Source organism: Pan troglodytes, chromosome 5, assembly GCF_028858775.2.
Source record: "Pan troglodytes isolate AG18354 chromosome 5, NHGRI_mPanTro3-v2.0_pri, whole genome shotgun sequence".
NCBI lineage: Eukaryota > Metazoa > Chordata > Mammalia > Primates > Hominidae > Pan > Pan troglodytes.
In genome coordinates this window covers 145106446-145683161 of record NC_072403.2, presented here as the reverse complement: position 1 = coordinate 145683161, position 576716 = coordinate 145106446, and the positions used below count along the sequence as shown (strand labels likewise).

At 37.5% G+C, this 576716-nt stretch overlaps 1 protein-coding gene, 1 non-coding gene and 1 pseudogene across 23 annotated transcripts; 2 read left to right on the top strand and 1 right to left on the bottom strand.

Moving 5' to 3' along the window:
* Window positions 1-264805: 264805 nt before the first annotated feature.
* Window positions 264806-264868, top strand: LOC129144450 (U7 small nuclear RNA). Its single transcript, XR_008548882.1, has one exon. It is a non-coding gene; the product is annotated as a U7 small nuclear RNA (small nuclear RNA).
* Window positions 264869-279710: 14842 nt separating this feature from the next.
* Window positions 279711-567829, bottom strand: EYA4 (EYA transcriptional coactivator and phosphatase 4). Of its 22 annotated transcripts, none has more exons than XR_010158205.1 (20): window positions 567729-567829; window positions 534494-534591; window positions 426616-426665; window positions 362456-362580; window positions 361028-361096; window positions 352532-352624; window positions 348004-348070; window positions 346705-346847; window positions 346419-346562; window positions 344321-344400; window positions 340446-340611; window positions 330705-330841; window positions 329188-329271; window positions 305995-306084; window positions 299079-299137; window positions 298820-298980; window positions 296430-296544; window positions 288642-288763; window positions 286705-286853; window positions 279711-283096 (listed from the first exon to the last, which is right to left on the bottom strand). XR_010158205.1 is itself a non-coding variant. In XM_024357428.2 (20 exons), the coding sequence occupies exons 2-20, from the start codon at window positions 534524-534526 to the stop codon at window positions 285917-285919; spliced, it is 1863 nt and encodes a 620-aa protein (XP_024213196.1). In that variant the 5' UTR covers window positions 534527-534591; window positions 567729-567829; the 3' UTR covers window positions 279711-285916. The 22 variants fall into 22 exon arrangements, 21 of the variants coding, with proteins under 21 accessions (XP_024213196.1, XP_063669570.1, XP_009450304.1 ...); XM_024357428.2 differs by having other exon boundaries at window positions 279711-285922; window positions 286705-286805; window positions 340428-340611; XM_063813500.1 differs by having other exon boundaries at window positions 279711-285897; window positions 286705-286805; window positions 340428-340611.
* On the top strand, window positions 300747-303792 carry LOC107975312 (10 kDa heat shock protein, mitochondrial-like; annotated as a pseudogene).
* Window positions 567830-576716: the final 8887 nt, after the last annotated feature.

The window sequence follows — 576716 nt, the reverse complement described above, 5'->3', positions numbered from 1 at the left end:
CTCAGAGAAGCTAAAAGGCAAGAAGGTCAAAGTTTCCCTGTGTGTGTTTCAAATTTTTTTAAATGAAAGAAGACACTGTTTTTATGTTCTGTGTGTCCAAGTGTTAACAGAATGAGAAACACTTTTTGTTCACATTCCCTTGTAACCTTGAACTGAGAATGTTGAAGTTTTCGTCTTTCTTTTTTATTGCATCCCACAAAAAGGTTATTCCAAATGCACTTGGCAATATTCAGACAAGCTATTTCCTAATTCTCAAAATAGCTTTTGTTTTGAGTGTTTCCCAAAAGTCTTAAAATATGTTCATGTTCATGAACTGTATATATGCTTCATTACTAAACTTTTGGATTGAAAATCCTTAAAGGAAAAAATGAAACTTGAAGAGCAAAGATTTTTAAATATTGTAAATCTAGATAAGCAGAAAAGCACTTTAAAATATCATCTTTTTACTAATAAATAGAAATCAGCTTAAAGTTATATACTCAAAAAAGAACCTCATCAATACTAGAAAGTTAAATTTTTGTTGTTCTTATTGTAAATCATACTAATTTATTGAGTTTTCAACCACAGAATATTTTTACTTAACATGAAATTACTCATGGAGTAGAAAACAAAGTAATATTATGAAATCATTCAAAACTGCATGTCCTTTTCGAAGCATTCCACATAGTGTGGATTTTCTTCTAAGGTAACAGATTCTATTTTCTGAAATTGTAAACTCATTCATTTACTCATTCAACAAATACTCATTGAGTGCCAGCTGGCACTGTACTGGTACTGATAATATAATAGTGGAGGAATTAGACATTAATTAGAAATAATCACACAAAACTATGTAATCACAGATTGGGATCTGTATGATGAGGGAAATAAGTTGGGAGTCTTGAGAGACCTGACTGAGGCTGAAGAATTGGGAAGAACCTTGTGAAGAAGTAACCCTTGAGCTGTGATGCAAAGGATGAGTAGGAGTCAACCAGGCACACAGTGAGCCAGGACAACGTGTACCATGGTCCTGGCATGAGGAGCACAGCATCTGTGAGGACCTGAAGGAAGACTAATGTGCCCAGGGAACAGAAGGTGAGGGAGGCTGTGTCCCCTGAGTTCAGCCAGGTCTGGATCTTGTTGGATCTGAAACCGTGCTGAACATTTTGATTTTATGTTAAGCCCAAAGTAAGTTTTTAAGGTATTTTAAGAAAAAAGGGAGAAAGACCATATGAGCATTTAAAAAGAATTGCTCTGGCTATATTGTGGAGGATAAATTAGAGAGGGAGATAGGTGTGGATGAGAGAAAGCCAGATGAGGAGTTGTATTAGTCCATTCTCATGCTGTTATGAAGAAATACTTGAGACTGGGTAATTTATAAAGAAAAGAGGTTTTTCTTTATAACTCACAGTATAAAGACTCACAATTCCACATGGCTGGGGAGAGCTCAGGAAACTTACAATCATGGTGGAAGGCACCTCTTCAGAGGATGGCAGGAGAGAGAATGAATGCCAGCAAGCAGAGGAAATGCCAGATGCTTATGAAACCATCAGATCTTGTAATGACTCACTCACTATCACAATTACACGATGGGGGAGGCCGCCCCCATGATTCAATTACCTTCCACTGGGTCCCTCCTATGACACCTAGGGATTATGGGGATTATAATTCAAGATGAGATTTGGGTGGGGCATAGCCAAACCATATCAGGGGCTATTAAAATGGTGCAGGGGAGAGTTGTCAATAGTAGCGGTGGAGAGTAAGTGATAAGTACAGAGGTTCAAGAGATTTTTAGAAGCTAAAATCAATAGGAAACTTTCTAGAGGTCTCACATAGTGAACCTTAGAAGTATGGGCAAAAGCCTAAGTTGATGAGGCACCCATCTTCTTCTTTGTTGAAAGGTACATGGCATTTATGTGACATCAGCAGAGGCGGCTGCTGAAGAAGGTAGACAGGTAATAGGCCATTGTATGCCAGAAGTTTCAATCAGAAACAGAACAGACAAAGTTAAGGCAAGATAGTGGCCAAGCTAAGGCGAGCAGCAACAGCTGGGATCTCTCTTGGGAAGGCTCCTTGAATGAAGCAACTAAGTTGACATTCAATGTAGGCTGTATATAGGGTGGTTTAGATTCTCAGGCAGATCTGCTCATTTGCCAAAGTAACCCTAGAAAGCTAAACCTGCCAAGCCACCTGACTTATCTCTGTAACTGTTTGATGTGTTCTCTCTCTTTCTAGGTTGCAACACAATAGTCAGGGTTCCTCATCCCTCCCTCACTGAAGAGAATTTAATGTTCTAGAAAGATTTTGGAATAGGGAGTCAAAAGGTTGGGGGCTAAATGCTAGCCCTGAATTTTTTTAGTAGTGTAAATTTTAGAGGTACAATTTCCCTCCTATTTAAACTATGGTTAATAAGATCTACAACCTTGCAGTGTGGTTGTGAAGATTAGGTAACAGGTACTCTGCAAATGGTAGCAACAGCAATAATAATAATAAGTAATAATTTTTTATTGTTGAAATATACTTTTCTTTCACATCTTTTTTTAAATAGTTATTTTCGAGATAACTTTTTTCACAATTATAGCTTCAGCTATATCTTTATTTGGCAAATGTTGCATACTAGTTAGGTGCCAGATACCATAGAAGGTGATGAAGATAAAGTGCAGGAGATGAATATATTCTCTGTCCTCACAGACTTTTTACTTTATTTTAAATTTTCATTTTATATGTATATTTTTTGAGACAGAGTCTTGCTCTGTTTCCCAAACTGGTGTGCAGTGGCATGATCTCGGTTCACTGCAATCCTCTAGTGCTTCATGCAGGGGCAATGGTGAGCACCTGCTAACTTATAACATTCCCACCAGCCTCCCTCACTTTCAGTCTATGCTGCCAGCCCCTGTTATATTAGCCTTCTGAAAGCATTGGTGTTATTACTTCCTGCTTAAGTTCAGTGGCTTCTCCTTATCTATCAAAGTGAACTCTGTAGCCTTGTATTCAAAGTTTACTGTAACCTAGTCTCATTTTATGTCTCCAGCTTTTTCTTCTATTATTCTTACCCATGTTTCTTAATGCAAACAATATTGGCCTTTGGGAGGGAATATTATTGGTTGAACCATAATGTCCCAGGAATTATAGAGCATTTAGCCACGCTGAGCCCATCCACTAAGTGCCAGGAGAACTCTCTGGGCATTATAAAATAATAAACATGTCCACAAATTTTGGAGAAGGGAGAAGAAGACTGTCCCTGGTTGAGAACTCCTATGACTACACCATTAACAAAAGACAACATGTATTTATTGAGTCTGCACCACTCTGTTATTTCCTTATTTAATCCACATAACAACTGCCTGAGCTAGGTGTTATTTTTATAAATATAGATATTTGGAGAAAAGTTTGGCTCAGGAAAGCGAGAGTTACATAGCTACTGAGAGAAAGAGCTGGCTCAAAATGTTCACTTGTATACTTCATCCAAACTGGGCTAATATGCTCTGTTTTATATTGATTCTCTTCATTCTGCTTATTCTGCCTGATATGGTTTGGATATTTGTCCCCTCCAAATCTCATGTTAAAATGTGATCTTCAATGTTGGAGGTGGCCTAGTGGGAGGTGTTTGGGTCGTGGGGACAGATCCCTGCCACCCTTTTGGTAATGAGTGAGTTCTTGCTTTATTAGTTCACATGAGATCTGGTTGTTAAAGGAGCCTGGCACCTCCTCCTCTCTCTCTCTTGCTCCCTAATTTGCCATGTGACACGCCTGCTCCTTCTTCATTTTCTGCCATGAGTAAAAGCTTCCTGAGGTCTCACTAGAAGCTGAGTAGTTGTGGGTGCCATGCTTGTACAGCCTTCAGAACCGTGAGCCAAAGAAACCTCTTTTCCCTAGAAATTACTCAGTCTCAGGCATTCCTTTATAAGAAAAAAGGAGTACATTGCCCAAATACCCCTAATTTCTTTCTTTTCTTTTCTTTTTTCCTCCCTCCCTCCCTCCCTCCCCTCCACTCCCCTTCCCTCCCCTTCCCTCCCCTTCCCTCCCCTTCCCTCCCCTTCCCTCCCCTTCCCTCCCCTTCACTCCCCTTCACTCTTCTTCCCTCCCCTTCCCTCCCCTTCCCTCCCCTTCACTCTTCTTCCCTCCCCTTCCCTCCCCTTTCCTCCCCTTCCCTCCTTCCTTCCTTCCTTCCTTCCTTCCTTTCTGTTTTGCTCTTGTCGCCCAGGCTGGAGTGCAATGGCGCAATCTCAGCTCACTGCAACCTCCGTCTCCTGGGTGCAAGTGATTCTCCTGCTTCAGCCTCCTGAGTAGCTGGGATTACAGGCATACACCACCACACCCAGCTAATTTTTGTACTTTTTAGTAGAGATGGGGTTTCGCCATCATGGCCAAGCTGGTCTCAAACTCTTGACCTTGGGTGATACGCCCACTTCAGCCTCCTAAAGTGCTGGGATTACAGCATGAGCCACTGCACCTGGCCACCCCTTGCCCTGTCTTCAAGCATGAGTTTCTATACCATTCCCTTTAGGAACTCTTCCCTGACCACATTAACCAGGGACCTTTAAGGAGCCCTGTGATGCTTTCTCCTGCTGCTCAGCCTTTTCCACAGCTTGCATTGGACCATCGTCTGTGCACCCTCTTCTCCTCCCATGTTGGGGTATACGCTCCTTAAGGGCAGCACTAATAATATTGAAGCCATTGGGTTGTCATGAGAAGTAAATAAGAATGTATGACATATTCAGCAAATTAATGGGAGCTAGTGGAAGTAATAATGAAAATAGTTACATATCAGCGCTTTAAAAAAATCAACGCAAATGTTTTTCAATGCTGACTTAGGCATTTTCCTGAAAGTCCAGGACTGAATTATCTCTTTACGGGTATGCCTGGGGATGGTGTCCATGAAGTGATTTTGGTTTCAATTCTCACTTTTCTCACACTATTCAGGTTGGTTCTGAACCTGGGAAAACACAGAACTATAGGGCAGGCTTTCCCTAATACTCCCTGGTAAGCTCCTCTATAAACCTGGCTATCAAAGTAAAAGAGGAGAGCTCTTATTCTGATCCTCACAGGAATTTCACTGGGTCATTGTACATCTAACTGTAACTCTAGAAGATTGTGATATGAAACCAACCACTCATCTATATATCCACTTATCCATTCTTTCTTCCTTCTAGTCATCCATCCACAGGCCACTTGGCATTTTTAAATGCCACCTATGTATCTGTATTATGCTAGGAACTAGAGCTGAAATGAGTAAGAAGACATAGTTTCTGTCTTCAAGAACATTATATTCAAGAAGGTCAGAGAGAAATGTAACACATTCAGTGAACACAGTTATCAAGTCAATTGTAGAAGCATGCATAAAATGCAGTCTTCTGGATCTCTAGACTGCCAATAGACTTGAGGACTATTCTTAGTCTTTAAAAGAAGTGATAGAAAACAGCTTGCTTTGTCTAGTAAAGTAGGGTCATCCATTGTATAAGTTAACTGTGAAGTTAGAGGGATCAGTGCACACGAGGCCAGCCTTATTTCTGATACCAGTTGCAAATTCAGGGGATTCCCAAAACCACTTCAGGTTTGATAACTTGTGAAAAGGTCTCACAGAACTCACTAAAAGCTGTTATGCTCACAGTTATAGTTTTTGGAAGGGAAAAGAAACAGATTAAAATCAGCCAAAGGAAGAGACACATAGGGAATGTATAGGAGTACATCAAAGAGGGAGCTTCCAGTTGTCCCCTGTGGTTGACTCAGGACAGCATTATTTCACTAGTGTCAGTGAGTGACTATGCATGGAATACTGCCAGTCAGGGAGGTTTACCTAATGTCCAGAGTTTTTATTGGGGCTTCATCCTATAGGCATGACTGATTGCTCATAGAGCCGATCTCAGTCTCCTGTCTCTCCAGAGGTCAATCGATACCATATGACCCAAAGTCCCCACCCTAATGACATTGTTATTATTAACTCAATCAGTAGCCTAATAAGGCTACCTGGTGTTTCCAGCCCCCACTCTAAATCAAATTGTCAGGCTATCCAGTGTGATTCAAGTCTGCCAGGCAAACAAAGACACTCCTATTGAGCATGACATTCCAGGAGCTCAGAGATTCCTTCCAAGTAGCCATGGACAAGGCCAGACCTCTCTTTGGGCAAGGCTAAATTCTTTACCACAAATTCATCTGTAGTATTTTCAATTTAAAAATTCTCACAGTTTATAGTAAGTGAATTTTTATTGTCTGCTCATAGTCATCTACCTAAATGAATTTTGGAAGTTCTGCTCAAGGGTTGAGGATGAAGTGATGAAGATGAGTAGATGAGTTTAGTGGATTATCAGATACATTATTTGGGATTTTAGTTACAAATAATAAAATCTCGGCAGCTCTGGTTTGAGAAAAAAAGTGGGATTTATTAGGAGGATAAGTTCATGGAATTCATATATGTGCTTCTTTCTTCCTGTAGTCCAGAAGGAGGAACTTGGTCACTCCATGGTTCAGGATATACATGATTTAGGTCGAGTAAAGGAGACACTGATTATTTCTTTTATGGTCCCAATTCCAAATTTCAGTTAGAAGGAATTTGATGAGCTCAACGTGAAGAAGGTATTTACCTCTGGGTCAATAAGCTAGGACCAGTGGAATAGGGCTATCAGGTGTAAACATGTGGCAGGGAGCCAGAGAAATATGACAGGGAAGCTGTCCTATTAGATGTTGACTATAGAGAGCCAGACCCACTGCAAGGGTTGATCATCCATGAAATGTCATGTAGCAAAAGGACTCATGGGTAGCTTAAAAGCAAGGTAGGCTAGATGACTGGGTAAACCCTGGGATTATAAGAAGGATGCTTATGTTCTCCTTTTAATTTTGCCACACATTTATAGCATTATTTTATGTCAGACTATGCATTAACATAAGAAAGACATGGCATCTGGATACAAAGAAACCACATTTAGCCTCTTACTAATGTCTTAGTTAATTATCTTCTTGGAGCCTTTGTTAACTTATTTGTGAAATACGGAAATTCCCAACTCATGAGGTTGTCATGAATAACAAATGAGATCATGTATGTGAAAGCACTTCCTAAAATACTGAGCACACATTAACAATTTTCTTTTGGAAATAATTTATTGACTTAATCCAAAGATTTTCTAATTTGTGTACTCAAGAAAATGTATACATTTAATTAGTCTATTAAGTATTTTGAACTCAAAATTATATGCAGATCTAAGTGTAAAGATTCATTTTGATGCAAAAAAATGTTTCTCAAGGAACTATAAGACTTATTCAACAATATCCTTATTAAACTTGATGATTGATTTTTTTATAGCTGACGAGATGGTTAGGAATAATGCAACATGTTTCAACAATTCTTTAAAATCTCAGAATACTTCAGTTAAAAAATGTTGAGTGGTCATGATGTGCAAAGAATTGTTTTTCCTTAAAAGGAAAGAGGCAAATCTAATTAATACCATGATTCAGAAGGTTGGTGCTACTTCTTTAATCCTCTTTTTTGATGTATTACAAAATCTAGATAGAATCTATTTATTAGACCCTTATTGAATTACTATAATAAAGGAATTTATTTTCCCTGTGTTTCTAAGATAACAGATATAAATGATATCTCTTTTTTCACCTTGGGATATATAGCATTTAGATTAAATGACTGAGCATGTGGTCTACCAATAAGAGAATGTCTTACCTCTTTCCCAGAGATCTTCTTCCAACAATAAATTTCGAGATCCTCCCTGAAATTTTTATATAGTCCAGTGAGTCTGTCCTACTTCCTGTTGTCCCAGTGAGAGAACAGGAGAGCTTAGTAGTCTCACTGTGACTGTCACTGAAACACAGATGTTCTGGTCTTTCTAGTGGTATCTTCATTTTTGTCTACTAAAATAAAAAAGTCCTTCAATGACAGGGTCTCCACTACCATGGCTAGCTGACTTACGGTTTCTCCAGTCTGGTTTCCCCGTGCTACTTTCACCTGCCTTAGTTGCATGCTCATACCATTTTCTCTCTGGCAGACCTGAGGGCCAAGAGAGTTGAGTCTGCAGGGTTTCCAGCCTAGGTGACTGTATGAGTCCATTTTCATACTGCTTTAAAGACATACTCGAGACTGGGTAATTTATAAAGAAAAGAGGTTTAATTGAGTCACAGTTCAGCAGGGCTGGGGAGGCCTCAGGCAACTTACAATGATGGCGGAAGTGGAAGAGACACTTCTCACGTGGCAGCAGGCAAGAGAGAATGAAAAGCAAGGAGGAAAGAGCCCCTCATAAAATCATCAGATCTCATGAGAACTCACTCACTATCATGAGAACAGCATCGGGGAAACTGCCCCTATGATTCAATTAACTCCACCAGGTTTCTCCCTAGACACGTGGGATTATAGGGATTACAATTCAAGATGAGATTTGGGTGGGGGCACAGCGCCTACCATATCAGTGACATACTGTGCCAGCCTTCTCCCAAACCTTCACATCCCAGCATCAGAATGTGACATTCAGTGCAGTTCAGGAAAAACTCCATCTTGTTACACAGAGGTGGAGAAAATGTACTTCCTAAAGGCAATTCAGAAGACATATTTTAAGTAATATGTAGTATGATTTAAAGCTAAAATAACTGCTTCATCTTGTTTACAATTAACAAAACCTTGTGCTATGCAAACTATTATTCCTTATTATTATGCATATGCTTAATTTCTCTTTGCAATTGTGGCCATAGAATGCTTGGGACAGCTTGGTTACATAAAGAAGATAACAAATTCAATGAAGAAACTCAGAAACGGAAAACTGACAAATAGAATAAACAAGTTTATCATATTTCCAAAGGGAAAACATAAAGGGTTTGCCAAGGGGATTGTAAGATTTGCTAACTTGAATGTGTGTGTATGTATAATGTAGTTTCTAGGAATTTTGGCCATTTCCCTCATAACACTGCTAAGTTACAGAGAAATCAGACAAGTAAACAAAATATTTACAAACAACTCAGAGGACATTTATGGGTCTTTGGCTTTGCACACCCTCTTTGTGTTTGCTTCTTACCTCAAGTTATTCTTCATTTCCCAACAGAAAGATATCATGTCTGTTCATTATTTAAATCAGGCAGATTTCCTCTAAAAACTACATTCTCACATATTTCCATAGAAATAATGGACACTGGTTTATTTCAAATCTTCCAAATATAACCACAAGTAAAAAATGAAAAAGGCATTAATCATATTATTCCCTATCTTTTAGACTTATTTGGCTGGATGGCTCTATGTGTAAAAATTTATTTTGATTCTAACTAAATTTAATACAGTAACTGCTGCATTTCAATTATTTGGGGGCCCCCAAAAGCTGACAAAACATAGTACTGGGGTTTAATCTGCTTTTTATGGAGTTCCCTAACTTGTTTCAAATGCATTTTCATTTTAACCTTAATGTCAACAGCTGGAAATTGAATCATGACATGCCTCATTAGTTAAATGAAAAATATGAAAAATAAAAATTTGATACACTAGTGTTAATATAAAGGTTACTTTTTTTTTTGTTCACTTCACATCTCTAGTCAGTTTCACTCAGGAAGAGAAGGATACTCCTCCTGCCGAAAAGATATTTGGCTGATCCCACCTCTGTCTTGGACATACAGAAGATGATTCTCTTCTCAAGGGATTTCCTACTCATTATTCATATGATCAGTGTGCCTTTTCATAAGCTAGGAAGAAGCAAGTTTCCTGTGCACTTGGCAATGAGTAAATTGAGGCTAATGGTTACTCAAAACCCATCTCAATTCTGAAGGATGATTCTATAGATTTTCTAAAACAATCATGTATTTGTGGAAGTGGGCAGTCTGTTCAGGATTGGCCATGAGCTGTGAAAGGAATCAGGGAAAGTGATCTCTGTGTGCCCTACTCCATTTCCCTGGTGTACTTGCTTTCCTCATCTCTGAGAAGGCAAATTGATATCATTTCCTCTGTCATCAAACTTTCAACTTCACTTTCCCATTCTTCACTATCAGCTGGTGACCTCATTTGTTATTTCACTGAGAAAACAGAAGCATTCAGAAGAATATGACCTCATCTTTGCATCACCAAATTGACCAACCTTTACATGTGCTTGTATATCAACTTTTCTCTTGTTAAAATGAGGAGTTCTGTGCTCCTCTAAGGTCACTGGTCCCATCCATTCTTCCACAACTATCATCTCTCTCTTGCATCATTATTTTATCTCTCTAACTAGATTATTCCCATGAGACTTCAAGTATAAGGCCATTTGTCTGAAATAAAAACCCTCTGTTGACCACATACCCATGTCTAGCCCATTTCTTTGCTCTTCTTTAGTAAAATTCCTACCATGACTGGGTATACTCAATATATTCTTAATATATTGAACCTACTCTAATCAGCTTTTCACCCTCAGTATTTCACAGAAACTGCTCTTGTTCATAAAACCACTCACCTCTCAGTTTGACAAGACAAAGGTCAGTTCTCTGTCACCTCCTGGCTTGTGCCCTGTGTAACATTTGGCACTGTAAACCACTCTCGCCTTTTTGAACACTTCCTTCTTTGAGCATCTGAGATGACACCACTCTGTTGGGATTTGTTACTTCACTGATTGCTCCTTCCCCTGACTAGCTTATTTCCCAAATTTGACTGTTCAATGTTGGCACACCTCAGGTTTCAGGCCTCAGCTCTCCTTTTTCTTCCATTTGCACACTTTTCCTAGCTGACCTTATTCTGTATAATAGTTTTTTTTTTTTTTTTTTTTTTTGGAGATGGAGTCTCGCTCTGTCACCCAGGCTGGAATGCAGTGGCGCGATCTCAGCTCTCAGCTCACTGCAACAGCTGCCTCCCAGGTTCAAGTGATTCTTCTGCCTCAGCCTCCTGAGTAGCTGGGATTACAGGCGTCCGCCACCACGCCTGGCTAATTTTTGTATTTTTAGTAGAGATGATGTTTCACCATGTTGGCCAGGCTGATCTCAAACTCCTGACCTCAAGTGATCCAACTGCCTTGGCTTCCCAAAGTGCTGGGATTACAGGCATGAGCCACTGTGCCCAGCCCTGTGTAATAGTTTTAAACACCTTCAGTATGCTCAAGTTTATATTCTTCAGTCACGACTTCCCTCCTGAAATTCAGATTTGTGGGTGTAACTAGTTATTTTCAGTTTCTGCTTGAATGTCTAATTGGGATCTCAAATGTTAACATGTCCAAAACATAATTCTTTATATTATTACCCAAAACATATGCTACTCTAAGCTTCTCCAACTGAATAAGTAGCATTAAATTTGTTCAGGTCCTCAAACTAGGAAGCATAGTGGATTTCTCTCTTTTCTTTACCCTCCATACCCAATCCATTAACCAGCGCTGTTGGATCTGCTTTCCTAATACATCCTGAATCTGATCACCTCTTACTGTTGTCACTGCTCCCACCCATTCTGGAACAGTTGACTGTCAAGCTAGGCCTGGCCTCCCACCATAGCCTCTTCACTGGGCTTCATGCTTCCTCTGTGCCATTTCTGTGATCAGCTTCTCATTGGTTCCCATTGCATTTGGAATAAAGCCCGTTATTCTGCATTATCTAGTGTGGTCAAACTCTCCTGTTACTTTCTCCTTGACTCCCTCTGCTTGTGCTATGCTTACCTTTTCGACATTCTTCAAACCATCTGTGCTCCTTCCTGCCTTAGAGCCTTTCCACACCTCTTCGCTTAATGCTGATGCTCTTCTCCCACTTCTTGATATAATTCAGATCTCTGCTCAGACGTCACCTTTTCAAAGAAGCCTTCCCTAATTGCATGATTAAACACATTGCTGTCCTCCTTTTTTGCCATTTTCTCTCCCCATCCCTGTTTCATTTTCTTCATATCCCTTATCATCATTTGACCCTAATTATTTATTCAATTTTGGTGGTTTATTTTTTATCTCTTTTAATAAAATTTCTATTCATTGTTATATTTACATTACTCTCTCCTTAAAACACCTCTATTTCTTGGCATCTGGGACACCACTTTCTTGGTATTGCTTATCTCTTTCCCAACCTGACTTCAGACTTCCTGTTGTGTAACTCCAACAGAATGGTATGGGGCCAAGGAATAGGAAGCTGCTAGGCTGGAAAAATTGGGAAATATTTAGGCTGCTCAGGGAAAGTAAGAGGGGCTATCAGAAAATTTCAAGGTCTAGACAGCTAGTCTGGAGCCAACCTAAGGTCAGAGTTGCCCTTGGGAGTTCTTCTGGAGAAACAACAAAACTGAACATTAGTGGTGGTTTTAAAATGGAGTGGCTCAGGCTTTCCCAGTCATACTCTGGAGCAATCTTTCTTGATCTTAAAGATAACAAGTTCTGGTGGGTAGATGAGGTTCTCATGTAAAGCTTTTACTTTTATTTTCCACCTCTTTTGTCATGACTCTTTCTGTTGTCATCTTCTCTCCTTCTGTTGTCTGCCCTTGCACTTCATAAGGTTTAATTTTAACAAGTTAGTAGAAGTAACTCTTCAGAGGATGGAATAAGTATGATGAGATGTTTTATGCAAGAATCTGAAGGTAAAATGGTGAGCAAAATAGACTTTTCTGAGTTTTATTGAATGCTTTTTCAGCATCTATTGAAAAAATTATATGGTTTTTGTTTTCAATTCTATTAACAATATACCTTAAGATGATAAAGGCTATATATAACAATTACACAGTTAATATCATACTGCACTGGTTTCACCACTTTTACTCAACATAGTATTAGAAGTCTTAATCAGAGAAATTAGGCAAGAAAAAGAAATAAAAAGGCATTCAAATTTGAAAAAAAGTCAAATTATTATTGTTTGCAGATGACATACTTTTATATTTAGAAAAACCAGACTCCATTAAAAAATTCATAGAACTGATACACAAATTTAGTAAAGTTGTAGGATACAGAATCAACATACAAAAATCAGCAGCATTTCTATACACTAACAGCAATAAATCTGAAAAAGAAATTAAGAAAGCAACCTCATTTATAATAGCTACAAAAAATAAAATGCTTGGGAATAAATTTAACCAAAGAATTGGGTAACTATATTTAGAAGAATGAAACTAGACCCCTACCTCTCATTACACACAAAAATCAAATAAAAGTGGATTAAAGAGTTGAATCTACGACCTAAAACTATGAAACTAATTGAAGAGAAAACATTGGGGAAACACTGTAAAGCATTGATTTGGGCAAAGATTGTTTGTTTAAGACCTCAAAAACATAAGCAACAAAAGCAAAAATAGACAACTGAGATTATAGCAAGCTAAAAAGCTTCTGCAAAGCAAAGGAAACAATCAACAAAGAGACAGCCCACAGAACGGGGGTTTTGCAAACTATTCATCTGACCAGGGATTAATAACCAGAATATATATGCAACTCAAACAACTCAATAGCAAAAAAAAAAAAATAATATTAATTCAATGTAAAAAAGGGCAAAAGATCTGAACAGACATTTCTCCAAAGAAGACATACAAATGGCCAATAGGTATTTGATAAAATGCTCAACATCACTAATTGTCAGAGAAATGCAAATCAAAACCACGATGTGATATCATCTTGCCCCAGCTAAAATGGTTTGTACCAAAAAGAGAGGCAATAACAGATGCTGGTGAGAAAGTGGAGAAAAAAGAACCCTCATACACAGTTGATAAAAATGTAAGGTAGTACAGCCACCATGAAGAACAGTATGGAAGTTTCTCAGAAAACTAAAAGTAGAACTACAATGTGATCTAGTAATCCTATTACTAGTTATATATTCAAAAGAAAAGAAATCAGTATATAAAAGAGATACCTTCACTCCTATGTTTATTGTAGCACCATTCATAATAGTCAAAATATGAAATCAACCTAAGTGCCCATCAATGGATGAAATGGATAATGCAGTATATATACACAATGAAATATTATTCAGTCATAAAAAGGAATAAAATCCTACCCTTCGCAGTAATATGGTTATAACTAGAGTGATTATGTTAAGTAAAATAAGCCAAGCACAGAAAGACAAATATTGCATGTTCTCACTCATATGTGGAAGCTAAAAAAAGTGGATCTCATGAAGACAAGACTAGATTGGTGGTTATCAGAGGCCTGGAAAAAGGGAGAGGAGGGAAATTAAGACAATATAAATTTATTTATTACCACTGAACCATACACTAAAAATGTTAAAGATGTAAATTATATATGTATATGTTACCTCAATAAAAATAAAGAAGTGAAAGATCTCTATAAGGAAAACTATAAAATATTGATGAAAGAAATTGAAGAGGACACAAGACATGGAAGGATATCCCATGCTCATGGATTGGAATAATTAATATTGTTAAAATGTTTCTACTACCCAAAGCTATGTACAGACTCAATGCAATCAAAATACCAATGACATTCTTCACAGAAGTGGAAAAAACAACCTTAAAATTTGTATGGAACTACAAAAGACTCCAAATACCTAAAGCAATCCTGAGCAAAAAGAATAAAGCTGGAGGCATCACACTACCTGATTTCAAATTATACTACAAAGCTATGGTAACCAAAACAGCATGATACTGGCATGAAAACACATATATAGACCAATGGAACAAAATAGAGAACCAAGAAATAAATACACACACTTAACAGCCAACTCATTTTCAACAAAGGTACCAAGAACACATGCTGGATAAAGGACAGTCTCTTCAATAAGTGATGCTGGAAAAATTGGATATCCATATGCAGAAGAATGAAACTAGATCCCTGTCTTTCACCATATACAAAAATTGTCTGAAAATGGATTAAAGACTTAAATGTAAGACCTGCAACTGTGAAACTACTGTAAGGAAACATTGGAGAAATGCTTCAGGACATTGGTCTGGGCAAAGATATTTTGTTTAAGACTTCAAAAGCACAGGCAACAAAAGCAAAAATAGACAATTGGGATTATATCAAGCTAAAAGCTTTGGCAGAGCAAAGGAAACAATCAACAAAGTGAAGAGACAATCCACAGAATGCGAGAAAATATTTTCAAACTGTTAATCTGACAAGAGATTAATAACCAGAATATATAAGGAACTCAGACAACTCAATAGCAAGAAAACAAATAATCTGATTTTAAAATTGGCAAAAGAGTAGGGCATGGTGGCTTGCACCTGTAATCCTAACTACTCAGGAGGCTGAGGTGGAAGGATCACTTGAAGGCAGGAGTTTGAGACCAGCCTTGGCAACATAGACCCTGTGTCTAAAAAATAAAAAAATTAGCTGGGTATGGTGGCCTGTACCTGTAGTCTCAGCTACTCAGGGAGGTTGAGGCAGGAAGATCACTTGAGCCCAGAGTTCAAGGCTGCAATCAACTATGATCATGCCATTACACTCCAGCCTAGGTGACAGAGGGAGACCTCATTTTTAAATAAATAAATAAGAGCCTGGCCAAGATGGTCAACTAGAAGCAGCTAATGTGTGCTGCTCTCATGGAGAGAAATAGAAGGCATGAGTAAATACAGGATTTTGAACTGAAACGTCTAGGTACACACATTGGGATTCATCAAGAAAACAACTCAACCCATAGAAAATGGAGAAAAGCAAGGCAGGATGGCTGCTTACCCAGGAGCAACATGGAGCCAGGGGAGCCTCCCCTACCCAGGGAAGCAGTGAGTGACTCTGGAATCCATGCTTCTCCCACGGATTTTTGTAACCCTGGGGTCAGGAGATCCAGGTGAAGGCATTCCACCAGGGCCTGCTGTCTGACACGAGGAGCTATGTGGAGTCTCAGCAGAGCAGCTGCTTAGGCACACTTGGAGCCCTGGGAGCTTTAGATATCTGAGCTTCCTAGCAAAAGTGGCTGCAACTGTGGCAAAGCAGGAGGATAGACCCCTTTAAAAACTCCTAGGAAAGGGGCTGAATCCAGAGGGCTGAGCAGCAATGATCTTCAGGCCCCACCCACTTCCATGGTACTTTGCAGGATAAGACCCACTGGTTTGGAACTACAGCCAGCCACCAGTAGCAGTGTTACACCTTCCTGAGATGGAGCTCCCAGAGGGAGAGGCAGGCCACCATATTTGCTGTTTCTCAGCCTTAGCCCTTGTTGCCTTCAGTGAAGCTGCTGTAGGAAAAGCAGCCCGATTGCCTTTCTTACATGGATCCCTGAACTTGCTTCCCCTCACTGGGTAGGACCTTCCAACTGGGGTCACCAGCCACCCCCACCAGTGTTTTCCAGCTGGCAGTGCTTCTGAGCCTCCCTGGAATGGAGCTCCCAGGGAGAAGAATGGGCTGCCATCTTTGCTATTTCACAGCCTAATCAATTGTTGCCTTCAAGCTCTAGGGAGTCTGAGGTAACTAGGGTCTGGAGTGGTCCCCCAGCACAGTGCAACAGCTCTACAGAGGAGTGGCCACACTGCTTTTTCATGGGGGTCCCAGATCCTGTTTATCTTCACTGAGTGGAATCTCCTGACTGAGGACTACAACCACCCCTACTGGTGTGTTTAGGTTGGCAACAGGTCTGTACCTTCCTGAGACAGAGCTCCCAGAGAAAGGGGAAGGCTGTCATATTTGCTGTTTTGCAGCCTTCACTGTTAATACCTTTAGGTGCTGGAAAATCTAAGGTGACTAGGGACTGGAGTGGACCCCCAGCATGCAGATTTTTTGTTACATGGGCCCCAGATCTTGTATCTCCTCACTAGGAGGGTCCTGGGTCTCCAGGCACACTCTGCTGGGGCCGTCGAGACAGTAGCAGCTCTGCAATTCCCAGTGGGAGGGGTGAGTTGCCATCTTTGCTTTTTTCACAACCCTTGCCCTTGTTGTTGCCAGGCTCTGGAGAGTCCACAGGGACCAGGAGCTGGTCTGGACCCCCAACAGAGAGCATTCACTTCATGGAAAAGAGGCCGACAGTTCTCCATGCAGGTTCTGGTCCTCACTTTTCCTCACTGGGTAGGGCCATCTCACCTGGGACTCCAGCACAACTATCCTGACCCCACCTGACCACTTTAGTCAGAGGCAGCCCAGCAGTTAAAGAACACCCACATGCAGAGATAAAAAAGAACCAACACAAGAACTCCAGCAACTCAAATGAACAGAATGTCTTATGTCCTCCAAACAATTGCACTAGTTCTCCAAAAATGTCTTATGTCCTCCAAACAACTGCACTAGTTCTCCAACAAGTGTTCTTAACCAGGCTGAGTGGGCTGAAATTACAGAAATAGAATTCAGAATATGGATAGAAACAAAGATCATCGAGATTCAGGAGAATGGCAAAACCCAATCTAAGAAAAGCAAGAATCACAATAAAACAATACAGAAACTGACAGATGAAATAGCCAGTATAAAGAAGAACCTAACTGATCTGATAGAGCTGAAAAACACACTGCAAGAATTTCATGATGCAATCACAAGTATTAACAGCAGAATAAGCTAAGGAAATAATTTTGGAACTTGAACACTGGCTCTCTGAAATTAGACAGATAAAAATAAAGAAAAAAGAATGAAAAGGAATGGACAAAACCTCCAAAAAATATGGGAGTATGTAAAGAGGCCAAATTTAGGAACTGTTGGCATCCCTGAAAGGAATGGGAAAAAAGTAAACAACTTGGAAAATATATTTCATGATATCATCCATGGAAATATCCCCAACCTCACTAGAGAGGCCAACAGTCAAATTCAGGAAATATAGAGAACCCCTGCAAGATTCTACATAAGAAGATCATCCTCAAGACATATAATCATCAGATTTTCCAAGGTTGAAATGAAAGAAAGAAAGTTAAACGCAGCTAGAAAGAAAAAGCAGGTCACCTACAAATGGAACCCCATCAGGCTAACAGTGGACCTTTTGGCTGAAACCCTACAAGCCAGAAGAAATTTGGGACCTATATTTAACATTCTTAAAAAAAAATCTTCAACCAAGAATTTCATATCCATCCAAACTAAGCTTCCTCAGTGAGGGAGAAATAAGATACTTTTCAGGTAAGCAAAACCTGAGGGAGTTTGTTGCCACCAGATCAGCCTTACAAGATGTCTTGAAAGGAACACTAAATATGGAAAGGAAAGTTTGTTACCAGGCAATACAAAAACCCACTTAAGTACATAGACTAGTGACTGTGTAAAGCAACCACACAAACAAGTCGGCATAATAGCCAGCTAACAAGACAATGACAGGTTCAAATCCACACATATTAATACTAATATTGAATGTAAACAGGCTAAATACCTCATTTAAAAGGCACAGAGTGACAAGCTTGACAAAAAAGCAAGACTCAATGGTATGCTCTGTTCAAGCGACCCATCTCACATGCAATGACATCCATAGGCTCAAAATAAAGGGATTGGCCAGGCATGGTGGCTCATGTCTGTAATCCAAGCACTTTGGGAGGCGAAAGTGGGCAGAACACAAGGTCAGGAGTTTGAGACCAGCCTGACCAACATGGTGAAACCCCGTCTCTACTAAAAATATAAAAATTAGCTGGGTGTGGTGGCGTTCACCTGTATTCCCAGCTACTCAGGAGGCTGAGGCAGGAGAATCATTAGAACCTGGGAGGCAGAGGTTGCAGTGAGCTGAGATTGTGCCACTGCACTCCAGCCCAGATGACAGAGTGAGACTCTGTCTCAAAAAAATAAAAATAAATATAAAGGGATGGAGGAAAATCTACCAAGCAAATGGAAATCATAAAATAACAGGGGTTGCAATCCTAGTTTCAGTCAAAACAGACTTTAAACCAACAAAGATTTAAAAAGACAAAGAAGGGCATTACATAATGGTAAAGGGTTCAAATCAACAAGAAGACCTAACTATGCTAAATATATATGCACCCAACACAAGAGCACCCAGATTCATAAGGCAAGTTCTTAGAGACCTACAACGAGAGTCAGACTCCCACACAATAATAGTGGGAGACTTCAACATTTCACTGTCAGTATTAGACAGATCTTCAAGGCAGAAAATTAGCAAAAATTCAGGACCTGAACTCAACATTGGATCACATGGATCTGATAAACCTCTGCAGAACTCTCCACCCCTAAAACAACGGAATAGACATTCTTCTCACTGCCATGTAGCACATACTCTAAAATTGACCACACAATCAGACATAAGACAATCCTCAGCAAATGCAAAAGAGTTGAAGTCACACCAAACACTCTTCTGAGCCACAGTGTAATAAAAATAGAAATCAAGACTAAGAAAATTGCTCAAAACCATACAATTACATGGGAATTAACCTGCTTCTGAATGACTTTTGGATAAATAATGATATTAAGGCAAAAATCAAGAAGTTCTCTGAAACTGATAAGAATAAAGATACAGCATGCCAGAATTTCTAGGACACACCTAAGGTAGTGTTAAGAGAGAACTTTACAGCACTAAATGCCAATGTCAAAAAGTTAGAAAGACCTCAAATTAACAAGCTAAAATCAGAACTAAAGAACTAGAGAAGCAAGAGCAAATCAACCCCAAAGCTAGCAAAAGACAAGAAATAACCAAAATCAGAGCTGAACTGAATGAAGCAGGTAAAGACACAAGAAACCATTACAAAGATCAATGAATCCAGGAGTTGGTTTTTTGAAAAAAAAAAAAAAAAAGATACGCTATTAGCTAAATAAAGAAGACTAGAGAGAAGATCCAAATAAACACAGTTATAAATAACAAAGGGGATGTTACCATTGACCCCACAGAAATACAAACAACCACTAGAGACTACTATGAACACCTCTATGCAAAAAAACTAGAAAACCTTGAAAAGATGGATAAATTCCTAGACATATACACTGTCCCAAGACTGAGCCAGGAAGAAATTGATTCCCTGAACAGACCAATAATGGAGTTTTGAAATTGAATCAGTAATAGCCTTCCAACTAAAAAAAAGCCCAGGACCAGATGGATTGACAGCCAAATTCTACCACATGTACAAAGAAGAGCTGGTATCATTTCTAGTGAAACTGTTTCAAAAAATTGAGGAGAAGGGACTCCTCCCCAACTCATTCTATGAGGCCAGCATCATCCTGATACCAAAACCTGGCAGAGACACAACAAACAAAACTTTAGGCCAGTATCCTTGATGAACATTGATGGAAAAATCTTCAACAAAATACTAGCAAACCAAGTTCAGCAGCAAATCAAAAAGACCAATCCACCCTTATGAAGTAGGTTATCCCTGGGATGCAAGGTTGGTTCAAAATACACAAATCAATAAATGTGATTTCATCACATAAACAGAACTAAAGACAAAAACCACGTGATCATCTCAGTAGATGCAGAAAAGGCTTTTGATAAAATTCAACATCGCTTCATGTTAAAAACTCTCAATAAAGTAGGTATTAAAGGAACATACCTCAAAATAATAAGAGCAATCTATGACAAACCCACAGCCAACATCATATTGAATGGGCAAAAGTTGGAAGCATTCCTTTTGAAAACCAGAACAAGACAAAAATGCCCTCTCTCACTACTCCTATTCAACATAGTGTTGGAAATCCTGGCCAAAGCAATTAGGCAAGGGAAGGAAATAAAGGGCATCCAAGTAGGGAGAGAGGGAGTCAAACGATTCCAGCTTGCAGATGGCATGATTCTATATCTAGAAAACCCTGTAGTCTCAGCCCAAAAGCTCCCTCAGCTGGTCAACAACTTCAGCAAAGTTTCAGGATACAAAATTGATATACAAAAATTACTAGCATTCCTATACACCAACAACAGCCAAGTCAAGTGTCAAGAACACACTCCTATTCACAACCGCCCCCAAAAGAATAAAATACCTAAGAATACAGCTAACCAGGGAGATGAAATATCTCTACAATGAGAATTATAAAACACTGCTCAAAGAAATCAGAGATTATACAAACATATGAAAAAACATTCCATGCTCATGAATAGGCAAGAATCAAATTCTTTAAAATGGCCATACTGCCCAAGGCAATATACAGATTAAATGCTATTCCTATCAAGCTACCAATGACATTCTTCATAGAACCAGAAAAAACTATTTTAAAATTCATATGGAACCAAAAAAGAGCCCGAATAGCCAAGGCAATTCTAAGCAAAAAGAACAAAGCTGGAGGCATTATGTTACCTTACCTGATTCAAACTATCGTATAGGGCTACAATAACAGAAACAGCATGGTACTGGTACAAAAACAGACACATAGACCAATGGAACAGAATAGAGAGCCCAGAAATAAGGCCACACACCTACAACCACTTTGATAAAGCTGACAATAACAAGCAAGAGAGAAAGGACTCCCTATTCAATTAATGGTGTTGGGATAATGGGCTAGCCATATGCAGAAGATTGAAATTAGACTCCTTCCTTATACCATACACAAAAATCAACTCAGGGTGGACAAAAGACTTAAATGTAAAACCTCAAACTATACCAACCCTAAAAGACAATCTAGGCAATACCATTCTAAATATAGGAACTGGCAAAGATTTCATGACGAAGATGCCAAAAGCAATTCCAACAAAAGCAAAAATTGACAAATAAACTAAAGAGCTTCTGCACAGCAAAATAAACTATTAACAAAGTAAACAGACAACTGACATAAAGGGCAGAAAAATATTTGTAAACTATGCATCTGACAAAAGGCCTAAAATCTAACATCTTTAAGGAACTTGAATTGCAAGTAAAAAACAGACAACCCCATTAAAACGTGGGCAAAGGACACAAACAGACACTTCTCGAAGGAAGACATACATGTTGCCAGCCAGGTGCGGGGGCTCACACCTGTAATCCCAGCACTTTGGAAGGCCAAGGTGGGCTGATCACGAGGTCAGGAGTTTGAGACCAGCTTGGCCAACATCATGAAACTCCGTCTCTACTAAAACTACAAAAATTAGCTGGGTGTGGTGGTGTGTGCCTGTAGTCCCAGCTACTCAGGAGGCTGATGCAGGAGAATCACTTGAACCTGGAAGGAGGAGGTTGGGGTGAGCTGAGATGGTGCCACTGCACTCCAGCCTGGGCAACAGAGCGAGACTCTGTCTAAAAAAAAAAAAAGAAAAAAAAAAAGACATGCATGTTGCCAACAAGCATATGAAGAAAAGCTCAATGTCACTGATCATTGAAGTTATGCAAATCAAAACCACAATGAGATACCATCTCACACCAGTCAGAATGGCTATTATTAAAAAGTTAAAAAATAACAGATACTGGCAAGGTTGTGATGAAAAGGGAACCCTTATACACTGTTGGGAGTGTAAATTAGCTCAACCATTGTGGAAAGCACTGTGGCAATTCCTCAAATAGCTAAAAACAGAACTACCATTTGGCCCAGCAATCCCATTATGGTATATACCCAAATGAATATAAATTGTTCTACCAAAAAGACACATGCACGTGTGTTCGCTGCAGCACTATTTACAATAGCAAAGACACGGAATCAGCCTAAATGGCCATCAATGACAGACTGAATAAAGAACATGTGCTTCTTATACACCATGGAATACTATGCAGCCATAAAAAAGAATAAGATCATGTCTTTGCAGGAACATAGATGGTGCTAGAGGCCATAATCCTTAGCAAACTAATGCTGGAACAGAAAACCAAATACCACATGTTCTCACTTATAGGTGGGTGCTAAATGATGAGAACACACAGACACAAAGAGGGGAACAACAGACACAAGAGGGGAACAACAGACACTGGGACCAACTTGAGGGTGGAGGGTAGGAGGATGAAGAGCATCAGAAAAAATAACTATTGAGTAGTAGGCTTAATATGTGGGTGATGTAATAATCTGTACAACAAATCCCCATGACATGATTTTACCTATATAACAAACCTGCACATGTACCCCGAACCTAAAAAAAAGTTTAAAATAAGCAAATAAATAAATAATAAAAATAAAAAATAGGCAAAAGACCTGAATAGACATTTCTCAAAGTAGAGATACAAATGCCAACAGGTATATGAAAAAATGTTCAACATCACTAATCACCAGGGAAATGAAAATCAGTGCCACAATAAGATATCTCACCCCAGTTAGAATGATTATTATCAAAAAGACAAAAATTAACAAATGCTGGTGGGGATATGGAGAAAAGGGAATACTTGGAATACTTGCACATTGTTGGAAGAAATGTAAAATAGTGCAGCCAAAATGAAAAACGATATGGAGTTTCCTCATAAAACTAAAAATAGAACTAACATATGATCCTGGAATTCCACTGCTGGATATGTATCTATAAGAAAGGAAATAGGTACATCAAAGGGCTACCTGTTTACTGCAGCACTATTCAAAATATTCAAAATATGAAATGTTTATCAATGGACCAACAAATAATGGAATATTATTCAGCCACAAAAAAAGATTAAAATCTTGTCATTTGCAGTAACAAGGATGGAAGTGGAAATGATTATGCTAAGTGAAATAAGCCAGACACAGGAAGACAAACATCACATGTTGTCACTCATATGTAGGAGCTAAAAATGTAGATCTCATGGACCTTGAGAGTAGAATGGTGACTACCAGAGGCTAGGAAGGAAAGTAAGGTGGAATAAAGAGAAGTTAGTTAATGGGTACAAAAGTACAGTTAGATAGAAGGAATATGTTCTAGCATTCGATAACATGGTAGGGAAATTACAGTTAACAATAATTTATTATATTATTTCAAATTCACTAGAAGAAAAGGATTATGTTTCCTAAACAAAGAAAAGATAAATGTTTGAGGAGATGGATATCTCAATTACCCTGATGTAATAATTGGACAATGTATCAAAATATGACATGTACCTTCAAAATATGTATAATTATGACATATCAATTTTAAAAATATAAAAAAATAGACTTTCCTGGGGCTTACAGCTTAGTAGGACAGACATATTTGATCACATCCATGCACACACACACACACACACACATATACATACATATAACTTTCAACTCAGAGGAGTAAAGGAAATCACTCATCAGCCTGGAGTCAGGAGTGACTTCCCTAGAGTTCAGATTGGAAGGTTGACTAAGAGTTAATAACTGCTTTGGCAATCTGAGCCACATCACTCCCCATTTACAAGTTAATACCCCTTTCTGTGCAGAACACAGTCAGGGTGTTTCTCTCTTCAATTGTTTCTTAACATTTACCAATGTAAATGATAACTGTGTGCCCAAGGTCAAGTCTGGCAAAGCAGCAGAAGTGAGGCTGGGAAGGGTGGAGGCTCTGGAGCTTAGTTTATGGAATCAATAAAAAACCATTATGAGATTAAGTTGTGGTTTTCATAGAGACAAAATAACCATGTTGGAATTCATATTTTGTGCGGCACAGGCTCAGGCCAGCTATTCTCCACAGATGACCCAGAATAGGAGTCTGAAATACACAATACCTTCCTGAGATCATGGTAGACATTATTACTGGCCCCGTTTTCTGCTGAGCCAGCCTGGCTCAGAATCTTTCTAAGGAATGTCTTCTAGGTGTCCTCCACCAATTGGCTACAATCAACATGAGAAGAGTTCCATTTGCCAATGAGAGCATAGGTAGTGTATATGCTGATAGTCGTATTTATTAATAAATTCAGTAATGGTTACTGGTGAAGTTATGTAGTCACCATCAGTGAGCAAAGGAGCTGTGACATCTTACAGCTGTAACTTTCAAACCTTAAAGCAAAGTTTAATACCTTCTTTCGCTAATAGAATTTTGAAAAACTGGCATTGAATTGTAACTGCAGTCTATAAACCATATAACAAAAGAATTAATGTGCTTGCAGCTGGAAGTGGATCCCCCCCATCTTGGTCCTAATGTTTTTATGTTTTTCACCCATACAGAAAATCCCGAGGCATCCATGGAATCCTAACCACTATTGACACATTCAGAAAACCACTGTCCCAGATGACTGTCCTGACATGGTTTTTGACTCTAGTTCATAGTTTGGGGGCTCATGAATTATAAGATTCAAGTTCGATTGGCACCCATTGGCCAGGGTCTTCTAAGACTACAAGAATGGCACTGGTCTAAAATGTCTTAATATCTCACATCTTGGTTGATAAAACCACTTGTTCACAATTCAACTGAGATTTAAAACATTTTTGCATCATGGACACTGATATGGTTTGGCTGTGTCTCCACCCAAATCTCATCTTGAATTGTAATTCCCGTAATCCCCATGTGTGATGGGAGGGACCCAGTGGGAGGTAATTGAATCATGGGGGTGGTTCCCCCATGCTATTCTTGTGATAGTAATTTCTCATGAGATGTGATGGTTTTATAAGGGGCTTCCCCCTTGGCTCAGCTCTCATTATTCTTTCTCCTCATACCTTGTGAAGAAGGACATGTGTTCTTCCCCTTCTATCTCCCCAGCCCTGTGGACTTCCCCAGCCCTGTGGAACTACTAGTCAATCAAACCTCTTTCCTTTAAAAAATACCCAGTCTCATACATGTCCTTATAGCAGTTTGAGAACAGACTGAAACAGTAAATTGGTACCACAGAGAGTGGAGTGCTGCTATAAGGATACCCGAAAATGTGAAAGCTACTTTGGAACTGGGTAACAGGCAGAGGTTGGAATGGTTTGGAGGATTCACAAGAAGACAGGAAAATGTGGGAAAGTTTGAAACTTTGAACTTGAGAGAGATAATTTAGAATATCTGGAGGAAGAAATTTCTAAGTGGCAAAGTGTTCAAGAGGAAACAGAGCATAAAAGTTTGAAAAATATGTAGCCTGATGATGCAATAGAAAAGCAAAACCCATTTTCTGGGGAGAAATTCAAGCCCTCTGCAGAAATTTGCATGAGTAACCAGGAGTCGAATGTTAATTACCAAGACAAGGGGGAAAATGTCTCCAGGGCATGTCAGAGACCTTTGCAGCAGCCCCTCTCATCACAGACCCAGAAGCCTAGGAGGAAAACATTGTTTCATGGGCCAGGGCCCAGGGCCCCCCTTGCTGTGTGCAGTCTAGAAACTTGGTGTCCTGTATCCCAGCCACTCCAGATATGGCTAAAAGGGGCCAAGGTACAGCTCAGGCCATAGCTTCACAGGGTGCAAGCCCTAAGCCTTGGCAACTTCCACATGGCATTGAGCCTGTGGGTGCACAGAAGTCAGGAATTGAGGTTTGGGAACCTCCACGCAGATTTCAGGGGATGTATGGAAGTGCCTGGATGTCCAGGAAGAAGTTTGCTGCAGGAGTGGAGCTCTCATGGAAAACTTCTGTTAGGGCAGTACAGATGGCAAATGTGGGATTGAAGCCCCCACACAGAGTCCCCACTGGGGCACTGTCTTTAGTGGAGCTGTGAGAAGAGGGGCACCATCCTCTGGACCCCAGAATGGTAGATCCACCTACAGCTTATACCTGTGTGCCTGGAAAAGCTGCAGGAACTCAACAGCAGGCTGTGAAACAGCCTGAAGGGGGGCTGTACCCTGGAAAACCACAGGGTTGGAGTTGCCAAAGGCCATGGGAGCCCGCCTCTTGCAGGAGCGTGACCTGGATGTGAGACATGGAGTCAAAGGAGATTATTTTGGAGCTTTAAGATTTAATAAATGCCTTTTTGGATTTTGGGCTTGCATGGGGCCGTTAGCCCCTTTGTTTTGGCCAATTTCCCCTATTTGGACTGGGAGTATTTACCTAATGCCTGTACCTCCATTATGTCTAGGAAGTAACTAACTTGTTTTTGATTTTACAGGCTCATAGGCTGAAGGAACTTGCCTTGTCTCAGATGAGACTTTGGACTTGGACTTTTGGGTTAATGCTGGAATGAACTAAGACTTTGAGGGTTGTTGGAAAGGCATGACTGTGTTTTGAAATGTGTGGACACAAGAGTTGAGAGGTGCTAGGGCTGGAATGATATGGTTTGACTGTACCAAATCTCACCTTGAATTGTAGTTCCCATAATCCCCATGTGTGGTGGGAGGGACCCAGTAGGAGGTAATTGAATCATGGGGGTGGTTTTCACCATGCTATTCTCATGGTAGTGAGTAAGTTCTCATGAGATCTGATGGTTTTTTAATGGGCTTCCCCCTTGGCTCGGCTCTCATTCTTCTCTCTCCTCCCATGTTGTGAAGAAAGATGTGTGTGCTTCCCCTTCTGCCATGATTATAAGTTTCCTGAGGCCCTCTCAGCCCTGCAGAACTGTGAGTCAATTAAATCTCTTTCCTTTATAAATTACCCAGTCTGCAGCATGCCCTTATAGCAACATGAGAACGAACAAATATAGACACCCTTTAAAATCTAATGAAATCTACTGCACTTCTTCTTTTAAAAAATACTCAAGTAAATATGGACACATTATTTGACATACAATTCCAAGGACTTTAAGGATCTTCAGAAGCTCTTGATTTAATGCTAGAGGCAGCCTGGAAGATGGAGCTCCCGGATGTTTATAGTTAAGGAAAGAAATGAGCTGACCCTGGACAGAAACATGGGTATTGGGCAGGAACATGCGTTTTCCATACAGTAGTATTGAGAATTTCTTTTCTTTTAAAAGACCAGTGCTTATCAGAGAAGGCCCTGGTGTAATGTTCACATCCAAAATATAAATAAATGGTAATTTGCCTTCATCATTGTTCTCTCTCTTCTCTGTCAGCCGTTCCCATCTGCACCTATAGGAAATTGGGTGTTAGATCCAAAGGCAGTGGTGGATCAGCAAGGACATGACCCTACCCACCTGGGTTCACAAAGGCTGTCCTGGGCTGCTCTGCGAGGTAGGCTTTGTCCCAATGAGATAGCATCCTCTAAGCATGAGGCAACTTGCACAATTTCCTCATAAAGATTTTGAACACTTTTCTATGGTTTTATCCATCAAGAAGAGCTCTAGTAATGCAACCTGTTAGAAAGATCATAAGTTTTGAAATAAATCAGAATTGAAAAGCTGTGCTTTGGAGCTGTGATTCATTTCAATGGGGAGAAGTCATACCCCTGTTCTGGGGCCCAGAGTATAGCCACAAACTGCTCCAACTTGCACAATGCTAGTGTTATGCAAGGTGCCTGTAGTTGAATTAGGTGCTGCAGATTGGGGTTTGGTGAATAGATTTTGGCGCAAGATCAAGTAACTTGCTGTTGGGTGCTGCTGGTGAAGGGTACACAGGTATATTTTACAGATGACAGGAGGCTGGATTAGGCACTCCAGGCTAAGTTTGGTGAGTAGAATTAAGGGCAAGATCAAGAAATCCCTAATTGGCTAGGAGTGGTGGACAGAGGGAGGTCATTGTTCATGAATAACCAATAATGGGAATAAAATTGTTCCTTTGCTGGATAAACAGGCCCCTCTGGAGAAACTTAGAGATAAATGGCATGGCAGATAGACAGGAAATAAGTTCCTAAAACATGAAACCATGGTCAAATATTGGTGAAACCACATGAGCAGTGAGGCTGAGACATGATCAAGAACAATAGTTGGTATTTCTTGTTGGTGGTCAAGCTGTCTCAGCATAGCCTGCTTCAGTATCAGAGTTCATTGTTTAACCAAGTGGCTCAGCATTTCCCAGGCAGCTTCTTGGCCATCTCAGCATTTGATGTTAAGTGGGCCACTTCTTGGGGACTTGAGGTTTTCCACTGACACCTCAACACTTGAGAGACTTCTGCAAATTTACATGAGGGAAGATCAGAGCACCCTAGAGAAAGAAAAACTCTTGGACATAGACTTAAGAGTTTGAACAACACACAGGCCGAGAGCGTCAACTAGAAGCTATTGGAACTTCCTCTAAAGCGAGCTAGAAGTCTTTAGGTATTGTAGGTAGTGAGAGGAGGGGAAGAACATAAGTTTGAAATGGAAAGACTGAAGAATAAAAATTTATAATTATAAGAGTTAGGGAATAAGTTGCTTATATGCAATTCTTCAAATTGTGATATAAAATGCATTTTGCAATAAAATAGTTAATATCTATTCTTAACATTTTAGTAAAATCACATTTGTATCAAGAAAGCTTAATTTAGTTGAAAAGAAGTAACTCTCTGTGTCAGTTTTGAAAAAGTCTAATTGGAGCAAAAGACACCTAGGCACCACCATCCACTGGGTGGTAATGTGTCTTAATTGAGAAAGTAAACCTGGGAATGGTGTTTCTCAACTGAAGATATACATACATGCCCCTTTTTGTCAAAGTAATATCTCCTGTCCCCACAGCTGGCTACGTAAATTGTTGACTATAAAAGAAAAATGCTAGGCTCCTTATTCAAAATGCAGGAAAAAAGCATTTTCCTTTTTTCTGTTGTCTCTATCGACCCGTTATGGCATTCTTTGTTATTTAACATCAAATTTCTGTACCCTTGCTGGCATCCAAGGGTCACATACCATGACGTTGTGTGTGGGCTGGACTCTATTGCTTCCTAGACCTGTGCTCTGACCCCACCTGGGGAAAGGGTAACAGCGTCACTGGGCAGGGGCTGTGCAGGCAGCTGCAGCCCCTATCGGGAAGGTAGTGAAATGGTGAGAAGCAGGTGATTCTGAGCAGAGGCTCCAAGCCCCTGCTCATACTCTATCATCCCATCAGACTTCACTTACAAAACACAAATTCAAAGGTAAAAATAAGAACACCAAGACTGCAGAGTACTGAGCCTCAAGTGCAGGACGGGGAGGGAAAGGAGCCCTTCTGAGAACTCCTAATCAAACCCTCATTAAACTGGCCCTGCTCCCGTGCCATCAAAAATTCTGACATATTCGCCTTAGTTATGACAAAGTCACTTTGTCAGAAACTAGTGTGTTCTTCAATGTGTTGGTTATCAAAATCATCTCCAGAACTTTACACATAAATTCCTGGGTCACACTAAAGAGATTTCTGTTGGATTACAGAAATCCAACAGGAATGTTGGAAGAAATTATTCCTTCATCCCTTCACATATATATTGGGCATTTACCAGGTTCTAGGCCCTAGGGTAAGCTTTATGTACAGAATGAAGACAATAACAGTCAACATCTCTGTCTTTGTGGACCACACAGTCCACTGAGGAAGACTGTCCTAAAAGAAATGAACAAACAAACAAAAATCTAACCACATATTGTGGAAAGAGCGATGAAGAAAATACACCAAAGGTAACTGGGAAAGGTTTAGCCTGGAGTAGAGGATGGATGATATTTAAAGCCTACGGTGAGAGTCACCTCAGAGTATTTGTAAGAACCTTCTCAAATAATCCTGATTATTTACCAGGTTTAGAGTGTTAACTAAAAGTCTGACTGCCAACTGTCTTCACCACGCAAGAGGAATTTGGCAAATCCACCCTCTCTAGTTCATGTTATGAAAGCAATATGAAATCACCAAATCCTATTATAATAATGAATATGCTTTTCATATTATAAGTGCTCTGTAGAGATTTTTCCACCCCACCTCTTGGTTGTGAATCTGCACATCTATTAATCTTCCAAATACAGTGATGACATGTTTCACAGGCGCCGAGAAGGTATATTATGGGCCAAGGCAAAGTTGTAGCATATGACAGAAGTGTGCCCTAAAAAACCACATCTCTTAATTCCCAGTCTGTGAGAGACCACAGATGTCATCACATGTCCCTAACACTTAATATTGAACATGAAGCTTCCTTGTTTCCTTCGTAGAATCACTTGTATCTGTCACAGTATAATTAATGGTGGCTGTGGCAAATGGGTCAGTGTGAGGGTAGGGATCTTTTTGTTTTTAACACAGAAAAGCTGTAGGAGACACTATAGTTCCTCAAAATGCCTAACAAACCTTAAATGCATATCTCAATTGATCTTTTCTTCTGTTTTATGACTTTTCTCATTACAGTGCCACAACTGAACTAGGACATGAGTAATCAGGCCTGAAAGCCTTCACTCATGAAAGTTGGGGATGGTGGACTTGTCCTTCCACATTTCAGGACATCCAGTAATAGAGAATGATGGAAAGGTGATGTCCAAGCAGAACTTTCTGAACCAATGAAAAATGTGGCTCATTTGGAAATCTCCGATAGGATACATTTAAAAAAAAAATCATCACCTAGATACACTGTGTTGGAGCATTGGAGTAAAACAACAAAACTTAATTAGACCAAAAGAAAGAACAAAGAAAACTATTGCGAAATCAGGAGAGGTAGCACAAAACAAAATTGTAGAAATAAATTTAGATCTATTAGTAATAGTAATTACTATAAATTTAATAGACTTGACAGTTAAAAGTTATAGATTGTCAAGGAGAATGAAAGAAACATCTAAATTATGAGTACACAGAAAGGTCAAAAGTAAAGGGGAAAAGATATACTACACCCCAATTCACTAACATCATGGTGGAGAGATAGGCCAGTCAAAATAGTCTTCAAGGCAAAACGTCACTAAGCATAAAGAGTATTGCTATATGATGATAAACATTTAATTGCAACCTGTAAACTTTTTAGCATAGCCTCAAAATGTATAAGGCCATAATGGACAAATCTACAATAACAGTGTAAGAATTTACAAACTCCTCTGAGTAACTGATGAATCAAGCAGCAAAACATTTTTTATGAGTGTATTAAAAGTTTAGATAACATCATTAGCAAGCTTGAGATGAAAGAAAAATGACCCCCAATGAAAGAATAAACCGTATTCTCAATTATACAAGGAGCAGTTTTCAAAATCAACCTTACCCAATAAACCATATTCTCAATTATACAAGGAAGAGTTGTCAAAATCAACCGTATCTACAATTTTGTAGAATTTTTATCATCTAGACCATTTTTCCATGTTAGAAATCAATAATAAGTAGTTGTATAGGAAAAATTTATATCTTTGAAAATTAATTTTAGAAAGCATTTCTAAATAACTCATAGCCAAAGGTGAGTAATAACAAATACACGCCCAAATTGCAAGATACAATTGAAGCATGCTTTCTGGTGAATTTACAGCTCTAAATGCTTATACTAGAAAAGGAGAAAGCTGAAAATAAATCAGCTAAGCAACTTAAGAAGTTAGAAGAACAACAAAATAAACACAGAGAAAGCAGAAGGAAGGAAACTATAAAGATAAGGGGAAATTAATTAAATGAAAAACAAATATACAGTAGAGAGAATCAACTAAGGCAAAAGTTCATTTTTTGAAAAAACTAATAAAATAGACATTTTTGGGCTCTCAGAAAATATGAAACAACACAAATAAACAATATTAGCAATGAAAAAGAAGACAGCTATAGATACTGTTGACTAAAAAGATAAAACTATGAAATTAACTTTTGACAAACACAAAAACTTGGATAAAGTGAGAATTTCTTAGAAAAGCTACAGCTTAAGAGGGAATTCAAGACAAAATAAAATGCATGAGTCATCTTCTCATTATATAAGTTTAATTAAGATTGGAAATGTACTCACACAAAAGCCAGTTCCACATGATTTCAGAGGTAATTTAAATCAAAGAGTCAAAAAACATGATTTCATTTTTACCCTAATTTTTCCTGGAGAATCAAAAAGTCGGACATCTTCTAATGGTTTTATGTGAAACTAGTATAACCTTGCTACCTAAATTGGATAAGGAAAATATTAGAAATGAAAATTACGGGCTAATCTCACTTATGATCATAGATGTCAAATGCTAAATAAAATATTATCAAAAAATAAAAAATTAGATCAAGTTTAAACTGGGTTTTCCCAGGAATAAGAGGATTATTGAAAATAAAATTATCAAAAGAATAAAAGAGGAATTAGTTTCATTCTTCAAATAAGAGATGAAGGATCATCTCACAAGATGCAGAAATATTAAAATATTAAACACTTCTTTATGATAAACAATGTAAAAGATCTCTAAATGCACTGGTAGTGGAAAGCATCCTAGTTTGGTTTCCCCTAATAGGAGACACTAAGGCAGAGAAGCCAGTGCCTCCAGTATTTGGGAGAGGATTCAAGAAACATGGATGAATCTCACAGATACAGGTTTAATAAGACAAACTTTACAAATCGGCAAAACAGCACTATACATTGCTTAGGAAAATCTATGTACATAGTGGTAGTATAAAGCAATGCAAAGGAATGATGCATGCAAAATTCAGAATAGTACCTCGCTCTGGTGTGGGTGCATAGAAAATTTCTTTGAGGAAGAGCAAACGGGTTTGAATTCTATTAGTAAGGTTTACTTTCCTAAGCTAGGCAGTGATGTAAGTGTGCTCATGTGACCATTCTTTATGTTTTACTTAAAAAAGTAAACAAGACAGAAAAATATAGAAAAGATACATGTAAATATCAGGGATATAGAGAACACAACTATAAGTAAACAATAGAGTACTGGCCGGGCGCGGTGGCACACGCCTGTAATCCCAGCACATTAGGAGGCTGAAGCGGGTGGATCACGAGGTCAGGAGATCGAGACCATCCTGGCTAACATGGTGAAACCCCGTCTGTACTAAAAAAAAAAAAAAATTAGCCAGGCGTGGTAGCGGACGCCTGTAGTCCCAGCTACTCGGGAGGCTAAGGCAGGAGAATGGCGTGAACCCAGGAGGCGGAGCTTGCAGTGAGCTGAGATCGCGCCACTGCACTCCAGCCTGGGTGACAGAATGAGACTCTGTCTCAAAAAAATAAATAAAATAAATAAATAAATAAATAAAATAAAAAATTAGAAAAAAATGGAGTACTATAACCAATACATTACTAAGATATGCAAAGCATTGATCAGAGTGATTTGGGAGAGAGAGAGAAAGGGAATGAGAAAGAGAGAGAGGATATGTTATTACATATAGAATAAATAACTACAAATGAAACGTGGAAATATAGTAAAAGTATTTATAAAGAAATGTGAACAAATTTGAAAAATTACAGAAATATAAATTGCCAAAATTGACACTAGAAGAAATAAAAAAACCTTGAGTACATTAATAACCATTAAAAAAATCAAAGTAGAAGAAAAATATCCCACTCACTCCCAATTATAAGCCTCAGGCCCAGAAAGTTTCTAGATGAGGTTTACCAAATTCCTTGACTTGTTACAGAAAATAGAAAAATAGCTGTTTGGCTTTTGAAATGTGGTTAGTAAAAACTGAATTTAAAACTGGATCAGAATAGTGCAGAAAAGGAAAATTACAGCAATCAATATTTAAGAATGTAGATGTAAAGCTGCTAACTATAATATTAAGTAACCAAAATGGACCTAACAGACAGATACAGAACATTCCATCCAACAGCAGCAAAATATACATTCTTCTCAAGTGCACATGGAGCATTCTACAGGATAGATCAGATGTTAGGCCACAGAATAAGTCCTAACAATTTTAAGAAGATTGAAATCATATCACGTACATTGTCTGGCCAGAATGGAATGAAGCTAGAAATCAGTAACAGGTGGAATTTTGGAAAATTCACAAATTCAGCAGGCCTTTCCTATCTGTGGGTTCCACATGGATTCAACCAACTGTGGATCAAAAATATACAGAGAAAAATATTTAAAAGTAATACAAATAAAAAATGCAGCATAACAAATGTTTACATCGTGTTTACATCGAATTAGGTATTGTAAGTAATCTATAGATGATTTAAAGTATCTGAGAGGATGTGCAGAGGTTATATGCAAATACTATGCCATTTTGTATCAGGGTCTTGAGCTTCTGTAAATTTCAGTGTCCACTGGGGTCTTGCAACCAATCCCCGACAGATACTGAGGCACTTCTGTAGGTGGAAATTAAACAGCATGTTCCTGAACAACCAATGGGAAAGAAGAAATTCAAAAGAAAATTAGGCTGGGTGCGGTGGCTCATGCCTGTAATCCCCGAACTTTGGGAGCCTGAGGCAGGTGGATCACCTGAGGTCAGGAGTTCAAGACCAGACTGGCCAACATGGTGAAACCCTGTCTCTACTAAAAATACAAAATTAGTCGGGTGTGATAGTGCATGCCTGTAATCCCAGCTACTTGGGAGGCTGAGGCAGGAGACTCGCTTGAACCTGGGAGGCAGAGGTTGCAGTGAGTTGACTCCAGCCTGGACAACAAGAGCAAAACTCTGTCTCAAAAAAAAAAAAAAAAAAAAAGGAAAATTAAAAAATATCTTGAGACAAATGAAAATGAAAACACAACATGCCAAAACTTATGGGATGCAGAAAAGCAGTTCTAAGAGGGAAGTTTTTAGCAATAAACACCTATACCAAAAAAGAAGAAAGATCTCTAACAACTTAAAGTAGTACCTCAAGGAAGAAGAAAAGGAAGTGCAAATTAACCCCAAAGTCAGTACAAGGAAGGAAACAATAGTAGAGCAGAAATAAGTGAAACAGAGATTAGAAAAACAATAGAAAAGATCAATGAAACTGAGTTGTTTTTGAAAATATAAAATTGACAAACCTTTAGCCATATTAAGAAAAAAAGAAAATGCAAATAAATAAAATCAGAAATGTAAAGGGAGACATTACAACCGATACCACAGAAATATAAAGGATCATAAGAGGCTATTATGAACAATTATACATGTGCAAATTGGATAACCTAGAAGAAATAAATTCCTAGACACATACAACCTACAAAAATATACTCAAATCATGATGCAGAATGACAAAGTGACTCATCAAATGATATTGCCTATGTGATTAGTATGATGGACTAAATCTCAAACATAAAACTTCAGAGTGGACTAGAATGATACACATCAGACTCATGAAAGGGGATACTTTCCATCAGGGGAGACTGGGAGGCGGGATTCCAAGTGTGGTCAAAGTAGTCTGTAATTTTGTCTAAAATTCTTCAACATTCTTTCTCTTTGTCTTTTACCCCTACCCACTTCCTTCTTCCCTCTTCCTTTCCCTCACTGCTTTCTTCTTTCTTCTCTTTCTTCTTTCTTCTTTTCTTTCTTCATCCCCCTCAACTTCTCCTTCACTCTCTCCCTTCATTTTTCTTTCCCTTCCTTTCTTCTGATATAGACTTATGTTATGCATATAATATTCCAAAAATATACACATAAAACATTCCTGCAGTAAATGTAACAGTACCAATAAATACCTTTCAACTCTTACATGTTATTTTTTAAGATAAAAAATTAAATGAAGCCTAAATTTTGAAATAAGCCCACGTTCTTTGTGAACTACTTTATTCTAATTTCAAGAATTAATCTAAATTTAGGCATCACTGCTAATTTAAAAAGTGTTTTATTGTGATTATCTATAATTTTCAGTCATCTCATAGAAGCACTGACTTACTTAGCATGGTATTCAGTCATTGTAAAAGAAAGACAAACCAGACAAGAAAATATGTAGTTTCATGTGGAAAGTTTCACTTCTTTTAAATACCAGAAATGAGTTCACATTCTCAGGGATGAAAGGAATGAATCCAGAATCCTTAAAAGGAATCTTTAACTTGCTTTGAAATAATGTGTATACATCAGTTCTCTCATAAGAATTAATTTCCCCAGAACTGACAACCTTTCCCACAGTCATGGACAACCTTGCTTATATTCAATGCCTGGAAGATTTCCTCATGGCCTGGATCAGAGTGAGAAACATTTCCACCAGGATGGTATCTTGAAGAAACAGTGACAACACCATTGTCTTTGGAAGAGAGGCAGCAGCTCTCATGTGTAGTATTGCCTATCATTGAAAAGTATATTCCTGATGTGATGCAATTTGACAAGCGGTCAACATTAAAACTGGTTTTACTTTTCCTAAGAAACACAAAATGCCCATCTGACTCTGATTTCTAGAGTGGCTTGGCACTGTTCATTCAATGATCATTGGAAAAAAAATTGAGTTCATTTGGATAATTACTTTCTTGTGGTACCCCTGCCACCAGAGGAAAAGTACTGATGAGATTCTAAATGTTTTAGAGGCCTTGCAAACCAGAGATGGACATAAAATAGATATGGTTGTGTAATAGCTTAATTAATGCATGGAGCTCAGACTTTTGACCTAGAAGACAATCTGCACTGAGTTTCTGGCTGTGCCAGAACACAGATAATTATAAGCTCTCCCAAGGTGGTTGTTGATGAGACGATTAATGAAATGATGACTGTAAAGTGCTAATTGTTATTATGAGGTGTTACTTGGATCAATAAGTTAATCGTATTGTGTCAGTCTTGCTGTTGTTTCTCTTCCCCTTTTGCTATTGTCTATTCTTTTCATTTGGAACTTATAGCATTTTACCTTGTATAATTTCTTACCTGTATTATAAACATGGCTCTATTATTAACTTTCCCTCTCTCAAATCCTTTGGAGAATATGGAATATAAACACTTTATATTTATTAATAGCTAAATTTTTCTAAATCTTAGATCCTTTGTGAGCAAGATTAGTATAAGCAGATTAAACTAAGTAATTCAATTTATCATGAATCTATGTGCCACTTTGTCAAACAGATGTAGAATTTTTGAAATAAATTCTTATCTTTTGTGTCTTATCATTTTTCATAGTGCACATAGTAATGTCGATACATTGTAAATTCTGACATTCAGCAACCACAGACAAGTTCTATTTAATTTCTTTAATAATAAAACATATTGGCCTCAAATCTGTTTCTTGTTTCATAAAATAATGTATGTATATTTATAAATGTTTCTACCCGGCGTTACTTAACTTTCTTTTTCTTCTAGGATTTTAACTTGTATTTTTATCTCTGACAAAGTCTTTTATTATTTTGAACTCAGGCTTTAAGACACTACACACAGACACACACACACACACATCATTTATAGAACATATATACTGCAGGTAAAAAGTACACAAAAATTAAAGATTATAGTTATGTTTTACTATAGCCCTGCATTGGAATTAGGAAAGCAATGTCAAAAATCCAAATGATGTTTTTTATTGCTCAGTTTAAGTGGTATTGTTGGAACACTTGACTGTATAAATATGTGGTTGATACTACCGCAAATACATCAGTTCTAATATAGATATTGTTTTCATGCACTTGAATAATGTTCTTTATCTGGCTTCATTTCACTCTGTATTGGCGGAAGATGAATTCTGAAGAATCTCTGGGTCAAATATATAAATCTGTTTTAGTTTAAAAGAGTAAAAATGTAACTTGTATATAAACCAGTTTAATAGATAAAAAGTGTAGTTTTATATTGAGTATGGGCTTAGAAATCTTCTATGTGCTTATATTTTTAAGCCAAGTGTGAATCATTAGGATTTGCCAAGATCGAAAATGTAGAGTTGTGTAAGGCCCTGGACATTTGGACAGTTTTCTCTCCCCATATGAGTCATGCTAGGTCACATGTCCAAGTTTGAAATGACTTTGAATTACTGATTTTTTCCCACTCTTTTTCAGACTTTGGTTTAGTCCAAACTGGCTTGAAACCAAACTCAGTGAAGTTGAAAAATAGGCTTAAAAATAAACCCTTCAGAGACAAAAAATATTTTCCACCTTCAATAATTTTTTAAGCATCTGGAATTTCAAGTTTGAGCTGTGACTTTTTTTGAAATTTGAATTTTGGATTTGGATTCCCTAATTTTGACATGAACTTCTGAATATGTTCTTCACTTAAAAAAAATTTAAACCTATACCAAATGTCAACAAATTTCCAATAGAAAAAATGACTTAAATTTTCCATTATAAAAAAATGCATCCTGGCTCGGTGCAATGGCTCATGTCTGTAATCCCAGCACTTTGAGAGGTCGAGAAGGGCTGATCACTTGACGCCCGGAGTTCGAGACCAGCCTGGCTAACATGGCAAAACCTCGTCTCTACTAAAAATACAAAATTTAGCCGGGCATGGTGGTGGGTGCCTGTAATCCCAGCTACTTAGGAGGCCGAGGTAGGAGAATTGCTTGAATCCGGGAGGTGGAGGTGGCAGTGAGCCGAGATCGGGCCACTGTACTCCAGCCTGGGTGACAGAGTGAGACTGTCTAAAAAGGAAAATAATAAAATGCATTGTAAGAGAGTTTGCGAGGAAAGAAAACATTACCCTATCAATGTTAGGGTAAGAAAAAAAGACATGACATGTGATTTCAACGTACGTTTAAAGTGTATATGAAGAATTGTCATTTTGATGAATGATATGCCTTAATGGCAAGACCTCTTGTTGCAAAGTCAAAAACCAAGTAGTGGCAATGGATGCATCATTGAATATTGCCTAAATTATAAAGGCTATTAGTACTATAACGCATAATACAATTTGCTGGAAACAATTTAAAAAATATGTTGTTTAAGAGAAAGCAGGGTATTGTAGTTACACTATTGACAATGTTATTTCTTATAAGATTGTTTTTATTTTTAAAATTATTTAACATTTTTTAAATACATCAATAACAGAGGCTCTTCATTAAAAATTAAAAAATTCAGAATGAAATAAAGAATAAGAATTCCAATTCTGTTACCTCTCTTCCTGTTTTCTAGGGGAGGCTTTGTTAACATTTTGGCATGTGTCTCATGGTTTTTGAATCCAATAACACAAAATATAAAAAGATGTGAAAATATGATCTTTCTCTCATGGACTAGGAGAAATGAGAATAACTCGTTTCTCATGTCAGAATAACTAGTTCTTTTCTGCCTGGCCTAGTTGTATTTCTGTTTGTATGAAATTTGTTAAAATGATTTGGAGACAGTTTCCCTAAACAGTTTTGCCTGTCACTTTATTCCACTAAGTTTTGCAGTTTTCTCTAGCATAGAGAGGCAGTTCTGAAATAATTTTTTTGGATGATGTATATCATAGACACATTTGGAAAGAGCGTTTTCTTTTTACTAATGCAAGCTTTACTATACTTACAATTTCCACCTGAAGAACTTAGTAAATTGACATATGGACCAAAAAGTTTTTATTGGCATGTTTGTGATTCCAAAATGGATCAAATAGTAAGTGTAAATGTACAGTGTTATTTATCTCTAGAGAAAGAAATTTGAGCTTCCTAGAAATGAGTGAATATGACTTAATTGAACTAATTGTTGGACAAAAGTCAGTATGAAATTTCAAGGGAAAGTAGTAATGACTCTTCTTGCTGTCAAATTTATGGGTAGATAGGCAGAACCTAGCACTTGCCTCTGGAAAACACATTTCAGAGCTCTTTTGAAGGGTTTCCACACCTCAGAAAATGCTGCTTATTTCCATAGTAAGCTGCTTCACTCTAGTAGCTTTTGAGTTTCTAGTCGTCACTAATTAGACACATTTTTCCTATGTAACACTGCCTGTCCCCAAGTAATCCACAAATAACATTATCTGTAAGTTCCTTGGCCAAGATAAGACATGGTATCAGTTGTTAAGGTCTTTTGTGGCTGGTGGTCCCTAGCATTTTCTTCTCCGACTTCTTGCTTGCTCTGTGAATCTTGTCTCTGCCTCAGTACTTAGCCCTACTTTTTCTATTGTTTCGGATTTTCTTATTCCTGGCTCTCCTACTTTTGCCCAATACTCTTATCTTGTTCTTCAGTATCTCTTTTCTTTTGACTCCAATTACTTTTAATATTTGCTTTGACCTATATCTATGTGTTCCTCAATTAGACACCATTACATTAGTGTTTATTGCTTGGATTGAGCTAGTTTCACACTGTGCCTCTGTGCTTTGTTTTGCGATGACTATCTTGGTCCTCTATTTCTGTCTTTATTCTTGCTGACAGCCAGTAATAATACTTTCATCTATAATCTATGCTCTGTGTCCCCATAGGCACACACATACACATATCTGAATTATTTAACTTATGTAAACATATGTATATATATAGTGTATAAATTCATAAATATTTGACCACAAATTCATAATACAATCATTCTTTTCTTTTTCTTTTTATTTGGCTCCCTTTCCCCTCTTCCCTTTCTGACTACCAAACCTTTTGCCTCCCAACTGTGGGGTAGCCATATTGGCAATCTAGTTCGTATACTACCATATTTTTAACTGTGCTTAAAAATCATATGCACACATACATCTAGAATATACACTTGTACATACAGAACACAGAAAATAATCTCTATGTACACACACACCACACACACACAGAAATACACACTCAAATTTATATGTACACACATATATGAGGGGAGATATTTAACATCCTTTTTTGTCTTATTTTTCCCATTTAACATTACCTCATAAAAATTCTTCCAAATCTAATAATATGGCCCCAAATTTTCAACAATAGTTTCAAAATATTCTATATGGTAAACATACCATTATTTATGCATCCTCTCATTAATTAAACCTTCACTTTGTCCAGCTTTTATTTCTGACTTCCGTTTGGCCTCTTGGTCTTATGATTTATGTTACATATTTGATCTTTCTTTCTGACCTAACCCGAAGAAAGACTTTTCATCCTAAAAAGACACATTTATCATTGAAAAATATTTATAGGTATTTCACTTAGAACTGCTGAATAACAAATTACCCCCCAAACTCAGTGGCTTAAAATATTCATTTTATTTTGCTCCATATTTTGAGGGTGAGAATTTAGGAGTTACTCATGAGGTTGCAATCAGATATTGGCTGAGGCTGCCAATATCTAAAGGCTTGACTTGGCTCAATGTTCAAGATAACTTACTCTCATGACTGGCGTTTGCTATTGGTGATGTTGACTGGAGTACCTATGGGTGAGTTCTCCAGCATGACAGGCTCAGCATAATTGGACATCTTTCATGGTGGTTGGCTTCCCCTAGGGTGAGAAGTCCAAGAATATCAGGCAGAAGTTGCATGATATTTTCTTACCTAGACTCAGAAGTTACATGGCATCACTTCTTTCATACTCTATTGGTTGAAATAGTCATAAATACACCCACATAGATCCTACCTCTGGATAGAAGGAATGTCAAAGTTTTGGATCCATTTTAAACAATCAATGTCTATGCTCTGGTCACAAATTATTTTTATTTCTCCTACATGCAAAATACAGTCATCCCCTCTCAAGATTCCCCTTCTCCTCTTTATCCCCCCAACCACGTATCATCCCATTTCAGCATCAGGCTTGGAGATTCAGAATCTTCTTAACTAAACCAATTCTAGGATGGAGTCTCTTCAGATATTGTTCCCTGGGTTCAGCTCTGTGAGTACCATTCTTCCTGATCTGAAGATCTGTGACGTAAGGAACACATTATCTACTCCCACACTCCCAGTAGAAATTGGTGGAATAGAAATTAGATAACTTAGAGATACTCTCATTTAAAAAGGGGGGAATGGAAATGATAATCGCCACTGATTTATAGCGTGTCTGGAATAAGCTGAGCACAAATTGCCAGCTTTAAATGAGGGATCAGCACTGTTGTCTGGGACTAATTGTCTGTAGATTTTGGTTTGCCCTCAGAATCTTGCTTCTATCTCTCTGATTCATCTTTCCTTTCCACAGGAAATGGCTGGTGTTGCAGCTGAGTCATTTTTTTAGTCTGCTTCCTGTTCAGGGGCATCCCTCCATTTTGTACTGTCTATGTTCATTTCAGTTCAAGCTTATACAATTCCTTTAGAAACTCCATAAGCTTCTTGTGTACCAATTTAAAATCCACTCCATTAGATAAAATCCACATGCGCAGATCTCTCCCAGGCAAGTCCTTCTGTACCCTGGGATCCCTATAAGGTGGTTATGAGACCACACTCTTAGTAGTCTTAGAAGCCTTATTATTTAACAGAAAGGCTCACCAGGCAATCCTTAAGATACTTATAAGGCTTTTTTGTTTGAAAATGTCTCAGAGGCACCATCTAAAATGATTCCGAAATTTTAAAAATTGCTGTCACAACATAGTCTTCGTATTGACCATGAGACCACATTTTTCCAGATTCAATATTTATCCTAAGACCTTTTCTTATGTTTAGAATCTTTTTCTGGGAGACATTGGAAACAGTGCTGTATTCAAGTCCATTAAGCCTTGGCTGCTTTCTATTTTCTCCACATAATCTTGGAAGCTGAACGTTTTCTTCTTTGGCTCATCTTGCTCTATCTATGCCTTATGAATATATGGCTAAAAGAAACCAATTGACTTTTTCATTCTGTCTAGCAGTCTCCTTAGCCAAATCCATCAGTTCCTGAGGCACATTTTCTATTTTCTGTTACTGCAGGCAACAGTTTAGCTAAATTTTCCCACTACAGAACAAGAATCCCCTTTCCTCCAGCTTCTAGTAACATTTTTCTCAATTACCTTTAAGCTCTCACGGAGTATTTTCGAGGGCCATTAGACTTCTGACAGTAGTCTCCTTAATCCTTCCAGCTTTTTCTCAGCACCCAAGCTGAATGTTCAGCACTCAGTCTCAAAGTCAGTGCACATTTTTTGGGTTTTGTTGTTGTTATTTTTGTTTTCAACAGTAACCCACTTCTAGGTAACTAATTCTGTTTTGATTACTATTGCTGTGTAACAAATTACTCTGAAACTTAGCAACTTAATCTTTGGTTTGCTCATAATTTTATGGGCTAGGAATTTGGAAAGAGCTTGGTGGGGCGATTCTTGCTTGAAATCTCTTCTGCAGTTGCAGGCAGATATCAGCTGGAGATACAGTAGTTTGGGGATGCAGTAGTTCAGTTGGGGATACTGTAGTTCAGTTGGGCTTGATGTTCAAGATGCCTCCCTCATATTACTGGGAATTGATGTTGGCTCTTCAATAGGAGCTCACCTGCACTTTTACTGAATGCCTACACATGGCCTTTCCAGCCTGGTGGTTGCGGGATAGTTGGACTTATTTCATGGTGCTTGGCTTCTTCTAGAGAGTGTTCCAAGAGGACCAGACTGAAGCTGTATGGCTGTTTCTGACTTAGCGTTGGAAACCCCATCACTTACGCTATACTCTATTGGCTAAAGCAATCATAAGTTTTTCTGGTTTCAAGGGGATAGGACATAGATCCCACCTTTTGATATGAATGTCAAGAAATTTTTGACCCATACGTTAAATTACCACACTAGGGTAAGCGTATCAACAAATGGCCTTGATAATCTGTTTGTTCACTAATTTGAGAGTAGAGCAAACTACTCACTTGAACAATATCCTTCAGGCCATGTTGATTAAGTTATTCCTGCAGCTGGTCCAAATGTGGTATCTCTAGCAGTCCATCTTTTTTCTTTAACCACAGGACTGCTGAAAAAGCTGGCTGTAAAATATTAGACTCAGCATGTTGGCAAAAGAAAACAGGGCCCTCAACAAGGCATATCTAGTGACAAAAACAATTTTCAGAACTTTATCTTTCAATTTAGACATCTAGTTTACCCAATCTTCTCTCTTAGCTTATTAAATAACTGCAAGGGGCACACCTAGACTCTGCCAGTTTTTTTCTTTTCTTTCTTTCTTTTTTTTTTTTTTAAATACAGTTATGGTGGGGTTTCAGGCGGCTCCTGCAGGATAATGTCTTGGCTTGGCTAGTAAGTAACGGTTCTGTACGTGTTTTACAAAGATAAACAGCTAAATCAAAAGAATGCAGATGTAGGTTTTCCTTGTTGGGAAAATGACTGGAGTCTACTGTAAACAGGCATCCATGTAGCATATCAAAACTGTCATTACATCCAGAGGTGACACCTGAGAAGCTCACAGGGGAACTAGTGGCTTTCAACTTGAATGGGAAAAGCATTTGGAATCTTGGACCCACATGACAGTGCTTTCTCATTATGTAGGTTGGCATCCCTGTTGCCTAGATTGGCATAGCAGCTTCACATACAAGGAAAGAATTGAAGAACAGCCAGAGTATTAAATTATTAAGTTAATGTAATATCAGATAGGTAATCAAAGTGCTAAGAATTATTTCACTTAAGACAAGGATAAAAAGAATCAGAATTCCCTCATTACTAATCCTCTCATGCTCTATCTTTATCCAGGATGGTCTTGTCCTTTCTTGGTGGTCTAGTGACCTCTCTCTCCTCCACCCACTGGCTCTCCTCTCAAACATGTCCATTGCAATACTGGATCTTTAATTTCCCCCAGATTGTTAAACTTTCTATAGAGTGCTCCTTTTGCCTTCTCAGCTTACCCAAAACATGAATTTGCTCTGATGGCACTCCCTTCCTCAAACTCAGCTGGAGGGGATGCTGTCCATTCTCCCTCTCCCCAAGTCCTGGGGTTAGAAGATTAAACCAGCTTTCTCCTAGCTTTCTTACTTGACCACTCTGTGATATTGGCACAAATCTTTAATTCCTCCTTCTGAAAACTCTCTGCTCTCTTGGCTCCCAATATGTTATTCTCTATGGTTATAACCTTTCTTCATAGACTTTCTGTATTGGTTCCTTCCCTTTGCCCTGCCCTCTCAGGATTGGTATTCTCTTGGTGTTTTCTCTGTCTAGAATCATGTCCACAATCTCCAACTTTCTCCAAATCCTCATCCTCTGCTTCCCCAATATATTTATTCTTTTTCTGTAGTTCTTCTTTTAGTTAATGGTGTATTCATCTGGTTGACCACCAAACTGAAAACCTCAGGGTCAACTCTTATCCCAAGGTGTAGTCAGTGACCACATATGGTAGATGCTGCCTCTAAATTATTTCTCAACTCAATCTCTATCATTCAGTAACTGTCATTGTCTTAGTTCAGACATCATCTTCTCTAATCTGATCTTGGGAATCTCTTACTTGATTTCACTCCCTTTGGGCTGTTGCCCTACAAACCCATTCCCCATAGTGATCTTTCCGTTACACAAGTGGAATCATGTTATTTTCTTTTCATCAAAGTCCCTTGTGGTTCTTTGTTTTCTGCAGGATTAAATTCATTAAACCAGCTCAGCTGTCCAGTTTCATGTCCTGCTTGTTCTTCCTAGCTTTATGGGGCAGCTTTCTACTTCTTTAAAACAGCATGTAATATGCTCTTTCATGTACAGACTGGATACACTCAGTATCTGGAATGTTTTCCTTCCTTGTTCTTTCTTCCTTTGAAAACCAACCCTTTTCAAGACATGGCTCAAATATTATGTCTGTGGTTGAGTTTCTTCTATTATAGCACCTAAGAAAGAAAATGGAATAAACAATATTTACTGAGAGTTAGGTATTTTGCCAAGTGCTTAAAAGTTGTAATTTCATTGAATTTTCATAACAGCTCATGCAGTAATTATTTTTACCCTATTTTATAGATGAAGAAACTGGGCTTTAGAGAGGAGGGATAGCTTCTTGAGAATGTCAATTTACTGAGGGCAAGGATTGTGTCTATTTAGCTCTATGCCCCCTCAGCACCTAATTCACTGGCTAGCAATAGTAAGCATTCAATAAATATTTATTGAAGGAAGACGAATGAAAGTCTATTCCATTAAAGCAGGAGCTACAAAGAGGTAAAAATCTGTAACAGAAATTCTCAAAATAGTGGGGGTTATTGTAACATGGGATAGAAAATTGGAGTAGAGTCAAAGGAGAGAAAATGGAGAAAATGTTTTTTTCAAAAAGGAAATGTAATACTTGATTGAACTCAAGACAGTAACATTTTGATGTTGATATTCATAGGAATACATGGACATAAAGATTAGGAAAGGGTTCCTCTCCTCATATAATATTTGTGGATTGTGCCAAATCGATAAATCTCAGAGATAATAATGTACCAAATGAAAAGTAGGCAAAATGAATACAATAGGTCACCCAACAATTTATATTTTCTAAGTTGACATCATTTCCCAGTGTGCTAAAAAAATCATATGATTTTGGTGTTTGCCTCTTCAGTCTATCTTACTACATTATGAATATTTCACAGTTCAGCTAAATTTCTAGAAGTTAAAAACTTAAAAGTAATTTCAAAGCTCTTTAAGGCTTTTATGTTTTTAAAATAGGTATTGATGTTTACTTAACTAATATTTGAGATCTATATAATTTTTGCCTTGCATTAAATTATAATGTTAAAAAGTTTAGGTGGACCAACATTTAAAAAATTAAAATATGAAAGTATTAAAATGCAAGTGAATATTTTTAAAAAAGAAATGCAAAATAAACATGAAACTTGAAGGCAACAGGTGATATTTGCCATGGAGGACAAATTTTATGTATTTTTTAATAAGGTACCTCTAAAATAGACCAAGAACTCCTGGAATTTTAGTGGGGGGTTTTGATAATGTTCTAGGAGCCTAAACACCTAGTTGTAAAGTGAACAAAGTGAGGCAAGAAGGTAAGTGGGATTAATTAAGGGTCATACATACAGTAAGATCAGAGCCAGTGACCATCACCCAACACATTTCTAAGTCTTTGATTTCTTTTTATTTTCACAGTTATTATAAACTAAAATGACTGCTTTATTATCAATGGAGGAACAAAGCAATCTAGTTGATGACATCAGTGCATTGGCAGCTTCTGTGGTTTGTTAAGGAAGCAGGGATTCACTTAGGTTGTCTTTCTGTCGCCTTCCCTAGGATGGGCCCCATGAGGATGAACACTGCAGAGTTAGAGGCATAAAATGTGATAAGAACCTTGAAAATATGGTTTGAGCCTCCAACTTGAGGAGTTACAAGAAACATAACTTAGAAAGAGGCAATTAGGAAGGATGTGCTTATCTTAGGTTTTCCCAGATTAAATATAACCTTGCATTTTAGTATAAAACTGCCAGAGCTAGTAATACTTTGGTTTATTTTAGGGGGGAAGGGAGGGTGGATATTCAGTCAAGTCAATTAAAAAAGAAATTCTTGCTTAAGAATTATCTTTATGGCTCACTACTGTAAACTGTTCTATATTTTCTATTTATTAAATAAAAATTATTATTCATGGACTCTTCACTCCTTTTCATGCTCTAGTCTTAAGTTTTACTCAGAAGTGTAGAAGGATCTGCTTTTACTCAGAAGGGTTTTGAAGACTTCCAGAACCAGGGTCCTTGCGTTTCTCCCACTAGTACTTATCCGAAGCTGAGGGATCCGCTTGGGGCTTTCTGAGAGCAAGCCCTTTGATTGTCCTGCTTTTGGCCAGCTGCCAGCTTTGCTGCGTGATGATTAAGTGTGCTTTTACCCAAAAAAGTTCAGAAAAGCTTTAATTATTCTTGAAAAACAGAAAGTGTTATCAGACTTTGTACACAATTGGAAGCCAGATAATGACCAGCTTTTCTTACCTCTAGACAGATGCTGCTACAAAGAGACCAATCAACAACTGCTCACAGAGATACAGATCTGAAGCACAGAAGTGCAAGAGACCTTCCTGATGCCTTTGCCAGGTACCACTGCATTCCTCTATCTCATGTCATTTCCTGCCCACTCCTCTGGCCTTTCCAAATACCCAAGTATTTATTGGAATTTTTATTATGCCACATGCACAGCCTTATATTTTATATATGGAGGGTAGGTAGCTATAGTTCATTTGGCCTTGCCTGCCGCTTTATTCAAACCAGTACAAGGACTCTGAAAAACATCATGAAAGATTATCACAGTGAAAGAATGAAATAAGGTTTAGGTGCAAAGTAGAGGGAAGGGGAAAAGAGCCTATTTACATTTAGGAGATGATAAAAGTAAGTTCTTGCATTTTTTGAAGTATGTAATACATATTATTTTATGGAATAAATTATAATTTAATAAATAATTGTAATTTAAATATGGGACATCTTGTTATAAACAGTACAATAGATAACAACTTATTGTACTGCTTTTAGGTATTTTCTTATGGTGGAGAACTAAAAATCAATGCCTGGTATTTCTCCAATCTGCCAAATAAGATCATTTTCTTTTTTTCTTTTTTTTTTTTTTTGAGACAGAGTCTTGCTCTGTTGCCCAGGCTAGAGTGCAGTGGCTCAATCTCGGCTTACTGCAAGCTCCGCCTCCTGGGTTCACTCCATTCTCCTGCCTCAGCCTCCCGAGTATCTGGGACTACAGGCACCCGCCACCACACCTGGCTAATTTTTTGTATTTTTAGTGGAGACAGGGTCTCACCATGTTAGCCAGGATGATCTCGATCTCCTGACTTCGTGATCCGCCCACCTCGGCCTTCCAAAGTGCTGGGATCATTTTCTTACCCCCACCTTGACTCAAGCCTCATGTTCCAGCTTTTTTATTTGTATAACTCTTACCCTCTGGACCCAAGGTGGGAAGAGAACCATTTTCAGCCCTGAATAGACACTCAGTTTTTTGGCTTTCACTAAACTGCACAGTCAGATCCAGGTCGGCAAAACAACTTGGTCTCATTTTGCTTGGAACCTGCTTAGTCAATGCTGATTAAACCTGAATTGCGTGGTTTGGTCACAGAGTTGGTAACTGAACCTCATTTGATTCAGTCACTGTTGTTTACCAAGCTTTCATCCTCCTTCAGTATTGGCCCAGAGTAGGATTCATTCAGTCATGTACTTCCTGGTTTAATATGCACCAGCTGCTAAGGGAGATAAAATGAATGAGATGGATGTGGCCCTGCTTTTGGGAACTTAAGGTCTATTTGGGAATACAGATCACTAAGCAGGCAATTACACATCTCTAAGTGCTGGGAAAGAGAAAGAACACTGTGTTATGTAGTCACCAAGGGAGGATGCATAATCCTGCCCTGAACATCAGGGAAGCCTTCCTGGAAAAGTTGGCATGTAAGTTGAGGTCCACAGGATGAGTTGGAGTTAGCCAAGTGACACTTGGAGAAAAGAGTGCTTCAGATGCAGAAGAGAGTGCTTCGGGGTAAGTAGAAGTCTGAAGAAGAGAGGGCATGGCATATCTGAGGAAAGGAAAGGAATTCCACATTAGTAGATCATGGCGTGTGTGTGTTTGTTTAGTAGGCGAGGGTGGGACTAGGAGGTGGGGTGGGGAACAGAATAAGTAATGGCTTCACTGGGCTTTGTGAACCACGTGGCTCAGATTGAACTTCACCTTGAGGGTTTTGGGAAGTGCCTGGAAGAGTAATGTGATTGGATTTGTGTGTCTAAAAAGATCACCCTGGCTAAAGGAAGGAGAATGGACTGGTGGGGCACAGTTAGGATGCTGCTGCATTAGCCCAGCCAAGAGGCCTGTTCTAGTTTGGTAGCATTGAGCTTGCAGTGAAGCCAGTAGACAAGAGACAGGTTTAGGAGGTGGAATTGATACGCTCAGTGATTGATAAGATTTAGGGAATGAGAGAGTGGAAGGAGGCATGCATGATACCTCTGTTTCTGGTTGAATAACTGGATAAATTATGACTTTTTTCCCCTAGGTGGAAAAGGAAAAGCATTGGTTTTTCCTAGTTTCCTGTGATCAGCCATACTTTCTTAACAATTCTTCCCTTTTTCCCTCTTCTTACACTCACTGGTCTTGCCTTTCCCTCATTTCCCTGTTTTCTCTAAGGTTGTTTAGGCATTCAGTAAATACCTGAACAACTCTAGGGTTGCTCTCTTGACCTGGAAATATGGGAGAGACTGTTCAATCTCTTTAGTTATGTTTACAAAGAGCCATGAGCCTCTGGAGGGAGAGAGAAAGAGGTCAAGAATGAATATTTCCCATTAGTGCCAAGCTTACCTGAAATAGCTCCTGGCTTTGTCCCATTTTAGAGGTGTTTAACTTTTCTCATCTGGAAAACCTTGCTTCATAATGTTCATGCATTTGTACCTACTCTCTTCTCTGTTACAAATGTTTTCTACCACTTATTTTTCAGGCAAAGTTTTGCCAATCTACTTAGACCCAGATCAGCTATGACCTCTTCAGTGAAGCCATTCCCAGCTCCCACAGGGAGAACTTTGTGGCTCCATCCCTATTCTTCTACATCCCTTTGTCCATATCTCAATCACAGGACTTACTACCCATTGTATTGTCTGTCTTCTTCCTCCTCACCTTCCCACCATCCCATCACCTCACACCGGATTATTATCAGCTCCTTGAAGGCAGGGATTCTAGCTGTTTTATTCCTGTTTCTGTCATCATAAGGGGTTGGACTTACACATATTAGGTGTCCGAGAAGAGTTTAATGAGAAACTATGAATGAATTACTCATAGACTTTCTTTACAAATTGGTTTAAATGTCCACCTCCCTCCAAAAAGTTGTTCTAGTTAAGTCTATTCCTTAGCCAATTTACCAATACATATTTGAGTCTTTCTTATAATAATTGTCCTTTTATGTGAATAGTTAAGCCAACCCTGTGACACTCCTGAGTTTGTTATGAAATGCTAAGTTTCCTAAGGACAGACAAATGTTGTTTCTGTACAACGCTGACCACTCCAATTCTGTAACATAATGTACAATGTTTCAAAAATATGGAGTTAGTTGTGACATCTTAGGTAAATTACTTAAACCTTTCTAATAAACCTAAGTCAGATATAAAAGGTAATAATTTCTATCCCATTAATATGCTACAAGAATTAATTGAGAAAAATGCATTTAGAGCATTTAGGACAGTACCTGGAGCACAGTAAAAATGCTCAATAAATGCCATCTTTGCTTAATCTCTGCTTTCTACGTATTTAAAATTCATAGATATTTATGATTTTTTTCAACTTTATCTTAACAGACTGGTGATTGCATGTGTGCATGTGTGTATATTCATGTAACAGATGTTGATAAATCAATTATTTATTAATTTAAATTTATTTTTCATTTTCATATTTTAGATTTAGGGGATGCATGTGCAGGTTTATTACATGGGTAATAAATCACAATATGTGTGATGTTGAAGCTTGGGCTTCTCATTTTTCCATTGCCCAAGTCGTCAACATAGTACCTGATAGGTAGTTTTTCAACCCTTATTTATTTTGATTTATTTTTACCAAAGTGCATACTCGTATTCCATGATTAATTATTAGAGAAAGCAGTGTATATTAAATACATTACCTTGGTCAGAAGAGCTCTCACGGTTTGCACATTTGCCTTTGGCAACAACTTTGTTAAATCTCATGTTTTGCTGTTAATCTATCATTTAACTTTTGCTTATATAATTCTTCTTGCTCCAGTGGGAACTATATCTTTTATTTCTTTGGATCCCTATAGTGCTAAGTACTAGGTTTTGTGCTTATTAGGCATTCAGTAAATATCTGAACAACTCTAGCTTTGCTCTCTTGACCTAGAAATATGAGAGAAACTGTTCAAACTCCCTAGCTGTGTCTATAAAGAGCCATGAGCCTCGGGAGGGAGAGGAAAAGAGGTCAAGAATGAATATTTCCCATTAGCACAGAAGACTTTGAGAGCCCTCTCATCTTTTTCTCTGAAGTTGTAGGAAGTTCTGTTTCCTTTTACCAGTGCTTTATGTTGCCGGACCCAAAGTGAATTTTTGAGGAACTAAGGGAGGATGAGAGCTGATCCAAGATTCTGCACTAACCTCCATAGCCACAGTATTCAGAAATCAAGCATCTGGGTTCAGAAATGATGATGTGCTTTAGTGAAGCATGTGGTTAAAGGGCCAGTAAGTCTTCTAATTATGCAATCCCCAGCCTTCTGTGAATACCAACGATAAAAGAGCAAAGCGTGTGCTCTTCCTTCTTCCCTTCCCCCTCCCTCTCTCCCTCTCTCCCTCCCTCCTTCCCTCTCTCCCTCTCTTTCTTTCTCCCTTCCTTCCTTTCTTTTTTATCTTTAGAAATGTTTTTACTGTTTTTGTAAAAATGATGCATGCTTATTACAGAACAATCCAAGCAGTGTAGTCATAGTATATTTAATCTCTTCTAGATTGCCTTCTGGAATTTCATCAGGATCGCCCTTTTAGGGTTAAGATGAGGTCTCATTTTTGTGGTTCCTGCAAACAATGTAAAGTGACAGCACTTCTGACAGGGTGGCCCAGGTTGGCTTCAGAGGCTCCCTCATGCCACAGGCTGGCCTGAGCTGGATCTTCCAAGTGTTCTGCTTAGATTTTGATGGCAAGGTTTTGCTATCTCAAGATCTCTCTTCCTACATTGGAAAAAAAATTACCTAAATGTAAGAACATGCAGCTGTGACAACTATTGATACTCTGGGTTGAACTGGCTGTTCTTGTTCTTTCTCTCCCTCCACTCCATGTGTGTCCCCTGAGTCTGTGTACTGGTAAGATCTTCACACGGAAAGTACAAGTTGACATTCCAGGGTATATGAGTGGATGTGGTTCCCCTGATCAAATTCTTAAGCCGTTTTGGAAAAGTTAGGAAAGCACTAAGAGTTGTGTGCACCTGCATACAATTATTAATTGTAATTACACAAGATACCCATGGGATCCTTACACTTTGGATCTGAAAGTATTGTTCAGCTTTTCTTAGTATGGATTATGTCTTACTAAGTGTCATTGAATAGACATTCTGGGGAAGCTTTTGAATTTTTCATTGCTTTAGGTTTATGAATGTGATATCCATCTGGAAGAGGGAGAAATGTACTACATCACTGCACATAGTAGGCAGACAATAGATATTGTTGCTGGACATCAGAGCCAGGCCAGCACTTGAGCTCTTTAGAAACTGGGTGACTTGGGTAGCCTCCTCCTTTACAGACTTCTTTAGTATCAGAAAATTTAAAGATCAGGAGGTTATTTGAAGCTTTTGGTAACCCCTGGTAGTTTACTTTGCAGAGAAGGCAATATGACTGGTACTCTGGAAATGTTTTGGGCTGGCTTATTCTCCAGTGCTGCTCCCTTAGGAAAATTTTCTCCTAACTTGACTTTTCGATTTGAATATTTTCCATATAAACTTTGCCTTCTTTCTGCTCATCTTTTTTTCTTGCCCCACTGTAACATCTGCTTGACTGTGATGTCACATTCCCCACCCTCCCACAGCAAGGAGACGATGAGAAATGACTGTTCATTGATTGCTGAGTATGTGGTATACTGCAGTTATGGGTCTTGACATTGAAAATGATCTTGTGAAGAGGGTGTAGGCGGAGTGGATCAAATGGGATAATGTGTTGAGAAAGCTTCGTCAAAGTTCATTCACCATTTTTGCACACTTCTTATAGACCAGGTGCTGTGCTAAGCATAAATATATGGGATGAACAAGACAGACTTGATCCCTGCACTCATAGCTCTGACGGTTTAATAGGGGAAGAGAGACCTGTTTTAAAAGGAAGGCTTTGAGCAAGGATAGCTGAGGGACATGACATAGTTTCCGGGGCCTGTGAAAGACTTCCTGGGGTTCTAAATCAAGCAAAAAAGTCTTCTTCAAAACTCAGTTGTCATGCTTTTGTTGTTACTCTTGTTGGAGGACTCAAGATCTATCCCTGACATACATTAACCATCAACCGGGCATGCGCATGTCCAGTGTAAGGTACTTGTGTCTTCAGGAGAAGGCCATGCTGCAATAAAAGTGCAAATGTTATTTGAAAGGCAGCAAAGCTCGGTGAATACTAGTATTAATAAAATTATCAGAGGATTAATTTAGGAACATTAAGCTATAAACCCCTGAGTTACATAGTTTATACATTTCCTAGTCCAATCTGATTGTCAGGAAACTGAGGAAATGGAACTCAGGAGAAGTCTGTCACAGAGCTAAATACTTGGTGAATGAATAAGTAAATGGTTGAATGGATTGGCACCACTCTACATATACCTTTTAAGATATCTGTCAATTTATTCTAAAGTTTCCTACATAGTTTTCTCAGTGATTCTTTTAGTTTCGGAAGTTAGATTAGAATGTGAGTACTTCTGGAGAAAGTTACACTAACAACTACATTTTATTAATATGATTATTTTTATTATTTCATAACACCTAATGAGCAATGTCATTTAACTCTATGGGAGTGAAAGTGAAGCAAGCATATTTTAAAATCATTAAGTATAAAACACTAATATTTTAAGACCTTTTTATTTTCTGCCAAAAATGGACATTAAAAGAGGTGTTTTTTTTTTTTTTTTAATGATTCACCCATTTCACAGATTTAAAAAATGAAGTTTGGACACTTCTCTAGGTTTCACATGGAAAATCAGTGGCAGATGAAAGAAACTCAGGAATTTATTTTTTCAACTTGTGCTTAACCAATTGGAGACAGGCTGTCTCCAGGCTATATTTTCTTTCTAATAGCTGTAAAGTGAATGAACTCAAAGAACAGTCTAATGTCCTGCTGCAATTGATATGAAAAAGGACAGGGGAAGAAAAGATTCCTCATTAATGGATTTATATTCTAGTGATAGGGTTAGGGGGTAGAAAGGTCATTTTGAAAAGAAAAGTGAAATATAGACCATGCAGAAAAATTATCTTGTTATCTGACTCAGAGACATGAGGCTGCATGTTATCCTCTGTTCGTTTATTTTTTCTCCTAGCTTTTCTTTTATTTTTAGATAAATGTGAGTCAGACAGATGAGACGAGTAATTTTTAGAAACTCTCTTCTCTTGCACGCTTTTGGGAGCAGAGTTTTTCTCTTTTTATATGGTCTAATTGGAAGTACCATTTAATTGTAAAGGAAGAAAATTGGGCAGGTAAATTAGTAAGAACAAATAAAATATCTTATGAAAAGTTGAGCTTACCTTCTTATTAAGTATATTAGGTCATAATCAGACAAAATTTAAAGCTTAATTGAAAAACTAAAATTGAAGTTCTCTGCAGGTTTTTTTAAGTGGAAAGACATTATAACCCTAGAAACGATTTTTTAGTTTAGGAAAGAGCATGGGATTCGAAAGTAACTAACTATTTTGGTGGTTTTATGTTTAGTGACAAGTTTCTTACATATAAACAATTTAATTTTCAACAGTTACTTCACCAGGGATGTCTTATTTATTTATTTTTTTCAAAGTGTAGTAAAGGAAGTTTAAGCCTTGAGAGTGTAAATGTATTGGCACAGTATCCTGGGTTCAAATCCAGCTTTGTCTGGCTCTGACCGTCTGCTCCTTTCCCATACAAAATTTCTCCTGAGGTATCTACTAGTTTCTGGTATTGGGGATGTGGTTGAGTGAAGCACACTGTGTCCCACTGACTTCACATCCAGACACACACAAATGGGTGAGATACAGCTTGTGACTCGGGGCATAATGGAGTACGTACCAGGCACTGTTGTGGCACAAAGAGGGGAATGATCAGCTCTGCTTGGACTGAGTGGAGCAGGTCAGCCAAGATTTTATGGAGGAGGAGAAAAAGCCATTTGAGCTGGGTCTTCCTTGTAGAGAAGGCACAGTAGGTCACCTGAGATGGAGGGAAAAGCCTGCCCAGAATGGCTTGAAACAGTGGCATGGAGGATATGATTGCAGAATTGTCAGATAAAGTGCAGGACACACAGTTAAAGTTGAACTTCCCATTAAACAACAAATAATGGCTTAATATATCCTATGCAATAACTGGAACATATACGAACCCGTTATTTGTGGGTTATTGGAAATTCAAATTTAACTGAGCATTCTGTGATTTAGTTTGTTAAATCTGGCCATGCTAGGCATTCGGGCTTCATTGGAGTGTAGCGTGTAAGGCTGGGGGCACCAGGAGGGATGCTGAGAGAGTCAGGTTGAGGCTTACACTTGGAGAAACTGGTCTTTGCTATATGTGGTAAATAGGATTAAAAATAGCTTTACTCTACACAATAGATGTCTGTCTATCCTATGGCTTAGTAGGTCATATATGCCACTTATCAGTTAAAAACACAGTTTGAATAAAGCATTGTCTCAAATGAAAAGTACTTTTTTGCTCAAGGAGTCATGTAATAAAATTACTTATAACAAACTTTCAAATTAATTCCTAATGTCTGATTATTCTTTTCTCCATAAGAGAAATGTATGAGAAAGGGAAGAAATGCTTTAGAGGGAGGAGAAAGTTAAATAAAACCAGCAAGAGAAAAAACAGATACATTTATATGGCATATATGTGTTTCCTGTTTAATTTTTAAGTGGGGCAAAAAAGACAGATGAAATTGCATTATCCCTGTGCAAATCCTTTCTAAACTAAAGCAAAGATATTTTACTCTGACTCAGGAGCATGGAATTCTTCCCAGAGTCACAGAAGACGGCACAGCCTGGGGACAATTGGGAATCACCTGGAGGATGGCAGGTAGCACTGTTACATTTACTTAAAAATTCGGCCAGGCATGGTGGTTCACACCGGTAATCCGGCACTTTGGGAGGCCAAGATGGGAGGATAGCTTGAAGTCTGGAGTTTGAGACTAGCCTGGGCAACAAAATGAGACTTCATCTCTAAAAAGATTTAATTTTTTTTAATTTTTAAAATTTGAGGGTCACAGATTGTTTAAAAAGGTATTTTATTTTTGTGTTTTTTCTTAATGATGTCCCAGGTATCTGTAACATTGGCTCATGTAGCATGTCTCCTACATTTGTGGTATTGGTTAAAAGGCGGCATCTAAACATTTTGATATAACGTTTAGAAAATAAAATGGCTTGTGAGAGCAGTGACTGCATACCAATTTAGATTTTTCTCTCCCTCCTCATTAAATATGTGACTGCGTCTTTTGTTTACTTTTCTCCTTACTCCAGAAAGGATTTAGGGCAGCTCATAAATATGTGCGAGACCTATCACTCCTACGCATGTGGCCATTCAAGTGTTTTGATGATTGTACATTTTAAAGTTAAATGCAAAGACCTCTTTATAATTAGTGTGTGTTTGCTTCTGAGGAAAGTTATGGTAATCATTACTTTTGTTGTTATTATTTCATTGTATCTAATGAACAATGGTAATAAATCCCATGGGAACCAAACATAGTATAACATATATATTTTGAAAACCGTTAGATATAAAAATTCTAATTGACTTGGAGAAGTTTCATTCATTTCATTTCATTTCATTTCATTTTCATTTAGTAGGGTATTTCATTGTCCTTTGCTTAAGCTTTTCTTTGCTTTAGATGAGGTTAAGGAAAGACAAAAATCTAACTGTGGTAAACACAATCTGAATTTCATTATTAACACTTTCATATAAAGACAGATTAATAACCAAAGTAGATGCTGGTCATAATGAATGACTTTTGATTTGTTATGTTTTCCTGAATTATTTTTACTTTGGTAGGCATGTTATTTCTGCTTAAAAATGAAGTGCTATTAGTAATCAAGGATGTGAGTTCATAACAAGTAAGTTAAATTTTAAACCATGGTTTATTTGAGATTTTGCTTTGTCTGGGAAAGGATTTAAACCTCAGCAAGAATGATTTAGGGGTTAGAAAAACAAATCTTTGATAGGGAGAGTGTAACATGTTGGAATGGGTTGTCTTCTCTTAATGATTTGGCAGGCATCTTGTCAAATGAGCTGGGGTTTTATTGAATCTGATAATGGTAATATTAGGCTCCAAATGAGTTTGACACGGTGCCCAAATGGCTGGATCTCACAGGATAAAGTTTAATAGGAATAAGCAATAAACACATAGCCCATTACCTGGATTCAGAAATGCAACTGGAAAAATAGTTCACGTTGAAAAACAATGGGTTAGGGCTTTTAGATAATAGCGAGTTCAACATAAGTCAAGAGAGTGGTGGGCTGCTATAAGTCTAATAGGATGTAGAATCAATTTTAGAGCAAGCTTGCCAGACTAAGAAAGTTATAACCCCAAATCTACATTCCATAGTGGGCAAAACTTTTTTTAAAAAAAATACTGACTTTATATCTAGATACTATACCTTAAAAGCATACTTTTAAAAACAAAAAAATGTACTTGATGAGAAGATATAAAACCATGTCAAAAACAAAAAAAAGAAGGAAAACTACAGGAATAGAAGATGTTTTACCTGGAGAAAAGAAGAGCTTCATTGTTAAAGAGGAAAAGGTTTATTGTCTCTGATGTTGAATTTCTGCAAGGACCAATATATAGAAGTTTCCATATAAGAATGGATTTACTTGCAATCAATCCTTTGTAGATAGAATGGGCTGCCATTCTGTGGATATGGACATCAGCATTCCTCACCTGTTGGAGAGGCTGGAGAAAGGTGATTTACACATTGCATCTAGATTTAGAACTTTGTGGTCTCTTCCAAATCTGCTATTCTGTGATTCTAAGGATGTTTAGGATAGTTATATATATTTTTGGTGTACATAACTTCTAGACCAATCAATTATTTCAGGAAATTTCATGACATTAGAAAACAAAAAACACCCTCACCAATCTACCCTTTGTTATTATACAGACAAAGCAGCTGGTTGATTGACTGGAAGTTTCTATTTTGCTGGGTAGGTATCTGGGAGATGTAGCTTGATTTGTGCTTATTGGGTCACCTTGCCCACATACAGGCCTTTTCAATGTAACACTCCATATAAAAAGGCAAAATGGGTTGCAAAAAATACACAAAAAACCCTGATGAAAGCAGTTCTTAGAATACATTAGCTGTAAAATTTCATTGCAATCAGAATTTTGTGTTCCTTGCACTTATGTATTATTGCCTCTTTCCAGCCTTTTAACATACAATGAAAAACCTCTAGATAACAAATACTTGTCAAGCCCCAGCCAATTGTTCACTTGTTTTTAGGAATATTTGGTACTATAAAATATCCATATGAGAAAATAAGAAAGTCAGTTCCTTGGAGTTTGTTTTAATAAGATTAATACAATCAATGCTATGATTCTTTTTTTCTTCCTATCAACACCCCCTTTATTTCATTTTTGCTAGTCACCAGCTGGCTTTTTTTTCCCACCACAAAATGACTCTAAACTGCAAGATAATTCTACAAAAAGAAATTTGTTCCAAAAGTTACATGGAGCCAACTATGTCAGCAATGGAAAGAACTAGTACATTTTGTTTTGAAAATAAAAAAATCCTAGATCTGAAAATTTGTCTACTTAACCCCAAAACACTCGACTCCAGAACTCCACGTGAAGAATTTTGCCTTTACTTTGTCATTTATTTCTAAAACTATGAAGGTAAAATTTTGGGGATATCTTTAAATAGCATCCCATGTAAAGTATTGTAAAATGTTCAATTACAGTACAACAGTGTATGTACTAGTTAGCTAAATTAGATGGTTAAATGGTTAGAATGCAATGTATGTACTGAACTTTTTATAGTTAGGAGTCAAAATAATGATATGAGTTTTGATATATTCCTTTGCTGAAACTCTTGGTATTAAATTTCATTAGTATCTTTCTTTCCTTTCTCAATATCTTAATATTATTACACTGTATATTTAGTCCCAGAATTTAGAAATCAATTACAAAAATCTGAAACAAGACTTGTCCTGGCAGGGTCATCTCAAATTGTCATTCAGGGATTCAGTGTTTAGGTAGAAAAGCAGACAGCATGTTGCCTTGAGTCTTATTTTTTCAATAAATACAAGCCAGTTCAATTCACTGCTTTTCAGGTAAAAAACCTAGCAAGAGCTGAATATATGGAGACATGCTGCACTAACCTTGTTCCTTATAATATAAACTCCCAGGGGAATGGCAAAATGCATGAAGGTTAGACAATCATATTGAAAGAACTTTACATCTTCACCTTTCCAGGAGACTAAAATAGAGGCTGCCCTCTTATCCCGTGTTCTAGGAAACTCTTATCATATGTAGGGCCCACTCTAGAGCATTTCAGTGCACCCTGTGTTGTCTAATTGAAGAGTAAATCTGTACATTCAAAGCATGCATTTTTTTGGTCTAAAAAAAAGCACTGCTCAAATATGAGGTCTTGTGGTTGCATATCATTTTAATAGAGCTACACACTATGCACCATAATTTTTAATTCATGAAAGAGCTTAGAGCTTGCATGTGGCAAAGGATTAACTTCTGTCCTAATTACTTTCTCAGAAAAGCTAATGGAAAATTAGATGCACTCCACCAGGCAATAAATGTATCACACCAAACAAAATTTAAACTAAAGAACAATCAACCCCTTTTCTTTGTTGTTTCAAAGGAGAAGGAGATTAGAACTTTTTAGAAAAAGATCAAGAGCATTTTATGGGAAATTCAGAAAAAAAAAGCTATTTGGACTGAAATCAAAATGTTATGAATAGTACTTTCTAAGTAATGACACATATCAGCAGTATTTGTAACCATAAGAACAATGTGATAAATTTTAATCACTTGGGACTCCAGCTCTGTGGGAAGTGCTTACTACACAGACATCATTTATAGGTTTCCAGTTATGACCTACGTCTAAAAGACATTTTAATGATAACTGGAGAAAGTAGATAGATTGTCTTCCTAGAGTGTTGAAGTTCCTGCTTGTTGTCATCCTCAGCTCTATTAAAGAGCAGAGGCTTTCAAAGGTACACTTCAGCCTAGCAGTCAGGGTGCGAGACCAAAGGGATGGAACTATCTAAGATAAAATATGCCAGAAACGTACACTCCTCAGGATTTCCTGTGGGAGTCTGCCCAAAATAAAGCAATATTAATAAATATAAACTCTGGAACACAATTATCAACAGAAACAGAGTCTTGAAATGTACCCTTGAAATTCTTCTAGTTTCCTCACGCAGGTCAACTATTACAACGTAACTGTGCAAAATGTTAGACCTCCCTACAGGGACAATTGCTTTAAATTATATTAAGGACTCAAAGACTCTAACATACATGCCAAAGGAAGGAGTTTAATTTGTTGAATGCTCTAAATCTTTGAGTTAACTCAGGGTCCTTTGGCCCCCGACCTTGAAAACATTTCTGGGGAAAAAATGTAGTTTCAAAGCCTCTGAACATTAAAAAATATGCAATTGGTCAATTTGCTTTTTATCTTTTCCCCTCTCTGTACTGCATTTTTGGAGAGAAAGGAAGCTCAGGTAATGCAGATGGAATACAAAAAAGAAGAAAGAAACAACAAAGAGAGAGAAGACTTGTGTTCCTGAGCCATAAAGAATTGTCATGCTCCTTCAGATTTCATCCCAATAACCTGAAAACCCACCCTTTGAATGTAGCTCAAAGTCAAAGAAAATTTCCTGACCCTAAGTTTCTTATGAGGCAAAGGTTTTGCGAGATTTGAGTGTTAGGTCTCTTATGGCTTCCATACCATCCCAAGCAAGCGAATCATTTCTCACAGCTAGGAAGATCCTTGCTTATAACTACTATTTTTCCTTTCCATCATCATTTCCTTTCCAACATTTCCTTTCTGATGTGGGGGAATGAAACAACTTCTGCCTCTTTCTTTCTCGTTGCATTCTGGTTTCAAAGTATTTCTTACTCCACAGAATGTAATATTCCTTAGTACAATTAAGGGAGTCATGATGTATAATACTCCACTCAAATCTAGCCATTTTACAATCAATTTGGAGTAAAATCTAATTTTTATAAGTTTATTTTTCCAATAGGACTGATTATGAAAGTGCTTGATTTTTCCAGCTTTGCCTAGAAGGGTGCCGGGTTGACCTAGTAGCGTAAGAACATCAGAAAGAACTAAGGATAGGAGACAGGACAGTAATCACCACTCTTCCCTTAAAGAGTCAATAAATGCACATAAGTTTAAAGAACCTTTTGTTTTCTGGTTGATAATTCTAAAATGTGTTTTTTTGATAAGTTATTTAAAGGTAAGAATGATCAGAGTGGTAGCATATCAAAAATAATGGAATCATCAAACTTGTCACTAGATCCATATTTTAAACCTCCAAGATTTCTCAGTATTACTGTCCTTTTTACTGCTTCTATATTAAAATGTAAGACTTGGTGTTAAACCAACAAAATAAAGAACTCAGAATCAAGGTTTGTTATTGGACACACAGAAAGCACAAGGATTCATGATATTTGTTATTTCTAAAGATGAGGCTCAAGTCCAGCTGTTTTGACTATCCAGTGCCTGGCCCTGGCTCCGCTCACTAGACAACTGCTCTCCAGAAAACATGGCCCTTCTTCAACCAGGCTCAGCCCCAAGCACCGTCAGTAACTTGGCCCAAGATGAAGGGGCTCAAGTCAATGTGAAATGTTTAAGTCATAGAATTTTCTAGTTTTAAATGGCCTTAACAACCTAGAACATTTTCTATTCCTCCCATTCCACCAAGGAATGGTTCAATGTCCTGCCTAGTCTTCCAACCCAGATCTCCAAATCAATGGCTTACTTGTTTTCTTTTGCTGCTAGAAGCACAACCATGATAGGATTTTGTCATTGTTATTGTTTCTTTCTTTTTCTTTTCTTTTTCTTTGCTTTTAATTTTTTAATAAAGAACTCTTTAACATAATAGAAAGTCATGTCAGTGGATATGTTTTTCCAAATGCTTTTTATTTTCTCCCAAGCTACTCTTTCAAGAATGCTTATCTTATGAGAAAGGGCCCTATCATGAACTGAGTGTGTGTAGAGCTGTTGAAAATACTGAATGATTGCAATACAGCAGAAGAATGATACCCAACATCAACTTCCTGGTTAGGTTAACTGATTACACTTTCTGTGATTAATAAGCAACCCTTCAGATTAGCAGTGAGAACTAGTTATTTAACCATAGCTGCAGCCCAGCATAGATGTGATAGGCTATCTACCCAAGAAGTCTTTTGAACTATAGAATACTTTTCATTTTTTTGCTTTCAACTAAAACATGGTTCTAGCCCTTTCTCCATTTCCTGTTTTATGGCCATGGATAAAGTTTAGACAAAGGAGCACCTCAGTTATGTGTTAATTCAAAGTCTCTCTGAAAGAGGAAAATTCTAGTGCATAACAAATTGTGTTGCTATTTCAGTTCATAAGACTTTTATTGCAGATTCTGGGGTTCCGGCTAATAAAGATGTAATGATAATTGTCTATCAAACAGAATAAGAAGAAATGAGTAGAAGGAAGAAGGTACATTATAGTTGATGGATAAATGATATCTCATAAGTGACAGAGGTTTGTATCTAATGCTTAGGACTAGCATATTTATCAGTTGCTTTTGACTTTTTCATTCACAAGGGATGTTTATTATTGAATAGTGAATCCAAACCGCATTGGACTTTTGAACTTCCCATTCTAATGGGAAGGCCTTGTCAGAGAGAAATCTGAATTTGCACAGATTTGAGAAGTGATGTAAGATAACACATACTGTGTTTTACAGCTTTTGAAGCTCAGATCCTCCCTGCATATAGCACACACAGCATTCCAACACTCACAAAGCTTAGCTGTGATGAACAACTCCACTGAGACTGAAATTATTCAACTGATGTGCCATCCCCTTCCTCACCAAAAACCTCCTCCATGAACAGGCCCCTTTGAAGGCCTCTGTGCTCAGGAGAGAGATGTGGCCACATCAAGGGTCAGGAGTCAATCTAACTCTAATTATCCACATTATTATTGCCTGGGAACCGGATCTACAAGCCTCTCTAACCCAGGCAGGGCAAGTAATCAGGTTTCACAACACTCATCCTTAATTGAGGAGCATCTTTGCTTCAGTTTTCTTCATATTGCATCCATGTTAAAACACCATCTGACTTGGTTAGGGTTTTTTTTTAAATAAATCATAAATTCCCAGGTGAAATGAAATTTTAATTATTAGAAAATAGAATTCCTAAAATTTCTATCCCCAAATTCTTCTTTCAATTTGTTCAGTCTGTCGAAAACAAAGCATGGCTTAACCTAGGGTCAACAAGATTTTGCTTTGGAAATAACATTTTTGCTTCTTTAACATAAGGATATCTTACACTTTTGGTTACTATCCTCAAATTGCAAGAACTCACTAACTGATGCACAATCAGTTTTAAAAGAATATAATAGAATGTGAAAGACCTTTCAGAGTGAAAAGATTGCTATATTCAAAGCACACAATTTCATTTTCAAGTGAGTTTCAGCCGTCTGCTATGAATGACTGGAATTTTAAAAACAAGACCACTCAGATATTTTTCCAAGACTCACAATCTGGAGCCTCCCCATTTTGCCAAACCTCCCACTAGACAAGTAGGAAAGATAAACAAAGCAACAGACCCCTGGGTTGTACACATTGACAAGACCGCAGGCCCTAGGATTAGAATGTTTCATCCCCATATCCAATGTCTCCCAGAAGGACATCGAGTAGGAGGAAGAAGGAAGCATGAGGTTAGAAACTTACAAAGATTGGGCAGATAGTCAAAGCACTGGATAGATGAGGCAGCCTGTAACTCATTATTAGCAGAACATCTCCAGGGGGCCCCTGCAAACATCCTACAGCCGGCAAAAAACAGAAGTCTTGTGACAGCTGAGACTTTGCGTTATGCCTGTACCACTGCAGGCCAGGGTATTGCCCACAGGTGTTGGGGAGAGTCCAGGACATGCTGAAAGTGTAAAGCCTTAAATCAATGTTTGCTGAACTGAAGACATGGTGAAAAATGTCATTGCCAGGACTGCTGTCATGCAAGAAGCAGAGTGGGAATGGGAAGGGAAGAAAATATGTATTGTGACATTTCAAATATCATTTTAAAATGATCAGATGAGTAAGTGACTGTGTAGGAGGCACGGGGTACCAGAGGCATACTTCGGAAAAGTAAAGGAAACAGTCTTTTATTTTGGGTGAGGAATTTACTAAAAAATCCTCAAGGATTTCATGTTTACATTTATCCCAATGGTAAATATCCTAAGGATAAATATAATTCTGTTAGTGAAAGATAGACTTTTTTGGCATTGCTCTTTCAGTTCATCAAGGAATCATTTACTAATCTATGGCTGTATTTGTTTAAAAATGTAGTACACAAAGCATCTGACAGTGCACTGGACTCTCTCACATCAGCAGGACAGGATCTAGAAGACCACAGAGATCACTCACCCTTTAATTCTCAATCACAGCAAAGATCGTGCCTCTTTTAATTACATATATTTTGTACTGCCCTCTTTAAAATCTGAAATAAAACTCATAGTTTTTCCATGTACACAGATCATTTAAAAAACTTTAATAAATTTCCCAACTATAGTAATAAGAAGAAATAAAAGTAATTTAAAATAAAGCCACATTCTTTTTTTTCAAAATTTTACTTTGAGTTCTGGGATACACGTGCAGAACGTGCAGGTTTGTTACATAGGTATACATGCACCATGGTGGTTTGCTGCACCTATCAACCCGTCATCTAGGTTTTAAGCCTCGTATGCATTTGGTATTTGTCCTAATGTTCTCCCTCTCCTTGTCCCCCACCCCCGCAACAGGCTGTGGTGCGTGATGTTCCCTTCCATGTGTTCTCATTGTTCAATTCCCACTTATGAGTTTGTTTTGTGTTTTGTTTTGTTTTGTGTTCTGTTCAAACTAACACAGGTTGCTGAGAATGATGTTTTCTGTTCCTGTGTTAGTTTGCTGAGAATGATGGCTTCCAGCTTCATCCATGTCCCTGCAAAGGGCACGAACTCATTCTTTTTTATGGCTTCATAGGATTCCATGATGTATATGTGCCACATTTTCTTTATCCAGTATATCACTGATAGGCATTTGGGTTGGTTCTTTGCTATCGTAAATATTTACTTTGCTATCGTAAATAGTGCTGCAATAAACATACGTGTGCATGTGTCTTCATAGTAGAATGATTTATACTTCTTTGGGTATATACCCAGTAATGAGATTGCTGAGTCAAATGGTATTTCTGGTTATAGATCAGCAACATGCTTTTCAAAATGTGACAACATAGGTGCAACTACACTAGAAGAAACTATGAAGTAGTCTGAGGCTTGCACCTACTTGCAGTGCATAGGTTTGTTTTTAAATGAAGACAATATTCAAATTCATGCTGTAAATACCTTCTTCTATATTGGCATTTTGGAATATGGTCTAAATAATTATATTCTTACATACCACCATGAATATGATAATGTAAAATGCAGAGATATGGGTGTATTTCATTAGCAACTCAAACACAAGAAGAAGCTTCATATTTCTAGGAAAAGTTTTGTATTAACATTTGATTAAATACTTTATATTTTAATGCAGAGCAGAATTGGCTTCTAGGCTCAGATAATAATAAATAGTTTTTTTCCCATGCACGAGGGGAACATTTGAAAGCTGTGTGTACATTTCAGGTTGGGACTGCTCTGTACATAACAAGACATCAACCATCCCTGGCCAGGTCCATCGGATGCCAGCATCACTTTTCTGTCTCAAATTTTTGTGGGAGCCATAGTTGTTCCTTCATAATTTTCCAAACACTTCTATACTCAGATGTCTAGAACTGCTTTTCTATTCTTGCCTTCTTAATCTACAGATTTAAGTCGAGTCCTTGAGAGGTTAAATCCTTTCTTCAATATCACAGTTGTTGATATTGAACACAGTAGCCAGAATTAGGATTAGGTACATGGATTTATTGGTCCTTTATTTAATTAGTTTTAAAGCCTTTATAAAAATCTCTATAATGGCTTAAACCCTCCTATCCAGGCTTCATCCACTTTGTTTTCTTATATCCTGTAGTCTTTCTTTAAGGTCAAACCTGCATACTCGCCATCCCCAAAACATATCAATTTGCTACTACTTGGTATTGTTTTTCACAGTTTCTATGCTGAAAGTATCCACTTTGATCATCTTTTTTCAAATATACTCTCTTCCCTGAAGGATTTCTTTACACCCAAACCTGAAATGATCTCTCCCTCTGGGGGGCAGGAGTCCCCAATCCTGGGGCTGTCCATGGCCTGTTAGGAACCAGGGGATACAGCAGGAAGTGAGTGGCAGGTAACCCCGAGAAGCTTCATCTGTATTTACAGCCGCTCCCCATCGCTGGCACTACTGCCTGAGCTCCACCTCCTGTCAGATCAGCAGCAGCATTAGATTCCCATAGGAGGACAAACCCTATTGTGAACTGCGCATGCGTGGGATCTAGGTTGCAAGCTTCTTATGAGAATCTAATATCTGATGATCTGTCACTGTCTCCCATCATCTCCAGATGGGACCATCTAGTTGCAGGAAAACAAGTTCATGGACCTCACTGATTCTGTTATGGTGAGTTGTATAATTATTTCATTATATACTACAATGTAATAGTAATAGAAATAAAGTGCCCAATAAATGTAATGCACTTGAATCATCCTGAAATCATCTCCCTCCTCAGTCCATGGGAAAATTGTCTTCCATGAAACTGGTCTCTGGTGCCAAAAAGGTTGGAGACCACTGCTCTAGGTAACTTCCATAGGAGTTCTTGACAAGCAGCTTGCCCTGTCACTCATTGACCTTCACTATTTGGGGAGTGTGTCCACCTTATAAGTACCTTGATGGCAGAAACTAGACCCCATCCTTCGTTGTCTTCTGCTTACCACTAATCACCACTATATAATACATAGTAGGTACTTAGGATTAGTTCTCAGTTTTTACTGTTAGATCTCTGCAGTGCCTACAATCTTCAACAAGAGGGGAACAGATAATTGAAGTTAATTTATCTTACCCATCTCAGACAGAGGCAAAGGACAGCTTCAAGCAACATGGCCATGCTGGGGAACATCTGGGAAAGAACAACAGAGACAACGGTCTGGCTTGCAGCAGTCAGGAAATTAAGTGGTTCATTCCTAGCAACGGACCATTTTGTATTTTGGAGGCAGAGATATAAACAATGACAAGCTCTGTTAAAAGCAGCTGTAGTCACAAATCTCCCAACAAGCTTCATATGTGCAAACTACGGGAAGGACTCCTGGTACCATATTGGGCTTCTCAGTCACACACAGAGAGTGGAGCAATCACTGTCAGTAGTGTCATCTTTGAATACAATGCAGAACAAAGTGTTCATGTTCCACTTGCCATGTGCGTGAAGGTGGAAGAGAAATGGGGTAGGGTCACTGACACCAGTTGGTCATTTTTTTAGGCTGTTTTATTAACTCTCTGCAAAATCTGAACAAAAATTTTATCCTTAAACACAACTTTTTAAATTTTAAGTAGAAAACAGCCTTCAAATTAAATCTACACCCATTTTATAGATAATCTCTACCTTTGGGTTTTATTTTTTCTGAGTGTTCACTGATTGGTTGTCAGGTTGTTTTGGTTATCGCCTTCTCATCTGAACATTTTATTGTGAAAGTGCAACATGTGAAATCTAGCATGATGTATTAGACCTATAAGTAATCAGGGAAGAATTTAGTTAAGCTGATGGATTCTTTGGAAATATGCATAAATATTTACAAATTATAGAGTTAATTCCAACTTTTTTTTTTGCTAAATGAAATATATCCCTTTTTTTGTAAATGAGAAACATCAAACTCTGGAAGGCAGTAAGAAAGCAAAGAATAGAACACTGGGAAAATTGATCCGTAATCCCAGTTACAAGATAATTGCATGTAATTTTCATAACTCCCTCTAACAGCTTTTTAGATTTACATGTCTAAAATGTGTATGTGTGTGTTTTTTACAGTTGTAAGTAATTTTGGTAGGAATTTTGATGATTAGCTCTGCATCTGGACAAGGAGATTTAAAGTCAATTCTTTCTTAAATGTTAAAGACACTATTCATCGTATTTCTGGCTTTTTGCATTTGCAATTCATGGCTCATAATACAAAATTTTCAAACAGTTGAATTCATAACCTATTTTCTTTCTCATCCTAGAGTTTGCCTCAATACAAAGAAATGAAATCAGAGACTATATGTTGGCAGTATAAGCAGTGACTAACCAGTAGAAGTGATCACCTTTAGAATAGTCCACAGACCAGAACGCTCATTATTCAGTGCTTGTGTGGTTTGGTTAAACAGCAAATTCTACTTGGAGGAGATACTTTTAATTTAGAAGAGATTATTTCAAATAATTGTCTTTGTTTATTATATAAGCTTTAGCTAGTGTTTTACATTCACTGACCAAGCATCAAAACACTAGAGAAAATGACACAAAAGGTGAGTCAGTTAAGTTTGGAGAATGTTGGAAGAAGAAACATTATTTCAAGACTATGGAGGATGACCTAAAGAAATAATAAAAAATGATTTTCTGGAATTATTTCTAGAAGTTAAAGGTGAAGCATCATTGATAATGGTGTTTTTCATTTTATCAGTGGAAATACAGTAATTATTTGGGGGGATTCATCTCTACTCCTGAGTGTCGGTTAGCTGGGGGTACACATGGAGCATTAAATGGTGTCCTACGTAGTCATCACAAGCCACAGTACCTGTCCTGTCACACAGAGGGGTCTGTAAAGGGGTGACAACACAGAGGTTTCCCTTGAGGAATGATGAAGAATCCTTTCTCAAGATAGGTACAAATTAGTTGGACCCAATTGATTGAATCAGTTGGTTTTATAAAACTGGGCGGACACTAGGTATCATTCTTTTTTCAAAAGCAATTGGCTGGGCACGGTGGCTCACGCCTGTAATCCCAGCACTTTGTGAGGTGGAGGCGGGTGGATCACGAGGTCAAGTGATCAAGATCATCCTGGCCAATATGGTGACACCCCGTCTCTACTAAAAATACACAAATTACCCGGGAGTGGTGGCACACGCCTGTAGTCCAAGCTACTCTGGAGGCTGAGGCAGGAGAATCGCTTGAACCCGGGAGGCGGAGGTTGCGGCGAGCTGAGATCGCGCCACTGCACTCCAGCCTGGCGACGACAGAGTGAGACTCCGTCTCAAAAAAAACAAAACAAAACAACAACAACAAACACAAATAATTTTTTTGACCTGAAATAACTAATTATTTTAGTCAATATAGGCAAACTATGAGCATATTCAGATGAAGACTCAGAATTGGGAGGGTGGGTTTTGAAGGGAGCATCTACCGCGGAGATGGATTCCCACGAATTTGGAGCTGCACTGTCTCTTTGCAATGAGGTCCTGTACCTATGTATGGGCCTGGGCTTACTTTCAAGAGTGACATGTTCACATTACAGAGAAAAGTGTCATACAAGAATAATATGTGGAATGAAGAAGAACAAAAAAAGTGTCAATTCTCACTTATTTACCAATCATGTTAGCCAGAGCAAAAGAATTTGGCATACCACACACCTCCTCTGACCTAGATTAGAGATATCCATCTTAAAAAAATAAGGGGACAGAAAATATATTGAGAAGGGTTAGGGTTAGTGATAACACTTTTCTATTAAAAAAAAAATCACCTGTATCAATCTCCGTGACCATACAATGCAATGGAACTCTCCCAAGAATCCCAGGCTCAGAGCCCTTTAAAGAGCTCCAGGCAGGCTGGGCGCGGTGGCTCACGCCTGTCATCCCAGCACTTTGGGAGGCCGAGGCGGGTGGATCACGAGGTCACGAGATCGACACCATCCTGGCCAACACGGTGAAGCCCCATCTCTGCTAAAAATACAAAAATTAGCGGGGCGTGGTGGTGGGCGCCTGTAGTCCAGCTACTCGGGAGGCTGAGGCAGAAGGCGGAGCTTGCAGTGAGCTGAGATCGTGCCACTGCACTCCAGCCCGGGTGACAAAGCGAGACTCTCTCAAAAAAAAAAAAAAAAAAAAAAAAAAAAAAAAAAAAAAAAGCTCCAGACAGAGACACAATTCCCAAGCCCTGCTCCAGATGAGTCACCAATGTGGAACGAGGAAGTACTCTATGGAGAAATTCAGCCTTCTCATTAGGATGGAGAAGCCTACCTGTGGTTTCAACCCCAGCTACCTTTCAGCTTCATGTCTAACACACAATTCAATACCTGCCTCTCAAACTGAATTCATCTCTTCTTCTCCCACACACTCTGGGGTTTCCTGCCTTCCCCTACCCTTCCATTCAAAATGTACTCATCCTTTAAGACTTACCTCAAATGACTCCTCTTACAGGAAGGGTTCCTCCATCGGTTCCAGCTAAATTCGTCATTCTCTTTTCAACATTTCACACTTCACACACTGACTAAGTGTACAGACATTTCAGGGAAGGAAGGAGGAGGAAAGAAAGTTTTATCAAATATTCAACACTTTTACCAGTACTTAAAAATAACATTTATTGCTTCTTTGTACTAGGTTAGTAATGCATATTTAATGAAAATAAAAACGACAGTACTTCTATGAATACTTTGGCAAAAATCCTTCCATTACTTTTATTTATTGTAGGAGAGTGAGTATGTATGTGTAGATACATAACACTTGAAAAAAATGAAATCATATAAATTGTTTTTAAATGGTTTATTATTTATTTATATATAGGCTATGTAGTTCCACACCTTTAATCGAAAATTTCCAATGGCTACCCAGTATTTCACTGTATGGAGATAACAGTTTATTTAATGCCTTATCCTGGGACATTTCAGTTTTTTCCAGTTTTTGCTATTATAAACATTCTTATTGCAAAAGTATTTTATACATCTATTCAAAAATATTTATTAGGCACCTTTTTTTCTTAGGCATATGTGGTAGGCATTCCATTATTGTTTTTTTCTGGATAAATTAATAGAATTTTAAAAATCTGGGTCAAAATGTATGAATACATTGAAGTATTGATTTTTCCAATGTCCTCTTCAAATTGAATATATATTTATTTTCACACCTTTGCCAATGTGTTGGGGGAAACCATTTGCTTTTACTTGATTTCCAGTGGGATTTTATACTTAAAAGTGTGTTTTGGCCATTTTACTTCTTTTTTATTCTTCTTTTGTGAATTAACAGTCCTTATCCTTTGTATATATAAAATATAAGGCCAGGCACGGAGGCTCAGGTCTGTCATCCCAGCACATTGGGAGAATGAGGATTGCTTGAGCCCGGGAGTTGGAGACTAGCCTGGGCTAGATAGTAAGATCTCAGTCTCTGAAAATAATTTAAAAATTTATTTTAAATTTAGTCCTAGCTACTGGGGAACTGAAGCAAGAGGATCCGTTGAGGCCAGAGGTTTGAGGCTATAGTGAGCTATGATCATGCCACTGCACTGCAACCTGCGGAACAAAGTGAGGCCCCATCTCTTAAAAAATAAATAAAATAAAATAACAGATGCTTATCTGTCTCTTATTGATTTGGAAAGCTTTAAAAATATTAAACAGACTACTTTGTGAGGCTGAGGAGGGCGGATCACGAGGTCAGGAGATTAAGACCATCCTGGCTAACACAGTGAAACCCTGTTTCTACTAAAAAATACAAAGAAATTAGCCGGGCATGGTGGCAGGAGCCTGTAGTCCCAGCTACTCTGGAGACCGAGGCAGGAGAATGGTGTGAACCCAGGAGGCAGAGCTTGCAGTGAGCTGAGATCGCGCCATTGCACTCCAGCCTGGGGGAAAGAGCAAGACTCCATCTCAAAAAAAAAAAAAAAAAAAAAAAAAAATTAAACAGACTACTTGCCTATCGCTGTATTGAAAATATTATCCTCAATGTTTTTCTTGTTTGCTTACTTTTTTTGTTAACAGATTTAAAGAATAACTTTTATGAAGTCAAATCTGTCAGTCTTTCCTTTCTATCTTTTGCCTTTAGTGCCACATATGAAAAATTATTCTATACACTCCCAGCTCTATACATTGATATTTTTGGAAAATTTGTACCTTTATGATTGTGGTGATTTTTCACTGTGTCAGCTTAGCTTCTTGCAAGTACATTTAACAGAATTCCATCCGCTGCATAGTTCCAGGTTTGCCTGAGCCAGAAGAGACATTTTATGTGAGATTTGGAAGATGAAAGTAAAGGAGGGATATTTGCCTGTATGCTCAAAAGTTTGGTTCAGGGTCAGCAGGCGCTGTTGCAGCTTAGGCATGTTGTCAACCACCTGCTACTCCACCTGGTTGGTCCTGCCAGGTTCTCCTCCATCTTCTTCAACTCTGGGGCCGGGTGGGTGTTTAGAGCTATCAGATGAGACCTGGCATCTCCTGAAGGACCCCTGCACCACTGCATTTGGAGGTCTGGGGTTAAGTTAAATTCAAAAATTAATTACAGGAGAATAAATATCTTTAACATAATGTTTATAATTAGTAACATAGGATATTGTTTCATTTATTCAATTCTTTGACATATCATTTTCTTAATATAGTTCCTTCATATTAAAAAATTAATACAAGTAATTTATATATGTTTTGTTATTTTTAGTGGAATCTTCTAACATATATGTACATATATGGGTATGTATGTGTGTGTATACATGTATATACTTCTACTAACATATATATGTACATATATGTGTGTGTGTGTGCGTACTGAGGGACAAAGTTGTCCATCAGTATCCATGGGGGATTTGTTCCAGAACTCCTGCAGATACCAAAATCTGTGGATACTGAAGTTCTTTATATTTGTTTATAACTTAATGCACATCCTCCTGTACACTTTAAATCATCTCTAGATTACTTATAATACATAATACAGTATAAATTCTATATAAATAGTTATATTTTTATTTATGTAATTATCTTTTATTGCTGTATTATTTTTTGTGTGGGCATGTGATTTTTTTGGAGTATTTTGTGTCCCTAGTTGGTTGAACCCATGGATGCTAAACCCTCAGATGCAGAAGGCTGAATGTGTATATATTTCAATTACATCCATAGGTATATAAGAGCACTAATATTTTTTTCTTGGTATATGTAGCTCACAATCAGCCACCTTTCTGAAATTTAGTTGTTCTAGTAGTTTTTTTTGGGGGGGGGGGGGTTGATAGAGAGGTGCAAATAATGATACTTTGTATTTTCTTTTACAATATTTGTCAATCTCTTTATTTTTTACACTTTCGTTACAATTTCAAACATCCAAGCAATTCTAATCTGTTTGACGTCTTTTTTTTTTTTTTTTTGACAAGAGTCTCGCTCTGTGCCCATGCTGGAGCGCAGTGGCGCGACGTCGGCTCACTGCAAGCTCCGCCTCCCGGGTTCAAGCGATTCTCCTGCCTCAGCCTCCCGAGTAGCTGGGACTACAGGAACATGCCACCACGCCCGGCTAATTTTTTGTATTTTTAGTAGAGATGGGGTTTCACCGTATTAGCCAGGATGGTCTCAATCTCCTGACCTCGTGATCTGCCAGCCTTGGCCTCCCAAAGTGCTGACATTACAGGTGTGAGCCACGGCACCCAGCCTGTTTGAGATTTTTAGCAGTGTGTTTTTACTTAATTAGCTGCTATGGATAAGATAATAAGCATTGCTTTCTGGTGAAGTAGAATTGGTGCCAAGAAGTGTTTTTCTAGGAGGCTCGACCAATTAGTAGTTGTAATTAAAGCTGAATATAGTTATATAATACTTGAATTTTCTAATCCTTTGCATTTGAAAATATGTGCACAGAGGTGCGCATGTGTGTGTGTGTGTGCGCGCGCACACACACACACACACAGCTGAATCTCCAGAAACCCTAAGTATGTTTCTCCCTTGCCTCTCACCCTCAGCACAGCTAGGTCACCTTCTTCTTCTCCTGCATCAAAACCTGGTTCCAAGACCCCAAGGACCAGCGGGCCAGGTTCTTCTCTCACCTGAGAGAAAAAGTCAGCATTTGCAAATGATTAAAATATTAAAGTATTATATAATTAGATAATTAACAACATAACTATTTACATAGAGTTTACATTGTATTAGGCGCAATGAAATCTACACCATGTAACAGGCATCATGAAGCAATGATGGAAAATAAATAGACATAAATGAAATCTCAGCTGAATTTCTCTTGGGTGAAAAAAGCGCCTGGTGCCCTGGTCCTTGGGGTCTTGGAACCAAGTTTTGATGCAGGAGAAGAAGGTGACCTAGCCCCTCTGAGGGTGAGAGGCAGGGGAGAAACTGACTTAGGGTTTCTGGAGATTCGGCTGTGTGTGTGTGTGTGTTCACTCATGCATAGATGTTGACAGTGGACGGACGGGAGTGAGCCTCCTGTTAATTGCAAAATAATAGATCGTGTTACATGTCTCTCCTTCCCCTTCCCTTTGCTCTCTCCGTGTCACCTTGTAGTCAGCATAGGAACAGCTTGGGTGGTAATTAGGCTGTCTCTGCCCACATTAGGAGTTGCTGCAGGGGGAGCCTAGCTATTGTATAACCCTTGTTTAGATTTCTCCACTGTGGGATTTCTGACTGAAGCCTTCTAATGGACAAGCAATGAACTCTCTTGGGAAGAGATCTTTTTCCTGCCACTACCACAGCTGGGGTGTGGTTTTCATTCTGTTCTCCAAAAATGACTGTCACTCAGATAACCTCTATATCCAAAGCCAAAGCTCACTAGCCTAGGCCTTTTTCATAAAAAGGATGGAAATTTTTCACTGAAGCACTTTTTTTTTTACACCCAAAGTCATTGACTCCTGTCAGGTGATAGTGTCACCCTCAGCCCCTCTTAGCCTCAGAGGACCTGGGAATGAGCAGGATGTGATTTCTTTGCATTTTCTGGTCCAAATTATTGAATAATAAGTGTATGAGAAAAGACTTTCGCTAGGTGATTAAATTCCCTTACATGCTTTGCCTGTATTCATTGGTTTGGGGAAATAATGGTAGAATTTATTTTAAAAACTTTCAAAAATAGATTGGAAAATTATGCAAGAAAATTCTCCTGTGGTTTTATTTTGTATAAATTGTGAACAGCTGCATCTGACTCTCAGTGTCATTGTGAACTGGGCACAGATTTTTTTTGGAGTTGCTCAAGAATTTGGTGGCAAGAATCAGTCCAAATATTCATATGACATAGAGTTTAGTTCTTCCAACACCCAGTTCAGACAGATGTTTCTTCACCTGTGTTCTTCTCACCTCTAGGTCCTCAGTTTTATAGAAACCCTTAACTTCTTATGCTAAAGGAAAGTAACGGAAAAAGTGACAAAGACGGTGATGCTAATCCAGAGGAATGAGTGACTGGCAAATGTTATGCTTCAGATATTAGGGAGAGTTCAGGGAGAAGCATGTTAGGGACAGGGGCTTTCTTGGGCCACTAAATTGGACAGTGTGGATTGCTGCCCATACATGGAGCCTGCCTTGTGTGCAGAAACAACTGAAAGGAAGGCATTTTCCTTAATGATCATAGCACAAAATTCATGTTGAGTTTTGACTTTTGGTGTACTCTAGCAGTTAGTTTGTTATTATTGCTGTTTTCATTGTAATTGGCATCCTTGATTAGGCTCTGCTACTTTGGACTGAGCTGGACACAGGGATCATATCTTACAGGAAAAGCACCTTGTGCTGTTGGTATATGATAGGCTTGGCTCTGTGTCCACACCCAAATCTTATCTCGAATTGTAATCACCACTTGTTGAGAAAGGGACCTGGTGGGAGGTGACTGGATCATGGGCGAGGTTTTCCCCATGCTGCTCTCATGATATCAAGGGAGTTTTCACAAGATTTGATGGTTTAAAAGTGGCAGTTTCCCCTGTGCGCTCTCTCTCTCCTGCGCTAATGTAAGAGGTGCCTTTCTTCCCTTTTGCCTTCCGCCATGATCGTAAGTTTCCTGAGGCCTTCCTAGTCATGTGGAACTGTGAGTCAATTAAATTTCTTTCCTTTATAAATTACCCAGTGTCAGGTAGTATCTTTGTAGCAGTGTGAGAACAGACTAATGTAGTAGACGTGGAGTCAGTGCACACCCCCACCCTCTCACCTGCTCATGCTCACATATCCTCACCTGCTTCCAAAAGCATCAATCCAGAAAGATTTCAGGAAGAACCTGGAAAATGGCCGTCACATGAGAGAGCTGGGAGAGCCCCAACCTAAAAGCACAAAACATCATATCTTTTAAAAAGGTGATTTTGAAATCCTTAAAACCTTGACAGATACCCTTAAGCTGCTTTTCTAATGATGTCTTCACAGGGAAGAAAAGTTCTTTAGAAAAGGCAAAAATCAACATTTTGTTTTGTTTACAGAGCAAGCATATAAGTTAACCATACTTACGAAGTGGAATGAAAGACTCCTGCAAATGTTCATGGGAAAACATCAGGGATACTGTACTTCTTTCTTTCCCTTCTTCCTACTTCTCTTACTTATCATTTGGATATTTCATAACATATAACACCTAAGATCTAAACATTTTAATGCCTACTGATTGAGTCTTAACACTCTTAATCAGACAAATTAAACAAAATAGTCTAATAAAAGTGATTTTTGCTCAAGTATACGTTAAGATATCACTTTATTAGGCATAGAAATGAGAGGCCCCTTCTCAGCTGGTTTCCCACAGCAAGGGAAGTGCTCAACACGCAGTGCTGGTCATGTGTTCCTCATTCACTGTATACTACCAAGGTCGATTTCTCAGGTTGGGCAGGTTTAGAGGTGTTAAACTTAGCAACCAATTTTCAATAATAATAGTAGCTACAATCAGTAACTTATGTACCTCTCATTTAGAGCCAGGAGCTGTTCCAAGCATTTTTACATCTATCAATCCATCTAATCCTTGCAACTAACCTATGAGGTAGATGTGACAATTATTATGTCTATTCTATAGAGTGGGAAATTCAGGCACAGAGAGGTTGCATGATTGCTTTGAGATCACACAGCTAGAAATTGGGGAGCTAGACTTTAAACCCAGGCATTCTGGTTCCAGGGTATACATTTTTAACTGCTGTTCTATCCTGCCTCAAAAGTAGAAAGAGCTTTGAATCAGGTCTAAATAACAATAAATTCAGAGCGTTAGTCAAAATACAAATTGCGCTTCATTTCAGAAATCAATTTGTAGCCTTGCATTTTAGTTTTCATGTTCTTTTGATTCATTCAGCAAATATTTACTGATGTTATCATAAGCCAAGAGTCTTCCAAAGGTGCTGGGAATAGAAGTTTTTTCATGGAAACTGCATTCTCAGGTAAAACATGAGACAAAGCCAGATTAGGTGTGAAATATGTTTAAGATAAAACTGGATTTTCAGCGTAATGTTTTCACAAGCAGAAAATATTTTTCCCTTAAAAATAGTCACCTAAATAAATTATTTTTACTCTTAAGTGGATGAAAAGTATTACTAAAATAGAATAATTATTCAAATTTTTAAAATTGACAAATAAAAATCATATGTATTTATATGTACACATAATGTTTTGATGTGTGTAACCTTGTTAAATGATTAAATCAAGCTAATTAACATATCCATTGCCTCATGGGCTTACCTTTTTTATTTTTATAGTGAGAACATGTAAAATCTACCCTCTTAGCAATTTTCAAGTATCTGTTATTACTAACTGTAGTCACAATAATAATAATTATAATATTATCTATTAATTATAAATAAATTAATATTTAGAACTTAGTCATCCTACCAAAACTTTGTACCCTTTGGCCAACATCTCTCAATTTCCCATCTCTCCCACAGCCCTTGGTAGCCACCATTCTGCTCTCTGCTTCTATGATGAGTTTTTTAGATTGCATATATAAGTGAGATTATGCAGTCGATATTTGTCTTTCTGTGTCTGGCTTATTTCACTTAGTAAAAATGGAATAATTCTAAATCTTCATGTGAAGCCATTTCGATTCAAGGTAGAAATACTTGCAGTAGTGTTTTATGTGGATGAAGCAGAGTTTAGCTTCTCAGGGACATTTGGGCAGAAGTATGTGGTTATAATATCAGAAAGATTCTAGAATATTATAGTTACAGTAAAGCATAAGAATATCAATTCCCTTGGAAAGGAAGAATGCAAACATTAATAATTATCTAAAGTCTTTATAAAGAACAGAATCAAAAGAAAGTGTCCTGGGAAAGGAGAAAAAGGGAGGAGGCTGAGTAGAGATATAGTGCAAGGATAGATAAGGACAGCCAGATGCAGATGCATTCTCATTCGAAGATCATGAAAGACAATAAAAAAGGATTTGAAGAGGGGAAGAGGGAGGTGGTAAATGAGGAGGACAAAGGAAGCTGCAGAGAAGTCTATCCACTAAAAATCTCAGTTCAATCAAGTTAGTGATATTTGTGACACATTTTAAAAAGTTATAGTCACTTCTCAAGTGGGTGAAAAATAATTCAGGCAGCTGAAAAGCAGGAATTGACAAACAGCTGAAGACATTACGTAAAATAAAAAATACTGATGTACTTGTTCATTTTATCTGGCTTGTTTGAAAATGAGAATTAGAAAAATCAGAAATATAAAAAATGGCAAATCACATATGTACTATTTATTAACCAAAAAGAAATTCTATTCTTGTTGCTGTTGACATCCTTAGAATTTAAGAAAATAATAAAAAATGTAAAAAAGATCTTGGCTAATAAACATTAATATACATTTAGATTATTCATGGAGTTATTAATTAAGTACCGTTCATCCTAGCATGGTTATCTACCAGATTCTCTGGATGCCTAAGAGAGTCTATTAGGTAAACATGATAAGATTAATTTTTCTGATTACTTGACAGATGTAAAATAGTAGCAAACAAAAAAAGTGAAAGAAAAAATTATAGTTTAAATTAACTGTATAAAGAAAACAATCCCCGTGTAATGAAAATAATTCAAAGATTCTATGAATTAAAGATTTGTCTAGATATGGAAAGATGTTCAGTTTTATTTCATAGCTTCTGAGGCCTATGTGACTAGCAAAAATTAATATGGACTGGCAAAATTTAATTAATAATTAGCAAGAGAGAAAAATTATAGATATAAAGAGATTATTATTCATTTTACTACTCACTTGCAGGGACGATGAAAACATTTCTTTGAATTAGGAAGTTAAGTGAAGAAACATAGCACTAACTAAAAGCACTTAATACAAGTATACATCAATTTAAGGAAAACTTCAAAATATAAAAAGATGTGAACAATTGCTTTATAAAGAAATTTTTTTCGTAGTAAAATGATTCATCATAAAATTTCTTAAAATATCAAAATCTCTTCTAAACTATTTAAATAAACATTAAATTTTTTTAAAGTAACACTAATTTTCAATAAAATATAACTGAAATTAAGAAAAAAAGTGTAGGGTCAAAATACTGAGGAAAACAGAGCATTCCTTGAGCACTGAGCAGTCAGGAACTGCCACATATATTATTTTATTTAGTTCTCTAAACAGACCTGTAGCATAGGTATTATTGATACATTTTACAGTTGAGGAATCAAAAAATCAGTGAGCTTTACCTAATGTAACCCAAGTCTACTTAGCTAGTAAGTGGCAGAGTTCCATTCAAATGTTGATCTTGCTGACTCTATTAGAATACATTCATCAAACTATAATCTACTGGGCTATATTTTCTACAACTACAGTAGACAGGTACACAGAGGAGTCAATAGTATATCTTCTACACCTGATATTTCCTGTTTAATATGTATTTCTTGGAAGCTCCAAAATTTTAGAGGAGATTGAAAAACAATTAAGTGGCATACAATTTAACTAGTTTAATAAATAATGAGTGAGCAAAGACAATGACTAATATCCTAATATAAAGGATGTAGCCAAGCTGCAAAAGAGCCTGAAACATAAGAACTTTGGTGGTTAGTTATCTTAATAATAAAAATATTCTGATGAAAGTACTACATATTTATTCATAACATTTGGCCATATGGATGATTCCATTGCCTTAGCTGTCTTTGTAGATCATGCTTATTGATTCAGTGTAAGTGATGAGCTGTAACTGTCTACGTGAATTGATTTGCCATGCTGAAATCTACTTATTTCATTAATTTAAACAGGTCAGAAATACCATAAGCATTTGTGATGTAAAAAGCAATTGAAATAGATGGATTAGATGATAAATTTCCCTTTCTTATGTGGAAGTTATTTCTCTCAATAATGTCAATTTATTCATTTATGTAATTATTGCAAGCCTGCCAATGTGTTGGGCATTCTTCAAGGTGTTGTGTATATCACAAAACAGTATAAATTCCCTGTCCTAATGGAATCTACATTTCAATAGAAAGACAGACAATAAAAATTAAACAAAGAAACACATAATTTAATATCAGGTAGTGCTTGAAGTGTTATGAAGACAAAGTAGAGAAAAGGGAATGGTAACTGAAAAGGGAATATTTTCGAGAGCGTGGCTGCGGAAGTTCTCTCTGCGGTGCAAATTGAGGCAAGATTTAGCAAAGGAGGACAAATTGCATTAAAAAGCGTGTTATTATTTCAAGATTTGTGTTATCTTGCAGGCATATTGCTGTTCTTACCTTCTGGCAGGAGTAATTGTTTTTCAACTGTGGTTAAAAAATATATATATAATATTATATATATTTTAATAATATGTAGACAGATAGATAGATAGATAGATAGATAAAATTTACCACCTTAACCATTTTAAGTGTACAATTCAGGACTATTAAGTATATTCACTTTGTTGTACATTAGATCTGCAGAACTTTTTCATCTTGCAAAACTAAAAGTCTATACCCATTAAACACTAACTTCCCCTTTTCTCTCATCCCAGATCCTGGTAACCACCATCTACTTCTGTTTCTATGAATTTTGACTACCTAGGATACCTCATATAAGAGGAATTTAGCAGTAGTTTTCTTTTAGTGATTGGCTTGCTTCATTTAGCATAATGCTCACAAGGTTCATCTATATTGTAGCATGTGACTGATTTCCTTCATTTTTAAGGCCGAATAATATTCCACTGTTTGTACACATTTTGTTTACCCCTCATTCATTGACGGGTGTTTAGGTTTGCCTTTGGCTCTTGGCTATCATGGCTAGTACTACAATGAACATGGGTGTGCAAATATCTCTTTGAGACCCTGCATTCAATTCTTTTAGGTGTATAACCAGAATTGTGATTGCTGGATCATATGGTAGTTCTATTTTTAATTTTTTGAAGGAACCACCATACTGTTTTTCACAGCAGTTGCACCATTTTACAGTCCCACCAGCAGTGCAGAAAGGGTTCCAGTTTTTCCTTCACCAGTACTTTTTGTCGCCAATAAATTTTGTTATGTTCTGTTTCTTTCAATAATAGACATCTGGCTGGATGTAAGGTCGTATCTCATTGCGGTTTTGACTTGCATTTTTCTAATGATTGATGCAGGGAATCTTTTCACATGCTTGTTGATCCATTTGTATATTATATTTGGAGAAATGCCTATTCAAACCCTTTGCCCATTAAAGAAAAGATTATTTTTAGAGCAATTTTTGATTCACAGCAAAATTGAAAAGAAGGTACAGAGGTGTCCAGGTACTCCCTGACCTCATACAAGTATTGATTTCCCCATTATCAATCTCTCCTACTAGAGCAGTACATTTGTTACAATTGATGAACTTGCATTGACACGTCGTTATCATCCAGAGTCCATAGTTTACATTAAGGTCCAGTATTGGTGTTGTATATTCTATGGGTTTAGACACATTTATAATAGAAGTGATCCACCTCTATAGTATCACTACCCTGAAAATCCCCCATGCTCTGCTCACTCATTCCTTTCTTCTCTCAGCCCTTGGCAACCATTGATCTTTTTGACTGTCTCCATAGTTTTGACTTTTCCAGAAAGTCATGCAGTGCAAATCATATGGAAGCCTTTGTTAGATTGTCTTCTTTTGCTTGGTAATATTCATTTATGTTTCCTCCAAGTATTTTCATGGCTTGATGGCTCATTTGTTTCTAGTGCTGCCTTTGTCCATTTTTAAATGGGTTATTTATTATTTTATTGTTAAGTTGTAGGAGTTCTTTATATCTTCTGGATATCAACCCCTTATCAGATACATGATTTGCAAGTATTTTCTCCCATTTTGTATGTTACTGTTCACTTTGTTGATTGTGTTAATTGACACATAAAATTTTTTGTTTGTTGTAGTCTCATTTGTCAATGTTTGCTTTTGTTGCCTGTGCTTTTGGCGTTGTGTTATAGCCAATAAATTATTGCTGAATATAATGTTGTGAAGCTTTCCCCCTACGTTTTCATCTAGGAATTTTATAATTTTAGGTCTTATGTTTATGTCTTTAATTCATTTGAATTAGCTTTTGTATAAGGTGTAAGAGAAAGTCCAACTTCGTTTTCTCTGCATGTGGATATTTGCTTTTCCCAAAGCTGTTTGTTGGACTGTCCTTTCCCCATTGTATGGTCTTGGCATCTTTGCTGAAGATCATTTATTTCTGGGCTCTCTATTCTATTACATTGATCTATTCTGTCTTTATGCCAGTACCACATTGTTTTGATTCCTGTAGCTCTGTAATACATTTTGAAATTAGGAAGTATAAGTCCTCTAACTTTGTTGTTCTTTTTCAAAATTGTTTTGGCTAGCCGGGGTCTTTTGAGATTCCATATGAATTTTAGAATCCTTTTTTCTATTTCTGCAAAAAGTACCATTGGGATTTTGATAGGAATTGCATTGAATCTGTAGACTGCTTTGGTTAGTATTGATATCTTAACAATATTTAGTCTTCCAATTAATGAACATGGAATGTCTTTCCATTTATTTGTGTTTTTTTTTTCCATTTCTTGTGTAGTTTTCAGTGAACAAGTTTTTCACCTTCTTAAGTTGATTCCCAAGTATTTTATTCTTTTTGATGCTATTGTAAATGGAATTATTTTGTTAATTTCCTTTTCAAGTTGGTCATTCTTAGTGTATAGAAACAAGTGTTTTTTGCATGTTGATTTTGTATCTTGCAATTTTGTTGAATTTACTTCTTGGTTCTAACAGGTTTTTGTGTTTGGAATCTTTAGGGTTTTCTACATATAAGATCACACATTTTGCAAACAGATAATTTTACTTCTTTCTTTTAAATTTGGATCCTTTTATTTCTTTTTCTTGCCTAATTGCTCTGGCTAGGACTTTCAATACTACATTGAATAAAAGTGGTGAGAGGGGCATCTTTGTCTTGTCATTAATCATAAAAATGAAATGTTCTCAGTCTTCCACCATTGAGTCTGATAGCTGTGGGCTCTTCACATACAGCCTTTATTATGTTCAGGTAGTTTTCTTCTATTACTAATTGTTGGGCATTTTTATCAGGAAAAAGTGTTAAATCTTATGAAATTTTTTTTGCATCAAATGAGATGATCACTTAGATTTTGTCCTTCATTTTGTTAATGTGGTGCATTACATTCATTGATTTTTGTATATTGAACCATCCTTACATCCCAGGGATAAATCCCACTTGGTTGTGGTATAATACGGTATGTAGTATAATCTTTTTAATATGCTGTTGAATTCTGGTTTCTAATATTTTGTTGAGGATTTTTGCATCTATTCAACAGGGTTATTGGCTTGTAGTTTTCTTTTCTCAACTGGCTTTTGTACTGAGGTAATTCTGGCCTCATAGAATAAATTTGGAAGTATTCCCTCTCTTCAATTTTTTGGAAGGTTGGTGTTAATTCTTCTTTAAGTATTTGATAGAATTCTGCAGTGAAGCCATCTGGTCTTGTGTTTTTTGTTTTGTTTTGTTTTTTAGTTGGAAGGTTTTTGACTGCTGATTCAATCTTATTATTAGTTATTGGTATATTCAAAAGTAATTTTAAAAATAAACTTTAGAACGATATAATTTACATGAAAGAAAATGCACCCAAAGCTCAATGAATTTGCTGACACTAGTGTTCAAAGAGCTCACTATTGTACTTTTGAAACATTTGCTTTATATTTAAAGTGTCTTATTACATGTCACTTCACTAAGAGTCAAATAACAAAATGAATATAACCTAATAATATAAGCCACAAAGTAAGTTAAATCCTTATATAAGGCCTCTAATGGAGATAATTTATTTCAGAAATTGAAAAAAATTGTAATACTTTCTAATCTTTGTAAAGAACTGAGAACCAAAAGAACACTGATAAGCTTTTTAATCAATTCATTAAATAAATTTAAATTTGACAACTATATGTGAAATAGTCACCATGTCCAAGGCATGATGTTAGGTGCTGGTAGGATCCAAGTACAAAAACTGTTCCTATTTTGAAGAAGCCTAAATACAGAGTGGGAAACAAGCAAGTAAAGAGTCACTTATGATATAAGAGAGAATATTCACCAAAGAGGACGTATTAGGCAATAGGCTATGGGATGTAAGAAAACTGTGTGCACTTGTGTGTGTGTATGTGTGTATGTGTGTTTGTGTGTGTGTATAAGGAGGTGAGGATTTAGGCAGTAGGCAATGGGATATAAGAAAACTGTGTGTGTGTGCTTGTGTGTGTGTGTGTGTGTGTGTATGTGTGTGTGTATGTATAAGGAGGTGAGGATTGGTCTCCTCCTGATATCTCTTTCAATGATGAGCTGCTAACTATGGTTAAGTCTTTTTCATTGTAGCAAGCCTTAGGGAGATAATTCTTGCAATATAAAAGCAAGGCCCACAGCATACACTTTTAGAATAGTAAAAAAGATGAGTTGCAGTAGAAAATAGGAGCAGTGTTCAAACACTGGTCTTTTTTTCTAGATGCTGATGAATTATTCTGATTTGAGGCTTTGCTTTCCCAAACCTGTACATCTAAGACTCCTTAGTACTGAATCCTCATTGAAAAGGAAGAGAATCACAGGAAGAGGAAAAGAAGAAGAGAAAACAGTTGACAAAAGGAGGGATTTCTTTATTTGCTTATTTGTAGCTATTGGTGGGATCATTGCAAATGCCGGATGCTGAGAGGGTGCACATACACTACCATTTGTTAACGTGTCTGAGAGGCAAGCATACTGAGAGCTGGAGTTTCTGAGCAGACTGAACAATTCCAGACAGCTGGCAGGTCACAGCGAGTCATTAAAAACAGCTTACTTCCTCTCTATAAAGGAGGAATCCACTGGTCTGCAACACAGGGAAGTTATTATTTGTGTAAATGTCACTAAATTTAATGGATATTTTATAGTCTCCATTTTATTTGTCCTCTCTCAGTGTTTTTGAACACGTCCATGTTCCCACAAGACTCTGCTTGGCTCCCATGATACCACCCTTTTCTGGTTTTCTTTCTCTCTAGATGTTTCTTCTCAGTCTTCTTTGCCAGATCATTGCCCTCTTCCCATCTCTGAAATGTAATTTCTTCCCAACTCCGAAATGTAGTTTCATACCAGTATCTGTTTCTGGCTCTTTTCTTTCTCATGCCATATATTTTCCCTGGTAGATGTCCTCTAATCCCATAGCTTCATCTCTCTCTCTCTGTCTCTCTTTCTCTGTCTCTTTCAGCCATCATTCTATATTCTGTCTTCACAATCTTCACTTGCATGTCCCACAGAAGCCTCAAGTGAGCATGCCTTAAAATGATGTTATTATTTCTAGTTGTCTATTCTAAACCTGACCCTCTTTTTTGGTTTCCTTATTTAATAACTGGTACATTGTTCATCTTATGACCCAAAACAGCATTTTCGGCAGTATTCTTCACATTTCCCTCTTCTGAACTCCCAACATTTCATTAATCACCAGATTCTGGTGGTTCTGTGTCCTTGGTACCTCTCAAATCTTTCCACTTTCCTGCATCCTCACTGCTCTTACCCTTGATAAACCCACCAGCCTCTCTCCATGGCTTATTGCAAGAGCTCTGTAAGCACCTTGGCTCAAGCCTTGCCCCACTCCCTTATCTATTCTTCATACTGTGATCTTCCTACTGTGCAAATCTGATCATGCTTCCTCTGCTCCCCACTGTTCTCAAGGTAAAGACCAGCCTCTACAGCATAGTGTACAAGACCCTTCACTGACTGAGCTTTGCACTCTCTCCTGCCTCAGCTCTTGCCCCATTATCCTCATATCTACTCTGTAGGCTCCAGTTCTTTTGTATTCTTCTCTGTGTTTCTAAAACATATTCTATTAAGCCTATTTTGGTGAAGTGTTCCTTCAATATCCTTCTCAGCTTTGGTTAAGTGTTCTCCCTATGTGTTTCCATGGAGCAAGGCAGTTCGCCTCTACCTGCCCATCATATGGTATTGAAATTTTGCTTTCCTTGCCTGTATCTACCACAGAAATCTAAACTCCTAGAAGGCAGAGCCCTCTTGTAGACTATTGTTCTCTAACATATCATATACTAGGTGCTCAATATAAATTTACTCACTCAATCAATAAATTGCAATGCATTCTAGGAAGGTTAAAAAAATGTTCTGTCTAGAAAGGCCATGGCTGTCAAGCACACAAATGTTTTCTTATGCAATTCTTTCTTCTATCCCCTTTCTAATATCTCTTTCTTATATCTCCAAGATCTCTTAGTACTTTCAAATAATGATGGAATACCTAAGCCTCTTTGACATTCCCTCTCTCTCTCTACAGCTCTAGCATGTTTTTGCTTCCAATTATATTCTTTCTTTCTTTATTTGTTAAAGCAAAGAAAATGGTGTAGGGATTCCTGCTTCTCATACATTATTTCCAGAATAATTTCACCTGCCTTCCCTTTTCAATGCATCATTATTTCTGGAATAATTTCACTTCTTTTCAATCATTTTTATAAAAGTGACAGATTACACATATTATTATACCATTTGACTGCTAAGCCATAATGCTGAGATATTTTACTTTTCCCCAAATTTGTAAGGTTTTAGAGCTTTTAGCTACTGGCACTATTACATCTTTGTGCTGCTATGTAATAATAAGCTGCCTTAGCTTGTCTAAGCGTCCTAGAACTGTTTAGATTTCTAAGGTAGTAAGTTCAAGGAAAACTTACCCAAGGTCTTTATACTCAAACCACTCTGCTTCAATGTTTATACTTTATAGTAAACATGTCTATAAGACTATACATTTTATACTTTTACATTTTTACGAGGTCATGATGACAAGGAATGCCACATCTGTACATCTGAAAGTGGCATTTACTTCCTCACATGTAAGATAAGTAGACTTTTTATGATATCTTTATATGTTTAATTAGTTCTGGCACATCAAAATTCACCCTCATTAATTGAACACGTAAATATTTGGAGACTATGGGTCTAATAGTGATATAACTTCTAATATTTTAATAATAAAACCTTTCCAACAGACAGACATAAAGGGATGTCAAATTCAGTTTATAGGCCAGGTAAATGTTAATTGCTAAAGGTCTGTAATGATTCAAAGCTTTATAGCTGTGTTGGAAAGACCAATACTGCATATTGCATATTAATTTAAATTTGCGGTCCTCCACATTGGCATTAGCTTGTTTCCTGTTTAATCTGATCGTCATGTAATTTAAGTAGAGATTACTTCAATATTTCTGGTTTTGTGAATAAAATAGTTCAGCTCATCTACAAGGATACAGCTCCCTTCCTTTGCTTGTACGACCTAAACTAAAATAGATAAGTTCCATCTGGGCTTATTGTCAGAAGTGGGTCCTTGTTAAGGTGTTCTCTAGTTAATATTAGGAATTTATTGAGACACTGCCTCCCAAATTCTCAGGACCAGACCCTTCAAGTTTTTCTCATGGATGGACCCTTCAGGTCCATCCTCCTTGTCATCTGTGGTGCCATCAGCCCCTGGCAAATTTCTTCTTTACTATACGGAACTGTCCTGTACAGGTGGTCAATACTGATACCAACACCGAAGCCTCATGTGGCGGGGAATATGGTGCTTCTCTTTAGTACTTTATAGCACATCATCTCAGATTTCCACTTCTAGCATGGTTGAGTAAGCTCCTATTGGACCATGTCTTTTCACAGATAATAACTGTAAACTCTGAAAGAAATACATATTTAACAACAACAACAGCAACAACCTGAAGGCACTGATGAGTGAACAAAAGCAGACATGCGGGAGAGTAGTCAGCACTGGGAAGACGGGAGCCACATGGGTGAGCTGCCCACTTTATGTGGCCTTTAGCCTGAGGGCAGACCAAAGATAGTGCTGTACTGGGTGGCTAAAACTGCAATAGAAAACCCACAGTATTTCTGGATTTAAGAATCAGAAGCCAAAGTCTAGGGCAACCACAGGTGTTGGAAAATAAAAGAATGAGGAGAAAATCCTGGAAAGAAGAGAGCCAGAGAGTACACCTAATTCTGTGCATAAATTCTTCCCAAATCTCTGACTGGCTCCTGGACTGTGTATGTGTGAGACAGACTCAAAGATGTTCAACTAAGGATGAAATAACTGAATAGGGTTTTGAGCTGTCATTTGTGGTTTGGATTCAACCAAGCTAATTACCTGTTACACAAACAATCCTCTTTAGAGGATTTTTGACATAACCTTGAATCTTTGCAATATAACATTATCCATGCCCAGGACAAAATCCAAAATTACTTACCATACAAGGAATCAGAAAAATGTGACCCATTCTCAAGAGAAAAGACAATCAATGGAGATAAACCCTGAGGCTTAATTCAACCATGTTTTGAAATTTGGTGACAAGGATTTTAAAAGAGTTATTTTCAATTCTTTGTCAGCCAACTATAAATCTGTATTTCTTTAGGGTAGTTTTTTTTTTGAGTTTTACTTTGTTCCTTTGATCAGGCTATCTTTACCTGTTTCTTTGTCTGCTTTGTAATCTTTTGTTGAAATTGGGGCATTAGAAAAAACAACCACCTCTCCCAGTCATTATGGGATGGCTTTATGCAGGGGAAGACCTTCATCTCTCAGCCCTGCTAGAGGTTCTAGGACCTCTGAAACATTTTCCAGAGACGTGTCTTCTCTGAGTTGTGCATATGCTTTTTGCTGTCTTAAATTCCCTAAAGTGCTTGCCCCTGCTTCTTCTCAGAAGGTTGTAATCTCTTGCTCCCCAGCATATGCCTACAAAACTGTAGCTGTAACATGCTGCAGCACTCATCTCTGTTTTCAGTGGCTTCCAAACTATGCTGCCAGTCCCATCAGCACTTCAAGTCAGGCAGTGCCTTTGCAGCTCCCAGACAAGCAAGAAGACTGGATGCACAGTCCATTCTTTTGTTCTGTCCTTAGGGAGGAGCCCTAGTATGAAATATTTCTTCCTGTGGCACCTCTATGCTGGGTAGGAGAGGGTCAAATATTGGTGCATAAAAGGCAATGAATTTTCCTACCTCTTTCACTGGGATTGCTTCTTGATTTGATGTTGGCTTGAGTATTGTAGCTTTTCAACTGGTCCCTAGAGTTCTCACAAAGGTATTCTTGTGCACATATTGTTATAGTTATGTCAGTGTCTCTGTGGGGAACTGAAGTTTACTCATCTGTCATCTTGGTGACATCACCCTCTAACAAGGATTTTAAAGTAGCTATTATAATTATGCTCAAGGACATAAACAAAAGTGTGTTCACAATGAGTGAAAAGATAAGAATTTTCAGTGGATAATTAGACTATTAAGGAACCACATGGAAATTGTAGAGCTAAAGATACAATAACTGAAGGAAAAAAATTACTAATTGAGCTTAACAACAGATTCAACGCAATAGAGGAAAGATCCAGTACATTTTAAGATAGATCAATAACAATGATCCAAATGTGAAGAACAGAGAGAAAAACATTGACTGACTAGTTTCTCAGGAACCTGTGCAACAATGTTGAAGGTCTAGTATATGTGTAATTGGAGTTACAGAAGGACATAGAGAGAAAGAATGAGGGCAAAAAATATAATAGCTGAAAAACGTCTCAAATTTACATATTTAAGAAGCTCAACCCAATGCACACAGAGTAAAAAGCGAATCATCCCTGGGCACATCCTACACTGCTCAACACTACATAAAAGTAGAAAAAGCTGAAATAGCCAGGGAAAAATAACATATTAAGTATAGGAAGATATTGAGTCCAATGACTGCTAAAGTATTTTCCCTATGTTTTCTTCTAATAGTTTTGTAGTTTCAGGTCTTACATTTTAAATCTTTAATACACTTTGAGTTGGTTATTGTTTATGGTGAGAGACAGGGGTCCAGTTTCATTCTTCTGCACATGAATATTCAGTTTTCTCAGCACAGCGTATTGAAGAGGTGGTCCTTTCTCCCATGTATGTTCTTGGTGCCACTGTCAAAAATCAGTTGACTGTAAATACATGAATTTATTTCTGAGTTCTCTATTCTGTTCCATTGGTCTATGTGTCTGTTTTTATCTCAGCACCATGCTGTTTGGGTTACTATTGTTTTGTAGTATATTTTGAAGTTAGGTAGTGTGATGATGCTAGTTTTGTTCTTTTTGCTCAGAATTGCTTTAGCTCTTTAGGGTCTTTTGTGGTTCCATATGGATTTCTAAGATTGTTTTTTCTATTCCTGTGAAGAATGACATTGGTATTTTGATAAGGATTGCATTAAATCTGTAGATTCCTTTGGGTAGTATGGCCATTTTAACAGTATTAATTCGTCCAATCCATTAATATGTGAGGTCTTTCCATTTTTGTGTATGTCTTGGGCAAAGATTGTATGCTTCTATATTGACCTATTCTTAGGATGATGTCAATGAGAATTTTCTTTACCTTGAGGGGAAGTTCAGCTCTAACTCTTGAAGCATGCATGGCCCTATGAACCTGACAGAATAGTCACATAATGGCTTCACAATCGTGTATTCCCTAAAGTCATGCTTATTTGGGCTTGAATAGCCCTACAATTGTTTATCAACATTCAGCCAAGATTAGTTTACTTGAATTTGCGCCTAGTTTCTTTTCAGTCTTTCCTCATCAGATATTGAAAAATTTTCTGCCAAGGCTCACTCAGGGTTAACCTGTAACACATATAAACAAATGTCTAATTGTACTCACAATTGAATATCTGTTTATTTCCAGTTTACAAAAGCATATTCATTTAGAAAACTCGTTCACATATAAATTTATGTAAGTGGTTGTTTAGTTATACCTAAAAGGGAAGCCTGGGGTGGTTCTCAAGTAGTCTTTGATATGTAGCCAACTCCTTAGCAAGTTGCTGGGCCTCTCAGGGCAAACAAGTGATCACCCACACTACCACGAACATGGATTGCGCATCTTTATTCTGTATTTTTATCCTTTGGCATACATTTGGTATGAATACATGGGTCTTACTCAAGTTCCGTGGTATATCTCAGCCCCAAATAACTGTGTATTCTTAAAAAGAAGGAAATATTTCACACATTCCTTGAATTCCTTTACCATGAGGGAGATGCCTCATCTTCTTAAATGTACTCCAACTTAACAGAGCCACCCTCATCCATTCATCTTTGTATCCTTGGAGAACTGAAAAAAAAAGTACACTCATTGGGAACACTTCATTAATTTTTTTCTTTCGGTTCTCAGAGAGTAGATAATTGCATTAACCATCTTTCTCAGTTCATGGCACACTCTCATCCTCAGTCCATAGGGGTTTCTATGTTGTTTCATTTTATATTTCCTTAGACCAGCATGTAGTGCATGATCTATATCTTTGGATATATATGTACATTTTAAATAATTTAATTTTTAATCACAGATAATCATATATATTTATGGGGTGCAATATGCTGTTATGATAGATGTACACATTTTAGATTTGTGTATTCTCATAATATATATATTGCTTTGGTACATATGGGTTTTATATTTACAGTAGCATTGTGCTATAGAACTTGCTTATTCTTGGGCCGGGCACAATGACTCAAACCTGTAATCCCAACACTGTGGGAGGCCGAGGTGGGTGGATCACCTGAGGTCAGGAGTTCAAGACCAGCCTGGCCAACGTGGTGAAATACCCGTCTGTACTAAAAATACAAAAATTAGCCAGGCCTGGTGGCACAAGCCTGTAATCCCAGCTACGTGGGAGGCTGAGGCAAGAGAGTTGCTTGAACCTGGGAGGCAGAGGTTGACTCCGAGATACACCACTGCACTCCAGCCTGGATGACAGAGCGAGACTCTCTCTCAAAAACAAAAACAAGGCCGGGCGCGGTGGCTCACACCTGTAGTCCCAGCACTTTGAGAGGCTGAGGCGGGCAGATCACCAAGTCAGGAATTCGAGACCAGTCTGGCCAACATGGTGAAACTCCGTCTCTACTAAAAATACAAAAATTAGCCAGGCCTGGTGGCAGGTGCCTGTAATCCCAGCTACTTAGGGGGCTGAGGCAGGAGAATCGCTTGAACCCGGGAGGCAGAGGTTGCAGTGAGCCAAGTTTGCACCACTGCACTCCAGACTGGGTGACAGAGCGAGACTCCATCTCAAACAAAAACAAAAACACCCAAACTTGCTTATTCTTTTTTTCAGAATAGTCACCATAATGCTTTTTAAGAATAATTCATATGTTATGTATACATTTATTGGTTTTATTTCTAATTGGTACCTAACACTAGAAGGTATACAACTACCAAATACCCTTCCACATTTCCTGGTTATGAACACTTAAGATGCCCCCAATTGGTGCCATAATGCATATCCTTGTTCATTTCTTTCAGGTGTATACCCCTGAGTGGAAATCCTGGGTCATCAGATGGACAGAAATTGCCCTGTAGGTAGGCTCCCACCTGCAGTGCATGAAATTTCTGTTTCCACCTTCCTAAATCTTACAATCTCTTGGCATAAAGTGGTATCTCATTATTATTTTATTTTTATCTGACGTTGAGTGAGGCTAATATCTCTACATACTGAATGTTTTTACTGCCAATTTATATCATTTGTTTGTTTTCTTTTACATTTCTTGCTTTTTATTTTTCATTTGCAGGAGTTCCTTATATATTCTGGATACTAATCCTTCATCAGTTTTAGATATTTACAAATATAGTCTACTAATCTGTCATTCACATATTAACCTTGTATGTAGTATATTTTGTTGAACTGAAAAATGTAATTGCAGTGAATTAATAAATATTCATCTTTTTTTCAAGTTAGAGCTCATGTTTTTAGCATCTTAAGTTCTAAAGGTTTCAAAGGCATTATTCTTCTTATTAAACTTTATAGATTTACCTTTCACATTGAAATATTTATCTCAAATTCATATTTGCCATATGTTTTAAGATTGAAATCCACTTTTTTTCCAAAAAATAAGCCCCGATTTTCCCAACCCCTCAACTATGCAATCCATTTTTCTCAATGATTTATAGTATAATATTTAGCATGTAGAATGTCTCCATAAATATGTTGGCCTGTTGGCAAGCATTCTATTCTGTTTCACTGATCTATTTGTCAATTCCTCTATCGATATCATACTGTTTTTATTATTATGGCTTTGTAGTGCATCTTAACATCTCATAGGCTAGGCTGGAGTCCCTCCTATTTGTTCTTCCTTATCAAAATTGACTCAGCTTTTTTTTGAATAGTTATTTACACAGTTGTTGGTATACGTATGTCAGGGTCTTTAAAATATTCATTTTGAATTTTGATTGGGAGTTGATAGGGTTTGGTTCTGTGTCCCCACCCAAGTCTCATGTTAAATTGTGATCTTCAGTGTTGGAGGATACACCCGATGCGAGGTAATTGGATCATGGGGGCACATTTCCCCCTTGCTGTTCTCATGATAGTGAGTGAGTTCTCATGAGATCTGGTTGTTTAAAAGTGTGTAGTACTTTCCACTTTGCTCTCTTCCCCTTTCTGACACGTGAACACATGCTTGCTTTCCCTTCGCCTTTCTGCCATGACAGAAAGTTTCCTGAGGCCTCCGAGCCATGCTGCCTGTACAGCCTGAGGAAGTGTTAGTCAATTAAACCTCTTTTTTCATAAATCATCCAGTCTCAGTTAGTTATTTATAACAATGTGATAATGGGCTAATACGGGAGTGTAAAGAATTTGAAGATAAATTTGGAGCAAGATCATTATCTTTATTAGGTTAAGTCACTCCATCCATGAACATAGTAATCTTTTCTTCATTTATTGAGATTTTATTTTTATTTTATTTTATTTTTTTATGTTCTAAAATTAAACTTTAACAATTATCCATGAAGTCTCCTTGTGCATTCTTTTTAGATTCATTCCTGAATTCCATTTGTTTCTTTGTTTTTGTTACTATAATGAATGGTGTCTGTAGTACTTTGCACTGTGTCAGCTTGGTCAAATTGGAACTATGTTTCTCAGAATTCCTTACCCTGTATGTTTCCATATTGTCTAGAGTTGGTCAAGAGAGGAGTTTGTGTGAGATTTGGAAAGCTGAAGTGAGGAGTGGTCATTATGATCTGACAGTTATTGTGCTTAGCTGCAGTGACAAAGAGACACAGAGGTGGCATCGGGTTCCAGCTTATCTTCAGTATTGTCTGTTTCACATCCAGCTCTTCCCAACTGCTGACCCTATTGACTAATAGCAATCCCAGATCCATCACCAGATTCTTAGGAGCAAAACCATAGAAGTGTTAGCAACATAAAAGGACAGCTTCTCATAGACCTTTTCAGGAGTCTTCCCCTTCCAGTCTGATTTAGATGGCAAAATATGCTAGGCTTCTCAGATTGATTGACTGGGGGCTCCTCTGGTCTCCAAACTTTCCTCTTGGAAATTTGCTTCCGCACTTCCTCCTACAATGAAGTTTAACTTCTGTAGTAAATCATCATTCTATGACTCAGTGTGTTTCTGCATCCTGTATTGAATCTTTACTCATAAAGTACATTGTTTTCTTGTGTATTTTTTCTGATTTTTTTTTTTACTGTTAATGGTTTTTATTTATTTTTTATTGTATTATGATTAGAGAATTTAGTTTCTTTCAGTTTGAATTCCTGGGATTATTTGTGGCCCAGAGCATGAAATTTTTATAAATATTTCAGGAAATCTTTTTATTACTATGAGCTTTGTGATCATGGTACTCATATTTACATTTTCATGTATTTTTTATTTGCTTTAATAATCAAGATAAATATTCATTAATATTAGTAACTCCGTTGTTGTTCTGCCTGTATCTCTCCATAGTTATTTCAGTTTTTCCTTTTTATATTTTGAAGTTACATGGTTACATGCATATTTATTCAGGATAATTAAAACTTTTTGATCAGTTACTTATTTTACTTGTAAGAGTATCCATCTCAGTGCTTTATAATGTTTTCCATCTTAAGTTGAAGCCAAGTTTTCTTTTGGTGTATATTTTTATGGTATATCTTTTTTATTCCTTTACTTTAAGTATTCCATATTAGTTTTTAGTATGTGTTTGTTGAAAATATCTCTGAATGTTTTAAATTCCAATTTTGAATGTCTCTGCTTTTAGGCCAAGTCATGCATATATTCAGTAAATACTTATGTATGCTTACTGTGTGTCAGACATTGATCACAGATAAGAATCCTTGTTGTGTGGAATGTGTATGCTAGGTGGGACACACAGCCCCACCAAAATGTTTAAGTAAAATATATAGTAATATGATAAATGTTATAAAGAAAAATAAAGTAGGAAAGTGAAAGTAGTGAGAGGAGGACATTGATCAGAAAAGGCCTCTTTGATAAGGTGGGATTTGAGCAAAGACCTGAAAGAGGAATAAAGTGAGTCAGGGTCCAGTTGAAGAAAGAGAATTTTAGGGAGAAGAAAAAACTATTGCCAAAACCCAGATGTGAACTAGAGGAACAAAGGAGTGGCCAGTGTGCCTGGAATTGAATAACTGAATGGTGAGTGGTAAGAGATGAACGCAGAGAAGGCAGGGGAGGCCAGAATGCGTATGGTCTTGTACAACCAAGTAAGGACTTTACTGTGATTGGAAGCCAGTGCAGGATTTAGAGCAGAGGATTGATGTGATCCCACTTACATTTTAACAGATTCTATTTTTTTTGTTGAGAATGAATTCTAGAGGGTAGAAGTAGGGAAGATTGATAAAATAATAATACAGGTGAGGAAAGGTGATGGCTTGGACCAGTGTGCTCACGTGAAGGTGCTGAGAAGTGATGAAATTCTGAATATATTTTGAAGGCAGAGCTGGAAAGCTTGGATTGGATGATGGATTGGATGTGTTGTGAGAGGAAGCAGAGACAAAGATGACTTCAAGGATTTTAATTTTCCTAAGCAACAGGAGAGAGTTGCCAATATCAGCAAGAGACAGCAAGAAGAGTGTGTCTGAGAGGAGGATAGAGGTCGGGTTTTGGTTTTGCTCAGTATGTGCTAAGTTTGAGATTCTAATTAGACATTCAGAAGAAACTAATGAGCAGGCAGTTTAGACACACAAGTTGAGGGCTCAATGGAAAATTGCTGAAGATGTACATTTAAGAGTTGTTAGCTTGTAGATGGTATTTAAAGCCTTGGGGTAGAATGATACCACAAAATGAATTGAGTGCAGTGAAGAGGAAAGGTTCAAGGTTGGAGATCTGGAGTACTAGAATATTCAGAAACCATGGAGATGAGGTGAAATCTGTATGAGTGATTAAGGACAGGTTAATGAAGTAGAAGGAAAATTGGAAGATTGCAGGGTCCTAGAAGGAACTGGTTCAACTATATCAAATTTTCCTGATAAACCAAGTGAGTTTTGATGAACTCACTTATCACACTGTAGAAATTTATTTCTGTAATTTCATTTCACAGTTTTTATTTACCATACTTTCTTTTCTGTATTTTCTTTTATTTTTCTTTTAGGAACAGAGTTTTGTTCTGTCACCCAGGCTGGAGTACAGTGGCATGATCACAGCTCACTGTAACCTTGAACTCCTGGGCTTAAGTGATCCTCCCACCTCAGCTCAGCAGGTGGAAATAGCCTGCACCTGGCAAATTAAAAAAAAAAAACCTTTTTTAGAGATGAGGTCTCACTATATTGCTCAGACTGGTCTCGAGCTCGTGGACTCAAGCGATCCTCCCACCTCAGCCTCCAAAGAAGCTGGGATTACAGGTGTGCACCACTGTGCTCGAATTTATTTTCTGTATTTTCACCTTTCTCCATTTGTTTGGCTAAATCAAATTTTCTTCTACTGATTTGAAAGATATTTATTTTCCTGGTTATTACAATGACTTATGACATATATCTTTATTTCTTGATTATCTTCATTAAGATATAATTTTTATAGGAAAACAGGCACATATTTTGCTGTACATTTTGATGAGTTTTGACTGATTTGAGCAATTGTGTGACTATCACACAATATGAAGCCATTCCATCACTCCCAAGACTTCCCTTGTGCTCTTTGTGCCTCGATCTCACCTCTGCCTCTCATTCCCACCCTCACTCCCCAACCCAGATAACCATGACTCTGCTTTGCCTCACCTTAGGTTAGATTGTTTTCCTTGTGGTGATGGAGGGGTCAATATAATTAATATAATGTGACTCTTTTGTGTTTGGCTTTTTGGCACAGCATATTTTTGAGATTTATTCTCATTGTTGTGTACATGAGTAGTAGTTTCTTTTTGTGATATTCAGTTGTATCAATATACCACAATTTGTTTATCCACTTACTCATTGATGGACATTTAGGTTGTTTCTAGTTTTTGACATTTATGAATAAAGTTGCTGTAAACATTGGTCTACTAGTCTTTGTGAATACATATATTTTCATTTCTCTTGGGTAAATTCTTAGGAGTGAAATTATGAAGTCGTATGACTAGTGTAAGTTTAACTTTATAAGAGACTGGCAAATTATTTCCCAAAGTGGTTTTAGAACTTTTCATCTCCACCACTATAACATCTAAGCATATCATTGGCTTCATATCCCCTGCCCAGTTTCTGTTGGGTTGCTTGTCTTCTAATCATATCAAGAGTTCTTTATATATTCTGAATACACATTGTTCGTAAGCAGGTTTGCCAGATAAAGTACAGGACAACCAGTTCCCTTTGACTTTCAGATAAACAACGAATAATGTGTCAGTAAATATATGGTCCTAATATTACATGAGACAAACTTAGGCTCAAAAAATCATTTGTTGTGTATCCAAAATGTGAATGGAACAAACCTGCACATGTACCCTTGGATGTGTGGATGTTCTTTGTTTTTATTTGTTAAACCTGATGTCTTGTCTGTATGACACATTTATTGGAAACGTTTTTTCCCTATTCTGTGTCTCGTATTTTATTTTCTCGTGTTCTCCAAAGAGCAGATATTTTAAATTTTTATATAAATCCAGTTTGTCAACATTTTTAAAGGGTTCATGCTTTTTGTATCCTATTTCAGAAAACTTTGGCTACTTCAAGGTCACAAAGATTTTGGATTTGTTTTAATCTAGAAGTTTTATAGCTTTGACTTTTACATATAAGTCTGATTCATTTGGAGTTAATTTTTGTGTATAGTGTCAATTAAGGGTCTAGGTTCATTTATTTTCTTATGAATATCCAGTGGTTCCAACAGCATTTATTGAAAAGACATTCCTTTTCACATTCGCATGTCCTGGATTCTTTGTTGAAAATTAAGTATATATGTATACATATACACACTTTATATATATGTGTACACATATATATCATATGTAGAAGTTAATGGGAAAGAAGAGAGTCCAAAGTAGAATATATATAGTTGAAAATTGATAATTAATAACTAGTAAATACTTATTTTTTAACTTTTAAGTTCAGGGGTACAAATGCATGTTTGTTACATAGGCAAACTTCTGTCATGGGGGTTTGTTATACAGATTATTTTGTCACCCAGGTATTAAGCCTAGTACTCATTAGTTATTTTTTCTGATTCTCTCCCTCCTCCCATCCTCCACCCTCCAAAAGCCCCCAGTGTGTGTTGTTCCCCTCCATGTTTCCATGTGTTCTCGTCATTTAGCTCCCACTTATAAATGAGAACAAGCAGTATTTGGTTTTCTGTTTCTGTGTTAGTTTGCTAAGGATAATGGCCTCCAGCTCCATCCATGCCTCTACAAAGGATATGATCTTATTCTTTTCTATGGCTATATAGTGTTCCATGGTATAAATACTTAATTTTCAACTATATATGTATATTTTATTCTGAAATCTTCTTTTCAAATTTGTATGTCTGTTCTTTATCTATGCCCTTATACCACTACCATACTTTATTGATTATTAGAGCTTTATATATTAATACTAAATCTAATATTAACACTAGAGCTTTATATTTGTAACATGTCTTAAAATCTGATAGTTTAAGTCCTCCAACTTTATTCTTCTTTTTAAAAATCGCTTTGGCTATTCTAGGTAATTTACATGCTTTTATGATGGGTAGTTTAGGCTTCATCTGTAATGAACTTGGTAGTCTCCAGTAGCTAAAATCACATGAATTTGGTAAGGTTTTTCATTCAGTCAAAGAGTAAAAAATTTCTTTAGGTCGTTAAGAATGAACCCCCAAAATAGGCATTTAGAGATATAAACTATTTGATTTCTGATTTTATATTTAGTATTTCCTTCCTACTACTTATTTCAAGTTTAATTTCCCCCCTTTTTATTGTTCTTTAGGTGAAATGTAGATTATTGATTTTTAGACCTTTCTTTTGTGAAAATTAATTATATACCTTGTGTTATTCTTGTCATACCGAACTAAATCAGAGTTAAGGGCCAGGAGGAAAAATCACTCAGGGAATGTAGCACCAGTTCCAAGAATTATCTGCAAGCCTAACTACTGAAACAGTCTGTTATAGCCCCAGTACCAGTTTACCTAGTAGCTGCTAAACAACGTGCCGTGCCTCCAAGATTGGTTTTACCTATGGCCATCATTCACCAATCAGAGCTTGCCAGCTCCCCAAAACTTTGCTAGTGCCAAACCTTCTTGGCCCTAGCTTTCTTTCAAAACAATATGTAACATTTCTCTTTCTAATAAAACTCTCAACCTTTTCTTCTTTGAATGTACCAAAGACTACCCTGCTCTGTGTGTATGACCTGAATTGCAATTCTGTTTTTATATATATGCATTCCCAGAAAAAATGTTTTGCCTAGAGATTTGTGTCTGTATTTTTATTTGACTTTGACACTTTTAATGTAATATAAGTATTTAATGCAGTACTTCGGTAACATCCCAAAATTTTTTGGGTGTTGCGTTTCCATTTTCTTTAGTTAAAAATATTTTTAAATGTTCCTTGTGACTTATTTTTTGATCTTGGAATGATTTGGCACTATATAACTTATAGTTTTTGGAGGATTTTTTTCAGATATGTTTCTCATATTGATTTCTGGTTTAATTTCCCTCGTCAGAAAAGATAGTTTGTATATTGCAAATTTTAAAAAAGATATTGAGACTAGGTTTATGGACCAGAATGTGGTCTATTTAAATAAACGTTTCATGTACACTTAAAAAGAACGTTTATTCTGCTGGCAGGAGGCTGAATGATGGCCCCAAAGATATCAGGTCTTAATCCCTGAGACCTGCAAATGTTACGTTATTCGGAAGATGGGTCTTTGCTAATGTGCTTAAGTTAAGGATCTTGAGATGGAGAGATTATTCTAGGTTGTCTGAGTAGGCATAATGTTATCACATTGGTTCTTCTACTCCTTCATAAGGACTATAAAAGGGAGGCAGGAGAGTCAGAGAAGATGTCCATGGTAGTAGAGATTGGAAAAATATGATTGCTGGCTTTAAGGATGGTAGGGGGCCATAAACCCAAGAATGTGGACAGCCTCTAGAAGCTGGAAATCCTAGGTTGACTGAGTAGGCGTAATGTTATCACAATGGTTCTTCTACTCCTTTATAAGGACTATAAAAGGGAGGGAGGAGAGTCAGAGAAGATGTCAATGATAGTAGAGATTGGAAAAATATGATTGCTGGCTTTAAGGATGGTAGGGGGCCATAAACCCAAGAACATGGACAGCCTCTAGAGGCTGGAAAAGCAAAGATTCTTCCTTAGAGCCTCCAGAAGCAATGCAGGCCTGCCAGCACCATCATTTTAGCTTAGTGAGAATTCTGACTTCCTGTCCTATAAGGTAGTAAATTTATATTTGTATTTGTGGTTTGTGGTGTTTGTTCTCTGAATTCGTTGTACTTTTCAGAGAACAATAGCAATAGGAAGTTAAGACAAATGCTCCCTGTGGTTGTTTTTTAGAAAACTATAATTCTGTTTCTTTCCGAATTACTGTAGACAAGCTAATTATTATGTATCTTATAGGATAGTTTTCCAAATTACAGAAAATACTGAGTAAAAAGGAACACAACTCAATTCCTTCTATGAAGTAAATGTTCTGCAAATGTTGATCTCGTTTGCTCTCCTCACATGTTAGGAAGTACAGCATCGTTATGGAGTTCTAATCAGAATGAATGAAATAATTGAAACAATGCTTTACAAAGATATATCTTGCAGCAGTTGCAGATGGGTGAGCAACAAGGGGCTGCTGCAATGATCTAGGTATTGAGTGATAAGGTACTGGACTGGAGTGAAGACAAAGGTAATAGAAAGGAAAGGAAAAGTCCAAGAGATATTTCAGAAGAGCTGGTGAAATATTGAATGTAAGGAACAAAAAGGAGAAAAGAGCCAAAGATGACTTTTAGCAAATATTTTCCCTCCAGGGTTAAGTTGAAAATCACCATGTAAACCCTTAAAACCTAGGAAGTACATGAGTACCAGTCAAGGACATTGTTATCTCTGACCCTGAGCTAATGTGAGAAGCCTCTATTGCTAGTGCTCCAGACCATCATCCTCTAAGTTGCCCATCTTCTATGATAAATTCTTGACAGCAGCCGTAACAAATATGGTCTAGGACAGTGTTTTTCAAACTCTAGTCCATGACCAATTAAGTGTCATGAAATTGGTGGTATGAAAACAGCATTTTAAAAAATGTAATAGAATATGATAAAATAATAGAGAAAATATGTGTATGTCAATTGTAATAGTAGGAATTATTTTATTTTTATTGTGTGTTTGTGTGCGTGTGCCCACACTGGATTGCAATGCAAAACATATTTCTTATAGATTGCTGTCAAAAGCATTTGAAAAATCTGATGTAAGAAGCATCAGCCTATGCATGCCCTGTTTATATTACGGGGGATTGAGGGGTAGAAGATGAGGTCAGCCTCCAGGGCAATGCAGAAATCACAAGTTCCTTTCATTCTCCACTGTCAGAGATTAATCTCAGGCTAGCAGAAGCATAATAACCATCTTAATTCTCTATTAATTGACATTTATAAGGCAAATCTATTAAGCCTACATGTTTATGGGGTAGGCTTTCCGATAGCCTAGCCCTCCCTTTGTAAATAATAACCATTCATTTAACATCCATTTGAGAGATGCATACTTTCATGGATAATTTGGCTAGTTCATGTTTTATGGTATTCCAAGGCTTTTCATGTACATTTTAAAATCAGTATAATTCCTATATTAACTAATTATATCAGCATCCACATTTCAGACATGAATTTATGATGAGTATCTAGACTCCATTTATAATGAACTACGGTAAAGATCAGTAGCCAAAATCACGTAGATTTTGGTAATGTATTTTAATTCATCTAAAGGCTAAAAAAAAATTAGGTCATTAGGAATGGATCTTCCAAATAGGCACTTAGAAATTTAAAATATTTGTAAATATTTTATATCCTGAACTTCAGAGTGCCTACTATCTTTTAATAAATCTTTGCTTTATGGAAAGGTGGAAAGTTATTTGAAATCAACAACTCAGTATACTAATTGCAATTATTTAAGATAAAATTAATGGTAGCATAAAGATTTCTTTTATAGAGGCAAAGTAATATAATAAAGTTGAAATGGAAATGAATACATGATAAAATTTTATTTGAATAAGGATTGGAACACCTCGGGGACTTTCACAAGCAAAATGATTGATGAAGTGTCCAATTCAGTTTTTAAAGCACAAGATAAATCTTAATGAGATAAATTAAGATCTCAATTTTAGAATTAGTCAGTAGTTATTCAAATGAACTAGACACTCAAACAATGCTAGGTGATCCCCTGATCAGCTCTTATTTGTTTTACAATTACATTTTTAAAAAGGATGCAGGGGATAATTTGTTACTTTATAAATTATGTTTTCCTTATACCTAGAAAAGAGCTTCCTTTGGAAGACACTGCCGCGATTCTTGGTCATACATGTTGTAGGATTTTTTTTTCATTTCCTATGAAAGACACTGCCATGATTCTTGGTCATACATGTTGTAGGACTTTTTTTTTTTTTCATTTCACGGAATTTAGTGTTACCAGTCTCTAACATTTTGGTTTTGAACAGATTTCAAAACAAATCCACAGACACATTTGGACATTGGTTATTTTGGGCAAGTGTTGGATAAGTGAATATTCTAGAAGTTTCTGACATTGTGCCAAATGTGTTTAAGTCTAAGCCATAAAGTCATGTTTTTAATGAAACTTTGAGGTTTGCCAAGAGGTACATTTTTTATATGTTACCCTACTACATTCAAAGGACTTGTCTAAAGAGAGGTTGATAGAGGGCAGTCAAGTCTTTTGCACTGCATAAGTTATGTCATTAGGTGTCTGAATATGGATTGACTTGTTCTGAAGACCTAAAAACTAAACACTGCTGAGAGCTAAATCCTGTGACAAATGAAAGTTCTGTGCAAAGATCACAAACAGCATATAACAAATGGAATTTCTAAAAATTGCACTATAATATATACCTGATAAATGGTCATCTAAAACTGTAATTTGGGGGAGAAAAAGAATTTAATGTTGCTGCTTCAGGATAGCAAGAATTGTTTAAAAATGTAACATATACATTGGAAGCAGAAAAGATTAATGAATTCAATTTAGTGTTCAATGTAAAGAAATTTGGAGGAGGTGAATTAATGATGAAACCAGATTAAAGTTAGTGCATTAGTCTGTTCCCTCTGAGATTCTTGTTGAAACAAACTTTTTGAGAAGGCAGCCTATCAATTGGGAGAAAATATTTGCAAACTATGTAACTGATAAAAGGTAAATATCCAAAATATATAAGAAACTCATACAGTTCAATAGCAAAAACAAAAACTAACAGCTGATTAAAAGATGTGCAAAGGACCTGAAAAGACATTTTTCCAAAGAAGATACGGAAATAGCCAACAGGCGTATGAAAAGGTGTTCAACATCACTAATTATCAGGGAAGTACAAATCAAAACCAAAATGAGGTATCACCTCACACCTGTTTGAATATCTTTTATCAAAAAGACAAGAGATAAGTGTTGACTAGGATGTGGAGTAAAGGGAAATCTAGTACACTGCTGGTGGGAATGCAAAATTGGTGTGGCCATTGCGGAAAATGGTGTGGAGGTACCTAAAGAAACTAAAAATAGAGTTACCATATAACCTACACTCTCTCTTCTGGGAGATGAAATCACCACCTTGTGAAGACATCTGCACTCCGTGTTCATTGCAGCATTATTCATACTAGCCAAGATATGGAAACAATCTGAATGGCCATCAATGAATGAATGAATAAAGACAATGTTATATATATACAATTATATAAGCATATATATGTGATCTATATATACACACACAATTGTTATGGTACATATATATATACACACACACACATATACCATATATATACACACCATATATATATATATATATACACCCTATATATATATATACACCATATATATATATACACACCATATATATATATATATATATATATATAATGTTTTTAAGGCTGAAGAATATTCCATTATATAGTAGAATATTATGGGCAGGAATATAATGGCAGGATTAGAGATGCTGCCATTTGCCACAACATGGATGGACCTGGAGGACATTATGCTAAGTGAAATAAACCAGGCACAGAAAGAAAGATACTGTATGTTCTTGCTTATGTGTGGAATCTAAAAAATATATATCAAATACATAGAAACAGAGAGTAAAATGGTGGTTACTAGGGATGGGAGCTGAGGGGGGAAATGGGGAGATGTAGGTTGAAGGGTACAAACTTGTAGTTATATAGGATGGATAAGTCTAGAGTTTTAACGTGTAACATGGAAACTATAGTTAATGCATTGTATAGTGGAAATTTACCAAGAGAATAGATTTTACTACTTTACCACAAAAAGAAGAAAGGTACTATGTGAAATGGTGGTTATGTTAATTTGCTTGGTTGTAATAATCACTTCACGATGTGTGTGTATATCGAAACATCATGTTGCGCTCTTTAACTATATAAAATAAAACCAAAATAAAGTAGGAAAAAATAAAAGGAAAAATCTTTTGTATTATCTGAGGTAGAATATTTAATCCTGCCTTTAAGGTAAGACCAAATGGCTATAGATGAAATAAGGGAAAGTCCAACTGCAGTGCTCCTAGGGTCCTCCCCTCCACATACACAAAAAAGATTCTTGCAATTATATTTTTAAAATAATTTATCATTATTAATAACAACATATTTTATTGAATAATAATTCATATTACACAAGTATTAAGTAAGACCTTTTTTGTGAGTAGTGATTTAAGTCAGCCATGTGAGTCAAATTTTAGAGTTATTACTATGACTAATGATATGATTTGGTTCTGTGTCCCCACCCAATTCTCACCTTGAATTGCAATAATCCCCAAGTGCCATGGGTGGGGCCCAGTGGGAGATAATTGAATCATGGGACAGTTTCCCCCATGCTATTCTTGTGATAGTAAGTTATAACAAGATTTGATGGTTTTATAAGGGGCTTCCCCCTTTGCTTGGCTCTCATTCTTTCCCTCCCTGCCGCCATATGAAGAAGGACGTGCGTGCTTCCCCTTCCACTATGATTGTAAGTTTCCTGAGGCCTCCCCAGCTATGTTGAACTGTGAGTCAATTAAACCACTTTTCTTTATAAATTACCCAGTCTTTGGTATGTCTTTATTAGCAGCATGAAAATGGACTAATACAACTAATATCTGAAAAATTGATATCAAATCATTTAACCAGTTGAACTGGTATCCGTACTAAGTAGTTCATAGTCCATTTGACTATAATTCTTTCTCAGATTTTTTTCATTCCTTGGGCATGGCTACTATCACTAGTGGAGAAAACAATTAATTAGGAATCATAATATAAAATGATGGAGTTGGAGTTGAGATTAATAGCCGGTACCCAGGATTTGAATTATACTTTTAATAATCAAATAAGACTCAGTCTATGTAAGTGCAATTTAGTGCACATTTACACCTTCTCTATATTGATTGATTTATTCAATATTTATTATTATTATTGTGTATCAGACTTTGTGTAATTCATTGCATGTACAATAAGGAACAAGAATGAAGAGGTCCCTTCCCTTCTGTCTTCCTCCATTCAACTATTTTGAATTATCTTACTCCCCTTCCAGAATATAGACTCTTTAAACAGGCTCTATGAATCTTTTAAACAATTTTTATCATAGTACTTAGTACAAATATTTTGCAACAAATTTGCAATAGTATATGTGCAATAAATATGTAAATAAAAAGAAAATTTACAACTGGAAGTAACTTAGACATAATATGGTGTAATACGCAGAAGATTGAAACTGGACCCCTTTCTTACACCATATACAAAAATCAACTCAAGATGAATTAAATACTTAAATGTAAAACCCCCAATTATAAAAACCCTAGAAGATAACACAGGCAATACATTTCTCAACATAAGAACGGGCAAAGATTTCATGACAAATATGTCAAAAGCAATTGCAACAAAAGCAAAAATTGACAAGTGGGATCTAATTCAAGTAAAGAGCTTCTTCACAGCAAAAGAAACTATCAATAGAGTAAACAGACAACCTACAAAATGGAAGAAAATATTTGCAAACTGTGCATCCAACAAAGGTCTATTATCCAGCATCTATAAGAAACTTAAACAAATTTACAAGCAAAAAACAAACAATCCCATTAAAAAGTAGGCAAAGGACATGAACAGACACTTTTCAAAAGAAAACATACATGTGACCACCAAGCCTATGAAAAAAGCTCAGTATCATTAGAGAAATGTAAATCAAAACCACAATGAGATACCATCTCACACCAATTCAGAATGACTATTATTAAAAAATCAAAATATAACAGATTCTGGGGAGGTTGCAGAGAAAAGGGAATGCTTATACACTGTTGGTGGGAGTGTGAATTTGTTCAACCACTGTGGAAAGCAGTATGCCAATCCTCAAAGAGTTAAAAGCAGAACTATCATATGACCTAGCAATCCCATTACTGGATATATACCCAGAGAAATATAAATCATTCTACCATAAAGACACATGCATGTGAATGTTCATTGAAGCACTATTCACAACAGCAAAGACATGATGTCAACCTAAATGCCCATCAATGACAGACTGAATGAAGAAAATGTGGTACATATACACCATGGAATACTATGCAGTCATAATAAATAAGAAGATAATGTCTTTCTCAGGAACATGGATGGAGCTGGAGGCCATTATCATTAATAAACTAACACATGAACAGAAAAGCAAATACATCTCACATATAAGTGGGAACTAAATGATAACTCATGAACACAAAGAGAGGAACAATAGACATTGGGGTCTACTTGAGGATGGAGGGTGGGAGGAGGGAGAGCATCAGAAAAAATAACTATTGAGTATTAAGCTTGGTACCTGGGTGCCAAAATATTCTGTACAACAAATCCCTGTGCAACAAGTTTACCTATATAACCAACCTGTACATGTACCCCGAACCTAAAATAAAAGTTAAAAAAAAGAAAAAAGAAAGAAATGATATGATCTAATGACTTAACTTCTATGGATAACAAAACAGTTAGGCAACTTACCCAAGGTCCATAGTTAATGACACAGGCAGAACTAGGATTCAGGTTTCTTAGCTTAGGTTTAGGGCTTGTTATTGTCAACTCTTCTATTTCTAGGAAGATGATTTTCATAGAAACTTTCAAGGATGAAATAAAACCTGTGTGTTATATCAGAATATTATATTAATAACTATATTATGTTAAAATATGTACATTTCACATAATTAATTAGAAATGAATATAGTGAACAGATACAGTGGTGGTGAATTAGGGAAAGTAGGATGATGTTGAAGATAATGAATGAGTCTGACTTATGTATAAAATATCATCAAAGATGAAGGCAATTACTATGAACCTTATAGAAAGGAAAAAAATACTAGTACAGAAATTTGAGAAAATCATTAATAAATAAATGATTAATAAATGAATTATATGCCTCCAATAAATATAGAATAATGAAGAAGAGGGAAGCATCTGAGAACAGACTTTCTGAATTTTATATTTACATTCTGAGATTTAAAGTAGAAGCTTGAGGATATGGTAAAATTTTGTTATAAACAAATATGCCATATAGTTAAGTCTACAGAATTTTGAATTCTATATGCTACATATAATTGAGTTTTATTAATTCAAGTGATATTAAAGATGCACATTAATTTTATCAGGGGATTGATTGAGTTAGTATAGGCTGTTATTATAATAATTAAACTGAAGGAAAACAAGAGAGATATTCTAAACTTATAAATGTGGTAGGTCAATATGACACTTTGAGTTTCCAGTCTTCACAACATTTTCCTCAATGTTATGGTTTTAATCTTCATGTAAGCTCAGTGAATTAAGTGAGAATTTTCTAAGTATCTACATTTGACAAATAGGAAAACACATGTGTAGAATGACATTTTTGACTTATGCTTATATGATTGCAGATTTGTATACAAAACCAGGTTGCCTTATTTTGAGTTCATTGTTAATTTTCTTGGTTCATCCCTGATTAGTGAGTCATCTTGAAGTAACGTCATTCAGATACTTTATTAAGCATTTTAACTCATAGACGGCTCAGCAATACAGAAACAATTTTAAGTATTACCAGCAGTAATAAACAGAATACACAGAATTTGTTTCTGAGGAAACCAACAGTAGCTTTCAGAAATCACAGGAAACCACAGTCAAGATTTCAGCTGCCCACACCATCAGTGAGTGATTTGAAGGAAATTGCTCACACCACAACAGAACTGCACCATCTGTCAAAGCCACTTGCTAGAGGGGTAGTAATGGCTCTGCCTTCCCTCAGCCTTTCACACTCCATGTAAATGCCTCTTGTTCTCAGGCTCTGAACCAGAATCCTGCTGGCAAGGGATTCTGGAAGAAGTGCTCCTTGATTCCAGCTCCAGCATGGGATACAGGGGAACAGGCAAAGCATGCTTGTTGCCCCTGAAAAAAATAACACATTGTCCTTTGACATACAGCTTATAAAATTTCTTAAGAACAAGCTATTTGTTTCTAAATTATTATATATTTGAGACCTAGATGTTTTCTATGGATAGTGTGTACTAAACATATGTTTATTGCTGCTGCTGATAAGAGCATTATGGTGGTTTTCTGTAACTTGCTTTAGTGTCATATTGTTTTTGAATGCACTCATGGAAAAATTGTCAAATCTACTGTATCCATACTTTAAAATAAGTCTTTTGTTAAATCATCAGCAATAACAATGAATTAGTAATAGTGGCAATAAAAGTAATATGCAAACACTTACTGAGTTTATAGCCTATTTCCAGTGTGGTGCTTAGGGTCCTTTACATCTCTTGTTCCAAATCTTACCACAATTCTGCTAGGGAGCTATTTCACATTCCACTTTATAGATGAAGAAGCAAATATCAAGAAATATTAAGTACTTTCCCAAGATCACACTTATTCAAACATAAGTCTGCCTGACTTCAAACATGCTTCTCCTACTACATTTGTTAATTTAGATTATGTGAACACAAGTAAATACAGCATATATATACATTACTGTAAATACATTACATCATTCAATTTTCAATTTGTTCCCATAGTAGAAAATCAGAAGAGAAATTACTTTTCTTTTTAGTATTTTAAGTTAACTCTTTGTGAAAGCAGTAACAGAAACTGTGACAGAATGTGAAATTGCATTTAATATAAATATGGTTCTCAAACTTTAAGCCCCATAAGGTCAATTACAAAACAGCTGTCTCCTAAAATGTTATTTTCCAGCAAAACAAAAAAATCCATAAAGGATCTTCTTTGTCTGTTTTCTGCTACTGCCACAGAATACCACAAATCAGGTAATTTATAAAGGAAAGAGATTTGGTTTAAGGTTCTACAGGCTGGGAAGTCCAAGATCGAGGATCTACATCTAGTGAGGGCCTTCTTGCTGCATCATAACATGGCAGAAGGGCAAGTGAGCACACAAGACAGACAGCAAATGGGGGATGAGCTTATCCTTTTATCAGGAGCCCACTCCCACAATCACAGTCTTAATCCACTCATAAGGGCAGGGCTCTCATGACCTAATCGTTTCGTAAAGGCCCTCCTTAATATTGCTACAGTGAGAATTAAATTCCAGCATGAGTTTAGGAGGGGGCAAACATTCTAGCCATAGCAGTCTTCCTTTAGCGCTTTGTTTTGAAAAGCAGTGGCAATGAGAAACATCAAGAATACCCTTGCCTCGAGAGATTGGTGTCTCCTGTGTTTCATGTTTTTTCTCCTGCCATTCTACTTTTCCATTTTTTTTCTTTTCCAAAGCATGTTCATTTAGAGCCAGCTAGGGTCACCTGGCAAGCTGTCTGTGTAACAACTGCTTCTACCACTGTCACTACCGGCCTTCTGGATGTTCATTTCATTCCAATTCTCTGACTAAGTTGTCTCAACAATCTCCATATTATTCTGAGAAAATTGCAGTAGGTGCAGCTAAACTCCACCCAGTTAAAGTATGGTATAAAAATCTTATGAGACCACTGTTGTTTATGTGGTCTGTCATGAACGGAAATGTTATGTGGCATGTGACTGTACCAGAATTTATTTTGTGGAGGAAATGAAAAATAACAGTAATGTATAAAACAATAGTTCTCAAACTCTTTGATCTCAGGACTCCTTTAAACATTTTTATAATACTGAGGATTCCAAAGACCTTTTGTTTATTTGTGTGATATTGATCAATATTTACTGTATCAGACAAAAGCGTAAATGCACACAATCCCACAAAATTTTGCATTCCACTTCAAAGGGCCCCTTGATTCCCTTTGTGGTGCATCCACAGATTATAGATCAAAAAACTAATATATTGGAATTTGAGCTTAGAATACACGTCTGATTTTGCCAGAACAATTTGGATTGGTTCTAAAAAATTAAAAACTTCACAATTTTGGTTTTCTATTGCTGAGCTAAAATATTCTATAGTATAAATCATGCTGCTGGGCTAGATGGCCTTTAAAATCCCTCCAAACCTAGGATTATATTGCATTATGATTCATCCTTATTGGCTAGTTAGACTGTTCGATTTCACTGCTCTATTGCACCACCGTTACTTCACTCAAGTCATATCCAACTGGCCTCAAGTTTATTCCCCAGAAACTGTAGTCATAAATTTATCTTCCAATTTCCTTTGCTTAATTTGGAAAACATTTAGTGAATTTAAGTCAGAGAATAAAAAGCATGGCAAATAGCTTATTTATTACACAAGCACATACTTCTCATGACAAGGAACAAGAGAGGAAGTATCTTTTGGCCATAGCATTTAATTTTCACAATTCACAATCTTCTTTAGCTTGTCAATTCCATTGTTTCCTTCTTTTCTACACTACTTTTTCAACAGAAAAATGTTTCCATTTTTACAAAAGGACATCTTTATCCAAGTGTGCATACCCAATGAGCAAGATCTCTTCTGCTTGAGAAGGGCTACTGTGCCATAAATCAGCAAAGATATTTTCAGAAATCCCAAGAGCAAATTGTGACCTTGAATATATCATGTATTTTCCAGGACTTTTGAAAAACTTTAGAGGCAGAAAACTCACTAAACATTAAAATTTGTGTTTGTGTAATATGAATCAGCCAGTTGGTTACTAGAAATTGCAGCTCTAAATGTGGATTTTCCAAATATAGGAATGTTTGATATTTGAAAGAAAAAGTTCAGACTTTAAATTAAATGCATGTAAGTGAATCAGCAAATCTGAGTCTGCCTAAATTTTCTCAAAATGAGATTTGATTTAGCCTCAAGTGTGAGTCAATTAACTGGCTACTTACTAACTGGTGTTATGGCCTTTCCAGTTGCCTTTCTGCCTTGTCCTCTTTCCTGCCTAACTTGAAATTTTCACTATACAAAATTCCTACATGTAACCTAGACCAGGATGCTAGCCTCTCACTAGTACAGAGCAGACCAGGGCATTACTGAGTTGATGCCTTGCTTCTGAGGATAACACACATACTTTAATGCCAGTAAAAGGAGAAAACTGAAGGCTGTATTCTCAAATCTACACACACACACACACACACACACACACACACACACACACACACACACACTCCTTCCTGAAAAAAGCAAATCTGAGTGTTCTGAATGATGGAATAAGCTTAGGGACATCAGCACAGAGCTATCATCAGCATCAGAGCAGTGAAGATATCTAGAAAACACATCACCTGCTTTACGTTTTTTCTATCATCAGTGCAAGGGTCAGGGAGCCCTAAAATTATCTTTCTTCCAAGATGGGGAGTTCTAGAATGGTCCATAAAATAAGTATATCTGTGTTTTCTCTCCAACTGAATCATTCACGTGTTACCTTGTGGCATGTCCCACACCTAAGGAACCGCTGCATTGACAAGTGTAAATAATGCATCTTAAGACCAGGTATGGTAGCTCATGCCTATAATCCCAGCACCTTGAGGGGCTGAGGTGGGAAGATCGCTTGAGGCCAGGAATTTGAGACCAGCCCAAGCAACATAGGGAGACCCACATCTCCACAAAAAGTAAAAAATTATCTGGGTGTGGGCCGGGTGCGGTGGCTCACGCCTGTAATCCCAGCAGTTTGGGAGGCCGAGGCGGGCAGATCACAAGGTCAGGAGATCGAGACCATTCTGGCTAACACAGTGAAACCCTGTCTCTACTAAAAAAATACAAAAAATTAGCCCGGCGTGGTGGCGGGCGCCTGTAGTCCCAGCTACTCAGGAGGCTGAGGCAGGAGAATGGCGTGAACCCGGGAGGCGGAGCTTGCAGTGAGCGGAGATGGCGCCGCTGCAGTCGAGCCTGGGCGACAGAGAGAGACTCCGTCTCCAAAACAAACAAACAAACAAAATTAGCTGGGTGTGGTGGCACACGCCTGTAGTCCCAGCTACTTGGGAGACTGAGGCAGGAGGATCACTTGAGCCTAGGAGGTCGAGGCTGTAGTGAGTCGTGATTGCCCCACTCCACTCCAGTGTGAGCAACAGAGTGAGACCCTGTCTCTAAAATAAATAAATTTTAAAAAATACATATTAAAACAAAAAGGAGTCATGCGTCTCAAAGTGCAAGCCTGGTAGCTGGTAGCAGCTTTCTCAACCTGAGTGGCATTAGCTAGTTCATTCGCTCGCATTAGAGAAAATTTCTTCCCTCTCACTAAACAAATCTTCTGAGTAATCACATATACCAAATATTGAGAGAATGTGGATCATTGGGACCTCATACATGGCTGATAAAGTAGAATAATTGCTTTGGAAAAGCAATTTGGTGCTATCTTGTAAAGCAAAACATGCAAATAACCAGTGAGTCCATTCTTAGGTGGACATAGAGTAGCCCAAGTGCACCAGGAGCCAAGGACAAGAATGTTTAGAGCAACTAATATGGTTAGGCTCTGTGTCCCCACCCAAATCTCATCTTGAATTGTAATCCCCATAATTCCCACGAGTTGCGGGTGAAACCTGGTGGGAGGTGATTGGATCCTGGGGGCAGTTTCCCCCATGATGTTCTCATGATAGTGAGTGAGTTCTCATGAGATCTGTTTGTTTGATAAGTGTGGGGCTTTTCCTCCTTCATGCACTTCTCTCTCTCACCTGTTGCCAGGTAAGAGGTGCCTCTTCCCCTTCTGCCATGATTGTAAGTTTCATGGGGCCTCCCCAGCCATGCAGAACTGCGAGTCAATTAAACCTCTTTTCTTTATAAATTATCCTCTCTGGTATGTCTTTATAGCACTGTGAAAAAAGAATAATACAGCAACTCTGTTCAGACTTCTAAAAAGTGAGAAAGTACCCAAATGCCAACAGGGATACAAATAAATAAACCTGGTCTAGTCATACAAAGGCCTAGTACACAACAGTGAAAGTGAGTGACCACAGAGCAGCATGCATAAAAGTTTGAACAAAATGTTAAGTGATGAAAAGGCAAGTCCCAAATACTATAGATAGTATGATACCACTTTTAGAACACTCAGAAACTAAACACTATGTTGTTAAGATATAGGCATATGTGATAGAATCATTTTTGAAAGCAAGGAAATTAAAAACGTAAAACTTTGGATCCTGGTCATCCTGGATTGGGAGAGGCAGAGAGGGAGGGCTAGGAAAGAATACCCAGTGGAGGCTAATTTTTGGCGATGTAGTAATTCTTGGATTGTGGACACTTTATGACTCATAAAGAGGTCACACATATTCTTTTGTATATATCAAATATCATATTAAGGACATAGAGGAGAGAGGAAGATGTTAAGGGTTATCTTCTTTCATTTCTTTCTAGTCCTCGACAAGGAGAAATAAATAACTGAGAAGCTCAGAGAAAGTCCGATTGTTAGAGAAATTGCGGTCATGTCTCTCTTGAACTTTTTGCTGCCTTCAACACAATGCTTTCTTCACAGGAAGTGTCCAGGCAAAACCTCATTATCAACTCCAAACATGAAGCTCATGTCCAACAGGACATGGGAAGCTTTCAGTTGCCATACGCTGCCCCCAGAGAATCCACTCATTTTGTGTGCTTGTCGACTGTCATAGCTCAACTTGAGTGTCCACACGATAAGCTCTTCAAGGCAGAACATTTCCAGCTGTTGTGGTCAGACAGCAGCAGGTTCTTATCTAAGGACAGCAGGGCCATGTGGCACACCGCAGCCGGGGCAGTGTCAGGGGAAGCATGTGGTCTCTGTACACAGTAGCAGGGTCCAATAGACAGCAATTAGCACCGGGAGAATGAAGATGAACGGGACATATACATAACCTTCATAAAAATGTCACAGGGAAAAAGACTCACAAACCATATGGATCCATGCTGGGGCTTTCCCAGGCATGGCCTTTTATATTACACTAGTCCCAGGGATGGCTTTTTAAGAGAGGTCTTTTCTCTGCTGTGTCTTCCTGGCCAGTTCTAAAAAGGGAAGTAAAGTAATAGGCTGCCTAGGTGATGTTGGATCAAATGTAAAGGACATTTAAATCCACATGTTGTAACTTTCTCCACTCTGAGTTTTCTTGATCAGTTGTCTCATCAGCATCATATGTTGATTGTTAATTAGATGGACCACCTCCTCTTGTACTATTTTCTCTTTCAGTTTTAGTGATATTTTTCTGAACCTATGAATATTTCAGAAATTTCCTCATCCATTTTCGAAAGACCAATACTTGGGTGTTCTTAGTTGTTAGCAAAGAAACAGAAAGCCTCACTGGCTGACTTAAACAGAAATATAATTATTCAAAAAGATTTTGTCTCACTTACAAGATCATTGAGGTGGCTGCAGAATCAGTCCCAGGAAACTGACTGTGCCTGACCCCATTCTAGGTACTCGAGAAATATCTCTGAAGGAAATAAACAAATGCCTCCACCCTCTTGAAACTTATACTCTAGGTTAGGGTGGGGGAGAGTGAGGTATTGGGAGACAGACCATACCAATGGATACCATAAAGAAGTAAGTTAGGTAAGATGATTGTAAGTGATAAATGTTTTAGAAAAAAGGAGAGCAGAGTAAGTGGAATGTGTTAGGGTTCTTCAGAAAAACAGTCAGGTTGACACATAAAATTAACCATTACAGGAGATAAGAAGAGTGGGTGTAGAGGGGCTTACATGTGCAATTTTTAAATGGTGTGGTCAGGAAGGTATCATGAAAAGGCTGACATTCAAGCAAAGATTTGCAGAAGCATAGGGATGAGAGATCTCGTGCCCATTGCAAAACATACAATATAGCATGTGGACCATTTCAGAAGGCACAAGGAAATGATTTCTGGGATTGGGGAGGGTGGGGGGGAGGAAAGAATGAGGGATGTGCTAAGCCTTATGGGGAATAAAGAGATAAGGGGGTTAACTGGGAGCATGGGGCTTTTTTTGCTAATTGATATAAACAGAGAAAAAGGGCTAAATGAGAGTATTCCTGGATGGATTCAAGGCAGAGAGTGTGGACTAGAGGAAAATAAATTTGGGGTAGCTGTGTCTTAGGCTCAATTTGCAGGTCCTTTCTGGCCCCTGAAAATGGTGGCAAAGGCCCAGGGAGAGAGTGGCCTCAGACTCAGTGCACTTATTGGAAGAGATGTCTGCTTATTTTGGGTTTTTAGGGTCTGTCTTAATATGTTAATAGAGTTAAGATTTTTGGAGAAGCTGGTGGTTATTCCCAGTGTACAGACCTCTCTTGACACTTGACGACAGGGTAGAAAGTCTAGGTGATTTTGGTGGAGTCATCTGACCAGCTGCATCTAGGTCATGTTCCCATCCCTATTCCCAAAGGAGATTGGTAAATAGAATATCTGACTCATGATGCAAAGTCCTCAAACATTACACAGGGATTTGGACGCTGGACCATTGAAAAAGAAGGAAGATATTTAATGTATTTTTTATTCCAGCCTTTTTAAAATGTAATGAATTTTGGGTTCTTCATAATACAAACTCCTCTTCTATCATTTTCTTTACAGTTTATTTGTTGAGGAATCTGGGCCATGTGCCCTGTAGTTTCTACCATCTGGACCTGCTGAGTGCATATTCATGGTGCTGTTCAACATGTTTCTCTGTTCTCTGTATTTTCTATAAACTGGCAGATGAATTTAGTCTTTTTTTTTTTTTTTTTTTTTTTGAGATAGAGTCTTCCTCTGTTGCCCATGCTGGAGTGCAGTGGTGTGATAAGGGCTTATGGCGGCCTCAAACTCTCAAACTCCTGGCCTCAAGGGATCCTTCCAGCTTAGCTTCCTGAGTAGCTGGGACTACAGGCACACACTAACATGCCTGGCTAATTTTTAATTTTTTTTTTTTTTTGTAGAGATAGGGTCTCATCATGTTGCCCAAGCTGGTCTGAACTCTGGGACTCAAGCATTATGCTTCCACCTCAGCCTCCCAAAGTGCTGGGATTACAGCTGTGAGCCACTGTGGCTGGCTTGAATTCAAAGTTTCGATCTGACTTAAATGAAACCTTTTTTTTTTTTGCAAGATATACGAAGTGTTATTTCATCAGGAAGCAAATAATGTCTGGTTATCTTTTTTTGGGAGGTATTTTTAGCTACTATTGATGCCATATGCCTGGATCAATTAGTTCTGGGTTACAAAAGGATAGTTTTTTAAATTCCACATATTATTTTTAATTTATTATATTTCAACTTTAAATGCACTTTATTTTTTAGAACAGTTTTAGATTTACAGAAAAAGTGAACCAATAGTACAGTGTGCCTACATTCCCTTCTCTCCATGTAACCAGTTTCCCCTGTTACTATCTTACGATAGTACAGTATGGTTATTATAATTAATGAACCAATATTGATAGAAGATTATTAACTATACCTAATGCCCTTTTTATGTGGCGAGATCCCATCTTAGCCTGCTTGGGCCACCATAATACTGTTACCGAAACATTAGGGGTTTGGTCTAGGTCCTGCTGCTTGCTGCACAGAAAGCCAATCACTGAGACAAGTATTGCCAAGGAAGAAGGCTTTAATTGGATGCTGCAGCTGAGGAGATAAGAGGTGAGGGTTCAGTCTCAAACCCATTTCCCTGACTGACTTAAACTAGGGGTTTATATAGCAGGGGAGAACTGTAACAATGTGTAAGAAAACAAGAACTAGGGAGGGGCAAGGAAGCAATCGTGGTGAATGAGGGGTCCCACATCTGATGCGGTGATCTGGTGAGTTTCAGTTCTTTAATACTTTATTTAGAGGCCTGAAGGTCCTGTCCAAAGGAAGGAACGCAGATGGAAAAAATATAAATTTCAAGCCTTAAGACCAGAAGGGTCAATTTCTATGTTTATCAAAAGATCAGCCTATAGGACTAGTGGGTTGGTTTCTTCCAGTTCTGGAAGCTGGGAAGTTCAAGATCAAGGTGTTAGCTGATTCAATTCCTGGTGAGGGCCCTCTTCCTGGATTGCATGCAGCTGCCTTTTTCCCACGTCCTCACATGGCAAGGAGAGAGGGCAAGCTCTCCGGTGCCTCTTTTAAGGGCATTAATCACATCATGGGGGCCCCACCTGCGTGATCTCATCTAACTATTATTATCACTCAAAGGCCTGCATATCCAAATACTATCACATTGGGGGTTAGGGATTCAACATATATGAATTTAGGGAGAATACACGTATTCCATCCATAACAACCGTAATACATTTAGTCATCATTTCTTTTAGGCTTCTCTTGGCTGTCACAGTTTCTGAGACTCCTTGTTTTTGATAACCTTGAGAGTTTTTAGTATTGTAGAATGTTCCTGCATTGGGGTTAGTCTGATATTTTTCTCATGATTAGACTGGGGTTATGAGTTTTGGGGAGGAGATCATTTTTCCCTTCCCCCTGCCAGAATCTGGAGGGAATCCTCGTATCTTCACTGGTAGAACATGGTGCGGTTCCTGGACATAAGACCCATGAAAAACTGTGGCCCTTAGGACTTTCTAACTCTCATACTAGTCCATATTCATTCAGTCTCCTGCAGTCTGTCAAAATTACCATGTAAGTGTTTTTACCAGTTTGTGGCTCCAGAGGCATCTGCTCCCGGTGAGATCTTGGCTGTGACTCTCTGTATCCATCTGTCTCTCCAGATTTCAGGGTGTCAAATTGCCATGCAGCTTCAGTCCTCTGAGTGTTGATGGAGAGCCAATGATTTTCAGTTTGTTCAGTTTTTTTCTTCTTGTAAATACATGAGTGATGATTTCCAAGCTTCTTACATGCCCAGGCTGAAATCAGAAGTCGCAGTCAATTCCTACTTATTAGCTTTGCTTTTTAAGGAGAGACATTTTTTAAAAATCACCTATTAAATTACCCTGGGGTACAGTTATTAAAAAGGAAATATAAATTCCTGAATCTTTCCCTGTCTTTATCTTTATTCTGGCTAATGAATTGGTTTCCTATTTCTCTTAAAAGTGACCAATTAGTTCATGGATATTATTATCAACTCATGAATTTAAATACATTTAATAAGTTTCAATCCACTGTAATTATTATCTTTATTTAAGCTCAAGCTATTCCATCTTTGAACAGTAAGATCCTTTCAAGTTAGCTCCTCAGTCTTTTGGACATGACACTAGTGCTTTGACAGATTTCTAGCTATCTAGCTATCAATCAGGTATGACAAGATGGTTCAGTCTCATCTTGAACATTTCCTGAACTAATTTAAGTATTTTAAGAACATAATCTGTATGGGCACTAGAGATTCTCATTCCTAACTGCATTAATCAATGATTCTAAGACTCAATGTACAGAGAAATATATGTAGACACACATATACTTACATGTACACACATAAATATGATACCTTATACATTTGTACTAATATTTCCAATTTAAATTTAGTATTATAAATATTTTATTTAGCCAATTAATAATATAACCATATCTTCTTTCTTCCATACCAAGTATCCTGGTTCTTAAGCTGTACTTCAAATATCAAGGCTGTAGAAAAACAGTTTTTTTGTTTTTGGTTTTTGGTTTTTTTTTTTGAGATGGAGTTTTGCTCTTATTGACCAGGCTGGAGTGCAATGGCGAAAACCAGTTTTAACTTACAAGAATCTAGGAAATCCTGGACTAATTAGCCCTTTTTGAGGAATCTACCATTTTAATGACTGGGAAAATTTCAGCAAAAGTTTGAGGGTGAGCATTTTAAAACATAATGATGTACACTGAAGACTTAATGGCAGGAATGATGGTGGAAGACTAATGTACAAATGTTACATACTGTGCCACAGATGATGCACCATAAAAACCGCATGAGAATGGCCCTCAAACATATAAAAAATGTTGAGCCTAATTAAAGAGAAATGGAACATTGAGCTGCTATTTCTCATCTATCATATTGGCAAAGATTTAAAACATAATGACACTTTCTTTGTTTAGGCTAGTAAAAGCAGACACTCTCATACATCGTTGGTGGGGAACTGCAGAAGATATAATAGTTGCAAAATATTGGAAATAAATAAAATACCCAAACATAAAAAAGTGGATGAATAAATCTGATATACCCACATAATGAAGTACTATGCAGCTATGAAAAAGAAAACAAAGAATTAGGAAGAGCTCTCTATGAACCAATTAGAGTGATTTCCAGGTTATACTGATAAGTGACAAAAGCAAAGTACGAAAGAGTATCTATATTATGCCACCCTTTTGTTAAAAAATAAAAGGATTTAAGAAAACACACTGGTATCTGCTCATTTGTGGAAAAGAAATTAAAAATAGTAAACCAGAAGCTAAAGATATGGGTTACCTACAGGTGGTGATGAGAAAGGGGTGGAAAGAAAGGAGGAAAGAGAATGTATTACCATGGATGAGAAGGGAGAAACACTTCTCCAAGCATATCTTTTTCTATGTCTTTGCCTCTTAGGAAGATAGTGACAGTTTTTACATATCCTCCCTCACTCAAGTAAATAAATAATTTGAATCAACTGAGACGTAAGGAGATCCAAAATGGAACATGAACACTAACAAATGAACCTAGCCATCTTAAAAATTAACAAAATAATCACACCAAAGGGGGTGCAAAAGAATTCACGTAAGTAACCTTGGCAAAACAGTATTTTTACGGACTACTGTAAAGCTAAAGACAAAAATAATTATACAAAAACACTGTACTCTGTTTAGTAAATCTGTTTCTAATAGGAGTTTGAATTAGCAATTTTATAGCTCTTTTATATGTATACTGTGATTGAGTAAATAAATGAATACATTGTAAATAGATAATGAGAGCCAGATTCTCACTATTGGAGAAAGAATATAAAAATAAGGAAAAAGGGAAATCTAGAATGAATGTTCCGGTGTTGGAATCAGAGCTATCCATTTGAATTCAGGGTTTCATACAGAGAGTTAAACATAGAAATAAGTATAGATGTGTGTGCATGAATGTGTCAGTGCACATACATGTATTTCACAGCTCTGTCTGCTGAGAGGACCTAGGAGTAATGACATCCCAGTAGCAATGAGCACGTGTTGCACCCAGTTATTGGTTTCTAAACACCGTTCTCCAATAAAATAAATAATTCTTCGAAAAGTGGTTAATTCCAGGAGTGAGCAGCAAAAATACAAGATAAACTTGATGCCAGGAAATAATGAGGAACTCAGAAAAGATGGGGCATGCCAAAGGCCACAGGTTGAAGCACTCAATAGCCAAATGTGGAACAATTTGAGCAACAAAATAAATAATGATTGTATTGTCTTATAGCCTATAGAATAAAATAAAGAATTTGTGAGCTCATACTTACATAAATGAATAATTGATCAAATAAATAAATGGAGGATAAGCAACAGCTCCACCTTACAGTATAAATTTTATTAATAAATGTCAATGGAAGAGGGAAATGTAAATGCAAAATTAGGCAAATACCACGATAATAATTGTTGCAGGTAAGATGCACTGATGGATTCATGGGGAAATGTTTGAGAAGAAAAAAGACATTTAAATAGTGTCAAAGTATCTTTCCCAAGATATTTATCAATTAAAAAGGGTGAGATAATAACTACAGTGGAGAATCCTGGTAGAAAACACCTTTATCAAGTGTTCAAAGTTAACATCACCAGTAATATGACACATTGACCTCATGTACTCCCTACTTCTATGTTGCATTAAGAACTAAACATAACTTTTATGGTATTCTTGCCAGAAAATGCAAAATCTCAATATAACTATTAGAAAATATCAAACAAACTGAATTAACAGATATTCTACAAAAACTAATCAGTACTCATAAAAACTGTCAAGGTCATGAAAGACAAGGAAAGAATGAGGAACTGCCATAGTTTGGAGGAGACTCGGGAGACATAACTACCAAATACAATGTGGTATCTGAGATTACATCTTGAAATAAACAAATAAAAAATGGCATTAGAAGAAAAATTGATGAAATTAGAATAACATATGCAGTTTGGTTAATAGTATTGTACCAATGTTAATTTCCTGGCATTGCTAATTGTACTACAATTATGTAAATGGTTAACATAAGGAGAAGCTGCATATGATTTCTCTTTATTATTTTTTGCAAATATTCTATGAGTTTAAAATTATTTCCAAATAAAAAGTTGAAAATACATAGTGAAAAGACATGCCACAGTATGAGAGAAAATAATTGCAACACATATATAAATATGAAAAGACTCATATCCAGAGTACACTATAGATCAAATAGAAAAAGACAAACAACGTGGTAGAAAAATAGGCAAGAGACTTGTGTAGGTACTTTATAAGAGATGATATCAAAAATTCCAATAAATCCTTCAAAAGGTGCTCAATTTCATGAATCATCAAAGCATTGCAAATTAATACTACAATGAATACCATATTCATTCACCACAATGGCTAAAGTAAAAGATGGGCAAGACTGTGATGGGTCAAGATGCAGAGCAGCTGGTACTTTCATACACTGCTGGCCAGAGTATAAATAGGTACAACCACTTAAAAACTATATGGCATTATCTACTAGAGTGTTATATATATTCTATATATATTATATATAGAATATATAATTCATATATTATATATATAATTTGACCTAATAATTCCACTTCTAGGCATGTACCCCATTAGAAATGGGAACATATGTTCACCAAAAGATGTGCCATAGCCAAAAACTGGAATCTACTCAAATGACTGTCAACAGTAGAATGGATAAATAAAGTGTAGTAATCATACAATGGAATACTATACAACCATGAAAATTAGTGGTACACAGTACAATGTGAATGACTCTCACAATCATAAAATTGAGCTAGAGAAGCCAGACATACATAAGGTATGCTATGAAATTATTGACGTGAAAGTCAAAAAAAGGCAAAACTAGTCTATGGTTTTAAAACTCATGATGGTGATTATGTTGGGTGAGGAGGCAGGAGTAGGGTGGGAACTTCTGGGGATCTGGTAACCATCTCTTTATTGATCTGGGTGGTCTTATGGGTATGTTCCACTTTGAGATAATTTATGGAGCTGTACTCTTGGGATTTTTGCACTTCAACATATGTGTGGTAGACTTCAGTATAAACACTTTCTTTAAAACTGTTTTTTCCTTAATAAAAACAATTGTTAGCTGCTTAGGAATACAGGTAAGGTGATACCCAGATATCAGTTGGAATCCTTTCCTGGATTCCACCCCCACCATCCTTTTTGTGTGGGATGGGATAATAAACATTTTCCCCCAGTATCTACACACTTCTATCTCTGATTTTCTACTTCTGAGAAATTCTCTCTTTTATTTCCTTTCTTTTTTTCTATTTTCTTTTGTATACCTTCCGTTGATCCTGATGGGGAAGACAAGCCCCCTGCCTTAATTTCTTCTCAAAACACTCACAAAAAGCCAATGTAGGTCATAGACCTTTACTGATGATTTAGAGCAAATGGGGCAAGGCAAGAGGCTTATGCAGATTATTTAACTTAAATATAAAGTTCTGAACTTTAAACTCTTTTCCATTATCCTTATCTCCTCTTCCCCCCAAAATCTTCTGCTGGAAATTTTTCAGTTTATCTCCTCTTGTTGAATTGCCATTCCCCATCATGTTTCTTTTCTTCACCAATCTTGTGTTTTTCCTTCTCCTCCCTAGCTAGCTTGTTGAGATCTCCTAAACCTATTTTAAAAATTACCTTATCTCATGCATCAGCTTTATGGCCTTACCCTGGAAGCTAACTCCCCATACCAAACATGTCTCATCAAATTGGCTAAACCAAAACAGTCTTCTTCCCAGGACATGGATAAACTACTGCTTCCCAGGCAGACTTATGCCGATGGCCCTTAAGCTGACAACTTGTTTTCACTTTCCCCAATCCTTAAAGTATATGTGTGTGTGTGTGTGTGTGTGTGTGTGTGTGTGTGTGTGTGTTTGCTTTTTTAGAGACAGGGTCTCCCTCTGTCACCCAGGCATAATTATAGTTCATTGCAGCCTCAAACTCCTGGGCTCAAGTGATCCTTCTGCCTCAACCTCCTGAGTAGCTGTGACTACAGGCATGTGCCACCACCCTCGACTAATTATTATTTTATTTTTGTGGAGACAGGGTCTCTCTAATTTGCCCAACCTGGTCTCAAACTCCTGTCCTCAAGCCATCCTCCCACTTTAGCCTCCATAATTGCTGGGATTATAGGCATAAGCTTCTGTGCCCAGCCTCTTAAACTGTATTTATTCACACTTATTTTCCTAACATGTAGATCCCAGTGCACTGCCTTCAGTTTAATTTTAAAAGAATTAAAAATTATCCTTTAATTAAAAAATGGAGACAGCATAAAGACATGCAACAGCTTAAAAGGACAGAGTTGGTTTACTGTTCTTTTGTCTTTTTCTTCTGAGGACGAATTCATTCCTAGATGACCTTATCACATCTTTACAATCTGTTGCCAAGCTAATATTGTATTAGTCTGTTTCCATGCTGCTGATAAAGACATACCTGAGACTGGGCAATTTACAAAGAAAGAGGCTTAATGGGCTTACACGTCCACATGGCTGGGGAGGCTCACAATCATGGTGGAAGGCAAGGAGGGGCAGGTCACATCTTACATGGATGGGAGCAGGCAAAGAGAGAGAGCTTGTGCAGGGAAACTCCCCTTTTTAAAACTATCAGATCTCATGAGACTTATTCACTATCACGAGAACAGCGCAGGTAAGACTTGCCCGCATGATTCAATTACCTCCCACCAGGTCCCTCCCACAACACATGGGAATTCAAGATGAGATTTGGGTAGGGACACAGCCAAACCATATCAAATGTCTTCATTCATATTCCTCTGTCTTATATTTTACTTCACAAGAATTACATTTGTAGTTGCCGGATGGACATTATTACACAGAAATCTGTTGTTACAACCATTTTATCATATCTAAAACCCAATTACCCAATTAATGTTTTCTGTTTGTCCACAACACTGGTCCACAACACAATTACATCATGCTAACTGTACAGGATAAACAGATAGTGGAAAGTACTTTGGATACTTAGTAAAACTGATGAACAGCAGAGGACATGAAATAAACATTGATTTATTTTAGAGGCTTCTCACATTAATAAGGTTTTTTGTTTGTTTGTTTTGTTTTGTTTTTGAGACAGACTCTTGCTCTGTCACCCAGGCTGGAGTGCAGTGGTGTGATCTTGGCTCACTGCAAGCTCTGCCTCCCAGGTTCATGCCATTCTCCTGCCTCAGCCTCCCAAGTAGCTGGGACTACAGGCACCCGCCACCACTCCTGGCTAATTTTTTTATATTTTTAGTAGAGACATGGTTTCACCATGTTTGGTCTTGATCTCCTGACCTCGTGATCTGCCCACCTCGGCCTCCCAAAGTGATGGTATTACAGGCATGAGCCACTGTGCCTGGCCAATAAGGTTTTTATGAGTCCAGTGGTTTGGGGCAAAATGGAACATCCTTTCTAAGATAAGGGACAACTTGCTGTTTCTTGCAGCCATTCTCATTACAAAAGAAGTGTGATGCTTTTCAGCCCTCTGGATTTTGAGGCAGCTTCTACTGCATGTGGGAATACTGCTCTGGCTCACATGTCACATGGCTCAGAAGGCTACCAGTTTTGAGAAGGACCCAGCATGAAGGAGAATTTTGTGCCAGATCCAGACTCAGTGAAAGTTGTCGTGACCCTTGAGCCATTTGTATCGCAGATCTGAGAGTCCTAAAGGTATCCACGGTGGATGAGGATGCAGGTGGAAGGCCTAGCAACCTCCATCAGGGGAGTCACAGTTCAGATACCTACCATCAGACACCTAGAGCTGGGGCATACCTGCTGTAGCAGAGAATCAACAACTTGCTGTTTAAAAGCAGTTCCTAGTGTGTTCTTGAGCCCTTGCAGAGTCTGAGTGTCTGCCGTTAGGACCTCAGTGACAATGATTCAGAGAAAAGCTGGTTGGAAACCTGAATGTGGCACGATCCTTTGAGATACCAGACATCTGTCTCAGACCCCAGAGGGGGCAGTGATGTATCCTGACCAGAAATAGCATCCACACTGGATGTGAGTTTGCTTTTCTTACCTGCAGTGCCTCAGCCAGCACCATCATGCAAGGAATTACAAAATGCCAATCATTGGTATGGTATCCCAACTAGCAATGGCTGAGATTGAGGTGCTTATTTTATGACAAGGGACATCTGGTACCAGACTATAAATCTTATTGCTCAGAAGCAGTTCAACTGAGGCACCAGCAAAGTGGGTTGTCATTGTCCAGGATGTGGTATGTTTGCTTGTCCAGTATTGGATGTTTGGGGCAGAGTCATTAGAATATTTGGGTCTGGCAACCAAAGCACAGAAGAAATACTGGATCCTGTTGATGTAGGAGGTGGGACTTGACTCCAGAGGCAGGGCTGCGACAACGGACCAGATTAAGGACTAGCTTAAACAGGGCCAAGGTCAAAGCAGCTTTCAATCAGATACACACATCAGTGTGCTATGTCAATTTGCCATTGCCATGGCAACACTCAGGAGTTACCACCCCTTTCCGTGACAATGACCCAGTGACCCAAAAGTTACTACCGCTTCCCTAGAAATCTCTGCATCAACTGCCCCTTATTTGGATGCAGTTAAAAGTGGGTATAAATATGACTGCAAAACTGCCATGAGCTGCTACTCTCTGCCTGTGGGGTAGCCCTAATCTGCAGGAGTAATCACAGACTTGTAACACTGTCAGAGCTGTAACACAGTTTTCCATAAAGCTGTTTTCTTCTACCTCTGGCTTGCCCTTGAATTTTTTCCTGGGAAAAGCCAGGAACCCTCATGAACTAAGTTCCACTTTGGGGCTCACCTGCCCCCATCACCCTCGCCATCATGGTGACCCTCTTTTGGAATTTGTGTTTCCCATTTCTGCTCTGCCAGATCAAGTGTCCCAGTTCTCAGGGAAGGGAACACTTCCACTAAAGCACATAGGAAAGAGTACTCTGAATTTAAAGTTCCAACTAGCACCTGGCCACTTTGGGCTTCCCATGTCAGCAAGAAAAGGAGTAACCTAAAGTAATCAACTCTAATTGCACTGAAGATGTACGTTTGCTGTTACATGACGAGAACAGAGAGGTATATCTCAACTGCTAGGTATTTCTGGGATGTCTCTTGGTGTTTCTGTGCTCAGTGACAATGGTGAATGGATATGTAACAACCATAGTTTGAAAAGGGAAAGTTACTAAGGCTTAGACTCTTTAAAGAAGAAGAATTAGGTCACCACACTAGGCAAGCTAAGGCGCTGTCAAAGGATGAAAGATTTCTAGAATGGGTAGTGGAGGAGTGAGATTAGAAATATCAATTTCAGTCTCAGAACGAACTGCAGTAGCTTGTCACAATAAGCCATGTGTATAAAGTCCTTACAGATACTGCTGCTGGTTTTGACCTAGAAGGGAACCCTATGATGGGCTTGACTTAATGGATCATAACTGCATTTAAAAAACACAAAGGATGGACTACATCATACCTTTCTTGTGTGTCACTTCATATCTTCCATGTAGATATCCACCAGCTTTCCTCAGGAGCTTCTTGACAACACCTCACTCAGACCTGCTGTCACTTTTTCCCCAGAACATCTCTGATGCTGCAGCACAGGATGTTTGCATGAACCCACTTAGCTTTCATGAATGTACAAACCAGGACTGCAGAGATGACAGATCTGTAGGAGCTTTCTTTACTAATGGGGGAAATGGGGCCACGTCATAAATGCTTTTCTCTTTTTTTGTTCCCTGTTTGGACAATTCTGAGACATGTTCCATGAGATTCCTGAGAAATTCCTGGCTACATGGTGCATCAGCCCTCCGTAGTGATGGCCAATTCAACATGCACCCTTGGATTATTTCCCTTTCTCCTGTCTCAATCCTCATGCCCCCTCCCTTTCTCACTTGTATCACTCCCCAAATAAACTATCTGTAGGTAAGGCTTTGTATTAGGGGTTCTCTTTAGAGAAATCTAGACTAAAATAAATTGGAGAAGAGATTAGAGCTGGAGAATGAAATTGATCAAAATTTCATTTCAGTCCCTTCAAAACTGACTGTAATTAAGTAGTTTGGCAGGCTTGGCTATCATGCACTTATGTGAACTCTTAGGTATGAAGGTAGAGAAGTTTAGCTGCCTGAAACGATGGGGTCATTATTGTTCTCCAGATTACTCAGGATCCAGTTCTAGTGGGCTGCCTCAACTCAGTCTACCCTCAGAGAACCCTCAAGAAATTGGTTGTGTAATTGCATTGCATAATAAACTGTATCTATAACCAAACTAAATTCTATGCTCACCTTATCAACACTATAAGCTGGTTCCTCCTGTACTTGACAAGTATAATATCAATAAATCAATTTTAGTGTTTTAACATTAAAACCTTGTCTCTTTTTATTATCAGGTCTGAAAGTGATAGTGTATCATTTATAATGCACTCTGAACCAAGAATGCCCTCTTATAAAAGTCCTCAGTTTGTTTTTCCTCTGTAGAACAATATCCCTATAAACTGCAGAGAATCCATTGTTAAAACATGGAAGCTGTCTTTGATGATTTTAACTATACTAAGTAATAAAGTCATTTTGGTCCAAATGCAAGAGAAAAGTCTCTACCTCCCTTTTATTTCTGTGTGTCTCATTAAAGAAAGGGCTAAGTGTTAATTTGGGAAATCAACAACTTTAAATGATGAAGGAAATGAGTTTTTTCAGTACCAATAATTTAAAAGTCTATCTTGAATGTTTCAGCATTGGATAAGAAGAATGATGAAGCTATTAATAATTCTGCCTTAGTGTTACCAAAAATTGTTTTAATGAAAGACAGTGTATCTGGATTTAATGTAAATCAGGCTAAGAGAAAGATAGTGCCTTAAAAATAATTAGACATCCAATTGAAAAATCTTGCTTCTATAATCTTTCTACCCCACATCTTAGCCTGCTCTCCCAGGTAAAACTATAACGGGGTCTCTCTGGTTCCTTTTCTGTCCCCCATGTTCATCTAGAAAAGACGTGAAGAGCAAAACTATACAAGACCTCTGTTTCATTAAATAAACTCAATCCAAGAAAATGCTTCACTTAAAAATTCAGCTAGCCTAAATGTGATAAGTTCTATTGATATTTTTCTTCAGTCATGAAAATGTTAATGAAATTTTCCACCTGAAGATCCAACTGATAATTTAAAATGATACATTAATTAAAATTAGTTGAAAACATTTTTAGATGAACAGAAAAGAAGTTTTGAAACTATGGGAGGGTGAGAAACATGGAAAATTACATACATTATATAAGTACAATTGAATAAATGCTAATATATTATTTAATACATTGTATGGTCTACAATATTTGAATAAGTAAAATACATGACAACTAATAGATCAAAAGGTGGGAAAAGAGTATATGCATTGTTGGGGACATAGCAAAAATAATAAATATTAAAAAGTAACTTAAAGTATAATAAAAAAAGTAATAAATCAAAAATGTATGTTTTAATCTTTAGGGTAATCCATAAAAGAATAGTAAAATGAATTATAAAGTAGTAGAGACTGTGGAATAGTACTTGATTAATACTTGACTAAAATTGAGGAAAAATAAAAAAATTAATCTGTTCTCACACTGTTAATAAAGACAAAGGCGAGACTGAGTAATGTATAAAGGAAAGAGGTTTAATTGACTTACAGCTCCACATAGCTGAGGAGGTCTCACAATTATGGCAGAAGGTGAATAAGGAGCAAAGTCACGTCTTACATGCCAGTAGGCAAGAAAGCTTGTTCAGGGGAACTCCCATTTATAAAACCATCAGATCTCATGGGACTTAATCACTACCACTCGAACAGTATGGGGGAAGCCTCCCCATGATTCAATTATCTCCACTTGGCCCTGCCCTTGACATGTGGGGATTATTACAATTCAAGGTGAAATTTGGATGGGGACACAGCCAAACCATATCAGAACAAAAAGAAAGTAAATAGTAGGATAGTCAATTTAAACAAAAATATATGAGAGTTTTAATTAAATGTAAGCAGTCTAAATACTGTGATTAAAAGATTTGTCAGTTTTTTTTAAAGCCGGACATTTATGACATACGTGAGATGCATTTTAAATGTAAGGCTGTAGAAATGTTGAAAGCAAATTTAAAAGAGAAAAAAATTAATAAAAAAACTGTATACACAAATATTAACCAAAAGAAAGTTGATATATAACATTAGAAAAAGTGGGCTTTTATGCAAGAATAATTGCCTATATATGTTTCAGTTCATTAATTCTCTTTTTAGCAGTGTTCAGTCCTCTGTTTAATCAATCCATTGAGTTCTTTATTTTGGCTATTCTATTTTTCCAAGTAGCATTTCTGTCTGATTTTTTCTTTATTCTATTTCTTGGCTGAAAAACTCTATTGTGTCATGTATTTTCCTTGAACAGGTTAATCACATTATTTTAAAGTCTGTGTCTGATAACTAATATTTTATCAATTATGCATCTATTTCTATTATTCTATTATTTCTATCATCCCAAGTTTTTCTCCTTGTTTTCAGTGATTTGATTCTGTGTCTGGTATGATTGATAATTTTTACTGGATGTCAGACACTGTATATGAAAAGATTTAAAGATAACATGAGGCTCCTGATGTAGCTGATTTTCTACATGGAGGACAAATTTTTGCTTCTGGCAGATAGCCAATTAGAAGAGAAATAGGTAAACTTAATTGGTCTTGTACTGAACTGATACAAGGTTATTTTGTTTTTTGTTTGTTTGTTTGTTTTAATAATAGTGAGAAGTACTCTATTTCCATTTCTCTTAGCCCAAGAGTATAGACTTTCTGGGCTTTAAAGGGAATGTCTGGAGTATTTTACCTATGATGAGGTTTGAACTCCAGTATTATTCTCCCCAGCTTTTGAGACTGTCAAAATTCTCCACTGTTTTTCATTTTAATTACCAGTTCTTGTTAGACCTCTAGCCTCTTGGCCAAAAGTTATGGATTGGCAAATATTTCTATGGTCCAGGCAATAGTAAATGTTGATCTTATATCACTGTTATGATCTCCTTGCAATATTGGTTCCTAATATCCTAACTATTTTGATTGTTCTGTGACATCTTAAAACTGATTTTTAAAAAATTTCCAGTTATTTTTGTTGTCTTACATTAAAATATTTAGTTTCATGCAAGTTAGTCAGCTATCATTACAAGTAAAAACCCTATGATTGTTATTTTGTTTGTATAACCATTTATTATAGAGAGGTTGAGAGTACTTTTATATATTTACTGGCCATTGTGTTTTCTTCTCTGTGAGCTCCTTGCCCACTATTTATTGGGTTGTCTTTTGGTTTATAATACATGAGGAACTCCAGATACTATTTGAGAGAAAGGAGATTTTAATATGCCTGCAAATATCTTCTAGTCTGTAACTTGTCTTAATTTTTTTATGTTGTCATTTATCACACAGAAATTTTAAATTTTGATAGTTAAATTTCAAACATCTTTTCCTGTGTAGTTTTGATTTAACAAATTATTCTCTATCCTGATATCATAAAGATATCCTTCTAATTTTTCTCCTAAAATTTTTGCAGTGTTAATTTTTATATTTACATCTTTAATTTACCAGGTTTGTTTTTCTGTGTTGCCTTATTAGGAATAGCCAGTTATTCTACAACATGTGTCAAAGTGCCAATAATTTCCCAACCATTTGGTAGTGACACTGTGTTTTTTTTAAATTAATTATATTATTTTAAAATTCATTAATAGTATTAATTTCTTCACGTTCACATGAATTTCTTAAAGACAGTGATTGTATCCTGTGGTCTCCCAAACTCCTCAAATTTCATAAAAACTAAATATTTATGAATGGATATATTGATCTAGATTGGTTGATTGATATGTATTTGTAAATAACATAGCATTTTATACCTATCACAAAATTTACACTCATGATTTCTAGCCAAAATTTTCCAACCTATGCAACAAAATATTGACTTTTGGTGCCTCTAAAATAAAGTTCTAAAAAAGTGATAACAGTGCTAGCTAACACTCATTGATTACTGATTGTAAGCCTGGCAATGATCTGAGAACTTTATATGCTTTAATTCATTTATAAGGAAACTATGAGTCAGGGGAATAGCATTATCTTTCATTTTTCAGATGAGATAATAGACCACATTATAGTGAATTTTTACTTAAGTTTATGAAGATAGTCAATGCAGAGTCACTTTATTTAAATGTGCTTTATTTTAATTTATAATATAAATGAAGTATTGCTACTACACAACTTTCAGGCAAACACTGAATATGAATATATCTCTAAATACAGCTATAATCATTTCTGTGTGGTATGTTCACATTTATATTTCTATATACAAATGCTGTTATCATTATCCTTAATAATTCATTAGAAGCTTACCAGATTTGCGGTGTTAGACAAGGTGTTAAAATTAACTATAATTTGTTTGAATCTACATAAAAAATTTGATATGTCTGAGTTTCACAATTCTTTCCTTGATCATGGCTGCATTTCAAGGGATAATGCACTTTATCTGCTGCTCTGGTGGTAAAAACAAATTTCACATAAATGGAGTAAAGAGCATTTAATGAACTGAGCTCCATGCATGTGAAAGCCAACAGCAATATTAGAAATGGTGTTTATTTTATAGCCCAGAAACTGCATTTTAAATGCTAGTATATGTTTATATGACAGTTCTATTAAATATAAAAGAGTCCCATTACAAGGGAAATCCTTTGCATGGGCTTTTTATATGGTCTAAATAGCATACCCAGCTCTGCAACTACTCATGTGAGACATTTTTAGAACCTTATTTATGTTAAAGCCATAACAAACTAGCAACTAGAAAACTATAATGGGCACAAACGGCTAATAAAAATGAGATTGTTGAAAATACTTCTCAATAGTAACTTAGGAAGTATCCTGATGAAACAAAGTTAAGGCTTGGTGTCTCTGGAAGCCTGCCACCACAGTAATCACAGACATTTGGCCACAGGTACTCCCCTTTTCCATCTTTGCTTTTCTGGCTGAAAACTAAATAGCCAATGCAGTTTAAGGTTGGTATTTGCCCCATTTTTCATTGTAATGCCTACTGAGCCTGAGGTGCTCTAGAAAAAATCCTAGGATCATTCTTCCTCCCTGCACTGATTATTCACTGAGTGATCCCTCTGCAGAAGCCAGATGCTCCCAAGATGATTAGAGGAGGAAGAATGCCAGGATGCGTTCTGGCTCCATTTGTGCACGTGTGTGTACACAAGCTGCTTATGTGTGCAAATGTGTGCAATATATGTAAGTCCTCAACACTTGAAATCTGGATCACTTCTCTACTAAACTGCCATGTTTAGACAAGCTGGCTAAAATGAACAGGTCAACCATTTATTTATAGAGTGAAAACTATTTGATCTGGGGTAGATAGCTCCACAGGCATACATGTTGAGCCAAAGTCGTTTTTATTGCTGCATCTTGCAGAATTCCAAAATAGTTCACGTGGCCCTTCATGTGAGCAAAAGAAAAATTCCCACAGAAGGGTGGGCTGGTCAAGGGTGAAACGTGGCTTGAATCACCCCAAACCAATATCTGTTTATATGAGCAAGAGTGTAAAAGAATGGAGAAAGAATATCTTTGAGTTTTATACTAATGCTAACCTCCTAATGAATTTGTTCATCCAGTCCCTGGTGGTACTCTGCTAGGGCAGAACTGAGTAAAGAAACAGAATATATAATGCTATCTCTTTGCACACAGGGATGTTGGAACACTGTTAAATAGAGTGTGGAAATTACTCACCTATTGTAATTATGCCATGATGACTGGTCCAAAAACCATCCATTTTTGGCATAGGATCACCTTCCAGGTCAGCGGCATTCACCACTCACTCAGTGTGGAATTTCCTCCACAACACCCAGGATGATGGTCCTCTGGTCTATTTTTGAACTCTTCATGTTGGGAAGCACATGACCTTAAAACTTGTCTAGTGGGCTGGGCTTGGTGGCTCACGTCTGTAACTCTATAACTTACGGAAGCCAAGGCGGGTGGATCCCCTGAGGTCAGGAGTTTGAGACCAGCCTGGCCAACATGGTGAAACCCCGTCTCTACTAAAAATACAAAAATTAACTGGGCGTTGTGGCGAGTGCCTGTAATCCCAGCTACTCAGGAGACTTAGGCAGGAGAATCACCTGAACCTGGGAGGCAGAGGTTGCAATGAGCTGAGATCACGCCATTGCACTCCAGCCTGGGCAACAAGAATGAAACTCCATCTCAAAAAACAAAACAAAACAAAACAAGTCTAGCTTCACTTGTAAGGAAGTTCTTTACAAAACAGTTCTCAAACCACATATGCTTAATTTATGTTAGCATGTCACTTAACTGAAAATGGCCACCCAAGAACAGCTGGCTCATCTTATAAGCTTCCCACTGCCATTCTGGGAATTTCTCTCTGGGACAGAGAAAAGTATTAATGTATAGTTATGAATATTAATGTCTTTTTCAGCTTGTTGTTCTGCTCAGGTCCTGAGCCTTTGTTATGCTAAGGGAAGAAGAGAACTGGAAGGCAGGAGGCTGTAGACTGGTTTACATTAGAAAGACAAGGAGCTCTTTGCAGAGAGCCAGAAATGGCCTAGAAAGCAGGATACTGAGGGACGAGTTTGAGCTCACATAAGCAGTTTGTGGGGTGAGTTTTATGAGAAGAGAAAGATATGAGGACAATTGCCTGGGATTGCAGACTCTGAGAGACACAAGTGCAGGGGATTTTAGGAATTTTGACATAGGTTATATTCTATTACTCTCCCTTTGGTTTGTTTTTGAGACATCAGTGAAGATCAACTGCTTTTCGAGGTATATGAAGTTTGATTTCTGGATGAAACAGCTTACTTGTTCTATGCCTCGGCCACTTAAGATGTGATCTTGCTCTAGATTTCCACCTCATTAGCATCTTTGTAACTGAGTAGTTGCTGTTAAGGCACATGGAGACACTATTATCAATATTTTGTCATTTGGGAAAATATGAGTTACTCTATCTGAGTCTGATTAACTCTAAAATGCAAACGGTAAGTTTCTGGACCTGCAAAACTGAGGGTCTGCCTTTGAGATATGTGGGAGGTAGTGGGAGAGGAACTGGTGCTGTAGACTGGTGGCTGCCTAGACATCACCTCACACTGGGCTGTGATCTTAGACAAGTCATCAACGAGGCTGGGAGCAGTGGCTTACACCTGTGATCCCAACATTTTGGGAGGCCAAGGTGGTAGGATTGCTTGAGCCCAGGAATTTGAGGCCAGCCTGGGCAACATGGTGAAATCCTGTCTCTGGTAAAAAGACAAAAAATCAGCTGGGCATGGTGGCACCTGTCTGTAGTCCTAGCTACTGGGGAGGCTGAGGTGGGAGGATCACCTGAGCTTAGGGAGGCCAAAGCTGCTGTGAATCATGATCGTGCCACTGCACTCCAGTCTGGGCGACAGAGTGAGACCCTGTTTCAAAAAAATTTTTTAAAAAGTTACTAAGGCTTGGAGATTGGTGCTCAGTTTCACAGATTCAAAAATTTGTTGCTGTTTAAGCCTTGGAGTTGATCAGATTCTGAGAGACTGACTCATATTTTTCAAATTTATGAGATATTGACATGCAAATTAAAATATCAAATATGCTGGTATATAATATCAGTTGGCTTTTCACCCAACAGGAAAGCATATGGAAAAACCACTTAGAATTTAGGTTATTTTGTTAGTGTGGGATTAGAGCAAGTAGAAGGGGCTAGGATAAACTTGTCTTAAAAATTCACTTCTGCAAGAGACATAGACTCGCTGAGAGTAAGCTGGGAGCTTGATTGAGCTGAGCTTCTATTGCCTAAGTTTGGCTCAATAAACACCATCATTCTGTGGTCCTTTGACAATCACTAATCCATCCTCCACTCCTATTGATACAACTTTTCTTTCTCTATATTATTATCACTGATATGTACATAGTCAAATGCACCATTCTAATTTCAGTCTGGGAGACATGTTGTCTATTTCTTACTGTGCTTTTCAATATTTTCTTCTCTATTCAATTTTCAAAGCATTTGTTTGACTTTGTAATGATTCCAAAGAACAAATATTTTTGTTTTGACTCTGTAGTTGGTATTATGTAGTATGTTAGACAGAAAACAGATCTAAGAAGAATGCCATTTACAGTCTCACCCCTCCCTCCATCTTTTTCCAAACCCACCTCCAGTAGATAACTAATGTATCACTCCTCTGCATTCACACAAACATATATAAACAGAGGCAACCATGTTGTAAAATGAGAGCATATTTATTCATGAATCTGTAACCTGTCTTTTTCCACTTAATGTACTATAGACAGCTCTCTGGATTTTCCCTCCAGCTCATTTTTTGGAGTGCCCAATATTCTATCTTATTAATTTTCTCTAATTTATTTAATTAGCTTTTATTCATAAACAGTCTAATTATTTCCAGTATTTTGCCCCTATAAACAATGCTTCAATAAACTCAAACTTTGTATAATAATCTTTTTTCTTTTCCCTGTAGGAGAAAATCTCAAACGTGGGATCACTGGGTCAAAGGCAACATACAGTTTATATTTTAATAATATTTCTAGACTCCTTTCTTGAAATATTTCCTAAACCAGTGCATGAGAGTACTAACTTCCTCTCATTTTCATTTGTACTGGATATTATCAATCTTTTAAATTTTTGTCATCCTGACACTTTAAGTTGCATTTCCCTCATTAGTGGTAAATTTGAGTTTTTCTTAAAAAATCTATTCGCTTATATATACCTCTTTGACAGTGTTTGCCTATTAATATTATTTGCCTGTTTTTCTGTTGGGTAATTTTAATTGTTTCAATCAATTTGTAGATGTTCTTTCTTTCACCTCTATCGTTTTCTTTTTCTTGTCCTTCTTCCTTTCCTCCTTCCATCTCTGTCTTCATCTCTGTTCCCTCCCTCCTTCCCTCCCTTTCTTCCTTCCTTCTCTCCCTCCACCCTTTGTCTTATTCTCTGTCCCTCCTTCTCTCTCTTCCCTCTTATCTGTGTCTCTCTTTTTCTTTTTTTCTAAACACCAGTCAGACTTTTTTCCACTAGAGCTTCTTTATGGTTTCTTTTGTTGTATATTTCAAGTTTTTACATGACAAAGCAAATACGTCTGCCTTTCTCACAGGTTTTCTGAGTCTCCATCTTGTTTATTAAAGTCTTCTCACTTTATTACTATTATGTATTTCATTAGGCAGATGTTCTGAGTTCCAGTATTCTACCATACACTGATGTGATTTATGCCATAATAAGGATATACAGCAGAAAGCCTGCTGAGTCCCCTTTGGTTTGTTAGTACTCCAACACAACATGAGCAGAAAGTTATTTTTTAAGAGTACACAATTTTAAAAAAAATTTTAAATACAAAGAATTATTTAATGTTACATCGTAGAATATTCCAGCAATTGACTAATTGTTCTAGCCTGTGGTGTCGTTCTCTTCTTGTAAAGTAAGAGTTTGGGCTAATCTCTGTTGTTCTAGTTTCTTCCTAAAACATAAACAATTTTTAAGCTGTTTTACCAGTGCCTTAAAGATAACATCTCCAGGTTATTTCAGGGCCCTGAATATAGTGTCTTTGGAATTGGAATATGAATAAAGATAATCAAATGTGCTCTCATTTTCTTATTTTCCATCTTAAGCTTTAACTCCTTCTAACCCAAGTTGGTTCTTCCTGTTTGGAGACTATTCTCCCTAACAGGACTCTCCTAATAATACAGCTTCTGGGTATGGGATAACAAGACTGCTAAATGGATAACATAAATTTATATGCATCTAGTTATACCTAAATTCAATTCCTAATTAAAGGTGCTAGCATCATAAGAATTGGGAGGAAATGCGAGGTTTTGATTTTTGTAGGTTTTAATAACTCCAAGTCTATTTGAATGGTTAAAACAACTTTGAAAACAAAATATAGAGTTAGAGCACAAATACCTTATTATTATTATTTTTAATTAATTAATTAATTTTTTGAGACGGAGTCTTGCTCTGTCACCCAGGCTAGAGTGCAGTGGCGCGATCTCGGCTCACTGCAAGCTCCGCCTCCTCGAGTAGCTGGGACTACAGGAGCCCGAGTAGCTCCCGAGTAGCTGGGACTACAGGCACCCGCCTCAGCCTCCCGAGTAGCTGCTCCTCAGCCTCCCGAGTAGCTGGGACTACAGGCACCCGCCACCGCGCCCGGCTAGTTTTTTTGTTTTGTTTTTTTTTTTGGTATTCTTAGTAGAGACGGGGTTTCACCGTGTTAGCCAGGATGGTCTCGATCTCCTGACCTCATGATCTGCCCTCCTCGGCCTCCCAAAGTGCTGGGATTACAGGCGTGAACCACCGCACCCGGCCAAATACCGTATTATTTTAAGATTTATTATAAAGCAATAGTAATTAAGGTAGTGCGGTATTGGTACAAAGATAGAGAATAGAACAATGAAATAAAATAGTCTAGAAAATGGCAATTGATTTTCAACCAAGATGCAAAGGTAATTCAACGGTGAAAGGACAGTCTTTTCAATAGAAAGTGCTGAAACAATTGGATATCCACGTGCAATAAATAAACAAAAACCCTTTAATCCGTATGTTACACTATAAGCAAAAATTAATGCAAAATGGGTCATGAATCCAAATGTGAAACCTGTAACTCTACAGCTTCTAGAATATAACATAGGAGAAACCTTTGTAATTTTGGATTAGGCAAAGATTTCTTAGATGCAAAACCAAAAGCATAATTCATAGAAGAACAAATTAATAATATAGACTTCATAAAAATTTAAAAAATTCTTTGAAAATCATTGTTAAATAATGAAAAGACAAGCCAAGACTGAGAGAAAATCTTTGCCTAGCATACATTTGATAAGAGACTAGTATCTAGAACACATAAAGAACTCTTAAACATCAGTAATAAGAAAAAAGTACCTATTTTTTTCCAATGGTCAAAAGTTTTAAACCAACACCATATCTAAGAAGATACATAAATGGCAAATAAGCACAAGAGAGATATTTAATATATTTAAAGAAATACAAGTAAATCTACAATGAGATGGAGCAGAGGTTCTTCTCAGAGGTCAGAGTGTCTTCCTACTTTCAAAGTGCTTGCATGGAACCCGGTCCTCCTCTCAATTCATTCCCCACCCAGATGGCTGGCTGCTTACAACTTTCTCATGGATCCCTTAGGCAGCACCAAGTTCCCTGTCACCTGCCATGGTGACTGGTCCCCCAAGCAGGTGCACAAGAACTACCACCAGAACTTGGAGATCACCGTCAACCACCAGATCAACTTTGAGCTCAACACTTCCCCATCTACCTGTCAATGTCTTGTTACTTTAACTGCGATTATGTGGCTTTGAAAAACTTTGACAGTTTCCTCACCAATCTCATGAGGAGAGGGGACATGCTGAGAAACTGTTGAAGTTGCAGAACCAACAAAGTGGCCAAATCTTCCTTCAGGATATCAAGAAACTAGGCCATGGCCACTGGGAGAGTGGGCCGAATGCAACGGCATATGTTGCATTTGAATAAAAGCATGAATCAGCTACAAATGATCACTGAAAAAAAGAGACCCCATTTGTGTGGCTTCATTGATATTCATTACCTGAATGAGTAGGTAAAATCCAGTAAACATGAGTGACCACTGAAACCAGCTTGCATGAGATAGGGGCCCTGGAATCTGGCACGGCCAAGTATGTCTTCGACAAGCTCACCCTGAGAGACAGTGATGCTGACAGCTTAACCTTAGGTTGGTTCCCTCATAGCCAAGGGAGTGACTTCCACCAAGGCAGTGCATGCATTTGGGTTTATCTTTATCTTTTTCTATAAGTTGTACCAAGACATCCATTTAAGTTCTTTCATGTGTACTATGTTTTCAAATAAAGTAATTTGGTAACCCTCCTCCCCCAATGAGATGCCACTGCAGACCTATTAAAATGGCTAAAATTTTAAAAGCTGACCACACCACATGTTGGCAGCAAAGTGGATCTCTTACCTACTGCTGGTGGAAATGTAAAATAGCACAACCACTTTGGAAACCAGTCTGTTTGGTAAAAAGTTAAACATATAACTATCACATGATCTATCCCTTCTCTTAGTTACTTACCCAAGAGAAAAATGAAAGCACAAGTCCTTATAAAGATTTGCACACAAATGCACATTCAAGCTTTATTTATAATAGACAAAATGTGGAACCAACTCCAATTGCCATCAATAGATGAATGCATAAACTAATTGTGGTATATGGTATATCTATCCAATGGAAAGCTACTCATTAATAAATATGAACTACTGATATATGCTACAATATGAATGAATCTAAGTAATTAGGCTGAGTGAAAGAAGTCGGCAAAAAAAGAGAGATTAAATCCTATTTCATTCCAATTTTATGAAGTTCTAAGAAATGCAAGCACATGTAAACTGACAGAAAACAGATCAGCGTTACCAGAAGAGAGGTGAGGAGGTACTGGAGGAAGGGATTATGAAGTCGTGCAAAGAAACCTTTGGGAGTGATGAGTATGTTCCCTATTTTGTAGGAATAGTTCAAATTCTACACTTTGAATATGTGCACTTTATGTATGTCAATGACATCTCAATAAAGCTGTTTTAAAAATCTCTAAATGGTGTAAACTTATATCAGCTTCATCTTTAAATGCATCGTTTCAAGGCTGGGCACGGTGGCTAATGCTTGTAGTCCCAGCACTTTGGGAGGCCCAGGCGGGCGGATCACGAGGTCAGGAGATCGAGACCATCCTGGTTAACACGGTGAAACCCCTTCTCTACTAAAAATACAAAAAAATTAGCCAGGCATGGTGGCGGGCACCTGTAGTCCCAGCTATTCGGGAGGCTGAGGCAGGAGAATGGTGTGAACCCAGGAGGCGGAGCTTGTAGCAAGCCAAGATCGCGCCACTGCACTCTAGCCTGGGTGACAGAACAAGACTCTGTCTCACAAAAAAACAAAACAAAACAAAATATAAATGCATCGTTTCAATGTGGAAGGCCCAGCACAGGGGTGCACATGCAGGAAGGAGCAGAGATTGCTCACCTCACTGGTGGGTCCACTGATCTTTCTCCGGCATCTCCCTGCTTTCCCTAGCTTGTAGGTGTGTGGTCGTGCAAGGTGGCTATTGCTTTTGTGGCTTGCTTCTTTTTCTCTCATTTTTTCTGCTCTTTTTCTCTCTGACATATTTTTCTCAGGGCTTAATGTTCTCAATGAAATTCTTTAAGAAAAGATACATATAAAACCAGTAAACATCCTTCTTCCTTCATTTCCTCCTTTAAAAACCATACTGGTTCTTAGAGTAAATAGCATTCATTTTTGTGTTTTTTTTTTCCAAAGAAAAATATTAACATCAGCTTTACATTTGACATTTTAGAAACAAGGGAATGAGCAGAGTATGTGAGCCTTCTTTCTCGTGGAAATTGGTGCAAGCAGATAGACTTTATTCATCTGGTCAAACAAACAAGAAATTGGGAGGGCTGGCCCATGAATCCCATCTTGACTTAAAGTTCAGCCCACAGTCCAGGAGCCCCAGGTGACAAGCTTCTCTGCTGCTTCTGTGGAAAGCATGCACTAACTTCATGGGTTTCAAGGATCAAAAATTCAAAGACCACAGATCACAGATGAAGGTCCTTCTCTGTTTAAATCTGCCCTGCTTTTCTCCTTTCTGTGTTAATGGCTGTGTGTCTCTTCCTCCATGGGGCCTCTCTCTTTATCTCCCCTATGTGACTGTGTGTGGTCTCCTTGCATGTCTATTTCTCCTCCCTCTTCCACTCTCTTAACTCTATCTTGAAGTTAAAATTTGTTTTTATTATTTTATTTAATGAATGGGATGTTTGAATTGCCTTCCTTTAAAGCAGATGGGTGGCATATTTTATTCCTCTCAAAACCACTCCAATTACAATGAATTTACAATGCTTTATGCTTTTTATTTATATGGCTTTCAATTTGCTTTATTTCGGCCCTAGTGGCACTTTCCTCTCCTCTCCTGCCAGCGATTGTAAAGCAGCAAACAATTTAGTGAATTATTGTAGCTTACAGACCTGTTTGTGGGTGTTGTCAAAAAGTGCATTACCACAGAGTTGACAGTGCATTTAAGTATTTGTTGTTTTTATCGTTAGAATCTTTTTCTATTTTGATTTTCAATAAAAAATTGGATGATTAAGATGAAACTAACATATGTAATTTTTAAAGCTTGCTTATTTAATAAAATTGTGGTAATCTTCAAAAATGACAGCAAAATTAAGATTCTGAAATCAGTAGCAGTCAACACAAAACATGAAGTTTCTAATATCAGTTCTGGCCACTTTTCTCATTTTGGAGGAGAGGGCAATCATGACCTCACGATTTGCACTGAGGGATCATAGAGGACACTTGTTTCAGGAATTCAGTTTTATACATGTAGAGCCTTGAACTTCACAGAAAGTTTACTAAACTATTGACAATCATCTGTGAGGCTGTTGTTCTACCTAATAAAGCATGAGGCCAGGATTAATGGACCTTGTAACAATTACAGCACAGAATGAAAGAATAATAAAGCAAATAATAAAGCAAAACACAAATGAGAGAAAAATTACAAAAGAGTTTTGGAAACTTTAAGCAAAAATATTCTGAAATGATTTAGTCAATTCTGCAAGGAGATTAGAAAAAAAATAAAATACTGCTTGAAATCCTGTGCCTCTGATTCTTTATTACCTTTTATTATCTTAGTTATAGAAAATAAACAATACAAGACAAGGGAAGTTCTTTTGACATACAAGTTTGAGAGAACTTCTTTTGTAGTTCCTTTATTATATCATCATCTCTTTCCAACTCTGCTCTTACCCTGTGACTTCCTTATAAAGAGAAGTTATAAAATTTCCAGAATTATACCCACCTGCAGGAGTAAGATTTAGAGATGGGAGGATTTCCAGAAGGAGAGTTCAGCCACATTGCTACTGACCTTTGGAGATATAAAACAACCCCTTAGTGACAAGGCCCCTTTAATAATAGCCAACCATGCAGGGGGACTTCTTGCCTGCATCCTATCCCTAACCTGTGGCCTTTCCTGCCCACATGAAATGATATTTGAGCAATTAATACTACCACATCAGCAGACCAAGTGGATGATGGAATGTTACATCAAATTTGGATTAAGAGGCAACCAGTAGGAGGGGCAGAAATCTCAAGAGCAACTCTACTTGGAACAGACTTTGGCCTTGGTTTTTCCACAGTGCAGCAAACACACACTCTTGTAGGTAAAGAACAGCCAGCAGGCATCACATACTTTAACCACAGTAGCTGAAGGGTCTTCAAGCAAGACTTGAATTCCTCACACCTTCCTGGGGAGAGAATCTGGAGGCTGCCAGCTTATCTGGGATTCTTCAAAGACAATCCTTGGCAGCAGAGGCTAATGGTGTCTCCTCTGCTGCTGCCTGAAGTCAGCACTAGGCTGAGGAGGCTGAGACTGAGGCACCAGGCCTTGGACTCTTGCGTTGGGACTCTGCTCCAGAATTCCTTACTGTGTAGTCTCCTTTGTCCTTCTAAAGTCAAAAGAGCAGCCCTCACCCACACTACTACCATCTGTGCTGCCCCAAACTTCAGTATGGGCTCCAATCAATTGCAAGGCAGGGACTATCCCCACCAATCCTGTCCCCTGAGTCTTATATGAACCTAAAGACAATTGCCACGTCAAATGGGCACCCATCTTGGAAGACGCAGGGTTCAGATTGCCTAGAAGGAGGAGCTGGTGTGAATATTAGCAGTTAAGTCTTAATTTCTGCCAGATAAGGCTCAAGATGGCTGCAGTTGGGCTGAGACAAGCATGGCATCATTAGGTGATGTGAATTCATCAGAACGTGTGCAGATTAAAAGGATCGTTCATGATTAAAGAAGGAAGGAAGACTCAAGACTAGGGGCTTTTCATATTAGAAACAATTACTGATTGAGGGCTTTCTATGTTCCATGTACTTTACCTGTATTTTCTCTAATCCTTATTACAATTATGCGAGGTAACTATCCATTCATTCTCAACAAATATGAATAGAAACCTACACTGTGCCGAGTTAAATGCTTAATTTTGGGGTGATAGCTGAGAACAAATCAGCTTGCCTTTCTGGAGCCTACATAACCTCTAAAATATCCTTGTGTTAGAGATGGGGAGGCTGGGGCTTAGAAAGGTTAAGTAATTTATTAAGGATTCATAACCTGTAAATGTGGAATTGGGCTGGATTCAAACCCAGATCCTCTGACTGAAGTGTTTTTCTTTTAAGCTCAATACTAACAATTTTAAATGTTTTTCTTATTATAACATATATCATATTTGGGGTCCACTGTGTAATATCCCATCGTAGGCTGGCTTGTGTCATTGATAAACCATACTTCAGTATTGCTCTCCCATTCACCTTTAGGAAAATATACCTAGGAGGAAGTCAGTGTTGTAGGAATGATGAAGCATCTTCTCTATTTTATGTCAAAGAAATCTTTCAAAGACATCATTATTTTAATTATCACTGTTACAAGCCCATATTTGCATGTTAGGCATCAGTTAGTCTGCAGTAGATGAGCCGTTTGCTAAGCCACGTGTCTGCTAGACTATCCTATTCTCTGTCTAGAAGGAATCAGGCATGGGGCATAGTGGTGAAGGCACAACTGCCGACAGAGACAAGGGCTCTGCATTCAATATTGCAGTTACCTGGCAGTGTGGACAACCTTTCTCCTTCCACCTCTGGAGTCTTACAGAGCCAGGTTTGCCAGAACCCATGTGGCTAGTCTCTCATTTCTGACTGAGGAGAAACTTCAGCATGGAAGGTCCAGTTGTGACCCATCCTTGTCAGTTTCTACCTGACTTTAAGGCCTTGATATCATTTGTATCTGTGTCCCTACCCAAATATCATGTGGAATTGTAATCCCCAGGAATGGAGCTGGGGCCTGGTGGGAGGTGATTGGATCATGGGGATGGTTTTCATGAATGGTTTATCACCATCCCCTTGGTGCTGTCCTCGTGATAATGAGTAACCTCTTGGAGATCTGTTTGATTAAGGACATGTGGCACATCCCCCTTGCTTTCTCTCTCTCTCACTCCTGCTTTTGCCCTGTGATGTGCCTATTCCCCCTTTGCCATCTGTCATGATTGGAGGCTTCCTGAGGCCTCCCCAGAGACAGATGCTACTATACTTCCTCTACAGCCTGCAGAATGCTGAACCAGTTAAACCTCTTTTCTTATAAATTACTCAGTCTCAAGTATTTCTATACAGCAGTGCAAGAATGCCCTAATACAGGCCTCATGCACTGGACACAGCTGTCTTGGAGGCAATGTAAGAAGTGTAAGATCTTAACGGTTCTTATCTCTGGTGATAGGACTGGATGCTTTGGGTTTGGTTGCATTTTCTTAATGTTAATTATTTGTAATTAATTATTTGCAAACAATTAAAATTAATATTATTTGGATGATATCAAAGAAATTTTTGTGGCCTCCAGCTTCCCCAGGAAAGAGACTGAAGCAGAAATGTGTGTGAAAGCAGTTAGTGCTGAGTGCTCTCAGGAGAAGAGATCTCTAGGCTCATCTTTATTCTAGAGCCTTAGCTCTCACTTATCTCAGCAGGCCTTTTTTTTTTTCCAGAAAAATACATTGAAATCTCCCCCAAAATGTGGTTTGATGGAGAGGATATACCTTCTTATATTACAAAGGAAGGAGAGCAAATTGTCACATATGCACTTATTTATTCATTTGTGTTAACAGCAGTAGTCATGGTTTAAGTAAAACCAGGTTGACTTTTTTTTGTAGGTAGGAAAATGTATCGGTCAGGTTTCAGTAAAAGATCAAGAAACTAGTGTAAGCAGTTCAAGTGCATGGGGTTTAACATAGGGAATCTGGTGTTTATAAAGCCAGTGGAAAGGCTAGAGGAGCCGAAGTCGGGTTGCAACTGGACGCTTGTTTCCAAGTTGCACCACTGCAGCTTCAATCCATTGGTCAGGAGACTGCTGCCCTCTCAACTGACACCCGGGAGGCTAGGGATAGACAGAGGAACATGGAGTCTGGCCCTTGCAGACCCCCAGTCTATCAGAGCTCCTGATGAGCCCGCATGGGGGCTTCCCACCCTTCCACCTCTTAAATCTCATGACAGCGCTTTTCATCGGGAGCACTTAAATCACACCCAGGGACAGAATCATCTCTCCAGTTGCAGGAGTTTCAGAAACACAGCATTTAGTCTTACAAACCTGAAATACAAGAAAGGAGGAGGAGGAGGGATTGCTGTAGACGGTCAGTAGATACTCTCTAGTACAATCTATTATTATGTTAGACTAAAACCAAAATATTACTGTGTTACTTTCCACGAGCACAGTATTCCTGACAAAGCTAATGCATCATCAACCCAATGAACACTCCAATGGCCAGAAACTACAGTCCACATTTACAAAGGTAACTACATTATATAAAAATAAATTTGTTATTTTTGGTAATCCAACTCTGCTCTCATAAGAAATGATATGATTATACCATTTTAAAATCTTACATCTATGATGCTTATGGATTAAATATTATGATGTCTTTTCATATAAATAGTTTAAAAGTTACAAGCAAAATGAACCATTAAACCAAATAATTTAAATCCCGTTAATAAAAAATCATAGGCCGGGCATGGTGGCTCACCCCTGTAATCCCAGCACTTTGGGAGGCCGAGGTGGGCAGATCACGAGGTCAAGAGCTCAAGACGAGCCTGACCAACATGGTGAAACCCCGTCTCTACTAAAAAGACAAAAATTAGCCAGGCATGGTGGCAGGCACCTGTAATCCCAGCTACTCAGGAGGCTGAGGCAGGAGAATCACTTGAACCCGGGAGGTGGAGGTTGCAGTCAGCCAAGATTGTGCCATTGCACTACAGCCTGGGTAACAGAGTGAGACTCTGTCTCAAAAAATATATACATAAAAAAAATTTATAATTGTTGTAATATAGCTATTTGTAATGGTTAATTATGCTTGTATTGATTAATTTTTATTTTTTGTGACAAAATGAATAATGCCAACAAAGCTGGTCAATTCAGTCAATTAAATTATCCTGTGGTTCAATTTCCTATTCCTCCTTCTGAGACTAGATTTGGTAGCTACCATGTATCAGAGTGTTATTTTCAAGTATGAAACACAAAAAAGACTAAAGCATTAAGTAATATTATTTGGATAATATCAAAGACATTTTTGTGATCTCCAACTTCTTCAGGAAACAGACTGAAGCACAAATTTGTGTGCAAGCAATTAATGGTGAGTGCTCTTGAGAGAAATGTCTGTGAGGAGTGAGGGATGCAAGATTGGGCAAAGCAGGGAATTTAAACTATGATTCTGTTTTAATGGAGGCCTCAGAGGATCCTCTGGAGTTGAGATGACCTGTCAGTGTTGTCCTGAATCTAGGCAAGTATGCCAATCCTTTTTACGCCAGTCCTCTTTACTACACTGGATGTGGACTGTGCCTAGGGAATAGGGATAACCTTGGCTGAGGCAGCTCCCATCTACAAAGACCAATGTCCAGAGAGGAACTCATCTGTGAGCTGTTAGCAGCCAACATCTCGACATCTGGAAGAATGAGGGCCTCAGCCCTTAAGGGGAGATCTGTCTGGCAAACCACAGCACTTTGGAAGGCCAAGGCAGGCAGATCACTTGAGCCCAGGAGTTTGAAACCAGCCTGGCCAACATGGCAAAACCCTGTCTCTACTAAAAATACAAACATTAGCTGGGCTGGTGGCACGTGCCTGTAGTCTCAGCTACTTGGGAGGCTAAATCACAAGAATTGCTTGAACCCAGGAGGTGGAAGTTGCTGTGAGCCGAGCTCGCACCACTGCACTCCAGCCTGGGCAACAGACAGAGACTCTGTCCCCCAAATAAATAAATAAAATAGACACAGATAAATAGGGTGGACATTTCAGGTGAGGAAATGAGCAGCAGAACCTAAGAAGTAGAATCCATGTAGAAAAGTCAGTCATGATTGAAGATAAACCAGATTATGACAAATATCTTAACTACCATAAGAATGACAACTATTTTCTGGAGAGTATTAATAACCTAGTATTTTCTAGTGTTCATTATACTTTACTTCTTTTGCCAACTTTATTTTCTTGTACTATAACTTTGCTCCAGAGAAATTGCTATTACTAATCTTTTTTTTCTGTTACTTTTTCAACTTTTATTTTAGGTTCAGGGAATACATGTGCAGGCTGTTACATGGGTAAATTGTGTGTCACTGGGGTTTGTTGCACAAATGATTCCGGCACCCAGGTAGTGAGCATAGTAACCGATAGGTAGTTTTTTGACCCTCATCCTCCTCTCACCCTCACCCCTCAAGTAAAGCCTCAGAGTCTATTGTTCTCATATTTGAAAAGCTCATGGGAACTAGGTTTCTTCTTTCTTCAAGTTGCATTTAAATTTTTCTTAGATTTTTTTTCTAATCTGACATATGCTGGGCTGCTGAATGAAGAACAGGCCCAAGGCCCAACAGTCTGAGACTGTAACATTGATTCACTTGTACTAAGATGCTTAAGAAATGCTTATGTTTTAGCTGAAAGTCAAGAATCCAACATTTGAACATCCATGATTTTTTATTAATCTGGAAGGTCTGTTACCCAAAATGTCCCTTATAATAACAAGTCAAAAAACAAGAATACTGGAAGCACCTTATAAAATTAGATTTGGGAGTCAGGAGAACATCCATTATGGAAATCAATTATACGTATCTTGGCCTTTTCACTGGTGGTCAGTTGTTCTTCAGGTGACCCAATGGGACTCACTACATAGAATCAAACCATACCATAATGGTATGTAATAAGGTTACAATGAAGAAGCAGCTTATCACTAAGGAAAGCTACTTCCTAATGCCCTTACCCATGATTTCTCCAGGGTGACTATTTGGTAGAGTGAGGCTGCTATGCTAAATGTTTCCCAGCACACTATGTGCCTCTGGTTCCCACACCATATCAGCATCCCCATGACCAACCTCCGAGTTTAGTTCAGCTGCACTGCACAGTTGCAGACAACCTCATGCTCACCTCACCCAACAGTGTCCTACCTCAATGGCACATGCCCTCTTCTCTATTATCCTCCTTCATTCAAGTGCAGCCCACATGTGGGGGTGGGGAAGTTTTAATGTCTGGAGACACTCTTTAACCACTGAGGGGTAGTAACTGGTAGGTGTATGCCCCTCTTTCATTCTTTAGGGGGACAATTGTGAGAGGCATCCTGCTCTTGTCCCAAGCAGTCCCAGAGAAATTGATTGCAAAGCAGCAACCTCAATGAAGCATCTTTAGGTTGGCTTTTCCTTCTTTCCTGTCTTACTTCCCCCTTACTTCTCCCAGATGCCAACTCCCAAATAAACTTCCTGCAGCCAGGTTCTTATCTCTGCTCTCCCTTTCGGGGACACCCAAAATAACACAGTTCTGATGATCATCATTATTATCATCATCATGCTGTTTCACCATCTCAAATACTCCCTGCTAAAATTTTGCAAATTTTAAGCATTTGTGTCTATTTGGGTCTATTTTTGTACTCTGTTGTTCTACTGATTTTTTTTTAATTTTTTGGTTTTTAAAAAATATTTTATTTTCGATTCAGGGAGTATGTGTGCAGGTTTGTTACATGGATATATTGCGTGATGCTAAGGTTTGGTCCTCTATTGAACCTGTCACCCAGATAGTGAGCATAGTACCCAACAGATCATTTTTCAAGCCTTGCTCTCCTCACTCCCTCCCCACTTTTGGAGTCCCCAGTGTTCCCAGCATTATGTTCATATGTACCCAAGGTTTAGCTCCCACTTAAAAACGAGAACACGTGGTATTTGGTTTTCTGTTTCTGCGTTAATTCACTTAAGATAATGGCCTCTAGCTGCAATCTGTGTTGCTGCAGAGGATGTGATTTCAATCTTTTTATGGCTGCATAGTATTCCATGGTGTATAGGTATCACATTTTTTTTTAATCCACCATTGATGGGCACCTGGGTTATTCCATGTCTTTGTTATTGTAAATACCGCTGCAGTAAACATGCAAGTACAGGTATCTTTTTGGTAGAATGATTTTTCCTATGGATAGACACCAAGTAATGAGATTGATGGGTCAAATGGTAATTCTATTATTAGTTCTTTGAGAAATCTCCAAACTGTTTTCCACAGTGGCTGTGGAATTTACATTCCTACAAGCAATATATAAGCATTCACTTTTGTTCTTAACTTTGCAAGCATCTGTTATTTTTTGATTTTTTAATAATAGCCATTCTGGCTGGTATGAAATGATATCTCACTGTGCTTTCAATTTGCATTTCTTTGATGATAAGTGATGTTGAGCAGTTTTTTTGTTGGCCACATGTATGTTTTCGTTTGAGAAGTGTCTGTTCATGTCCTTTGTCTACTTCTTAATGGGGTTGTTTGCTTTTTTCTTGTTGGTGTGTTTAAGTTGCTTATAGATTCTGAATATAAGTCTTTTGTTGGATGCATAGTTTGCAAATGTTTTCTCTCATTCTGTAGGTTGTCTGTTTACTGTATTGATAGTTTATTTTACTATTAGTTTTTAGTTTAATTAGGTCCCTATTGTCAATTTTTGTTTTTGTTGTATTTGCTTTTGAGGACTTAGTCATAAATTATTTGCCAAGGCCCATGTCCAGTAGTAGAGTATTTCAAAGGTTTTATTCTAGGATTCTTATAGGTTGAGGTCTTACATTTAAATCTTTAATCTACCTTGAGTTTATTTTTGTATATGGTGAAAGGTAGGGATCTAGTTTCAATCTTCTGCATATGGCTAGCCAGCTATTCCAGCACTATTTATTGAATAGGGAGTCCTTTCCCCATTGCTGATTTGTGTCAACTTTGCCAAAGATCAGAAGGCTGTAGGGTTATGGCTTTATTTCTGGGTTCTCTATTCTGTTCCATTGGTCCATGTGTCAGTTTTTGTACCAGTACCATGCTATTTTGATTACTGTAGCCTTATAGTTTGAAGTTGGGTAACGTGATGCCTCTGGCTTTGTTCTTTTTGCTTAGTATAGCTTTGGCTAGCCAGGCTTTTTTTTTTTTTTTAGTTGTATATGAATTTTAGAATACTATTTTCTAATTCTGCGAGGAATGATATTGGTAATTTGATGGGAATTGTCTTGAATCTGTGGATTGCTTTGGACAGCATGGACATTTTGATGACATTGATTCTTCCAGTCCATGAGCATAGAATATTTTCCCATTTGTCTGTATCATCTGTGATTTCTTTCACCAATGTTTTGTAGCTCTCCTTGTAGAGATCTTTCACCTCCTTGGTTAGATGTATTCCTAGGTATTTTTTTGTATTCCACTGATAAATATATATATTTTTTGGAATTGTGTTTGCTTTATAACACGTTAATATATATTAAAGTATGTTTACCTTTCAATTTTCCTCTTTTTCAAGATATTTATGTCTCTTCACAGTGATTTATTTTTTATAAAAATTCTAAACTAATTTTATCGAGTTACAAAATATACCAGATTGTGATTACAGTAAATTATTGCTGGTTTTGGATTAAATTTACATATTCATTATTACTAGAAGAATTGCACTTTAAAAATAATGTTGTTTCATTCAGAGGCAAGATATATTTTCCTAAGTGTTCAAGTGTTCCTATTATTTAATTTTCCTTATCTAAGTTCTGTGTTTTTCTTATATAATATATTCCCAGGTATCTTTTTCATTTTTGTTGCTATTATTAATTAATATTTATTTTTCAATTTGGATCTTCAACTCATTGCTAATATAAAGAAAATCTGTTTTTGTGATTGTTTTCTTTTATCTGGCTTCTTTGCTAATTTTTTAATACAGTTGTTGTATTAGTCTGTTTTTATGCTTCTTATAAAGACATACCTGAGACTGGGAAGAAAAAAAGGTTTAATGGACTTACAGTTCCACATGGCTGGGGATGCCTCACAATCATGACAGAGGGCAAGGAGGAGCAAGTCACATCTTACATGGATGGCAGCAGACAAAGAAGGAGAAAGAGCTTGTGCAGGGGAACTCCTATTTATAAAACCGTCAGATCTCGTGAGACTTATTCACTATTAGGAGAACAGCACAGAAAGACCCACCCCCATGGTTCAATTACCTCCCACTGGGTCCCTCCCATGGCACGGGGAATTGTGGGAGTTACAATTCAAGATGAGATTTGGGTGGGGACACAGCCAAACTGTATCAGTTGTATTAGCCCATTTTCACCTGCTATAAAGAACTGTCTGAGACTGGGTAATTTATAAAGGAAAGAAGTTTAATTAACTCACAGTTCCACATGGCTGGGGAGACCTCAGGAAACTTACAATCATGGAAGGAGGCAAAGGAGAAACAAGTACCCTTTTCACAAGGTAGCAGGAGAGAGAGATAGAGCAAGAGAGTGAGGAAGTGCCACACTTTAAAACCATCAGTTCTCCTGAGAATTCACTCACTGTCATGAGAACAGCATGGGGGAAATGACCCCCATGATCTAATCACCTCCCACCAGGTCCCTCCCTTGACATGTAGGGATTACAAATCTCTTCATTCAAAATGAGATTTGGGTAGGGACACAGAGCCAAACCATATTAAGTCTTCTAAGTACTCTGGGCATAAAATCATATTTTAGGTATGTAGAAGTAACTGTCCCCTCTTCTTCAATAGTTGTATTGGTTATTTCGTTTTTCTTACTGCATTTTCTAGTGCCTCCCAAATGATGTTGAATTATAGTGGTATTAGTAGATATCTTTTCCTTAGTTGTGATTTTTTTGTGGGAATTATCCCAATGTTTATTTCATATGCCACAGTTTTTTGTAAGTAGCTTTTATCATATTTAGGTAGTTTTCTTCTATTTCCATTTCACATAGAGTTAACAAAAATCCAGGAATTGAGGGAATGAGATAAGAAGAATTTCTTATGGCTATAAGCAGAGGCAAAGGATCCCATAAATGAAAGAGCTTGATGACAATAAAAGACAGAAATTATTTAGCAAGGTTACAGATTAGGAAAGACCATCCTGCGAAAGTGGTAGAATCCCTTCCCTGGCAAAGCAAAAGGGAAGGAAAGAAAGAAGCTTAAAAATCCAGAAAAATCCTGACTTGGGGAAGAAGGATGTTTTCTTTATGTGTGAATTCCTCATGCTCTTTTATGAAAGACACTGGGTAGAAACTAAAATGGACAGGAAAGTTAGGGTTATCTTAGGTTTGATAATGGCAAGTGTGATGACAGAGATGTGCCAGAAGATTATACAACTCAAAACAGTGAGCCAGGCTGGACCACAGGGAAGCTCGGAGGAAAGAAGCAAAAGTGCAGGTTCCTTGAGAATGACCTTGAGGAGGTGGATGGAAGTAAAGAGGCTGTGGTCTGAGGATTGAAGTCAAGGTTTTATGTGAAGCTGAGTGCCCTATGTGCCAAAGGGAGACTTAATAATTTAGTAGGGTAATGGTAAATGGAATTAAATTCAAAGGACTCCAATGAATGCATTTTTTTTTGAGACAGAGTCTCACTCTGTGTCACCCAGGTTGAGTGCAGTGGTGTGATCATAGCTCACTGCAGCCTCAACCTCCCAGGCTCAAGTGATCCTCCCACCTCAGCCTCCCAAGTAGCAGGGACTACAGGAGTGCACCATCATGCCTGGCTAATTTTATATTTTTTGTAGAGACAGGGTCTTGCTATGTTGTCCCAGCTGGTCTCAAACTCTTGAACTCAAGTGATCCTCTTGCCTCAGACTCCCAAAATGCTTGGATTACAGGCATAAGCAACTATGCCCAGCCAAAGGCAAGAGTTTTTTTAAGAACCATTAATATGGAGGTTAAAGCAAATCCTAATTGATGGTAGGGATTTCAAATAGAAAGAACAAAATTAAGTCAGGGGCTGAGTCACAGAGGAAGCTGGGATCTGAAGATGACATTCGTGAGCATGGAGACAGGTAGTTGTACTGGATGATAAGTTTAGGTAACACCAAAGGTGGTCTTGGCTCAGGTGGGGAGGAGGAAGGAGTACTTTGGGAATATTGTGGATTAGGATGAGAATCCAATGGGCTGATAAAGGCATAGGTAGCTAGTAGGGCATAGCTGAGCAAAAGAGGGATGAGTGTTTAGGAATCTGCTGATGGGAGAGGAAGGTGAGGATAAGAAGAAAAAGGAAGTAAAAAATCAGTGATTAATTTGGGGTCACATATTATTTGTACTGGAGAGAGTTTGGTGATCATGCTGTATCAATGATGTGTAGAACTCCTAGCTCCAAAGATTGAATTAGAAGTTTATGGCAGGGGCTTTCTGAAACCTTGTTTTATGGTAGGCCTAGTGGGTTAAAAGATTCTTTTGCTGATCTTCTTGTGTGTCTGTGTAAGTGTGTGCCTGTTCTTGTTACCAGATTTAGCAAGATCACCCAGCTAAATAAAAATGTCAAAAAACAAATAATAATTTTTTTTTAGTATAAGTATGCCCCACGCAATGGAGCATATTTCACAGGACATAGTTCACTTTTTTGTTCTTTATCTAAATTCAAATTTAACTTGTTTGTGTGTCTGTGTGTCTGTGGGAGCAGGTATCAGGGATATGAGCTGATGAGTTATTCCCTCAAACTTAATTTTTTTAAAAGAGCGTCTCAGAGTAAGTCATGAGAAATAGTATCACTCTGTTTCCCAATCATTCTAATTTTAAAAAGCAGGGGAATTTACACTTACAGGGATTCCTTTAGGTTTTTGAAAATATTTCCATAGCTTAAGATAGACATGTTTGTTTCCATTCTGTATTCTCTTTGCCTTCAGCAAGCACCTTAGCAGGTCGTGTTTTTTTTTTTTTTCCTGGTGGAGTGACCCAAACTTTCATTCCTGGGGGTCTGGGCCATTTGTAGTCCTGCCTCAGTTGGGCTGTTGTAGTTTCCCATTGACCTTATTCACAGGGTATGGTAATACTAAGAGACGCCCTAATGGATTGCCTGTATTCCATGCATACTCTTCCCTACCTCTGTTGTGGAGTAATAGACTGATTTTGTCTTGATTGTCTGGGTCAATCACCCCAGCCAACACTATAACTCCCTCCTTAGCCTGTTGACTTAAAGGTAGGAGGAGCCCAAACTATCCAGGTGGCAATCTTAACTTCCAGTTCAATGGAATCGTTGTGTCCCCTGGTGGCAGCGTTCCTCCCTCTGGAACTAAAACCTCTAGACCAGCAGAAGGTAATGTCGTGGGAACATTTTGCTAGTGGAAGGAAAAATTTTGCTAATGGATCACTAGGGGTGATGGTGAGTGGTGCCACTTCCACTTCCACACTTGATTCCTGAACCCGTGAATCCTGGCTATGGGAGAAACAGTATCATATATTGGACGCTGATTCAGAACATACATGGCCCTCTAGAGAACTTTGCCCCAGCCCTGCAAAGTATTGTCACCTAGTTGGCATTGTAATTGTGACTTCAAAAGGGCATTCTACTCTTCTATCAATCCAGCTGCTTCGGGATGATGGGGACCATGGTAAGACCAGTGAATCCCATGAGCAGGAGCTCACTGCCGCATTTCTTTAGCCATAAAATGAGTGCCTTTGTCAGAGACAATGCTGTGTGGAATACCACGACAGTGGATAAGGCATTCCATGAGTCCACAGATGGTGGTCTTGGCAGAAGCATTGCGTGCAGAATAGGCAAACCCATATCCGGAGTAAGTGTCTATTCCAGTGAGGACAAATCTCTGCCCTTTCCATGATGGAAGAGGTCCAATATAATCAACCTGCCACCAGGTAGCTGGCTGACCACCCTGCGGAATGGTGCCATATCAAAGGCTCAGTGTTGGTGTCTGCTGCTGGCAAACTGGGCACTCAGCAGTGGCCATAGCCAGGTCACCCTTGGTGAGTGGAAGTCCATGTTGCTGAGCCCATGCATAACCTCCATCCCTGCCACCATGGCCTTTTGGTTCACGGGCCCACTGGGCAATGACAGGAGTGGCTGGGGAAAGAGGCTGAGTAGTGACCACAAAATGGGTTATCTTATCCACTTGATTATTGAAATCCTCCTCTGCTGAGGTCACGCATTGGTGAGCACTCATATGGGATACAAATATTGTCACAGTTTTCGATAACTCAGGTCCATCCACATACCTCTTCTCCAAATTTCTTTGCCACCAATTTTCCAATCATACTTCTTCCAAGTCCCTGAGCATCCAGCCAGACCATTGGTTACCACCCATGAATCAGTATATAATCGCACATCAGGCAATTTCTCCTTCCATTCAAAGTGCACAAACTGGTGCACTGCTCGAGGTTCTGCCCACTGGGAAGATTTCCCTTCACCGCTGTCCTTCAGGAATGTCCTAAAAAGGGGCTGTAGTGCTGCAGCTGTCCACTTTCAGATGGTGCCTGCATATCGTGCAGAACTATCTGTGAACCAGGCCCTTGTCTTCCCTTCCTGTCAACTGATCATAGGAAACTCCCCATGAGGCCATTGGTGCAGGTTGGGGAAGAGAAGGCAGGGTGGAAGGAGTGGAGACCATGGGCATTTGAGACATTTCCTTGTGTAACTTACTTGTGCCTTCAGGATATGCTCAAGCCCGATCGCCTATATACCACTTCCATTTGATGATGGAATGCATGACCCACTTTATGGCTAGATGGGTCAGAAAGCACCTAGTTGATGATAGGCAGTTCAGGTCACATGGTGACTTGATGACCCATAGTCAAACGTTCAGTTTCAACCAAAGCCCAGTAACAAGCCAAGAGCTGTCTCTCAAAAGGAGTGTAGTTATCTGCAGAAGATGGCAGGGTCTTGCTCCAAAATCCTAGAGGTCTCTGCTGTGATTCCTCTATGGGGGCCTGCCTAAGGCTCCAAAGAGCATCCCTATATGCCACTGACACCTCAAGCACCATTGGATCTACTGGGTCATATGGCCCAAGTGGCAGAGCAGTTTGCACAGCAGCCTGGACCTGTTGCAGAGTCTTCTTCTGTTCTGGACCCCACTCAAAACTGGCCGCCTTTCAGGTCATTTGATAAATGGGCCAGAGTAACACACCCAAATGAGGAATGTGTTGTCTCCAAAATCCAAAAAGACCCACTAGGCATTGTGCCTTTTTCTTAGTTGTAGGAAGGGCCAAAGGCAGCAACTTATTCTTCACCTTAAAAGGAATATCTCAACAGGTCCTACACCACTGGACCCCTGGAAATTTTACTGAGGAAGAAGCTCCTTGAATTTTAATCAGATTTATTTTCCAACCCCTGACACACAAATGTCTCACCAATAGGTCCAGTGTGTTTGCTACTTCTTGCTCACTGGATCCAATCAGCATAATGTCATCAATGTAATGGACCAGTGTGACTTCTTGCAGAAGTGAAAAGCGATCAAGTTCTCTCTGAATGAGATTATAACACAAAGCAGGAGAGATGATATATCCCTGAGGTAGAACAGTAAAGGTATATTGCTGGCCTTGCTAGCTGAAGGAAAATTGCTTCTGGTGGGCCTTATGGACAGGAATGGAGAAAAAAGACATTTGGCAAGTCAACAGGTGCATACCAGTACCAGGAAATGTGTTAATTTGCTCAAGCAATGAAACCACATCTGGTACAGCAGCTGCAATTAGAGTCACCACTTGTTTAAGTTTATGATAAACCACTATCATTCTCCAAGATCGATCTGTCTTCTGCACTGGCCAAATGGGAGAGTTGAACAGGGATGTGGTAGAAATCACCACCCCTGCATCTTTCAAGTCCTTGATGGTGGCACTAATCTCAGAAATCCCTCCAGGGATGTAATATTGTATTTTATTTACTATTTTTCTAGGTAGAGACAGCTCTAATGGCTTCCACTTGGCCTTTCTCACCATAATAGCCCTCACCCTACCAGTCAGGGAGCCAATGTCAGGTTTCTACCAGCTGCTAAGTATCTCTATGCCAATTATGCGTTTTGGCACTAGGGAAATGACCACAGGATGAGTCCGGGGACTCACTGGACCCACTGTAAGTCATACCTGAGCTAAAACTCCATTAATTACCTGACCACCATAAGCCCCTACTTTAACTAGTGGACCACAGTGACATTTTGGGTCCCCTGGAATCAATGTTAGCTCAGAGCCAGTGTACAGTAGTCCCCAAAATGTCTGATCATTTCCTTTTTCTCAGTGCACAATTACCCTAGTAAAAGGCGAGAGGTCTATTTGGGAAAGGATGGGAGAAACATTCACTGCATAAATTGTTGGTAATATAGTGGGGTCCTTCCTCAAGGGGACCTGGCCTCTCCTTCATTCCAGGGGTTCTGGGTCTGTAAAGTGGCTGTAGTGATGCAGCTGTCCACTTTCAGGTGGTGCCTGCATATCGTGCAGAACCATCTGTGAACTAGGCCCTAGTCTTCCCTTCCTCTGTCAAATGATCATAGGAAACTCCCCATGAGGCCATTGGTGCAGGCTAGGAAGAGAAACCAGGGTGGCAGGAATGGTTCAAGTCTGGAAGTTGGTTGAGGTGCCACAACTCTCTGTTTTTATAATTCAAATTAGTCTTTTGTCCATTCTACCTAGAAGTTTTCTGCTTGTGTAAACTAAGTAGGAATGCAGTAAGCTTCGGTCAATTTCACTTTTTGGGAACACCATTATTAATTAGCCAATGCCAGAGCTTTACACGTGTCAAACTATTCTGATTGCCTCTTTGCCTCTGCTGTCCATTACGGTAGTTACGCCTACCTTGCATTTGATGGTTGAGTTCTGCCACTTGGTTCCTCCCACCTTGGGATCCAATTATTCCCGTTGTATTTCAATTTTATAGTTGAGTGACTGCAGTTCCCACTGTTAGATCTGGCATACAGAGAAGAGCAATTACATATTCTCTTCAAAGATGCTGGTGCTGCCCTCACAAATCTATTTGACAAGGCATTGGTCAAGGGTATATCTTCTGGACCCTCCCAGCTGGGATGAGTAGGTCTAAAGTGACTAATCCACTCCACCATCCCAGTCTCCCTAAGCCTTTGGATCCCTTCCTCTACATTAAACCAAGAGAGATCAGGCATTTCCAGCTCACTCACAGTGGACCATCTTTTAATCCATATTTCAGCTAACCAAGCAAATAAACTATTAGAACCTTTTTTAACTCCCCAGGCTGCAACATTAAATGCAGAATACCTACTTAGAGGGCCCAAATCAATAAATTCAGCCTAATCCAACTCTTATGTTCCTTCCACCATTATCCCACAACTTAATATCCATTCCCATGCTTGTTCTCCAGATTTCTGTTTATATAAATTAGAAAAGTCAAGCAGTTCTTTTTGAATGTAGCATACCTCCTCAAGGGTCATGCTCTCAACTTCACCTCTAGGGGCCCACTGGGACTTTAGTTATAGGTCTAGAAGCAAACCGGGGTGTTGCGGGTGTCTCATGAGGAGAAACAACATTATCTTGCCTGGCAACTGCCTCACAGGAGGCCATTACTGTGCCTCAGGCAGCGCAGGGTTTATCTCCTCAGACAAAGGTGGAAATGCTGAGGGCAGCATGGGTTCAGGAACGATGTTGCCACTACTGGGGTTGGGGAAGCTGTTTCTTCTGGCAAAAAAGGTTCATCGGAGTTTACAAACTCAGTGTCCCCAGCTTCATCAGGGTCCTCTGACACATCCTCATTCCAAGTTACAGGGTCCCATTCTTTTCCAATCAATGCCCTCACTTTAACAGTAGACACCTGGCGAGGCTGTGCGTGCACCTTTTGTTGCAGGTCAGACACTTGCATGATAAGAGCCGGTGTCTGTTTTCCCCCGATTTCAGCTCTTTCTCTACAGGAGATAAGACTCTCACTCAGGGCAATCTTAGCAGATTTGAGGCTCAGTATCTGCTTCTGAAGCCTGGAGATAGAATCCCTGAGTTCATCATTTTATTTTGTCACTTTGTCCACTGAACTTAGGAGCAACCAACCAGCTTCATTATGTTCGTTGGTTCTCATATGGTCAAAGGTATTATATATAGAGTCACTAAACTCCTTGTCTCTCATCAGTGATGAATCAGGAGTATCAAATGCATTTATTTTGCATAACTCTCTAAACAGTTCATGCCAAGGACTATCAACGTTCTTCATATTATTAGAAGTAGAGTCCTTAGCATTTTTTTGGTCTAATCATATTAAGCAGCCAACTCCAGAAACCCCAAAACCCACAAGAAAAACTCTATCCTTAATATTCTGTTTCTTTAGAATCAGTCCTGGTACCAAAATCTGTATTAGTCAGGGGTTCTCTAGAGGGATAGATCTAATGGAATATATATATATAATTCCCTATATATATACACATATAGGGGAGTTTATTAAGTGTTATTAAGTTTATTAAGTATTAGCTCACAACATCCCCAGGTCCCACAATAGGCTATCTGCAGGGTGAGGAGCAAGAAGAGCCAGTCTGAGTTCAAAAGCTGAAGATTGGAGTCCAATGTTTGAGGGCAGGAAGCATCCAGCATGGGAGAAAGATGTAGGCTGGGAGGCTAGACCAGTCTCTCTTTTCACATTTTTCCGCCTGCTTTATATTCTAGCCCCACTGGCAGCTGATTAGACTGTGCTCACCCAGATTAAGGGCGGGTTTGCCTTTCCCAGCCCAATGACTCAAATGTTAATCTCCTTTGGCAATACCCTCACAGACACACCTAGGATCAATACTTTGTATCCTTCAGTCCAATTAAGTCGACAGTCAGTATCAACCATCACACACTCCAATTGTGTGGGTGGCTGGTTATGTCGAGTATTCCTTAGCGCTGTATTTTGTGATGTTTACGTAGCAGTGCCTGGTAAAGCCCAGTGCATCCTCCATCTTCCTTCTTATGGATGGTCCAGGGATGTTACACTTGCTAGCCCTTACCGGAGACTTTCTGTTACATGGTTCTACTTGGTTTTTGTGTCCACCTTCTTTTTGCAGAGGAGCCACTTGGTAACTATATGTGTCCCCACCTCCCCCTCTGCTGGATGCATCTCTACAGAGATCAAAAGCTCTGCTCTGACTCCAGACTCTGGTAGGGGAACTGTAGGCACCCAAGCTCAGTCCTCTGTGACTTGGCAACAAGGCTCCTTGCTACTCATTTATTTTCAGCCTCTACTTAGTGAGTGTGTGGTTCTTTATGTATTCACATACCTTGTGAAATGACACAAAACCTCCCAAGGTAAATTGTATTATTCACTGATTACAGATATGGGGACTAAGACTCAGAAAGGAAAAGACAAAGAAATCAACATTTCCTGTGCATATACTTTGTGCCCAGCACTGTGCCAAGCATTTGAAAAATATAATTTCATTTAATTCTCACCACGTACTTGAAAATTAGATGCTCGAACAGGCAGGAGTCATAGCACATATTTTACAGATGAAGACACAGATTCAGAAAAGTTGAGTAACTTATCCAATCATCTATAGCTAATGAGTAGGGGGAGAAGAATTCAAGTCAGGTCTTTGTAGCTCTGAAGACAATGTTTGTCCCACTCCACAATGGCTCTGCATGGAGGGCAGTTAGATTATCCAGCTTTACCTAGTTGGGAAATGGGGGATATAGGGTTGAACTTAGGTAAGTCTGAATCCAAAGCCCACTAAACATAGCATTTAATGGAGATGATTAGACCATTCACAGAACATTGATGTCTATGGCAGGTCCAAAGAAACATCACAGCTGTCATCATAAATAAATTCTCATAACTTGTGTGTATGTGTATGTGATTTTGGGAATGAACTTAGCAGGTTGCCTTCAGAAAGATGCTAAGAGACCTTGAAGTGCGATCTACTTGCTCCTTCCCCAGTGCTTGGTTCTTGAAGTCCATTAAGTAAGCCTGGGCATTTGAATATAACTACTTTAGTCACATATCTATGGGGATTATGCTGATGCCATCCTTCTAATGATAGAAGTCATGCAACTAGAGCACAGAGAAAATCCTACTGGATTTCATAAGAAGCAGAACTCATTGTCGAGATATACAGAGATCACATCAGATGCTTTTCTTTTAGAGGATGGGGTATGGGACAGATGTGAGTCATTTTATGGTAGACACTTGGCTTCTAGTTTGAGCTTTGGGACTAGCACACTGGGGGACATTGGGGAAACTGCTTAACTTTTCTGGGTGATTTGTTTCTTCATCTGGATGGAGACCAGGGAAACCATCTATCTAAGTTAATATACCTCCAGCATTCTGTGATATTATGACAGTGATATTTTCTTCATTCTGCTCTTCTTTGTTAGGAAGCAAAGTCATGTGTAGTGGACCTAGGGTGATGATGGGATTCCTACAGAAAGCAGGCCAGGGTAGTCATGGGAAAAATGGTATAGCAGGCAAGGTTGACCTTGGAGAGTCTTCCTTCTCTTATCTCAAGTCCCCAACAGCAGCATGAATTTTGCCTTTGGAGACAGCTTTCCACCTACAGAATTTCCAGTGGGCCCTTACTTGCTTCTTATGCTCTCTCCAAACCCATCTGTTCTGAGCCTCATCCAGTGCCTCACACAGAAGCAGTATAAACAATAAGTATAGTCCTGGGCTAAGACTACTTTGGTTTATATCTTGGCCCTATCATCTCTCAGTTGTATGGTACTGGGGAAATTGCATCCCATTTCTCTACTCCTGTTTTTGTTTGTAAAATTGGGAGATGATGGTGTTTACCTCATAAGCATATTGTATGCATCAAATGCATTAATATACAAACTTAGCACAGTTCCTGACACATAGTAAATGGTCAATATATTAAATAAAATATAGAATTAGGACTCTTTGAGGTGACTAATGTAACCTGTTAATTAGCACTAATGTACTCATGAATGTCTGTGGCTCTACATTTTTCCTAACCCTGAACACAGATGTGCATTTTCCCATTTTTATATTAAAGAAATGAATGGTTTCCCGGGAGTTCCCAGCACCATGGCTTATGACTGAGGCAGATGTATTGGGTGGGCATCTGTTCTGCAGGCCTCAAATCACACGCCAGAAGTCCCCTTTGCATCCCAAGCTGGCCCTCTGCATGGGCAGTTTGATAACCCTGGGAAGTCAGCACCCCTGACAAGAGTGATTAAGAATTACTACAAGAACCACCACAGCCATATCTTATCACATGCTTTAAATGTCGTTGGGGTGGCAACTAGATGTGTTTTCACGCACACCTTACTAGCGTCCTTTTTGGGCCCCTGAGGGAGATATGAAAGCGCAGAAGGGCATCTATAATACAAGAATTTCCCTCTGCATCAGTCTTTAATAGAGTGTCTGTTGATCTCTACACTGCATTTTATGCTTCTATTGACCTGAAATCATGGGTAAAACTAAGGCTTTGGATTGGTGCACTTTTTTGTTTTGAAGTAACATTCTACATATCAGAAGCTGATTATATAACTGTTCAAAGAAACTGCTGTCCAAGTGTTGCATGGAAAACCTGGATTTCTTTTTCAACTGTCATGTACTTCCTTTTAATGAAATTGTAGGATAATGTTCTTTTTCTGGTTAGACTCAGACAATCATAGGGAATGAAAACAAAACAAAAAACAATCAATCTTTTAGCAGTGTCCTGCTTTGTCCCCTTTAGTGGGTCTGACAGTCAGGAATTTGTAAAACGTTTGGCATTATGAGTACAAGAATTTTTTCACATGACAGGCATTTTCTACTGAGTCCACTCAGCATCTTTAAACATCACTATTGAGCCAGTGCCAAGTGCCAGTGTAATTAGTCAAACTCAGGCATCTGAATGGTTTGGTTCAATAACCCACAAGGCTTTTATTATAAAACTCCAGCCTGGCCAAGAATTGGTTTCAAAAGAAATCATGTACTTGATTAACTAGGATTTTTTTTTAAATAAAGAAGTTACAGTAAATATTTTAGAAAGCAAAACAAGAGGCAGACACATGGAACATTTCTGTCTGGACCAGAGTAAGATTCAGAATCCAGAGTATAGCTCAAAAAGCCAATATCTTACTGAATTTACCAAGAACAGCTGCACTGTGTAGCAGATTTGGACTAATAATGAGAGCTATCTGGTATTGCTTTTCCTTGTAAGATTGGTATATTTGTATTCTACTCTTATCCAGGGCAGAGTGTCCTGGCTAATAAAGATTGTTTTTTGTATCAAATGAGTAACTAGAATAATCTCTAAGAACCTCCAGTGAGTTACTGACCATGCACATGGCCACATGTCTTCTATAGGAAAAAGCTCTTTCCGCTATTTGCACATATTCATGAAATATTTCTCCATTCTATTTTCTCTGACTTTTTTCTGCATCTTTTATTTACTTACAATAAGAAACATGTCTTTCATTTAAGGAACAATTAAACAACATTAGGCAAAAAAAAAAAGCACAAGGTAAGATATCTGTGTGTGAAAGAGACATTAAAATATCAACTTCAAACAGCATGGGGGAGAAAACAGTATGTTTCCCATTTCTTTTCCAAAACAAAGGAAGTAAGAAATTCTTTCATGGTTTTTGTTTGTTTTTCAAATCACACTGTCCTCAACTTTTAAAATAATAATCTTCCTTGACAGTCATTTAATAATTGTGAGTGATCTATGACTTTATTATAAAGTACTCATCTAATGATCTATTTCCTTTACCCCAGGGGCCAAGTACAAAGCTAGAGAATTATCTTGGTGATACTTTTAATAACTTCCTGTGGGATTGCAAGCTCTAACTGCAGCAGACTCTGCAAAGGAGTTAATCATGTAATTTCACAGATTAGACACCACAGGGTTACTAATGAGAAACTTCGGTTTAGTGATAAACTTTTTTTTTCCAGGAATATTTTGAGAGGCCTGTAACCTTTGGCTGACACCCAGCAAGGCTATTAGTTTAACCATGGGATGCACTACCAAATGCACGAGAGTCAGCAGAACTTCTTTTTTGGAAAGTTGACTGTAAGAATAGTTTTGTTAAAGAGACTTCAGAAACAGATGGGATGGACAAAAAGGAGAAAAAAAAAAGGCAAGCATAAAAAAAAAAACTTATCAACTTCCGTTGGTTGGCATAACTTCAGCTTCCAGTGTCTTTTCAGCCATATGCTCATGATGGAAACCGCAGTTCACATTTAAATGTCATGCTGCCCTCTGTTCCATAAACATGTATCATCCATCACTAAATATTTAGATCTGAATTGTTGGAGCTGAGCTCTGTGCCAGGGGTAAGGGGATTAATTCCTTTCAAGGCACTCACATGATGGATTTTCCACTGAAGTAAACATCCGAGAAGAGCTCACACTAAAGCCATAAACTATATAAATAAAGTTTAAAGTTTAATTAAGTTAACATTATTTAAAGTGGTTGTCATATTTTATGGCAAACTTTTCGTGTTTATTTTGTGTGACTCCTAATAAATAGCCCCTCCTAATCAGACAAAAGGCACAGCTAGGTTAAAGTCAAGGGCTCCAAACTTAGGGCCGGAAGAACATGGCTGAGTTGGGGGTAATGCAACATTTTCCCATTATGCTTTTTTTTTTTTTTTTTTTTTTTCTGAAAACCGGCATGTTAGCTAGACACTGAGTCAATATCCTGTACAGGCAGAATGTTTCAAAATCCTTTAAGGATTTATCAATTGGACTGCGGGGAGACAATATAATCATATAGATAAGAACACAGGAAGGCAAATAAAAGTGAAAAACAACTTTCATTTTATTTTACTATTTTTAGTTCTCATAATAATAGAAATCATAAAGATAATAGCTAATTTAAATACATTCATACTGGCTTATGAGCTTCTTAAAATTATTAATTAATTAATTAATTTTTTAAAGATAAGATCTCCCCTGTCACCCAAGCTGGAGTGCAGTAGCGTGATCATGGCTCACTGTAGCCTCGAACTCCCAGGCTTAAGTGATTCTCCCATCTCAGCCTTCTGAGTAGCTAGGACTATAGGCATGCACAACCATGCCTGGCTAATTTTTTATTTTTTGTAGAGACAGGGTCTTTCCATGTTACCCAGGCTGGTCTCGAACTCCTGGGCTCAAGCTCAAGTGATCCTCCCCACTTGGCCTCCCAAAGCGCTAGGATTACAGGTTGAGCCATGGTGCCTGGCCTTAAAATAATTTTTTTAAAGATAAATCACTTAAATGTACATAACTCCTACTCCTCAAAGGTCAGTATTCTACGGCACCCGATTTTTGTCCATTAATATTAAATAGGGAAGTTGTTAATAATACACTTTCATGTGAGATAAATATGATGTTTAAGGAGAAGGAGCAAGTAAAAACAAGAGGATTTCCTATGGCAAAGAGTCAAAGCACAGTTGCCTCTCAATAAGGACTTTTTCCTTTGCAAGAGCTCCCTCAACATGACATTGACAGTCCTATTTTTTCCCATAGAAAGAAATCCCTATTGAAAGAAATATTTAAGCTAGAAGAAAATGTTTAGAGTTAGGTAAACCTTTAGCTTAACCCTGACATTTTTTAAGAAGAAAACTGAGGCTGAGAGAAACTAATTGTCCAAGTTCACATAGTTAACTGGTAGCAAAGTAGTCCTAGAACATGTCTCCTAATGCCCATCTTACTGCTTTCCTACCCATAATATTCACCGAATAATGCAGATCTTTGCAGAGGAAGTTCATGGTAGGTATTATTGGCAGGCTTTGAGAAGATAAACTGGCAAAGCTGTGAAGATTGTAATAATATCTTTGATGGTTCTTAGGATACATGTATTTGGAGACTGGATTACTTGGAGTAAGATGCTTAATCATTCAGTTTCAATTTCTGCAAGTGTAAAATGCAGGTACTATGAAGATTAGAGGTAGCATTTGCAAAGTGCATCCAGCGTATACACAGCAGACACCAGTGGCATCAGTGATCATGGGTATCACATCCACACTTTAGAAGCTACATATTAAGGACAAAGTGTCTTTCCAAATTATTAAGTTGCTGCCATGGCTGAGGATTATTTCACTTATTTTGCTAAATTGGGGCTCACATTTATTTTTTGACATTCCACAATCTTTTTTATATACAGAAACAAAAAATCTAAATAAATTTGTTTTTTGGAGTAAAAATATGTGTTATATCAAATGAGAAAATACATGCTATCAAAATGTTTATTATCACTAGGACTAGAGTTTGAAGTTTTAATGAACTGAAAAAATTTTTTAAAACACACTGTTTTGGCCGGGCGTGGTGGCTCACGCCTGTAATCCCAGCACTTTGGGAGGCCAAGGCGGATCACGAGGTCAGGAGATCGAGTCCATCCTGGCTAACACGGTGAAACCCCATCTCTACTAAAAATACAAAAAAAATTAGCCAGGCGTGGTGGCGGGCGCCTGTAGTCCCAGCTACTCGGGAGGCTGAGGCAGGAGAATGGCGTGTACCCAGGAGGCGGAGGTTGCAGTGAGTCGAGATTGCACCACTGCACTCCAGCCTGGGCGACAGAGCGAGACTCTGTCTCAAAAACAAACAAACAAACAAACAAACAAACAAAAACACCGTTTTAAGCAAAACACAAAATTCATTTCATTCTTTTCTATTGAGAAAATGTCTCTTCACATGTTTACATTTAGCATATTTAAATGTGGTGATTAATCATACAGCAAATGAATTAGGAAATTAACAAACATTCAATTATAGTATACATATATTTTAGGCATTTGGTCAAAGAAGACTAAAAGAAAAAACTTACTGATAACAATATAAAAACTAAAACTATTTCAAGGACCTAAATCACTACATACAAACTCTCTCCTTTTTAAAATTTTATTTAGTTTCTTTCAAGTTCATACATTATTCTGAATGTGAATTTTTAGTTCCATATCACTTCTCTCCATATTTCTACATAGTTCTCTTCATCAAAAGCAGTGAAACTATTGCACTTTTTACGTGAATATATCACAGTCTGCTGAATCACTCCTCTGGAGATTACATGTTTCATGAAATAAACATGCGATTAAAGGGAAAAGAAATGAAAGTGAAATTATACTTCTACACTAAAAGAAAATTTAAAATTAAGATTATTACAGACATGAAAACATTATGCCAAGGCAGATGATTTTATGAAAACTTGCATGCAAAATGATAACTCTAATTGAATTATTCACTATTTCAACATCTAGTAGATCTATTATGAGATCTATTTGAAGATACATTTAAAATTCACTAAAACAAAAATGGTAAAGCATAACTCTACTCACCTGATGGGCACTGTGGTATTTATCTTTTATAAAAATTATTTCGCTGGATAATTCTAATGGTTTAACATTCTTTATTAATTTGCATCTTCTAAAATTATCTTTATTTTTCTGCTGCCTTTGAGTCGTATACATTTATAAATAAATACATATACATTTATATCTACAAATAGCTAGACTGAGGAAATTATCACTATTTGTTACCTTCCTAGGGGTAGAAAAAAAATCAATTCAAATATGGTAATTTGTATGTATTTAGTATTTTCCTTTATTTATTTATTTTTTGGAGACAGGGTCTCACTCGGTTGCCCAGGCTGGAGTGCAGTGGCACGATCATGGCTTACTGCAGCCTTGACTTCCCTAACTCCAGTGATCCTCCCACTTCAGCCTCCCTAGTAGCTGGGACCACAGAGACATACACCACCATGACCGGCTAATTTTTTTCATTTTTATTTATTTATTTTTTCGAGACAGGGTCTGGCTCTGTCACCCAAGCTGGAGTGCAGTGGTGCAACCACAGTTCACCGCAACCTATATTTACTATTTTCAATAGATGGATGACCAAACTGTCCGTAGAGAAATTTTAATAAGTATGTGAAAAACATAAAAAGCCATCCACAAAACTCTGCTTTCTTTTCCACTGTGCTGCTTACAAAAAAAAAAAAAAAGAAACCTTTCCTTGATTCATACCTAACCTCATCCAACTAGGCTTTCAGGAGTGTGGTTTCCGATGCTCATAAATTGGTGACCTAGAAGGCACACTGAAGTGTGAGTTAATTTCATTAATGTACTCTGAAGGAAAGCGCATGTGCAGCTAGTATTTCCAAACCATTTATTTGTCTAAACAATTCCCCTCACTGAGTTATTTATACATTATGTGGTGGAACTAGAGTGGGTGTGAAAGGTAGAGTCAGATGAGAACCTTTCGAGATGTAACTCACAGGTAGTAAATCCTAGGCTTTTATCAAGGACACTCTTCAGCAAGCAGAATATCCATGCAGAAGCAAAGGCTTTCAGAACAGAACAAGTCAGATACTGAAGACTTACACTCTTAAGGCTTAGCTATTCTACAAAACATTTATTACTAATACATCAATTTATTCCACAAATATTTGTTGACTAACTCCTGTGCAGTTAATGAGACCTAATGAAGAGTAGACTTTCTGTATCTTCTACCTGGGATGAAAAAGTCTTTTAGGATTCCTTGTGAATCTTATATCAACACACACACACATACACACACACGCACACACACACACACACACACAGAGAAGCATATATGCATGCATTTTTAAAATGTGTGTGTAAATGTATATGCATATGTTTGGTCTTAATAGAAGATTCATATTAATTGGTTTTTAAATAAATTATGTATGTATTTTCAATCTAAGTAAACACATATCATTCCATGTCTTTTGGCTTTATTGTATCTCATGACAGAAAAGAGGGATGAATGAGATTAAATTCATAAAACAATCAATCCATAAATATCACCAACTCTTCAGTTTATCAGTTCTAACTAAAAAATGTGGTTTTCATTTTAGATAAGGGTTGAATGAAAGAGGATAGTAGGAAACGACTTCGCTTTTCTTTAGCTAGAATGCCTCGCAAAGAAAGTTCAAGGAAGAGTCTGTAAATTAGTACAAATAAGGCTGTTATTTCATCTACATCACAAAGCCACTGACTTAATAGCTCACTTTCAAGTGTAGACATTATTCATTTCACCTATATTCTATCCAAACTATAAGCCATAACATTTCTAACTCATTAAAATGTAAATATCAGTGGAAAGCCACTATGCTTCCCTGATAAAATAGTTCTTAACTTAGTTGTGTTTTGACATTATTTTCATATTCAGTGTATAACTTCTATGTAACTGTATTATTAATAAACTCATAACCCAGGTGATAACAAAGTCCAAGATCTTTATCTATGTAGCATGCTGAAATCTTGGCATTGTCATAGGGCTACATATTGTTTAAATATAAAACTAGCAAGTATGCTTTGGTAAGGAACAGGTTGGGAATATGAAGGTGGAAACTGTCCTTTAAGGATCTTGAAACAGCAGGTCATCATTTATAATATAAAGCCATGGATTTAAACAATTATAAAAATAATTTTATGTAATAAGTCATTAATATCATGGAAGTTAAAAAGAATAAACCTGAAACAAGGAATTTAATTGAAAAAAGCACATGCATTCAACTTGAGCCAGCATGATCATTTTACACTGTTACCATTAACTCCAAAAATGAGAGTAAAAAAAAAATCCCTAGACTGTAGTCAGAGATAAGAATTAGAGAAATAAAATTTCAAATTTTAGTAGTAAAAACTAATAAATCCGTTCTTACTTTACTATGAAGAACTACCTGAGACTGGATAATTTATGAAGAAAAGAGGTATAACTGACTAACAGTTCCGCAAGCTGTTCAGGAAGCATGGTTGGGGAGGCCTCAGGAAACTTACAATCATGGTACAAAGCAAAGGGGAAGCACGCACATCTTCGTATGGTGCCAAGAGAGACAGCAAGCGAAGGGGGAAGTGCTACACACCTTTAAAGAACCAGATCTCAAAAGAACTTCATCATGAACTTCATCATAAGAACAGCAAGAGGGAAGTCCACCTCCATGATTCCATCACCTCCCACCAGGCCCCTCCTTCAACACATGGGGATTACAATTCTACATGAGATTTGGGTGGGGACACAGAGCTAAACCATATCAGTAGGAGTGTAAATTAGTTCAACCATTGTGGAAAGCAGTATGGCAATAGCTCAAAGAACTAAAAACAGAACTACCATTGGACTCAGCAATCTCATTGCTGGGTATATAACCAAAGGAATATAAGTCATTCTACCACAAAGACACATGCACGTGAGTGTTCATTGCAGCACTATTCACAATAGCAAAGATTATTGTGAATAGTAAATAGAATCAACGTAAATGCCCATCAATGACAGATTGGATAAAGAAAATGTGGTACATATAGAAGATGGAATACTATGCCACCATAAAAAAGAGCAAGATCATGTCTTTTGAGAGAACATGGATGGAGCTGGAGTCCCATCCATGTTCCAACCATTATCCTTAGAAAACTAACACAGGAACAGAAAACCAAACACTGCATGTTCTCACTTATAAGTGGGAGCTAAATGATAAGAACTCATGAACACAAAGAAGGGAACAACAGCCACTGGGGCCTACTTGAGGGTGGAAGGTAGAAGGAGGGAGAGGACCAGAAAAGATAATGATTGGGTACAAGGCTTAGAACCTGAGTGATGAAATAATCTTTACAACAAACCCCTGTGATGAGCTTATCTATATACAAAACCTGCACATGTACCCCCAAAACTAAAATAAAAGTTAACAAAATAAAGAAAAATAGAAACTTGCCCAAGATCATGCAACTTGTAAATGGTGGAACTGGGGTTTTAAACCCAGGAATCTTGTTCCCAAGGCACTGTGCTATGTTGCCTGGTTGGAGGAGCTTAATAAACCTCTTTGAGTGAAAAAAATAAATGAAATAAAATGTGGTTTTAAAGGAAATATTGAACTTGTTTCAATTGCATCTCCATTTTTATTTCCCAGGAACCAAGCTAAGCTTTAGCTTAAACTGTAAAACAGTTGAACTGAAATAAAAACTCAAAAGGGGGGTTACTTGGCAGAAGTGTTGATATGAGAATTTTGAAGGAAAAGGTGTGGTAGATGGTTAAAAAAATGGCCACCGATTCTTCCCATCCCTGCATTCGTGCTCTTTGCAAAGTGACTTTGTAACTACGCCCATCAAGAGCTGAAATCTGTTTCTCCATCCCTTGAATCTAATCTTGACAATGTGACCTACTTTGGCCACAGACATGGAAAACGTGACACAAGCAGAGGTTTGCCCTCTTGCTACTGGAAACATTTCCACCGCAGCGTGAGGAAGCCCAGACTAACCTGAAGCAGAGGCTACATGGGGGAGGACTCAGGCACCCTGATGGGCAGACAGCCTGCCCACTGTCAGTGTATGAGTGACAGTGCCTGCCACAGCCAAGGTGCCAACTGACTGCAGTGAGCCCAGTTGAGGTCAGCAGAACTGCCCCACTGAAAGCCAGATTTCTGACCCAGAGAATCATGAGCTAATTCAATGTTTTTATCCAAATCAAAGTTTCATGGTAGTTAGTTAAAATAGCAAATTCTGTAACAAGTTAATTAAAAAAAATGGAATCCTTAATCATTTTTTCCTGTAGAGACAATAAATTTGAATTTAACAATGTAAAATTTTTCATGTTTGGTCTCACTTCATGATCAAGTAATGTATTTGGTACATGGCTTGGTTGCTATGGAATAATTTTCTCTGAAGAAAGTTAACTGACTTCTTTAGTAATGAAACATAAGATTCTAGTTTCACAAGCATCCTGCTTCTGGAATGGGGAGGCTTGGCTCAGATATTATTTTCAAAAGGGTCTCTGCAGCCAACTGAATGGTGTATAGTGATCAGGCCACATTGTAACTTTCAGGAGCCCTAGCCCATTTTCCTGTATGGGCAACTTCCTTCATAAAAGATACTGATAATTATGGTTTATGACTGCATTTGTATAAAGATGAATACACTCATATTACATATTAAAGACTTTTTTTCAACTTAAAAGTTTGGTTTTCTTTTCTTCTGACTTTAAATGAAAATAAAATATTTTTCGTTGACTCCCAAAAAGATTGTGGGTCCTGGGCACTGGGCTTATTGTGTCTAATGAATAAGTCAGCCTAGCCAAATATTATAAAGGTCAGCTGATTTACTTCTTTCTTCCTTCCAGATCTTCAGAGCTGCTATTTTATAACCACGGTTGAGAAGGGGTGTGTGTGTGTGTGTGTGTGTGTGTGTGTGTGTGTGTGTTTTGACAGTGGCCTCCTTTTATGACTAAAGTAGGTAAGCCACCCCTCTAGTTTCTCCCACACCCATGTCTTACAATGTAGGGGCACCCTGCATAAAGGCAACTATATAGAGATTGCAGAGGACGTAACCATTCATATCCTACAATGGCCACACACACACACACAAAAACCCACACTGGGGAATCTTTAGTATAAACATTAATAGTTTCCCACATCTTTGTTTAGAGAATAGCCCGAGGATTTCTAAACTTGTAGATCTTATTCATTCCAGAACTGTTTCGCTTATGGCCACATAAATCTTGATCCTTTAGAAGTTCCAAGATTAAGACTCTTTGGAAACTAGAATTACAGAGAACTCACAGGTGAACCATGTAAAGCAAATCTGCTTTGGGCCATTCAGGAGACATACCATTTGCTGAGATAGTTTGAGTCTAGCTCTCATATCAGTTATAAATAATAGAGACTTGGGGCTGGGCGTGGTGGTTCACCCCTGTAATCCCAGCACTGAGGCGGGCAGATCACGAGGTCAGGAGACAGAGACCATCCTGGCCAACATGGTGAAACCCTGTCTCTACTAAAAATACAAAAATTAGCCTGGGGTGGTGGCATTCACCTGTAATCCCAGCTACTCGGGAGGCTGAGGCTGGAGAATCACTTGAACCAGGGAGTTGGAGGTTGCAGTGAGCTGAGATCATGCCACTGCACTCCAGCAAGACTCTGTCTCAAAAAAAAAAAAAAGAATAGAGACTTGCTTAAGAAACACGGAGAGTTTGGTAACAATTATAGTTTTCTTGTTGTTTAATGAGGTTGCATTGTTTTCTTCTGATTACAAAAAGAGAGACATATTCAATTAGAAAATTTAAATAACTGTCCTTTTGTAGAATAAAAAATGAAGACTATGAAAAGTTATATACAAGGCTGACAGGCCAGATGTGAAAGTGTAAGGTTTTATGTAATTTTTTCTCTACCTACAAACACATTTAGGTGGCATTTTATTTTTTTAATGTATTTCATTTTGAATCTAGTCATATAAAAAGCTCAACCCTCCAACATGTTCCAAAGTGAAAAAGTAACTATTTTAAAGAAAGTTTCCATGAGAGCTACAAGAGCCTATGGCTTACATTTCCTTATAAGTTTTAGATTTCCCTATCCTCTCACATTTTGCCTGGCATATAAATTAAAAAATAGTCCGCTATTCACAACTCTCCTCCTCAGTTCATGCCCGCATTTAAAATTAAAAAACTATAAAACCATAACCATACATCTCCCATGATGTAAAAGAAACCAGAAATTCATCTCAGTCATACCTCATAGCTCTCCAGTTTATCAGGATCTTCAACCTATTGACCTCTGTGTTTTGTCACCATCTATTGACCCATCTGACTTGCCTTCTGTTCCCCAGAGCCTGATGTCCAGGTTACATCATTTTCATGTGGCAGTAATAACCTTGTCTTTGCTCAGAGACTGGTTCCTCAGGGTCGCATGCTCTGACATGCAAAGCCCAGAGGTTGAAATGAGAATGGAGTGCAGGGAGCACATTTTGCAATCTTCCCCCTTTCTCTTCTCCTCTGTCTAGGAGTACTTGGGAAAGCCCTATATAAACACAACATTAGAACAAGTCTATTTTGTATTTTGCATCTTATAGCCCCTAGAAGGTACTGAAGTGCTTTAGAAACTAAAATATACTCACATAAAAACTGTCCTCAAGGCTGCCTTTCCCTCTTAGAAGTATCTCAAATCTGCAACTTCAGGTTTGGAAGGTATGATGGAACTCTATTGCACAGTCAGTCATGTAGTACCCAGAAGCAGAGGAATTCTCACCACCTGCTATGGAAACACCTTCCAGCTGCCACAGCATGCCAGAGCCAAACCAGTAATAGGAAGATGGGCATCATCTCAATGCTCATAGCACACACTCGGAGATCACTTATTCATTGCATTGTCTTCACACCTTACAAGTTCTTGTACATAGGTCATCCCAAGGACTATAAGGCATCTTCATTGTTCTGGGCAGGTGCAGATGGTTTGGTGACATGAACTTAGACAAGGTTAAACAGCAAAGAAGGTGCAGCCTGTGTCTGCGGCTCTCAGTTCAGGATGATGCTGTGGACCATGGGCTCTGAGGTCTGTAATAGATCTCAGTGGTGTTCCTTCCCTCACTAACCCACCTCAATTCAGTCAGTCCCTAACTCCTTGTGGCATCAGCACTCCACAGCCAGTTGGAACAGATTGATCAGACCCACTTATTGGTTGTTTTTGTGATTTCTGAGTCATTTCTCCAACTACATTATAAACTCTGAGGCCCTGTCCCTGGATGGCCTTATCTCCCCACAGGACTTCAATTTCCACATGTGGCCATTCCAATATATGTGCCCAAATGCATGTCAGTCATCAGCATGTGGATGTCCCACAAGGCTCTCAAAGGCAATGTTCAAAACAGAACTTACCATTGCTTCTAATCTTCAGGCCCTGACTCTACTCCCCCATTTGCTATCTCAGGGAACAGCATTCAGACCAGAAACCTGGTTGTCATGTTGACTTCTCTGACTCACTCCCCATAGCCATAAGTCATTGACACTCTTATTGCCTTAATAATTCTTCACTCAGTGTCTTTCTTTCTACTCATGTTGATAGGGCCGAGGAACTCATTATCTCTTGTCTGAGTTGCTGCAGCAGCCTTCCAGCGACTTCTCACATCCTTCTCTTGATTTCCCAAACCAAGCAACATGTTGGTGGGATATTTTTCTAAAACGGAAATCTGATTATGCAACTCCTACTTAAAATAATTCAATGATTTCTTCTTCACCTACTGCCATCATTCACAGACAAGAAGCTCCAGGAGGACCATGGTGCATCTTCTTAAAGATTAATTTATTTCAAGGTAAATAATTCAAAGTCTACTAAAATTGATATAATATAGAGTAGGTTACAAAATTCACATTTGTTTTTAAACCTGGAAGCTCCAGAAATTTTAACATGAGCAACAACCATTTCAGGTGATGGTCCTCTATCTTCAGAGGATAAATACTTGCTCACAATTGCTGTTAGGAGTAATATGATTTAAAAAGGGATAATGAAAGGATAAGATCCAAATTCCTTAACATGGTTTATAAAGTTTATTTTGATCTAGCCCTCCTTGTTTTCTCAGCTTCATAAGTGCCTTCTTAGGCCTCACCCAAGCACTTATCTGACTAACTCCTAGTTGTCATTACCTCTCGGGCATGGCTTCATCAGAAAATCTTCCTTCTTTCCCTCCTTTCCCAATCTGGTTTTAGACTTCCCTTCTATACAATCCACCAGCATCCTGGGTCTATTTCTATCATAGCCCCTTCCACATTGCTTTGATGTTGTGGTTTTCTTATGTGATTCTTCCATTAGACTGTAAGCACCCTAAAGGTAGGTGTCATACAGCTTTGAAAGTTCAGTGCCTAAGATAGTATAGCATACACTGTAGGTGTTCAGTGAAGCTTATGATTAGTTGAATAATCACCCTCCACAGAGCACAACACAGGCGATCAATAGATGTTTAATTTAACAATTGATAATCAGAAAATAGACATTTCTCATTAACTCTTTCCCTTTCCTTTTGAGCATTCATAATGTTCCACCACTAATTCTTAAAACCCAAGTTCCCACCCTCTAATCACAAACTCCTGTTGCGAGTTTGTGATTAGCATAAAGTTGCTGAAGGGAGTCTGATAGGACACAGATCAGTGCCTCTGCAAATTGATGCTTCTCAGTACCAAGTGGGCTTCTTTGTCATCTGACAACCTTTTAAATTGTCCTTTTCCCTCAGTGGATATTTCAAATATTCACCACTGTCATTGATTCCATTGACATTTTAGTATGAAGTTCACTCTCTAATTCATAGTTTATCCTCAACTTTTGCCCTCCATTTAAAACACTGACAGATTCATCTTTATCTTGTGTGTTCTTCTGTTTTCTTTTTCTTTTATGGGAAAAGTTATCCTCTTCTCTTCAAGAGCTTGCCCTCCAGGCTCTAGGTCCCAATAATCACCTGACAGCAAATTCCACGAATGCTTCGCCTTATGTATTGTAAGTGGCCATATGTTGCATTTGACATCATTACTGATCTTTTTGTAAGTGGAAGTCCCCTTTGTTTGAGTGATAGATTATCTTACTCTTCAACTTCTTTGTCCTTTGTGCACTGTTTTCTAGAGTTCCATCCTTTGCTGTTCTTTCATTACCCATATTCTCTCAATAGAGAGAATTAGATCCTTCTACTCTGAAGGATTTAATTGCAAGTGATATACTAATATTGGCCAGATTTGTATACTCTGCATACAGCTCCTAGACATCTCAACCTAGAAGCTTTATGGAGATTTCAAACTCAAAAATCAATAGCTTATCATCTTTATCTCATCTTTCTTCTTCTAATACCCTTAAAGTTCTCTTTGTCTTCTGTTTCCTCTCTGGGTAAATTGGCAGCATCATCAAGTTGCCCAAGTCAGAAACCTGGGAGCCATCTCACAACATCCCTTTTTAATGTTGATGAAGAGCTCTTGACAATTCTTCCTCCTAATCTAATCTCAGTTTTTCCCACCCTCTTTAATCCAGCTGTCAATGCTCCTGCCTGGTCCTCACCAGCTCTCACATGCTGTGTTACAGCAGACCCTAATTGTCCCCCTTTCAGGCCTCACCTCTCCCAACCCACAGTTTTTACGGCTGCCAGTGTTGGTTCTCTGAGTCAGCCCAGATATTGCTTCCTGTAGAAACTCTTGCAACACCATCCCCTTGGCAAATATAGCTGCTTTCTCCAGTATGAATCTGAGACCTGGTACAGCATAAAGTTCTCCTGTAATCTTTTACTCTGTTGCATTCTTTCATTTTCTGTTTCTTTCATTTTCTCTCTTCCACTTAATTGCAAGCTCTTTGATTACAGAAGTTGTATCTTTCTGAATTGCTTAATAAATATTTATTGAATGAAATGTTTATTGAGTGAATTCTTCCAATTCTTTGCCTTTTTCCACTTAATTTCACTGTTATTGTTTTTTATTTAGAGGTAGAAGAGTGTAGCATTTAAAAGTTCAGGTTCTGCAGTGAGACTTTCTGAGTTCAAATCCCAGCTCCTCCTTAACTTTGCAAGCTCTCTGTGCCCAGTTTCCTGATCTAGAAACTGGAGATAATAATAGTAACATTTTCCAGGAAATTATGAGGACTAAGTGAATTAACATGTAAACATTTGAATTTCAGACTATTGCCTGACACACATTAAGCCCTTAGATGTTACTTTTATTATTGTCATATTTTTTCTTTTTTCATCTCTTCTTCTTTCCTTCCTTTTTCCCCATTCTTTTTGTTTGTTTGGCATTCAATTTTCTTCCTTCTTCTCCTATTACTCTCATATTTACTAACAGCTCATAATGTCCCAGCCACAGAGAAGGTCCTGCTATGAGGAGTCACACAAACAAATACCTCTGTAAGGTCATGTTGATGTGACATTTAGAAATGGAGTAAACAGTTGCATTGTGGCAATGGTCATGCTCAGGAATTTGACTGCAACACAGCCCTCTATAGCATGGAATGCAGAATAATCTCACTCCAGGACCCCGTCCAAGGCAGGGTGGAGCATTTCTAGGATATTATTTATGTTATGACTCCAGGCATGGGACTACTGCAGGCTTCATGGCTGTTTCTTTGTGGTCAATATCATCTGATAGATCCATTTCAGAACCTTGCTCTGAGCTGGTCTTTCCTGGTGGAGAAGGGGGGCTCCAGACTGGATTTGGGGAGCACATGATTTTAACCCTCAAAGGGAAATTTCTCTGGAAGTCTGACTGCTACTTCTTCCAATATTTTGAAAAGAATAAAAATGGAAAGACTATACCACCAGACTTTATGCAAATATGTGATTGTTTATGGCCAATGTTATATGGACACGTCAAAATGGTCTATCCGTGTGGGTGCATGAGTTCATTTTCAGTAATATGAACATCTAGAAAAGTTTAGGTGTATGTGTTTGTGTGTCTGTTTGCTGTAGAAAGAAACCACAAGGGCAGTTCAAAAATATGCTTAGCCTTTTTTTATAGAATTAATCTAACCCAAATTTAGAGGAGAAAGACTCAAACATTAACCAACATGAAAATACTTAATTGGGCAAATTTGGGCAAAGGCTTTTGTTTTTATGTTTTTATGATTAGTTTTTCACAGGATAATAATTGGATTAGGTCATTAAGAAGCCCCGACACACTAAATTATGTAGCCTAGTGCCTTACACATAGTGGATACTTGGTAATTACTTGAGGGATGAATGAATAAGCAAGAAAATGAATTCCTCAGTTTAAATGATGTGTACCAAATTGCCTAGATAAGTTTTCTGGAGGAAGATACTTATGAATACATCAGCCAAGATAATTGGAATGAAAGTAAAAGGCTAGGATAAAAACATTTAAGGGGAAAAGTGAGTTGTGGCAACGAATTTAGAAATATAAATTCAGTTACTATTGGCCTAGTGACACTTGAAAGCCATTTGTAAGGTTACTTTTTGTGGCAATTAGTGGAGACAAAGAATAATTTACAAATGAAAACATGTTAGGAATGAAATGTAATTTTAAGCCTGAAATACTTGCTTGTCCTCCACAGCCACATCTGCCTCAAGATCAAGTCCTTCATAGCTAATGAAAACCAGAAAACAAGGGAAAAACTTAAAACTGAGATTTCTTTAACTGTTGTTCACTGAGCATACATTTTGATAAGGCCTTGTGCTTAGTGCTTCAAAGACTTGAGAAATCCAGATCTTGATTTCAATAAATTTATTCTCTAAAGAAGAAAGAAATTGAGTAAACAAATTAATATTGACACAAGAAAGATTATAAGACAAGGAAGTTTTTGGTATTTTCTTGGTTTTGTTTTTGTTTTTTTAGTTATATCAGTAAGGATTCAACCAGAGAAACAAGATCAGTAGGAGATACTAAGAGATTTATTGCAAGGAATTGACTTGTGCAATTCTTGGGGATGTCAAAGCAAGTCTGAAATCCACAGGACAAACCATCAAAAAAGGCAAGCTGAGAGTCCTGAGCATAATTTCAGGTTGCTATCTACAGGTAGAATTTCTTTTTCCTTAAGGAAGCCCCAGTTCTGATCCTAAGGCCTTTGACTGATTGATTCAGGCTCACACTGACTATCTGGGATAATCTCCCTGCATAACATCAACTGATTATTGACTTTAAGCACATCTACAAAATACCTTCATCGCAACAGCTAGATTGTGATTGAAGTTTGATTGAATAATGGGGACTAAAGCCTAGCCAGGTTGCAAGGTAAAACTGACCATCACAGTCCACATCTTACCAATTTTACATCCATACACATCTTCTGGAACCATACTTAATCTCCAAATAAAAATAATGGCAAAGTCATACTTCCATCTAATATGATACAACTATCTTCCATGCCACCAAAACCACACTAACGCTTTCCTCAGAAGAGGATGCAAAGTCTTGGGTACTGTTCACTTTTCTCCTTGATATTCTATAATGTAAATATTGTGATATAAAGTTAACTATTATTAATACAGCCTATGTTAGATGAAAACGGGATAAGAGAGGAAAGAACACAAAAATATTTGCTAAATATATATACAAACATTCATAATAAGAAAAAAATCTGTAACTATTATAGTCCTTATTTTTGCAGCTGATCATTAGCCATAATTGATATTTATAACTATGTTCTTCCACTATTCATTCTGTATTCCTTTTGCCTTCAACAAGCACCTCAACTGCTTATTTTTTATTACCTGCAGGGATGTCCCAGATCTTCATTTCTGAAGGATCTGGACCATTAGCAGTTTTGCTACAATTGGGTTGTTGTAGTTTTCCATTAACTTTAATCACGGGGCATGAGGATTAGGAGACTCCCTGAAGGATCTACTGTATTCTATACATACTCCAACTTATCTCTGTTCTGTAGAAAGATCCCAATTGGTAGTCAATATCAATAACACAAACCAATATAGAAACTTCCTTCTTTGCCTGTTCCTTCAGAGACATGAGGAGCCCAAAGTGGACAGGTGGTTCTTTCAACTTTCAATTCAATGGAATCACTGTTGTGTCTCCTGCTAGAAACATTCCTTCCTTTAGAACTCTAGACCAGCAGAGCCCAAGGTCAGCAAACATTTTGCTGGTAGATCAAAAAGGATAATAGTGATTAGAGCTACTCCCATTTCTACTCCTTGATTCCCAGACCCATGAATTTTGGCTATGGGAGAAAAAATACCACACGTTGGATACCGATCTAGAGCATATATGGCCTCCTGCCCCAACCTCACAAGGCATTACCACCTAGCTGGCATTGCAACTGTATCTTCAAAAGGCTATATGCCATCTGTCACCCCAACTGCTTCAGGATGATAGGGTATAATGGTAAGACCAGTGAACTCCATGAGCACGGGACCGTTGCGGCCCTTGATAAGAAGCACTGCTTTGTACAATGTCATGATTGTGGATAAGACATTCCGTACGTTTCAACAGAAGGATTATATACAAGAAAAGCAAACCTATATGCAGAATAAGTGACTTTTACTAAAAGAACAAAGTGCTTTCCCTTTTATGATGAAAGTGGTCCAACATAATCTGTCACCAAGTAGCTGGCTGATCAACCTGCAGGATTGCGGCAGTGTTGGTTTCTTCTGCTGGCAGATTGGGCACTCAGCAATAGCAATAGCTTAGTCAGCCTTGGTGAGTAGAATCCATATTGCTGAGCCCATGCATAATCTCTGTTTCTAGCACCATGGCTACTTTGTTCATAATCCACTGGGTGATGAAAAGTGTGTCTAAGAAAGATGCTGAGTGGTATCCACAGAATCAGTATCTACTTGATTATTAAAATCATCTGCTGCTGAGGTCACCTTTTGGTGAGCAATCACATGGGCCACACGTATATTCACATTCTTTGTCCATCCAGAGAGGTCTACCTATTCATATACTTCCCCCCGCCCAGAAATTCTTGTCAACAATTTTCCAGTCATGTTTTTTTCCAGGACTCTGATCATCCGTCCAAACCCCTGGCAATTACTCCTTTCAAGCAAAATAAACAATCAGGTGCACTGCTTGATGTTCTGCCCACTGCAAGGAAATCCCTTCACCACTGTCCTTCAGGAGTATTCAAGAAAGGGGCTGTAGTGCTGCATTTGTCTATTTCCAGGTGGTACCTAGCTGATACGGTTTCAATGACTGTGTTTCCTCAAAAATTCATGTTGGAATTTAATCCTCAATGCAGTAGTATTAAAAAGTGTAGCCACTGGGAGGTGATTTAATCATGAGGGCTCTGCACTTATGAATGGGATTAAGTTGAAATGAGCACACACACACACACATCTCATATTTATTGGTATATATGAGATATATATATATGTGTATGTGTGTATGTATATGTGTGTGTATATATATATATATCTGCTATTAATTCTGTCCCTCTAGAGAACCCTGACTAATACAGCTTGCAACAATCTTTCAAGGTATTTATTGTGACCCCCTCTTAATAGATGAGGAAACTGTGACTCACATAGCTGGTAAATTGCAGATTCAATATTGGAATTAACATCTGCCTGCCTCCAAATCCTTTGCTTCTTACCTTATAGCATGTTGTTATATTTGGAAATACCTATTACTTTCAATAGCTTTTGACAAATAAATGGCTTTTATATATTTGTAACCTATTGAGACAAATAAAGAAATTTATACATCAGATAAACTGATCTCTACAGCTAAATCATGTGAGATAAAACCAAAAGTACTTTTCTAGTGTACAAAAATATTAAGAAGGCTTGGCATGGTGGCTCATGCCTGTTATCCCAGCACTTTGGGAGGCAGAGGCAGGTGGATCACTTGAGCTCAGGAGTTTGAGACCAGCCTGGGCAACATGGTAAAACCCATCTTTACAAAAAGCATGAAATTAGCTGGGATGGTGGTGCACACCTCTACTCTCTGTTGCTCTGGAGGCTAAACTGAGTATCAGGTGATACTCTGGAAGATCACCTGAGCCCAGGGAGGTGGAGGCTATAGTGAGCCATGATCGGGCCACTGCACTCCAGGCTGGATGACAAAGCAAGACCCTATCTTGAAGAAAACAAAAAAGAAAAAATCTTTTTGTTTTTTAAAATGTTAGAATTGTTGGAAGACATAGTCTTTTGTTTGCCCTTTGTTTGAATTGCTTTGGCATAGGACACAGTGCCACATAATAAATACATTTCACAAAGTAAATTTATTTCCCTCAAGATTCATATGTCGACACAGTACATGCAAATAAGTAGCACAGAGCCCATTGGGAATTCTAAGAAAATCATATTGCCTAGTGCGTGATAGACACCTATGAGGCAAATGGAAAATAACAGCATTTTAAAAATTTAACTTTCAGTAGGAAAATAATGGAAATAAAAATTAAACTATACAGTTCACCATACAAAAAGAATTTTAAGTGAGGGTAAGTAAAGTGCAGTGAAATAATGTGGAAAATAACTATAAACCTTTAAAACACTTATAATAAATAAATGTTATCTGAATTAAACTGACAAGTTTTAATGGGGCATATGTAATTTATTCGTGTCTTGATGAGGCCATAATTTTATCCAAAGCTCATATCCAAATTTTTTTTCTTCATAATGAAAATAGAGTAGCACACATACCAAAAAAATCATTTGAAAGATGCTATAATTTAATCCAGAAAGATAGTGAAGGCCCATGTCCATTTTGGGGAGCTTGTGTTTTTTTACATAACATGGTTTGCAACAAAAAGCTGGCTGTGGAATAGCACTTTATTCCATAAGCAGCCAATATATTTGCTAAAATGTTTGTTCTTTTGGTCCTAATCACATTGCAATCTTTTGGGATGATTTCAATAATAATAATTGCAACAATTAATAATATCCAACTGGAAAAAAATTTCATGACTGAGTTGCACAGTGATGTCCTATAGAAACTTTATGGGGTACATGTTCTACATTTTGATGTTTTTCATGCAAAAGAGCTCATTCTCCTGATTCACTGCCTAAATAGTTCGTGTGTGGTATTGAAGACTCTGGTCAAAGGGCATAATACAAATACAAATCTTGTTTAATGCAAAGAAAGGAAAAATTACACAAGATGAGAGTACAGATTAATTTCAACAATATACACTTTCACAGAATGTGCCCATTTGTGATTACCTGAGCTGGTAATTGATAAACTAAACCCCTGTTACAATTCATTGCCTCTCCAAAATGATTTGTAGTGTTTTATTTTTACAAATTATACTTTAGTCTTTTATTCTTAACTTCTATACACCAAATGATGGAATCCATGACATTTAGAACCTCTAAGATATTCCAAAGTATATGACCTTTTTTCTTGCCTTTTACTTGGAAGAGTGTTGGTACGTTGATAAAGTGAATGCCATCGTTTCATTAAACAAGTATTTGTGAGAGATACTTGTTCAGATACTTAAACCTTGAATATCAGTCAAACATGAACGCCTGCATCCAGGAGCTTACCATATTTAGAAAAGACAGATATGTGAATAAATAAATACAGCACAACATGATAGAGGCACATGTAAAATACTGTGATTCAACGAAAGAACAATAAATTCTGGAGTGTGAATGGAAAAGAAGAGTTCTTTGTGGAGGTATTCCTTGACCTGGAACTTAAAGGATGTTCTGTAGACAGACTAGAGGGAACAAGTATTCCCAGGAAGAGAAGTAAAGAGCTTCTGCCTAGGTGTCAAGGAGAGAAACAGCATGGCATCCTTTCATCCCCCTTGCAAAAGGTTTAGTCAGTAAGGAACATTGTATTTCCTAGTCACAAGCAAATGATACAAGTATTTCTGAGCAAGATGTGTCCCTAGCAATGGTGTGTCAGAGGATGCAATAGGATATGAATGATGGTGTAATCAAGTAGTATCCACGCAGCACAATCCTACGAGCCAAACTTTTATGCTCTTAATGTTGGTGTCCTCCCAGGATTCCAACATTGTACATAGCTAATGATTCCATAGCACCCAACAATATTTTATTTAGTGTCTATTTATAACCCCAAGCATATAAATAAATGATAATACTATGTGAGAAGTTCAATAATGAAAGTATCTTCAAAATAAAGAGAAAACCTAGAGAAGGGGGAATAATTAATAATTATTAATAACAATTTTGGGATTGAGATGTCTCAAGAAGACTTACTGGGAGAGTAATTTGGGCAAAATATTGTTGGAGCATAAATTTTGATGGAAATAAGAATGGTGGAAGATGAGTATGTCAGTTAGGCTGCCATCCTGCAACAATAATAGAGACCCCAAATTAACCAAACAGACAAGGGTTCATTTTTCTAATATAGTCAGGAAGTTTTTTTTCAGTAGATCCACTATCAGGGCCAGCGTCTCTGCAATTTTAATGCCCTTTTTTCATGGTCACAGAATGGCTGCTATAGCTCTAGACATCTTATCTTTATTTTTAAGTCAGGAAAAAGGAGGAAGAGGGGAAGTGGAAGGCACTAACACATCTTTTTCCCTTTCCTAAGGATAACAAAAGCCTTTTTAAGAAGTGCCTTCACTGATTCTGCTTGTAATTCTCTCTTCAGCCGGCATTGTATCACATGGCAGCCCCTAATCCAAAGGGAGGTTGGGGACGTGACAGTTTAGCTTTTCAGGTTCTATTTCAGAGTAGTAAAGGAGAATAACAGTTGGGAATGAATATCAGATTAAAACCTGTGTCTGCAACATGAGCTTTGAGAGAGAAGCAGATTATATATCATGAGGATTTTCGGTTTTCTTTTTATATGGGAGGTTAAGGACTTTTAATTTTACCTTGTAGAGAAAAGGGGGTCCAGTGGTTAGTTTTGAGAGGTGTGATCAAACATGAATATTTGAATAAAGAGTTGCTTAATGGATTGATAAGAGAGGCACACTCAGGAAAGCCTTATAAATGTGAAAGTTGTTTGAAAGAAAATGAATACGAACAAACCATTGTACAAACATTGATCTTTCTAGCTCTGGGTGCACACAGTAATTCCATATTTGAGGATGAAAGGATATAATCACACACACATGCACTCACAGACACACACACACAACATCCATGTACTTCCCATGCAAGTTATAGAGCTAGATCCCTACATTAATTTTGTTCATCATCATAGTTAATTTGTCAATTTCCAAGTGGGCAATCAGTTTATTTTCCGGTGCATGACTCCATCTTTATTCAGTTCCCTTGGAAGGAGCCCTTTGATTACTATACTGGTTTGCAAATGAACTCTTAAAAAATATGACTCAGAAGCAGCTCAGTTCCCTAGTTCTATGTGTTAAAGTGGAAGCCAATCATTGTCTTTTTCATTATTGTGTTTGTAATCCAATAGGAGTATTCATTACAATCACACAGGAGCAGGCTAAAATGAACAGTTTTTCCTCATCCTACCACGAGTTAGAAAATTAGTAAGAACAGAAAATATTCTGGCATAAAATGTGAAAGAATGACTTTCCCCAGACTGTTTCTATTTTTTAAAAAATAACCATTTCTCAGACTCAATCTCTGAAGCAAAACTGCTCATTTCACTTTCTAAAATATGGAAAATCACAGATGAGTTTAAGGAGTAAAAGAGCACTGCACTTATTAAATAAGTGTACAGGAATAAAAGCGTAAAGGAAAAATGTAGTTAAACACAATTGCTTCCATTTCAAATGAAAGAAAAGAGGTGAAGAGTCCTTTGGTGAGTCAGGAGAAAGCCAAAAGAAATGTCTATGAATGGGAGCTGGGCAAAGGAGTCAGTGGAAGTCCCCTGGGTAGCACTGGAGTGGGATGTGCCTGAGGTCTCCACAGACAGGCACTCTCTGAAAAAAAAAAAAAAAAAAAAAAAGGTATGAGCAGAATGTGAAGCAAACTGCCAAACTGCACAATGGGTCAAGAGGGAGTTGGACAGAGTTTTGGACACAACAAGAAAATACACAGCTGCTCCCAAGATTTTTAAGCTGAGGATGAGGAGTTAGTGTGTAAATGAACTGGTATTTCCTGGGCAGGCCTGCACTGAGATCTTGTCTTCTCCAAGTCCCAAGTGTTGCACTATTTTTGCTTGAACTCTTACTTCTACATAAGTGTGTGTCTTTACCTGCTATATCTAAGAATTAGTATGACCTTATCTTGATATTAATGAGATTTTCACTGCACTTCTTGATCTGTTTTTCTGTCACCTTGGTGCTGGTCAGTCCTTGCAGGACTTTGAATTACAGTGTAGAAATGGGGAGAGGAAAGGGTATCTATTTTTATTGATTTCATATATCTATACCTATATCTATATTTTATTCTCCAAACAACAATAAGCTTGTGAGGTAAATATTATTGTCATCATCATTTGCATATTAATAATGATGAAAAGGGGGTGCAAAGAGGTTAAGCAACCTAACAGAAACAAGCACCAAAAAAAAAAAAAAAAAGAATCACAAAAGCAGATGCCCTGCTTAGGAGTCAAGCTCTGTGCTGGAGAGGCATGGCTGAGGTCTCACTTCTGGGACCAGGAAGGTTCTGGTTATGCATCTCCAATAACTTAAAAAGGGTTCATGGGGCTTCAGTGGACCAGTGGTATTTACTGGGCTCTCACTGTGTGTACAGGACATAATGAACAAGTGCTAGGGGAGAAAAGTAGAAAGCAAATTAGAGCACCTTCTACCTAGCTGTTTAAAATATGAATAATGTATAAATATGTTTGAATATGAAAGAACAAGGATGAAGTGCTGATTATTTGCATTCATACTAAGGGTGGCATGTGTGCCAACTGCTGAGAAAGTGGAACAAGATGAGATAATTCCACCTTTCACAGAGGCATGTTTATTCTTGTGTATGGCTCTTTTTCTCCCCATCTATAATGCTTGCTTCACTCAATGCTTTTTTGAATATTCTTCAAAGTTTGGTTCTTTGAGAAAAAAATCTTTCCTCGCAATGTCAGCCTAAATTCATGTTTTCCTTTTATAATTCCCAGTTGAATTCATTTTGTGTGCCCTCTGCTCTGGTTTAAATTTTAACTTAGACTGCAACTTCTGCTTTGCATTGGCAAATAATCATTATCCCTGTTAAAATGAACTGTAGAAATGCTGCTGTCAGAATTTGCAATAGGTAGCTGTGTGAAACAGTGTGATACTATGTGAACTTGAAACAGAATGAGGCAGGGTTTCCTCAGATTTCTTCTCTTGCTTTAGAAATGTTGAACACTTCTCATTCTGGCACACAGGATGGGAGTAAGGGGTGAATCACATAGTCTGACTCTCCCTAATGTAACTTTGCTATAGCATTTACTATCCTTTCTTCTTTACACTAGGGAAAGCACGTCTGTAATGAGAATTTCTTCTTTCTTGTTCATCATATACAATAGGTAGAGATTCAGTGACCTCTGATCATGGTGCAGGAGCCACTGAAGGACACACTGTCTCTTTCAGCCATGGTCTTGTGGCTTCTGTGGAGGAAAATGATTTTCCTCCTGAGAATGATCCTCAGATGGACCCAGATGCATATTTGAACAAAACTGTAGCCTTTAACTTGGAAGGGGGATGACTGTTTAAAAGTTCTTAATATTGAGTTTGGGTTGTTATCACTCATTATTTATGCGAGCATATAGACATAAGAAAGTCTTCAGGCTCCTGGCCAGGCATGATGGCTCACACCTGTCATTGCAGCACTTTAGGAGGCTGAGGCAGGAGGGTCACTTGAGCTCAGGAGTTCAAGACCAGCCTAGGCACATAGTAAGACTCCAACTATACAAAAAATAAAACAAGTTAGTCAGGCATGGTGGTACACATTTGTGGTCCCAACTACTTGGGAGGCTGAGGAAGAAGGATTGCTTGAGCCAAGGAGGTTGGTTGAGGCTGCAGTGATCTGTGATCAGGCCATTGCACTCCAGCTTGGGTGACAAAGTGAGACCCTGCATAAAAACAAAGAAACTCTTCAGGATCCTGATAATTAGTCCTATAACTATATGCTTTGTCTACTGAAAGGACTTTGAAATTTCCAAAGCAGGGATCCTACGTTGGGCCATTTGCCATGAAAAATGGGACCCAGTAGCAGTTTAGTCCTAGAGCCTACAAGTGCCAGTCACTGGGGTCTTCCCTGAGACTCTCTTAAGGATACAGATGGAATCTACTAAACTTAAGGAATTTCAGCACTCTTAAGTTCCCATTGTTGATTAATTGAGATATTTACAAGAGTCTGAGAAACTTCAGAATCTAGAACGACCTTTATTTTGTATTAACACAGTATGTTTTAGAGAGCTGATATAGAGCTCCCAGTGCTTCACCACGTTGGATATAATGTTTAACCAGAAATAGACCTGGGACCATAACAAATTCATAGGATTTTCTTTTCCTTTTTTGAATAGGGGTGCTTTTCTTCTTTTTTTTAATTTTTTTATTATGCTTTAAGTTCTGGGATAAATGTGCAGAACGTGCAGGTTTGTTACAGAGGTATACATGTGCCATGGTGGTTTGCTGCACCTATCAGCCCGTCATCTACATTAGGTATTTCTCCTAATGCTATCCCTCCTTTAGCCTACCAGCCCCCGACAGACCCCAGTGTGTGATGTTCCCCTCCCTTTGTCCATGTCTTCTCATTGTTCAACTCCCACTTTTGAGTGAGAACATTCAGTGTTTGGTTTTCTGTTCCTGTGTTAGTTTGCTGAGAATGATGGTTTCCAGCTTCATTCATGTCCCTGCAAAGGACGTGAACTCATCCTTTTTTATGGCTGCATAGTATTTTATGCTATATTTGTGCCACATTTTCTTTATCTGGTCTATCATTGGTAGGCATTTGGGTTGGTACCAAGTCTTTGCTATTGTGAACAGTGCTGCAATAAACATACGTGTGCAAGTGTCTTTATAATAGAATGATTTATAATCCTTTGGGTATATACTCAGTAATGGGATTGCTGGGCCAAGTGGTATTTCTGGTTCTAGATCCTTGAGGAATCGCCACACTGTCTACCACAATGGTTGAACTAATTTACACTCCCACCAATAGTGTAAAAGCATTCCTATTTCTCCACATCCTCTCCAGCATGTTATTTCCTGACTTTTTAATGATCACCATTCTAACTGGCATGAGGCGGTATCTCATTGTGGTTTTGATTTGCATTTCTCTAATGACCAACGATGATGAGTTTTTTTTTCATATGTTTGTTGGCCGCATGCATGTCTTCTTTTGAGAAGTGTCTGTTCATATCCTTCGCATGCTTTTTGATGGGGTTATTTTTTTCTTGTAAATTTGTTTAAGTACTTTGTAGATTCTGCATATTAGCCCTCTGTCAGATGGATAGATTGCAAAATTTTTCTCCCATTCTGTATGTTGCCTGTTTACTCTGATGATAGCTTCTTTTGCTGTGCAGAAGCTCTTTAGTTTAATTAGATCCCATTTATCAATTTTGTCTTTTGTTGCCATTGCTTTCAGTGCTTTAGTCATGAAGTCTTTGCCCATGCCTATGTCCTGAATGGTATTGCCTAGATTTTCTCCTAGGGTTTTTATGGTTTTAGGTCTTATGTTTAAGTATTTAATCCATCTTGAGTTAATTTTTGTATAAGGTGTAAGGAAGGGGTCCACTTTCAGTTTTCTGCATATGGCTTGCCAGTTTTCCCAACACCATTTATTAAATAAGGAATCCTTTCCCCATTGCTTACTTTTACCAGATTTGTCAAAAATCAGATGGTTGTAGATGTATGGTGTTGTTTCTGAGGCCTCCGTTCCATTCCTTTGGTCTAGATATCTGTTTTGGTACCAGTACCATGCTGTTTTGGTTACTGTAGCCTTGTAGTATAGTTTGAAGTCAGGTAGTGTGATGCCTCCAGCTTTGTTCTTTTTGCTTAGGATTGTCTTGGCTATACAGGGTCTTTTTGGTTCCACATGAAATTTAAAGTAGTTTTTTCTAATTCTGTGAATAAAGTCAATGGTAGCTTGAGGGGGATAGCATTGAATCTATAAATTACTTTGGGCAGTATGGCCATTTTCATGATATTGGTTCTTCCTATCCATGAGCATGGAATGTTTTTCCATTTGTTTGTGTCCTCTCTTATTTCCTTGAGCAGTGGTTTGTAGTTCTCCTTGAAGAGGACTTTCACATCCCTTGTAAGTTGTATTCCTAGGTATTTTATTCTCTTTGTAGCAATTGTGAATTAGAGTTCGCTCATGATTTGGCTCTCTGTTTGTCTGTTATTGGTGTGTAGGAATGCTCATGGTTTTTGCACATTGATTTTGTATCCTGAAATCTTGCTGAGGTTGCTTAGCAGCTTAAGGAGATTTCAGGCTGAGACAATGGGGTTTTCTAAATATACAATCATGTCATCTGGAGATGGAGACAATTTGACTTCCTCTCTTCCAATTTGAATACGCTTTATTTCTTTCTCTTGCCTGATTGCCCTGGCCAGAACTTCCAACACTATGTTGAATTGTTGTTCCAATACTATGTTGTCTTGTGCTGGTTTTCAAATGGAATGCTTCCAGCTTTTGCCCATTGAGTATGATATTGGCTGTGGGTTTGTCATAAATAGCTCTTATTATTTTGAGGTACGTTCCATCAATGCCTAGTTTATTGAGTGTTTTTAGCATGAAGGGGTGTTGAATTTTGTTGAAGGCCTTTTCTGCTTCTATTGAGATAATCATGTGGTTTTTGTCATTGGTTCTGTTTATGTGATGGATTGCTTTTATTGATTTGTGTATTTTGAATGAGTTTGCATCCCAGGGATGAAGTCAACTTGATCGTGTTGGATAAGCTTTTTGATGTGTTGCTGGATTTGGTTTGCCAGTATTTTATTGAAGATTTTCTCATCGATGTTCATCAGGGATATTGGCTGGAAATTTTCTTTTTTTTCAGGTTTTGGTATCAGAATGATGCTGGCCTCATAAAAAGAGTTAAGGAGGATTCCCTCTTTTTCTATTGTTTGGAGTGGTTTCAAAAGGAATGGGTACATCTCCTCTTTGTACCTCTGGTAGAATTCAGCTGTGAATCTGTCTGGTCTTGGGCTTTTTTTGGTTGGTAGGCTATTAATTACAGTCTCAATTTCAGAACCTGTTATTGGTCTATTCAGGGATTCAACTTCTTCCTGGTTTAGTTTTGGGAGGGTGTATGTGTCCAGGAATTCATCCATTTCTTCTAGATTTTCTAGTTTATTTGTGTAGAGGTGTTTTTAGTATTCTCTGATGGTAGTTTGTATTTCTGTAGGATCAGGGGTGATAGCCCCTTTATCATTTTTAATAGTGTCTATTTGACACTTCTCTCTGTTCTTTTGTATTAGTCTGGCTAGTGATCTATTTTGTTAATCTTTTCAAAAAACCAGCTCCTGGATTCACTGATTTTTTGAAGGGTTTTTCGTGTCTATCTCCTTCAGTTCTGCTCTTATCTTAGTTATTTCTTGTCTTCTGCTAGCTTTTGAATTTGTTTGTTCTTGCTTCTCTAGTTCTTTTAATTGTGATGTTAGGGTGTCAATTTTAGATCTTTCTTACTTTCTCCTGTGAGCATTTAGTGCTACAAATTTCCCTCTAAACACTGCTATAGCTGTGTCCCAGAGATTCTGTTATGTTGTGTCTTTGTTCTCATTGGTTTCAAAGAACTTACTTATTTCTGCCTTAATTTCGTTATTTACCCAGTAGTCATTCAGGAGCAGCTTGTACAGTTTCCATGTAGTTGTGTGGTTTTGAGTGAGTTTCTTAATCCTGAGTTGTAATTTGATTGCACTGTGGTCTGAGAGACTGTTATAATTTCTGTTCTTTTGTATTTGATGAGGAGTCTTTTACTTCCAATTATGTGGTCAATTTTAGAATAAGTGTCACGTGGTGCTGAGAAGAATGTATATTCTGTTGATTTGGGATGGAGAGTTCTGTAGATGTCTATTAGGTCCGCTTGGTCCAGAGCTGAGTTCAAGTCCTGAATATCCTTGTTAATTTTTTGTCTCTTTGATCTGTCTAATATTGACAGTGGGGTGTTAAAGTCTCCCACTATTATTGTGTGGGAGTCTAAGTCTCTTCGTAGGTCTTTAAGAACTTCCTTTATGAATCTGGGTACTCCTGCGTGGGGGGCATATATATTTAGGATAGTTAACTCTTCTTGTTGCATTGATCCCTTTACCATTATGTAGTGCCCTTCTTTGTCTTATTTGTTCTTTGTTAGTTTAAAGCCTGTTTTATCAGAGACTAGGATTGCAACCCCTGCTTTTTTTTTTTTTTTTTGCTTTCCATTTGCTTGGTAAATATACCTCCATCCCTTTAATTTGAGCCTATGTGTGTCTTTGCATGTGAGATGGATCTCCTGAATACAGCACAACGATGGGTCTTGACTCTTTATCTAATTTGCCAGTCTGTGTCTTTTAATTGGGGCATTTAGCTCATTTACATTTAAGGTTAATATTGTTATGTGTGAATTTGATCCCGTCATTATGATGCTAGCTGGTTCTTTGGCCCTTTAATTGATGCAGTTTCTTCATAGTGTTGATGGTCTTTACAATTTGGCATGTTTTTGCAGTGGCTGGTACTGGTTTTTCCTTTCCATATTTAGTGCTTCCTTCAGGAGCTCTTGTAAGACAGGCCTAGTGGTGACAAAATATCTCAGCATTTGCTTGGCTGTAAAGGATTTTATTTCTCATTTGCTTATGAAGCTTAGTTTAGCTGGATATGAAATTCTGGGTTGAAAATGCTTTTCTTTAAGAATATTGAATATTGGCCCCCAATCTCTTCTGACTTATAGGATTTCTGCTGAGAGATCCACTGTTATTCTGATAGGCTTCCCTTTGTGGGTAACCTGACCTTTCTCTCTGGCTGCCTTAACATTTTTTCCTTCATTTCAACCTTGGCGAATTTGTGTCCTTGGGTTGTTCTTCTCGAGGAGTATCTTTGTGGCGTTCTCTGTATTTCCTGAATTTGAATGTTGGCCTGTCTTGCTAGTTTGGGGAAGTTCTCCTGGGTAATATCCTGAAGAGTGTTTTCCAATTTGGTTCCATTCTCCCTGTCACTTTCACCTACACCAATCAAACACAGGTTTGGTCTTTTCACATAGTCCCATATTTCTTGGAGGCTTTTTGTTCTTTCCTTTTTACCCTTTTTCCTCTAATCTTGTTTTCATGCTTTATTTCATTAAGCTGATCTTCAATCTCTAATATCTTTTCTTCCAGTTGATCAATTTGGCTATTGATACTTGTATATGCTTCACAAGGTTCTCATGCTAAGTTTTTCAGCTCCATGAGGTCATTTATGTTCTTCTCTAAACTGGCAATTCCAGTTAGCAATTCCTCTAACCTTTTCTCAAGGTTTTTAGCTTCCTTGCATTGGATTAGAATGTGCTCCTTTAGCTCAGAGGAGTTTGTTATTACTCATCTTCTAAAGCCTGTCAATTCGTCAAACTCATTCTCCATTCAGTTTTGTTCTCTTTCTGGCAAGGAACTGTGATCCTTTGGAGGAGAAGAGGTGTTCTGGTTTTTGGAATTTTCAGCCTTTTTGCACTGGTTTTTCCTCATTTTGTGGATTTATCTACTTTTGGTCTTTTATGCTGGTGACCATCAGATGGAGTTTCTGTGTGGACGTCCTTTTTGTTAATGTTGTCGCTATTCCTTTCTGTTTGTTAGTTTTTCTTCTAACAGTCAGGCCTCTCTGCTGCAGGTCTGCTAGAGTTTGCTGGAGTTCCACTCTAGATCCTGTTTTTGTCAGTATCACCAGCAGAGGCTCCAGAACAGCAAAGATTGCTGCCTGTTCCTTTCTCTGGAAGCTTCATCCCAGAGGGGCACCTGCCAGATGCCAACCAGAGCTCTCCTATATGAGGTGTCTGTCAATCCCTGCTGGGAGGTGTCTTCCAGTCAGGAAACACAGGGGTCAAGGACCAACTGAGTCCCTTAGCAGAGCTCGAGGGCTGTGCTGAGAGATCCGCTGCTCTCTTCAGAGCTAGCAGACAGCAAGGTTTAAGTCTGCTGAAGCTGCATCCACAGCCACCCCTTCCCCTGTGTGCTCTGTTACAGGGAGATGGAAGTTTTATCTATAAGTCCCTGACTGAGGCTGCTGCCTGTCTTTCAGAGATGCCCTGCTCAGAGAGGCAGTCTGGCTACAGAGGCTTTGCCAAGCTTTGGTGGGCTCAGCGTAGTCCGAACTTCCTGGTGGCTTTGTTTACACTGTGAGGGGAAAACCGCCTACTCAAGCCTCACTGATGGCAGACACCCCTCGCCCCACCAAGCTGGAGCATCCCAGGTCGCATTCAGACTGCTGTGCTGGTAGCGAGAATTTCAAACCAGTGGATCTTAGCTTGCTGGGATCTGTGGGGGTGGGATCTGCTGAACTAGCCCATTTGGCTCCCTGGATTCAGCCCCCTTTCCAGGGGAGTGATCGGTGCTCTTTCGCTGGCTTTCCATGTGCCACTGGGGTATGAAAAAAACTCCTGCAGCTTGCTCAGTGTCTGCTCAAATGGCCGCCCAGTTTTGTGCTTGAAACCCAGGGTCCCTGGTGGCACAGGCACCTGAGGGAATCTCCTGGTCTGTGGGTTGCAAAGACTGTGGGAAAAGCGTAGTATCTGGGCCGGATACTACCATTCCTCATAGCACAGTCCCTCAGGGCTTCCCTTGGCTAGGGGAGAGAGTTCCCCAACCCCTTGTGCTTCCCAGGTGAGGCAATGCCCCACCCTGCTTTGGCCCACCCTCCGTGGGCTGCACCCACTGTCTAACCAGTCCCAGTGAGATGAGCTGGGTAACTCAGTTGGAAATGCAGAAATCACCCGCCTTCTGCACTGATCTTGCCTGGAGCTAGAGACTGGAGCTGTTCCTATTCAGTCATCTTGCCAGCCACCCCAGGGATGCTTTTCTAGATCATTTCTAAAGTCATTGGTAACTTCATCCAGGTTTGGACATTCATTCGTTCATTCAGCAAATATTTATGATATATCTCTTGTGTCCTATACATGCTCATTTCTAGGCCCTGGAGATAAGATAGTAAACAAGATAAACATTCATCCTGGGGGATTTTTGAAAAGACCAGAATGGAGATAGTCTGCTTCCTATTCCCAGTTTTATCATTAACAGGATGTTTAACTTGCAATCAATTACCTACTGTGGGCCTTAGTGTCTGTATTTGAAAAAAAGAAAAAAGCTACAGATTAGGATGTTTCTTTCCACTTTAAAATTCTCTGATCTTATATTCCTTTCATGTTTTCCACACTCCAGGAGAAAAGCACAAATAAAAACAAAACCAAAAGAAACTAGTATGTCTGCTGCCCTTAATGAGCAGTCTTCCTTTATCAAAATGTATTCAAATAGCCTGAAAAGAAACTTGACTCAGTCTGAAGTAAAAATTCAGAGAGACAAAGGATTCAAACCACATTTAAAAAAATTAGCAGCAATAAACGTTTGTAGGACCAATGAAGAAGGAATGAATCTACGAATCAGTCTGCCAACCATTTATGTGTTGAAAAAGTAATAGCTGTAGAACTTGTAAGGCTCTTCCTAAAGCTGTTTCACAGATGTGATTACCATAAAGAAGCAATGTACTGCTGGTTTTACAAAGTACACAGAAACAGGAACATAAAAGCACTTAAAAATATTTTCAGAATTAGGAAAAGATAAAGTATGTACTTTTCCACTTCATTCTACTTGTGGACCTTTTGCATACGACAAAAGGCTGCAATCCAGCCCACTTTCTGGATAAGCTTTCCTTCTTCTACTTTGTTTTCACACACCAGTGCCTGCCCTCAGGCTATATAGTTTCCCAGGCACAATTATCACTTATTCCAAGACAAGTTTCCTGTGAATTTGAAGGGTAAAGTTTAACCTTCAGGTGTCTCAAACGCTCACTCTATTTTTTAATCTTCGTGTCAGAAATGTAAAGAGATCATGACAAATTAATTCTTACATGTATTCCTCAGCTTATACTGGGAGATGTTACATATCTTTCCAAAGTCTAAGAACTCAGGCCAAGTACAAATGGGTCAGTTTCCTATAATGTCATATAAGATTTATGGGAGCCAGACTCTGTCTATCTGAAATGGAATAAAATAAACCTTCCATCGTGAATCCACCTTAAATACCTTAGGGGATAATTTTGTATTATCAACTATCACACAGGTATATGTTTCAGCAAAAGCTGCCTCATACTCTTGGGGTTAGATAATATTTTGACTTTTTTTCTTCTGTTCTCCTGTGGCTTACGCAGATAGCCAGCTCAGGGGTTGGCCCTGTGGCAGAGTGGAAGACAGATCACTTTCTGGTTCGTGTTTCAAAAAGCCTAAGCTCATCTGAAAACTCACAGGGCTTGCAGAGGAAGAAGCATGGAGGAGGGTTGCAGCCATGATAGGGGCTTGCAGGGCTTACAGAGGAAGGAGCATGCAGAGGGCTTCCAGAGAAAGGAGCATGGAGAGAGTTGCAGCAGTGTTAGGAGCTTATAAGGGAGGTGGGGCTCCAGCATGGTGTTATCAGCCTCAGCAAAGACCCCTTGCCTTAAGGATGATGCAGCAGCAGAGCCCAGCCATCTCCGTGACAACACAGCATAGAGGAATGTGCTTACAACTCAGATGTTCTGCTGTTCTGCTCATCTATGATAAGAAGTAGGTGAAGCCAATCAAAGGCTTCCTAAAGGAAATGGCTATTTTTATTTTAAATTCCAAAGGAGGTGAGAAACTAATATGCACAAAGGCACAGAGGTGAGAACCAGAACAACCTGCAAAGTATTTCCAAATTCACTGGAGATGGCTGGAGAGGAGACAGAATAACGGATGCTGAGCAGAGAGAGCATGAAAGGGAGGAACTAGTCATTACTTAGCTTGAAAAGACTGGTTATGACCCAAGGGGTTGAGCAAAGACTGAGGTAATGAAAACTCTTCCTGTTGAAGAACTATGCCTGTTGCATTTGGGTGAATGGAGATGATTTGGGAGGAAGTTGGAGATGATTCTAGGGAGATAACCACAACAATTCAGGTGTGAGGTGGGAAAGGCAGAGCAGAGTGGGATTTTAAGACAGAATTAACAGCCTGCAGTCATGTTGGACTGGGGGCGTTGGCAAAAAAAAAAACGCTTTAAAATGACTAACCAACCAGGAGTCTGTTGCTTGGGGTAGGTAATCTTGGTGCTATGGGAGGTAACAGCACATTTATAGGAGATGAGAAGGGAGAGAGGGTGAGAGGAGGTGGAAACAAAGTGGATAACTGTAAAGAAAAGTGAAAATGAAGACCATAGTTTCACTAATTATACGATATGCAAAAAAGTTAGGTATAATATTTTTATGATCAGAATATCCAGTGTCTTAATTATTTAAACCATATCTTACTGATGAGGAAACTGGGGGCTAGGGAGACTGAGGCTACTTCATCCAAGACTGTTCAGCTGGTGGTTGGAGAATGGGCACCCAAAGTTGTGTCCTCGCTGTCCATTAGGCCCCACCATACTGTGGCACTCTTGGCTGCATCCTGCTGCCCCATGCTGCCTTTCCTGCTCACTGTATTTGTTCATGAGGGTCTTTCCCCCAAAGTTTCTGCTAAACTTTGCATTACATTTCTCTAGTGCATCAAAGAAAGGCTGGCTGTCAGGACCTGTGATATTTAGGCCTTTTTCTAAGTTATGTCTACTTTCATTCAGAAATGTTCTTTGCACATCCACTCTATGCCAGGCAATGCTTTGATACAGCAATGGAAGAGGTTGTCCCAACTCAGGGAGCTAACAATCTAGTGGGAAGAGACAGACAGTAAACAATAAATAAATGTCAGGTAGTGACAATTGCCATGATGAATGGAATAGGGTAAATGGAAAATGAATAATCAGACGGGTGATCAGGGAGAGCCATTCTAATAAGGTGACATATGGAAGGAACCCAAATGCAAGGAGAGAAGGACTTGTGTGGATAAGTGGGAGAATAACCTAGGAACAAAGAGTGTAGCAAAGTTCTGAAAGTGGGAATGTCCTTGGTATGTTGGAGGCTGACGGGACTGCAGCAGGCTGAGCAAGGGGAAAGAGAGAATGAGGTCAGAGAATTGGCATGGACACAGACCCCATGAGGCTTGTAGGCTATGGCCTTTGGCTTCTGTTGTGAGTGAAAAGAAAAACCATTAGAAGGTTTAAAGTAAAGGAGTAACAATCTGGTTTATAATTTCAATCTGGTTTATAATTTATAGGAATCACTCTGATTGCTGTATGGGGAAGAGATTGTAAGGGGGCATGGATCAAAGCAGAGACACCAACAAGGAGGTCTTTGCACTAGTCTAAGTGAGAAATGATTGTGGTGTGGTCTAGGGTGACAGGCATCACACATGGTTAGCATTGGGGCACAATTTGAAGGTAGAGTCAACAGAATTGCTGATAGATTAGATGGAAGCCTGAGGACTCACAAAACACTTTAGCCATGATAATTTATTTTCTAATTTATGAGTGAGAAAGACTTGGGAGGCACAGGTTTAGTGGGAATTAGGAGGGAGAGATAAATAATGACTCATGTACGGGATATTTCAAGTCTGAGATGCCTTTAAGAAAGAAAAGTAACCCCTGACATCAGGGAACTGTCCTGGTACCAGCTAGCTAGGCCTTGGTGTGTGTTCCTGACAGTCTTGACTGGAAGGTTTTGACAACCTTTAGATATTCCAGTAGAAATATTGCAAAGGTCATAGCCTATATCAGAGAGAGGATCAAGGCTAAAGATAGAAATTTGGTATTCATCTGTGTACTTAAAGCCTTGGCACTGGCTTTGTAAGCCATTTCCTGATAGTAGATAGAAGAGAAGATGATGGAGGACTAATTCTGGGGTGCTTAGTATTTGCAAGTTAGGGGGACGATGAGAAAGATCCAGCAAAAGAGATTAAGAAAGTCTAAAGTAATAATGACTAAAGTAGAAGGAAAACTGAGAGAAAGAAGAATATAAGAGAAGCCAAGTAAAAAAAAAAAGAAAAGTATTTCAAGACACAGAGAGTGAGTAACTGTGAAATGTGAGTGGTCAAGTAATCTAAGGATGGAAAGAAACCCAAGTTATTTGGAATGTGGAGGTCACTGGTGACCAGAGGAACACAGTTTTGGTGGAGTGATTGGGATGAAAGGTGGCTTAGAGTGGCTTCAAAAGAGAATGTAAAGAAAGGAATGTAAAGACGGTAGTATAAATAAGTCCTTTGAAGAATTTTGTTGCAAAGTGGGGAGGGGGGAGGTGGAGCAATAGCTGGAAAGGAATATGGGGATATGAGGCAAAAGGAGGTGTTTTTGTTTGTTTAAGATGGTGAATATAGCATGCTTGTGTGCTAATGTGAATGACTTAACAGAAAGGGATTAACAAATGACGCAGGACAAAGGGTACACTGGGGTGAGTCACAGGATGGGATTCAGAACACAAGTTCATCCATCACAGAAGGGCAAACAGAATGTGAGGTCCAGCCACACCAAGGTTGGCTGATAGACATGTGGGTTCAAGCACATGAGTGTTGACTCATAACCCTTCTGACAGCTTCTGTGAGTATTTCTGAGGGAAATAAGGAAGGTGACCACTTGAATGAGGGCAGGAAAGAGAGCACAGGAAATTTGAGAAAGGAGAAATGGTTGTGAAATAACTCTAGGAGAGTGGGAGAGTCTTCCCATTGATCTTCCTTCTCTTCAAGTCCCCCATCTTAGCAAATAAGGAATCTTAGAATGGATGACAATATTATAAGCAGTCTTTCATTAAAAAAATATAACTCTCTCTCTATATGCCATATAGTATATATACAGTTGACCATTGAACACAGATCTGAACTATGTGGGTCCACTTATATGTGGATTTCTTTCCTATAAATATTTTGAACAAATTTTTGGAGATTTGCAACAACTTGAAAAAGCTCACAGATGAACCTAATAGCCTAGAAATATTGAAAAAATTAAGAAAACATTAGATGTGTTATGAACACATAAAAACATGTAGATACTAGTCTATTTTATCATTTATGACCATAAAATATACATGAATATAAGATAACTTAAAATTTATCAAAACGTAGGCACACAAACACTTACAGACCACCTATGGCACCATTTGCAGTCAAGAGAAATGTAAAGTTATAGTATTAAATCATAACTGCATAAAACAGCCATACTACATACTGTACTGCTGTAATAATTCTGTAGCCTCCTCCTGCTGCTATTGCAGTGAGCTTGAGTGTTGCGAGTATCTGCTTAAAATGCCAAGTGACCAAAAAACGCACATCATCTCCTCATTTCCACTGAGCAGTTTGCCTCTCCAGTAAATTACATTTTGCAGTACAAAGTGATCCGTCAGGGTTCTCTTGTATTTGTCATCGTGTTTAGTGTGATACCGTAAACCATGAATAACAGCATGGAACCGACACGAAGCGCCATTAGTGATGCTTGGAGTACTCCCAAGAAGCAAAGTCATGACATCACAAGAAAAAGTTGAATTGCCTTATATGGACTGTAGATTCAGGTCTGCAACTGCGGTTGCTGCCATTTCAAACAGACAATTCATCTTGTCAACAGACAACCTAAACTTGTGGAATCAATAAATGTAGTATAGTGCTATATATGCATTTTCTCTTATGATTTTCTTAACACTTTCTTTTCTCTAGCTTATTTTATTTTAAGAATACAGTATCTAACATATATAACATACAAAATATGTGCTGATCAACTGTTTATGTTATTGGAAAGGCATCTGGTAAGCAGTAGACTATCAGCAGTTAAGTTTTGGGAAGTCAAAATGTATGTGTGGATTTTCAACTACACGGGTCAGTGCCCCAATCCTCATGTTGTTAAAGGGCCAACTGTATATAAACCATATACATATATGTAGTTTCAATTATATGGTGTATGTGTATATATATGTATATATATACACATATATACGTATATATATGTATACATACACATATATATGTATATATGTGTGTATATACACATATATGTGTATATATGTATATATATGTATATATGTATATATATACACATATATGTATATATGTGTATATATGTATATATATACACATATATGTATATATGTGTATATATATACACATACATAAATAGAAAATTTGGTATTATTAAATGATACTTATTTGAAAAAATATTAAATTAAGGAATAAAATAATGCCTGCACATATTGTAAAAACTAATTGAATTTCAGGGTATGTATTATGACTTTATTTGAGATCTTTATGATTTACTACGTGTTTTACCCAGAAACCTTGAAAGTTACATCATCTAGATCAGTGGTTCTCAAATTTGAGTGTGCATCAGAATCACTCAGAGGGTTTGTTAACATATGTATTGCTGGGCTGCACCCCCAGAAATTCTAAGTATGTCAGGGGTGGAGCCTGAGAATCTACATTTCCGGTATGTTTCCAGATGCCACTGTTGGACAAGGGACCACACTGTGAATCGCTGGTCTAGAGTCAACGGATCTTGTTGGTTTTCCTGTGTGTGAAGAGCAAAAGGGACCTGGGAGAGACACGAAAAAGGTGGATAGGTCTCCACAGGACACAAGAAATAAAAGAGCATACTTATGTGTCACAGTTGGTTGGGACCTAGACTAGCTTCAATCTTCATTTCTTCCTTTTTTTTTTTGAGATGGAGTCTCACTCTGTAGCCTAGGGTGGAGTGCAGTGGCCTGCAACCTCTGCCTCCCCAGTTCAAGTGATGCTCCTGTCTCAGCCTCCCAAGTAGCCAGGAATACAGGCCTGCACCACCACGCCTGGCTAATTTTTTGTATTTTTAGCAGAGACAGGGTTTCACCATGTTGGCCAGGCTGGTCTCGAACTCCTGATCTCAGGTGATCCGCCCTCCTTGGCCTCCCAAAGTGCTGGGATTACAGGCGTGAGCCACCGCGACCGGCCTCAATCTTCATTTCTTACTTTAGTCTCCAACTACTGCACTTCCCATCAGCCCTGCAAGAAGAAATTTCTAAATAGATTAGACTCTAGAACTAAGATAGGATTGCATTCTGCTAGAAAATAAACTCTGTTAATTATAAAGCCTTTTCTCTTTCTATTTTTGAGGTAGTTCCTAGTATTTATGAATTGAATGTCCAGCCTAAAATAGAAAATGCTGCTTTGATGGAGAAAGTAGTCAACCTTTTAGCAGCTTGTGCCAGCTTCCACCTTGTGTAGGGCCTTGATTCCAGTTTTCTTAAGGGAATACAGGCAGTGGCCTTACATTCCCTCATCACCTACTCTTCTCTTTTGTCCCTGCTTGCCAACTGAGGCCTAAGAGGCCCCTTGAGACTGGCCAAATCCATTTGTTAGGAGTCCATGCAGTAAACATGCCACTGATCTCAGCCCATTAGTAGAGCTTCTGCCAAAGGGCCATCTGCACCACAGCTCCGCTGGGCTTCTTGCTTCAGTTTCCTCCAGATCTTTATGTTTTGTTTATAGTCATGTACACAGTTCCCACATAATAAATGTCGACTAATAACTTGACCAACATCTATAGCAACACAAATGTGGATGTTCTGTAATTTTAACACATAAAATGGGAACTGAGAAAAGGTGGGCTATTTCATATGCAGTATCAAGAATCTGTAATGTAGATCAAATCACAAGGTAATTTATTTTATAAATTTCTTACATGGCAAAAATTCCAACAGGTAATAAATAGGCATTCATTATAGTTATCAAAGCAAACAAAAAAGAATTAAAGTACCTGTAATGCCATCACTTATACATAGATACAGTTGTGGGTTTGGCAACTAATCTTTCACACAAACACACACACATGCATGTGTGCATGCCATGCACAACACATATATGATAGAACTAGACATGTTTTTTTGACCTGTTTTATTTATTTATATTTTTACTTAATACATTATAAATAGGCTGGGCACAGTGGCTCATGCCTATAATCCTAGCACTTTGGGAGCTCGAGACAGGCAGATTGCTTGAGCCCAGGAGTTTGACACCAGCCTGGGCAACATGGTGAAACTCCATTTCCACAAAAAAGAGAAAAAATTAGCCAGGCATGATGGTGTGCACCTGTAGTCTCAGCTACCCAGGAGGCTGAGATGGGAGGATCACCTACCTGAGCCTGGGAGGTCGAGGGAACCTGGGTGACAGAGTGAGACTATATATATATAGTAAACATCATTCCACATCATTAATCTCATAAATTTCTGCGTAAGTATTCCAACATCTGGATGAACCAGTTTATTTGTAAGTTAACCAGTCCTCTATTGGCGAATATTTCCTCCCAATTTCTCACTTTTATTATAGTGCCACATTCTTTTAACAGTGTTGTATATAACTTCAGTCCATCTTTAGTAAATTCTTTAAGACAAATTTTTAGAACTTTCATCTTGAAGGTATTAATGCATATTACCAAATGACCTTCCAGAAATCTCACAAAAACGTTGTTTCTATGTGTGGAAGAATGAAACTGGATCCCTACCTTATACCACATACAGAAATCAACTCAAAGATGGATTAAAGACTTAAATGTAAAACCTAAAACTATAAAAATCCTGGCAGATGACCTAGAAAATACTGTTGTTAACACAGAACCTGGCAAATATTTCATGACGAAGATGCCAAAAGCAATTGCAACAAAAGCAAAAATTGACAGATGGGATCTGATTAAACTAAAGAGCTTCTGCAGAGCAAAATAAACTATCAGCAAACAACCTACAGAATGGAAGAAAACATTTGCAAACTGTGCATCCAACAAAGGTCTAATATCCAGAATCTATAAGGAACTTAAACAAATTTACAAGCAGAAAACCACCCCATTAAAATATGGGCAAAGGACACGAACAGACACTTTTCGTAAGAAGATTAAATGCAGCCAACAAGCACATTAAAAAAAATGCTCAACATTAACCAATCATTAGAGTAATGCATATCAAAACCACAATGACATGCCATCTCACACCAGTCAGAATGGCCATTATACTAGTTCCTAACAAGTTCCTAATGGTGCTTATACTAGTTCCTAATTAGTTCAGCCATTGTGGAAAGCAGTGTGGTGATTTCTCAAAGAACTTGCAACAGAATTATCATTCAACCCAGCAATCCCATTATGGGGTATATACTCAAAGAAATATAAGTTGTTCTATCATAAAGATACTTGAACGCTTATGTTCATTACAGCACTATCCACACAACAAAGACATGGAATCAACTTAAATGCCCATCAACAGAAGACTGGGTAAATAAAATGTGGTACACATACACCGCAGAATACTACACAGCCATAAAAAGGAATGAGATCATGTCCTTTGCAGCAACATGGATAGAGCTGGAGGCCATTATCCTAAGCAAACTAACACGGGAACAGAAAACAGAAAACTGCATGTTCTCACTTATAAGTGGGAGCAAAACAGTGAGAACACATGGATACTAGGAGGGGAACAACAGACACTGAGGGCTGACTTGAGGGTGGAGGGTGGAAGGAGGGAGAGAATCAGGAAAAATACCTACCAGGTACTATGCATATTACTGGGTGACAAAATTATCTGTACACCAGTCCCCCATGATATGTAATTTACCTATATAAGAAACCTGCACATGTACCCCTGAACCTAAAATAAAAGTAAAAAAAAAAAAGAAATTACAAAAAAATACAATGTTGTTTCTTGTAGACAATCAGACTGCCCATTTCTCTAATATTTTTGTAAACTATAGCTACCACCAATTTTCCAAACACTTTGTTTTAATGTGTATTTTCTTCTTAGCTAAGTGACACTAAGTCTTGTCTGCCCAATATTTACTGGCCATTCATATATTTTTCTTTTGTGAATTTCCTATTAATATTTTTTGCTCATTTGTCTACTTTTCCTATTTTGAAAGCATTTGTGATAGTTATATTTATGGGTCAGTTTGACTGGATTAAGGAATACCTAGAAAACTGGCACAGCATTACTTCTCCATGTGTCTGTGAGTGTTTCCAAAGGAAATTGGCATGAGTGAGGATTGAGTGAGGAAGATCCACCCTCAATGTTGTGGGCACCATTCAATCAGCTGGGTGCCCAAGTAGAACAAAAAATGAGAGAAAAGGATTTTCTCTCTCACTCTTCTGGAGCTGAGACACTCTCCTCTGTGTCCTGCCCTCAAACATCAGAACCCCAGGCTTTCTGGCCTTGAGACTCCAGTACTTACACAAGTGGCAGCTCCCAATCCCTGCATTCTCAGGCCTTTGTCTTCAAGTTACACCACTAGCTTCCTTGGTTTTGATGCTTTCCGACTTAGAGTGAGCCATGTTTTGGCATCCCACGGTCTCCAGCCTACAGACAGCCTATCCTGGAACTTCTCGGCCTCCATAATTGCATGAGCCAATTCTCCTAGTTAATCCTTCCTTATATATCTATGTCAAATCTATATCATCTGTCTACATCATCTCTATAGCTACCTATTAACATATCTTCTATTGATATTGTCTATCTGGAGAACCCTGACTAATATAGCATGATTTTTATATATTAGTAATATTTGTTTATGTGTTGCCATGTCTTTCAAGCTTACTTTTGGCATTCAGTTTTGTTTATGGATTGTCTTTGACCTTTAGATATTTTAGATCTTGTGATGGTTAACTTTATGTGTCAACTTGACTGGGCTGTAGGGTGCCAAGATATTTGGTAAAATATTGTTCCACTTGTTTGTGTTAACATTTAAATTGGTAGACTAAGTGAAGCACATTGCTATCCCTAATGTGAATCCAGTCAGTTGTGAGCCTGAAGAGAACAAAAATGCTGATCCTTATGCAAGCTACAGAGAATTGTTACTGCCTGATTGCCTTTGAACTGAAACACTGGCTCTACCCGGCTCTTGAGCCCACTGGCATTTAGACTGGAACTAAGTCATTTTTTTCTCCTGGGTCTCCAGCATGACAAATAACCCTGAAGATCTTAGGACTTGCCTGCCTCCATAATCATGTGAGCCAATTCCTTATAATAAATCTCTTTATCTATATAAAATGCATCCTATTGGTTCTGTTTCTCTGAGGACCCCTGATTAATATAGATGTTTATATCCCTACATGGTCATATTTATCAACGTTTTCCTTTAATGTTTCTGTTTCTGGCATCATTACAAAAGGGTAATGGGGCTTTCTCAAAGTAAAAGAAAATAATTTTTGGTTATTCTAAATAAACTTGTTAAGTTTTACCCTTCATTGCAGATCTTGCTCACTCCAGGGTTTACAATAGTGTCTCCTCAGCTGGTTTGTTCTCTGATGTGACCCCAGATCTCCAATGAAGAGTTGTTGAAGGCTGCACACTTTTTGGTAAGAGATGTCAGCTCCAGTCATGAAAGGAACTTAAGAAATATCATTTAAAAAATATCAGAGATGGCATAAAATAGAGGTTAACAGTTTCACTTTTGAAATCATACAGACCGGGTTCAAAAATGCTTTCTATTACTTATTCGCTGACATTGGGTAAATTAAATGTAAGGACAATAAAACTTATCTAACAGAATTGTTGTTAATATTAAATAAGACAATTCATATAATACACTTTACATGTTTAGTATGTAATAAATGGAAAGTAAATTTTTTCAGAAGTTATTTCCAAATTTCAAGTGTCTTAAATCAATTAACTTTTTCCATGTCATTACACAGGATGTTGAACAAAATAGCAATCATTCTCAGTTCTTGATTCTAAAGTCTTTGAAGGCAGGGACTTTGCATGCCATTAATATTTGCATTCCCAGAACCTCTTACAGTGACTGACACACATAAATATTTGTCAAGTGAATTAATAAAATTATAAGTTCAAATATCAAAAGTGTTCATTTATATTCTATGAATCAGGAATAGAATATCTTAGCTAAACCCATATTTTACCGTTAGGAAGACTATAAACGTTTGAATAGAATTATTGAATCGATTGCTTTGGTGAAGACTTCAGAGATCATAGACCTTTAGATAAAGAGAAATTAAGCTAAGAGCACCCTACTGTTGGGGATTACAAAACAGAGTGAATGGGAGCACATTTCAGGGAACATTGTATGGTGGATAATATATATTGGGGGCAAATTAATTGCAGCATGGAGTAATAACTCCGTAAGTGACAAAATGTGCAACATAAAGGACACCGTGATAGTATTTTTATAAACACAAGACTCTCTCTTAAGGGTTTTATTCATGTTGAGGCTATATCAATTATCTATCTGTATCTATGTATTTATCTATCATCTGTCTATCATCTTTTTATCTTTCTGTTTAATAGTCTAAAATCTCTATCAGTTTGTAGCAGTTTTGCATTAACACCTTTATATCATGTAGAGACACGAGTTAATAGACTTTTCTCCTTCCTCTGAGTGTCCAAGATGATGGATGTATGGTTGACATTCATCAAAAGAATATATAGGTCAAAGTAAATTAACTTAGATGAAAGAGATTGGTAAGCATAGAGCAGATATGAAGTAATATAAGAATAGGAGTCCAAAAAGGTCTACCATGGTGGATGTCACTGTTTGAATGTGTCCCATAAAAAGCATGTGTTGCAAGCTTAATCCCCAATGCAATGTGTTGGGAGATGGGACCTAATGAGGACCCTTGTGAATGGATTAACGCTGTTATTGCAGGAGCAGATTCATTATCTTGGGAATGGGTTCTTTATAAAAGGATGAGTTTGGCCCTCTTGCCTCTCTTTCAACCTATTTGCCCTTCTGCCATGGACTAACAGCAAGAAGGCCCTCACAAGATGCTGGCCCCTCAATTTTGGACTTCCCAGCATCCAGAACTGTGAGAAATACATTTCTTTTCTTTACAAATTACCAGTGTGTGGTATTTTATTATAGCAGCACAAAATAAACTAAGACATTGGACAACAAATTAGAAAATGATGACAGGATCAATGATTCATTAACTCATTACTCAGTGTTCATCAAACCCTGCCTGTGATCAGCTACTTGGTTAAGTCCTGAGGGGATGTAATGATAACCAAGAATAGGCTCCTATACCCAAAGAACTTACAAGCCAGTAGCAAATATAGCATCTTATAAATTACAGAGTATTGGCTAGGTGTGGAGGCTCATGGCTGTAATCCCAGCACTTTGAGAAGCTGAGGCAGGTGTATCACTTAAGGCTAGGAGTTCGAGACTAGCCTGGCCAACATGGCGAAGCCCCATGTCTACTAAAAAATACAAAACTTAGCTGTTGTGTTAGTGCATGCCTGTACTACTCCCAGCTACTCGGGAGGCTGAGACATGAGACTTGCTTGAACTGTGGAGGCGGAGATTTCAGTGAGCAGAGATCACACCACTACTTCCAGCCTGGACAACAGAGCTTGACTCTCTCAAAAAAAATTACAAAGTATTTATCATAAAGTTTGTTGATTAATCTTCATGATATCCTTGCAAAATAAGTAGGGCATATATTATTAGGCACATAATACATGAAAGTGAAAAAGTAAACTGAGGCTCAGAGGGAATTTTCATAAATATTATGACTTAGTAACAAGTTCCGAAACTAGAACCTTAACATTTCAGTGCATATTTAATTACATTCTGATGATCCTCTAGGCTTGCGGATATTTTGGTTAAAAAAAAAATTGTGGGAATGACAATTAAGACATTCCCAGACATTCCCCAAACAGAGGTTTCAAGTTTTTTTAATAAGGTCATGGTAATATGGGACCAAGATGCAGCAGATATTTTTGTATCTTTTTTAACACTTCTGCTTACATTTTAGGATGAAAACTGTGCACTCACTAGCTTTTATAAATCACTATGACCACATGGTTTTCTCTTATTGTTCTATTCAGCAACTTGTGTGGTTGCAGAGGGATCCTTGAGAAATAACATTGTAAAATTTCTGCAAGACAATCAGTATCAGCAGAGGAGAGTGCATGCTTTTCTTACATGTTCTGCTTTCTAAGGAACAGCAAACATCCAGGACAACAGTGTCTGAGAACACCGATATTTACAAAGCCATGAGACAGAGGATGTGCCTGCTGGATGCAGAGGCTTACAGCAGGATGGAGCTTGTATCCTGAGTAAAAAATAAAAAATAAATAGAAAGATAATACAATAGAAAGAAGAATGTACCCAAAGGAAAGAGTTTCTTATGGACTGAGAAGAACCAGAGGGGAAGAGAAAGGGGATAGTCACACCATTCTTCAAGTACACTTCCAAGTATACTTGTAATGGGCTGCAAGTAAGACCATGTTCTCTATGGGATGGATTAATAAAGGCTTCTTGGCTTTTTATTTGTAGCAAGCATAATGCATAGCTAGTTTGCCACATATACTTAAATTTATTTATTTAAATGAAGTTTTAAGTAATTTTTAAGATTTTTCTATTAAAATCATTGACAGAATAAATTAGAAATTGTAAAGCACATCATTTGGGCTCTCTGCCTAGCTCATGTTGATCCCTAAGAACGCCTCTCTGCAGTCATGGGGTGGGATCTCTATTGCCATGTTTTTGGGTTTACCACTGATCCTTTGGCTACAGTTAATTGGGCACAGATATTCATGTGTTTCCCAGTGTGGCTGAGGGAATCTTCCTAATGTGCCTTTCTAGAGAATTGGGAGTCAGTGATAATTACTTTTTCTTAGGATTTGAGTAGAATAAACATTTTAGAATTGGGGCCTATTGAGCCTCCATCTTCTACACACCAGAGTACAGATAAACAGAGATGTTCAGAGAGGGACAGAGAATGAGAGATGAGATAGCCTACTGCCATTCTGGGTTCCAGAGTCATATTACTACATCAACAGTGGTATAGGAATGGATAGAAATAATATAGTATGCTAAATATGATTAGCTCAAAATGTGAAATATAAAAGCCAAATAAATCTGAAAAGGAAAGGGGAGATAGCTGGCCAAATGACAGCCATAGTTACCAGTAAAAACATCTTTTGAACATAAAATCCATCATCAGCTATTCCAACTCTACTGCCGAAAAGCAAGCTCCTGAAATCTTAAGACCCATTCCTTGTAAGTGACCTTTACTTCTGGTATAATCTTTCATCAGTTTTCTAAGTAACTATCAACATTCTGTTGATTCCCTCACTGTGATGGTTAATATAGAGTGTCAGCTTGATTGGATTGAAGGATGTGAAGTATTGTTCCTGGGTGTGTCTGTGAGGGTGTTGCCAAAGGAGAGTAACATTTGAGTCAGTGGGCTGGGGAAGACAGACCCACCTTTAATCTGGGTGGGCACAATCTAGTCAGCTGCCACCGTGGCCAGGATAAAAACAGGTGGAAGAACATGAAAAGATGAGACTGGCTTAGCCTCTGAGACTACATCTCGCTCCTGGATGCTTCCTGCCCTTGAACATTGGACTCCACATTCTTTAGCTTGGGGACTCAGACTGGCTTCCTTGCTCCTCAGCTTATAGATGGCCTAATTGTGGGACCCCACCTTGTGATCATGTGAGTTAATACTCTTTAATAAACACTCACCAAATATTTTTGAAGTTCTATTATATGCTAGGAATTTTTCTATGTAGTTGTTAAGCAAATATGAATAGGTCAGAAAAAAATAGCCCATTTTTCATATAATTTAGTCCTAGTTAGATGGAAAGAAAAATCCAAAATAATCAGGAAAATTATGAGATGATTATAAGCACTATACAAATAATTGAAATATTGTGATGTGATATTGATGTGTTGATATCATATCATAATATTTTGATCTGATATTGATAGTTGCTTTGCACTGGGTGGCGTTGGAGGGTGCTCTGAGAAGTTAATTTTTCAGTGAGCTCTGGTTCAGCCAGTGAAAATGGAGCTGGAACAGTGAAGAGAATAATCCAGTGAAGTTGTTTCCAAAGTGTGGTCCAGAGACTCCTGGGAGTTCCCAAGTCATTTCAGGAGATTCACAGGTCAAATCTATGATCACAATAGCGCTAAGAAATTATTTCACTTTTTCACTGTGTTGACATTGACACATGTTGTAAAAGCAAAGGTGAGTAAGACTTTGAACCTTCAGCAGGAATCAAGTCAGTGGTTACCAACTGTGCCTATAGTAATAGCATTTTTTTAACATTAAGCAAACATAGTTTTAAAAATGCTAATATCAGTTGCTTTGAGTTTGTTTGGATTATTTATTTATTTGTTAGAGACAGGGTCTTTCTCTGTTGCCCAGGCTGGAGCATGGTGGCATGGTCATAGCTCACTTTAGCCTCAAACTTCTGGGCTCAAGCAATCCTCCTGCCTCAGCCTCTAGAGTAGCTAGAACTACAGATGTGAGCCAACTTGCCTGGCTAGTTTTCTTATTTTTAAAATTTTTTGTAGAGACATGATCTTGCTATGTTGCCCAGGCTGATCTTGAACTTGTGGACTCAAGTGATCCTCCTGTCTTAGCCTCCCAAAGTGCTGGGATTTCAGGTGTGAGCCACTAAGAAATATGTACTTGTATCCCCTAAATCTGTAAATATATAGAATTTTAAAAATTGAAAATAAAATGCTAATTTCATTTTACAACTTCTTTGAAGTGGGAAAAATGATCAACTTTATTATGTATCTCACCCTTAGAGTACACATCTTTTTAATAGTCTAGGTGGTGACAAGGGAAACACACATAACCTACTTCTTCTGCATACCAAAGCATGGTAATTGTCTTGGGGAAAAGCCTGTAATTTAAAAAGATATATTCTTATAGAAAAACTTCAGCCACTGAATTAAGAAGTGTCTCAGTCTGTTTGGACTGGTATATCAGAATATCGCAGAATGGGTAGTTTATAAACAACAGAAATGTATTTCTCACAGTCTGGGAGGCTGGGAAGTCCCAGATCAAGGCACCAGCAGGTTTGGTGTCTGGTGAGGGTCCATTTCTCTGCCAATAGATGGTCATTTTCTCACGGTGTTCTCACATGTAAGAAAGAAGGAAGTAAGCTTTCTTGAGACTCTTATGAGGACACTAATCTCATTCAGGAGGGCTCTACCCTGAAATCCATGCTCATGTAATCTGGATTACCTCCCAAAACTAATCCCATCACATTAGGGTCTCAACATACAAAATATAAATTTGGGGATGGGGGGACACAAACATTCAGTCCCTACAGGAAGTAACAATAGAATTAGAAAATCATCATTACTGATAAACTAATGGATCTAGGCACTGATCACAAAAGAGAAATTCAACCAGATATTATGTACTTCCTGAGGGAGGACCACACCATGACCATAATTAAATGAGTAAATAAATAAATAAATAAATAAATAAACAAGACTTTAAATCAAACTACCAACATACAGAAACCATAGATGACAAGGGGTTATGTTAGATAACACAAGGAAATGCAGTCAGCAAAATGTAGACTTTGGGAAATTCTGCAGGACAAATAGTCTACTTTCTTCAATATAAAATTCAAAAAGTAAGAAAATAAAGACAGAAAGTTCAGAAGTGGGGAACCTATAGGTTAAAAGAGATTATAGATGGCCGGGTGTGGTGGCTCACGCCTGTAATCCCAGCACTTTGGGAGGTCGAGGCAGGCGGATTACGAGGTCAGGAGATGGAGACCATCCTGGCTAACACGGTGAAACCCTGTCTCTACTAAAAATACAAAAAATTAGCCGAGCGTAGTGGTGGGCACCTGTAGTCCCAGCTACTCGGGAGGCTGAGGCAGGAGAATGGCATGAACCTGGGAGGCGGAGCTTGCAGTGAGCCGAGATAGCGCCACTGCACTCCAGCCTGGGCGATAGAGTGAGACTCCGTCTCAAAAAAAAAAAAAAAGAGAGATTATAGATCATAAGAAATACTGAATAATCATAATACGTGGATCTTTTTGACACTGATTTTTAAAAATTCCTTATGATATTTATGAGACAATTAGAATCTGATTATTGACTAGTTGATAATATTATTTTATTAACTGTAATAATTATTAATATTATAGTTACATCTTTTAAAATATCTTTATCTTTTATAAATACATACTAAAATTTGTATAGATTGAATGTGAACAATAAATCCATGAAACCAAAAGTAGCATCAGGCTTACCGATAAACCATAGGAGAAAATTTCTATAAATCAGGAAAAAAATAAATATGCCCTCTATCTCCATTATCATTTAATTTTTTTGGAAGTGTTTAATAATTGACTTGATAAGTGAACTAAATGAAGAATACAATATTTACAACAGAGGAAGTAACATTATCATAAGTTACAAAGAAAATTCTGTAGAACATGAACTGAAAAACAATTAGAAATAATAAAAAAACCAGTAAGTCTACTGGTTACAATAATAATGTATAAAATCATTAACTCTCCTTCACACAAACAAGAGCTTTGAAGCATAAAGATAAGCAAGATCACATTCAAAATGGCAGCAAAAATGTACAACACCTAGGCATAAATGTAAGAACTATGAAAGACTATGTGAGGAAATATTTGAAGCTGTAATGAAACATGAAAAGTACGTAGAAGAAACTGATATAACAAAGATATCCACTTTCTAAGTTAGTTTGCATATTCTGTACATTCTTAAACAAAAATCAATATGATTTGGGGGTAAAGAAAACCAATATGATTTGGGGGGTAGGTTTTGGAAAAAAGTATGTTACATTTCTTTTAACAAATGAGCCGGTAACTATGACTAAGGAAAGCAGCAGGTTTTAAGTCCTCCTTTGCCTGTCTCCCACTCAGAGAATGAAGGAAAGCCAAGACACCTTGAGCTCTCCATCCACAGTGGGCTCACTAATGGGGGCTTTGGCTCCCGCAGCCCCGCTGAACCCAGCTGAACAGAAGAGGACACTGTCAGCAGCTGTGAGCCCTCACACAACATCTCACTTAAAATGTCATGTGTGCTACTTGGTTTAAATTGTCACCCCTCCAGCAACCACAAACAATGCAGACACAGCAGATGTGTTTTCTATTTAGAATTAAACAGTTTATCTCAACCACTGTCATTGTTATAGGGAAAAAATAAATAAATATCCATCTTAATGTAAACTTCAAAAGGTACTTTCTGGCAACATGAGATACTTTCAAATCCAAAGTCCTCTGAGAAAACTAGGATTCGACCACAGAATTTTTTTTCAAATCGGGATGCTGGCAGCTCCAAGAGTAGTAAAATGTAGCCTGGTCAAAAGATTTTTGGCTAGATATTACATACAATAACTCATGTCATTGATGCTTAATGGTCCAAAACATTAAGTAAACATCATAAATGTCTTTTGTTATTAAACGTTCCATTCAAACATTTTGTTTAACTCTTGTGTAATGGATAGAAAATAAGAAAGCTATAGTAGAGACTGGCCTTCATGATAATCTCTGATTCACCTTTCGGATATGTTTTTAAAGATGTATGCCATCCTGAAAATTACAGCAATAAAATAGCTTTCTGTCTTTAGAGCATGCATTCTATCTCTGAAAGTTAGGCTACTTGTAAGTTTGACTCTGTTAGGTCAAGTTCAAATTACCACCCATGTGTTTAGAAGACTATAACTTTGTTCTCTCTAAAGTTGGGAGTCAGCCTTCCTCTGTGATAAATAAAGTAGAAATATGGGTGTTTTCTTAATGTGAGGTTACAAAGACAAGGAAAATGCTACTTTTCAAAGATCGTTTTACAAGAATAACAATTGCTGTAGTAAAAGGAAAAACCGAAATTGGTTCGTAAAAAATGGCCTATCAAGACAGTGATCGTCTAGTGTCGTCCACCCAGTCCACAAATCTTGACATAAATGCACTTGTGTTCCATAATCTGAAGGTTCCGTTCAGTCATTAAAACATGACTCATTTTATCCTGGATCTAACCTCAGCTTTTCTCTTGCAGTGTTTTTTCAATCTGTAGCTAAAACATAGTGAAAAGCCCTGCAATGACATTGAAATTGTTATATTTTCTCATGGAGCTTCTTTTCTTCCAGTTTGAGTAAATACAGTTGCTCAGCTGCCCTACTTGGTTATATATTCTCATAAGCCTCAAGTGCTGAAAGAGTTATCGGGATGCTTTCTGTTTCTATCAGGGAAGAGAACATCCAAACAACACAAACCAAATGGACCTCCATTTATATTTTATAACTTTTGTGTAAAAAAGACCTGAAATCACATTTGGTGCATTGCATCCCATCTCAGTCAATTCTAACTGTATGTTTTGCATCATATGCAGGAGGCATTAACTTTCTTGGGAAAAGGCACCTACACTGTTCTAAATTGTGTTTTTCTGAATGAAACTCCTGGAAGCTGATGTTTTCATAGTATGTCTATAATTCATCAGTTTATTCATTCATTCACTCTGTTTTATCTGACAATTTTTTATTAAGCATCTACTATGCTCTAAATCAGAAAATCCTGTCCTTACATTTATGGAATTGCTAATTATATTCCATTTGGTTGGCCATATTTCTGCTCCTGTACAATGAATACAGCTTTTTTTTTCTATAAAATTCATCCAAATCCTTTAGGACAATCGCCACCTGTTATCTACTGTGGAATGACCAAGGCCACTGTGTTGTACTTTTAACTATAGTTATATAGGATCTAGAGCCATAGATTTTGCCATGAATGCTACAAAAATTAGCAGGCATGCATACTTTTATGAGTAATAACAGGTAAGGAGCAACAGCAACAACTAAAATACTGTTATTTATCTTCTGAGCTTGGAAAAAATAAATATTCCTAACATGTATTCTAAAGTATTTGTATTTTCACTGGTTCCAAGATCTGATGCCTACACACATGATTATAGAGAAATTTTTGAAATATACTGCATAAGCAAACATGTAGTGAGGGAAATTCATAACGTATTGTTTCTCTATCAAAAAACCTTAACATTTCCTGCTATCAAACTACTATTTGAGAAAAGTGGTATTTCATGGCTCAACTATCTACATCTTGATAATGTCACTGCATTATAAACAAAAATATGGCTGGTCTGATATTTGAAATCAAATATCATGCAAAGGGAATGAGGACAACAGAGACAATGTATAAATAATAACATTGGGCTTGCTGGTTTCTTATCTATTTTTGTCACAACAGAAGCTTTATTGGAATTTTGGAAAAGAGAATATGTTAGTAATCAAACTTGTCAATCAATACCAAAAACAATTCCTTTTCCATTGAAGGATTTTAGAAAGGTAGAAGCAGGAAAGAGAAGAACTATGAGCTTCCCCCTGAAGAGATCAGTAAATATTAAGAGATTCTGGAATATTCATATCTTGCAAATCATTATTTCGTTCTCCCCCTTTCACTGCATTAAATAACATCACGGAGAGAAATTTAAGCATCCGCTTTATAAGAATATCAAAGAACATTCCTAGATATTATTATTTGGTGGAAGAAAATTTGAATGTCCTGAAAAATTCCCACACTACTAACAGCTGTAGAACCATTAAAGCATAAAGGACTCTCTTAATGACTTTCTGTGGCACTTCAGCGCATGGGGCCTAGGAACACGGTATTACAAATCTCCAATCTACTTCTATTAACAAAGAACCAGATTACCTCTGTTCATAGGCTTGTTAATGACAACCGGTTTTTTCATTGGCTTACCTGAAGAGATATGCTTTGAAATAAACTTTGGAGAGCTTTATATATTTATGTGGAACTGTTCTCTAAAAAGAGGAAGGCAACACAGAAGTCAATAAGAACTATGAACTGAGAGCCAGGATGCCTGTGTTCTGGTCCATGTCTTGAGCCCATGTAGTGATCCAGGTCCAGGGGTGGCTTGTTCTTTCCACCTCTACTTCTCTCTTTGAAGACTTTTGTGCTTCCCTCATTAATAAAGATGCTTGGCACTTAAAATGTGTAAAATATGTGAAGACTCTTTACATTCTAAAAAGGAGAAACAAAATACTAGGGGGGAAGGGAACCAGAAGATTTTCACATGATTTATATTGTGTTGAAAACAGGGTGAGTAATTTTAAGGAGGATGTCCTTCCTGATGAGAGAACTTAGTAAGGACCTTAGGTTTCAAAGGCAGACTTAGAGGTAACTTAGACAATAGGTCTCATATTGTTTTATAGTTTACCTGTAATATGAGGAAGGACATCATTCTTCAGGGCACTCTGTAGCCTGTAGTACCAACATGAAACTAATGTAAGGAAGAATTTTGGATTATTCATACCAAAGTCTAATTGCAGCCCAAGCAATAATGTTCAGTACATTCTTTCTGTGTGATTATTGCTTTCTGTCTTTCTGTTCTTCAACCTGAGGAATGGCTCCAGTAGAAATGTAATTTTGAAATAGGTCCCGTATTTATGGGCTGCCAGAACATTTTTTTTGAAGTTGTATTTTATAACTTGGGTATTTGAGGAGAAATTATGCACGAATGCCCATCCAGAAAAATTCTCTTTATTACAAAGATTTGAAAACATATTCTGAATTAGAGATTTTCACTGGTTAGAAGAGAATGCTATTTCATCAATTCACTCATAAAGCAATAAGGATATAAAAACAGGAGTTCAGAGCTATAATAATCCTAACTTCTATTCACATGTATTATATCTGAAAAGGGGTCTGATTTTCTTTTTATGCAAACCAAAAGAATATTTAGCCATAATATTTCTTTTTAAATATTAAAATAGTTTGTTATGCAAAACAAAACAATTATGGAAGTCCTAAGTGATGAGATGATTATTTCTTCTTACTATACAAAGGAATCAAACATAATGGAATAAATAAGCAATGTGATGATGAGACTTGTTTTACGATAAATGTAAGACATCACAATCAAACATGAGCCAATGCATAGCCTCCATTTCAAATGAAATGACAGTCTGCTATCTTAAAAGAGCAGTTGGTTCGTAAATTGACTATAAAGTGCTTCTTTTAGCTTTTAGTGAACATCCTTTTTTAAAAATGCACCCAGAGATAAGATATTCTCCAATGCTCAAAGTGGTCCTCCGATTACAGTAGAATTTTAGTGTTTACACATCCTAAAGGATTGGAAGAGCATGAGGCAATAGAGAATGCTGGAGTCTCATTCTTGTGACTAATTTTTTTGTAACACATCTCTTTCCATACTTTTAATGGCTAAACCTCTATAGATAGTGGATTAGCCAGAGCTTTTTCAGTGGCAAGTGACATAAACTCAAATGAATTTGAGCTCATGTAACCAAACTATGAAGGGGGTATGGGTGGAACAGAAATGGTCTGACAATTTATCCCAGGTTCTGAATGCTGTCAGCTTATTACCATTCAACACCCCCTCTCCCCACTCTCTCTCTCTCTCTTTCTCTCTCATGTTGCAGTCACTATCCTAGACATTGGAATACAATCATGAACAGAGGAGCAATAGAACTCTCCACCCCTATGAGGTAGCATTGTTTCATAAACCTTTAAGCATGAGTTTAGTGTAGTCAGACAGATGGGGAAAGGGCAACATTGGAAGAGGAAGCAGCGTGAACAGTTAACCAAGGGAAGGAAGTGCACGTGATGAAACATGCCAGTAATAGCTAGGGATCAAGTATGGGCATGAAGAGAGAGCTGAAAGCTAAGGTATAGTCGAATGCCAAAGACATTGGGTGCTACAATAACAAGCGAACAACTACGATGTCATTCTGAAGATGAGTCAACAGAATCTGCAAATATAATAGGTAAAGAAGAGAGAATTGTCCAAAGTGAGTGTAAAGTTTCTAATTCTAGAAACTATGAAGAAGCATACCCCATTGCCTCCACTCACAGACTTTACATATAGCCACGCCAAACTATAATGTGTCAGTATGAGTCAGGTTTCTCCAGGGAAACAGAACCAACAGGGTACAAACATATTTGAGAGACAGAAAGGAAGAAAGAGAGAGGAATTTATTATACGGTACTGGCGTGATTACGGAGATTGAGAAGTCCCAAGATCTCTAGTTAGCAAGCTGGAAACCCAGGAGAGCCAATGGTGTAAGTGTCAATCTAAAGGCCAGCAGGCTCAAGACCTAAGAGCCAATGTCCCAATTCGAGTCTGAAGGCAGGAAAAGACCAATGTCCCAGATCGAGGAAAAGGAGTTTCTTCCTGCAGAGGATCAGCCTTTTTGTTCTGTTCAGGCCTTCAGCTGATTAGATGGGCTCCCACAATAGGGAGGGCAACTGCTTTACCCTCCCTAGAGGGCAATCCATCAATCAAATGCTGATGTGATCTGAAAATACTCTCACAAATACACCTAGATTAATGTTTGACCACATATCTGGGAAACCTGTGGCCCAGAAACTTGACAGATAAAATTAACCATCACAGCTGGGTTCCGGCACATTTTTGAGCCTTTGTTTACGAGAATTCCTTGGTTCGAAATATTTTCTCCACCCTCCTGCCCTTTCTTTACTCTCAATCCTATTAGCCACCACCTTCATCTTTGAGAATACCTGCTCATCCTTTAAGAATTTGCTCAAATGTCATCTGTGAAGTCTTTTCTGAATTTCTGTGCCCCAGACTCATCATTTTTTAGTTCTCCTAGCACCCTACATTAACTACCAATATAGCAATATCATATTATTTTAATCTCTGGTTTAAACTTCTGTCGTCTTATACTAAAATGTGATTCCCCCAAAGGTATGGATAATTTTTTCTTTTTACTGTTACATTATTTTATTTCTCCTAGGTATGTGTGTGTGTGTGTGTGTATATTTATATATATGTATGACTTGAAAAGAGGGACTCACACAGATTATTTGTAAACCAATGTTTTTAGCAGCATTTTTTCACAATAGCCAAAAGGTGAAAACAACGAAGTGTTCATCAACAGATAAATAGATAAACAAAATGTGATATATCTATTCAATGCAATATTATTCATCCATAAAAAAGACTGAAGTTTTGATATGTGCTACAACATGAATGAACCTTAAAAACATTATGCTAACTGAAATAAGCTGACCATAGTTTGTATTTTTTTTTTTTTTTTTTTTTTTTTGCGACAGAGTCTCTTTCTGTCACCCAGGCTGGAGTGCAGTGGCGTGATCTCAGCTCACTGCAACCTCTGCCTCCTGAGTTCAAGCAATTCTCTTGCCTCAGCCTCCCAAGTAGCTGGGACTACAGGCGCAAGCCACCACGGCCGGCTAATTTTTTGTAGTTTTTGTAGAGAAAGGGTTTTGCTATGTTGGCCAGGCTGGTCTCAAACTCCTGACCTCAGGTGTTCCGCCCACCTTGGCCTCCTAAAGTGCTGGGATTACAGACCTGAGCCACTGCTCCCGGCCAACCATGTTTTATTCATTGTTGAATAAAATTCAACAATGTTGAATTCATTTTATTCAACAATGAATACCTACCACTTAGCATGGCTCCTGGAATATGGGTGGTACATGTATAATGATTTCATGTATAGATTTGGAGCCAGAGTTCCCAAGTTCAAATCTTAGGAACTTCACGTCCTAGTTATATGATCTGAGCTAGTTATTTAACTCTTATGCCTCATTTTTCTTATTTGAAAAGGGTCAAGAAGAGGTGAAACAAATGTACATATCTTGTAGGGTTATGAGGATTGAATTAATTTGTAAAGAGATTAGAAAAGTATCTGAAGGCCAGGCGCGGTGGCTCACGCCTGTAATCCCAGCACTTTGGGAGGCTGAGGCGGGTAGATCATGAGGTCGGGAGATCGAGACCATTCTGGCTAACACGGTGAAACCCCGTCTCTACTAAAAATACAAAAAATTAGCCAGGCGTGGTGGCGGGCGCCTGTAGTCCCAGCTGCTCAGGAGGCTGAGGCAGGAGAATGGCATGAACCTGGGAGGCGGAGCTTGCACTGAGCAGAGATCGCGCCACTACACTCCAGCCTGGGCGACAGAGCGAGACTCCGTCTCCAAAAAAAAAAGAAAAAAAAGAAAAATATCTGAAACACAGTAACACTAACAAATGTTAATTATTATCATTATCATTGTTCATGTTATAATGAATTTATGGATGAGATGCAGGTTGGAGAGAAGAAGTTCTTAATATTTAAGAGAATAGCTTTTAGAAAAAAACTATTAACTCTAAGGAAACTTAAATTGTTTTAAAAGATATTTTGTGTTGTATCACCAAGAGCATAAAAGAATGGGCACTGAAGCCATACCGCCCAAATGGAAATCATGGCTTCACCATGCCCTAGCCATGTAGCCTTGGATAAACCACCTAACTGTCTGAGCTTCAGTTTTCTTTTCTAAAATGGGATTCGAAGAGGTTGTTATGAGGACTAAAGGAGACAATGCATGTAAAGTGCTTGACATAGTGTCTGGCACAAATTAAACACTGTTTAGTAAATGGTAGCTGATATTAATAGTGTTAAACTAATAGTCTTCATTGAACTCTTGACTCTCTTCGATTAAAAATATTAGTCAGTGATTTTTAATATTCTATCCCCTTTGATTTTTCCTAGAATTTTAAGGGAAGGACAGGCTTTTTTTATGTTGTAATAAGGTTTTAGCTAGTTTTCCAGAATGCCTACATATGTAGTCATAAACATGACATTCCTCCAAAGCTGACCTCAATCATTCATTACTGCCTAGACATGGAGGAGCAAAATTCTTCATCTTTGTGTAATGTTAAGCTCAGTGCATGTCCTAGTTTTAAAAATTAGACAATTATGCAGATAGAACAGATGGATTGTATCGGTGGGTGTTTATCATTTTTTAATATTTTGAAACCAGATGTGCTACATACACATTGCTGGTTGCCTTCTAAGGAAGCTTCATTGGTGGGTTACTAATCTTTAATAAGAAGTTACAATGTTTTCATCCAACTTAAATCAACTATTTTTGATATACAATTGGACAACCACTGCTGCAAGCCTTTAGAAAATAGAAAACAGATGCTTAATACAAGAAATACTATCAGCCAAGAAATTCCTGATGATCTTTTTATAAAATGTAAACTTACATATTTTATGGGTCCTTTAATGAACTGCTATAGAACAACTTCAGCAGTCAAAACATTTCATGAAAATAGACGTGAACAATTTGTCACTTGTTAGTATATTTACAGAAAATCCTTCAGTTGCACTCCTGGGAAAATGGGCATAATAGTGGTTCTTATTAGATTATTAACAACATCTGTTATTTGCTATAAACCTGATTGGATACGTTGGAGAAGGGAGGAGTTAGTATAAACAAACCGATATGCCTCTATTTCTCTAGGTGTTTCTGTTAGACCTGGCAAAGATCCCTTGCAAGGGCATGAATACTTCTGTGTTTATTGTACTCACAGGAGAAAGGTGGAGTTCAGAGCCATGCCAGAGAGATTGTGTTGTGTTTCAGGATGTCTTTGGCAGAGAAAAGTCCGACAGAGACTTAGACCCTTGTGAGTAGAATTAAGGACCAGAAGAGTCTAAAGGGAGCCTTAACATCTGTCCATTAGGACAACCATTAAATCAACCTTCCATTGGCTCAGTTCAACTCTAAAACTGAAGACAAGGAGGTAGCTAGTTCCATTTCCGAATTGTGCCTCTGCCGGATGCGGTTGTATGTACCCTGTACCTCCACAAACTGGGACATCGAAGCAAGGATTGGTAGAGTGGGAATTAACCCCTCCCATAACTCCACCCCATCACCAATGTCAATCTCATATACCCTTCACCTTGGTTTATGATTTCTAATGCTGGTTTGGAGTATAAGAGAGCAAAGTGAAGAAAAAGTAGAAGAGTTGATAGACAACAATCTAAGGAGCAGGGCAAGTAGTTTGCACTTAGCATCATCCCAAAGAAGAGGATGGGCTTTTAAGCAATTTATATATTTTTAAAAAAAGCATCTTGCCCATTCCTCTTCACCAGTGTCCCTGGGAGGAAATGGAGGCCTGATCATCTGATGGTGCTAAAGTCAACAAATTTACAATAGAAAAGGATTTTCTTTCCTGGAAATATACCCAAGCTGTTTTCTTTGTTTAAAAAAATAAAGATCTGCTCTTACGATCCTTTGTGAAGTTAAAAAAAAAAAAAAAAAAGGAGATACTACCATACTAAGAATTTGCTGCCTGTGGAAAGGTTTAGACAAATAGGCTTTCTTACCTTAGTAAGCAATGAGTGGAAATCCCCATCTTGAGAAAATTCAACATAAAATACAACATTTATAGCTTAATGACAGTGTTACTATCAAAAGACTTAGGATATCCATAAATCTGAGCAGGTAGCAGGAGATGAGTAGGCTCTACTTAGTGATATATACTTTTCAAGATGCATAAATATAATTAACATGTTCATAAGGAACTTAAAGGTTTCTAGAAGTAATACAAATAATGTAAATATGACAGAGACTGCTATTTACTAATAAATGTCTCTTTTAAACATCCAGCTAAATGGCTGCACACCCCTGGCAATTAGGTGTTACATATTATTAGATTCCCGTTAATGAAATGTAAGCAGAAGTATTGTTTGGGATTTTTAGAAGGCTTTCGAAGGGGAGCTAATTCGTTTGAGAAGAGGGCCTTTTTATTCCTTTCCTTCTCACTTCCTTTCTCCTGTTTACTGGAATATGTATGATTTGAGCTTTATCAGCCAGCTTGAACAATTAGGTGACTTTCAGGATGAAAGTGCTAGGTTGGGCAAACACCAAAAAATAGAATCTAAGACTGGATCATTTTGAGCAAGGAATCTAAATACCTAAATTCCTAAACTGAGAGATCCCAATTGCGTTTACATTAAATAACAATGAAGTCTTGTCTTATTTGGACCAAACTGAATATTAAATGCTACACTAAATTACTATAATTAATCCTGGGAAGTGATAAGTGCTAATTTATAGATACAAATCAAATACCAGGAGAAGAGAGGAAGGGGAAATCGTGATGATCAGGGAGGAATTGCAGAGGAGATGGTGTATTAGTTTGCTCAGCTGCCACAACAAAATACCACAGACTGAGCAGCTTAAACAACAGAATTGTATTTTCTCACAGTGTTAGAGATTGGAAATCAAAGGTCAAGGAGCATTCAGGGTTGCTTTCCAGTGAGGCCTCTCTTCTTGTCTTGTAGACGGTGACCTTCTTTGAAGGGTGTGTCCTTATATGGCCTTTCCTCTGTGCACATGCAGAAAGATTTCTGGTGTCTCTTCCTCTTCATATAAGCACATCTGTCCTATTGGATTAGGGCCCCACCCTTATGACCCCATTTAATTTTAATTACCTTAATTCACTCTCTAAAGGTTCCTACCTCCAAATACAGTCACACGGAGGGTTAGATCTTCAACATATAAAATTTGGGGGGAAATAATTCAGTCCATAACAGGTGGTATGCAAACTCAGCTTGTAAAATTGAGTAGGACTTATATACACAGAAACTTCCAGTATTAGAAACCAGGGGATCAAATACTTGGAGGTAAGAATATCCAGGTTACACACATAAAACAGGAGTTAGTCCAGTTGATTGAACTATAAAGGCCATAAAGGGAATTGGACTATAAGAGTCATAAAATAAAAGAGTTGGACAGCAAGTTTGGGGTTTGAATGCCAGGTTCAAGTGTGTACTTCATGGTTCAGAGAATGAAGAGTCATTGAAGGTTTATGAGCTGAGGAATGACAGGATCAGAGTTGAACTTCAGAAAGATAATTTGTGAGTAGTGTATGAGAGATTGGAGTGAGTGGAAACTGGAAGCAGAAAGACCAGTAAAAAGACTATTGCAATCGTTCAGGGAAGAGATAATGACTTGAAAGTTATATTCAATTAAATGGAATCATTGTTTTGCTTTTAAAGTGGAATTCTTAATATTTTCCTTATCACTATTTTTTCCATTTGATTTTTGGCATTCTCATTCTGCAGCTTTTCTTTTGGCTTTTGTGTTCTGAGGATTTAATCCTACTATTGAGAAAGTCCTATAGGGAAATACATGAAATTCACACCTAGTGATTAAGAAATTTTTGGAAGTGTCACAGGGAGAAAAAAATCACCTGTCAGAGATCCATAATGCCCACAATGCAGTTGGATTTGGCTATCCACCTGAAACCTTACAGTTTTCATATTCATATATTCATAAAAAGTATGTCACAACAACAAATGTAACTGTCTATGGAAAATGCTAAACTTGGCATTTGAATTTTATTGAGATGTTATTCAACTACACAACCTGACTACCAAATGAATGCTTACCATGTTATCCATACCATTCAAAATAAACACCAATGTTTATTATATAAATAGGAATTTAAAAAACAAAACAAAAATTGTCAGCAAAACCACATGTATAGCAAAAACAGCATGTTTTGCATGTATTTTAGCTACAAGTTGTTTAGTTTTTCATTTTTTTTTCAAAACAACCTCATTTCTTCTCATGCTGGAGTTCAGCTAATAGTTCTATCTATGATAACTAGAACTGCAAACCATTTGGCATTAACCCAGCTGATACTTAGCCGAAATAATTTAAATAGTTATTGTTTCCAAATAGCCCCTCTCATTTAATTGCTATTTTCTTTCCCAGACTAGAAGTCCAGTGGTTTATAGCACATCCTTGTAGTTTCTCCATAATGCCAGAATCATAATCCTCTCTCCTAGTTTGCAGAGAAAGACTACCTAAGAAAATAAATCCAGAAAATATATCATTAATCAGTAAATAGCTACTGACTTGCCATCAGGAGCAAGAGTGGGCTAGGCACTGTTGCGAATACAAATAGAAACCCTGCTCACTGACTTACAAGCTTTGGTTCCAGACAATAAAAATAAAAATAATAATTTTTCCCAAACTCTTCCAACCAGAGAGTTCCAAGAGCTCCAGCCCACCTGAAATTCCTCTGGAATCTCATTCCTGTGCATGTCTTTCCTCTGTTCAACTCCCCTGCAATACTTTCTATTATGGAAAAATACACATAAGATCTACTATCTTCGCCATTTTTAAGTGTACAGTTCAATGGTGTTAAAACAATCATAACAGTGTTCAATCAATACCATTATGCATCTCCACAACTCTCTTCATTTTGTAAAAGTAAGCTCTATACCCATTAAATAAGAACCCCTCCCCTCTCCTCCCATGCCCTGGAAATCACCATTCTACTTCTTGTCTTTATGATTTTTACTACTTTAAGTATCTCATATAAGTGGAAACATAGAGTATTTATCTTTTTGCAACTGGTTTATTTCATGCAGCATCATTTCCTCAGGGTTCCTTCTTTTTTAAGGCTGAATAATATTCCATTGTGTATATACCACATTTTGCTTATCCATTAATCTGTGGGTTGACACTTGGATTGCTTCCATGTTTTAGCTATTGTGAATAATGTTGCTATGAGCATGGACGTACAAATATCAAGACCCTGCTTTCAATTCTTTTGTGTATATACCCAGATGTGGAATTGCTGGATCATATGGTAATTCTATTTTTAATTTTGGGGGGAATTGTCATAATGCGTCCTACAGCAATGGTTCCATTTTAGATTTTCATTGATGGTGCACAAGAGTTCAGATTTCTTCACATCCTCACCAATACTTATTTTCTGAATCTTTTTGATTATAGCATCCTAATGGGTATTAGGTGGTATCTCATTGTAGTCTTGATTTGCGTTTTCCTAATGATTAGTGATGTTGAACATCTTTTTATGTGCTTATTGTTTATTTGTATATCTTCTTTGGATAAATGTCTAATCAAGTTCTTTCCCATTTTCGAATTGGATTGTTTGTTTCTCTGTTGTTGAGTTGGAGGAGTTCTCTACATTATTCTGGATGATAATCTCTTATCAGAAGCATGATTTGCAATATTTTCTCTCATTCTGTATGTTGCCTTTTAACTGTTGATATTGTCTTTTGATACACGTTTTTCAGTTTTTATGAGGTTCAATTTGTCTATTTTTGTTGTTGTTGCCTATGGCTTTGGTTCATATCCAAGAAATCATTGTCAAACTCAATATTGTAAAGCTTCCGCCCTGTGTTTCTTTCTAAGATTGCCATAGTTTTGGTTCTTACATTTAGATCTTTGATCCATTTTGTGCTTGTTTTTGTATATGTTGTTAGGTAAGGGTCCACCACCACTCTTTTGCATGCAGTTATCCAGTTTTTCCCAGCACCATTTGTTAAAAATACTCTTTTCCTCACTGATTAGTGTTAGCATACTTGTCAAAAATCATTTAATTATGTATGTGAGGGTTATTTCTGAGTTCTCTATTCTATTTCACTTATCTCTATGTATGTCTTTATGCCTGTTCCACACTATTTTGATTACTGTTGCTTTGTAGCACATTTTGAAATCAGAAAATGTAAATCTTCTAGCTTTGTTCCTCTTTTTAAATATTGTTTTGATATTTGGGGTCCCTGGACATTCCGCATGAATTTTAGGATGGGTTTTTATTTCTGAAAAAAAAATACTTGGGATTTTGATAAGGACTGCCTTGAATCTGTAGATCTTTTTGTGTAATATTGACAACAATATTAAGCCTTCCAGTCCATGAATGTAAGATGTAGTACCACTTATTAATGTCTTCTTTAATTTCTTTCAGCAATGTTTTGTATTTTCATTGTACAAATCTTTCACCTCCTTGGTAAAGTTAATTCCTAAGTATTTTATTCTTTTTGATGGTATTGTACACAAATTTTAGTAATTTCATTTTCAAATTGTTCATTTTTAGTGTACAGAAATGCAACTAATTATTTGAATTGACTTTGTTTCTTGATGCTTTGCTGAATTCATTTATTAGCTCTAACAGGGTTTTTTGTAGAATATTTAGTTTTCTACATATAGGATATTATCTACAAACACAACTAATTCAAATGTTTACTGCTTCCTTTTCCACCTGGATGTGTTTTATTTCTTTTTCTTGCCTAATTGCTCTGGCTGGGACTTCCAGTACTATGTTGAGTAGAAGTGACAAAAGTGAACATCTCTGTCTTATTTCTGATCTTAGAGGAAAACCTTTCAGTTTTTCATCACTGGGTATGATGTTTTCTGTGTTTTTTTTTATACATGACCTTTATTATGTTGAAGTTGTTTTCTTCTATTTCTTGTTTGTTTAGTTTTTTTTTTTATCATAAAAGAGTGTTGGATTTTGTCAGAGGCTTTTTCTGCCTCAAGTGAGATTATCATAAAAGTTTTTCCCCCTTCATTCTGTTAATGTGGTATATTACTACATTGATTAGTTTTTGTATTTAGAACCATCCTTGCATTTTGGGAATAAATCTCACTTGGTCATAGTGTATAATGCTTTAAATATGTCATTGAATTTAATTTGCTAGTATTTTGTTGAGGATTTTTACATCAATGTTCATAGGGATATTAGTCTGTAGTTTTCTTTCCTTATAGCAATCTTGTCTGGCATTGATATTAGGGTAATGCTGGCCCCACAATTAGTTCCTGATGAGTAGGAAGTGTTTTTTTCTCTTCAACTTTTTTGAAAAGTTTGAGAAGGATTGGTTTTAGTTCTTTAAATGTTTGATAGAATTAACCAGTGAAGTCATTAGGTCCAGGGTGACTGTTCTATGCCAGGAGAATTTTGCTTGCTGACCAATCTCCCTACTAGTTGTAGTACTATTTGTATTTTCGATTTCTTCATTATTTAGTCTTGGTAAATTTTGTATTTCTTGATATTTGTCTATTTCATCTCGATTATCCAATTTGTTGGAATACAGTTGTTCCTAATACCTACTCTCTTATAATCTTTTTTCATTTCTGTAGAATTGATAGTAATATTCCTATTTTCATTTGTGATTTTAGTAATTTACTTCTTCTCTTTTGTTCTTAGTCAATCTAGCTAAAGGTTTGTCAATTTTGTTGATCTTTTCAAAGAACTAACTTTTGGGTTTATTAATTTCCTGTATTGTTTTTCTATTATCTTTTTGGTCTTTGCTCTAATCTTTATTATTCCCTTCCTTCTGCTAGCTTTGAGTTTAATTTGTTCTTTTTTTTGTTCTTTCAGTTGTAAAGTTAGGTCATTGATTTGAGATCTTTTTGTTTTTTAATGTGTTTAAATTTATCCATTAGCACTGTTTTCACTCCACTGCATAAGTTTTGGCAAGTTGTGTTTTGCTCTTATTTATCTCTGAGTATTCCTAATTTCCCTCATGATTTCTCCTTTGAGACTTTCATTGTTAAAAAATGTCTTGTGGCTGGGCGCAGTGGCTCATGCCTGTAATCCCAGCACTTTGGGAGGCAGTGGCAGGCAGATCACCTGAGGTGAGGAGCTTGAGACCAGCCTGGCCAACATGGTGAAACCCTGCCTCTACTAAAAATACAAAAAAAGTCAGCCGGGCTTGGTGCCGGGCATGTGTAATCCTAGCTACTCCAGAGGCTGAGGCAGGAGAATTGCTTGAACCCAGAAGCCGGAGGTTGCAGTGAGCCAAGATCGCGCCACTGCACTCCAGCCTGGGCAATAAGAGCAAGACTCCGTCTCAAAAAAAAAAAAAAAAAAAAAAAAAAAAAAAGGGTTGATTAATTTCCACAAAATTGTGAAGTTTCCAGTTTTACTTCTGTTATTGATTTCTAAATTTAATGCATCGGGATCAGCTATTTTATATGATATCTGTCTTTTTAAATTGATTGCAACTTAATTTGTGGCCTAATATATTTTCTATCCTAGAAAAAGTCCCTTGTGCACTTAAGAAGAATGTGTATGCTGTTGTTTGGGGTAGAATATTCTGTATCTATCTGCTAAATCTAGTTGGCTTATTGTGTTCTCTATTTTGATACTTATTTTCTGTTTGTTCTATTTATTATTAAAAGTGGGGTGTTGAAGTTTCCAACTATTACTATAGAACTGTCTATTTCTCCTTTCAATTCTGATATGCTTTGCTTTGTATAATTTAATGCCATTAGGTCTGTCATTAGGTATGTAAATGTTCCTGTTTTTTCTTCTTGCTGTATGGACATTTTTGTTAATGTCTATAATGTCTTTCTTTGTCTCTTGTAACCATTTTTATTTAAAGTCTATCTTTCCTGATATTAGTATAGCCACCCCTGCTCTCTTTAAGTTACTATTTACGTGGAATATCTTTTTCCATCCTTTCATTTTCAAGCTATTTGTGTCTTTGTATCTAAAGTGAGTCTCTTGCAGACAGCATAGAATTGGATCATGTGATTTTTTTCCAGTCTGACAATCTTTGTTTTATGATTGGGGTGCTTAATCCATTTACATTTAAAGTAATTACTGATAAGGAGGGACTTCTGTCATTTTGCTCTTTGTTTTCTATATGCCTTATAGCTTTTTTGTTCCCCATTTCCCATGTTGCTGTCTTCTTTTGTGTTTATTTTTTTTTAAGTGAAATATTTTAATTCCCTTCTCATTTCCTTTTGTATATATTCTGTAGATTTTTTTGTGATTACCATAGGAATTACATATAATATCCTAAAGTTATAACTGTCTAACTTGAATTCATATTAGCTGTCATTTAATAATGTACACAAATTCTATTCCTTTACAGCTTCATCTCCACCATTTTTGGTTACTGATATCAGAAAATTGTGCCTTTATATATGATGTGCTCCAAAACACAAGCTAATCATCCCTCTAAATACATTAGTCTCCTAAATTATGTAGAAAACAAAATGTGGAATTACAAATCAAAGTTACAATAACACTAACTTTTTTTTTTTTTTTTTTTTTTGAGATGGAGTCTTGCTCTGTCGCCCAGGCTGGAGTGCAGTGGCACAATCTCAACTCACTGCTCCTCTGCCTCCCAAGTTCAAGCGATTCTCCTGCCTCAGCCTCCCAAGTAGTTGGGACTACAGGTGTGTGCCACCATGCCTGGCTAATTTTTTGTATTTTTAGTACAGACGGAGTTTCACCGTGTTAGCCAGGATGGTCTCGATCTCCTGACCTCATGTTCCGCCCACCTCAGCCTCCCAAAGTGCTAGGATTACAGGTGTGAACCACCACGCCTGGCCCTAACTTTTAGACTAATACTTTAAAAAAAATGTATTAGTCTCTTGAATCACCTAGGAAACAAAAGGTGGAGCTCCAAGCTAAAGTTGCAATAATATTAGCTTTTATAATTGCCATGTATTTACCTTTATTACAATCTTTATTTCTTCACCTGGCATTGAGGTAGTTTAATGTCCTTTCATTTAACCCTGAATAACTTCCTTGAGCATTTGCTGGGGGCCGAGCTAATGGTAATAAACTCCTTAAGTTTTTGTTTATTTGAGAATGTCTTAATTTCTCCTTTACTATTGAATGAAAATTTTGCCAGATATAGAATTTTTGTTGGCACATTTTTTTCTTATAACACTGGCCTTCAAAGTGTCTGACGAAAAATTTGCTGATGATCTTATTGTGAATCTTGTGTATGTAACAAGTTGCTTCTCTCTTGCTGGTTTCAAGATTCTCTCTTCATACTAAGAGCCAAAATTGACTGAAATTAATCACAATTTACTGTCTAAGCCTTCTTCAGGAAGTTGTAAACCTTCAGTAGAGTTCAGAGTTCCCAAATAGTTATATCAGATTCTGCCAGTGCAATTGTTGTCTAAGTAGGAAGACAGATTCCTGGTGCTTCCTACTCTGCCATCTTCCTGGAATCCTTCCTATGCTTGCCTCTTAATGTTGCTTCTCCATGATCACATTTCTATTCTTGCTCTACAGCCATCTCTCATGTTTCTGTTCTATAGCTCTGGCTGCCAAGTGATGCCTGCCACTCATGCAGTAATCTGATGCTTTCTCTTTCTCTGCCTGTTGGTGTTGGTTGATCTAGGTCCATTCTCGGGGTAGTGCCCACCTGTGTTTCACCTGGCTTCAACACAGCCTTTTCACTACCCTTGCACTACAAAGCAGCCTACAAAGCAGAGCTTCTTGGTGATCTCCAGTTCTTGTAGATATTCTAATTTAAATGAAATGAAGAATATATTTCTTTATAATTTTTTTATTATACTTTAAGTTTTAGGGTACATGTGCACAATGTGCAGGTTTGTTACATATCTATACATGTGCCATGTTGGTGTGTTGCACCCATTAACTCTTCATTTAACATTAGGTATATCTCCTAATGCTATCCCTCCCCCCTCCACCCACCCCACAACAGGCCCTGGTGTGTGATGTTCCCCTTCTTGTGTCCATGTGCTCTCATTGTTCAATTCCCACCTATGAGTGAGAACATGCGGTGTTTGGTTTTTTATCCTTGCAATAGTTTGCTGAGAAGAATGGTTTCCAGCTTCATCCATGTCCCTACAAAGGACATGAACTCATCATTTTTTATGGCTGCATAGTATTCTATGGTGTATATGTGCCACATTTTCTTAATCCAGTCTATACAGAGAACCCCTATGGGAAAAAAAAACTCATTCTAAGGAAATGATAAAGTGCAGTAAGACCATGGAAGTGGAAATATTTTTTTTATTTTAGTCCCTAAGATGGTCCTTCTGTCTGGTTCCTGTGATCCAGTATTAGAATTTTTTTAAAAAATTCTAATACTAAAATTTTTTAATTTTCTAATACTAAAATTTTTTTTAAAAAATTAGATTTTTAAAAAAATTCTAATACTGGATCACAGGGACCAGACAGAAGGACCATCTTAGGGACTAAAATAAAAAAATATTTCCACTTCCATGGTCTTACTGTACTTTATCATTTCCTTAGAATGAGTTATTTTTTTTCCCATAGGGGTTCTCTGTCCCTCAGGCTTCCAACTACCCAGATAGATCTGAATCCTGGGGTAAAACAGCTTAGGCAGAGAGAAGCTGGAATTGCAACAACAAAGCTTTAGCAATTCTTTAGAAGGTTCCATTTTCCTGATGTTTATAGCACTGAATGGTCATTTAACTGGCTAACTAAAATTTTTCTTCTGGGCCTATGTCTCAGGGAGGAAGGTTCCATCTTATCAAATAGCAGTTGGCTTTGTAGTCCATGGGAAAGTGGAGCACAGGTCAAGATATGGGAGAAATTCCTGCTGGAAGGAACCAGAAACAAGTTGATGTACGGAATAATCGCATTGCTCTAAATAATGAACTAAACCAACCTCTTTCTTGGAAGAGTAGAAGCTGATAACATTCAAAAGATTATGTATTTGAAAACTACATTTGACACTCACAAAAATCAGAATAAATAACTCCAAAAATGGATCTTATTTCACATCTTCCCCGAAGGGTAGCAGCGTTCCCATAACTAGACTCCAGTTTCCTCCCCTCTTGGTTTTCAGGCAGAGACTTCTGGATGAAGGTCCTCAACCAATAGATCAGGAGAGTTCTCTCATCCTGGTCCCCAACATCCCTGCAAGCACCAGGCTTCAACCATGGAGGTGTCTGTGCTTTTTTAAGTATTAGAAGAATATTACAACAGTCTTACATTCTAGGTGTATTAGCCTGTTTTCACACTGCTATAAAGAATTATCTGCGACTGGGTAATTTATAAAGAAAAGAGGTTTCATTGACTCATAGTTCCACGTGGCTGGGGAGGCCTCAGGAAACTTGTAATCATGGCAGAAGGCAATGGGGAAGCAAGACACATCTTACATGGCAGCCTGGGGTCGGGGGAAGTGTCACACACCTTTAAACCACCAGATCTCATGAGAATTCACTTACTATCACAAGAATAGCATGGGGGAAACCGCCCCCATTAGCCAATCACCCCCCACCACACCCCTCCCTCAGCATGTGTGGATTGTAATTTGAGATGAGATTTGGGTAGGGACACTGAGCCAAACAGTATCACTAGGGATAAACCCTATTTGGTTATTATGCTTTGTCCTTTTAGATATTACATATTACTGGATTCAATTTGGTAATAATTGTGTTTCTTATAATGTTCTTGTTGGGTTTTGACATTAGAGTTATGCTGACATTGTAAGTTGAGTAAGAGTCTTCCTACACTATTGTTTCAAAGAAAGTTTTGTAACATTAGTATTACTTCTTTCTCAAATGCTTCATAGAACTAACCAAACAATCTACCTGGTTGTAGAGTTTTCCTTGTGGGAAGGCTTTTGACTATGAATTCAGTTTTTAAAAAATAGTCCCAGGGCTATTTATATTTTCTATATCTTCTTGCCTCAGGTATGGTAAATTTTGTCTTTCAAGGAATTGTTCATTACAATTAAGTTGTCAAGTGTGTTGGCATAAAGTTGTTCATAATTTGTTAAGAGAAAATAATATTATATTAGCTTGAATGCTTTGTTCTTTAATTAAACTTTTTCCTTTCAGATAATGATAGCTTCATATGCAGTTTTGAAAAATTATACAGACAGAGCTCCTGTAATCTTTACCCAATTTTCCCAATGGTAACACATTGCAAACTATAATACAATATTACAATCAGGTTATTTAATTTGACAGAGTCGAGATACAGAATATTTCCATCAGCGTAGAGATCCCTCATGCTACCCTTTCCATTCCATTCTTTAACTCTGTCAACCATTAATATGTTTCCCGTTTCTAAAATTTTGGGATTTAAGAATGCTATATAAATGGAATCATACCTATGTACCCTTCTGAGACAAGATCTTGCTCTGTTGCCCAGGCTGGAGTGCAGTGACATACTCATGGCTCACTGCAGCTTCTACCTCTCCCCAGCTGAAGCGATCCTCTCACTTTAGCCTCCTGTGTAGTTAGGATCACAGGCATGTGCAACCATGCCTGGCTAATTATTTCTCTTCCCATTTTAACCATGTTGGTCTCCAACTCCGGGGATCAAGTGATCCTCCCTCTTTGACCTCTCAAATTGCTGGGGGGTCTTCTTCTTCTTCTTCTTCTTCTCCTTCTTCTTCTTCTTCTTTTTCTTCTTCTTCTTTCTTCTTCTTCTTCTTTTCTTCTTCTCCTTCTTTCCTCTTCTTCTCCTACTCCTTCTCTTCTTCTTCTTCTTCTGCTGTGTTTTCTTTTTTTTATTTCTAAAATTTCCACAGAGTTCTTCTTCTTTATTTTTTTTGCTGAGTGAAACTTTCTATTTCTTTGCTGACATTTTCTATTTTTTCATTTGTTTCAAGCACATTTATATTTTTTGTTGAAGCACTTTATCATAGCTGCTTTAAAATCTTTGAGAGATAATTCATCTCTGATTGTCTTTTTTATTGAGTTTGAGATCTTTTAGTTTATAGTATGACACATGTTTTAATTGAAATCTAGACATTTTGGATATTAGATTATGAGACTCTGAATCATCTTTAAACCTTTTTTTTTTTAAGCTGGCTTCCTCTAACACTATCTGGCAGAGGAAGTGACAGATACTGCCTATCTACTGCCAGGTTGTGGTAGAAGTCCAGGATCTCCACTCAGTTTCTATTGACACCCAAGGAGAAGGGGGCTGCTTGTTACTACCGAGTGAGGGTCAGAGTTTTTGCTCCCCACTAGGTCTCTTCTGATCTTTGTTTTTTCTGTCATGGGTTGGGGAGAGATCACAGGGGTGTCTGTGTGTGTGTGTGTGTGTGTGTGTGTGTGTGTGGTGTTTAGATACAGAAGAGCAGTTATTTTCTAAAAGTTTTTTGTCTTGCTAGACTGACCTTCTCTTGGCCTTTAGGCTAGGGAGCACAGGCTATATTCAGAGCTTTTTTGTTCATGCTTATTAGCATTTCCGGCTTCTCCTGAATCCAGTTTAGAATATATGAGCCAGAAATCAAACAAACAAACAGGTAACTCACCAACATGTCAATTTTCCAGTCCTGAGGTTTCTGACTAATTTCAGGATCTTCTTGTTTTGTTTTACATACAATTTCCAGGGATTTTAGTTAGTTTTTCTTAGAGGGAGAAATACAGAAAAGTACATCTACTTCATCTTTCTGGAAGCGGAAGTCTTATCATCCTTTGAATTTTTGTAAGACGCTTTAGCTAGATTCCCTTGCTCTCCAGCAAACTACAGCTTTTTAAACACTTCGGAATGATCTTTCTTCACAGCTATATGCCTCCTTCTTTTTTTTTTTTTTTTTTTTTTTGAGACGATGTCTCGCTGTCACCCAGGCTAGAGTGCAGTGGTGCGATCTTGGCTCACTGCAGGCTCCGCCCCCCGGGGTTCACGCCATTCTCCTGCCTCAGCCTCCCGAGTAGCTGGGACTACAGGCGCCCGCCACCACGCCCGGCTAATTTTTTTGTATTTTTAGTAGAGACGGGGTTTCCCCGTGTTAGCCAGGATGGTCTCGATCTCCTGACCTCGTGATCCACCCGCCTCGGCCTCCCAAAGTCTGGGATTACAGGCGTGAGCCACTGTGCCCCGCCTATGCCTCCTTCTTTTAACCCACTAGGTCTAATAACATAGGTCATAATAATAAATTTAGAAATCCCTTTATAAGAGTATACCAATCAGGTGTACATAACCATAAAGAATACAAAAGAAAATATATTTGATTTTATTCAACATACACTGAGGACAATCCGTTCTAAAAATATAGGGCCACTTATTACTGTTAATTCAGTCATCTAGACTTGGCAAATCATCTAGATTTGACAAATTTCTTTCCCTGAATTCTGGTATTCCTCAAGAACTCAAAACTACATGAAATATACTCTTTACTAATATCTGATTGATGCATCTGACCTAATTAAAGATTAGGGAATGTTATCAGAGAATAATAATAGTTTGCATATACTTTTTCTTTCTATATTTGCAATAATTTCCAGGTAACAATTTAAGAGGTGTTAGTCTTCCAATTTATAGATTAAAAAATGGGTTCAAAAAGAAGTGACTTGAAGGGAAGAATGTTTAGTTATAGAATGTTTAGTTATAGTACATTTAGTTATAGCTGACTGAAAGCCAAAACTAGTTTTATAGTTTCATGTTTTATATTTAGAACTCTTATTCATTTTGTGTTAACTTTCATATAAAGCATTAGGCTTCTTCTATATCCTGGAAGAGTGTGCAGAATTGTCTTTCCTTTTCTTTTCTTTCTTTTTTTTTTTTTTTTTTTTTTCTCTTTTTTGAGACAGAGTCTCGCCCAGGCTGGAGTGCAGTGGCACAATCTCAGCTTACTGCAACTTCTGCCTCCTGGGCCCAAACAATTCTCATGCCTCAGCCTCCCAAGTAGCTGGGATTACAAGCGTGTGCCAATAAGCCTGGCTAATTTTTGTACTTTTTTTTTTTTTTAATAGAGATGGGGTTTCACCATATTGGCCAGGCTGGTCTTGAACTCCTGACCTCAGATGATCCACCCACCTTGGCCTCCCAAGGTGCTGGGATTACAGGCGTGAGCCACTGTGCCCAGCCCAGAATTGTATTTCTTCACAAATATTTAGTAGAATCTATTGGTGTAACCATGTAGGCCAGGAGTTTCTTTTTCAGATAGTTTTAAACTATAACTTCAATTTCTTGTACAGTCATAGGACAAGTTATGTCATGTGGGTTGTTTTTAGTGGTTCTTAAGGAGTTGAGTCTCTTCCTTTAAGTTCCTTCTCCAGCCTGCCCAGGTCTCCTTGTCAGCTCTGCGGGTTCTTCTCTCAAATCACAACTTTCCGTATCCTTAGTAACCTCCTGCCTCAGCTTTTTATTGTAGGAAAAAAGAAGTAGCTAAACAAATACAACATAAACAGAAAACATAGAAATCAAAACTTTCATTATCCCTTCAATTAAAATTCCTCTCTCTCATTCTGACACGCTGAAGATAGGGGTTGTGTGATCCCACTGCACCCTCCACCTTGCACACATCTTCCTTCTAACTTCAGATGTTCTGTTTCTGCTCAGGAATTGCAGAAAAATGGCTTTTCCCGTGTTGTCTAGGTTCAGGCAATGTCACAGTGTGTGATGTGTGTGGCTCACCCTGTGAGCATGATATTTTACCATTCTCATGGTGTAAGGGCTTACTTTATCAGGTCTTCTCTAAGTGTTTTAAACACAATAAACCAACTATGTCTTCACATCCCTTCGGGAAAGTCAATCTTTCTTACTCATAAAGAGAAGGAACAGAAGAAAGATTTTTCAAGTTAAAAATCTTATTAAGGCAATCCTCTTAGTAGAAACAAAAAAAAACCCCAACAAGATGAATCAAGGAGCCATTCATTACAATAATAGAATCTTTCATTTATGAAGCATTTTACAGGTTTCAAAGTACTTTTACATTATTAGTTTAGCATTTCCAAACTCATTTGACCCCAGGAAATTAATAATATCAAATAAGGAATAATAGAAAAATATGATATATAAAGTATGTTTAGATTAATGTAAGTAGCAGAAAATTATCTCACAGATTAAATGGTTTCCAAAAAACAATCAAAATTAAATTTTTAAAAAACTATACAGAATTCTTATGAACTTAATTCAGGAAACACATTAGATATTTACAATTGTGTGAGATAGCCACAGTAAGTTTTATGATGTTCACTATAGAAAAGACGTTATTTTTCTCAGTTACTAATACTTTCAAATAATTATATAAAACCGTTGTGACAAAAAGTAATGGAGAACATGATATAAAATATTGAATTCATCAAATTCTTCTAATGTTCCTTTCCAGACTTTTTCTATACATATTATTTTTTACATGCATGACACATTATCAATTCCTATTTTTCATTCAGCAAATACTATGTCAGAAACATTTTTCTAATTGTTTTGTTCATAATTCTCATTTAATTGGTTATATAGTTTTACAGGATATTGATAAGCTAAAATTTAATTGTTGCCTTTCCAACTGTTAGGCATTTAGATTATGTTCAGAGAATATCAGAGAATAGTCACCTGCATACAACTATTTCCTTTCAATTTAAAATAATACCGAACAGCAAGCAATATGAGCACGGGATAGTGTGTCACTTTACGCTGGTCATTGCATTTCAAGTCCCTAAATCGGTGAATTGGAGGTGCTCAGTTATTACTTGTGGACTTTCTGAATGAATGGAATCCTATATTTTGAACTATGCTGCAAAATTGTTTTACAAAATGACTGCTTTAATATTTATTAAAACTAGCAATGTATGAATATACTAGTTTCATCATGTGCTCATTAAAACTATATATTTTATTGATTTAAAAATACTTCATTATTTTTATATTTTTCTTATATAGATTGTAATTTGCATTTCTTTGGTAATGAAGTTGAATATATTTTCATGGATGTTGTCTAATAATATTTGCTCTATTTCTAGTTGTTGGTTCAGATGAGGGAAATAAGATTCTGGGATGTTGGATGATAATCAAGAAATATGCACTTAAATGAAATTAGTCAAGTATCAAATCTCTTTCTGATACATTAAAATATGATCTCTACCATGACACCTCAAGCACAGTTAATTTTTTAAGCAAGTGTTTTGATTAATTTAGCTCACAATGTGTTATATATGTGAGACTCTCAAGTTAAAATATTTATGGCTTGTCCTCTGTAGAAATTATAAATACATTATTCTTAAATCCTAGATTTTCATAGATTTAATTTAGTTGAATTGTCAGTGATTTTGCTCATGTTAGTAATAACCAGTAATTGCTGACTATTTTAATTCAATAAATTATTTTCTAAAAGTTTAAAATGTTTTAAAATTACTTAAAATGTTTTGAGACTTAAGAGGTTTTTATTTATAGGTTAGAATCCCTCCCACTACTTATATATTTTGAGTCAGTTGTATTTTGCAAGTCACAGAGTAATTTCTGAATATTAAATATATCTTCACAGAAAACACAAACAACTTTGGGTGCTGGGGAAGAAGAATTAGCTTCTTTTAGAAGGATTTTATGGACATTGGGGCTAATAACTTTCTGCAAGTAGGTTTAAAGAGGGCTAGAATTGCAAAAATGTATGGCAAATAACGCTTTAACTTCTACCCTAAAGTTAGTTTACTTCATCATTGCTGAGATATTGAGGAAAAATTATAGTTTCATTAATAAGTTGGATGTTGCTTCTAAGTGCTTAATTTCTAGTACTTTTTGACAAATTTATTTTATGTGAAGCATATTTAAATCTGGTGTACTAGAGTTAGGGCAATAAGGCCAGGTTTAGCTAGAGGGAGCGCTGAGATTGTCTCATCGAGGGGAGCTGGTTTTTTAAACACCTTCCTCAGGATGATACATGCTCCGTGGCCCTCATATGACACACCCTGCTGGGGTGACTACAAAGAGCTGAGTCACCAAAGCTCCGATCCTCACTTCTCAGTGAAACTCCTGTCAATTGCAGTCAGGAATGATGGAATACTATCTGTAATGTTAATATTTGAGAGACTGATCATAGGTTTTCGAGGGGGTCATAATTTGTACAAATATACACATGCATACACACGTATGTATACTTGTTTTCATATGGCAAGATACGTGTCTCCTGTTATTCTTTTCCTGAGAACTAATGTTTTTTCTAGATGTTTGTGACAACATCACACGTATCAAGTAGGTAGTGCCGAAAAGGAGCCTGTTCCCAGCCAGGAACCGGCCACAGTAACAAAGCGGGCTGCCGTTTTCGAAAGCTTTAAGCACCTAATCTCCAGAGTGTTGTGATTGTACTCCCCCTCTTGTTTAGGCTTGGAATCATCAGTATTTATGCAGTTCGCAGAAATTCTGTGTAAAATACAATATTAATATTAAAGTATAATACATTATACCACGGCTTCTCTACAAGGCATGCTGCTTCTACTTTATTTCGTGGAATAGTTCTTAGGTTAATTTGTCAGTTGAGATTTGAGACTCTGAAAAAGAAAGATGGGGTTTTAGAGAGAATCCGAACAGTTAAAATACATCGCCCTCTGGTGTCCTTCTGAGGTATTGCCAGTGGGAAGACTTTCAGAAACCTGAATAATGAAGGGAAGGAGGAAAGAAAAGGATTGATGGCGTTTTTTCCTTTAACTGAATAAATTTTAACAATAATTAGTTTATTTCTAGGAAAGGACCTGGTGAGGGGTTCTTATGAGGAATAAAGAAACGTCTTTATTCTTATCTCACTCCTTAGGTTTTTGTTGTTGTTTTGAGACGGAGTTTCGCTCTGTTGCCCAAGCTGGAGTGCCATGCGCGATCTCGGCTCACAGTAACCTCCGCTTCCCAGGCTTAAGCGATTCTCCTGCCTCAGTCTTCCCAGTAGCTGGGATTACAGGCGTGTGCCACCACGCCCAGCTAAATTTTTTTTTTTTTTTTTTTTTTTTTTTTGTATTTTTAGTAGAGACAGGGTTTCACCATGTTGGCCAGACTAATCTCGAACTCCTGGCCTCATGTGATCCGCCTGCCTCTGTCTCCCAATGTGCTGGGATTACAGGTGTGAGCCACCGCGCCCAGCGTAGATTTTGTTGTTATGGTTCGTGTTACTGTTGTTTTTCCTCAGCCTTGAGCCAGTTATTTTCTGCTTAAAACGTTCGACCCTGTATCTTTTGGCCTCAGAGAGCAGTAAGTGCAATCAGGGTGTCATCGAACAAATATCTGTGGTGCTCCTTCTATGTGTCATGTACTGTGTTAGGTACTAAAAGAAAGATGGAGGGGATACTTGGAATTTTCTCACTTGCTCTCAAGTCTTTTCTGACTATCCAGGTTTTGCTGATTATTTAATCAAACTTGTTTTTTTCACAGACAACACGAACCTGCAAGTAATCATCCGACCAACTTCCTCTACTGCTTGGGAATTGCAGGCAAGTTCAAATTCTTCCCCCAAATTTCTCAGACTCCTCGGAGTTGTCTCAAATCTACTTGAGAATCGTTCTGTATTTCCACGTAGCCCATCTCCAGAAGCTACTGAAACACATGCATCAAAAGTCACTGCAAGTGGGAAAAGGGTCCCTGAATTCCTTCTGCGCCCCGCGCTGCTACATAAAGGGTCGTGTTGAGCCCTCGGTGGCAGAGATTTCAATCTGTTGTTTTAAAACTTATTTTATTTTCTATTTGCTTAGAGACTTATAGATGAGTCAACTTTCCTCTGCAGAAACTGACTCCTTGGTAGGATGAGGCATTCACTTAAATGAGGATCAGAAACTGGAAGAGGGGGTGGGAAAAGTCTGGAATGTTGGGTACTGTTCAGAAAACGCTGGTTGGAGAGAATGAAGAATGATGTGAAGCAGAGAGCAAGGAAGCATCATGAGGGCTCTGGACATTGCAACAGGAATGAGAGGATGCAAAATGCAGGGAGAGTGGTCAGTGCTGGAAAAGGTGTAACTATGCCAAGTGTAAGCTCTGGGTGTGGCAGTGTCATGGGGTGGCATCTCCCTGCCTCTACCCCAAGGGTTAAGTGGCCAGCAGTATCCCCAGGCCTGGGCCTGGCATTAGGGCATAGTTGTAATGGACAAAGTAATAACCAGAGGCAGTGCCCTATGCAGCCTATTATTTAGCATTAAAGGATCCAGGACTCAGTTATTAAATCCAAATAGAGAAAACCAAAAGGGACTGGGATCTGAAGCAAAGTGAATCAGAGACTGAAAGAGCAGCTGCCCTAATAAATGCAAGTATGGAAGAAATTCACAGAGCCAAGTTTCCACACCCACCGTGTTTTATGTTTGTTTGTTTGTTGTTTGGTTTGGCATGCTCATGGCCTATGCCACTGTATAGGAAACTGACATCCTGCAAACGAAAATCATATCCCCAATTCAAGTTGGTTCAGAGCCCAAAGATCCCCAGAACACTGGGTTGAATGATGCAGTAAAGTATTTTGAAAATTAGTTTGCTTTTCTCCACCTGCACATCCTCTCCCTCTTTGTAGCTTAGAGACCCATACACAATTCCAGAATCCTACAATTATTATTTTAATTAATTTGAGATGAACTAGTTCACAATACATTCTCATTATGTTCTCTGAAATCACTTCTGTTTATGTCTCTACTATAGCCCTTGTTGGAGTTTTGTTAGTTGTTTTTGTATCTACTGTTTTCATTTGTTTTTAGAGCCCCTTAAAAGCAGAGACCATGTGTTCTTATTTATTTTTGTATTATCAGTACTTAGCACAGGATGTGCCTGTGGTGTTTTTTAAAGGTGATTTATCAATATTTTGCTGAGTAAATGAATGAATTGATGAGTGATTGAGGTACATTGTAATAAATGAATTGTAGATAAACTGAGACCAGGTCAATTCATTTATATTCACTTACATGGCTAGCCTTTAAGTTTCTGTTTGAGATGGGCTGTCAGGAGCTTAAACAAATTAAAAATAAGAAGAAACAATACCCCAATTAGGAAAATGTTCCATAGTGTTTAGTTTAGTATACAAAATGGAATTAAAAAGAGGCACCCTGGAATATTATAACATGTAACTCAAGCTATAAGTTCATTTTGTCCATAAGTCTCAGGTGTGCTATATTTTGGAGGACAATCTAGGTTTGGTGGTCAGCAGTGAGAATGATGACTGATTTCTGATGGTGGGTTATCTAGGTGGGTGAAGTAGAAAATCATAGATGCCACTTCATGGCTTTTTGGGAGACCCATTTTTATCATTTTTATTTTAAAAATGATAATTACTCTAAAACTTTTAGACCTCAAGATATATTTCTGATTAGGCACAAGTAACAATTGTAATATAGTAAAACTCAAATTAAATAAAATACCTGTAGTTTTGTCTTTGCTTCTTTCTTCCCCCCTCCATCCCCCAGCAGAATTGAATATTTTTGGATTGTTTATCTGAGTGCTGGTGTCTGATCTTGGTAAACTTGTTGACTGTGCTTACTCTGTGGGTACAATTATTTGAACAGAATCAATTCTAGTTTTTTAAATGGGCAGTTTTACTTCCAAAAATTATAAACCATTTGCCTACTGGGATTTGTTACAATTATCTAAGTTGGTTTACTTCTTACAAAAATTATAATCCTGTGTTTCTGAGACCAATATTTTATTAATACCTGAGGAATAAGATAGATTCTCATTCAGCCCTTTCCTAGTGATGATTCTTATCCTTCCTAATCTTCTTTGGGGAGTATGTAAGGAATCACCCAAGGTTGTTCCTTTTATTGCTGTTTTGAAATGTTTAGCTCTGTGCCCAGAAATTGACTATGCACAAGGTATAGGAGTAGAATATACACTCTTGATAACCTGGCTCCTTGGTCATTTGAACTGTATCTTGATATTAATACAGGAGCTACCAACAGGTTAAAAGGTACCTTAAAAATTGAGATAACCCTTTTGAGAAAAAAATATTAAACAGTTTTTCCCACTTCTTTTTCTTAAAACATTCTTTGCTCTGTTTTTAAAAGTTACCTAATTCAACAGTCACCAAGATTTCAGTATAATGACCCAGTTTCAAGTTTTCTAATATCAATGAACAATTATAAACATTCATAAAGTAGAGTAAATGGTACCATGTAACCTTGATATAACCATTACTCAGATTCAAAAACTATCAATAGTTTATATTTGCTTGCCTATCACTTTTTCCTTTTTTTTTTTTTTTTGCTGAAATATTTGAAAGCAAATCTTATATTATTTCACCTCTACATAACAATGTTTTAACATAACCACAATGGCATTATAACACTTAACAAAATTAAAAATTGTTCTTGGTCCCATATAATATTCAATTAATAACTGATTTCCCAGATTGTATCAAAATAGGTTTTTACTGTTTTTTGTAGAGGTTGCACACATCCAGTGTTGAAAACATAGCCGAATTCCCACATAATACACATTGATTAGGAACATGAAGATATATTACCTATGTGAACTTGGTAAAACTTTTAAATATAATTGTGTTTTGCTATTCTCCATATCATCAACATATATTTAGAAAACAATAGTGCATATGTGTGGTATTTTTCAGATTACACACAGTGTTAGATGACCATATGTATTTGTAGTATTTGTAATAATTTTGCAACCCCTCTGTAGGCTGTGAGTCTTTGATCTAGACTAGGTATGTTAAATGGTTAGAGAAAATGCTAATTTAGATAAAGATTTGTATTTATTTTGGGATTTGTTATGTTGTTACTGTATTTTGTTACTGGTTTCATTAAGAATTATAAACTATCCTCTCTTGGTGGAATTTTAGTTATAACCCTGGATTATTATTCTAGTGATTTTCTAAGGCTTAATGCTATGGAATACTTAATACATGAGATAATTTTAGATCTTTTGGCATACTAAAATCTGAGAGCTTCTTTATACTTGATTTTGCACTATTCCATTTTTATAATACTTGTTAGTTACTCATATATTCCTAAATTGTGAATTTTACATTATTCAAAAGTTATTTTTATAATTAAAACGATGCTTTATGAATTAAATTCTAAAAATTATAATCTTAGGGAACTGAAACTTACTCATTGTAGAAAACTTAGAAACTACAGAAAAGGAAGAAGATGATCTCTTATGATCTGGTGACCTACAGAGAGCCTGTTAATATTTTGAAGTACAGCCTTCCAGTTTTCCCTGTTATAATTTGGCTCATTGGGCCTATACAACTAAATATTCTACTTTTTCCTGTTTCATTAACTATGCTTAGAGATGTGGTTTTTACAGATGCCATGATATTTCACCATATTTCACTTAAACATTATGTCTTTGCTGAGCCTATAGTTATTTATAACTATTATAACTAAACCAATAATTATTGTTCTATGATTTCATCTAATTATTTTTAAAAATAATTTAAACTTATTTAGTAATTATTAACTAGTGACAGCTCTTTTAAACTAACTGTACTGGATGCTTTTTTGTTGTTGTTTACTTTGACCTCCAAATCGTGAGAACCTGTTCTATGCCTCTCAAGGTCCTAGGCACGTGACATCTGCTCATTCCTTTTTCTCACCACCACCCTTTACATCTTGTTGCATTATCCCCCACCTTATTACCCCAAGGAACTTTAAGTTCTCACTCAATCAAGCTGTCCCCAAAATATTTCCAACTCTTATTTTCTAACTGAGATGCAGTCCTATCATTGTATATCCCGAACAACGCAAAATGTTCAGGAGAACAAAATGGACTTTCAGTGACCAGAATCTATTTTTAAAGGGCAGTTATAGTTACGCAGGCAATTTTCCTTCATTAAACAAATAACTATCTAATAATTTGCCCTGAACATTTTCCAGGACTATCTGTGGAGTTGCTAAGAGGTAAGGCAAAGAAATATATCAGATACTTAGCACAATGCTTGGCACTTATAGTGCTTAATAAAAGATGATAATGATGGTGATGATGATGATGATGATGATGGATACATCTCCTTCATGAATATATTGGATTGACCCTTGTGAAATTGGCATTTTCATAAACCAGTGGTATATCAAATTATATTCCATATAAGATGTTAAATTATGTTCAACACATTTTGAGAAAAACCTCTGAGTTGAAAAACAGACGAAACTTACTAAAAAAAAAATATACTCCACTGAGAAAGCTCTGTGGGCTCTATCAATTATTTTACTACTACTAATTATTATTAGTATTGTATTTGTATACATGTTCTTCAACTGCAAAACTTGAGTCTAGTATACACAAATCCCTCCTGTTGTGAATAATCTGGAAAAAATAGGAGCGAGAGGGTTAAAATTTTAGATTGGGGAAATAAAAGACAAACCAGGAAGGGACTTAGAAAGACAAAAAACGAAGGCATGATAAAATAAACCAGATCTTGGCCCAGCGCAGTGGCTCATGCTTGTAATCTCAGCACTTTGGAAGGCCGAGGTGGGTGGATCACGAGGTCAAGAGATCAAGACCATCCTGGCCAACATGGTGAAACCCCATCTCTACTAAAAATACTAAAATTAGCTGTGTGGCGCCTGTAATGCCAGCTACTCAGGAGACTGAGGCAGGAGAATCACCTGAACCCGGGAGGCAGAGGTTGCAGTGAGCAGAGATCGTGCCACTGAACTCCAGCGTGGCAACAGCACGAGACTCCATCTCAAAAAACCCCCAAAAAACAAGCTGGGCACAGTGGCTCACGCCTGTAATCCCAGCACTTTGGGAGGCTGAGGGGGGCAGATCACCTAAGGTCGGGAGTTCGAGACCAGCCTGATTAACATGGAGAAACCCCATCTCTACTAAAAACACAAAATTAGCCGGGCATGGTGGCACATGCCTGTAATCCCAGTTACTTGGGAGGCGGAGGCAGGAGAATCGCTTGAATCTGGAAGGCAGAGGTTGTGGTGAGCTGAGATCGCACCATTGCACTCCAGTCTCGCAACAAGAGCAAAACTCCGTCTCAAAAAAAAAAAAAAAAAAAACAACAAAAACAAAAATAGATCTTTTTCAGAATGACACCTGGGCAGCTTAAGAAGCAACTAAAAACCTTGACATAAAATTATCATGAGCTGAGCTAGATAATAAATTTGGACCCTTACCTTACACCATAGAAAAGTATGTATTCACAATGGGTTAAATAGATTAATGGCCTAAAACCAAGACCTAAAACTATAAAACTCCTAGAAGAAAACATAAAAGAAAAGCTTAAGGACATTTTATTTGACAATGATTTCTTGAATATGACATCAAAAGCACAGGCAACAGAACTAAAAATAGACAAATGGGACTACATGAAACTTAAAACTTCTGCACAACAAAGAAAACACTCATCAGAGTGAAAAACAACCCTTGGAATGGGAGAATATATTTTCAAATCATATATCTGATAAGAGATTATTATTCACAATATGTGAGGAAATTCCACAACTCAATAACAACAACAAATATAACTCCGTTAAAATATGGGCAAAGAACTTAAATAGACATTTGTCTAAGAAGATATATAAATGGCCAACCAGTATAAGAAAAGATACTGACTGCAATGGTTAATACTGAGTGTCAACTTGATTAGATTGAAGGATGCAAAGTATTGATCCTGGGTGTGTCTGTGAGGGTATTGTCAAAGGAGATTATCATTTGAGTCAGTGGGCTGGGAAAGGCAGACCCACCCTTCATCTGGGTGGCCACCATCTAATCAGCTGCCAAAGTGGCCAGAATATAAAGCAGGCAGAAAAACATGAAAAGACTAGACTGGTTTCGCTTCCAAACCTACATCTTTCTCCCATGCTAGATGCTTCCTGCCCTCGAAGATTGGACTCCATGTTCTTCAGTTTGGGACTCAGACTGACTCTCCTTTCTCCTCAGCTTGCAGATGGCCTGTTGTGGAACCTTGTGATTGTGTGAGTTAATTCTTAATAAACTCTCCTTTACATATACATATATACATATATATACCTATATATATACCTATATATATACCTATATATACCTATATATATACCTATATATATACCTATATATATACCTATATATATATACACACACACACACACAACTCTCTCTCTCTATATATATATATAATTAGTTCTGTCCCTCTATAGAGGGACATATATGTATACACACACACACACACACATATATATACACACACACATATATATATATAATTAGTTCTGTCCCTCTATAGAGCCCCGACGCCCTGACCAATATACATTTTGGTATCAGGACTGTTTCTAGAGGAACAGAATATTAAGAATGGAGTTATTTCACTGGTTTTGGGGTTTCTGGAGTTGGCTGCTTAATATGATTAGACCAAAAAATGCTAAGGACTCTACTTCTAATAGTATGAAAACACTGATAGTGCTTGGCGGAAACTGTTTAGACAGTTATGCAAAGTAAATGCATTTAATACTCCTGATTCACCACTCATGAGAGGCAAGGAGTTTAATGACTCTATACATAATATCTTTGACCATATGTGGAGAACCAAGGAACATAATGAAGTTGATTGGTTGCTCCTAAGTTCAGTGGACAAAGTGATGAAAGAAAATGATGAACTCAGGGATTCTGCTTCAGAAGCAGATATTGAGCCTCAAATCTGCTAAGATTGCCCTAAGTGAGAGTAAGAGCTCCTGTAGAGAAAGAGCTGAAATTGGGGAAAAACAGACACAGACTCTTATCATGTGAGTGGCTGACCTGCAACAAAAGATGCATGCACAGCCTTGCCAGGTGTCCACTGTTAAAGTGAGGGCACTGATTGGAAAGGAATGGGACCCTGTAACTTGGAATAGGGATGTGTGGGAGGACCCTGATGAAGCTGGGGACACTGAGTTTGTAAACTCTGATGAACCTTTTTTGCCAGAAGAAACAGCTTCCCTATCCCAAGTAGTGGCAACATCCCCTCCCTGACCCATGCTGCCATCAGCCTTTCCACCTTTGTCTAAGGAGATAAACCCTGTGCTGCTTGAGGCAAGAGTGATGGCCTCCCCTGAGGCAGTTCTCAGGCAAGATGATGTTGATTCTCCTCAGGAGCCACCACAAACACTCCTGTTTCCTTCTAGACTAAAGTGCTGGTGGGACCCTAGAGGTAAGGTTCAAAGTGTGACCCATGAGGAGGTGTGTTACACTCAAAAAGAACTGCTTGAGTTTTCTAATTTATATGAGCAGAAATCTGGAGAACAGGCATGGGAATGGATATTAAGGGTGTGGGATAAGGATAGAAGGAACATAAGAGTTGGATCAGGCTGAATTTATTGATTTGGGCCCAATAAGTATGGATTCTGCATTTAATGTTGCAGCTTGGGGAGTTACAGAAAGGTTCTAATAGTTTATTTGCTTTGTTAGCTGCAATATGGATTAAAAGATGGCCCACTGTGACCCAGCTGGAAATGCCTGATCTCCCTTGGTTTAATGTAGAGAAAGGGATCCAAACACTTAAGGAGATCGGTATGGTGGAGTGGATTAGTCACTTTAGACCTACTTATCCCAGCTGGGAGGGTGCAGAAGATATACTCTTGACCAATGCCCTGTGAAATAGATTTGTGAGGGCAGCACCTGCATCTTTGAAGAGCTTTGTGGGTGCTCTGCTCTGTATGTCAGATCTAGCTGTGAGAACCACAGTCACTCAACTACAAAATTTAAATACAATAGGAATAATTGGATCATGAGGTGGCAGGGGCCAACTGGTGGAACTCAACCAACAAAGGCAAGGTGGGCATAGCTACCATCATGGACTGCAGAGGCAAAGCAGCAATCAGAATAGTCTGACTCGTGTAGAGCTCTGGCATTGACAAATTAATCATGGTGTTACTATAAGTGAAATTAATAGGAAGTTTACTGCATTCCTACTTAATTTATATAAGCAGAAAACTTCTAGGTCACATGGACAAAAGACTAATTTGAATTATAAAAACAGGTCATCATGGCCCCTTAATCAATTTCCAGACTTGAGCCAGTTTACAGACCCAGAACCCCTTGAATGAAGGGGAGGCTGAGTCCCCTTGAGGAAGGACCCCACTATATTACTGACAATTTATGCAGTGAATCTTTCTCCCATCCATTCCCAAGGAGACCTTTGGCTCTTTCCCAGGGCATCTGTGCACTGGGAAAAGGGAAATGATCAAACATTTTGGGGACTACTGGACACTGGCACTGAGCTAACATTGATTCCAGGGGACCCAAAACATCATTATGGTATCCAGTAAAGTAGAGGCTTATAGAGGTCAGGTAATTAATGGAGTTTTATCTCAGGTCTGACTTACAATGGCTTCAGTGGGTCCCTGGACTCATCCTGTGGTCATTTCCCTAGGGCCAGAATGCATGATTGGCATAGACATACTTAGCTGCTGGCAGAATCCCCACATTGGCTCTCTGACTGGTAGGGTGAGGGGCTATTGTGGTGGGAAAGGCCAAATGGAAGCCATTAGAGCTGCCTGTACCTAGAAGAATAGTAAATCAAAAACAATATCACATCCCTGGAGGGACTGTGGAGATCAGTGCCACCATCAAGGACTTGAAAGATGCAGAGGTGGTGATTCCCACCACATCTCCATTCAACTCTCCCATTTGGCCTGTGCAGAAGACAGATCAATCTTGGAGAATGACAGTGGATTATTATAAGCTTAACCAAGGGGTGACTCCAGTTGCAGCTGCTGTACCAGATGTGGTTTCATTGCTTGAGCAAATTAACACATGTCCCGTTACCTGGTATGCAGCCATTGATTTGGCAAATGGCATTTTCTCCATTTCTGACCATAAGGCCCACCAGAAGCAATTTGCCTTCAGCTGGCAAGGCCAGCAATATACTGTTGGGAACAGGCCCCCCAAAATCTGGCCATAAACTGGCCCCAAAACTGGCCATAAACAAAATCTCTGCAGCACTGTGACATGATGGCCATAATGCCCACGCTGGAATGTTGTGGGTTTACTGGAATGAGGGCAAGGAACACCTGGCCCGCCCAGGGAGGAAAACCACTTAAAGGCATTCTTAAACCACAAACAACAGCAGGAGTGATCTGTGCCTTAAGGACATGCTCCTGCTGCAGATAACTAGCCCAACCCATCCCTTTATTTCGGCCAATCCCTTTGTTTCCCATAAGGGATACTTTTAGTTAATCTAATATCTATAGAAACAATGCTAATGACTGGCTTGCTGTTAATAAATACATGAGTAAATCTCTGTTTGGGGCTCTCAGCTTTGAAGGCTGTGAGACCCCTGATTTCCCACCTCACACCTCTATATTTCTGTGTGTGGGTCTTTAATTCCTCTAGCGCCACTGGCTTAGGGTCTCCTCGACCAAGCTGGTCTCGACAATATACCTTTACTGTCCTACCTCAGGGGTATATCAACTCTACAGCTTTGTGTCATAATCCTATTTGGAGAGACCTTGATTGTCTTTCACTTCCAGAAGATATCACACTGGTCCATTACGTTGATGACTGATTGGATCCAGTGAGCCAGAAATAGCAAACACACTGGACTTACTGGTGAGACATTTGTGTGTCAGAGGATGGGAAATAAATCCTACTAAAATTCAGGGAACTTCTACCTCAGTAAAACTTCTAGGGGTCTAGTGGTGTGGGGCCTGTCAGATATTATTTCTAAGGTGAAGGATAAGTTGCTGCATTTGGCCCCTCCTACAACCAAGAAAGAGGCCCAATGTCTAGTGGGCCTATTTGGATTTTGGAGGCAACACATTCCTCATTTTGGGTGTGCAACTTCAGCCCATTTATCGAGTGACCCAAAAGGCTGCTAGTTTTGAGTGGGGTCCAGAACAGGAGAAGGCTCTGCCACAGGTCCAGACTGCTATGCAAGCTGCCCTGCCACTTGGGCCATATGACTTAGCAGATGCAATGGTGCTTGAAGTGTCAGTGGCAGATAGGAATGCTGTTTGGAGCCTTTGGCAGGTCCCCATAGGTGAATTACAGTGGAGGCCTCTAGGATTTTGGACCAAGGCCCTGCCATCTTCTGCTGATAACTAATTTCCTTTTGAAAGACAGCTCTTCGTCTGTTACCAGGGCTTTGGTGGAAATGGAACGTTTGACTATGGGTCATCAAGTCACCATGTGACCTGAACTGCCTATCATAAGCTGGATGCTTTCTGACCCATCTAGCCATTATGTGGGTTGTGCACAGCAGTATTCCTTCATCAAATGGAAGTGGTATATAGGCGATCCGGCTCGAGCAGGTCCTGAAGGCACAAGTAAGTTACACGAGGAAATGCCTCAAATGCTCATGGTCTCCACTCCTTCCACCCTGCCTTCTCTTCCCCAACCTGCACCGATGGCCTCATGGAGAGTTCCCTATGATCAGTTGACAGAGGAAGAGAAGAGTAGGGCCTGGTTCACAGATGGTTCTGCACAATATGTAGGCACCACCCAAAAGTGGACAGCTGCAGCACTACAGCCCCTTTCTAGGACATCCCTGAAGGACAGCAGTGAAGGGAAATCTTCCCAGTGGGCTGAACTTCAAGAAGTGCACCTGGTAGTGCACTTTGCATAGAAGGAGAAATGGCCAAATATGCCTACATCTTTCTCCCATGCTGGATGCTTCCTGCCCTCAAACATCGGACTCCACGTTCTTCAGTTTTGGGACTCCGTTTGGCTCTCCTTGCTCCTCAGCTTGCAGACAGCCTATTGTGGGGCCTTGTGATCATGTGTTAATACTTAATAAACTTCCCTTTATATATATATATATCTCCTATTATTTCTGTCCCTCTAGGGAACCCTAATATACTCACCATCAGTAATTATTAGAGAAATGCAAATCAAAACCACTATGAGATATCACCTCACGCTCATTAGCATGGTCACTATCAAAAGAACAGGAAAATAGCATGCTGGCAAGGATGAGGAGAAATTGGAACTTTTTGTTGCACCATCATGGCAATGTAAAATGGTGCCGTTGCTATAGAAAGCAGTATAAATCTTCCTTAAAATTTAAATTTTAAAATTTAATTTTAAAAATTTAAATTTAAAATTAAGTTGCCATATGATCCAGCAATCACCCTCATGGGTATGTATCCAAACAAATTTAAAGCATGATCTTAAAGAGCTATTTGCACGCTCATGTTTATTGCACACTCATGTTTATTGCAGCATTATTCACAACAGCCATGAGGTACAAGCAACCCAAGCAGCCATTGATATATGAATGCATAATAAAAATGTGATACACACACACACACACACACACCACACACACACACACAATGGAATATTATGCAGCCTTAAAAAAGAAGGAAATCATGTCACACGTTATGACATAGATGAACCTCAAGGACATTATGCTAAGTGAATAAGCCAGTCACAGAAGGGCAACTACTGTATGATTCCATTCATATGAACTATCTATAGCACTGCAGTCAAAATCATAGAGACAGAAATTAGAAATGTAGTTGCCAGAGGCTAGGTGGATAGGGAGGGGCATTAGTGTTTCATGTGCGTAGAATTTGTTTCACACGATGAAAAAGTTCTAGAGCCCCGTTGCACAATAATGTGAATATATGTAACATCACTGAACTTACACTTAAAAATGGTTAAAATGGTGAATTTAATGTTATGTGTCTTATTACAATAAAAAAGTTTGATGCTGAAGCACATCTCATCTCTTCTTATACATGTCCAAAGTTTAAAAGTACAGCTTTGGGTTGTGAGTTATTTAATCAATGAAGACTCCAGTTTCACTGAAAACACAGATGATGACAAAAATGATAGGACTTAATACCACCAAAATTTCACACTTCTGGCCATCTGCTTTTCAGAGTCAATGAGTCCTGAAGACAAATTAACATGTGGCATATGAAAGAAAGGCAGGAAAATTGGGACTCTGCCCAGACCTTCAAAGACTAGCACTATCCATTTTGTTTGAAAGCAGTTCTTTTATATATGGACAGGTCTTTCACATTCCAGGCCAAACTATTTCTTTATATAAACAATCTCCTGTAGCCTAATACATCCCATGCTCCTCTGTGATAACTATTCAGCCTCAAGCACAGTAACCCGAGTGCCTGATTGATTGCACTTCTGATCAATTCTTTTTGTATTTGGCTTTTACACCTGACTTACTGTTCCTATGTGAGGTACAGGATAAGTTAGAATAAGCAATGAAATGTAAATCTTCATAGAGCTACAAATGCTGAATTCTTTTGTCAAGAGATCTATACACCAGCAACCAAGGGCATCCCTGGCATTTAAATATAGATCAGGGTCTGCACCAGCAACAGGAAGAGTATCTGGGAACTTGTTAGAAATGCAAGTTTAGCGCTTGTAATCCCAGCACTTTCAGAGGCCAAGGCAGGTGGATCACTTAAGGCCAGGAGTTTGAGATCAGCCTGGCCAACATGGTGCAACCCTGTCTCTACTAAAAATATAAAAATTAGCCGGGTGTGGTGTCAGGCGCCTGTAATCCCAGCTACCTGGGAGGCTGAGGCACAAGAATCACTTGAACAAGGGGAGGCAGAGGCTGCAGTGGGCTGAGATGGCACCACTGCACTCCAGCCTGGGCTGGAATGAGACTCCATCTCAAAAAAAAAAAAAAAAAAAAAGAAAGAAAAGAAAAGAAAAGGAAAAAGGAAATACAAGTTTTGGAGTCCCTCTTCAAACCTATCAAGTAAGAAGCCCTGAAGGTGGAGCCCTGAAATCTGTATTTTCACAGCCCTCCAGTTGATTCTGAAGCCAGTTGAAAAAGCAATTGCAACAAAAGCCAAAATTTAGAAATGGGATCTAGTTAAACTAAAGAGCTTCTGCACAGCAAAAGAAACTATCATCAGAGTGAACAGGCAACCTACAGAATGGGAGAAAATTTTTGCAATCTATCCATCTGACAAAGGGCTAATATCCAGAATCTACAGAGAACTTAAACAAATTTACAATAAACAAGCAAACAACCCCATCAAAAACTGGGCAAAGGATATGAACAGACACTTCTCAAAAGAAGACATTTATGTGGTCAACAAACATGAAAAAAGCTCATCATCACTGGTCATTAGAGAAATGCAAATCAAAACCACAATGAGATACCATCTCACGCCAGTTAGAATGACGATCAATAAAAAGCCGGGAAACAACAGATGCTGGAGAGGATGTGGAGAAATAGGAACATTTTTACTCTGTTGGTGGGAGTGTAAATTAGTTCAACCATTGTGGAAGACAGTGTAGTGATTCCTCAAGGATCTAGAACCAGAAATACCATTTGGCCCAGCAATCCCATTACTGAGTATATACCCAAAGGATTATAAATCATTCTACTATAAAGACACATGTACACTTATGTTTATTGCAGCACTATTTACATTAGCAAAGACTTGCAACCAACCCAAATGCCCATCAGTGATAGACTGGATGAAGAAAATGTGGCAAATATACACCATGGAATACTATGCAGCCATGAAAAGAATGAGTTCATGTCCTTTGCAGGGACATGGATGAAGCTGGAAGCCACCTTCTCAGCAAACGAAAACAGGAACAGTAAACCAAATACCACATGTTCTCACTCATAAGTGGGAGTTGAACAATGAGAACACATGGACACAGGGAGGGGAACATCACACACCAGGGCCTTTCAGCGGGTGGGAGCAAGGGGAGGGAGAGCATTAGGACAAATACCTAATGCATGTGGAACTTAAAACCTAGATGACAGGTTGATAGGTGCAGCAAACCACTATGGCACATGTATACCTATGTAACAAACTTGCACGTTCTACACACGTATCCCAGAACTTACAGTAAAATTTAAAAAAAAACAAAAAACGCAAGAACATTGAGAGCCACTACCATAGATCTTTTCCTGTGTGAAAGAGGCCAAATAAAATCCAAGTCCTACCAGCACATGTGTGAAGAGTGACAGCAGGTGGCAGTGTTCGACTATTTCTACCTTTTCTAGAACTCTATTCACCATGGAGCAAATGAAATTTGTCACAGGTTACTGGTCATTTAGTGAAAAAAATAAATTCCATTGCTGTTTTCCATTTCAAAAAAGAAAACTAATTCTCTGTAGATACAGAACCAAAACCTAAAAATAAAATATACACTTTTTTCCTTTTTTGAAATTTAACTTTGGAGGTATTTTTTAAACTGTATTCCATCAAGGTAATAAAATGCCTCTGCTGGGACCCTCCTAGTTGTATTCACATGAAGTCAACAAGATTTCTTCCCACCCCCACCCCATGCCCTGCCACTCTGTACTATTTTCTATTCTGTGCAGCCATGACTTTTACTTGCCCAATTTATTAATATATAAATATCAGTGCAAACACTGAACTTAAGGATAGTTTATATTTTGAAAAGGGTTCCTTGCAGTGTAGGCCAAAATATTGACCATAGTCCATGGGAGGATGGACTTGGAAAAGAACTATCGTTGTCTTAAGAGATTACGTGACACATGCATGATTTTACAGCAAGAAAGTGAGGAGTCAGGCTTTCCATCCAAGCAACTGATTCTTTTCCCCACTAGTGGAACCAACACCAGTTGCTTTCTGATCCTCAGTGGCCACAGGGATTCAGCCTGACCTGCCCAGAGCCTTCTTTTTTTTTTTTTTTTTTTTTTTTTTTGAGACAGAGTCTCACTCTGTCACCCAGGCTGGAGTGCAGTGGCTGGATCTCTGCTCACCGCAAGCTCTGCCTCCTGGGTTCATGCCATTCTCCTGCCTCAGCCTCCCAAGTAGCTGGGACCACAGGGGCCCGCCACCATGCCCAGCTGATTTTTTTTTGTATTTTTAGTAGAGACCGGGTTTCACCGTGTTAGCCAGGATGGTCTCAATCTCCTGACCTCATGATCCACCTGCCTCGGCCTCTCAAAGTGCTGGAATTACAGGCGTGAGCCACCGCGCCCGGCCCCAGAGCCTTCTTGAAGGCTGCCCTCTGAGTGACCCTTCCTAGATCCCAGAGACTGGCCCACTGCACTGGGCTTGCTCAAAGCAGGACCAGAAAGACCATACTGAGCTCCAGACATTGCCTCGTCCCTTTCACCATACTCTCTAAACACAAAGAGTTTTGAATTTTAACATTATTGTACCCTTAAGAGCTTTTCTTGATAAATGGCTCTTTGGATGACATGTACAATAGCATCCAATGCCTTCTCCAAGACGAATGACTACTGTAATAACAGCAATACACTTAGGGCAATTCCGCCTACAACTGAAGCTTTTGTTTTCTGATGTTCTTTTATCCCTAACATCAATTTGTTCCTGTCAGCAAACATAAGCTATCGAGGCAGAATTTCATGTACAGAAGGCAATGTTTGGTCTTCCCTACTGGCATGTTAAATACATTTTCCTGATGCAATGTTACATTTAATGTTGTGCTGCTGGGGAGAAAAATTCATCAGTGTCTCTTCAGCTCATGATCCTATCTTGTCTTGAGATCACGTTTCATTATTCCTCAAGCCAAGAATACACGGCGTCTGGTCTATGGCCAAATAATGTGATTCTGGGACATAGATTGGGATTACTGAAGATAAAGTGGCCTGGCCATGAGGCATACTGTAAGAACACATGTTCTTATTAGATTGCATCCCATCTCTGCGGTGGCTGCCCTCCTGCCAAGACTGAATGCTACTAAGCACATACCTCCCCTCAGCTCTCAAGTGAGTCACAAGTTTGCTTTCATTCCAAAAGCAAAACATAACAGTGAGAGAGGCCCAGGGCCACTTAAGAGCTACAAGCTGTTGGTTCGTATGGGGACAGAGCCTGCCTTCCAGCTGAGGCAGCACCCCAATAATGCCAAGTGGCGCCTTCAGCATTCTCACAGGTGCAAGCTATTTCTTCCTGAATGAATCACCGAGTCTCCTCTCAGTTCTTTGTGCTACTCACTGTTGCTTACATCATAAACACACGGAGGCTGCAAAGCTTCACACTTTGTTCCAAACATTTAAAAGGAGCTTTTAGCCTGTCTCCCTCCTCCTTATATGGCAATAACTGATCTCTGAACCATTCTCAGCTCAGGGCCTTATCTTGGAAAGGACCATGGAAGTCAAAGGCAATATCAATAGCTGAAGACTTCCAGTGGTTTTTTTAACGGACCAGATATAATAAGGCAGGTATATGGCCAACCACTTTTCAGATGGAATTACAGAGATGAGACCACAAGGAGGAACTCATGAGCCTTAGGAGTACTTTAACATCCAATAGTGAAGTCCACTTGGTCTTAAGTGAAAGATCTAGGAGGCAGAAATGGCTCTGTAATTTTATTCTTCCATTTGCAATCTTCCTTATCCAAAGTGCCTTAAGGTTATGGGCGGGTCTCATAGTTTCTTAAGGGCCCTAAGGTTAGGGGAGGGTCTCATAGTTTCTTAAAGTGTAGAGTGCAGAGTACCTGTGTCAAAATCACTGGAAGTTCTTCTTAAAGGTTTATTCCTAACCCCCACCACATACCACTCACTTCTCAGTGAACAGAATCACTCAGTTTGGGGCCCCAGGCATCAGCATTTTAATGAGATTCTTGGGTAATCTTTTTGGACACTGCATTTTGAGGACCATTTATTTAGGCTCTTAAGAGACTTTCACACTACTGATAACAATGTCATTCCCTGAATAGTTGTCATGGAGTATGATGAGCTCCAACCATGCCTTCAATTAAACCCTTGGGCAGAACTGGCACTCAGAGGTGGTTGTTCTTACTATGTATATATCACCCACTGAGACACAAACCTCTCAAGGGCAATAATTAGGTCTTTTACTTCCTTTATTTTTTTCAGCAATGGTAATGACAATGCCATTGTAAGTAAACAAGACATATAATCTTGTAAAATTAGATGTAAAACAAGGCATATAGTCAGTAAAATAAGGCAGAGAAAATTATTTGAACTTATTGTATTGCATTTGAAGGACATTCTACTGGTATTCTGTTGGAATAGGTCTTGCCTGATTGCCTAATTTCACTGAAGCCCACAAGGACGTGGCAAGGTTGACAAGCGGGCTTAACTGGCTATTGGCAAAGTTCTGTTAAGAGGACAGTCCTTACTAGCTGAGTTGAAACCTGAAGTGACCCAACAGAGGTCCAAAGGCTAGAATACAGCCTGACATACTAGGTGTTCAATAAATGCTTGATGCATAAAAATGAGAACTGTGATTCTATTGCTTTGCAATATTTGCTGATTCACAGTTTCCTCATATTCTTGTGCAGTTATTTTATTCTTATTATCCTGTATATTTGCCTTAATGATCAGAGAGTTATAAATAACAATGAAACTTAATTTGAAAAAAATTCATTGGCATTAATTAAGGGAAAGGGTCACAGTGAATTCTATCAGACATTACTGAGGCTCCCAGCTAAAGAGCCTAACTTAATACCGCTTAGACAACTTAAAACCTTAGATCTAAGCAGAAACCCTAGGGAGAATAAGTTTTAGAGAAAATCAAAGTGCTCAAACCTCTAGGAAACTATCCCCAGAACCTTTACTACTTCTCTTTCTATACACAGGCACTATCTCAAATATGGTAGTTGGACAAGAATATTGCACATGTATTACCACATGCAGTTCTAATGCCTCCCTCTATTTAGAATGCAAGCTCAGTGAAGACAGGAACTAAAAATACACTCAATAATCCTCATAGACACAAATAAGTTAGAGTCTAAGTAGCTCGCAAGCAGTTGATGAATACCTAAATACTGGAATGAATGACAACCAGGATTCTGGCAAAAAAAATAGCCAGGAAATCTCCTCATGCCAAGAGGGGTTTGCCGGATAGTAAGGAGGATCCTCTGAGGAGGGGCCAGTGGAAAGTTCTTGCTTGAAAAAAGATTCTGAGCTGAATGCTTACTTATTCCCAAGGACCAGCCTGACTCTGTATGTGCCGTTCTGGAGGAAAAAAAGAAAGGAAGGAAAAGGAAAAACAAGAGCAACAAACTCTAAGTGGCAGCAAACAGATTTGAGGCAAAGGCATCTATTTGTGCTCGTTCATACAGCTCTTCAGCCTCTGTCCTGTGCCTGCTGCAAATGAATGACCCCTTCCCTTTGGGAAACAGGTGTCTCCTGCCAATTAGGATTTAAAAATCAACAGGGGCTTCTTAAGAGAATGATGACAAGTCTAATTGCAAGAAGCAGCTGTAGAGCCCTTGGCTACACTAGGGCTGGTTTTATTAATCCCCATTTTGCTGGGTGCCTGGAACTGAGCTGGGGTCAGCTCCCCTGTCACAGGGTCGAAGCTGTAAAATGTAGGGCGAGTATTTAATGACCTGAGCTCAGCAGGAGGGATTAGAGTGCCCTTCCCTGACACAGGGAGTTGGGCGTGTAAAAGTCAAGTGGACACAAAGGCACTGTCAACAAGAGACAGCAATTCAAAGGGTTGCCACCACTAGAGAAAGGGACCAGCAGGCTTACACAACGCTCTGTTATTTATTTGACTTTACCGTGTTTACTGGTCTGTTGTCTGAACCCCACCTCTCTCTCCAAGGGAAGAACCTGGAGTTTCTTAGGAGCGTGGCCTCAGTATGATTACTGATGTTTGCTTTTGCAAACATACGTATCCTTATAGTGCATAAACCCTGGCTTGAAGAGATCGAAAAAGTGTGGTAGCATAGTACACCATCTGTATAGAACTGGCAAAGCAAAGCAAGACAAACAAATCTGTGCATTTGAACGGCCTATTGAGACAGACATTTTAAAGATAAAACTGTTGACTTGAAATAGTTTCTTAAGATTTCCTAGTGGCAGAGCCTTCCTAGAGTCCCCCTTCTATGGGTGTGTTCTTTAGGAAGCATGTACATTCATATGTGCTCATATGCATATATATATATATATATGCATACATATGCAAATAGCACCTCTCCAGCAAGCCCTCCTTACCCTCTGTGCTTCCGTAGTACAACATTCCTTCGAGTGCCTTTACTATTTGCTTTTATACCCAGCTCATTCATTACTAGAGTGCAAACTGTGAGGGTTCATTGTGTTTTAATTGTCTTTGTATCCTTATCTTCTAACATGGTACCTGACATATAGCAAGTGCTCAATAACTATTTCTTTGAACTACCACTTCCCCAATCAGGAGGTGGGGAAACTACCTGCCAAAGAAATGCTAACAACTGCCAAGGCAAACATACTGTAATCATGCGGTTCCCTTGCCATCTAAGAAGTCATTCCTCTAAAATGCCAGTGACGATAAGAAAGTCCAAGAAACATTCCTCCAGAAACACATGCAAACATCCACTGTGGAATGCATTGGCCTTCTCTCATAAGAATAGCTCAGTGAGAGCCCAGCAGAGAGGAAAATGAAACCAGAGGCTAACATTTGCTCATAGAAATGTACAGACCTTAATTTAGGCAGTGCTGAAAGGTCAGGGTCAAGTGGATGAACAGGATGAAGAGTTTTCTATAGGGAAATTCTGCAAGTCCTATGAATACGTTTAGGTCTACATGTAGAAACTAGGCCATATACAAACAAAATCTTTTAAAACTAACATTTACTGGGAATTTATTATCTTCTGTTCCGGTCAATAGAACCCAGAGAGTGTTGGTCCCACAGTGCCACGCTAAGAGGTTTCCACTTGGTCTGTTAAAAGATCCTGGCATCACGCAGAGAGACAAGCTCAGTTCTGTTCCTTATCACCCCAGTGGGCTCATGCAGGATGTATTAGAAGGACAAGGACTTCAGGAAACAATTTAACTCTATTAATAATCATCTTGGCAAACAGGAATTAAAATCTTTAATTAGAGATATGGCCAAGGGAGTGAATTAAGGGAAGTTTTGAAGAACATTTTATATATAATATTGATAAGCCTGGAAAGAAAAGGGAAAAGTAACAGCCAATACTAAGTTAAAGTTCGATAGTTTGGAGAACTAGGTGGATGGTATGGCATAAACAAAGATATGATATGGCATAAACAAAGATTGGAAGGGGAAGAGATGTTTCCAGTTTGGAATTTCAAGTGAAATGCTAAATTTTGGAGACATGAAAGAAAAAAATTTTAAGATAAACTTGTAAAAAGCTGACAGATATTACCCTGGGGTCTGACCCTATAATTAATAAAGAATGTTTCCTAAATAAACTATTTTAACATAATATTAGGTTGATGCAAAAGTTAATTGCGGTTTTTGCCATTAAAACCTAGATCGATATGTAGAAAAACAAGCCTGTATAAAGTGGTAAAGATTCATCTTATAATTTCAAATAATGTGAATATAGCATAAAAGGAAGAGACCAACACACTGAATCCCAAATATACAAAGCTAAATGTGTTGCCTGAGGAAGGAAGAACTTTGGAAGAGCTTTGCTGGTCCAGGCACAGTTTCATTGAGCAAAAAAAGGCCTTACAAAGGATTTGGGGAATAGTTGTTTTGTGTTGTGTTGGTGGCAGAAGCAGGAGAAGGGTGCAGTCTGGGAGGCAATGTTTTGTGTGGGTGACAGGGTGGGTTGATTTCAGCCTTAGAAGCATATTCTCTAGAGAGGATGTGCCACTCACTGGCTGACTTTAAATATGTAAGGCTGCTGTTGATTGGCTGGCTTTGAGAATTGTGTTCTCTGCAGCAAGTTGTCACTAATTGGTTAGGTAAGTTTAAAATCAGCTCTGGTGTTTGTTACCACAGCCCTTGAACTGAAATTTACTGATTAAACAGGATTAAAACTAGTTTCTACTCTTTACTGGCTAGCAAAGCTATAGAACTCTTGGGCTTTTCCTGGGAGTATGGTGTCTTCAGTTTTTCTTTAATTATTCTCAATAAATACAAGACCAATTCAGTAACAATCTAATGAGCTATTTCACTGCATTACTTCTCTGGAAATCTTTTTTTTTTAAAGTCTCAATTTTTTCATGGTGAAACCTCGTCTCTACTAAAAATACAAACAAAACAAAACAAAAAAATTAGCCGGGCGTGGTGGCGGGCGCTTGTAGTCCCAGCTACTCAGGAGGCTGAGGCAGGAGAACAGCATGAACTCGGGAGGCGGAGCCTGTGGTGAGCCCAGAGAGCGCCACTGCACTCCAGCCTGGGCTACAGAGTGAGACTCCGTCTCAAAATAAATAAATAAAATAAAATAAAAGTGTCGCCATTTTTTTAACTTCTCATAACAATAGAAAGATAATTATTCAATTCTACATTCTCTTTATTTTTTTCACAGGATCTTGATTATTTCCAATATTTTTCCTGAATTTATTAGCTTTACATAGTCTATCACTGTGAACAAACCTTGATATCTTTCTCCCTTCCATTTCTTTTTCTTTTTTTTTTTTTCTGTATACTGAAAACTTTTTTTTTTTTTTTTAATTATACTTTAAGTTTTAGGGTACATGTGCACATTGTGCAGGTTAGTTACATATGTATACATGTGCCATGCTGGTGCGCTGCACCCACTAACTCGTCATCTAGCATTAGGTATATCTCCCAATGCTATCCCTCCCCCCTCCCCCCTCCCCACCACAGTCCCCAGAGTATGATATTCCCCTTCCTGTGTCCATGTGATCTCATTGTTCAATTCCCACCTATGAGTGAGAATATGCGGTGTTTGGTTTTTTGTTCTTGCGATAGTTTACTGAGAATGATGGTTTCCAATTTCATCCATGTCCCTACAAAGGATATGAACTCATCATTTTTTATGGCTGCATAGTATTCCATGGTGTATGCGCGCGGCCGGGCGCTTGGCGCCAGAAGCGAGAGCCCCTCGAGGTTTAAGTCTCCACCCAGGTATTCACTCTGGTGTTGGGATTCTAAATGTTGAGTCTTCATCTCTAGAATGGGAGGAGTATTTACTGCTTGTCTTTCCTACCTGTCATGCTGTCTGGGTGGACCAAGGAAACAATGTAGGTAAAGGATTTTTGCAATTAAGTACAAAGGTGGAGAATTGTTATTTCAAGTTAAAATTTTTGTACAGGATACGAGAACTTAAAGCCAAATATAGAAGTTAACAAAAACTTTTCTGAGATCTGTTTTCTTCTTGTTTATGTATATCAGCAAGAATGTGGAGCTGCTATAGAATTATTGAGAAAATCTTAAACTATTTCATGGAGACATACTTTCCAGAATTAACAAGTTGACCAATTAATTTAGTCCATGGTTGCCTTAAACAATATATTATGTATTAATTTCTTTCTAATGACTGTGCATAGCTTATTGTGTGGTATATGGGCTTTGTTATATTTATTACTGTCATTATTTTCCTTATTTTCCTATCAAAACTAGCCTTTCAGTGAATATCTTTCTAACATACATCACTTTATACTAGTCAGATAAATATAAAACTTAGGTGAAGAGTGGACAGTATGGAGTGCTACAACTCTTGCAGAATTTAGCTAGCAGGTTTTTCACTTTTTACTAGAAAAACCAGTAGAAACAAAAAAATAAAACATGGTATGATGCAATTTGTTTATTTTTAAGGCATTTATATTAGTCTTTGCAGGGGAAAAATGCTCTGAGCTAATGAACAGTTTATAGTTATTGTAGTTATTTTGTTTGATGGGATTAGGGGGAACTTTAAGTAAAGCCACGTTTCTGTAATGTTGGAGTTCTCCAAAGTGTGTGTGTGTGTGTGTGTGTGTGTGTGTATATATATATTTATTTCAGTAAACAGTAAGAATTAAAAACTTGGTAAAAAAAAAAAAGATAATTATTCAATCACAGATTTCTGAAATTGCCAAATGCTTTTAATTTGTGTGGTCTTACCAACTAATTAATCTACCATAATTTGGCTAACACCTAATGCATCTTTTCATTTTGCTTATTTTCATGGCATTATGCACTGTTTTGTCCTACGTGGAAGATTTTATATTCAGTACTGAAGTTAGTTAAATTCAGAATGGTTCCTTACTGCACTTAGGGGCTATGCCTATGTGCTGTGGGTTTTCCCTTGTAAACGATTGGTTGTGTCTGTCATACTGTTTAAATACTTTGAATTCTAAGGCAATTTTTGGTAAGGCACCATTTGGTTCCCTTACAGCTGATGTCTGGGGCTATATGTGCTTCAGCTGTGGTGCTGGTCCTGACAGGCTGACAGAATGCTTGCTAAGTGGATGTCTAAACACATATGTCTAAGCACATATGCTTTCTCTGCACGGGATCAACAGAAGGCCTGCATTTTTTGGAATCCATTACACTGTTTATATTGTGATGTAAGACGTGGAAGCCGTTTTAGTTTTTTTTTTTTCTAACAAGGCTGAAAGAGAATCCACCTCAAACATTATTGAACTGGAAATAACATTCAATTCCAGATACTACCCCATGTAACTTTTATTATAACGCTTACTCCAGGTCATTGAGGTTGCCTGTGATCCTAATTGTATCCCTCCACAGTCTCCAAAGTCCCTAGAGGGCCAGGCCTGCTTCCTTTGATGTTTGGGTCGGGTAGCTGTACGAGGGCTTGACACGTAATAGGCACTCAATAAGTGTTTGTTGAATAAACTGATCAGTAAGTTTTTAATGTCAGATATTTCTTCTGTGGAAACAGAAGTAACATATTCCTTTTCTTATGCTCATTTCCCACTTCTGTAAATATATATATATATACACACACACACACACACACACACAGAGAGAGAGAGAGAGAGAGAGAGAGAGAGAGAGTACAATATGATCAGGCAATAGGTCTTTTGATTCCGAATCCAGTGCTTTTCCTGTCACCACTTACTGGTATTTTTACACTATTTTTATTTTTTTTCTAGAATTCCAAAACAGTTACTAAGCATCATTTGTATGTAAAGTTCATTGAACCCTTTAAACTTAATCTCCATATATTCACTAGAATCAAGTTTGGAGAGTAGAGTTCTTATGATCAGCTCTTTGCCAATACTGAATCACTTAAACATTTTCACAATGATTGTCACTGGATACTTCAAGCTACTACTCTCAGCTTCTTCTTTTACACAAATGACATTAAAATGTCTCCAAAGAAAGAAAGGAATTCTAATGACAAAAAAAAGAAAGGAAAAATAAATTGTATAATTTAATATCCATTTCAGGTTTGATTAAACATCAAAACATCTTGTAAACCCATGGTCCTATGTGTAACAGGGAACTATCTTGGTTCTCTTTGACTGGTTACAATCTCACATGTTCAAATCACTCATTCCTTCCTTCCTCAGGCAAGGGCACATATTACAACCTTTGACCTCAGGGACGATCTGGTTGACAGGCAAAAAGAAGGGCATGCCTTTAGCAGAAGGAAATAAGCTAGAACATATTGGAATATATGGCTTTTACAGTTGTTCATGAACTGAAACTCACTTTATAGAAATTGGAGCATTCCTATTGCTAAAAAATCTTGGGAAAAATCTTGTATAAGTCAAAAACAAACCCTAAGATACAAATGTAAGTGTCCATAATGCATCTCTGTCAAAGGCAGACACCAGGCTGCTGATATGAAACCAAGTATCAGGCTCCTTTACTCTCTTTTTGCCTTAAAGTGGAACACCCACCTGACCTGGAAAGAACTAAAGGACAGCTCACATTCCATTGCCCTAAACCAGCAGTCCCCAACCATTTTGGCACCAGGAACTGGTTTCCTGGAAGACAATTTTTCCACAGATGGGGGCGGGGGGGATGGTTTTGGGATAAAACTCTTTCACCTGAGATCATCAGACATTAGATTCTCATAAGGAGCACACAACCTAGATCCCTCTTGGGCAGAGTTCTCAATACGGTTCGCACTCCTCTGAGAATCTAATGCCGCCCTGATCTGACAGGAGGTAGAGCTCATGCAGTAATGCTGGCTCACCCGCCTGCCTGCCTGCCGCTCACCTGCTGCTGTGCGGCCTGGTTCCTAACAGTCTCAGGGATTGGGGACACCTGCCCTAAACAATCCAATCATTGAAAACAGGAAGTGGTACTTACTTACATGTAGACACTATAACAAATCAACGTGAGCTTAGTGAAAATCAGGTAGTTCTCCTGAAGGATATTTAATGAACTGTGAACTGTGCCAACTCAGACATTTTAATGTATTTTCTTCAGAGATTTGTGTCTAAGTAGAAATTAAGAGTGTGATGCCTGCAGTTTCTGGACCAACTGCTTGAGGGCAGAGAAGGCACATGTGTTTAGGTGGGTCCAAGTCTTTGAGTCTTTTCCCCTCCTACTTTTCAATGGAATGAGGTAATATATTTTTAAAAGTAAGTGATAGGACCAGGTGCAGTGGCTCATGTCTGTAATCCCAATGCTCTGGGAGGCTAAGGCGGGAGGATCACTTGAGGTCAGGAGTTTGAGACCAGCCTGGGCAATGTAGCAAAACCCTGTCTGTACAAAAAAATTAAAGGTGTGGTGGTGTGCACCTGCAGTCCTAGCTTGGGAGGCTGAAGCAGGAGGATCATCTGAGCCCTGGAGTTCGAGGTTACAGTGAGCTATGATTGTCCCACTGCACTCCAGAGGGGGTGACAGAATGAGACCTCGTTTCTTAATAAAATGATTAAAATAAATTAAATAGGCTTTTAATGTTCTTGGGCAGGAATAGCCAGTTTTTCACCTGCAAGGCACATGGAAGTGCCTGACATTGCTCTGTCAAGGAGGGTGTGTTAAGCTGCTTCATGATGACAGTGTGCTGTCATTCAGGTGTACTGTCAAGAAAATTGGACATTCCTTGGAATAACAAAAGATAAGAAGATAGTTCATTAATAGTTGTTGATCCTGACTTTGCATTAAAATATCCAGGGAATAAAAGAACACCATTGTCCAGGTCCCAACATAAACTAGTTAAATCAGTTTCAGTAAGAATGGTTTCAGTATTCTTAAACCTCCTGTGTAGTTCTAATGTACAGCCAAGGTTTGGAATAATTCATTTAACCCTTTAAAAGATGTGTCCTACTAAATAAATGCTCCATCACCAATTTCTGCCCTTAGACATGATTCTACCTGCCTCTCTGCTCTACCGAAGTTTGGCTTGGGTCAAGTCCATTTCCTCTATGTCTTGTCCTATTGCAAGTCTCCTAACCATTCTCGCAGCCCCCAACCCCATTCCCACCAACTCCCTCTGTTCTCTGCACAGCTACCAGAGTGGTCTTACCTGAAATGAATCTGACCATGACATTCCTCCACTGAAAACCTACTGGCCCTCCAGCATGTATCCAATATTGGTTTATTAATACATTCAAACTCCTCACAACAGGCATTCACAATCCTTCCTAATCTTTTCTGCTGCCTTCTTCTGGAGCCTCAGCTTCCACTACTCTAGGCAAATTAAATGTTTTCCCCAGGATAGAGTTGCCAGAGACAATACAAAATACCCAGCTAAATGTGAATTTCAGATACACAAATAATATTTTTGTTAGTAAATGTCCCAAATATTTCATTATTTACTGTCTACCTTAAATTCAAATTTAGCTGGATGTCCTGCATTTGTATTTGCTAACCTGGCAATGAACCCTAAGAAGAATTCCAGGGAGCAGGCCACCACCCCTTTCCCTGCCCACATTGCCACTGCCCCTTCTAGCAGGCATTCCCTGGCTTGAGTGCCCAGAACTGGTTGAAGACCTGCCTCTTTCGCCCAGATGGTCAGGCCCTCCTTCCTCTGCACACACACACTTCTTTCTTCAAACTCCCACCTAAGATGAGAATTGTCTCTGTGCCTGTCCCCTCATCTACTCTCCACCCCCAGGCAGGATGAGGGGCAACATGATGTCAGGAGCTGAGTCTTAGTAGTGCCCAGCACACTGGGGCTCAATAAACGCTTGGGAAGTGACTCAACCGCACTTCCTGAGCACCCTGGCTGATACAGTGAAGCAGGACCATTACCTTACTTTTCAGTAGAAAACAATAGGAGCAGAGACAATATGAAAGCATTACCCTTTCTGGAACATTGCCAGCATGCTCATGTCTCCCCATTCCTGAGGATACTGTATCCTCCAAATACAGTGGCATGCTATTTTTGGATTTCTTCTATCTTACAAAAAAATACATTTTTTTGTTTTTATTGTTATTTGTTTTATTGTTAATTTCCTTTAGAGGAACCTCCACAGAAGGCAGACTCTTTAAATATTATCTCATTTAACTCTCACAGCCAACCACAAGAGATGGGTAATGGTTAGGGATGGGAAGTTTAAGGCTCAGTGAGGTAATTACCACAAGGTAGCAAGAGTGCTCTCTTGCTACCTGGATGACTCAGGTACATCCTACTGTGAATGTGCTCTTTCCAATTGACTGCGCCGATTCATCTCACTTTTCAATCTGTTTGTGTCAGTGCCAGCTTCATCCTAGAGGGAGGCGGCCAGCCTCCAAAGTAGCCCCAGCGATCCCCTGCATCCTGGTATTAACATCCCATGTAGCCCCATCCCACACTGTACCATGCTTGAGCTATATGACAAATAGCATATGGCAAAAGCTACACCACTTCTGAGGTTAGGGTAAAAGACTGCAGCTTCCATCTTGGGTGCTCTCTTGCTAGCTTGCTCCACCTCTTCCTCTTGGATGTCTTTTTGTGAAAAGCAAGCTACCATGCTGTGACTATTCTCACGGTGAGGCCTATGTGGCAAGCAACTGAAGACTCCAGCAAAGAGCCAGGGAGGAATTGATTCTTGCCAACAACCACCTATGTGAGCTTGGGAAAGAATTCTCCAGCCCATCAGGACTTCAGGTGACTGCAGTTCTGGCTGATACCTTGATTCTAATCTTCTAAGAGACCCTGAGCCAGAACTGTCCAGCTAAGCTGCTTCCAGCTCCCTGACCCTCTAACGCTATGTGAGATAATATATGTTTGATGTTTTAAGCTGCTACATTTTGGAGAAATTCATTATGCAGCAATAGAGAACTAACACACAAGGAGACAAGTAATCCTCCAAGAGGTTTTCTGATAACAGTTGCATAGAAGAAAACTTCAGATGTCTAAAATCACACTATTTAGCCCACTGCTTGCCTCAGCTCCTCAGATGATGATGGACAAAGACCTTGTCTTAAGGTGGAATACTGGGGTCTAAGCCTTGCTTCTAATGTATCAACTATGGAGAGAAAATCGACTTAGGGATCTTTTTTTCACCATCTAGCAACTGGGGAGCAAGCATTCCCTCTTAAAGCCTTGACTCTCCCCAAGGCGCTGGTGGGTGGTTATTTATGGTTTATTCTGAGTTATTACTGCATAACATCCACACAGGCAGTTAGCACAGTATTTATTGAGCAGCCTTTAATGATGAATAGAGTGAGAAACACCAGGCAAAGAATATGGTAATAACAGTACATAAATTTTATTTTCATTTAGCATGAAAACACCTGATTTCCTTCAACACTGTAAACATGTCACATTATTACACAGTGAAAGGCTGATGAATTTAAACATTCATGTGTACATTGTTGTGAATGGAAAATGTACTTTCATTCCACTTGCCTCCACCATTACAGAGCATTTTGTTTTATTTATTTCACTTTAGCTTGTTTTAATTAAAAAACAAAATCCGAGGAGAGAAAGTAACTAGAAGGTTTTCTCAGGATGGGACTGGTTATTTTCAAGACATTTGACTTCTTATTCTCCTCAGAAACAGAGAGACAGCCTCAGAATAGAACATTTTATGGTCAGAGTTGGCAAGTACCTCATGGTTTGTAGTTAATAAACATGATTAAACTAAATGTTCAGAAGGAAATTTTGCTAGACCATTTTTTTAAAAAAACAAAACACAAAGAATGCACTCATTAATTATGTACAATTTTGTCATTGGGTAAAGAAGGAAATTTCAGGCTAGGAAGGCAACTTATTCCTAGACATAACGTTAAATAAATACGTGCCTTCAAACTTGAATTATTGCCCTGTAAAAAGACAGACAAATGTCTCAGCAACAGCTTCATTACTGTCAAGCTCGTGATTTGTTGTTCCATTGACATGATGATGTGCTTTCTAGCACTAAGGTCTTGTCTGTTGTTGCAATAGAAACTCTTATTTTTAGAATTTATCATTTAGTTATTTAAAAAAAGTTATAGTTGATCAAAAAGCATGGTAAATAAGCTCTCAGTATGCGTCTCAGTATGGGTGTATTGGAGTTACATTAGAAATGGAAGAAAAGGAACACCTATACACTCCTAACTACTACGCTAGTCCTGTTAAGCAGAATTTTGGAGGCTTAACGTGATTCAGCAGTGCCCTTTCTATTTAACACATTGCTTGCCTATGGGTGGGACTGTCATAGGTCAGGGTTATAGGTCACATATTTATCCAAAGAAGAAAAATTAAGGAGTGGTCATAGGATGTGGCATCCTATTCACTAAGTGAGTTCTAAATTGCATTTCACAGATAATTTGATGTGGTTATGGGATGGCGCTGGAATGCAAGAAACAGATGGAGCACTGCAATTCTAGTCCTGGATATCTGTGTTCTTAAGAGGTGTGGCCAAATCGCAGGGTGACACAGAGTGAGGTGCCAGGATTCATCCAAAGCACCACAGTTTAGAGGGGAAATATTTTAAAGTAACAATGTTAAACTATTGTGAGACATTTGAAGCCCCTTTCCTTATAAATAACTATCCATCTCTTCCTAGTCTCACATGTCTTGGCCACTATATAGCTGTAAAGAGCAGAAGACCTAGGGAATAACAGAGTCAGGAGTCCCAAACTCACTTTTTATAATTTGAGTAATCGACTCCAACATCCTTTCTTCTTTAACATCTTTTATTCTAATCAATCCTAAGCACTGACTAGAGGGCATGCTTTGAGCTGCTGGTTCCAAGAATTAACATTTCCAACTGGACATTCATGCATACTCTCTTGACCACAGATGACAGAAACTAAAGTCAATCAAGTTCAAGGAAAAAAGAATAAAAAAGTTTTGGGCTTACAAAACTAGAAATTCCAGGCATGGTCGCTGAGTTGAAGTTCTGTCTCCTGACATCCTAAAACCAAATTCTCTGACAGCATCAACAGGGCATGGGTTCTGAGCTGTTTCCCACATGTTGGCTTCATATTCAGATTCTCTCTCAATGTGGTAGGAAAGATGGTTCTGGCATTTTAGGCTGACATAGTCACCAGAGATCCTAATCCCAGAAAGACAGTGCATCTTTCATAATGACTTTGGAGAAAAGTCTTGGGGTGAGTTTTCATAGGCTTAGCTTGGGTCCTGAGCCCATTCTTGGGCAAATAAATATGACAAAGAGGGTGGAATATGTTGATTGGCTAGGGTTCAGCCATATGCCCAGGAGTATGGTGTTCCCTAAAAAGAGGGATGCTTTGTATACACACAAAAGTCAAGTTTACTATGGAAATGGTAACCCAAGGAACGGGAGAAAATGTCTGCAAATCTTGTATCTGATGAGGAGTTAATATCCAGAATATACAATTCAACAACAACAACAAAAACAACCCAATTAAAACATGGGCAAATGATTGAATTGACATTTCTCCAAAGATATACAAATGGCCAATATGCCATAATCATTAGGTAAATGCAAATTAAAACCACAATAAGATATCACCTCACACCCATTAGCATGGTTACTATAAAAAACAAACAGAAAATAACAAGTGTTGGTGAAGATGTGAAGAAAAGGAATTTTTGCACACTATTGTTAGAAATGTAAAGTGGTGTGGCTGCCATAGAAAGTATGGCAAGTATGGTAGTTCCTCAAAAAATTAAACATAGAATTGCACAAGATCCAGCAATTCCACTTCTGGGTACATATCCAAAAGAACTTAAAGCAGGGACCCAGTTATTTGTATACCCATGTTCATAGCATCATTATTTGCAAGAGCCAAAAGGTAGAGGCAACCTAAGTGCCATCAATGGAAAAATAGAGAAACAAAATATAGTATACACACATATTATTATTCAGCCTTAAAAATGAAGAAAATTCTAACATAGGCTACAAAACAGGAGAACCTGAAAGAAATTTTGTTAAATGAAATCAGCCAGTCACAAAAGGACAAATACTATATGATTCTGTTTATATGAGGTACTTCAAGTAGTCAAATTCGTAGAGACAGAAAGTGGAGGAGTTGCTACAAGGTACTAAGGGGAGAGGAGAATGGGAAGTTATTGTTCAATGGGTAGAGTTTGTTTTAGAAGATGAAAAGAGTTTTGTGGATGGATGGTGGTGACGGCAGCACAACAATGTGGATGTACTTAATGCCATTGACTGTACACTTAAAAATGGTTAAGATCGTTACCTTTATCTGTATTTTACCACAATCATAAAAAAAAAAAAATCATCTCCACTAGGCGGAGGTTGCAGCGAGCTGAGATTGCGCCACTGCACTCCAGTCTGGTGACAGAACAAGAATCCATCTTTAAAAAAAAAAAAAAAAAATCGTCTCCACTATAGAATTTCAGAAAAGAGGTAAACTTGGCTACATAGCTTTTCTCCACTTACCCTTTAGGAACTTGCTTCTGAACATCTTCCATTCAGATACTCCTAAAATCATAAATCATGCTGACTCTTCAATGCTCCATCATGGTTTATTTTTCCTATATTAGGTGGCCCCAGAACCTTCCTAATTCCCCACTCTAATCAGAAGCCTGTCCAGTACCCTTCTTGGAACCATGCTGTAGGTTAGGGAGCCTGTAAGTCTGTTGTATTAAGAGCAGTTGATATGCATGCTTAAAGGTGTTTTAAAAGGGAGGAATCTGCAAAATGTATCTTAACTTAAATGCAAATTAATTGAGCAGCTTTAACTGAATAGTTATCTCTTGGGCCTTCATATAGGACTGGATATAATTCCAATCACCAAGTCAAATAATCAGCTTAGGGTCCTTTTACCGCTTATCTGCAGAACTAAGATTCCTACTACATAAAGGCCATTTCTCACATAGGCAACACAGGAGTTACTTGGATGGCAATTATATTCACAGAGAGAAAAAACAGTGACAGTTAACTCCATTGCTTGCAATCTCACCTGCTCTTGATGGCACTTTCCCTCAGATCATACCCCTTCAAGTGCTAAACAACTCAACTGAAGTCAATGGACAGAAGATATGGTGCAATGAGCCTATTTTGCAGTCCAGATAATTTCCACCTAATGGACTAAGTTCCAATTCTGTCTGTGCTACCTACAGGTTGTATAATCTTGGGAGATCACTTCAACTATACAATTGGACTAAGAACACTGACTCTCGTGGGTGTTATAATTAAATGAGGTAATATATGGTAAGGTAAGCATTGATTAGTCTCTTCATTAGTTGATTAGCCTCTTCAAATGTTAGTTTGATTAGTCTCTTCAAACGTTAGTTTCCTTCCTCTTTTCAGTATGCTCGCTGAAAAGCTGGCTACAGAGCGAGTGACTGAATCAAAGCATCACATCCTACATGCTCCCATTCCCCATCTTGCTACAGTGGTACCAGCTTCTGTGCCCAGAAGATGGTGCTGCGGTTGGATGAATAAAACAATTACAGGGCCTTCAAGGATAAGAAGAAGGAACATGGATAAATATCCCCATTCTGCCTAGACAGAAATAAGAAAAACATTCCCTTTTCTCTTCTTTAAAACGAATTCTTGAGTCATGCATGGCAACAATATGTGTTGCCAAAAGTGGCCAGTTTGTGGTAGTAGGTTTTATTCAGAAAATCAGTGGGTGATGAAAATTTAGAAGATGCACTCATCATTTGTAAAACTGTAGATGAAAGTTTAAAAGATGATGTTATACCACTTTTTCTTCACTGCCCTCATCAGTGGCTCCATCCCACCCTCCTGCTGTTCTCATAACTGATGTAGAAATAATTTCATGAGCCAAACAGGATGGTTTTATAGGTGTGTGTTTGGCATTAACTTTATTTCCTATTCACGTACCAGATATTACTGCCCGCTCTTATGAAATAGTTTATTCCACCATAAATGTATGTTTTAATGATCACCACATTTTTTTGGAATACATTAATCTGTCTAAAAATAGGTGATTAAATCATCTGTCATTCTGCTGTGAAGCTCTTTAATGTTTTCTTTGGGAAATAAATTAGAATGCCATATTGGTTTCCAAGCAGACATAAGCTGGCGATGACTTTTTTGTACAAAAGTTACTGATGAAAAGCTCATAGAGGCATTTGGATTTCTTCAGGGTTGTAAATCCAGGTATGTTACTACTTTATCTACTGGAAATTGGGGTAATGCAGGAGATGGGAAAGCATGATGTTAAATCAACTGGTGACCCCAAATAATTTTCCATGGTGTTCATCAGACATGCACACACTTTATTACTGTCATCATTCCTAGCCTTTCCACTATGCTGTCTCAAGTTTGCACAAATTGTAAGTGATTTAAAATCATTAACTGATGTGACATAATCAAATTACTTAGGGTTTTATTTACTGTGCTCCGAGTAATTCAGTTATGACTTGGCAAGGTATTTAACAGACAATAGTGAAGTTACTACAAATTCAACTTTGCATTGGACAACTCCATTTGAGGATACCACCACCTTCAAATTAACAATTCCAGAAACTGGTCTCAGTATCTCGTTCCAACAACAAGCATCACCCACTACAATAAAAACAGCAAGTAGAATCTTTTTACTTCTTTTGTGTTTCTCGTCTCGGCAAACTGCACTACAATCTACCAAACTGCTCAAGCCAGAAACCTAGAGGTCAGGCTGGATTTTCCTGAGGACATGAGGTGAAGAAGCAACCACTGCAAAGTCCTAAGGTACTCTTAATACCCTAATTTCTTTGAATCTATGCACTGTCTCATATTCATGCCCATCACCTAATTCAGGAATCTCTCCAGGATCCTGCACCAGCCTCTTAGATCACTCACTCTCCTCAGCCTGGCCAGAGTAACTATTATAAAATATAAACTGGGACACATAAATCCTCTGTTAACAAACCTTTCATTCAGTACCTACTGATCCCCGAGTAAAACTGAAATTGGTTGATGCTGTATTAAAAATCCTCACCACGTGGCCCTTGTTTATTTTTCAGTCTCATTTCTTACTATTCCTTTTATTCACTCCATGCTTCAGAAACAAGAATTACTTGCAGTTCCCTGACTACACCATTCTACCCTTCTCCCTCTTACCTGCATTCTCTTACATATTTTCCACTTTGCTTATATGCTTCCAATCCAGTCCTGCAAATGCTCTGGCCTTCTGGGTTTTGTCCTTGGGGCTTCAGCTTTGGACTCATTTTCTCCAAGAATCTTCCCTTTAAGGGCTGGTTAGGTTTCTCTGCAAGTGACTCACCATGCCCCTGTGCTTATCCCCTGCTAACACCCTTCATTCGTTATCTTAAGAGTCACCCCGATTGAAAAGCATAAGAACCTTAAGGGTCAGGACTGTGATGAGTTTAGGGTCAGCAGTACTCTGCTGTGGTTCTGCGGAGGATGATTTACTTGGTGGTCCCTCTACCTTTTCCAGTACACCCTCTTTCAATTCTATGTATTTCCGCTGAAGGCTCACCAGAAAACTAAAATGGCAACATCATAGCAGACATAAGGCACACAAATCTAAGATTTCATGACTACAAAGGACAATGCATTGCCCTTTAGCCATAGAGACACTGTCCCTGCAAGCTGCAATCAAAAGGCATTTTGTTGGGAGGGAAAATAGTCATCTGGCTTATATAGAGTTATATGCATTGTCAGAGATTCTTTAGCATATTACATTTGGAGATTTTTCAAACTGTGTGCTAACACAGACCTGGAAGGTTCTGTGGATGAAGGAAAAGCTAAGGAATAATGGCTACTATTTCCATTGAAAGTCAGAACTTGGGAACAATGAACATTTTCCCCTTGAGGCTCTGAGAGGGCATCTTTGTTGATTGCAGTATATCTCAAGAATTGACTCTGGCACAGTCAAATGTAGACTGCTTTGTGTAGTGACCTGTGTATTAGAACACATGCATACTTTGCCAGAATTACATCCAATAACTTTTAAAGAATATACAAAACCATGCAGAGATGTTAAATAATGGTTATTAGTCTGGGTGCAGTGGCTCACACCTGTAATCTCAGCACTTTCGGAGTCTGAGGCAGGAGGATTGCTTGAGTCCAGGAGTTCGAGGTTACAGTGAGCTATGATGGTGCCACTGCACTTCAGCCTGGGCAACAAAGCAAGACCCTGGATCAAAAAATAAATGGTTCTCTTTTGGTAACTAAACAACATCCGACACTTTAAATTTTTTTTGTTGTTGTTTCAGGGACTCAGAATCATGAACCACAGTTTGCAGAGAGATCTGATTTTTACATGTTTGTGTGTGTGTGGCTTTAAGTAATTTAAGTCAATTAAGCCTACTAATATTGCATACTTTTTCTTTTATGAAAGGGAAAAAGGGAGTATAAAGGAGGCAATCGCTGATTCATTGTAAACGTTTTTTATCCAGACGATCATTCTCAGGTCACATATAACCTTTCTTCAGTTACATCTTTGCTTATGGCCATCCTTGTTCTTTATTTCCATAAATTATTAGGCCAGCAAATACTCCAGCTAAGGTAAAAAAAACTTACACAGGTCCTGTGTATGTTTTCTTCTCTCCTTTTCCCTTTCAAATCTAGCTCGATCATTTCTTTTCTTTTTTTTTTTGAGACAGAGTCTTGCTCTGTCTTCCAGGCTAGAGTGCAGTGGCGTGATCATAGCTCGCTGCAGCCTCCACCTCCCAGGCTCACGCGATCTTCCCGTCTTGGCACCATGAGTAGCTGGGACTACAGGCACGCACTATCACATCTGGCTATTAAAAAAGAGAGAGAGAGACAGGGTCTCTCTATGTTGCCCAGGCTGGTCCTGAACTCCTGAACTCAAGTGATCCTCCCACCGGCCTCCCAAAGTGCTGGGATTATAGGAATGAGCCATCACACATGGTCCTCTACCACTTTAAATCTCTTCAATTCTAGATCATGCTCATGCAAGTGTTTTCCTGAAGTTTATACACTGTAATAGATGAATCAACAACACAAAAAATAAATGTGTATCATGCTGGATTAATCTAAGAACTAAGTATTTTTTCTTAGTAAAGAAGGAAAATGCTAGAGGTGTTGGGAAGCAGGTGCAATTTCAGAGAGGAGGACCTTTACAGCAAAAAGGTGTTCTTTAAGAACTGAAGAAACCCAGGGCATAGGTGATGCAAAGATCTGGGTGAAAACCTTTTCAAGTAGAAGGAATGGTGAGTGCAAAAGGCCTGCAGCAGGTGGGTGGGTGCAGGTATGTGCCAAACACGGAGGTGCCAGTTTGGCAGTGAGTTGTGAGACAGAGGAAGGGAGAGCTCACCAGGGATGCTGCCTGTGGGCCTTACAGGCCATTGCAAAGGTCACTGGTGTTTGTGCCAAGCGAGCTGGTGGTTTCCAAGAAGAGGAGAGATATCCTCTGATGCACAGTATGTTTCTGGCTAGTGTGATGAGATGGTGAAAGGGTGTGAGGGCCAGAAATGGGAGACTAAGCTAGAGGCTGATATACTTATCTATGTGAGAAAGGATGCTGGTTTCAGCTGGGGTGGTAGTCGTGGGAGAGGTAAGAAGAGGCCGGCGCAGAAGCACAAGCTCAGATTTGGACATGTTGATTTGAGAGGTCCTTTCTTCCAAGCAGGTATATAAATAGGCAAACAAGATACATTTGTTTGGAGTTCAGTGGGGAGCTGGGATATGATATGTATAATTTAGTCTTTTTCATAAATTCAATTTCAACGGCAACTGGATATAAGAGAAAACAAAAGAAGTTTACATATTAAATTTATTTAAAACATTTTCATTGTTTTCCTGTAAATCAGTATTGATTTTTGGATGGTGTAAGGCTTACTAGAATGTTGCCACATAGCTCCACTTAAATACCATTAATTTGGAGGCTAACATTTTTAAAGGTTGTGAATGAGCAGAGGTTTATCTGAAATTTGCATTTGGTTTACATGTGAACAACAGATTCACAAATAAATAAATACTATACACCAGACAATAAAGGAGCTATTAAATCTGTTACAGAAAACTACCTTTTTATCCTCTTGGAAGATACTTATAAACTATGTCCCATATTCACGTAAACGATACTTGCTTTAAATATTCTAATAGGGCTAAATATTTTAATTACTTTATCATTAGTCAATTGTGGCTACATTATGCATTATACTTACTTGAATGTAGCTACCTGTGTATAAAAAATTATGCAACTGACATCCTTTCAGTAAAGCAGCCCACTTTTAGTCATAATTAGTGACGTTTTACTGTGTTACATCTCATTTTGCTTTAACTGAAAATTATGCAACTTAGGCATAAAAAAGAAAAGTTAGGAAGACCAGAAACCTAAATACAAATTTCACATGATTTAGAACCAAGCTAAATAAACACACACAAACTCTACAACATGGGAGGGTGAAGGAAATGAAAACAATTGCAAAGGTATTTATTGAGAAATAGTAAAGATATACATATTTTTACAAGCTTTTAATATTAATTTACATTTCTTTAAATTATATAGGCCCCAATAATCTATACTTTACTAATACATAACAGAAACCCTTGACATTGTGAGATGTCCATAATGCTACCGTAGTTGGGAGTCAAAATGCAACTTTGGCTCATGATGCTTGTTTGTTTTCAAAAGAAATACTAAATGCCATATTCACTGAGAATGTAGGCTTGTCATAAACAAATGTGCTTTAAAAAAACAACTTCATATAGGAGCATGCTGTTGACACTATTCTGAATCTTAGCTCATTGCAGACTAAGGAGAAAACATTTTTAGAGACAGTTATTACCTACTTGTTGTGTGCAAACTGTATGATTCTAAAATATGTTTTTGCCTCTGAATTTGATTTACAAAATTTTGCAGGGGCATAGTGTCCTAATTGTATGCTATAATACCGTAGCCAGGCCACCTATTTTGTTACGGAAATTACATGGTCTTGATATTTTTAAGGTGCAACACAAGGTGGTTATCTTTCGTAGTAATATACCAAGCTGTATACATAATAGCCGAAAACCCACTTTAGTTACAGAACATTTTTCAAACTGGTTTACAATAAGGCACAATATTCCATATGTCAATAGGAGGTGGGAACTGCCAAGGGGTTGGTTTTGTGTTTGTTCAGTTTTCGTTTTTCAGATTAGAAAGGAAGAGGATTTTCTATTCCTAAGGTGGGAAGGGAAGAGTTCTAGTTTGTGCATACTCAACGTCCCATGGCCAAGCTGTGATGCTGGCTCGTGGGCCTGCACCATTGTTGTGCCGGACAAGCTGTTCTCCGTCAACCTTGCATTTAGGTTTTATGCCGGCAGCCTCTTCTGAACACAGAATCAGAAAAAGAGATGTGTGTGAGAAACTGCACGGGGTGATGCAACCAGCCGGCTTCTCTTTGCCCTTCCAAGGGGTGTTTCTTTCTGCACCCGCAGACTTAGCAGCATAAAAAGCCTTGCTTGTTTGATACGAGAAGACTTACAAATTTAGATGTAATGCCACAATTCTATCATTTAAAGAAACCAGCTATACAGTAAAGATAATTTGTTTTTATTCACAGTAATAAATATTTAAGGTTTTAGTGCACAACATAATTAAGTACTGATAAGGCAACACATAAATTTTTTTAACTGCTATTTTCAAGCTAAGGGCCAACAGAAGTATAAGATTTACTATCATTATTTTTATATTATTAAAAGTATTCCAACTTTAATTTGCATGGAATAGTACTTGGGGCAGAGGCAGCCAAAAGCTACAAAATTTAAAGGATTAAATTTAAGGTTTAGATAATGAAATCACAATCTTGTACAAAATTGGGATCTCAATATCTTTCTACCCAATATAAACATGGCCTTAGCATTCAGTAAAGAAATACAGGTTTGTAGCCTAAAGAAATGAAATCATATTTCCACAGTGAATGTTGTGATCTGTGAGCAAAATGTAGACTTTATTGAAGCCACAGAGGCCTCAGTTGATGAACTCATGAACCAGCCTCTGGCTAGGGGCACTGACTGACTAGTAGCCTGACTCCAGGATCCACATTATGACATTTTAAACACAGAACTGCAGGTGCAGACACCACAAAAATACTCTAGTTCTTAAAGTCTTAAATTTCCACAAGGGAAATCATGTCATAGGAAATAAGAGGAGAACCTGTATCGTGTTCCCAACATGGGCTACACACAAGGAAAAAAAACCATGCAAACACAACAATGATGGGCTCTTCTTGTAATGAATGCCATCCGTTGCGCAGTGACAATACAGGCAGAAACTAACAAACATATGCAAGTCTGTCACGAGGAGAACCTGCATTGATGTATTCAGATGGAGAACCAGGTACGATTTTACTGTTGTCATTTCAGCAGCGCTGCCAAGATCCAGCTCACTTGCTAATTTAATTTATGATGATATTCTAGGTAAAATTTTCATAGACTCATTGCTTTCATTAGACACCATCTGGGAGATCTGCCTTCCATTTCTGATGATATTATCATTTTTGCCATGGCATTGGGAATAAACATACTTAGCTTTATTTTAAGCCCTGTGCACTCAATGTGAATTTTATGCCATGTTCATGGCACATTCTAAAAAAGTTTATGTGATAATTGCTCATGATTTGCATGATAATATACTCCTCTATGCAACTTACACATATCAAAAGTCTCAACCTCAAAACTGTGCAAGTTGTCATGAATATGGCTCTTAGTTTTCTCCAGTAAAACTGTAGAAGGGGTACTTGAGACTTCTACATACATTTCACTTTCTAAGTAAAGGTCCCACAGTCTTTCCCAAACCTTCCACTCATGGTTGGATGCGCAAATAGTTGCCTCATACAATTATTGGAATTATTAAGAACCCAAATAAAACACAAGCTTTCCTTTATTATTGTTGTTTTCTTATTGCAAAAAATACTCAGTTTCTTGCTGATGCGGTAATTAAGCTCTGAGAGCTTGACTTTTAAATTTGGTCATGTTAAGAATCATCACAAAGGTTTTTTTTTTTTTTTTCATTATCTACAGAGATTTTAACCAAAGTTACATTGTAACACACAAATGCTGTCTTGTCTTTAAGGCACAACACATCAGTATGAACATTCTGTTTGCCAAACTTAAAAAAGAGACAATATTATATTCCCATTTCCCCTCCCATTCCCCTCCCCAACAAATGAAAGAAAAATTGCATCCACTTTGAAAGTCAGCTGCTAATAAAGTCACAGTAAATTATTTTCATCAATAATTTACACAAATTACATGTCTAAATAGGACTGTCCTTATACAGTCTGAGTGCATTCCAATTCAGATTTTCTGGGTTAGGTAGGCTAAAGTCAGATTCAAACCTCAGGGCTGAGAAGATCTCCCATTTTGAGGAATGTTGTTGACCACCTTGTCAGACGGAGCATGTGTGTTGCTGCTTTGCCAGGGTAAGAGTTCTTTGCTAAAGCTGCTCATTCCAGTTTGGACTCATTTGGTGTGTACCAGCAACCTCCACAGATTTTTAAAAAACCCATTAAAGTGTTGTAAATATAAGACCATAGAGTTTCTTTTCTGTAGCACTAAAGTTTAACTCCATTCAGCAATCTGAATTCTTCATTCTGGAATTTTTATTCCAAATATGATTTCATCCATTAAGACAATTTATATGTGTAGAGCCAGAGGCATTGAATCACACATAAAAATTCAGTGTACTTGAAATATAAAAAATGGATCTCCGGCTAAAGAACACAGTTACAAATACTCTAATTCCAGTGCTTGGTGGAGAGCCAGGAGGTCTGAGTGACTGGATATCCTCCAGAAGGGCATGTTGTGCTGTGTGGTTAGGAGAAGGAGGGATGGGAGAGAGAAGGGGAAGGAATGAGGCATGGAGAGAGATCACAACCATCGTCTCAATGAAGCAGCAGCACATACAGGGATGTGTGGTCCACCCAAGTTCAGGGGAGGGAGTTTAAAGGCGGGATGATCATATGTGAAGGCTTGGCAGCACCAATATGGCACTGTCAAAGTAACAGAGAAATAGATCTGAACTGGATTTTAATGAGAATAATAGCAAATATTAACATTTCTTAGATAGTTTAATATTTATTCTGGAAGTATCGCTACCAACATCAACATCTGGGAAAGGAAGTGGGCATCAAAATCCTACCTGGCTGATGGAAAGCAAGTTTTAATCAATGCATCACTCCTACGGGCCTCTCAGTTAAAAATAAAATGAAACAAAATGACAAACTTCTTAATTTTGTTAATCTAGGAAGAAAAGAGGGTGAATTCCTTTCTGTATAAAAATAATTTGAAGCAGGACTATATAAAGTAGAAAAAAAATGTGGGGATTATAACTTTCTTACTTGTCTGGGACAACCAATAACTTAAGCCAGTAGAGTCGACCTGATTTATTTCACTGGCATAGAATTGAGAGAAAGTACTCTAGCATACATTTTCAATGGGGAAGATATCATCTCCAAAGGGACACAAATGAGCTCTTGTGGGGCAGAAAATCTTAGGCATTACAGTGGTTTGTGGCCTTCAAAAGATATACTATAATAGTATACAGTACATATGTGACATTAAAATTTCATGAAAGGGAGTAATTAGAAAAAAACTGTCTAAAGAGTCCCCACTGGCGATGATAATGAAAAAGAAAAAACACTGCATTACAGGAACTGACAAAACAAAAGCATGATTTGTAAGTCCGGGCTGATGACATCTTCTAGAATATGTATGTATAAAATATTCATGTATATAAGGGAAATGAGTATATAGATATAAAACATGCAAAAGATATTTTATTTAAGAACTAAGTAGCATAATAATCCTTATTGCTATATAATTCCTTGCTGCACACTATGGTAGCCACCAGCCACATGTGGCTATTGAGCACTTGAAATGTGGTTGGTCCAGTTTAAAATACATAATGAACTTCAAAGACTTAGAACAAAACAAACAAACAAAAAAGAATGTAAACATGACTTCAATAATTTTTACATTAATTAGATATCAAGACAATTATTTTGGGTATACTGGGTTGACATGTTATTAAAATTAATTCTACCTGTTTCTCTTTAATTTAGTAAAATGTAGCTTCTAGAAAATTTCAAACTACATATACAGCTTGTATTAATATTACATGTTTCTATGGAAGAGCGCAGCTAGACATTCCTATTCCTAAACTTTGATATTTCTTCTTAAATTTCTCAGACAAAATATGTCTAGGTCAAATTAAGTCACTGAAATTCACATAGAAGTAACATTTTTTCATTCAGCTCAGATCTATTTGTAACAACAAAACAGTACTTAACATTTCTGCACATGCGATTACCGCTACATCCAAAGAAAAGCATGCATTCTGGGTACTAGAGAAACCAATCACCTCTGTTTTAAAATAGAATAATAAGCCTTCACCATCACCAAAACTGTACCTACATAAACAACCATTTGGAAATAGCATTCTATCTGAGATTCTTTTCCATTCAGGGTTATGCGTTTCCCTCCTGAAGTTTTAGGTATAACAACTGGTAAACCGAATCTAAACATTAATGCTGTGGAAAACAGGTAGACTCGGCTAAGTTTTAATTGTCAAAAGCATATAGTGTTACTGGTTTGGAAAATTGAATTATATTAGTCCTTACCTAAATATACGTGAATTTAATTTGCATAGGCTAAAAGACATGTAAATTTAGCAGGAGTGGGGCTGTATTACTAATCATTGGCTGCTCTTTGTTGTGTATAACTATGGTGCCAATAAGAAAAATCACAACATGGACTCAGGACATTGACAAACTCCAGAAGATATTTCAGTTGAGTGTGACTGGAAGCATTTGAAGTAGTAGTCAGCAATGAAAGCCGTATTTCTTGAGGCTGCAGGCCTGACCTCATACAGGACGTGCTTGGGGCTAGTGTGCTGTCTTGGGTCATTGACACTGCTAATGAAGGCTGAGGTGTTCTGTGGCAGGCAGAGCCTGAGCCCACTCTCTTAAATGTAATCGAAAAGCAAGTATGGCTGTCAATACGTCACCAAAACTTCTAAAGTGGAAGTGCTTTCCTTTTCTCCATTTTGCTTGATTTAAATCGACTAGAAACATACATCATTTCCTCTTTCTCTTATAGCCATAAACTTTTCTATAAAACTGTCTATGTTGACTGTTTTTTGAAAACAGGTAAACACTCCAGCACATGCAAATGGCAAAGGCTTTATTAGATGATGATTTAAAATCTCCTTAGGGTGATACAGATGACATTCTTTCTATGTAAAACAGTATAGGCTGGCATGTCATTGTTTTAAAAATACTAATTCATCATCTGGCTTTGTTTTGTAAATTCTATCACTTTTATCTTGGGTAGATGATATTTTTCTATCATTCGGTGAAGGCAGCAGTAGATCTTAGGGTGGAGTTGACAGTCTGGTGGTGGGGGCCAATCCTGATATCATTCTTCTTTTGATGTTGAACCAACCATTTAATGGTTTTTAATTGCCTTGGTTTCTTCTTCAGAAATACGGGCCAGATGAAAAGGCTTATTAAAATACTTAGGGCCCATGGGATCTTCTGAATGTGTTCAAAGCCAGCTGCTTGGCTTCAATCAAGTACCACTGGCTCACCAAAACAGATGAAACTCTTCTAGGAGATGTGAGGCACATTACGGCTAAGACAAGTTGGTGCAAAAGGATCTGAGCAATATATCCCATTTCAGTAGCACTTATTAAAATCTCTTGTAGCAGTTTTTCTTCAGCTATTAAATCTGCCCTCAGCATTCCTTATCATGGAGCATGCCTACTTCCAGGCACTCACGAGGACCATATGGCATGCAGGTCTCATGAACTACTCACATGACTTTTGTATGGAGCTCATTAATCTCTATCTTGCTAAATTTCACGTGCTTAACAATGGTTATTCTCCCCCCCCAATCTTTCTTGCAGATCCCCTGGCTCATCTATATCTGTGCACATTGTATGTGTATTAATATATACATATGCATCTATATAAGCATGTATATACATGCCCACACAAATATATATGTTACTATATATATTTACTATATGTATATACTTTCAAACACATAAATAAATATAACTAAATTTCCCTGCATTTCCTATCAAATTTCAGGCAAAAAATGCTAAACTCCAAATGGTTTATTTGAATGTAAGTATTGACCCTCTCATGCTCTTATTGCTTTGCATCTATAAATTTAAATCATTTGTCAAGCTGCCATTGGGCCAAACTACAGAAATGCAAACAAAAAGGCTTGCATTAGAAGTATCACACCGACATCGTTTGAGACAGGTTACCTTTTTTGCTGCCTGTTCTTCTTCTACACCATCCCCAATTACAACATACACTACTTTTCTGCCAAACCTTTGCATTATTCGTTCAAAGCAACTTTCTTTTCCTGGAAGATAAATGAGATAAAGTTCAGAGTGAAGTTACCTGGTTAGCGGCATGCTCCTCATCTCGGCCATCTCCAATCACAACATAAGTTATGTTAGTGCCAAATCTGGACACTATACGCTCAAAACAGCTTTCCTTGCCTGAAAAACAATGCACTGCTTATTCTTCCAGCCACTGCATTCATTAACCTAAAGATTCATAAAGTGTTAAGTTAATGCCTCTTGAACATCACTTGAACTGGCTCACAACCTCTGGGTTTATGAAATCAACATATATTTGAATAACGTAAGGCGTTACTTCGGACAGATGATTAAACAAATGTGTTTCACACTCCAAAAACATCAGTAGGGTTAAGCATTTGACCTAGAGAAAATATTCGTATGTTTTTTTCCACCAACAGAGTATTGGGGTAACTTTACAAGCAACTATAAGTTTTAACCTTTGTTGAATTCTGTAAATCAATTTTAAGTAGCATAGACAAGTCAGCTAAATGTGTTCTAGAGAAAAACTGAAGGTTCACCGCTAAAAAAAGAGGAAATACTAAGAAGTGAATTAACCTTGATAAACAACTCCTTTCTTCAAGTGGGTGAGAGTTAGCCTGCTCAAATAACTTCTGCTAAGGGTGCTGTCTGACTGGGCCACAGTACTGACAACACTGGTATCCTCTTATTGCACTACGGGAACATCACCGTGGAATTTCTACATATTCTTTGTTTTTAAAACATTGGCATTATTCTCTAAATTTCACTCCCAGAATGTTCATGCAGCCATGGCTACTTCTGCCTTTTTTCTTAATCTGATGGTTCAGAACTCCAAAAAATACTAGCTTAAAGGAAAAAATAAAAATGATTTTCTTTCAGATTAAAGAATATAAGGAACTATTTCGCCAACAGAAAGAATATTGTCTTTACTAAAATAAAGGTTTATTCTGCTATAAAATTATTTGATTCATCAAAAAGCAAAATTACCTTCTTTCTATTAGTCCTGCTGACATAAATACACACATTTAGACTAAAAATGTATGGTATTGATATCCAGGCTCTGAACTGTAGTGCTTATGACAATGTGAAATTTACTCTACGGAAGCTTGGCTCTCCTTAACTGTACTCTTGAAACAGCTGCCACTGGAGGCTCCTTTTGCCAGGGCCAACATCAGACCTCCTCAAAGCCCAGGGCAGGTTATTTTTGGTGGGGGATTTTAGGATTTTGAACTTCTCTTGTCAACGTGCCAGAGCCTAAGTTTGTTGACCTTCAAGGCATATTACACAACCCATTTATTTTCCCAAGTATTTCCTTGACAGACAGTGGAATACATCAGTTTCAAGTCTTTCAATAAGGCAGAAGTTGATGAAGTTTTGCTTTTGAATGTTTATTAGAAGTTGGAGTCTGCGAGAAATGCACTTAAAAATCAAAGATGGCTCCACAAGCAGATATCATCTAAATAAACAAGGTTGTGGTTCTTTGATTGCTACTGCACATTTTTGGAAATGCAGATTTCCAGTCACTCATGTGTTATGAATATTCCTATTATGTTTTCTGATTCATAAAACTCTTAATTTTTTTCTGTAATTAAGGGCACTCGTTCAATCCATCAAAGAATCCCCTGCAAAGCCAAAATTGTATTTTTATCTTGGATCTAGATTACTGCATATGCAAGGATGCAACATTATACGCCAAACTAATTAAACTATTAAATACTATGGCTAGAGGTATTACATATTATTTAGATAACATGGGCTGTAATATTCTGTGAAATACAAGAATGAAATATCTATACTCAGATACTGAGTTCTTAATGTCACTAGGCAACAGTTCTCAAAAAATTCATACATGTACAATGAGTTGTAGGGGACTTTGTAATTTGAACTTTATCCAAATTTGTTTCATGTACTAAGTGAAATTGCTGAAAAAGGGAACTATGCAGAGACACACAGATGTGGACACATTCCATACAGAGTTTAAAATAATTTCCTTACCTATTTTAGTTGCACTGTAAATATTCTCAATGGGGAAAGCACCTCCTAAACTATAGAGTAGAACCTTCGCAAGTGCTGGGATCAGTTGAGTTGTCGTTACCAAGACATTTACGCAGTTACTCCTAAAATAGGGAGGAAATATACATGTTTGTTTTCTAATACTAAATAACTTCTAATAGATTTAAAATTGTCACTGTGGTCTCTAAATTCCTTAATTAATGGTCCCTTTCAAAATTCATTACTATTGCCTATCAGCAGACAGACACTCCTCCAATAATGGCAGATTATGAAGAAGAATATACAAACCCATGACTATACTGTGATGCTTAAAGTTCTACAAAATATTTCGTCAAAACAATATGCTATTAAAAGTCATACGCAGGCAAATGTTACAAAATGTTACAGAATGAAAACATGGTAGAATGAAATAAAGCACAGGCTTTTAAAGTTTCAAGATGTGGTTTGGATATGAACTTTCATGACTTGCACTGTGTGATATTCAGAGTTACATTTCTTTTTAAATTACAAACACTGTATATACTTGTAACAGGAAAATTTGTAAAAGACAAATATAAAGAAGAAAACAAAAAACACTAACTATTATTTAACCATCCGGAGAAAACTGCTTTCTCCATTTCATGCATTTACTTTCAGTGTTTCTGTTCATATACAGATTTTGTTTTCCCATTGGGAACATTCTATATATTCAATTTTGTATTCTACTTTATGTATTTATATCATGAGCCTACTTGTTTATATCTATTAACTATTATTCCCCTCTCCCAACAAAACAATGTAGAGTACATACACGGTAGAGTAGTTTTATACATGTATATACTTTACACGGTAGAGTAGTTTTTATACATTGTTTTGTTGGGAGATGGGAATAATAGTTAATAGATATAAACAAATAGGCAGCACACCAACATGGCACACGTATACATATGTAACAAGCCTGCACGTTGTGCACAGGTACCCTAGAACTTAAAGTATAATTAAAAAAAAAAAAAACTACTCTACCATGTAGATGCACCAGAATTTTTTTTTTCCTTTTTTTTTTAATTATTATACTTTTAAGTTTTAGGGTACATGTGCACATTGTGCAGGTTAGTTACATATGCATACATGTGCCATGCTGGTGCGCTGCACCCACTAACTCGTCATCTAGCATTAGGTATATCTCCCAATGCTATCCCTCCCCCCTCCCCCCACCCCACAACAGTCCCCAGAGTGTGATATTCCCCTTCCTGTGTCCATGTGATCTCGTTGTTCAATTTCCACCTATGAGTGAGAATATGCAGTGTTTGGTTTTTTGTTCTTGCGATAGTTTACTGAGAATGATGATTTCCAATTTCATCCATGTCCCTACAAAGGACATGAACTCATCATTTTTTATGACTGCATAGTATTCCATGGTGTATATGTGCCACATTTTCTTAATCCAGTCTATCATTGTTGGACATTTGGGTTGGTTCCAAGTCTTTGCTATTGTGAATAATGCTGCAATAAACATACGTGTGCATGTGTCTTTATAGCAGCATGATTTATAGTCCTTTGGGTATATACCCAGTAATGGGATGGCTGGGTCAAATGGTATTTCCAGTTCTAGATCCCTGAGGAATCGCCACACTGACTTCCACAATGGTTGAACTAGTTTACAGTCCCACCAACAGTGTCAAAGTGTTCCTATTTCTCCACATCCTCTCCAGCACCTGTTGTTTCCTGACTTTTTAATGATTGCCATTCTAACTGGTGTGAGATGGTATCTCATTGTGGTTTTGATTTGCATTTCTCTGATGGCCAGTGATGATGAGCATTTTTTCATGTGTTTTTTGGCTGCATAAATGTCTTCTTTAGAGAAGTGTCTGTTCACGTCCTTCGCCCACTTTTTGATGGGGTTGTTTGTTTTTTTCTTGTAAATTTGTTTGAGTTCATTGTAGATTCTGGATATTAGCCCTTTGTCAGATGAGTAGGTTGCAAAAATTTTCTCCCATTTTGTCAGTTGCCTGTTCACTCTGATGGTAGTTTCTTTTGCTGTGCAGAAGCTCTTTAGTTTAATTAGATCCCATTTGTCAATTTTGTCTTTTGTTGCCATTGCTTTTGGTGTTTTAGACATGAAGTCCTTGCCCATGCCTATGTCCTGAATGGTAATGCCTAGGTTTTCTTCTAGGGTTTTTATAGTTTTGGGTCTAACATTTAAGTCTTTAATCCATCTTGAATTGATTTTTGTATAAGGTGTAAGGAAGGGATCCAGTTTCAGCTTTCTACATATGGCTAGCCAGTTGTCCCAGCACCATTTATTAAATAGGGAATCCTTTCCCCATTGCTTGTTTTTCTCAGGTTTGTCAAAGATCAGATAGTTGTAGATAGGCGGCGTTATTTCTGAGGGCTCTGTTCTGTTCCTTTGATCTATTATCTCTGTTTTGGTACCAGTACCATGCTGTTTTGGTTACTGTAGCCTTGTAGTATAGTTTGAAGTCAGGTAGTGTGATGCCTCCAGCTTTGTTCTTTTGGCTTAGGATTGACTTGGTGGTGCGGGCTCTTTTTTGGTTCCATATGAACTTTAAAGTAGTTTTTTCCAATTCTGTGAAGAAAGGCATTGGTAGCTTGATGGGGATGGCACTGAATCTGTAAATTACCTTGGGCAGTATGGCCATTTTCATGATATTGATTCTTCCTACCCATGAGCATGGAATGTTCTTCCATTTGTTTGTATCCTCCTTTATTTCCTTGAGCAGTGGTTTGTAGTTCTCCTTGAAGAGGTCCTTCACATCCCTTGTAAGTTGGATTCCTAGGTATTTTATTCTCTTTGAAGCAATTGTGAATGGGAGTTCACTCATGATTTGGCTCTCTGTTTGTCTGTTGTTGGTGTATAAGAATGCTTGTGATTTTTGTACATTGATTTTGTATCCTGAGACTTTGCTGAAGTTGCTTATCAGCTTAAGGAGATTTTGGGCTGAGACAATGGGGTTTTCTAGATATACAATCATGTCGTCTGCAAACAGGGACAATTTGACTTCCTCTTTTCCTAATTGAATACCCTTTATTTCTTTCTCCTGCCTAATTGCCCTGGCCAGAACTTCCAACACTATGTTGAATAGGAGTGGTGAGAGAGGGCATCCCTGTCTTGTGCCAGTTTTCAAAGGGAACGCTTCCAGTTTTGGCCCATTCAGTATGATATTGGCTGTGGGTTTGTCATAGATAGCTCTTATTATTTTGAAATACGTCCCATCAATACCTAATTTATTGAGAGTTTTTAGCATGAAGGGTTGTTCAATTTTGTCAAAGGCTTTTTCTGCATCTATTGAGATAATCATGTGGTTTTTGTCTTTGGCTCTGTTTATATGCTGGATTACATTTATTGATTTGCGTATATTGAACCAGCCTTGCATCCCAGGGATGAAGCCCACTTGATCATGGTGGATAAGCTTTTTGATGTGCTGCTGGATTCGTTTTGCCAGTATTTTATTGCAGATTTTTGCATCAATGTTCATCAAGGATATTGGTCTAAAATTCTCTTTTTTTGTTGTGTCTCTGCCTGGCTTTGGTATCAGAATGATGCTGGCCTCATAAAATGAGTTAGGGAGGATTCCCTCTTTTTCTATTGATTGGAATAGTTTCAGAAGGAATGGTACCAGTTCCTCCTCGTACCTCTGGTAGAATTCGGCTGTGAATCCATCTGGTCCTGGACTCTTTTTGGTTGGTAAGCTATGGATTATTGCCACAATTTCAGATCCTGTTATTGGTCTATTCAGAGATTCAACTTCTTCCTGGTTTAGTCTTGGGAGAGTGTATGTGTCAAGGAATTTATCCATTTCTTCTAGATTTTCTAGTTTATTTGCGTAGAGGTGTTTGTAGTATTCTGATGGTAGTTTGTATTTCTGTGGGATCAGTGGTGATATCCCCTTTATCATTTTTTATTGCGTCTATTTGATTCTTCTCTCTTTTTTTCTTTATTAGTCTTGCTAGCGGTCTATCAATTTTGTTGATCCTTTCAAAAAACCAGCTCCTGGATTCATTAATTTTTTGAAGGCTTTTTTGTGTCTCTATTTCCTTCAGTTCTGCTCCGATTTTAGTTACTTCTTGCCTTCTGCTAGCTTTTGAATGTGTTTGCTCTTGCTTTTCTAGTTCTTTTAATTGTGATGTTCGGGTGTCAATTTTGGATCTTTCCTGCTTTCTCTTGTGGGCATTTAGTGCTATAAATTTCCCTCTACACACTGCTTTGAATGCATCCCAGAGATTCTGGTATGTTGTGTCTTTGTTCTCGTTGGTTTCAAAGAACATCTTTATTTCTGCCTTCATTTCGTTATGTACCCAGTAGTCATTCAGGAGCAGGTTGTTCAGTTTCCATGTAGTTGAGTGGTTTTGAGTGAGATTCTTAATCCTGAGTTCTAGTTTGATTGCACTGTGGTCTGAGAGATAGTTTGTTATAATTTCTGTTCTTTTACATTTGCTGAGGAGAGCTTTACTTCCAAGTATGTGGTCAATTTTGGAATAGGTGTGGTGTGGGATGCACCAGAATTTTTTAAAGTTAAATCCAGTTGCTTAAGTGGCTTTTGATTTCTAAATATTATAAGTAATGCTACCAAAATATATTCTTACATCTTTCGTTATTCTGAGACTATATTCACAGAATAATTAGGGTCAGAGGGTAAGTTAATTTTTCTAGGGGTTCTAATACATAATTCAACAAAGCATCTGTTTTTCTGACATTCCAGGCATTTTGTGAAAACTATGGGGTTGGTGCAAAACCAATTTTGTTTTTTGCCATTAAAAGTAATGGCAAAACTGCAATTGTATCAATATGGTAATATATGTGGATAACTCAGCAAATTCCATAGCATGTAACTACTCAATGTATGTTGATTTCTTTTTCTCCTCCCTTCCTTGTTATATCTTTATTTATTTCTGGAATATCACATATTCGTTTAGTTGCCTTAAAGCCATCTGTTTAATAATTAATCTGTATATATTATATAGTATATATAATCTAATAATGTAATCATCTTTTTTAACTTATATAGAAGACATCTTTTAGAAATAATGAAAGCTATCAACCTCCTTCTCAGAGAAATGCACACTCCACTACATTTTACACATCATGTCAGTGGCTCAGGGGTCCTCGTGCTCCAGCGTCCCTGACATTTGGTCTCTCTTGTCACCAATTACAGAGGACATGAGATAGCAAGTCCCATTTCAACTGGTTTAGACATTTCTTTCTTATATAGAGCCAGAATCTCCCTTGCAGGATTCCTACTCATTGGTCCCAGTTCTTTCCTTGCCAGACACAGGGAGAAATCTAATTGATTTTCAGCCTAACGTCTGAAACAGGTGAAATTGGTAATCTTGGCTCTGCACATGACTCTTCTGACTAAGCTCTCTGGCTCCTCCTTCCATCTGTTTCTTTTAGGTGGTTCCCACAGTCCAAACCCGTGACTACCACACTTGACACAGGCTGCTTCAACCCTGCCACAGCCCCCACTGGAATATGGTCCCTAGAACTGACAAACTAAGCTGCCATGGCTTCCCCAGTCAGACACAGGAAGCTACTTCCCCTCCGCTCTCCATTTGGACTTTCTGCTATCCATGCAGCTCCGCCTGTGCCACGAGTCAGAAGCTGTGCAGGATGTGACAACTATTCATTTACTTTCATGTTCTTAATATTAACTTTTTTTTTTTTTGCCCTATCAGGCTTTTCTGCATTCTGATTCAATTAGTCCAAATAAATGTTTCTCTGAATGCTGTGTTCCCCATACATTTATTAAGCATGCTTTTTTCTTCTTTTTTTAAAACTAACAATTTGTCATCTTATTCATTGATCTTTTCTTTTCCAACTTTTATTTTAAGTTCAGGGGTACAAGGGCAGGTTGGTTACATAGGTTAACTTGTGTCATGGGGGGTTGTTGTACAGATTATTTCATCATCCAGGTATTAAGCCTAATACCCATTTTTCTTTTTGCTGATCCTCTCCCTCCTTCTATTCTCCACCCTCTGAAAGGCCCCAGTGTGTGTTGTTCCCCTCTATGTGTCCACATGTTCTCATCATTTAGCTCTCACTTGTAAGTGAGAACATGCGGCATTTGGTGGGAGTGTAAATTAGTTCAGCCATTGTGGAAGGCAGTGTGGCGAATCCTCAAAGATCTAAAGACAAAACTACTATTTAACCCAGCAATCCCAGTACTGGGTATATACCCAAAGGCATATAAATCATTTTATAATAAAGACACATGCACACACATGTTCACTGCAGCACTATTCACAATAGCAAAGACATGGAGTCAACCTAACTGTGCATCAACGATAGACTGGATAAAGAAAATGTGGTACATGTACACCATGGAATACTATGCAGCCATAAAGAAGAATGAGATCATGTCCTTTGCCAGGACATGGATGGAGCTGGAGGCCATTATCCTTAACAAACTAACACAGGAACAAAAAAGCAAATACTGCATGTTCTCATTAATCTTTTCTTTACTTTTTTTTTTTTTTTTTTTGAGACGGAGTCTTGCTCTGTCTCCAGGCTGGAGTACAGTGGCATGATCTCAGCTCAGTGTAACCTCTGCCTCCCAGGTTCAAGCAACTCTCCTGCCTCAGCCTCCCAAGTAGCTGGGACTACAGGTGTGCACCACCACGACCAGCTAATTTTGTTTTTTTTTTTTGTATTTTTAGTAGAGATGGGGTTTCACCATGTTGGCTAGGGTGGTCTCAATCTCCTGACCTTGTGATCCGCCTGCCTCGGCCTCCCAAAGTGCTGGGATTACAGGCATGAGCCACTGCGCCTGACCCATTAATCTTTTCTTAATGGAAATGCTGACAGATTCTTTTTTTTGACTTTTATTTTAGGTTCAGGGATACATGTGCATGTTTGCTATATAGGTAAACTTATGTCACGGGGGTTTGCTATACAGATTATTTTATCACTCAGGAACTAAGTCTAGTACCTAACAGTTACTCTTTCTGATTCTCTCCCTCCTCCTACCCTTCACCCTCAAGTAGGCCCCAGTGTCTGTTGTTTCCCTATATGTGTCCATGAGTTCGCATCATTTAGCTCCCACTTATTAAGCATGCTTTTATTTATTCACCTAACTCAGATATAAAATCATGGAAGCGGACAGTACAGAGATTCAACTCTACCTTACCAGCTATCACATTCCAGACTTACTTACATCACTTTATGAATTAGCATATTTGGCACCTGGTTGTACAACTGGTTACAAATCAATTTAATTCTGCTCTGTATACTGACACAAGTCAGAATTTCACTGTTTAGTTCAAACAACAAAATGGTTAGAATTTTTTCAAGAGCTTTCTCTTGCTTTTCTGATGTGCTTACATTATGTGTATTATCCATTATGGCCTAACACCTAAAACATGCATTTTTGTATAAACAGTACTGTTTCATATTTGCCATCACCCCCTTGTACTTTGCCACCAACTGAGTTCTCTTTCTTTTTTCATTAGAAGTCATGTAACCATTCTGTGGGGATTATCAGTTGCTATGAGAAGAGATGGGTGGTGAGATAGGGTCTCCTGTTTATTCTGAGAAGCAGCAACCTTCTCTCATCCCAACACACACACACACACACACACACACTCACACACACACACACACACTCTCTCTCACTCTCATGCACATGCACTGAAATTGAAAAAATCACTGAATTCAGAATTGTTAGGTCCCTTAAAGTCTAAAACAGTCTAGGAATTAAAACATTTTTTCTATGTTGTACAATTAGAACTAAATCTTCAATACGATACACATAGAAAGGTAACAATTCCACTTACCTAGTGCTAATAATTGATAAAGACTTAAGTGCATTTGTTAGCCAGGAATCTGTCAGACCTTCAATCTCTGCCCTTAACTGTAGCCAGGCATCCCTCTTGGCAGGGCCAAGGAGTCCTGCAACACCAAAAAACCAAGGCAGAGTCGAGAGATGAATATTGTCTCAGAATATCTAGTTTAGATTCCCTTCTGTCTGGAATAGATCACTTTTATTTCAGTATATATCAGAAATGCAGAGAGATACAGATTTATGTCCATATTGATCCTTCGTTTCTGAATTGAATATCCATTCATTCCTTCAATGAATATTTACTGAACTTCTAGGTCTCAGGTAGTGCCACTGAAAAGTGGCCCCAGTCTCTGCCCTCACTGATCCTACAATCTGGCGCAGTGGATCTCAATCATCTAAAGAGCTTTGAACATGCCCCTGCCTGGATCTTATTCCAAGGGACTGTGATATTTGAGGTCTGGAGGAATAGCTGGGCTTCACCAACCTAGGGACACAAATCCCAAATGTTTTGACTGTCTGAAAATGTTTAGCTTCTTAATAATCACAATCATTTCCACTTTCAAACAGTAACAATGGCATCATCATATGTAGCTGTTAAAATGTTTCTAATACTACTGCTAATGCTGCTATAAACACTTTGCTATGTAAAAAATTAATAATTTTGTTTAAAATCATGAAGTGTAGGACAGTTACAATCATGAATTATAATATTGATATTAAAAGAAAAAAGATAGATGTGCTAATTTTTTATTTTAAAAGATCCAGTTCTTTTATGATAAAACAAGATCATGAAAATCCATTAAAAAGGAAGGTTTCTTATTGAAATTGTGTTTTAGAATATCGGGAGCACATACACACTTGTATGGTTTTTTCAATCAAAATTTACAGTTTCTAGCAAGTCTCATTTGTCCTCATTATAATAAAGAGATGCTCATGTATGACAGAAAGTAGACTCGTGGTTGTTTAAAGTTTCTAAGATACAAGATTATTTCTTAGTCTTCTTGTTAACTTAAAATAATTTTATTAATACACCGCAAGAAGGAAATGATAACATCTGAATGATAAAAATTAACTCAGATTTCCCAAGGGGATATTTATTTTAAAGTTAAAACATATTATCTACCATTGATTTTAACTAGAAAATCTACTTATCTGATTTTACAAAAGCATCATGTACAGAGCACTAGAGCAAATCAGGAAATCAGAAATTCTCCCCAGCACCCCATGCAAGTCGGCAGCTTGCAGGGGTCAATTTCTTTTTGGAAATGAATGTCTTCCATATCTAAGCTCCCTTTTGTTGCTAACATTATCCTCTTTGGCTCTACATTTTTTGTTCTCTTACAGTTATTATGTATCTGTTGAGCATCTCTTATGTGTTTCACTGCTAGGCACTGGGGATACAAGGTGACCAGACACATAGCCCCACCCTCATGATGTATATGGATATATGTGATTATATACTATATATGAACATTTTATTTACTATATTGTATTCTATGATATATATGTGAATATATGTATGTATAGTATGCACATGTATATTTAGTATACTGGATTCTAGTTTATGTTCCTCAATTACTCTTCCTTTTTAGAAAAAAAGAGAAGCACATAAAGAAACAAAATCCTGGGAGATTAATCTGATGTGGCCTAATGGCAAATTTTAGGAATCTTGTTTACCTAAAATTGATTCTAATAAGATATCATCAAGGTTTATTTTATATATAGAAGCACATCCAGGATCACAGTTTTGATAGCAAAGGTTTTGATATCACCTGTAAAATATATGAAGGGGTATAAAATGGTTTTGATATTACCTACAGATTATTTGAACTTTTAAAAACTATGATAATCATAGTTGACACTATGCATGAGAATGATACACTGACATAAAACATGATTTTTTTAAAAGATAAAATAAACCTGTTGAAAGTCTTTGAAATGACATGAATAACTGTTTATATTTATTTTTGATGGGATTCTGGAAAGATAATGCTTGCTAACCACCGTCCTTCAATGATTGAGGCTCTCTTCTTGAGAAAGGACTTCTTTCCATTGCCTCGGACAGTTCCTCTGTCTGATTTTCACTGATAATGCTCCAAGCACCAGCTGATAAAGGGTCAACTAAATGCCCTGGTATAAATCTTGACCAAACATCTGGGCACAAGGTTACACAAAGAATTCCCAATTTATGTGACGGTGGTGCATGTTTTATTTTGTAGTTAAATTTTTTCCCACCAATTCTAAGAAACTTCTGGCTCAATGTGGTTTAATATGAGCTTTTGCTTGTTTCTTTTACAGCAGAATCATCTTTAACATGAAACTACAGATTGAATTCTACCTATACCCAGAGTACCTTTGTTAGACTGAAAAAGCCACACGTACCTCCAACGTTGTTCTTGTAGGTGTTATATAATTCTTTTACTCTTCTGTAACGAAAAGCCAACTTCCTCATCCAGTCAACCCCTCCTCTTACACCTGTTGGCAAACAAAGGTTTGCACTACTTGCAGCTGCATGGAAGCCATCAGTTGCAAAACTGTAGGTACTGTAACACCCAAAATACATTAAAAAGAAATAATTACATGTGCAAAACTCCACAGCCGAATTTCTGTAGGAAACAGCATATTGAAAGGCATAGCTTACCTTAAGTCCTGCCCATTATCATCAGAGGAAACATCATCTATATGAACTTGATCACACTCCTGTTAAAAACATTGGAAAAGTTATTTGTTTTCTAAATGATGCTTGTTACCATGCTTGAAGGTTTTCCCATCTTCTCTCTGATCAGACTACCGCCAGAAGATGGCAGCATGTGCCCATCCATCTCACTGCCTCACTCTTGTTTTCTTCTGTTGGGAAATGGCACCATTTCTACCCCACAAAATTTAAATCCAGAAGAGTTCCATAGAAAGGAGGGGTGAGAAAATATACGGCATGAGAGTTTCTTTAAAGCAATTTAAAAATTTTAATCTTAAAATTATTGATAAGAAATTCTCCTGAATCTTCATAAGCATTTGAGTTCCCTTCCAGGCCATTTCTGTTGTGCATACTTAAGCATGGCTAATCTGAAGATACACAAAACTTAGTCTGAACACCTCAGATGGTTACTATTATTTATCATTTGTTGAGCGGCAACAGAGGGGCTTGCCTTCAGATTATGGTGTCCTGTGGAATTTCCATGACTTCCTGCTGGACCAGAACCATGAAAGAACCATGCTGGTGTTATTTCAAGGTCCTAGTCTTTTGACACAGAAAAAGGGTAATGATCATAGAAATTGACATTTTATTTTTGTCAAGTTTTTAAATTTTCAAATCAAAAAGACTACTTTTAAGTAAAAGGGAAATAATGAAGATTTATCATCTCAAATGTGCTACAAAATTCCAAGCAAAATAAACTTTAAAGTATACCCACACAATTGACCTGATATATATATTTTTTTATATATGGACTCTCGCTTAGTTGCCCAGGTTGGAGTGCAGTGGCGCGATCTCGGCTCACTGCAAGCTCCGCCTCCTGGGTTCACGCCATTCTCCTGCCTCAGCCTCCCGAGTAGCTGGGACTACAGGCGCCCGCCACCACGCCTGGCTAATTTTTTTGTGTTTTTTGTATTTTTACTAGAGATGATGTTTTACTGTGTTAGCTAGGATGGTCTCGATCTCCTGACCTCGTGATCCGCCCGTTTCGGCCTCCCAAAGTGCTGGGATTACAGGTGTGAGCCACCACGCCTGGCCACAGTTGACCTGATTGTAAGTTACTGTGTGCTCAGAACAAATGGTAACTTATGTGGATAAGGATTCGATCCTTCTTTGCTGTTCTGAGTCTTAGTCCATCTTCAAATAATCTGCAAAGTTCCAGTGCAATATTACAAGATCTAAAGGTGAAATTTGGTGAGGGCATTTAAAATGCCTAGTTCTCAGAATAATAAACATATAATAAATAAAAATAATTATTTATAAAAAATAACTACATCATATTAACCTCAGAGTAAGTATGGCTTAACATCTTGGGCCTCCTTAGTCCCCCTCAAAGTATTTTACTCATACTTACAGCTTCTGACTATATACGTAGTGCTTAGCATTCAAAATTAATTTTTTAGGGACATGGATGAAACTGGAAACCATCATTCTCAGCAAACTATCGCAAGGACAAAAAACCAAACACCGCATATTCTCACTCATAGGTGGGAATTGAACAATGAGATCACATGGACACAGGAAGGGGAACATCACACTCTGGGGACTGTGGTGGGGAGGGGGGAGGGGGGAGGGATAGCATTGGGAGATATACCTAATGTTAGATGACGAGTTAGTGGGTGCAGCGCACCAGCATGGCACATGTATACATATGTAACTAACCTGCACAATGTGCACATGTACCCTAAAACTTAAAGTATAATAATAAAAAAAAATCATTAAATTTGAAAATACACCATACTAAACAAAGGTTTTTTGAAAGCTACTATTTATATTCATTATTGGGCTTGAAAGTATCTGGCAGTCAAATATTTCATATCTAGTCTCCAGATTTCCACACAGAAAGTGTTTAATCCGGTTCCAGTTTAAAGGTATAGTTGACTCAGGCTTCCTTTAATATACAAAACTCAGTGACTAGCCCAATCAGTACCTTTTGAGTATGTAACTTGAAAATCCAGGTAAGTTAAAAGTTCATATAATTTACAGAAATTACAGGTTTAGTAAGTTTTGAATAAATCTCCACCTACACGTATGGGTCCCCAAATTTAATCTGACTGGAAGTGCCCTGGAGTGCGGTATTTGGTTCACCAGGTTACATCCCCACTTACGGCACAATCTAGCATAGAATAATCACTCCACAATTCTTTCTTAAATAAATGGGAGAAGTCTAGACAAATGCTAATTCTTTACAGGATTACCACAATCATTTAAATTTTCTAGCACAAGGTTATGATGATATAAAATAAAAGCATTCTAAATGGTGAGGAGAGTAAGAAGATATTTATGTCAAGAGTGGAAGGAAGGGAGAGAGAAGAGTGCAGAGACTGCCCAAGGAATGGCCTGGCCGGACAGGTATTTAGAAAATGTCTTCCCCTCTTTGACCAAGTATTGGCTGAAAGGAGTGCAGTCCAAACTGTAACCAAAGGAGGCATTATGCTTCCTGAAAAACATCCAGTAAAGGCATTGCAAGCAATGATAGTAACTGCTGGACTGGGCTTTAAGGAAAAGAGTGGAGAGATTTTACCCATTAGCATAAGGGTTGGAAATAAAGTTTTTCTCCCAGAATATGGAGACACAAAAGTAGTTCTAAATGATGAGATTATTTCTTATTTAGAGATGGTGACATACTTGGAAAGTCCGTAGACTGAAATAAATCACTATTGAAATGGTGTCGCATGAAGTTGCCCATTCCATTGAAGCTCTGAAATCTTTCCACATGTAAATAACTTCTGTGTTTCTCTTTTATAATAAATTAATGACATTCAAAAAAGTGGAGGAATCCTTGTAAATTTCCCTGGTAATCAGAAGTTATTTCTCTATTTAATACCCTCTCATTGTAATTTTTAGAGAAATTCCTCTGACATTAAATATTAACTCGCATGATTAATTTGTACATAGGTTGCCCAAAAACTTATCTTTTACTCCTGAGGACAACAGTATATCACACTTATTGGACCATAAGCTCCATAATTGAGGTTATATTTGAGGTTTTTCCAAATTTAACTTTTCTTTAAATTTATGCCTAGTTAACTATGCCTGTTGACTCTGGACGGTTGCCTGAGGATTACGGTCCAGTGAAAGAAACCTGAACTTCCATTATTTACATTTTTAGAAAAAGCTAAATAATTGTCCTTCAATTATTTTTCACTCTGAGAAACTTTGTAAGAATCATTTTGACCAAAAAGTGAAATACTAAAAACACTGTAATGTTTTGACTTTAACAAATTTTAGTAAAACTCAAACATTTGAAAATATTCTAGAACTAACTTTAAATACTTTAATTTTGTCTCACAAAGGGACCAAAAAGTGGTCACTGATATTTATCAGTTATAATTCACAGCAGTCTTTTCTCACTTTTGCCATCTCAAACTTCCTGAGACTTCTTTTCTGGAGGTTATTCTAACTGAAATAGCACTTTATTTAAACACACAGGATTCTCTTCTGTTGCGGGAGGGTAGTTTGGACATCTGCTTTCTCTGCAGTTGGGCAGGATGCAGTGAAGTGTCTATTAGGAGGATTTAAATTTGTATCTTTTAAGGAATTATGTGAGGAACAGCTGCTACTATATATGTTGCAGTATCTACTGAAAGAATGGAGTGTCAAATTAGATGGTTCGGTTTTTTTTTTTTTTTAAAAAAAAAAGCACCCTGAGAGCTTAAATATTCAACATCAACAATGACAACATAATAAGCTAATGTTAGAGTTACTCTCTTGAGGAATTCTTTTTGTCAACAAGAGTAGAAATCATTTAATTCCAGTTATGGAGCCCAAGACAATTTTTGGCTGTAAGAGGTTTATTGAAATAAAAAGTTGTGTGAAAGTAAAACTGCCTTTCAAAGTCAGATGCAGAAGGATAGGGCGCTATGTATGTAACTGTACTGAATGCTTTTGAAAGCTACTGTTTTGATTCTATTGGTTTTAGTGCTTGTTTACTCAAGTCAGTAAAAAACATTTATGTTTCCTTGGGCACTTTATCTGGATGTGCAAGCATTTGTGTGGCACGCATGTACAGTGAGAGTTCAATTTATCTGCAGAAACTCAATTATTTTATTGATTAAGTACAGTATTGTTGAATAGCTAAGTTCTAGGGTTTGAGTCAAATGAAATTCTTATCACATTCTAAAACACAACTAAAAAGCTATATACTCAGAGAAGAGAAAGTCAATACCAGTATTTTCTCATGAACTACTTCTACCAAAGATCCTGCCAGGTATTTTTGAAATACATATAACATAGTACCTGAACTAAAATAAATGTCTTTAAGTGCCATACATGACTACAACATGTTTTTGATATACCAATATTCATTTCAAACTTGCTAGTTAGTTACAAATTCATTATATGCTACTTTCACCTTCTCACTGCAGTGTTCTTTTAAAAGTTGGGTAGCAAATTTATTCCATCTGGCTTCTAATGTGCCACTACAAAAGCTAAAAGTTCATTTATTCCACTTATTTCCAGTAAAAAATAATTAACCAAATGAAATAAGCACTTTTACTTGGATACTACCACATAAAATTTCTTTTTTCTTTTTATACCTTTGAAAAGACTAATAATATTAAGATCCTCTTTACAATGCAACTCATCCATACTGATGAACAGAAAAACTAACCCCAAAAGTTATCGCTGTATGTAAAAAATTCAAGTTGTGGAAAGGTTAAGGTGTTTGTTATTACCATATATATATATATATATATATATATATATATATATATATAATCATTCTGTATTCATAAGTAGCAGGATCAATTTAAATCAGGTTTTAGAGAGGTGATTATTATTTGTTATCTAAAACTGAAAGCTTGCCTAGTAATATGAGCTTTCATACTGTCCACTGTAGAAAAAAAAGAATGCCGCTTTAAACAGACAGTAATTGTATTATTCAGTAAAAACATGACTCACCATAGAGAAAAACAACAACAACAACAGCAAAATGCTATTACACAGATTTCAGCACACACATTTATGGAATGTACTGAACCACTCATTTTTACTCTCATGTCTCAAATATAACTCAAACTGGATTTAAGACCTTGTCATTTAAAAAAAAAAACTTTCTAACTGGCGTGTTGGTGGGAGTGTAAATTAGTTCAACCATTGTGGAAGACAGTGTGGCAACTCCTCAAGCATCTAGAACTAGAAATACCATTTGACCCAGCAATTCCACTACTGGGTATATACCCAAAGGATTATAAATCATTCTACTATAAAGACACATGCACATGTATTTTTACTGCAGCAATGTTCAATAGCAAAGACTTGGAACCAACCCAAATGCCCATCAATGATAGACTGGATAAAGAAAATGTGGCACATATACACCATGGAATACTATGCAGCCATAAAAAACGATGAGTTCATGTCCTTTGCAGGGACATGTATGAAGCTGGAAATCGTCATTCTCAGCAAACTAACATAAGAACAGAAAACCAAACAATGCATGTTCTCACTCATAAGTGGGAGTTGAATAATGAGAACACATGGACACAGGGAGGGGAACACCACACACTGGGGCCTGTGATGGGGTGGAGGGCTAGGAGAGGGATAACATTAGGAGAAATACCTAATGTAGATGACGGGTTGATGGGTGCAGCAAACCACCACAGCATGTGTATATCTATGTAACAAACCTGCACGTTCTGCGCATGTACTCCAGAACTTAGAGCATTAAAAAAAAAAAGTTATTTAAGTAACTCAATAACTTGGCTTTTCTTTCTCACACACTTGTAAAATTTTCAGCAAAGGATGGGTCAGAAGTATGTGCTCTGGAACCAGGCAAATCTGCTTCAAATGCCAGTTCTGCCATTTAGATAGCAGGTAACTTTAGATGTGATTTGTATGTTGTGGACCATACAGTTTCTCCCTTGCATAAATAATGTGATAAACACATTTACTGCAATACATTGTTAAGTAATTAATGGAAAGTCCAACATAAAATATCTAGAACAACGTAGGGGTTCAGTAGTAGTAATCTCCCTCTCAATTCATAATATGACTATAGATAAAAACTTTAATTATGAAACTATGAGATAAAAAATAAATTTAAACATGCCATCTGAAAAAAAATGAAAGAGAAATCTCTATTTCAGCATAGTTATGCTTGACTGAGAAGTACTTCTGCCAAGAACCTGAACTATTTAGTTATTTCGAATTCTATTATCTGAATGTCTAATAACCTAGGTCATTAGCACACAGATGGCATACCTTATTGCAGTACACATTCAACTACTCTGAGGCTATTTTTCCTTGGGTCGTTTCATTTTGCTGTTGTTTTTTATTTTCTATTCCTCTTATTTGCCATTTAGACACTGTCTTGCCATTTGAGGTTGAAAATAGAAACATAATTTTTAAAATGAGAAAATAAATGCATTTAAATGCGTCAAATGTGCTTAAATAGTTCTAGCACTGTTTTATCCAGAAGGGAAAGAAACGGGGAATGATAATGTTAGCTAAAGTTAAGTTTCAGATTATCCACAAAATTAATTGATCCACGCTATCGCCATGAATAGTGTCTGTGAATATCGTTTAGTGATTAACCTAGATAGGTTCCGGGTTAATAATCTGGAAGAGCTAATGCTGAAACACTAAAAGAACCAAGAGTCATGTACAGCTGTGGACAGTAAGGACAGCAAAGCCAACAATCTCCTCTTCGGAGACATTTTTGTTCTACATATGTATTATTCATGAACACAAATTAACTTTCTGCTTATATTTGTATATACAATTTTTCCTCTTGACAAGAACTTTATGCTTCTCTTGAGCTGAATTTTTATCTTTCTGTTTTCCCGAGGTTATCTACAGATACAGAAACCATCTAAGAGGTCTGGTGTTGGATACAACTATTCGTACCTTGTAAAATTCTTACCTCTAAATCATTAAAAAACAAATGAGTATCAGCAAGATTAAAAATCATTTCTTCCATGCGGAGTCCAAGGGTTACAGCCATGGGGGGATCCTGTAAAGAAAATGTACACATAATGAGGTAAAATTTCAGTAAGCGCTTATTATTAAAAATATTTTAAGCACATATTGCTGTGGTGGAAGAGGGAGGAGACTGCATGGGTTTTTACTGAAGATTCAAAAGATTTCTCAGTTTTCCAAAAAGGTGACTTTCCAGAAGGTTCAGACATACCAAATGCACAGACACACCTGGGAATTCAGACATACGTAACGATGACTCAGCATACATTTTCACATAAAGCTGTATGTTGAGGAGAGAAGGAGGAAGGAAATCAGCTAGTTCATATGACCCAGTTTACATATAATCTATGGAAAGTATTCTGGAGAAAGGTATTTGGATGGGGTGCTGAAGAATGGAGCAAACTTACTAAAAAGAAAGGATGTCTTTTTAAGAATAATGACAAATAATAAGAATTAAAAGATAGAGAAAAATAGGTCAACTGGGTATTTATAGGACTTGAGTAGAGAATGTTATCTGGAGGTGAAACAGGAAGAGCTGGCAGAGGATGGTGTGACCATCACTTAATTTTTAATTGCATTTTTATCAACAAGGTAAGAGGAATCTCCCTATCCAAACATGTGTAGAGTTTGGTCTAACCTGCATTTGACTAAGGTTGAAGAAGGGAGGGGTGAGAATAGCTAAAAGAACATTAGTTCTCTAAGTGTAATCCAGGTAAAAAATATATGCTTTGGGAAGTGATGGGGTCAGTAAAGAGTTAAAATGACTCAATTTTTGTTTACAGAAACCAAGATATTAAACAGCAGCAAGAAGTCGAAAATCAAGACCAGAGTTGTTACTTTACCATAATTAACTGCAGCTGAAGGCCTAGCATCAAGAGATATAAGACTAAAAAGAAAGGAGCATTTGGGGATAGGGATGGGAATAGGGAAGTAATTCATGCTCAAACATTGTGTTTAAAATTATCAAAGTTGGAATGATGTCTAAAGAAGAACTGCTCATAGGTGCAACTCCGAAGATAAGAGAAAGAAAAAACCTGGAAGGGACAAACCCTTAAAATTTGAGACCAGATGGGTGTTAGCAGGGAGAAGAATAAGGTTTTGAATAAAGCTGACAAGTCTAGAAGGATACTATTGGTTTTGGCTGGGAAGTTATTTTGGAAGACCTCAGAGGGTGATTTGGGTTGAGTGGCTGGGCCAGGAGCCAGACTGCAGGGATTTGAGAAGAGAGAGCCGAAATTGTGTTTTCAACGTTCTAATAGTTGGCATTTCAAGAAATGTATCTCAACTTGGGGAAATGTAATGCAAACTTTACTCAATTTATGATAAGAACATGCAACCCAGGTCAGGCCAAGCAGTATTCATCTACACCCTGAACTGATTCCATTTGCAAGGAGAAACCACTCTTCATTCCACACCTCCACTATGATAACCCATTTTATTCCTATATTTCCTTTCATCATGTTTTGAGGGGGAAGCCCTAAAGTGTAAACATATTTGAGATGTCATCCCGTGTTCTATAGCCAAGAAAACCTGGAGAATAGGAATTAAATGCTAAGAAAAAGGCATTGAGTGCTAAGGGGTCACTGGGGTATGAGAGCTAAACTAAGACGATGTGAGTGAAGATAGAGACAAGATAATAATACGCTGGATTTCAACATAATTTTCTAATTGTTTACATCTTCTCATTTAGAGATTTATGTGGATTTCATAGGCAGAGATTCTCATTTCTCAGTAATGGATGCTGACTCTTCACATACCTGATGGCCTCCTGGTATTATGTCATCCGGTAGCTTGACTGTGCTGCCGGATTCATCCGTCTTCCAGTGACAGAACCATTTGGGACTATATACCCAAAGATCAAATCAGTTCTGTTTTAGCCAACAAACATTCATTAAAAACAAGAATAAAATTATTAATAAGTAGGCCAGGCACGGTGGCTCACGCCTGTGTTCCCAGCACTTTGGGAGGCTGAGGCAGGCAGACCATTTGAGGTCAGGAGTTCGAGACCAGCCTGGCCAACATGGTAAAACCCTGTTTCTACTAAAAATACAAAAATTAGCTGGACACAGTGGTGTGTGCTTGTAATCCCAGCTACTCAGGATGCTGAGGCACGAGAATCCCTTGAACCTTGGAGGTGGAGGTTGCAGTGAGCCAAGATCACGCCACTGTACTCCAGCTTGGGTGACAGAGTGAAACAGTATCTCAAAAGAAAAAAAATATTAATAAGTGCCAGTTTGTGTCTCAAGGGGTTTCCGAGCTCAGAAGGGCCCCTTGCTCTGTTTCCTTCAAGTATAAAATTCTTTTTTCTTCATTTTGTTGATCATGTTTTTGTTGAAATAAAATCTCTAAAGGTTGTGTAAATTAAAAAAAAATACATTTTGTCTTTTTTGGTTGAAAAATTCCTATTATTAGTCTCTGTCTTTTTGGCAGGGTTGGGGGAACTAGGCATTAACTAGGCTGAGGATATTCTATGAAACTATTCTGCCTAGTCATGGAACCATGAACAAAGTCTACAGAAATATCAGGAAAAATCAAATGTAATTATAGCATGAAAACATATAATTCCATTAGTGACGCTCTGTGCTTTTGAGGAATGTTCACTGATGCAAGACAATAAAACTGAGCTCCACACTAGTCTGTTATGTTTCTGATGATTACTGCCCTAAAGATATATATTTCAGATAGGAGTTCAGAAATATCTGATTTAAAAGGTTTTCCTTCTGGAGACCAGGTTGGTTAGGCTCTTATTCTATGATTTGCCAATTTTTCTTTTTAAGTTTTAAATACAATTATTGAATTTCTTTTGTTCATTCTTCACATTCTTTGCATTTACAGATCAGATTTATGGGGATGGGAGAAAACATACTGTTCCTTTTGATTGTTACTTTGATCAATTCCATGCTTCTGAAATACGTAACTCTGTGCTACCCAAACAGTGATAGGAAAATCCATGAAGAATGCATTTTGTACATCTGATAAGCATGCAAACAAGCATAATTTTTTTTTAAAAAAGCAAAATGCAAGAATCTGCTAGCAAGCAAGCATGGCATGTGGTGTGATAAAAACTGTAGTTGAGCACTCCACTGGAATGCAACCCCACGGCACTGGGAGGGCTGGTCATTTGTTTTTCAAGCTGTGGAGATTCCACATCACACACTCTGTGAGAGCCAGGACTTAGTAAGCATTTTGGCAAAATATCATTTGTAACTGGGAAAGTTTAGGTTTGTGGTTTGCTGGAGTGTGAACTAGCTGTATTTTACTAAGCTTTCCAGAGAGCAAGGCCTATTGAAAGAGAGATGTTTCGTCAGCCATGCCAAAGTCTTGGCACAGATGGGCCAGGGCTAGTCATGCCATCAGCCAAGGAAAACCATGCCTGTAAGAGGTAGTGATCTTGTTTCTAAGAGCATGTCTGGGGCAGGCTTACTTTCAAATATCTAATTTTAATTTTGTTTTTTTCCAGCTTACTAAGTCACTGGGACAGCTAATTCTAAGTGAGCAGATTACAGCAATGCATTTTTCCAGCTAAAGGACTCACAGATCCAAGAATCCCAGAAAGATGACTGGACATTTGGTGGGTGTAGCCTTAGCAATGCTGGGCACCCTCCATCTTGCCAAACTGCTGTGAGGGAGATGCCAGCACCTGCAATTCCACTGTTTTATCAGGCATGTGAGAATGAAACATACTTCTGGATTGAACCCAAGTTTTATATAGAGATGTTTGCTCATTTTCATTAGATGTTTGTAGAATTATGGGCACCTTATGAATCAAGAGTTGCTTTTTTTTATTTGCATTTAAGTGTAGTGAATGTTGAGTTTAGGGTCTAAAATGAGGTGATAGCAAAATCTTGGATAGAGGAAAAAAGTGGGATAATAAAGGCACTAACAGGGTTTTGTGGAAGTTCTGATATATATTATACATATTATAACAGTTCCAAAAGGTTCAAAGTGTCTACAACAGAGTTTAATAGGAGGCAAATTGAAATACTGCCAATTTATTCCGTGTACTGCTCTATCAAAATACTGAAACTATTCCCCAGACATTTTACTGAATACAGAGAGAGAGAGAGAGAGTGAGAGAGAGAGAGAGAGAGAGAGAGAGAGAAGAGGAAGATGAAGAAAATAAATAGCTCTTGGCCTTTAAAAGTGTGGTTCTAAGCCAGATGTTGCCAGTGTATAACCAAGGCAGGATCCAGTACAGCAGTTCTCTAAATCAAAATACTAACGCCTATTAGCCATGTGAACACAGAGCATAAATTGGAGCCAGACTGTCTGTCTACGGGCCTCTGCCCTGCATTGGGCCATCAGCTGGAATTCCTCCTCTAGGGACACACTGTAAAAATATCTCTGGAGAGGCAGCAATTATGTATTTTTAAAGAAACTAAGGACTTTTTTTTTTGTTTTTTAAAGACATCAACCTCTTGAAACAGTTATTCTTTTGGGACCTGTAGCATATGTGTAGACATGTGCACACAAAGATAGAAGATATGCAAGTTCATCATGGAAGAAAGAAGGCAGCCCAGCTCCATGAACCAAGGTGGAAAAAGTTACTGGATTTTTTAGAATACATATACTCTTTAAATCATAAGAGATAAAATGAAATTCAGTCACAAATCAGAACAGAAATTTTACAATTGTGATACTTGTCTATGATGGATAGGTAGTGGGCTTACAAGTTCTTAGGAGGAACTGGAAAATGGTTTCAGGAACATTCATTTATTCATCATATATTTATTGAGTGACTAATTATGTATTAGACACGTTCAAATTCCAAGCAGAGAGCAGATAACCAAAAAAGCAAAGCCCGTACCTTTATGTGGTTTATATTATTACTGGATGAGCTATCTGATAAACAGACAAGAAAACAAGGGAGTATAAGCATTTCAGGTGGTGATCAGCTATGAAAGAAAAACCAGGACAAGCAGATACAGAAGTGATGAGGATGAGTGGAAAGGGCTAATTTAAAGCAAATTCAGAGAAGCCCCCTTTCAGGAGGCAATGGCAGAGAGAGAAACAGAGGCCTGACAAAGGTGAGGGAGCTAGGTATGAACAGGTGTGATAGTAGCGAACATACGCAGAGCCCAGAGGTGAGGAGTCTGTGTGTGAGAAGAGGGACCCTGACCAGGGAAGGGAAAGGAAACAAGGATTTTAAGAATGCAAGAGTGCTCCGCTGAATGTACGTGAGAGGCCCCAGCAAGATAAGCCAAGAAGGAACATTTGATTTGGCAACAAGGTGGCTCCTCAGACTTGGCAAGTGTCATGTTATGGCAAAGCTGGAAAGAGCAGAGAAAGAGAGCAGTCACCAGAGGGGAAAATGGGCTCAAGAAGCTCTTCTAATGACAGGAATGTGACAGCAGATACGATGGTGATGGGAAGAATCTAGGAGAGTGAGAAACTGGTGGCTTAGCGAAAGAAGTCCTTTCAGGAGTCGATTCTTTGGGTAGGTGAGGGAGCACGGAACCAGGGTGCAAGAGAGGTGCAAGAGACATCTATGGCTACAGATGTAGGAGGCACGGATTTGGTGGTGCAAAGATGACAGAATTCATTTGTTTGCTTTTTTCCCCCTAGTAATTGAGGAGGTCTGTACAGAATTGGGAGAGATATGCTTGCTCTCCCTTCAGCTCTTCAAAACCTGCAATAGGAAGAGTTCATGACCCCAAGAGTGCTTGCACCCACTTGAGATCTGTGGCCACATTCAGCTGCTGAGGTACAGGCAGTCAGTGGGGTTTTCTGATGGAGAAATAATGGGGAAAGGATAGAGAGGCGTTATGGAAAAGTAGGGTTATAGTGGTACATAAGGAGGACTCCAAGCTGGGAGGATGACATATAAGACAGGAGTTCTCAGACTCCACCATGCATGGGGAACACCTGTGGAGCTTTCACAATGCCTGTTGCTCGGGCCACACCCCATACCAACTAAATTGGATTATCTGAGGTGGGTCCACGCATCAGTCATGCTAAAGCTCTGCAGTGAGTCCAATGTACAAACGAAATTGAGAGTCAGCAGATGACAGTCTTGCTACTCAAAGTGTGGTTCACAGACCAGCACCATTGGCATCATCTGGGAACTGTTAGAAATGCACACTTGTAGACCCTTCCCCAGATCTAGTTTGCCAGGTAGTTTAACAAGATTATCAGGTGATTCATATACATGTTACTTTTGAATAAATACTGGTCTATAAGATATTATAATGAGAGACTGGGATAGTTAAGAAAAATCAGAGCTGGCATGACCTTCTGGCTTTCCAAGAGTTAAGCCTCTGTGGTGCTTCCACAGGACGGCTGGACTTGAGCCAGCGTGATCACTGAGTAGAACTGTGGCTTAGTATAATTTCTCGGGAACTAGACTTCTCTAGAGTTGCTTATGAGGAAGAGTGCCTTTTCCACCCTTCACCTCCATAAAGATCATTCTGTGGACTTAACTTCAAGGACCAAATGTCTGATGGTGTCTTTTTCTTAGTAATGTAGCCAATTACCTGCTGGGGAGCTGGTAAAGGTGAAAAGCTAGCACATTTTGAATTAAAAGATTTTGTTCACAATTCAAGTGTTCAGTGTAAGCAACCTATTTGCAGTTGAACAGTAGTTAATGTTGTCAAGCTTAAATTGTGTGATGAAGGGGATCATCACACAACTTACCACTAGAGGCTTCTACAGTTTCAATCAGAAGGGAATCCAAATGTATTAAACTAATAACAGAATAAATGTACTTCAAGGGGGGAATTACAGTGGTAGTACATGGCAACAGTGTAACATGGTACTTGGATGGAAAGAAAAATACCATGTTGGTGAGAATGACTGTGGGAGGATGGGCTAGAAAGCACAGGGCCCAGAGAAAAGTGGCAGAGCAGAGGTGGCAAATACACACACCTCACGAGGCTCCTCAGGACTCCAGGAGAAAGGTGATTGACACGTTAGGAGATGGCTATAGGAGGAAATGCCTAGGAGAGGGTTGATGATGGTTAAAGAATACTTAAGGTAAGTTAATGTTCTAATTCCCCACCTTCTCAAGATATGAGATTAAACGATCATCAACTGAGATCAAAGGAACTGAAAACTTCAGGGCAGGTTACAGAAGGCTGCTCTATGTGTTTTTAAGAGAGTAGTTACCATTATCTCTCTGGTATATTAGCTTCAAGTTAATCAATGTGATGTCCTTTCAAGATCTTTCCCCTTTTCTAACATAATTCCAGCAATGACTTGGTAAAGATGGGCTTAAATAAAAGTTAGTAATATATTTGGCTATTCATGAGATCACGCAGAGCCATTCCATTTAATTTTTAAAAGAAATTCTCAAACATATACTCAACACGAAGCTCTGAAAGGGGAGACAATAGGTAGCAATGATTCCCCAATTCCCTAGGGAAGAGTTTGAGATATGTCACTGTCTTTGATTTGGCTTTATTTTCACATGCATATGTATGATATTTATGTACACACTATATACATACACATGCACACACAATCAAACTTACTATAAGCTACCAGTAAAAACATTATGCATTTTTTGAGGCTTGCAAATTCTGTAATCATTCCTTTTATATAATATATACCAACACCACTCTCTAGTCACCCTGGCATAGTGTTACTTCTCTGCAACACTGACTGACTCATATTACGAGGTAAAATAACAGATACAAATATAAAATGCAAATTTCCTTAGAAAAATTCAGTTTCCTGTATTCCAGATTTCCTTGAAACTAAATAAATAGGTTATGCTTACTGAATGTTTATTCTGTGGTGAGTTTTAATGCATTAACTCATTTAACCCTCAGAATCAAATTACTACTTTTATTATTCTCATTTTATATACAAGACAACTGAGGCTCATAAATGCTAAATAAACTACTCAAGGTCACATGGGTACTAGGAGGGAGAGGTAGAATTTGAACTCGGGGTCATTCTCCCTCCAAAGCCAGAGCCCTCTAAGCATATGGTGTTTGTTAGCACTGCCATTAGGATTGCCTCAGATCCATGGTTCTAACACTTGATTAATTCTATTACTTTCTATTAAACCATGTTGGTTTTCTTTAGTCCAAATGCACAAACATCAGCACTTATCTTTATGACTAGCCTATCATTTAAAATCCAGCCAAATGCTATGTTAGAAGTATTTTTCTGCACAAATGTGTGTAGACTGTTCAATATACAAGCAATCAATTGATTAATTCTGAGGAACATATTATTTCGCCAGCACTGCTGTTAATATGAGATGTTGTCTAAAATAAGCAAGCAGTTTGGGGAACCTGAATCTGAGTTTCACATTATCAGGCAACCATTCACTTTTCCTGCAGTTCCTTCACTTTTTCCCCGACTTGGGCTATTTCCTCTGTGTCCTTACTGTGGAATAACTTTAGAGTATCATAGCTTCATAGCACATGATACATTAATGATCCAAGATAAACCAAATCCCTAAAGCACAATTTATATAGCTTTCTTCACCCTCCCCTGAAAACAAAAGGAATCACTGCAAGTTATCGGTAAAATGATATACACAATCAGGGAATAGAAATAAACTCTAACATGATGGATGATTCCTGGTCTACATCCTGTCGAATTTACAAGCTCCTATTTTAGAGTTTTGCAGCACAGACACTGTACATTGCAATTGGTGCTCAGCTGCAAAACCCATCACCAGCCTCATAGCAGCAGGGCTCAGATAGCAAGGTTCCTCATTCACCATCGTCAGAAATGTCCAGGAATAGTTCTGCTTGGAAAAGACAGTGTTGACAACTGAATAGGGTCAAAAAGTGATAACCCATTAGGAAGATGCTTGGGAAATTCACATAATTTAATTTATAAATGGAAGTAGAATTTTCCAAAAGTTTTTTTTAAATTAAAACACAAAAGTTAGTTGGGACAATTTATGGGTAAAAGGTCATTCCTACATTATTGTGGTCCACACATTTTATTTTTACAGGTTGTGGGGAAAGAACACGAGACCAAAGAATATAGAGATTAAGAACCTGCCAAAGAGATACGGATTTCACTGATCTTGCCACTTATGAGCTATGTATGGTAGTACCAATCAATCACACAGGGTGATGGGAAAAGCTAATGAGAGAATGCATTTCACAGGACACTCAGCCAAGGGCCAGGCGCACAGTAACCAGTAAAAAAATGATACTCAGTATTGCCCACTAATTATGGGTGCGGGGAGAGGAAGAAAGACAGGTAGATATGCAGGTAGGTATGGTAATTTCAGGATATGATTGACATCTCTTGTCTTCATAGGTGCAGCTCCCAGCTCACTATACTTGAGGCCACTGCAGTGCCACTTCACATGGTGCAGGAGTAAATATTGACCTTGCAGGTCTGAAAACATCTGCCTTTAGTTATTTCTCATTTTGGAGAAAGAAGGTATATTTTTATGAATTTTCTCTAACCTAGGAGGTAGATGATAGTTTTCACCGTATAGTGTCATTTTTATATATGTACATTATCTCATTTAAGCCACCCCGTAACCCCTGGAAGGAAATGAATTATAACCATTTTCAGATGAAACAGGCTCAGAGGTCAAACAGTTTGCCCTTAGGCACAGCCAGGCACAGGAGGTCCTTCTGACTTTTAGTTCAGTGCTCCTTCAGCTAGTCGACTGCCTTCCAGGCTGTATTCTGAGCAAGCTCCAGGATTCAGGAACACCTTTCATGGTGACCAAGAATGATGGGAAAGGGTGGTCATGTAGGGGAAATGGGATCTCTCCAGTCCCCCATCTGTACATTTTACCTAGAGCAGTTCTGCCCTTAGATGTTCTATACAGTGATGCTCTCGGTCATATGTGCGTAGAGGAATCTCTGGCTAAAATAATCAAAAAAATCACTATGCTATACCAAAATGTTGTTACACTCTAAAATGCATATTGTGGAAATAAGACTGATCTAAGAAATGAAAAGAATTAAGGACCCATAATAATTTTAAGGACCCATAATAATTTCAAGCTTAGACAATCTTAACACTACAAAGGTCTTTTCCCCCCTCCCAGAAATAATGGCTCTGGTCACTTTTGTTATTAGCAATGCAAAGTCCTGACTTAACTAATCATCAGAATAACCTTATTTCAGTCAGTCCTCAAGGTTATTACTGATGACATTAGGGAACTGAGGGATTAAATTAGTTATAGAGGATTCTTTTAAACATCTCATGACCTTTAATATGATAACATGCATTGAATGGCTATAAAATGTAAGCATTCCCTAAATCTATTTGACCATGGCCTTTTCTCAAAGACTATTAATTAACATATTCATTAGTTTGCTCAAGGAAAAAAAGTCTGGGAAATACTCCACTCTAGTGGTTCTCAAAATGCAGCCCAGGACCATCAGCTTTATCTGGAAATTTGTTCCAAATGCAAAACCTATGGTCCCACCTCAAACCTCCTGAATCAGAAACTCTGGGTTGTAACGCAGCAATCTGTGCTTAACAGGCCCTGCAGGTTATTGTGACACACACTCAAGTTTCAGAAGCACTGTTCCTATCTAAGGCATGGCCATTCTTACTGCATAGTGTCTCCTAAGTGGTCAACTTGTGTCCACTCTTATTCCTCTAAATTCTATTCTCTGCATAGCAGACAATAATAAACCTAAAACTCCCCAACAGCTTCTCACTGCAACCAGAAAAAACCCAAACACCTTACCATAATGAAGAGTCCTTGCCTGGTCCAGCCCTTGCCTACCTCTCTCTTCTTATAAATAAATGAATATATTTCTTTATATTTATTTATAAATAAATGAATATATTTCTTTATATTTATTTATAAATGAATATATTTCTTTATATTTATTTATAAATGAATATATTTCTTTATATTTATTTATAAATAAATGAATATATTTCTTTATATTTATTTATAAATAAATGAATATATTTCTTTATATTTATTTATTTATAAATAAATGAATATATTTCTTTATTTATAAATAAATGAATATATCTCTGTAGTATTTATTTTTTATTTTTGTGGGTACATAGTAGGTGTATATACACATGGGATACATGAGATTTTTTTCTTTTTTTTGAGACAGAGTCTCACTCTGTTGCCCAGGCTGGAATGCAGTGGAGCCATCTCACCTCACTGCAACCTCTGCCTCTGGGGTTCAGGTGATTCTCCTGCCTCAGCCTCCTGAGTAGCTGGCATTACAGGTGCCCACCACCACACCTGGCTAATTTTTTTATTTTTTAGCAGAGACGGGGTTTTGCCATGTTGGCCAGGCTGGTCTTGAACTCCTGACCTCAGGTGATCTGCCCACTTCGGCCTCCCAAAGTGCTGGGATTACAGGCGTAAGCCACCGCACCTGGCGTCATGAGATATTTTGATACAGGTATACAATGCATAATAATCACATCAGGGTAAATGGGGTATCCATCACCTCAAGTGTTTATCATTTTGTTGTGTTACAGACAATCCAATTAAACTCTTTTATTTATTTTATAATTTTATTTATTTATTTTTTATTCTGACACCTGGGCTGGACTGCGGTGGTGTGAACATGGCTCACTGCAGCCTCAATCTCTGAGCTCATATGATCCTCCAACAGCAGCCTCCTGAGTAGCTGAGAATACAGGCATGCACCACCATGCCCAGCTAATTAAAAAAAAAAACACTTTTTTTTTTTTTGTAGAGGCAGGGTCTCACTATGTTGTCCAGGCTAATCTCCAACTCCTGGCATCAAGTGATTCTCCTGCGTCACCTCCCCAAGTGTTAGGATTACAGGCCTACTGTAATCCTACTGAGCTACTGTGCCTGGACTCTCTTAGTTATTTTAAAATGTACAATAAATTATTGTTGACTACAGTCACCCTGATGTGCTATCAAATACTAGATGTTATTCATTCTGTCTAACTATATTTTTGTACCCATTAACCATTCCCACTAACTGCACCCCTCAACAACTACCCTTCCCAACCTCTAGTAACCATCGTTCTACTCTCTCACCATTAGTTCGATTTTTAGCTTCCAAATAAGTAAGAATATGTAAAGTTTGTCACCTTGTGCCTGGCTTATTTCACTTAAAGAGCTCCAGTTCTATCCATGTTGCTAAAAATGACAGGATCTCATTTTTTATGGCTGAATAGTACTCCACTGTGTATATGTACCACATTTTCTTTACCATTCATCTGTTGATAGACACCTAGGTAGCTTCCAAATCTTGGCTATTGTGAAAAGTGCTGAAATAAACATAGGAGTGCAAATACCTCTTTGATATACTGATTTCCTTTCTGTCGGGTATATACCTAGCAATGAGATTGCTGGATGACATGGTAGTTCTATTTTTGGTTTTTGAGGAACCTCCAAACTGTTCTCCATAGTGGTGGTACTAATTTACATTCCCACAAACAGTGTATGAGGGTTCCCTTTTCTGTACATCCTCATTGGCATTGCCTGTCTTTTGGATATAAACCATTTTAAGTGTCGTAAGATGATATCTCATTGTAGTTTTGAGTTTCTCTGATGATCAATGATGGGAACACCTTTTCATGTACCTGTTTGCCATGTGTATGTCTTCTGAGAAATATCTATTCAAATTTCTTGACCGGTTTTTATTCAGATTATTAAATATTTTCCTATTGAGTTGAGCTCCTTGTATGTTCTGCTTATTAATCCCTTGTATAATGGATAGTTTACAAATATTTTCTCCTATTCTGTGGATTATCTCTTCACTTTGTTGACTGTGTTCTTTGCTGTGCAGAAGCTTTTTAACTTGATGGCTCCCATTTATCCATTTTTGCTTGGCTGCCTGTGCTTGTGGGGTACTGCTCAAGAAATCTTTCCCTAGTCCAATGTCCTGGAGAGTTTCCCCGATGTTTTATTGTAGTAGTTTTATAGTTTGAGATCTTACATTTAAGTCTTTAGTCCATTTTGATTTGATTTTTGTATGTGGCAAGAGATAAGGGTCTAGTTTCGTTCTTCTTCACGTGGATCTCCATTATCCCAGCACCATTTATTGAAGAGACTGTTCTCTCCCCAATGTATGTGCTTGGCATCTTTGTAAAAAATGATTTCACTGTAAATGTATGAATTTGTTTCCAGGTACTCTATTCTTTTCATTGCTTTATATGTCTGTTTTTATGACAGTACCATGTTGTTTTTGTTACTATCACTTTGTGTTATAATTTGAAGTCAGGTAATGTGATTTTTCCAGTTTTACTCCTTTTGCTCAGGGTAGCTTTGGCTATTCTGGGTCTTCTGTGTTTCCATATAAATTTTAGGATTTTTTTTTCTGTGAAGAATGTCAGTAGTATTTTGATAGTGATTGCATTGAATTGATAGATGGCTTCAGGTAAAACGGACAGTTTAACAATATTGATTCTTCTAGTTCATGAACATGGAATCTCTTTCCATTTTTTTGTGTCCTCTTCAATTTATGCCATCAATGTTTTACAGTTTTCATTGTAGAGATCTTTCACTTCTTTGGTTAATTCCTAGGAATTTTATTTTATATGTAGCTATTATAAATAGCATTACTTTTTTATTTCTTATTCAGATTGTTCACAGCTGACATATAAAAATGCTTCTGATTTTTGTATGTTGATTCTGTATCCTGCAACTTTACTGATTTTATCAGCTCTAATAGTTTTTTGATGGGATCTTTAAGCTTTTCTAAAAATAAGATTATATCATCTACAAATAAGGCTAATTTGACTTCTTCCTTTCCAAATTGGATGCCATTTATTTCTTTCTACTGTCTAACTGCTCTAACTAGGACTTCCAGTACTATGCTGAATAACAGTGGTGACAGTGGGCATCTTTGTTCTGTTCCAGATCTTAGAGGAACGGTTTTCAATTTTTCCCCCTTCTGTGTGATATCAGCTGCAGGTCTGTCATATATGGCTTTTATTGTGTTGAGGTATTGTCCTTCCATACCCAGTTTTTTGAAGATTTTTTTTTATCAGCAAAGGATGTTGAATTTTATCAAATACTTTTCAGCATCAGATGAAATAATCTTTATGTGTTTGATTCTGTTGGTATGATGTATCACATTGATTGATTTGCATATGTTGAACCATTCTTGCATCCCTGGGGTAAAGCCCACTTGGGTCATGATGAATTATCTTTTCAATGTGTTGTTGAATTCAGTTTGCTAGTATTTTGTTGAGGATTTTTGCATCAATATTTATCAAGGATATTGGCCTGTAGCTTTCTTTCTTTAATGTGTCTTCTTCTGGTTTTGGTATCAGAGTAACAATAGCCCTGTAGAATGAGTTTGGAAATATTCCTTCCTCTGTTTTCTGGAATAGTTTAGGCAGGGTTGCTATTAGCTCTTCCTTAAACGTTTGGAAAAATTCAGCAGTAAAGTCATAGGGTCCCAGGCTTTCTTTTCTTATTCCTCTTTTTTTTTTTTTTTTTTGAGACGGAGTTTCACTCTGTCCCCCAGGCTGGAGTGCAGTGGTGCTAACTCGGCTTACTGCAAGCTCTGCCACCCAGGTTCACGCCCTTCTCCTGACTCAGCCTCCCGAGTAGCTGGAACTACAGGCGCCCGCCACCATGCCTGGCTAATTTTTTGTATTTTTTAGTAGAGACGGGGTTTCAGCATGTTAGCTAGGATGGTCTTGATCTCCTGACCTCGTGATCTGCCCGCCTCGGCCTCCCAAAGTGCTGGGATTACAGGCATAATCCACTGCGCCGGGCCTGCTGGGGTACTTTTTATTGCAGCTTCCATCTCTACTTGTTATTGGTGTGTTCACGTTTTGGACTTCTTCATGATTCAATCTTGACAGCTTTATATGTCTAGTTGTTGGTCCATTTCATCTAGATTTTCCAGTTTATTGGCATGTAGTTTCTCACAGTAGCCTCTAAGAATACTTGGAATTTCTGAAGTATAGTTGTAACATCTCCTTTTTCATTTCTGGTTTTACTTATTTGAGTCTTCTTTTTTGTTAGCTAGGCTGGTTAAAGATTTGTCTATTTTGTTTATCTTTTCAAAAAACCAACTTTTAATTTTGATCTTTTGTATTTTTTTCATTTCAAGTTCATTTATTTCTTCTCTGATCTTTTCTAGTTCTTTAAGATGCATCATTAGGTTGTTTATTTGAAGTTTTTCTTTTTTTGATGCAGACAATTATAGCTATAAACTTTCCTCTTAGTGCTGCTTTCACTGTATTCCATAGGGTTTAGTATTTTGTGTTTCCATTACCATTTTTTTCTTTCAAGAAATTTTTAATTTCCTTCTTAATTTTTTCATTGACCCATTGGTCATTCAGGAGTTATTGTTTAGTTTCCATGTGCTTGCATAGTTTCCAAAATTCCTCATTATTGATTTCTAATTTTACTCCATTGTGGTCAGAGAAGATACATAATATAATTTCATTTTTTTTAATTTTTAAAGACTTGTATTGTGGCCTAACATGTGGTCTATCATGAGAATGATCCATGTGTGTAGGAGAAGAATGTATATTCTGCAGTTGTTGTATGAAATATTCTGTAAATATCTATTAGGTCCATTTGGTCTAAGTCTGTGCAGATTAAGTCCAGTGTTTCTTCGTTGATTTTGTGTCTGGATGATGTGCCCAACGTTGAAAGTCAGGTGCTGAAGTCTCCAGTGACTATGGTATTGAAGTTTATCTCTCCCTTTAGTACTAATGATATTTGCTTTATATATCTGGGTGCTCCAGTATTGAGTGCATATACATTTAAAATTGTTATATCCTGTTGCTGATTTGACTCCTTTATTATTATATGATGACCTTCTTTTGTCTAATTTTTATAGTTTTTTTGTTTTACTTTTTGTGTTGAAATCCACTTTGATGATTATAAGTATAGCTACTCTAGCTCTTTTTTAGTTTTCATTTTCAGGAAATATATTTTTCCATCCCATTATTTTCAGCCTCTGTGTGTCTTTATAGGTGAAGTGTATTTCTTGTAGGCAAGAGATTGTTGGGTCACGGTTTTTTGTTTTTTTGTTTTTTTAAATCTATTCAGCCACTCTATGTCTTTTCATTGGAGAGTTTAGTCCATTTACATTCAATGTTATTACTGATAAGTAAGGACTTATTCCTGCCATTTTGTTATTTGTTTGCTGGTTGTTTTGTGGTTTCCTCTTCCTTCTTCTTGTCTTCCTTTTAGTAAAGATGACTTATTTGTTGGTATGTTTTAATTTCTTGCTTCGTATTTTTGGTGTATCTGTTGTATGTTTTTGATTTGCAGTTATCATGAGGCTTGCAAATAATATAACTCATTAATTGAAATCGATGGCAATGTAACACTGATTGCATAAACCAACAAACTAACAAACCAGCAAAGAGAAAACTAATTAAAAACTCTACACTTTGACTCTGTTCCCCTGCTTTTTAACTATTTGTTGTTTCTATTTATATCCTATTTTACTATGTCTTGAAAAGCTGTCAGTTATTATTTTTAATTGGTTCATCTTTTAGTCTTTCTACTTAAAGTATGAGTAGCTTACATACCACAATTACAGTGTTACACTATTCTGTGTTTTTCTGTGTACTTATTGTTACCTGTGGGTTTTTTACCTTCAGATGAGTTCTTACTGCTCATTAACATCCCTTTCTTTCAGATTGAAGAATTCCCTTTAGCATTTGTGGTAGGATAAATCCATTGTTGATGAAATCACTCAGTTTTTGTTTGTCTGGGAAAGTATTTCTCCTTCATGTTTGAAGGATATTGTCACTGGATACACTATTCTAGGGTAAATATGGTGTTTTTTTTTTTTTTTTTTATCCTTCAGCACTTTAAAAATGTCATGCCACTCCCTCCTAGCCTATAAGGTTTCCACTGAAAAGTCTGCTGCCATGTACTGGAGCTCCACTGTATGTTCCTCATTTCTTTTCTTTCACTGATTTTAGGATCCTTTCTTTATTCTTGGGCTTTGAGGTTTGATTATCAAATGCTTTGAGGTAGTCTTTTTTGGGTTAAATTTTATTGGTGTTCTAGAACCTTCTTGCATGTGGATATTGGTATCTTTCTCTAGGTTTGGGAAGTTCTCTGTTATTATCCTTTTCAATAAACCTTCTAGCCCCACCCCTCCATCTCCTGTTTAAGGCCAATAACTCTTAGATTTGCCCTTTTGAGGCTATTTTCTAGATCTTGTAGGTGTGCTTCATTGGTTTTTATTCTTTTTTCTTTTGTCTCCCCTGGCTGTGTATTTTCAAATAGCCTGTCTTCAAGCTCACTAATTCTTTCTTCTGCTTTATCAATTCTGCTGTTAAGAGACTCTGATGCATTCTTCAGTATGTCCATCACGTTTTCAATTCCAGAATTTGTGCTTGATTCTTTTTACTTCAATATCTTTGTTAAATTTATTTTATAGGATTCTGAATTCCTTCTCTGTTATCTTGAATTTTGTTGAGATTCCTCAAAAAAGCTATTTTGAATTCTCTATCGGAAAGGTCACATATCTCCATCTCTCTAGGATTGATCACTGGTGCCTTGTTTGGTGATGTCATGTTTTCCTGGGTAGTCTTAATGATTGTGGATGCCCACCAGTGTCTGAACATTGAAGAGTTAGGTATTTACTGGAGTCGCTGCTGTCTGGGCTTCTTTATACCTGTCCTTTTTGGGAAGGCTTTTGAGGTATTTGAAGGAACTTGGGTGTTGTGATCTAAGTTTTTGGTCACTGTATGCTATCTGCATTAAATGGGGGCACCCCAAGCCCAGTAATAATGTGGCTCTTGCAGACTCATAGAGATGCCCTCTTCGTGGTCTTGGATAAGATCTCAAAGAATTCTCTGGATTACCAGGCAGAGACTTTTGTTCTATTCCCTTTCTCCCAAACAAATGGGGTCTCTCTCTTGTGTTGAGCTGCCTGGAGCTGGGGAAAGGGTGACACAAGCACCTCTGTGACCACCACCCTGGGACTGTGCTGGATCAGACCTGCAGCCAGCACAGGACTGGGTCACATTCAAAGCCTGTGGTAACCACTGCCTGGCTACCACCTATGTTTGCTCAAGGCTCTACAATCAGCAGGTGGCAAAGCTAGCCAAGTTTGTATGATTCCCTTCAGGGTGTCAAGTTCCCCTGGTCCCTGGTGGGTCTAGAGAGCCTGGCTCCATCTAGGAGCTAGGACCTGAATCTGGAATCTAGCTGGTGCTCTATTAGGCAACTACCTGTTGCTCTATTCTACTGTGGTTGAGCTAGCACCCAAGCCACAAAATGAAGTCCTTCCCACTTTTCCCTACCCTTTCCACAAGCAGAAAATTATCTCCCATGACCGCTATTGACTGCTCCAGGCCCATGGCAAGTACTGTGTAGCTATCACAGATGTTCATTCAATGCCCAAGGGCTCTTCAGTCAGCTTGTGGCGAATGCTTTCATGCCTAGGGCTCTCCCTTCAGGGCAGTGGGCACCCCTCTGACCTAAGGCAGGTGCAGAAATGCCATCCAAGAGCCATGGCCTGGAATCAGGGACCCCCACATGCCGACTTGGTGCCCTATCCCACTGTTGCCAGCCAAGCTGGTACCTAAACTGCAAGAGGAAGTCCCCTTTATTCTTCCTTCTCCTTTTCTCAAGTAAAAGGAGTCCCTCTCCATAGCTACCACAGCTAGGAATATGCTGGGTCACACCTGAAGCCAGCACATCTCTGAGTCTCACCCAAGGCCTGCGGCAAGTACTGCCCTGCTACTACTGTTGATTATTCAGGGCCCAAGAGTGATGAATCTTGGTAGCAGGTGATGAATCTTGCCAAGATTGGATCCTTCCCTTCAAGGAAGCAAGCTTCCTTCAGGGCGTGTGTAGAAATGTTATCTCGGAACCAGGGCCTGGAACTGGGGCCTCAGGACTCTGCCTGGTGCCCTTTCTTTGTGTGACTGAGTTAGTATCCAAGTTGCAAGGCAAATTCCTCTTTACTCTTTCCTCTCCTCGCTCAAGTGGAAGGAAGACATCTCTACTGGAACTATGAGCTGTGATGCCTGGGCCTGAGGGAGGGGTAGCACAAGCACTCCCTTGGCTGCCCTGGCTGGTGTCTTACCATGTCATGTGTCTGCCGAGTCCACTGGCTTCAAGCCCAGCAGGACAGCAGGACTTGTCCAGGAATTGTGGTCCTTGTGGCCTAAACTGCCTGGACCCCAGAGCACTTTATCCCATGGTGGTGATGGTTTGCCAGAACTCAGGTTCCAACAGCTGAGATGGGAGATTCTTCTCTAGCTAGGACTGGTCTAAATGCCCCCTCCATGGGTGTTGGCTAAGTTCTACCCAGTGTTGCTTTCTGCTGTGAAAGGGCACTGAGTTCCAATGCAAAACCCTACACTCACTGAGCTCTCCCTCCCCCAAGTGCACAGATTCTCTCTCTGTGCCATTCAGCTGCTGCTGGAAGACTGGCGTGGGGTGGTGGTGTCAGCAAGTCAAGACTGTCTTTCTTACCCTCTTCAGTGCCTCCTTCAGTAATATGGGTTAAAACTAGGTATTGTGTGATTGCTCACCTGGCTTTTGGTTCTTATGAAGATGGTTGTGTTGTGTGGATACTTATTCAATTTGGTGTTGCTGCAGGGAGGACAATCAGTGGAGGTTTCTATTTTGCCAACTTGTTCCACCTTCTTCCCTTTACCTTGTACTATTCTTTCTCTTGTTTACAACCTTCCAGCCACACTAGACTTCATATTCCTGGAACACTGGACGATCAGCACCCACTGCTGGAATGCTCTTTCCAATTCTCCCACTCTCTTAATTTGTAGGGCTAGCTCCTCTCAGTACCAATGTCACCTCCTCAGTCACATACCCCAGTCACTCATTATACGACCTAGTTTTATTTTCTTCACAGAAGTTACCAATACCTGAAATGTGTTTTTTTGTTTTGGTTTGGTTTTTGTTTGGTTTGTAAGCTCCATGAGAGCAAGAAGCATGTCTATTGATATTACTAACTATTTGTTAAATGAATGCAGTCTGTCTGAGGGGCTCTAGTTTACCATTTTTCAGTTATGGTTTGTGGTGAAGCTGAAGCTACCCAACGTCATCTCTGTCCCATCTGCCGTGAACCCTGAGGTGTCTGTGGTCCACAGCTTCATAAGATGGGCCTTATTTAGCTACTTCTCAATATGCCAAGATATTATTTATTACTGGCTAAAAGGCAGTGCCCATTTTCTGAATTACATTAAGTAAATTGTCAATGATAAAACAACTTTTAGAGAAATATATGTAATAATTCAATAAATAAGGCAATATAAGTTGTTTTTCATGGAATTCGACAAGGATGTTTTTGTTTTTATTAAAAAAAATATAGCCTAAAAACACTTTTACTTTAGTTTTCTTAAATTGCTCTGAGTAAAAACATTATTCAATGTGGTCAGTCTAACAGATGGTGTTATTCCCATTTTACAGATTTTGAAACTGAAGATTTAAGTAATTTGCCAGAGTCAGAATGCTGTAAGCATCAGAACTCGATTTTTGAACTTAAGTTTATCTGACTCAAAAGCTTTTGCCTTTCACCACCACCCTATTGCTTCTAAAATGTCAAACATCGGCTGAACCACAGGACAGGTATCCTATAAATGTAAGTTTATCTTTCTCATCCCCTTCCAATAGTGCCTCTGATTCTTTCTGTATTCTGCCCCACCAGCAGATACTGATTACTGTCTGCCATATTCTATTTCATGGAATATTTCTTAAGTTTTACCTCTTGATGAAAACACATTCCAAGTGTCTGAGAGAAGATCATTAGAATTACAACTTAAAAGAGAACTCACCCAACTGCCTATGTAGTACCTCACTAATTGTCTTTACTCCTGTTTGGAAATATTACTTTTCTATTGCATTCCTGGTATATTAACTGTCCAGGCCATGCTATGGCAGAAAGAACATGGCTTCAGGGTCAAAGAATCTGGGGCCCCAGGACTCGTCTCTGCCACTGACTGGTTGTGTGGCTGTGGACACATTTTTATTACTTCTCTGGATATGTTTCCTCATCTATAGCTTTGAGAGAACAGCCTACCCCTTCATCCTGTGGGATGCTTCCTGCCTGGCGCATCATGAGCCTTCCATAATGGTTAGTTTCCTTCTTCCCCTCGCTTTGCCCCACCCTTTTGGTATTCTCCTTCTTTTGGTTTTAACCTTCTAGAAGCACAGAGGATGCATAGAGCGTCTCTATTTTGAATTTGAAAAAAAAACCTTTTAGGGAAATACTTTGGAAAAATAAAACTTGTGTGTTGAAATGAGTGCTGCATGTCCTGTCGACATCCTGGGAGCTGACAGGTTTATTTCCATGACGCAGCAGTGCTGAGAGAAGTTGAACTTTGCTTTTGGAATTGCTCTTAAAGCCAGTTTATGAGTAAATTGAGAAAGGCAGCTTCATTACTCTATGGTATTTTTGACAAAAATAAAACAAATATATACAGTGACAGTTTTACCATGCTCCTTATTCACTGCCTTGGGTCCGAATGATCTTTCTATTTTTAAAGATCAAAATGACCACAAAAGGATAAAGATGTGAAGCCAGGAAATATGTTAAAAGGCTAATGATAATTCCAAAAGATGAGTTCTACCACTGATTTGGCACAATGGGGGCAACATGGATATTTAGGTGTAACCCCTCATGGTGACTATTTTGAAGGGATCTTTATTTGGGCCAGTCTGCTTATTAGATTATTTTAAACACTTACCTAATATGAAACTTAGCTGCACAAAAATATTGCAATCAGCTCAACAGGATTTACTGTGTACTTCTGATAAGCCAATACTACTTAGAATAAATTCTTCAGATTACAGTCTGGAAACTTTTTATATTGCACACTTAATCAGTAGTAGGATATTGAGTGTGTACTCCAAATTTCTGTATAATTTACTTTACTTTTGTGATAAAGGGGCTAACACTTCTTGTAAATGGTTGTTAAACAAAATTATTACCTTCACATCTGTTTAGAAATATCCATTACCTATACTAAAACCAAATGACAATGCAGATTCACCCAAAGTGTAATTTAGGAAGACTAGACTTCAACGCAATTTTATCATTACTTGTCAGAAGACAAAGCTTAATATAGCTTAATATAGACAAAGCTAAAAACTGCATGAGCATGAGATATTATAAAATAATGGAATGCTATGAAGACATAGGAAGACATTTCTGTAAGCGTGATATGTAAAGGAACCAAAGATACAACTTTGAGTATAGTAACTGACAGTAAGCCAACATGTTCTGAGTTGGCTTTAGTTTGATTATGAGCCCTACAGAGTCTAAGACTTAAACAGTTATTGCCTAAACAGCTGTGTTTCTAGCCAAAAAGCCTTTCAGAGTTGCATCAGTCTTCGGAGAAGCACTCACAGAGGTTTGTAATAATGATGTTATAAGAAGCTAACTATAAAAATAACTGCTGGGCGTGGTGGCTCACACCTATAATCCCAGCACTTTGGAGGCCGAGGGGCAGGCAGATCACTTGAGGTCAGGAGTTCGAGACCAGCCTGGCCAACATGGTGAAACCCCGTCTCTACTAAAAATACAAAAATTAGCCAGGCATGGTGGCGGGTGCCTGTGATCCCAGCTACTTGAGAGGCTGAGGCAGGTGGATCATTTGAGCATGGGAGGCAGAGGTTGCAGTGAGCCAAGATCATGTCACTGCACTCCAGCCTGGGGGACAGAGTGAGACTTTGTCTCAAAATAATTAATAATAATAATAATAATAATAATAATGAAATAAATAAAAGAAAATAAAAACAATAGCAAGAGAGAAAGGCAGGTGAGGCATGAGACCATCTATTGCTGACTTTGTGTATGGGAGGGGGTGTTACCTCGGTTGCTGTTCATATGTGTACTCAAGTTACAGAAAAAACACTCATTCATAAATCCTAAAGATCTGTCAGACGAAAGATTACTCGCTATTGCTATAAAATTGCAACAAATTAATTTAAACAATTTCTTAAAGCTCTTTTATTGGGGATAATATATGATTTTATAATGTTTTGAAGTCCATTTCGATTTACAATTTTTTTTCTAAAATAATTATGTGAGACTAAGAAGCTTGGTCTTGATGTAGAAAACTCAGTCCTTTTGAAGAAATAGCAAGGAATTCAATTTATAATTAGCTTTGTTAAATTTGCCAGTTCATATTAAAGAACTGTAAGACACTAGAAATAGATAATTAAGAGAAGATTTCACAGACTGCAATAAAAAAACACTTAAAAGAATTTTTAAATGGCCCTTGATTTTAAACACAAAAAATTTAACAAGATTTCTTGGAGTAACGTTTCTTGATTTCTTACCTTGCCATACTTCTGTGCATAAGACCCGGTGAGCAGTGAGTGAAAAACAATGATGGTTTCATCCAAATCCCAGACAAACACACGCTGAAGACAAAAAATAAATATAGAAAATTAAAAAGTCCAAGGAAACAGAAATCTCTTTACAAGCAGAAAATGTCTCCCTTCCTAGAGATCATCTTGATATCATTTAATAGAAAATAATACTATTCATTTTTTTTTGTTTTTCAAATTTGCCAAATCTAACTCCTATAAAGCCTGAGAAGCAGGAATTATACAAATTATAAGCTTAAGAGTCAGATGTCCTCGCTTGAATAAATTAATCCATACATTTACTTGTAGTTAACACCAAAAAGAGATACATTCAGACTTTATGATAGAAGCATGCTTGAAACTCTACATATTTTAAAGTTTTATATCTTAGGGATTCATAAACTTTAACAATTTCTGCAAAGAATTAGATTTTAAAGAAATATTTAAAAGAATCAATGAGTAACCGCTAAACAGAATTGTCAAGTATGGATCCTGGGGTCACATTAGGCCAGCAGATATGTTGGCCTCCCTGGAGTTTTGAAGGATTTCAAATTATGAATTAACATTTGAGAACTAGGCAATTGCCCACAAACTTCAGGGTTTTGACTGTAGCACAGCAACTAGAAGTTGTGGCCAGGCTGGCTGCCATTCCTACATGGCAGTGACAGGCAGGTCCCTCAGAATGGGCCTGCACTCTGAGCTCCTCACAGTCTGCTGGGCAACTCAGCCCGGTCACTCATTTATATCATCTGTCAAGTTCTTGAGGCAATGTGAACTTGTTGCTGTTGTTCAAGAAAAGGAAGTTATCTCTTATAAAGAATCACAACATCTGTCACTTGACTTTACTAAATCTGGAAGTTCAATTTTTTTCTTAACTGAAGTATGTGGTATGTAAGAAGTAACATATTATGGTTAAGAATAGTTTCTACTGATGTTGTATATAAAAATCAACCCTGCTTAGTACAGATATATCTCAAAAGAACTCATAAATAGAAAGTGACATATAATGAAATTTTCAGATTTTAACACATACTATTAAGTGATTGAAACTTGTCCTATTTTTAGAAGATGAATTTTTCTTTCTATACAAATTACTTTCATCTTTTTAAACTTAATGACCCATTTGGACATCTTCCATTACTTTAGTGCTATCGAATACAGTGCTACATAGAAAAGTATCCCACAAACAATGGCTATAGTTTTAAAATTTGTTGGTGCCAATTTAGATCAAAACTTGCAATTATCTCAGGCCAATAATCTGTAAATCAAGATCATTTTTATACTGTTATTTGTTCTTAATTTTAATATTATAATGGATGGAATCTCAAACTTCAGAGTTGTAAAATGCCTATCACAAAGTAGTTCCATTCAATTCATGATATATCTTGATTTTTAAATTTGAAACATAATGGAACTGTAAGATAGAGAATGTATCATTCGGTAAAATAAAGCATCACACTACAATCTTTAAGAATGAGTAGGCATACCTCCAGGTCACTATCAGGAGGCGGGGAGGGATTATTTTTCCGGCCTCTTCCTCTAGACTTTGACCCAGAACTCCTACAGGTTCTCTCATCAAGATCTTTGATGGGTGTGGAGGGACTCTGCATGGTATCGAACTCTCCTATAGATAACATGACTTAGGTCAAGAATAGCACTTCATTTTTAGATCAAGTATGAGTCTTCATTATTAATTATCTTAACAAATTCCTATACAATAGAAACCTCCTTATGGCAAAAAAGAGATTTATAATCCCAAGCACACACAAGTCAGTCAGAACTTTTGTAGTTTACACAAACTCCTACTAGTTGTAATCTATGTGATCTATTAAACTTGAATGTCTTTTCTACACCATATGCCTTCAACTTCCTGTCTATACCTTCACTTACATATTTATCTCCATTTAGATATGTCCTCACCTCCTTTTTTGTCACAGTTCAGAGAATGAGATGTCTTCTTCTGGATCAATTCCATCCCTCCACCTGCAAACCTGACTCCCAACCCCACCTCCTAGGAAGTCATGCTTCATTAGTCAAACCCTCTCTCATCTTCCCTTCCACCTCTCCCATTTTCCCTTCCACCTCTCCCATTTCTTGGGGTCACTGAGAAGTTAAAAAGTCCTTCCCTCTGACCTGGAATTTCCATCTAGATACTATTTGCTTCCATTTTCTCTTTTAAATAAAACTTCTTAGAATAGTGCATACTAGTGCTATATGACAGAAATACCATGTGAGCCACAAATGTGATCTTATATAAAATTTTAAAGTTTTTTATCAGCTATGTTAAAAAAAGTAAAAAGAGATATGTAAAATTATCATCACTTCTATGTTAATTGCCCCAATATATCCATGTTATCATATCAGTATGTAATCAATGTGTTAATTGACTCAATATATTCATGTTATATCCGTATGTAATCAATATAAAATTATCAATGATATGTTTTACATTTTCTTTTTCATACTAAGTCTTTGAAATGTTGTGCAGTGTTCTATGCTTATACTGGATCTCAGTCCACACTAGCAACATGACAAGTGCTCAAGAGTCACGTGTGGCCAGTGACTGCAGCACTGGATGGCACATCTGTCCCCACTTATTGATATCCAATTTATCATAATCTAGCTTCAGTTCCCCAAAATGCGATAAAAATACTTCTGCTAATAGTCCCCAGAAATCACCTTGTTGACAAATGCAATAGACAGACTCAGTCCTTGTCTTCCAGGATCTCTGTGCTGTGTGTGATTCTCTTAAACAGCACCTCCTCGAAACTATTACTTGACAGCTGATACCTTGCACTCTCCTAGTTCTAGAATCACTCCGATCAGTCCATCTCCATCTAGAAAACATGGACTCCTGTACTTCTCCCATTCCTTATGAGCTAGTATGTCAGAATTCCATCCTCTGATCACTGTCTTCACTCCACACAATCTGGGGGATTTAACTCTCTCATGTGTTAATGACCCTCTCTGTGATGACTCATATATAAACCTATACCTCCAACTAGGCCACATCCTAAGTTTCAGACTTTAATTCAGTTTCAGAATCCAATTGACTTCTGTATGTCCCATAGATATCTAAAACTCTGAAATGATTAAAGCTTGTGAGAAAGTATCTTAGGAGGTAGAGAGTACTGAGTAGTAGCAAATCTGTAGGAGCAACTGTTAAGATAAACTGAGGCAACTGTGAGATACAGTATAACAAGTTGAAGAGTCAGAATTACTATATGAGTACAAGCATTTTATTCAATCTCTCTAAATCTCAGTTTCATGGCAGCTTTCTGGAATACTGAGGGATAAATCTGATTTATATTTAATTTGATTTAAATTATATGTATAAAGTGACAATTTCCAAGACAGAAGGTAAACTACATTAAATTTAAATTACATGATTTTTAAACAAAAAGATATTATGGCTATTATTTTTTATCATTAAATTTAAAAATTAAAATAAAACAATTCTGAGGAAAACCAAGCAGTTATTAATCTAAATAAACAAATCTGAACAAACTAGGCATCACTTTTTCTGAGAAATAGTAATTTTTACATGGGTAACCTCTAACATTTTCTTTGGGAAACACTGTGCATGTCAGCACATGATCAAAAAAATACGCCTGTGCTCCAAATATTATTTGCACTTAAAATATTGCCAGCATAGTTCATTTCATGGGTCTATGTTATCACCTGGGTGAGAGTAGATAGCAGAGTAATAAGGTTTTTAAGTTATGGGGTTGAATATAGCCTTGTCTCATAGTAAATCATGTTTCACCTTATTTGTATAGGCATTAAATTAGTCTTTAGATGTCTGAACATACACCAACTTTTAAATAAAATCACATAAAAGTTCCATTTTAAATTATTTTTGAAACAGAATTTTCCTAAGGTTACTATATCCCACAAACCAAATGTCTGCTTTCAAATAAAATGGTGATTAAAATTAACCCTCACTTATTAAGCATGCATTTAAAAAACATTTTGGATGACGTTCCATAAAACTTCTCCTTATAGTCATTATAGATCAATTTTCAGGTGTTAACTATCAATCATAAGGCAACTTTGTTCTTGTCACAGTGCAAGAGCTGAAAGGACAAAAACTTGAGGAACCCCAGTCATGGGTGGTTGTAGGCTGAGTCCATAAAGGAGGAGTTTAGCAGGAATAATTCTGCTATTCAAATGAACTGGGATCCAGCAGCTGTCACAGCAAAGGGGTGAAAAGAGCAGAAGAGGAAAGAGAAAAGACTGTGGTTGTAGGACGTATCTGGGTTTCAGTAAACCTAAGACTTTATTCCCATTGATGCTTTTCAAATTACTGAAGGATCTTAAAAGGGCTCTAAGAATTTGGACAAAATATGGGCAGAAGTGTTTTGATGGGGATAAAGACAGCCTTTTTAGAAAACTATGAAGGGTAACTCTACATTTATTCACCCCTTAGTACATGTCATGCACTGTTCTTTAAAAATTTTTTTTATTGAAATATATGTGTTTGGCTTCATTCACTGCTGTGAGATAATCCATATTCTAGCCTGGGATAGCAGTTGTCCTTTCCTTAATGTGGCTAGAACTTCTTCATGTATATATATATTACACTGTATCTATTACACTGTATCCATTCTGTTGATGGACATTTGGGTTATTCACAATTTTAGGCTACTATGAATAAAGCTGCTATATACATTCTTGTACATGTCTTTGTGGATATAAGCTCTTAATTCTTCTTGGGTATGCATACCTGGCAATGTGATTCCTGGGTCAGAGGGAAGGCATATGTTCATCTGTAACAGACACTGACCTTTTTCCAGTGTATTACTCTCTTTCCAGTGTATTAACGACCATGCTAACCCACTGCTCATTTTTATTAATTTAAAGACAGTATTAATTTACTCTTACCACAGTGAGAGTTTCAGTTGTTCCACATCCTTGTCAATACTTGATATTGTTAGCGTTTTTTTATTTTCACCATTTTGGGTGTGTGATGGTATCTCACGGTGGTTTTAATTATAATTTTCTTGATGAGTAATTATGAAGAATACTTTTTCATGTTTCTTGCTCATTTGATATCTTCTTTTTAATGAAGTAACTGTTAAATCTTTTGCCCATTAAGAAAACTAGGCTGTTTGTCTTTTTCTTATTGATTTGTCAAAGCTCTTTATTATGAAACATTATATATATTTATGTGTGTATATATATATGCGTGTGTGTGTGTGTGTGTGTGTGTGTCTGACTTAAACCTCACTCCAACCCGGTGAATTAGGTCCTTCATTATTGTCTTTTAATAATGGAGAAACTGGAGAAGTGGGAATTAATTTAACAAAATTAAATAGCTTGTATGATGCAACACTGGTATGACTGCAGAACTCCTGCTTTAACCATTTGGCTATACTTTCTCAGGCAAATAGCAATGGACTCTTCAGGTTACCAGAAGGTCAAACCTAGATCTGCTTCTACTTATAAAAGAGTCATATAACAACCTACTAGAGTGAGAGAAAATATTTGCAAACCATACATCTGATAAAGGGTTAATATCCAAAATACACAAGGAACTTAAACAACTCAATAGTAAAAAACAAATAGCTCAAATAAAAAATGGGCAATGGGTTGGCATGATCACCACTCAAAAGAAGACATAAAAATGACAGGTGTATGAAAAATGCTCAACATGACTCATTATCAAAGAAATGCAAATTAAAACTACAATGAGATACCACCTCACACCTGTTAAAATGGTATTATCTAAAAGAAGAAAGATAACAAGTGTAGGAGACACTGTGGAGGACAGAAATCTTGCACACTGCTGGTGGGGGTGTAAATTAGCACAGCCATTTAGTCCATTTTCACATCGCTATAAAGAACTACTCGAGACTGGGTAATTTACAAAGGAAAGAGGTTTAGCTGACTCAGTTCAGCATGGCTGAGGAAGCCTCAGGAAACTTACAATCATGGCAGAAGGGGAAGGGGAAGCAAGGCACCTTCTTCACAAGGTGGCAGGAAGGAGAAGGAAAGCAGAAGGAACTACCAAACATGTATAAAACTGTCAGATTTCATGAGAACTCACTCACCACTCACTATCACGAGAACAGCATGGAGGAAACTGCCCCCCTGATTCAATTACCTCCACCTGGTCTCTCCCTTGACACATGGGCATTAGGGGGATTACAATTCAAGATGAGATTTTGGATGGGGACACCACCAAACCATATCAGCCATTATAGAAAATGCTATGGAAGTTCCTAAAAACGGAACTACCATATGATCCAGCAATCACACCGCTGGGTATATATCAAAGGAAATGAAATCAGTATGTTGAAGAGATATCTGCACTTCCATGTTCATTGCAGCATTATTCACAAATAGCCAAGATATGGAGTCAACCTAAGTGTTCATCAATGGATAAACGGACAAAGGAAATGTGGTATATGTACATTATGGAATAATGTTTGGCCTTAAAAAAGAAAATCCTGTCATTTGAGACAACAAGGATGAACTTAGAGAACATTATGTTAAGTGAAATAAGCTAAGCACAGAAAGACAAATACTACATGACCTCATTTACATGTGGAGTGCAAAAAAGTTGAACTCATAGAAGAAGTGAGTAAGATGGTGGTTGCCAAGGGCTGTGGGGCTGGAGAGGGAGACTGGGGAGCTGTTGGTCAAAGGATATAACACTTCAGCTAGACAAGAGGAGTAAGTTCAAGATATCTATTATACAGCATGTTACTATATGTAGTAACAATGTATTGTATTTCTAAAAATTGCTAAGAGAATAGATTTTCGGGGTTCTCACCACAAAATGATAAGCATGTGAGGTAATGCATATGTTAATCAGCTCAATTTAGCCATTTCACAATATAAATGTATTTCAAAACAATGGGTTATACACAAAAATAGATACAATTTCTTTTTAAAGACTCAGACTCCTGGACTCAAGCAATCTTCTCGCCTCAGCCTCCAGAGTAGCTGAGATTACGGGTGCCCATCACTGCACCAATATATATACTTTTTTATTTGTCAGTTAAACAATAAATTAAAATAAAAGTCACATGGGCATTATATAATTTCTGTGAGATGGAGGGCCAAAGAATTCACTGAAAGAACTTCACAGAAGCAAAAGAGCATGCCCTGCAGAGGCCATGAGATACATCTGGGCTCCTAGAGCAATCACCCAGGTGGAATTGTACTGACCTCTATTCCTTTTGAAGGTGCCATCCTTTCTTCTGATAAAGGGTAAAACCAGGAACTTGAGCTCAACCAGTCATTAAACATTTGTTGACACTTTTTTTTAAAAGAAGAATGCTGTTAATTCCAGTGCCTCTGCCAAATTTCACTCAGGTAATTGCACAAGGGCATAGCAATGCCACAGGTAGGGAAAATGTAAATTGGCAGAGCAGTTGAATGTGGTCCTTTCTATCTAAATCCTCTTGTTAGTTTCCATTAGATGAGTCAGCACTTTACTTCCCTTCCTTTCCTTACGTGAAATACCATGAAGTTATCAAAAGGCTGCTGTGTTCTGCCTAAGAAACTGGCTTCTTTTCAGAGAGTGAAATGATCTTACTCTATCCTTTACTTTTCTAGAGCCCTTGTTAGGTTCAATTAGCTAATGTATTGTAATGTTTGTCAAAGTGTCAGGGTAAAACATAATATTGTTATACAAGACTAACTGTATTTGATTTTAAAGATGTTTAAAATATTTGAAAAGGAGGCGCTATAAAAATATTTCTCATCTTCATGTGCGAATCTGTCCTCAAACTTTCTTAATACAAATAAAAAATCTGATATACCCAATATAAATTTTACTTTAAAGAAAGACCTTTAGAAAGAGAATGAAGTAAAATGTCTGCTCTTAATCAGCATGGTAGTGTTTCTTTAAATCCACTGTCAAACTACCTAATAAGGTAAATTAAATAATGGAATGCTATTTGCAATTTCCAAGGAACATCAGTCATTACAAAATTGCCCTAGGCTTTTCTTGACCCAATACTATACATGATTGAATAATTATCCTTTAATCAGTACAGTAATGAATAACTGCACCTTTTAAGTTTTGGATATTTAGATCCCACTTTATTTCATTAGGCTTATCTCTAAATCAGAAAAACCAGCTGTCTCTTATTGAACATAAGGTATGTTTTCATTATAAAAGTAGAATTCAGCAGTGACTGTTCTATGAAAAACTGTGGGTTTAATTTTAGGTTTCTACTTTAAGTCCAAAATGCAGAACCAGTCAATGGGAAATACTTTTCTTGCCCTTGAACTAAATACATCAGATTCCATCAATAATAAAGAAAAATTCCATAGTTATAAACTTGTTTGCTTTTTGGCCGTATGCCAGATCTGAAAAGGCAAAATTAAACCTAAAACTGCATTGACTGAAGGTCTGAGGTCATAGAATTCTTTAAAGATCCAGACATGTGTGTTGTTACGATTTTGGTTGAGAGAATAATATAGTTATAAGTAGAATTAATTCCTTCTTTAAATTCAACAGACAGTCTAATAAAATCTGAAAATGATGTCAAACTATATTTCTTGACCTTAGCAACCAATGAAGGCCTGATGAAATTGCAGCATTCTGATAGTGAATGTCAGAATTTCATATGTGAATGTGTCACATCCAAAGTCACATACTCAGAATATCTACCTGCCTGCATTTAATATATTTAATAGGAATAAAATAGCTATTTTCAATACTGATTATTCTAATAAGGAAAGTAACCATCTGTGTTTTTCCTGCAGAGAAGCTTTCTCGTGATTATATGGAAATTGGAGCAAAAGCAACATTTTACACAAAGCTCCACGTAGCATATACCGTATCTGAGTACACAAATGGGTTTCATTCTTGGTAGCTGTAGTCTAGCAAATTAAAAAAACACCCTTTTGGTCTTGTCCATCATTCAGTCTCTGATATCTTGATAATTAAATACTTCTGTGGTTTCACCCTACCTTGTTTTCCTCACACATTCATCATTGAGAAAAACCTTCCACAGGGTGATAAGAGGTCATCAAATATCTCCTTCCCTGAAGTATCTCCACTGCTTGTTAAGCAAGGATTCTGAAATCATTCATTCTTTGAATGAAAGTAAGATCCTTGATGCAACACAAGTATTGACCCAAAGAGGATCATGACAGATTTGGAACATGTGATTTGGCCTGGGGCTAATGAGTAAGGCGCCTAGGGCACAAAATTTAAGGACCCCAAGAACGAGTTCCACCTTAAATTTTGTGCTCTAGGTGCTTCACTGACCTCACCCTAATCCTGGCCCTGCAAGGGGTACAGATACCCAGGGAGGCTAAGGCTAGCTGAAAAGCCAAAACAGAGAGCCCCAAAGGGACAAGGACCAGAAATTCAAAGGGGCTGTGTGCCCACAGGTAGGAGGATATAAAAGGAAGATAAGGGGAAAAAACTAAAATGTAGGGGCATCAAAGACAAGCTCTATCTACTAGATAATTATTTCTTGGACCCACAGGTAAAGATTATATTCTGAACAGGGAACTAAAAATCATGAATGTTATCATTTCATCAATTCATGATATAAACATATCTTGGCTGTTGCTTAAAATATCAGTTTCATTTTTACTTTATGTCCAAATTAGTTTACTTGTTAATATCCCCCATATGACCTACCATTTTCCCTTTCTCACTATTGTAATTACTTGCTTGATATTTGTCTTGCTTGTCAAATGAAAGCCAAAGGTGGGCAAAGAGCTCATTTACTGCTGAAATATCAGTTTCTAGCACAGTGCTGATGCCTAATATATACTCAATAAATAATCGTTTAACGGCATTGAGTCATCTTGGCCCCACTGGTCCAGTTAGAAAGAGTTTACAGTATTGTGACCATGTTTCCCTATTTTCCCTCCCATCCAAAGCTGAATAAGAAAGAAGTAGAGATGAATTTGGATCTTGCAAATAACTGAAGGCAGAAAAATATACTTGAACAAATTAATGATATTTAAAAAATTTCTTAACCTCATTTTTCTTAGTGACTTTTGACAGTTCTTTATATATTTATATAATTCCTTTATCAGTATGTGTATTATAAATATTTTCTCCAAGTCTATAGCTTGTTTTTTTATTCTAATAGTGTCTTTTGAAGAGCAAAAGTTCTTTACAATTTTTTGAAATCTAATTTTATCTGTTCTTTTCTTGTATGAATTGTGTTTTTAATGTCATATCTATAAAATCTTTATGTAGCCCAGGGTCACAAAGATTTACACCATTTTTTTCTTCTAGAAGTTTTATAGTTTTAGCTTTTTAGATGTAGGCTTACAATCCATTTGGAGTTAATTTTTGCATATAAGTTGAGATCCTTTCCTCTTTTGCATATAGATGTCCAATTGTTCTAGCACCATTTGTTGAAAAAAACTATTCATTCTCTACTCAATTGCCTTTGTATCCTGATTCAAAAATCCATTTTCTAGCATATATATGCATCTGTTTCTGGACTCTTCATTGTGTTTCATTGCTCTATGTGTCTATCCTTTTGCACTCTCTTGATTACTGTACATTATAAGTCTTTAAATCAGGTAATCTGAGTCTTCAAACTTTGTTCTTATTTTTAAAAATAGTTTTGACTATTCTAATTCATCCACCTTTCCTTGTGATTTTAGAATCATCTCAATAATTTCTCCAAAAAGTCCTGGAACTTTTCTTAGGATTATACTGAGTCTCTGTTACATTTGCTTTTAACTTTAAATACTTCAGCTGTGTCAAATTATGTGTCGCAAATGCAATTCAAATACTACAAATTTCAGATAATGAAACACACAATGGATTTTAAACACACACTGATCACACAAAGATATTAAACTACCTATCACTGATTCTACAAATCCCAGGAATGTAGGAAATGTTCACTGGCTAGAGCTACTGACAACTTACAAAGGTCAAGGTCTTATGCAGTCTCTTTAGCACAAAAGAAATAATATCAGTCATAAGGAAGATAATATTACAACTTTGTTGCAAGTTCTTCACAAATGAATAATGAGTCTGGCAAAAGCTCCATATTCATATGTACACCATCATTTAGAGATTAAAATCACCTATCTGTCCCATATCTAAAAGAAGGATCTTCTGAAATGCCAGAAGAGCCTCGTCTTACACAGTCATGCTAACACAGATTAAACATCAGCACAATTATCTGGGAGCTTTCCGCCATGTTTTTGGAATGTCTACTTTCTCCGTTTTATTAGATATTGCAAAACATATAAAAGTATTTCACCTGGGTGAAGATCTGTACCTGGTTGGTTAGTCAGTCCTGGGAGAGATTCCTGCAACTGATAAGTAGAGGTTGAAGAGGGTGTGCCATCGGCTGTGTTATTCGATGTCATATACGCTCCATACGTTGATGCTGAATAATACTGTGCATACTGGTTTTGGCCAAAGGCTGTATAGGATGGATAATCCTGAAACAATAATTGAGATGTGTGTGTTTGAAAGAGAAATTACTCTTTAATACTCTCCAAAGAAAACCAGTCATTATGGTAACTGAAAGATTAGTACTCAGCCCCATTTGTTTCTGAGTCCACAGCTTTGAGGTGATCCTAATGAGCAGAGACTACTTTGTGGGCATTTCTTACAAACATATAGTAGTGAAATACCCTATTGTTTTGGCAAACCAGGTCCAGTACACAAATTTTAATGTGATTAAAGTTAGCATATGCTTCACTTTGCTCCTGATAATTACTTATTCAAGGATTTACATCATCAGGACCTACGTGTTTGAAGAGGAAAGAAGGAGATGGAATCAGCTCATATTCACAAAATCCGTTCTTACACATCTTCTAACATCACCAGCAAGGAGTTGGGGCTGCCCCTCCTAGACTCCACAGAGACCTCAGTCTGCATTTTTGTGATTTTTGTTCCTTTCTGGGTTACCACTGATAATTCTGTTTTCTTGGCAGGAGGTAAAAAGTAAATAAAAGAAGATGAATATTATTATTATTTTTTTTACCCAGCCTCTCACAAACTACATGCCACCTGAGGCCTTGATTTAAAGTCTTTAGTGAACTTTTCAATGATTTAGTTTCCCTCCTTTGTTACAGAGAAAAATGAAAGCACTGAATCAACACCCCTAACCTGCTTTTTATTTAAAAATTTTAAGAACCTTAAAATGATTCAAAATCCTTTTACATAGTAGGATGATGAGTAAGGATTTGTTGTGATAATTGGTGTTTAAGATATCTAGCATGTGTCAGCCCAAAATGTTATCAGTGATGACAAATCCTTGGTCATCACTGATAACATTAAGATCTCCTGATGAAATGTGTTCCAAAGGAAACAAAGATCTACATTTGATGTGGTTTCCAAAAAATAAAAGAAATAATCTTTATAAGTAAATATGTATATCTTCATAAATGATTAAGTAATATGGCAGAAAACCAAAATTCTATTAGTCTGAAAATTTCAAGATCCAATGTTTCCCACTACTGTAACTTGTGAGCCAAGAACAAAAACCTCATCATATTTAAACAAAGTTCCTACCAATATCTCTCAGAGTAAAACAATGGTAGCAAATGTTTACATAGTGCTTACTCTGTATCAAAGCACTGTTCTAAGGGCTCAGATATATTTACTCATTTAATCCTTATACTCTCTTATGTGGTCTTAATACTATATTCATTTTACTTTGAAGGGGACTAAGGCACAGAGTGGTTAAGTGATTTGCACAAAGTCACACAGCTAGTAAGTTTCAGAGCTAGAATTTAAACCCAGAGTGCCTAAGTCAAACATCTGTGCTGAAGCTCTCTGTTAGCCTACTAATTCCTGCAGAAGAGGATGAGGTTACATACTGGAAAGGTCCAGGCTATTCCCCACTGGGGAATATAATGTCTTTTCATATTCAAACATATCTCAAAGATCTCACTTTCTTTTCATTTCCACTGTCGCCCCCTTGTCCAAACTACCTTTTCTTCCTGTTGCAGGCAATGTATTCATTTTTAAATTTATCTCCTCGTTTCCATTTCTGACTTTATCCAAAGACCTTGGTGGCAGAGTTATCTTCTCAAAACATAAATTAAATGATGTAATTTTCTTGCTCAAAATGCTATCATAGCCTCCCACTGGGCTTGGAATAGAATCCAAATTCCTTATTGTAAACCACCAGGCCTTACGTGAGCAGGCCCCCGCCTATCTCTGCAAATGTGCTTCCCCACTTCCCCCTCATGCACTAACTGAACTCCAGCCTTTTTTTTTTTTTTTAAGTTCAGTGACACACCAAGTTTTCCATCCACTGGGGATTTGGTACACTCTGCTTTCTTTGCCTGAAACACCACTGCCCTCCTTCTTCACCTAACTCTTAGAAGTCTTGGCCTAAATGTGGTTTCCATAGAGAAGCCTTATATAAAACCTCCCCTATTCAAAATTATATTCAGTTGATGTTTTAGCAGGCCCTGTTCTCTTTCTAATTCTGCATTTATTTGTGTGTTTACTGGTTTATTGTCTGTTTGTCCCAGTAGGCTGTAAGCTCTATGAGGCAGGAATCAGATCTGATCTACTCCAGCCCCACCTTCGTGTGCCCCAGTATGCAGACCAATTCCTAACACTTTATGGGCACTCAATAGGTATGAGCCAAAACAACAAACTGGTGCTCAGGCCATGGTCCCAAATACAGATTACATTTTACACTGGGATCCACTATATTTAAATCTTCACAGAGAATCAGATCTGTTTTATGATTAACTCTTTTCAAATAAATGCTCTTTTCCTTTACAAATCTTTTCTTAATCCTTCCAAATAGAGGCAGAGCAGTTTTTCCTTTATAGTACAACTCTGCCTAGTGTATATTTCTGTTATTATATTCACTATATCCCATCCCACCCTCTGTCCATCTTATTTTCATATTTGTTTCTTTCGGAGGACTGAATCCTTCTAAAGAGCAGGGAACAATGAGTTACTCGTTTTGAATCTTCAATCCCTAGCCAAAAATCTAACATATAGCAAGTGCTCAATAAATGCCTGCTGGACCAATAAATAAATGCATAAAATCAAGTTACAAAAAAACCCTCAATTTTAAAAAATAAAATGTATACACTGGCTCTGATGTTTAGTGTTTTAAGACATCATTTTCCTAATGCTAAATTACACCGTTTAATCCTATCAAAAATATTATTATTCCACATGATTTTAATGATCAAAATTTCCTTTCTGCCTTTTGTGATATCAATAAAACTAAAATAAAGCAATTGATAAAATTCCTTCAGTAAATCTAATAAGTAAGCACTTGTACAGTAACTTACATTTTAGAATATATAAGTGTCTAGCAACTATACTAAAGTAAAATAGTGTATTGCCAGACCAGAAGTCAGCCACTCTTCAATCTCAACTACTTCGAACATGGCTGAAAATCAAAAAATAAGGACAAAAGATTTGGAAGTGTCAACATATATCACGAATTCATCTCACTCCGAGCTGATTTACTCATTCAGGGACATTCACTCTTGCTTCATGCATAATTCTAACATGCTAGATTTTAAAACTCACAAAAATATTAAGAAAACATAATTAGAAGGAGGACTAAAGACTACCAGAGGCAGGCACAGTGACAAAAGCAAAAAGTTGCAGCTGTCAGGAAAGTGGGAATCAAACATTTATTAAAAGTATTCATAAAACTAAAAAACAGAAAAATTATTTAAAAGCCAACAGTAGTCTTTGAGGCATTTTGTTTAGTAACAAAGGACACTTTCTAGGACTGAAAATGTTATATAGTCTGTAGTATAATCCTATGACTTATTTTAATCAATTAATATTGATTCAACCAATTAATATTCATTATAATAACTGCTTTATCAAGAAAAATAAAATTGTTCTTAGTATATTTTAAGATAGCAAAATATCCAATACATTTTGTAATTCCATGCCAAATGATTAAAACAACTACAGCATAAATGTTTAAAGCACAAACCTTTAGCAATCAAAAAATCTAAAGTAGCCAGAATAATGCATATTCCAAGAATTCTAGATAGCTAATTTTTTACTATCCTGAAATGCTATCATAATTTTTAAATAAAAAAGAAACCTTATTCTCGGAGAGTATGCACATATATGGCAACCTGAGAGTACTCTTCAAAAATCTGAAATACATATAAAAAGCATAAACACAAAAAGCTACTATACCTGTTGTGAACCACTGAAATTCGTTGAATTGGAAACTGAATTATTTGCATAAATAGTAGATGATGGTGCAAAACTAGAACCTAGAGGTAAAAAACAAATTGCATTTTAAAAGTATTCCTTGTAAAATGATAAAGATATTTCACTTTGCAGAATTCTGTGAGAGAAACACTTTGAAATTTGTCATGAAGACAGTGAAATTTGAAGTTGAGACATTTATACAGAAAATAGGCTTAGCTCTCTCCCTCTTGTAACAGCTGGTAAACCCTTTCCTATTGAATCTGTTGAGCTAAACAGAAGCACATGGGAACAGTCTTCATAAGGAGTGAGGCCAACATTCAAGGGTTAAGAGTCTAGAAGTGCAGGGGTATGCAAAGGATAAAATCTTACACAGACTAAGACTGCCTCCAGGAAACTACTGGAACTTTCAAATCATATCAACTGCATTTACATACAAAAAATCACTTGAGTTCAACATTTGTACAGGGCTTTTAGCATGGGAAATAAACATACAGAACCCCATTTAGCAACTCCTTGTACTTTTGTTCCCTTTGTCTTTTCTTTAGAACAAAAATAGCTGTGAATTAGGGTTCAGACTCAAGGGAGAACTGTTTATGGTACACAAATCTAGGGTTTGAGGGCTTTCTAAAACTTTACTACAAGGTCTGAAATTTAATGATTTCTCAAATCAGGACAAAAACAAGTGAGCTGCCAATTATAGGTTTCCTAAAAAAAAAAGTCCTTATGGAATGTGCTTGTCAAGAAGTAAAATGAAAGGCTATTGAGGTAGCTGATTACTTGTTTTATCAATGTGTTTTGACTAGCAATGTATTATGTAATCAGTGCCACTGACCTGACCTGGAATAACCAGTATGAAAGTATTCGTGAAAAAAAAAAAATACTGTCTGTCACATGGCTAACTGAAGCTGTATGAATTTTTGTGGCTATAGCATGCTTTCAAATATGTTTCAACCTACGTTCTAGGTAAAAAAGAGCACTGCTATTCCAGCTGAACATATCTAAGTAATTATTTCATTTGAATCAATTGACCAAAATGTCATACCAGTTGGTTCAAATATGTTAATATAGCCCCAAATTTGTGATTTGCAGTACAGACAAAATGACAGATAGTAACCAGCTTTTAAAGTTTTTACTATGTCACTAAAATTCTTTTGGCAACTATTGCATTAAGATAAAACACAGCTAGGCATGGTGGCTCACGCCTGTAATCCCAGTACTTTGGGAGGCCATGGCAGGCGGGTCACCTGAGATCAGGAGTTCGAGACCAGCCTGATCAACATGGTGAAACCCCGTCTCTACTAAAAATACAAAAATTAGCTGGGTGTGGTGGTGCACACCTGTAATCCCAGCTACTCAGGAGGCTGAGGCAGGAGAATCGCTTGAACCCAGGAGGTGGAGGTTGCAAGTTAGCCAAGATCATGCCATTGTACTCCAGCCTGGGCAACAGAGCGAGACTGCATCTCAGAAAAAAAAAAAAAAAAAAAAAAAAAGATAAAACACAATTTTAATAGGAGTCTAAAATTTAAAAAAATTTAATGATCCTATATGCCTATATGGAGGATTGGAGAGTAAATATTATATAACAGTCCTATTAAGCAATATAGTATCAATAGGAGAGAGGAATTTTAGGAATGAACAAAAAATCCTCAACTGGTCAATAATATATGGAACTTAGAAAAGAGTTAATTCAAGTTTAAGTATAATCAAAACAGCATTACATACTTCAGGAAGAGTGAAAAGAAAATACTGGTTTGTGCTACAGATCTTTTAAATTGCTTAAGTAGACGCCAAATGTGTGGCTGACCTGGTGTCTGGCTTGGGAGTTGCTTTGCTTGGACTTGGTTTCCTGCTGATGTTACGCAGCTTAAACTTAAGTATTTAAGTTTGGTATAGGTCACGTTTCCTGACGTATACTCAACAATTTCGTCGTGTTTCTGTCTAGTTATCTTTCTTTAGAAATTGTGTGAGCTGTGATAAAGCTTAAAACTACCTTCATGATTGGATATTCCTAGTCTGAAGCCAATGAGTCTCACTCAAAGAATTAGTTCTCCCAAAACATGTTTCATGTGTAGCTACTTACCTGGCATTTGGTAAGAATAAGGTGTCTGGCCTGGCTGTGGGGTAGAGAACCCTGGGCTGTAACTGAGGCAGCCACTCTGTAATGGGGACTGAGTTTGGGAAAGTCCACTCTCTGTCTTGATGGCTGGCAACATCACACCCAAATCTGTTCAGAAATTGAATGTGTAAACCATTTAATTAGTAAGATGATTTTCCTTCTAAGTTGTAACCTACAATAGAATACAAAGCTACCAGCCAGCAGGATTACCTGCCTATAACCAAAGAAGAAAACAGAAGATGTGAAATACCGTAAGTGGGCAGGCTGTAGGGCTGTCCTGTCTGTGAGTAGGCTGTGTAGACGGCTGGCTGCTGCATCCCCGAATACTGAGTCTGGCCTGCATAGGCAGACATTGTTTGAGCTGCTGGTGTAGAAAGAATGTGTGGATAGGGCCTAAATATCAGAAAAATAGCATTACTGTGGCAACAAAGACTGTGTATTAATTTAGACAGCCTAGATTCAGTGAAACCCTATAATATCCAGGAAGTAATCCTCTTTATCCACAATATAATTTTAACAATATAGGAAAAAGCAACAGTCTGAATGTCAGGAGCTCAGGCTCTGCTACAAGCCAATCTAGTGACCATAGACAAATGATTTAAACTCCCTACGTCTATACCACACCTGTAAAAGTAGAAATTTGATTTAGATATTACACCTGTGTCTCTTCCAGGTCTACAATTCTTGCTCATATCTGAAATAGCACTCCAGTTAATATACAGATGAGGAAAATGGAGCACACACTAGCTAATTAATATGCTCATGAGCAAATTCACACTCACCATGAGTGACTTAATGCTATGCAAAGACTATGGAAGTCTATTTAAAAGCCCTACTAAGAATTCGCTCCCAAGAATTGGAAATTTAAAAAAAGAAAAAGAAAGGTAGGAAGCTTCCTTAAAAAAAAAAAAAAAAAAAAGGAACATCATTCCTTTCATCATGCCACATTTTACATCATGTTCCCCATTGGATATCCAACCTTCAATCTATATATATGTAAAGGCAGACACTCTAGATGCTGCAGAAAATAACATACTATATTTAAATGTGTATGTATCAGCAATACAAAATCTTGGCACGTCTGGCTGATTCCAAACCAATTCAGATATACACCCAATATAGTTAAACTTAAGAAATATCTACCACTGTCCTCAATAAAGTGACTATATTAGTTATAAAAACAATAAGGCATATTCTTCAAAAATATGTTTATTAGAACTGGAAATCCAACAAAAGAATTTCAATGATGGAATTAATTATGAAGTGTTGACATTTAGATAAAATGTAATCTCTTTAGATTTTTTAACCAGCCAGCATTTTTGAATTTGAATTAAAATGCAATGTATTCTAATTTGAGCTTGATATTTTTCTCAAGGTATACATAAATATTCAAGGGAATCATCAAGATACATGTGGGTGTCTCCATTTCAAATTTGTACAGGATATTTATCTATATATGTAATCTATCCAAGTATTATCCAACCATCTATAATACATGTATAGACATAAATGTTTGCCAATTTAAAGCAAGAATCTACTGACCACTTACTTGGAAGGATACAGCTGCGGGGAATACTGATGTGCTGATCTGGGGCTGTAGCCACTACTTGTAATTACTGTAAGACACAAAAATACCAGTGCACCAAAGGTTGCTTCATAAATACATTTCACTAGAGTGTACATAACCAATTTGAAGAAATTACCATGTTAAATACATGTTTCCAGAAATTCATTTTCTAAAAGGAAACAGCTGCCTAAACACTTTCTCCTAATTAAACTGCTTTGAGTTTTGTGCAAAAAGCATGAAATAAACATTTGTCTCACAAATCATTCCCTCTATCATTCTTCCAGTTTCTCAAATCATTAGCATGCTCTTATATATTAATATGCTATGAATAAATATCTTTGATTATAGGGTAATTAAGCTTTCAAAATATAAAAGTAAATTTTTAAAATTTGCAAACTTTACATTTTAAAATACCAAATATGATGGCAATATATACATATTGCTCTTCCTCCATATCTGTTCTAATTCAAATACAATACAAAATAAGACTGTGATGTTCCAAACTTCATTTTCTAATGGTAAAATACTATTTTATTCTATTTCCTCTCATTTTACCCATCAGATGAACAATTAAAAAATGCAGTCTAAAATATTCCAGTAATAATTAAAGAAAGTGCAGGTGATTTCTTTAAAACATAATCACAAAATGCAGTAGCAATTATATTTACAAATATACTTTGAACTATTAGAGATAATACTTTTCTGAGAAGAACTTAAAGGTGAAAGTGAGGTCCTATTAACAGTTCATCCAAACATGGAGCCCCAAACTGGAATATATCCAATAGCTTGGAAGTTTCTCTTTCCTTTAACTATCTGCCTTGACTAAGACAGATGTTTTGCAAATATATGGACTCTAAAGTGTGAGCCAGTTCCCTTAGAGCCAATCCACACTGAGCGAGCACACAGAGTGTCTTTATTAGGCCATCTGCTGTTCATTCACTTTTCAAAAAGATTAAAGTAGTACACAATGCAGTGCTGGAATTAGTTTAGTCTAATCAATCATAGTTATACTTCAAAGTACTATGTCCTTTCTGAGTTGTTCATAATAATTCTGGAGCGAAACTTTTAGAATTGTAAAAGTGACAAATAGGTTTAGGTTGCTAACTATTTTATGAAACATGATATATTTCTATATATATCACAAGAACCCTTGTGATCTGCTTCACAAACATGCATCATTTAATGTGTTTAAAATGCTATTTTGCCTATAAGCTCTGAATATGGAAAGAATATTTTCATTTTCATAGCGATAATGAAGTAAGTATATTTTTAAGAATATTATCAGTCAATTTTGAAAATCATCAAATTTGACTAAAGGTGTTACTTCTAAATATTTTCAGCAACCAGAATTTAACTGAATTTGATACGTATCATTGAAAATAAATTGACCAATAAACTATTACTTTTCTACATATTTATCAAAACTTAAAGAACGTTTTAAATTTTCAAATCAACTTAATGAAAACAGACTCTTTGTTCTACTACACAATGGACATTAAATGTGCACTTCATAATAGTAGTGTTATTCCAAAGATATTCATTCTAATTTATCGATTAACAATACCAAATACTCTAACAGAAATATAGTTAAATGAGGCTTGATTAAATATTCTTTCATCTCTTCTTTACAGAATTTCTCCTTGGTACACTCAAGACTTGGGCTATACTCATCAGTTATTATCAATATTGTGAAATAGAAGGCTTTTCCAAAGAGACGCTGAATCATGAAGATAAATATTCATTATAGTAACCTTTTATAAATAAGACATAGACCAAAATTACACATTTCAGAAAAAACTCATATACATGAACTCAATTCTGAATATATAGGATGTTTCTTCTAATGATAAATCTAAACATCATTAGAATAATGTACTCACAACACTATAAAGCCTCAACTAACCTTTACAATTTTCTATTAACGTCTATATGTTCATTTTCTAAATAGAACAGAAAATCTTTGGCTCAGAAAACTACGATGTTCACGTAGGAAAGTTTATGCTTCTTTACTAAAATATATACATTTTGTTCTAATTCAGAAATTTGCAGATAACTGAAAAGAACAACAAAATTGGATTAAAGTGAGTGGAAATTTTGCAGATCAAAGTAAAGACTGCTCCCACAAAGGGAAGCCTCATTTCCAGAATGATTTCTGGAATATCTTGTACAAACTTGAAAGAATTTCGTTTTATTCCCCACTGTCATCTGATTAATCATAAACATTACCCAAAACACTCATTACATTCCATCATTTCTGCATACAACAGTAAGCAAAACTGCTTGTTTTCAAAATGCCCTGAAAATTAATTTAAATACATGTTTAATATCTATTGTCAGTTTCTCTGATAGTGTCAAAGCAATTTTAAGGTTTCATTCTCATTATCGTGCCATCTTAGATTGGTGACTCTCAATGGGATGAGAAGTGGGTGGGGGTGAGAATTTTGCCTGCCAGGGGACACTTAAACAGTCTGGATACAGTTTTGGTTGTCTTTAGTAAGACATCTTTGGTTGCTTCTTTAGTAAAGAAGCATCTGGGGAAGTGCTGCTGGCATTCTGGGATAGATGCAGCCAAACATCTTACAGTGCAGAGGATAGCTTTCCCACACTAAAGAATTAGCCCAAGTCTTTAACAGTGCTGATGTTGATAATCCCTGCCCTGGATCACTGCTGTGGAATAAAACTTTCCACAGTGTTGGAAATGTTCTGTATCTGAGCTGTCCAATATGGTAGCTGCTAACCACATGCAGCTGTTAAACACTTGAAATGTGTTTAAACTTGAAAATTCAGTTAAATTTTGGTTGCTGAAAATATTGAGAACTTAACGCCTCTAGTCGTACTTGATGATTTTCAAAATCAATTAATAAAAATATACTTACTGCAATATTGCTGTGAAAATGAAAATAAAAAACAAAATTTTAAATTTTATCAAATTTTAATAACCACATATGACTGGTGGCTACCTTACTGGACAGCACGTCCCTAGATACTTCTTTAAAAATTTGGGAAAATATCTACAAAGACAATATGAGTGAATTTCAGACAGGATGATTGTTCATGCCTATTTCTTTTTCCATCTATTTTCTGATGGGGCATTACAGAAAGGACCCAGGGACTGATCATAAGGACATGGTTTTAGATTCGTTTATACCACTGACCAGCTGTGAGGCCTTGACTGTATGGCCTTAACCACTTTTAACTTTTCTTGTCTACAAAACGGATCAGAGAGCTCTGAAATTCCTTCTGGAGCTAACACTTTATAGTTTTGTCATTCAGCTTTCAATTAACTTGTAGTATACTACTGAAGTAGGTCAGCAATAAGTTAATAACTCCATTCCTTTCCTTAACAATTTGTTCATATAGATTTATTTTGCAGAAAGTTTACAAAAGCTATGGTAAGTGTGCAATACAGAATACTGAACTGGTAACTATCTCCTGAGAGGCAGGTAAACTGCTAGAAAAGATGTGGATTAGTACATATGAGTCTCTGTGCAAAGTTTATGTACTATTATTTCTTTCTTGGAGTACTAATATTTCTGTAAATATATGGCAACTGCTTCTAATCGGTGTGAACTAGTGAAATTAAATCATCTGTAAAAATCAAATATATGCTATAATGACATAATACTGTAAGACATATCTCAACTATTTTTACACAAAACATACTGAGAAAAAAATCCTTATAACATGAGCATATGGATAAATGTAAAATGTATTAAAGTAGAATAACAGAACCGAGATTCAATTACCACAAATACTTTCCTAGGTTTAATGTTCTTCTTTCTGATGTACCCAATCCTCCTCAGGTTAGAAAAATCCTTTCACCAGATAAAAAGCCGAAGAAATATTGTAACTTAAAAAAATTTAATTAAGTCTACTTAATTCATGCCCTTTGTGCCCAGCTGGGAGTTATCAGGTATTTATATTTTAAAGGGATTGATGTTTAAAGACATGCTATTGTTCTCTTTGAAGCATTCGAGCGCTCTCAGAGGCTGGGTTCTAATGCAACCAGCATGTGCTCTCCTGCAGCCCATTAACCTTTAATACTTGTCACTCAGCTGCTTACACAGGAGGAGTTTTTTAAACCCAGAGAGGAAACAAGGTTATTTAGAAGGAATCAAATGGATAGTTTTACATCTCGAATGTTAAACAGAAGGCAGTTTTTATGTAATTCAAATGGGTAAGTTGAAGAAGCAAGGTCAGCTACTACAACTTAATTATTAAATTAATTAAACATCGTATAACATAATTTTGAAGGAAGTTAAGTTTACTTATCCATAATAAGAAAGTCATGGGACTTTTGCTGTCAACTAAAATATCAAGCAAAATTATTCTAAATATAATTTATAACAATGCATACTGCTATGACTATTCTCAAAAAATAAGAATTTGTTTCTAACTTTATAAGGATCAAAGTTCTAAGAGCTTGGATGCTTATGTTGCTTATTCCCAAGGAGGAGGATGTGGATGCACCCCCATGTGTACGTAAGGACACACGAGCTAAAGGCTTTACCTGACCCAGTAAAAGTGTCAAGCGCTCCATCTCCAGTCGTGGTTGTGGTTTCACTGCTGTTCAAGGGCTCTGTTTTGACTGCAAGAAGAGACACTACGTAGAAGAATAAGTACATGTGAGTTTTACTTCTAAATTTATGTCAAAGACTCTGTCCGTTCTACTAGTGATATTTCTAGCTACCATGGGCATGCAAGAGAAAACCTGAGAAGTTGATGAAGAGAGTTTGTTAGTTTAGCTTCTAAACGGGCATGCATTTAGAGGATTTAATCTAAAACCCTCTGGCCAAGCTAGTTCTCTCAAATCCAGCTTTTAAAGGCAGTCAGCCTTAAAAAGTGAAACAGCAGTACACATATTTGTATTTTTAATTCACCTAAACACACTCTCATATAGTCAATAGGAAAGAAGGAATCATCATCAGTCTTCAGCACATTTAATTAAAATTATACCAAAGAAATTCACTAGCTTATATTTTATTTTTCCCAGGAAGATATTTTTAAAGTTTGCATAATAATACAATGGAGACATATAAAACTATAGAAACCATGGGCTCATTCACACGATGAATGAAAAATGAAGCACTCAATGAAGCTCTAAAAAAGACTCATGAGCTATAAGGTGTTGGGCTTCATACTTTAATGGCATAACAATTTTTAATATGTTTAGAGATAAGCGTAGAAAAAGAGATGACTTCTACAACAGCAAGTACACCTTTTGAAAACTCATTTTAATATGTTATTTCTACATGGTAATGGTGTATTTTGGCAAAATCTTTGCTTGGTAACAAAGTGGCCTAGTACACATTATTATCATTATTAGATGCAACAAGGGTGATGGGGGGTGAGAATAAAGTTTTACCCATTTGGTCACACCATATTTTCCCTTTGTTGGCAAGGCTTTACTGTATATATCATAGCAGCAAGGAAATAAACTAAGCTATTTTCTACTTAACACCTCTTATGTTTCCTGGTCATAAGTGAAATGAACGATACAGTTAAATAACTTAGAAGCAAGCAGAAAATTATAAAGAAGAAAGCTGAAGACTAGCCAAAGGGCAAAAAAGAACAGTCAGTCATAGGGTACCCACCAATCACACAAGTCAGTAATGTTATTCTGTTAGAAAAGAAATTAATTGATAGAAAACCATGCGGTAATGATTATGCTCTTTTCCACATGAACAGAATTAACCAGACCTTCAGTGAGCTCTGTGTTAATTTAGTATCCATTATTTATTAATGACATGATCAGCTGGAAGATTCAGAGGAGAAAGGTAAATGTTGGAAACAGAAAGTAAAGAAACTTGGATTACTTTTCTTAGCAAAAAAGCAAACTCAAGTTTGACTTATCTTTCAAGAGCAACAATGATCTGAAGAGTAGTCTAATTATTTATATAATGATAAATAATGAATTGGTGGTTATTACTTTTCAGTAGTAATTTGCACAGTAATCCCTATTATGGTTATACCTTATCAATAACTAAACCTATCATTATAAAATCATTTTATCACCTTTATATTTACTACTATAAAACTAATACTTATTGAGAGCTTGCTACGTGCTAGATGATGTACATTTAGCTAATCCTTAAAACAACTCTAATTAATACAAATCACTATACCCATTTTATAGACAAGGAAACTGAAGTTCAGGGGGGCTGAAAAGCCTGCATAAGTTCCAATGCAGGAGACGGTAGAGCTAAGATTTGAACTCAGGTTTTTAGCTCTAGTATGCAGGATCTTTCCACCATATCAGGCTGCCTTCAGGTACGAAAATAGCTTATGCTCATGACAGTGCCTCTTCTCAAAGGCCCAAAGCATGATGAGAATGCAGTTATCTCCTAGATAGAATAATTAAAAATACTTCATTGAAAATAAAAACTGCAAAATACTGGAATAGGATACTAAGGCATGTTTCCCATTTCTTCCTCATGGGATATTTTAAAAGACATCAAGAAGTAGCAAATTTGAAATTAGGTAACAGTAACAGCACACCCTTAAAATGAACTTGATACATTCCAGGCACTTCTCTTGTCCTTTACACCTACTGATTTACTCCTCTCAACAGTCAGTAGATAATATCATCATCTTTATTTTTCAGATAAGGAAACTGAGGCACAAAAAGGTTAAATAACGTCCCCAGTCACAAAGCTTGTAAGAGCTAGAATTTGAGACCAAGTGGTGTGTGTTCAGAATCCAAACTGTTAAACCATACTGCCTCTCAGGCAGCACTAGCTAATCAAGAATTCCTTTTGTCTGTATGAAGATAATGCAGAGTATAATCTAGATGGGTATCAAGGCTACTCCATCTCACGCAATGTTTACAATTGACTTCTAACATTTATGACAAAAAGTCATGGCCCAAAGCCTTCAGCAAAACTAAGAAACAGTTTATCAGAGCTTCTGACTTCTACTTGCAGCTAAATTCCTATTTATGCATATCTATATCTACGAACAATATTTGCAAAAGTAGCTTTATTATACTAATTGTAATATAGATTTTACTTGCGAATGGAGATGGCAGAATGTGAGCTGTGTCTAACGAAACTGGTCTAGAAGCCAGACACGAAGAGATTAGTTTTGTTACTTTGAATTTCAACTTTGAGACCCAATTTCAAAAGCTTAGTATTGATTTTGATTATAATCTCTTCAATTTGAAAGTTTGGGGAGGTCAAAAGGAGAAAGAAGAAGGAGAGAGTGAGTTTTTGGTCTAATTCATTATACTGGAAACATCTCTCATTAAAATTTTAAAGGTTTGCTTTTAGTCAAAGATAGATAAAGGAAGTTCATTTTACTGAGAAAAGCCATCCCTGAGAAAGTATATGAAGAGAGGAGTAACAAGCAAGATGTGTTAGCTTTACTAAAATGCCTGAATTTTAAATAATTCAACAAAATGGATGCTAACATTTGAGGGAAAGTGGTACATGTTAATGTAAAATTGTTTTTCCTATGCAAGTAAGGGTAGAACAAAATGGAAAAGTAGAAATAAAACATTTATTCTGTCATAGAAAATAAGCTGCATTCATACTAAGTGAGCATCAACAAGCACCTCTTGACCTCTAAGTAAGTCCCAAAGTTATTTTGGTTTGATTTTTCTAAATAAAAAGCAGTAATATTAGGTAATAATAAACAACTATTTTTTCAGCAGTAGAAAGCTCAAATAGAGAAGTGAATAGACACTCCTTATATTATTAGCTGATTTATTAAGACATGTTAGAATACGAAGAAGTATTATCTTGATATTTATATAATAGTTAACTAGTATAAAGTAAACATATAATAATTATAGATAAAGCTTGGAAAACAACGTTATTTTCACTGAAGCTACAAATATATTTGAAATGTATTCTTTTTTCTTTTATCTTGCTTTTGTTTCTGCACTTTAAATTACACCTACTATATACTTTTCCAGTGGCAGGAAACTTTCATTAAATATATGCAAGACACTATTGGAAAAATGTTCATTAGTAAGACAAATCTAGTCTTATTACTACTAACTTGTAAAAATCCTTATTCCAAATAATTATCAGTGCCTATTCCTTGACTGTTCAAATGTATTTTAAGCTATATTTTGTCTTTCTTAAATTAACATGAAGTTTAAATGGGGCTTTTAATTTATTTTCAGGACAGCAAACCAAAATCATTACATGCAATAAAATGGAAGCAAAATCCTTTTATAGAAGACAAGCACCGTATTTCTCAACCAAATGCAAGCTTACACACCAAATGTTTTGATTTCAAAAGAAACAATATTTTAATGTCCTAGGTTGAAGAGTTTTGTGGGATTATTATACTATATCTTCAAAGTAAGTGAGTCAGAGCTCGTTTTGCTAAAAGTGGCATAAAATTACTTTCTATAGCACTTTGTCGAGAACCGTTAAGAAATCCTTGTACTGTCAGGTCCCCCTCCCCACTAGTTAGCTACTTGCAATTTGGATGTTTCTGATAGAGTCAAATGGTAAAAATAAATAAACATACATGATTGGCTTTTCCATTTTTTTAGCTTTAAAAATAATTCTTATCTATAGACTAAATCAAGGTCATACATAATTATTGTCAGGTACCAGTAATGGCTACTAAATCACAGATTTCCTGTCTTCACATCCCAACCTTCATCCCTACTGCCATACACTTATTTTTAAAGCAGTCTTACTCTTGTCCCCTTAAATTGTCTTTAGAAGTTAAGTATAACAACATTAATGTCGATTAATTACTTTTAGAGAAAGTCTGTTTTATTATCATAACTCAAAGTTCATATTCATATGTTGCAATTCAGCCTTCATCCTCGAAAGGTAACCCACATAATTTACATTTACATTTCATCTTCATAAATCAGTGTAGTTTAAACATAGATTAAGGTGTGTGTGCACCAGTTTAAGGTGTCCATTTAAAAAACTACGTATATGTAATTCCACATACACTTCTTTCTGAACCACAAAAATCACATATAGAGGCTTTCGACAGCTTAGTTTCTACAAAGAATTTCAGAAAGAGTTAGATCAGGAAAGTTACAATTTATAACACTGCAGGGAAGCAGTAAAAGTATTGCCTACTGGTTTTAATAATCAGTATAGCCTATGATTTATGCTTGTTTGGATCAATATATTCATTCAAAAACCTATGATTACCAAGTGTCTTTCATTCCTAACTACCCATAAAGTATTTAATTTTGTAAAATAATTTGATGAAGCCATTTATGACTTTTATTCTAAAAAAAAATCTACAAAAGAGCCGACCCACAGCAGTAGGTAGCTCTATTGCACAAATACTAATTCATTATATGTGAGTCAATCATCTCTACAGTAAAAATTCTAGAAGATTCTTTTCTATATCAATTTCAAATATAGAAAAAAACACTAAAGCTGATCAGAATGTCTGATTTCTATTCCCCCAAACCTTTTCTTTGAAGTTGTTTCTTAATCTCCATGTAGAATCAAATATTCCCTCCCTCCACTGTTCATCCACCTTGAACACATTATGGCATTCATTATTTTCATGTCTGCCTCCCTCTGCTAGACTTTTGGTTCCTGGATGGCTGGTATTGTGTTCTTTAGGTCACTGGGTTCCCATTTCCTGGCACAGAACTTGGCATATAATAGGAACTTGATACATTTCAATTAAGTGAGAAAGTGAAAATTTACTCTTTTAGATACTGCCCTAGCTCTCCCAATAGATCTAAGTATTTTTGTATATGAAGTGTAGTTCATCATGAATCCTGACACCATTCAGCAAATTAGAATCTGGAATTACCTATATCTGGAAGTAAATTTTCATATAATTGGCATGCATTCTTATATGTACAACATAACTTATGTATACACATATAGATCTATATCAGGAGTTGGGCCAAATCTGACCCATGGCCTGTTTCTGTATGGTTTTAAGCTAAGAATGGTTTTTACCTTTTTAAGTGGCTGAAAAATATCAAAAGGAGAATATTTTGTGACATGAACATTTTAATGAAATTCAAATTTCAGTGTTCATAAGTCAAATTATTTAAATACAATCACGTTAATTTGTGTAGGTATTGTATATGGCTGCTTTTGTGCAACAATAGCAGAGCTAAATAGCGACAACAGAGAGCAGACAGCCCACAAGGCCTGACCTCTGCTTTATTTGCTAAGGTATGCTTGCATTTATGCTATCTCTATATTTTACACTTTAATAATTTTACAAGTGCTAACAATTTCAAAGGAAAATCTATGTTCCATATAAATCTGCAGATGTAATTATATAATTAGGATTAAGGTAGTGAAACACATTAAATTACTTTCAAGAATATTGCAACATACTTAAAGAGCACCAATGTAGTAGGATAAAATCTAAAGGTGATACTATCTACTTATATCAATTAAAAAAAATTAGGCTGGGTGTAGTGGCCACGCCTGTAATCCCGACACTTTGGGAGGCCTAGGTAGTCAGATCACCTGAGGTGAGGAGTTCAGGACCAGCCTGGCCAACGTGGTGAAACCCAGCCTCTACTAAGTAAAGTACAAAAATTAGCCTGATGGGCGTGGTAGCGTGTGTCTGTAGTCCCAGCTACTCAGGAGACTGAGGCAGGAGAATCACTTGAACCTGGGAGGTGGAAGTTGTGGTGAGCCGAGATGGCACCACTGCACTCCAGCCTGGTAGACAGAGTGAGACTCCGTCTTAAATAAATAAATAAAGAATCTTTTTGAACATCTCGAGTTATTGGAATGATCTTGAAAAGCTATTAAATTAGTTCTTTTCTTTTGCCTTTTGTTTTGTTATAATTTTATGAAGTGATAAAATTATTTATGAGGTGATAAAATTCCAACAATAAAAACCAAGAATTGAAAATAAAATAGTTTATTCTTAACAGAAGAGATCATGTAACAAATGCTTAGTCTGTGTCACCAACACCCACCATAAAAAGTCATTGAAATTCGGCCGGGCACGGTGGCTCAGGCCTGTAATCCCAGCACTTCGGGAGGCTGAGGCGGGCCGATCACGAAGTCAGGAAATCGAGACCGCCCTGGCTAACACGGTGAAACCCCATCTCTACTAAAAATACAAAAAATTAGCTGGGTGTCGTGGCGGGTGCCTGTAGTCCCAGCTACTCGGGAGGCTGAGGCAGGAGAATGGCGTGAACCCGGGAGGCGGAGCTTGCAGTGAGCGGAGATCGCGCCACTGCATTCCAGCCTGGGTGACAGAGCGAGACTCCGTTTCAAAAAAAAAAAAGTCATTGAAATTCATTAAAAGTTTCATATAATATGCTACCAGGACTACATTATTAATAATCAAAGTTTATCTAACATTTTGTTACCAAAAGTTTGCTTTCTTTAGCCCAGTTTACACATTTCTAAATGCAACTAAATTTATCTGACCAAATGGAGTCTGTTAACACAATGCATATTTTCATTTTCCTTAAAAAGCTGTTGCCTATTATTGCATTACTAATTAAAGAAAGGAAGATATACTGATATTTATTGTTAAGCAATTTATATACATTATCTAAGACAAAAGTCTTGCCGAGAAGTATTATTATCATCCTTTTATAGAAAGGAATTGAAGCTCAGAGAGCTTAAGTAACTTGTTCAAGGTGACACAGCCAGTAAGTGTAGTGCTAAGATCCAGATCCACAGTGGCCCTGACGCACAACTCCTTGTTCTTCTCCCATGGACTCACGAGTTTTAACACTGACATTAAGAACCAGGAAAGCCTGATGCTTACCACTTAGAAAAATGTTTCTGGTTGAGATCAGAGGTAAATTACTATTTATTGCACATATTCACTATTATAATGTTGCTTGTGTTAAACACTATTTGAGAACAGACCACAGCCAGTAAGCTAAGAACATTTTTTTACATATTAAATGTTTAAAACGTTGTCAAAATTACAATATTTCATGACACATGAAAATTATATGAAATTTAAATTTTAGGGCCCATGAAGTTTTATTGGACCATAGCCATGCTTATTCATTTACATATTTTCTATGTTGCTTTTGCACTATGATGGCAGAGCTGAGCAGCTGAAACACAGACATGTGGCCTACAAAGCCAAAAATACTTACTATCTAGCCCTTTAGAGAAAAAGACCCTGCTATAGAATTAAGAGTATCTAAATTCTAGCAACATAATTTTAAGTATGAAAAGTATATTTAAGTATAAAATTGAAAAGCATTAAAACTAAAACTATACAAATACAAATAATGAGCATATTGAAGTAGTTTTTCTTCACTGATCATATATTCTAATTTCATCAGAGACAGAGCAAGGTCCAGGCAAACTGTGCCTATTCTTACTGCTTGTTTGTGATGCACATTTCCAATAGGCATGAGCTCCTTTTTGATTCTACAACTGGGTGGTGCCACAAAAATGTGATGGCTTTGTTCTAATTGATTTTTTTTAGGATATTAGAATTTGATTTAGGAGAAAGTTTGTTTATATGTGTGTAGGTATGAATGCAGTTAATATCCATAGTTCAAAAAAATTTAAAAGCCAATATTAATTTCTAGTTTTAAATGTATAGCTTTCATTACTGATAATTTTTAAGGTGAGGGGATATTGATTATTAATGTTACCTTATATACTTTGGAATATTTCTCAAAGTCTGTAGAGTAGCAAATATCTTTCCTTAATTAAGAATTTAAATTATGAAAGTCTGTGGGTTATGAAGGTGATTAAGTTTGCATGCGTGGCCACTCTGCTTCAATTGCTGTTTGACATGGCAGTTGTTGGGCAAAATTAATCATGTAATAAACTGATAAATAGTTAGAAAACCAATATATGCATCATTTAGGTGAAATTATGAAAAATTTAAGAAAAGAACACTACTGACCTAAAAAAATCTAAGAATACAGATTGATAAGAAATCATAACCAACTGCTGTCAATAAACAACTAAAAGGCATGTTCATTTTTCCTTTTTAAGTACTGAACACAGAAAAGAGATGCAAACATAGACATAGCAACAGACAGCAATCCAGAGGGGCAAATCCACACACCCAAACACATGCAGTGTACCAGCATCTCTCATACTTGTTGCAGAAGAGGGGGTGTTGCAACTCAGCAACCAGTCTGCTGTGTTTAAAACAGTCATGTTTTCCCCTGAGAACAGGAACAGTATAAAAGTTCATTGTCTGAATGCTTGCTGAGTGGATATGAATAATCTTCAATGCTTGCACTGGTTTCTGACCTTTTAGCCAAAATTATAACTGCACTGTATGACTTCAACATTTTAGTTTATCAGGAGGTCTGTTTTAGTTCAGTCAAATATATACATATGATGATTAGTGAACTTCACCAGTCTGTTCCTAGAGTGCTTGAGTTTTTAAATTTTATTATTTGTACCCAATTTAAGGTTTAAATGTACCTTACTCTAGTTTTCATCACTAAATATTCTATACATTTGCAATTGCATAATTAATTAGCTGAAATTACAGATGCATGTTTAGAGACAAATAAACATCATAAACAAGGAAAATGTTAATCTACAAGGGAATTGGTGTAAAACATTATTAAATACAGGTAAGTTGCAATGCACACAACCTTACAAAGAAAACTTTAGATTGCATCGTTATTCTAAAATAAATGGGAAGAGGTGTATCAATTTCACAGATATTTATTTAAAATTTAAAAGAAAATATGATGTGGCAAATGCTAATATCTAAATTAAATGTCATATAATTCTAAATTTATTGGCTAGATGGATCTACAAAATTTCAAATTGTGAATAATTTAAAATACAGTCTATATATAAGTGCATACATAATCTCTATAAACACACATTCTGATATAAAAATTGGACCATATTTTCTGACAAGTTGAATACATTTTATAAAAATAACAAAGCAGAATATCTGAAGTAATAGCTATTATTATTGTCATATGCTGTGGCATAATTATGGGCTAATAGAATGAGAAATTACCTGAAAAAAATGCAATTCCTTTTTAAATAAATGTTAAGTGTTATTCTCTTTGAAAAGAAAATGCAGCAGATATGAGTATTTTTGTATTTCCAAAACCATGTGTTTTTTTAAAAAAGCACTTTTAAGAAGAAACATTTTTAAGAAAAATGTTTATAATTCAAAATAAAACCAAAAAGTAGTAAGTGTGTACACACACACACAGACATTTTTGCTAATACCAGGGTGGAAATCCTTTGACCTCAATTTCTAAAGTTTGTGGAATATTTACAAGGGCAAATACAAAAAGAAAGCCTTGCTCAAGGCCCTTGAAATGTTGCTCAATGCTATCTATTCTCTGTGAATGTTCCCAGCTATACAGGAGGAGCAAAAATTTCAAGAAAATCATCAAAACAATCAATATTAATTATATATGCCTTGGATATAATGCTGATTTGTGTTATTGATAATAAGATATTTATTTATTAGCAGATCCCTAAGAAGTAAAATTAAAGCAAACATTGAAATATGATTCTGGGTATCTTCAGGGTAGTACACTTACCTCCTGTCCCATTTGTAGTAACTGATGTGCTGCTGAGATTAGATTTTTCCAGTTTGGAGCTACCTGGAGTATCACCACCTCCAACAAGAGTATGAGGACTTGCTAGGTCCTGCATTTCCATAGACCTGGTAGAGCAGTAAGCAGCGGAGAAAAGTTGAAATTGCAGCAGTTATTTTTTAATAGATTACAAATATTATTCTATTGACCACGTTATCTCACAGTAATAATTAAAACCAGTATCTAAGACTTAGTCAACCAGATGAACATGCCAGTTCATGAGAAACAAACATACAAACAAATGCATAAATAAATAAGAAAAGCTTCCCTAGTAAGTTAAGCCTCATAACCTGCTTGTAATAACATAACACATTATTATAACATATTATAACATAATATGGAAAACATGTTATTACTAACACAAAAATAAACATATTATGTTATTACTGTACTGACATATAAAAATAACAAAAAATAATCCTATGACTGTTCCATATAATACTGTAAGAAAAAATGCAGATCCTGTCATCTTGGCAATTTAAGCTGATATGCATACCCACCCTCCTCAACTGATCACCTTAGCTACACACTAGAGAGCTGAAAATGTTTAATTACCTAAATTTGGCATCCCCTGCCACCAATATGGAAGAAATCAGTAGCTAGAAATAAAGTGTGAACTCAAAATCAAGCAGAAGCTTCCAGCTGACCTTGTTGACCCAGGGAGTCAAAATATGAGCCCAAGTCCTGACAGCTGGTTTTGTAACACTTTTAGTATGCATTCAGGAATAGGACTTTGACTTAAGTTTGCTCCAGAGATTGTGCTACAATTGGGATAAAATAAAATTGGGATTCTTGAAGGGCTGACCATCTTTTGAAAAGGAAACTAGAGGCTGGGCGCGGTGGCTCACGCCTGTAATCCCAGCACTTTGGGAGGCCGAGGCGAGCGGATCACGAGGTCAGGAGATCGAGACCATCCTGGCTAACACGGTGAAACCCCGTCTCTACTACAAATACAAAAAAAATCAGCTGGGCTTGGTGGCGGGCACCTGTAGTCCCAGCTACTCCGGAGGCTGAGGCAGGAGAATGGTGTGAACCTGGGATGCGGAGCTTGCAGTAAGTGGAGATTGCGCCACTGCACTCCAGCCTGAGCGACAGAGCGAGACTGTCTCAAAAGAAAAAAAAAAAAAAAGAAAAAGAAAAAGAAAAGGAAACTAGGAAAAAGAACTGTGCAGTAGCCCAAAGAAGCTACACATGCTTTCATGGAAGAAAGAAACATAAAGATCAATAAAAGTTGAGAGAATTTCTCACCAACAACCTGAACTATAACAAATACTAAAGGAAGACCTTCAGCTCAAAGAAAAGATAACAGAGGAAAACTCAGACCTACAGGAAAGAATTAAGAATAACATAAATGTAAATATATAGGTAAATATAAAAGATTATCTTTTATTTTTCTCTTAATTCACGAAAGACAGCCTATTGAAGCAAAAATAATTGCATTGTATACAGGGACTTATATAATATGTGACAACAACAGCAAGAAGTGGGGTGAAATTATATTTTTCAAGGTTCTTTCATTTGGCATGAGGTGTTATATTAAACTTGGATAAGAGGTTAAGTTTAGGGTACATGGAGTAATCCCTAGCATTAAATGTTAAGAAAAACACCATCAGGTATAACAAAAACCCAACAGAACGATTAAAGCAGCATTTTAAAGAATTTGATTAACCCCAAGAAGCCAAAAAAAAGGGAAGTAAACAAAGAATATATGTGAAAAATGGAAAATACAAAGCAAGATGGCACACTCGAACTCAAACACATTGACGATTACACTAAATATCAATGGACTAAACACTCCAATAAAAAGCTGACTATGGTCAGGTTAGATTATACAACCAAGACCTAATTATGGGGGATCTATGAGAGAAGCACTTTAAATATCAGCATACTGTGCTACTTTAGTACGCTGCCCAGACATCCTGAAGAACTCATTCCCACAGCTGCTGAGAGTGTTACCAACTGGTAGTTTTCTACTGAGTTCCTTTCCAAAACTTGCCCTCAACTAAACGGGGTCACTGTGCCCAAGAGCACACTCTTTCTGAGGGCAGCCCTCATCTACTGACAGGTCAATGGAGGGGTAAAATGACTATTCCCTCTTACCCTAAGGGTCACCATAGTCTAGGGCCTCTCATAAGGCTAGCTGAGACCTTTGCTGCAACTGCGCTACAGATCAACGTCTCTGAATCCAGCCCTGCTTCCTTCATGCCCCTCAAAAGGAACTAATACTGACAGCACAACCCAAATAAACTCCTGCAGGAAATATCTCAGCATCTGCATCCTGGGAACCTGAAAAGTGATAAGGCCCAAATAGGTGGAGGGTCAAAGAATGGAAAATGATATACCACGCAGATAATTAACATAAAAAAGATGGTCAAGCTAATATTACATCACACAAAATAGGCCTCAAGATGAAGACTATTAGCAAATATAAAGAAAGGAATTGGAAAATGATGAAAAACAATAAATTACTCAAGAAGACATAACATGTGCCTACAAGCAGAGATACAGAATACATGAAGCAAAAACTGAAAGAATTAAAGGAAGAAACAGATAAGTCTATGATCATAGTTGGAGCTTTTATGACACAGTTTTCACAGTAACCAACAGAAGAAAAGTAGACAAAAATAAATTTTAAAAAATATACACGTAAGATTTGGAAAACGTTATCACCAATGTGACCTAATTGACAGTTTCAGGACACTAATACCCAATAATTATAAAATGCACACTATTTTCAAGTGCACATGGAACATCTATCAAGAGGACAGACCTGGGCTATAGCTGGGCTATAAAGTAAATATCGATAGATTTTAAAGTTGAAATTTCACAGGGTATGGTATCTGACCACAATGAATTAATTTAGAAAGCAATGGTAATAAGACATATAAAAAATCCCCAACATTTGAAAATTAAACACTACACTTCTAAATAATTTGTGAACCAAAGGAAAAAAAACCACAAGTAAATATAATAAATATTTAGAACAAAATGATAATGAAAAGATCAAATCAAACTGTGGTATGTAAATAAAGTAGTGATTAATGAGAAGTTTATACCTTTAAATGGTTATATTAGAAAAGAAGAAGGATTTAAAATCTGTGACCTAAGTTTCCACTTTAAGAAACTAGAGGAAGAAAAGGAAATTAAACAAAAGGTAAGTAGAAGGAAACAATAAAGAGTAGAAATAATTGAAACAAAATCTGTGAACAATAGAGAAAATTTACAAATCCAAAAGATGATCATGAGAGATACCAATGATTTTAAAAGGGTAATAAGGAAGTATTATAAACTATATTATGCCAATTAATTCAAAGACACACAAAATCAGTGAATTTCCTGAAAGACACATTTATAAAACTTGATCCAATTAAAATAGAAAATCTAAATAGTCCTGCATTGATTAAAAAACTTAATTTATAATTAAATGTTTATCAAAAAACCTCCAGGGCCATATGGTTCAATTAATAAACACTAGCAAGCTTTTTTTTTCCTACTGTTATTTAAAAAAAAATTTTTTTAGTAACAATTTTTTTTATAAATTCTTTCAGAAAAAATAGAAGGAAACACTTTTCATTCCATGGTAGGAGACCAGAATTACCCTGACCCCAAAACCAGAAAGGAACAATTTTAAGAAAAGAAAATATGGATATATATTTCTTATAAACATAGATGAGAAAATATTTAACAAAATATTCTCAAATCAAACCCAGCAATAGAAAAAAATCATGACCAAGTGCGCTTTATGCCAGTAATGTAAAGCTGATTTCACATGTGGAAATCAATGTAATTCAATATATTAACATAATATTATTTCCATGAGTGCAAAAAAAATTTGACAATATTCATCATCCATTCATGATACAAATTCTTGGCAAACTAAGAAAAGAAGTATTTTTCCTCTGTCTGATAAAAGCACTCTTGAAAAGTCTATAGCTTATATCATATTCGGTGATGAAATAATGAATTATTTCGGTAGCAAGCCAAAGACATCTGCTTTTCCTACTTCACCACAATATTCTACTAGCAATCTTAGCCAGTACAAGACAAAGATAAATAAAATAAGCAAAGTTTAGAAAGAAAAAATTTAATTCACAAATGATTTAATTGTTTATAGAGAAAATTCTGGGAAATTCATACCCCAAACCCCCAAACTACTAGAACTAATGAGTGAATTTACCAAAGTTACATGTATAAGGACCTTGCCAGTACTAAATAAAAATATTAACTTAAAAAAACCCTAAAAAATTATAACTTCAGTCAATGCCTCTCCAGTTCAAATGTTGAAATATAAAAGCAGTGATTTTTCAGAGGGATGGAAGTTGGGCTAATCATAGTCTAGCTCCAGTTAAGCTCAACTCTAGGAAGGGTCTCAGTGAACAGATCCTCACCTTCACTGCCAGAGGAAAGAACTACCACTTTTTGGGGAAATAAAACACAAAAGAAATACTATGCTTCAATCGCTATTGATTTATTGTATATAATGTTCAGAACATTATAAATATTTTGTGACCTAACAAAAAGCAGAAAAATATGACTCCTAGTGGACAGAAAACACAGTAAATAAAAGCAGACCTGTTTATGACCCAAGTGTTGAAACTAGCAGATAAGGATTTTAAAACTAATGTGAATATATTAAGTAACTTATAGGAAAAGATACACACAAAAGGTATATAAATATTTATATGCCATATATAGGTATTAATATATACATATCTGCCATATATACATCTGTCATATATAGATCAATACATATACGTATATAACATATATATAAAAATATATGTATTGTTAGATATGAGTTCTAAATTTCTTTTCAAAGAATCAATATGTCAGTATGTCCAATTCTTTGCCTTCTACTTTTAAACTTAACTTCCTCATAAAGCAACCCTTTTCAATTATCTGTTCCACCCTGACTCATTCTTATTACCTGCTCCACCCTGACTCATTCCAATTACCTGCTTCACCCTGGCTCATTCTGATTACCTGCTTCATCCCAACTCATTCCGATTACCTACTACCTGCTCCGCCCTGACTCATTCTCCACCCTGCATAACCATTTTTTTCCACCAGACCACTCACCCTGTCACTCTCTTTAAATTAGCCAATCAGAATTAGTTTAGCCATCTCACCGTAGCCAATAGGGGAAAGACAGGGCAGCAGGGGCTATGTGCCTCAGGGGTAAGAACCCCTTTCCCTCTGTTGTCCAGGTGTGCACTCACCATTGCTCTATCTGTAAGTGCGCACCCTTCTATAGAAGTATGTTGCCTTGCTGAGAATTAAAAAGAAAATTTTATATTCGAGTGCCATTTCTTTTGCAGCATTGAAGCTTTATTTATAACAGTATGTATCTCTATATTGCATAGGGAGAAGAAAAGGAAACTCTTAAAAAAGAACTAAATAAAATTTCTAGAATGAAAATAACAATATATTACATAAGTATTATTTGAGTGGACTTAACAGCATATTGGACATTGCAAAAGAAAGGACCAGGATATCTGAAGCTGGGCCAATGCAAATTATCCAAACTGAAGCACAGAGGAAAAAAGTGGGAGTGGAAACTTAATTGAGTATAAGTAACCTGTGTAATATTATCAAAAAAACAGGAGAAAGAGAATGATACAGAATAATATTGGAATAAGTAATGGTCAAAATTTCCCCAAATCTGATGAAAAACATCAACCCCAGAGCCTTACAGCACCACAAACATCAAATAGGAAAAAGAAAAACCACAGCTAAACACATCAGTCAAATTCTGAAAATAACAGAATGCTTTATTAAAGCCAATCATAAGAAATGCATAGAGGGGAACAAAAATAAAGTTATATCTGATTTCTGAGAAATCCAAACTTAGCTCTTATTATATGTCTTCTCTTTACAAATATAATCAGTACTATCCTGTCCCAATGCCTTACCCAGACATTCACAACTCTCCATTCAGCTTTATCTTCAAGTAATCACCTAGTATACAGTTTCTTGTATCAGAAATGATTATTGTACTATTGTCACAATTTCCCCTTCACAATTTTAGCTTGTACAGCATCTTTCTTGTCTGATAGCTCCTGAAAACCATCTTAATCAATGTTTAAATACCTCACAAATGCTACTTTCTCCAAACACCTTTTTCTGGTCCTCAAAACCAGAAGTGACCTGGTCATACTGTCATATTTTTGTTATATTATTTTTACCTTCCTCTGCAGCACTTTTCACACTCTGTCTTAACTTATTGTCGTTTGTGTACACGTTCTTCTAGAAAACAAATGAAAAAAAAGAAGCTGCCACAGGATGTCTGTGATAACAAGATTTTCATTTATCTTTGTTAACTCCTGAAGTGCCCTTCCTATTAAAGATGCAAATAAGCAGCTGTCAAACTCAGTAGCTTCCAAACTACTAGATTGTTAATTGAATAAAAAAAGTAAGCACCTCAAATATGTGTACATATTTATTTAGGTGTCATTTATATGTGCTAATGAATTATGTACATTTTTATATAGGCACATTATAGAATATATTCAAAAGCATAGAAAGGAAGTAATAAGAATGAAATAACATTTTATAAAGAGTTTTTCAAATTACTTGACTATAATTCCTGTCTATGATAGAGTAACTGGGACCTAATATTGCCACTATAAAACTAAAACTGAGGAAACAACGTTGGAAACAATTGTTTAGATGGCGCAGGGCTTGGTCCTTGAGAGAAGAAAGAAAATAAGTGAGGTTAGCCCTTGTGCAGTAAAAAGTGTATCATCCAAACCCTGCACATTCAAAAGAAAGGTCTGTCCCTTGACCAATTCCTGGGAGATAACCTTTAAGCCCTTGGAATATCTTAACTTATTAGAGTACCTGTGTTTAGCTGGAGCCTTGGGCCACACCAGATACTCTATGCTAACAATGATGCTAACAATGTGATTCCTGGTGGGGGCTTTGAGCCACGCAGAATCAGTCTGACTTATGACGGGGCTAAAAACAGTAATGAAGGTCAGCCACATGGGTGGTCAGACATGTTTATATAACTGACCTCCAATAATAGTGACCCCTGGGCACTAAGGCTTGGATGAGCATCCACCATTGGCAACGCTCTGCATGTACTGTCGCACATTGTTGTAGGGACAAATAAGTGCTATTTGTACAACTCTGGACAGAAGACAACTGGAAATAAACTCCGGTTTCTCCTGAACTCTGCCCCATATGCCTTTTTCCTTTGCTGATTTTAATTTGTATTATTTCATTCCAGTGAATCAGTGCTATATCCTTATTGCCTGCAAAGCTGCCTGAAAAAGTAGTTTCTCAAGAAAAGCAGTTTCTCAAGAAACATTTCAGTAATAAATGAATGAGTGAAATGGTGTGTAAGCCATAACCATCTTAGAAACAGCTGTGAAATCAAGCATGTGAGTGTGACAAGGTGAATTTAAGTGTGAAAAACTGGGATAAATGAGTTTAAATGGCAGTCAGGAATCAGAAGATTTGCCAATCATGGAACAAACAGAAGAAAAAGAGATGTGAAATCCAAGAACAAAGATGAGCTCAAAAACAGTACCAAGTAGTATCTGTAGCACATCCCGATAACAGACTTATTTACAGTCAATGCTAAATGGTCGTAAAGTCATTATCTACTACTAGACTCGCCCAACCCAAAGACTTTTTTTTTTTTTTTTTTGAGACGGAGTCTCGCTTTGTCACCCAGGCTGGAGTCCAGTAGTGCAGTGGTGCCATCTTGGCTCACTGCAAGCTCTGTCTCCTGGGTTCACACCATTCTCCTGCCTCAGCCTCCCGAGTAGCTGGGACTACAGGTGGCTGCCACCACACCCGGCTAATTTTTTGTATTTTTAGTAGAGACGGGATTTCACTGTGTTAGCCAGGATGATCTCGATCTCCTGACCTCGTGATCCGCCCACCTCGGCCTCCCAAAGTGCTGGGATTACAGGCATGAGCCACCGCACCCGGCCAAGACTTTTAATTTAAATGATCAAACAAATTAATGGTTGCTTACTACATGTAAAGCACTGTCACAGGTGTTAGGATTGCTGAGTGAAGAAAACATGGCCCTACCCTCAAGGAGTTTACCATCTAAATGACAAAGCAGCGTCCTGTGAATAGAAAATTAAAGTACAGTAAGCATCCATAAAGTGGAACAGATAGAAATTAATGTAAACTTAAAGATTCTAGAAAATGTCATCAGAAATTCTTAGCTGGGTTTTGATGAATTCGAATAAGGGATCCTGGGGGAGGTATCTGCTTAATGATATCACTGAAGCCACAAAGTAGTGTAGGGGCTCATAGCCAATCTGGACCACATACAAGATGAGCAAAGAAGGAACACCAGTCAGGAATAAAAGGATGAAGCACACACCATAGAAAGGAGCAGAGAAGAAACAGAAAATGTTACCCCTGAAAAACAAAAACCTCAAAATAAAAATAGCCTTGGCATTTTACATTCCAGTCCACAGGAAACCGAAATGCAATTATCTAGATATTTACAATTTAGTTACTTATGCTTGAATTCATTTAGGTAGGTCAATGTTTCTTGCAACTAAAAGTCTTCAGAGAACAGAGATACACTATGGCTACTAAGAATACAGCAAAAATATTCCTGTATTTCCTTTTATATGTTTTGTGATTAATTTAATTGTGACACTTCAGATTCTTTTTAATTCCAATTTATACAGAATGTAAAATCTATAAATTTTACCTCAGGTTTAAGCAACAGAAAATGATTAATGGGTATCAGTTTTTACTGTGTATATATTGTATGTGATATGGTTTAGGCTTTGTGTCCCCACCCAAATCTCATCTTGAATTGTAATCCCTGTAATCCTCATAATCCCCACATGTCAAGGGAGAGACAAGGTGGAGGTAATCAAGTCATGGGGGCGGTCTCCCCCATGCTATTCTCAAGATAGTGAGTGAGTTCTCACAAGATCTGATGGTGTCATAAGCGTTTGGTAGTTCCTCCTGTGTTCATTCTCCTCCCTGCTACCTTGGGAAGAAGATGCCTTGCTTCTCGGTCACCTTTTGCCATAATTATAAGTTTCCTGAAGCCTCCCCAGCCATGCGGAACTGTAAGTCAATTACGCCTCTTTCCTCTATAAATTACCCAGTCTTGGGCAGTTCTTTACAGCAGTATGAAAATGGACTATTACAGTATGACACATTCTGTGTTTGGTTTTTCATATATATATTATTACCTTTAATCTTTAAAATAAGGTATTAATATACATATTATTTTCCACATTTTACAGATGAAGAAATTGAGGCTCAGAGAGGATACACAGCAGTCCCAAGGTTACACAGATAGGAAGTAGCAGCACCAGAACTTGAACTCATGTTTATCTGATGCCAGAGCTCAGACTGTTTCTATCAATTTAAGTGACTTTATTTTATTCACACCATGAAATCACAATCAGGAATGCATATCCCTGAAATAAAACATTTTGAATAGTTTTCAGGTTACTAAAGTCAATATAAGGATCTGCTCTGCCAAATTTACACTGCTCATAATATTTAAAGGTAGTCATTCTTTCTTTCCAGGACGTTTATTTCAACCCCTTGTTAGTGGTCCTTATGTCATGAGGCCTTTTGAATATTAGCATCTTTCCAGACAATATAAAAAATGAACTTAGTCATAAACACAAAAACTTAAAAAAGGAAAAGAAAGAAAAATGTAAAGACATGCAACTAGTTTCTGGGAATTTTTTTCCTGCAATTTTTCTGTAGCATAGATGGAATTTCTTTCTAATAATTTGAAATATCCTCTTCAAACCCAAGAAAGGGGAAGCCTTAAAACTGTGTAGTTTAGAGTCTACTCGAACTCAGAAGCCATGATTCATTCTGTACAGATCCTGGTAATGAGTCATGGTCCTGCTTATTTATAAGTTGACTCCATCAGTTGTTCACAACCCAAGAAATGCAAAAGCATTCTTGATGTTCAAAGACTCCCACTCATGCCAGCTTTTTCTCTTTGCATAAAGTGGACATGGGTCTATTTCCCACATTCTCAAGAGTCCACCAAAATAGCAAATTTGCATTTGACCATCGGAATGATTTTAAGGGCAAGACTTGCTCATAATTTTTTCTTCCTATGTGACATAAGCCTCAATTCTCCTTACCTGAAAAGTAAGAATAACAACAGCTTCTATTCACATAATTAAGGCTGTAAGGCACCATCAGGGTAGAACTGTTTTCTAATTTGTTCATGAATTTTTTCCCTATTCCTAGAATATTGGAGTATATTTAGTGGGTGCTAATGAATAAAAGGAATAGAAAAAAATGCAGATAAAGTCACTTGGTTACGTGGAGTCAAATGTAGTCTAGTTCAGCAAACATTGCTTGAGCATCTACTATGTTCTTGGGACAGTTCTTAGAATACAAAGAATCTTCAAAGATTCCCACAGGCTAGGCAGGAGAGCAAGGGGCTAGGTAAGGGGAGATGGAATTAGTTCTCTGATGCAAATGCATGTGGAAATTTCTTTCTTTTTTTTTTTTTTCCTCGAGACGGAGTCTTGCTCTGTCGCCCAGAGCTGGAGTGCAATGGCATGATCTTGGCTCACTGCAACCTCTGCCTTCCGAGTTCAAGCAATTCTCCTGCCTCAGCTTCCTAAGTAGCTGGGATTATAGGCACGTGCCACCACACCTGGCTAATTTTTGTATTTTTAGTAGAGACGGGGTTTCACCATGTTGGCCAGGCTGGTCTCGAACTCCTGACCTCCTGATCCACCTGCCTCAGCCTCCCAAAGTGCTGGGATTACAGGTGTGAGCCACCACGCCCAGCCTGGAAGTTTCAATATTTATATGTGCAGTGTTAGATCTCCCAAATGAGTGAGGGGTGTGTGTGTGTGTGCACACACGTTTGTGTCTGTGTGGGTGTGTACACGCGTGCACATGCACTTTAGAGTCAAAGAGGAAAAAGATATTGTGGAATAAAAAAAGTAATAAAGCATCCTGATCAATTTAGATCTTATGAAAATTAGTAGGACATGCCACTGCTGTATATCAGTTCCCACTTTCTGGAAAAAGTACGGGCATTTAAAAACATCAGGTAACAATGCCAGGTCATGTTAAACCGACATATTTCAGATTAGGATCCAAAAACCACTTGTCACAGCTTGTAACCCTGAGCCAGTTACTCTGCTGGCAGGCTGGCTGGGAGATGTGGCTCCTCTCCATGACACAGTGTCTATATCACTGATCAGGTGGACAGATAGTCCCAGAAGGAGGCCCTCACCAACCCATTTCCCCAGACACAGTCAGAACTGGGGTCAGCTGCAGAGATGGGAACCGCAGGAGGAAGGAGACCCTTAACAAGGACCAGGAAAGTGGTGTATGCATAAAGAAAGGAAGCTGTTCTTGAAATGTGCCAGTGACCTCATCCCTGTCCCTGAGGCCAGCATGAGTGCTTGCAGTGCAAGTGACCCATCTGCCAGGGTGATCTCAGGCCTCGGAGTAACAGCAAATAAAGCCATGAACACACTGTTCTCTGGACACTTTTGCAATTTTTCCTTTCCAGGGCCTACAGCTCTAGACTTGAGACCTGCAACTCTTCCCCTTTGTTCACTATGACTCCAACAAATTTAAAACATGTCAGTTCTCTCCAACCCCAAGAAATGTGAATAAATGTTTCCGATAACCAGAAGCATTTCCCTAAATTTTTGTTTTTAAAAGTCCCCCTTAATCGGAAAACAAAGAAATAAACAAAAATCCAATGGATTTTCCAAGCATTATTTGAATGGCGCAGGATTCAGTTTCTGTCAGATCAGTTCAAACCATCATTAATGAAGCAGAAAATTATTTTCCTCTAGCAAGTAGTGGAGTAAAGCCATAAGACCACAATCAAAACATTTAATGCCATCAATTATACTAAGAAACATATCACTGTTTTTTTCTAAGAAAAAACTCTACCAGTAAAGATCAAACTGTTCACAGGATAAACAAATCTAGGTTTCCCAATGTTGTACTAACAAGAGCAAAGCATTGATATAATGTACAAAAAAAAGGTGGTAACCTATTAAAATGATCAGATTTCCAGTTCTGAAGGGACATTAAATGTCCTCAAAAGCAAAATGGAGTATTGTGCTTAAGGCTATGAGAGCAGTGTTAAGAGTGTCTACTGTCAACTAAAACCTGAATTTTAAACTCTGCCTCATTTACCAGTCATGGGACCTTAGTCTCAATATTGGAGATAATAATATCCTCTGGAAGGCGAATGTGTGAATTAAATAAGATCACACAAAAAAAAGTATCCAAAGGTTGGCCTACAGCGCCTCCTTCATAAATTTTATTACTACAATCACTTCTACAACACAGACAATAAAACAGCCTGGTTTGTCTATTTGAAAACTTGTAGTGTCAAGAAAATCATTTTCTTAAGAGGCAGCCCTTTCATTTTCAGATAACTTATACTATTAGAAAGTTTTCTATCTGGGGCTTCCCTGAAACTTTGGTCCAAGAAAATTCATTTATTGTCATGGGTCAAGTCTAAACCTTCTTTCATATAACAGTCTTTCACACATCAATGACCTGTCCTGCCCAAGAGCTTTTTCTCTCTCAGGGAGGGCATCTCCAATTCCCTCAGTCCACTCAGTTCATCTCAAACTCTTTTACTTTCCTAGCATTCTCTTCCATAAGATCTCCAGGATTCTTCTTTAACAGTGGTCCCCATAGTCACACAGTTGTGGTCCAAAATATGGCAAGGCTATTACAACTCTCACTTGTCAGTGTAGACTGAAGAGTACATTAGCTTTGTCCTCAGACACTGTGCAGTCCTAATTCATGCCTAAACCCAGCCAGTGAAATTCCCAAGTCTTTGTCCCATGTGATGCTTGAGAGCCCTGTGTCCTCCCAGTCGCTCACTACACATGCAGTTGGCATTTGGGACCCGAGTGAGCAGCTTTTCATGTGTTTCTCCTAAATGCCATCTTGTTGGACTTGAGTCCATTGTTTCAGCCTGTCTGTTAGATTCTGATTCTGCTGTTCAATGTCCTCTTTCCCAGTGAAGTTCCTACCTCACCTACAAACTTTCTTAGCATGCCCTCAATGCCCTCACAATAAACATGTTGGCCAGCCACAGTGGCTCACGCCTGTAATCCCAGCATTTTGGGAGGCCAAGGTGGGTGGGTCACAAGGTCAAGAGATGGAGACCATCCTGGCCAACATGGTGAAACCCCCTCTCTACTAAAAATACAAAAATTAGCTGGGTGTGGTGGCGCATGCCTGTAGTCATGTTGAAAAGCACAGTGCCAAGGACAGGTCTTAAAGAGGGTACTAGAGGTATACCTCCAGATTTATATCAGTTCATCGGGAATAGTTATTGAGCTAATTTCTGTCTTTTTCTCATAAATATCTGAGCCTCTGGCATGTGCTTGGCTGAATTCTATGTGTTCTAAGTGTAATGCATGTCTTTGCTCTTCCTTTCTGGTACTGCTGTCACAAAAGACTATGAGGTTATTCTGGCATGTCTTTTGCCTACAGAACTTACATTGGCTTATCATTATCACTGCCTCCTAATTATTTAAATTTAATCATTTGAGAATTTCATTTTAGAACCAGCAATTCACAAGAAGTTCAGTGGTTCACTGATCTATAGTTTATTATGCTATACAAAAATACAATTGAAGAGAATGATTTTTTTAAGCAAATTTCATGATAAAATCTACATAAGGAATGTGCTTTTATTAGATAACAATATGGATTAGGAATCAGGAACATGAATTTAAGTCTGTGATCCACCACCTAGAAAAAGTTAATGGGTGTGTGTAGATGGGTTTCCAAATATCTTCTCGGGTTTACAGGGCTAACTAATAACTAAATAACACTGAGACTCTTCCATAGACAGGCATTCTGTAGTCTTTTCCTTTCTCTGCCAAGACATTCTGTATCTTTATGAGGTTACTCAACCCATTCAGTTTGAGAGCAAGGAAGTTAGCACCTGCCACGAGGGATCAGAATGTGAAATGTGATGAGAGGGCCCTGTGATAAGTCCCTGACCTTAGCAAACAAAAATAAAACCTTAAAAAAAAAAGACGAACATGCAGTAATATACAAATCAGAGTATATTTGTCTGTCCCTGAATAGGAGCCATTAAAGTTCCACTCCATAGCAAGCAATGGTTGAAGTTGTGTATGATTCATGTAACAGCAGTGTCAGGAGATGTCAGGGAACTCCCTCACTGCCCCAGCTTTTGATACTATAATATGATAGTCTCCATGAAAAAAAAAAAAAAAGTCAACCAGCCGTCTTAGTGATAGGAACTTGGGCCCATTTCTCATCTGGTGTAATACTTCACAAAGCTGATCCAAACACAATGCAGCGCCCTGAAATCAGCAGGAGCTCAGCCCTGTGTTCAGTGCCAAAGAGCAAGATGAGAAATGGGGCTGGCATAAATATTCAATTGGGAAGTTATGGCCAATCTCCTTGCGCCGTGTGTTTAGTGCAACTCAAAACTGCTCCACCTGGTCCCTGCTGGCTCCCTCATGTCTACCAGGGCTGGCAGCTGGGAGGCAGGCTGAGCCTTGGAGATCTTTTAATTTGCTGTAGCACCAGGAGAGCAGGCAGGAGGGATGACAATGCATATGCTGGGATTCAATTACAGAGCTGTCTTTTTCCTAGGTGGGAGGCACCACTGACTGAACAGAATTCAATGCTTCCGTTTGTTAAGGTCCCTAAGGAAATGACTGGTGGTTTGCAAATGCCGGGGGCGGGGGTGGAATAATGCACCATGGTCTGCCCTCATGACAAAGATATTGGCAAAAAAAAAAAAAAAAAAAAAAATCAAGAAAATGGAGTATTTTATTGGGCTCATGTGTTATCTTTATTTTTCACTTATTTTCCAAAATGAAATCATTCTGTAACTTCTGCCCTATGAATCTCACTGCCAAAAATTTTTAAATATTGCATAAAATTAGATGTGTTCCAACCATGAACATTTAAGGGGAACACACAATGTTATAAATTTAAAGCACTCCAACAGTTCCTAAAAGCTTGACAAAAATACCTGTGATATAATTCTTTCTTTACAACAGAATGTTATAATAACATTAATTTTAAGGAGACTGATCTCAATAATCTGTGGTAATTTGTCCCTGCTGAGGAGTGATGGTGCACTTCATATTGCACTGGCTTCAAAACAAAGTTCATCAAATACAAGAGTAAGATTGCATGAGAAGTGATTAGTCAACTAGCATCAACTGAATGATTTCTATATGAATAGTTACTTTGCTAATTACAAACCATTATCATCTATTTATTGTAGTAGATCTGACAGTGCTATTACTTGGACAAACTCCCTGAATAGGTAGCTTTACTTTATTATATATTTCAAGGAAACAAAAAGTTACATTTGTTTGAACGTTATCTCCCCAAGCCACACTTGCCCTAGAACAGCCTATTCTCCCCAAGGCAGTTAGAGTGATAACCAGCTCAATGCAATCAGTCCTCTGTTCTAAACCCTCTAATGCCTTCTCATGTCTCTTAGAGTAGTTCCCAAATTCCTCCCAGTCTCTAAGGCCTTGCTTCCTTATATGGCACACTGATGCCCCATTTCTTGACCTCATCTCCTAGGTGATTACCCTCACTCACAGAGCCCCAATTCCCTACATCCCATCTCCCCAGTCTAACCTGCTGTTTGTCAAACACACCCAATGTGTTCCCAGGTGAGGACCTCTGCACTTGATTTCCCCTTTCCCAGGAACACAGTTCTCCCAGCCATCCTTCATGTCCTGTGTCTCAGCTCAAACATCCCCTGTTCAGAGATTCCCTTCCTGCTCTCCTCATACAAAATGAAAACATTTGTACTAATTGCCTACTATCCCATTATCTCATTTTATTCTTCTTCAAGGCAATTATCTCTCTGACATATTGTATATTAATTTATTTAATTGGCTCTCCCTCTAGAATGTATACTCTAAGAGAGCAAGAAGCCTAGCACAAGGCCTGTCACATAGTAAGTGCTCAATGAACACTTGTTGAATGTATGAATAAATTTTCCAGTAACTTCAATTAACCTACCTAGTTAGACTTAGTTACCCAGGTTTTGCTGCACTACTCAATATTACTAGTTTTTTTTTGTGGCATAGTTTTATTGTTTTTTAGAATCAATTCTCTGACAAATAAAAAATATGGTATAAGAAATTTCTCCAGTATAAAGAATTTTATAATCTGATTCATGGAGAATCTCTAATATTTTTCATCCTTAAATATGAAAAGTAGAACAACTTAATAATTATTTAATGAGTTTCTACCACGCATTAGGCACTATGTTTTCTATATATTTGTAAAAAACACAGTTCTACCTGAAGTTTAAAAATTTCTTGAATTCTCCGTAAAACATGGATTTTAGCCTAAGACCAAACAATGAGGTAGAAAGTAAAATTAGTTTATTTTCTGTTTCCCCTAAATGTATTGAAGACTTGATGGAGTATAACATTTAAAATATCTCCTAAACACACACACCTAAAATATAAACAATATTCTCTTCTTTAAAATATTTCTGCAAAGGACATGATTCCATTATTTTTTGGCTGCATAGTATTCCATGGTATATACGTACCAGCTGGAGGTCATTATCCTAAGTGAATTTACTGCAGGAACAGAAAACCAAATACCGCATGTTCTCACTTACAAGTGGGAACTAAACATTGAGTACTCATGGACATAAAGATGGGAACAATAGACACTAGGGACTAATCGAGGTGGGAAGGAGGGAGGGGGCAAGGGTTGAAAACTAACTGTTGGGTGCTGTGTTCACAATCTGGGTGATGGGATCATTCATACCCTAAACCTCAGCATCACACAATCTACTCATATAACAAACCTGCACATGTAACTTGTGATTCTAAAAGTTGAAATTATAAATAAAATAAAAGAAAACTGAAGAAAAATATTTCTGAAATCCACCAACTCCATAGGATAAAAACAGCTTTCTTTTTTTCCCTTTCAATGGATGACAAGTCAAAGAGACTTGACAAGTTGACTAAGTTCATACAACTGGTCACTCAAAGCCCCTTCATCAGAGCCCAGTTAGAAATTACTGACTAACTTTGAAACATTTAATTGATGATCATGAAAACAAAACAAAAAAGAAACCCCTGATTCTCATTATTTCCCCCCCTAGCTATTATCTTTATCGTTTCTTTCAAAACTCAGAATCTTGAAACTAGACTCAGTTCCTCATAACTACTTTTCCCCTCACAGTCACCCTCTATCCACTTTAATTAGAATCCATGGTGTGTCTCTGGGGTCACATTCTAATTACTGCTCTCATGGGCATTTTTCCGCCTCTCCTTAATTCTTCCCTTGACCCATTTGGTATATGACAATGTTAATAACTTCTCCTCAACCTTTCTCCCTCCTAAGCTTACTAATGCTTCTGTAGTGCTCCTTGTCATCTGCTATGCATTAACTGTCTCACTTCCTTTTACCTAACAGAATCTTAATTTTTATTCAGGTATTCACCTCTCACCAGCAAAGGCTGGTGCCTCAAAAGAAGCTAAATCTGGACAGGTGCAGTGGCTCATGCCTATAATCCCAGCACTTTGGGAGGCTGAGGCAGGTGGATCACGAGGTCAGGAGTTAGAGACCAGCCTGACTGACATGGTGAAACCCCGTCTCTACTAAAAATACAAAAATTAGTCGGGTGTGGTGGTGCACACCTGTAATCCCAGCTACTCGGGAGGCTGTGGCAGGAGAATCGCTTGAACCTGGGAGGTAGAGGTTGCAGTGAGCCGAGATCATGCCACAGCCCTCCAGCCTGGGCAACAGAGCGAGACTCCATTTCACAAAAAAAAAAAAAAAAAAAAAAAAAAAAGAAGCTAAATCTACCCTCAGCCCCAGAAGATGGAGGCCTAATTCTTAATCTAAATTAATAATTGTTTTGGGAATAATTAGTTTACCAAATTTGTGCCAATGGGACAGAAGGAGCACTTTGCTGGAGACTTGGGGGTAAGTTCCTCTTCATTCTTCTAGGAGAGGTTCCTATTCAAACTGCCTCTTCCGCTGAATATAAAGGAGGGAGCATGTAGTCTGACTTGTATTACCAGTCATTCTATCCCCAGAGGAGAAACAGATGTAGGACAAATTCACAGCCGTGGATGGCAGTGCAAAAGGAGACAAAGGAAACTGGTTTCTTGATGAAGTTATTGAGCTCCTGGATCAACCACTCTTGAGGCCAGTCTACCTCTGGAATTCCAGTTATGAGAGCAGATAAATTACAGTATTGTTTAAAAGTGGGTGGGTCAGGTTCTCTATTACTTGTAGTTGAAACCATTTTAAGTGATACAACTACTCTTTCCTGGTTTCTTGACGTCACGTCTGGCCATGATGTGCTGTCTTTGAGTGTCATTCTTGTCCTCTTAACATTCTGCTGTCCTTATCTGCAGCCTCAGCCCTTATTTCATCTCAATGAGGTAAGCACCCTTCTGGGGAAATTCCACATGGATTTATGTTTTCAACAACTATTTTTTGTTGATTAATTCCAAATTCATCCCTCCTCAGCCCTCATATCTCTCTGAGCACCAGAACTTACCTATAATTCTATACTGGTTATCTCCACAGGGATTTTCTATAGACTCTTCTAACTTCATATGTCCACAACCAACCCCATCATCATTCCTTTCATACTTTCTCATACTCTTATCTCTAACTATATTATTAAATTGGTCTCTCAAATCAGAACACTGGAGTGTGTCTTCAAACCCTCAATTTTTACACCATTCACCAAGTACAATCAGCATTTCTAGCAGAATAGATTCCAAAGTGTTCACTCCTTTCCCTCTAATCACTCTTAAATTTTGTCATCATGATTGTTCATCTAAATTTTTCCAGCAGGCTATATTTATAACAGAATCTTAGTTATTCACTCAGCCCTAGGTATATACCAAGTAGTAGGTGCTTTATAACTGAACCTTGATGAATGAACAAAGAACTTCCTGGTTTTACTATCTTCTGTCTTCTCTCTATATCATTCTCTAGACAATTACCCTAATTTTTTTCTCAAATTCAACTGGAACTATGTCACTGCCCTTCTGAAGTCCCCCTCCGCTAAAAAAAAATGGTTCTCCAATGGCTTCCATTCAACTATTTAACACATATCTAGTACATGTCAAATTTTGAGCTAAGGACTTCAATAGAGTGAGCTTTAATTTTTTCCTTTTAACAATCATGGAATTTAGGAAAGACTTGCAAAATGGCCTTACCCCTGTCAAAATATAGATATCATCACATTAATCTGGATCCAAGAACCTGAATCTACTTTTTTACTTTGAGTAGAATGTTCTCATGTCATTTCATGCTCCATTTATCCACATCTGTAATAGAACTATGTTGAGTTAATTTCAATTTATACTAATGCATAAAAATTCCAGAAAACATGATTGACTAATTGACACTATCTTGTACAGAAATCATGACGTTCAGAAGTGGTTCTAAAATTCAGAACTTTAATGCTACATTTTAGATAAGTGAATATGGTTTTGTGATTCCACTCAAGAAATTGCCTCTAAAGTATCACATACTTTAAAATTCAGAAATTCAAATTTGTTCATACTTTCTTCAAAGTGCTTTTCTTCCGAGGAAATGAGGATTATTTGAACCAGCACCATGTAACTGTTAATTTCATACTTTCATTCACTTATTTAAGAAATATTGTGTGTCTCAGCCCTTGGCTTTCCTTTACAGACAATACAGACAAAAATTCTCTGCCTTTGTGGAGCTTATATTCTAGTGTAGGGTAGGGGGGAAAAATATAGATTCCGATATATAGAGAGAAAATATGTACATTGTAACTTCTATTCGCTTTGAATAGCAAATTGCTATAGTTCAGAAATTCCAAGGAGATGTGATATAAATAGATAGATATAGATATAGATAGAAAGGAGATATGATGCAGGTGCCAACTTTAGCAAGGCATAAATAGTCAGTAGAATTCAGACAGATGGGAAGAGAGGACAAGGGTATTCAGGCAAAAGGATAAATGTGAGCACCGGCACACAAGCTGGAAGGAACAGAGCTTGTTATGGGCAAGTGGGAAGAATGGGTTAGCTGAAATGGAGACTGTGTTATACAATAGAAAAAAGTTTGATTATTAGAGTAGCTAGAGCTTTTGAAAGCCAGGCAGTGGAATCTAATGGGGAAATAACATAATTATAGCAGTCTTTGCAAGATTAGTCTAGCTAATCTGTGTTACTATAGTTTAGAAAAGAGGGATAATTTACTGACATAGGTTAGCAAGCTGATTCAACAATTCAGGAAGAAAGTTAAATGGTTTTTGACTAAGGTGGTGGTGACAAGTGAAAACAAGTAAAATACAAGAGGCATATGTTGGCTGGGATATTACAACTTGATGATCAGATTATTTCAGACACATGTTCATTTATTCGTATTTATTGAGCACCATAATTTGAGTTACTCATATTTATTCAGCACCCAAAATATTTGCCGAGTACCTATTAGGTAACTGCTCTTGTACTTGTTACTAGATTCAAAGGTAAAAAGCCACTTGCTGTGGTCACAGTCTAGCATGGAAGATCTGGCAACAGTGCAAGGGCAGTGTTGTAGACACTTGGCATAGATGAGGAGTGGTTAACTTTACTGAGTTTTCTGTAAATGTACATGTATGCAGGAGATAAAAGAAGGCTTCAAATCTGAGTTCTGAGTTTTCTCCTGGTCAAAGTTGGCGAAACATTCCAGAAGATGGATGGACAGGTTTATTCAATGGCATGGAGATGGGAAACGGCATCGTGTGTTCACGTTCCTGCAAGCAGTTAAATATTTCTGCATGATAGAGGTCAGGGAGAAAGCGTGAAAAGCATAGAGCATCTTCAGTGCTATCCCACGAAGTTTGAATTTTAGCCTACAGGCAATGGGGAGCAAATGGAGAGGTAGAAGCAACAAAGCAGCATGGTCAAAATTACACTTCAGAAAAGTGTGTGATGACCATGTGGAGGCTGAATTAGAGAGGGGAAAGCCAGTCAAGGAGGCAAGATAGATGACTAAGTGCTGAGCTAAGAGATGGTTAGAGCTAAACTAAAGCAGTCATAGCGGCAACAAAGTGGGGGCATTTAGGAAGCAGAATAACCAGAACTTGGAAACTAATCAAATGTGAACAGAGGGACATTACAAAAATAATTCAGGTTTTGAACTCAGTAGTTAGGAAAAGATTTGAACAAAACAGGAAGAAAGTGGAGGGACTGTTTGCAGTCAAAGATGAGTGATTTAATTGAGGATGCCTTGAACTGAAAGAAGGGAGACTTCCAAGTAAGTGCTGATGGCGAGGTTGGGGGGGTGTCATGACCTTTGGGTAGAAGATGGATATTATTATATTATTGATTTCCATTCAGGTCAACTGCTCTGTGCACTTTAATTTCTTAGGTCTGCTTGCTTTGTTTTCCTAATTAGATTGCAGATTTTGCCAAAACATGTCTAAGTTCCTTTAACACCTACTTACTGAATACCTATGCACGTCCTGTCCCAGGCACTGATTACAATACTAACAGGGATTATTTCCTATTTAACATTTTGCATATGACAAAATTTATAGGCGCATATATATATTCTTCTGTGAAAGATTAAGTGGTCAATTAAACAGCTGGAAATAACACAAATGTCCATTAATAGGTGAGTGGATAGATAAACTGTAGTACCACCACCCAAAGGAATACTGCTCAGCAATAAAAGGAATGACCCATTGATACACACTTACAACGCAGAAGGCTCTGAAAGCAACTATCAAGGAAGATCCATGGTTGCCAAGAGATTGGAGGGAGGAAGGTGGTAGTGATGGCAGTAGCTGATGCCATCACACTGGCTGTAGCAGGGAGGCACTGCTGGGGCTGCACACTCCATGGAGCGGGTGGGAGCCCCATCCCTTCTGAGTGGGCGGGAGCTCCCTGGATGCCACTGTAGCCGCCCAAACTGCGGCTGTAGATCCAAGCCTCCTTGTGCTCTTGAGGGGTGCCAAGAACAGGCAGAATCTGCCCTCCTGGGTGCAGCTGCAGCCACCTGACCCACAGCTGCAGACCTGGGCCTCCCACTCCATGGAGAAGGCAGGAGCTGGGGACAAGTAGGAGTCCCGCCCCTTCCAAGTTGGCAGGGTGGGAGCTTCTGGGTGCAGCTGTGCCTGCCCTCCCAGGTGCAGGATCTGGGTCGTCTCTGCCACTGGCACCCTCGGTGCCCCCAGGAAGGACCCCCATCCTTATAGTCTGGGGGGGTGTTTGCTCCCGTTGCCTGGCCTCTCTCTGCTCCTGGCACCTGCTCCAAGATCAGAGCAGGGGTTGGGGCCAAGACCAGGGCCATGAATGGCAGTAGGAGGCAGACTGATTCTTGAGCAGAAGGAGGAGGGTCCTCAGTAAGGCCCCACTTTCAGGCCAGTGAGGGCCTGAAGACTGGGGGCTGGGACGCCAGTCCTGCAGACCAGAGTGGGGAATCTTGGTGCCTCTTCTGGGCCGCCAATGGCCACCCATGGACCATTTGGTGGGCACTTCCTCCCTCTTCCCCTCTGAGGTCTGTAAAAGCCCTGGGCTCAGCCAGAGCAGGGCATAGGACAGCCAGAGGATGGCCGAAGGGGGCAAAGAGACAACAGGACAACCAGCAGAAAGAGGAGCTACCCTCTCTGCTGAGAGCTGCAGACATCTGGACAACCAGTTGCAGAGACAGGCTACTCTCTCCAGAGCCTCCTCTCTGCTGAGAACTGAACACTCCACGGATGACACACCTACAGAGAGGAGCCACCCACTGTGGGTCTCCTCTGAGCTGTTGTGACACTAAATAAAACTCATCTTTATCTTGTTCACTCTTCACTTGTCTGTGTACCTCATTCTTCCTGGATGCAGGACAAGAACCTGGCTAAAGGCGCCACGGTCACAGAGGTTTCTGGCTAGAAAATTGACACCCCAAAGACCCCGTAACAATAAGTAGAGAGGAATAAATTATTAAGGGGCAGGAGCAAACTTTTGGGGTTGATGAATAAGTTAATTATCTTGACTGTGGTAACGGCTTCATTGGCACATACATATGTCAAATTGAGGTATGTTTATGTGGCGGCTGATGGTTGCTTGCTTGTGTTTTTAATGATTTTAATGATATTATAAAACTATACTACCTTTGTAATAAAATTTATTTTAAAAATTATAAAAGTTATAAAAATGCACTGGACAAGTATTCACTACAGTCCTAATAATCAGTGAATGAATTATAACTTTAAACAACAATGAAACATTGTATCAAACCTATCAGGCTGGCAAACGTTACAAAATCAAATAAAGGTCAAACGTTAACTAGAGTGTGGTAAAATGGGTAATTCTCTCACTGCTGTTGGGAATGTAAATTGGTACAGCCAATTTGGAAAGAAATATTACATTATCTAGTAAAGTTGAAAATGTGTTTACACTACTACTAGCTGTAACACTGGTTTTTAATTTTCCATTAATAGGTGCCATTTTAAAGTACTAGCATATATTTTTGTGTATTTTGCATAAATACTGATATTTGAAACTATAATATCTTAGTCCACCCCTCCTAGATTTTTCCCTGTTCCCTCTCTCCTTCCCCTTTCCTTACTCTTTCTCCTCCCTGATCCTCCTGCAAACCCTCCAGTCATTTTACCACTTATGAAAACCCCTTGTGTCTTAGCATTTCCCTTTGTGTTCCCCATCGCCCATATCTAGCCACTCACCCTCCAAAAAAAGGCTGAGTAGAGATGAGAAGTGCCATCTGAAAACACATCTCTCCTTTGGGATGGGAAGCAGTCAGAGAGTGGGCAAGGTGGGTAGAGAGAGAAAACAAAACTGTTGCCAGAGATACAGAAAGAACTTCACTCAAAGCTGCATACACTCGGCAGGAAGACAGGAAGCCCTTACAGGGCCAGCCAAGTCAGAAGGGGCAATTCCAAGGGTATTCTGGGTTGAGGGAACTAAAGACTAGGGAGGCAGCAAAGCCAATAGCAGGCAGAGGGATATTCTACCAATTGTATTTATTAATTTTTATTGAAATCTTTGAAATATTTTTATAAAATGTTATTATTGAATGCACACATTCTAATACTTTAATTTACTGTTATTAAAACTTGTATTACACAATAAATGGTGAAGCAAGTACCTTGCACTAAGTCCCCAAATTCCTCTTTTCTGTTTCAACTCCAGAAAAATTATTCCATAACATGGTTTCTAAGAGTTAAGAATTAGAAATAACTTAAATGTCTATCTAAAAGAGAGCATAGTCTACGCCATATAATTACAATGAAATACTATACAGCGGTTATAATAAATGAGCTAGAGCTACATGTATTAATAGGAAAAAATATAAAGAATATAATCTTAGATTTTTAAAAGTCACAGCATTATGCATACAATTTTATATTTATGTGGATTTTTAAAACTGGCAAAAGCATATTACATATTGTTTCTGAATTCATAAATATGTACTAAAATATAATGTGAATGCACTTAAGGGAATGATAACTTCTAAATTCAGGATAGTGTTTTTCTCAAGGAGCAATGGGGTCGATATCTCAGAGGAGTATAGAGACCCTCATCAGAGTCTGTAGTGTTTATTTTTACTATCTATAGTGAATATAAAATGATTATAAGGCCTTATATAGGTAGCAAGTGGGTACACATGTATATTTGTCTCTGCTGTTATCTGTTTGCAATATCATAATAAGAAATGGGTAAAATTAATAATTGTATTCCCTTTCAAAGCAAAAAACACTGATACTAAAACTTTCACATATTTACTAATGAAAAAAGATAGTAAGTTTAAAAACAAAAAAGAGTTTTGTAGGCATATCATATCTTCAAAACCCCATTATAATGGAGAATAGTGAACTCTCCAGTTATAACACAAGTAATTTAGGCTGACTGGGTTTCCCTTCCAAATTCACAATCCTATCTATAAACACTAGGGAAGTATATGGCTATCCATAACTCTGTCTTGATTAAGCTGATCCTGCATACACTTCAGCTTTTGATTATGTGAATGGTTTTATAGGCAAAACACCTTCTAAAGCTGAGCTGTTGTTGTTCAAAGTTAGCTTTAAGCAAAACTATGGAAAACCATGGTTTCAATCCCATCCCATAATGTAATTCTCAATTTCAGAAAAGTCTAGACTTTGCAATTCAATGTCACCTCAAAGTGAGGAAGAGCTTCAGGACACCCACAAGAAAACGTCCAAATATCAAGACACGGAAATGCACAATGTCTAAGGCTACTCTTGAGAACTCATGCTAAATAAGACATATCATCACCAAATTTTAGGCATATGGAATAGATTCAAAACATCGTGGCTCGCCCACAAACTCAGTATATTAAATCTTATCCCAAGTATGATATTACTTGATTTATTTAGACTCCGTGGCATGTTTGAGTTAATGTGCTGGTAGTCTGATCAGCTCTCCTTCTTAGGTTCTACAAGAATTCTTGGATAGAACTAAGACGATCTGAATGACACTGATGCTGGAATGTGGCTCCAGGTGCAACTGTAATCAGCGTGTAGTAGGAACAGCAGTGGTTCTTTCTGCACACTTTGGTTGGGTGCATCTGCTTAGAGAGAAAGGTAGACACCTCACATCTCACTCTGACCTCTTGCATAATTAGGCCGTAACTAGCCTTGTCTTCACTTGAGATGAGGCACAGTCTAAGAGGAAGCCAAATGGAGGGAAGAAGTGGGGGAAGAATAATTCTTTAAAGGTGTCTATCCATCTCCTTTCTGCAGCGAAGCTTGACGTGGAGGCAGGCTGCAGTAACAGTAGTAAGTGAAAAGAAACGTATGACAGATAAAAGGCTGTTAAACAGTACCCTATTCTGTATACAGTGTGCAGCAGGTCCTTGAACTACTGCAGGACCTGCTTACCTTGTATTAAGTTGAGTGGGAAGAGTTTAGAGAAGTACTTGTCTGATTCCCTGGGCTCATACCATGACAAACATCAACTCTATCTGTCTGCATGTAGCAAATGCAGTTATGCCATGGAGTTAGCATTTTAGCTTACTGTCACCTATGGGCACACCACAAGTTTAGCAAAGTTGATTTTTCTTGTATTTACACAAGTGTTAAAGTTGGTCAAGGTCATCAAGGTTGTCCAAGCTTTGGATGTTGTTATAATATAAGCAAAGGTAAATTCAAGAGCCTGCTGTCAGAGTCTTATTTTAAGTCTAAGTGGGCAGGCAGAAAGAATGGATGCCTGGAAGGCTTGGGCTCTAGTCCTGTCTCTACTTTTTCCCAGGTGAGAGACATTACTTAGGCTTTCATGTATAAAACCAGAAAAATAGCTCTTGTCCTAACAAGGAAGATGGAGTGAAGAATAATGTATGTTTGAGACGATGCTTTCAAAATTGTAAGTTGTATGCAAATGCAACATATTGTTTGTAGTAATGGCAAAAATCATAATCAGGAGAGAAAACTTACATTTTACACAAGGTACCCCTTCTTTCTATAGTCTTTGCCTAACACCAGGATGTTTATCAATCAGCTCTGCCCAGAGGGGATACTGAATAAGTGTTCATTCTCTTAATAGTGAATATGAATGCATATTCACTATTAACATCTCTTAATAATGGGAAATTTCTGCATAATAAGGTATGGATGATTTTTTTTTGGTGTTGTACTGAAGCCAAGAATTACAGATCTCCTTAGAGATTTCCTGCACAGTGGTGTCATTTGCCCAAATAGGTTCCTACAGCTTTTCCACTATGGCTAATCACCTCAAAAATGTACTCCTTCCATTTTACAATGCCACTATTCCCACCTTCACACATAACACATACTAAATGGGACCTCAAGCAAAACTAATAGCATAAAACATATTTTCTGAGTTTTAAATGTGGGGCTTCTTATTCATTCATTCATAAACGTCTATCTTTAATGCCCACCATGTACTGGCTGCCATGCTAGGCACCACAGATGCAACATGAAGCAGTCATGGGGGTGTTCTGCCTTAATGAGATTGCACCTATTCAGACCATCATGGCTGGATGTATTGTTGCATTGTGTTGCACTGTTTTTTAATTGCACAGACTTTTTTGGTGGTAGTGTAATAGTTTGGTTTGTCTGAGTCTTCTTTTGCCATGGAGAGATGTCCACATAGAGTGAACAATATTTATGATGTATCTACATGCTGTCTTCCATTTCAGAATTATTTTCATACAGGATAAAATTATCTCATTAACTTACAAATATTTATCTAAAACCTACTTCATCTGAGGCATATTTGGAGGATACTGAGTTTTATATGATAGAATCCATTTCCTACAAGAGTTCAGAGTTCAAGAAGACATATCATAAAGGCTGTATATCATGAAGGCCTAGTGATGACAAACAGACAAGACGTGTCCTGAGGTGTATCAAGAGATAACACCATTGACATCTTGTGAAGGACAAGGAAATTTAATAAATCACAATTGACTTGCAAAGGGAAATTATTCCACATGCAAACTAAATTTTCCATTTCAATAAAGGATCAGTAATGTTTGGGAAAATACATCCCTCACGGTCACAGTGTGTAAAGCTGGCTGACACACTGTTCATGAGTTTATGTAAGTAAAAACAGTGCAACTGGACATTGCTCCTGGGCTGTATCCCTTGCTCATTTGTAAGGCCGTGCAGGGCCTATACCTATCGAAACAAAAGAAATTAAGTAATTTTAAAAATTGATGAAAGGAATATTAACTTTCTACTGGATAATTATACCCTTATAAAAAGAGAGAAAGGCCACCCCATGTCCTATGAGTGGATATTATTAGACAATATAACAGTGGCCCAGAAACTAGAGGGAGAGAACAGGGCATTATATCATTCTATTCATCCTTATCAACAAAAGGAACAGAAGGCCATGTAAGTAAATCTTTATTACTTTAGAAATTACTGCTCCTGGGTTTACTGTTTTCTCTCTTTTCAAATATATGTCAAAAAAAAGAAATATACAGTATTCTAAACTGAAAATGTTTATCTCTAGATCTCTCATATCTATTTGGTTGCCCTTGTTTATAGAGTTGTGCTTAGTTCCTGGACTACCATTTCCCCAGCTAATCTGTCTAAAATATAAAGCACTCATGTTGCACAAAACCTTAACTTCATGTTTCAGATTTCATACAACTTATCTGTGTACTGACTTATCAATTATGTATATTTGAAATGTATGGAGAATACATAAGTATAGTTTAATATTTGTGTGTATATCTAATGTATGTGCATATATATGCATCTGTATACATTTAAATGTTAAATGTCAAAGAAAAAAGTCCACAGAATAATGCCAATAATAACTTTCATTAACCATGCATTCAATAATGTTTTTGAGCAATTAATACAGGCAAGGTGCTGTGTAAGGCACTGTGGGGAGAGGAGATTTGTAAGATGTCTAACAGTCTAGCCTATGCCTAACAAAGCCCAAAGAGCAGCCACGACTGTCACATCCATGAAGAATGTGATCTGTTACTCAGACACCATACTGAAGAGTCAAGCTTCTATGCACAAACTCCTAGGATGCAGTGAATCATGACCTGGATGGGAAGCTTGGCTTTACAGATTTCGCTAGGTAGTACACAGATTTAGAGTGTATATGGCTCTCCTCCAGCTGCTGAAGGATGAATAGCTCGAGAAAGACCCCAGGCAAAATTAATGCCATAATGCACTACATCTCTAAACACTATGGTGTATGCTGTCAAACAGAGTAAACCAATAGCTTAAGGCAACTTAAATCTGGAAAAGCAGATAAGAGGGTGTGGGATATATGTTTTCTGAGGAGCAGTACTATGCACTGCCTAAAATAAAGGAATAGACTGATATAACAGGTTTAAAAATTCACCACAGAAGAAAATTCAGACCCTACATGCTTGGGGTGAGTGAAAGGGCGCCTGTGCAAAGAATAGATTTTAATTAAGAAACTTGTCTTCAAGTCCCACCTCAGCTCCTCACACTAATTTGTGACTTTAGGCAAACATCTAAACCCTTTGAGCCTTATTTCTATGTAAAGGGAACAACAATATCTCTCAGTGTTTTTACAAAGATTAAAGGAGAAAATAACGTTTTGACTGCTGTTTTGTTTTGTTTTTATTAGTGATATGCATGTTATGAATATCCAATACAGAGTGTATCTGTGATAGGTATATGTATGAGGGTTGTGTGTGTATGTGTTTTTGCCTATATAGAACATATATATTCTAACTACCAAGTACAAATGCTCTGCATTACCTAACTCATCACAAGTCCTATGAGTTTATCTTGACATATACTGAATATATGTCATATTCACCTTTTCTTTCTTTTTCCCATTCACTCCACCCTATTCAGGTCCTCTTTCACTGTCTCAGGTCTGAAACACGACAGTATCTTCTGAACTTCAATCTTGCTTCCTAACCTACTATAATAACAGACACATCTTCCTAAAAATGGCTTTCCTTTCCTTGTCTAGGTGCCTCATAACTCACAGAGTGCAAAGAGAACCAAAGTGTGACCCAAGAAGTTAATGTCTAGTGTTGGTTCTGCCTGAAATGCCACAAACATTGAGCAAATCATTTTGCCTCTCTGGCCTTTAATTACCCCATCAATAAACTGAGTAGATTTGCTCTAAATGATTCTGGATCTCTTCCAACTCTAATATTCTTAATTTTAAGTTTCACATTCAAATGACACATCAAAAACATCATTGCAAAAATCGATAGCCAAGACAACTGTTTCAAATAATGATCAGAATAGGAACAATGACAACAAACTGCTTCATCAACAGATTGCTTTGCTCTCCTTCACATGGGCAGTAGGTGTTCGGCATACACCCAAACCTACCCTGCACCCACAGTGGCGTAACCACAGAGGGCAGCGCGCCCCGGCCAACTCCACTCATTTCTAGAACATTCCGTTTGCACGCTATAGGGAGATGGTGCTTTGCCCTATTCTCCTATTCATGTGTGAGTCAAGGTATGTGAAGAGCAGAGCGACACAAAGAGAATATGCAATTTCACATCAAGGAGTGTGGTTCTACTCTTTTCTGCCAAGCAAACTGAAATACATTTGGGGCCTCTATTCTCAATGCGAAAATATAGGTGTATAAATTCTTACACATGTGCAGTTTTGCTCTTCTATGATATCAATGTAATATAATATATACGTAATGCTTTATCTTATCTATATGATGTTGAAATTCTATCTGAAGCTCAATCTAGTGATGCAGAGATAGGTTCTCTTACTTTCTCATTCCCCTCCTAACCTCCTCATGGAAAATGGGATCTTGTAAGGATTTTAAAATAGATCAAACAAAACAAATCAACAAAACACTTGATCAATATAGACAGTTATTAATTGACTTCAGGAAAAAAAAATGTGCAAGAGGCACTGACTGACAGTCTCCTGGAGTCACCTGGTTTTTCCCCTTCCCTCACTAACCAAATCCCATCAAATAAAAAAGCGTGATGCTTTAAATTCCTAAACTTTTATGAGTCAGTCCTTTATCTGCATTTTAACTCCTCCCTGTAGTATGCAACAACCTTCCATTATCTTTCCTGCCTCCAATTTCATCTTCTTCAAATCCATTATTGATACTGTAGCCTGAGTATTCCCTCCATGAAAGGTTCATCTGCCCATGGCACTCCCTTGACAAGCATCCTTCCATGAGTTCTCACTGCCCAGAGTATCACATCTTAGTGTCCTCTACAAGGCATGCTGATTCTGACCCCATATCCTTGCACAAAGATTCACTCTACTCGGAAAACCTTACCTCTTTTTACCTGACAAACTCCAACTTATCCTTAAGGGATTAGCAAAGGCTTTACCATTTGCTGGAAGTGTTTATTGAGCCATTCAGAATAAACTAAATGCTTGTGATGTTCCCTTTACATATCTCTACTATTGCCCTTCCACGCTGTTTTATACTTGTTGTGTGTCTGTTTCCTCCCATTAGACTATGAGTTTTTTGAGATGTCTTATCTGGCACAGGACTTTGGACATTAATTAACAAATATTTACTGAGCACCTACAATGTACTAGGCACCATTCTAAGTGCATAAAAGTGCACAGAGGAGTTGGAACTCCTTAACCCCACATCTTTAATAACGAAGTAAATTGTGCATTATGTCAGGAGATGGCAAATTATAGGAGAAAACCTGAAGCAGAGATCGACAGTGTTGATGAGGAGGCAGGGTACAATTTAAATATAACTGGCACATGTGTCTCATAATCCTCATTCATGCAGATACCAGAGGGAAGAAAATTCCAAACAGAACAGCCTGTGTAAAGGCTGTGAGAGGAGGCACGTCTGGCAGGCTCAGACAGAGCAAAGGCCAGCAGACCAGAAAAGACTGAGCAGTGAGAGAAGAGGAGGAAGTGGAGCCAAAGATATCATGGGGTCTAGGCTGCATTGGACTTTCAGACTATTGTAAGTTCTTGGGCATTTATTCTGAGAGGAATGGGGAACTACTGGAGGGTTTTACAAAAAAGAAGATAGGTAAGAAGACTCGCTTCACCTCAGGACCAAGGCACTGTTTCACTCTAGTGGATCACTTACCTACCCAGTAATGAGGTCCTTTGTCAATACAATAAGGCTCTGGAATTTACCAAACCAGCAGTGTGGGTAAGTGAGAAAGGAGGCAGGTTTGATAGCAGCCAAGCCTGAGTTTGAAAGCTGGATGTGACTAGCTTTGTGAACTTTGGTTAGTTACATGGTTAGTTACAATTTGCCCATCTGTAAAATAGGACAATAAGATTTACCAAATTGGATGAAATAAATTCATGTACATAAAAAATATGGCATAAAATAAAGGCTCCAGAAATGCTTATTTCTGATGTCCCTTCATCTTTAAGTTATTCTCTAAGTATATCAATAAAAGTCTATAACTGACATATAACGTCACCCACCTCAAACAGGTAACAGACATGGTGTAACTTCTGCTTTTACCTAAGATGGAGTAACAGGGAACTAACTTATCTTTCCACCTGAAAAAAACTAAAAAGAGCTAAATAAAATACAGATAATAATGTTTCTGAAAATATTGAACATCAGGCAGCATGAGACAGTGCTCCCTGGGAAATGGAAAACTAATCTGGTGAGCCCTATGATTGCTCCAGCTTACCCCCTGGGGAAAATTTTCAGGCCATGGTGCAGAAAGGAGGAAGCCAGGTGAAGTCCAGTGAATTAAAGAGATATAGCCTGGCATAGCAAAGGGCCCCGCCCTTCTTTCTACTGGATCCATGCCAATGCTGTATCTCGTGTTAAATATTTTAAATAACATCTATAGATACAGTGAGGAATGAGAAGCTCAAAGTCTAGTAAAGGTAACATCAAATCAGTAGAAAATTAAAATACATTTTTCTAAATTATCTATCATAACGGCAAGCTTTGGGGAATACATAGGAGGGATTCTTCATGAAACCTTGGGAGTGTGTGAGTCAGACAAAGGTTGTTGGCAGAGAAAACTGTTACCTTTTTTTTCGAAATCTAAACAGAAGCTAGACAAAGAAATGTAGGACATTCCAGGCAGAGTGGGCAACACATGTAAAAACCAAGACATGGAGATGAGCATAGAGAACATGGAGGATCGGAGAAGAAGGTGGAAATGTCAGCAGGCACCACACCATGGGGGTCTTATATGTCTGGATGCATAGATTAGAAGAGAAAACCACATGCAGGGAAATGATCAAGAGACTCCACTACCCAGGTGACAGATTATGGGTATGAACTGGAGTAGTAACAGTAGAGATCAATGAAAGTCAATAGATTCTAGAAATTTTAAGAAGACACATTTTTCTAGGGAATTATGATTGATTAAATACGAGGAGAGAGCATGAAAAAAGAATCAGGATGGACATCCAGATTTCTGTGATGAAGAAGGCACGATGCACCAAGATAGGAAGAAAAGAAAGAGGAGAATCTTTGCAGATGCATGTGAGTTCAATTCTGGACATGTTGAGTTTAAGGTGCACAAGGGATATGCAAGTAGAGATATCCAGCAGTCAGCAGGAAGCTTCACAGAAGAGATCTATGCTGGAAACAGAGATTTAAGATTCACCAGCATATACTGGGTATTCAAGCTATGGGTATGGAACAGGTCACCCCAGAAAAGTGTGGTAGGTAAAAAGATACAAGTGATAGAACACTGGGAAGCAACATTCCTTAAGGGATAAGCATAAAAGAGGAACATATACATGATATCAGAAAAAAAGAGAATCAAAAGATGGCAGGAAAGCCAGAAAGATACTGTCTTAGAAAGCTAAAAAAAGAATATTTTAAGAAGTAGTGAACACGTCAATAGTGATAAATTTAGCAGAGGTTAAGAAAGTAAAGGACTAAAAAAAAAAAAATCACTGGGTTAACACAAAAGTTTTTGGTAACCTCTGAAATGGTAGGAGACCCAGAATATATATATAGAGAATTGGCCATTGACAGGATGAGGCACAATAGACAGGCTTTTAGTTTATCCGTGAAGTGGGAGTCAGGACCTTCAAATGTGGAACTATGAAGGCAAGATGAAACATAGTAAGTTTAAGGAGAGTGGAGAAGTTTTTAAATAAATACTATTAGAAATAAAAGAGAGTTGTTTGTGAAACAGAATAATTGCCAGGCAGGATTAATGGCCTAGCTGAGAATAAAGAACACATTGGTAGAGTTTTCTAGCACATTTCATAGTTATCCCCAGTATTTTATGATTTCCTTCTTCCTTTGCAATAAATAGGATTTAAGTTGTGCTCCTGGGCCCCCAACCATAATTCTGTACTTTAGAATATCTCTTATATGTAAGTGTACACATGACTGCATCCTATCTAATGGAAGGGAGTGTAAGAGAGGTGTGCAGGCTTGTTCTCCCTGTCCTTACCACATCCAGCTGCTGGGCTGTGGTGAGTATGGAAATAGCCACTTCAAACCCACCAAGGGAAGTCCAATGAAGAGGACAGCAAAAACAACCAGCAGCCAAAGGGCACAATGTAAAGAAGATGAAGAGAAAAGGAGACAGGAACTTAAGACTGTTGGAAGATTAGTGGTTGAAAAGGTGAGCCATGAGATCTATGCTGAATAGGAAACAAGCAAAGATCATTCAGAGACCATGTAAGGTGTATCAAGACATGACATCTTAATGAGGTCTCACTCAACATTAGGGCCACAAAACAAAAACGAATGGAGACTATAACAAACACATGCTCTCACATAGCAAAATGCATAAATTTTACAAAAACAAAGTTAAGCAAAAGAAGCCAGACACACAAAAAATACATACATTACACGAAATTCCATTTATACAAAGTAGAACACAGGCAATATTGATCTACAGTGTTGAAAGCCAGGAAGAAGGAGTATGATTGTGAAGAGGGCATGAGGGAGGATTCTGGGAATTGATCACATTCGATGTCTTCTCTGGGTATGGATTACATGGGTGTATCCAGTTTTATGAAAATTCACAAAACTGCATATTTATGATATGTATAATTTTCTGTTTGCATATTGTACTTTAAAAAATAAATTAAAAATCTGCCAAACTAAAAAACTCATAATTTTTACTTAACCAACACTTACATCATGAAAGTCATGATCTGGCTATATATCTATATATTATCTTTGTCTAAACTGGTTTTGCAAATATTAGTAAATTTGCTGCATTAAACTTTTAATAGATATGCATAGGTTGAAATTGTATGTGAAGTGTTTCAGAAGCTTAATAACCCTCTACTTTTTAAAATATCCATTTAAATGACTTTGAAGAAGGGAGCAGAACAGCAACAATTATAGTTTACAATGACAAAACAAGGTGCTGACAGGCATGAGACAAGAACTCCTCTGCCATGCTGGCTTTGACTTTTCAATGGTATAAGCTTGATGGAATGCTATCTGGCAAAATGTTCAGGAGCTTTAAAATATGCATGACCTTTGACCTGAAATTGCATTTCTAGAAGTTCACTCTAAGAAAATCAGGAATATGAGAAGATATATGCACAAATATATTCAATGAATTATTTATAAGAGGATAAATTCTGAAAGGAACAGAAATATCCCCAAATAAGAAAATGATTCCATACATAAATTATTATGTGCTCTGTGATATATTATGCAAATAACTTTCAATTCTATGGTGAAATATTCATAAGATAATGTAGAGTTTTTAAAAAGCAAGATAGACTGAGTCATACATTTTATGAAACAAAAATTAAAAAAAGACCGAATATATATATATAGATAGATATATATACAGATACACACACACACACACACACACATATATGGAAAATTAAATGTGCCAAAGTGTGGTTAACTCTGGGTAGAGTGACTGTGTTTTTAGTTTAATAAATTGAGTATTTTCTAGATTTTCTAAAAAGAACATGCAATACTTTACTGATTACAGATATTTAAAAACCATGCTGGTGTTTCCCTTTGATGTGCTTTTCTCATGGAGTTTCATATTTGTGCTCTATAACACAAGTAATAATTGGGTCCCGCTCCATAAAAATTTATTAACTATTTCACTCAGCACTGCCTGGGAACAGGGAGTCTCTTGCTCATCATAACCTTCCCCCACAGTGCCTTACAGAGAATAGAGTGTATGTTCAAAAACCACTGAATCAAAAAAATAGTAAGTCCTCATCTGTTATCTTCTGTTTATACAATTGTACTATACAATAAAACATCATGCAGTGTTAAACCATTTGTTGCTTGTATGCAAAAGTAAAAATAAAGTGCTTGTAAGTAAACAGTTCAAGCACATAGCCCCCTCTGTCTTCTGATTAGGCTTGAGAGGGCAGAAAGTCAGGGGGTGGTGGGGGTAGGCTGGGGTCAGGCGGGGGAAGGGCAGGGAGGAACAGCAGAGGGGCTGAGAGCTCATCCCCACCTCTAAAGCTCCAACTTCAGTACTGCTACTTTGATCTTCTTCAACTCTCTTCCCCTTCCCCCATGCCTGAAGACTACAAAATGGTAAAATGCAACAATGCCAAGGATGAATCAACACCTGAGGGTAATAATTTAACAGGCCTGCTAGGGAACCAGAGCCCTGTTTGAAGTGGACTGCAGGGAGCCTCCAGGAGGAGAGAAAAGCCCTGCCAACAGGAGGGACTGCTGCTGCAGGACAGAGTAGGGAGCCTTCAATGCAAATGGCGAAAACACATGATTGATAGAAGGAATTAAGACCTTAGTTCTATGGAAAAATACAGAAGTTTTTTTTTTTTGGTTAGGAGGAGCTCTTTCAGTCAATTCATGAACTTTACTCTTGAAAAAAGCTGTTAAACTTCATGTTAGTTTGTAAATTTTTATAAATTTGTGACCTTAATAGTAATTATCCAATGTCCTTAATTAAGTTGGATTTATATAGATTTAAATAATACCTTCTCGATATAATATATTTTCTTCCTCTTCAACTTCCTACAATGCTGTTCACTTTAAAGTTTATATCCAATTTAAAAAGCAGCAGCAAGTAATTTATATTTAAGAAACACCAATAACACATCCCTATTTGAAAAATATTTACTTTACATGAACATTTTACTCATGTTGTATTCAATAGGAAGTTTCAAGGATGCCAACCATTTACTTAGACAAGTTTTAGTACACTATCATCTCATTAAATTAATGAAATCTATTCATCAATAGATACTAAGAACACTTAGGACATGGTCAGAATCTGACTATATATCTATATATTATCTCTGTCTAAACTGGTTTTGCAAATATTAGTAAATTTGCTGCATTAAAATTTTAATATGCATAGGCTGACGTATTTGAAGTGTTTCAAAAGCTTAATAACTCTATTTTTTAAATATCCACTTAAATGACTCTGAAGAAGGGAACAGAAATTTTATATGGGGGGAGGACATATATTTAAGGTGTACAACATATGTTTTCATACACATATACATAGTAAAATGATAAGACAATCAACATATCATTTCTTTCACAGTCACCTTTCTTTTTTGTGAAAGATTTTCTAACATCCATACTCTTAATAAATTTCTGGTATACATTACAGTATTATTGACTATAATCTTCACACCAGTGCTTTAGATTTCTAGACTTATTCATCCTACATAACTGTAACTTTGTAAACTTTGATCCACACCTCCTGATCCCTCCTCCCATCTCTGGTAACTACCATTCTACCCTCTGTTTCTATGTATTTGACTTTTTTATTTTTAGATTCCACATACAGAGATATACATAGGTTATAGTTGTATTTGAAATGTTTCAACAGCTTAATATCCCTCTATTTTAAAATGTCCATTTAAATTACCCTGAGGAAGGGAACAGAAATTATATACAATTTCTATCTATCTATAGAAAGTACGTATATTCCACATATAAGTGAGATCATGCAGTATTTTTCTTTTTGCGTCTGCCATATTTCACCTAGCATAATGTCCTCCAGGTTCATCCATGTTGTCACAAATGGCATAATCTCCTTTTTAAGGCTGAATAACACTTCTTTTTGTGTGTGTATATATTTTGCAATTTCTTTATCCATTCAACCATCTATGAACACTTCAACTGTTTTCCATATCTTGGTTATCGTGAATAACGCTGCAATAAACATGGGAGTGCATACATCTCTATGTGGGGCTGATTTCACTTCCTTTTTGGATAGTGAATAGAAGGTTTTATGCTCCAATTTTGGTTGGGAATAATACAGGTTTCTAAATTACCTTGCCAACCCACCCTTGAGTAGACCTTTGTCATTCAGGACTTTTCCATGTAACAGAGCAGCTACAGACTAATGACCTATGGACCACTGAGTCACTAACTTCATTTCACTCATAATAAAATCCAGATCAGAACAGGGAGTCTGCAAAATCAAGTCTAGTGAGTGGAAGGTGAACTCTTTTTTTCACTATGTAAAAAGGAATTAAAGTTACTCTCCACTAAAAATGACCACACACCTCCATGAGACTTATCAAAATTAGCATTGAACCACTCAATATTAATCCCAAATTTAATCCTAAATCATAAACAAATGAGAACATATTCTTGTCTGGTGAATACCACGAATAATCATGACATCATGACTAACACTCACTGAGTACTTAGTACGCGCCAGGCACTGTCCTAAAAGCTTTGACAGTGTAAACCATTTAAACCTCATGGAAACATATGAGGTAGATATTGTTATTACCATCCTGTATGTGGTTAGGGAAACCAAGAAGGCACAAAGAGATTAAGTAACTTGTCTAACACTGTATAGCTAGCAAGTGGTAAATGCATGTTTCAAATTAAGCATTCTGGCTCGAGAATCTACATCCTCTACTAGATTGCCTTTGTAATAATAAATTTAATTTTTTTTCCCAAAACTGAACTTGCTGAGATTCATTTAATCTTATGCGTAGATTCTAAGAACCAGACCAAATATATATGTATTTTTAACCTCTACATAAATCATTCAAGAGGACAAGACTATGCAGACAGTCCATCTACAATGTAACCACATAAAAGAATTCTGGGAAATCTGAGCCCATTAACAAAAGTGTGCATGGAATCAGCCAAGAAGCCAGATGTCTCCCTCAGAGGAGGAGTATCTTCCTAGCTTTTCACTGAGACCTTCAGCCAGGTATTCCCCAACAAAAGATGGACGAAGGACGGTCTGTTCACCATGCAAAGGGGCCAAATGTAAAATGATTGATGTGTTTAGTAACAACCTTGAAGTTTTTAGTAGTAAATACTTTTTAGCAAAATCCAAACCGCAGCCCCAACAATTAATAAAACTCTATAAAGATATGTATTATAGTTCAGGAAAGTTTGCATAATGAAAAAGTTAAAGCTTTGCCTAATCCCTTTTTCATGTTCAGCTCTTAATATAAGTCAGGTTTCCTTTTCTTCCCCCCATACTTTAAATCCTCCAAAGAATGCTAGAGAAAATCAGGCAAGCAAAACAAGCAGCTTTTGATTCTCTGGCACTCTACCATTTGGAAAACAGACTCAAATTGCATGACAGATAGTGGTCTAGGAATTTAAGAAATATGAGTTGGTTTCAATAAGAAATACCTTTATAAGGAAGCTTTAGAAAATAGCAGCAGTATTTTTCTTTTATTTTTTTTCCTGAAAATTAGTAACAAACATCAGAACCCTAAGTTGAATTTGAATCTATATAGAGCTCACTGTTTGATCTACAAATTCTTACTGGGCTCAACTTAATTGAATTTAGAAGACGAAAATTGCTGAAGCTGAGAAGATTTATGATTGCATGTTATCTGTGGCACAGGGAGTCTCTGGATTATTCAAAAGTGAGGGGGGTTGGCATGCTGTGGAACTGCTTCTGCTAAGCTTGCTGTAAGGTGAAGCTACTGGGGAAAAATCTGAAGGCTCCAAGAGCAAGGAAGGCGGGGGTGAGTGAGTAAGAGCCAAAGCCCTGGTGATTTGGAAAGAGTTCGCACCTGTAGGGTCCATCGCCTTCTCCTCCTATCCTCCCATTCAACATTTAGTCCAACTTTAAGAAACACTACAAATTCCCAAAGAGAATATGTAGAATAATCTAAATAAACCTCTTTTGATAAATACGTTTCCTTCCAAAAAAAAAAAAAAAACCCGAGACTCCTTTATTTCACAGTGTAGGTTGATAAAACTATGTGATAACAAGTGGTTGATAAACTGAATTAGCACTTTAACAATTAACTCAAATATCCCAATGTAAGGAGTTTAATTAGACCTTTCCCAAATTAAAAACTTGATCTCAAAGTTTTTTCTTATCTTCTGAATTTAAAGACATTAGTAATATATTATGTATTACACTGAGATATGTCATACCAGCTGTATGTAAAATCTGCTCAAGAGAAAGACAATATAGCTGAAACCTAAAAGCTAAATAAGTGCTTACTTTATTCTAGAAAAGCAAATGCTATATACACATTATTTTTTTATTCAGCTTTCTCTATAAGTAACTTTAATTTTAAATTATTCTGCATTTCTCCCTAATTTACACTCGAAAACCTATAGAAGACTGAAATAATAAGAGACAGATTTCATACATTTCATTTTCATTTTAATAGAAAACCTTCTAGAATTAAAAATCGTATAGTACACTTGGAAATTATTTTGTTAAAGTATAAGAAACAGGTTTTATACAACCTGTTAACAGCTTTCAATTTGAAAAATGTATATAGCTAACTGAAATATCTAATTGAATTTAACTAAAATATGCTGGCAATTAGGTGAGGGCAACAGAGAATTATGAAGACCAAGGCACTGAACATCATGACAAATCTTAGAACATTTTTAATGAAGAGAATTCACAAAATATATACTCATTCAAAGGCTTTCAAATGCTGACCAAAGCTTTCCTTTTGACCTTACCTATCACTCCTGACTTCACAGATCCTGCACTGCCAGTGACTCAGTGGGTGTGCCCCCATTTACACCATTGCATATGATGTGCCGTTGGCATTGTATGCCTCTCAAGGTGCAGTTTGATGCCATCTCTTCCAAGAAGCCCAGATGTCATTCTCTAGCTGTTTCTCTGGCCAATGAGTAGTCATTTCCTTATGAGAGCTCATCTCGTGTCATGAGTCCTGTATGTGTCTTATCTCTGATTATTTCGTAAACTTCTTTTGGGCAAGAACTATATCTAATAGATTTTACTTTCCTTAAAATACCTAGGATAGAACCTGGCCCATGGTAGGTGGTAAATAACTGCCTGGTCAATTAGTAAATAAAAATATGAATGAAGTTTGACAGCCTATACAATATATATATAAAGTAATCTGATACAATGTTACTAAATAGATAGATAGAAGATAGGTAGGTAGGTAGGTAGGTAGATAGAATTTAGCAGCATTCTCTCTGCTCTCCAGTTGACTACACAGTTCCTAAAATACAACAGACATGCTCTCACCTCAGGACCTTTGCACATGCTGTTCTCTCTTCCTGGGACTCTTCTCCCAGACAGCTGCATGACCCAGCCCTCATTTCCTTAGTGAGACCCAGCTCTCACTAAGGCCTTCCCTGGCCAGGCAATGCAAAATTGTCACCCCCTTCCCCCCATTCATTCTCTCTCTTCTTTTCCTGCTTTCTTTTTCTCCATTGCACTTACCACCTCTAATATACTGTTTTGTATATTAATCTTTATTATTGCTTGCCTCTCTCCACTGGAATGTAAACCCCAAAGGAGAAACTTGTCTGTTTTATACTTTGCTGTAGCCCCACCTAAAATTGTGCCTGGAACATAATTGACATTCAATAAATAACTGTTGAATTAATTTGTTGAATTAATGACTCAAGAGTATTCACCTTTCATACACAGGAAATAGAATATAGAATACCGAGAATGATTTTTATGAGATCTGTGGAAATCAGTCACATCATCACGACAATGCAAGAATAAAGAAGTTAGTAGATGGCCTTGAGTTTTCCCAAACAATGGCATTTTCTGCCACCAAAATAAATATGTTATTCAGTCAGAAGCATTGGACTATAAGAAGTATATTCCATTCTGGTTTTTATTGGGGGAAAGGATGTTGCCACAAGATGTCAGTCCATTTATTCATTCATATATCCAATAGATATTTTATGACCACTTCCATGTGCCAGGAGATGGCTAAGATCCTTGGAAGACAGATAAAATGCTACCTACCAACTCAAAGTTCAGTTAGGGAGTCAGGGGGTAAAACAATATTCTAGCACAGTGTGTTGAGGCCATGGCATGGTGAGCACAGGAGCCTGAAGGAGTGGATGGAAAAGGCACCTCAGAATCATGACACTAGGAAATGATTCTCAGTGAAGCAGGCTCTTAAGTGAGAAAATAAAAGTTGAGGAACTAAGAGCGACTATGTTCAAGCAGAGAATAGCATGTCTGAAGGCAGCTACGAATGAGTAAGCAGGGTACTGCCAGGGTAGAGTTTTAAAATAGAATGAAATCGTAGATGTTGAATCAAGTGAACAGGGAATTAGGGTTTCCCATTTCTCTCTCTCCTCATGCGAAGAGCCAAGGAGACTAGAAACTGGATACAAGCAATCCACTTTAAGGTGGGTGATGAGGCAGGGCTACACGTGAACACAAAGGACATCCCGAAACTCAATGAAAGTCGTATTTATTACACACAGACTTACATTAACTGATAACTAAATGCATAGGAAGTTACTAGTCTCAAATGTTTTGTGTTAGAAAAAAGCTTTACTATTCAAGCCAATAACTGGAATTGCTCTCTATGACTAGAAGACTGTGGGTGCTGAAACTAGAGATTATTTTTGTTTTATTTAGCATGACCATATGTATTTTCTGTCTGAAGAATCTACAGTGTAGTAGATCCAATGTAGTAAATTTGTAATACGAAAAAAAAACAGCTCTGAAAGTTTTACAAAAATTATTAAACTAGGAGTAGCTACTTGTCAACCTTGGTTAAGAGGAGGTATTGTCTTTCCTGTAGGATCACAGTGACAGAGACAAACAAAGCTCTTCCATAAACACTGGCTGAATGAGTGTGAATGGACAGAATGACGTTATTAATCGCTTTGGTAACTGGGGATCTTATCTGCTCTCCCCTCATCACTGAGTAACATCCACATTAGAAAAGAGATGATGTGCTTTGTCTTTTTTGTCTAATCTCTCTCTTATTGGCAACACTTACTGAACTGAGAAAAATAAGTGAACAGGGGAGTCAGTCCAGATAAAGAGCTTAAATTCCTGAGACACTCCTGTTAAAAATACATGACAGGAGGCCGGGCACAGTGGCTCACGCCTGTAATCTCAGCACTTTGGGAGGCTGAGGCGGGTGGATCACCTGAGGTCGGGAGTTTGAGACCAGCCTGACCAACATGGAGAAACCCCATCTCTACTAAAAATACAAAATTACCCAGGTGTGGTGGCACACGCACGCCTGTAATCCCACTTACTCGTGAGGCTGAGGCAGGAGAATTGCTTGAACTCCAGGGGCAGAGGTTGTGGTGAGCCGAAATCATGCCATTGCACTCCAGCCTGGGCAACAAGGGCGAAACTCCATCTCAAAGAAAAACACACAAACAAACAAAAACAAAAAACATGACAGGAAAAGATAATTCCCAGTTCAGAAATATGACTTGCAGAGTGGCTTCCTTCCTTATATGAGAGTTTAGTTGATGAATGTGCAAATAGAAGACTATGATTTATCCAGATTTGAGTGGATTATTTTAGGCACATAAGCTCAATTATGAAAAATAAATATTGCTTGATATCAAGAAAATTCCTTGAAGTAAATGTAATCTTTCTTAATGAACACTTTCTTCAAATGGTCATTTTAATATGGAATTAACATCATATACTATGTGTACTATCTTTGACTTAAACATACAAGAACAAAGTTGTATTTTTTCCCCCTGTGGTTAAAGCAGGCATTTAGAGCAAAATGAGAAAGATTATTTATGTGACTATGTCCTCTAAAAATACTATTGTTTAGGCTAGGTCTTTGGGAGTTAAATAAAGCCTGTGAAAAATATCAATAAAGCAAGACAGCCAGCTATTTCATAGTTTTCATTCTCTATCAGGCCAATTCCTGTTTTTCTGTATAAACAAATCAAGATGGTTTTAAAGCTTTTTTGTTATTAGAATCCCAGAATCATATTAACCTTCAGGTGCAATAAAATCACATAAATTCTAATTTAGTGTAATCACATTTTAATTTTTTTTTTGGCTATTTGAACCACACAATGTTCATGTTTCCTTTTCCACAAAATGCATAAACACAAAATTAGTAATGGAAATAATAAAAATAGCACTTGATGCTGCTGGAAGTGTTTTAGTTATAGCTAATTTAATCCTCATAACAATTGTAGAAAGCAGGCATTGTTATTAGCCCCATGATAAAACTGATAAAACTGAGGCACTGAAGGGCCCAAGTTGGTAGAGTGGGTGCTGGAGGGGCTGAGACTCCACTCCTAGAGTGTCACAATTCATGGAAACATCAGATAATGAACAATTCTATAAGCCATGTGCTTCCTTAATTCTTACTGGTCTTGTCCCCTGTTACCTTCCCTCTTGTTTCTCTATAAACATGGGAATTTATATATTTGCAAATAGATTCATTCTGTTATTCTTTTGGGTTCATATTTTATTTCTCCTGGCTGTGTGTGTGTGTGTGTGTGTGTGTGTGTGTGTGTATCACATTTCATCTTTATATTGCACAGCTCCCTGAATCAGTAGACTAGACAGAGATGTAAGCATATGACACCCAGTTCCAGACAAAAATTCCCACAGTGCCTCATCAAAATGAATTTGCTCAGGGAAAAGTTGACTACACTCTTTCAGTAGATTTCAACATTTGTGTTGGTAACAAAACAATGTGAGTTTAAGCCTCCAGATATATAGCTAGATTCTCACTTTAGAAATTTTTATATAATACTGAGTTATTTTATGAATGTTCCATTTTTAGAAATCAGACAGGGAATAAAAAGGGTAAGTGCTGTATTTAGAGAGCCAAGGAATAAATAACGAAGAGCAACTACTTAGAGAATAAAGATAATATAAGAAGTGCTCACCACTCAGTGACAACAGATGTACCAAAGTGGTTTTCCCTCTTAAGGTATTTTGGAGAGGTATTAAGTACTGCCATTAGTACTTAATCCTTCTGTGTCATGATGCAATCTTTGGTAGCTGTACGTGTTAATTTTACAGTTCTACAATGGTGTAAAGAAGGGGTGTGTGTGTGTGTGTGTGTGTGTGTGTGTGTCTTTGTCCCTAGAATCATATAGATCTTTTTTTTTGATTTAAAAATATGGGTTTTTGCTGAAATGATCTAGATATCTTTTAGAACAAAAGAGCAAAGGAAATCCCTCCCACAGTCAGTAGAAACAGCTGGTGGGCAACTCCTCAGTTCCCTCCCCTTTTCCTCTTGATTCATTATGGTTATGCTCAAAGAACAGAAAAAGAGTACAGTTCACCCATGGCACTGTTGCTATCATCTTTTCCCTGTGACTACTAAAATATTGAGTTTCTGGTATTAGAGAGAGGTATGCAGGGAAATACCCTCAATCTAATGCTAATGATCCTGAGAGGGGTGAGCCCTGGATTGTGCCACATTTCAATAGGTCAACTAATATTTCTCAAGAGTTATTTGTACAAAGGCTGAAGATAACTATCTTTCATTGAGTGTTAACTATGTGTCAAACAGTACACATAATGCCATCTAATTTAGTCATCAAGAAAATAGAAGAGGATGGTACCAGATTTCGGGGTTAAACGATGAAGCTAAAAGACTATATGAAACTTAGATGTTAGTAAGAAAGGGAATGATATTTGCACTCAGGTCTTTTTGCATCTAAGGGCTATAGTTGTTATATGATGTTATTTTCTTTTTAAAGTTGGTACATAACAGAAGGACACATTTTGAGGGTACGTGTGATAATTTGATACATTCATATAATCAAATCAGGGTATTTGGGATATCCATCATCTTAAATATTTGTATTTTCTTTATGCTAGGAACATTCCAATTATTCTCTTTTAGAGATTTTGAAATGTACAATAGATTAATATTAACTATACTCACCCTACTGACGTGTTGAACACCAGCTCTTATTTCTTCTATCTAATTTATATTTGTACCCGTTAACCAAAATCTTTGGATCCCTCCTTCCTTCCTACCCTTCCTGGCCTCTGGTAAACACCAATCTACAATCTACTCTCTATCCTTATGAGATCCACTTTTTTAGCTCCTACATAGGAGTGAGAATATGTGATACTTGCTTTTCCGTGCTTGTCTTACTTCACTTAAATAATGACCCCCAGTTCTATCCATGTTGTTGCAAATGACAGGATTTAATTCTTTTTATGGCTGAATAATATTCCATTGTATACATATACCACATTTTCTTTACCGATTCATTCACTATGGGCACTTGGGTTGATTCCAGAAGAGAGGGACAGGAGAAAATAGGATACCTTGAGCTGTGTCCCCAGTCTCATTCCAAAATCAAAGCTGCTCATATGAACCATTTCAAACTTTCTCTCCATTGTTACGCAAAAAAGTTAGAATTTATTAGAATTTATGGCAATTGAGTAAGAAAAAGTCTACAATTTAACATAAATAAGCAGGTCCCAACTTCAGTTAAATTTATGTTAAATTGTACATTCTAAATAACAATTTAAGATATCTCCAAGGTATTTAAAAATAACACTGTAAAAAAATAAGGTAATCAATAATAATTTGTATACTTTATTACTATCCTTTAATTGACTGGGATACCCTTCAATATGATGTTCAGGGCACAAACACTATGTCTATTTTCATGAATTTTGCTAAATGAATCCTATATTAGAAGAGATTATTTATGCAAAGCGGCTTGCAATATAAGCATATAATTTTTTTTTCTTTTTTTTTTTCAAGACAGAGTCTTGCTTTGTCAGCCAAGCTAGAGTTCAGTGGTGCAATCTCAGCTCACTGCACCCTCCGCCTCCCGGGTTCAAGCAATTCTCTTGCCTCATCCTCCGGAGTAGCTGGGATTACAGGCGTGCGCCACCACACCCGACTAATTTTTGTATTTTCAGTAGAGACAGGGTTTCACCATGTTGGCCAGGCTGGTCTCGAACTCCTGACCTCTTGATCCGCCCACCTTGGCCTCCAGAAGTGCTGGGATTACAGGCATGAGCCACCACGCCCCATCGCATATAATTTTCTAACTCGCATCTGTATCAGTGTATACTTTTGTAATGGTGTTGTTTTGCACATAATATGTATTCAGTGTATTTCATTTTATCATGAAACTCTTGAATAGAAAATATATAAGTGCAAAAAGCTATAAATATGTATTAATGGATAAATATGCTGCTATTCTGATTTGCAAACTCAGAAACAAAAAAATCAAGTGATGTCAGAGAATAATGCAAGGAACCCTATAAATAGTATGAAATTTGAAAACCCTAGTTCACTTCTTTTCAGGTCTAACTACCTAATTGTTCCTTCTATGTTTTCCCAGTAATTATACAAAACCTCCTCTTTGTGTTTTCTCTTATTTAATTTTGTTTAAACTATGGGAGAACTTTATACACTGACATTAAACAATTACCTTCCCATCAAAATTATTTTAAGAAACCTACTCTGGAAATCATACAGGCACGTTGCCAATTTATCCTTGTAATGTGAAGGAGAAAAAATGCTGTTAACATTTTTTAAAGTCAGAAAACTACTCTTAAAGGCAGAAAAATAAAGTATTGTCATTTGATGGGAACTTTCGTTTCATATCACAGCATAGACTCCTGCCAGAATTCAATGTCATATAACTACTTACACTTTGATTTTCAGCAGATGTAGTCCAAGTTGACATTCTTCTGTGAATCATTAGAAAGTATTTTCACTGAAAACATATTCTTGATTTAAAACATAAGTAGCCTCATTGTATTTTTTTTCTCAACAGCTTGTATCAACCTGTTTTTAACTCTCTAACTTTTTCCACCTTTCTACACCACACATCAACATCTTGATCTAGTGAACTAACCAGATAATGAATAATACTGTGTATCAGTTTCTCATAGTCATCCTCTACTTGAAAGGGAGAGAAAAATACATTGAAGTACTAGTTTAACAAAAGTAATTTCCTTCTGTTCACTTGTGCTTCATTAGGAATCATTTATATTTGCTCCAAATTAAATGGTTTACTATCAGAAAGAAGAAATTATAAAAATGAAAATGCTTGGCCTGACACTAAAAATTATGTATATATAAATTATGCCTAGAAAATCCACTAGCTAAGCAGGCTGATTCCCTTTGCATGCTGACCTGAATTTAGCATGATCCAGTGTGGGCACCAGCAGAGGTGAGCTGGCGCTGGTCAAAATAAGAGAGGAAAAGTCCGCAGACATGGGAAGGCATATATTTAGCTAAAAGATGAATAAATAGGTAGTGACATTGTATCTTATACTTATTTAATTCACTTTTGTCCATATACTTTATGATTAATCTTTCAACAAATCCAACCCTCCTGCAACATGTACTGATGTATCCTGTTTCTCTTCTTTGTGCCTATTTCCCTGGTTTTATTTGGGGACAAGGTTTTGCTAAATACGATTTGGCACTGCATGTTGGCAATTTTTTTTCAAAGAAGCCATATTAGGGTTTTCTTTAGGAAACTGCCATTCGCTTTCTACAGGATGGCCAACTTACCAAAGAAAAGGTCCACATTCTTAGCGAAATTCTGGGCTCTACTTAGAGTCTTCTCAAAGTTTTTAAGCAAGCCTTCCATAGCATGCATGCAAAAGAAACAATTTTAGTAGAAGTCCTTGAAATAAAAAACACATGTCACACTTAGAAGTTCTAACTCTTATTACTGACAATATAAACAGCCAACTGGATAAAGGCAACATGAAAATATGAGGAAAAAAATAGCAGCTGAAAAAAATCAGACTCTCTAAATAAGAAGAAATTGAAACCTGTCCTTATAGTCATTCAGTTAGCAAGAGTTCAACCAACTGATAACAGCTTCAATTTGGTTGTGAAAATTCAATTTAATGAAAGTCTATTGCATAAAATTCTTTTCCCCATAAGAAAAGGAGTAAGAATATTTAGAAAGTAAAAGACACCCAGAATATCTCAAATAAACTAGTCTCAATAACTCCCTCACCCCTACTATACACATGGACTCAATTCACATGGTTTGCAAAACCAGTTTGGTCGTTCCCAGGAATTGCAAACATGGAAAATAAGCTTTCTTTCGCGATTCCTCTGACTAGGCGACAAGGGCTGATATCTTGCACTGTCCTCCCTTTTTTTTTTTTGTTTCCAGTTTTATCTCTTACATTTAGCACAAAACATTTAATGGCCACTCAGTTGCTTTAACTAAATGGATTCACAATGTATGGCCATAGGGGAAAAGACACACAAAACAATGCACTGTAAGAAACATGGTGATATGGTTTGTCTGTGTCCCCATCCAAATCTTATCTTGAATTCCCGCATGTTGTGGGAAAGACCCGGTGGGAGGTAATTGAATCATGGGGCCAGGTCTTTCCCATGCTGTTCTTGTGATAGTGAATAAGTCTCACGAGATCTGATGGTTTTAAAAAGCACAAGGCCTCTTCTCTTGTCGGCCCCCATGTGACACATGCCTTTTGCCTTCCACCATAATTGTGAGGCCTCCCCAGGCACGTGGAGCTGTAAGTCCGTTAAACCTCTTTATTTTGTAAATTGCCCAGTCTTGAGTATGTCTTTATCAGCAGTGTGAAAACTAATACACATGGGGATATATCATATATGCAAATAAAAGGAATCAGTTCCAAATATTTTCCAAACCCTGTTTAGAGCACTGATAAACAATAAATCAAGAAGCAGTTATCAATATGTGAAAAGCCAACCAATCCCAATATTCCTCAAAGATCACTAATTCTAACTGCACGAAAAAATAACCTTTCCATGAAATAAAATTCAATTTTCTAAAAATCTGTATGCCCTAATATCAAGAATTTGCTAGATGGAATGCAGCTGATTGGAAATGGAATGGAAAGAGAAAAGATGCTGGAAATGTAGGCGTTTTGGAAACAATTTGAAGCCTCACACTGCTCTTCTTCCAGTGTCAGGAAAAGGCTTTGAATTCAGGATCTGGAGCTTATTGACTCTTTCTAAGCAGCACCTACAGTCAAATGATGTTACTGGGAAACCGACTGTGAGTTGCTTTTCTAAGGTATTGAGGGGTTGTGCTTTGCTGCCTATACTGTCACGTGGATGCCCTCATTGCAATGTTAAGTATCTGGGCAGCCATGCCATGGTTCATTGTCAGAAGCTATAGAAGAGAATGCTTTTTCCAGCCAAGTTGAGTGATTCATTCTGGGCCGTTAAAAGTCTGCTTCACTAACATTTTCTAAGCCTTGCATTTTCCAGATCTTTTTAAGTCCATGAGATGTGAATTTTTAGGATACACAGTATCTTCCTCTGATGAAAATCATGCATCTCTTGGGTAGCCAGGAGAGTGTGAAAACACGGCAGGGAGTTTGGGGTTCTCACTGTGACTGGGACTGCTACCGAGATCTGGAAGAAGGCATGGTTGGATAGTTGTGTCATGTGCTGTCAGCCCTGCGTAGAAAGAATTAACCCTTCTAAATCCCCTTTGGAGAAATAACGATGGGTAATCCACACTTCCAGTCATGTTGCATGCATGCACACATACACACAGACACACACACAAACACACCCTCTCGTCATTTTTTCTCTATACCATGCTTTTCATCATTGTTTCTCTTTAAAACAAACACCTATAAATAATGAGAAAAACCTAGGATAATAACTACCCCAACAGCACACACATAACATAATGGTTAAGAATATGTAAATGTCAGTGTCTCAGCCACAGTAAACTATTTTGCCTCCTGTTCGATGTCAGACATGATGCTCCTATGTAATGCCTTCAGTCTTTACTACAACAGCTGTTGCACCGAGCAGGGTGTGGCGCATCTGTCTTGGCGTCCCACCAAACCACATTAATCATTTTTTCCCAGGCTCTAGCATGATCTCTAACATCCCCATTAGTTGGGACTTTAGCTCTTCTATTTGAAGAATAGAAAATAAGAGAATGAGGAATACAGAGGCGATAAATAGTATAGGATTGCATCACTTCATGTAATAAGACTGTATGTTCTTGAAAAGATTATATTATTTCTGAGAGGTATGGAATTTTGACAAATTAATCACATGACAGAATGCAGTGGAAGAGCTTCCTATGGAAGCCAAGCCTAAAAAAATGGAACAATTATTTCCCAAGTCATCTTTCCTTTCAAAGAGCTTTTTCACATATTGTGTTGTATTAAAGATAAAAGTGCAATGCCCATGGTAAAAGTCATCCTAAGATAGGAAAGAAGGGGAAGGGAGAGAAGAAGGGGGAGATAGAAAAAGGGAAATTCATTGATTATTACATTTTTATTTCAAAAACCTTTGGTAAGGACATGATGACTTTAATTAGAATAACCATTAAATTCATCATGCAAACAAGACTTTCTTGAAAGTAAACTCTCTATCCAAAAGGGATGCTGAAACACCAAGTGTAAACTGGGACTCTACGTGGGGTAAGCTGGGATACAGAGTTACTCTACTTGTTAGAGCAAATTTAGAGAGTTTTTATTTTATTTTAATTTTTTAGACGAAGTCTTGCTCTGTCACCCAGGCTGGAGTGCAATGGCACAATCTTGGCTCACTGCAACCTCCACCTCTCAGGTTCAAGCGATTCTTCTGTCTCAGCCTGCTGAGTACCAGGGACTACAGGCACGCAACACCACACCTGGCTAATTTTTTGTATTTTTAGTAGAGATGGGGTTTCACCATGTTGGCCAGGCTGGTCTCAAACTCCTGAATTCAAATAATCTGCCTGCCTTGGCCTCCCAAAGTGCTGGGATTACAGGCGGGAGCCACCACAGCCCAAACTTAGAGGTCTTCCTTAGATTTGATCTTATTTACAGATGACATTTAAACCTTCTTATATGGCATACGGTAGTGCGACTAGTGTAGGTAAAGACTTGAAGAACTTGCCACTTCTCTCCCCAAAATATAAAAACTAGCTCCTCATTCATTCATTCACCAATTTCTATTATAAATATTTATTGCACTCCTACTATGTGCCACACACTGTGCTAGGTACCTGACCTGGATTGGAGAAAAAAAAAAAAAAATCCCTAAGTGATCCAGATGCTTGAGTTGCTCATGTTAGCATGAAAAAGGAATAATTCTAGATAACCTCATCTATCCAGAACCTTCAAGGAATTTGGTCATTATGGTTTAGTCAAATATTGTGTGTTGCTGAGCTGTGGTCATTTTAAGCAATAGCATATTTTAAATGGGATCATTTTGTAAATAAATAATTCTAAAATATTTTAATGGGATCATTTTGTATATAAATAATTCTAAAATGTTATGATGTTAAATGTAATTTAACTTTTACTGAGAAAATCAGGGTGACCAACACTAGTGAGAATCATCACACAGTACTAAGGCATATCAATGTCCTCAGGGATTACTAAAGCATACTGGGCTTCCAGTGTTCATGCCAAAATATCTCATGTGACTAAGCATTTTGCATTCTTACATTTATGCTTCGCTATTTTTGTCTCCTTTTTGTCATTAGACCGTCACTTGTCAATACTATCACTATGCCTACTTGTAATAAGAGCAGTCATTTAAATTCACATAATACGGTGGCAGGTACTTTGTTAAACATTTTCGATATATTCCTTCACTTAGAATTTAAAACTGTACATTCAGTAAGACAAAACATTCTGAGACATCTCAGAGATAGCTCTATGAAGCCTAGATTTGTCATAGGCTTTTTTTTTCTCTCTGTAATTCTCAAATATGTCTGTATGGGTGAGGTTTGCTAGACAATTGAGTTTGCCAAGTCTGTGGAGCCTTGGAAATTAATTATAACTAAAGCAAAAGTATTTTTTAAATACAAGCTTATATATACATTTTTCTAACTATTCTTATGTTGGAGATTCTCTCATCGGAAATTTAAATATTTAGAAAAAGTAGAGCTTAATTTTAGCTACATGAATTTTAGGAATATAAAGACAGTTATTTGGCACAGTAAGCATGCCTGAAAGACTTCAAGTATCAGGTGATAGAAATTCATAAACACATGAACAAAGAACCCATTCATCCATTGGCTTATTGAAAACCAAATGAGAATACTGTGTAGGTTGCTAAGACAACTGAAATGTGATGATTAAATGTAAGATAATAAGCAGAATCTCTGTACCTTTACAAATCAAAATTTTGGAATCTCTATTAAGCCCTCATCTATATTTAAGACTGAAACTTTAAGAACACTACTTTAGAAAAAGGCTTAAGACTTAGAGTTCCACTGGTGAAGAATCTTGAAGCCTTCTGATCAGGAGAGAGCCCTAGTCTTAGAAGATGTGTGTGGTGTGGCAGAGAGAGGTGTTCCTGGTTGGGGATCAGCCCCATCTTGTAGCAGTGACAAAAGAGGCAATTAGTCCAAGACATTTATTTGAAAATGGTTTATTGAAATTACAAGTAAATATTTCCAAAATGTGGAAAAGACTAGAAATAGTAGCTTTTTCTAGAATATTGCTATTTCAAATTTTGAACTCTGGGCTCACTCTATTCTAGCCACACTGTCCTTCCCTCTTCTGTCGCCTGAACATGCCAGGCAGGCTTTTACTGAAGGGAGTGTACTTCCATCAGCTCTCTGCTTGGCTCACTCATTCATTTCCTTCAAGTTTGCTAAAATATCACCCAATTTAAAACCACAACCGATTCCCCCCCGCAATGTTCCTGATCCTCCCTATTTTATTTAATTGGTGGGTATGTATTACCTTCTAACATACTCCTTTGCCATGTATGCTCTTGTTTTGTTTACTGACGTATCTCAAGCATTTGGTGCCTGACCCATAGTAGATGCTCAATAAATAGTACCTTTAAGGGGGAGAATAAGCATTTAATTGAACTACTGAGAGGAAAACCACTAGATCCCCCTTTCTATTACCATCTCAAGTTGGTCAAGCATGAAGTGGACCGCAAAAGCTTCTATGTTTCTACTCACACTGAGTCTAGAATTTCTGCACTACAGATGCTCTAACTGCAAAATAAGGATTTAAGATGCTTAATAACCCCTAAGCAATCTTGGAGAATACTCAGAGATGGTTGTTGCCCTCAATCGACAACATTCTAATTACCCCTGTGATGCAAAGCAGAGTCTTGTCCTAGCTCCTTAGGTCTTCTGGATAGAAGTCACTGCACAAATGCTGCTTTACATGAGGAATTACTCTGACCAAATTAATTCAAAGCAGCTAACAGTCTCCAGAACGAGTTTTGTACTGTTAACCACAAAGATTTCTGAGCTCAGTTTACTGTAGGAGAGGCTGACCAGGAACACAGCCATTTTCTGGAATGAATCACTAATACATGTGGCGAAGACAGGCATTTTCTCATCTCTAAAGAACAATGCAAGCTGTCAGAAAGAAGAGGCCAGATCCTTCCCCCTGCCACCATGCCTATTTCAAGCCAAATCTATTATTTCAGGCTTTATATGCATGTATTTGTTCTTAAATCAAAAGAAATAAGTATCCACTGTAGAAAATTTGGAAAATGTGTTTAAGCTATGAAAAAAAAATAGTGTGTAATGCCACCCCAAAATAACCACAATTTGCTAAGTGTCTCTCCAGCCTTTTATGTAAGTTTCATAGCTGGTCTCCCTGCCTCCAAGCACCCGAGTCATGGTTGATCTGTCATCACCAGTACAATTTTAATTATATCATTACCTGATCAGAAATCCATTGGTGAGCTCTCAATACCTGTAAGAGAGCTTGCCAAGTTTTAAATCTGGGCTCTAGGTTATTGATTGCTGACTGTCTTTCTGCAGGTATGTTTGAACATTGTTCTTTTTTTAAAGAGCTGAAACCTAGACACTAATCTTGGCAAAATTGAGGGCATTAGTCAGACAATTATCTAACAACTACACACAGGAAATGGAGAAAGCAATTTGCATTTGAATTGGTATTTGAGAGCCGAAGAGAAGACTGGGTCCCTTGAATAGGAACTGGTCAGCTTGGGGATGGGTATAGGGAGGCCAAAAATTGGTACAAGAGTTTATATAAAGAGGGGAACTGAGTTCCTCTTACTTTGCAGTTTCGCTGCCACTCCACTTAAAGGTCTGTCTCCAGCAATCTCTACTTTCAGATCACGGTTTGTAGATGCCTGACCTATGAAATCAAGCTCTAAGTCTCTATAGTAGTAAAATGAATAGCCATTGAGTTGTCTCTAATTAGGAAAGGGGGGAGTGCATTTTCAATTTCCTTGATATATGCTAGTTTATATAGGCTGGATTATAAAGTGAAGGATGAGGGAGGGGTAGGTGCTGGATAAAACTGGCAGGTTAAAAATGTCCTGGGAAGGGAAGGAGTAGAAAGTAGAGGGCACTTGTGGGTTATCTACCCTCAACCTTTGCTTGAAAGCTCCTCGCAACCCAATTCATAGGCTCCCAGAGGTGGCTCCTGAAAGCCACATTTCTGTTTTGTGACCCTGCCTCTCTGAAAACATTCCCATCCCTAGAAATCTGGAACTGAGATAATGAAAAAGAGAGGAATCTATTATCTGGGAGGCTAAAGAAGTCAAATGTATAAAATCAGGAGCAGTGTCACATGGGCATTTTCCTCTTGTTGTGGGGCCTGGAGAAAAACAAAGCTGGTCAGCCAGAGAGATAAAGACACAGAACGGTGAAGCAAAGGGGACAGAGATGAATAAGAGATGAACAGGGAGATAATCTGTGTCTCCCATACCTTCTGAAATTCAGCAAGCCCTCTTTTCCCGAGTTAAGAAATTAATCCTTTGCTTAGGCGCATGCCTGTAATCCCAGCTACTCAGGAGGCTGAAGCAGGAGAATCGCTTGAACCCGGGAGGTGGAGGTTGTGGTGAGCCAAGATCATGCCATTGCACTCCAGCCCTCCAGCCTGGGCAACAAGAGCGAAACTCCATCTCAAAAAAAAAAAAAAAAAAACCCAAAAAATAATAGATACTAAAACTTCCTTTTTCTGCTTCAACTGGCTGACAACAGTAGCTGCAACCAATAAGAGTACTAACTAAAACAACTAGCAAGCTAAACCAGCCACAAGCTGTGCTAACCTACCCTAATTTTCTAATCTCATCTACTATTTCTTCACATGGATCAAGTGGGACTATCCAAAATCCATACCTTTCAATTTCAGCTCCTGGGTTTTTTCGGTTTGTTTGTTTGTTTGTACCTCACTGTGAGTTCTCTTTCCTTCATTTCTTCAAAATTTATCTATTCTTTGACATTCAGCTATAGACCCCCAATCTTCTATGAAGCCCTTCCTAACCACACTAACCCCCAGTGCTCAAACTGCACTCTGGTGCTCTTATTCTCCTCTATTCCTCTAATGAAATGATTTCATCTGTAGAACTTACCAGATAAGTATTACCTAAAAATAGATGCCCTTGGGTGGCCACAGAGTTCACACATACACGATTTTACTCTATGATACATGTAGGAAATGGAGACAGCAGGGGAGATGGAAAACATACCTATGTAACTGGTATATATTTTTTCCTAGAATGTTCTGGGACTAATGTTAGAGCCATGCACTGCTATGTCAGTTTGGAACTATAGGTAGAATACAAAATGAGACTCAAGCAACATTTAACAGAGCAAAATAAGGGAACTAGGGCCAGGTGCAGTGGCTCACGCCTGTAATCCCAGCACTTTAGGAGGCCAAGGCGGGCAGATGACTTGAGGTCAGGAGTTTGAGACCAGCCTGGCCAGGATGACAAAACCCCACCTCAACTAAAGATACAAAAAGTAGGCGGGTGTGGTGGCGGGGGCGCCTGTAGTCCCAGCTACTCAAGAGGCTGAGGCAGGAGAATCGCTCGAACCTAGGAGGTGGAAGATACAGTGAACCGAGATTCTGCCACTGCACTCCAGTCTGGGTGACACAGCGAAAGTCTGTCTCAAAAAATAAAAATAAAAATAAGAGAACTAGGAGAGTGGACAACAGGTAGCCCAGAAAACCCCTGACCTTTTGTGGGCAGTAATTAGGCACAAAAAGTATATTTTCACATTTTTAGTTCCTGCACAAATAAACTTTTAAGGTTATTTGCTCATGCTTCTGTATATACTCTGTCTACTGAATACTGCCTGATCAATTGACCAACATGGCAACACCATATGGAAAGTGTCATTAAGAAAGGCTCTCTGACAGTCTTGGCAGAACAGAAAGGCAGGGTCTAGACCCTGTAAGCCATGTGAAGACCTACTGCATTCATTCAGAGGTGAGGTGGCAAGATTCTGAACTTTCATAGTGGCAGTGAGGTGAGGCAGGATAAAGAGATTCAAAAAGCACGGCAGAGGAAAATTCAAAAAACATGGTTTCATAGAAAATTGGGGGGCTATAGCTGAATGTCAACTTGATGACCAGCAGGATTAGGAAAGGGAGCAAGAAGTCAAAGATTGCTTAAAAGTTCTGAGACAGGACAACTGAGAGAATTATTTATCACTAGAAAGGAAAGACCCTGGGGAAAGAAGTGTAATTACAATTTTTCACAAGTGGAGCTGAGATGGCAGAGAGAAATCCCTAACGAAATTACACTAGGGATTTGTGGTTAAAAGAGATATTCCAGGAGCAATTGCAAGCCAGATTTGTGTATTTGGAAGTTATTCATTCATTTAACAGATATGTACTGGGGACCTGCTATGTGCTAGGCCCTGTGCTGTATACTAATGAGGCAATGGTGAACAAAGGCAGATATGAACTCTAACCTTGTAGAGCTTATAGTCTGGTGAACTGAGGAGGCATCTACCAAATGCAGAATCTCTGAAGGAGAAGAACATGGTACCCTGTGGCCTTATGACGATGGGGCTGGACTAGTTGGCTGGATAGGGAAGGCTTCCTTAAAGCACTGAGCTTCTTCAGGAGTTTGGCAGCCACTCCACTTAAAGGTCTGTCCCTAGCAATCTCTCCTTTCATATCACAGTTTGTAGATGCCTGACCTATGAAATCAAGCTCTAAGTCTCTATACTAGTGAAATGAATAACCATTACGTTGTCTCTAATTAGAGAAGGGGAGAGTGCTGCAACAGGCGCAAAACATCTGGAAGATGATTTGAAATGATGTAGGTAAGCAAAGGTGGGAGGGGAAAGGAGAAACTGAAAGGGAAGGAGAGTCCCAGCGTCTGTGGAGAGAGGCAAGTAGCAGTGGTGAATGCAGACCTCCTAGCAAGCAGCAGCTCATGCACACCGAGCAGAAGCAGAAGGACATGGGCGGAGCATGCTAGGCACTGTGGGCCACATCAAGAGTTGTAAACAGAGATTATACATGAAAAAGTATGAAATGAAAGAAAAGCAAAAGCATCAAGAATAAAACCTAGGGAGCTGAAGACAGCGAGGCAAAGGTTAAATAAACACGGTATGAATGAAGAAATGCCACTGTGAGGCCCTTCTTCCTTTTGGTTGTAGCCTATCCCTTTTCCTTAACGGGTTTTAGGATGAGTCTTCTTCAATTTAAACACATAATAAGCAACTATTCTCTGAGTAACAATGAGAAGGGACATGTACTATTTTATTCTCATTTGCCCATTCATTTAATCTTAGAAAATGATGAACTCTACAGGGGAAGTGCAGAAAGAAATCAACAAGTGTACAAAAATAACACTCAGCTACACTGGCCAATAAAGATAAGTTACCAGGAGTTCCCAATGAGCTACTGGAAGGGCCGATTGGGCACATATGTGATAAGACATTTAGGAAACAATAGTCTATGTTTTGAGACTTTTTTTTTTTTTTTGAGACCGAGTCTCACTCTGTTGCCCAGGCTGGAGTGCAGTGGCATGATTACGGCTCACTGCAACCTCTGCCCCACCAGGTTCAAGCGATTCTCGTGCCTCAGCCTCCCAAGTAGCTGGGATTACAGGTGCCCACCACTATGCCCAACTAATTTTTGTATTTTTAGTAGAGACGGGGTCTCACCATGTTGGCCAGGCTGGTCTCGAACTCCCAACCTCAGATGATCCACCCACCTCAGCCTCCCAAAGTGCTGGGTTTATAGGCATGAGCCACTGTGCCCGGCCGAGACTGTTTTTTAAATCTGCAATTATCACTGAAATAAGTGATTTGGCAAACACCACAGACAATTATCTGAGGAAATCAGCACAGGATGCCACAATGAACAAAGGATCAAGATAGGTCAGCTATCAAAGACACAATTAACAGCAAAACAGAGGACATCATTCACCCTCATTCACAGCCCCATCTGCATCCACATCTGCAGGAATCTGTCAGCACACCCCAGAAAAGGTAAAACAAATTCTGAAAATCTCCAGTAAATGCCAGCCAAAAATGATGAAAAGACTAGAGAAGCATCCACATGAGGCCAGACTTTGAAACAAGACAAAACACTTTCCAAATTGGGAAGAAAAAGATTAAGCTATAATATGACTCAGGTTAAATAAATGACATGAGAATTAAATCACACTCTTAGAATATTTAACTATTAGAATATCTATCATTTTCAGGGGAAGTATGCCTTATAATTTGAAAGAGGTGGTTTTTAATAATTAAAGGAATTAATTATTACTTTGCATTGTGATTAGTAATTTCCTGGGTTCATTAGTCAAAAAGATAATATATGATAATATAATTAAGTCCAAGAAATGGTTACCTAATTCTGTGGACTGTACAACCAGATCATGTTATTGAGAGAATTTAAGGTATTTAGAACTATATTCCAAACTTCCAGGTTTGAGAAAAACACAAACTGGCAGTAATGATTTTTGGTACTTCTTGGAGACAGAATATTGGGCTAGATGGACCTCTGATTTGACACAGTGAAATGCTACGCATGTTTCACAAAGGAGCCCTCAGCTTTCCCTGCTTTGAAAACAATACAGCATTTAATTTTGAGACAGGCAATTATATGCAGATAAACATTTCAGTCTTCTGGAAGTACTGCAATAATTATTTTACTAGCAAATAACTATGTATAATTTATACATTAAACGTTATTAAATCACAACTGTCTACATAATAGGAGTTAGGAATTTCATTTTTTTAAGCTGTTGCATGTAGACATTGAATAGATAAAACTCCCTGAGGCTCACTTAAATATTACATATTAAACTGAAACTAATTCCACTGCTTCTTTAAAAACCGGAAAGTCATTTTGCCTTTCTCTTAATAATCGGAAAGTTAGTAAAGACTAGGGCAAGAAGACACAGGCCAAGGCCTTTACTAATTTCAGGTAATCATTAAGTTCTCAGCAAACTCAATTTCTTTAACTTACGAAGTGGAGAAGAGTCAATCCTCCCCACTATCCACAGAATCTTTTGTTATTCTCCATGTGGAAAAACTATCATCTTAGCTCATACATACCACAAGTTCTTCCTATATTTTAAGATTCTCCTTAGATCTCCTTACTATATTCTACTGGCGACACTGTGGCCAGGATGAAACAAAGCTACTAAAGGACAAGAGCTGGCTTAACTCCTGATAAGTCACTTCACAGCCCAATTTCACCACAATTTCTATTTCTATTCACTCTCTAGTTAACAAAACGAGTATAAAATTAAAATTTCCTATTTTGAGTTTTATTTCCTTCCTATGTCTTTGATCTCTTCTCGGTGAAAATGCTAGTCAGTGGCCCAAGAGAGAAAAAGCAAAGATAAACAAATAGAAATTCAACAGAGAAATCATTTGTGTGTTATAGGGACTACTTTAACACAGAGACGCCCTAAGATATTTGTAAAGTATGCAATACAAGAATGAAATAAATTATTTCCTCACCTCATTATCAGAAATAAAAAGGACTGAAAGTAGAGGAGTTAAAAAAATAAGATTCATGGAAACTTCTGCTGTAAAATTCATTTGCCCAGGAGCTATTTATTACATTCAACAAGAACCATGTATTTTCAGTGATGAGTCAAATGGGACCCAAATTGACACAAATAAATTCACCATGAAGACAGAAAAAAACATCAATGCAAAATATCATTTCAGTTTATGTTTTAAGATGGTCTATCTAGTAACAAACTTAATTTTAGGGTAAGGATATTAATTTTGTTTTTCTCATAAATTCATTTTATGGTTAACATTAGTTTAGGAACAACAGTACATCCTGGACATGGTTAGCAACACAGAGGAAAGCAAAAAAAGAAAAACATTTAAGGAATGTCAAATTTTACACAAAGCACATCATATCCCTTTCCACATGACATCAAGTTTAGTAGCTTTAGGAAACAGGGAAAAAATACTATTCCTGACATCTGGCTTATACTATATACATGTAATGCTATTTCAAAGAAGATAGTTTGGTGCCTTACTTATACTGCATGGGTTTGTAAATTCTTTTTCCCAATATACCATTACATCTGCAGCCCAAGCATTTCTTCCCAAAAGAATTAAGGCCAAGCAAGAAAAAGAATTTGCTGATACACATATGTCACTTCAAGAATTCTCTTGTCAAAGTCTCCACACCCAATTTAATTATTTCCCTACTGTAAAAACACTTTCCATCTGCATTTATTCTAATCATTTCAAATCCAAAACTAACATACTATAAAGCTAACTAAATAAATGAATGATATTAGCTTTAGGTTCCAAGTGAGGCAGCATTTTTTAGGCAGTAGTTCTCTGGCTCACATTTTATGCGGATACAGTATTTCACTTTGAGTTCAATTCTTTATTTGATATTTGTTTACAATAAAACTACCTAGCCCCGGGCTTTAAATCTCAATCTGAATCTCTCTCTCTCTCTCTCTCTCTCTCTCTCTCTCTCTCTCTCACACACACACACAGAGAGAGAGAGAGAGAGAGAGAGAGAGAGAGAGAGAGAGAGCATACATACACACACAGAGGAGAGAGAAAAAAATATATATATATGTATAAAATATATATATTTTGTGGGTTGTTTTTTTTTTTTTTTTTTTTTTTGAGACAGAGTCTTGCTTTGTCACCCAGGCTGGAGTGCAGTGGCACAATCTCGGCTCACTGCAAGCTCCGCCTTCCGGGTTCACGCCATTCTCCTGCCTCAGCCTCCCAAGTAGCTGGGACTACAGGCGCCTGCCACCACGCCTGGCTAATTTTTTGTTTTTTTAGTAGAGACGGGGTTTCACTGTGTTAGCCAGGATGGTCTCGATCTCCTGACCTCATCATCTGCCCGCCTCGGCCTCCCAAAGTGCTGGGATTACAGGCGTGAGCCACTGCGTCAGCCCCTGTGGTTCTTAATGAGCAAAAAAGAATGTACCCATATATGTATGTATTAAAATAATGCTGCTTAGTGTCTATATTAGAGACATTTTTCTTGTTTGGTTGTCATTTTTTTTTGTTTTTTGACAGGTGAGAAAAACTGAACCTCAGTACATGCATATAATTTGTTCACTATTCAGTAAATTCTTGTATCCTTTTTGTGCCGAGTGCTCTTCGGTATATTTTTATTCTCTCCTTGGTGTTCCATCAATACATTAAGTGCCAGTTCTGGCACTCTCAGGCCTAATATTGGGGAATAAATACAGGATCCAAGAACAGTCACATTTTTATGTTATTGATAGATATTGACCAGAGTGTGGAGATTGACCATTGTACCACAGGTCAGTAGAGGAGACCTGTCATTATCAAAATGTCTGGGCAAACTTGAACCAACAAATGACTCTAGGTCTTCTTGAAGGTCTTTCCATCTCACATTTTAAGAAAAATTATTGTATTTGTTTGCTTGTTTTTGATATCACAAAGTTATGAAGTTCTTAGAAATTGATTTGCCTGATTTTACCCATTTACATTATAGATTAGGAAACTTTAAGCAGCAGCTAATCCACGGCAACTAACTGCTGATTTCCAGGAACTCTGGCTACTTTTCCATTTAGAGAGACAGTTACTATTAAATGACAAATATATTTTAAGCAGTCTTCAAAAAAACTATTTTTTTCTTAAAAATAAATTATATTTTTAAGGCCACATGGGCTGGGATTTTCTAGATAAAAAAGAATGACCTAATTCCAGGTTTAAATACACTGAGCTCTGAACTCTTTCTATTTCTTCTCCAACTTACTGATACCAACTATGAACAATGAATCAGTTTGATCGCTTTCTGTTAGTTTAAAATTTACTTAAGCATAGTATTATCTGTCCAAAAATCCTGAGTAGCCTCAAAGCTAAAAAATTTTGATATGAAATATTAATAATAAGGATGATTATATTGTTCTGTTTTTCCTAACTCCCAAGACCAGCTGCTTGCAAAAATTATCTAATTACATATATCATCCTTAAAAAGCAAGTCATAGGTAGGTCACTTATATAGGTCTGCAAATACTGAGGAAGGAGGTGCCTCCAAGGAATAGAGCCCCAGTCTTCCCTTCTGTTTGCACATCCTAGAACTACTCTGCTTTGTAGGAAAACATTTAGTGGTTCATCCATTTCCTAATGCTCCAATAATCTAAAATTAGTTAGTTCCATTTTGATAGCTAATTACACAGAACAAAGATCAAAGATCAAAAATCTGATATCATATCATATGCTCTTCATGATCCAAAGGGAAAATCCATATGCAATCATTTTAATATAATATGCACAGGAATCAATTATAGGAATATCATACTGCATACAACAAAACAAGAGTTACTGAAACTATAAGTGGACTATACATAAGATACACTTACTCTACAAAAAGAAAAACATAATGGTCATTAAATTTTTTTTTTTTTTTTTTTTTTTTGAGATGGAGTCTCGCTCTGTCGCCCAGGCTGGAGTGCAATGGCACGATCTCGGCTCACTGCAACCTCCGCCTCCCAGGTTCAAGTGATTCTTCCACCTCACCCTCCCGAGTAACTGGGATTACAGGCACCCGCCATCATGCCTGGCTAATTTTTGTATTTTTGTAGAGATGGGGTTTCACCATATTGGCCAGGCTGGTCTTGAACTCCTGACCTCAGGTGATCCACCCACCTTGGCCTTGGCCATTAACATTTCACCTAGATATGCAATGTTTTCATGTACCAAGAAAATCACTACATGCACTATATGCTGGAGCAAGTAGGACAAAATAAACCGAGACCCATCTCTCAACTGAATACACATAGGTTAAGTCATATCACTCATAGCATAGTAAGAACATGTGTTTATTATTGTCATAGTATTTACGATACTTTTACTTATCCATTCAAAATTGCAGCCTGGACTTTGAAATGAAAGCAATGAAAATGTGTAGGTCTAAAAAAATCTGTTGGGCATCTGGTTCAACCACAAACAACTAAATGGTGCTAAATTCCTATATGAAGTGGCCTCACCACTTTAATTCATCATTTCCACAGGCTCCAAACAACCCAAACGAGAATGCCAAATTAACTATGAGTTTCCTAATTTGACAACATTCTCAAAATCTAGCAATGTTTCACTGCAAAGAAAAAGAAATATCATAGTTTTTTTTTTTGTAAACACAGATTTGACAGTTATTCAGTATCTGGCACAATTTTAGATTCAAAACATTATAAAAAGAAATTAGAACAAAAAAATGAACATTAACTTAATGCCAAGGGATTTTTTTTCACGTATTTCTAGAGATACTTCCACTATTGTTCCTTAAAACTGACTTCAATCACAGTCCCTTTGACTAATATTATGAGTAGTGGTACGCTAGCCAGCATGATATACAGTTTCCATAAAGATAAGTTCTTCAAGAAGCTCAATGTTTCAAATCACAATTGTGTCTCAGGTATAACATCTTACTAGTGCTCCAAAACTGCAATTCTCCTTAGGGGAGTCTTGGTCTTTATTTTACTGTACCTGGAATTCTGAGATTGTGAAACATCTGATTCTGTGCACGTTTTCTTTACCTGTAAGAAAAGAGTACTAGTTATTCTCATATGAAAATACAACTTCCTCACTCAGGTTCACACACTATTAAAGCGGATATAGCTCTGTTCACCAAGTTCTCTATAAAATACCCCCCACACTTTACAGCAGCAGCATACAGTACTAAATAGTGTATTTCATTATTATCCCATGAACAGCTGCCAAATACACTTCCCTGGACTCCATTAGTATGTAAAATGTTCAGCTGAAATAACTGGGGATAAGCCTAACCAGGAACAAAGAAACCAAAGAACCAGGTTTCCCACTTAGGAACTAGAAAGCAATACTGTTCTCAATCCACTAAGAAATGTTTTTCCAACTGATACTGCTTCTGTCTCCTACTAAAAGCACATAATAATAAACACCAGGTTTTGATGCAAAGCACAGCATTAACTAAAATGTTCATACACTAATTTTCATTTTCTCAGTCTAGTGGCTGTATGTTTTATATATGTCTCAACATATCAATTAAGTTTAGCACTGCTTCACACATATATTTTCAGTATATCTTGCAGACTATATTTCAACTTTGTGGTTTTTAACCCACAGAGGTAAAGGATGAGAATAACTCATACTTCTAGGCCATGCTATCTATTTCTGGACAAACGTATGTGGTACATCCTCTAAAGATGGTGAAATCCATAGCTTTTCACAATTGCACTTCAAGCACATATATCTATATCTGATTATTATGGTCTTAAAAGTATATGCAGAGTAGACTAAACTTCAAAAATCTCTTGGTTAATATGAAAAATGTACAATATACATTTATAAGCCCACTATTTCTGGGTGTTCATATTTCAATAACTTAACTATGCAACCTATGGAATCCAAGGAGTTTTACTTCCAATATGTGGTTTGGAAGCAAAAAAAAATTCTACTGAATATATACCATGAGGAACATGTGTGCAATGTGAATTGCAATATGAACAGTACCACTTAAAAGTAAGTCTTAAGCTTTGAAGATACAGCATTGTCTTTCCAACTCACAAAGTAAATTTTTCCTCCTCTGTTTCAGAAAAATCCTTAAAAAACGAACTCACAAAAACCCTACATTTTCAAAAATCCCGTCTTTTGCTTTTAATACAAAGTCTAGACATTTTTATAATCTGGGAAATCAATTATTTTCTTGATTAACTCTGTAGTCTCTTTTGCATCTTGTGTATACACTTACACAATATGAAAATAAAACTGACCAGCAAAGAGACTGTCATCCTGTTTTATTATGTAATGTCTTCTATGCCCTTAACATGGTAATCAGTACCATGAGATGGAGGGGCAAAAAAAAAAAAAAAGAAAAAAAAAAAAACGGTTTCACAGAGAGAAGAGAAGAAAAAGGAGGAGGAGGTAGAGAAGGAGGAGGGGATGAGGAAAAGAAGAGGAAGAAAAGGAAAAAGAGAAAGAAGAGGAGGAGGAGAGGGAGAAGAGGAAGAAAGGAGGAGGAAAAAGGCAGGAAGGAAGTAACGGGAGGGGAGGGGAGGGAAGAAGAAGAGGAGGAGGAGGAGGAAGAGGAACAAGGAGGAGGAGGAGAAAAGGGGAAAGGGTGGGGAGGGAGAAATACTTTTTTAAAAATGTAAACATAAAATTCACTCCAAATCCCACAAGTCTTATGTCCATTAAATTTGTATGAGGAAAACAAGAATTAAAAGGAAAGCATATCTGAAAAAAAAAGAACCTTCTTTCCTACTGGTTCTTGCCTATGATTTATCACCAAAAAACTATATGAACTGCCCAATGAATACATAGAAATTATCCCCAGGTGAATGTCACTTTCCTCAAGACCGTGATGACTGGACCTTGGGACTGGCTGAGGAAGCTCCAGACCACCACAAACTAGACAGATGCTCCCAACTGAAAGTCAGAGACAGACAAGCTTCCTATCATTTAACTTTTTTTAGTCTTTAACACCCACGGCTTTCCAAAGCATAATTACCCCCAAAGAACTTACTAGAAAGTTCTGCTTGTTTTAATTTATTCTCAAAGTAGTAACAGTAAAGGCAGAGAACACATCTACAGGGTTTTGCTATTTAGTACCCACAGAGTCCCACACTTATAACCAATGCTTAACAGGCATGTGATGAAAGAATGAATTAGAAATTCCTTTAGACATTAAAATAACCATTTAGCAGAGTGGTTATTTTTAGAGGTTTCATTCATTTGTTCTTGGTCAAATGAGAGAAGAATAATATTTAGGATACCATGACTACTCTAGGGGAAGTCTATCTAAAGTATTGTGAGTGTTCATAGAACAAATTAACCTAGCCAAAGGAAGATGGAGAAGGCAATGAAGAAAGTAAGTTCTGAATTGAGTCTTCAGAAACTGTATGTGGGAAATAGTAGGTATTTCAGTGTCAAGAAGTTTGCCAGGGGAAGCATATTATGAAGCCCTTATATACGGTAAATAATTTGGAATTTAACCTTTGGTCAGTGAAGACCATTGAAAGGTTGTAAAAAACAAACTGGGTAGAGATGCTATAGAAGGTAATGTGGAAGGGGGATGAGGTGAGGGCTGAAAGTTGGGAAAAGCCTAATGCAACAAAACGGATAGTAGAAGTTCCATGAAGGCAGAGATGGCATTGATCTGGCACATCATTATATCCCCAGCCCTGAGTAGGTGTTCCCCAAATGCTACTTTGAACCATTCAATCTGTCAGTGAGAGATGGTGAAGACTCAAATTAAGACAGGAGCCATGGGGTGAACTGAGAGGGTGTTTTTGACAAACACTTCTGAGATAGAATTGACAGAATATTGTAATTGATTGAAGTGTTAACTAGAATATTATCAGATCTTTTTATCTGTATTTGAAAAGAAAGTTTAGATATACCGAAGACAAAAAAGGTTATTTTATGACATCTTCAAATTACTTCAAAACCCTATCTTATTTCTGAATTAAGGTAGAGGAGTTAAAGGAATCATCAAGAAAGATATTTCTAGGGTTTTGATCAAAGAAGTAGAGGCAAATGGATAGTTTTACCTAATTTGAACACACTCTTCCATTTGAGACTTCATTAAATGGCAAGTGCTGAACCATATATGCTATATAAGAAAGAATATTCTTATAAAACATATAGAACCTTCAATGACCATCATTTAGGCAGGAGTGCAGTGGCTATTCATAGGTGCAATCATGGTGCACTACAGTCTCAAACTCCCTAATGTAAGCCATCCTCCTGTCTCAGCCTTCCACGTAACTGGGTCTACAGGTATGCACCATCACCCCAGGCTTACTTCTGAATGTGTTTTGAATGAAGTGGAAAACAAGCAGGTCAAGAAATGAGTCAGAATTTCATGCCAAAAAGTTAAATTCAAATCCTAGTTTTCACAAGACACACAAGGGGGTGGGTAAATAAATAAAAAAATAAATGTTGAAAATTTTTCCAAAGAAATATACACACCCACACACACACACACACCAAGATAGAAAGGATGAATAGCGTAAATGAATGCAACTTGCTGCAAATAAAGTGAACTTTAACCTATGCAATATCTCTTCAGAGAAATTATAAAAATACAGGAAAATTCCAAGCACCATGAAAAAGAGCTAAATATTTAACTATTTTAAGAAAAGCAATTATTAATATTCAATGAAAACACAAATATCAAAATTCTAAATTTTTGAGATGAAGGAATGGATGAATAATCGCTAAAATTTTTGAGTGTTTACCACATGCCAGGCACAGTGCTTAGATATATACAATTTTCTTCCCAGTTCCCATATAGTAACACTGAGAAGCAGAAACAACCTGAAAGCAAGTTATGTAGCAAATTTCAAATCCAGATCTATGAAGGCATTTTAACCAGAACCTATGAAGAACCTAAAATTCATAAACATATGAATTAAAAATGTTCAAAATGAAGATCAAAACATCTTAATATTTAAAATTTGACTTCAATTACATAACAATAATAATTACTGCCATTTATTAAGCAAATATTCTTTTCCACTCACTCTGCTAGACTATGTATATATATAATCTCATTTAATGCATGTAGACAGTTATGATGAATAAAATCCTCCTCTTATGAACTAGAAAACTAATGTGCAAAGAGGTTCAACAACTTGCCTAATATCCCACAGCTAACACTAGCAAGGCTGGAATTACAACTTAAGGCCACACATCAAGCCTTTCATTCTCTCCTATGCTACATTTGCCAGTTGTGTTCATTAGTTTACTTTCCTTTCTTTTTAAAATCTCACTTTATTGAGGTATGATTGATATACAAAAAGGTACACCTATTTAATGTATACAACTTGATGAGTTTGAGATAAGAATGCACCTGTGAAACTACCACTGTAATCTATGCTGTGAACATATCCATCACTTCCAAAAGTTTCCTCCCAAATTGTGTGTGTGTGTGTGTGTGTGTGAACATAATATAAATCTACTCTCTTAGTGAATTTTAAAGTATGCAATATTAGTGCCTATATTGTTGCTATAGGCACTATTCTGTACAGTGGATTTCTGGGAACGACCCACCTTGCATAAGTAAAACTTTGTACCCTTGACTAATATCTCCCATTTAAAACTAAGAGTGGAAATTAAAGTTCTGTGGAACAATTTTCAAAGAAGAACCTACTAGTTACTTTTATAATACATCAGTCATTAAAGGAATCCTTTAAACTAGACTACTGAAGTAACCAGTTTTTACCAAGCACTAGTAACATTTAAACTCCATGTAAGCAAAATAAATCGTAGTTTTGAAAAAATTATCCAGATATCTCTAGCATCCACCTCCGCCACCACCCCAAAAACAGCCAAAAAAAAAAAAAAAAAACTAATGTGAAAAACAACTTCTGCGTTGTTTCTTTTTCTGTCCAAAATATCAAGATTTGCTCATTCAGCAAGGCTTTACTGAATGCCTGAGATATCCGAGGCAGTGTTCCAGCCACAGAGATGAACTAGACGTAAGCAGTTTGACATAGGAGCCACTAACCACACGTGGCTATTTAGAGCTTGAAGTGTGGCTGAATTGAACGGAGATGTGCTGTTAGTGTAAAAAGCACACCAGATTTCAAAGTCTTACTATGAAAAAAAGGAAGTAGAATATCTTAGTATTTTTGATATTGACAGTAAAATGATATTTTGGGTATACTGTGTTAAATAAAATAATTTCTCCTGTTGATTCTTACTTTTCAAGTGTGACTACTAGAAAATTTAAAATACACATAGGATTTGTATCATTTTTCTACTGAACAGCACTCACCTAGACCAACAAACACCTGTCTGCCCTGATCATGCATTCTAGTGGAGGAGACATACAAGAAATAAGTAAACTGGTAAATGAACAACACAATGCCAGCAGTGGTAAGTGCTGAGAAGAACATAAAGCAGAATAAAGGAGTAGAGAGGACTGGTCAATATTATTACATTAGTCACACAATTATTTTTAAATGTCATTTCTCTTATTACACAACACTATGCATCTCTTATTTCACAATACTATTCACCCCTCAAGCTTTTTAGGTTGTATTTACGTAAGTAACATAAAGTATACTTTAAAATAAAGAATGTGGGATTTGGTATTGAGAATAATTAATACTTTCAATATCTGGAAAACATGTGTAGAAAATACCATAATTTCTGGACTCTTTGGAATTATGACTATTACATTCATACATAGAAATCAATCTTAATTTTTTTAATGTTTCCAAACCACTAGGTGCTTTGAGAAGCTCACAATCTTTTGAGGAGAATTAACTCATTAAAAAAGTTTGCAAATAAGAGCAAGGTTCTTTTATTATATCTAGCATCTTCCAAAATAGCTGGGCTCAATTATCCCAATTATCTTCTAGTGAATAGTTCTGATTACAAATCCTGAAACATTAATGGGAATAAAAAATGTAAAGAATAGAATAATGTAAGAAGACATTTTCAAAAGATCTCTTTTGGAACTTCATTTTGTTTTGAAATGAGCATTAATAATTGAGTCTTAGGACATACTATACACTGATAACAAAAGGTGGATTCAGCAACTATAAATTCTAGATTAAAATTTCACAAATGAAAGTTTATGTAATAAATAATTTATTAATATATATTCTTATGGATGGTAAGACTACTTCTTCACTGAACTGTGTAGAAAATATAAAATATAATGTAAATGAGATTAAATGCACTATTGCTTAAGGAAAACATGGATAAGCAGATATAAAAATATTTTTTTCCAAAACTGGAGATTATATTACAGATTATTGCATGCCAAACTCTTTGTAAACATAGAAAACGATACAGAATTACTGTCAACAACAATTTAGACTTGTCGGCTTTGTTGGCATTTCTAATGTGAATACTCTAAGATGTGAATCTGACCGAATAAGTGATATTTATTTCAAAAAACTGTAGTATATCAATGCCTAGAGTCTTATATGAATGCATACTTTATGAAATGAATTTTATGACTGGGTTGAATAAAATTGTTGTAAATTATTGCCTGATTAAGCAGAATGGTATCTAACTTTAGTTACCTTTGGCTTCTGATTTAGCGAAAATAAAAGACTTCTTGAAATGTCCATGGCTATGTGACATTTTTCATATTTTCTAATACTTACAAGTTATCCATATTTGAATTTTAAATTAAATAATGTAATTTAAAAATATTTTAAATAATTATTCCAGCTTTATTCCAGGAATAGCTGTCATGTTCTTATTTAATGCATCTCAATTGACTGGCCCTTATCACATTAATTTTTTTAAAAATTGATAACCGACTGATACAGAGTTTAATGGGCTGCCCTAGATTATCCTGGTTTCTAGTTAGCAGCATTTAATACATATGAATTAAAATATATCCTTTCCTATTACATATGTCCTTTCCTATTACATACCTCAGGAATGTATGAAGGAACATAAAAAAATGTAAAAGTAGGTATTAACTTAAAAATTGAGTCCTAATGTAATAAATGAAATAGGCAAAACATAAACAATTTTTACAATATAAGCTTTTATTAAAAATTATTCCAAAGTTTACTTACGTACAGGTGTGAAAGAAAATATATACTCATATCCTAAATATAATATTTAAAAGTTAATACCACTCAAGGACTTCCCATAAGATGTACACTTTACTGTGATAACCTATGATTATTTTTGGATCCAAGTAAATATGATTTATGTTGTGAAGATCATCATAGGATTGGTGTACTGCTAGGCCCATAGGGATATAAACTTGGAGATGCACTTTCTCAACTGGCTAAAAATGTGTCAACACTTCTCAATACGTCTCATTTTCTATCTTTCACTTACGTTATACTTCACTTCTTGACTTTTAAAAACTCGAAACATTAAATCTTTGCAACACAAAAGTTGTCACCAAGAGTTTTAAAAAATATATCTCTGTTTTAATATGTTCATACAAATTTGAGAGGCTTTTCAAGGAAAATAAAATGGCATTTTGCCAAATGGTGGTCAAAAAATTAAAGTCTTAGAAATACAGTTTCTAAAAATCCAATTATTAAATACTACAAAACTTTTAATAAAGTGTCTTTGTTTTCCTTAGAAACAAAGATCTTGCAGCTGTAAAATGTATACATTTCTGAAATTCTTTTCATGTAGTTAGGGAAGTCTATTTATTCCTCCATTTTCTTACTATATCACTTTTCAACCTCTTTATCATTCCTTAACCAAGCTTCTCCCTGGCAAAACCAAAACCGTGTTTCTAAAAGCCCAAATCACCATTTATTGACTATGAAAGTGAGAGGACTCTACTGCATACCTGGAAGTCTGCATCTACTTCCATTCAAAGAAAACCTGCCATAACCCTTCTTTAACTGCTACACATCAAATATACTATCAAATACTCTAAGTGCAACAGTAGACAAAATAACATACCTATTAAGAATAGTGGAGTTAGATAATTAATAAATAAAATCCACCACCAAAAACCTGAAGCCAAAATTATTTTACTCCTTTAGTATTGGGCTGTCACAGGCAAGATCTCACTTGATTTCTGGCCTTTAATGCGAGGGCCTTCCAGGACCCTGGTTTGGGGGAGGGAGGTTAGACAAAATCATGCACTAGGGAGGAATTATGTTTTAAGTGGAAAAACTTCTATACTCTATAACTCTTCATCAACTACAACTGTCACAATAGCTTTCAAGTGATTTGAGAGTTCATAGCAAGGTTGAATATATTCAAAAAGCAACTTAGCAACAATAACAGAAAAACAAAGCACAATTATTTATGTACAGTATGTAAGTATTAAACCAAATGTCAAACCACATTAACCTTTAAAATGCCAAAGCACGTTTTCTCCTTAGCTATGCCACAGTCCTTTTTCACCTGCCATAAATGCCATATCGGCTTTATGAATTATTTAGGAAAATTTCAAACTCCTTCTAATGGTATATTTTTTCATTATTACCCAGTGGGGCAGGCAAAGGTAACACAGTACTTTTTAAAAAATGCCACAAAAGGAACCATAATATGCTTTAACATATCATGTTACAGCTCATATGAAAGCTCCCATTCTAAGATTGGAAAAAAGACTAGATTGTCCAGCCTTGATACTATGCATAAATACTATACATAAGCGCTAAAAGAATTTTTTTCCTCACAAATGTGCATGATAAACAAACACCTAAAGAGATACTTCCTCATATATCTTGGTCTTCTTTATACCTTTTGTTTATATGTTTCTTTGCCGTCCTGGGTGTCACAAGAAAGATGGATAAATGCTTTACAATGTATTAGAATAGCAAAAAGAGCAAAATGAATACTTTATTCTAAAGAATTATCACTTAATGATCATAATGTTAATTTGGTAGAATCTTCTGCAGCTCAATTAAAATTGCTGACTACTGTGCAGCTTCGCAGTGAACCAGGAAAGAAGAATTCCAGCAGTATTACATATCAGAAACTTTAGATTTCCCTGCATTAAAATGAATATTTATGAATTCTCACAAATATTGCTTTAAAAATCATCTTAAAAATTTACCCTAGTCCCCTAAATAGAGAAAATTTGCTCATGTTTTTTGCAACATCTTCTATATCTTTATAAATTTTTTTAAAGATATTGGAATGTTTTGGCCACACGGTTAAGAAAAACTCACCCATTTATCAAGATCTGCCAAGCACAAAAGGACCCCAGACAAGCCAGTGCTCTACCACTTAACAAATGCAGCTCATCTTGGTCATTAAACTTCAAAAGAATTTGGCCACAGGCATAGTTACATATGTTTCCAAACATAAAATATCAATCATTGTGTAATATACTCTAGTACACCATCATTTACCTATTAAGTAAAAATGACAACTAACCTTTTCAATTTGAACAATAATTGACTATAAAGGTTGTCTCACTTACCAATATAAAATTGTTCAATTCATATGCAAAAGTTTTGTTAAAGTTTATCTGTGTGCGTATGTCTGTATAAGTACATATATATGCCTAAACTTTAAAAAACATTTTAAAAGTATATATAAAAACTCTCCTAATGTGCCCAATAGTATCACCATAACTTTTTAAAAAATTAGAAATTCTTTAACTTTAAAAACAAATTGATAGAATGCACGCAAAATTTTAAAGCAATTTTAAATTTAACAACATATATCTCTATATATCTGTAGATTAATTTATATAAAATATAAATATTTCTAGAACAATACATTGATAAAATAATTATGTAAAACAGGCATATTTTTGAATTTTACAGATTTTATCTTCTTGATCTTCCATTAAAATAGCAACATTTATAAAGAGAAAATTCAAGAATGTTGGCATCAAGTTCTTTATTTTTAAAATTAAGCTTTATACAATAAGAAAAAATGTATTTATAGCATGCTGGATTGAATCTAATATTTTCCACAACATCGTAGCAACATTTTTGAGTTTTAAAATCTATTTTAAAGTAGTTTTATATTAAATCTCTCTTCTATAACCATTGTTATAAAAAAAGATTACAAATCACCTTTTCTCAGGTTTTAATCCTAAAATAAAATTCTTCATTAGTAGTTAATAAAACACTGACTGTAGCATAATTTACATACCAAGAATGCAAATTATATGATTTGTTTGAGTAGAAATACTCAAATTGTCAAATTAAAAAAAAAAATTAAATTACCTGTAAACTAAGAGCTGAAAATAGTTCTATGTGAAACATTTCACACGTACAAGCATGTGGCCAGAAGAAACAGCATCATTAACTGTGTAACTTCAACTAAAATCTAAGAAATTTATTACAATAATTTTTATATGCAGAAGCTTATTCCTTAGATGAAAGTAAAATTTAGTCAGTTAATTTCACAATTTTTATGTCCCTAAATTCTGGACTGTCATAAACAATTAAATACACTCTGCAGTCTAAATGTTAAAGGGATTCATACAGCAGGAATGCTCAAGGGTTAAAGAGTATAGGAATTATAGATTAGGTATATCTGTAGTGAAGGTCTCATTCTAGGTAAACCTAATAAATAATTGAGATATACTCACAATTTCTTCCTCTTTGACCTCAATTAAAATGGCTTTCTGGGAGCTGGTTCTAAGGACAATTTATCCTGGTTTCCTCAATACACGTAGGAAGTCATCTGGCTTTTCTATTTCTTCAACAGCTGCATTACCTGTTAAATTTGGCTTGCACCATTTCCCTAAAGCAAAATGTGTGCCGCCCCTGGACTCACACAACCATCTTCCTCTACAGGGTTGCTACAGGATCAAAAAGTTAGATCATACAATTTTGAAACTGCTAACGAGAGTAATTTATAAGGAACTTGGAGAAGAAAAGAGAAAAACCAAAGTAGAGATAAAAAATTGGTCTCTCTGTCCCTCTTCTTCCCCCTGCAAAAAGTTAGAACCCATTATATGGTTACTGGTATTTGCTTTTCTTGGTCATTTTTGATAAGTAATATTTTAGTGGTTTAGTGAACTTTCGGTTAGAAAACAAACAAAACGCAAAATAAGGTAGTGTAACATCATTATTCAATTGCAGAGTATTTCAGAAAATAGTACCTACAACTCAGAAAAGAAGTGGGAAACTGGATAGTGCTGACTGATGCTCAGTAGACCCCGTAAACCAAACGGGAAAACTTATTGGCTGGGATAATCTATCCTCCCTTTCTTCCAGCAGCTTCCCTAACTATCCACCTCTAACAGTAAATCAGTACTCACAAATACTTAGAATAGATCTATTTTCTCCGCCTGAATTGTGTTGTTCTCACAAGAATAAAATAGCCCCAACACAGAAAAGCTTCCCTCAATCGTCTTAAACAAAACAAATGCTGTTATTATTTTGACAATTCTCCCACATCTCAACGCTCTGATGCAGCAAAACAGCAATTTACACTTCTTCTTCTTGAGAAAGACACAAAGATATATTTAAATAATTTAAACCAAAGCATACCAAAGCCTTCCACATCAAGGTTTTAAATCAAAGTATGTGCTCAGTACACATCTAAAGGAAGGTAAACCTCACTAAACACTACAGGATTCTTTAAAAAGTTAAAATTAAACTTGATCTTACTATTATGGTTTCAGGAAAAAATAGTTCCATAAATGGAGGGAAACACTCATTCTCTTAAAAATATGACATATCTATCAAGATGACTACATCTCAAATCTAATGAAAAGTTCAAATTCAGCACAAATTTCAAAACAAATTATGCAGAAAAAAGCCTTTCATTTAAATAGCTGGTATTAGTTTTTTTAAAATCCTGCAGTAGCATGTACTATTAGGGGAAAACAAAGTTGACTGTTAAAAGTTTTGTAGTGAAATGTAATCTATTATCACTTATCACGTTACCTGCATTTCTCCCAACATTAACATAATGTAATTTGAATAGCTGAATTTTATAAAGTAAACAAAGACGAAGTGTGTTTCACACTTTAGCCATAAACAGATCAGGGTTTTTCTCTAATTGATTGGCTTGCTCAGTTCCTATGTACAAGTTTCTTCTATCATCCTTGTACTAAAAAACTGTGAAAAATCTAAACAACCTATTTTAACAAGAAAAATATTTTTCTCTGAGATAGAACTGCCTACACTTAAATGTGTGACTGCCCATGGAACATAATAATAATGATAACGCTTCAACCAAAAGCTAAATGCAACTTACCTCATTCAAAACCCCAAAACCTGAAATTTATTCCAGCTGTATTTGGAAGTCAGTTCTGTAGTGCGTGTGTGTGAAGTTCAACAGCCAATAAATTCCAGTCTCCATTGTCAGTAGAATGAAACTGTCTCGAGGTTTACAGAATGCTCTGAGAGGTTTATAGTCTAACCAACACCCAGGTAGCCTTAACAGCACCTTGCTCTGGCGTGAACCTTCGGGCTCCAGGAGCAGTGCAGTTATGTAGGTTAAATAGGAGGAGACCTGGATAGTAAACACTCCTGGTTCCGACCAATGGCTTTCCACGCCCTTCTGTTTATAGTAAGATGACTTGATGTCAGAGGTCACCCTCATCAGCAGCTCCTGTCTTTCAGTGAAATCTAACATAGGGCATTATCTGGAGGTGCTTTTAGTGAAGCCACATCTCCTGACTCCTAGACTCTAGCAACCTGCTGTCATGGTGATACATTCATAACCCATTGTTGTAAACCACTCAGAATTAAATCCCTGCATTAAATTTTCAAAAAGCAAATTTTACTTTAAATTTCTTTAAAGCAAAACATTTCTGTAGGAGGAACACTTTATGGCAAGTTAATATCAATAAGGATGGTATTCATTTAAAGTTCCCTACCAACATTTTACATTTTTGTTTGTTCTCGTTTTTTTGGATGAGACAAGGTATGTAAGATTTCACTTTCATTATTACTTCACTCTAAAAAGTACAGGGCTCTCTTCTAGTTTTAGGTACACATGTATGTCAACAAAATGGAAAGATAATTACAGGCATTTTTATTTAATTTATTTTGTATATATTTTCATCTGAGGTAGACTGAAGGGATGAACACAATTATAAATGCTCACACAGATGTTAACATTTTATGTAATATATTTTATAAAATAAAGTCTTTTATGTTTACGAAAGAGAGGGATATATTAATTTCTAATGAAATGAAAATGAAACAAGAATAGATAAATTCAAGAGATAAGGATAATGTGAGTAATCCTTAATGATTAGATAATAAAATCAGATAATAATGCTATTATCTGATATTAACATTCCCTTTTATTCTAATAGCTTATGAAAAATAATTATTTTCTTTAAAGAAAACAGTATCTTCCAACTCTCATCTCTCATCCCTTCAAAAATGTCTTAACAGATCTTAAAAGAAAGATTAAACCCATTTCATAAGTTCTTCAGACAGTATTTCAATGTAGCATTTCCTGTCTCTAATTTGTTTATCTAACTCTGAGTGTATTTCTTTTTTTCTCATAATCTTTACAGTTTGGCTCTAAATGATACAGTGATGTACAGGAAAGAAGTAAATACTGCATCTGAGTAATTTGTAGCACAAGTATTTACTGAAGTCATTTTCATTTTCAAGGGAGGATCGAATGAAGAATCATTTACCTATTTCAGGTTTGGACAGCACACAGACGCCCCAATGGCTTTAGGAACTGAAGACGGCGCTGTCTCCCTACTAGTGTCAGCTGCTTCTGCTGCGAAACTGGGTGAGTGTGTGCATTCCACCTGCAGCACATGGTCAGCCCAGGTTTTGATGCCCCTATGATATTTATATGACAGAGAGCTGCCTGACTCCATCAAAGTTCACAAAGCATGTGGATTATTTTAGAGCGCCAGAGATCCCATTTTGACAGATGCAATTCTTTGTTCCTAGTATGGTTAGGATCACTAAAAATAATGTCTTTGCAGCCAAATACTTTCAAGCAGTTGGAGCCTGTTGAGTATTGTGGTATAAATTATATTTTTAAAGTTCAACTGAATATGCTTTTTTAAATGGCTACTTTCTTAAGGGACTGTAAGTCATTCAATATTTTCAAAATGCTTATGAGCTCAAGAAACATTCATTGAAGCAAAATATATGTCTGTTCCTGTTACAATAGAGGCCCAGTGAACCTTGCCTAAAACTCTGGGAGAATAAGTTCTTCATGCATTAAAGAAGCCTGGGTGGATTGTAATTTTCTTCCCTAATCTTAAAGAGGGGCGAGGTAGGAACAACAAACAAAGTGTGGTGAAGACTTTATAAATATAAACGTGAAAACAAATGTCATTTGCAGTTTCAATTTTTAAAGAGTACAAATAACTATAATTTTTCTGATGAGAAATATAATCTTTATCTCAGCTTACACCAGGACACCAAAGTGTTCCTAGAAACACAGAAGTAAATGGTACCCCTTTACTTTGTACCGTTATAACCAAGTAGGAAAATTGCATAGATGATTTTTAATAACATTTTATAAACAGAGATGTCTAGGATGCCCTTCTGGTTCCAGCATACTGCCACCAATTAATTATGTGACCTGGGAACAAACATAGAGGTTTCCATCTCAGAGTGCCAGTATTTATTTTTGAATATGAACCACACATTCTGAAAGACTCCATCTTCCATATATATTTTATTTAACAATAACGGTTTTCATTACCCCATGTTTAAAACCAAGCACACAGCAATCATTCAATGCTGCTAATTATTATGACATCCTGTAGGTACGAATTATTAATAGTTAATAAGATAGCCAAAATCAAAGGAACTGGATATTCTTAAAAACCAGTAGAGCCTTACTATGGGTAAATTCTTAATTTCCCTTGTTTTAAAATGTTGAAAATGGCACCCTGACCTCCAAAACCTCTATACAGTGCTTTTGAGTCCATCAATCTATGAGAGTCAGCCACACATTCTGATAAAAGTGAAGCTATTATGAACTATTGACAGCTGATATATTAAATAGCAGTGACTTGCCCATTGTCAGTACTACACTGGTATTTGTTGGATGCATGAATATCCTTCAAAGTAATATGCGAATCAAGATTTAGTCAGTCATGACACCTGTTAAGTTTGGTAGAAGTCTTGCTACATATACACATATTTTTAAAATCAAGAAAATAAATTAATTACTGCAGTTTCATGGGGTGCATCCTTTACATTTACTTTGTCTACTCCCTCTCCATAACTCTTAGCACAAGGAAGCTGCTTACATACTTCCTTTCTTCGTGTCTTCTACTCTTCTCAGCATGAGTACACATAAGTAGGCAGCAAGAATCACGAAAAGTCTGAGATTTTACCCTGCTTGTAAGCTAACACAGTAGCCTCAGTTGCACGGATATAGGAAGAAGACCCAAGGATCCAGGGTATGGGGGCACTTGGTGAGCAGTTTAGTAAGACTACTTGTCTAGTAATCTATCAAGCACCCTTCATCTCCAAAGTTGTGAAATACCTCCAGGTTCTTTTACAGCATTTCTTGCCACTTTTCATTACTGGCAAACTAACTAAAAGATAACTTCCTGAATGATTCCAAGAAATGATATTTGACATTAAGAAATAAAACAGAGCCAACATGGGAGAACAAAGAAAAAAACAAAAGCATAGTCATGTAATTCTGATAACTATTGACAAGCATTAGAGAAGGAAGAAACAAAATTTACAATTTCTGTATGTTCAATAAGCTCCTAAATTGCTACTTTGAAAAAGACCACATGCAATCAAAACTAAACAGCCACCACAGCTTCCTTAGCCAGGTTACTGATGTGTTATCTACATTAGAATATAAAATCCAAAACCTAAGGGACTACTTTTAGTTAAACACTTAACAAATCATGTCCATGCCACTGTATAACAAATACCACGTAGAAATCAATGCAATAATTTCATTTGCCATTTGCTTAATTGTCTTACTTCTTGCCTATTAAGGCTGACAAACTCACGTACATTCAGAAGCCAAGATGGTTATTTAAAAGAGAGAAGCAGGTCAAATGGAGGTGGGGCTGTGGGCAAATGCATGATCTGCCCCCAGTCATTCAAACTCTACTGGATAATTCATCCAGTGTCATGCCTTAACTACTGTCTATATACTGTAGGTTCCCAAATTTTTATCACCACCTGAGATTCATCCTCTTAGTTCTAAACTCTCTCACTCTCCTGCCTAACTTATACCTCTACATAAATAATCTCACAGCCATATGGAACTTGAACATGTCCAGTGCTGAACTCTTTATTATTTCTCTACCAATGCTACATTTACTGTCCAAAATGTTTCATTTAGGTAAAGCTGGAAACACGAGTCACTGAGTCCTCCCTTTCCACAAACTCTATATCTAAATTCATCATCAAATTGAATCGATGCAGGCTTCAAAATATATTTCAAATCTGTTCACTTCTCTTCATCTCTTCAGCCACTTCTCTAGTTAAAACCAATGTCATCTCCTATTTGGATTACTACAGTAATCCCCTAAGCAGTTTCTCTTCACTAAAACTGTTTTCTTATATTGTGTTTGTCTATTTGGCATCCATTTATCACAAGGCCAGTTATATCAACTCTATTTCATTATTTTCTGTATTCCGATGCTCTGGAATTTGTGGCCTCACTGAATGGGAAGAGACTATCCTCCCAGAGCTAGCCAATTCTTAGTGCAAAGGGCTGGCCTGGGATCATGCCCTTCATATGCAGCTAACCAATCCAGAGACCACACCCTCAACTATCCCCTTTATCAACTTCTCATCAGTAAGTCAATACTCCCCTTCCCTAAATCTCCCAGGGCCAGGTACCAGACAACCAGGTATCACCCCTACAACCCAGAGCCCACTGAAATTACTCAAACTAGCCAGTCCTAAACTGTTTCCTCTGCCCTTCCCTTTCGAACAGAAACCCCAGTAAAGGATATGGCCCAGGCTTTCCCTTCCTCCTTCTGCGTCCTGACCAAACCCAGTGCTTCCCCATGCGCCCCATCATGGGAAATGTAAGTAATAAGATTACTTACATTTAATGTAAGTAATAAGATTACTTACATTTAATGTAAGTGCCCCCCCTCCTCTTGGGAAATGCAAGTAATAAAAATAATCTTTCGATGGCATTGGCCTCTCCATGTTGTCACTCAGTCACCTCCATAAATTAAAATCCCCTGGTATAACTGATAAACTCCCCATTTGTACCATTAACTCTTCAATCCATTCAGCAGGAAGTGGCTAAAACTATTTCAATATGTAAGTAAATGTCAAGAATTATGAAAGGTCTGAGATTTTACCCTATGTGCAAGCTAACATGGTAGCTAGCCTCCGTTTCGTGAATACAGGAAGAAGACTCAAGGATACAAGGTTTGGGGGCGTTTGGTGAGCAGTTTACCCAACCAAGTGATCAATATCCTAAGATAATGCAATCCAATAAGAAAACTCAAGTGGCTGAACCAGAATAAATTTGAATTCCTGTTCCATCTTTTGACCAGGCTGCCACCCAGCAGATGTACCAAACAGTCTGGCCTGAGATAGGTATTAGGAGAAAGAAAGATTCATCATGTCTAGGAATGGTCAGGATGATATCCCGAATTTTCAAAATAGTTCTAGATAACCTCTCTCTATTTTCATCCTGATCATAACCAAGAAAGGACAAAAAGAGGATGATCCCTAACTGGGCCAGTTGCAGTTAATGACCCAACTGTCTTATTAACGTGTCCAAACCAGGAGGAGATTAGGCAGGTAGAGTTTTAAATCTTTTTGAGTTGATTTTAGGAAGCCATTCCAACATTCAACAATACAAAGTGCCTATGTACTGTAGGGAGCATGGAAAGACTATCAACTACTTTGACTATCAGCCCTGGCTTCTACAATAAAAGGTGCATCACTGGCTTTGACTAACTGGAATGCACCTGGCAAACTCATAACCTGAAAATGTGTCAACAGCAGTGAGGCACCACCGCCAGTTTCAAGAGGAGTCAAATGCAGTAAATCTGTTAAGAATTAGCAGAAGTAACTCCCTGTACGTACAATGTGTCTTCCTTCATTGAGACAAACAGGTCAACTATTGGCAGGAGCCCCAAGTCTGTGATGCCAGTCACCTCGATATCAGAAACACATAGTCCTTCACCTTGTGCCCAGTCTGTGCTGTGGGTGTGTCGCATGTCCAACACCCTGATGAAGCGAGGCAGCAGTGGTGGCAATCTGGGTGGTGCAAGTGGAACCAGCAGCTTGATTCCCATTGCTTTTCATCAGAAAATGGGCCCTTACCATCTATATAAATAACTGTGACAGCCCAACCATTTCCACAGCTTGTGGCCCCAAAGAGGGGAGTTTATAATCTTCCAGTTGGCATTTTTTCAAGTGGCAGCCCAAACACCTAGGTCACTGGCAACACTTGCAACACTCCCAGAGACAGTAAAAACACAGCAAGATTCATTAAGGGGACTATTGGCCAGGGCTAAGAGCACTTCCTTGATTGTGAACACTGAGCACAGAAACAATGTCCATTTCTAGTTGAGTAGGTGATGGTGAGGCTGAACATAACCCACTGGATACCATTAGGTTTCAGGTTAGCTGATCCATAAGTGAGGCAGGTCCAGGTACTTAGGGGAACCTTGGTGAATCAGGCAGCAGAGTGGGAGATTAGAGCTGCCACTTTCTCAAGTGAGGTTAAGATGCTGCTTGCCTCAGGCTGGCTGCATTCCTAAATTTGCCATTTCCATTTGACAACCCAGGCCTGTTGGGCCCTTCCTTTGTTATTCAATGAGTATGACTGGACCCGAAAGCGGGAATATCAGGCTCAAGAGTTACAAGGTCTCGCCGGGCCCGGTGGGTCACGCCTGTAAACCCAGCACTTTGGGAGGCCGAGGCGGGCGGATCACGAGGTCAGAAGATCCAGACCATCCTGGCTAACACGGTGAAACCCTGTCTCTACTAAAAATACAAAAAAATTAGCCAGGCGTGGCAGCGTGCGCCTGTAGTCCCAGCTGCTGGGGAGGCTGAGGCAGGAGAATGGCGTGAACCCGGGAGGCGGAGCCTGCAGTGAGCCTAGATCACGCCACTGCACTCCGGACTGGGTGACAGAGCAAGATTCCGTCAAAAAAAAAAAAGAGTTACAAGGTCTCCACGGGCCAGGCATTCAGTTTAACTAGAAGAGACCCTTCTTTAAAGGAATATACCTGTTTCAGCGTCAGAGCTGTGAGTCCAGAACTCCAAGGGTGAATGCTGCTTCCTTTTGCAAGAGGCTCCAATCAGCAATACCATCAGTCATAGAGAACTGAAGCTCCAAAGAGGTCATTAGGGTTGTGGGGCCCCAAAGGAAGAAGCACTTCTGTACTTGCAACTCTTCCTGGTCAGGAGACTCCCCTCTGGACTTCATAAATATCCATAGTACAGTCATCTACAATTCAGCAGGGGAAGCTACAACAAAGACACACTAATTGGAACAAAGGCCCCACCCGTAAGGTCTGCTAGCTTCCCTCCCCCACTGCAAACCATGTTCAAACCACCTTGGCTGAATTCAGCTATCCCCTCCTTCATCGGACTGGGCAGGATGATAAATTGGGCCAGTTAATATTTCCTTAATGTGTATCTCACAGAGCCATAAAAGTTTAAGTCCCTGCCCTCGCCAGAGTTTCCCAGCATACTTGGAGAGAGGCACGTAAGAACTGTGGACCTCTTTCAGGACAGAGAGAACCCAGCTCCATTCTTTCCTCCTTAAAGAAGCTAAAGCTGAAGTAGAGTCCGAGGAGGGGGAATCAGGGGCAGAGAGGGAGAGAACAGTTCTATGTTAGTAAACAAGATGTATTTACTTTCAGTTTTGATTGGCAGCTGGCTCAGGGCTCAATCAAATAAACTTCTACTATTTTCATTCCATGCAATGCTCTATATTTGGCAGCAAGATCATTACAGACACCATCTATTCCAGTTCTGGGAACCCCTAGACTTAGCAGCCATAACCACTTTCTGGCTGTGGCTATAGAATTTGTTCCATTTGTTTGATTTGGGCTTGACCTACACAGCAGCTATTTTTTTTAAGGAGTCTGTTTCAATTGAGGGCATTTACTGCCCCATTATTATAACATCTCATGTTCTATCACTGCTTCACCAAAAGAATTATGAGAGTTTTGCGAGGCAACAGGGCTAACGGTAAGAATTTGTCTAGATTTCATTAGGTCAGTTTCTCATTTTCCAATAGGTAATCTTCATCAGCATTACAAACCCATTCTAGGGCAATAAGGGCCCAAAGACTAGTCAATACCTCATCCATGGCTTCCTATGGGAGCTTTTCTCTTTCAAGGAAATCTCCCCCAAGGTAACCAAAGCTCCCTTATAGCAGCCTGGCCCCACTCTAAGAAATTCTAAGTCTCCTAGTGAATCTAAGGTTGGCGTGATAGTCTACAGGAGGGGATAAGCTGTAAAATGGTGCAACTAAAAGAACCTTGAGGGTTAATACTTCCTGAACAAGTATTACATACCCCACACCTTCATCTTCTAAGGGAACCACCCAAGGTTATAGCTATTTGCTTGGTTTCTACCTATAGTGGTTACAAATTTCCTTCCTTGTATGCCAGAGCATGAAATTATAACTGTTGTTACAAAGAGGGTCAGAACCTTCCTCCAGACTAGATTGGGTCACTGGCCTACTTGTCACAATGGGTGGATCTGAAGCTGACTGTTAGATTGTCAAAAACATCTCCATGCCTGGAACAGGGCTAGTAACATCCAGGGCACCTTTCAAACAGCTGACTTTGAACCTATTTCCAGGTACTTGGATTACAATCATCTCTCCAATTCTTCCTCATCAACAGATGATAAAATGGAGGGTCATTTATTCCCTAACTGACCAAACAAGTTGATCAACATATTCACTAATGATGTCCATGGATTCCTCTCAAATCTCATCAATTGGCCCAGGAGGTCTTCATCCTTTCTCTTCCAGAAACTTATGTCTCTATCAGGACCCCATCCTCATCCCTAAAACTGCCAACAACTACGAAGGGTTTGAGTTTTATCTTATTCACAAGCTAATAAGTTAGCCTGCCACAATTTCACAGATGCTGGCAGGATACACAAGACTTCTCGGTCAGAGACTTATTACTCACAATAATGAGACTTATTACTTCCAATAAAGGAAGCCCAGGTATCAGCATTTTCTTGTGACAGTTCTCTGATCCCCAGTTCCCTCAAGGTGACATGACACCTGTACATGCAATTGATTGTATTGCAGCAAACGACCCTGAATGTAGGGACATCAAATATTTTTTATAATGGGCAGTAAACAAGCCTGCCCTTGGTTCCAAAGGAAGACATTATCTTTATTATCATTCTGGACAGTAAGCATGCCTGCTCTTTGCTATGGAGGGAGGTACTATGACTTTCTTCTAAAGTTGTTCACAAACATCCTTGAAAAGGGAGTCTGTGACAACGACAATGGACATGGAAATGTTTTTGACAATCTAACAGTCAGCTTCAGATCCACCCATTGTGATAAGTAGGCCAGTGACCCAATCTAGTCTGGAGGAACTCTGGAGTATCAGGTATTACTCATAACACATACAGAAATGTGACAGACCCATGGAGAACTGCCTTCTTCCAAGAGTAGGTTCACAATATTCCAGTCTAAAGCGCTTCTGTGTCTTCCCTATGCACTTAAGACACAATTCTAACTCTCAAAGCATACAAGAAATGATGTTCTCTCTATTCCATAAACATCCCAATCTCTACGCTATTTCAGGACCTTTGTACCTATGGGTGTATGGGATAAGAGAAAGAGGAGCATCGAGAATGCCATCCCGGTTTCTGACTAAATAGACACCAGGAAGACCATCTGAGGAAGGTGTAGAGGAAAGCTGGTTAGAGAGGAACACGACCAGGCAACCCTCCCTCTATGTGCCCAGCTCCCCTCACTCTCCATACCTGTGTTGAAATGCCACTTTCTTATGGTATCCCTGTTCACCACTGTATTCACAGAGACTGGCTTATCATAAATGCTCAAAAAATGGTTGTTGTAGAATCTGACACTCAATTTCTTTGAAAAATGAAAATAACACTTGTTTGATTATGGTGATAACACAAGATATCCTGAAAAGCATCTAACACATTGGTTGGCATACAGTAGGTACTCAGATGTCATTCTCTTTTCCTACCACCCTTTCATAGTCACAGTAGCATCTGTTTCTCTCAGACAGAGCATGTATTTATAGCACTCGTTATGACAGATGACGAAACTGGAGCTCACTGTTCTTCTACGGCTTCTCCTAAATAATAAAGTAAGTAAAAGTCGTCTCTGACTCCTAGCCTACTAAGCCGTAACACTGAAATTATCCTATTTGATACTAAGTATGTATGTTCACAAGACATAATACCTTTACTTGTTAATGTTGTCTAATTAAATCATAACGGTTTGCTTTTACCTTAATGTAGAAGAAATCATTTTCTCCCTTTTCTCATATTTTTATTCCATTTTATAAAATAAAAACTTTCTTGTGAGTATCAGGTATTACTTCTTTCCTTTCTGATGAGTAACAGAAGAAAAGGTCACAGGGCAGGTTTCATTAACCCTTCCTGGGCTACCTTCTTCAGATGCAGCCTGCCTTCCAGATGTACATAGCGTTCTTTCTCTGTCTTCTGGTTCTGGAGACAGAGGTCTGATTGCATTTGTTAAGTTCAGCTTGGGTAAAGAAGGGGAAGCATGATTTAGGCCTTAGGTTCATGGACAGCTGTCCAGTCTGGCTTTATTAACAATAAACCTGGTATTGTCATCTTTGTCTAACTCCTGTGATTATTCACAATTGATTTGAAACTCTTAAGAGAATGGGATAAGAGTGGCTCCTCAGACATCAACAACTTTATGTAAATATCTCCCTCATTTAAACATGATTTATTTTTTGGCAAATATTTTCAAAGTAAAATCAATTTTACAATTAGGAATAGTCAAACATGACTGCCTGTCCTACTGAGACAACAAATATTACAACAATCCAATGGGCTCTCACACAGAAGCCATTGGCTATTACTTTACACGTGCCTAATAAACTAAACATGTTGGTTTCTATGTCTGCAGCTCCTCAAAAACAGATAAGGGAATAGCTGAAATCAAATGAGAGCAACCCAACAGCAGACAGAAAAACTATGATTCAGACATAAGAATTCAAAAGATCTTACAGGGCAATGGGCCTTTCACACCTCAACAGCCCATTAGGGTTTCATTTCAGTGACTGATTACATAATAATGGCCTCAGACATCAGAAAAGTATGAAACTGTTCAGCTAGGAAATTTTCACAGCACAAAGAGCCTAGGACTAGGGGTCAAAGGAGGCTGGAGCTTTCATCCTCCCCTCCCAGCAGGGTGACCTTGGGCAAGTCAGCCCCCTTAACCCTCAGTGTCTATACATGGAAACAAAAAAAGTCTTCTGCATCTCAACTGGTTTTAAGCTATAAATATGTTTTATAAACTATACAGGATTCTGTATCTTTTGTCAGACCAGTCTTCTCCATGTTTCCTGTGTTCTAGTCACACTGAATTTCTGTCAGTTTCTTGAAAACAAAAAGGGCCTTTTTTTTCTTACGAGGCCTCTTTTCCTCGTTTCCAGTACCTGGAATGCTCTCCCCCACATTCTGTAAGGCGGCTGGCTCTCATCCTTCAGATCTCAGCTTCAATTTCACTTTCTCAGAGAGAGCTTTCCTGACCACTCAACCTACAGTAGTTTTTCCCCTCTGTTTCTTCTCATAGTGCCCTCTTGTTTTTCTTCTTAGCAGTTATCACAATGTGTGTATCATTTATGTGTGTTTGTTTTACCTGTTGAGTGCATGTCTTCCTACTAGTTCATACACTCTGTATGTCCATTTTTCCATCAGTTTATGTACAAGGCTTAGCACAGTGCCTGGAGCAGAATAGCACTCAACAAATTTTCGTTAAAGACTTAATGAATGAATATACAAATGTAAGGCAATAATACCCGTGCATTTTACAAAGCAGATACATGTAAAATAATGTTTAGAAAAATGCTCAATCAAAATAGTTCAACTAGAAAAAAATGTTTGGTGCTTTAAATGGGTAAAACCTAGAATATCTGAAAATCCCAACTACATTCGATGATTCCTTTTCACTGTGAGTAATATATAGAAGTATGACTTTATAGATGCATTTCCAACAAAAAGGGAGTTTTTAAAATTAACTTATTAATTTTCTCATTTGAGCCTGTGAGATCATTCTTGTCTCACTTTCACTGAGGAAAATAATTGAAAATTCAAATATTTAGCAACTTCCTCAAGGTCACAACAATGATACTCAACAGTCAAGATTCAAACTCAAGTCCTCTGATACAAGTCCAGGACCCTCCAATACACTAGATTACCCCTACCTTAAAGACAAAGCTCTGTCCAGAGGGCTCACTAGAAACACTTGGGTTTCTATTAAACTAGTTTCAGACCACTGTGTTTTGCTCTGTTGAAGCATAAACTTCAGTAAAATTAACAGTAAGTAAATAGCAGCTATGAAGCTATCGGGAGGTTCGCTTCAGGGTTTGTTTTCCTTTAACATTTGCTTTAATTCAAACCATAAAGGAAAATATTATACTGTAGCAAGACTTAGCAATACTTTAGATAAACAGGGCCTAAACAGATATAGATAATATAGATAATTATTTTTCTCAAATATATATTTCATATTATATATAATTTTATAGAACTGTATCAAAATGATTACATAAGAATTATATATAAAAAACTATTTTTCCCAAAATGACAATAAGCATTACCACAGCGCAAAATCTGTGCCACAGGAAAAACTATCAGAAAGACCCCTTTACCTTCCCTTAACCATTAATACAGAACAAACACAACACCAGCGGAGTCCCTGCTTGTGTGGAGTGCCTCCTAAGAGAAACAAGTATTAGTAAGACAGCTGTTTCTGGATAATGGGCTCCTGTGTCTGTGAAAACTGCTACAAACCAAACAGTTTAGATTTTTTGACCTGACCTGGAAATGGAAGTGTTTGGATTTATGTGAAATTCTGAAATGTATAGTGTGAGAATGGAAGGATATTTGGGGAATTTTTCTGAATAATTTCTTCAGTTCAAAAATTATCTTACAATTAGATTAGGTACCATAATTTAATTAGATCAAAACAATTCACCTCTCTACAGTTCATTTTGCTACTTCAACAACATTCAGATATTTCTGCAAAATACATTTTGTGAGAATAATACAAAGGTCCCCCCTTTTCTTTGCTAGGAAATAAAACTGGTAGAGTTTATGCATAAATAAAGAGACTAGTTAGTTTTTTCTGCTCTTTTATAATAGAAAATAAACTCTTAAAATAGGACAATCTCAGTTCAAAAAGACTCAGATTAGCCAAAAAGAATCACTTGAACCTGGGAGGCACAGAACGCAGTGAGCCGAGATCATGCCATTGCATTCCAGCCTGGGCAACAGAGTGAGAATCCGTCTCAAAAAAAATAAAAATAAAATATATATATATATATATATATACACACACACACACACACACACACACACACACACTGAATAATGCTTTGACATTTCAAATGCTAATAGATAGTAAACTAATCTTTAGCAATCTTATGCTCATAACTCTTTCACATTCACTATACTCTTTGGTCCTTATATCTTATTATAAGGCTTGCTTCATAATAATGGCTCGCATTTCTAAATCTGTAACTGAGTAGACACTACGATCACTTCAGCAGCATTCAACTTCTATCTTCTGCATAACTTTCATAACAATAGTTATAAATAATAAATAATAACCTCAGAAATAAAACAAAAATATTTAGGAAAAGTACCATGGAAGTCTAGTCAAGCACGAAGTTCCCTAACATGACCACATCATCATCAGAAACATCAAAATATGTATTCATATAAGTAAAATACACCAATTTTAATAATGCACATGGGTTACTCCATTTGAGTGAAAAACTATAAATAAGTAGTATAACTCTTGACTTTAATGTTGGTGATACTAAACTGATGATGTTCGTTATGGGCTGAATGTCTGCATTGCCCCAAAGTTCATATGTTGAAGCCCTAACTTCCAATGTGAGATTATTTGGAGATGGGCCTTTGATAGATAATTAGGCTTATATGAGGTCATGAGGAGCAGGGTCATCACGATGGGATTAATGCCTTTATAACAAGAGGCACCAGATAGCAAGCAGGAGCACACTCTTTTCTCTCTCTCTCTCTCTCTCTCTTTCTTTCTCTCTTTCTCTCTCTCTCCCCACCCCTAACCCCCAAGACAGGAAGAAAGCCCTCACCAGAAATTGATCATGCTGGCACCTTGATCTTGAGCTTCCCAATCTCCAGACCTGTGAGAAATGCATTTGTATTGCCTAAGCTACCCAGTCTATGGTATTTTGTAACGGCAGCCTGAGATGACTACGACAATATGCAACTATGTAATACAACAATTTTGAAATTTTGAGAATTATATTTCTAATAAAAGCATGCCCTATTATTTTTATTGCTTTTTACATTCAAGATCCTGAATTCTTGACATACATAACATAAAAATGATTTTTCAACACAAGAAGCTTAATCTTTGAATATAAATAACAATACAAATCTCTTTAGAGATCTTATAGAAGGTACTTATATAGCAATCAATGAGGACAAGCCATCCCAAGTAAGCTTAAGAGTATGGTTCATCCCCAGGAAACTGCAATCATTAGAGAACCATTTTTCTAAGGATAGTGGCCTCTAGCTCCATCCATGTCCCTGTAAAGGACATTATCTTGTTCTTTTTCATGACTGCATAGTTGTCTATGGTGTATAGGTACCACATTTTCTTGATCCAGTCTATTATTGATGGGCATTTAGGCTGATTCCATGTCTTTGTTATTGTGAATAGTGCTGCAATAAACATACATGTGCATGTGTCTTTATAACAGAATGATTTATATTTCTTTGGGTATACATCCAGTAATGGGATTGCTGGGTGGAAGAGAATGCACAAACACATAGTGGGGAACGACACGCACTGGGGCCTCTTGGAAGGGTGGAGGGTGGCAGGAGGGAGAGAATCAGGAAAAATAACTAATGGGTACTAGGCTTAAGAGATGGGTGATGAAATAATCTGTACAATAAACCTCCATGACACAAGTTTACCTATGTAACAAACCCTGCACTTGTACCCCTGAACTTAAAATAAAAGTTAGAAAAAAAGAAAGGAAAAAGAAACTATTTTTCAAAACCATTTATCTGAATCTTTACTAGGATATCTATGTACCCAAAAGGTAGATTTATTATTCTACTGTCTACAAGCTGTGGCAGCAGTCTTCATGAGAAGTTCTGGGGAAAATCAAGGTTGTATAGAAAGACTCTGTTTTTAAGATTTCCCACAAACTTTCATGTGAAAAAACAACAACAACAACAGAACACCACATTTCAATCTGTTTTCAATGGACCTGATTAAACAGAAGCTGAATGCCTTCATAAACAGAAATAAAGTTTTCCACATTTTTATCTTTTTCCCTGGCACAATTTTTAATAAACTAAAGAACTCTTCCTTTCTTTCTCTATAAACTATTCTTGTTCCAGAAGTCCTAACAAAAATGTATTTTAAAATTTTCATGGAAATTCTTATAAAAGGTTTTACAGAAAAAGAAGCAATATACGGCAATGGAAATTAGTACATATTTAGAATCAGAGAGCAAAGAATTTGTTTTCCCTTTCTGCTGCATACCAGTTGTGTGAAATTCTTCATCAGAAAAATTAAGATAAAATAACAATACCTGAGTTATTCTGGTGAATAAATGACATGTGAACCTTAAACGTATAGCACAGAGTAAACATTCGGGAAACAGTAGCTAGTCTTTATCTTCTTCCTCTATTATTACTAATAGGACAATTATTATTGCTATGACTTTTCAACAATGTCACCATCACTGCCATGATGTCCAATAATAATAATAATAATAACAGTAACTATTATTACTGGTAGTATGTTCACTCCTGGTAGTTAAAGATAACAACTTCCACCTCTCTGGAATTCATAGTTATATAAGACTTACTCAAGAATTTCAGTGACATTTTGTCACAGAAGCTGTAAATAAGGATTTCTAGAGCATATATAACCTTGTTCTTAATACCACAAACATTAATGCAGTTATTATGTCTGCAATTTTCTAAAAATACTATAGCACATCCAGTAATTATGCATGGTTTACTTAGAATAAGCTACACTGTAGGTGCTATGAGCATTCTATTCAAAAAGGTGACAACAGAAAGGTAGCATTCTCATCATAAAGCCCACCTTCCCTCACATGAGTACTAAAAGTCTTCTGGTTATCTGAATTTCCATCAACAAACAACTTTTTGAAAATTAGAATATTTAATGTCAGAAATGGGTTTTCACTGACGAAAACAGTAGCCTCTTGAGTAGCACTGTGAATGGCAGAAATGAACTCGCACATCTCATTTTAATAGAAGTTAAAACTACTCAAGATAAGTAGATCACTAAAATATTTTAGCAATACTCTCCACCCTTACGTAAATCAAGTGTAAAAATTAGATAAGCCTGCAGCTTTCACTTTCAAGAGGATGTGTTTGGCTAAGTCTTTTTAAGTATTCCTATGCCTAGTCATGAACTACAGAAGATTCTAATTGCCTGATGCTAGACATAAGGTGAGAGAATCCGGTCTTGGAATTTTCACGTTTATCTCAACTGGAGTTTTCATACCAGGTAATGGTCAAAACATCTAAAAGGACATAAGAGCTAAAGTGTCCTTGATCCTACAGAATAAATATAGGGTTATTTTTTATGTGTGTTTGCTTGCCAAGAAATGTTCAAAAAATATCTATATGTAAGCCAGAATTTGGTTTGACATTTCTTTCATTCTTACCTAGAAGCAAAGTTTGGAAGGAAAAGTGGACAGTCTTCACTCATCTCAACATTTGTCACCTAACAGAACTAAAGAACCATCATTTTATAACACACATACACATACACAGCATGGAAGCACAGGCATACTCACATGCCAATGCTGTTCTCTGGCAAGATGTTAAAAATAGAATCTTGAATAATAGATAATTGAGAAACTTATGGGTCAAGTAGACATAGAGGATAATGCAATAACTATCATGATACATTATTCAGGAAAGTTATCTTCATTGTGGGAGAATAAACATTCTCAGCACAACTTACAGACATGGTTTTTACAAGTGAAATTTATTCCAAAGTAAAGAAATTACTACCCACAGTGATATTTTATTGTAATATATGCTTGTTTTCAAGTATAATAAGCTATGAACTTACTATCATTTGAACTTGTAGATACATGCCTGAAATATCATTAGTGTTGGGACAAGATGATCAACTCTTCACAATTGTCACTGATGATATTTTGAGCTAAGACATGTGAAGCTTTGTTAGTGGTATTAACTTTGTTGGTTTTGCTACGGGCGACTGATTTTCCAACTTTCATTCTGTCTTGCAAGATTCTTCCTTTTATTAAGCTTGGCTTTGACTGTGTTTCTGTCATTCTCCTTCCAATCCAGCTACAATTCTGGCCTCATTATCATCATGCATTAGTAAGTTAAGTCAGCTGGATATGTCCATTAACAATAGATTCCAATTATTTTCTTTTTAATGCTTTCTAACTTGTATTTACTGATGAAATAGTGTCAAATAAATTTTTAAAAGAAAAAATATATTCTCTCATATCTGTTAGAAAAATCACTAACTTAATTTTTTTCTAGATTTCTTTTAAGATTCAAATTACCTGTTATACCAATTTTATATGTATGTATATGACATTCTTAACCATTTATGAAATGTAGATGAAAGTGTTGTGTAGTTTCTTTCACTTAATATTAAGTATTATATTGTTTTAAAACATTTTCCATGTTGTTTCATTGTTTACCTTTTAAGCTCCTCCTCATAACAAAAAAACAGTCAACACAAACTTCCTTTTGAACAAGATATTACTGGTCAAATCTATGGTAGCCAATGAATTGTGAGGTTACTGTGTTTTATCAGTTGCAACCAAATCATATCACATTGTATACACAAGATGATGCATAAGGTATACAAACTGTTGAAACTATCAGACTATTTGTAAAGCTTTGGGCAACAAAAATAAAAATGCAAATCAAAGCTTTATTTAAAATAGATTTGGCAGCATTCAAAAAGATTAAGTTGTAAGGTTTCTGTGATAATAAAACAGATTGAGATCTATAGTTCAAGAATAAGTACCAAATAAATAAAGAAGAGATTCAATAAATACTATCTTCTCCTGTTTTTTTTTTTTTCTTTAACACAGCATGAAGTTTTGCCATTTTAAATTCTTCTAAATTCTTTCTTATGATCTAGATGGGTAAGAGGCTGGGAAGAAGGTATAGATGAACAAATTTGGCACCATGTAGCTAATTGTTAAAGATGGATGGTGGGTATAAGGGTTCATTAGGTTCCTTTCTCTACCTCTGTACACATTTGAAAATTTCCATAATAAAATGTTACGGGAAAAGAATCTTTCTCCACATCATTCATGACCATGTTAAAGAACTTGTACCCAACACCCTTCCTGTAATGAAACATTTAGAAATCCAGACAAATAAGTGAAATGGTTGATTTTAGATGTTAGACAAAGGCAGTGGAGGACTGTAATCCAGGAAAGAAGGGAAACAAAGAAGGTCGGCACTATTATCACAACTGTCTGTCTACAGTAGCTTTCTGGACTGTGATGCGGGAGAGGGTATCCTCAGTTAAGCAGTCAGATAGAGTTCTGGAAGGTTAAGGTGTCTGGTGTCTGCAGGGCAGGGTACTGGGGATAACACAGCTAAGTAGACAGAGAGCTCCAGAAATCTGCATGGGGACTCACTATATAGTTGCTAAAGACTGAACTGCATATACATAGGTTGAAACACAACAAGACTGTGCAAAAGAAAGGGCCAATTAATAAGCTGTAATCTTAACAATATGCAGTTTACAGGGAGCTAGAAGACATTTGTATTTTATCCAGCCAGAGTACAGAGGCCTCACTAAATACCAGACACATTCAACTGAGATCCTGAAAGTTCACACCTTAATAGTAAGACAAAACTAACACTAGATTAAGGGCTTCAGCAGCCTCACTATAATACCATTTAAAAACAAGCCTCTAAAATTTAAGCTGATTCGGAAGTTACTTAATGGCCTTCTCAAACAAGGCTTAACACTCCATAAAAAAGACAATAAAACCCAGACAGTCAACAGCCAAATATCCAGCATCTCCTAAAATGTTACTTGTCATGCAAAGAAAATGTAAGCAGAAGAAAAATCAGTCATTAGAAATAGGCCCAGAAATAACAGAGATAATATAATCTGAAGAAATTGATATGAATTGATAATTGATATTATCATAAATATATTCAAGAATCTAGTGAAGACATGAATATAACAAAAAAAGAAATGAAATGTACAGAAATGGAATGAAATGCAATTTCTAAAGCTAAAATATAGAACATTTAAAATAAAAATAAATTCTTTGGACTGGATTAATAGCACATTTGACACTGAAGTGGAAAAGATCAGCAAATGTGAAGATGTAGCAAAATGAAGTACGAAAAAGATACACAGAGCAAACGACAAAGAATAGAGCCACAGGGGCCAACTTCCCTAACTTCACCCAGCTCAGCTCTCTCCCTCACTGCACTCCAGCCCCTCTGTCCAGTTTGCTGTTCTCCATGCACAATAAGTTCCTTTCAGCTTTATGGTTTCTTCATCTCATATCCCCATTGTCTAGAAGCTCTGCCCACATATTTGAACGGTTGCCTTTCTTGCCAACTGGTCTGTGCTCAAAAGTCCCCATCTCAAACACACCCTCATCAACCACTTAGTGTAAACTAGCCAACACCTAACCCCAGCATTCTCTATCAGAACATTTTGTTTTATGTACTTATTGCACTTACGTCTATGTAAAATTATCTTTTTCACGAGTTAATTTGAACATTATCTGTCACCTTTCTCTCCCCTCCAAGTAGGATGGAAGTTTCATATCAAGGTGTACTTTTGTCTTCATTCTTGTAACCCTGGCACCTAGAACACTGCATGGCACATAATGGGAACTCAATAAATTTTATTTGTTCATTTTTTGGTTCAATTAGACTGTCAACATCAAAGATCAGGCCCTTATCAGAATGAAGAGCAAACAAGAGAAATGGCAAAGGGAGCCAGAAACACTGCAAAAAGATTCTAGGAATTATTCTTCATCAAACATTCTTGATTTGATTGGTATTTCATGTCCTACATTTTCTACTCAAGTTATTTTACAAACTTTTCTGATGACATTTTAAACCAGGTAAAGTTTGCTAAAATAGATAGATGTCTGAAGTTTATACTTCTTTTACTAGAGCTCTCAAATTGGCAGTCCACAAGTTGAATCTTGCTAGAAGATGTTTTATTTTACCCACACAAAATTTTGAATTGGAAATCGATATTTATGAATTGCTGGAGCTCTCATAAAAATCTGTATTTGCAGCTGCTTCTTCTAAGTCAAATGGCAAGGCACTGTCTGCCTATGACAGCAATGAGATGTAGCCCACTGATGAGGGGTTAACCCTGTGGTTTATTACAGCCCCCACATTCCTATATTATTTGCACTCAAAGCATTTCATACACTTACATTTCTGGCCTGGATCATGAGGCATTTTGTTTCAGCATACATTCACTCATAGGCCCCAGCTATCAGAATAAGAGACCAAAACTAACTTGCCATCATTTTCAAAAGAAGATAAAAGTTCCTAATAAAACTCAAATGCCATTCTTTCATTCATTTATTCATACATGAATTCAACAAATGTTTATTAAGTGCATAATATGTGTCAAGGACTGTCCCAGGTGGTTAAGTATACAACACTGAAATAAAAATCTACAAAATCTATACCCTCATAACACTTATATACTAATTGATGGAGACAGAAAAGAGTAACAAAACAAAAAACTAAAATTTATTATGCTACCTAGAGAATGTTCATTACTATTGGGCAAAGTAAAGCAAGTAAGGAGTGTCCAGCAGTTGAGGAACGAATGCTATTATAAAATGGGTAGTCAGGGAAAGCTTTATTCAAAAGATATTTTGGAAAACACCCGAAGGGGCTGAGGGAGTGAGTTATACAAACACTTAAGAGATGAACGTTTTAGACATAGAGGAAAGTAAGTGCAAAAGCCCTGAGGCAGGTGCATACGTCTGGCGCATTCAAAGACCACATCCTGCTATTTTGGCTAGGGTGAATTAACTGAGGAGGAGACAGATAAGAGACAATGTCAAAGGTGCAACTAAGGGCCTGTTTGTGTAGAGCCTCAAAGGCCACTGTAAAGATTGTGACTTTGAGTGAGATTGAAAGCCAGGTTTGAGCAGAGGAACAACAGGATCTGACTTAATCTTTTAATGGCTTACTTTGGGTGTTGTGCAGAGAATATACCATAAGGAGACAAGTTAGAAGGCTACTGCAATCACCGAGATGGAGATGAACCTCTGAGCTAGGTTGGTAGCAATAAAGATGTAGAAATTTATTAAATTCTGGTTATATTTTAAGGGTAGAGCCAACAGGATTGCCAATGGATTAGATGTCTACAGATCAGGGAAGAGGTCTAGGTTGGAGATAAAAGTGTGAATCTTCCCTATAAAAAATGGTATTTAAAGATCAGAGACTGGATGAGATCACCAAAGGAGTATCCAACATTAAAAACTTGAGGCTGGGTACGGTGGCTCATGCCTGTAATCTCAGCACTTTGGGAGGCCGAGGCAGGTGATTCACAAGGTTAGGAGTTTGAGACCAGCCTGGCCGATATGGTGAAACCCCGTCTCTACTAACAATACAAAAAAATTAGCCGGGCATGGTGGCGCATGCCAGCTACTCAGGAGGCTGAAGCAAGAGGACTGCTTGAACCCGGGAGGTGGAGGTTGCAGTGAGCTGAGACTGCACCACTGCACTCCAGCCTGGGCAACAGAGCGAGACTCTGTCTCCAAAAAAAAAAAAAAAAAAAAAAAAAAAAAAAAAACTACTTGAAGAGATGAGGAGGAAGATTTGTAATGGAGATGGAACAGTGCCCACCACATGGGTCTGAAGGCTTCAAAATTTATGTTTAAGCAAGAATGGGTAGAAAACTTTGCATTACTCACTGTTGAAGGAGTGATACTTAATCATCACCCAAACGAAGAAGCCGAGAGCTTGAAGGATGGAAGGAATTGATTTTTAAAAAGTCACACAACCAATTATGGCAGAACCCAGATTTGAATAAGCGTACACCTAACTTCTGACCTACTCTTTGACCTATCCAGTATGCTCCCCTTTATAACATTTAAACACCACCATATCATACGGAAAAATAATTCTCTAATGTGAGCCAGGAAATGCTTACTGAATATTTATGAATGACTGGTTGATAAATTACAGATTTGCCTCCAAGCTGAGAAGCCCCAGTTAAGTTTGAAACATGCAGTATCTAGAATCAGACTTCTTCAGTTCATGTTTTCACTCTGCCACTAACTAGGTACATGATTTTGGGACAAGTTATTTAACCACTCTGTGCTTCAGTTTTATCATCTCTAAAATAGGCATAACAACAGCTATCTATGCATAAAGTTAAAGTGAGTAAATAAAATAATCCATGAAAAATGCTGGCAACAGTGTTTGGCATAGAATAATGCATAATAGGGGTTAGCAATAATTGTTACTAGACACTGTGTTAAATCTGGGCAATCCTCTTGCCCTTTTCCGTATTTCCTATTAAGTACAGCTACAAAACAAAAGGGGAGGACACAGGGAGGCATGAATAATCACCATTTTAAATGTACATTACCACTGTAAATCTCCATTTTAAGTGTATAATTAACACATTTTAAATCTCAGAAGTCAGAAAGAGTTAAATGCAGTTATATATTTTGAAAAAAAAATTTAAAAAGGATAATTACCCTTCCTCAAGAACCTAATAAAGTAAAATACATGTTTTACATAGTAGTAAAGAGAAATGGAAAAGCATATGAAAGCAAACACAGTGAAACTGTGGGGAAATGCATGGTTTGGAATACACAGCACAATCAGAAGTCCATGTGAATTTAGATATGAAAAGGATATCATGAAATGTGGAACAAAGTTGCACGGGAGAATGTTACACAAAAATGAAGTATTTTGCTCTCCCTTGATCTCAGGCATCTGGTCTTCTCCAAAGCCCTCCCCATGACAGAATTGCCATGTTCTTTTTTGACCATTGAAATAACACAACGCAATTATCTGATAAACTATCTCTCCAGGAACCTGGAGCTCCACAGAGCAGGGACTGGATCTTCATCTTTACAATGTCAGTATTACCAAAGATTTTTAAAATGTAATTTGGTCACACATCATCCTTAAAACAATGCTTCCATTTCCATAAAATGCAGAATTGCAGAAACAGAAAGCCAGTCTGCATCATATGGAAAGTTCACACTCTGGGTGCCTTACGGTGTGTGGTTAAGACTCAAAGCCTACAGCCAGGTAACAGGACTTGAAATCCTCATTCTGCTACTCACCAGGTAAGCCACCTGGGGCAAATTATTGCCCGAGAACAGGAAAATGAGCATACCTGCCAGATGAAAGTGATAGGAAGACAGAAGGAAATAAATTATGAGGAGGACTTAGTATGAAGTGACACAGGAGGCACTCAATAAATATTAGCAGTTATTTTGTAGAAATAGTAGTAATTAAGGAACTGCACAAATAAAAGACTTGTAGAATGTTCTAAGACTATAATTTTGAGATTCCAAGGTTGCTAATGATAAGATTTTTAAAGATAATAAACTTTCTGAGAAAAATGAATTTGGATTGGTATTAATTCTATCTGGACATTGCAGAACATGCTTAAGAAGGTTTGTTCATCAGAATACGACTTCGTCTGACTACTAGTCTTTCAAGCCTGTGAAACTGTACATTCTAAGTCCATGTCAAGAAAGATTATGTAATTATCCCTTGGGGAAAAAAAACTGAATGACTATATCAAATTTTAGCCCCAAATCTGACCAAAATTAAATTTATTTAGATCTAGAATTTAAAAGAAGGAAAGCAAACTTTAATACCTCTGGAACATACAGATGACATAACTCAAAAAGACTAACGTATAAGCCAATCACTTCAATCATATCAAGCAGTCATTTATTTCTCCGAAAGTAGTTTCCCTTCAGGATCCCTAAGCCTGACACAGCCCACAGATGGCATATAGGGAGGGCATTTGACTGAGAAAGGAGTGAGCAAGTCAAGTGTCTATCGCCTCCTGGAGTGTAGACTTTCATGATCTTTAATTGCTAGTCTGCCCACAATCAAGTCTTCCACTCCAAGTAACCAGCATTCAAATAACTCTGAACTAGAAATACTCAGTTTCTCTAAAAGATGTCCTTACCTTCTCTTAAGCACTGCATAGCAGTGTGCAGAAGAAAATAGGAAAATATGCCTCAAAATGTATTATAAGAGACTTTTCCTTTAAAATTAAGGGAGAATCTAATGAATAGACTATTTTTATTACTTTACCCCTTTCTAAAAATCAGTTTTCTTATAGTTGACTAAGTTAACAGACAAACAATTTAATTATCATTACTGTCAATTTTAATTTTTAAGATACAACCAAAGTACTATTTTAAAGGTGCATTCTGTCACTTTATTACTGAAACAGGTGATGAAATAGTAATGCAGTCGAATGTACTCTCTAAATATGCTGTTTTCTGGTTTATTTACAAAGAAAAGGTGAATGAGATTGATAATCAGCAAAATTTATATTTCTTGGGAAATTAAAGGTTGAGGATGCAGGTCTTAGAGTTACATTTTTAATTTAAAATATTTTAGTAAATCTTGTTTGTGTACATATGTCTATGCAAAGATATATACATCATACTTACTACGCATACTCCTCATAAAAGTATGGAAAATTCTAGTTTGTTAAGACAGATTAGCCAAATGTAACTCTTCAGAAATGACAAACTCAATATCTCATCATATCTGCAACTTTTCCTCCACATAACAGCTGCAGTATTTAATTAGCAAACTATATGAAAAGAGCATATTTAATAATTTTTCTTTCATAGCATAGTTTTACACAGTATTTTTTTTTTCTTTTAAATTTCTTAATTCCAGTGATTCATTTCAAAAGGCTAGATAAGATCATGGGTCCCATACATACACAAAGTTAGGAAAACAGCATGTTGAAAGTTAACAATTTTACCTTATTACAGACATCTCAAGGAGTATCTAGTCCTTTCTCAGAAATAAGAAATAATAAGACTGTTCCTTTCTAAAATGGAAGGCATCTATTTAACCCTATTAAGTAGAGAGAAGAAAATCTCAAGGCATTAATGGCATTTCTAGAAGATAAGCTAATAAGTTTCTCAGTTCTGATGATATTGATATATGGAGTAATTATTATATAAACACATAATTTTATACCATTCACATTGTTATAAACAACTGAAGATGGAATGAGTAAATGAAAAGATGCAACTTTGGTATGATTAAAAGAATATGTATCAAAATCCATAATTTGGGTTATGTATACTATATGCAAATTTGGATGCAATGTTATATTGAAATGTTTCATAAATATAATTTCTAAATGCATAATGTATAAAATATATATAATATTAACATCAAAATAATCATTTCAAATGCCAGCTCATTTAAAAATACCAACTTTGTCTAAGGGTAGTTTTCTTCCTTAATTGGTTTATTACCTACAATGGATCAGTTCCAAGTATAAATGGACCATATCAAATATATCGTAAAGCTGACCTGAAGTCTTGACCAACCAGATAAGATTAAAATAAATAACAAGTTATTATGGTGACAAGCAAAAGCAAAATTCTCATAACAGTGAAATTTAGTTTTGGACTCTTAAATTCGTAAAATTTTATTTTTCAAATATCAAGAGACACCAGAAATATTTTCAAAAGGAAAGGGGCATAGATATCTCTTGTTACATATATTTGAAATAACAGGGTCCTACATCTAGTTCACCTATTTTAAATGTAGAAATGGAAGATGTGAGATAAGTCAGACAAGTCATGTAGACAAAGGCTTGGGTCTCCTGATCTCTTCCAGTCCAATGCGACTTGGCATATAACTGTGCCTTGCATTTATCCAGTGTTTAAAACATGTCCAGCCTTTCTCCTATAATGCTCTGGGTTGCTGTCTCCATCTTCACTCATACTGAATGAACACTCTCCTGTTCTCGCTTCTCAAGAGTAAGAGGTTGCTTTTAAATCAGATATGACAAACATCACCAAAGTAATGATTTCCTCAATAATGAATACAATTTATTGATAAATAATGGCTATCAAATTAGAAGATTTGCAGAGTAGTATTTTTCTGATAAACAAATAAAACTTTGTATATATCATAAGAGTCCATATATATTTGACCTTCCATCCTATCACTGAAACATATTTATAAACACTTATGTGGACTTTTACATATGTAAATATGTGCAAATATTTATGAAAAACATAGTTCTCCTTTAACCCATATCTCACTCTTCCTTTTCTATTTTGAAACAGGAACCACTATCTCAAACAGGAAAATGAATATGTAAACACTTTGTAAATAGTAATGTGGTGTGTTATTTGTTATTATTAGTCTTTGTTAAGCTTATCAAGGTAAGGACGCCAAAAAACAGTCTACCAGAGTGTGTATGGAGAGGGTCAAGGGTGGTGGGGGGGGCGGTGCTGGTGGTGGTGGTGGTGGTGGTGATATTGTTGAGCTAGGGTCAGGCTATCTGCTAGGGAACTCGGGAAGCACCGAGGAATGAAAAACAACAACAGTGATCCAGGATAGCAGGTGAAGCTGAGTTCAAGCATCAGATCAAGGTCTGTGCCAAGCCAAAGTGGAGCAAGAGAAAGCGTTGAGCTCAAGGATGGCACAGGGTGGGGACAGAGTAAAAGTGTGAACAAATGAATGAGAAATAAATCAACAATCAATCTAAAGTAAAAGAAAGGTCACAGGCTCATCCTGGTAAATACAGTTGAGGAGTCACATGCAAGAATTATATCTTTTCATATGTACAATTTTGTTCTGATAGATTTCTTCACAACCAAGCTTTTGTTAGGTTGATCTCAGGTCATTCTTTTCTGTAAAGAAACCCACCCCTCCATTTCCCCAGGATATCTGCATACATTCTAGAACTGTCCATATAACATTTGAAAGAAATGGTTGCCACCTTCTGAGCCATGTATAAATTAAATAACTCCAATAGCCATTGATCTGTAAATGTTCATGGTTATGGCAACTGTTCACGTCTCTATAAATTAGAAAATAAATTAAGCAAAAATTAATTGTACAAAAATCATGAAGGTCAATATGCCTAATATAGATAATGGTGCTCAAAATGCAGAACTATTAGTAAATACCTAGGAATCAAATCTGTACCATATTTTTAAAATATTGCATCAAAATATAAAGAAATTTTCACTTTTAAAATAAATCAGTGCTTTTTAATTTCTATCAATCCTAGTTGTTGATTTAGGTTATGCTAAATAAAGATTTCAGAAATCTCAAATCCTCTTTGTCAATACCTGTTAATCCTAGCCAGGCCCAGATATAAAAATGCTAAATAATTATTGTATGAATGATAAATTCATTTGCCTTAAGCTAAGTTCAGTTAAGCCCAGAGAAATATAAAGAATGATATACATATATACATATATGGCAGTGTGTACCTTAAACTGGATGGCAGCAATATACCATGTTATCAGGTAATCCTGGTAATGAATGACCAAAGCTTAGAGCTCACTATAAAACAGGCTTTCCTGTCCCTTGCTACACCTTCCGATCTGAATCTGTGCTTCCTTCCCTTGGATGGACCCAGAAAATTGTCCTGAAATTCAGCCCACTTGGCTGGACTCTGAATATGTGCCCAGGCTTTGGGAAGCCCTTCTGGGTACTGGACCCTCCCTTTCCAGTCCCCAGAAGGGCTTCCCAAAGCCTGGACACATCCTTGAATCTAACAATGAACTGTAGCCAGTAGGTACCAGATCCAAAATGCTTCCATGGCACCAGCCACCTGACTCCACCCTGCTACCGAAGAAACCCAAAGAAGTTGGTACCAATCTAGACTGGTCTCAATTTCAACTCACTGTCTGTAATTTTATGATCTTGATTTGGGGCTCTGCCTTAGGGTCCATAAGTTACCCTTAAGCCCTGATGATTCCAAGTTAGTGCTTTCATGTCAGTCAGCCTCTTTAGAGGCCCAGCATGTTTCAAATGACTTGTCAAGATATTTATGAGACAATTCAGCAGCATTAGACCAAATCCTGTCATAAAATTCATCCTGAATTTGACCATGAGAAGACATGATACAAAAGTAAATAGTTTGAAAAAATGTATTCAGTCACTTGGGGAGACTGCTGAAAATCAAATTTCAAAGATGCTATCCATTCCACACTAACTATTTCACTTGTTGAATGGTAAGTTTTTTTTTCCCCTTAAGTGGTAGTTGGCTTAAAGCCACCGTCCCCATTAGCTCCATAGTTGGTGAGAAACAGTGGAGATTGTTTGTCCTGCTTATCTAGAAATCCTGCCCTCCACTAGCTATTCATTTGCGAGTCAATGTTTTTTTTTTAATGCAACTATTGCAAAAGTCCTTTGTTTCAACATTAGAAAAGAATTTTCTAAATTCTGTTCAATGTTACACCTTTAAACTAGAATTTATTAGGCTATTCTTATTTGGAAGTCCATAAAGCTAAATCCAGCTGGAATTTAAAATTTAATGTTATAGTGGATTTCACAAAGGGCTCCACTGTTAACATTTTATCCACATCTCTCAGAATAGTTCACAGATTATTTTCATCTGTTTTGTTCATGCTTTATTCCTGCGTACCTACAAAGTGTTTGGAACATGGTAAGTATCCACTAAATGTCAGTGGAATGGATAAATGATTTGATGGACAGGTGGATGAATTTAACCTATATGGTAATTTAAATTTTAAAGGTAAGTGGAAAAGCCAGGATTTATTCTCATGCCACATTTTGATCAAAGCAACTATTCTTTCTACTTTAACCTGTGAACTATTCCCTCAGGTAGCCTAGGCAACTGTTTGCTGTGTTTACTCAGTTCCTCAATTTGCAGAATCTTCCTTGGATGGTTGGAAGATCTTCTCTTAAAATGCATGTTCTGGGTCTTCAAACCCAGGGTTCATGTCCAGGGTCTATGCCATAGCAAGTATAAACATAGAAGCTAGACCTTAGCATTTTCTAAGTTTTGCGCTCCATGATAAATAACTTCTATTTAAAATCCAGTCCATTAGCAAGCCGTGTTGGCTAAATCTTCAGAATACATCCATACTTTAACTGCTCCTTCCCACCCCTTCTAATTTCAGGCTGCTCAGTGGCACAGGCTGAGCAGCCTGGATATGATTCCTTTCTTCACACAGCAGCCAGAGGGATTCTTTTGAAAAGTTAGATCAGCAGTCCACTCTTCTGATCTTATCCTCCAGTGGCTTTCCATATGACAGCAAAAGGCAAGGTCTTTATTGGCCCACAGGGCTTGATATCAAAAACTTCACCACTCCCTCTGACCTCAGCTTCGAGTCCCTCTCCTCACTTTCCCTCCTCTGCCGCCTCTTGGCTTCTTTTCTGTTCTCAAGCACAGTTCTGCCTTGGGGCCAGTGCACATCCTTCCCTGGAATGCTCACTTCCCAGATACACATACACTTCCTTTTCTCATGTCTATGAAGTCTCTGTATAAACACCACCTTATCAATGGGGCTCACCTACCCTAATTTAATTCTCTCTCACCTCCTTTTCAGCTGCGTCTTTCTTGTAGCACTTATCATCATCTGACATGCCATATATTTTGTTCATTTGTTTATTATTTTTTGACTCCAAACAAATGTAAGCACTACTTTATGTAGATGTGAAAAGAGGCAAAGGCAGCAGAAGAACCATTCTTGCATTCAGAGGGATAGTCCAAAATCAATTTGGCAAAGAACAGGACACAGGATTATACCATCCGTTGCTTCACTTTTAAATGGTTTTTCTGTGTCTATACCTACAGTCCCTCTAGTACACAGAAAAAGCATGGAATGACTTTTGCCCATGTTTTAACACATTAAGCCTATATATAGTCTTAACATTAGAGACAATTTCGTTTTAACCCCTGTAATGGATATGATTACTTCTGATAGTGTGATGTAACTTCCCCTTCTCTTTTAAGTCTTTTCACCACTTATATTAATACTAACCTCTACCCCTACTGGTTGCTAAATTCTATCAAGCCCAGGAGCACTCTTCCAAACCTACTTGTTGGTTTTAGCAACTACTTTATGCACCTCTGTAATCCATCCTTGGCCACCATCCCTGATGATTTGACATCATGTTACTAAGCATTTCTGCCTTGTAAGCACAATCCTTCGCTGCCTCAAAGTCAATGTCCTCCCAGTTTTTATCCACTTTGGCTACCTATAAACACCTACCTGGACTTGTCCTAACTTGTTATTAATCAACCAAGAGTTCAACCAAGTTAGAACTCTTAATAGTCCCTCTCTAAATACAATGTTTTCTCTTCTTATCACCTCAAAAATCACAATTCTATTGAGCATTCTGCCCTGACCACTTACCACAGGCCCTTTCTGGCTGTCGTGTTTCATTAGACAGCCAAGAATCCATGGTCATCCTTTCAGAGCCTAATTTTTCCAATAAGCAAGTATAACTTATTCCCCCCATTTCTCTTGCATATTTCCTTCTCCTCTCCAGGGACAACCTCTGCTTTACAGACACATGTTATCATATTTCCCCAATTCTAAAAAGAAACAAATTTAATATTCTTCCACTAATGGCTCTGTACTACCTCTATCCATACAGTCTGACCTAACTGCAACCATTACACACTTGCTGGTCTTTAAAGGCAAACAGTGAACCTCACACTGGTATTCATAGCAACTGCTTAGGTACTTTGAATATACAGCTCCACTCATTCTACCAGCTCTTTGAGCTTGGTATTTGAACTTGTCTCCTTCAGAGATGCTAACCAAATGGGCCTGGGGTCTATCTTGATGCACTTTATTACCTTGTCCTGCTTCAGTTCCTTTTCCCAACTACTTAGCTAGTTCCCTATACAGGCTATCCAAACTCTCACCAAACAATGATTTCATCAATAATAACTTATGTAGAGACATATGACAAGTTTGTGGCCCAGTATGCACAGAACCCAGGTCTCCTGATACACAGCACATGCTTTCCTTACCTGACCCTGCACCCCCAGCACTGATTTCAGCACCTAATAAGGTTTTCTGATAACGATAAAAATGAAGTGACAATCAATTTACAAAAGAGCCAAGTGATGCCCAGAGACATCACCTTCTTTACAGGATAAACCTGATTCTTAAGGGTTTATATTTTTAGTACATAATCCATCTGCCCATTTCTGAGAAGACAAAAAAAAAAAAAGAAGCAATTGGTGATAATTTTCTGAATTGTATTATGTGTATGTGCATCCATGTAATATTGTTTAGTTTTAGCAAGAACTAAAATTGTTACCTCTTCTGTAGTCATCATGCTGTAGTTAAACACTAAGCACCACCAACTGGGGCTGCCATGATGTTTCCTTAGAAATTATTTTAAATTATTTGTGACAGTGGGTAAAAGTACAACACATCCAAAGTGTTGTAGCAGGATCATGGTTTTATATCATTTTTCTGTGACTATAGATTTAATAGAGGCTGAATGATTATGATATCTAACTCCTAGAGGTAAAAATAAAAGGCTTAATTTGTATGAATTGTTATCACTATAAATAAGTAGAAAACTTCCTGACAGAGCCATCCTGGAATATAAATACACATTCAAGTGAAGTGACATAAACCATCTAGTTACCTCTCATTGAAGAACTATAGTAAAATACACATAGTACAAAAAGTAATTATTTCATTCACTACATGTAAGGCACAAACAGATTTTAAGTTTAAAATGAGTACAAACTATCTACATCAAATGCCAATTGATGTAGTGACCTTTTTTTCTATTTACTCATTAAAATTTTTCAATGTTTCTAAAATGGGTATCTATTACTTGCGGTAGAAATCTTTTGGTAATTTTTAAGCTAATGACTAGATGGTAAGCCCACAAAGTAAGCTCTAAAGTAAGTTTTTAGCTTTTTCTAACTCCTACAAAGAATGAATGTTCTTTTTACAATAAAAAGTTGGAGAGAGAGAGTAGATGGCAGGCTGGGTAGTTACTTGCTTCACCCTATGCATCTGGCCGAAAACAGAGTTTCTGGTCCTTGGCTAACTACAGCTGTCGGGTAAATCTTTCACCAACTCAGAAAGTCACCCCAACATCTAAAATCCCAATCTGCGAAATTCTCCAGGTTCTGAATACATGCTGTGCTGACATCGGCAGCGTAAATGTGTGTTGTGTGGTCTGAGTCTCAGTTTGTGGATATCTGAACAAATTCTGGAAAAGGAATAGCTTATATAATATTTTTATATAGCATAGTTTCCTAGAGAATAAACAGCATAGAAAAGTGCTTTTTACAACATTGCAATTAAAAAGAGTTTATTATTTGTCTTGAAACTGCTTTAAGTGAGAGCAATTAGAGATGTGTATCAAATTAGTGCTACTTTGTGCAAAATTAATGTACTACAGTACTTTCTGAAGGTCTGTTTTTCCATTTAAGCTGTGTTTAACTACCCAATATATACAAATGACACATTTCCATTTTGATTGCAAAACCCATGATGTCTAATACCAAATCTTGATTCTTTCTTCCCAAACTTGCCCACTTTCAGAGTTCTGACCTCTGTGTCTGACACCAACATTCTTCCATTTATACAAATAAAAAACCAGCGAGTCATGTATTAAATCCCTCTCTGTCTTATTCCCCTATTAACAATATAATATGAAGTCCAGTCATTTTTTACCACCTAAAATTTATTCATTTCTCACATCTTGTGCTTCTCTCTCTCATCCTAGCATCCTGGTATGAAGCTATCACATTTTCTGCTATCAGGTCTACCGCATAGCCTCCTCACTGGTGTTCCACAGCCATCCATTCTGTGTAGTTTAAATCAAGCACAAAGACTCTCTCTGCTACAGACACTATTCAACCTTAAGCCCCAGGTTCCTCCTGGAGGTATCCACAAACTGAGACTCAGACCACACAACACACATTTACGCTGCCGATGTCAGCACAGCACGTATTCAGAACCTGGAGAATTTCGCAGATTGGGATTTTAGATGTTGGGGTGACTTTCTGAGTTGGTGAAAGATTTACCCAACAGCTGTAGTTAGCCAAGGACCAGAAACTCTGTTTTCGGCCAGATGCATAGGGTGAAGCAAGTAACTACCCAGCCTGCCATCTACTCTCTCTCTCCAACTTTTTATTGTAAAAATTTTCATAGATGCAAAAAAATTGAAAGATTAGTACAATGAACACTTAGATATTGTCCTCCAAAATTCCACAGTTCTTAACATGTTTCCATATGTATTTTATCTGTATCTTATATGTATCATTGCTTTTAAATCATTTGGAAATAAGTTGCATATGTCAGATTTCACCAGTAAACATACATGATCTCCTACCAAACCTATAAAAATTAACAATACCATAAAATCCTCTAATATCTCCAATTGTACTAAGAAGGTCTTTGATAGCTTTCTAAAACCAAAATACAATTGTTTGGTTGGTTGTTGGCTGTTGCATGTCTTTAATCTTGTCTGAAATATCCACTCCAGGATTCTTATAGAATGTCTCACCTTATGGTATAATTTAATTCATCCTCCATTTCTTACATTCTCTACAGACGCAGAGTTCTGTTTAGAGGCTTGATTGTGGTCAGGTTTGACTTTTTTCTTCTTTTGTAGAAACACTTCCTTTGTAAGGTTAGGTACTCCATATTCTATCACATCACACAATCTGTGATACCAGGCTGTACCACTAATTGTGAAGTTAAATCTAATCCCTTGATTAAAGTGGTGACTCTGATATATCATCATTGTAAAGTCACATTTTTTCCTCTCTTATTAGTAAACAGTCTTTAGAGCAGGATTTTGGCACCACAGGACTATATTATTCCCCAAAAACATTCCTCTAACAATTTTAGCATCTGTTAATGACACCCTGATCAGTTATCCTATTGGGAACTGCAAAAATGGTGACACCCCATCATTCTTTCTATTTATAATAGTTGGCATTTTTCTGTAAAGCAGAGCTTTCCTCTACCCTACCCAATCCTCAAGCATCATTTTGGATTCATGAATTTTAATTTCTTCCATTTGTGTTATAATAAATCACAATCATTATGTTTTATCCTTTATTAATGCCTCTAACCTATGGTCTACAAGTACAGCCAAAGTCACCTTTGCTAAAAGCAATGCTCACTCACTGTCTCTCTAACTTGTTAAAGCTTTCCTATTGCTCTAGGGACAAAGACAAAAAAGACCCTAAATGTGGCCTACAAGTGCTTGATGTCCTGGCCCCTACTTACCCACACAGCTTTACTGCACCCAAATGCTTCACTTTGTTTTCGGGGTTCCATTCACAATGCACCATGCTCCCTCCCGCTACAGAGTGTGCACATTATTTCCCCCACCTAGAATGTCCTCTCCAAGAACCTCTTCCTACTTAATTCCTATTTATTAGTTTTAGTCTTCAATCAATCCCTTCCTCAGAGAAACCATTTAACTACTTACCTAACTCTGCAGCACTTAAGACAGTTGGATTGTATACTTATTTGCATGGTTATTTGCTTTATCCCTCTCTTAACAGCTTGATTGCAAGCAACATGAGGGCAAGAACAGAGTCTGTCATTTGTTCATCAGGAACAGTGCCTGGCATTTAGTAGGATCCTCAATAAATATCCGTTGAACAAATTAAATGAACCCAGTGAATAATGTTACTAATTATTTTCACTTACGTTTAGGACAATTTAAAGATAGAATGAAAGTGTATATAAAGACGTATAAACTAGCAATCAAAGTCTTGAGCACTTATTGTTGAGTCCTTCTGTAATTAGCCAAAAAGGAGAAGCAAAGCCCTAGGTATACACAGGTGCATTGCTGAACCACTACTGCAGTTCTTCCAGTTTTTTGTTTTTCAGATGTTTAATTTTCTTTTAGTGATCCAGATCAATAAACTATCTTGAAAAAAGGAAATGCAAAAAGGCCTCTTCCAGGTCATCAGCCACAGCTAAATATAATTATCCTTTCTTTTGTGGAATAAGAATTCTCTCACATAACAAACACATTGTACCATAGCAAAAGCTATATCAAATGGTCAATTAGCACTTTGATGACTTCTCATTCCTAAAACTAGCTAAAGAGTATTATTTATTAGCTAGAGCTATATGTAGCTATATGTAGCTGGCTTGATTTTTAAATTTCAGCAGTAAAAGCAAATTTTCAACCAAAGACAACTGGATCATAAAATATTCTTTATATAGGTACTATTTCTAATATTTATACTAATACTTACCAAGATCTTCAGAGTACATAATACAGCCTTAATAAAATAAGCTTTCATTAGGCTTATCTGCAATAGTCTATTTTATAAAGAATTTGGTGCAGGTCACTAGGGTTCTTTTTTTCCTTGCTAAGAGCGATCAAATAGGTAGATTGGCAAATGCAGACTCATGTAGGAAAACTACTGAAACACAATACAACTTCGAGTTTGTGCTAAAATGTTCAGCCCTGGTGACACATGCCAACTAGACACATGGTAGCAGGAAAATACATTCAGGCAGAGCCTGCTAATCACAATTACTAATACAATTTCCAGATATCCCTCAAGAACAACAACAAAAAAATCCTACTGTGACAGTCTTACTATTACCACTAACCTGCAAATGAACAAATCACATTGAAAGAAAAGTTCCATTCTGGACTAGGCTGTTTTAAATCTCTGGTTCCAAAACACTAGTGGTTTGACTCTCTTCTCTCAGGCACAAGAATGTGAGGAGTTACACGAATTCTGTCCCTATGTGCCTTTGAGGCACATCACAGACAATTTAGTCTTTAAAATCGGATTTTTTAAAAAAGATGTTTTTCTTTTAGCATATGCATCTGCTAATTCGAATTTCTGTTGTCTTGTAAGTTTAAAGTTATTAAGCCATGTGGGAAATATCCTCCCCAAGACTGACTCATTTTCACGGACTGAATGGCAAACTGGGCTGGAGAACTATAAGGAGGCTCAATGTTGTTCTGCTCTGTCTTTTTAATTACACTAAGTGGTCGAGATTGAAAGATAGCTGAGAGCAGTGGAATTTTACCAATCAGTGGAATTTTACCAATTAAAAGAAAGATTTCCTTAGTATACATACAGCCCACCAGTAAAGTTCCTTACCCTAAAAAAACATTTTTTCAGAAGGCAAGATTAGCTTAGCTATCTGAAAAAAAGTTTGTCTTTACATAGTAGTAACGTTCAAAATTTACAGTACAACCTAATCAGATATTACTCACTACAATGATCATGTTACTTATTTTCCCTTTTCTATACATTCATCACTACTATAATATATTAAGTGTTCTTGCTAACATAATTGGTATAAAATAAAAGGAAAAAAAGAATCCCAGGGATTCTTTGGTGTTAGACATTGCTGTGGCTAAAATATTGAACCAGTTGTCTCAGTTTTCACAGTACTCTGAATAAATGCTTAAAGAATAAATTAGAAAAAATATTCAATTTCTTCAAGAAAGCAAATATTGAGAGACTGTCACCAAGTAGATATAATGTCTTAGTCAATTAATAGGCAACTATTGATTGATTATTTCCTAGCTGTTGGAACCACCACCACACAGAATTAGAGTAAACTGTTATGGTCATCTATTTCAATTTCCTTTCTCATGTGTCAGTCCTCTCTCTGGAGGCAAATCTAACACAGAGTTGTCTAGTCTCTTTTTAAACATTTCCATGCATGGAAAATGCATTGCCTCTTAAGGGGGGCTCCTTCAAGTGTCTGACAGATTAAATTGTTACGTTCTCATCTCTGTTGTTTTCATTCCCTTATCAAGTATTCATTAAGGAATACTATGTACCAGGCATGGTGCCAAGGTTTCAGCATGATCCTTGCCTTCTCAAGGCTTACAGTCTAGTGGGAGAGATAAATCAATAATCACAGAGGATGACTATATAATTATACATTTTGATAAGTTATAGGAAGGAAAGCAAAAGCCTTGGCACATGGTAGGTCTAAAATAATTTAGCACAATATTGAAAGAATCAAGGGATGTCATGAGAGAATATAACAAACTGGAAGAAATTAGACTGGGAATCTGGGAAGGCTTCTCAGTGGAAGTGACATCTAAGCTAGGGCCTAAAGGATGCCTAGGAGCACATCTGGAAAAGATCCAAGAGAAAGCAGCAGAAACTGAACTGACTAAACAACTGCAAATAAGAAAGCCTCAGGCTGGGCGCGGTGGTTCATGCCTGTAATCCCAGCACTCTGGGAGGCCAATGCAGGTGGATCACGAGGTCAGGAGATTGAGACCATCCTGGCCAACATGGTGAAACCCCGTCTCTGCTAAAATACAAAAAAAAAAAAAAAAAAAAAAAATTTAGCTGGGCGTGGTGGCACATGCCTGTAGTCCCAGCTACTCAGGAGGCTGAGGCAGGGGAATAGCTTGAACCCGGGAGGCGGAGGTAGCAGTTAGCTGAGATAAAGCCACTGCACTCCAGCCTGGCGACACTGGCGACAGAGCAAGACTGGTCTCAAAAAAAAAGAAAGCCTCAAAGTGGAAGAAGTCTTGGCACTTTCCAATTGCCAAAATAATATCACAGAGAGTATAGCACAATGAATATGTAGGCCGAGGAGAAGGCACAGGGGTGACAGAAACTGGGAAAAGGAGGCACAGCAGGGGTGTTCTGAAATAAAGCTGAAGGAGTGGGAGAAGCCTTGTTAAAGATTTTAGAGTTTAGTTCAGATAAAATTAGAAATCCAAAGAAGAGCTTTAATTAAGGGTGATGAAACAAACAGGTTATGTTTTGTTTTGTTCTTAAAGACCCTCTGTCTGCTTTCCTGTTACTTTGGCCCTAACCCTGATTTCCTTGGCTTCAAAGAACAAGACTCAAGCCTCCTCTTTATGGCCATCTTCCATTCAGGCAACTAAGGGAAAGGAGAAGCCACAAGAATTGGGCGACATGGCCAGAGTCTCCAGAAAGGCTTCTGTTTGGTGACCATGCAAAGAGCTAGTACTTCTGGGGCACTGTTGAGTTCCCACTGAATTATAAGTAAGTCCACTGATTTGCCGTCTCCTTATTACCCATATAACCCTGGTCGGAGGCAGTGACCCCACTGGGGCAGATCTGGGGTGAGGTCAGGAACTGACAGACCATCCACACAAGAGCACAATAACATACCTATAGCTGATACCAAAATGTGACTGCATTACCTATTTTTGGCCTCTAAAAGGCGACATTTTTGTCCCTGAATTAGGAATTTACCCCCAAATTACTCTGAAAAAGCATTTTCTATTCTTGACATCCTTGAAATATTTTTAAAATCAAAAATTGCTTCAACAATTTGGAATCCAAATCTGAAGGTATTGGTCAATTATCCTCTCTCTAGGTTCTGAAATAAAAATCAAGCCATCTTCTTGGATGGCCGCATTGTGAGGACTCAGCATGGCTGTATAAAAAGCACCGTTGCAGTAAACTAGGTCCTTTCTTAGAAATGGAACAGACAAAGCCTTTCATTTATTATTAATGATGCCTTGTGCCCATGTCAACTCCTGATTAATAATTAAAATTAATCTCATTACAGAAGATTTCATTACAGGATAATTTAATTAAATGATGAATTGGCTCCCAGATGTTTCCTTCTGTGCCATCTTTTAAATAATGCTGATGATGACACAGGGATTCACTAGGTATCAGTAGGTCCTTAAGAAAGTGAATTATTTATTGGGTTCTGCCATTCTGCTGATAATAAATGATACTGATCACTACTATGCATTATCCTTCTCCAAAGTCATACATTCCCAAGATTTCTGATATTTCACAAATTTTTAAAAGTCCATTAGAGATTTTGAGCCATCCTTTAGTCATTTCGTCATTTCATAAAACCATATCTATTTGGTAAAAATTTTAATGCACAGAGCCCATTCATTTTATAGGATAAGAATACAATGGGGTCTTTGAATTAAAAACCTAAAATTTCAACTTTAAAATAAGTATGAGGCGGGATATATTAATCATTACACTACTTCTGGTTCTGGTGCAAAAAAAAAACCCATTTGGTTATACAAAATAATCAAATAGCATTAGAAATGAAAACCAGAATTTGTTTATTTACATAAAAATTCTCACAAAGTCAATGTACTTTAAAAAAAAATTGCCAACAGCCAACATAAATCACAATTTTTAGGCCCTTCTAGTTACCACATACTTCACTGATGTAAACATACTGCTCTCGCCACACTGCACAAGATACATATCCTGATATAGCAACATAAGAAAATATTAAAACCACCAAACCAGACTTTTAGAGGTGAAAACATTTAAAAGGCATTTCTTTATTTACTTGGGACAAATCTGGGCTTTTTTGAATACCACAGTGTATAACAAAATCTGTGCCATTCCAAAAATTACCAGCTAAACATACAGCTTTTAATTATTCTACTTCATTTATTTTAATGCTTCTTATCCCCCCCAAAAAAGTATGTGTGTATATATATATATATATATATAAATCTCAGTATAAAATTATAGTTTTCATATTTGTCATTTCTAATAGTAGAGGAAATTTTTTAAATGGGATTTACAAAATCAGTTAGAAAATGTGACATAATCTTCCCATAAAGAAATGTACGGCTTCATTTAAAAAATCTTCAAAAAACTTCATTGTAATTAGCAGAGGGGGTAATTTATAATTACAGAGCAATCAATTGTGCTGTCATATCTTTCACACACTATATTCATTGGCTAATTAGCAATACAAATAGGAGAATCACAGCATTTCAGAGGTGGAACATATCTTAGAAAGCATCTAGTTTGTCTTCTACCCAATGTATGAATTCCGTAAACAACATCCTATAAGGAGACGCTCTTGACTTTATTATCTCTATCAGTGGATATCACAACTTTGCTAGGAAGCTCGTTCCACTTTTAGTCAGCTGCTACAATTAGTAAGTTCTTATAGATACCCTTTTCAACTCTCTTGAGACCTTCCATTCCTTTTCTTTTTTCTCTCCTGCTCTCCTGCCTCACTGTACACTGTTTCATTAAATGGTCAAGTTCCTGGCTCTGACCCAATTCAATCATCTTTCTTAGACAACTCTTGTTCATTCCTATGCAATCTGAGTTCCTTTTCTGACAAATCATGTTCCTTCTCCTTTAGAAGTGATCCCAAACACACCACTTCAGAATTATTTGACATCACGTCACCATTCACTTCTATAAATAATTCCTATTAGTTCTTATGTGATTTGTACCATGCCACTTTATATGTGAGTATATATTGTACACTACTACAACAGCAGATGTCAAGTATGTTAGACCCAGGTTATTTATGGGGAAATATGAGGCCTTTTGAGAAACACCAAGCACCATTATATTTCATTTTATTGGTATGAACTAGAAACAGTTTTACTAGAAGACATATGCAATGTAACATCATTCATGGGCATCCACATTTCTCACAGAAATAATCTAGGTTAATTATTCAACCAATAATGACTATTTCTGAGATTTTTGTATTAACTGAGGCTTGTGACTTGTTCACTCGTAGTAAACACTCATGGTATCAAAGGTTTACCAAAACTGCAAAAACAAAACAAAACTATGCAACAAAAATTGTCATTTGATTTCAAATTCTCCGTCCAGAATTTCAGCTCTTTCATGAGAGGTTACACATTATCATTTCTTCTTTATTCCTCTATAGCATTTGTAAAAATGGCATAGTAGTTACTCAACGGACTGGGAGTATTGCACTCTAGACTGGGCATGGATTTGCTAGCACATAATAAGACTATTAACGTGGATCCAATTTATGCTGGGAAAATACACATTGGAAAAAATAAGTTCAGAAAAACTTAACAACTTTAAAAAGTTTGGATGATATAAAAACAGACCTAAGAATCATCAAATCATATTTTACTAGAATTAATTGTTGTTGACACCAGAGAAATGTACAGTTGGAGCAAATAAAAGGAAATTTAACTTCAGATTTAAAGTGAAGGATCATATTACCCTAAGAGAGGCTTCTGCTTAAAAATTTTAAAAAGATTTAGACAAATTAAAAAAGACACACAGAAACACACCGAGTGGGAAAATTTCTTTGCACTCAGGTGGCCCTCTATTTGTTGAAATGAATTTAATTTCAATTTGTTTAACTTAATATCAGATGGGAGCTTTTGCATGAATATCCAGTACCATTTTTATAAGCCAGACATTTACCCATAACAACCTAGTATCTTCTGCAAACCTGTGTTTTCATCAAAATGATCCATCTTCAAGATTTAAAAATTTATCAATATTGGGTTTGGAGAGACAACCCTTTATATATACATTTGTCTGTTTTTGTTTGTTTGTTTGTTTGTTTGTATCTATTTGTCTATCCATACAAAATACTAAACTGAATTTAATTAGTCAGTACATTTAAATATATTTGCCAGTGGAAGGAAATCTTAAATTAATTTTGAATAAATGACATATAGTAGATAGATTTCACTTCTACATATATTTTATTCTCTCCCTAAAATCAATCAGGTTATTTAAACCAAGTATTTTTCTCTTTAGAAAATGAAAATTAGTGCTGCCATTTATTGAGCATAGTCTACGTGTTAGAAGATTACCTACATTGATCTGAACAAATCCCTAAAGCCATCCTATGCAATGAACCCCCACAATAAAGAGAACGGTACTTAGAGAGTTTATTTAATTTTCTCACAGCCATACAGCTAGCAAATGGTGGAGGAGTGATTTAAAACCATGTGTATGTGACTCCAAATAATAACAATAATAATAGTGATAACATATTTTAAGTGTTCTAAGTGTCTTATTTGTATTGTTTCATTTAATCCTCACATAATCAACTGTATGATACTGTTGATTCTTCACTGCACTATTTTAAAGATGAGAAAACTAAGCACAGAGAGGTTAAATAATCTTCCCATATTAAGGTATAGAACTAGGCTTTAACATCAGGTAGTCTGACTTCTTCTTACTGCTCTTAGCCTCTGCTCTAAGATTGCTTTCCCAAAGACTCTAATTTATTCAGACCTTTATCCCAGAGAATTACACTGGTTATGTAAATAATCCTGAGCTTTATTAAAAGTTTATCAACTTGGCCCATATGAAAGTGACACTGACCACTCTATAGTCTCTAAGAATTTTTTCCATTTTGCTTGTACTATCCTGCCCAGGCTATCATCTGGACAATCACAGTGGCTTCCTAACTAATCTTTTAAGCATCTATCATTTCCTCTCTCTCGTCCGTAAACATAGGAAGGAGTCTCTATAGACTGATTTTATAATAAAAGAATAAATTCCACTTACGTGTACTTCTGAGAATTTTTCTGATATAAAAGGTAAAGCATCACTAATCCCTTGTACAATTCTATTTACTGAATTGGATCAAGCATTTTGACTCTAGGATGGTAAAAGACAATTTAGGAGCAGAAATCCTCCTAATATGTCTTTGTTACTCGGGGAAAAACAATCCAATTAGCATTAGTTTTATTTTGTTAATTTCAAATTGCTCCCTATGTTCCATGACCAATTTGAGGCCCCACTGGTCCTTTTCTATGGCTTTAATTTATTTTGACTATCTTTGAGCACTGATGATAAGGTTCCTTAAAAAATATTTTAAAGACCAGGTGCTGTGGCTCACACCTGTAATCCCAGCACTTTGGGAGGTCAAGGCAGACAGATCACTTGAGGACAGGAGTTTGAGACCAGCCTAGACAACATGGTGAAACCCCGTCTCTACTCAAAAAATTAGACTGGCGTGGCGGCGGGCACCTGTAATCTCAGCTACTCGGGAGGGTGAGGCAGGAGGACTGCTTGAACCTGGGAGGGAGAGGTCGCAGTGAGCTAAGACTATGCCACTGCACTCTAGCCTGGGTGGAAAAGCGAGACTCTGTCTCAAAAAAATAAAAATAAAATAAATTTTAGTGTAAGATTTATTTGCAATTTAACTACCAATGACTATAAAATGTAGGAGTTTAAACAAAAAAATCAAATTATATACCACTCCACTGAAAAGAATCTGTATTTTGGCAAAACTCATGCTGGTCTGACAGTGAAGGCAAGAGCCCTCAGGAACAAGGGTCAGTGAGAGATCAAGGCACAGGGGCAGGAGGGATGGAAGGCGGCAAGAAAGTGCAAAGAGGTTTGGGTCAGGCCAGTTCTGAGAGCCTAGTAACGGCCAAGAGATGGAATCATGTAATTGGGCAGCACATGGAAGATGACGACGTCACCGGTACTTAAAGAACAGAGTCAGTTGACGGCAATCTGCCCATTAAGAGCAGCACTTCAGTCACGGTGAAGGGATGAGGAAGGGAATCCAGGACTCTGGGGAACAATCAGTCCCTGTGTCCAGGCAAGCCGGCAAGGTCCCACTCCCTGCAGAGGAAGAAAGGCCTGTGAACCCGAGAGGGTGGAGGGTCCAGTTTGCCAGTTACACAGCCTTGCCCAGATGTGGGTGTCAACAATAGTAACATTGATAACTAATAAAATGGTCCACACCAATAACACACACCAAAAAAGACACATTATTTCAGTTCTCTTTCTGTATATACAGGTTGTCCCTTATCCAAAAGGCTTGGGACCAGAAGTGTTTCAGATTTCCAATTTTTTCAGATTTTGGAATATTTGCATTATATCAGTTGAGCATCCCAAATCCAAAATCTGAAATGCTCCAAAGCGCATTTATTTTGACAGTCATATTGATGCTCAAAGAGTTTCAGATTTTGGAGCATTTCAGTTTTGGAATTTGGTATTATCAAACTATCTATCTACCTCCCCAGACCTACCTGGCACCAGTCACTCATCCCACACCCTGCCAGCTTCCAGAGCTAAGTTCCCCCAGTATGGGTCAAGCTCTGATCAAGGCTGGCTCTGGAACCAGGCTGCTCTGGCCAGAAGGGTGAAAGGCATCACTGCCTCCATATGTGAGGAACAGGAAAGAAGGGCAGAGGTGACACACATCTTCCCAAATCTGAACTTGAAAGATGTATGGAAGTCCCCACAAGCTTCTCCTACAAGAAGGTCAGTGAGGCGTAAGAAGCAAAGAGGCAGACCACCAAACAGGAACCTGTAGATACAGCATACAGCAGAATGAACCCCAAGACGGGTAGCTAATGACAGAGGGGGATGTGGCAAGGAGTGGCCGGCAAACTACAGCCTGTTTCATGCTCCTATTTCTGCAGCTGAGCCAACAGAAAGCTAACAGCTACACCTTTCATTTGCACCTCGTGGATGGCTGCTTTTTCATTGCAACAGTAGAGCTGGTAACTGCAGCCATGGCTCTATGGTCCAAAACATTTACTACCTTGCCCCTTACAAAAAACATCTGCTGACCCCCGCCTTAGAGAAATATCAGTCTTTCCAGATGCAGATTTATACATGAAAGTGCATGCAAACAGTGAAAATTTAGAACCATAAGGTTTGAAAGGACAAATAATAAAAATGTCATAAAGTCAATCTTGATGACTTGACAGCTAACCCATCCTGATCAGATGGATCATACAGATGTGAATATCAACAATAATAATGCTGATACTAACAAAGTGGTTTACACCAATAAGATGATATTTCAGTTCTCTCTCCCTACGTATATATTATTTTTCCCTCCCTACGGATACGTTTACCTTCCACAAGATCATATAGGTCCTTTCTTCTTGGAATAATAATCCTCTTCCTGTACAGCTCCCATTGTTACCTGACTAAACATGCATGCTGCACTGATCACACTCTTCCCATCTGATGTGGATCTGTGGCTGCCACAATGGACACTTCATCTGATGGGCTAGCCTGGCATCCTATAAATGTGCCAGCTGGCTTTAGAAGATTACACCACCTCTATCAAAATAGCTTTTGAGGCTGGGCACGGTGGCTCAAGTAAAAGCGGGCGGATCACGAGGTCAGGAGATTGAGACCATCCTGGCTAACACGGTGAAACCCCGTCTTTACTAAAAATACACAAAATTAGCCAGGCGTGGTGGTGGGCGACTGTAGTCCCAGCTACTCAGGAGGCTGAGACAGGAAAATGGTGTGAACCCAGGAGGTGGAGCTTGCAGTGAGCCGAGATTGTGCCACTGCACTCCAGCCTGGGGGACAGAGCGAGACTCTGTCTCAAAAAAAAAAAAAAAAAAAAAAAAAAAGCTTTTGAAATATACTCCATAAATTTTCAAGAAAACCTAACAAAACTTGAAAGAAAAGACCGGATTTATTAATCTGATTTTTTGAAATACCGGTTTCCCAATGAAAAGCTTTCTTTTAATTTATTATTATTTTTAAGAATCCATACTCGATGAAGTTCATGCAACCTTCCACTCAACAGGCATTTACTGAGGGTCCTGAGCTATGCTGAGAACCAGCCTGGATCAGAGAAACAACCTGGTATTCGTCTCCTGTCTTTCCACTTTTACAAGGATCCTCTTTCTCAATATTTCAGACACATAATAGAATAACTTTATAGATTTACTTTATAAAAATAGAAAAAAGAATTCATAAAACCAAAATAGGAATTGCAGTTATATATTGTACATAACACATAAAAAAACTTTTAAAATAAAAAATACTTGAAAACAGAATGTTGCTGAATCAAGTACTATATAACACTTCTCTCTGCCTCCTGGCCAAAAGTAACCCCAGAAAACAAACAACCAACAAAACCAGAAGTTTAAGATCTTCCAAGATTCTAAATTTCTTCCATTTCCGTCAAAATTACAAGAGCTTAAATGGAATTGTAAATAAATATTGTAATTATGGATACTATTCAAAAATATAACCAGATTGCTAGAATACAGCATAATTTTTGGTCATATAAAGAGATGCACTATATAATAATTCATGTGCTTTCCCTCATTTAAGAATTTTAACTATATTTTCTACTATGAAGCTACAAAATGACTGTTTGGACAGCAGTGGAGAATATATATGCATTATATATGAATTGGTGTCCAATTTTCAAGTTGTCTTTGAAAAGCTGAAGGGCTGATTTTCCAAAGAAGAAGAAATCAATAATACTCAAACTTCTTCACATGGAGATGGAAATTCTAAAAATTTAATGGAGAGTGAGTTTTCATCCCAAAAAGTTCATTCTTATTGTGTGAGAAATAAGAGTGACCACCCAGATATCCAGATATTACATCATGCCACTTCTTATGGACCTATATTAAGAACCTTGTGTTTGTACTACTTCTTCCTTGAGGCGTATCTTGTAATCTGAGAGCAGGACTATTCAGCATTTATAACAGTACAGAAATAGCTATTATAGTTTCTTTATTATTTTTGACCACATTCGTATATCAAACCTGTTACTGGAAAATGAGGTTTTAGAAGCATTCTATCCTGATACATTCCTATTCCTTCTCTCATTCTCTCACACATATGTATGCACATCCAAAATCCTTGCTTCCCCTAGAACCTCATTATCAACTACTTTTATTACATATATGCAAAAACTAAACATTTTTGCTGAACTATTTGGTGATATGAATAATTCAAATTTTAGTAGAAAATGAAACAGCAATATAGCTGGATTTCACAATTGATCTGATTATCCAAAGTTTACGCAATTTTTCAGTCTCAATTCAGATTAATATGTCAAAATACTACATCTTATTAAAAATTTTTGAAGGAAGCAGCAGCAGAAACTTTTCACACTTCTGTTGAAATTCAAACTCAGAAACCTAGGCAACACTCTGCAGTTCTGAGTCTCAGAGCTCTTCTTGGAGCCACTTTAATTCTTAATGTCTTAATTACTTGCTCTTATTAAATAATTGAAACCCTCTAACAAACAAAAGATGAGATGGCTCTTCTTCTATCTGACCAACATGATGGCAAGAGCTTATTCTAAAAAGAGAAAAACAAGAATTATGTTGGCTTGGGGAAATATGCTAATGAATAAAAAAATTTAAAGCCTGTTATTCATCATGAGTTTTTGATCCTCACAGACACACACAAACACACACACACACACAGATTTTATACTGATATAGACATAGATATAGAGAATAAAATGAATTTTGTCTTGAGAAGCTGATAATATTTATATTTAGATACAATCACTAGAATCATGGGCTTTCAAAGATAGGGTAAGTAGAGATCATTTTGTCACATCTCACCAGTGACAAAACATGTAGGCGGGTGTGGTACACATGTAAGTTTTGCAACTCATAGAAAGTCTGATATGTGTTTGCATAACATGAACCTTTACTTTTACTAGAGGTAATTCAAATTCTATATATTGGTTCATTCTGTATTTGCAAGACATAAACGCTATAAATTTCTCATATATGCTTATTTACAAGATTAGGAATTATAGTAGGTTATAGTAGTTAAGACATAGTCTTATGATACAATGTGCCCATCAACTTTACCTCAAAATTAACTCCTACTGCTGACATTCTTCCTCTGGCTGTTTTTTGGAAAATTAGGCCCAGCTACTATGAGATGTAATACTATAAATATTTTAAAGAGGGAATGGTACATATTGCTGAAAAACTTCATGACTAACATTAGTTTCAGATTTACTCATACACACATTTCTTTCTCAGCTCCATACTCCATGTTTTCAAAGACTCTTGGCCTTTATATTTATACAATAATCATGTGTTTCTTATAGAAAAAGCTGTCTTGTAGCTCTAGGTAGCATACAGACATCAATAAAAATAACTGTGATATTGAATCATAAATATTCCTTTCTAAAAATTTAAAGAGGATAGTCCTTTGATAGCACAATGACCACACAATTCTACATTCCTATAATAGCTCTGGCTTACATTTATAATCCTATATCACTACTAATAATGTCTTCTGTCACTCTCAAAAGTATCTGAGTGTGAATATTAAATGATATAGTCCCTTGATCAATAATCAATGCTTACCCTTTTAAATTTTTTCTCAGCAGTTATTCCCCAAGTCTAGCCTCAACTTCCAGTCAAGTTGCTTCCAAACAAGATGACACATTTGATCACTGACATAAGCCCTCTGGCTCAAAATCCATAGCAATGATAAACACAATCTGAAAATATACAAAGTCATAGGGCTGTAACTGATATCTTTTAAATATGGCAAACATCTTTAGGCAGGAAATGGGAAAGTGGTAAGAGAGGAGAGACTATGGGCCCTCGGGCCTCTGCGTCCAGAGCAGGCAAGAATCTGGCTCCTGAGACCATGAGCCTAAGGGAGCTCAGACAGTAGAGAGGACACACCTAGGATGACTCCATGAAACTGAACTCGTGTGGTGCTCGTTTTCCCATCTCATACCCAATTTCATCTAAAGTGAAAAGATGCTGTGGGGGAAAGAAAAGACTTTTGCTGGAATCCTCCAACTCAAATACAAGCCAGCACACCAAAATTCCAAAACACACAGAAATACATTCTAATCCCAAGAAATACAGTGAACAAGATCAACCAATTTAAACATGAATTTTTCTCCACATGAAATTATTTTTATGGAAGTTTGTTTAGGATTTTCAAATAGGTAGTAAGGGGGAAAGTTCCTTGTCTTTCTCCCTCAAAAGTAAAACTTCTGCAAACAACAACTGGCAGAAATGTAAAAAGAACAAGAGATATAAGCATTATAAATTTAAAACTTGAGAAAGGAAATTTAAAGCTGCTGAAATGAGCAGACAGCACAGAACAACTGAGAGGCTCCATCATCTATCTAATAAAAATTGCAGAAAAGGGGACTGCACATAAAGACAAGGCAACCCTATTTGGAGATATAAAAGTTGAGAATTTTAATAAAGTTAGAATTCTTGACATCAAGAATTTATTTGTCCTACATAGGATTCAGGACAATTAAAGCTGAATCAATACCTAGATACAACATAATAGACTATAAACAAAGTTAAGTAAGTAGCAAAAGCTACTAGGCAGAAAAAACAGATTACTAACAAAGGACCAACCCGACAGACTGACAGCAGATTCTTATTAGCAACAATGTGTCATTCATTCAAAAATATTTTTGTTTATTGTGTCCTAGGTGGAAGACAATAGGATAACATCTTTAAAGTGCCAAGAAGAAAACAAATTGTAATCTAGACTGTTATGTCCAGCTAAAGTATTATTCAAAACTAAAATTAAAAGAAAGTCACCCACCCTTAGACCATTGTTGAATCAATTACTTGAGGATACACCTCAGTATGTAGAAAAATGAGTTCAGGATACTAGGAGGCCATAAAAGAGAGTGAAATCATGTCTCCTGCAGCAACACGGATGGAGCTGGAGGTCATTATCCTAAGTGAAATAACCCCGAAAATCAAATACGGCATGTTTTTACTTTTAAGTGGGACCTAAACAATGGGTACACATGAACATAAAGATGAAATTAATAGACATGGGAAATCCAAAAAGAGGGGAGGGTTAAAAGAGGGTAAAGATTGAAAAATTGCCTATTAGGTTCAATGTTCACTGTTTGGGTGATGGGTATGCTGGAAGCCCAGACCTCATCAATACACAATATGTCTATATAATAAACCTTCACATGTACCCCCTGAATTTATAATAACAAAAAAAGAAAAATGAATCCATGAGAATGCAACAGGATAAAAGAGAAAAAAAAACAAGTAAAATATAGATTTAATTAACTGTTTACTCTAAAATAAGTAAGTACATTGCATTTAAAAAAATAAAACCAAACTCTAATTAACAATGAGAATTATTCAGTGAGCATTTATAACATGCTAAGGTCCACTCAGGAAGAAGATATAAATACAGATTAAATTTTTTAAATGTATAAAATTTATCCATCTTTAAAAAGTAAAGTGGAAGAGTGATCCCTAAAGAAAGAAAACCATGCCGTATAGCTTTCAAATAAGCAAAGAAAAATAAAGTGAAAAACAGAAATCCCTAACAATCCAATAGAAAGCAAGAAGTTGGGAAAAAAAGGAGCAAAAAAAAAAAAAAAAAAAAGAAATGGTCATTGAAAACTCAATAGAATATGAATACATACAAACACACAAATACAATAAATGTAAATAACAAACTCCCTATTCAAATACAGAAATTATCAGAGCTATTTTTAAAATTAGGAAGTAGGCTGGGCATGGTGGCTCACACCTGTAATCCTAGCACTTTGGAAGGCTGAGGTGGGTGGATTGCTTGAGCCCAGGAGTTCAAGACCAGCTGGGCTACAAAACTCTGTCTCTACTAAAAATACAAAAAATTTAGCTAGGCATGGTGGCACACACCGATAGTCCCAGCTACTCTGGGGGGCTGAGATGGGAGGATCGCTTGAGCTGGGAAATTGAGGCTGCAGTGAGCTCTGATCGTACCACTGTGCTCCAGCCTGAGTGACAGAGTGAAGCAATATCTCAAAAAAAAAAAAAAAAAAAGAAGAGAAAAAAATCAGAAGTAAAACATATTCTGCGTAGAAGAGACACCCTTAAAACAAAACCACGCAAAACAATTTTTTAAGTGAGAACATGGGGTTAGAAAGAATATCAAAGTAATACTATCCAGAAGAAAGCTGATACAGCAATGTTGATATAAAAAATAAAGTTTAATTAAAAATAATCATTAAGACTGGTAAAAAAAAAAAAAAAGGGACACTATCCAATAAGCAAAGAGAAGTCCACCAAGATGTAACAATTATGAACTTGTATGCATAAGTGGCATGACCTCAAAATATACAAAGTGAAAACTGACAGAGCTATGAAGTAAGAAAAAAAGGCGCAATCATACGGAAGATTTTTACTCATCTAGTTTCCTGGCAATTACAGATACTTATGTACCTCTAAATTCTGACAGCTAATTCTGCATGCAGAGTCACAACTTCCGGCTTATGCCTTGTTCTGAAATTCTCTATCTTTTAAAAGATACCACCATGTGAATATCCTCAAAGCTTGGAGCAAAGCCCTGGGGTTGAATTCTTCCCTCTTCTCTTATAGCAGTGAAGAGAGGTTTTCTGAGGTCTAAAATCTGATAGAAGAGGTGGGAGAGGGAAAGAAGGGATGAAATTTTATTCTGCACAGATGGATCTACACCATACAAATCAGAATGAGGACTTACTAGACAGCACGGAGCTGCCTGCTGGACATGCTGTTAAGCAGAAATGCTGTAAATGTGGCCTCCTATAACCAGATTCACTGCTTGGACACAACTCCACAGATTCATATGAGCTTTAGAAAATAGTACTTTATGCTCAGATCATCACATTAATATAGTGCGTGCATAAAAACCATGAATAGTACAAAGGAAGTGGAAGAAGAAAGTAGAAAACACAGTTCAGGACTTGCAAGGAAACTCAACATTAGGAACACACACACATACAAATGAGAGTACCAGGCAAAAATAAATATGAGTGATATGTGTCAGCAACATCTATAGAGGTACAGAAGCCATTCAGGTATGCTGGATGTTTAAAAGGGCAGTCAAAGCTGCCGAAGGAACTAAATTAGCTCAGGAGACTCTGGATGATTAAAAAAAAAAAAAAAAAGAATGGCTTAAAATTACTTTTTCAACCAAGAGGGTTCTGGGTAGCAGAATAAAAAGAGCATCTGGAAACAGAATAAATCAACCTCAAGTTTTATCAGATGGGAAGACAGAATAGATACGAAGATGAAGACACAGGCACCAAGCGAACTAGGATCTGAAATTAGGACAAGCAAAGAGAAAGTCTTTGGTTTTTGTTTACCTCCACCGGCAAACCACAGTTTTAACAGTTCATTCACTGCCAGAAAAATGTTTACATCAAATTCTGAACAATCTCCAAGCCTTTTCAGATTTAAAATTCCGATTCTACACTTGTGGTAATTCCTCTCATAATTTTCCCCTAAGTTCTATCCTCAGTGAAGTCAATAAAAAAGAAGACTCACACCCATAGAAGGGTCCAACCCCTACCACAAGGCAGAGACTTAAATTGCTCACAAATTGCCATGCTTCAGCAAAAATAAAAAGTCCCAACTAAATAACTACATGCTAAGAAATAAAGCACTAGGACATCATTTCCATGAATTGTAGGTCAATAAACAATTACAAGTGACTTCTACAAATATGTATTATTTATCTTCAAAACTACATTTAAAAAGCAAGTTTCATTATGAGATAAAGGCTGCACTTGTATAAGAGGGTGGATGGATGGGTGGGTAGATGGATCAACGGAAGGAGGATGGATGGATGGATGAGGGAATGGGTGGATGGGTGGGTGGATGGGGCACCGGGGGATGGAGGGATGGGTGAATCTGTGGATGCCTGGATGGGGGCATGGGAGGATGGGGGAGCTGGTGAATCTATGGATGGATAGATGAATGGGGGGCTGGATGGATGGACAAAAGGGGAGATGATTAAGAGTGAGATTGAGAATGATCATATAGAAATTCAGATACCCAACTATTAGGTGATTATTACCTTGGGAATAGAAAGGACACGATGAAGAGAAGACATAACTTGTTTTTTATTTCATACACTTAATAACAATTTTACTCCAGAACACTGAGATGTATTATTTTATGATTATTTTTACATTTATTAATCTAAGCACATTTTCCAAATAATGATATAACAAGAATAAATATTAACTTAGAATTGTGTTAAAGTTGAGTAGTTCCTATATAAAAGCAAAGAGAGCAGAAATACATTATTATTAATTACATACACAAATAATTCATAATAAAATCGTAAGTATGTTGGTTCCAGTGCTTACCCAGGAGAAATGATGACTGGGTTTGTTACTGAAAACTCAATTTGGTCACTGCTTACCTGGCAGCTAAATTAATCTTTGGCTGTTTATTTATACAGGTCATTATAACAATGTTCTCGAATGAACTTGAGATTCTTCAAACCATCATGAAGATCTGCACACATGAAGATCTGTAATTGTCCTGCGGTAATTACAGGTTTGTGCTATGAGCTATTGAAATGAGCTGCCCACAAGTATCTCTTTCTTAATGTCTCAGAGCCTTCTGACTTTTTGATAAGCCAAGAGAACATACGGAGCTGTACAGTTTTGAGCAGCTGTTTGAAGGTGAGAACACCATCTGGTGTAGACTCTTGTCTCTCTAACCTCTATTTCTGTCTCTCTTTGTCATTTCCTTTTTTGATCCAAAATGGACAAAGAATTCACATGAGGCCTCAATGGTCCAAAATGAGTAAAGCTTTGCTTCTATGCAGGCCGAAGGAAGGCTTCTATGCTAAGCTAGGTTTCTATGCAGGCCAAAGGAAGAAACTACTAGGTCCTAGTAAGCCACTAGGACCCAGGGAAGGCTCCAGAGCACCTCTCGGCCAACACAAGGCAGTTAGGAAGTGGTGAGAGCCCTAGCTCCAGCTGACAGGTACCTTCAACTAATATGCACAAGGAAAAAGAAGGCCATGCCAGATGCATCAAAATCGTGTTTTCAGAGGAAAATAGACAGATGGACACTTTATGCATCTGTTGGTGTGGCATGAATGAGAGGTAAAACACAGTATGAATAAATAGCCATATACAAGTACAGCAGGGCCAAAGAGGGGTAGCGTAGTCAATTAATGGAAAGTAACTAAAGAAGAAAACGACAGTCGTGGAATTGGTAGGTTGAAGTCAATTTCAATTAATTGCTTCAGTATTAATTTTCTAAACTATCAGGTTATCTAAAAAGAATTCTAGTACTCAACAGCTACAAAAAAGACAACTTCACTACCCAGAAAAATCTGCTCTAGGATTTATTTATTTTAGCTAATAGCTAAAACCTATTTAAGTAGCTGATTATGTAACTATTATGTAAGTACAACTGTCAGATTTTTACCTTGGGGACTGTAATTATGCACGGTGGGAGGATTGTATTTAAGAATTTAGGGAACAAATAAATGCAGCTTATTTTTTTTTCTATGATCATCAGCATACTTTATAATATCAAAGAAATCTCTAAATAGGCCTTCACTAGTATCAACTATTTGCTGAGAAAAACGTAAAGCTTTTAGGCTTTTAAGAGAATTAGGGAGTTTTCAGCTTACTGAAGTGAGAATTAGGGACAGCCTCTTGACCAGAATACGTATCATATACCCACCTACACAGGGACATCAATGAGAAGGTGGTGCTGAGCCCAGCCAGGGTCTGCGGGATGCCCTACGGGAAAGCAGAAGTGCTTTCTGGAGTACACGCTGCCTAGTGTCACAGCCTGCTCCCATTAGCCAGACCTTGCTGCTGACACTTCAAAAAACACTCTGTTCCTGTTGATTTTACATCACCCCCTTTTTTGAAGTTACCACACTGTGGCTGCCACTCTATTCCAATATGAATTTCTATTAGAAGATGCAAAACATCTTTCCAATAATATAAATCTTAGCAGTTGGAAAAATGCTTTTAAAATGAATGTAAAATAAGAATCCATATACCTCCTGATCTTACTGTAGAACACATTTCTCACCATCATTCACTTCCACAAGCTTCCTGTTTGTCTCCGTGGTTTACATTTTTACTTCTATTTCAAGGCTCTATGACTTTGCTTCAGTCACCCTAATCATTTCTGTTCCCAACATTGCTTCAGTATCTTCCCACTTTTCTATCAGTGGCGCATTTCTTGCACTAATTTTCTTTTACCATTTTGGAAGGAGAATTCTCAGCAAATTTTCTGAATTTAAAAATATCTGACAACCCAACCTCACATAAAGGTAGATTTTTCCCCTCTTGCTTAATAATGTCCCACAAAATTGTAATTTTAATGTAATTTTCTCATTTAAAAAATAAAGTTTACACATAATTAAAGAAATATTTCACCTTGAGGTTGAAATTGCCATAAAAGGAGAGAAAAATCTTCAACTTTCCCAGAAAATACTGAGTTTTAACACTTGACGAGTTTCCAAAAGCACTGGGAAAATATTCTATAAAAAACAGACTCTGTGGTTGCTGCCCTGAATAATATCTGCAGCCTCCCCTGACTACACAGCTGTGCAGGCCAAGTGTGATTTCGTGGCCTCAAAAATGAAATTCTGAGCCGCTTCAGTAATCACAGATCTTTATTGTTCAGGGGTTCCATCAACCATGTTCTTCTCCAAGAGACTGGCTCCGTTCCATGCGGGTGAATTTCCCCTCAGCTTAGACATGTGGTTTTCACTGAGGGTAGCTGGGGAGACGCAACAGTTTATATAGAATGTTCTCTTAAAGTTGTATTGAAAAGTCAGTCACCACCCCAAATTAAACATCCATATTAGATGAGGAAGGAAAACAAGGTGGCTCCTGAGTTTGGTTCTTCATGGATTCCAATTTCAGCTAGAAATTTCCATTGGTTTGGAGTTCCTACCACCAGCTACTAAAAGGAGGGTGCTATGCAGTAATTTAAGTTACCCTATTAAATATTTTAGGAGCTAAACATGTTTTAACAGTTAAAGATAATAAAGACAGTAAAATCAAAATCAAAATTAACCTTTTTTAATACTAGCGCTTGATTTTTATGGTTGTAACATTTCTACGTTAACCAAATTTTAGTTGAAAAGTATGATTTGATAAACTGAAATATTTTCATGCAGAAGGCAAGTTATACCAGAGTACCTGAAGGAAAAACATGTTTTATTACCATGTTGGAGAATTAATGCTATCTATAAAATAGAATAATAAAAATAAATATGCAAGTATAGATGTTTTCACACAAATTACACCATGAATAGTTAACTTTCTGCCATTCACACTACAGGAAAGAAGATATTCATGACTAATCTAAAAACAAAAATATTTAACTGTGAGATGTTTCTCATTATTTTTCCACACATTTTGTCACTAGGTTTCATTTAAGAACATATTTAAATGGTCTTTCTAAATCAAATAAATGAAAATTAACAATGTAAACTGAAAATGGTCAAAGTTTTGCAGAAGTTAACAACTTTTGTGTATAACATATACAAGCATACAGTCACACATTGGCACATACGGTGCTACTTATATTTTTCTCATCTATATTTTTTTCCTAGCATTTCATTTAATCTGTATCAGAAGTCATAAGTAATTTGCAACAGATGAATGATTTAACCGTAGTTATATTTTCATCACTTTAACCACATATGTACCTCCATTGATAGCTTTACTCAGATACTAACATAAAACATACAAGCTTTCTACAACTTAAAATAAGATTTTTTAAATATAGAAATAGCTTTCAAGATAACAGCTTCATATTAGGGTTTAGCCATTTTTAATTACATAAAAGTTATTTTGAAAAGACAGACCATTTCTAACCAAAGTCAATGCACAGCCTCTCTCAGAAAAAAAAATAAGACATCAGAAAGATCCTCATGGAAAGGGAGAAATAATTCATATACATTTGCTAACATGATTCCTCTATAGTCAGCTTAAATACAATAATGAAATGAATGAAACTGACAGAAAACAAAGTCCTACTCTAACAACTGTGTAAGGAAAATGAGCCAGGGAATTACTGCAGGTATTTATTAATGAAAGAATGAAAAACAGAGTTATAAAATACATTTTACAGCTCTAAAGTTATCTGAATAGCTGAATCTTGGTTAGCATATTTTAGCAATAAGATAACTGAATCCAGTTTGATTTTCCTATTGGAATAGCAACAACTAACCTCGCACAGATTTTATATTTCATTAAATTATCCTAGTCAGTATCTAAATCTATTTTCTCCTAGAAAATATACTGTAGATCAGCTGGAATGGGAGATAAAATTAAAAACAGAGGAGTCTTCCATCTAAATGATTTTTCCCCAAAATAAAGGCAATAAATGTTAAATATGAATGACAGTAAGAATCACTTCATGTGGCTAGATACTCAATCTCCACCTCTATTCTAACTTTCTCCAGGCAATGTGAAGAATAGACACAGGCAGATAGCTATTCCTCAGTCCTCAGGAAGGAGGCATGCTTCGCTTGGAGCAAACTTTCCTACTCCACAGGAGGAGGAACAATGTCCTTCTATCCATAATAAAAGGGAGCATCTCCTTCATTGTAAATCAAAAAGTTAACAAAGCAAGCTCTCCCACACCCTCGCACTCCCATACCTTATAAGTCCAATATGTAACTTCTATCTTTAAAAAAGTAATAAAATGTTATCGACATGAGTTTGGGGAGAGGTTTTAAATAAGAGAACCTGCTTACTAAGAAGAAAATGAAAATAAAATATAATCTTTTTTCTTTTTTCTTTTTTTTAATTTATTTTATTTTATTTTATTTTTATTTTTTCTTTATGATATATATTTTTTTAATTATACTTTAAGTTTTAGGGTACATGTGCACATTGTGCAGGTTAGTTACATATGTATACATGTGCCATGCTGGTGCGCTGCACCCACTAACTCGTCATCTAGCATTAGGTATATCTCCCAATGCTATCCTTCCCCCCTCCCCCCTCCCCACCACAGTCCCCAGAGTGTGATATTCCCCTTCCTGTGTCCATGTGATCTCATTGTTCAATTCCCACCTATGAGTGAGAATATGCGGTGTTTGGGAAAATAAAATATAATCTTAAAAGATCTTAGGAGATGTGGATACACCTACGCTTAATCCTAAACCCCTCTCCCCAACAAGGAAAGGCAAAGTAAACATAAAAGGGCATAGTCTTAGGCTCAGTGCTACAGGGAAATGGAAGAAAGTCCTATTCTGAAAGTGAAATATAGCCCAAGATGGAAGGAATGGAAAAAAAAAAATGAGAAGGGTGGTAAGAAAAAAACTAAGAAGAGAAGTTAAATTTCTTAGAAGCAGAAAAAGAGGATGGAAGCAAAGAAGCTATTGAAGAGTTAGAGCTCCAGTTAAAACATTTACTTTGTTGTTGAGGGTGGAGTCTTGAGCAAAGCTATATGGTGAGGAAGAATATCAAAATGATAGTCCAGCTTGAATGGCTGCAAACCAATATTGAGGAATACAAGGAAATATCTGAGAAATAGTAACTACAATCATCTACATGTATACCAATACCAACTCACAGTTTATAACGTATTTTTACAATTCCATTTGATGTTCACCATAATGAGTTAGGCATTTTTAGGTGTGTTTTTCAAATGAGATAGGAATCTGCAATTCAAAAGGTTAAGTGATTTGCCTAAGGTAGATCTCATATTCTCTTGCTTTATCTCTGTGTGTGTGTGTGTGTGTGTGTGTGTGCGCGCGCCTCTCTCTCACACACACACAAGTACCACCAAGACTTGAACCGCTCCAAATGTTAATGTTTGCCAAGATCCACCCAAGTGCTTAAACAAAAGCCTACTAATTCCTCCCTTTTCCTCACCCCTCCCCACATTCAGCTTATTAGAAATCCTTAACAGCAGGTAACCACCAATGCTCCCGCCTTCTAGCCACAGTCTGCTCCTGCCCCCACAGGCTTTGAACATGCAGATTTTTCCTCTAGAAAACCCCCTCCCTGCATATTCTCTCCTCTCCCCACTCACACAAACACCCCAACCTCCTGTACTCCCACTCATCACCTCAGTCATGACTATCTCAGTAAGACTTCACTGTTACCTGCTTTCATAAAATCATGAACCTATTCTTCACAGCATTTATCAGTGTTGTACTTTCAAAGATCTTTCTGCAATTATGTGGATAATATCTATTCTACCAGTAGATGAAGTTCCATGACTAGAGTCCACAGGTGTTCCTGTTTTCCATTTCTTTTTCTTCTCTCATTCTTATTTATTAATTTATTACTATGTCCCAGTACTCAGCACAGTGCTGGTGTTGGACACAAGTGTTTTAATGAACATTCCTGAATGATAATGAATGTCCTCGTGGAGCTTACAATCCAGGAGAAGCAGACCATGCAGGCTTTGCAGGCCACACTAAGGAGTTGGGATTTTTAGAGTCCAATAGGGAGCTAGCTACTGAAGGGCTTTGGAGGTGAGGTAGATGTTATCTAATCTAAAATTTAAGCTGGGTGCAGTGGCTCAGACCTGTAATCTCAGCATTTTGGGAGGCTGAACCAAGAGGAGTGCTTGAGCCCAGGTTTTTGAGACCAGCCTGGGCAACACTGGGAGACTCCCATCTCTACAAAAAATTAGCCAGGCATGCTGGCATACACCCGTAGTCACAGCTACTTGGGAGGCTGAGGTGGGAGGATTGCTTGGGTCTGGGAAGTAGAGGGTGCAGTGAGCCGTGATCGCATCACTGCAATCCAGCCTGGGCAACAGCATGAGACCCTGTCTAAAAATAAATAAATAAATAAATAAAAATTAAATTAAATTTTAAAAATTACTACTTCCATTGTATAAAGAAGAGATGCCACAGGAAAGAGGGGAAGGAAGGGACACTGCCAGAAGCAACTACCATGGTCCAGAGAGGGATTATCACAAGCCGGCAGTAGCAGATGTGAAGGCAGTAGAACAGGAAAGGTGTGAACAAGCTTGGAACAGACTGAGGGATAAAATGGACAAGCCTGGGTAATGGTAATACTAAGAGAATGTATGTGGGGAATAAGCAAGAAGAAAATAGTGAAAACTAGGTTTAGGCTTGAAATACTAGAGAGACAAAAGACAACTTCAAATATAGGTATACGGGAAAAGTCTGAGCTCTTATGAGAGTTACAGGATCATCAAAAGAAACATTCTAAAAAATGGAAACTAAACGAGAATAATATAAGTCCTTCTAGAAATCTAATACAAAGGAAAGTTCAAAACATAACACATGAAGTTGTTTCCTAGAAAATTAACGGTAGGCATGTTGTTAAATTATCCTAATACTTTAGTATTCAGAAATCCATTTTTGGATTTTTGATTTGGCTAAACACAAGGCATCTAAATCATATAACTCTGCTACAGTCTGCAATGCTACAAATTTCTTTTCAGCGTTTTTCACAATTTAGTTTTCCCCAAGACTCCTCCAAATATCTTTTAGTCACTGAAGTCTTGAAATCAATGGAAATACCGTTAACCAAATCTTAGTGCCATATTCAAGTTCGTAAGTCCTCAAAAAACTATCACCAAATATTTGACGATCATTTCTCATGTCAGTTATATGATACATTTTTCTTTACAATGGCAATTAATAATTCACTCACCAAAGCTAGAAGAAAAATATTAAACTTCAAAATAAATCTGTATCCTAGCATATTATATTAAAATTATATGTCATATGATTAGCTGATGTGGGGAGGGTAACAGATGACACATGTTGCAATAACATATTGGTGGGAGATAAATGAGTAACTACTCAGAATCCAAAATAATCATATAGATAGTGAAGTAGTTTTCAAGTCAGAATAAGATGACAAATACACAGATGCGAAATAACAAGGCACTAAGATCTCTTCCTGTTCACCAACCAATATTTTGCTAAGAAAAAGGCTTCCTTTCCTTTTGCAAGTAGAAATTATCGACCATCCTATATGGCAGGAATTATCAAAACACAACCCAGTGCTTTCACGTTAAATTGCCAAATAAGTAAAATTGACCTCCTCACTTTCGCTGCTGTGTGATAACTGAGGCCACTGGTGTGAATACCAGGCTCCCTCACAACATCACATAAAACCTCATATTAAGAGAAGATTGTCTGTTTAAGACTTGTTAATTGTCAGCAAATCATAGAGATACCCTTCTTTTTTAAAAATATCCTTCCCAAATATCTTTCTTTTCTACTCTCCTACAAATCCCAGAAACTTCTCCCCACTACCTTCTTCGTCAGGACAGAATACTGTTTCATAATCACAAGAATAAGATGAAGCTCTAGGCCAGACAGACCGTACATTACAATGGGGTTTAATTGTGCAATCTTCTCTCCATAGCTAACCTCACTTGCCTTCCTTGTGCCAGAGAACTTTAAGATCCACAACTTTCAAACCAGAAAAAGAGATCTGGTTTCAAATAAGGAGGCATGTTGGCATGTTAGTACATTATCTTACTGTGGCACATGGTTTTATTAGTCTCCTATTGAGGAAAGAAGCCAGAATGGTAAGATTAATAGCAAATTAATGAAAACCACTCCTAAATATTTTGGAATAGTACTGCCTTAATCAGAATAGGGAACAAAGATTTGTTTGAAAATGTCTAGAAGGCTTTAAAACAGAAATTTTTTATGAAAACAAAATATGTTTCCACCACATTTGCTTATAGCATATATAAGAAGCCATAACTGCCTAATAAGTTAAAATGGAATATTTTAAGAGAATCATTACTGTACTTCTGGATCACCGTATAACCATTATCAGACTCTACTTAAACTCTTTAATATATTGACATTTGTTCCCTGAAAACAAGTGCAGTTCTGCATTAAACCTCAACTTCAATATCTTTAATTTCACCATTTAGGGATTTTTTTCATAACCTATAAAAGAATATTATATTGTTTTAATAATAAAAAATATATTTAAAGTAACTACTAAAGGAAACTGTATCATATTGGACAATAGCATAGCAAAATTATACACAAATCTCTTCAAACACAATATTTCAAGTGCTTTTCTGTGTTTGTTATACTTTTTGCTATATTTTGTTTTAAAAAGTGAATATTCTAGTCCACCTACAGAAAGTTTGGTAGTTATGAAAAGTCATATCCACAGTCACAACCTTGCTTCCTCTCTGATTCAATTTAGATTAAAAAATTCAAAAAAATACCTCTCTGAAAAATTTTTAAGTTATATATTAAACATATTTAAAATATTTTACATAGTTGTATTTAAGTTTCTATGCATAAAAATACATATAATTGCTGAAAATGAAGGAACATGTTTTAGTTTTAAAAATTATTGAATTTGGATAAAAAAATGTGGTACACATATACCATGAGATACAATGCAGATATAAAAAAGACAAAATCATGTCCTTTGCAGCAACATGGATGCGGCTGGAGGCCATAATCCTAAGCAGAAAACCAAATACCGCATCTCGTAAGTAGTAAAACCAAATACTGTCACTTACAAGTGGGAGCTAAACACTGGGTACTCATGGACACAAAGATGGTAACAACAGACACTGGGAGCCATTAGAAAGGGGAAGGAGGGAGAGAGAATGATTGAAAAAGTAATTATACAGTACTATGCCTACTACCTGAGTGAGTGGATCAATCAAACCCCAAACCTCAGCATCAAACAATATACCCATGTCACAAACTTACACATGTACCCCAAATCTAAAATAAAAGTTGAAGTTTTTTTTAATTACTGAATTTGGAATTAGAAGTCATGGATTCAGCTACTTTTTCTATTTATTACATATGTGATTTGGGTGAGTTATTTAACCTCTCTGATCCTAGCTATATCATCTGTAAAAACAGGAATAATGCCTGCATTGCCATGAAAGTTAAATTAGAAGGCTAGAACTCACTAGCTGTATTAGTCCATTTTCATGGACTAATGAAGAAATATGAAGAAATACCTGAGACTGGGGAATCTATAAAGAAAAAGAAGTTTAACTGACTCACAGTTCCACATGGCTGGGGAGGCCTCACAATCATGGTGGAAGGCAAAGGAGGAGCAAAGGCACATCTTACATGGCGGCAGGCAAGAGAACGTGTGCAGGGGAACTGCCCTTTATAAAAACCATCAGATCTCATGAGACTTATCCTCTATCATGAGAACAGCACAGGAAAAACCCACCCCCATGATTCAATCACCTCCTATCGGGTCCCTCCCACAACACACGGGGATTATGGGAGGGAGCTGCAATTCAAGATAAGATTTGGGTCGTGACACAGTCAAACCATATCACTAGCCATGTAACCTCCAGCAGGTTCTACAGCCTTTCAAATCTTCAATTTCCTCACGGGTAAAATGGGAATTATAAATGTATCTACTTCTTAAGACTGTTCTTATGAATAAGTGAGATAATTTTTAGAAAGTGCTTAGAACCATGCCTGTACATGGTAAGGCCTCAGTAACTATCACTACTTGTACTATTGTCATTATATAGGGATAAGGCAACAAACAGTTTCCTGAAAGAAAAACACTCACATAAACTTTACAGCCAGTCAAATCTGGATTAGAATGCCAGATTAGTATTAAGGCTTGAACTGCCTCCAGCCCATAGCACTTAATGGGTACTTGATTAAATAGCTACCTGTTATCATGGCAATAGGTTCTCAATTAAGGTGAGTCATCTTTAAAAGAGAAATTATTCCTTTCAAATTGTCAAAACCCAGTAAGAATTTTTCCCAACAGATGGGGCATTTCTGCTGAAGCTTTTAAAAGATACAAACTTGAATTTTATCTCTCCAGATTAAAAGGAAATCTAAATGCAATAATGTTTAACTTCACTGATTTAGTTCTTTAGGAGGCCACAAAAAATGTCATGATCTATTAAAAACACTCAAAACCTCAGGGAGCTAAGACGGATGTTGGAATTCTTTCAAACCGTGGAAGAAATGATTCAGGATGCAGAAACGTGCTAGGAGGCTCCTAATGAAACTCGCCTCACATTCATCATGTGCTGGATCCTGGAACAGCTTTTGCTTTGTCCCAGATGGTGGCTTAAATACATTTCAAACTATTGTGGGTTTATATAGTACATGACAGAAGATAATTTAAACACAGTGTCCCAATTGTATATTTGTTTTGGTTATAACACTTACTGTGTGTGCAATAAATGCCCCACTACAAAAATAACAAAAAAATGTTTTTCTTCTACATAAATCATTCCCTGCTTTGTTGCAATGACTGGGAAGTATGGATTAAATACATGTGATACTTATTTTTTTTTAAAGTTCTTACTGAGGATCTCTGTCAAGTTCAATTCTTCTATGATTTAAATTTATGTGAGTTATAAATAAGACATATTTTATTCCTTATATTTGATTTGTAGAAATAACTATTTAAATATGGCTACAATATCAGGTTTTTAAAAATGTTAGCTATCATAAATGAACATGAAACAAATGAGAGAATCTAAATTTGCTGATTTTTCAATATAATTAAATATAAAACAACTGAAAGATACAAATCTGATTTTCAAATTAAAGATTCAGTTTTTAATAAATCGTCACATTAAAACATTCAGCCACTCACAAACTTTAAGAGAATAAAGAAAGTATTTGTTTCTTCCCTTGGAGAATACACTTTTCATCTGGAAAAACAGCTGATCAAATTAAGGCTGTGCCAGGTAATGGAAGTGAGAGGCACAGATTACAGTACTGGCTCTACCAGTTACTGGCTACAGATTCTACCTATCAGAACCCCAGTTTTTCACATGCAAAATGAAGAGCTCTGTCTATAAGGTCCCTTCTAATACCACATGCCTATAGTTTTCCCTTGGGGTGATCTACTCAGCAAGAACATGGACTCTGGAGCCAATCTGTTGAATTCTCAAATGAACTCTGCCACTTACCACGGTAAGTATCTTTGGTCATTTAGCCTCTCTTTTCTCTAGTCTCCTTGTTTGTACTTTGTACTAATCATCATGCAATATGAATGCATTGTCTACATCGGACAGAAAAGGACCCAGAAGCATCACAGACTCTTGCAACACCATTAAAACCTCCAGGAAAAGTGGTTACATTTGGCACAATGTCCTCTGTGATCATATCAAACATACCATTTAGAAGAACAAATACACACACACACACAATGACATCTATTAAGCACATATATAATCACTATTACTGAAGAGTTACCAATAATGGCAGAAATATAACAGACATGTCCTTCATATGCTTCTTTCCTTACATATTTTATTCTTTGATAGAATCTACTTGAAATTTTGAATATCAGATGCAATCTAATGGACATAGTTGAAAAAGACAGACCTGGTTTCCAGTTACCAATTCTGTGGTCCTGAATACCTTCAACTTCCCCAGTGGTACCACATGTAGCATAGATCTTGGTGTAAGGAGAGCTACCACCTTGGGTTAGTGAGAAGATTAGGAGAAAACATGCTAAGGAGGCTGTACAATGCTAACTCACCATGAATGCTCTTGCTAAATGATAGCAATTATTATCTTAGCCAGCAAAGTTCCTATTCTTACAAGTGAAACTCAAAGATTAAAAAAGAATTAAACCCTGTTTGCTGAGCATAGATAGAAGCTTTAACGGTCAAACGCTAGCTGACATTTATTAATTCCTTACCATTTGGCAGGCACACGGTAAATATGAAGTGATTTACAAGTTATTTAATTCCTTACAAGCACCACTTCTCACCACTCCATTCCTAAAAACTGGCCTTGTAACCGGTCTTCCTCGTGCCCTCGCCCTAGCTAGGCTATTCTCAAAACAGCAGCCAAGGTGTCCTTATGAAACATATTATGTTATTACTTGCCCAAAACTCTCCAGTGGCTTTATCTCACTCCAAATCCTAACAATGACCAATAAAGACCTACAAACTCTGGCCCCCACTACTAGCCTGACCCCATCTCTTACTATAACTCCCACTGCCCCAACTTTCGTGACTCTTTGCATTTCTCAAACATGTCAGGCATTAAATTTGGGGTCTTTGCATTTGCTCTCCCCTCCAAAATGCTCTTCCCTCAAATACCCTCAATTAATTGGGCCTCTATGTCCTCAGGTCTTCATTCAATTGTCATCTCAAATAATTCTTTCCAGACAATGTTATTTAAAATTGCAGCCTTCCCTCCTCCTCGCTCCTAACCTAGTCCCAGGATTCTTTATCCTCCACCCACCATTTAACAGACTGTATATTTCACTGATATTGTTTCTTATCTATCTCCCCACTACACTCAGAAATATAAGCTCTTTGGAATAAGGATTTATCTCATGTTTAGTGCTGTATTCCCAAGGCCTAGAGAGTCCTGGAACATGGTATGCATTCATAAATTCACTGTTGAATGAATACACAAACCCTGAAAGATAGATCATTTGTATCCCCATTTTATGTGAGAAAAACAGAGAAGGTGTCTGACATTCAGAAAATGTAGAGGCAAGGGTCAAACTCTACAATGGCCACTTGACCACTGTATGCTCTACTTCCTCTCAAGATAAAGTTCAAGTCTCCTTACCATGATACACATAACCCTCCAGAAGCTGACCCCAGTGTATTTCTCCAGACTTATCCTCCAACAACACAGCTTGAGATTCCTTATCTGTACCTCATTGTCTCACCCACCTCTGTTAAAGCCAGCCCTTCAGCCTAAATTTTCTTCTGCTCTTCTTCCTGTTATTTCCCTAGCTTGCCTATATGCATATTTCAGGATTTGGCTGGGAATGCAAGAGACAGAAAAGACTGTCCATCTTCCTGAAACAGAGTGGGGTGCCCTCCTCTAGACTCCAGAGAATCCTGCACAGCTCCCAGAGTTGCACCTGCCACATTTTATTAAAATAATATGTTAATGTTTGTCTTCCCCACTAGATAATTAAGTAATTGAGTATGTATCCCCAGAATCTAAAATAATACTTAGGACAGGATTGATGCTTAGTTAAGGGTGAGCTAAATGATGGTCACAAAAACCCACTAGGAAGTTTTATGTGTTTAAGGTATATGAAGGAAATTACTGCTAGCAATAATATCATACTCATCACCCTTGTTCCTTCAAGTGGAATACCTATCCATTCATTCCATCATCACATACTGATCTGAACCTTCTGCATGTGAAGCACTGCATTAGACTCCAGGAACGGCTGAAGATAAAGGAGGCAAGTCTTCCCTGTCTGACCCCTGTACCCACCACTCCACCTCCACCTTCACCTCCAGCCAGGAGCTAATAATCTCATATTAAATTTAGTGCCATAGAAATTTCATAGGACTGATATGAACAAAGTACTAACGGAACCATGGCACATGAGACACCACTTCAGGCTGAGGCAATAAGGAAAGATGGCATGAATCAAGTGAGTTTAAAGTAGGAGAAACTGTTATATTGTCACATTTGTGATTTTTATTACAGAGAACAAATATTATTCCTAAACCAAGTATTAAAGGATAAAGTGAAATATTCTCTTTTCCATCAATTAAATGAACCCCCAAAATTTTGTGTTTCTAAACTAAAATTTTACTGTGTATCAGTATTCAAAATATCTACAACTAACCCCAGAAATAGAGGAAGGCAGAAAAGAAGGAAAGAAAGGAGCCCAGTCACAGTCACTATCTTGGAGGCAGTGGAGAGAGAGGCTATAAACTTTGGTCTCTCCAGGTTCATACCACTGGCTGCAAAACACTGGTCTAGCTCCAGCACATGCCTCCAATCAGCCTTCTGGAAAAACAGAACAACCTCTCTAGTTAAGTGAATATCTGAAATAATTACAAAGAACAAACCACAGTCAAGTCACCATGAAATCCAAATGACAAGAAGACATAAAGGCCAAAACAAATAAATTAATGTATCTAGTCCTACCAAATATAAAATTAATGTATGTCACTAAGGGGAAAAGCATCACCGAGAATACACTGAATACCAATATGGTTAAAAGAAGCATCTACTAGAACCAAACACAGTATTGTTCAGTGTAAGCCTGCATCATTATAAAATTAAGAATCAAGAACAAGTAAACAAACAAAACTATAGAGCAAATAACTGCCCATATACCAAATCCATCCTGCCATTTGTGTTTGGAAATAAAGTTTTATTAGAACACAGTAACATTCGTTCATTAACATATTGGCTGTGGATGTTTTCATCCTTCAATAGCAGAGTTAAGCAGCTGCAAATGAGACTGCATGGCCTGTGAAGCCTGAAATATTTACTTTCTGTCTTGTTAAAGAAAAAAATCTGCAAACCCCTGGATTAGGCAAATAATATAAAACTTTTATCTGTGGTTGATATTGCTAATATAATATTTCTTGACTATAGCAAACATTTAAAATTCTACGAACTTTTCAAAAAGGTTTTCATTTAATAAAAATAAATTTATTATTGTCACATTATAATAACACTATCATCTGTTCATGAAGATTTAATATCTTAACTTTTAAAACTTATACCAATTTGAGACTTAGTGTAAGCTGATAAATAGTAAGTTGTTGTGTAAGCATGTGTGTGTTTGTGTGTACTGTGTATATATTTTCTTAAAAGTCTCAACTTCACTGCAGAAGCTAAGAGCTAGGCTAAAAAAACAAGTATAACTGATTGCTTGCTATAAACAATTTTGTTTCTAGAATATCAAAGCTTCTGGCTGAATAAGTTCCAAACACATTCAATTGAGAAATGATTATTAATGAATATACTGCCAAAAGTGTTATGAATTTTTGTACAACTTTAGTATTAGATTGAAATCCCAGGCACTTAAACCTTTTCATCTCTTCCTATCCCCTAAGGACTTTGATCCTGGACTCCTGACAGACAGCCTTCAATATGATCTTCCTAACTGGAAACTCTCCACTCTAAAACAGAACTTCTACACCACTGCTAGAGAAATCTTTGGTTTATTTATTTATTTATTTATTTATTTTTAAAAAACAGCAAAAAATAAAACAGAAAAGGAAATCTCACCCTATTATTGCTTACACTCTTTTAATGGTTCCCCAGTGTTCACACTGCATAACCCAGAACTCCTTCACTAGGCATCCAAGGCTTTTCAAAATCTGGTTTCTGAGTCATTTGCAAAAACTGCTGCTTTGCAAATTCTGTCCTCACTTCCCCAAATATCTGGAATACCCTTCTCCCTTTCTATACCAGCTAAGCCTAAATATCACTCTCCAAGAAGTCAACCTGATGCTTCCTCTCTCTTCGTCCCAGGCAGATGTGCCCACAGCTCCATGACCGTCTAATCAAGTAGACTGCAAGCTCCTTCAGAGCATGGGATATGTCACATTCATCCTTCTGCTCCTGAAGCCCAGCGCTTCCTCCTTCAAAATGCAAACTGGCAAAAACATGTCACATAAATGAAAGCATCAATGAAAACCATCAGAATAAATCAAGTGTAACATAGTAGATGAGAGCTTGAGTTCTGAAGGTAGGTCCAAATCCCAGTTCTGACACTTACTAGCTCTCATATTGTACAAGTTATTAAACAGCACCAAGTTCCAATTTCCCTATAAAATAGAAATAAAAATAGCATCTTCTTTATACAATTGTGTGAAGATTAAATTAAGTAACGCATGTAGAATACTTAACACGTGCTTAATGTGCAGTAATTCCTTGATAAATGCTGGCTATTAATATCATATGTGCCGCTATTTTCATTCACTTTGTATTAGAACATTGTTTTCTTCACCAAATAAAAGGCATCCGGGAATCCACTAAAATCTTGATAATCATAAAAGTCATACTGGTGCATCAAGGGAAAAACCTGGAAATTCAGAATGTACACAAAGGAAAAACTCCCCAGCCAAAGATAACAGTGGATAGAATTTTCATCATGTGTTATTAATACAATCATATAATGTTTAAAAGATAAACATCCATTCATCATGTTTTCCTTAAGGAAATTCTCTGTAAATGTTTTTTTGAATGAATAGTATACATGTTTAAAATTTCTTATCAAGATGGTTTAATATACTCTTACGATTATAATAATTCACATATTCCAAAAAACCCTCATACAGAACATAAATACAAACACACATCCTGTTCATCAGCGTGACTCACATGGATATGCCAGTCTCATTACAGTCAAAGTGTGTAAAATATGAAACATGATATGAAAAGTCAAGGCCTGGCTAGAGTTGGCCTTTAGCAAGATGTTTCTTAGTACTTTGCAAAAACTTTGCTTTTAATTTCATAAGGACTGGGAAAATAACTGGACACATAGAATACAGTAGGGAAGCAGACCAGCTGTGGTAACCATCTAACTATTGTGCTCATTAAAAGTTATAAAAGGCACTTCATGAGAAGAGTCTCATAATATTCCTCCATTCTGACACTTTCATCAATTAAAGCACTTCTGAAAATAGTTACAGCCAGTATAAGAATGCAACATGCCTACAAGAAGCAAAGTTATAATACATTTTGCCTGCCCAAAATGGTGAAACCCTGTCTCTACTGAAATATGAAAAATTAGCCAGGCATGGTAGCACACGCCTGTAGTCCCACCAACTCGGGAGGCTGAGGCAGGGGAGTTGCTTGAACCCAGGAGGCAGAGGTTGCAGTGAGCTGAGATTGTGCCACTGCACTCCAGCCTGGTGACAGGGCAAGACTCCATCTCTAATAATAATAATAATAACAACAACAATATATTTTGTACAAATATTTGTGATTAATACAGAGATTAAATACTGGCCAGTAAAAGAAACTAACTTCTGAAGGAAGATCAGGTATCTTCAGCCACACAGTTGTGTTAATTTTATGTTACTGTCATTATATTAATATTTAACAGTAGACGATGACAGAATCATGGAATAAACTACAGTGGACCCTTGAACAACATGAGTTTAAATTGTGTGGGTCCACTCACTTGTGGATTTTCTTTCATCTCTGCCATCCCCGAGACAGCAAGACCAACCCCTCCTCTTTCTCCTCCTCCTCAGCCTATTCAACGTGAAGATTATGAAGATGAAGACCTTTACAATAATACATTTTCACTTAATGAACAGTAAATCTACTTGCTCTTCCTTATGATTTTCTTAATATTTTCTTTTCTTTAGCTTACATACAGTACATAATATACGTAACACCAAAAAATGTGTTAACGAGCAGTTTATGTTATCAGTAAGATTTCTGGTCAACAGTAGGCTATTAGTAGTTGGGTTGTGGGGTAGTCAAAAGATAGATAGATAGATAGATAGATAGATAGATAGATAGATAAGATAGATAGATATAGATACAGTGTTCTTTATATATACATATGTATATGTATATAAGTGTGTGTGTATATATATAAAGTTAGCACCCCAATCCCCATGTTCATCTTAACATGATCATCATATAAACTTCTAATTGCAGTGCTATTGTGAAGGATAATCACATTAGCTTGATTTTAAGTGTTTTTATTTTATTTTATTTTTTTGAGACAGAGTCTCACTCTGTTGCCCAGGCTGGAGTGCAGTGGCGCGATCTCGGATCACTGCAAGCTCCGCCTCCCGGGTTCACGCCATTCTCCTGCCTCAGCCTCCCGAGTAGCTGGGACCACAGGCGCCCGCCACTACGCCTGGCTAATTTTTGTGTATTTTTAGTAGAGACAGGGTTTCACCGTGTTAGCTAGGATAGTCTCGATCTCCTGACCTCGTGATCCACCCGCCTCGGCCTCCCAAAGTCCCGGGATCACAGGCGTGAGCCACCGCGCCCAGCCGATTTTAAGTGTTTAATGGTACCATCTCAATGGTGAAAATACTGCTCTGAGGTTGGGTTTCTGGCACATAAGAAAGACACAGAGAAAATTCTAAAAAAGAAAAACAACAAAGAAATACATAGAATTTTAACATATATTAAATTTATTCATATTATGGAAATAGCTTCATGATTATTAAAGATTTTTGTCTGCATTAAAACTGTGTGTCAAATTGCACACATTATTGCACACACATGGTTCATCATTTTCCTAAGTGACTCCCTGAGGACATCCCACTGGAGTTCCCACCTTAATTCTATGGTCTTCAATCTAAAATTCCGCCCTGTTCAGCAGACTGCCAGATTTTGTCTCCTTCCCCTAAGTTGCTTGTGGTAACCTAAGAAGAGTCCTGCTTAATTCCCCCACCACAGGCAGAAAGCACTACAGTGCTAGGAAACTTTATTTATAGCTCTATTATTAATCTCTCAGCTTCTTCAAGGCAGAGACTCTTTTACTTATCTTTATCCACAGCAGAGCTGTGGATACAAACAAAATGGACCTTAAAGCAAAGGGTGCTGCCCCTAAAAGGCATTCGGTCAATGAAGGTGTTCACATTTATCAGGATGAACCACATGAAATTATTTCTGTAGGTTAAAGACAGTCAAATAGTGGCAGTTTCACACGGTCTGACCTCATATTTTTAGCAAATAATTTAAAAGTATATCCTCTGAGCCAGGAACTGCTGTGAGCACTTTATATAAATCCACACACTTATTTCTCGCAACTATGCTTGAGGTACTTTTATTATTCTGATTTTGGAGATGTGGAAACTAAGAAAGACAGTGAAATTAAGTAAATTGTCCAAGGTCAAACAGCCAAAAGTACATCGAAAAACTGGGATTGTTTACCTCTATGCTATAATTGCTGACACTACTTTTTCAGAGAAAATAAACTCTCAGTTGAGAATACCAATACAGACTTATGATTTAAACACACACACATATACATACACACACACAGATTTTCTTGTTCTTTCCACTAAAAGGGCCCAAATACAATGACACTTGTAGGAACAGGTACATCCAGAACTCCAATTTTGGTTTCTAAATGTCACTTCTCATCAAAAGAAGCCGGATTCGTCAGAAAAATTGGCTGCTTCCAGATCTGGAGCAGACAAAGTATAAAGCCAGACTGGGACATCTTATTCTGCCAAAAAGCAAAGATAGACTCAAAGACTTTAGTGAAGCACAGCAAAAGGGCACAGGAGTTGGCTTCAGGGGCTTCCACCCTAAAATTCAAGACAATTTGAGTATCAAAATAATTATCATAGTAAAGAAGTATAACACATCAAATTTAAAAATGATCCATGAGACCACAAGACAAGAAAAAAGTAAAGAGATGCTGGGGAAAAACTCTTCTCTTTACAGAAAAAAAAGGCAACTAATAAATGTAAAAGAAATAATAGAATTTGAAAATCACCATATTGTAGCCTCGGTGTAATAAGCAATTCAGGCAACAATCATTAGTGGAGGCTAAAACCACTGAGTGAATGGTTGTGAAGAACAGGATCTTCATGCAACCTGAAAATATCCACCCCACGTAGCTGGTGAACAGATACCACAGTGCTAGGTTTGGCTTCAAACTCTCCTATGTTTACAACGTTGCATGTCAGCAAGAACTACTGTGAATCAGATGTTCAGAGAAACCTTTGTTGGTACAACAGATGAAAAATATTATACAAAAATGAAACATCTTTTAATGCCTGGTGGGGATGGCAGGAAAGTAAGGAATATCTCAGAGAACAAAAAGGAAAAGACTTGAAAATTCTGTAGGATTAGCAAGCACAGGCTGTGTTTGCCCTGGACTCAAACTTGGGTGTTAGTAAGGCAAAACCAGGAGTCCAACTTCAGATATTAAAAGTGGGATGGTCACATCACAGTGGATTCCCTGAAGGGCTGCACCCTCAGTGATAAACCAGAAAAGCCCCATCTTGCAAAGGGCAATGATGGGGATACAAGCCTGTTTTGACCTTGGCTCAGAGGGAGGAGGAAAAGAAGAAAACACTGTTCCTGACAATTCCTAACCACAAGCCCACAATATTCAATTTGGGATCAAAATTCATGCTATCTGTGAAGCCAAACAAGTCCTAAATCAAACTTTAAACTAACCCCAGATGATAGGGTTTCCAAGTATCTGACAAAAGTGAATCTGAATTCAGACCCCAGGGATTCCCACAAATAAAGTTCAAGACAATAGGAGCTCAAAAACAGAAACACAAATGCTATCCAAAGAAATCATGTGTGTAGACACATTCATAAAAAACAAAAAGGACCTTAAAACAAAGGGTATTTGATACAGAGCATTACATATTGAGGAAAATTTAATTCACCAGGAAGAATTAATGCATGAATTCACCAGAAAGAATTAATGCAAGAATTAGTGCATGCATCCAGTATCATAATTTCAATTATGTATATAACAACAATAGAATTGTAAGATAAACTGATAAATCCACCATCACAGTGGGAGATTTAACACACCTGTCTTGCTAGTTGATAGATTCAATGACAACAACAAAATATTTTACAGGTCAAGTGATAAAGATCAGTAAGATGGAAGCTTTGAACAAGACGATTGGTAAACCTATTTTCATGGACATAAATGGACACCTGATAGATGATAAATAAAAAAAAATAGATGATAAATGAAAAAGGAGAAAGGCTAAGAAATGTGCTGGGAATCGTTTGCCATATAGAGGAGAAAAAAAACCTACCCCACATCATACAAAAACTGAACTCTTTTTTTCCCATCTTCCCTCCCGAAAAGTTTCTCATCATAATACTTAGGGTCAAAAACTGACAGTCATTACTGACCCTTCCTTTTCCTCAGACCCCACATCCACCATCAGCTTATCTTGTTGGCTCTACCTCTGAAATAGATCCAGAATTCTACCACTCCTCATTACTTCCACAGGTACAACCCAACTCAAGCCACTACCATCTCATGCCTGAACTACTGCAACAGCCTCCCAACTGGTCTCCTGGATCCTTCCCCATTGTCCTACAGTCTATTCTCCATCTAAAACACAAGGCACACTATGTCAGACATTTGCCCAAAGCCTTCCAGTGACTTGACGTCTCCCTCAGAGTAAAAGCCAACGTCCTGACCAAGGTCTACAGGTTTTGACACCACACCACCTCTTGGACCTTGTACTCTACTCTCTCCCCAACACTCACTCTGCTTCAGATACACTAGCCTCATTTCTGTTCCATGATCATGCCACCAAGTCCCCACTTGAGGAGCACTGCATGAGCTCCTCCTTTTGCTTGTAGGCTGTTTCCTCATGTATTCCCATAAGCTCACTCTTTTACTTCCTTCAGGCCTGTGCTCAAATGTCAGTTTTACAGAAGGAGCCTTCCCTGATCACCGACCTCCATAGCAATACAGTACAAATACCTCTTGTACCATCACTTTCGATCCTGTTACACTGCTTCGCTCTTTTCTCTGTGGCACTTAATGCCACTAGACAAATTTGTATATTCTATTTCCTTCACTAGAATATAAATTATTTGAAAGCAAGAACTTGGTGTCTTTTTTCACTGCAGTATTTTCAGCATCTATAAAAGTTCCTGGCAATGGGAAGGGCTGAATTAATCTTTGTTTAATACATCCATCAATGAATAATAAATATGATAAAGCAGAGTAAACAACGACCCTGCAGTCTGACAGACCTGGATTTGGATCTCATGTTTGCTAATTTCTATATGAGTTTGGGCAAAATCCTAACCTTACTAGATTGTATTGTCCTGTCTTTAAAAAGAGAATGTAAATACCCCAATTATACTTGTCATTTTTGCAAGGATAAAAATTGCAAATATACATACATATATTTAGTATCTATGAAAAATTATGTCATATATAATCACTGTGGTTTATAATTAGTAGGTACTCGATAAACAATAGGTTTCATTATCATTTTATTTCTGGAGACAACTTCCTACTCTATCTCCCTCCTTAACAGTCTCTGAGCAAATGCAGGCATTTATTTCAAGCCCAATCTCAATGCAAAACTTTAAAATGTTACATAAGAATGACAGTTTTCCTAGTAAGGCTAAATGAAATTCTTTGAATACAGCTTCAAATGTAGTTTTTCTAGGTCAGCTAAGAGTCCTAGCATTAATCGATGATTTCACTTATCACCACTCTAGGGGAGCACTTGTACATAAAATTAGATGAAAAATATAATTATGGAGCTGATCATTTGAAGAGTCCTTTTGAAATTCAGACATCCTTTGAAACATTAATTTTGTATAACATTAATTTTGTATAACTTATACTGGTCATGAATAAGCTTTCCATCCATAGCATATTACTCAAAATATTAACTTTGAAACCATTTAAAACATTTAAATATATTTAGTATAACACTTACTATCTTGTGTGATATAAATGTTTATTGATATTAATTCAGAGTCTAGCAATTTAGCTATATTACACTAGAGCAAAAGAAATGCAATATGTTAGATACTCAAATAAGAGAGAAAGTTAAGAAATATCTAACAAATGCAATGTTGACATCTATGTTTCAATAAGAAGAAATTGGCCGGCTGTGGCGGCTTGCACCTGTAATCCTAGCACTTTGGGAGGCCGAGGCAGGTGGATTACTTGAGGTTAGGAGCTTGAGACAAGTCTGGCCAATGTGGTGAAACCCCATCTCTACTAAAAAAATAAAATAAAATAACAAAAATTAGCCACGCATGGTGGTTCATGCCTGTAGTCCCAGGTACTCTGGAGGCTGAGGCAGGAGAATCACTTGAGCTCAGGACGAGGAGGTTGCAGTGAATCGAGATCGCACCACTGCACTCCAGCTTGGGTGACAGAGCAAGACTCCATTTCAAAATAAAATTAAAAAAAGAAGAAGAAATGTATTTCGATGTTGAATGACAACACAAAGGGTAAGAGACTGAGCAGGGAGTGGTGACACACACCAGCTACTCAGGAGGCTGAGGCGGGAGGACCACCTGAGCCCAGGAGTTATGATTGCATCTGTGACCAGCCATTGCACTCCAGCCTGGGCAATGAAGTAAGACTGTCTCTTAAAAAAAAAAAAAAAACAGAAAGAGCAAGAGACCAAGAATATCCTTTTTCTTTATCTTTCCTCAGTGGACTAAAGTATATACATTGTGTCCTATGTAGTTATTTCGAGTACATATAAACACACTACTTAGGAGGGTAAGCCTGTGAGTAGCCTACCTGTGAATAGTTTGCCAGCGAAAAAGAGACCTGCCTAGTTTAGATGGTGATTATCATCACTGTCGCAACTCATAATATCATAATATCTAACAGTTTTTTAAAATATATATCTACAGTAGAATGTTATATATAGAGTAGAATGATATATATATATACATACACATATAAATAAAATCACCCTAGGGAGCACAGGAATTATATATATATATTATATTATATATATATAAAATATCTATATTTATATATATAAAACATTCCTGTCTCTGAGGATGAAGTGCAGTGGCTTGATCACAACTCACCACAGCCTCCACTTCCACAGCCTCCACTTCCTGGGCTCAGGTGATCCTCCAACCTCAGCCTCCCAAGTAGCTGGGACTACAGGTGCGTGCCACCATGCCTGTCTAATTTTTGTATGTTTTTGTAGAGATGGGGTTTCACCATGTTGCCCAGGCTGGTGTCGAACCCCTGGGCTCAAGCAATCCACTGGCCTCGGCCTCCCAAAATGCTGGGATTACAGGCATGCGCCCAGGCCCTAACTGTTATACTTATAAAGAACTTTATGTTTTACAAGGCACAGTTTAACTCTGACTCCAGTGCAGGCCAAGATGAAGGTTATAGATGAGGAAAGAGGTTCAGAGCAGTTAAGGTGCTATGACAGGTTATATGGTAATTCAATGAGTGGGATAATGTCCCTCCTAAAATACTATGTTGCCTTTCTTATTCTCATTCATGATTTTTAACTATAGTATTCAGTCATCAAGTGTTTCTGAGAGATTATTGATAGCAGAAAATTTACCTATTTCCCAAGTATATAAAGAAATAAAAAAGGAATTCATCAAATGTTTGTCTACATGTGAATTAAAATGCATCTCTATGTGTCAACTGTAATAGAAAAAAAATCATTCTGTAGGTGATGTGTCTCATAAAAAATAAAAACACTGTCATCTTTTAGTGGATCTTTGGATGAAAAAGGCATAGTTATCTGGGCATACATTGGATGGTGAGGGCATAACAAAGACAGCTAAATTTCTGCAAAATGAAGTAGGAGGAATTGAGGATGCTGAAGACAAAGATGAGAAATTCAAAACACCTAAGGAAGAGGAGGAGATCCAAGAGGGGATCAGAGAAAGAGACCACGGGAATACATCGCAAGCCAGCGACCCCTGGGGGAAGATGACCAGTGGCCAATGAATGACCAACAAATTTCTATCAACTGTGTTGTGTGACAGTGAGTGTCAAGTTCTTTTTTATACTTCATTACACTCAGACTGATTCTTAGTTTACTCTAATTACATCTATGAAATGACAGAGTTGGACTGTGTGATCTCTACTTGCTCTTCAAGCTTTAACATATAAACACTCTGCCAAAGGGTTGACATTCAGGAAAAGGACAAAAATATTTAAACAGACTTATTCAAATTTCTGGGGGTATAAATATGCATCTAGACATCTGAGACAAAAATATTGTTTAAAGATGCTTTAACATTTTAAAAACATTAACACTAAAATTTTCCTTTTAGATCAACTCCTAAATTTGTTACTTTTCACAAACAAAGAGCAACCAGGGACTGAGAGTACATTTCTTCCCAATTTCCTTGTATAAATGTTGATACATTCAATGTGATGGAATCTAACAGCAAAGCAACTTCCCGTTTAAAATCCCAACATCAACATTCAATCCATGTTCATGTAATAAACACCCATATCCTAAGGCCTTCAATTAATTCCCTTAATGCTCAAGCTATTTGATATTAAGGGCTCAAGAATTAAAACAATGTACATATAATTCCAACAATTATGCAAGAATAAAACTAAGAAGAAAAACTACTCTGGCATTATGAAAATATTAAGCCTATTAAACCAGACACAATTGGTGTAAAATTTACTCCTTTGAAGATTAGCAAATTGATTCAACATTCTAAAATAAGTATGCATAACCTGAAATTATCATTAGTGATTCCTGACTTACTTTTGCAGAGTAATTTTGTGCAACGGAATGTGTCTGCATCATCCAAAAATTAAGCAGATGCTATTACAGTAAGTTCCATATAAATGTTCAGTGGACAAGCACTCTGGAAAGGCCTCTTAACCACTGATAACAACTTACTTAACATAAACTTTTAAATACCTCTTAGGATTTTTCACAAAGATTTTCAGTCACAAATTATTGCCCTAGGATAGTATGCAAGTACTTTAATTTTGAAGGACTTTCAAAATCTAAAATATTAAGCAAACAAACGAAATAAGGAAAAAAAAAATCAGTCTAGCTGGGATCCCAGCCAATGAAAACTTTATTTCATGGAAAGAAAATAAGAAGTTCATAATCTCACAGTGAGGATGGAAACAATCACCCCAAACATGAATCAATGTGGATACTATGCAAATCACAGAAGAAAGGGGAAGCAGTCAGTCCTAGAGAGAGTGAGCTGAGGTGACCACTTTTAGAAGTGGCTAAAGGAAGAATCCTTGCATTGCTAGGAAGCTGGAGTTGGTAGCACCTTAGCACTATTTGCCTCTTTCATTTTATGAAAACGCTCCTAAAACTGAAGCTGCAAAGCCTTTTTATTTTGAACTTAGGAATCTTCAGCCTTACTTTCTTTAATATTAGCTTTATTACCACTTGTAACATCTACTCCATATTTTTCATTACTGAGCACCATAACGAAACTATGGCCTATATATGTAGTTAAGCAATATATAAAATCATGTTTATATCAATTTGCCAAATATGTTTATTTAAAAAACACTGATTATACGCAGTAGTTATCAAATACATACATCTTATAAGATTTATGAAATAAACAGAAAATTCTTTGATGAAGGAGCTATTCAGACAAGAGTTAGCTAAAATAAGAAAATAAAGCTATAAAGATATCCCTAGGAATTTGGAAATAACTGTAAAATGCTTTTAAATCTTTGTTGAATAAATATTTTAACTTCCTGAATACAACTTAAGTCTATTGTTTAATTCCGGGTCAAAATGAAGTAACCCAAATATGCACTCTGTTACATAAAAGGCCCGGGGGATGAAATTACATCTCTCTCTAATAAGGTCCTTTGAAATCCTATACTACAGTAACTTAGCAGCCAAATTATTTTTCTTCTGTTAATGCTGATTGAGCAGTAAATAATAACTAGGAGAAAAACAAACATGCAAAATAAAGTTTTCACACCTTTGCTTGAGTTTTTTAAGATGACCCTGATCCACCAATTGTAGTAGAAACTCAAAAGCAATGATTTCATTAATCTTTATATATAGTAATAATTCACCACAGTTTTCAGGGAGGCTAGGGCTGATGTTAATTTCCAAATATTAAGAAACTGTACACAAAAGTATGCTTTCAAATTTGTGTGAAGGTTGGAATGAATCAAAAAACCTCATTTCAAAACAAAGTGTTGTTAATGTTCTCACTCTGCTTAAACCCTTTCAGTCTCCATTTTTGCATCTGTTAAACTAACGTAAAGGATTTGGACAGCATAATCTCTAAAGGTCCTACCACCTAGCAAACTAGTCCTGGAGCCCTCTGTATCAAGCATGGCAATACGAAAAGGAGATTAAGTGGGCAAGGCATTTAATTGAAACAAATGAGAGTGTGCTCTATTTAGAATCTCCCTAAAAACCCTGGTGTAGAAAAACCATTACAGACTCCAGATCTCACCTAACTCCTCCCCTTTTTTCTTCACATTAGCAGATTGAAAAATAAATATAGTCTAGGTTGTTGTCTACCCCTTTCACATCATGTCTGATACAACAGATTGTAAATCAAAGAAAATGTTAATAGGGGAAAATAAACCCATATCAATTTTTTTTCTTCTTATGTATGAACTGAAAACATTTCAAACTTTTTTGATGAAGGCACAAGTCAGGGTGGAGGACTGAAAAATAAATAAGGTATTTTTCTAACAAATCTGTCCAGCAGTTACAATTGCCAACTCTCAAGCCACACTTCCCGGGGTAAGATTCTGCTCCCCTACCCACAAGTTGGGCAATCCCTCATCTAGAAACTGGGAGATAGAGCTCACCTCATCAAATCGTCATGAGAATTAAATGAGTTAATGCATTTATATTATATATACATTCATTTATAGCACTTAGCCCATGGCACACAATGAGCATTACATAAGTGTTAGCTGTGGGCATCTGGGGCTCAGAATCTAGTTATAATCTACTGTCCACGTGTGTCAACCACAACAGTTTAGGCAAAATAATGAAAGCAAAGCAAAGTAAGTAGGGAGTGTTTGCCCTTTCATTTTTAACTCTCCTTTGTTTGTTTGTTTTCGCAGTTCTCCTTCTACCCTGCTATCCTAGCTCTTGCCAAGAGAGCTAACACAAACTTTTTAACAGATTAGCCCTTACAAAGTTATTTGTATTCTGAAGAAGTCTGAGCAGAGAAATCAATCCCTAATCCAAGAAAATATGAAGCCACCGAATTTCAAGTACTTTGAGGCAAGTACTTTTAAAGTCAATGTCAGCTAACTTTAGTCTGACTCTATTGTCAAATTTGACCCAATCATATTTATGAACATAGGCTCTTCTATTTGTTGGAGATGCTAATATCCAAGGAAAACAGGTCACATAGTTTCTTCCAAAGATAACGAGAGGCATATTCATTAATCTTAGAAGTGTTTATTTTTCCCCTTTATCTTCTTAATTGTTTCAATACAAAATAAAATAAATTTTCAATGCTAGCAGTATAGCCTTAAGTCCTAGTCAATGAGAGATATTTTGCTAAAAGAAAACTGAGTATGTCTCAATAATCCAAGTATTGAGTTCTAGGAGATCACCTACTATTTTTTTATAACAATGGCTACTGCAAATCTTCTTTATACTACTTAAGCCCTTAATCCTAACCCTGCTTCCATCTACTTCCTGATCTTGCCTGGACAAAGGTATTTGCCTCCTGTAAAAAGAATGCATTAAGGAAGAGCACTTTGGAAAATTCCAGGATATCCACTTTCTCTAAAATTTCCAGAGTCAGAGTGTATCACTCCTCTCCAGCTAGTTCACCTTCTTTCTGTTCTCCATTAACCTCATCATCCCTTCTGCAACAACTTGAAGTCTATTCTCCACTGAATCCTTCTCAAAATCTGTCATCAAACACAAGCAAGCCTCCTCTTGGAAGAAGGTGCTCCATTCAATTGCTGTTCTGTGTCTCTTCTTTAAACTTACAAACTTTCTCTTAATTCCTCATTATCTTCTCTAAATTGAATCTCTGGGATGCCTTTTCTTACCACAACTCTCTTGGGACTTCCTTTTGAAGGGCCACCAGTAACCTTCTGGTCAAGAAATGAAACAATCTCTTTCTCAGCGCCATTCTGCTTGACCTCTTGGAATGTCAGACAGTAATGACCAATTCCTCCTGAGAGTTAGCTTGGCCATGGATCTGAAGACACTATTATCCTACTGGTTCTCATTTCCCTATCTTTTCTCAGTTTCTTACAGTTCATCTTCCTCCTTGCACTTCATAAACATGCTGGTCTCCTATGTTTATCTTCATCCTTCTGCCCTTCCTCAGATACCATCTCCCCTTAAAAGCATCACCTCAAGGAAAATACTGTTCTGTTCCACACATGAGCATGGAGAAGTTCCAGACTTCTCCCCCATGGCCCAGCAGGCCTTCACCAATTGCTAGTTTAACATGTTCTCAAAAGTCCTCAATTCAAACACATCTTTCTCTTTCCTTAAGTCATTGATACCTGCTCCTAAACTCTATTAATGACATCTTCTAGGCTTGAAACTCCAGGATAATCTTTCTCCTCCTCCAAGTCCATCCCTTGCCCTTCCTCCTACTAACTCTATTTGGTTTAGTTACCAAGTTCAGCAAAGCTTTATTTTCAAGTTCCTTTTATTGATTCTTTACTCGATGTCTTTCTTTCCACCATCATGTCATAAGCTTAGGCCAGGGGTTGTCAAAGTATGGCCCACCACCTGCCACATGCTTTTGTAAATAAAATTTTGCTGGAACACAACCATGCCCATTCATTTACTTAATGTCTACGGCTGTTTTCACATTTCAAAAAAATTGCCAATCCCTGACTTAAGCCTTTTTTTTATTGAAATGGAGTCTCACTCTGTCGCCCAGGCTGGAGTGCAGTGCAGTGGCATGATCTTGGCTCACTGCCACCTCCGCCTCCTGGGTTCCAGCGATTCTTCTACTTCAGCCTCCCGAGTAGCTGGGATTACAGGTGTGTGCCCCCACACCTGGCTATTTTTCGTATTTTTAGTAGAGATGGGGTTTCACCATGTTGGCCAGGCTGGTCACCTGACCTCAAGTGATCCGCCCACCTCGGCCTCCCAAAGTGCTGGGATTACAGGCATGAGCCACCGTGCCCAGCCACTTGGCTTAAGCCTTTCTGAGTTCATGCGCAAACTCCTTCAAGATCCCCTAAGCCATCTCTCGTACTCTCAATTTCCCACCTTCAGTAATCTCCCTACCATCTGGTTAATTTTCCTAAAACATCATTTTAAATATATTAATCTCTTGCCGAAAAATTATATGTAATTTTCCATTATGTCCAGGTTAGAAAGTCCAGAAATACAGGACTGTATCTTGTACATCTCTGTCTTTTGTGCAGTAATGAGCATCATGGTGGCCACCCAAGAACACGAAAACATCTCAGCTTGGCTTCAAAGTCCTTTTCAGTCTAGTCTCAGTGCTTCTCAGCCAGATTTCCCACTGCCTCACATCCTCATGCCCACAGAGCTTCTGATTCAGTAATTCTAACCTAGCCACAGTCCTAGGCAGGCCTTATCACCTTATATTTGGTACCTCTGAGCTTTTATGCCTGATATTCCCCAGGCCAGGATAGGTTCTCTTCTGTCCATACAAATTCATTCTGCCTTTCAAGACCCAGTGAAGGTGTAACCTAGTCTATCTATAATTCCTTTCTTGTCTTTTATTGAACACATTTTCCATGCTGATAGCATAGTACTGTTACCTTTGCAATATTATTTTGCTTTCTTGCTTAAATTCTATATTATGTCTTTGGCTTTTCATTGCAGTTCCCTCAATAATATATCATAGCATAGTATATATTATATTAAATGTTCAGGTAAACTTTCTCAAATGTTTTGCAGGCAGTAAGTATATAAATAAAACACTCATTGGAAACAGATGTAATGTAGATCTGTGGTCCCCCCGACACACACAGAGAAGACATTTGGCAATGTCTCAAGACATTTTTTATTGTCACAACAAAGGAAGGGGGGTGCTACTGACATCTAGTGGGTAGATACCAGAGATGCTGCTAAATAACACAACGTACAGGACAGCACCCCTCCCCAACACTACAGAGAATTTTATGGCCCAAAATGTCAACAATGCTGAGGTTAAAAAACTCTAATTAGATTAATTCTTTCCTAACCTGAAGTGCCTAGAAACATCACATCTACAAACAAAGCAATGAAAAAATGAAAACTATTTGTTGACTGAATTTTCTTCTAAATATTTCATGATTTTGGTTACTTTGATGGAAATCTCAAATAAGTGAATACTGTCTCAATACCTATTCATAGCTGTATGGTGCTCTTTCTGCTATGATAGAGGTGAATCCAGTAATCAGTGACCTGGATATGTGTTTTTGGAAATTTGGAAAGAAGCACCTCAGAGGAAAATTCACTGAATGTGGCCACATACAGTCTATGACATAACTCATTGCTTATGGGTATTAGGATCAAGCAGCTATCTATGTAAACTAGCATCTCCTTGCTCTCTAACCTGGGGTGCCCAGGGCTTAGTCCTTTTAATTTGTCCCTAGCTAGACTTATTCTTTTGGAGATTTCAACAAATATAATGTTTTGAAATACCATTGATATCTTGAAGCCTCCCAAATTTATATTTCAAGTTCAACTCATTTCCCTGAGTTCCCAATGGTTACATCTGACGCATATGCCTAAGAGAAAGTAAAATTTCACATGCGTTTATTAGCTTAGTTGGTTAACACTCCCCTCAGAATGTGCCCCCCATGCAGTGCACTAGCAATCCAGCGTTCTTCATAACTGGGGATCCCCATTGTTTCTCTGAGGCCTCCTCCTCCTTCATCACCCTAGGAGAACACAGAGACCAAAGAATCATTCTGGGGCTTCTCACTGCCTCATTCTCAAAATGATCCACATTATCACTTCTCCTTACATTTCACAGGCCAGCACTAGTTATATGGCCCTGCTGAACTGTAAGGAAACTGAGATGCACCAGAAAAGAGGGGTATGAAAGAGGGTTGGTGAAAACACAGCAATGCCTCTGCCACCATGTCTAAAACTGACCTCCTGATCTGCACCCCCAACCTGTTCTTCCCCAGTCATCCTATCTCAGTCAATGCCAACTCCATCCTTCCCATTTCTCTGCACAAAGACCTTGAAGTTATCTCTGACACCTTTCTTTCTATCATAATCCATATCCCATACATTAGCAAGTCATCTTAGATCAACCCCAATGCAACCACTTACTACCTCCAATGCTACTTTGTCGATTTTTCATCTGGATAGTTAAAATAGCCAGTCTCTGCTCTTGTCATCATAGTCTATTTTCAAAATAAAAGCCAGAGTGGTTATTTAAAAACTTTAGTCACATCACACAATACCTAAGCTCAAAACCCTCCAATTGCTTTACATGTCACTAAGAGAAAAAGTTTAAGCTTTACAATGGTCTGGAAACCTCTACACAATATGTATTCCTCCACCCTCACATGCCCATGCTGATTACCTTTGTAGCCTTATTTCTGCCTTGTTCTGCCCATCGCTACCACCAACGCTGACATCCTTTCTATTCCTTGAACCTACCCTGCATGCTACCACCTCACGGTTGCTGTTCCCTCTAATTAAAACCCACTTTCCCCAGATATCCACATGGCTCACTTCTTTGCCTCTCTTGAGTCTTTTTTTTTATTTTATTTTATTTTTTTTGAGACGGAGTCTCGCTCTGTCGCCCAGGCTGGAGTGCAGTGGCGCGATCTCGGCTCACTGCAAGCTCCGCCTCCCGGGTTCACGCCATTCTCCTGCCTCAGCCTCCCGAGTAGCTGGGACTACAGGCGCCCGCTACCACGCCCGGCTAATTTTTTGTATTTTTAGTAGAGACGGGGTTTCACCGTGTTAGCCAGGATGGTCTCGATCTCCTGACCTCGTGATCCGCCCGCCTCGGCCTCCCAAAGTGCTGGGATTACAGGCGTGAGCCACCGCGCCCGGCCACCTCTCTTGAGTCTTTGCACAACATCTTCTCAGTGAGGCCTCCCTAACTACTCTCCAAAAACCGCAGCTTGGGAGGCCGAGGCAGGCAGATCACAAGGTCAGGAGATTGAGACCATCCCCACTAACATGGGGAAACCCCGTCTCTACTAAAAATACAAAAAATTAGCCGGGCGTGGTGGCGGTTGCCTGTAGTTCCAGCTACTCGGGAGGCTGAGGCAGGAGAATGGCGTGAACCCGGGAGGTGGAGCTTGCAGTGAGCCGAGCTCGCGCCACTGCACTCCAGCTTGGGGGACAGAGTGAGAGTCCATCTCAAAAAACAAACAAACAAAAAAACAAAACAAAAAACCACAGCTGTCCCTTCACCTACCTACCCTGCCCACAAGCACTTCCTATCCTCCTCCCTGCTTTATTTGGTATTTCTCCTTGCACTTATTACTATCTGACATACTATATTTGTTTACTGTTTGTCTCCCCTCCACAAGAATATAAGTTCCACAAGAACAGTAATATGCGTCCATTTTGTCCACCAAGTATTTCCAACAATGAAAACCATGCTTCAAATACAGCAGTGCTCCACAAATATTCACTGAATGAATTAGTACTAGCTATCCAAGTCTCGTTTTAAAAGAACTAAGAATAGAACTTACACAGTATCATATAATCTTATGCTAAACTAAAATTTAGGGGGAGAAAAGGAATTATTATATTCATCTTTTAATCCCTAGTATAGCAAAGTTTCTAGAGGATAGCAAGAAGTCTTGAAATGCTTACTTAATTGAATTTGCTGAACTATCATTTAATTTCCATACATTCTGCTATCTTATGACTGCCTGTTAAAATATTTACTAATAGGGTCAGGTGCGGTGGCTCATGCCTGTAATCCCAGCACTTTGGGAGGTCAAGGCAGGTGGATCACATGAGGCCAGGAGTTCAAAACCAGCCTAGCCAATGTTGCAAAACCCCATCTCCACTAAAAATACAAAAATTATCCTGTTGTGGTAGTGTGCACCTGTAGTCCCAGTTACTCTACTCGGGGGGCTGAGACAGGAGAATCACTTAACTCAGGAGGCAGAGGTTGCAGTGAGCCGAGATATGTGATTAATGAAGATTGTACAATTAATCTGTAATCACGGTGGAATAATTTAAATTTCTCACTCAAACCCATAATATTTAAAATTGTTTGATCTTCATATAAATAATCTAAGATCAAGCTGAGTTTTAATACATACTCTATGACACCAAGTTGACCGAAGGGTCTGAAAATCATGTAAGTTGATGGAAGCAGGTGAGTTCACGTGTTTAACATGAAATCGTGTCTTTAGCAGCAGCATGGATGGAACTGAAGGCCATTATCTTAAGTGAAACAACTCAGACACAGAAAGTCCAATATCACATATTTTCACTTATAAATGGGAGCTAAATAATATGTACACATGGAAACAGAGAGGAATAATAGTCACTGGAGACCTTTGGAGACCACTGGAGAAGGGTGGGCAGGTGGGAGGGAGTGAGGGATGAGAAATTACTTAATGGTTACAATATACACTATTCAAATGATGGTTACACTGAAAGCCCAGACTTCATCACCATGCAATATATCCACGTAACAAAACCACACTTGTACCCCTTAAATTTACATATTTAAAAAAATAGTATGGATTCTGGAATAAAGACTACGTGAGTTCATATTCCATCAGCATAGCTTCCAAGCTGGCACAACCCTGAATAAGATACCTAAACTCTGCTTCAGTGTACTCTTCTTCAGACTGAGGTTATGACAGAGCCTCCACAAAGGGCCGTTATGAGATTTAGTGAGATGAGTAGCATAAAGCACTTGGCATGGTACCTCTATCGATGAACATTAACTTTTTTCATCAGTGAATTTTTCCATTTGTTAAATACCTTATAGCAGAAATTGCATTATATTTATTAATGTTTTCTATTTCTCAAGAGTATTAAACCATGAAAGAGATTATATTTCTATCATAAAAATTATTTTCATTTTATTTTTTATATTATTATTATTATTATTATTGAGACAGCATCTTGCTCTGTCGCTCAGGGTGGAGCACAGTGGCACAATCTCGGCTCACTGCAACCTCCGCTTCCCGGGTTCAAGCAATTCTCATGCCTCAGCCTTCTAAGTAGCTGGGACTACAGGCATGCACCACCATGCCTGGCTAATTTTTGTATTTTTAGTAGATACAGGGTTTCACCATGTTGGCCAGGCTGGTCTCGAACTCCTGACCTCAGGTGATCCACCCGCCTCAGCCTCCCAAAGTGCTGGGATTACAGGAGTGAGCCACTGCACCCAGCCTGAATTATTTTCATTTTAATTTATAAGATAGAATTATTAGATAACAATATGTAAATTGTAAGTTCAGACACAAGACTTTCGGTACCCAAAGATATCATAGCTCTTATTTATATCTATACTATCCAAACCAACTGCCCAGGGATCTTGACAACTCACCAGACCAGAATTAGCAGTTATGAGGCTTGGTGCTACCCTTCTTCCTTACCAAGTCCATGGCAAATCACACCAAATTGATAACGTTACTTTTCCAATGAGCTCGGATGTAGCCATAGGTTCCTTCTTAACACAAACAGCTATTACCAGCTGATCACAGTTGACAGAAGAAAACGTAATATTTAGTCTCCAGATCTTGGCAAATGACATAGAATCACACTCCATATTCTGTATAATATGAGGCTCTCCATATATACATATATATATATATATATACACACACGTGTCATATATATTCTAAGATTTGAGAAAAAATTTTAACAAATCAAATTATAATTTTAGAAGTTCATAGAAGATAATAATTAATGAAATCTTGTGCTGAATCTTCATAAACTCACACAAAAATATAAAAATTCAGAGTTTAAAAAATACTTAGAAGTGGGAAAAGGATATGAACAGACATTTCTCAAAAGAGGACATACAAGCGGCCAACAAACATGAACAAATGCTTAACATCACTAATGATCAGAGAAGTGCAAATCAGAACCACAATGAAATACCATCTCACACCAGTCAGAATGGCTATTATTAACAAGTCAAAACATAACAGATGTTGGCAAGGCTGCAGAAAAAAAGGAAACACTTATATACTGCTGGTGGGAATGTAAATTAGTTCAGCCACTATGAAGCAGGTTGGAGATTTCTCAAAGAACTTTAAACAGAACTACCATTTGACCCAGCAATCCTACTACTGGTTATAGACCCAAAGGAAAAGAAACCATTCTATCAGAAAGACATTATTCACAATAGCAAAGACACGGAACCAACTTAGGTGCCCACAACAATGGAATGGATAAAGAAAATGTGGTTTATGTGGTTTATATACACCATGGGATACTGTACAGCCATAAAAAAATGAAATCATCTCCTTTGCAGCCATATGGATGCAGCTGGAGGCCATCATCCTAAGTGAATCAACACAGGAAAAAAAAAAACCAAATACCACATGTTCTCACTTAGATGTGAGAGCTAAGCAGTGAGGAAACATGGACATAGAGACAGAAACAATAGACAGTGGGAACTACCGGAAGTGGCAGGGAGGAAGAGGAACAAGGGCTGAACAACTACCGGTTGGGTATTATTCTCACTACCTAGGTGCTGGCATCAATCGTACCCCAAACCTCAGTGTCACACAATATACCCACGACAAAAACCTGCACACGTACCCCTGAAATCTAAAATAAAAGTTGAAGTTTTAAAAAAAAATCTTCCTCAATAAAATTTAACTCAAAATGAACTAAAGACCTAAATGTAAGAGCTAAAACTATAGAAAACTGTAAAATTCATATAAGAAATCATAGGAGTAAATATTTGTGAAGGCCATTATCTTAACTGAAGCAACTCAGATATAGAAAGTCAAATATCACATGTTCTCGCTTACATATGAGAAATCATAGAGAAATGAAATCATAGGAGTAAATCTTTGTGACCCTGGGTTAGGCAAAGATTTCTTATACACAACACTAGAAGCGCAAGTGACAAAAGAAAAAAATAGATAAACTGGACTCAAATTTAAAACTTCTGTGCATCAAAGGACACTATCAAGAGTGAAAAGACAACCCACAAAATGGGAGATATCCTTTGAAAAGTGTAGATCTGGTGAAGGACTTTTATCTAGAATACAGAAATGACTCTTAAAACATAATTGTAAATAAAGAAGTAACCTCATAAAATAGGGGCAAATTTATATTCTTTCTATTTAAAGAGTATACATAGAAGTGTCTCCATACAATGGAACATTATTTGGCCATAAAAAGGAATTAAGTACTGATTCATGCTACAACATAAATGAACCTTGCAAACATTATGTCACGTATAAAAAGCAAGCCACAAAAGTTCTCATATTGTATGACTCAATTTATATGAAAGGTCCAGAATAGGCAAATCCATAGAGATAGGAAGTGGACTGGTGCTTGTCTAGGGCTGAGGGGTGCTCGTCAGGGGAATGGGGAGTGTGCTAATGGGCATGGGATCTCTTTCTCAACTGATTAAAAATCCTCTAAAATTGATTGTGGTAATAATTGTACAACTCTATGAATACCCTAGAAATCACTGAATTGTACATTTTAAGTGGGTGAGCTGTATTGTATGAAAATGACATCTCAATAAAACTACTATTGGCCGGGCGCAGTGGCTCACACCTGTAATCCCAGCACTTTGGGAGGCCAAGGAGGCAGACCATGAGGTCAGAAGATTGAGACAATCCTGGCTAACAGGGTGAAACCCCATCTCTACTAAAAATACAAAAAATTATCTGGGCGCCGTGGCACATGCCTGTAGTCTCAGCTACTCAGGAGGCTGAGGCAAGAGAATCACTTGAACCCAGGAGTCGGAGGTTGCAGTGAGCCAAGATTGTACCACCGTACTCAACAGAGCAAGACTCCATCTCAAACAAAGAAAAAGAAAAAAGAAAAACTATTATTTTAAAAATGCTTAAAAAGGAAGAGTAAGCCTTAATTATTATGAAACATTAAAATATACTGAACGCATCTACTTTGTAACTTCAGTTTAGGTACTCTATTACATAACTGCAAAGTCAAGCTGTAATTGGCAATTTGGAGTTAACAGTAATTCTGAAACTGGGCTTTGAACAGAATTCCACAGAACTCTGAAGTATGTTATTCAGTTGGATAGTATAAAAATTACATGTTGTAAACAAGATTCTTTTAACTAGTTTAAAGGTCAAGTTCTTCGATACAGAATTGGATCCTGAAAAAGAATAATCCAACATTGTTTAGGTCTAAATAAAATATATTTAAGATATTCAGTACAAATATGCCTTCTGGTCGAATGGATTTAGAGTACCCAAGAATAAAGCAATAGAATAATAGGATTTTAGGATTTTGATAATGTCACATTATAAAAATACAAAAATGATTTAAACAAAAATTAATCAAAATAATTACATTCTAGCATACTGTTTAAACACTGTCATAAATTGGTGGTTCTGAAGTTCTATGTCTAGATGATAAGTTTAATGGCAAATTCAATTCTATACAATAGTTAAAAATCTGACACAGAGAGGAGCACACGTTTTAAAGATGGGCTAGTGGCTATAATCAAAGATAATACTGTAGGATCTCTAGGAACAAAGATCTGAGGACTAATCAAAGTCATGAGTACTCTAAGGAAAAACAAGAGAGAGATAAAAATAAATTAATTTACTAAACTAGCTCTAGAATTTTAATAGACATTATTAAATTAGCATGGTTGGTGAAGGCAAATAAATACAATTCATATCTACAAATGCATGTAGAAACAAATTTCCAAAAGTATCACTGAAACATGTCTATGAATATGTTTCATAAATACAAATAGAATAGCTTTGAAATATAAATGTATTATATTTAAAAATGGACACAGAAATGAATTTCCAGAAGTATTAATGAATCATACAATATGTAACATAATCCAATGAATGTGAGTTAATTTAGATGTCACTAATAAAATCATGCCACCAACAATATAAGTGAATTGATTTAGTAACAATGTGGAAATACATACGGATGTTCAGGCCCTTAATGCATAACATTTAGGGAAAGCAATCCTACTGTAACTTATTCATTTTACTTAGTTTTACTTAATATTCACGAACGTTTTACTTTATAACATACAATACTTAACATTAATAAAATATATTTCTTTTCAAACCTGCTGGCTTGATCATTAATTTAGGCCAGACTCCATCTCATGTTGATATGAATGTTTTGGATGAGAAAAAATCTGAAGTAATATCCCGGACCACCAAAATAGGATTATAAAACACCTCAATCTATAAAGATATTATAGAAGCTATAAAAATAATAAATATTGCTCATTCTCTGCTTGAATACAAAAATACAATATATTTCACAGTATGAAGGGAGCTATTGCTAGGTATAACCTACATTCACAGCCATTTCTATTATCAAGAACATTTCATTAAAAACTGTAATAAGCTGTAACTGGCTATAACTTAAACCAATTCTAAAGAATTATGAAGCTCTAAAATAGAACTGCAGATAAATTTAAGACAGTTAAATATTCTTTTTAGTTGCTTATCTCTTAAAATTCTCTACATCCTCTAAGCCAGAATGCCAAATAGGAGCCAGATATACTAGAGGAAAAATGAAGGACTGAACTTTATTTTGGTCATACGCAGTTAAATTCATGTTAGACCTTCTATGCAATTTTTTAAGTGAGTCGAATATAAATTCATGAGTCAGTAATCTACTCTGAGAATAACATTTTGGCTTTCTAAAATTTGTCAGGCTACTCATTAACATACCTCACTAAAAGTATATAAAGGCTTTTGAAGAAAACATTTACTGAACACTGGCAAGAATCGTGCTAAGAAGTAAGAGTACGAGATGAACGAGATCCACCATTACTCTTAAGTAGTTTATAATCTAGTGGTGAGATAGGCAAGTAAACAGATAGGGTTTCAGTCCTGTAGGGTAAGTGCTGGGCTAGAGGTAAATGCCAAAGGGTTATGGCAGCACACTGCAGAGGGCCCTGACCGGTAGGGCTGATTGGGTGAGAAGAAAGGAGGTAGTCTGAGAGGGCTGCTCAGAGGGATGGAAACCTAAACTGAGTCTTCAAGAATTACAGGTTATCCTGGTGGTGGGAAAGAGACCCTTCTGGGAAGATATTAAAGCACTTGCAAATGCATAGAGACCTCAGAGAACCTGGGAGATTCAGAAACTGACAGAAACCAGAAAAAAAAAAAACTGAAGAAATACATAAGCATTAAGCTCTGTATGCTTGATGACACACTTGAGCCTCTCCCTTGAAGGCAAGAAAGGAAGGTAGTGATGTGATCAGGGTTGTATTTTAGGAAGACAACTCTAGAAGCAACTTAAAGTAAAACAAGAAAGTCAAGAGATAAAATAAAGATCTCAACTAAACTAAGGGAGCTCGAGCAAAAAGAATAGCTTTGAATGACATTAAACATTAAGAGTGGACAAAGCTTTGAGATGCGGGATGAAGAAAAGGAGGATTACTACCTCTTTTCTGCCATAACCCATTCAGTAGCTGATGATGCCATTCACTGAGATGAGTAATACTGGCATAAAGGATAAAGGAAGAAAAGCTGGGAGAGGGGAGGAGAACTGGTGAATTTATTTTTCATTTGCTGAGTGTGTGGACCTGTGAACTCCCAGAAGGGATGTTTGGTCAGTAGCTGGATATGCTAGAATGAATGAATACTCATTAAAGAGCATCTGAATATCTCAGGTATTTGTGATAGCAGCTAACATTTATTGAATATTTACTCTAAGTGAGGCATATGCAAGCACTTCATAAGACATCTTTTTATTATCCTTCCACTCCATAGAGGAGGAAGAGTTTAAGTAATTTCCCAAAGGTTTTAAAGCATTTAAGTGACAGGGAAGTCTGATTTATAGCTCACGCCCTTAACTACCTATTATGTTGTATCATGCAAAATCCATTAAAAGTTTTGGGGCCAGAGAGAAGTTGGTTTAATTCTGATCTCTACTACTTAATAGCTGTTTGACCTTGACACTCTCTAGGTCATAGTTTCATCTATAAAATAGTGGCCTTAAAAATTGCAATGAAGGAATACATGGTAAGAATTGGAGCAAGTATATGGAAAATGCTAGATGCAGTGTGCATGTGCCACAAATGACTCCTACTGCTATGTCTACACCCAAAGAATCCCCCTTGAACTAAAACAGCAATGATATGAGTAAATTCACTTTCATCTAACTATGAACTTTATTTTAATTCCACCCCTACTTGTTCTATATCTTAATAAATGCTATCATTTTTCAAAATATTTTGAGACATTAATATACTCCACAAAATTTAGAATCATATAAAGATTTCATTCAAAGAGAAATTATTTCCATGTAAAGGGGCTGATTCTTTTTCTTTTCTTTTCTTTTCTTTTCTTTTTTTTTTTTTTTGACATTTCTATAAATGCCACAATATGCATAACCCAAAGGCAATGAGGCATGTTGATGTTATGGAGAGAGCTTTGGACTTGGAGTCAGAAGAACCGTGTGAAGTCCTAACTCTGCCTCTTACCAGCTATGCCAACATGGGCAAGTCATTTAACAGTTCTAAGCATCTCTTTGCACATTTATGAGATGAATACATTGGTCTACATGTTTGAAATTTAAATTCAGCAAATGGATTCAAGCTGAGAGGGTAGGCAGGTCTCCCTAGATTTCTTGTTCTCAAACCTGACTGCTCACTAGCATCACTGGAAACTTTTAAAAACATACTTTAAAAAGAAATAGTGAGCTCCATGACCTTAAAATATCACTAGAAGGACACCATATCTGATTTACAAGTTCTGTGCTTCATTTTGTGAACGGTGATATGACGCATCTTTAGTAACACATCACTTTAGTGTTAAACATAAAAATATATTCTCAACTGCATTGAAAACAAAATTCTTTCTTGAGTATATACACACCCTATAGTAATTAACAGAATCAACCATCCTGGTTTTCCCCCAAACTTTGCGTGCTTTAGCACTGAAAGTTCTATGTCCCTAGAAAATCCTCAGTCTCTGGAAACAAAAAACCGTTGGTCACTCTAACATATACACACACATACATACACACATTTGCATATACACACACACTTGTATGTGACCCTCGGTGTATCAGAACAAAGTTCAGATCAACAGCACTCTTTTAATGAAGCATCACCACTAAGATGTTGTCAACATTTACTACTAACTATTCAAGTCCACCATAGTCACACAGACAGACTTCTGATTCCAACAGTCATGATGACTAACCTCCATTTTGCTAGAGTCCATGCTGTGAATATTTACAGTCAGTAACCGGCATTTTTAAAAGTTTTAAAGCCCTTGCCTTCCCATAGCCATTTCTGTTTACCTTACTGAAGAAGTCACACAATTCTAGAGGAATATATCTCTACCATTTGACAGATTTCATAGTTTTTTCACTTTATAATTTTTTGTTACATTTTTCCTATGATGCCATGTGAAATAAATCATAATATAATATATATTGAAATTAGACTATGGTCATGTCTATCCAAATTAAAGGCATGGCTATCATTTCTTTTAAATAAAATATCCACTAGAAAGCAAATCAAATCAACTTCAAATGGCACCAGAATATACATCCCTCTTAAAATTAAACTCATCACATATACCTTTTCTAGAACCACATTATTAGATATAAGTATCTTTTCCTCAGTTGCCTGATGGAGAAACATTTGACTGTAAGATCAAATCATGATCACATAAGCTAATAAAGAACAGCATCAAAAAAAAAGGAACAGCATCAGACTGCAGAACACACTCTCAGTAAGCACACGTCTTGTTACTTGTAACATCATGAGTTGTCTGTATGCAAAACAGCTCAAACGACAGCTTCCAGTAGTGTGAAGGCGTGGGGGTGTGAGGGAAGCCCTCCCACTGCCTCTAGTTCCACACGCTAAAGAACTACTGTCACAGAGACACCACTAACAAGCTAGGAGGAAAGGTTGCAAAGAGCCTTTCCCTTTGGGAAATCAGAATCTTAAAAGGAATGCCATCAAGCTGGTGTGTTCTTGGTCCTGCAATGAATCTAGTAAAATACTAAAAGCGCTTGAGAACTATGGTTTCTTTCCTCCTTAAAATGACTAACAAGCATGCTAATAATATACTTTCTCCTTTTATACTTCTGATATTCAACAATATCCAGCATATCTGAAATAAAATAATAAAGGAAGTATATAAAATTGTTTAGACTGTCTAAAACATGCATCATGATTTCAATGCCTTAGTCTTTCCACCACTAGTTTTCCAAGTAGAAAATCAAAGAAGACATCAAAATGTGACATCATCATTAAGCAGAAACGGCATAAATCTCCAAAGGTCTGTTTCATGGTCTTTGAAAGGAAATTCAAAAATCATTTAAAAATATATTTAATGAAAAACTTACTTCTTACAATATATCTCTTTTACGTATGATTTTCAGTAGTGTTATCGCAACTTTTTTCAGCAAAACTGAGAATGAAGACTTACTGATTGTTCATTTAAATCCTGGGAGTCTTCCATGTGGTTTTCTCACTTCTCCTGCCACTCCCAAGTAGAAGCAGCTTCCTTCAAGTAAAAACGACTATCTAAAACAAGAAGATGGAAACAAAGGGGAAAAATGTTATCTTTATATTCATTTGTAAGGTTACAAAAACATATCAAGACATAGCATGGTAATTAGTAACTTGTAGGAGCATTCTCTCAAGAAGAAAATCCACTAATATTGTCTCCATATCTGATGCAATTAATGATCTTGAAAATAGTGTCATGGTAAAAGTGGGGTATGTGAACAGCTAGTCAGGAATCCTACAGCTCAACAAAAATATCCATAGTCTGCAATAAACGCAGTCTGCAATGAACAGTTAATACACTATTTTACTGAGGGAGGTATGTCATCAAGCAATTGACAGATTAACAATCAAGAGTTTGAATTAACCATTTACTTTCAAAAGTACATAAAATAATTTGAAAAAGTAAGTGTGCATTTTAATATGACAACTTTCTCTTACAGGAAAATTTGAATTATCAGATGATTATTCTTCTGAAAAATAATTACTCTTCACTTTTTAAAAATATAAAATACATGACCAACCTTAAAAAGACAATATGTTAAAGAATGTATTACAAATAAACATGGGAAAGATAATTAGTAATACACTATGGTGAGATAACTGGTTAACTATTCAAAAAATATCTTTACTCCATACCATACATTAAAATATTTTCAAATGAATTAAAGTTGAAAAACTCTAAGAAAAATAGGCATATATTTTTAAATCCCCAGATAGAGGATTTTATCATAGTAGCAACAGAAGACACACCAAAAACCCAAGTAACCCTGAATCCTCTCTCTTGCTCTCTCTTTTAAAACACATACACGCACACACACACCCACACACACACAATAATGAAAATTAAAAGGCACAGAAAAATCTAGAAATACCTGTGCAAATATCAAACACAATGGGCTGATGTTCTTAACATATAAAGAGCTCTTACAATTCAAACAGAAAGGCACACACCCTATAGAAATATGTTCAATCATCATAAAACTGTGTTCAAATTCACAAGAAAATGAAATGTAATTTAAAATTGCAATGATACATTTCTAGTGTTCAAATTCTAATTCTAAAAAAGAAAAATTAAAAGATTATAATAAAAACAATTTAGATTTAAAAAGTTGTTCATCATAGATGAACATAATCATTGAAGTCACATTTCAAGAAATATCTACTGACATTAAATATTTCTGAAAATACAATTTAAATGGAAAAGAGTATTACAATCTAAAGAAACAATTGGACACTGTGATGGTTAATACTGAGTGTCAACTTGATTGGATTGAAGGATACAAAGTATTGATCCTGGGTATGTCTGTGAGGGTGTTGCCAAAGGAGATTAACATTTTGAGTCAGTGGGCTGGAGAAGGCAGATCCACCCTTAATCTGGCAGGCACAATCTAATCAGCTGCCAGCGAATATAAAGCAGGCAGAAAAGTGTGAAAAAGAGAAACGGGCCTAGCTTCCCAGCCTACATCTTTCTCCCGTGCTAGATGCCTCCTGCCCTCAAACACTGGACTCCAAGTGCTTCAGTTTGGGGAATCGGACTGGCTCTCCTTGCTCCCCAGCTTGCAAGCAGCCTATTGTGAAACCTTGTGAACATGTGAGTTAATATTTAATAAACTTCCCTTTATATATATATATATGTGTATATATATATATATACCCTAATACAGAACCCTAATACAGATTTTGGTACCAAGAGTGGGGTGTCTAATGAGCATCAGCATCGGGTGCCTTAACCCGGCGTTCGGTTCCTCCCACAGTGCCAGTTCTGCTTACCAAAAGTGGCCCACTAGGGACTCATATTCCATGCCTAGCTCTATGCCAGCGAGCCAGGCTTCTAACTCATTTAAAGTTTGAAAATAGGTTGAGATCATTTCGGCCCCAAGACCTTTAATCATTCACTTTACCAAATAAAACTGCCTGGGGTCCAGAACAGAAGAAGGCTCTGCAACAGGTCCAGGCTGCTGTGCAAACTGTTCTGCCACTTGGGCCATATGATCCAGCAGATCCAATGGTGCTTGAGGTGCCAGTAGCAGATAGGGATGCTGTTTGGAGCCTTTGCCAGGCCCCCATAGGTGAATGACAGCAAAGGCCTCTAGGATTTTGGAGCAAGGCCCAACCATCTTCTACAGATAACTACCTTCCTTTTGAGAGACAGCTCTTGGCCCATTACTGGGCTTTGGTGGAAATTGAAGGTTTGACTACGAGTCATCAAGTCACTATGCAACCTGAACTGGCTATCATGAACTGGGAGCTTTCTGACCCATCTGGCCATAAAGAAGGTCGTACAGAGCAGCATTCTATCATCAAATGAAAGTAGCATATATGTGATCAGGTTTGAGCAGGTCCTGAAGGCACAAGTAAGTTCATGAGGAAGTGGCTCAAATGTCCATGGACTCCACTCCTGCCACCCTACCTTCTCTCCCCAAGGCTGCATCAATGCCCTCATCGGGAGTTCCCTATGATCAGTTGACAGAGGAAGAGAAGACTAGGGCCTGATTCACAAATGGTTCTGCATGATATGGAGGCACCCCTCTAAAGTGGACAGCTGCAGCACTACAGTCCCTTTCTGGGACATCTCTGAAGGACAGCGCTGAAGGGAAATCTTCCCAGTTGGCAGAACTTTGAGCAGTGCACCTCGTTGTGCACTTTGCATGAAGGAGAAATGCCCAGATGTGTGATTATATACTGATTCATGGGCTGTAGCCAATGGTTTTTGGCTAGATGGTCAGAGATTTGGAAGAAGCGGGATTGGAAAACTGGTGACAAAGAAATCTGGGGAAAAGATATGTGAATAGACCTCTCTGAGTGATCAAAAACCAGGAAGGTATTTGTATTCCATATGAGTGCTCACAAATGGGTTACTTCAGCAGAGGAGGATTTCAATAATCAAGTGGATAGGATGACCCATTCTGTGGACACCACTCAGCCTCTTTCCCCAGCCACCCCTGTCATTGCCCAATGGGCCCATGAACAAAGTGGCCATGGTGGCAGGGATGGAGGTTACACATGGGCTCAGCAACATGGACTTCCATCCTCCAAGGCTAAACTGGCTACGGCCACTGCTGAGTGCCCAATTTGCCAGCAGCAGAGAGCAACACTGAGCCCTTGATGTGGCACCATTCCTCGGGGTGATCAGCCAGCTACCTGGTGGCAGGTTGATTATATTGGACCTCTTCCATCATGGAAAGGGAAGAGGTTTGTCCTCACTGGAATAGACACTTACTGTGGATATGGGTCTGCCTATTCTGCACGCAATGCTTCTGCCAAGACTACCATCCATGGACTCACGGAATGCCTTTTCCACTGTCTTGGTATTCCACACAGCATTGCCTCTGACCGAGGCACTCACTTTATGGATAAAGAAGTGCGACAATGGGCTCATGCTCACAGAATTCACTGGTCTCACCATGTTCCCCATCATCCTGAAGCAGCTGGATTGACAGAATGGTGGAATGGCCTTTTGAAGTCACAAATACAATGCCAACTAGGTGACAATACTTTGCAGGGCTGGGGCAAAGTTCTCCAGAAAGCCATGTACGCTCTGAATCAGCATCCAATATATGGCACTGTCTCTCCCATAGCCAGGATTCACGGGTTCAGGAATCAAGGGTGGAAGTGGAAGTGGCACCACTCACCATCACCCCTAGTGATTCACTAGCAAAATTTTTCCTTCCACTAGCAAAATGTTCCCACGACATTACCTTCTGCTGGCCTAGAGGTCTTAGTTCCAGAGGGAGGAACACTGCCACCAGGAGAGACAACAACGATTCCATTAAACTGGATGTTAACATTGCCACCTGGACACTTTGGGCTCCTCCTACCTTTAAGTCAACAGGCTAAGAGGGGAGTTACATTGTTGGCTGGGGTGACTGACTGACCCAGACTTTCAAGATGAAATCAGTCTATTACTCCACAACGGAGGTAAGGAAGAGTATGCATGGAATACAGGAGATCTATTAGGGTGTCTCTTAGTATTACCATGCCCTATGATTAAGGTCAATGGGAAACTACAACAGCCCAATCCAGGCAGGACTAGAAATGGCCCAGACCCCCCAGGAATGAAGGTTTGGGTCACTCCACAAGGAAGAAAAACATGACCTGTTGAGGTGCTTGCTGAAGGCAAAGGGAATACAGAATGGGTAGTAGAAGAAGTTAGTCATCAATAGCATCTACGACCATGAGACCACTGCAGAAACGGGGACTGTAATTGTCATGAGTATTTCCTCCTTCTTTTGTTAAAAACATGTTTGTGCATGTATACACTTGTACTAAGAAAATACCTTTATTTCCTTTTCCTTTATCATGTGACATAAGATTTATTGACTTCATATCAGCATTTAAATATTGTTAACTTTATGTAATAGTATTTGGGTTGGGGATTGGTGCATTTCCGGTTATACAAAGGACAGCTGTATTATGTTAGGTATAATTATGACCTTATTATTGTCTTTATTTGAAGATGATGTATAATCTCAGGAGATGTATATGGGTTCAAGTTGACAAGGGGTGGACTTGTGATGGTTAATACTGAATGTCAACTTGATTGGATTGAAGGATACAAAGTATTGACCCTGGGTGTGTCTGTGAGGGTGTTGCCAAAAGAGATTAACATTTGAGTCAGTGGGCTGAAGAAGGCAGATCCGCCCTTAATCTGGTGGGTACAATCTAATCCGCTGCCAGTGAATATAAAGCAGGTAGAAAAATGTGAAAAAGAGAGACTGGCCTAGCCTCCCAGCCTATATCTTTCTCCCATGCTGGATACTTCCTGTCCTTGAACATCAGGCTCCAAGTGCTTCAGTTTTGGGACTCGCACTGGCTCTCCTTGCTCCTCAGCTTGCAGACAGCCTATTGGAGGACCCTGTGATCGTTAAGGGTAAGTTAAGTTAATAATAAGTGTAAGTTAATACTTAATAAACTCCCTTTTATATATATATATATATATATATATATATATATCCTATTAGTTCTGTCCCTCTAGAGAACCCTAATACAGATGCCAATTCAGTTTATTGAATATTCAATATCAGTAGATGTTTTGCTCAGTTTTACATATATCCAGTCATATATTCCCTACTGCATCCAAGTAGGCATGGTCTTAATTTCTTCAATTTCTTTTATGCTTTGCAATATTTTCCAAAGTACATGTTACTTTCCTTATTAGATCACAAGACGTTTTAAAAATTACAAGAGAAATTTAAAATGTAAATTGCAAGTTTTATGCATATATAAACAGAGACACAGATCAAAGGTATGTTTTTTTCATTCTTAAAAGTCAGAAAATAATAATAACACATGTATATAATGTGACAGTTTCAGTGAGATATTGATTTAAAATACTCCAAAACTAGGAAGGCATCATTTCGAAGAAAAGCACAATTTTAAACTGCATATGAAAAGGGAAGGGAGGGTATATAGGATATGGTGGATTATCAAGCACACTGAAAGTTGATGCAGTACACATTCGGTTTTTTTGTTTGTTTTGTGTCTTTGAGATGAAGTCCTGCTCTGTCGCCCAGGTTGTAGTGCAGTGGCATAATCTCAGCTCACTGCGACCTCTGCCTCCTGGGTTCAAGCGACTGTTGTGACTCAGCCTCCCAAGTAGCTGGGACTACAGGAGCGTGCCACCACGCCTGGCTAATTTTTGCATTTTTAGTAGAGACAGGGTCTCACCATGTTGGCCAGGCTGCTCTCGAACCCCTGGCCTCAGGTGGTCTGCCTGCCTCAGCCTCTCAAAGTGCTGGGATTACACGCATGAGCCACCGTGCCCAGCCAGCAGTACACATTTGAATTCAGGAGTATAAGTAGGCAGAGAGTTCTAGATTTACGGTGGTGTTTTTGTGTTGGGACAGCATGGGGTGTGGAGGCTAAGAAACCGTGATGGAAAAGCCCAGCTTTTTGCCTCTTAGCTCACACGCCCACCTTCCTCCTCCCACTCTCCCTCTTCTCCTCCTGATGCACTGGTTCCTCCCCTCAAATCTGGGTCTCTCAGCCTGGTCCTGATTCCTGCTAATCCCTTTCTTGCTTATCCTTTCCTAGCTGACCCATTGATCCTTGGTCCTGTGAACTGTCCCCTGGCCCAAGTAACCAAGACCACTCTGGCTCAGGTTCACCTTGGAAATGATGCACGCAAATAGTTAAGTGCTGGCCACTGGTCAGCAGGCACAGAGCTGCCCAAGACTTGACACCTGCCCACCTCATGTCAATCCCTCTATTCTCCCAGACTGAACTGTGGCTGGCCATCTCCTTTAGAGCCATTTTCTCCTTACTACCTTGATAACAAATTAGCCAAGTGCTCTCTTTCCAAGGAAAATCTGATGTTCCTTCTTACTCTGATAGATACATGGATTACATAAATGGCAAAAATACTGCATTGGATTGCAAAGAGACCATACAATTCATTGCCTACATAAACAAAACAAAGCAAAACCTTTGCATTTCTGAATAAAGAAAAACAGCCCCAAAAGTAAAAGGATACAACAGATTATGGAAAATATCTTTAGTAAATAAATGTGACTATATATACACTTACTGAGGACATAAAAATTAGTGAGGCGAAGTTTAAATGCCCACTAAATGATTAGGAAAGAGTAGGAGAACACAATTCATTATAAGAAAATGTAAATAATAAACTAATATATGGAAAAGCGTTCACTTTCAGTTACTGAAATACATAAATCTGAGCAACAAGTACACGTTTCTTGGATTATTGTATACATATTCAATGCCCAAACTATTTATATATTGATAATACTTAATATCAGAAACACTGTGAACACGGTGTCCTCAACCATTTGCTAGTAACAATGTCGTTTTCTAATATTTTTAGAAAGCAATCCATCTCTGTACTTTAAAAGCTATAAATATGTTTAAGCCCTTTTGCCCAGTATTAACTTTCCTAAGAAGTAACCTTTCCCCAAAAAAACCCGTAAAATATAAACTACAGAATAATTCATGACAGTGAAAACTAGAAACAGCCTCATCTTTGCAGTGGATTAATTAAACAAATCATGGTCAGTTGTATAATATAATTTAATGATCAAAAAAGTAATTATAAAAATGATGAGGGGCCAGGCGTGGTGGTTCATGCCTGTAATCCCAGCACTTTGGGAGGTCGAGGTGGGCGGATCACCTGAGGTCAGGAGTTCGAGACCAGCCTGACCAACATGGTGAAACCCTGTCTCTACTAAAATACAAAAAATTAGCCGGGCATGGTGGCGGGCGCCTGTAATCCCAATTACTCAGGAGGCTGAGGCAGGAGAATCGCTTGAACCCAGGAGGCGGAGGTTGCAGTGTGCCAAGATCATGCCACTGCACTCCAGCCTGGGTGTGACAGAGTGAGACTCTGTCTCAAAAAAAAAAAAGTGGAAAAGTGAACATTGTTGATTGTGAATTAGATGAAAAAATAAGAACACCACATTTTAGTTATGCTAACATGGATGCACAACTAAGAATGTATTTGGATACTGATGAATGGGAAACACTAAAAAAAATTTGATAAACAATTACATTTTTGGTTTCACATACTTTAATTAATTTTATGTTGTCTGTGCAATAAGTAAATTTTATTTTCTCCAATATAATACAGAAGCACAAAGTAAAACCAAATGATGCTAAAATGGTTTCACAGGATCAGGTAAAACTACAGCAGATAGTGAAAATGAATTTTCATGCTAGACTCTGCAAATGGCCTCTTTCACTTCTTCTACAGATTAAATTTCATGCCAAAATAATCTCTTTAGGGGAAGGGAATGTTTGTCTTATTTACCTATCTACAGTACCTAGCTCAAGGCCTAGCAAATTTTAGGTATTTAATAAATATTGATTGAATGAAACATACATAATGTATGAAATCATATATAATGTATCTGATAATGTAAACAAAAAAATGGAATAAACAGCCAGATGATTTAAGTTTTAAAATTCTTTCTCAAATGTATAGCCATTTTAGGAAAAATCTTTCCTAAAAGATTTTTCTTTCCTTTTTCACATTTTTCAGGTACATAACTGACTCCATTTTAATTTTTGCTTTGTTTTAGGACAATACAGATAGAAACTTTTAGACAAGTATTATTTACTGGATGGGAATATTTTAACTTTTCAGAAAATACAACATTGATAATTAGTCTACCAGGCAATTTCCTACTCACCTGACCTAATAATAAAATATACTTAAAATTATTATTTATACCAATTAGAACTACTGTTTATTTACAACATAGCATGTTGCATTAGTTTCCTAGGACTCCTATAACAAAGTACCACAAACTGGGTGGCTTAGAACTGAAATCTATTCTCACAGTTCTGGAGGAAAGAAGTCCTAAATCAAGGTGCTGGCAGATTTATGCTTGCTCTGGAGATCCTAGGGAAGCATCCTTTGTCTCTCCCCGGCTTCTGGGGGTTGCTGGCCATCCTTGGCTCATAGATGCATCACTCCAATCTCTGCCTTCATTGTCACATGATGTTCTCCGTGCCTAACATTACATGGCATTCTTTTGTGTGTGTGTATGTCTCTGTACAAATTTTCCTCTTAAGTACAACAGTCATTGTATTAGGACCCATCCTAATCCAGTAAAATCTCATTTTAACTTGATTTTACCTGCAAAGACCCTGTTTCCAAATGAGGTCACATTCCCAAATACAGACATTAGGACTTAAAAGTATCTTTTAGGGAACACAATTTACTCACCACATGTGTATAATTATTACATTGAAATTCTTTTTAAGACGTCATCAAAGTATGAATGTAATATTTCCAGAAAGCATATGTAAGAATTAAATTAAAGACACTGATTGTCAGGAAAGAAGTGATAATTTTCCAGATGCACCACCATCTCAGAGTACTGTTGCTAATGCAAGTGAAATTAAATAAGACTTCAGGAAAGATATTGGAGCATAAGAGAATTAAGCCAAAACTAGCCTTTCTTTGTCAACTGCCAGTTCAGAATCTATTTCATGAACTGTTGGGGAGTTATTTACATTAATGTTCCCTGTTACAACATAATACTTTGCTTTATATTTCCTTGAAATTTAGATTAATTGTTACTTGGTTTGACTTTTTATGGTAACGTGAATTTTTTTCTTGGCCAATCACACTAAGGTACTAAAATATTATGAGCCTAGTGATTTTATATTATTGAACCAAGTAAAACTACCTAGGCTAATTGCAGACACAGTATTATTTTACATCATAATTTAGCAATGGTTGTTATGTTAATTCCTTTAACATTTAGTTTTCACAAATATATGAGAAAAAGATGAGAACATTCTCCAAATCAAGTAAGAGAAGCATTACCTCATAATAAAGATATAAGATTAAGGAATAACAGTAACTGCATGCTGTTTTATGAGCCAATAATCTAGTTCCCGCTCTATCTCAAGACTGTTCCACCAGAAAATATGAATTTCAAACAGTATTATTAGGTTGGTGCAAAAACAATTGCGGTTTTTGCCACTGAAAGTAATAGCAAAAACCGCAATTATTTTTGCACCAACCTGTAGCAACCTCACCCATTCCATATTAGATTATTTCTTCCGCAGTTTTCAATATATAGACCATTAATCATATCTTTTTCTTTAACTCTGCTAGAAGCGAGCTACAAACTCTTGTCTTAGAAAATTAGAATTACAAATTCAACGTTTCTTCTCATTTAAATACATAATATCAAGTTTCTATATAAAGTTTTAAGACAATTCTCAGAAATGGAATGAGGCACCATGGCGCCGTCCAGGTGGGAGAGACTGTAAGGTTCCTTAAGGAATGAGATGCTGAAGGAGGTTTGACAAGTTTGTAGAGAAGTACACCTAATCCTCTGATCACTTGAGGCCAGGAGTTCAAGGCTGCAGTGAGCTATGATCACGACACTGCACTTCTTCTAGGTGACAGAGTGGAGACTCTCTCTCTCTAGAGGAAAGAAAGAAAAGAAAGAAAGAAAGAAAGAAGGAAGGAAGGAAGGAAGGAAGGAAGGAAGGAAGGAAGGAAGGAAGGAAGGAAGGAAGGAAAGAAAGAAAGAAAGAAAGAAAGAAAGAAAGAAAGAAAGAAAGAAAGAAAGAAAGACACCTAGGTTGTCCAGGCATGCTTTGCTCTGGCTAAAGAAACATGAACACAGAGTGGAGGGGGCAGATCTCAACTCCACACCAGGCTGGCACGGAATGAGGACCGACGCTGCACATGGGAATGCTAAACCTCTGGATTCTGTACACAACCGGCACAGGCATAGCCAGTCATCAAAGCCAAACACCTAGGCTTTGTCACTGACTCCCTGCCCATTTGCTCTCCACATTCAATATATTACCAAGTCCTATCAATACCTCCAAAAGTTCGCCAAATCCCTCCTCTCTCTCCTCTCTGCCAGTACAGGCGTTCCGCCATCATTGTTCCCTGCTTGGGCAGGACCAACAGCCACGTAATGGTCTCCTTCCCTCCAGTCCTGCTCCCTGGATGTTACCGTTCACAGTGCAACCAGAGTGATGGTTCCGAAATATAGATCTGAATGCAGTCTCTAAAAACAATTCAGAGCTTTACCCTGTCCTTAGAAGAAACCAGAAATTCTTTAATCAGTCCTACCTGCAGCCATGGCAGTGTCTAGCGGTAGTACCGCTCTGCCAAAAGGCCCCTTGAAGGGGCTCCAGGGGTGTTTTTTGCTCCCTGGGACCACCGTCCCAAGTAGGAGTTCTGGGGACGATTCCTCTTCCTTCTCCCTCAGTCCTGTTCCATTGTTCTCGCCATTCTCTCGCCCTGTCACCAGCCTCACACTGTCCTGCAGCCAGAGCCCGGGACCTGTACATGAGTCTCCTGTGAGGGTACAAGCAGGGCTGAGGGCTATACTTGCCTCTTGCTGCAGTGAAAAGGAAAACAAGGGAAAGTGGGGGAGTACATTCCCTACTGCTTTAAATCCCTAGATACCCTTGGGAAAAGATTTAAAAATTGCAGCTGCCAAAACTTTTGTTCCAGTCCATGTGCAGACCTTGGGATGGGGAAACAGGTGCCTGAAGAGTTCCACTCATGACCTCTGACACAGACCCTTTCCAACCTGGGTGGGGCTTTCAAGAATCTTTCTGCCTATGCAGAGTTGCCTGGGTCACAGAAAGTGCCATTACACTAAATTCTAACACTCACAACAGTTGATCTACTGTTTGGCTTCCAGATTTTCAAACTGCAAGTAAATTTTCAGAAGCATATCTTGTACAATATTAAGGTTTGCTTGCATGTGTATTATACCCACAAAACATATCTCCCTCCCACAGATGCATATCCAGCTTAACCCATTAGGTAGGGTCTGCAAGTCTTCTCCAGTTACACGAAATTACTTGGATCTAACGATTCATCTTCCTTAGGATATGAGTCTGGGAAAATATCAGGCTAGTCCTCCTTCAGTGGCAAAACCCCTAGGATATAAAACTTGGAAACATTTCATATCCGTGTGGAAAAAAGCTGGTCTGTAGGGAAAGACAGAAGAGAACTGACCGAGAAAGAGGAGCAAAAATGAAGATGGCAAGAAAGTCCTGGCAGAATTTAAGCACCCAGATCTTGTGACTCCCAAAGTCTCACTGTTTCTCTGCTCTTCCTGTTGCTTAGTTGTCCAATTCTTCCTTGCATTTCATGAGCTATCTTCACGGCCTTCAATTATCTTCTTTATATTGCAATGGTATAGGAAGTCTAACAGTTTATATTCCTGTTACATTATTGAGAAGTTATAGCTGTGATCAACTGTCCAGATGGGCATTGCTTTACAATTCCTGTGTACCTAGTTACCTACTCTGCCCTCCAAATTTCATTACTGGGTCTGTGAAGCTGGATCAGGCACTGGCTGGCTCCATCCACCCGGGAAGCATGCCAGAGAGGAAAGCCAATGGCACAAACAAAGAACACCTAGCTCCAATTCTATGGCCAACTGTTCAGAGACATGGAGATGCACATTCTTGGACTATGCACATGACTCTCCTCCCTGGCCATAGAAAAGAAAAACAGCTGAGGTGTCCAAGAAACAGATCTGGATGAATAGTAATGAGCACCTTGCCTGACTTCAAGCTCCTTAAATGGAGCCAACCTACAAACTAGATGCTGAGCTATTTTTGAGCTGTCTATAAAGATAGAACATGGACTTTGCAAAACGGTCCATTTAACTCAAAATGTTTAAAAAATGATAATGGGGTTCATACTTCTCATGCTAAAAGTTACAACAAGCTCTAGTTTGTGACAATCATTTGGGTCATTTGTCATAAGTTCATTTGATGGCAAGTCTTCCTGGAATTATAAATTATGATCACTTGATTTTTGACAAGCAGGTCCAAACAAGGTGTTCTATTTTGTTTGTGTTTGCTAATTGGTGATGGTTGCCTAGACAGCCTAGAAAACACAGAAGTAATTCTGAGTGAATTGTCCCAGGGAGACATGTGAAAGAATTCTTAGCCCACGCAACCTCATCACCCCTACGGATACTAAGGCAGACTCTGCAGACCAACTTTCCTTCTCTTGTGTTACTCCTATTGCTCTTCCCTACCAGTACTGAGAAATTATTCGGCTGAGCATTTTGTACACACTGTAATGGTTCATCTAGCTGGCTCTCCTGTAGCCTGTCAGAAGAGAATATATTTGAAGCCTTTCTTAGAAGCAATCTGCCTTTTTCTCAGCCATAAATCTCTCTTCTGTGTAACCTGGAAACCTTTTTTGATCAAGAGTATATGACTATATATATTGCTTAACACACATCTGATGACTTTATGATCATCCTGAGGAAAATGTGTTGCACTTTGAGAGAATTTAAGAATAGATCTCCCAAGTTTAGCATTGAACTCTTGAAACCCTAGAAATGTAAACGATAGTTTTGCTAAAGGGAATGTAAGTTTAGTGATTCCAAATAAAGACTGGAATAAAATAGATCAGCTTGTGAAAACTTGCTTTTACTACCGGATAAATGTATGATCTTGGAAAAGCTAATTAATATCTCTAAATATCACTGTCTTCATCCATAAAATAGGGTTTTTAATAACATTTGTATTATATTTTGTTATGATTAAACAAAAAATATATTTCAAAAATACAGACCACTTTGCTTGCTAGTGAGAGTGGAAGAAAACCTGTTTTTATATTTTGCTCTTCATATACTGAATTAAAACATTTTAACATTCTTTGCTGTACAGTAGAGTAGTATCTGCAACTTAAACAAATGTAATTATTTTTAACCCTGCTCAACTAAGAGTATTATATTAACCACTGATCTCCAGAAGCTACATTAACCAATTATATTTAGATAGTAGCCAAAAGTCACCAGTCTTTTACCAATTCTCTGAACTCAGCTAAGCTTGTAAAAATGAACAACACCTCGATTAAGTCATCAGCATTTGTCACCTTTTTAGTTGTCATTCTGTATAACATCAAAGTTGTGACTGGTGCCTTTAGTGTTGAGAGACTGATATAATCAATAAACAATTATAGACGGACATGTGAAAGAAAAGGGAATAGGAAAGCATCAGCATTCAGTATTAACAGGATGTTAAGACATTTTAAGTTGGCAAAAGCAGGAGAATAAGTACAAAATACAATTAAGACAATTGGTTATTACAATATTTTGATAACCTTAAAAGCCTTAAAACCCCCAAAACAAAGAATGGCACATGTGATATCATTGCAACAACACATCTACTTCAGATTTCTGACAAACAAGATGAACAAGAAGTGGAGTTAAGGGGCAACTTAAAGGCTGCTGTGACGCTCCAAGTGAGAAGCCAAGAGAATCTAGACTGACACGGGGTGGAAAAAGGCCTGGAGAAGTGGATATGAGGGATAATATGAGAGATACATCAATAAGACAAAGGAACTATATGAATATAACTGATAAGGCAAATGTGACTTTCAGGTATCACACCTTAATTCATGAGAAATTGATGATACGGAAAAGTTAAGAGGAAAAGGTATGTTTACATTTGTGTTGTTATTGTTTTGTTGTCATTATCTTCTTTTATGGTGATGGGCAGGAAGCAAAAGCAAGAGGCAATCCACAGAGGAAGGAGTCTAAAAAGTTTGTCACATTTATTGGAGGGGGGATAGAAAAACTTGGCCCACCATCAGATTCAGCAAAGAAGCCTGTCCTATGATGGAGCCTTTGGGAAAAGAATAAAAGAAAATAATTTCTTGAGTGAGATAAATCAAAACTTCAGCCTTGCAGAATGTAAATTCTAAATGTTTACTGCATCTGTGGTATGGAAACCTCAAGACAAAAAAATAAAATAAAATAAAGACTGACCTAGAGGTTTGAAATCCCTAGACTCCAGGGGAATGCAAAATTGCTCCACAGAGTACAAAGGGTTCTAAGAGAGAAATCCACCAAAAGTTATAAACTACAGGCCAGGTGTGGTGGCTCATGCCTGTAATCCCAGCACATTGGGAGGCTCAGGCAGGCAGATCACTTGAGGTCAGGAGTTTGAGGCCAGCCTGGCTAACATGGCGAAACCCCTTTTCTACTAAAAATACAAAAGTTAGCTGGGCATGGTGGTGGGCACCTGTGATCCCAGCTATTCGGGAGGCTGAGGCAGGAGAATCACCTGAACCCAGGAGGCAGAGATTGCAGTAAGCCAAGATAATGCCACTGCACTCCAGCATGGGCAACAGAGCACAACTCCATCTCAAAAAGAAAAAAAAAAATTATAAGCTACATAAAGAAACAAAACACAGTAGAGAGTAGCCACAACAACAAATTAGGAATCTAAGAATGTGAAACTACAGAGCAATGTGGAAAAAACTAGATAGGTATACTTAAAACAGACACAAAAGAAACAGAAATAAAATTGAAAAGCCACACACGAAAAAAATATACACACAAACCTGGAAGAGAACCATAAAAATGTTTTTAAAAATATATTCACCGAATTTTTTTACAAGAAACAAACTAAACAGCAAATTAGATACATCTAAAGAAATAATTTATGAACTACAAGGTAAATCTGGTAAATCTCAAGAAGTGTGTGCCCATCCCCATAAAAGAAAATAATGACAACAAAAACAATAACAAAATCACAATTATATCTTTCCAAACAACTTTTCTATAACATTAATTTCTCAGGAATCAAGGTGTGACACCTGAGAGTCATATTCTTTATTATGGGAAGGGAGAAGTCCCAAACACAACAAAGTAAACATGAGAGTTATATAATATAGCAATAAATCTGATTCATCTAATGCCAAGTTACTGATTTGAATTGTGTCTATAGTGAATACTAATTAAGAATGTAATTAAATAAGATGCTGTTTGCTTTCCTTAAATTTGGGACACTTGAGGAAATTGTATTGATCCAGATTTTTAATTGAGGCATCCAGGAAAGTTTGAGTACCCTTTTTCCTCTCAATAAATTCCCCTGTAGCATTTGAATATAAAAATCATTCCACTGACTCTGTAACTGAATTAGAAGTAGGGCCACCTTTACCAAAAACTGCCCTTATAGCTTCTAAAAATCCAAAGACCTTTAAAAGGGCTGAAGTTGTAAGAATTCAGAAAATAATGTATCAAATACATTTGGTGTTTTGAGTCAACTCAACGTTATGCTTCCCTGCTATGTGTCCTGCTTTCACATGTATGGCAGGCTGTTAGATATTAGGAGTATGCTGTCATTCATGTCATTCCTAATCTTTTTCTCTCAAGTTAAATACGGTGCCCCTGGTTAACAAGACCACTTCTTCAATTTAAAAAAAAATTCTTTGTTTCCCAACAGGGAATTATAAGGGAATTCAGTCAGCCACAAAAGCATAATTGCTTAGGAAATGCATTAAGTGGAAGGCAGATATAAACTAGGTCATAGTGCATCATTATTTTTAAATCACTCAATTATAAATTGACATATTAATATAGATCAACACTAATGTATACCGAAGTATCACATTTATACCCAAATAAAAATATAAAGGAAAACCAATTAGCTGAAATAGAAATTAATGATGATAATCTTCAAAGCAGCAAGAATGCATCTTTGAGAAAGACCCTAGGGTTCTGTTTGCTTGTTTGTTGGAGACTAAATTATTCTTCAGTAAAATTGAAGGGGGAAAAAAGACTAACGTTTCAGCTACAGGAAGATGTGGTTTGCCTGGTACTTGGACGTTCTTTGTAGAATCTACAAGTTCATCTCCCAGGGGTCCAAATGCTCTTGGACCTAAAAAGCCCACTGGGAAAGAACTCTTCCAAGGGAAGAGATGGAGAGCCATACAAGCAGAAACCAAGTCTGAGTCCTAAGTCTTGGGGCTGCAAGAAAAGAACAAGAGAACAAGCCAAAAAAGTTGCCCACTAAACTCTCTACAGAAGGGGAGGAGGGAAGGTGTCATCACTATGTACTCTGAAGTCTCTGTTACAGGGTACTGGACTGAGGGAAGTTGCTAGACACTTTCCTCATTTCAAATTACTTGTAACCCCAGCAGTTCGATCAAAAAATATAACTCCGCAAGCTTATGGAAAGAAACTAATTTGGTGAAGAAAGCGCAAGAAAATACTGGTTAAACTAGTAAGAAAAAGATCGCAATAAAAAAGAATTTAAAGTGTGAGAACTGAAATCAGGAAGACGGCAGAATGAGAAGCAGAATAATTTGCCCTCTCTCTCTTGACTGAACCAAATGTAAAGACATCAGGTGGTAGAGATGTAGATACTAGTCCTTACAGTACTCTCTAAGAGTGCTATGGTTTTTCCTCGTCCCCACTCTATGCCCCAGGCATCTCCTCCAGGGCTTCAGCCAAGTTCTTGTTCAAGCACTTGAACAAACTAGATTCACTCCTGAATTAGCTTCAGGTGCTGCCCATAGACACTGCTATGGCCCACACTTGGACAATCCAGCTTGGTTTTCTTAATGTCTTAATTTCTTTTTCATGATCGTGAAAAAAATGCAATGAGTTTCTTTGAAGAAATATCTAAGATATATAAATTCAGAATATTCATAGTCCCTAAATCAAGACTGTATCATACAAAAACACTGATTCTTTTAAAATGCATGAATGAGTGAATGAGTGCATAAATAGGCAATAGTGCATAAATGCATGCATAAATGAATGAATGAGAGCATAAATAAGCAAATAAGGAAATATACTTCTAAAGCACATGTCAGGAAATGGATAAATTACGTTTCATGAAGTTTCAGATTGAATCAGGCAAACAGAATTTTGCCTGATTTCTATGTCTGCCATGTAGATTTCTGTAGATTTCTATGTCTGCCATGACTCAGTGTATAGCTTTGGGAAAACCTTGTAATTTCTCCATACTTCAGTTTCTCACCCTATAAAAGGAGTATATTGCTTGAAATTTAATTCCCTCACAGCAGTGAGAGTTTTGATTCAACGTTTATAAAACGCTTTTTAGCTTCCCTGATTAATAGGCAAAATACTGTGGTAGTTTGTATAATACATTTTCCAAAAAGGATAAAGGTAACTGGTCAAATCTGATGTAAAATAATACTTTACTCGAGAAATAAATATCAGTCATATTTATTACCTCTCCATTTCATTTGCTAAGTAATAAAAATTACTTCTAACAGAAAAGTATCAAATTAATATTCAAGCCAGTTGAAGTGTTATCATCATAGGCCTCACCTACGTTGGGGGAAGGAGAGTTGTTTTGTTTTTCCAGGCTACCCCACATGTTTATATGGTAAAGTCAGGAATGTTGGGCACAGTTTTGAAGGCCTCTAGCGTATTCATTGGTTTCTGGCATTCTAATACACTCTACTCTTATAACCATAAAAGTACTCTTGAGTGCTTCTGGAAATATATAACAAATCCTTAATCAATTTAAGAGTGTTTTAACTGCATACATGAAATTTCTTGGGAGGAAAATATTAGCTATTCTACACACATACAGTACTTAAGTTAGCAAGAGAGTTCCTTCTGAAAGGCACAAAGCAGCTTCCCTATAGTAATATAATTTTCAGTTTTATATGTGTAAGTTCTATTGAATCCCTTAGAATAACAGGAAATTCTGCAGGAAAAAAAATCCCGCAAAAATTGATAGCCATATTTATTCAATGCAAGAGGAATACATAAGCTATTCTGAGTTGGACTACTTTTTAAAGGCACTAGATAACCATTGAAGATTAATCAAAATCTTAACCAAAAACTACAAGAACTGAATATTCTGGAGACAGAATTTTCTACATATAAAAATCTAACAACAAAATCAACTGATTAATATACTTCATTTTAAAACTGTATCTATCAGATTACTTTAGCCAGCATTTGAGTAGCAATTTTCTGTATTTTGATGCATTAACTTTTATTTCCACATTAAACAGATTATAATAAGTAACAGATTTATAAATTAGTCATTGATATGACACAACTGATATTGTGACATGTATAATAATATTTATCAACACATTTATAATGGAGTAATGTCATTTATTACTTATACAATGTCTATATCTTTCATCTCTATGTTAAAAAGCTATCGTAATATACATAAGGTGCTTAGAACTGTGCCTGGCACAGAGTAGGCTCTTACTAGAATAACAATATATCATTCCTCATAAGTTCTCACCAATCACATGAGAGTTAGAACCATTTCTCCTAATAATTCTGGTAAATATTTGATGGTACTAAGTAAAAAAAAACATAGTGAATATAATATTACTGATTTATTTCTTCCTAACATTTGGGCTTACAAACCATAAGTAAATATAATATGCATTCATAAAAATGAATATTAAATATTCTTAAGTGAGAAACTAATTATATAAATTATATGTATATATTAAATATATATCATTAATAGAATTATTTATCCTAATCATAGTGGAGTATTCCAATTACTATATGAGTTTCAAGGAATTTACTACTATAACCATTCTTCTTAACCAGAGCACAAATAATTACAAGGTTCAATTAAGTTGAAATTTTTGCACCTGGTTTTTGTGAGAAAGATGAGAATATTACCTTAAAGATGCAAGATTCATAAATCTTTTTAAAAAGCATTTTGGTATTTTCTATGGAAAATGCACATACATATTTATCTATTAATATTGCATCTAGAGTTTTATCTACAGATATTTTGGCAGATGTACGAAGAGACATAAAAATCATCAGTGCAACATACTTAGTAATAGTAAAAATATGGAAGCAATGTAAACATACACCAAGAGGGGAACAGTGAAATTATGAAATATCTGCATACATTAAATAGGAGCACCCAAAACTATATGTACTGATGTGGAAAAATATTCAAGATTCAGCAGATCAAAAGCAAGTTTTAAGGAAATCAATGATCCTATTGGAGTTAAAAATGTAAAATGAAAATAAATTACATCCTCACATAGTTACTACATTTACATATATAGAGAAAAAAAAAATGCCTGAAAAGATGCACATCTAAGTATAACAACTTATCCTGATTTGCAGAGAATAAGAATGAGTAAATCCACTTTTTACTTTAAATATATCCGTATTTTTAAAACTTTTTAAGAAAGTATAACATATGCACAGTAAAATCAAATACATAAATCAAAAGTTGATCACTGATGAATTTTTACTGAATAAACACTTTCACATGACCGGCAACCAAACCAAGATAAAAGACATAATCAGCATTCCAAAGCCTCTCTCTTGCTCCCTCTGGTCATTCCTCTCAAAAGCAACCTCTATCATCTCTGTTTTAATATGTTATACAAAGTATGACTTATTTGTATTTTTTAAGTAACAGATTAAAAAAAAAACTTGCTTTAGCAGCATGAATTTCCCTCTCTGAATATCAAATACACTCAGCATTTTATTCAAAGATATCAATTCAAACTATAACCTGAGCTTTTATAGTGGGCCAGGCACTGAACCAAATGTCTTTCCTGCATGAATTCAGTTATTCCTTACAACTCCATGAGGCGAGTACTGTTATTATTCCCCATGTACACGTGCTGGAACTATGGCTTACAGCCACTCAGAAAATTACATGACCAAAGTCACATCGCTGATGAGTGGCAGAGCCTGGATACACACAAAGGTAGTCTGATTCCAGCATTCTCAACTCCTCATCAGAAACAAACAAATAAAAATAAAGTGATAAGATGTAGAGTTGGGAGCATGAAGTGTCCCCAGCATGAAGTTCTCTTTTTTTGTTTTGTTCTGAGTAAATGACTTAAGGTCTTAAGGTCACATAATACAACATCTCATCTGCAAAATGGAAGGGTTAGGCTAGATCTCTCTTCTGATCTGATCATCTGACTCTGATAAATAAAATGACCCACTGAAACATAGAGCAAATATGCTTTGTCATGATGTAGTGCAACCATGTACGGCACTATGCTAAAAAATGACTCATACAAGAAAATAAAACCACAATTTTTGAAACTATTGGAAACAATAATCTTAATTTAATGTTATTTCTGGACATAGGAAGATTTTCCCCCCTAAATAAGCAAATTGGTGGTTTTTGAAGGGTCTTGCTCATCTTTGTATGGAAAATGCCTAAAAACAAACCACTAAAAACTAAACAAAATTTTTTTACTTCCTCAATTGTGCCTGAAAAAAAAGATGTAATTTCCCTCACCAAAAGGCCACATATATTTTTAATAGATATATCTGGGATTTTTGGTCCTCACATTTTGAAACACTGACACAAACAAATACAGAACATGGTTTCTCTCAAATGAAATATATAATTCTGAGGGTTAAAAATTCTTCAAAATAACATGAAATTGATCTTAGCAGAAGGCAACCAAAGAGATCAAGGTTTGTTTCTGGAGAAAACTAGAATTATGAAGACCATAAACCTCAACGAGAAATCTGTCTTTTAAATGTCAGTTTATTGAAAATACCAATGTACGCCAGACATACCTTTTTTTCCACTAGAAAATCAGTAATACTTTGGTACAAATGAGGCTTTAAATAAGTTGGAGTAGAAAATAACCAATAAACTAGCTTTCATGACCACAAGCAAAAGAGAACCAGTTTTCCAAAAAGTAAACAGGATTCATCCTTTGCAGATGTCTGGTTTGGGACCTAATGCCCTTTAAAGATATGCATGGAATAGTGCAGTCACTTAATTTCCATCAACATCTCCAGGTGTTGAGGTTACGGAGGGAAAAAGATATGATCGCTCCCCTCTGTGAGTTCATAGTCTCTCTAGAAGACAGACACATACAATGAGCCCCAACACAATCTGCTGTTATATTAACAGTCCAAAAAAAGTGCTATGGTATTACACAGATAAAAGAACTAATTCTGCCTGAGCCTTAAGGAAGGCTTCACAGAGGAGGTGACATTTGAGCTAAGCCTTGAAAGATTAGTAGATTATTATTATTATTATTATTTTGTCCAGGTAGGCAGCAAAAGAGCACTAGGCAAGTAGGTTAAGGGAGTTGGGGCCATGGAGGATAAGGGTGGTGAGAATACGCCAGGGAGAAAAAAGGAAGTGACTGATGGCATTATAAGAAATAAAACGTTCATAAGTAAGTCTTACCACATTAGGACCCACTATACAAAGAATCAACCTGAGAAAGGAGATATGTGACTTGAATACTCTGCGGGGTTCCTTGATTTATGAACCCAGGAAGTGCTCATTTGGAAAAATAGAACCTCTGGGTTTTTGGCCGTTCTCCAGTAACTAAAGGGCTGCTAGGCTTCCCGTTCAATATCTGGCATAAAGTGCCTGGATGGACCTGTGGTTCGCTGTGCCTTCTTTGGACTTCCTGTCCATGAATGAAGCAGAACTCTCCTCCACTATCTGTGATTTAAACCCCTGTCTCAAATTCTCCGCAACACTCCCCGAGAACGGCCTCCACCTGTCATTGGGTTGCCCAGCACCCACTTTATCTCTCTGCTAACAAGGAGCTATGCAGGGTCCTTCTCCACCTAGGAAACAGAAAAATATTTTGGTCAAACACAGTATGCTGTATTTGCAGCCACTTTGCCACCTAAGCACACATTTCAAAATTAAAGCACAAATCAAAGGAAGTGAGAGAGAGAGAGAGTGAGAATGTGCGTGTGTGTGTGTGTGTGTGTGTGTGTGTGTGTGTGTTTTCAAGTACTTCTACCCTACCTACTTAGGCATCAATTAGTAAATGATGTGAAATCTCCAGGTTAGTCTGACTGCTTCCATGATTATCTACCTAATACAATTAAGGTACAACCACTACATTAGACAATGCGTAAGTGTGGAATTTCAAGTATCTTTGCAATTTCTAATAAGATAAAAATTATCTACTGTTTAGAACTCTTAAGAAAATTAGTCTGATTATATATTTATAATATTAATGTTTCATATTTCAGAATAATTTTGAAATTCAACCCAAAACTCATATGGGAAAAGTTATCCTCTCTCACTTTATGTGAACATTATTGTTCCCATTTTGTTCTTTTCAAGTGATTTTTGAAATGTGTTTCATATATGCTTAAATTATGTAAGGGTGGTGCCCAAACAACAGTCGAATTTACTTACATCAATTATATATCATTTCATAGATAAAATGTATTGGTCAACATCAAACCCATAGAATGAGAACTTAAAAGTTTGGATCTGAGAATTCACAAAAGAGAGTTTTTACATGTAATATATTTATTTTTACTTTCTTCTAGCTGTACAAATGTTATTAACTCAAGATCTTGAACTTGCGGTTACAACTGAAAGCTACACATAATTCTTTTGAAAATTTCTCATTACAAATAAATAATTTAACTCATTAAGTATTTTAATCTTGAGCAGTTGTGATTATCAGTAACTTTACCTTTTCTAACACTACAAACTAAATAAAATAAAAGTTTCTTATTACTGAATATTTACCCACAGAAATGGAAAGGCAATGGTCATTATTTAAAAATAAATCCAAAGTATCTACTGACAAATAACTGGAAGAAAAGACACATAGATGATTCAAATAAATATTTACTTCCTACATACTCTCTCTCAGGTATTCTGTTACTCCCACTCACATATTATTTCCAGAAAAGGAAAATATGCTGGAGATGGTCAATCTGTGTGAAGCGTATCTGTAAATCCCCTCTGTGCAAAGTTAATCTATCAACACAGACTAATGAGAATTGTTTGACTTCATGTTTAAACTTGGGAGGAAGGTATTAGGATTCTCCACACTTGACTGGAAATAGAATAATCCTCTTATGCAGAGCCCTGGGAGTTTTTTGACTATATCAAATGATATTAAGATCTGCTTAGGTTATGGGTTCTCAAGAAGAGGCAATTTTGCTCCCAGAGATCACCTGACAATGTCTGGAGACTCCATCATTACCAGGGGAGGGAGGGTCCCTGGCATCCAGCGATGCCACTAAGCATCCTACCAGGCACAGGACAGTATCCCCTGAATAAATTATCCAGCCCAAAATGTCAATAACCAGAGCTTGAAAAACTCTTATTTAAATATACTGAAGAATTCAGGTACAACATTATCATTTTTAAAACTATACAGATACACCTGGTAGCAGTTCCAGATAAGCTGTAAAAATGAGACCTTGACAATTAATATTTTAACTTTCCTTTTTCCTTCAGCCCCATCCTGCCACATAGCCATTATATCTGAATCCAAGGACCAAGTGATAAATTCTGTAAGTAGAGGTACTAATTACCTCCTACTGTCTCTCTAAAGGTAAGAATCATAGCAATATGTAAAGCTACCTTTTAAAAAGTTTACATTGAGTTCATCAGGCCCACTGACTATTGAAAATTATACAAATTCTCATAATTGGTACCTTACGGCTGAAAAAAAAGCAACTGAGGAAACTTAAATATTGGCTATAAAGTACTACCATTATACAACGTGCTTATAATTGCTTAAAGTAGTTAAGGAACCACACAGATTAAAGCTCTAAAACAATCTAGATTACTGTATGCGGAAACATTTACTAAAAGAAATATTACTGCACAACATAAATGGCCAATGCCAACTGTTGAGCACCTATAGTGTCTTCTCTTAAGGCTCCAAATACAACCTCAGATTTGCCAAGATGACCCACAGTATCTAATTTATACTTGGACTACTGGACACTCCATTTATGGTCACCAATCCATAGCCCCCCCAAAAAGACCTTCAGCTCTAAATATCTCTGGAACATTTGGGGGTAATCTAATGAAAGATACCCAATCATAGTAATAACAACTGATACTCATATCAAGCACTACTCTAAATATATTTACATATATTTACTCATTGAATTCTCATCAGAACCCCATGAGGCATGTTCTGTTACACATGAGAAACTGAAGCAAAATCTGTTTCAGTAATGTGTTTGATGTTACAAACTCGTCAATGTTAGAGCTGAGGTCTGAACCCAAGTGCCTGGCTCCATATTCTTCTTCTTTTTTATTTATTTATTTTTGAGATGGAGTCTCACTCTGTTGTCCAGGCTGGAGTGCAATGGTGCAATCTCAGCTCACTGCAACCTCTGCCTTCTGGGTTCAAGTGATTCTCCTGCCTCAGCCTCCCGAGTAGCTGGGATTACAGGCGCCTACCACCACGCCCAGCTAATTTTTGTATTTTTAGTAGAGACGGGGTTTTGCCATTTTGGTCAGGCTGGTCTCGAACTCCTGACTTCAGGTGATCCATCCTCCTCGGCCTCCCAAAGTGCTGGGATTACAAGTGTGAGCCACCGCGCCCAGCCCCCATATTCTTTCTACTTACTCACTGTGCTATAAGAACTGAGTCTCTCAGATTTCAAGTACTATGAAATTACCGTATCTCCAGAGATTTTCAGGATCCTTGGCTTATCCACCAGATCACTGACTTCCCAGTGGTAAGAAATAAACACATTTCTACATTCACGTATACATACATATAACCTAGGCCTGGATTCACAGCTGCAATTCTACTGGGTTTATACCAAAACCCCCGGAGGTTGTTATTGAGGTAGTCCCACCTTGTAATGGTCACTGCCCTTCTCACTGTTCCCAGTCTCAAGGAGGGGATGCTCAGTGTCACAATCTCTGCTCTCATTCCCAGTACCTCTACTCATTCATTCAATGGGAATATAACAACTACCTACTGACTGTATGTCCAGCAGTGCACTGTGCATTAGCAATACAGAAATGACAAATACAGCTAATCCTTCCAGTAAATTCTCAGCTTAAAGCAGGATTTAGACTAATGTAATCTATTACATTTCAATGTGGCAAGGGCTATGTTAAATGTAGAAGCTGGATGCTTTGGGAGTAACGAGAAAGAAACGTCCAACTCAGACTCTGGAGGTCAGAGGAACTTATCAGAGGAGCTAACATTTTGCACCTTAAGTATTGAAAAAGCAGTAGAAAAGATATTTGCAGGGGGAGAGGGGCGATGTTTTCCAGAGAAAAAGCATTCCACGCACAAAGAAATGAAGTGGAAATGTCCAAGGTGTATTTGAGAACTGCAGTTTTCCATACAGCTGGAAAAGAGAGTTGTTGTGAGTGGGGAGTAAGAGATGAGAAGAGCAACCTGAGCAAGGTTCTCAGTATGAAGGGTTATCTTCCCTGCAGAGAATTTTGGAATTTGCCCTATAGGCAGCAGGCAAATTTTTTAAGGAATTTTAAGTCCAGGAGGGACCTCATAAAAATCATGAACAAATGTGGCTGAATATCTTAGGGATGTGAGAGAGTGTTAGAGACAGCTCCAACACAGTCCAGAATGGGCCCCCAGGAGAGGCATCAAGATATTATAACTATATTTGTTATGACAACATTAATACGAACAAGTGTGTATAGGACAATTGTCCACCTAAAGCTAATTTGAATACCTGAGGATTAGACCTGTGACCTTGGTTACAATGATTCTCTCTCTAAATATTCCTGGGAATGGTATGTAAAAATACAAGAACACAATAAAAGCTCCAAAGTCTTCAAAGCCATGCAGAGTAGAAAAGAAATCTATCCATCCCACTCTACTTTTGCAAGTCTTCAGCAACACTGATAAGGAAAAAGCATTTAACAAGCATTTACCAAGTACCCACAACTTTGCTAACCATTTTCATGAATGAAACCTTTAAAAACTAAAGTCAACAATTAAGGGAAAAAACTAGACCTAAATTAAAATTCTTCATGAGTCAACTAAGAAAAATAATAGTACCATCATCTTATCAACTAAAGTTAATGCAAAAACAAAAAACAAACAAAATAAAACAGTAGAATTGCGTTCTTGACAGGTTTATTGAGGTTTGCATGCTTAAGTTACCTACTAGAAGCATTGTTTTAGATTACTGGAAAACCTGCAAAAGGAAATCTGAATGTGATTCACCTACAACGTCATTAAATTTAGCAAGAATGACTTGAGTCATAACCGCACGTGAATATACATTTGCATTCAAATGTAAGAGAAAAGAATTAGGTAATGTAGAGATCTGCTGATTCCCCCAAGTCATCATCACTTTCAACATACTGAAAACATTAAGTTAGAAATATTCAATCTCTTAATCAGAACATTCGGTTCTTTTCAAATCTTTTAACATTAGGGAGTTCAAAGTCAGAGGTGAAATGTAATGAATAGATCACTCCGTTGGGTATATGCAGAGGTCTGTGAATTGTATATATGACCTTGTGCATAATGAGCCCTCCCGGTATGTGGTACACCTACTTGATTAGGGATAGAATTTCAAACTCTGTACTGTTGCTTTTGTGAGTAGAATTAAACTTAATGGCACATGAATGTAAATTTTTATGATTTAATTGTAGTCTTTCACAAGAAATGTCCCTTTCATTTTAAAAAGAAAGGGGGAAAGGATAACAGAAATAGTAGCAATAATTTACGTGAAAATCTAAAGTCATGTCAAGTTAGGCCACTGCTGGTGTTTCTTCTTAAAGTCTTTAAAGGAGGAAAGATGTTCTAATTAATAAAGTCAACCTTTGCAGGTACAAGTCCTTTGTGCCTCATTCAGACCTGTAACTACACATAGGGAACATTTTGATCAGTTTTAATTTTCTCAGTGCTAAATCGAATTTGAAGACTGGTTAATACGGATACTCAAGTTATAGAAGGGAGAGTAGACACAGCTTTCTGCTGATATATCACACTGGGAGATATTTTACCGTATCTGACAGTCTGTTTTTTAGTGATGCCACATGAACATGTTAGAGCAGGTACTCTGAATTAACCCCTTTTGTCAGAAGACTTGAATTTTTTTGCAGCAGTTTCCATACATTGAAGACACTTAGAGAGAACTCCAGAGGCAGCGGCCACCGTGAGAGGGTACTGTTGGTGTGTCATTCTCAGGCCACCTACATCCTGCTTCACCTAGAGCAGTGGCACATTTCTCTACTGGGCATATCATCAGTTTCCATTTAAATGAAAGGATCCGTGGCTGAGTATATAAGTAAATAAAAAAATGAAAACCACTGCTTCAGTGGAAAAATACTATAAAATTGTAAAACAGGTTATTAACAGCGAAAGTATTTACCTACAGAAAACCTTACACATGCGATAACCAGATAAATTGAATGTATTTCCAAAATATGGGCAGCTCCATTATAATTTAAACCTGCCTCCAGAAGTCCATCATGCACTCTTTAACTCTTCAAGCCTTATTAGTTGGTTCAACATAAATGTGCAGATTTGAGATTCAAAACCAGCATTAAAACAACAAAAAACAAAAACAAAGAAAATACAAAGTTGATAACATTTAACCAATTTGGATAAGGCTTGAAAAGCAAAGGAAGATTCCACATGTTAGTTAAATATTTAAAAGATCTGGTCATAAGTTCTTGATAATTGGGAAACATTACAAAATATAGCATTTCTCCAAATTCAGTCATTTGCTGTCCAGCCTTCATGACTGTGGTTATTTAGGCCATATTCTTGTTCACTGTTACTTAATACGTTTCTTCAGATACTTAATTTTTTTTCTTCGACTTCAATACTTTTTTTGGTCTTGTCTCAAACAATATTGCCCATGAAGTTACAGGTTTAATACAAAATTTAACAAATTTTTCTAATATCTAGTTATCCTTACATAAAATATAAGTATTATTAAAACGAAATGTTCAGGTACCACCTAAAAATGGTGGTATATGACTGATGGAAGCAAGAGCCCAGCACACGCTTAAGGATAAGGGTGCTGGCCTCATACTGGGGAGTTAGGATCCTGGCTCCACTGTGCTGCATGACTGGGTCTCAGCTTCCTTATCTGTAAAACAGGAATAACAAAACTACCTAATTTACGGCATAGTTAAGAAAATTAAAATTAGCTAATCCATATAAATGCTTAAAACAGTGTTTTGCACGAAATTCCTGAGTAAATGCTAGCTATGATGTTATGATGGTGATAGTGATTAATATTATAGTAATAATGACAGCCAAATTGTAATTATCTAAAGACTACAGTGACCACTTTTATTTAAAAATACACTTTAGGATATAAATATACTCAAGAAAATATGCTCTCATATTTGACATCTACATTAATATATGCCTTGGTGATACAAAAGCTATTCCACATTGGTTTAATGCAATTTCACTTTGAAAATATTCATGTGATAATAGGAATCAGACTTTGCCTAAAAATTATAACCTAAATAAACTACCTGTGCAGAAAAAAAAAAACTAAAAAATTCTAACACGATAGAACATATAGGTCTTTCTCCTACTGTCCAAAAGTACGTTAAAATAAATTTACTTACTGTATGTAAATAAAAGCTTTAAAAATATGAACATGCTGTATTAAAACATTTCATATTGGAAAAAAATGAGAATTTCGAATGGTGTCTTTCATCATCATCCATGCACTGAAATCTCAGGGTAAGAAAAGGGCCAGACCAACTCTGAAAGGTTTCAAATATCAAACTATACTATTGTGTCAGTACCCTAAGATCAATTAGCACCTTTCAATGACAAAAAAGGTTACAGTGAGACTCAGAGGTGCACTCTCTGAAACTGTCTCAAATCACTATATAAATGTGGTTTTGATAACACAAAATGGTTTCTATTTTAAATTAATCAGTTTCATCTCTTTTTCTGGAGGTGTGAAAGGGGTTAGGGGAGTAAGAATAGTGGTGTTCATTTTCAGTATCTCTTTACTAATAAAAAGATGGATGGAGAAACACTAAGAATGACAAATTTCAAGCATAAAATGACATATCACCAAAGCATATATTAATGTACAGCTCCACAAGCAATATTGAGTGACAGTAATGTTTACAAAGTCTTCAAACCTCTTAAAAGCAATCAAAGTTGCTTGTACTTCTTTTGAATGTGTAACTCTTGTTCATTTTCTTCCACTTAAGTTCAAGCTAAATGACGCCAAGTTTGGCTCTAAAAATGATTTAATGACTATGCAGTGTCCCCTTCATTAAAACACATCTAACTATAAGATGCAGCATTACACATATTGCATCTCACCCATCTCCAGGGCAAATGCCTGAAACAGCATGTCATTTCTTAGTTTAGCAGGAAAAATTCATGAGAGAAGCAGGTACACTGCAATGCCACCCTATTCCCCTGGTGTTGATTTCCTTCACCTAGTAACCATTGTAATAAAATCCCCCAACCTTATTTCTGAATATAATTAGTTTAAGATACTCTACAGGGAGGCACGTTATAAGAGTTTAGCATTTAGTACATGTAAGAATAATATCCACTTAGAAAAAGAAACTGTCAAGATTATATTCTCACTGAAAAAAGAAGAAGGTGTTTTGATAGAGGTTTGTTCAGCTCTTCAATGAGAGGATTCAAAACGTCTCCTACTTTTGATAGCACGCTTTTCTATTTATTTCTTAAATAAGTGATCGGAAATATTTACAACCAGACAGTACCTAATTTTAGGTTTTAAGTGCTTTAACAGCTCCATGAAATATGATCAGCAGCTGCAATACAGAACTATGGTGAATAAACTCCTTATAAAGAGGGGCCTGTTTTTACAGAATGTCCAGTGTTCTTGCATTTACCTAACAGAAAAAAATGATAATGAGAAAGCATAATACATACTTGCATTCTTAAATTACTTAACACTTAACTAAGTAGTGAAAAAGATTATCACCCCTCTTCTTGAAATCTGTATAAAAACTGTGAGTTTTTGTGGGGCAAAATAAGTTTGATTATTTGAAAGTTAGAATGTGAACTTCCTAACATTCTAACTTTTTATAACAATAGTCATGGTCTTTCTGTCATTCTCTCTTTCTAAAAATCCTAAAAAATCTAATTCCAGTGCATAAAATTTTAAAATGAAATATCAAGCCATATAAATATATTTTTAGACACGACATCAGTCATTTAGAGCTTGCAACAGAGACTGAAAGCATGAAATTGGATACTCTACTTCCCGTGGCTATGTAAAATTTATTTACACCCCAAAGTACAACATAAATAAAAAGGAAACTCTTAGAAATGGAGTACTTGTTTTTCCTTTTTTTTTAACCCAAAGAGCCTTATTAAAAGAAAAAAAAAATTATAGCAAAATGACAAGTAACTCATCTGCCAGTCACCCGTCAAAAAAGAAACTTCTATGCAATTTTTTTCTCCAGCTTCTAGAAACCCTCTGAAATTCAGCATCTATTTTTCTTAACAATTAATAATAATTATTATTCCTTTTTATACAATCACTCCTTTTTATACAAATCTTAAGATTTAAAAAATTTTAAAACTTAAGCCTACTACTTAAAAGAAGTGTTAATTGTGAATACATACATATATGTGAGACGTTTTATTTTGGAAATGAGAAATTCAATTTCAAATATTCGATAAATACTAATAAAAAGAAAACAACTGAGTAAATCTTATTTTAGTTATAATTGTGAACCAACCGGTAGTTACAATGGTCTTTAAATATTGAAACATACTATTTTCAGGAAATTTACAAAGGAAAACAGGCTTTTGAAAACCATATTGATTGTAGACCTTTACTTATTATGAAAGACAAGTACATATCCCTAATAATCAGAGAAAGGAGACATTTTCAACAAATCTAATTATGTTGCTTCCAAAGCTGTAGCTGTCAAAGGTTTTAACATTCTTGTACAGTCATTCCTAAATACGGGTTTAACTTTGAATGACTTACAACTTTTAATCAGGTGGAACAAACTATTTTTACGGTTTATAACAATAAATGTGGGTGTAGTTATGTCTGCTTTCGATATTGTTGCCATAAAAATCAGATTCTGGCAGTCTTGCTCCACACAAAACAATCTGTCTCTTGTTACTACTGCTTTTTGTTTCTTGGGATAATGTTATTTTTAAAAATACACAAATGTCTTTGAATGCAGTCTCCTAAAACGCTCCGTATCACGTATCAAATATTTTTTGGGGGGATTCTCTCCCCACCCCCTCTAGTTTTTGGTTCTTCAGGTTTAAGCTTGCCAATAATATTTTAAAAGACAAAAAAAAAAAAAAAGGCACTGATTCTGCTTAAAACCAAACCGTACCCGGGAAAGGAATTCAAGTACAATCCTTTCCCTAAGGTTTTAAAAACAAAAACAACGCAACAAACAAAAAAACCATCGTCAACTTTCAATCCTGTCAGTCACCTACGTGTAAGTGAAACTTCAGAAGCTGTTGATGGGGAGCCCGCGGTTGTTAAACGCTCCTAAGACTCCCACCTAAATCCCGCAGGAGCCCGCACTGAAACTGACAAACACCCGAGGGTTCACAAAGTGGCCACAGAGGAGAAGAGGAACAAAATGCCATATTCCAGGAGATGTATTTCGCTCCAACAATTACGTTGATCCCAGGGTGGCAAGCCAAAAGGGGTAAGGGAGAAAGAAAACTGTTAAGTATGAGCCCTTAATGTGAAACCTAACCTGTTGGTTCTCTTAGGTATCAGATTTTGGAAGTGTCTGTAATGACAGCCAGGAAAGCAAACTAATGGCCAACGGCCCACTGGGTTTGAACACCAGACTCCTGTTACCTCCTCACAGATCAAGTACACAACACATACACACACACACACACACACACACACACGAAGTTGCTCCACGTGGAACTGCTCTGGAACCAAAACACACGCCCGGGCGCTATTCTGCACCTTGGCAGAAAGGGCAGAGGGACCTGCACCTTCCTCCCCTGCCCTCAGGTTAAGATTCATGAATGACTCTCTAGGCCCGCTCGGGATGGCGGGGAGAGGCGCAGGAGACGCGGTGAGAGAGGACAGTCTCCACACCACTCTCCCGCACACACTCTCACCCCAGGCGCAAATCCGTTGTCTTCATAGGAAGGAGAAAGAGGGGTGGTGGTGAAGGGAAACACTATCCTCCCAAGCAGGGAAGAGATGACAAAAATTAAATTGCGCTCTCTGCTTTCGCCCCAGCTCTGCCACCGGACTCGGTCCGCAAATTCCCTAATCGCTCCGAGCTGTTCAGAATCTCGCAAACAAAGGGAGAAAACTCTTTCAAGTGCTACCAAACGAAAGTTCGGGTTGCTGTGCGGCGCAGAATAAAACAAGCACACACACGTCTACTTCCAAACCTCGCTTCACCACGCTAAAAATCCGAGCCATTTCAAGTTCCACTGCCTCCCCAGACCCAGCAGGCTTGGAAGGAGAGAAAAACCTGCTCTACCCAGCCAGGTCCCTTCCTTTGGAGAAGTTATAGCCTTCCATGGCACCCGCTACTCGAGCCAATGAACGCGACTGCTCTGACAAGGCGCCTCTAATTTCACCGACCCTGGCAAACTGCAGGAGACATTCAGTCCACGCCACATAAAAACTATTAAAGTGGGATCGCCGCAGTTGAAAAGCCCGATCAGTGCCTGGAGATTAGAACGCGAGCCTTTAAAGTACACACGCACCCGGCACCGGGAAAGCCCAGGCGCCTGTGACCCTCCGAAGGACTCTGGGTCAGCATCCTCGCGCCTGGACCATCTAGGGGGTCATCAGAAAGTAATACACGTCATAAGAAAGATGTGGGGGAGACCCCGATGCTCGCGCCTCTGCCAGGTGGAGGCGGGGTGCAGGTAGAAGCCGCGCGCTGGACTGCTGGATGAACTCCGTTACGCGCAGGCTCCGCGCCGACCCCGGAAGGGACAGGCAGGCTCGGAAGGGACCCTTGGGGCTTGGGGACGTCTTCTAGGGCAGAGAGCACCGCTGCGGTCCGAGCGGCCCGGGCCCTCAGGCGTGGGGCACCCGGCCTCCAAGCGCCCCCCGGGGACGCAGGCGCCCACGCACCGTCCAGCTGCGCGTCCTCAGTACCCAGCGCTCGGCGTCCCCGGCGGAGCCTCGCGCACTTTCCCGGAAAGTTTGGGGGTTCTCTCAACTCAGGCTCCCCCGGGAGCCCTGGGGCGGGGGTTGGAAGAAGGGGTCACTCACCTCGTCGCCCGGTCCGCCTCGGGTTCCCGAAGTGTCTGTCCCAGCCGCGGTTCAGTGCGTCCGTAATTAAGTATTTATTCTCGTTCCTTCCAGTGTCGAAGTTTCCCCTTCGCGCTGTGCCTCTGGTGAAAACAGGACATCCCCTTCGGCCACCCCACAACAAATAGCGTACACAAGCGGGGGAGAAGCGGGGCGGAGGGAGAAGCCGGCTCCGAGGGGGAGGAGGAAAGGAGAGGAGCCAAAACTCCGGACTGCGACAGGGGGGAAAGGAGAAGAAAAGAAAATGAGAGAGCGCGCCCAGCCGCCGCAGTCGTCACTCCCCAGCTTTTCCCGCAGCTCTTTCCCCCTCTCTAAGGCAGCGACAACTTCACGTGGACAGGATGGAAGTTTTGCGCGGAAGCCGGGAACGGCCGGAGCGTGCGCCGCGCTGCGGGCAGCCTCGCACTTGCGCAGGGAGGTGGGGCGGGGGCGACGTCGCCACCGGCTACTGCGGGCTCGTGAGGCCGCCGGGGGCCTCGGGGGAGGCCGCCAGGGACGCGGGGGGCGGCGGCGCGCGGGGGACCCACTCCGTTTTTATTTGACCTCGGGTGACTGCCTATTGTCATGGTTTGCGATCTCGCGTGGGGACCGCCCAGGGCCTCGGGGCCCTGGATGTCCCGGGTGGCGCCGCCGTAATCTCCGTGCCCTCCGCGCCGCCCCCACCCCGCCCCCACCCGGGCCGACTCGAGCGGCTGCAGCCTCCAGGCTGAGGGGAGGGACCCGCGACCGCGCTCTCCTCCCTGGGCCGGAGAGCCACTGTCGATCCCCACCTGCTTCTGTGGGGCAGCCCCCGGAATTGCCTGGAACTCTCTCGCTACCCAGTTCCCCTGTGCAGGCCACTGCGGGCCCCCTGCCGGACTCCTTTCCACTTACCCCAAGGGAGGAGACAGAAGGGACTTCGCCTACTTGCAACAACGTGAAATAAAAACCAACCCAGACCAGATTGGGGCGCTTTTTCTGACGGGATGAAATACCCTTTTCCGTGGAGATATATGTTATGAAGGACTAAGCGGTCTGGGGATAGGCTGTGCTGGGAAGGGCCTGGGCCCCTTCCAGTGCTGCTGGGTGCAGGTATAGGCATCCGTCCCAGACGCCCAAAGGTCAGGCAGCAACGACTTACTTCCAAGGCGGCGTCAGAGCTTCTCTAGGCACATTGCTGAAATGACATTTCGTGTCTAAGCCTTCTGTGCATGCATTACGCACCTACATAGGATTTACGATTTTATACCCACACGTGTGTATGCCACAACCAGGGGACACAGCAAAGGTAGACGGAATAAACAATCCATAAATTTTGCATCCATTTAATCACCTCTTCCAAAAACCTATTATCTATTTTAGCGGCACCTTCTCTGTCATATTGATAATAAATGTTTTAATTTATTGATAAATCACTGAGTGTCAATCATTGTATTGGTCACTTATGGTACATGAGTTCATTTAACTTCCATGACAACTCTACGGTGGTCATTATTAAGCCGGTATAAAAGATGAGGAAACCAAAGCCCAAAGAATCATGAGTGACTTTTCCAAAGACAAATCCAGTGGTCTCTAATCACAAAGCCTATGATACAACAACCTCTACATTACCTTAGGTGTGGTCTAAGAGATTACAGATTAATCCGTAGAAATTACTCCCATTCAAAGAAAGTTTAGTTTTAATATATTCACTAAGTTACGTTCTGAAAAAGGTTCAGAAAAAAGATTTCATCCTCTACTTTAGGTTGGTCTTATGCAACTGATATGAGCACTGTCCAATTCAAAAGCAGTATCAACCCTGAATACTTATGGTTACAATTTATTTTTTAATGAGTGGGGAATTATCTACAATGCTTAAGAGGCTCTAGAAAAGGTGGTGTTGTAAATTTAAAATGATAAAGGCAGTCGTTGCTGCTCTCATCACTTACTGGGTGTTCTTTCCTGCAGATTTATTTTGGAGGGTGTAGGCATTGCCAGGCATAATGTTTCCTTTTCTGGTTCTCAAGGTAGAAAGGGTTCTGGCAGTGGGGTTGGCACAAAGGGGATTTGGAGCATGGTTGAGAGCACATTCTGGCCTAACGAGGAATGCCAGTTAATATACACTGGAGAGAAAAATATGAATGGGCAGATTTAATTAATTTTGCAGATTTATTTTCTCCATTTCACATGTGAGAAAACTAAGGGCTCAGAATTTTTAGAAGCTTGCTAATAAATGGCAGACCTGAGTTTCAAGCCAGCCTTTATTTAAGTCCACTCTTAGTCACTGTGATGCTATTATTAGTATTAATGGTATTCAGAAAAATAGTAATTCTTTTAAATATGTAATATGTTACAAGCCAAATATGCAATTTAAATGTTTTGTGAATCATAGTGTCTAAGAATGTTCTGTGGCTATAGCAAATATCATGTAAGGATTAAGTACAATGATGAATTTAATACTGTCCTCAAAAGGCAACAACATTTTGAATTTCATTTTGGCATAAAACATTATGTGCTAGTTTCACCTACAAATAAAGGTGGGAGATGTATGATTTGAATAAAATAAAAATTCATACTTTAGCATATTGTTAACATAAATATAGGGTGGGTTTTCTTAGCATGTTTCTTTGTACCCTTCTAAAGTCAGATTTTTCAGTGACACTGACCTTGCTTTCAAGGTCACTTTGCTCCTGCATAGTTTTTTGTACATCTAGATAAGAATACATGTACAGAAATTATTTTTAAAATCCAGAATAATATATTAGTTATTTGACTTCATATTACCACCTTCTAATAGTTGTCTTAAATATACATATATAAACATGGACACCACTAGGTGTCAGATAAAACGTCAATTTTCAGTCCACATTTGAAATAAGTTTAACATAGGAAACAGAATTTTAGGGTTATAAAGGCAAAAATGTATTGTTTGCTTAAATGAGGCCTTATTTCCAGAATTTACATTGAATATCACTTTTATAATTATAGCCATATCACCTATATTATTGACTTAATATGTATCTTTAAATAATCCATTTTTATTAAATAAGTTTATCTGATAGAGGACATTTTTTATAGTCACCATAAATGGAAAACTAATAAAACCCGCCAGGAATAGCAGTTGATCTTGCAAAGGAACCTATATTGTAGAAATAAAAGTTATTTCTCATGTACCACCTAAAATTATCTCACATACAGTTTGAGAAACATTGGTTTAAAGAATTACATTCCATATGTCCCTCAGGCTCACCAAGAGATATTTTCAAGCCTCCCCTTTTCATAACCAGAACAAAATGTTGTGTCCAAGTTACTTTGAGGTATTGTCTAAAATATACTTGAAGTCTCTGAAGTTGAGGCGTCTTTTTAAAATTCATGTATTATTTATTGTTTTACTTACTATCTTATTTGTGGTAAAATGCAAACAATTCATAAATACACAATTAAAAAGCAAATCACTTTCCTGAAATATTGTACCGGTTACTCATTACCCTTCCCTAGCATCTATTAGCCCAGTAGTGCAATACAGTACAGACAATGAAGAAGAGAGGGAAAGTAGAACAGTGGGAGAAACGCAAAGGGCCTAAAAAGACACGTGGGGGAAACTGAAGTCAGAGACCTGCTGCCAGATTCTTGAAGTGATTCAAAAACACCAGTGGGCCCTGCATGACATGAGTCAGGCTCTCAGAATATTTGTACATGTTCAATCAGTCTGAAAAGGGATGTGTTTTGGGAGGAGTGGGGAGATAAAAAATATAAGACTTTATAGGGTAAATCAGTGGAAATATAAGATTCACTTATTAGCAATTCCCTTAACCAACTCCTCTGGAATGGGATGCCTCTGCAGTTACCATTTACTATTTGTTTATTTTTCAAATGTGCATGGCACTGTCTTGGCATTAGATTTTGTATAAGTCAAATTAAACAAACAAAGCGCTCTAGGAGCTCATAATCCAAAACATAATTTTTGTTTTAATGTCATTTAAAAGCAACCTTAAGGGAAAAACCAGGCCCTCACTTTAGTAAGAACAGATTTTAGGCTAAAAAACGCTATAAGACACCACATTTATTGAAAAAGAATGCAGAGAACTGGATGCTTGTAGAAATAATCCCAAAGTAAATCTCTTGAGCAATTTTTGGTATATCTATGAACTCTAGCTGGAAATATACACAATTTTTCAAAAATACAATAATTCAGTTGTTTCTTAGTAAATTCTAAGCCAAACTATTTGAGCTTTGGAAGTATGGAGTTTTAAAGACCAACCTTAATGTGAACAAGGTTGAACAGTCTTTTAATCTACCTCTCTGCTGATGACAGACTACAGGAATAAATGAAGATAAAATATGATTGCCCAAGAATCTAGAGTCCTATGCTGCCGGTTTTCTAAAATCTATAAATAAACACACTTTCTGAGTAATTTTGTGCAGACAGATCAAGCTTAAAAAGGTTTCTACTAGTTTGTGAAAGTGAAGAAATCAAATCTTCAGGGGACCTGCTAAATTTCCTCATTCTTGGCAGGGCCTCTGAAAGAAAGGAAATGCACATTTTCTGGGAGACAGCTTTATTATATTTACTTTTAGATTTTCTCTTGAAAATTCTCTCCAGTTGAATCATTTTAGTAGCATATTAGGCAACTCTACTCCTTCTTCCATGCTTACACTCAGCCCTCAGATGTTTATAAACAGATATCATGCTCACTTTTAAGTCATGTTAGCCACGTTAAACAAATAGAAGGCCTTTTAATCTTGTGGCAGTTCAGTCTTTACAAACCCATAATCATTCTTATTGCTTGTCTCTGAACTATTTCCAATTTCCTAGATGTTCATTTTTGTTAGAGGTATCCCACATTGAATGCATTGTTCCAGGTGTGGTCTCATTAACATATTAGAATGAGTCCGAATTTCTTTTCTTCGGTTGCATTATATTTTTGCCTCACTTTGAATTCCTGCCAATATATGCTATTTTCATATTCTAACAACTTACATGTAATTTCTTTTTCTATTTTCACTTCACACAATATTTTTCTTGGCATACTAATCAATCTCCCAAGTACTTTGAATGAACATTTAAAAATATTAATAATAGTCCAAATATGAACAATATTACTTTCTTGTCCCTTTGAATTCATTGGCATATAGTCACCTGATTCCTTTATTCCACTTTCTCAAAAAAAGTGATCAGCCCTCAGTGCGTCCACTTTGTGACTCTTCTTAATCCTAGAAATTTTACTTCTGCTCCTGTTCCTTTACTGAGACTGCTGTCTTTAAGGTATCATCAATGGTCTCCTATTAGTCATTCCTGAATCTTCAGCCTCTTTTATGTCCAGGAAGCATTTGGTATTATTGACAGCAGTCTTCTGTTAACTGGCTGATCAGTTTTTTTGAGAAAGTGGTGGAATAAAGGAATCAGGTGAACAGGAAAAGTCATTTTAAGGTGTGTTGGGGCTGCTGAGAATATATGCTTAAAATAGAAAACCATTGAAGAAATTGTTTCCAAGTGTACTATTAACTGTGGTGGAAAGAAGACACATTGAAAAGCTTTCATTATACTTTTCATTGATATTATAATATTCTTATTCAGAAGTATTCAGTACAAGTAGATTGTTGCAATTTATCAGTGTTCCTAAGTTGGACTCAGCCTCCTGAGTAGCTAGGATTACAGGCACATGCCACCACACCTGGTTTTTTGTTTTTTTGTTTTTTTGTTTTTTGCTGAGGCAGGGTTCCACTATGCTGCCCAGGCTGGTCTCAAACTGCTGCTCTCAATCAATCCTCCCATCTTGGCCTCCCAAAGTGCTGGGATTACAGGCATGAGCCAATGCCCTTATCCTCTTTTTTCTTAATGACACTCAAAAATGGACCTAGATGCAGGTTCTTTTCTCTTTCTTCACAATGCTCTCTCCTTTGATTCATCCTATAATCTCTTCTTTCACCTCTAAATAGGTGACTTAAGAACATGAATGTCCTTCCCAGAATCCTGGTTATCTTTACCTAAGGGTCAAGGTAGCATCTCAAGCTGAACATACTCCCCATCCTCTCCACCTGTCTTAGTCCATTTTCTGTTGCTTATAAAAGTATACTTGAAACTCGGTAATTTATAAAGTAATTTATTTATTACAAGGGCTGAGAAATACAAAATCAAGGGCCAGCATCTGGTGAGGACCTTCTTGCTGGTCCTTCTTTAAGAAAAATAAAATAGTTGCTTAAGTGAAGGTTGTCTAAATACTCCAGTTTATAACCCTATTCCAATACAGCAGCAAACATTTAGTGTGATGAGAAACCTTCTCTGGTATTTCATTTGTTTTGAGAGACTGCCAACTCATGTAGCCCTTTGGGCAATTTGCTATACCTCTAAGCTTATTGTCTCTCTTTTGTATTCTACAATTCCATGTTTTGTTTTGTACTATTACACATTAGCAGAGATGAAGTGGTCTGCTTGTGTCCTATAATTTGAGATCTGTGATAGGCAATTTTAGCTTCATAATATAATCTCCAAAGCAGTTTATAAGTTCAAAAGAGAAAATAGAAAGATTGGGGTGTGTGGCCCAGAGGGGAACTTGAGCATAATCCACTGAGACAGAAAGCTTTACATGCACAAAAGAGAGATGACTGGATCAGAAAAAGGCAGAAAGGAAAGTGCTATGGTTTGCATGTGTCCCTCAAGTTTCATATATTGGAAATTTAAATTCCATATTCATATGTTAATTGAAGATGGGTCCTTTGGGAGATAATTAGGATTAGATATGGTTATTATGGTGGGGGCTCCCATGATGGAACTAGTGGCAATATAAGAGGAAAAAGAGAAAGCTGAGTTGACAAGTACACTCTTGCCCTCTTTGTCAATGGATGTCCTCCGCCATGTTATGAGGCAGTAAGAAGGCCCTCAGCAGAAGCCAACCAGATATTCGTGCCATGCTCTTCGACTTCCCAGCCTCCAGAACAGTGATACAAATAACATTTTTTCTTAATAAATTACCCAGTCTTAGGTATTCTGTCATAGCAGAGTAAGGCAGAAAATTGGTACTGAGAAGTGGGGCTATTGCTAATAATGAGTACATGAAAATGTGGAAATGTTTTTGAAACTAGGTAATGGACAGAGGCTGAAAGAGTTTGGAGGAGCAGGCTATAAAAAGCTTATGTTGTTATGAATGGAGCATTAAAGGAGATTCTGGTGAGGGCTCAGAAGAAAAGAAGACTGGAGAAATTCTGGAACTTCTTGGAGATTACTTAAGTTGTCATGACCAGAATGGTCCTAGAAGTATGAACAATAAAGGCAATTCTGACACAGTCTCAGATGGAACCGAGGAACAAAGTATTGAAAACTGGAGCAAAGGTCATCCTTGCTATAAAGTAGTGAAGACATTGGCTGTATTGTGTTCATGTCCTGGGGCATTATAGAAGGTGGAACTTAAAAAGCAATGAACTAGGATTTCGAGCAGAAGAAATTTCTAAGCAGTAAAATGTTCAAGATGCTGCGTGGTAACTTTTGGTCACTTACGATGAGATTCAGAGCAAATAGATGGTTTGAAGACAGAATTTATTATGAAGGGTGAAGAATAACATACAAATTTGGAAAATTTGCAGCCTCAAAATATTAAAAAACAATTAGAGGGCTGGGCACAGTGGCTCACGCCTGTAATCCCAGCACTTTGGGAGGCTGAGACGAGAAAATCACTTGAGGTCAGGAGTTCGAAACCAGCCTGGGCAACATGGTGAAACCCTGTCTCTACTGAAAATACAAAAATTAGCCAGGCATGGTGGTGGGCACCTGTAATCCCAGCTACTCAAGAAGCTGAGGCAGGAGAATCACTTGAAACTGGGAGGTGGAGGTTGCAGTGAGCCGAGATTTCACCACTGCACTCCAGCCTGGATGACAGAGCTAGAGTCCATCTCAAACAAACAAACAAACAAAATAATTAAGACTGCTAGAAGGAAGCCAGAGGCTATTCATCAGGACAATGGGAGAAAGATCCCAAATGTATTTCAGAGATCTTCAAAGCTGCCCTTCCTGCCAGAGAGCCCAGGGGCCTACAAGGGCAGAATGGTTTCTCAGGATGAGCTCAGGGCTCCTGCTACCCAGATGCAGCTCACACCACTGGCCCAGATGCAGCTCATACCGCTGCTTCAAAGGGTGCAAGCAGTAACCCTTGGCAGTGTCCACATGATGCTAATTCTGCAGGTGTGCAGAATGCAAGAGCTGTGGGGCCATAGTAGTCTCCATCTTGATGTCAAAGGATGTATAGAAAAACCTGGGGGGCCCAAGCAGAGGCTTGTCACAGGGGCAGAGCATACTGAGAGACCTCACTAAGGCAATGCTGAGTGGAGGTGTAGGGTCAGAGTTGGAGCTACCCTCAAGTATCCAGAAATGTGTGGCCACTGGCAAACATGCAGTGCTTGCCTGGGAAAGCTGCAGGAATCAGTGTGTGACTCCAATCTGTGAAAAGCAGCCATGTGGGCTGAGCCCAGCAAAGTCACAGGAGTAGGGTTGCCTGATGCATTGAGGACACACCCCCAGCCTCAGTGTGTCCAGGAAGTGACACATGGGGTCAAATAATTCATTTAAGGCTGAATTATTTTCAGCTTAAAAATTTAATGTCTGCTCTGCTTGTTTTCAAACTTGCTTGGGGCCTTTTATTTCTTTCTTCTGGCTAATTTCTTCCTTTTCAAATAGGAATGTGTACCCTATGCCTGTTCCACCATTGTGTCTTGAAACTAGATAATTTGTCTTGATTTCACAAGCTCAAAGATGAGACTTTGGACTTTGGACTTTTGAGTTGATGCTGGAATGAATTAAGACTTTGAGTCTGTGGGGATGAAATGAATGTATTTTATGTGTGAGAAATACATGAATTTTGGGGGTCAGAGGCAGAATACTATGGTTTGATATGTATCCCCAAATTTCATGTGTTGGAAATTTAATCCCCAAATTCCTATGTTGATTGGCAAAGGGTTCTCTGGAAGATAATTAGGATTAGATAAGATTATAAGGGTAGG

Bases quoted from the DNA above. Each gene is read 5' to 3' on its own strand.
- EYA4 (XM_016956314.3), bottom strand. From the start codon at position 534,526: ATGGAAGACTCCCAGGATTTAAATGAACAATCA. The intron at 330,842-340,427 runs GTGAAATACTTT...TGTTATCTATAG, and splicing joins AGGTACAGATCTTCACCCAG to GAGAGTTCGATACCATGCAG. The intron at 306,085-329,187 runs GTAAGAAATCAA...TTTTCTTTACAG, and splicing joins ATGCACAGAAGTATGGCAAG to GATCCCCCCATGGCTGTAAC.